Source organism: Staurois parvus, unplaced genomic scaffold (assembly GCF_062004578.1).
Source record: "Staurois parvus isolate SC_StPar_1 unplaced genomic scaffold, SC_StPar_1.0 ptg000389l, whole genome shotgun sequence".
In the NCBI taxonomy this organism is placed as follows: domain Eukaryota; kingdom Metazoa; phylum Chordata; class Amphibia; order Anura; family Ranidae; genus Staurois; species Staurois parvus.
The window spans coordinates 8,215,275-8,791,990 of NW_028318185.1; the positions used below are offsets into that span (position 1 = coordinate 8,215,275).

At 42.5% G+C, this 576,716-nt stretch overlaps 1 protein-coding gene across 3 annotated transcripts; it reads left to right on the forward strand.

Moving 5' to 3' along the window:
• The first annotated feature begins 49,478 nt into the window (after nt 1–49,478).
• Nucleotides 49,479–283,813, forward strand: KHDRBS3 (KH RNA binding domain containing, signal transduction associated 3). Of its 3 annotated transcripts, none has more exons than XM_089685953.1 (12): nt 49,479–49,776; nt 114,587–114,760; nt 138,152–138,279; nt 148,840–148,956; nt 150,296–150,442; nt 187,189–187,328; nt 204,420–204,606; nt 214,710–214,792; nt 224,906–224,964; nt 230,077–230,220; nt 231,621–231,680; nt 283,358–283,813. In XM_089685953.1, the coding sequence occupies exons 1-10, from the start codon at nt 49,692–49,694 to the stop codon at nt 230,166–230,168; spliced, it is 1,212 nt and encodes a 403-aa protein (XP_089542079.1). In that variant the 5' UTR covers nt 49,479–49,691; the 3' UTR covers nt 230,169–230,220; nt 231,621–231,680; nt 283,358–283,813. The 3 variants fall into 3 exon arrangements, with proteins under 3 accessions (XP_089542079.1, XP_089542080.1, XP_089542081.1); XM_089685954.1 differs by having other exon boundaries at nt 49,480–49,776; nt 230,077–231,205; XM_089685955.1 differs by lacking the exon at nt 114,587–114,760 and having other exon boundaries at nt 49,481–49,776.
• Nucleotides 283,814–576,716: the final 292,903 nt, after the last annotated feature.

The following is a 576,716-nucleotide window of genomic DNA, read 5'->3' on the forward strand; positions in this document are numbered from 1 at the left end:
GGAGATCATATCCCTCCTTATGTATTATACATGGTGATCATATCCCCCCTTATGTATTATACATGGAGATCATATCCCCCTTATGTATTATACATGGAGATCATATCCCCCTTATGTATTATACATGGAGATCATATCCCCCCCTTATGTATTATACATGGAGATCATATCCCCCCTTATGTATTATACATGGAGATCATATCCCCCCTTATGTATTATACATGGAGATCATATCCCCCCTTATGTATTATACATGGAGATCATATCCCTCCTTATGTATTATACATGGTGATCATATCCCCCTAATGTATTATACATGAAGATCATTTCCCCCCTTATGTATTATACATGGCGATCATATCCCCCCTTATGTATTATACATGGAGATCATATCCCCCCTTATGTATTATACATGGCGATCATATCCCCCCTTATGTATTATACATGGAGATCATACCCCCCTTATGTATTATACATTGAGATCATATCCCCCCTTATGTGTAATACATGGAGATCATATCCCCCCTATGTATTATACATGAAGATCATATCCCCCCTTATGTATTATACATGGAGATCATATCCCCCCTTATGTATTATACATGGAGATCATATCCCCCCTTATGTATTATACATGGAGATCATATCCCTCTTATGTATTATACATGGAGATCATACCCCCCTTATGTATTATACATGGAGATCATATCCCCCCTTATGTATTATACATGGAGATCATATCCCCCCTTATGTATTATACATGGAGATCATATCCCCCCTTATGTATTATAAATGGAGATCATATCCCCCTTATGTATTATACATGGTGATCATATCCCCCCTTATGTATTATACATGGTGATCATATCCTCCTGATGTATTTATACATGGAGATCATATCCCCCCCTTATGTAATATACATGGAGATCATATCCCCCCTTATGTATTATACATGGAGATCATATCCCCCCCTTATGTATTATACATGGAGATCATATCCCCCTTATGTATTATACATGGAGAGCATATCCCCCCTTATGTATTATACATGGTGATCATATCCCCCCTTATGTATTATACATGGAGATCATATCCCCCTTATGTATTATACATGGGGATCAGATCCCCCCTTATGTATTATACATGGTGATCAGATCCCCCCTTATGTATTATACATGGTGATCAGATCCCCCCTTATGTATTATACATGGAGATCATATCCCCCCTTATGTATTATACATGGAGATCATATCCCCCCTTATGTATTATACATGGAGATCATATCACCCCCTTATGTATTATACATGGAGATCATATCCCCCCCTTATGTATTATACATGGAGATCATATCCCCCCTTATGTATTATACATGGAGATAATATCCCCCCCTTATGTATTATACATGGAGCTCATATCCCCCTTATGTATTATACATTGAGATCATATCCCCCCTTATGTATTATACATGGAGATCATATCCCCCCCCCGTATGTATTATACATGTATTATACATCCCCCCGTATGTATTATACATGGAGATCATGTCCCCATTTATGTATTATACATGGTGATCATATCCCCCTTATGTATTATATATGGAAATCATATCCCCCCTTATGTATTATACATGGTGATCATATCCCCCTTATGTATTATACATGGAAATCATATCCCCCCTTATGTATTATACATGGTGATCATATCCCCCCTTATGTATTATACATGGAGATCATATCCCCCTTATGTATTATACATGGAGATCATATCCCCCTTATGTATTATATATGGAGATCATATCCCCCCTTATGTATTATACATGGTGATCATATCCCCCCTTATGTATTATACATGGAGATCATATCCCCCTTATGTATTATACATGGAGATCATATCCCCCCTTATGTATTATACATGGTGATCATATCCCCCCTTATGTATTATACATGGTGATCATATCCCCCCTTATGTATTATACATGGAGATCATATCCCCCCTTATGTATTATACATGGAGATCATATCCCCCCTTATGTATTATACATGGAGATCATATCCCCCCTTATGTATTATACATGGGGATCCTATTCCCCTTGCAGGGGATCTACTTTACTGCTTTTCTTATCATTAACAAGTCCCATACAAATGACCTAACACCACAAAATGATGCTTGGTTCTGTATTCCCTGAAAGGGCGATACTGGGAGGTGGGGTAGAAGGTAGAACCAAGAGATGGTGCTTGGAGGTGGGCGAGGGTGAAGACAAGGGATAACACAGAAGGGCAGAGTAAATGTACCATTTCTCAGAGTAAAAGAACCCAGATTGCTACCCATTTTTGCAAGGTCCTCAGAAGTCTTGTAGTTTTGTAGCTAAAACAGAAACAGAAGAAAGGGTGCACCAACCTTGTGCATTACCACAAAAGCAATTTAGTAGAATATTAAAGAATTCCAATATACTCACAAAGGTAGTATAGTCCAGCATGTAAACAATCCAATAACCGATCCAATAGCAATACTCAAATCATGTAGATTAATGTAATGAGAAGGTGATAGTTACTTACTACCATGAGTTCACGGAGGTGATTGCAGCCCCTGTCCCCTCGTTAAGTGAAGGCGGTGGGAGGAATTGAGTGAACTGGAGACAAGGAGGAATGATTTCATCTGGATTGAGACAATACCATTCGCCCAGATCATTGTTTCCTTTCTGTAGCAATGTCACATTCATAACTCAAGTAGAACATTGCTATAAATATGTTCTTGGAAATGTACCGGTGACAGAGAACTAGGCTTGGTGTGCAATGTCATTGCTTCGGCAACATGTTAGTGACAAAGCAGTCTGTAATCTTTAGGGTAACATACAGAGCCTCACTGGAAACCACAATGGAGAGATGACCTTCAGTTCTGAGCATCAATGATGGAAATCTAGTGATATTCTTTTAGTAGCTAACGAGGTCCTATTGTTGGTATCCATTCTTGCTCAGGCAATCAGTGACCATCTAGATTTGTGTAATGAGAAAATGGTACTTAAGGTGGTAATACACGATTAGAAAATCAACCGTTCGGTCATCCAATGGCCAAGAGGCGTTTGTTTGTTGGTCGAAATTGTGGCCCACGTTAACCAATCTAAAAACATCGACGGGCAATACGTAGTGTTGACGTCTTCCGTACAAGTGGAAGTGATGCGGTGTGCGTGTGACCTTGTAGCCACGCCCTTCTGGCAAGAACGAGTGATATAGACAATGATTACCAGCAATGAGTATAATATCGTTTCTTACATGACCTATATACATAAATAGTGATACATAAAATATAATCTGCAGAATTCTGGTTTCATTATCTCATTAGGCCAATCTACTTTTAACATTTGGATTTTTCGTTCGTGTCTACGAAGATTCCTTAGACATAAACATCCGGGTCATCTTCTGTTTCCGCTCATGCGTGATAGCGCTTGATAGATTTTTTTCGTACGACCGTCATACCACCGCATAGAAAATCAGTTGTTCGTATGCAAAACGACAACATTTTTCACTGTTGTTCAACCAGATTTTTTCGTTCACAATATCGTTATCGGTTAAAACATCCTGCTCATCAACCAAGAGAATATCATTTGATCAGTGGTTCCGCTAAATTTTTCGTACGATTTTCTTATCGTGTGTACGGGGCATTACCAGGGGCGGACTGACCATTTGGGAACTCGGGCACTGCCCGAGTGCCCGGGGTCAGTAGGGGGCCCCATGAGATGCCCCTTGGTACCTTTCATAGGCTTTTTTGGGTGTGGTTTGAGTGTGGGTGAGGACACAGGGGCCCCATGATCCCCTATTGCCCAGGGGCCCCATGAGTTGTCAGTCCGCCCCTGGGCATTACTGATCTAGTGCACACCCTAAAAAGACACTGGTCAACGTAATCCTATTCCTTTGGTTAGAGCACTCACATTCAGACACACAGCAGTTTCTTCACTCTTCCACTAGTTCAAAGGCACAATCTAGGGGTGTCTTTTTTTTTGTTTTATTTAAACTTAGAACTGGGACGGGGATCAGGGGAGCATGGAATACTGAAGATCTGGATAACCTGAGGACATCTTAACTTTCTGCTGAACTATAGCAAAAGAATGTCCCACAGAATATCTATGCTGATGGTGACTATGACTTCTTCCAGGGACACAATCACTGACTTTCCAGCACTAGGGTCATTTACTAACATAGCCAGTGGATCATTGGTTCCCTCCTTCCGATATCTAACAGGCGCTTCCACCACAGGACAGCTGGACTCTTTCTCACCAGCTTCCTCCTGGCTCTGTATGGTGAGCTACTCCAATCCCAACATGATTTCAGGATTTAAGCTTGCAAATAGGTCCCTCAGCTAAGTCTAGCTGGGACCTCAGTGTCTTCCTAATAGCTCCCTCTAGTATTCCTGCACCAGGGGTCTCCTCCAGCAGCAGGACTGGACTCAGGCCTTAGACTACTTATGGTCTTTGCACTGGGTGGTTGGAAAGCCTCTAGAATTCCACGGGGAAGTAATCAGAGCAGCAACCTGTGAAACACTGAGCAGACCTACATAAGCAACCCCTGATCCTATGATTACAGACGAGCCAACTACATTTTCCTACCAGCTTACACTACACTAGGAGGGTGCTACACTGAGATCATGGAGGTGACCACAGCCCCAGTCCCCTTATTAAGTGAAGATGATGGAATAAATTGTTCTTCAAAATGTACTGATGACACGGAACTAGGTTTGGTGTGCAGTGTTATTGTTCCTGCACAATGTATGTGACAAATTAGTCTGTAATTTACACAGGGACCTTCAGAGATTAACAGGAGACTGAATCCATGCTACAATGAAGAGAAGACCTGCTGTACTCCTGAATCAAGAACATCAATTATGGAAGTCTAGTGTTTGTTCTTTGAGTACTTGATGAGGTCCCACTGTTGCTACCCAATCTTGCCAAGGTCATCACCCTTTATTAAGATGAGGGGAGAAATTGAGTGAACTGGAAACAATGCCATTCAGCCAGATCATTGTTTGCTTTCTGCATTGATTGTCACATTCAGAACTCAAGTAGAACATTACGTATTAATGTGTACTTCAAAATTTCTCCTGCACAATCTAAGTGACAAAGCAGTCTGAAATCTACAGAGTGACATCCAGAGACTCATCAGAGACTCAATAGAGAGGGGACCTGTAGTCCTCCTGAACCCAGAACATCAATGATGGAAATATAAATGTAGTACTTTTAGTACTTGATGAGATCCTATTGTTGATACCCATTCTTGCCCAGGTCATTACGGGCCATATAGCTTTGTTTAAAGGCACTCTACTATCGATTAAAGCTTGTTAGGGTAGGTGGTATAAACGTAGGTGTCACTCGAGGGTTTACTGTGACCATCTACTGAATTATGTTATTCTGCCCAATAGTTACATCTGAAAAACCTGTATTAGGCTAGGGCTAAAAAAAACAACAAAAACATATTTTTTTTAAATGTACTTCTCCCTGGGGGACTAAGATAGCTAAACCGGATCTTTCTTTCCTCACCCCTACAAATCGCTTGCATTCTCTTTTGAGTTTTCTCCATTATGGTTTCATCCAACAATTCCTAAGACACTGGTGTTTAAAAATACTAGACACATCCTTTAAAAGGCCATGCTTGACCTTTGACTTTGCTTACGCTGAGATGGTGTCTTCAGTTTGCTGCAGGCAGGAGGAAGCATTTCCCCACTCTCCAATACATCTCTACCCACATGTGGTCATACCAAGTACCAAATCACAAAGTAAGGAGTTGAAACTGGAACTGATCTGAGTGAGACTTTTTTAAATACAGGCAAGAGCTGCACACAAATCAAAATTTACACAATTATGTCATCTGTGAGCCCACATTTCAGTCCAGGAAGCAGATGGTGGCCCTGGATGACGTCTTAACTAAAGTGGCTTTACCCCTCTGAAGAGAAAAGCATATCAAGGCAATGTCGGGGAGTATTATGATATATGCGAGAGCTAATAAATACCAAGAAACTTTACACAGTGCTTAGCATAGGTATTTGTGATAGCACTGCATTCATAGTCATTACATTACTTAGCATGCATGCACCTAACATGGAAAATATGCTATATTGCCAAAAGTATTGGTCGGCCGGCCTTTACACGCACATGAAATTTAATGGCAACCTAGTTTTAGTCCGTAGGGTTCAATATTGAGTTGGCCCACCCTTTGCAGCTATAACAGCTTCAACTGTTCTGGAAAGGCCGTCCACAAGGTTCAGGGATGTTTGCCCATTCTTCCAGAAGTGCACTTGTGAGGTCAGGCACTGATGTCGGATGAGAAGGGCCTGGCTCACAGTCACCGCTCTAATTCATCCGAAAGGTGTTCTATTGGGTTGAGGTCAGGACTCTGTGCAGGCCAGCCTAGTTCCTCCACCCCAAACTCGCTCATCCATGTCTTTATGGACCTTACTTTGTGCACTGGTGTGCAATCATGTTGGAAAAGGAAGGGGCCATCCCCAAACTGTTCCCACAAAGTTGGGAGCATGAAATTATCCAAAATGTCTTGGTATGCTGATGCCTTAAGTGTTCCCTTCACTAGTACTAAGGGGCCAAGCCCAACCCTTCAAAAACAAACCCCACACCATAATCCCCCCTCCACCCAACTTCACACTTGGCACAATGCAGTCAGGCAAGTACCTGTCTCATGGCAACCACCAAACCCAGACACGTCCATTGAATTGTCAGACAGAGAATAGCTTCAACTCTTCTGGGAAGGCCGTCCACAAGGTTTAGGAGTGTGTCTATGGGAATGTTTGACCATTCTTCCAGAATCACATTTGTGAGGTCAGGTACTGATGTCGGATGAGAAGGCCTGGCTCGCGGTGTCTTCTCTAATTCATCCCAAAGGCGTTCTATTGGGTTGAGGTCAGGACTCCACTCTGTCATTTTACATGGCCTACCACTTGGTGGCTGAGTTGCTGTTGTTCCCAGTTTCTTCCACTTTGTTATAACACCACTAACAGTTGAGCGTGGAATATTTAGTAGCCAGGAAATATCACGGATGGACTTATTGCACAGGTGGCAACCTATCACGGGACCACGTTTGGAGTCACTGAGCTCCTGAGAGCGACCCATTCTTTCACAAACGTTTGTAGAAGCAGTCTGCATGCCTAGGGGCTTGATTGTATACACTTGTCACCATGGATGTGATTGGAACACCTGAATCCAATGATTTTGAGGGCTGGCTCAATATTTTTGGCAATATAGTCTATATTTGATGTTGGGTCCACTTTAAGCAATTGGACCTGAATCCAATCTGTGTTCGGGAATACATTTACTGCATTCCAAACAAGTAATGAAAAGAGAACGGGGTTCTAAGAATACCAAACCAAAAAAAAAGGAGTGGGATAGGGCACTCTAGCAATATACAGGGTACTCCTGTATGAACAAAATCACAAACTCAGCAGGCAGATGATGCTTTCTGTGTATATTTCCAGGCACCATTTTTAATTTTTCTGCTGTTAAACTTTAACCACTTTACCCCCAGACCAACTTTGACATTTTTTACATGTGAAAAACAGCATTTTTTTGCTAGAACCCCAAACATATATTTTTATAAAAGTAGAGACCCTGAAGAACAATATAGTGGTTGTTAGAATTCTTTGTTTCGCACAATATTTGCGCAGCCATTTTTAAATGATGGGTTTTTTTTTCAGAAAAAAATAAACTTAATGAATTTTAGTGCACACAAACACAATGTAATACCCAATTTTTTTGGTAATATAAAAAAGATGATGTTATGCTGAATAAATTGATACCTAACATGTTATGTTTTAAAACTGCATACGCCCATAGAACGTCACCAAACTACAGTACCTGAAAATCTTCACAGGCAATGCTTTAAAATTCTTTGCAGGTTACGAGTTTTGGGAGGTACACAGGAGATCTGGTGCTAGAAATATTGCTCTTGCTTTGATGTTCATGATGATACCTTACATGTGTGGTGCATTCTCCATCTACATATGTGTGCGGGACTTATGTAGGTGTTTGCATTTGCATGTAAGCACAAGGGTACTGGGAGCACTTTAATTTTTTTATTTATTTATTTTATTTTAACCAATTCAATACCGGGCAATTTTCCCCCTTCCTGACCAGGGCATTTTCCAGGTTTCAGCGCTCTCACACTTTGAATGACAATTGCGTGGTCATACAACATTGTACCCAAACTAAAATTTTATCATTTTCTTCACACAACTAGAGCTTTCTTTTGGTGGTATTTAATCATTGCTGGGGATTTTATTTTTTGCTAAATTATCAAAAAAAAAAAAAAAATTTTGAAAAAAAACACGTTTTTCTTTGTTTCTGTTATAAAAGTTTACAAATAAATAATTGTTCTTCATAAATTTAGGCCAAAATGTATTCTGCTACATGTCTTTGGTGAAAATAACCCAAATTAGGATGTATTATTTAGTTTGTAGGAAAGTTATAGAGTTCACAAACTATGGTATAGATCTGAAAATTGATCAATCCTGAAGTACTGACAGCCAATCTAATTTCTTGAGGTCCAAGAATGTCAGAACAGTACAGATATCCCCCAAATGACCCCTTTTTGCAGAGTAGACAGTCCAACATACTTCATAAGAGGCATGGCGAGTTTTTTGCAGTTGTATTTTTTTTGTCATAATTTTTCGGAAAATGAAAAAATGCAAAAAATTATTTTCACTATTTTTTTTTGACATACTGTCACCAGTGCAGTACAGTGTCATCATATAACTGGCATGGCGGTGAACAGGGACACTGACTGGTGACAGTATGAAAAAAATATATATATTTTGTTTTGTTTTGTTTTTATTTTTAATTTTTTAAGATTTTTTTTTCTTTTTTTTAAGATTTGTTTTTCATATTTCACTATGTCCAAAGTAGTACAATGTTACCATAGTAACATTGTACTACTTTGGGGAAGTGATCAGTATTTTTTTTTTTTTACACAGTTTGCTTATAGCAAAGAATTACTTTGCTATAAGCAAGCATTTACCTGAATGACATTGATTCATTGATTTTTTGTGCTTAGCTGTGATTTGGCCACAGCTAATCACATGACATGTGCATGTGATTAGCTGTGACCATTCACAGCTAGGCACTAGTATACAATGGATGGCATGAATGAAGCCATCCATTGTATACTACTGTCATGTGACCTGCTGTGATTGGTCACAGCAGGTCACATGGTACCAGCAACGGGGCCGATACTCAGATCTGTCATCGGCCGTGTCCAAGGTACACGGCCGGTGACAGATTGCGCCGCTGTGCAGCTCTGCAAGCGCGAAAAATGTGTATGTGCGGGAGGATGCCATTTGGCGTCCACCTGGAAATCCAATACATTTTTCCGGCTGCCTTTTGGCTATTGGCCGGGCGTGTATTGGTTAAACCTTTCTTTTTTTTTTACACCTTCCGTTTAATTATTTATTTATTTTTTTATCAACCTTATCACTATCACAAGGGATGAACAACATCCCTTGTAATAGCAATAAGAAAGACAGGTCCTCTTTATGGAAAGGTCTCTCCACAGCCTTCAAATGGATCTGATCAAACCAAGATCAGTAATGGCTTGTAAACTTCAAACAGAAAGCAGAAGAAAGAAAATCCTTGTTGCTTCTGATTTCTTATGTCATAGAGGGGAGGGGGGTACGGATGTACCTTCTTCCTCTCTCAAAGTAAACAGACACCAAATGGCAGTGGTATCAGGCGTCCCGATTGCTCAGGAGAGTCCGGTAAAGGCGGTGGGTGGTGGAGGGAGAGGGGACCGTCTTCTGTGCCCTGTAGAAGTGATCACTTTTACAAGAAAGCCCATTGCTGGCTGAAAATGTTGATGCCGGGACAAGGGGTGGGCAGGAGGGGCGGCTGCCCCAGGTACAGTGGCATCACAAGAGGTCGGGGGGCACCACAAGGATATTGGGGAGAGGGGATTTGTTTTGTGAGGGGGAGGCAAGGGGTAAGAATTGTTTTAGGACGGGTCATTTAGGAAGGTGTGCTAGGAGTGGTGATATGGGGGGATTAGTGTTGGGAGGGTACTTTTTTTTGGGGGGGTTGTACTAGTAGGGATGATTGGGGGGTATTTGTGTTAAGAGTGGACATTTGGGGGGGGTGCTAGGATAGGGGATTGAGGGAGGGGAATTTGTGCTTGGGGGATTTGGAGTAAGGGGAGAGGATTTGTGCTCAGAGGGGAAATTTGGGGAGTAGAGGATTTGTTCAAGGACGGGGGATTTTTTTGGGGGAGGGGGAATTTGTGCTGGGGCATATGGAAAGAGAGAGGATTTGAGCTGCAGGATGGGGGGCAACGATTTTTGCTGGGAGGCGGGATTTCAGTAGGGTGGCAGATTTGTACTGGAAGAAGGGGGGGTTTATAATTAGGGAGGTAGCATGCAGACTAGTGCTAATTTTTTTTTTATTGGGGGGGATTTTAGCTGAGGCATAATGCTCATACATCTTGGAGGGGGGCACAATATGACATGTTTTCCCTGGGCTCTAGATGACCTTGTCCCGGCACTGGGTGCAGGCATCAACCAGGTATAACCACTCCAACCAGAGGATGTACAGGTATATCCTAAGGCAGGGGTGGGCAACTGTGGCCCTTCAACTGTTGTAGAACTACAAGTCCCATGAGGCATTGCAAAACTGACAGTTACAAGCATGACTCCCAAAGGCAGAGGCACGATGGGACTTGTAGTTTACCAACAGCTGGAGGGCCACAGTTGCCCACCCCTGTCCTAAGAGATTGACATGGTTAAAGTGACACTGAGCGGTTGATTTACTAAAACTGGAGCGTGCGAAATCTGTTGCAGCTCTGCACAGAAACCAATCAGCTTCCAGGTTTTATCGTCAAAGCTTCATTGAACAAGCTGAAGTTAGAAGCTGATTGGCTGCCATGCACAGCAGCACCAGATTCTGAGTGCTCCAGTTTTAGTAAATCCCTCCCTAAGGGTCACCATACATGTTACAATCTGACTGTACAAACTTTGCACAGCCTAATGCACACTACAGATCCCATAGTCCATGGTCCATATTGGTTGCAGGCAAGAGAGGGTGTTCCTATATACAGTGCGACCATGGAGAACGAATGTAGCCACCCTCTAACAGGAAGCCAGGGAAACAACCAACTTTGAAGATTTGAAGAAATCGGAGCGCAATAAAAGGAACCTTTTAAAGTTAAAATCACATACATGCAGGGGCGGACTGACCATTTGGAAACTCGGGCACTGCCCGAGGGCCCGGGGTCAGTAAGGGGCCCCATGAGATGCCCCTGGTACCTTTTTCATAGGCTTTTTTGAGTTTGGGCAAGGACACAGGGGCCCCATAATCCCCTATTGCCCAGGGGCCCCATGAGTTGTCAGTCCACCCCTGCATACTTGTATAATTTTTTTCCCATTAAAACCAGAGTTTAGTGTCACATTAACCAGTTCCTGACTGTGTTATAGTCCAAAAATGGCTACAGCGCCCATAGACGTCCTCCCAGAACCACACCCCCTGGGGCGTGCCCTGCATGATCTGTGATCGCTGTGGTCTTCGAAAACAGCTGATCATGTGTCCAAGTAAAGGGCCAATCAGAGCCGCTTTTTACCATGTGACCAGCTGTGTCCAATCACAGCTGAACACAGTGTAAATAAGAAATGCCGGTTATCAGCAGTCCTCTCCTCACGATGACAGCACATGGGGAGAGGACAGCCGGTAAGCAGCAGTTCTCAGGGGGACATCTACATCATTAGTGCCCTGATGATCATTGTAGCCCCAGCAGTGCCCATCAGTGAGGCCAATAGCGCCCATCAGTGCCCATCTGTGCTGGCTTTCAGTGCCCTTCTGTGCTGGTTATCAGTGCCCATCTGTGCTGGGTATCAGTGCTGGCTATTAGGCCCATCAGTGCTGTCTGTCAGTGCCCATCAGTGCTGCCTATCAGTGCCCATCAGTGTCGCCTATCGGTGCCCATCAGTGCCGCCTATCAGTGCAGCCTCATCAGTGCCTCCTCATTAGTGCCCATCAGTGCAGCCTTATCAGCGCATATCAGTGAAGGAGAAAATTCACTTATTTACACAACCTTATAACAAAAACTGAGAAAAACGTTTTTTTGGAAAATTTTTGGTCTTTTTTTGTTTGTTTAGCAAAAAATATAAACCCCAGTGGTGATTAAATTCCGCTATCAGTGCCTCCTCAGTGCTGCCTGTCAGTGCCCATCAGTGCCGCCTATCAGTGCAGCCTTATCAGTGCCCATCAGTGCAGCCTCATTAGTGCCCATCAGTGCAGCCTCATCAGCGCACATCAGTGAAGGAGAAAAATCACTTATTTACAAAACTTTATAACAGAAACTAAGAAAAACTTTTTTTGGAACATTTTTGGTCTTTTTTTGTTTGTTTAGCAAAAAATAAAATCCCCAGTGGTGATTAAATACCACTATCAGTGCCTCCTCAGTGCTGCCTATCAGTGCCCATCAGTGTTACCTATCAGTGCCCATCAGTGTTGTCACCTATCCGTGCCCATCAGTGTCACCTATCAGTGCCCATCAGTGTTGTCACCTATCAGTGCCCATCAGTGTCACATATCAGTGCCCATCAGTGACGCCTATCGATGCCCATCAGTGCCGCTTACCAGTGCCTCCTCATCAGTGCCCATCAGTGCAGCCTCATCAGCACACATCAGTGAAGGAGAAAAAACATTTATTTACAAAACTTTATAACAGAAACTAAGAAAACTTTTTTTAAACATTTTTAGTCTGTTTTTTGTTTGTTTAGCAAAAAATAAAAACCCCAGTAGTGATTAAATACTGCTATCAGTGCCTCCTCAGCAGGGGCGGACTGACCATTTGGAAACTTGGGCACTGCCTGAGGGCCCGGGGTAAGTAGGGGGCCCCATGAGATGCCCCTGGTACCTTTTTCATAGGCTTTTTTGAGTTTGGGCAAGGACACAGGGGCCCCATGATCCCCTATTGCCTGGGGGCCCCACGAGTTGTCAGTCTGCCCCTGCTTCTCAGTGATGCCTGTCAGTGCCCATCAGTGCGGCCTATCAGTGCCCATCAGTGCGGCCTATCAGTGCCTATCAGTGCGGCCTATCAGTGCAACCTCATCAGTGCCCATCAGTGCAGCCTATCAGTTTAGCCTCATCAGTGCCCATCAGTGCGGCCTATCAGTGCCCATCAGTGTTGCCTATCAGTGCCCATCAGTGCGGCCTATCAGTGCCCATCAGTGTTGCCTATCAGTGCCCATCAGTGTTGCCTATCAGTGCCCATCAGTGCGGCCTATCAGTGCAGCCTCATCAGTGCCCATCACTGCAGCCTCATCAGTGCCCATCAGTGCAGCCTCATTAGCACACATCAGTGAAGGAGAAAAATCACTTATTTACAAAACTTTATAACGGAAACATTTTTGGTCTGTTTTTTGTTTGTTTAGCAAAACAACGAAAAAACCCCAATGGTGATTAAATAATGCCAAAAGAAAGCTCTATTTGTCTCAAAAAAAATGAAAAAACATTTGATTGGTTACAGTGTTGCATGATTGCGCAATTGTCCTTTAGAGAAGCACAGCACTGAAAGCTGAATATTGGCCTGGGCAGGAAGGGGGTGAAAGTGCCTGGTAGGCGAGGGGTTAAGGAAAAGGCTGAATCTCACAGCACACGCCATTCTACAGCATAAGCAGAATTAACAGTACAGCAACCTAAAAGGTTACATAAGCTGACGTGATATAATGGAACACATAAAGGAAAAGATTAACACAATGTGCATTAAAGGGATATTTGGTTTTGCAGTGAAAGACGAAGGAAACGAAGAGTGAAAGATTGTGGGATGGTGTGAAATGCATGGCACTGACAGAGACAGCAGATTTTTGCTAATGGTCGGGGTACACACAAGTGCTATAGCCGGGAAGTGATGTTTTGTGGTTGGATGTTGCACAATGTATGATGGATGGATGCCGGCCTCCAAAACGTTACGGGCCAAACAATAGAAAGAGATTAACAGATTTTGATGGTAATGTAACTAAATTAGAACAATTGATGATTGAGTGCAGAAGGTAAGAGGGATTGAGAGAGCACCCATCACAAGAGGCCAATGAAATATGAGACCACGTTGGTGATTTAATAATAAAGTGATAAGGGCAGATGGGCGCATAAACTCGTTGCGGCCAATCAGATATTAGCCGTGTGGTCAGAGTGTGTAGCGATGCTTGAATGTTCAGTCTTAAAGGGAACACCAAATGATGTCCTTATTCTCCGAAAAATAATCTATACACATCCATTACTTAATGGTCCGGAAATCTATTTTTTATTAAATTGTTTCTTATCGTGATCCTCTCCTTTTCCCTAATCGCTTCCCTTTGTTTGGAACAGGGGCAGACTGACAACTCGTGGGGCCCCCAGGCAAAAGGGGATCATGGGGCACCTGTGTCTTTGCCCAAACTCAAAAAAGCCTATGAAAAAGATACCAGGGGCATCTCATGGGGCCCCCTACTGACCCCGGGCCCTCGTGTAGTGCCCAAGTTTCCAAATGGTCAGTCCGCCCCTGGTTTTGGATGAGAAGTGCACATACGTTGTGGTAGGGGTGGACTGACAAGTCATGGGGCTCCGGGCAATAGGGGATCATGGGGCCCTGTGTCTTTGCCTAAACTCAAAAACGCCTATGAAAAAGATACCAGGGGCATCTCATGGGGCCCCCTACTGACCCCGGGCCCTCGTGTAGTGCCCGAGTTTCCAAATGGTCAGTCCACCCCTGGTTTGGAATGAGAAGTGCACATACGTTGTGGCAGGGGCGGACTGACAACTCATGGGGCTCCAGGCAATAGGGGATCATGGGGCCCCTGTGTCCTCCTCCACACCCAAATAAGCCTATGAAAAAGCCAATGAAAGGTACCAGGGGCATCTCATGGGGCCCCCTAATGACCCCGGGCCCTCATGTAGTGCCCGAGTTTCCAAATGGTCAGTCCGCCCCGGTTTGGAATGAGAAGTGCACATACGTTGCGGCAGGGGCGGACTGACAACTCATGGGGCCCCTGGGCAATAGGGGATCATGGGGCCCCTGTGTCCTCCTCCACACTCAAATAAGCCTATGAAAAAGCCTATGAAAGGTACCAGGGGCATCTCATGGGGCCCACTACTGACCCCAGGCCCTCCGGCAGTGCCCGAGTTTTGAAATGGTCAGTCCGCACCTGGTTTGGAAAAAGAAGTGCACATACGTTGCGGTAGGGGCGGACTGACAACTCATGGGGCCCCCGGGCAATAGGGGATTTTGGGGCCCCTGTGTCCTCCTCCACACCCAAAAAAGCCTATGAAAAAGCCAATGAAAGGTACCAGGGGCATCTCATGGGGCCCCCTACTGACCCCGGGCCCTCGGGCAGTGCCTGAGTGCTCCAATGGTCAGGCCGCCCCTGCGTTGCGGTCATCAATGATCATCTAATAGTCCATCTCAGGAGAGAGCAAGAGAGTATGGATGCATTCCTACATACAGTGGGACCATGGAGAGTGAAGGTATATTATCTGACCCTTAACCGGAAGTCAGATCACACGAAAAAAAAAATGAGTTTGGGGAATTGGAGTGAAGGGATGGGCGCTGCTCAACCGACCCCAGGAGTCCAATGTTAAGGAATGTTAACCACTTCCAGACCGGACACTTTTACCCCCTTCCTGTCCAGGCCAATTTTCAGCTTTCAGCGCTGTCACACTTTGAATGACAATTGCGCGGTCATGCAACACTGTACCCATATGAATTTTTTAGCATTTTTTTGAGACAGATAAAACTTTATCTTGGTGGTATTTATTCACCACTGGGATTTTTATTTTTTTTTTGCTATATAAATGAAAAAGTCCCAAAAGTTTGAAAAAAAGTGTTTTTCTTATAAAATGTTGCAAATAAATAATCTTTCTTCATAAATCTTGGCCAAAATGTATTCTGTTATCTTTTTAGTAAAATAAAATCCCAAATTAATTTATAACCACAAATTATAATTTTTCAAAAAATGTTTTTACATTTTTATTTTATTTTTTTTATATTATTATTTATGTTTTTTTTAACATACTGTCACCCTAGCAGTACAGAGTCACCATAGTGACACTGTACTACTTGTGGGGGTGATGAAGATTTTTTTTGGTTTTTTTTACAGATAAAGGCTGTAAAAGCAATCATTTCTCCTCTCTGGCTGCATTCTTGCAGCCATTGAGAAATACTGTGTGAGTTGTGATTGGTCACAGCTTGTCACATGGTAGAAGGCTGTTGTGAATAGCCTTGTATCATGTGATCATTCACAGATTTCACACATAGCAAGTAATGATGTCAAAAGCGACATCTTGCTTACTACTATTCATGTGATCACTGATTGGCCAAGAAGTGATGATATGATCAGGACCTCACAGAGAGGTCCCGTACAGTGATCGGTGTTCCACTGTGTCCGGAGGACACAGCGGGCAATGGATCGTGGTGCCGTGCGCTCCCAGGGAGCGCGCACAGTACAAAATGGCGGGCGCCATTTATGAACGGCAACCCGCGCCTGCATTGCCCCCGTCTGGCCGTTTATATACATGGGCTGGATGGGAAGTGGTTAAGGAATGGCCCCACCCACCAGGGGCTTGGTCTCAGAGTGTGACTTATTTTATTCACTTGTATTGGCTGACACTGGAATCGCTCGGACTCGTGCTCCCCTCTTCTCACTTGCCGGTGGGGTGATCCTTTTCCTTCCATCCACAGCTTGGAGTGGCGCAGTAAGGTATACTTTGGGGATTTGTAGGCAGTTGAAAGCAATAGAAAAGACTATTCTGAGTTAAAGTGGAACTACACGGCATCTGAGCACCACAAAACAAAAATGCTATTTAATTCATTGGTAATATTCAAAGCAAATTCCCCTCATTCATCCATGTCTCCATGCTTTATTTTTGCTGAGAATTCATTTTGAAAAACACCCCCCCTGGTATTCCTGGTAGTGGCCACCTTGAGTAAGGGCAGATGATTCATGTAGTGTTTATTTCTTGGAATCCGTCTGCTCTTAGCTCAGGCATTGGCTGAGCTGAGAACCCTCCCTCTTCTCCTGAAGACTCCAGGGATGTATGACATCTTTGCCTAGGCATGAAAACCAGGAAGCAACTGAAGAAATGCAAAAAAAAAAGAGTTTAAAACAAGTATATATAATATACCTTCATATATATTTACTAATTCTCCATGTTGATTGAGAGAGTGAAGTTCAACATTAAGAATGCATTCTTGAATAGAACCTTTTTTTAAACCAAAGTTTAGTGTCACTTTAAAATAAAGGACAAAATAAAAAAGTACTGTGGTCGTTGGTCAGGGGTGTCCAAACTATGGCCCTCCAGCTGTTGAAGTACTACAAGTCCCATCATGTTTTTGCCTTTGGGTGTCTAGCCTGTGGATGTCAGAAAATGGTAAGGTCTCATGAGACTTCCAGTTCCTCAACACCTGGAGGGCCATAGTTTGGGCACCCCTGTCGTTGGTTCTAATCCCAACCACGGCACCACCTGCCTGGAGTTTGCATGTTCTCCCTGTGCCTGCGTGGATTTTCTCTGGGTACTCCGGTTTCCTTTCACACTCCAAAGACATGCTGGTAGGTGAATTGGATCCTGTCTAAATTGTCCCTAGTATGTGTATGTATGAATGTGAGTTAGGGACCTTAGATTGTATGCCCCTTGAGGGTTAGGGACTGATGTGAATGTACAATATATATGTAAAGCGTGGAGTAAATTGATGGCGCTATATAAGTACCTGAAATAAATTACAAAAAAAATGGCGTAAAAGGTATGATATAATCTGTCAGTATTCTTAACACAGCAGTCAATGTTTTTCTGAATTCCTCCTGTAACATAGTTTGTTACCTGGTGATCCAGCCAGTATTATTATAAGACAGGATTTATATAGCACCAACAGTTTACGCAGCACTTTACAATTACAATACCGTTTGATACAGAAGGAATAGGAGGGCCCGGCTCATGGAGCTTACAATCTAAAGGAAGGGGGAGGTCATACAAAAGGTGATAGCTGCGGGGGATGATCTGATGGAGGCGACTCAAGTACAGTTCTTAGGTGGAGGTGGGGTAGGCTTCCCTGAATAAGTGAGTTTTCAAGGATCGTCTAAAGGCAGACAGGGTGAGAGCTAACTGGACATACTGGGATACTGGGGCAGGGAGTTCCAGAGGATTGGAGAGGCTCTGGAAAAGTCTTCAAGGAACAGTTATTTTTCAATTTCCTGTAACAGACCAAGCTATCCTGTAAAAATGAAAGTTAGAGTCTTGGAATGAACCATGTAACACTGACAGGGGTGCTTACAATGGCCAGCATTTATCCATTTAGTTAGTCTTTATCCTGAAAGAAAAAAAAAGCTTCTTCGACTGTTTTAAAAGTGTTAACAGGAGTTCAGCTTTAATATGTTGGTCACTAATGTAGTTCATCCAAGTCTACTAGTCCATCTAACGCTACCCATATGGAAGAAAAATATATTTGAAATATATTTTAAAAATATTTTTCCCAAATATATTGCCATATATTTGAGATACTACAATCTTCGCCATATTCAATATATTTCAAAATATATTTCAATAAATAAATAAAAGAAAAAAATATATATATATAGTATATATATATTTTTTTATTTTTATATATATATATATATATATATATATATATATATATATATATATATATATCTTATATACATATATATATTTATTTTATATACATATATATATATATATATATATATATATATATATATATATATATACTGCATGTTGAAATGTGTTTTTATTACAAAATATATGAAAATATTTTTAAAAATGCATTTCAAATATACTGTATGTCTTTAATAATACAAATCTACATTCTTGGAATGCATTTACAAATATATGTAAAAATATATGTTAAAATGACTGTTATATATGTTAAAAAATATCTGAAGAATATATTTTAATAATATATATTTTTAAAAATATATTTTTGTTAAATATATTCTTAAATTTTTTTTTAACATATAAAAAAGTCATGGTAATCAATGCTGCTGTCCAAATGTGTCTCCATTGTTCCTCCATAGATAGAGGAGGCACCCTAAGGCTGGCCATACATTATACAATTATCTGGAGATTTTTGGTTTAGATTTACCACAAACCATATAATAGGAGGATAAACCTAAACAACACTTTCAGTTGTATCCAATTAGGCAGGCCCTTGCACTACACAGTTGAAGGTAAATCTAAAGGAAATTGGGCAGAAAATTGGAAGATAATTGTATAATGTATGGCCAGCCTTAGGCTTGGTTCATAACCTATGCTTTTTGCTTTTGATTTGTTTTTAATGCTTTTTGCAGTGTGCTTTGCATTTTTACATGCACGTTTTTGCCGCATTTTGCTTTTTTTTCAGCTTTTTTTTTCGGTTTCAAGTGGAAATTTTTTTGTTTTCGGGGCAGGAAAAAAAAACGTGAAACAAGGAAAAAAACACAGCAAAAATGCACTACATAAGTTTTAGCAGCTTCTCCAGTGAACTATATTGTAACCCATTGTAGAAAAATTCAGCTTTTTTTGCATTTAACCTCCCTAGCAGTCTGATTATTTCCGATTTTTTGTGCTGAAAGCGGTACCAATTTTTTGCATGGAAATATGTCGTTTTTTATTGTAGGCCTGTAATTCTTAGGAAAAACTCACTGAAATCTGTCCGAACAAGAGTCTAGTAAACATCCCAGGTAGGATAAAACTTGAAACACAAAATCATAAATTATAATTTAATAAATAATCATAAAAAATAATAATACATTTAATTCAATAATATAATCAAACCAAAAACACTGAAATTTGAAATACAGAGGCAAATTCGCACATCGCTGAGCAAAGTCGCAAAATCGTTTTCAGTGTCTGATGAGGAATTTCCCCACGAATCATTATCACTCAATTCTGCAAGTGGTTCTGATTTACTATCGCTGTTCTCTAGCCGGTCTAAAACCGCGTCTGACCTAAAGGGACGCTTTTTGGACGCCATGGACTTTTCTAAGTTTCCAGGCAGAAAGAACAGTCAAAATACAGGCAGGGCGCCGGACAAAGCACTCGGGACAAAATGTATGTTAAATGGTTTGAAACAGCAATGTTTTACTATGTAATAATCATTTTTAAAAAAATGACATTTTTTAAAAATTTAAAATTTGCCGCCGGTTCCGGCGCCCGTACGTCCCGACGTCACAGGGACCGGAACACGGAAGCCAGATGCCGGCATTGGCCGGAGGAGATGGCCGGGGACGCTGCAGGAGACACATCGCGGGAGCGAAGGACAAGGTAAGTGCTGTAGGGACTCCCTGAGCAACACCGCATGGTAAGCCCGAGTGTAGCTCGGGGTTACCGCTCTTGGTACTCAAATTTTACCCCGAGCTACACTCGGGAATACCGCAAAGGAGGTTAAAAAGGTCCCTGACCATTTCCAAAAAGCACAGCAGCTCAACAAAGCATAGGTGTGAACGTGTCCCATAGAAAACCATGTTAAATGGACTGTAGCACGTTTCTGCAAAAAGCACTAAAAAAACGAATTGGTGTGAACCAGGGGTAGGACAAGAAGTGTGTTATTGGCTGGATCACTAGGTGGATTATATAGAAAAAAAAATAATGGAAACCTGTAATGTTTGCATGGAAGTTCACTTCCATTTCTTCATGTCAATTATTGTCTTGGTTCTTCAACTTATCTCCAGAGGCCTTTGACCTCCTAACCGTTCTTGGTTTGCTGTATATCATGACCCTATTTAATCCATCAGCTGCGTGTAAGCTGCCTTTCATCATTGATATTATTGTTCACTGAACGTGCCAACCCATGTCTTTTGCTAAATAAAGAATTAGAAAAAAAAACAGACAACAAATGTAGCCACCTGATCTAAGAATTGTTAAGCTGAAAATATATTCAATTTTTGTTTATGGGTTTTGACATGCTTTAACCTCCCTGGTGGTCTAACTAATCAATATTTTTGAATGTCAAAGCGGTACATTGTTTTCCATGGAAATTTATTTGTTTTATATTGTAGGCCTGTAATTCTTAAGAATAATTTACTTAACCTCCCTGGTGGTATTCCCGAGTGTAGCTCGGGGTAAAATGTCAGTACCAAGAGTGGTAACCCCGAGCTACACTCGGGCTTACCATGCGGTGTTGCTCTGGGAGTCCCTGCAGCACTTACCTTGTCCTTCGCTCCCGCGATGCGTCCCCTGCAGCGTCCCCGGCCATCTCCTCCGGCCAATGCCGGCATCCGGCTTCCGTGTTCCGGTCCCTGTGACGTCGGGACGTACGGGCGCCGGAACCGGCGGCAAATTTGAAATTTTTAAAAAATGTGATTTTTTTTTTAAAAATTATTATTACATAGTAAAACATTGCTGTTTCAAACCATTTCACATACATTTTGTCCCGAGTGCTTTGTCCGGTGCCCTGCCTGCATTTTGTCTGTTCTTTCTGCCTGGAAACTGAGAAATGTCCATGGCGTCCAAAAAGCGTCCCTTTACATCAAAATCGGTTTTAGACCGGCTAGAGAACAGCGATAGTAAATCAGAACCACTTGCAGAATTGAGTGATAATGATTCGTGGGGAAATTTGTCACTGAAAATGATGTTGCGACTTTGCTCAGCGATGTGCGAATTTGCCTCTGTATTTCAAATTTCAGTGTTTTTGGTTTGATTATATTATTGAGTTAAATTTATTATTATTATATTATTATTGTTTATGATTTTTTATTAAATTATAATTTATGATTTTGTGTTTCAAATTTGATCATACCCGGGATGTTTACTAGACTCTTGTTCGGACAGATTTCAGGGAGTTATTCCTAAAAATTACAGCCTACAATAAAAAACTACATATTTCCATGCAAAACAATGGTACCGCTTTCAGCACAAAAAATCGGAAATAATCATACCGCCAGGGAGATTAAATCTGTCCAAACGAGAGTCTAGTAAACATCCCGAGTATGATAAAGATTGAAACCCGAAATTATAAATTATAATATAATAAAATAAATAATTATAAAAAATAATAATATAATAATAAATTTAATTCAATAATATAATCAAACCAAAAACACTGAAATGTGAAATATAGCGCCAAGTTCGCACATCACTGAGCAAAGTCACAGAATCGTTTTCAGTGTCTGATGATGAATTTCCCCACGAATCATTATCACTCAATTCTGCAAGTGGTTCTGATTTACTATCGCTGTTCTCTAGCCGGTCTAAAACCGCTTTTGACCTAAAGGGACGCTTTTTGGACGCCATGGACGTTTTTCAGTTTCCAGGCAGAAAGAACAGTAAAAATGCAGACAGGGGACAGGACAAAGCACTCGGGACACAATTTAGGTCAAATGGTTTGATACAGTAATGGAATACTAAGAGATTACAGTGTATTGTTTGTATGTCAAATTTTGACTTTTTGAATCTCCCGCTGGTTCCATCCTCTGTAATTCCCGACGCTCGCAGGGAACGGAACCCAGAAGACGAATGCCGGCATCGGCTGGGGGACACAGCAGGAGGACCTCGTGGGATCGTGAGACAAGGCAAGGCTTGAGGGATCGCTGCAGTGTAATCCCAAGTGTTGCTTGGGGTTACTACTTTTGGTACTGAAATTAACCCCGAGTCACACTAGGGATTAACGCCAGGAAGGTTAAAGTATAGGTGGTTCACCTTCATGAAAATTTTCCAAAAAATCCCCTTATGCAATTCTGTATTCAATGAACAATACATACCAGAGCTCCTCCTGTTGTAAATGGTCCATCTTGTCAACTGTTCAGTGTCTAGTACCCCTCTCTGCCAATCCTTACACTGGCTTCCACTCACCCAATGAATAAAATTCAAAGTAAAAAAAATAAAAAAACAAAAAGATCCTACCAGACTGGATTTTTATTAATATTATACAGGATTTATATAGCGCCAATAGTTTGCTCAGCGCTTTACATTATAATGGGAGACAATACACGAGACAGCACAGTAACTATACGATTCAATACACGAGGGGTTCAAGGGCCCTGCTCCTTGGGGCTTACAATCTAGGAGGAAGGGGAGAGTGGTACAGGAGGAAATAGCTGTGGGGGATGGAGTGGTAGGAAGAGTGGAGGAGATCGGCAATTAGCTGAGGGCGGGGTAGGCTTCCCTGAAGAGATGGGTTTTTAGGGTGCGCCTAAAGGTGAGGAGAGTAGGTGATAGTCTGATGGATTGGGGTAGGGAGTTCCAGAGATTGGGGGAAGCCCTGGAGAAATCCTGGAGATGGGCATGGGAGGAGGAGACCGGGGAACTAGAACTAGAGAGCAGGAGGTCTTATGAGGAGCGGAGATTACGTTTAGGGTGGTGTTTGGATATCAGATCGGTGATGTAGTTCGGGGCAGTATTATGAACAGCTTTGTACGTCAATGCTAGCATTTTGAATTTTATCCATTGGACAATCGGAAGCCAGTGGAGGGATTGGCAGAGGGGGGTGGCGGAAACGGAGCGGTTTGTAAGGTGGATAAGTCTGGCTGCAGTATTCAGGATAGACTGAAGCGGGGATAGCCTGTGGTGAGGTAGGCCGGTGAGGAGGGGGTTACAATAGTCAAATCGTGATATAATAAAGGAGTGAATGAGTTGTTTAGTGGTTTTCGAGGTTAGGAACGAACGTATTTTGGAGATGTTGCGGAGGTGGAGTCTACATGAGTTTGTCAGCGATTGGACCTGGGGCTGGAAAGACAGATTGGAGTCTAGGATGATACCTAGTACTCTGGATTGTGGGGTGGGCCTGATGGTGGCGTTGTTGGTTGTGATGGAGAAGTTGGGGGGGGGGGGGGCACGAGCTGGGGGGAATTCTAGGAGCTCAGTTTTGGAAAGATTTAGTTCGAGGAAGTGGAGTGACATCCAATCCGATATGTCGCTCAGTAGGCTTTCTATAAGAGTATATATACAGGGAGGAGAGCCCACCGTGAACACTTATGTCAAAAGCATTCCTTCCATAAAAGAATGGTTTGGGCTCAACATCTCAAACCCAAGTAATTCAAATATCAAGGTTAAATATTGAAATTTAAATACCGACAGATATCATTGGCTGTGCTATTAACCTTTATTAATTAAAAAGAGAAAACATGACAAAATACACACAAACATAGACCCATAGAAAATATTTTTTGGGTCAAAGGTCACATCTATAAATCTATTGGACCAAATGATGTATGCATATAACTGTTTCATTACTCAATATTCAATTTAAATCAATATATGTTATAAGCCTCTGATGCAGCGGGGGGGGGGGGGGCGGCGAAATCTTCATCACCCCCCACAAGTAGTACAGTGTCACTATGGTGACACTATATTGCTAGGGTGACAGTATGTTAAAAAAAACCCATAAATAATAATATGAAAAAAAATAGAAATGTAAATAAATGTTTGAAAAATTATAATTTTTGATTTTAAACTAACTTGGGTTATTTTTTTTTACTAAAAAGATAATTGAATCATTTTGGCCAAGATTTATGAAGAAAGATTATTTGTTTGCAAACATTTTTTTTCAAAATGTTTGGACTTTTTCATTATTATAGCAAAAAAAAAAATCCCAGTGGTGAATAAATACCACCAAAATAAAGTTTTATCTGTCTCAAAAAAATTCAAAAAAATTCATATGGGGACAGTGTTGCATGACCGCGCAATTGTAATTCAAAGTGTGATAGCACTGAAAGCTGAAAATTGGCCTAGACAGGAAGGGGATAAAAGTGATCGGAGTTGAAGTAGTTAAAGAAGACTACCCTGCTTTTAACTAATGCACTTGTTTTTTTTTTTACCTTCTCCATCAGCTCAGCTATTACCTTTTGTATCACTTGAACCTCCCTCTTAGAGTGTAAGCTTTAATGAGCCGGGCCCTCTGTTTCCTCTTGTACCAAATTGTATTGTAATTGTAATGTCTACCTTCATTTTGTAAAGTACTCCGTCAACTGTTGGTTCTATATAAATCCTATAATAATAATGGTCCTCCCATTAGAGATGCAGGAGTTGGGTGCCTCTCCAGAAAAGAAAAACACTTGGACCCTCATTCCCCTCCTTCCTGCTATTTGCAGGATGGGCTGAATATCACAAGAGTGAGCCTATTATTGGTCACTTTGGACCTCTCAAACTGGGCACATGTGTCCTCTACTGGCTCCGGCTTAGCTTAGTAGCAGCCGCTTCGGGTCATTCACACTCGATGCTCACGTGCACATTGCTAAGTCTCCTTCTCTAGCTTCTCCAGAACAGCCTAGAGTGACTACCAGTAAATGTAGCTGGAGCACAGTTTAAATAGCTTGGAGCAACTGCTATGGGGGGCATTGTATTCAACCTGTCCTGCAAAAGGCAGGACAGAGGGGGATGAGAGGCCTGCATTTTTTTCCTGGGGAGGCCCCCCAACACTCGAATCTCTAATGGGAGGATTTTCACCACCCATGGTTCTGGACTTGCCAAGCTCAGCTACAGAAGGAAACTGAACGCTGTGCATGTTTGAATGTGGCCACTACTGAGCTAAACTGGAGCCAGGAGAAGACGAATGTGTACAATTTGAGTGTACTGAAGTGGTCGCTAAGGAGTACCTTCTAGTGATATTCAGCCTGATCTGCAAAAATGGTAGGAAGAGGGGGAATGAGGGGTCAGCAATATTTATGGGGAGGCCCTCAACCCCTGCATCTCTAATGGGAGATTTTCACCATCCATGGTTCTGGACTTGCCAAGGTCAGCTAGAGAAGGAAACTGAGCGCTGTGCATGTTTGGATGAGGCCACTACTAAGCTAAGCCTTAAGCCAGGAGAAGATGCATGTGCGCAATTTGAATGGCCTGAAGTGGTCGCTAAGGGGTACCTTCTAGTGATATTCATCCTGACCTGCAAAAATGGTTGGAAGAAGGGGAATGAGGGGTCAGCAATATTTCTGGGGAGGCCCTCAACCCCTGCATCTCTAATGGGAGGATTTTCACCATCCATGGTTCTGGACTTGCCAAGGTCAGCTAAAGAAGGAAACTGAGCGCTGTGCATGTTTGGATGTGGCCAATACTAAGCTAAGCCTGGAGAAGACACGTGCACAATTTGAATGGCCTGAAGTGGTCGCTAAGGGGTACATTTTAGTGATATTCAGCCTGACTTGCAAAAACGGTAGGAAGAACGGGAATGAGGGGTCAGCAATATTTCTGGGGAGGTCCCCAACATCTGCATCTCTAATGGGAGGACCTTCACAATTTACAACAGGAGGATCTCAGGTATGTATGAGGGTCATTCAAGTCAAACCAGAACTTTTGAGTTTATATGAAGAGTGATCAAGTCAAACCAGGACTTTTGAGTTTAAATGAGGGTCGTTCAAGTCAAACCAGGACTTATGAGTTTATACGAGGAGCGTTCAAGTCAAACCAGGACTTTTGAGTTTATATGAAGAGCAATCAAGTCAAACCAGGACTTTTGAGTTTATATGAGGGTCGTTCAAGTCAAACCAGGACTTTTGAGTTTATATGAAGAGCGATCAAGTCAAACCAAGACTTTTGAGTTTATACGTGGAGCGTTCAAGTCAGACCAGGACTTTTGAGTTTATATGAGGATCGTTCAAGTCAAACCAGGACTTTTGAGTTTATATGAGGGTCTTTCAAGTCAAACCAGGACTTTTGAGTTTATATGAGGGTCGTTCAAGTCAAACCAGGACTTTTAATTTGACATTCCTATAAAAAGGAATGGTGGCATGGCAGTACTACATGCAGTAGTAAGCGGTGTGTCCTTCTACTGATAGGCAGCGCACATGTCATGGGCCAGTCCAGAGACCATTAATCAAGATGGCAGACAGCAGTGTTAGTGCGTGTATGGAACAGCGTGTGGTGATGAAGTTTCCTGTAAACGAAGGCATAAAACCCTATGTCTACAGAAGACTTCAAGAACAGTACGGTGTTGAGATGCTCAGCTTCAGAAAGACATTTGAATGGTGTAAACGTTTCAAAGATGGCCATATGTCCATCAGTGATGATCCTGGACGTGCTGGTTCCCAGCCCACAGCAATCATTCATGATGAAGTGAAGCCGGCTGTCCTAGGATGGTTCAGGCATACTGACAAATCATTCTATGCTGAAGCTTTTCAGGCATTAGTTAAATGAAATGTAGCAGAGAAGTGTGTAAAAAAAATAAATGCAGTTTCCACTCCTTGAACTTTGTTTTTTGATTATATAAACTCAAAAGTCCCACTTTGACTTGAATGTCCCTCGTATAATAAAAGACCTCACAGGATCCCTTATCTCAACACACTCAAGGATTCCTGTGATGTCTCAAAACATTGACTTCTGATGACTGTTGCTTTATGTGAATCAAGGACAAGATTATCACTATACAAGGTGCACTGGTAAAAAAGTTTTTTTTTCCTATGATAATATGGTGGTGCTATCCACCAATTCAATACATCAATGTAGCAGATAGAAGAAGCGCCACAGAAAATGCAAAATAAATCAAATAATAAGCAGCACCTCTAACCAAAAAAGGTAAAATAGTGTACAAATAAAAAGTGCGCTAATTATTCACAAAACATGAAAGGATAAATAATAAAAATAAATAAATTCATACATATAAACATAAGTCCAGCCACCATAACAGTGATAGTCCAATATCAACTTAATGTCAATCTTGAAAACAAACACCCGTGTGCAAATCCGACACCAGATGAAATAAATACACTCACATGGTCACATGGTACACAATAGCAATACCATGTGACAAGCTGTGACCAATCACAGCTCAGACAGTATTTCTCAATGGCTGCAAGAATGCAGCCAGAGAGAAGGAGAAATGATTGCTTTTACAGCCTTTATGGGTGTAAAATCAATCAGTGTAAAAAAAAAAAAAAAATCTTCATCACCCCCCACAAGTAGTACAGTGTCACTATGGTGACACTATATTGCTAGGGTGACAGTATGTTAAAAAAAACATAAATAATAATATAAAAAAAATAGAAATGTAAATAAATGTTTGAAAAATTATAATTTTTGGTTATAAACTAATTTGGGTTATTTTTTTTTACTAAAAAGATAACTGAATCATTTTGGCCAAGATTTATGAAGAAAGATTATTTATTTGCAAATTTTTTTTTTCTAAATGTTTAGACTTTTTCATTTATATAGCAAAAAAAAAAAATCCCAGTGGTGAATAAATACCACCAAAATAAAGTTTTATCTGTCTCAAAAAAACTCTAAAAAATTCATATGGGTACAGTGTTGCATGACCGCGCAATTGTCATTCAAAGTGTGATAGCTCTGAAAGCTGAAAATTGGCCTGGACAGGAAGGGGGTAAAAGTGTTCGGAGTTGAAGTAGTTAAAGAAGACTACCCTGCTTTTAACTAATGCACTTGTTTTTTTTTTACCTTCTCCATCAGCTCAGCTATTACCTTTTGTATCACTTGAACCTCCCTCTTAGAGTGTAAGCTTTAATGAGCCGGGCCCTCTGTTTCCTCTTGTACCGAATGGTATTGTAATTGTAATGTCTACCTTCATTTTGTAAAGTACTGCGTAAACTGTTGGTTCTATATAAATCCTATAATAATAGTAATGGTGAAGGTCCTCCCATTAGAGATGCAGGTGTTGGGTGCCTCTCCAGAAAAGAAAAACACTTGGACCCTCATTCCCCTCCTTCCTGCTATTTGCAGGATGGGCTGAATATCACAAGAGTGAGCCTATTATTGGTCACTTTGGACCACTCAAACTGGGCAATGTGTCCTCTACTGGCTCCGGCTTAGCTTAGTAGCAGCCGCTTCGGGTCACTCACACTCACTGCTCATGTGCACATTGCTAAGTCTCCTTCTCTAGCTGAGTTCAGCTAGTCCGGAACAGCCTAGAGTGACTACCAGTAAATGTAGCTGGAGCACAGTTTAAATAGCTTGGAGCAACTGCTATGGGGGGCATTGTATTCAACCTGTCCTGCAAAAGGCAGGACAGAGGGGGATGAGAGACCTGCATTTTTTTCCTGGGGAGGCCCCCCAACACTTGAATCTCTAATGGGAGGATTTTTACCACCCATAGTTCTGGACTTGCCAAGCTCAGCTACAGAAGGAAACTGAACGCTGTGCATGTTTGAATGTGGCCACTACTAAGCTAAGCTGGAGCCAGGAGAAGACGAATGTGTACAATTTGAGTGGACTGAAGTGGTCGCTAAGGGGTACCTTCTAGTGATATTCAGCCTGACCTGCAAAAATGGTAGGAAGAAGGGGAATGAGGGGTCAGCAATATTTCTGGGGAGGCCCTCAACCCCTGCATCTCTAATGGGAGGATTTTCACCATCCATGGTTCTGGACTTGCCAAGGTCAGCTAGAGAAGGAAACTGAGCGCTGTGCATGTTTGGATGAGGCCACTACTAAGCTAAGCCTTAAGCCAGGAGAAGACGCATGTGCGCAATTTGAATGGCCTGAAGTGGTCGCCAAGGGGTACATTCTAGTGATATTCAGCCTGACTTGCAAAAACGGTAGGAAGAACGGGAATGAGGGGTCAGCAATATTTCTGGGGAGGTCCCCAACATCTGCATCTCTAATGGGAGGACCTTCACAATTTACAACAGGAGGATCTCAGGTATGTATGAGGGTCGTTCAAGTCAAACCAGAACTTTTGAGTTTATATGAAGAGTGATCAAGTCAAACCAGGACTTTTGAGTTTATACGAGGAGCGTTCAAGTCAGAACAGGACTTTTGAGTTTTTTTTATTTTTATTTTATTACATATAAATAATCCTTACATTTCTACCTTGCCCCTTCTAATAACTCTTTTCTTTCCCTCCCCTCCCAACCCTTTCCCACCCCCCTTCCCCCTCCCTCCCCTCTGCAAGTTCTCCAATCTCTCAAGGCCCAATAATTTCTTAATTTATAGTTTTCTATATTTCTCTTTCAATCCTGATTTTTCCCATCTTATATAGTATATTCCCATCCTATCTTCCTGCATATAGTAAGATTTTTCCATTCTACTAACCTGATTTACTCTATTGATCCAGTCTTCCTCCTTCGGCACCTCTGTTTTTTGCCAGAACTTGGGTATCAACCCCTTTGCAGCATTTAAATAGTACCATACGCCTGATTCTTTATATTTATTTACTGTTGTCTCAACATTATGTAGGAGACACATCGTTGGGTCTAACCCTATGTCATTTCCAGTTATTATTTCTATTAAATTAACTATTGTCTTCCAAAAAGCCTGAATTTTCTGACATTGCCACCATATGTGAAACACGGTGCCCACCTCCCCACAACCTCTCCAACACAGTTTTGAGTTCTCCCCACTCATCTTGTGCTCAATACTCGGTGTGATATGCCATCGTGTCAAACATTTATAATTAATCTCCACGTCTCTCATACTAACATTCTCGTGTATCAATCTAAATACCCTGTTCTGTTGATCCTCGTCTAACACCACCTCCATATCTCTTTCCCATTTCGTTATAAAAATTAACTTTGTGTCTGTGTCTAATTCTGTGAGTATTCTATAAATTTTAGCAATACCGTGTTTCCCATCTCTACGTGTTTCTAACAACCTTTCAAACATATTCCACTCCTTTTTTAATCTCAGGGGTTTTGGTAGTTTTCCAATAAACATTTTAACTGATGATATTTCCACTCGTCTATTCCAATAAAAATTTCTCCCTTCTTCTCTTTTAATTCTTTAAATGATCTCAATTCCCCCTCTACCAGTACATCTCTCAGTTGGATATCTTCCCTTTTAAACCATCTCCCAGATATCCCATTATTTCCTGGTGGAAAATACTCAGTATTTACAAGAGGCAATAATATAGAGTTGAATTCCCATTTCATACTTTTGTGTAAATTATCCCATACCCTTAAAACATTTAAATACTTGCGCTTTCTTTAATTCTTCTAAGATGTGCTGGGACCCATATCATCTTACTCAAACTAATCCCACTCAATTCATTTTAAATTTTTACCCAACTCTTCCCCTTATGGTTAAATGTCCAACCATAGATTCTTGCTAAAATTACTGCTTTATAGTATCTCTTGACATCAGGCAGTCCCATTCCCCCTTTCTCTTTAGTTCTACTTAATGTTTCGTATGATATTCTTGATTTTTTGTTCCTCCAGATGTATCTTGTTAACATTTTTTTCATTATCTTAAAAAAAGCCACTGGGAGTTTAATTGGAACCATTTGGAATCTATACAGTATTTTAGGTATGATTACCATTTTAACTAGGTTTATACGTCCTATCCATGATGGGTTTCCTCCTTCTAATGTTTTTAATTCTTCCTTGGTCTCATTTATCAAAGAAATATAGTTTAATCTATACAGTTGTTTATATGAGATAGCAATTTTTATTCCTAGGTATTTTAAATCTTTTTCTCTCCATGTAAAGGGGAATTCTTTTTGTAGCTTTTCCTTTTCACTCTTTGGTATGTTGATGTTCAAGATCTCTGTTTTTGTTGGATTAATTTTTAAGTTTGATAGTTCACCATATTCCTTCAAGATCTTCATTATATTTGGTAATGTTATTCGGGGGTTGTCTACATAAAACAATAGGTCGTCCGCAAAGGCCGCTACTTTGTGTTCTATATTTTCTATCTGGATTCCCTTTACCGCTCCACTATTCCTTATCGTAGACAACAGGGGTTCCAATGTCAGAACAAACAGCAGGGGGGACAGTGGGCAGCCCTGTCTTGTTCCATTGGACAAACCAATGGATTACGACCTCTCCCCATTAACCGTGATAATTGCGGAGGGCTCCCTATATTGCCACCATATGTGAAACACAGCTGTCGGCTGTGTTGATTGCGGTGCAGGAGGTTCGTCCCTTGGTTTTTCCCATGTGGATGTGGCATTTTAGAGGCTGTCATTGCTGGTGTCGGCTAGACACCTTCTTTGTGAGTAGAATACTTTAGTAATAAAATTTTACTGGTTTTAAACGTACTGCACCATCATATCTCTTCTTATTCCTCGAGCTTTGCCCATGTTATTGGAAGATCATTTGCTGCTTAGCTGTTTCATATGTGCTGATTGGATCACTATTGGTTGCTGTTCCTCTACTGGGATATCCTGCAGATCATTGCTCCCAGAGCAAAATGCTATCATGCTGGTTTATAATATAATCAGCATATAGCTCTGGTGAATGATCAATTAAAATAAATAGTGTAGCGCTAATAATACTAACAATTACGTGTTAAAATGCACAAACTCTATATACATCCCCTACATATATATATCCAAGGTGATAAATCAATACATAAATAATAAAATGGTTGTGTCATACGTGAATTCCCTCACGGGGAATATTTAGTGAAAAAAGTGACAAACACACTCCTATTTGCACACTGTGAAACAATATGTATAATGGTGCACAAAATTAGTGAACAAATAATCAATTCAAAACGTCCAAAATGATATAATAATAGTAATACAATAATTTGTGGTGATCCTCACACTTCACTCTTCATGCAAGAATATATAATGTGCCGTATACGTGGTACACACGTGCCAATCCTTTACCAGCCAAAATACCCCTCACCTCCTTCATTAGACCCCACAGGGTCAACACGCTTTGAGGATCAAGTGATCCTATCAGAATGGGTCCCTCTCAGGCTTTCCCCTCACGTCTCCAGCCTCCAACAGACTAACAGCCAGCTCCTCACACGATCATGATAAGACACAAGCAGAGACCCTCCATAGTGCAACCGGTTTTTATTGCATCAAATATAAAACGACAATAAGTATTACACTCACATTTGCCCACGAGTTTTCCAGCTTTTTACCACATGCTATGGGTGTACTGCATGGGTGTACTCAACAGGGTGATCCAATATGGCCCCCACGCCAGAAATGACGTCATCGGAAGCTCCTCCCCACGTACCGACGCGTTGCGCCACGCCCACCTCGTGACTTCATCAGGGTCAGTGTATTCATTTCATCTGGTGTTGGATTTGCACATGGGTGTTTGTTTTCAAGATTGACATTAAGTTGATATTGGACTATCCCTGTTATGGTGGCTGTTTTTTTTTAATGAATTTATTTATTTTTATTATTTATCCTTGTATGTTTTGTGAATAATTAGCGCACTTTTTATTTGTACAATAATTCAATACATCAACCTTCGTGAACTGTGACTAAGCCTGTAAGGTATGAGATATACACAATACAACTAGTCAAGGCTAAAATAAAGACATATCCATGTCATCGAGTGCAATCAAAGACAAAAATAAATGCAATAAAACCTGCATCTTCAAAACAGCCATTTTGATTCAAAAGAAGGCAAGAACCCTTGTAAAGGATTGCAAAGTTTTCTCTACTAGGAAATAACATTCCTTACCGATTCTCCAAGGAAATCACTTGGATCAACAACCTATAGTGTCATTCCATACACAGTGTATTATAAGGACATCAGAGAATGCTTGAATGGGCATGGATCTGATCATCTCACTGTGGGGTTCCTTTACTAAAGTCAAAATGACTGTGCACTTTGCAAGTGCAGTTGTTTTAGAACTCAGTAAATGAGGCATCGTTTCACTTTTCAAAGAATACCCAATCAGGTGCAGGAAAAATGAAAGACAGCATTTTGCTTGCACATAATTGGATGAAGAAAATCAGCAGAGTTTCCCCTCATTTACTAAGCTCTGAAGCAACTGTACTTGCAATGTGCACAGTCTATTTGACATTAACCTCCTTGGCGGTATTCCCGAGTGTAGGTCGGGGAAAAATTTCAATACTAAAAGCAGTAACCCCGAGCTACACTCGGGCTTGCCATGCGGCGTTGCTCTGGGGGTCCCTGCATCGCTTACCTTGTCCTTCGCTCCCACGATGTGTCCCCTGCAGCGTCCCCGGCCATCTCCTCTGGCCGATGCCGGCATCCAGCTTCCGTGTTCCGGTCCCTGTGACGTCGGGAAAATTTGAAATTTTTAAAAAATGTGATTTTTTTAAAAAAATTATTATTACATAGTAAAACATTGCTGTTTCAAACCATTTCACATACATTTTGTCCCGAGTGCTTTGTCCTGCGCCCTGCCTGCATTTTGTCTGTTCTTTCTGCCTGGAAACTGAGAAATGTCCATGGCGTCCAAAAAGCGTCCCTTTAGGTCAAAATCGGTTTTAGACCGGCTAGAGAACAGCGATAGTAAATCAGAACCACTTGCAGAATTGAGTGATAATGATTTGTGGGGGAAATTTGTCATCAGACACTGAAAAAGATTTTGCGACTTTGCTCAGCGATGTGCGAACTTGGCGCTCTATTTCAAATTTCAGTGTTTTTGGTTTGATTATATTATTGAATTAAATGTATTATTATTATATTATTATTTTTTATGATTATTTATTAAATTATAATTTATGATTTCGTGTTTCAAGTTTTATCATACCCGGGATGTTTACTAGACTCTTGTTCGGACAGATTTCAGTGAGTTATTCCTAAAAATTACAGCCTACAATAAAAAACTACATATTTCCATGCAAAAAAATGGTACCGCTTTCAGCACAAAAAATCGGAAAGAATCATACCGCCAGGGAGGTTAGTAAATCAACCCCCATGTCTGCTGATGCATTTTTTGCTTTTCAACCTCTTTACGCAGATAGGGCTTGTTCACACTTGACTTTATTTCTAACTCTTGCCAAACGCCCCGATAGCATTTGACAAGCGTTAGACAGGTGTTTGTGAAGCGTTTTTAACGCTCTGCAAACGCTCCAAAAATGCCCTATGCGCGGTTTTGCGGCGGTTGGTAGGTGTTTGTCAAGCGTTAAAACTGCACCACAAACGCCTATAATGAAGTTTAAATGGTATTAACGCTCTGCAAATGCCTCGCAACTGCAACTGCGTCGCAACTGCACCTCAAACGCCAGCTAGGCATTTGCGGAGCGCCACCATAGACTTGAATGGGAGGCTTCAATTCCTCCTGACTGGACCAGAGGCGTCCGTTTTGCCGCGACGCGACACTAACGTTCTGTGTGAAATGCACAGTGTGCTGCCATGTGCAGAATTTTCAGAGGTATTTGAGAAGCGTTAAAAACACTTCCCAAACGCCTGTCTGACGCCTGCTGACAGAGCTAGTGTGAACGTAGCCATAGAGAGGGGCAAGGAAGAGTTTGGTGAATTTGGTACAGACAATCTTGGCACTGACACATGTCGTGCTGAGACCTAATTGGATGATATTTAGTCCAAAGCATTGTGCATCATGAACAAGCGTACATTTTTTTTTTTTTTTACGCAGCCACAGATAACTAGATAAAAATGAATAGCTTATTAAAAATACAATTATCAAAACCAGATTTTTTTTTTTATATTAACTTTAAATTCTGAGATTTTCCTACAGTACTTTTTTTCTGCCACTAGATGTCATCAGTCTGATGGCCTTCATCATTTAACCCATTTCCTCTGAGCCTATGTTTCTGGACTCGTCCTCCCCAGCCTGTGACTGAACAGTGAAAGGAGAATACACAGTGATGGGCTCATTTATCTGTCACTCTGCTCTCCCCTCCTATCAGCATGCTTATTGTCAGCACATGAATTGATTGGCTCCTTTTGCTGCTTCACTCCAGCTCTGCTTCAGTCCGCAGGAGACGGATACCAGGTGTCAGGGATCCGGGTATGACCAGAAATGTGTGGACTGACACAGGGAAGTAACAGGCTTCAGGAATGATATAATAACAATACAATTTATTATTAGCCACCCAAATATATAACGCACAGTAAACAAACCAACCTTCCACTAATCTTAGTATGTGCAGGAACACAGGCGTAGTCAGGGCTGGAGAGATGGTTCTGTTAACGACCATCTGGTGGTACCTGGAGTCTAAGTCCCAGTCTGCTTATTCACCAGGGCCCCTGATGGTGGGGATGGACTTGGAGCAGACAGGAACCAGGTTGCGGCCCCTGAGTACACCTGCTCGTGGTAGAGGGATCCGACAGAGGTATATACTGATGTGAAGAGGCAGAAGGTGTGAGCAGGGATGGCTGGATCCGTGCAGGATGGATGGATGGATCTTCTGGGTAGCGTAAGGCGTAGTCAGGCAGGCCAGGTCAGCAACGTGTGGGCAGCGAGGTACCGAAGAAGCAGGCAGAGAATGGTCAGGGTCACAAGCGGTCAGGGTCACAGAGGGTCAGGCAGAAGGATGGCCAGGCAAGCCAGGGGATAAACAGGAGACAGCCAGCAACAATGCAGAGGTCGTCAACAGAAGATAGGCAGAGGAACAGGAACACAGGATACCAGGTACAGGGGCTCATGGGAAACAACACCAAGGCACTGACTGCAGGCCTGGCCATTCCGTAGCCTCCCTGGCGGTATTCCCGAGTGTAGCTCGGGGTAAAGTTTCAGTACCACAAGCGGTAACTCGAGCTACACACGGGCTTACCAAGCGGCGCTGCTCCGCGATCCCTCGGTCACTTACCTTGTCCTGCACTCCCGCGATGTCCCTCCTGCAGTGTCCCCGGCAATGTAATCCGGCGGATGCCGGCATCTGTCATCTGGGTTCCGTCCTCTGTGAGTGTCGGGACGTACGGGGGACGGAACGGCGGGAAATTTGAAAATGGCAAAAAGTAACATTCACAAAAATCACTAAAATCACATAATAAAACATTACTGTATCAAAGCATTTCACATACATTTTGTCCCGAGTGCTTTGTCCGGCACCCTGCTTGCATTTTTACTGTTCTTTCTACCTGGAAACTGAGAAATGTCCATGGCGTCCAAAAAGCGTCCCTTTAGGTCAAAAGCAGTTTTAGACCAGCTAGAGAACAGCGATAGTAAATCAGAACCACTTGCAGAATTGAGTGATAATGATTTCAGTGTTTTTGGTTTGATTATATTATTGAATTAAATTTATTATTATATTATTATTTTTTATGATTATTTATTAAATTATAATTTATGATTTTGTGTTTCAAATTTTATCATACCCGGGATGTTTACTAGACTCTTGTTCGGACAGATTTCAGTGAGTTATTCCTAAGAATTACAGGCCTACAATATAAAATGCCAAATCTCCATGCAAAATAATGTTACCGCTTTCAGCACCAAAAATCTGAAATAATCATACCGCCAGGGAGGTTAAATTCACCTCCTGCAATCAGCCTCAGGTGATGGTTTGATTGCAGGAGTGAGCTTCTGGCTGCTGAAAGCACCCGCTGGCCAGCCCTGGTACTGCAGCCCACATGGCAGGTGAGTCCCACCACCAGTGGTGAATCCATTCCTGACACCAGGTCACTGTATTGTCACATTTATCATCACATTTTGTAATGATTGACCACTTAAAGCAGAGCTCCATGTAATTTTCGCATGCAGTGGGGCTGTGCCCAAACTACATGGGTTAACTCCTCTTTTTTTCAAGGGGGCCCCCAAAAAGCCAAACTTACCCTGTCCTTCAAACTACCAAAAAACAGTGCTCCCCTACATCCAGCAGTGGTCTGTTCCTTCTGTCCTCACACCCAGAGCTCGTCTATGGAAATGATAATGTTAGGAACAGTCCATTCACAAGACTGCTAGTGTGCAGGCAGGTAAAAGCGACAGGGGCTGGTCTTGTGCTTGGAGGATCGGTGGATTAGGTAAGTATATCCTTGTTCTTATCACCCCTAGACACAAAAAAGCAGTTATCCCATGCAGTGTGGACACAGCCCCACTGCATGGTATAACAATTATTTTGCTCCAATTTCTGCTTTAAGCTGCGGAAGGTTTTACCCTCTTCATGACCAGGCCATTTTGTCCTATTTAGCACTGCACTAATTTAATTTATAATCAAAATTGTGATAAATAAAGAATTATACCACAAATAATAGCGCAACCCTTAAATAAATATATTAATTAATTAATTAATAAAAATATTAATATTAGTAGTTCCGTTCAGATTAACATGCCTTCAGGTGTTTTCTTGCTAATTGACCAATCGAAAAGGAAGCGGCTCCTTAAGAGTATGCTCCATGCACTGTCAGACACTCCCTCAGAAGAAGTTGTATGACGAAACACGTTAGGGCATGGCTAGCCGGTGACATCACCACGCACGCCAACCCACGTGTCCGGACCACGTGATCACAACAACGCCATCTTGGTTGCAGGCAGGCTGGTGAGACGCTGGACTGAGAGCTCTGTGCTCCTATTAACAAAACGCTTGTATATTTTGACTCATTGTGAGTGTGGTTTTATAAGGGGGGATTTATTGGAATACATTTTATATGTTATTTGCACTATGGCGAGTGTTCTTTCTATCTGCATGTACTATATGGAGTATTTTGGATATCCATAAGCAGGAGCAGGGGCGGACTGACAACTCATGGGGCCCCTGGGCAATCGGGGATCATGGGGCCCCTGTGTCCTTGCCCACACTCAAACCACACCCAAAAAGCCTATGAAAGGTACCAGGAGAATCTCATGGGGCCCCCTACTGACCCCGGGCCCTCAGGCAGTGCCCAAGTGCCTGAATGGTCAGTCCGCCCCTGAGCAGGAGTTCAGTGGTGGAGTGCTGGATATATACAGATACGCTGGTTTATCACCAGTTTTTGGTGAGTGTGCATTTTGATGGGGTGTTTAAAGCACTGGATATCACACTGGTGAAAGAAAATTTCATGACTTCATTGACTGAGGATCATATTTGATAATATATGGACTTTTTGAATGGACTTCATGAGGACTCAACAGATTTTATTTGATTAATTTTGCACATTTATGGTGGGGGATTAATATTAATATTGTTATTAATTATTTATTTATATATTTATTTATTTAAGGGTTGCGCTATTATTTGTGGTAGAATTCTTTTTTATTTATTTATCACAATTTTGATTGTAATTTACAGTAGTTATATAATAGCAGCACCCACTTTAAGTCTTTTTGTGCTATCATACCTTCAAGTACATAGGCGCAATGATTTAATCTGATGGTGTTTTTTGGAGGAATCTAATTTAAACACCATTTGAGGGTTTATTTATAAATTGCACAGTCATGCAACACTGTACACAAACAGAATTTATGTAATTGTTTTAGCACAAGCAGAGCAATCTTTTGGTGGTATTTGATCACCACTGGGTTTTTTTTCGTTTTGTGATATAAACAAAAAAAGACAGAGAATTTTGAAAGTAAAAAAAAAATTACATTCCTGCTATAAAACATATCCAATAAAAAATATTTAAAAAAAATGATTCTTCATTTGAACGTATCAGCCGGGACTCTCCTAGGGGAAGGGGTCTTATTTCTGATCTTTATCACCAATTTTTGATCTGTCTTTCTCATACACCCCCTTTATATAGACAGAAATGGGAGGTGGAAAGTGGTATCACTTTTTCAGATGAGGATTGGGATTCCATGGTGGATAACATGTGTAAGTGTTCTAGATCTCTTTCTGTTCGTGAGACGGCCCTCAAGGTTCTAACCAGATGGTACTATACCCCATCAAAGCTACATGTATTGTTCCCACAAACATCCCCTTTGTTTTTCCCGGGGCTGTGGCCTCACAGGTACATTGGTTCATATATTTGGGATTGCCCGACCATATCTTTGATTTGGCGCAAGATATCTGAGGTGGCTACCTCACTGGTGAGTATCCTGGTACGATTGTCTATACAGACCTGCTTACTGGGGGCTCATATCCCAGGGGTCTCTGATGCCACTATGAGACTGATACATACTATTCGTATTGCCACTTTATGGGCTATTGCCTTACATTGGAAGTCCAATGCTGTACCATTGGCCTCCGTTTTACACAGGGTTGATGCCGTGATGCTCATGGAACGTATTCATTATACCTTACTGGATGGGATGCACTTATTTGATAAAAAATGGGAATCATGGAGGGATTATAGACATTTATTGCATGATTAACAACATTTCAAGTGAAGATTGACTGGCATATACTGTTGATAGATGTATCATTCAACCTACTTTATTGTCTACATATTTCATGTACTTGCAATCTATTCTTTTCTATTTCTTCTTTATGTTAATATACTTTTCTGTAGTGTATTTTTCAAAAGTGCCTTGTTTTTACTGTAAGTATCATTTGAAAATGTACTGTTGTTTTACAGTCTACTTTTGCAAAATAAAACCGTTTGTAAACACAAAAAAAAATTATTCTTCATAAATTTTAGCCAAAATGTTTTCTGCTACATGTCTTTGATAAAAAATCCCAATAAATGTATATTGATTGGTTTGCATGAAAATTATAATGTATACAAACTATGGGATACACATTGGAATTTTCTTTTCTTTTTTTTTTATACTGCTAATAGCTATGATCAGCAACTTATAATGGGACTGTGATAATGCGGCAAGCAATCTGACACTAACTGACACTGAGGGGAACTGACTTACTGTCACTGACATCTCCAGAGGCATTAATACAGTGCTGTATTCAAAATATATATAAAAATTAAAATAATTGTATATTGATTGGTTTGCATGAAAGTTATAATGTATACATACTGTGGGATACACATTGGAATTTTCATGTATTTTTTTTTTTATGCTGCTTATGGCGGTGATCAGCCACTTATAATGGGACTGTAATAGTACGGCGGGCAATCTGACACTAACTGACACTGAGGGGAACTGACTTTCTGAAACTGACATCTCCAGAAGCATTAATACAGCGATGTATTCAAAATACATTCTGCTACATGTCTTTGATAAAAAATCCAAATAATTGTATATTGATTGGTTTGCCTGAAAGTTATAATGTATACATACTGTGGGATACATACTGGAATTTTCATGTATTTTTTTTTATGATGCTTATGGCGGTGATCAGCCATTTATAATGGGATTGTAATAGTACGGCGGGCAATCTGACACTAACTGACACTGATGGGGACTGACATACTGAAACTGACATCTCCAGAGGCATTAATACAATGACGTATTTAAAATATATTCTGCTACATGTCTTTGATAAAAAATTAAAATACATAATTATTTTTTTACCATTTTTTTTGAGAAAGATAAAACTTTATTTTGGTGGTATTTATTCACCACTGGGATTTTTATTTTTTTGCTATATAAATGAAAAACTCCCAACATTTTGAAAAAAAGTGTTTTTCTTATAACATTTTGCAAATAAATAATCTTTCATCATAAATCTTGGCCAAAATGTATTCAGTTATCTTTTTAGTAAAAAAAAAACCCCAACGTAATTTATAACCACAAATTATAATTTTTCAAAACATGTTTTTACATTTTTATTTAATTTTTTTATATTTTTTTTTATATATATATTTTTTATATTATTATTTATGTTTTTTTTTAACATACTGTCACCCTAGCAGTACAGTTTATTCACTGCCTGGATTTTAATTTTTTTTGCTATGTAAATGAAAATGTCCAAAAATTTTGAAAAAAAGTGTTTTTCTTATAAAAGTTTGCAAATAAATAATATTTCATCATAAATTTTGGACAAAATTTATTCCATTATATTTTTAGTAAAAAAAAAAATAAGCCAAATTAGTTTATAGCCAAAAATTATAATTTTTAAACATTTTTTTTACATTTTTATTTTTTTTTTATATTATTATTTATTTATTTATTTTTTTACATATTGTCACCCTAGCAGTACTGTACTACTTTTAGGTTGGTGATGAAGATTTTTTTTTTACACTGATTGCTTTTACACCCATATAGGATGTAAAAGCAATCATTTCTCTTTCTCTCTGTCTGCATTCTTGCAGCCATTGAGAACTACTGAGTGAGCTGTGATTGGTCACAGGTTGTCACATCGTACAAGGCTGTTGTGAATAGCCCTGTACCATGTGACCTCTGTGATCATTCACAAATTTCACACATAGTAAGGAATGATGTCAGAAGTGACATCTTGCTTACTACTTTGCATGTGATCACTGATTGGCCTATCAGTGATCACATGAGCGGGACCTCGTACAGAGGTCCCTCTGACGATTGGTGTTTCACTGTGTCCGGAGGACACAGCGGGCACCAGATCACGGTGCTGTGCTCTCCCAGGGAGCGCGCACAAGCAGGGTGTGGGGAGGCCATTTATAAATGGCCACCTGACCCTGCAGTGCCACCGTCTGGCCGTTTATATACAACGGACGGTCGGGAAGTAATTAATGAAAGTTGCAGGTTTTAAAAGACTGAAAGCAAGTTTTTATATTATGCTAACATGATAAAGCTTACACTAGATTTTATTAATTGGGTTTAGATCTACACTGCTCAAAAAAAAAATAAATGAACACTTTTTAATCCTAGTCTAGCATCAAGTTAATGAAACTCCTGGGATAATGATCTGGTCAGGTAAGTAGCAGAGGAGGATGTTAATCAGTTTCAGCTGCTTTGGTGTTAATGAAATTAACAACAGGTGCGCTAGATGGGCAACAATGAAATGACCCCCAAAACAGGAATGGTTTCACAAGTGGAGGCCACTGACATTTTTTTCCCTACTCATCTTTTCTTTTTTTCACTAGTTTTGCATTTGGCTAGGGTCAGTGTCACTACTGGTAGCATGAGGTCATAGCTGGACCCTACAGAGGTTGCACAGGAGGTCCACCTCCTCCAGGATGGCACATCAATACATGCCATTGCCAGAAGGTTTGCTGGAGCATGGAGGAGATTCCAGGAGGCAGGCAATTTCTGTAGGAGAGCTGGACAGGGCTGTAGAACATCCTTCAACCATCAGCAGAACCAGTATCCTTTGTGCAAGGAGGAACAGGTTGAGCACCGCCAGAGCCCCACAAAATGACCTCCAGCAGGCCACTGGTGTGAATGTCTCTGACCAAACAATCAAAAACAGACTTCATGAAGGTGGCCTGAGGGCCTGACGTCCTCTAGTGGGCCCTGTGCTCAATGCCCGGCATCATAGAGCTTGTGATGTGACAGACGTGAAAGGGTCTGGAGAAGCCGTGGAGAATGTTATGCTGCCTGTAACATCATTCAGCATGACCGTTTTGGTGGTGGGTCAGTGATGGTCTGGGGAGGCATATCCATGGAGGGACGCACAGACCTCTACAGGCTAGACAATGGCACACTGACTGCCATTAGGTATCGGCATGAGATCCTTGGACCCATTGTCAGACCCTACGCTGGTGCAGTGGGTCCTGGGTTCCTCTTGGTGCATGGCAATGCCCAGCCTCATGTGGCGAAAGTATGCAGGCAGTTCCTGGAGGATGGAGGAATTGATGCCATTGAATGGCCCCCATGCTTGCCTGACCTAAATTCAATAGAGCACCTCTTGGATATCATGTTTTGGTCAATCCGACACCGCCAGGTTGCACCTCAGACTGTCCAGGAGCTCAGTGATGCTCTGGTCCAGTTCTGGGAGGAAATCCCCCAGGACACCATCTGTCGTCTCATTAGGAGCATGCCCCGACGTTGTCAGGCATGCATACACACATGTGGAGGCCATACAAACTACTGAGGACCATTTTGAGTTGCTGCATTTAAATTTCAGCAAAATGGACTCGCCTGCTGCATCATTTTTTCACTTTGATTTTCGGGGTGTCTTTGAATTCAGTCCTCTGTAGGTTGATACTTTTCATTTCCATCAAACGATGGGGCATCCTGACGTTATCCAGTCTATATCAGTATAGATATCCAGCATGATATTTTTCCCCATTGAGATCTGATGTGTTTTCAAAGTGTTCCTTTCATTTTTTTTGAGCGGTGTATTTTATCTTGGGGGTGTGGGGCAAAAATGATTGAAAAAAAAAAGTCCAACCCATCTAATCATTTTTATTTTTCAACAAGGCATACGCAGCACTGTTGCATGCTTCCCCACCTCAGGTGTTCCCTAATCTTGTGGAAAATAGAAACTCATTTATTGTCTATTGGTATCTTAGGAGAACAAAGCTAATTATCTCACCTGTCAATCTGTGAAAAGAACTGACTAGTGGCCTTGACTGTCCAGAATGGAGCATCAGTGCTCTGACCTCCTGTGTATATGGATGAATACATCAGGTTTAGAAGTGGTTGCGTCAAACTGTGAGCGCTATTTTAACCTTTAGTGATGATAAATGATAGGAATGAATAGTAAATGTATAGGAGCCTTGGTAGAATAATGTTTACTGGCCATTGTACAGAGAACAAAAAAATGTTCTTTATTGGAGTGAGCTTTGTGGAAACAGTTATTGCAATTGTCGCTGGCTTATAAAATAAAACTATTGTTGTTAAACTGAACTCCAGGCAGACATATTAAAGACAACAAGTATAAATACCTACATTTGACTTGATTTCAGCATTTGATTAGCTTTTTACAGCAGCACCCATACTGGATAAGGGAGGGACAGCATTTGGGGACAATCAGATACCCTTCATTTAAACTTGCGGAGAGGAGGAGAGAGCAGAGAGATGACTTCACCAGTCAACAGACTGCTCACTCTCTATCAGGAATGGACTTGCCAATAATGGTGGGACTCACCTGCCTTGTGGGCTGCAGTACCAGGGCTGGCCAGCGGGTGCTCTCAGCAATCAGAGACTCAACCCTGCAGTCAGCCAAAACACCTGAGGCTGATTGCAGGTGTATTTAAGGGATGGCCAGACCTGCAGTCTGTGCCTTGGTGTGTTTTTTTCCATGGGCCCCTGTATCTTGTTACCAGCATTCCTGTTCCTGTTCCTGTTCGACTGATTTGTTGCTGACCCTGCCTGATCCGGACCTCTGCTGACTTCTCCTGTTTAATCCCTGGCTTGTGACCCTGACCATTCTCTGCCTGACCCCCTGTACCTACCTGCCCGTTAGTTGCTGTACCCGGCTCGTGACCTGACTACTCTCTGCCTGCTCCTCCTGTTCCTACCTGCCCAATTGTTATTGACCCGGCCTGCCTGACTACGCTTGCATTGTATGTATTGTTATCTGTGGGTGGTTTGGTTCGTTTGCACTGTGTTATGTTTTAGTATTGCACTGCGTTTATGTATTGTTAGTATTAATAAATGATATTGTTTATAACATATCTGAAGCCTGCGTTTCCCTGCGTCAGTTCACATACCTCTGGTCATACCCGGAGCCCTGACACTCTCCAATCACAATTTGGGGCAGGGAGGTGACCTAATTGTATGTCTTCCCTCAGTAGAGACAAGTGAGGTCTGTAGAGTGGTGGGACTGTGAACAGGGCTTTGAAATTCTCAGGGTAGATGACAATAGAAATTCTTTGGCATGTAATCAGCTACCATATACACTATATTGCCAAAAGTATTGGTCGGCCTGCCTTTACACGCCCATGAACTTTAATGGCATCCCAGTCTTAGTCTGTAGGGTTCAATATAGAGTTAGACTACCCTTTGCAGCTATTACAGCTTCAACTCTTCTGGGAAGGCCGTCCACAAGGTTTAGGAGGGTGTCTATGGGAAGGTTTGACCATTCTTCCAGAAGTACATTTGTGAGGTCAGGCACTGATGTCAGACGAGAAGGCCTGGCTCGCAGTCTCCGCTCTTATTCATCCCAAAAGTGTTGTATCGGGTTGAGGTGAGGACTCTTGTGCACGGTCATGTTGGAACAGGAAGGGGCCATCCTCAAACTGTTCCCACAAAGTTGGGAGCATGAAATTGTCCAAAATGTCTTGGTATACTGACTCCTTAGGAGTTCCCTTTACTAGAACTAAGGGACCAAACCCAACCCCTGAAAAAATACCCCACACCATAATCTCCCCTCCACCAAACTTTAGACTTGGCACAATGCAGTCAGGAGACCACTGTTATCCTTGCAACCACCAGACACATCCATTGGATTTCCAGACAGAGAATCATAATTCGTCACTCTAGAGAATACAATTCCACTGCTCTAGAGTCCAGTGGTGGTGTGATTTACACCACTGTATCTGACACTGCATTGCACTTGGTGATGTAAGACTTGGATGTAGCTGCTTGGCCATGGAATCCCATTCCATGAAGCTCTCTACATACTGTTGTTGTGCTAATCTGAAGGCCACACAAAGTTTGGAGGTCTTTGGCTATTGACTCTGCAGACAGTTGGCAACTTCTGTGCACTGTGTCATTTTCCATGCCTACCACTTCATGGCTGAGTAGCTGTTCCCAATTGCTTCCACTTTGTTATAATACCACTAACAGTTGAGCATGGAATATTTAGTAGCCAGGAAATGTCACGGATGGACTTATTGCACAGGTGGCAATCTATCACGGTACCACATTTGATTTCACTGAGCTCCTGAGAACGACCCATTCTTTCAAAAATGTCTGTAGAAGTAGTCTGCATGTCTAGGGGCTTGATTTTATACACCTGTGGTTTCCTTCCACACTCTAAATCCTGTATAATAATAATAATAATAATATATAAATCCTGTATAATAATAATAATAATAATAATATATAAATCCTGTATAATAATAATAATAATAATAATAATAATAATAATAATATATAAATCCTGTATAATAATAATAATAATAATATATAAATCCTGTATAATAATAATAATAATAATAATATATAAATCCTGTATAATATATAAATCCTGTATAATAACAAATAATAATAATATATAAATCCTGTATAATATATAAATCCTGTATAATAATAATAATAATAATATATAAATCCTGTATTATAATAATAAAAATAATAATAATAATAATTCTCAGTCCGCTCTGGTCCAGTCACCTGATCCCCCGTGTAAGCCAGCGCTGGCTACAGGAGAGAGGAGAGAATTCTAGACAACAGCTGCTATTCTTGGGATCAGTGAAATCACCCATAGACTTCCCACGGCCCAAATGTTGTGGAAGTTTCCTCCTCTCCCCTGCAGCCCCTGTCTGACCCTGGCTGACGCAGGGGAGCCGGATCATAAGATCAGACTGAAGTGGCCTAAAAATAGGTAAGTATAAGTATATAAATCCTACATTCATGTATTAGTCATTATAGGTGTTAGAATTGGTTGGGGGGCACATTTTTAGGACTACTTAGGTGGTTCTTCCTTAAATTGGGTTGAATATCACTTTACAGGTATCCTGTAAAAGTATGGCTGAAGAAGGGGAAAGCTTCCCCAAAACACATTCTGAGCAACAGCATCTGTAGATAAGCACAGCTAGGAGCAGCATTCCCCCTCATACACGTCTGTTGTGAGATGTAAGGCTGGGAGTGGGATTTGTGCGCCAGGTAGGGTGGTTGTGTGCAGGGCCCATTTCAATAATATATCGAATATATAGCAATCTTTTGAAAGTAAAATGCAACATTTTTTTAATTCTCCCCACAAATGCATCCAAAACGAAAGGAACATGTATGGTGTGCTTGTATCCAGTACACACACTCTGGTGCAAGGACTGTGATCCCTGCCTGACACCTATGCTGGTGGGCCACGAGTAGCTGATCCAAGATGTAGAAAACTGCTGCTTCTGCCTGGCAAGGACCCAATCATTTATTTCCAGCTTTAAAGACCTTTTCAGCTTCTGCACTTAAATGTCCTATACCAGGACAGAGCACTCAGATACAGAGACATGCAAGGGAGGGGCTTATTCACCTGTGAGAAAATAGTCTGCAGCACTATGCCTTCCTAGCCAGTAGGGGAAATGTGAGCTTTCCCTCAGCTCGCTTGGTAATTCACATGTTAGGAGAACACAGCTCAATAACTGGTATTTCAGCACCATGGACAGCACCCCACAAATGGAAGAGCACCTTCAGCACGTTGAAGAGAACGCCCCACTGATTGAAGAGCAACTTCAGCACTCTGGAGAGTGCCTCACTGATGGGGGAGCACCTTCAGCACCCTGGAGAGCACCCCTCTGATGGAGAAGCACCTTCAGAACATTGGAGAGCTCCCCACCAATGAAGGAGCACCTTTAGTATCCTAGAGAGCAACCCAAGGACGTAGGAGTACCTTCAACACCCTGGAGAGCACCCCACAGATTGTGGAACACCTTCAGCACCCTGGAGAGCAACCCTCTGATGGAGGAACACCTGCAGCACCCTGCAGAGCGTCCCACAGATGTTGGAGCACCTGCAGCACCCTGGAGAGCGCCCCACCAATGAAGGAGCACCTTTAGCATCCTAGAGAGCAACCCAAAGGCGTAGGAGCACCTTCAACACTCTGGAGAGCACCCCACAGATGGTGGAACACCTTCAGCACCCTGGAGAGCAACCCTCTGATGGAGGAACACCTGCAGCACCCTGCAGAGCGCCCCACAGATGTTGGAGCACCTGCAGCACCCTGGAGAGCGCCCCACCAATGAAGGAGCACCTTTAGCATCCTAGAGAGCAACCCAAAGGCGTAGGAGCACCTTCAACACCCTGGAGAGCACCCATCTGATGGAGGAGGGCCTTCAGTACCTTGGAGAGTGCCCCACCAATTGAGGAGCACCCTCAGCACTCTGGCAAGCACCCCACCAATGGAAGAGCACCTTCAGCACTGGAGAGCAACCCAATGGTGGAGGAGCATGTTCAGCACCTTGGAGAGTTCCCCTTTAGTGGAGGAGCACCTTTAAGATGCAACCCAATAGTGTAGGAACATCTTCATTACCCTGGAGAGTACCCCTCTAATGGATGAGCACCTTCAGGACCGTTCAGCACCCTGGAGAGCATCCCACTGATGGAGGAGCACCTTTAGTACTGGAGAGCAACCTAATGGTGGAGGAGCATCTTCAGTACATTGAAGAGCACCCCACCAATTGAGGAGCACCTTCAGCACCTTGGAGAGAGCCCCACTGATGGAGGAGCACCTTCAGCACCCTGGAGAGCACCCCTCTGATGGAGGAGCAACTTCAGGACCCTTTAGAGCAACTCAACAAATGGTGGAGGAGCACATTCAGAACCCTGAAAAGCACCTCACAGATGGAGGAGCACCTTCAACACTGGAGAGCAACCCAATGGTAGAGGAGCATCTTCAGTACATTGAAGAGCACCCCCACAAATTGAGGAGCACCTTCAGCACCCAGGAGAGCGCCCCCACCAATGGAGGCGCACCTTTAGCATCCTGGAGACCATGCCAATGGCAAAGGAGATCCTTCAGCACCCTGGAGAGCACCCATCTGGTGGAGGAACACCTGCAGGACCCTTCAGAGCACCCCACCAATTGAGGAGCACCTTCAGCACCTTGGAGAGAGCCCCACTGATGGAGGAGCACCTTCAGCACCCTGGAGAGCACCCCTTTGATGGAGGAGCAACTTCAGGACCCTTTAGAGCAACTCAACAAATGGTGGAGGAGCACCTTCAGCACCCTGGATAGCAACCCACAGATGGTGGACCACCTTCAGCACCCTGGAGAGCACCCCACCGATGGAGGAGCACTTGCAGCACCCTGGAGATCACCCCACCGATGGAGCAGCACCTTCAGCACCCTGGAGAGCGCCCCGCCGATGGAGGAGCACCTTCAGCACGTGGACTCAGCAAGCACCATGGACAGGGCATGGTCGGCTCCTTTTTTCAGCACCCCGGACAGCGCCCCGCCAGCAGGTGAACGCCTTCGGTTTCAGCACCGCGGACAGCAGCCTCCGGCGGAGGGACACCTTCAGCACCACGAATAGCAGCTTGCGGAGGGACACCGCACCAGTCCAGCAACAAACGCATGATTGACGTCTCATTTCATCCAATGGAAGAGGGGCGAGTCCCAGTGCGGAGGGATCCCCCCTGTAAGCCCGCCTCCTAGGAGGAGCCAGGTAGGCTGGTGCAGCGCGGTTTATAGAGAGCGGTCAGTAGCGGCTGAGTTCAGTCTCCGGCAGGCGGAGGGAGAGAAGTGATCGGTGGCTGCGGCGTGCTGTGGATTGTTCTGTTTCTCCCCGGCTCTGTCTATGAGGCTCCGCTCCCCGGGCTCTACCAGGATCTCTCTCGGTTGCTCTGCTACTGCTTCTCCCCGGACTCTTCTTCCTCTCCTTCTCCTCCTCCTCCTCGGCTTGTGTCCTTCCCCGGCATGGAGAAGTATCTGCCCCAGCTGCTGGCGGAGAAGGACGCCCTGGACCCCTCCTTCACTCATGCGCTCAGGATGGTGACTGAAGGTGAGGGAGATGCAACTTCCACCATCACCCCGGGGACACCCCCATTTCCTGCAGGATCATAGGGATCCCCCCCACCCCTGGACAGGGGATAGCAGGCAACCCCTACTGCATCAGTCATGGCTCACCCGCAACCTTACAGACCCCCTGGGGCCACAAGGACAGGGGGTAGGGCTGGGAGCGCAGCATGGAGCCGTGCACACAATGCAATGACTGCCTGTGACGATCATGGGTCCTATCAGGAGTCCTAGGATCCTCATGGGAATTTAGTCTAAGACTTACAGAAAGGAAGATCCTTGCAGAAACCTAAACGTGTACACCTGGGGCCCCTAACATGCAAGGTCTAGATGCAGGGAGTAGATCACTGGAGAAGAGCGAGGGCTGGGAGCTCAGCATGGAGCTGTGTCTTCCTACCACATTGCAAGGGTTAACTCTAAACATGATGGGTCCGATCAGGAGTCCTAGGGTCCTCATGGGAATTTAGTGTAAGTCATACAGAAAGAAAGATCCTTGCAGAAACCTAAACATGTACACCTGGGGCCCCTAACATGCAAGGACTAGATGCAGGGAGTAGAGCACTGGAGATTATCCAGGTCTGGGAGCTCAGCATGGGGCAGTGTTTTCCTACCACATTGCAAGGGTTAACTCTAAACATGATGGGTCTGATCATACGTCCTAGGATCCTCATGGGAATTTAGTCTAAGTCTTACAAAGAGGAGGGTGCCTGCAGAAACCTAAATGTGTACACCTGGGGCCCCTAACATGCAAGGTCGAGAAGCAGGGAGTACATCACTGGAAATTACTCCTGGGGACCTAGGAATAAGGTGTACGGCTAGAGGCAGAGCGTGGAATGGATCCGAGGATCCTCATGGGAATTTAGTCTAAGTCTAACAGAAAGGAAGATCCTTGCAGAAATCTAAACATGTACACCTGGGGCCCCTAACATGCAAGGTCTAGAAGCAGGGAGTAGATCACTGGAGATGATCCAGGGCTGGAAGCTCAGCATGGGGCAGTGTTTTCCTACCACATTGCAAGGGTTAACGCTAAACATGATGGGTCCGATCATGAGTCCTAGGATCCTCATGGGAATTTAGTCTAAATCTTGCAAAGAGGAGGGTGCTTGCAGAAACCTAAACATGTACACCTGGGGCCCCTAACATGCAAGGTCTAGATGCAGTTAGTAGATCACTGGAGATGATCCAGGACTGAGAGCTCAGCATGGAGCTGTGTCTTCCTACCACATTGCAAGGGTTAACTCTAAACATGATGGGTTCAATCACGAGTCCTAGGATCCTCACAGGAATTTAGTGTAAGTCTTACAGAAAGGAAGATCCTTGCAGAAACCTAAACATGTACACCTGGGGCCCCTAACATGCAAGGTCTAGATGCAGTTAGTAGATCACTGGAGATGATCCAGGACTGAGAGCTCAGCATTTAGCAGTGTCTTCCTACCTCATTGCAAGGGTTAACTCTAAACATGATGGGTCCAATCATGAGTCCTAGGATCCTCACAGGAATTTAGTCTAAATCTTGCAAAGAGGAGGGTGCTTGCAGAAACCTAAATGTGTACACCTGGGGCCCCTAACATGCAAGGTCTAGAAGCAAGGTGTATATCACTGGAGATGATCCAGGGCTGGGAGCTCATCATGAAACTGTGTCTTCCTACCCCATTGCAAGGGTTAACGCTAAACATGAGTCCTAGGATCCTCATGGGAATTTAGTCTAAATCTAACAAAGAGGAGGGTGCCTGCAGAAACCTAAATATGTACACCTGGGACCCCTAACATGCAAGGTCTAGACACAGGTAGTAGATCACTGCAGATGATCCAAGGCTGGAAGCTCAGCATGGGGCAGTGTTTTCCTACCACATTGCAAGGATTAACTCTAAACATGATGGGTCCGAGCATGAGTCCTAGGATCCTCATGGGAATTTAGTCTGAATCTTACAAACAGAAGGGTGCCTGTAGAAACCTAAATGTGTACACCTGGGGCTCCTATCGTGCAAAGTCTAGAAGCAGGGAATACATCACTGAAAATTACTCCTGGGGACCTAGGAATAGGGTATAGGGCTAGAGGCAGAGCGTGGAATGGATCCCAGGATCCTCATGGGAATTTACTCTAACTCTTACAAAGAGGATGATCCCTGCAAAAGCCTAAACATGTACACCTGGGGCCCTTAACATGCAAGGTCTAGACGACAGTAGTAGATCACTGGAGATGATCCAGCGCTGGGAGCACAGCATGGAGCAGTGCCTTCATACCGCACTATAAGGGTTAGCTATAAAGATCTGGGGTCCTATGATTCTCATGGGAATTTAGTTTAAGTCTTACAAAGAGGAGGGTGTTCGCAGAATCCTAAACATTTACCCCTAGTACCCCTAACATGCAAAGTCTAGAAACAGGGAGTAGATTGCTGGAAATGTCTCCTTGGGACCTAGGACTAGGGGCATAACATGGTGCCCTCCTACCACATTTAAAGGGTTAATTCTAAAGATCATGGTTCCTAGGATCCTAATGGGAATTTAACCTAAATCTTACAAAGAGGAGGGTGTCTTCAGAAACCTAAATATGTACACCTGGGGCCCCTAACATGTAAATTCTTCTAGAAGCAGGGAGTAGATAACTGGAGATGACTCCTGGGGTATAGGGCTAGTAGCACAGCATGGAGCAGTGCTCACCCTATTGCAAGGGTTAAGTCTAAAGATCAAGGGTCCTAGAATCCACATGGGAATTTAATGTCTTACAAAGAGGAATATCCCTGCAGAAATCTAAGCATGTATACTTGGGGTTCCTAACAGGCAAAGTCTAGAAGCAGGGAGTAGATAACTGGAGATGACTCCTCGGGAACTCTGAACAGGGTGTAGGGCAAGGGGTATAGCATGAAAGAATGCCTTCCTACCACATTTAAAGGGTTAACTCTAAAGATCATGGGTTCTAGGATTCCTCATGGAAATTTAGTCGTAGTCTTACAAAGAGGAGGTTCCCTGCAGAAGAATAAACATGTACACCTGGGGGCCCTAAATTGCAAAGTCTAGAAACAGGGAGTAGATAACTGGAGATGATCCAGTGCCGGGAGCACAGCATAGAGCAATGCCTTCCTATCACATTGCAAGGGTTAACTCTAAACATCATGGGTCCTAGGATCCTCATGGGAATGTAGTCTAAATCTTACAAAGAGGAGGGTGCCTGCAGAAACCTAAACATGTACATCTGGGGCCCCTAACATACAGAGTCTGGAATCAGGGAGAAGATCACTGGAAAAGACTCCTAGGGACCTAGGACAGAGTGTAGGGCTGGGAGCACAGCATGGAGCAGTACCTACCCCATTGCAAGGGTTAATTCTAAAGATCATGGGTCCTAAAATCCTCATGGAATTTGGGAATTTAGTCTAAGTATTACAAAGAGGAAGATCCCTGCAGAAACCTAAACATTAACACCTGTGGCCCCTAACATGCAAATTCTAGAAGCAAGGAGTAGATCACTGGAAATGATCCAGGGCTGGGAGCAAAGCATGGAACAGTGTCTTCCCACCCCATTGCAAAGGTTAACTCTAAGGATCATGAGTCCTAGGACCCTCATGGGAATTTAGTCTAAGTCTTATAGAAAGCAAGATCCCTACAGAAACTTAAACATTTACAACTGGGGCCCCTAACAGGCAAAGTCTATAAGCAAGGATTAGATCACTAGAAATGTCTCCTGGAGACCTATGAACAGGATGTAGGGCTGGGAGCATATCATGAAACAGTGCCTTCTTACCACATTTAAAAGATTAACTCTAAAGAACATGGGTTCTAGGATTCCTCATGGGAATTTAGTCTAAGTCTTACAAAAAGGGGGATCCTTGCAGAAACCTAAACATTTACACCTGGGGCCCCTAATATGCAAAGTCTAGAAGCAGGGAGTAGATCATGGGAAATGTCTCCTGGGGACCTAGAGCAGAAAGTAGGGCTGGGAGCACAGTACGATGTAATACTTTCCGACCTCATTGCATTGATTAACTACTTGTGTCTGAAATTTGTAAAGATCGTGGGTCTTAAACACGTTGGAATTTACTTTGGGGAACCTAAGCTGCATACAAATTTATTTTTGGGGACCCTAAGCTTCATAGGAATTTACTCTCTTATGTTTTGCAAAGGTGAGGGTCCTTGCAGAAAAATTTACTCCTGGAACCCCTAATATGCAAGGTCCAAAAGCAGGGAGTAAGCTGAAAATTACTCTTGGGGCCCTAAGAGCACTGTGTAGGGCTTGGAGCACAGCATGGAACATTGACTTCCTACTCCATTGAAAAGGATTAATTCTGTAAGCCCTTAACTTATAAAGATCATGGGTCCTTGAAGCCTCAGGAGAATTTCCCTTTAAAGTCCCACCGCATCCCTGGACAGGAGATAGCAGGCAACCCTTATTACATGATTCATCACCCACCTGAAGCCTTGCAGACCTGTGTGGACTAGCAGAGTGTAGGGCTGAGAGCACAGCATGGAACAATGCCTTCCTACCACATTGCAAGAATGAATCATACCTACAACTTTTAAAGGTCATGGGTCCAGGGAGCCTCATGGGAATTTACTATATGTTTTAAAAAAATGAGGGTTTATTCAGAAACCTAAAAATGTACTCCCCAGACCAGAAGCAGGGAAATGTCTCCTGGAGATCCGGCAACAAGGTGTAGGGCTGGGAGCACAGAATGGAACAGTGCCTTCCTACCATACTTCACTCATGTCCATTACTTTTAAGATCATGGATTGTAGGAGTGTCATGGGAATTTTTTTCTAGAATTATTGCTTATTGCATAAGTCATGATCCACCTTACAGGCAGTGACTCCAGGAGATCTAAAAATGGTTTAAGGCTGGAAGCACAGCATGGAACAGTGCCTTCCTAACAAATTGCAAGGATTATCTCCTTGGGTCCCAGCAGCCTTATGGGAATTTACTCTAATTCTTACTGCTAAAATTTAACTGCTGGGTCCCCTAAGTCTTGTAAAAATGAGGTTCTTGCAGAAACTTTACTCCTGGGGCCCCTAACATGCAAAGTCCTTGCAGGGAGTAGATCATTGTAAATGATGTCTAAGAACCTAAGAGCACAGAGTATGGCTGGGAGTACAGTATGGAATGGTGCCTTCATAGCACATTGCAAGAATTAATTCATTGTGTCCATTATTTTTAAAACACATGGGTCATAGTAGCCTTATGAGAATTTACTCTTGGGGCCCATAAGTCTTACAAAGGTGAGTGTCCCTGGAGAAATGTAAACATTTATTTCTAGGGCCCATAATGTGCAAAGTCCAGAAGCAGAGAGTAGATCAGTAGAAATTACTCCTGGGGACCTATGAACAGGGTTTAGTGCCGAGAGAACAGTATGGAACTGTGCCTTCCTATCCCATTGCAAGGATTATCTCATTACACCTGTTACTTTTGAAGCTCATTATTATTATACAGTATTTATAAAGCGCCAATAGTTCCCTCAGCGCTGTACATTACAGAGGGGGACAGAACATGTGACAGAACAATACCAATACAATGCAAAACATGAGGGGATTGAGGGCCCTGCTCTTTCGAGCTTACAATCATGGGTCCAAGTAACCTCATGGAATTTAGTCTTGGGGCCCCAAGTCTAACAAAAATGAGGGGCCATTCAGAAGCATAACAAATACTCTTGGGGCCTCTTAGTCTTACAAAGATGAGTATCCTTGCAAAAATTTAAAACTTTACTCATGGGGCCCCTAACAAAAAAAGTCCAGAAGTACTTGAAGGGAGTAGATCACTGGAAATTATTCTTGGGGACCTAAGAACAGAATTTAGGTAGAGCGCACAGCATGGAATCATGGCTACCTACCACATCTCTAGGATCAAATCCTTGAGGCTGTAACTTTTAAGAAACCGTGGCTCCTAGAAACCTTGTGAGAAATTAATTGTTGGGGTACTTGGGACAAGGGTTCCTGCAGAATCATAGAAAGTTACAATTGGGTTCCCTAATGTGCAAGTACTCGTGGAGAGTAGATCACTGGAAATGATTCCTGGAGGCCTAAAAATGTTGTTTAGGTATGAGAGCTAAGTGTTCCATAACAGTGGCTACCTACCACATTCCTAGGATCAACTCCTTGAGCCTGTAACTCTAGGAAATCACAAAATCATAGCAGAATTGTGGGAATTTACTCTTGGGGAACCTAACTCTTACAAAGTCCAGAAGCACTTGCAGAGAATAGATCATAGGGTTACAGTCAAATGTTTTAGAGAAAAGGGCCAGGTAGATCACTTGAAATGACTCCTGGGGACCTAAAAGCAGGGTTTAGGGCTGTGAGCACAGTACAGAACAGTGGCTGCGTACTCTTTAAGCTCTTGCAAAGAAGAGGGTCTTTGCAGAACCTTAGAATTTTACTCTTGAGGCCCCTAACATACAAAGACCAGAACAACTTGCATGGAGTATAGCACAGGGTTACAGTCAAAGCTTTTAGATCAAAAGGCAAAGTGGCTAATAGCATCTAGCAGCTAACTTTTACCCTTTCTATTATTTTCAGTGGAAGAGCATGTACTCTGACTTCCTTGAACCTACTAGTTCTTGAATTCAATTATAATTTGTCCACTCCTGGTTTAGAGCAAAAACTACCTTATGGACAATAAGCCAGCTGCAGTTATAACAACTGACTTCTAAAAACCCCAAATTTTGCAGACTAGAAGGCTTTGCAGCCTTATAGAGGTTGACTAGTGGAGTCCTTCATTGTTTTAAAGCTTGGGTCAATCTACAGTCACCCCTAAGGCTTCCAAAACCCAAGGGGCCCCACTAGAGATTGGGTCATGGGATTTCTAAATACTTTTTAAGAACATAAGCTGGTTGAAGGATCCTAAAGATTGCAATTTGTTGAATCTAGTTTTGGCAATGTCATGGGGTTCTTGCAAACCTGTAGAACTTGGGTTTGAAGATCTATAATACTTACAAATATGTGTCCCTACAACTTCATGTCAATTGACTACTGGGGACAAGTCTGAGAGAGTAGAGACAATTGCAGTGACTCTGGGTCATATGCAGCCTTATGGAGCCCCAAGCTCATGATTTATGAAAACATTTTGCCGGGGCTAGAGATCATAACTAGCCTTAGTAATTTATTTTTTTCCTGGAGCCATAAGCACATGGTTTAATTTTCAGCAATTATAGCAAGGTTCAAAAAGAGTGTTTTGACCTACCGGCATTTGTTCCAGGGTTTACTTGCAGAGGCTTTAAAACAGATATTCTCGACCAGGGTTCTGTGGAACCATAAAGTTCCTCCAGAGGTTGCTAGGGGTTCATTGAGCTGTGGCTGATTGACTTGACATCTGATGGTGCCTGATAAACTCAGGGTTCCTTTGGGGCAAAAAAGGTTAAGAAAGGCTGCTTTAGAATGTAGAAATGTAATTTTTATTGCACATTAAACAAATGTTTCATAGCTTTTGGTGGGAAGCCAAGTATTGGTAGGGTCCCAAAATAGTAGTTCCTAATTAATCATATCAGACAAGAGCCCTAAACCATATGCTCTCTAAATTCTGCTTACTGTCTACCTCCTAGTACCCCTAGCGTTGATGTGAAAAAATATCCCTGAAGTATCATCATCCAATGAATATATCCCTGAAGACTGTAGCCTCCTCTGGCTTGGTAATCTCCAGTTTTCGGTATACCCCCTGTAGTCTATATTTATATACAATTAGCATTCTTTAAACATTCATATCCATGAGGTCCCTGTGGACAATATAATGTAATATCTCCTCCTCCTGTAGTTATTCAGTATGGCCCGCACGTTACTTATGTGGGTTGAAATTCTTTTGTTCTGGTTTCTCCTCAATGAGTTTTTATGTCCATTGAAACTTTTTGTTGCATTAGAGCAGAATTGCGTTTATATGGATGGAAAGATAACATAATTGCAGATGAACCAACATGACAGACATATCATGTATTCATTGCTGTAATGATTGTTTACCTTTTGTACGTATATATGACATTTATGCATTTTCAGTTGTGTAGGATGATTTTATGAAGTTATTTATGTATTTATTTATCTTTTATTACTTAAAGCTCCAATTTCCTGGAGCAAGCCAAAAACCTTGCAGCTGTCTTTTTTACAGCACAGGCTGGCTACTACTTTTATGTCAGGATTTAATTCTTCTTAATGTATTATTATTATTATTATTGTTATTATTTTTATGTTTCAATGGATAAAAATCATGTGACCATTGCCTGGTCTCCAAAATCACCAGCCGATAGAATCAGGGAGACTTTAAATGTCATTACATCATGTTTGACGGTGTCGCCTGCTGTCAGTGGAAGTCCTGTAGATGCCTGTAACTGATCTAACAGCCTTCAACATTGTCTTCCTGCCGTACGGGGAGTATATAATTTCACATCTGTGTGTTTCGAGGTGGAAAGCTAATCATTAAAATCAGGTTTCCTCTCTGTTTGGTGGTTTTAATAGGCAGACGGTGGGAGTTAGTGTCGATGAATTCCCCATATGTGTTTTGAGTGCCGTTTTTAACGATTGGACTGCAATTAAGACCTTGTTGCTGTCTGCAGGCTGTAGCGTTCCTATATGTTAATCGTCTGCGTGTATGTGCAGAATCATTGCCTCGAATCAAAAAATGTAGGCATCTGGTGTGTGTGTGTGTGTGTTACATATTTCTGGACAATGCATTCTTGTGAAATCCTTTTATTGCGTGCTTTTCTGCAATTGGAATGACCTCTTGTGGACTGTTTGCTTTTTCCTTCAAATCGAATGTGACTGCATCTCTGTAGCTGCCTTCAATCCACGGAGTGCATCATTGTTCACAAAGCCGTCATTGCTTGTGTGCTCCCTTCTGCGTTCCTCTACCCATTGCCAATGCAATTAGAAAATCTCCAGTATTCAATATTTAAGTCTTATTTAAGCCTGTCTAGACTCCAAACTCCATGAACATGTGCAGTTTACACTTGTAAATATGGTGTCGAGCAGTTTTCGCACAGACATTATCACTCTGTCATTTTGCAAGCTCGGTCTTGCCATGATTTGCGTGGTTATGGAGATTCACTCAAACTGGCAGACCTCCACGGTGAGCTCCAATGGCATCCTAGGATCGCGCTCTTTGCAATTAGTTCAGCTACAGTCTCGTTTGCATTGTGAACTGGAAATATATTTACAGCATTTGTTTTGATCTTGAGGTTGTAGGATATACCCACTTCTTTTTTTTCTTCGACCAATTACTGATCATGCTTCGGATGGGGGTAGAGGGAAGTCAGTAACCGGAGCGAACAATGAGAAGATGTAGAGATGGTGTCTGCACAATGCTTTAATTGATCTGCTGTGCTGCTTTGCATTCGATTACACTTGCAGCTGCATTTTTCTGCCTTATGGAAAGTCCTGTGCGAGGGGAATTCTAGAGGAAGAGTGGAAACATTACCATTGTTAAATACTATGTCATTCATTTTAATCAGATGGTCTAGAAAATATTAAAAAAATAGATAAATATACTAATGGAAGGCTTTTAGTATTGAACATTTTATGGAAGGGTCAACCTAAGGACCACGTTGATTGTCATAAGGGTTTACTGATGGGTACTTTCTATCGCAACAACAAAGGGACGATTTTTGCGTCGATTTATTGAGCTTTTCTTAGTATTTAGGTGCATTAGTGTGTGATGGGGCGTCCAAAATTGATATACCCTTGGTCCGAGACACCTAACGGTTAAACTATCTGAAAAGATGTTGTTATGAATCTCGGGGGTTAGTAGTCAATGGAATTGAATTGAAGTGTTGCGTGAGCAATGGGGCACCTTCATTGTCACAGGGGTGTTCTGTTGGGGCCCTTGCAGCAATATTTAAAGCTGAGCTCTGGCGAAATTTCAAAACTACCCTTGCAACAGGGCTTTCCCTCACAAGGCAAGGCTTACATGCTCATTTTTGCCCATGGTACCATTAAAAAAAATCAGTTTTAATTGCCTTATCCCTCAAGGTTTTGGCAGGGGATGCTTTTCTCTTAGCTTTGACGCTATGGGCTGTGGGGAAGCCCCCAAGGTCCTCACTAAGAGCTCATTTACACTAGCGGATTGCTCTTCAGAGGATGTTTGACAGGCGTTAAGGAGATATTCTATTGCCTCCTTACTGCCTATTTTATCCATAATAACCTGCACCACCGGGCCGCAACCACATGCATTGCATTGAGGGGTGGTTGTGGCGTGGCCCTATTCAGGTGAATGGGTTGCGTTTGTTGGTTGGTACCGCCCATCAAGTGCAACAGGGAGGATCATTTTTGCACCGGCACCACTGCATTGCTATTATGTGCATTGCACAATGTTTTGGGGTGGTTACAGTGTGGCCCCATTCAGGTAAATGGGTTGCGTTTGTTGGGTGGTACCGCCCATCAAGTGCAACAGGGAGGATCATTTTTCCTCCGGCACCACTGCATTGCAATTATGTGCATTGTACAATGTTTTGGGGCAGTTACAGTGCATCCCCAGTGGGTTGCATTTGGCCGGGGGGGGGGGGGGATGCCCTCCAAAGCACAACAGGGAAAATCATTTTTGTATGGGTACACCACCATACAGCTTAAGGGGGAGTTGTTGAGGGTGAAAATCCAGCTCCACTTCGAGTTTTTACCACCCCCTAAGTGTCATTGAGGTGTTGCAATTAACTGCTTGTTCCGCATTGTATGTGATGATGTCAGATTGCATGCCACTGATGGAGTGCCAAAGAGCAGCTGCAGGGAACCAGTCACACTGAGAGGGGGGAAGCCTGTGGGAGTGCTGGGTTAAGGTATGTAAATCTGGTACCCTAGATAAAAATGAGCATTCAATTTTTTTAGTGCAGAGGGAGACCTACTGCTAGGGTAGTGCTGGAGCACTTTGGCAATATAGTGTGTGTATATATATATATATATGTGTGTGTGTGTGTGTGTGTATATATATATATATATATATACAATCTATATTGCCAAAAGTATTGGGCCAGCCCTCCAAATCATGTGATTCAGGTGTTCCAATCCCCTCCATGGACACAGGTATATACAATCAAGCCCCTAGGCATGCAGACTGCTTCTACAAACAGTTGTGAAAGAATGGGTCGCTCTCAGGAGCTCCGTGACTCCAAGCGTGGTCCTGTGATAGTAATTACTGGAATGTCCATTACCTTCATCCAGTCTGGTTTCCAATGGGCTTGACATCCCATTTGATCTCTTTTGCCTATAAAATTTCAAATTTCATATAAAAACAACATTGTGTGCAAAAAAAAAAAAAACGTTTTGTTGGATTGTTGTAATCACTTAGTAACAGGAAATTATACTCTTTTGAGTTAGTGCTCACCATTACTATAAAAGTAGTTTAGCTCCTAAACAGTCTATGTAGAAGTTCCGCTTCCAAGTAGCCAATGTCACCGGTGCCAAACCTACAGCTTGGGCGCCACATGTGGCTCTTTGACACTTTTTGTTCAGCCCTCAGGGCCCCTACAGACTTTAAGCTGTGTTTCCCTATTGCCCTGTTAGAGCAGTGCTTTCTAACAGTCTCATGTAATATGTCTCCAGCCTTTGACTGTCTCCAGAAGTATGTCCCCAGTCTCCTATAGCAGTCTCTGACCACCTCTTGGACCATGTGTGCAGTCTCTGACCATCTCCTGTATCATGTCTGCAGTCTCTGGCCATCTCTTGTATCATGTCCACAGTATCTAACCATCTCTTGTATCATGTTATCAGTCTCTGACCATCTCTTATAGCATGTCCACAGTATCTAACCATCTCTTCTATCATGTTATCAGTCTCTGACCATCTCTTATAGCATGTCCACAGTCTCTGACCATCTCTTATATCATGTCCGCAGTCTCTGACCATCTCTTGTATCATGCCCACAGTCCTTTACCATCTCATGCATTATCTGCACAAATTCCTGACCATCTCTTGTATCATGTCTGCAGTTTCTGACCATCTTTTTTATTATAACCACACTCTCTGACCATCTCTTGTATCATGTTCTCAGTCTATGACCATCTCTTATATCATGTCCACAGTCTCTGGCCATATCTTGAATCATGTCCACAGTCTCTGACCATCTCTTTTATCATGTTCTTAGTCTCTGACCATCTCTTATATCATGTCTACAGTCTCTGACCATCTCTTATATCATGTCCACAGTCTCTGACCAACTCTTGTATCATTTCCACATTCTCTGTCCATCTCATGCATGATATGCACAAATTCCTGACCATCTCTTGTATCATGTCTGTAGTCTATGACCATCTTTTGTATTATATCCACAGTCGCTGACCAACTCATGTATTATATCTGCAGTCTCTGAACTTCTCTTGTATTATTTCCACAATCTCTGACCATTTCTTGTATCATGCCCACAGTGTTTATAACCAGTTGTGTGTCTGATGTCTCTAAAACTGAATAGTTACTGAATGTTATGTGTGGCCCTTTGGTGTCAGGGGCCGCAGTTGACCCCCCCCCCCTCCCACATTAAGAAAGTTGACCACCACTGCTCTATGTAACAGATATGGCTGATGGCTTACACAGAAAAAAACAATGGCAGTGTTAATGACAGGGCCAGCTTGGCATTCCTGATTCTATTCCATTACCAATGTTCCCCTCTATAGAATAATAACGCCACAGGCAGATCCTTTAAAGGGCGAGAAGCCTTCCCTCCCCGAGATATTCATTTTCCCATCCGCGATCATTTTTTGAGGTTACATTTCAGCAGTGACCATCGACTGCGTGTCAGCACTTTGTATTGACAGAGCCATTATTAATTCAGCATCGTATTGCTTTTTTCATCTCTCCGGTAGCGCCGTATGGATTCCATAACGGCACCGACATTATTCCAAATAAATGTTTAAATCTGGCACCCCGGTCAGCTTGTAGATGCTATAAAGATATCACAGATGGAGCTGTTATAACTATGCAAATGACCTGCCGTGTGCCATTCCGAAGGAGGGTTCCTGTATACCGTCGGCTTGGCTGCATCCTGAGCTGTTATCTTGGCAAGTCACAACCTCTATAAGTGATGCTTAGTTCCGGATTCCAAATGTGCCATGTTGTATTTTTCTTTCTGTCTGCCCCGCGTCTCCCCTGACGTCCTCATCAAGACCAGTTTATCACAAGTTGGAAAGGCTAAATTGGAATTTGTTGCATAATTCACACAACCCCGCTCGCTCCCCTGCACGGGGAATTGGAGGTTTGCAGGCTTCTGATAATATTCTATAACGCTGCCTGCTGTGAAAAACACATTAGAAGAGGGGAAAAAAAACACAAAGATGCAAAGAGGAAGTGTTTTTAGCGAGTCATTAGCTCAGAAAGAATTTTTTTGTTTCTTGCAGAAAATTGTTTTCCATTTTTTTCACAGGAACCTACCATCTTTTTGTGTTAAAAAATAAATAAATTATCTCTCTATATATTACATTTTTATATATATATATATATATATATATATATATATATATATATATATATATTAAAATAAACAAATATATATATAATTTTTTAAAAATATTATATATATATATATATATATATATATATATTTTTTTTTTTTTTTTTCATAATATATATGTATTTTATATATTATATATTTGTATATATATATATATATATATTTTTTTTTTTTTTTATTTTATTTTTTTTTATTTATTACTATATATATTTTATAAATATATATATATATATATATATATATATATATATATATAATTTTGAAAAAATATTATATATATATATATATATATATATATAATATATTTTTTTTATATATACCTGTATATATATTTTTTTATATATTATATATTTTTTATATATATTTTTCATTAATTTTATATATATATATATGTGTATATATATATATATATATATAAAATATATAATATATGAAAAAAAAAAAAAAATATATATATATATATATATATATATATATAACAAATATATAATATACAAAAAAAATATATATTTTTTTAATATATATCTACTATAGATAGATAGTAGATAGAGAGAGAGCGAGAGAGATAAATAATATAGATAGATAGATAGATAGATAGATAGATAGATAGATAGATAGATAGATAGATAGAATGATTTAATATATATCTATAGAGAGGGAGAGAAAGAGAGATAAATAATATATTTTTTTAGATCTCTCTCTCTCTCTCTCTCTCTCTCTCTCTCTCTATTTATATATATTTTATATATATATATATATATATATATATATATATTATTAAAGCTGATTTCCAGGCAGACAGCTAAACAAACAGATGAAATAGATATATGGGAGCTGTTTTAGTTGCGGAAGGGTATGTATTTCTGTCCACCCAGTCCTGAGATTTAAACATCTCTGCCACACAGCACAGCTGTTTCACTACCAGAGGCTTTTTTTGCATTTATTTTTTTTAATTAATTGTAGGCTTGGAGGGTACACAAAATTCCCAAACATGATATATTTTCTGAAAGCATACACCCTAGAGAATAAGATAGCATTGCTCTAATTTGTCACGCGGTATTAGGAAACGTAAAATGTCAGTAAAAATGACACTAAAGTTAATTTTGGTGTAGACAAATACAATATATTTATCCAATTTTTGGTAAACTATATAAAAAAAACACATTTTGAGGCCTGAAGATTACACAAAACCCCTAAGCATTGTACATTTTATGAAAGCAGGCACCCTAGAGAATTAAATATTGTGTGTTCTAATTTGTCACATGGTATTAGGAAACACAACATTTCAGTAAAAATTACACCAACGTTAATTTTGGTGTAGACAAATACAATATATTACCCAATTTTTGGTAAACTATATACAAAACATTTTAGGCTTGAAGATTAAACAAAACCCCTAAAGATTATAATTTTTCTGAAAGCAGAGACCCTAGAGAATAACATAGTGGAGGTTTCAATTAGTCACAGGATATTAGCGCAACAGTTTAGGAAAGGTAAGCTTTTGGTAACACAATACACTAAAGTTAATTTTAGGGTACACAAATCCAAAATATTACCCAATTTTTGGTAAAATATAAAAAAATAATAATTTTAGGTCTGAAAGGTCACACAAAACCCCCAAACATGATATATTTTCTGAAAACAGACTCCCTTGAGAATAGAATAGTATTACTTGTAATTTGTCACACAGTATTAAGAAATGCAAAATTTCACTAAAAATTACAAGTTACACAAATACAATATATTACCCAATTTTTGGTAAACTATATTAAAAAAAATATTCTGAGGCCTGAAAATTTCACAAAACCTCTAAACGTTATACATTTTCTGAAAGCAGACACCCTATAAAATTAACCTCCTTAGCGGTATTCCCGAGTGTAGCTCGGGGTAAAATTTCTATACCAAGAGCGGTAACCCCGAGCTATATTCGGGCTTACCATGCGGCGTTCTCCGGGGGTCCCTGCAGCACTTACCTTGTCCTTCGCTCCCGCGATGTGTCCCCTGCAGCATCCCCAGCCATCTCTTCCGGCCCATGCCGGCATCTGGCTTCTGTGTTCCGGTCCCTGTGACGTCGGGACGTACGGGCGCTGGAACCAGCGAGAAATTTGAAATTTTTAAAAAATGTCATTTTTGCTGTCATTGCTGTTTCAATGCATTTCACATATATTTTTTCCCTACTGCTTTGTCCTGCGCCCTGCCTGCATTTTGACTCCTTTTTCTGCCTGGAAACTCAGAAAAGTCCATGGCGTCCAAAAAGCGTCCCTTTACGTCAAAAGCGGTTTTAGAACAGCTAGAGAACAGCGATAGTAAATCAGAACCACTTGCAGAATTGAGTGATAATGATTCGTGGGGGAAATTCGTCATCAGACACTGAAAACGATTTTGCGACTTTGCTCAGCGATGTGCGAATTTGCCTCTGTATTTCAAATTTCAGTGTTTTTGGTTTGATTATATTATTGAATTAACCTCCCTGGCGGTATGATTATTTCAGATTTTTGGTGCTGAAAGCGGTACCATTTTTTTGCATGGAAATATGTAGTTTTTTATTGTAGGCTGTAATTTTTAGGAAAAACTCACTGAAATCTGTCCAAACAAGAGTCTAGTAAACATCCCGGGTATGATAAAATTTGAAACACAAAATCGTAAATTATAATTTAATAAATAATCATAAAAATAATATAAAAATAATAAAAAATGTAATTCAATAATATAATCAAACCAAAAACACTGAAATTTGAAATAGAGCACCAAGTTCGCACATCACTGAGCAAAGTCGCAAAATCGTTTTCAGTGTCTGATGAGGAATTTCCCCCACGAATCATTATCACTCAATTCTGCAAGTGGTTCTGATTTACTATCGCTGTTCTCTAGCTGATCTAAACCGCTTTTGACCTAAAGGGACGCTTTTTGGACGCCATGGACGTTTCTCAGTTTCCAGGCAGAAAGAACAGACAAAATGCAGGCAGGGCACAGGACAAAGCAGTAGGGACAAAATGTATGTGAAATTGGTTGAGACAGCAATGTTTTACTATGTAAAATGTAAAAAAAAAAAATACATTTTTTAAAATTTTTAAATTTCCCGCCGCTGGCGGCGCCCGTACGTCCCGACGTCACAGGGACAGGACACAGAAGCCGGATGCCGGCATCGGCAGGAGGAGATGGCCGGGGACGCTGCAGGGGACACATCGCAGGAGCGCAGGGTAAGGTAAGTGAAGAACAAATGCCGGAGCAGTGCCGCATGGTATTCCCGAGTGTAGCTCGGGGTTACCGCTTTTGGTACTGAAATGTTACCCCGAGCTACACTCGGGAACACCGCTAAGGAGGTTAAATTTATTATTATTATATTATTATTTTTTATGATTATTTATTAAATTATAATTTATGATTTCGTGTTTCAAGTTTTATCATACCCGGGATGTTTACTAGACTCTTGTTCGGACAGATTCCAGTGAGTTATTCCTAAGAATTACAGCCTACAATAAAAAACTACATATTTCCATGCAAAAAAATGGTACCGCTTTCAGCACAAAAATCGGAAAGAATCATCCCGCCGAGGAGGTTAAATTGTGGACGTTCCAATTTGTGACAGGATGTCAGCACAACGGCCTATGAAAGGCAAACTTTAAGTAAAAAATACACTAAAGTTACATTTAGGGTACACAGATGCAGTATATTACCCAATTTTTGGTAAGATATAAAAAAAACATTTTAGATCTGAAGATCAAACAAAACCCCCAAACACGATATATTTCCTGAAATCAGACACCCTAGAGAATAAATAATGCTAGTTCTAATTTGTCACATGGTATTTGGAAACGGTTTAGGAAAGGCAAACTCTAAGTAAAAAATACACTAAAGTTAAATTTAGGGTAAACAGATGCAATATATTACCCAATTTTTGGTGAAATGTTAAAAAAAACAAGCATTTTAGGCCTATATATATATATATATATATATATATATATATATTCTGAAAGCAGAGATTCTAGAAAATACCATAGTGGAAGTTCCAATTTGTCACAGGATATTAGCACAACGGTTTAGATAAGGCAAGCTTTTAGTAAAAAGTACACTAAAGTTAATTTTAGGGTACACAAATCCAAAATATTACCCAATTTTTAGCTAAAATTAAAATAAATAAATAAATTTATGTCTGAAGATCACACAAAACCCCCACACATGATATATTTTCTGAAAAAGACACCCTAAAATAGTGCTTTCTCTAATTTGTTACACGGTATTAGGAAAGCAAAATTTCAGTTAAAATTGCACCAAAGTTAATTTTAGGGTACACGAATACAATATTTTACCCAATTTTTGGTAAACTGTGTAAAAAAAAAACATTTTAGGCCTGAAGATTACACAATACCCCTAAGCATTATACATTTTCTGAAATTAGATACCCTAGAGAATAAAATAGTGACAGTTCCAATTTGTCACAGGATATTAGGGCAACAGATTAGGAAGGGCAACATTTCAGTAAAAAATACACTAGAGTTAATTTTGGGGTACACAAAATATATCATCCAATTTTTGGTAAAATATAAAAAAAATATATAATTTTAGGCCTGAAAATTACACAAAACCCCCAAACATTATATATATTTTTGAAAGCAGACTTCCTATACAATATAATAATGGTAGTTCCAATTTGTCACAGGATATTAGCACAACGGCTTAGGAAAGGCAAACTTTAAGTAAAAAAATACACTAAAGTTAAATTTAGGGAACACAGAAGCAATATATTACCCAATTTTTGGTAAAATATAAAAAAAAAATTATTTTAGGTCTGAAGATTACACAAAACCTCTAAACATGATATATTTTCTGAAAGCAGACAATCTAGAGAGTACAGTAATGTTAGTTACAATTTGTCACACGTATTAGGAAATGCAAAATTTCTGAAAAAAATAATTTTAGGGTACACATTTTTCCAAGGATATTATCGTGAAGGGTTAGGAAATGCAAAAATGTCAGTAAAAAATATACTAAGGTTTATTTTAGGGTACACAAGTACAATATATCATCCAATTTTTAGTAAAATATTAAAAAAAAAGTTTAGGCCTGAAGATTACAAAAAAAAGCCCAAACACTATATATTTTCTGAAAGCCCTAGAGAATAAAATAGTGGAAGTTACAATTTGTCACAGCATATTAGTGCAATGACAACAAATTCTCTAAAGTTAATTTTTTCAGTACAAAATATACTAAGGTTTATTTTAGGGTACACAAGTACAATATATCATCCAATTTTTGATAAAATATTAAAAAAAAAAAAAAGGCCTGAAGATTACAAAAAAAACCCCAAACACTATATATTTTCTGAAAGCCCTAGAGAATAAAATAGTGCAAGTTACAATTTGTCACAGCATATTAGTGCAATGACAAAACATTCTCTAAAGTTAAATTTTTCAGTAAAAAATATACTAAGGTTTATTTTAGGGTACACAAGTACAATATATCATCCAATTTTTGGTAAAATATTTAAAAAAAATATATATTTTAGGCCTGAAGTTTACAAAAAAAACGCAAACACTATATATTTTCTGAAAGCCCTAGAGAATAAAATAGTGGAAGTTAAAAATACAAGTATAATATATCATCCAATTTTTGGTAAAATATAAAAAAAAAATTTAGGCCTGAAGATTACAAAAAAAACCCCAAACACTATATATTTTCTGAAAGCCCTAGAGAATAAAATAGTGCAAGTTACAATTTGTCACAGCATATTAGTGCAATGACAAAACATTCTCTAAAGTTAAATTTTTCAGTACAAAATATACTAAGGTTTATTTTAGGGTACACAAGTACAATATATCATCCAATTTTTGATAAAATATTAAAAAAAAAAAAAAGGCCTGAAGATTACAAAAAAAACCCCAAACACTATATATTTTCTGAAAGCCCTAGAGAATAAAATAGTGCAAGTTACAATTTGTCACAGCATATTAGTGCAATGACAAAACATTCTCTAAAGTTAAATTTTTCAGTAAAAAATATACTAAGGTTTATTTTAGGGTACACAAGTACAATATATCATCCAATTTTTGGTAAAATATTTAAAAATATATATATTTTAGGCCTGAAGTTTACAAAAAAAACGCAAACACTATATATTTTCTGAAAGCCCTAGAGAATAAAATAGTGGAAGTTACAATTTGTCACAGCATATTAGTACAATGACAAAAATAAATTTTCTAAGGTTTATTTTTTCAGAAAAAAGTGCACTAAAGTTAATTTTTAGGGTATACAAATGCAAAAAATTACCCAATTGTTGGCAAAAAAAAAACAATTTTAGGCCTGAAGATTACACAAAACCCCCAAACATTATATATTTTCTGAAATCCCTAGAGAATAAAATAGTGGAAGTTACAATTTGTCACAGCATATTAGTACAATGACAAAAACAAATTTTCTAAAGTTATTTTTTCAGAAACAAATCCACTAAAGTTAATTTTTAGGGTATACATATACAATAAATATAAAAAAAAACATTTTAGGCCTGAAGATTACACAAAACCCCCAAACATGATATAGTTTCTGAAGCAGACAGGTTGAGGAGAAAAGTTCTAGATGATGCTGGATTTCCTCCAGCCAGGAAATTTGTTAGTGATACAGGAGTGACATAAAAGCTGGCTGACGCGTTTCGGCAAGTAGCCTTGAGCAGAATTTCACTTTTCTGAAAAAATAGAAGCATATTCCAATGCAGTTTCTGGCCCAGCCATCCTAAAGTGCTTTTCTCTCACTTACCTGATCCAAAGGACACAAAGAGCAAGAAGAGCCGGAAACTCCAAAATCCTCATGAAAGCTTTATTAGTGATACAGGAGTGAGATAAAAACTGACTGACGCGTTTCGGCAAGTAGCCTTGAGCAGAATTTCACTTTTCATAATAAATAGAAGTATTTTCCAATACCGTTTCTGGCCCAGCCATCCTAATGTTCTTTTCTCTCACTTACCTCATCCAAAGGACATAAAGAGCAAGAAGAGTCGGAAACTCCAAAATCCTCATGAAAGCTTTATTAGCAATACAGGAGTGACATAAAAGCTTGTTGACGCCAGGGGCGGACTGACAACTCATGGGGCCCCGGGCAATAGGGGATCATGGGGCCCCTGTGTCCTTGCCCAAACTCAAAAAAGCCTATGAAAAAGGTACCAGGGGCATCTCATGGGGCCCCCTATTGACCTCGGGCCCTCGGGCAGTGCCCGAGTTTCCAAATGGTCAGTCCGCCCCTGGTTGACGCGTTTCGGCAAGTAGCCTTAAGCAGAATTTCACTTTTCATAATAAATAGAAGCGTTTTGCAATGCCATTTCTGGCCCAGCCATCCTAATGTGCTTTTTGCACACCGGAAACTCCAAAATCCTCATGAAAGCTTTATTAGTGATACAGGAGTGACAAAAAAGCTCGCTGACGCGTTTCGGCAAGTAGCCTTGAGCAGAATCTCACTTTTCATAATAAATAGAAGTGTTTTCCAATACCGTTTTTGGCCCAGCCATCCCAATGTGCTTTTCTTGCACTTCAGTCATCCAAAGGACACAAAGCAGGAATAGCCGGAAACTCCAAAATCTTCATGAAAGCTTTATTAGTGATAGAGGAGTGACATAAAAGATGACTGACGCACGCATTTAGGCAACTAGCCTTGATCAAGACTACTTGCCGAAATGTGTCAGAGTGCTTTTATGTCACTCCTGTAAGTATTACAACTCATCTAATTTTGGACACAAACATTTTTTGGAGCGACTTTAATTATTTTTTTGGACACGAGTGACTTATATTTTTATATTTATTTAATTTATTGTTATTTTTTGTTGCATTTTTTGGAATTTTTGTTTGATTATTTGGGTTCATTTTTATTAATATGTGTTGAGGGTTATTTATTTACATATTGGAGTTTCTTTGTTGATTTGCACTTTCAAGGGCGAACGTTCGATCTTATATGTGAAAGGGTATTATTGATAATTTTTGATTTATACCGTAGTTATAGTTTTAACCACTTCCCTTCCGGCCATTGTATATAAATGGCCAGACGGTGGCAGTGCAGGGTAGGGTGGCTGTTTATAAATGGCCTCCCCGCACCCTGCTTGTGCGCGCTCCCTGGGAGCGTGCAGCACCGCAATCCGGTGCCCGCTGTGTCCTCCGGACACAGTGGAACATGGATTGTCGGACGGGACCTCTGTACAAGGTCCCGATCATTTGATCACTGATTGGCCAATCAGTGATCACATGCAAAGTAGTAAGCAAGATGTCACTTGTGACATCATTGCTTACTACGTGTGAAATCTGTTAATGATCACAGAGGTCACATGGTACAAGGTTATTCACAACAGCCTTGTACCAAGTGACTAGCTGTGACCAATCACAGCTCACACAGTATTTTTCAATGGCTGCAAGAATACAGCCAGAGAGAAAAATAAATGATTGCTTTTACATCCTATGTGGGTGTAAAAGCAATCAGTGTAAAAAAAAAAATCTTCATCACCCCCCACAAGTAGTACAGTGTCACCATGGTGACACTGTACTGCTAGGGTGACAGTATGTAAAAAAAAAAAAACATAAATAATAATATAAAAAAAAAATAAAAATGTAAAAAAAATGTTTAAAATTATAAATTTTGGTTATAAACTAATTTTGGCTTATTTTATAACGGAATAAATTATAACGGAATAAATTTTGGCCAAGACTTATGCAGAAAGATTATTTATTTGCAAAATTATATAAGAAAAACACTTTTTTTCATTTCATTTTTGAACATTTTCATTTAGATAGCTAAAAAAATAAAAATCCCAGCGGTGAATAAATGCCACCCAAAGAAAGCTTTATCTGTCTCACAAAAATGGTAACAAATTCATATGGGTACAGTGTTGCATGAACGTGCAATTGTCATTCAAAGTGTGATAGCACTGAAAGCTGAAAATTGCCCTGGACAGGACTGGGGTGAAAGTGTCCGGACTGGAAGGGGTTAATGTGTGTGCATGAGGACTAAGCCAAAAAATGGGATGGGGGGGGTTAGTGCCAGGGGCGGACTGACAACTCATGGGCCCCCCGGGCAATAGGGGATCATGGGGCCCCCGTGTCCTTGCCCAAACTCAAAAAAGCCTATGAAAAAGGTACCAGGGGCATCTCATGGGGCCCCCTACTGACCCCAGGCCCTCGGGCAGTGCCCGAGTTTCCAAATGGTCAGTCCGCCCCTGGTTAGTACTACTTACAGTATTCCAATTACAATCAGTAACTGTATTCAGTATGTAAATGTTTTTTTCTTCTGCTATTTTATTTCCAGTCCCCCAGTTGATTTTGAGCAGAATTTGTAGCAGATGCAACAACAAATACACCGAGAACATGCAATGCTGACCCTTAGCAGTCAGTCTTCTCCACTCTGCTGCACAGCCCAAATCCTCGGTCCCCGGAGATTTCATGTGGATGAAGATAAACCATGCTGCTGGGCTGGCGTTAAATAATACAGCCTATCTAGAAGCAATCTCAGACAAGCCGTATGTTTTAAGCGGATTCCAGCCACATCTATGTTTTGGCAGATAATGTTGGACTCCATCTTTCCTCTTTTCCGCTGTCATTTTTTTCCATTTCTTTTGAACCTTTTTATCCTTTTTGTGTTATTTTCTTTGCCTTTTTGTGCTTTTTTTTCCTTACTATTTTTATGTGTTTTTTTTCCATTTCCATTTTTGTCCATTTATTTTAAACTTTTTATCCTTTTTGTGTTATTTTCTTTGCCTTTTTGTGCTTTTTTTTCTTACTATTTTTATGTGTTTTTTTTCCATTTCCATTTTTGTCCATTTATTTTAAACTTTTTATCCTTTTTGTGTTATTTTCTTTGCCTTTTTGTGCTTTTTTTTCTTACTATTTTTATGTGGTTTTTTTCCATTTCCATTTTTGTCCATTTATTTTGAACCTTTTTATCCTTTTTGTGTTATTTTCTTTGCCTTTTTGTGCTTTTTTTTTACTATTTTTATGTGTTTTTTTTCCCATTTACATTTTTGTCCATTTATTTTGAACTTTTTATCCTTTTTGTGTTATTTTCTTTGCCTTTTTGTGCTTTTTTTTTTACTATTTTTATGTGTTTTTTTTTTTCCATTTACATTCTTGTCCATTTATTTTGAACTTTTTATCCTTTTTGTGTTATTTTCTTTGCCTTTTTGTGCTTTTTTTTTTTTTTTTTACTATTTTTATGTGTTTTTTTTCCATTTACATTTTTGTCCATTTATTTTGAACTTTTTATCCTTTTTGTGTTATTTTCTTTGCCTTTTTGTGCTTTTTTTTCTTACTATTTTTATGTGTTTTTTTTTTCCATTTACATTCTTGTCCATTTATTTTGAACTTTTTATCCTTTTTGTGTTATTTTCTTTGCCTTTTTGTGCTTTTTTTCTTACTATTTTTATGCATTTGTACCCCCCCCCCCCCTTTCTCCCCTTTTTTCTCTAATAATAATATAAATAATTAAATAATAAAATAATACAGCCTATCTAGAAGCAATCTCAGACAAGCCATATGTTTTAAGCGGATTTCAGCCACATCTATGTTTGGCAGATAATGTTGGAGTCCATCTTTCCTCTTTTCCGCTGTCATTTTTGTCCATTTCTTTTGAACTTTTTATCCTTTTTGTGTTATTTTCTTTGCCTTTTTGTGCTTTTTTTTCTTACTATTTTTATGTGTTTTTTTTTCCATTTCCCTTTCTGTCCATTTATTTTGAACTTTTTATCCTTTTTGTGTTATTTTCTTTGCCTTTTTTGTGCTTTTTTTTCTTACTATTTTTATGTATTTGTACCCCCCCCCTCCTTTCTCCCCTTTTTCTCTCTCTGTTCTCTCCCCTCTCCCACTCCCCACTCTCTCTGTAGTGCCAGTGAAAAGGACCCAATGGATTTGAGGAATCTGATTCTTTCTGAAGAATCACATTTTTTCTTTCTCCCCCTGTATGTGCGCTTGCCAATTCATCCTTTCCACTGAGAGTCATGCAGTTAGGTTTTGTATAGACTTGCTGTGAAACGTTAGATACCATAGAGGAGCATTAACGCATTTAAAGCATTAGGATGTCGTTGACGCATTTTTGCGTGCGTTTTTGATGCGTTTGTCCTAAATAATTCTTTCCAGAAGCCTCTTCTGTGAGGGGTCTTGTGCTCTCGTTTTGGCTAGTAATGTTTTCTAAATATAATGTAAGCGCCATAGGGCATTTGTGAGGTGTGTGCGGTACATTTGCAGCTCATTTATATTGACATGAATGGAGGAGCAGTAAAGTCAGCCGAATGCTAAATGTAGGAAAAATGTTGGCGTGACGCAACATGACGTGAAGCAATGTGAAGCAACACAAACGCAGGCAGCACAGGAGCTAAGTGGTTAGCACTTCCACCTAGTAGCACTAGGGTCATCGGTTTGAATCCCAGCCATGACACTACCTACCTGGAGTTTGCATGTTCTCCCTGTGCCTGTGTGGGTTTCCTCCCACCCACCAAAGACATGCTGGTAGATAATTGGCTCTTGTGTAAATTGACCCTAGTATGAATATGAGTTAAGGAACTTAGATTGTACGCTGCTTAAGGGGAAAGGGATTGTGAATCTAGGGTTATCGGTTCAAATCTCAACCATGATACTACCTACTTGGAGTTTGCATGTTCTTCCTGCGCCTGCATGGTTTTCCCCCCACCCACCAAAGACATGCTGGTAGAAAATTGGATCTTGTCTAAATTGGCCCTATCATGAATGCGAGTTAGGGACCTTAGATTGTACGCTGCTTGAGGGTTAGGGACTGTGAATGTACACAACAAATCAAATAAAAATGGCGACCACTAGAGTCTTGGAGCTGCTTGCAACAAAGGTAAGTGACAATACCTAAAGAACAAATAAATCAAGATGCTGCAGTGCTATATATGTGACTACCCAAATATGTAAAATTATTCTTCATGCATAGAAAGCATGAAGGTAAAAAAACGGGAGCCTTTAGAACCACTTTAAAGTTGCCCTTTAAACTGAATTAAAAGACCCTCCCCCCTCTGAAGAGTACTTTCTGCATTTTTTGGGTGAGACACATTTGCACATTTCCGACCCTGACAATGCCCAGCTAACCATGCCTTTAAAAAAAAACAAAAAAAAAACAAAACAAAGGCTTGCCTTTTGGACTTTATCGGTACCCATGCACACAATACAATAATGTAAAATATAGCAATTTTTATATTGACGATTCTAAGGCCCCATGTACACGGGACACTTCTGAAGGATGGAAACTGACTGCTGGAAAACATAGGTTAAAAAACGTCTGTTTAGCCGCGTTTGCATAATGCTCGTTTGCGTTTAGAATCTTTTTTTAAAGATAAGCACAGGAGAACCTCCTAAATGCCCAGAATGCACTGAAAAGTGGTAAATTATTAACTATTTCAGACTGTTTCAGAGAAATACAGAGAGTAGAAGCAGAGATAGCAGTATGTGTTGAGATTGGCTTAGGTGCGAGTTGCTCATTAACATTTCTTTTGTTTCCAAGGGTGGGAAAGGTGTCTGGTGGAGGGAGTCATTAAGGCCACTTGGCAGGGGGTCTTCATGAGGCATTTGAGGTGTGAGTTGCTCATTAACATATCTTTTGTTTCCAAGGGTGGGAGAGATCTGAGGTGTGAATTGGTGTGACAAGCTTGGTAGGAACATCCTGTGTTCAGTGTTTTGTCCATCTGAGTACCTTGGAAACACTTTGCATGCATTTTTATTATGAAAAAGGCTCTGTACAACATCGGGAACTGGGAGAGTTAAAAAAAATTTTCAAACGCAAACTGTTATAAATGCGATTTGCCGCGTTTACAAGCATTTACAAGCGTTTTGCATTTGAAACGCTGATAAAATCGACGTCTGAACGCAAGTTTGGTGCGTTAAAAAAAAAACGACTGTAAACTCAAATGCCTGTAAACGACTGCAAACGAAGATGTGTACATGGAGACATAGACAAACGTTATGGTGAGTTCAGGGGCTGCAGGAAAAAAACGCTGAACAGCTCCTAAACCTGAGTTTATCAGCTGCAGTGTACATGAGCCTAAGAATCAAACAAAATAAAATAAAAACACAGTGGATGGGGCAACCCAGTAATGGAAGTGCTTTCCCAATATACAATGTTGTAGCCAAATATCAAGTGGCAGATACCAATACTAAGGCATATAAGGGGGCACAACCTCCCGAAATATTCCCTATGTGTCTTAGTATTGTGCTGCCCTATTTGCCCTGGTGCATGGGGTTCCTGCATTTAGGTGCAGATGGATTTCCTTTCATAGAATTTGACTCAAACTCTATGAAAGACTGACAACTGCTGCAGCTGGACTATGGGCCCAGCGACCAAATAAATTCTTGAAACCAGTAAACCCAAATCAGGTGTGTGTTTCTTAAGGGCAGGACAGCTGTCAGCAACACATCCAATATCATCACACTGATTGGAGTCAAGGTTGGCTCACTCCTGGCTCCAATTAGCTCTGTGAGAAGTCATTAAGCGAGGGCCTCACATACTTTTTCCTCCCTGCACTGTGAATGTTTACATGTTATGTGCAATTAAACCATGGCAACATCTAATGTTTGTGTAGTATTATGTTCAGCAGACTGTGTTCTTCTATTGTTGTGGCTTAGATGACGTTCAGAGCACATTTTATGCCCAATTCATGCAAAACTCCACGTAATCCCAAGGGGTTCACATACTTTTTCTTGCAACTGTAAATACCAGAGCCTCATGCACTATAGCAAAACACTCAGTGTGGATGGTGCCTCGGGGGTGGGGTATATATTTTTTTTTTTTCAATGCTGAAAATCCCACGCTGAAATGTACTGCATTGGGTGTTCTCCAACAAAAGCCAGCATATTGCAAATACATCATTATTCACATTTCTGTTATATATTATTGTAAAAAGACTTGTGGTACAGCAGTGCATCTAGACAAGATAACTAACTTCTGAATACCCCCCCCCCATCTATCTAATGTTAAGAACCAGGGGCGTCCCTAGGGTTGGTGTCACCCAGTGCAATAACACTGAGTGACACCCCTTCCGACGATCCCCGCAGGATGGATCGGATCTGCGGATTAGGAAGCATAATGTATCGGACCCCGATCCTTCATGCCCAATCCGCAGATCCGATCCATCCTGCGGGGATCGTCGGCATGCAACCTATACGGGGTGACACTGGACCCGCTCCACGAAAAGGTAAGTTGTAAAGCAAGCCGACAATCCCCGTAGGATGGATCGGATCTGCGGATTAGGGAGCATAATGGATCGGACTCTGATCCATTATGCTCAATCCACAGATCCGATCCATCCTTCGGGGATCGTCAGCATGCAACCTATACGGGGTGACACCGGACCCTCTCCACGTAAAGGTAAGTTGTAAAGCAAGCCGACAATCCCCGTAGGATGGATCAGATCTGAGGATTGGGGAGCATAATGGATTGGACTCTGATCCATTATGCTCAATCCGCAGATCTGATCCATCCTGCGGGGATCATCGGCATGCAACCTATACGGGGTGACACCGGACCCGCTCCACGAAAAGGTAAGTTGTAAAGAAAGCCGACGATCCCCGCAGGATGGATCGTATCTGCGGATTAGGGAGCATAATGGATCGGACTCAGGGGTGGACTGACAACTCATGGGGCCCCCGGGCAATAGGGGATCATGGGGCCCCTGTGTCCTTGCCCAAACTAAAAAGAGCCTATGAAAAAGGCACCAGGGGCATCTCATGGGGCCCCCTACTGACCTTGGGCCCTCAAGCAGTGCCCAAGTTTCCAAATGGTCAGTCTGTCCCTGATCGGACTCTGATCCATTATGCTCATTCTGAAGATCCGGTCCATCCTGCGGGGATCGTCGGCATGCAACCTATACAGGGTAACACTGGACCCGCTCCACGAAAAGGTAAGTTGTAAAGTAAGCCCACAATCCCCGTAGGATGGATCGGATCTGCGGATTGGGGAGCATAATGGATCGGACTCTGATCCATTATGCTCAATCTGCAGATCCGATCCATCCTACGGGGATTGTGGGCTTACTTTACAACTTACCTTTTCGTGGAGCTGGTCTGGTGTCATGCCGTGCGGTAGGTGTCACCCGGTGCTGCGCGCACCCCCCGCACCTGCCTAGGGACGCCGCTGTTAAGACCTCTATTATAAGTAATAATCCTAGCCTGAGATGATATTTGCAAATTGAAAATGCAGACGATCGGCCAGGTGGATGAATTACACTCCAGACATTCTGAAATGTCAAATCATAAAATATTTTGGCACATGCTGAATGATTTGTAATCCTGTTTATTGATTTAAAAGCATTCTCTTTTTGTATTTCCATTCATATTCTACAACATGCTAATTCTGAACAGTTGGGAGCAGGGGCGGACTGACAACTCATGGGGCCCCCGGGCAATAGGGGATCATGGGGCTCCTGTGTCCTTGCCCAAATTAAAAAAAAGTCTATGAAAAAGGTACCAGGGGCATTGCATGGGGCCCCCTACTGACCCGGGCCCTCGGGCAGTGCCTGAGTTTCCAAATGGTCAGCCCGCCCCTGGTTGGGAGATGTTATTTATTATGTTTTATAGTCTCTTTATCGAGGTCTACTGCTTATGATCACGCTAGCGTCATATTGATGCAAGATAACGTTTTTCATCCTGGCTGAAATTTTTCCCATCCATGACCATTAAGCCACACCCCTTTGATAGTGCTGTTTGTAATTTTAAATGCTGTATAAGGGCTCATTCACACTAGCGGTTGAGGGGTAGTAAAACCCAACAGCTGACTCCCCTCTTTTTCTGATCCCCACCCCCAAACTGATCCCCCTTTAAGTGCAGCGGCAGCAACTGAGGCTGTAGTACACATGCCATGGCTGCAATGCAGATCGCTCTTCCGAGACCAAGGCAAGTATGAACTAACTAAAGGTGGGAATACATGATCAGAAAATTGACCGATCGGTCATCTGACGACCGAGAGGTGTTCGTTCGTTGGATCGAAATCGTGGCTCACATTATTATTATTATTATTATTATACAGGATTTATATAGCGCCAAGAGTTTGCTGCGGAGGAGATATATCGGGATCCCTTTGTAGGTTGTGGTTTAAATCAATATATGTGTCATAGGTTGAATTTCAAGCATGTACAGTACATGAAGTGTTCCTATTACTTTTACTCATACCTTTTATCTGTCTAGTACACTTCTGTGTGTGGTTTGCCATATTTTTAGTAGAACATTCATCAATACCATCTACTTGAGACTTTTTTTTTCATTCTTTATTATTATTATACAGGATTTATATATTATTATTATTATACAGGATTTATATATTATTATTATACAGGATTTATATATTATTATTATTATACAGGATTTATATATTATTATTATACAGGATTTATATATTATTATTATTATTATACAGGATTTATATATTATTATTATACAGGATTTATATATTATTATTATTATACAGGATTTATATATTATTATTATTATTATTATTATTATACAGGATTTATATATTATTATTATACAGGATTTATATATTATTATTATTATACAGGATTTATATATTATTATTATTATTATTATACAGGATTTATATAGTACCAACAGTTTGCTCAGCACTTTACAATATAATGGGAGACAATACAGTAACAATACAGTTCAATACAAGAGGGATAGGAGGGCCCTGATCCTTGGAGCTTACAATCTAAGAGGGAGGGGCTAGTGGTACAAAAGGTAGTAACTGTGGGGGATGGACCGGTTGGAAGAGTAGAAGATTCCATTATTAGCTGAGGGCAGGATAGGCTTTCCTGAAGAGATAGGTTTTCAGAGATCGCCTAAAGGTGAGCAGAGTAGGCGATAGTCTGATAAATTGGGGTAGAGAGTTCCAGAGGAAGGGGGGAAGCTCTGGAGAAGTTCTGGAGACGAGCATGGGAGGAGGAGACAAGAGAGCTAGAGAGCAGGAGGTTGTGCGAGGAGCGGAGAGTATGGTTTTGGTTATATTTGGAGACCAGATTGGTGATGTAATTGGGGGCGGAGTTATAAATGGCTTTATATGTTATTGTTAATGTTTTGCATTTTATCCGTTGGGCAACGGGAAGCCACATTAACCAATCTAAAAAGATTGTTCATCTGGCAATACGTAGTGTTGACATCTTCCGTACAAGTGGAATTCATGCGGTGTGCGTGTGACCTTGTAGCCACGCCCTTCCGGCCAGAACGAGCGATATACACAACGATTACCAGCAATGAGTATAATATCGTTTATTCCATGACCTATATACATAAATATGGATACAGAAAATATAATCTGCAGAATTCTGGTTTCGTTATCTCATTAGGCCAATCTACTTGTAACATTTGGATTTTTCGTTCGTGTTTACGAAGATTCCTTGGATATAAACATCCGGGTCATCTTCTGTTTCCTCTCATGTGTGATAGCGCTTGATAGATTTTTTTCGTACGACCGTCATACCACCGCATAGAAAATCGCTCGTTCGTATGCAATACGACAACATTTTTCACTGTTGTTCAACCGGATTTTTTCATTCACAATATCATTATCAATTAAAACATCCTGCTCATCAGCGAAGAGAAAATCATTCGATTAGTGGTTCCGCAAGATTTTTTGGCATGATTTTCTTACCGTGTGTACGGGGCATAACTGGTGAAAGTGGCAATTGACTGTGTACTCTGTTAATCCATGGGTGTCATTGTAAGGCTACATTCACACTAGCGTTGTGCGCAGGCGGCAGAGAGGTGTTTGGGAAGCGTTTTTACCGCTTCCCAAACGCCTCTGCCAATTCTGCACATTACAGCACATGGTGCTGCTCTAACGGGAGCGTTTGCGTCACGTCGCATTGCGTCGTGGCAAAACGGACGCCTATGGTCGAGTCAGGAGGCGTTGAAGCCTCCAATTCTAGCCTATGGTGTCGCTCCGCAAACGCCCGGCTGGCGTTTGCAGTGCGTTTGCGACGCGGTTGCAGGGCGTTTGCGGAGCGGTAACACCATTCAAACTGCATTATAGGCATTTGTGGAGCGTTTTTAACGCTCGGCAAACGCCTAGCAACCACCTCTAATCCGTGCATGCGGCGTTTGCAACACGTTTGCCGAGCGTTAAAAAACACTCCGCAAATGCCGGACCAACGCTTGCCAAACGTTATAGGGGCGTTTGGCAAGGGTTGGTAAAACAGCCAAGTGTGAACGAGCCCTAAAGCTCATTTTTAAGGGAAACAACTGCTGAAATTCCTGTTTCTTTGGCAACTTTCCTCCTTAGCATGCTCATTGGACAGTGAAGGATCAGCAACTTATTGCTAAAGCAGTTTCTGTGTTCTACTGTTAGCATGTTTTCTGTGTAAGACTGGCAAGACTAATCAAAGCCCCAATCTGCTCCGAATACTCAGAACTCTCCATATTTCTGGGTAGTACAGTGGCTAAATGGTTAGCACTTCCACCTGGCAGTACTAGGGGTTGTTGGTTCAAATCCCAACCATGGCATCACCTGCCTACAGGTTGCATGGTCTCCCTGTGCCTGTGTGAGTTTCCTCCGGTTACTCCAGTTTCTTCCAACACTCCAAAGATATGCTGGTAGGTTAATTCGCTCCTGTCTAAATTGTCCCTAGTATGTGTATGTATGAATGTGAGTTAGGGACCTTAGATTGTACGCCCCTTGAGGGTTAGGGACTGATGTGAATGTACAATATATGTATGTGTAAATTAACAGTGCTATATAAATACCTGTAATAAATAAATATTGCTGCCCTATTGTACAGTGATCTATAGGAAGCTAATATAACAATGGATTCAGGTTTATATTATCTGTCTGACCTCTCGTTGTGGATATACCAGTTGCCTGGCTGTCGTACTAATCCAATGACTTCAGTATTCAATGACATGGAATAAATGTTCAGATCGGACTCAATTCAATTTGATGTTCTAATAAGCATGCTTGTTCCAGGTCAGTGCTGAACCCAGAGAGAGGCCACTACAAGAAGGATGTAAAAAATGGCAGTTTCCTTTTCTTTGAAATTATATTTTTAGGAAAACGGGTAATACAAAAATATTTCACATGTCATAGCCTGCTGGTGGCATCTGGTACTGCATCACCAATTTAAAGGGAAACCATCATCTCTTTACCCTTTTAGGGGCTCCTCAGGATATATTTTAGTATTAGGCCCCATGTACACAGGACTTTTCTGAACGATGGAAACTGACTGCTGGAAAACGTAGGTTAAAAAACATCTGTTTAGCCCCGTTTGCATAATGCATTTATGCGCGTTTATGCGTGTTTGCGTTTAGAAGCGTTTTTAAAGATAAGCACAGGAAAACCTCCCAAATGCCCAGAATGCACTGAAAAGTGGTAAATTATTATTATTTCAGACTGTTTCAGAGAAATACAGAGAGTAGAAGCAGAGACAGCAGTATGTGTTGAGATAATTAGGTGTGAGTTGCTCATTAACATTTCTTTTGTTTCCAAGGGTGGGAAAGGTGTCTGGTGAAGGGAGTCATTAAGGCCACCTGGCAGGGGGTCTTCAAGAGGAATTTGAGGTGTGAATGGTCATTAACATATCTTTTGTTTCCAAGGGTGGGAGAGGTCTGAGGTGTGAATTGGTCATTACAATGTGTGACCAGCTTGGTAGGAACATCCTGTGTTCAGTGTTTTGTCCATCTGAGTACCTTGAAAACGCTTTGCATGCATTTTTCATGATGAAAAAAAGGCTCTGGACAGCATCGCGAACTGGAAGAGTTAAAAAAAATGTCAAATGCAAACGCTTATAAACGCGATTTGCCGCATTTACAAGCATTTTGCATTTGAAACGCTGATAAAATGGACGTCTGAACGCAAGTTTGTTGCGTTCAATAAAGCGACTGTAAACTCAACTGCCTGTAAACGACTGTAAACGAAGATGTGTACATTATTATTATACAGTATTTATATAGCGCCAGAAAGGTTTGCTCAGCGCTGTACATTATAGTGGGGGACAGAACATGAGACAATACAGTAACAATACAATACACGAGGGGTTCAAGGGCCCTGCTCTTTCGAGCTTACAATCTAGGACACATAGGAAAACATTAGGCAGAGTTCAGGGGCTGCTGAAAAAACTCTAAACAGATCCTAAAGTTGAGTTTATCAGCTGCAGTGTACATGGAGCCCTTAGTCCTCATAGACACTAGCTGTTTTTACAGCGGCTGTTTTTGGCTTTTGATGTTTTTTTCTACAGCCAGTAAACCCCCCCAGCATGTTATCCTATGTGTCCATGCACACATAGACTGGAATCAACTTTTTTTGGCTAGGACTTTTTTTGGCTGGAAAAATAAACAGAACTAGTGGGTTTCTGAGTTTTTTAGCTGTAAAAAAACTCTAACATGTAAAACATGGTAAATCCCAGTAAATCGTTGTAAACCAGCATTTGTGGACTTTTTTTGACCAACAAAAAAAATGTTTTTTTTTGATAAAAAAAACTCTAAAAAACGCAAATACGAAAAAAAATGCATCAAAACACAGCTAAACTCTAATAAAAAAATGCTGAATGTTACCGGCGTTATTAAAACGCATGGAGCCTTACAGTGGGGCTGTAAACTGGTAACATGCTAACTAACATGATTAGAAAACTGAGTGGATTGTGTGATCTGTGTTGTCCATAAACTGTTGAAGCCAAAGTTTATACGTTTATATTTGCACAATAAAAGTATGGGAATGCAAAACATGTATTGAAATCCTGGAAGGCTCTGGATGGAACTGGCTGTCACTGGGGGGGTAATTTGTGTTGTGGAGTGGGTTAGGGGACTCTTCAGCTGACTTGGTGGCCCTGTAGGTGATGGGTTTTCTGGAAGGGGATGAGTAGCACTGTGGGAAGTTGAGGATGCTCTGGGACATTGTTGGAAGTTGGGGGCACTATGAAAGGCTGGAGGCTCTACAGCAGGCTGGGGGCACTGTGGGAGGCTAGGCGGCACTGTGGAAGGTTGGAGAGGGATGTGAAGACTGAGAGCTCATTGGGCATGGGGGCAGTATGAGCCAGTAATGGGAACTGGAGGACATTGTGGGAGCTGGGTGGTTGTGCCCAAATGTGCCTAAACTCGAGGGACCTGTGGATATTATGACCACACCTTTGTTTCCCATAGGCCAAATTATTTACCTAGTAACGAAGGACTTACTTGAGTCACTGACTTTCCTTCAGGTGACCACGAGATCTCTCTATCTGGTGGTTGTGGTCGTAAGTCAGAGGGCAGTGCAGCCTCAAGCAAAGAGACATGTAGAGACTTAGCACCGGCCTAGTCCTTGTCCAAGGCTAACAGATAGAAGATGAATGGTGACCATGAGATCTCTCTGACTGGTGGTTGTGGTCGTAAGTCAGAGGGCAGTGCAGCCTCAAGCAAAGACAGACATGTAGAGACTTAGCACAGGCCTAGTCCTTGTCCAAGGCTAACAGATAGAAGATGAATGGTGACCATGAGATCTCTCTAACTGGTGGTTGTGGTCGTAAGTCAGAGGGCAGTGCAGCCTCAAGGAAAGACAGACATGTAGAGACTTAGCACAGGCCTAGTCCTTGTCCAAGTCTAACAGATAGAAGATGAATGGTGACCATGAGATCTCTCTGACTGGTGGTTGTGGTCGTAAGTTGGAGGGCAGTGCAGCCTCAAGCAAAGACAGACATGTAGAGACTTAGCACAGGCCTAGTCCTTGTCCAAGGCTAACAGATAGAAGATGAATGGTGACCATGAGATCTCTCTAACTGGTGGTTGTGGTCGTAAGTCAGAGGGCAGTGCAGCCTCAAGGAAAGACAGACGTGTAGAGACTTAGCACAGGCCTAGTCCTTGTCCAAGGCTAACAGATAGAAGATGAATGGTGGCCATGAGATCTCTCTATCTGATGGTTGTGGTCGTAAGTCAGAGGGCAGTGCAGCCTCAAGCAAAGACAGACATGTAGAGACTTAGCACAGGCCTAGTCCTTGTCCAAGGCTAACAGATAGAAGATGAATGGTGACCATGAGATCTCTCTAACTGGTGGTTGTGGTCGTAAGTCAGAGGGCAGTGCAGCCTCAAGGAAAGACAGACATGTAGAGACTTAGCACAGGCCTAGTCCTTGTCCAAGTCTAACAGATAGAAGATGAATGGTGACCATGAGATCTCTCTGACTGGTGGTTGTGGTCGTAAGTCAGAGGGCAGTGCAGCCTCAAGCAAAGACAGACATGTAGAGACTTAGCACAGGCCTAGTCCTTGTCCAAGGCTAACAGATAGAAGATGAATGGTGACCATGAGATCTCTCTAACTGGTGGTTGTGGTCGTACGTCAGAGGGCAGTGCAGCCTCACGGAAAGACAGACGTGTAGAGACTTAGCACAGGCCTAGTCCTTGTCCAAGGCTAACAGATAGAAGATGAATGGTGGCCATGAGATCTCTCTATCTGATGGTTGTGGTCGTAAGTCAGAGGGCAGTGCAGCCTCAAGCAAAGACAGACATGTAGAGACTTAGCACAGGCCTAGTCCTTGTCCAAGGCTAACAGATAGAAGATGAATGGTGACCATGAGATCTCTCTAACTGGTGGTTGTGGTCGTAAGTCAGAGGGCAGTGCAGCCTCAAGGAAAGACAGACGTGTAGAGACTTAGCACAGGCCTAGTCCTTGTCCAAGGCTAACAGATAGAAGATGAATGGTGGCCATGAGATCTCTCTATCTGATGGTTGTGGTCGTAAGTCAGAGGGCAGTGCAGCCTCAAGCAAAGACAGACATGTAGAGACTTAGCACAGGCCTAGTCCTTGTCCAAGGCTAACAGATAGAAGATGAATGGTGACCATGAGATCTCTCTAACTGGTGGTTGTGGTCGTAAGTCAGAGGACAGTGCAGCCTCAAGGAAAGACAGACATGTAGAGACTTAGCACAGGCCTAGTCCTTGTCCAAGTCTAACAGATAGAAGATGAATGGTGACCATGAGATCTCTCTGACTGGTGGTTGTGGTCGTAAGTCAGAGGGCAGTGCAGCCTCAAGCAAAGACAGACATGTAGAGACTTAGCACAGGCCTAGTCCTTGTCCAAGGCTAACAGATAGAAGATGAATGGTGACCATGAGATCTCTCTAACTGGTGGTTGTGGTCGTAAGTCAGAGGGCAGTGCAGCCTCAAGGAAAGACAGACGTGTAGAGACTTAGCACAGGCCTAGTCCTTGTCCAAGGCTAACAGATAGAAGATGAATGGTGGCCATGAGATCTCTCTAACTGGTGGTTGTGGTCATAAGTCAGAGGGCAGTGCAGCCTCAAGGAAAGACAGACATGTAGAGACTTAGCACAGGCCTAGTCCTTGTCCAGGGCTAACAGATAGAAGATGAATTGAATCAGTGATCACTGGAATGCTACAGGAATCCACTTTAAGAATATGTTTGGTGGACATTTTTTATAAGGGTAGCTTCAAGGGAGGTCAACACATCTACAGTATACTTTTGACTGTAGCTTCATAAAAAAATACAATGGGGCCAAGTTGGTCAATTAATTGTTTACCTATATCACCAAAATTATTAGCTTTGGCTTCTGAACTGGAAATTAATTCAGCACTCAGGGGCAATAAAGATGAGTAAGGTTATGACGTAGCTCTTTTAATGAGTAAAGCCATAACCTGAGCTGCCTTTTAATATCTGATGTCAGTATTTGATGTTTTCCTCTCACATACTGTAGGGGTTTCTTTAATCTCTCTGATAATCTTGGAAGCAGATACCCCTTTACTAAAAGGAATCATCCACCAGGAAAACCAAGGCAGGAGCTTAAGGGCCTAGTGAATGTGCAGGGGGCCCGGAGCAACCTGCATGCTCTTGCAGTGAACCTGGTGGATCCACATATCTATGTACCTACCTGTCACTTCACAAGGGAGGATGTGTATAAGCAGTTAGTGGTTGATTTACAAATGACAAATAGCTTGTTCCAGTTGCAAGGGGAGTTGCACTTTGCAAGGGAATTTGCCTCAAAATTTATTGAATGTGGTATAGTTTCACTTTTCAAAGATTATCTACTCACATGCAAGGAAAAAAAACAACAACATTTTTTTGCATGATTGGATAATGGAAACCAGTAGAGCTACACCTAATTTGCTAAGTTCTGGGGCAAATCCCTTTGCAAAAAGCAACGTCCCTTGCAAAGTGAACAATCTATTTGCTTTTATTAAATCAACCCCTGTCTGTTTGGGCCATACCCGTACAACATTTAGGATGACTTCTTGAGCCTAATGTAATTTTTATTGATGGGATTTGGGGGGGCAAAGCTGCCTAGCACCTAACTTTTCCTTAATCCATCTCTACATGACCTTCCCCTCTGCAAAGACAACCGATCTGCTTTCTGGCCATGTTCAAATTGTAGGTTTAGGATGATGGACATCCAGTGTCTATGGAAACCTGTATTTGGCATTGTCAAGGACATACAGCTGGTTTTGATGTTATTACTATCATTTTTGCAGTTCAGTAATTTTTGCAGGACAGCTGTTTTTCGTCATTAACCACTTCAAGCCCAGAGCCTTTTCCCTCCTTTCCCCTGTTAAAAGTGTTTTTTTCTCTTCATGTTATACATTTTACTAAGTATAATTATGCAAAAAATGTGCATGCTTGGCTTGTTACACCAAAATATAAACAACAAAACAAAACCTTTTGGTGAAAAGGATATCAAAATACTTATTGGAAATATCTTTCTGTTTAAATAATTAAAATAACATTAAAGTACATCTAGATACTCCTATGTGGTAGTCTAAATAGGTATCAAATCCACTTATGCAAGAGTCTCATAAATTAGGAAAAAAAAAGAAATGTACTTTTCTTGAGTCAGTCAAATTTTCCTTTATTTGTGTCTCACATGCGCTTCCTCCCAGACACTGCAGCTCACTACGGGAGGATTAAGCAGTACAGTCAGCTCTGCCAATCCAGACAGCAGTAGGCAGGTATAGGTGTGATCAAGTACCGACTGACAAGTCACAGGCTTGTGGCTCATCAGTGACCCCTGCATCCAGGGGCGGACTGACAACTCATGGGGCCCCCGGGCAATAGGGGATCATGGGGCCCCTGTGTCCTTGCCCAAACTCAAAAAAGCCTATGAAAAAGGCACCAGGGGCATCTCATGGGGCCCCCTACTGACCCCGGGCCCTCAGGCAGTGCCCGAGTTTCTAAATGGTCAGTCCGCCCCTGCCTGCATCCCTTCAGTCTATCATGAATGCTGCTAGACTCATGCACCTTACCAACCGATCAGCGACTGCTGCCCCTCTCTGCCAATCCCTCCACTGGCTTCCACTAACCCAACGTATAAAATTCAAAATACTAACCACAGTTTACAAAGCCATCCACAACACTGCCCCTAGCTACATCACCAACCTCATCCGCAGATATCGCCCAAATCGGCCACTCCGCTCCTCCCAAGATATCCTCCTCTCTAGCTCCCTCATCACCTCCTCCAACACTCACCTCCAGGACTTCTCCAGAGACTCTCCCATCCTCTGGAACTCACTACCGCAATATGTCCGGTCAGCCCCCACCCTGTCTGCCTTTAGGCGATCTTTGAAAACTCACTTATTCATGGAAGCCTACCCCACCTCCACCTAAGAACTGTACTTGAATCACCTCCACCAGATCATCCCCGATATCACCTTTTGTATCACCTCCCCCTTCCTTTAGATTGTAAGCTCCATGAGCCGGTCCCTCCTATTCCTTCTGTACTGAAATGTATTGTAATTGTAATGTCTACATTATATTGTAAAGCGCTGAGCAAACTGTTGGCGCTATATAAATCCTGTATAATAATATAATAATAATAATCTGAACCTGTTGTAGCAAACAGCCACAGAATACAAGAGGGACTGGTTTGAATTCAGTTGTAGCGCAGCATTGTTGCCCCCCCATCACAGGAAGCTGCATGAGATGGACTTTATTGACATGAAAGTGACTGGAGAGAAGCGCCTTAGTATTAAACAATTGTAAAGCTGCTATGCACGAATGAGGTACCAATAACCCCTAGAAGACCTTACTAAACATAAAATAAAGTGCAGCGCTAAACATATATAGGTAATGACATGTATTCAATCAGTTCGATCAATAAAAAGTCCTCCTCAATTAGGTGACAGAGATTAGGTGCTCAAGTATGCAGGTGACTTAGGTATTCAGGTGACTTGGTTCAGGTATCCGTGCACGAAAGTGATAAAGCAATGCGCACTCACCAGACCCGCATAAAATATGCGCCTTTGTGTATAAATGATCCAGGTGTCATCCGATACTGGGTGGTCCTCCCTCAGCTGTGTATGAGGCTGATGATCCTCTCCACTTAGGGGTCCCCCTGGTGTTGGACGTTAAAGGATCTGGTCTGGGTCCCTCCGGTGTATCCAGGAGCAGGTCTGCAAATTAGAGTGCAAAAAGTTTTGACCCTCTAGCCAGAGAAGTCAAAAACAAGAATGCTTATATTATGGATTCCACCAGACCTCCTTCCACATCAAGCCTTATATGTGGACCCACCAGATGAGCAATGGACTATTCTGTTGGATCTCCTCCCTTTGTAATAAGTTAAAGCTCAGATCCAGCCTCTTTGCAAAATGACCATATTTGCAAGCAAGAAATTGTGGAATTTCTGCACAATCTTTTCCGATGTATGACACCTTTATTGCAGTACAGCCCAATAGTTCCTGTCTGAGGTGAGAATGACGCAGAGAGGCCGCTGCTTCCAGGGAAGCCCACCTCACACATCCCCAGGTAGTGTCTGTTAAGGGGGCGTGCCCACCGCCAGATGTACCACAGGTCTGTGTCAGGTATCCTGAAATTCCACAATTTCTTGCTTGCAAATATGGTCATTTTGCAAAGAGGCTGGATCTGAGCTTTAACTTATTACAAAGGGAGGAGATCCAACAGAATAGTCCATTGCTCATCTGGTGGGTCCACATATAAGGCTTGATGTGGAAGGAGGTCTGGTGGAATCCATAATATAAGCATTCTTGTTTTTGACTTCTCTGGCTAGAGGGTCAAAACTTTTTGCACTCTAATTTGCAGACCTGCTCCTGGATACACCGGAGGGACCCAGACCAGATCCTTTAACGTCCAACACCAGGGGGACCCCTAAGTGGAGAGGATCATCAGCCTCATACACAGCTGAGGGAGGACCACCCAGTATCGGATGACACCTGGATCATTTATACACAAAGGCGCATATTTTATGCGGGTCTGGTGAGTGCGCATTGCTTTATCACTTTCGTGCACGGATACCTGAACCAAGTCACCTGAATACCTAAGTCACCTGCATACTTGAGCACCTAATCTCTGTCACCTAATTGAGGAGGACTTTTTATTGATCGAACGGACTTTATTGACAGGATCAACAGGTACAGTTGTGACCAAAATTATTCAACCCCCACTGAAATTGAGTGTTTTGGCCAGTTTGACATTGCTTTTGATCATTCAGTCATCTTGCTTACATTTACATTAAAGAGGCACTTGTAGGTCAGACAAATATAACATAACAGTTATAATGAAATAACCACAAATGTCTTTTCTGTGCTCACAGCATTATCAGTTTTATTCAACCCCCAAGTGACATTCAATCTTAGTACTTAGTACAGCATCCTTTTACAGTTATAACAGCTTTTAAACGTGAAGCATAGCTTGACACAAGTGTCTTGCAGCGATCTACGGGTATCTTCGCCCATTCTTCATGGGCAAAGGCCTCCAGTTCAGTCACATTCTTAGGCTTGCGCACTGCAACTGCTTTCTTTAAGTCCCACCAGAGGTTCTCAATCGGATTTAAGTCTGGTGACTGCGATGGCCACTCCAAAATGTTCCAGCCTTTCCTCTGCAACCATGCTCTAGTGGACTTGGAGGTATGCTTGGGATCATTGTCCTGTTGAAAGGTCCAACGTCTCCCAAGCCTCAGGTGTGTGACGGACTGCATCACGTTTCCATCCAATATCTCCTGGTACTGAAGAGAATTCATGGTACCTTGCACACGCTGAAGCTTCCCTGTACCTGCAGAAGCAAAACAGCCCCAAAGCATGATTGACCCTCCACCATGCTTCACAGTAGGCAAGGTGTTCTTTTCATCATAGGCCTTGTTCTTCCTCCTCCAAACATAGCGTTGATCCATGGGCCCAAACAGTTCTAATTTTGTTTCATCAGTCCACAGAACACTATCCCACAACTTTTGTGGTTTGTCCACATGGCTTTTGGCATACTGCAGTCGACTCTTCTTATTCTTTGGAGACAGCAAGGGGGTACGCCTGGGAGTTCTGGCACGGAGGCCTTCATTACGCAGTGTGCGTCTTATTGTCTGGGCTGAAACTTCTGTACCCACATCTGACAAATCTTTTCTCAGTTCCTCAGCAGTCACACGGGGACTTCTCTCCACTCTACGCTTCAGGTAGCGCACAGCAGTCGAAGTCAGCATCTTCTTTCTGCCACGACCAGGTAGCGTTTCAACAGTGCCCTTTGCCTTGAATTTGCGAATGATGCTTCCTAAGGTGTCTCTTGGTATGTTTAACATCTTTGCAATCTTCTTATAGCCATTGCCCTTCCTGTGAAGAGAAATCACCTCTTCTCTTGTCTTCCTGGACCATTCTCTTGCCTTCACCATGTTTGTAACCACACCAGTAAATGTCTAGAAGGAGCTGAGTATCACAGTCATTTTAAAGCTGCCTAATTGGTGCTTATTATGCTTGATTGCTGCTCGGTGACATCCACAGGTGTTTTCAATACCTGATGGAAAGCACCTGTATGAACCTCTGTTCTTCAGAGTGGTAGTCTTTAAGGGGTTGAATAATTGTGGCAATGAAGAAACCACATAAGAACCATTTACTACTGTATTACATAAACAATTGATGTCATTTTAGTTGCATTTGGGTAGTTACAACGTCCTTGTAGGATTTGATTCTGAATACAATTCCAAATGTACACTATAGTCCCTAAACCCCTTTACAGCATTGGGGGTTGAATAATTTTGGTCACAACTGTATTTGTTAGACTATGCAGTGAGATTTATTTATTTATTTATTACAGGTACTCATATAGCAGCGTCAATTTACGCAGCGCTTTACATATATATTGTACATTCACATCAGTCCCTAACCCTCAAGGGGAGTACAATCTAAGGTCCCTAACTCACATTCATACACATACTAAGGCCAATTTAGACAGGATCAGGGGCGGACTGACAACTCATGGGGCCCCCGGGCAGTAGGGGATCATGGGGCCCCTATGTCCTTGCCCACACTCAAAAAAAGCCTTTAAAAGGACCAGGGGCATTTCATGGGGCCCCCTACTGACACGGAGCCCTCGGGCAGTGCCCGAGTGTTTGAATGGTCAGTCCACCCCTGGACAGGATCCAATTAACCTACCAGCATGTCTTTGGAGTGTGTGAGGAAACTGGAGTACCCGGAAGGAAACCCACGCAGGCACAAGGAGAACATGCAACCTCCAGGCAGGTGGTGCCGTGGTTGGGAGCCGAACCAACAACCCTAGTACTGCCAGGCGGAAGGGCTAATCATTTAGCTACTGTGCTGCTCCACAGTTATATGGTAATATAAAACCATGTATTTATTTATTTTGGAAGAGGAGGTCCAAATTTAAAATATATGAATAGTATTTATTATTTAATTTTCTTTAAAATGACCTCTTTTTGTCTCCTGTGGCTGGTCTCCTTCCCTCTGGAGGATGTCTTCTTCGCTAGCAGCTTACAGAGGAGGCACATTAGGCTTTTGGTGTGTGTTCGTAGATGCAAACACAATGCCAGCAAGCCTTGCCTATTCTCTCCCCCTAGAAATTTGAATGACAGAAACAGGAGCCTATGGTTCTGCCTCCCACAGTACCTGCCTCTGCCACCTGAAAAATTCTATTTATTTATTTTAAGGGAGGCCATAGCTTTGCTTTTGGATAAGATCAAGTCAGATTTGTGTAGACAGCAAGGGCGGACTGACCATTTGGAAACTCGGGCACTGCCCGAGGGCCCGGGGTCAGTAGGGGGCCCCATGAGATGCCCCTGGTACCTTTTTCATAGGCTTTTTTGAGTTTGGGCAAGGACACAGGGGCCCCATGATCTCCTATTGCCCGGGGGCCCCATGATTTGTCAGCCCGCCCCTGGTAGACAGAAAGTAGCGTGACGGCAAAGTTTTCATAGGCGTACGATTGCTAAAATTTTATGAATTGAATGGTCTTGTGTTCGCAAATATGAGTGTTTGAGTCTCATGTAGTAAATGCAAAGGTCAAGACAACCTGAGGTACCTGGGCAAGAGGGTTTATTTATTTTTACCCTTTTTTTGGGAGGTAGTTCTCTAGTAGGGGAGACTTGATCCAGCCCCCCCTTTCCCATGTTCAGCAACAGATCACTTGCCAGAAAGCAATAGATTACTATTGTAGGCATTCTTTGCTACAACAAGATGGAGCTTACAGGAAATGCCAATGATGTCACAAATGACATCATAGTACTTCCTCTTAAAGTGGACCTTCACTCTCGTTTTGTACATTGCATTGTCTGGGTCCTCCCCCTCCCACAGGTCTTGAAAACACCCTGTGGGTGGGGCGAAACGCGTTGACGCATTTCCGGTCTGCCGTCTTCTTGGCCTACGCCACTTCCGGTATTTGGAACGCACGCCGATTTTTGCGGTTCAAGCAGCCATTTTTGAGGTGGAAAGCATCCTCTACAGTGATCCTAAAAGCGTGAGATCCCTATATTTACAATTTGGAAACTTGTTCCTTTGAAGCCTTTGAGGCTATTAAACAAGGCCTGTTATTTTATTGAAACATGTGAGAGTCCTTATTCTATGGATTTATATGGTATTGAGTGGCAGTATTACACTATGTAGCCTTTCTTTCCTTGCACACTATTGAGGATTCCATGGAGAAGTAGAGTGGAGTCGATTGCTGTATCTAAGCAGGGTGAAGGCGATTTGAGTTCCTCCTGAGGGGCTATAGGATCCCTTATATCCTATGAGGCTTATTACTCACCTCCATCTGGTGAGTGCGGTCAATATTATTTTTCACGTGGTGATTAGGTGGAAGCACATTTTGGAACATTGTTTTGAAAATCCTTTTGGGAAAATAAGGACTTATGTTTGAAATATTATATATATATATATATATATATTTTGCACGGACATTTATTTATTTGTGATTATTTTTATTTATTTAATTTTTGCGCTGTTTTTTGTGTTATGTAATAGATTACTATTGTAGGCATTCTTTGCTACAACAAGATGGAGCTTACAGGAAATGCCAATGATGTCACAAATGACATCACAGTACTTCCTCTTAAAGTGGACCTTCACTCTCGTTTTGTACATTGCATTGTCTGGGTCCTCCCCCTCCCTTTAACAGGTTTGGAACCTTTTCTTTGGTTGCTCATGGACTTATCTCTCTAATTTACAATTTACATTTTCACTGAGTACCAAGAGTACAGCTATCGCTACACTCCCAGCACTCTGACAGGAGAGACACTGCTTTCTCACATAGCAACCGCTCTGCCTGCCCCTCCCCCCTGCTGTCCAGTAACAGAAGGCTTTGTATTTTGTGAATGGGTTCACATAATACAAAGCTCTCTGTGATTGGGCAAGAGGGGAGGAGAGGTGGGCAGAGTGGATGCACACGAATCTGCAGAAGCTGAGACCCAAACGTCCAGCAGCGGAGCACCACAATTATAGTGAGTGCTCCCGAGGCTCACTAAAAATGTATATTGTAAATTAAAGAGAAGTCCACAAGATGGCATATACCTTGTTGGACTTAACCAATAATATACACCATATGCCCACCATAATGCCAACCACTGGTGTGGACAGACCCTACGTACTTTGTAGGAGCAAGCCCAGATGCTAATTTATTAGAACCTTGGTGTAGTACTTAACTATAGCTATCAATGACAGTTGGTGATCCCAGCACTGAACCCCACCAGAGCCACAGAAACAAGGCACCATTTTATTATATCACTTGGAATACAAGTAGTTAACCTCTTTTACATTTACAGCTTCAGAATTTGAGATACACATGATACCCTGTTGGTGGTCCTCATTGACTTGGCGTCTGAATCTTTTTCCATGCTTCTAATTAATCTAAACGTCACTTCTCAAGTTTGTAATATGTTAATTGGTGTCATTTACTAATCCATATTTCAATTGCATCTTATCTTTTCTTTAATTTTTCTCCCCCCCCCCCCCAACCACCATTCATTCTACAATTCTGAAAACCTTCATCCTCCATTAGATACTTGATGTTCAGTCCCCCGGTGTGCAGCACTTGAGCGTGGTGTGTAGAACGTGAGGATTAGGTTGGTGATTGCGGGTCGGGGTGACGTAAAGCTCTATACTGATAGTATGCACAGTGGTATACGTGCTGTAAAGGAAGAAACACTAGACGAGTCAAAAGCTTCTCTTCGTGTTTAAGAGATCTGACATTGCAATCATTCCTTCATAATTAGGTTGGCAGACAGCAAGAGCACTTTACAGAACGCGAATGTCACTGCAAATCTTAAGATGTTTGACTAACAAGATGCTCGAGATTTCCATGGAACACTTTAATAAATCACTGCTTTATGAAAATTGGGCTGATGTGGCTGAACGATCAATGGTTTAAAGGAAAATGGAGATATAAAGGCCCCGATATCAACTTCCAGCTCAAATTATTACACTTACTTCATTGTAATGCTAACAAATTGCCTTATGACTTTCAGAGAGGAAGAAGTATGCAATTTAGTTATGCTTCTTTTACAACAACTTCACTGTCTACGTTCTCATTGGATGTATGCAACCCAAAAAGTATTAGGGATTTAGCATCTACAAAAGTCAAACTTGCCCATTGATTTCAATGGGTGAGTTTGGTAGGTGGTACCACCTGTGAAACTCTTTGGGTTAAATATGCTGGGGCCATGAAGCACTGCTTTCTTGCCTATAATGGATGCCTGTACATCCGCGTAGTGGTGTATTTATCCCTTGTGCTGCCCTAGGTAACACTACATGGATGCCCCCCACCACCACCACCGCTGCCACTAAAATTGGGTGCCCCCACCACCGCCAGAACCTTCCCTCTGGAACCCACTGCCGCCACTCTCCGCCAAACAAAGCTGCCAGCAAACCCCCCATCCCTCCTTCAGCCCCTGCCACCACTAAAATTGGGCATTCCCACCAGCACCAACCCCCCCCCCCCCCCCCACCGCTGCCACTAAAATTGGGTCCCCACCCACCCACCCACAGTCAAGCACTAACCTTAACCTCTCCAGAGTCAAACCCAGTTTCTTCCTTCCTTGTGTGGGAAGCTTATACCCTCCAGCAGTGCGCAGCCTCCTTGGATTCCATGATGGAGCCTCACAACAAGGTTCTCAGGTGGAACCCCTTCCCCCCGCTTCCCCCGAAAATTGCCGCCCTAGGCAAATGCCTCATTTGCATTGCGGTAAATAAACTACTGCATCCACTGCCTCTTTGGATTGCCACATCACTCATTCCCATCAGGCAGTTCCATCAAGGGTATAAAATGCTGTGAGATTCTGCACATGCACAGGTACTCTGATAGGTATCTAGTACTTGGCAAAGATACCAGAAATTTGTGGCATTTGTATATATGTATGAGAACTCCAGTGGCTCTGCCAGGTATTCACACTTTCTATCACATTGGAATTTTAAAAATGGTATGAAAAAGCAGCAGAGGGAGGATAGCAAAGCATGGACTAAGTTCTACTTTAAAGCGTAACTCCTCCTTTTGGCCAAAACCCATGCAACTGAAATATGAATGATCAATAATAGATCTACAGTATTTATTTTTTCCAGAGCATTTTAAAGTACTTTACATGGGCGATTGAAACATAGGATATAACTAACAATTGCGGAGGTTACCTGCAGTTAAGACCATGTATTATTATTATTATACAGTATTTATAAAGCGCCGATAGTTTGCTCAGCGCTGTACATTACAAAGGGGGACAGAACATGTGACAGAACAATACCAATACAATGCAAAACATGAGGGGATTGAGGGCCCTGCTCTTTTGAGCTTACAAACTAGGAGGGGGGATGGTGGCACAGGAGGAGATAGCTGTGGGGGATGGAGTGGTAGGAAGAGTGGAGGAGGTCGGCAGGTTAGCAGGGGGTGGGGTAGGCTTCCCTGAAGAGATGGGTTTTCAGGGTGCGCCTAAAGGAGAGGAGAGTAGGTGATAATCTGATGGGTTGGGGCAGGGAGTTCCAGAGGATGGGTGACACCCTGGAGAAGTCCTGGAGGTGGGCATGGGAGGAGGAGACCAGGGAACTAGAGAGAAGGAGGTCTTGTGAGGAGCGGAGTGTGCGTGTTGGGTGGTACTTGGATATTAGATCAGTGATGTAGTTCGGGGCAGTATGGTGGACGGCTTTGTACGTCAGTGTTAGGATTTTGAATTTGATCCGTTGCGCAATCGGAAGCCAGTGGAGGGATTGGTAGAGGGGGGTGGCGGAAACGGAGCGGTTGGAAAGGTGAATGAGTCTGGCAACTGTATTCAGGATCGACTGAAGCGGGGATAGCCAGCGGCGAGGCAGGCCAGTGAGGAGGGAGTTGCAGTAGTCGAGTATTAAAAGGATAAGTAGAGTTATAGACTAGATGCGCATGCTTGAAATCTTTGTTTCATTTTATTTCATTTCAGATACATTCATTCATTGAAGAATTTTGTTTTATCATATTCATTCTGTTGAACTGATTTGTTTTCAGAATTTGTTTCATATCTTCGGCATTCATTTCGTATATTCGTTGGTCTGGGTGGATTCGAACAATTTTGCATCTTTTTTTCTTCAGAACGATTGCTTTATATTCGCCATATTTTCAAATCAGAAAGATTCAATATTTTTGGATGCTAGACCCACCCACCAAGAGAAATGGCATGAGCTTATTGTAAAATATCGACTGGCTGCAAGAATGCAGCCAGAGAGAAGGAGAAATTATTGTTTTTACAGCCTTTATGGGTGTAAAAGCAGTCAGTGTAAAAAAAATAAATAAATAAAAAAATATTCATCACTATGGTGACACTGTACTGCTAGGGTGACAGTATGTTTAAAAAAAAACAGACATAAATACTAATATAAAAAAAATAAAATAAAAATGTAAAAAAAAATTGAAAAATTAAAATGGTTATAAACTAATTTTTCTTTTTTTTTACTAAAAAGATAGCTGAATACATTTTGGCCAATATTTATGAAGAAATATTATTTATTTTCAAAATTTCAGAAGAAACACACTTTTTTTTTCAAAATGTTTGGACTTTTTCATTTATATTGCAAAAAATAAAAATCTCAGTGGTGAATAAATACCACCAAAATAAAGTTTTATCTGTCTTAAAAAATATGATAAAAAATTCATATGAGTACAGTGTTGCATGACCGCGCAATTGTCATTCAAAGTGTGATAGCACTGAAAGCTGAAAATTGTCCTGGACAGGAAGGGGGTGAAAGTGTCTGGACTTGAAGTGGTTAAAGTGGGAGTAAACCGCAAAAAATAAATCCAAAAAATCTCCCTGCACGTTAAGAGCATAATGTGCTAGTATGCATCGCATGTTTGCGGGCTGCGGCCGTTTGATTGGCCAATCCACAATGATGTCACTCCTGCGCATGCGCATGGGAGTCGCCAGCCACAGCATGACTATCTCAATGGAACGAAACACCGTCCATTGAAAATGCGGTGTGCATGCGTCGGTGAAACCATTGGCACTGCTAAGGTCAGTGCATGTGTAGGAGATATTTACAGTAAGTACAGGTAAGCCTTAATAACCAATTCAATACCGGGCAATTTTACCCCTTCCTGCCCAGGCCAGTTTTCAGGTTTCAGCGCTCTCACACTTTGAATGACAATTGCGCGGTCATACAACATTGTACCCAAACTAAAATTTTATCATTTTCTTCACACAACTAGAGCTTTCTTTTAATCACCGCCGGGGTTTTTATTTTTTGCTAAATTAACAAAAAAAGACCAAAAATTTTGAAAAAAAAAGTTTTTTTTGTTTCTGTTTAAAAGTTTGCAAATAAATAAGTATTCTTCATAAATTTAGGCCGAGATGTATTCTGCTACATGTCTTTGGTGAAAATAACCCAAATTAGGATGTATTATTTAGTTTGTAGGAAAGTTATAGAGTTCACAAACTATGGTATAGATCTGAATATTGATCAATCCTGAAGTACTGACAGCCAATCTAATTTCTTGAGGTCCAAGAATGTCAGAATAGTACAGATATCCCCCAAATGACCCCTTTTTGCAAAGTAGACAGTCCGACGTACTTCATAAGAGGCATGGCAAGTTTTTTGAAGTTGTATTTTTTTTGTCATAATTTTTCGGAAAATGAAAAAAATTAAAAAATTAGTTTCACTATTTTTTTTTTTACATATTGTCACCAGTGCAGTACAGCGTCATCATATAATTGGCATGGCAGTGAACAGGGACACTGACTGGTGACAGTGTTAAAAAAAAAATATATATTTATTTTTTATTATTTTTTTTATTTTTTATTAAATTTTGTTTCTTTTTTTAAGATTTTTTTTTCATATTTCACTATGACCAAAGTAGTACAATGTTACCATAGTAACATCGTACTACTTTGGGGAAGTGATCAGTATTTTTTTTTATTTTTTTTACACAATTTGCTTATAGCAAAGAATTACTATATACTAGAATTTGCTATAAGCAAGCATTTACCTGAATGACATCGATTCATTCAGGGTTTTTTTTTTTTTTGTGCTTAGCTGTGATTTGGCCACAGCTAATCATATGACATGTGCTGTGACCATTCACAGTGGTCACCTGCTGTGACCATTCACAGCTAGACACTAATATACAATGGATGGCATGAATGAAGCCATCCATTGTATACAACTGTCATGTGACCTGCTGTGATTGGTCACAGCAGGTCACATGGTACCGGCAACGGGGGCCGATACTCAGATCTGTCATCAGCCGTGTCCGAAGTACACGGCCGGTGACAGAACGCGCCACTGCATGGCTCTGCAGGAGCACAATCAGCGCATGTGCGGGAGGACACCATATGGCGTCCACTCGGAACGCTGATGACATTTGCCGGCCGCCATTCGGCCATAGGGCGGGCGGCAAATGGTTAAAGACTTACCTATAGGTAAAACATAAAGAATATACTTTACTACCACTTCAATAATGTATTGATGAACACAGAGCTGCATTCATTTGTTTTTTAGGTCTCATGCTCACTTTTTAATGCTGCTGTTAGCGGCATCAAGCATGCTTCTTTGGATAGATCTGGTGTGGTCCATTTGCTTGGACCAATTTTTGACTGCAGCTGATTGGAGCTTTTTCAAGCCACCCTAGCTGTATTTAATCCTGGCTAATGAGCTCATTTCTTTGCTCACAGCCATCAAGCATGCTTCTTTGGATAGACCTGGTCATCAACACTTTCTCACGCAAATTCCTTATGGTCATCACTTCACACTCATAGTAGCACCGACCGATCAGTACCAACCAGCAGGTATTCTTGTTGATGGTGCATTTGGGTGGGCCCCTTCAGGAGGCATTTGGGCGGCACACTTCATCCACTGGTCTCAGTTCTTTCTTTATTCATTTTTGTTTCATCATTTTTGCCTGAGATATATGAGAAATCCGTGGCTGTGTTCACATACCAATTTGTTCTTAATATTTCCTGGCGGTTTTTACTTCACATGTTATCAAACGTCATGCCTTCTTGAACACTTCTGAAGAAGAGATTTTTGTTGATCTCGAAACTCGTCAAGTGCGAACCATGCATGATCCACGATTAGATTTGCAATACCATCTCCGGAATATATATTGTAGCTTTATATTTATTTTTGAAGATTGTAAAAATTAAATTTCATACTGTTTTTATATAAAAAAAAATCTCTTTTGAATTCTTGAAATTTATCGTACAAGTAAATTGTGTCATTATAGTCCCACCAAAAAAGAGGACTTTTTTCCCCCCCTCCTCTTAGAGGTGTGTGGCCTTTACATGCCCCTGCATGGTAGACTATATGTCCATGCACACATAAGATTTTAGAGAGAGAGGCATTTAAAGGCAGAAAAATAAACAAAACACTGCCAATGTGTTCAAAAGCAGCAGAATTTTGGCTGAAAAAAATGCTTGACATGCGCAAACGTGTCTAAACGGGTATTAACGCTAGGCGTGTCAAGTGCTTGAGCGTTCATTTATTTCAATAGCCAGAGTAATTTACAGTTCTGTCCAATGAAATGAATTAAAGCCCAAGGGCTTGACGCGCCTAAACACACCACGTTTAAACGTGTTTACAAGTGTTTTTTCTGTCAAAACACTGCTGGCAGCAGGAAATGGCGTCTGTGAGAGATTGGCAAACGCCCTGTGTGCCTGAGGACTTTTATCTTCCTGGAGTTCTGCTTTCAAAAATTTATAATTATAAATCTACTATTTTTTATTATATTTCAATTTCTGTTATAACAGGTTCATTATATTAATAGTAGTAGCTGTTCTATTATCATTATTTTTATTATCTAGTAATGCTTTACTTGTACTGATTTCATTTTTTAATTATACTTTTAAAAGCAATTCTAAGATTGCTTTGAGTGCTTACAATTTACATAGCTCTGCTGAACTGTGAGAAAGCAGCCGATGTGAGGAATCTGTGAACCATTTATGGTTCCAAAGCTCACAGTGTGTTTGAATGACCAAATCCTCCGTATGGTTTTATTATACCGGGATATTTTCTAAGCAAACATGTGGTTTGCACAAAGTATAATTAAAGCAATATTTGGAGTCATTGATCCATACTGTGCACTACTGGGGTCTTATGAGATTGAAACAGGCTGTCGGAAAATTGGATTTATGTCCATGTATTTCACAGCACTATTAAAGGAGCTATTCTGGATGCATAGTTGGAGTAATGCGGCTTGCAATTGTAACCGCAATTCCTTTGAGAGGATTATTCCTTCTTTCCTTGGTTGGGTGGGATAAGGCCAGTTGTTTAAAACTAGCACTGGACACATGCAGTTATAAGGTATTATTTATGACAAGGAACTTACAGACTGGCCATGTGCATTACTATGAGCCTCATTAGTGCAAAGGATAAAGGGTCAGTGTATGCAAGACTGATGATACAGCTACAGAGAGATACTAGTGGACTAATTCACCATTAGTTCATTCCCATTATAGTTATATTTTAAAATATATACATACAACTAGAGAGAAGGATAGAACCAAACAGCAGGAGACCACCTCTTAGACAGGGAGAGAGAACAAAAGAGAGAGAACCCAAAAGTGGGAGACTACCTTGTAGAGAAGGAACAAGAAAGAGAACTTAACAGGATGAGACCACCTTTTGGATAGAGATATAGAGAGACAATGCCTTATGTCAGGAAGCCACTTCATAGGGATAGATGGAGAGAGAGAGAGAGAGAAAGAAAGAGAGAGAGAAAGAGTGGACCTAACAAAAGGAGACCATCTTGGGAGGAGCAGGAGACCACCTGGTAGAGAGGGATGAAACCCAACAACAGTAGATGACCATGTATAGAGAGAATAATAGAATCTGGATGCAGGATCTCTACCTCTAGAGAAAGACTGAACCTAACAGCAGGAGACCACTTTGAAAGAGAGGGAACCAAGGAGCAGCAGACAACTTTTTAGAGAGAGAGAGCACAAGAAAGAGAACAAACCCAACAGGAGGAGAAGACCTTTTAGAAACACAGAGAAAAGGAGGCTACCTTGTAAAGAGAGATAGTAAGAAAGTAGGATAGGACTCAACAAAGGGAAATCATCCTGAACCCAACAGGAGAAGATGACCTTTTAAAGAAAGTGAAAAAAAAACCTCAAGAACAGGAAACCACTGCGTAGAGAGGAGTACAACCAAACAACAGTAGACCACCTAGTATAAAAAGACTAATACAATCTGGACACAGAAGCTCTAGAGAGAGATTAAATTTAACAGCAGTAGACCACTTTATATATAGAGAGAGAAAGGGTACCCAGAACAGAAGACCACCTTGTAGAAAGTATTGTGACAGACTGCCTGAGACCCCAACTACGTATCTCAGACATACTACAGCTTCCTCTATTCTGGAACAGGAATATAGTAAATTTACCGCAAGCATCAGACAGAACCAATGTTGGAGTAAAAAAGGATTGGTTTTATTAACAAACAGCACAGCTTTTATACACCTATAAACCTTCCTCCTAGACAGGTATGGCCCACATTACAAATAAACAATCAAACACAAGAAAACAATAATTCCTTCCCGGCATCTAGCAGTCTGGACTCTGGAGATGATTAAACAAAGTGAGAGCTTATCACCTAAATCTTATTACAGAAAACAATAGTTGATACCAGGAAACCTGTAGCAGAAAGTAAAATTTCTTAACCCCATACATGCTGGAATTCACCCTCTGCACATATATCCACTATGCACATTATGCCAAGGGGTCCCAGAAACAGTCCCTCCAGCCCTAATTGCTTGTAAAGGGCAACTGGTAAAATTCACTGCCAGCCAGTTACCCAGGGAAGTGATATTGGTTCCTTGTAACCCCAAGAGGAAATTCTCCCTAGACCTGGGTTCATAGTCGGTGGAAAGGAGGCTGGCTCCCAGGCCCCTCCATGAGCCCAAGTCACAGTGGTTTCCGTGACAAGTGAGATAGAGAGAGAAGAAGAGGAGATAGAAGACCCAAGAAATGGAGATCATCTTAGACAGAAAAGAGAAAGAAAAAACGAGCAGGAGACCACCTTGTAGAGAGGTAAAACCCAGTTACAGTAGACAACCGTATATAGAAAGAATGACCAAATCTAGATACAGAACTCTACATCTAGAGAGAGACTGAACATAACAGCAGGAGAACACTTTGTAGAGAGGGAGAAAGGGAACCCAGGAGCAGCAAACAACCTTGTAAAAAGATAGAGCGAGAACCCATGAATAGGGGACCATCTTGTAGAGAGTGAAGAAGGGAAGTCAAGAGCAGCAGACAACCTTGAACAGAGAGGGAAAGAAAACCTAATGGCAGGAGACCACATTGTAGAGTGAGAGATAGGACGATAGAGGGACAGAGAGGACCCAAGTAAAACAGAGCATCTTGAACCAAACCGGAGGAGATGACCTTTTAAAGAGTGTGAAAAACTCAGGAGCAGGAAACAACCATGTAGAGAGAGTAAAACCCAAAAACAGTAGACCTCATTGTTTAGAGACAAAGATCTGGATACTGGACTCTACTTCTAGAGAGAGATTGAACCTAACATCTGAAGACCACTTTATAGAGAGAAAGAGAACCCAAGAGCAGCAAACAACCTTGTAGAGAGCGATAAAGAGGAAAAGAGAAAAAGTGAGTGAGGGAGGGAGGGATCTAATAAAAGGGGGGGGGGGGCAAGTAAAATCAAGATCAAGAGACCACCTTGTATAGGGAGAGCAATGCAATCTGAACTCAGGAATCTGCCTCTAGAGGGAGATTGAACCTAACAGCAGGAGACCACTTTGTAGAGCGTGAGAGAGAACCCATGAGTAACAGACCATTTTGTGGAGCGAGAGAAAGGGAACCCAAAAGTAGCAGACAAAGTTGTAGAGAGAGAACCTATCAGGAGGAAACAAGCTTATAGTGATAAAGAGAGAAAACCCAATGACAGGAGACCATCTTGCAAAGTGAGAGATAGGAAGAAAGAAGGAGAGAAAGGCCCCAACAAAAGGAGATCATCCTAAACTTGACAGGAGATGACCTTTTAGAGAGAGTGAAAAACCCAGAGCAGGAAACCACCTTGTAGACAGGGGTAAAACCCAATAACCGTAGATCACCATGTTTAGAAACAAAGATCTGAAAACAAGACTCTACCTCTTGAGAAAGATTGAACCTAACAGCAGGAGGCCACTTTGCAGTGCATGAGAGAGAACCCATGAGTAACAGACCATTTTGTGGAGTGAGAGAAAGGGAACCCAAGAGTAGCAAAGTTGTAGAGAGAGAACCCATCAGGAGGAAACAAGCTTATAGTGATAAAGAGAGAAAACCCAATGACAGGAGACCATCTTGCAAAGTGAGAGATAGGAAGAAAGAAGGAGAGAAAGGCACCAACAAAAGGAGATCATCCTAAACTTGACAGGAGATGACCTTTTAGAGAGAGTGAAAAACCCAAAGCAGGAAACCACCTTGTAGACGGGTAAAACCCAATAACCGTAGATCACCATGTTTAGAAATAAAGATCTGAATACAAGACTCTACCTCTTGAGAAAGATTGAACCTAACAGCAGGAGGCCACTTTGTAGAAATAGAAAAAGGGAACCCAAGAGCAGTAAACAACATTGTAGAGAGAGAGAACGAGCCTGTGAGTAGGAGACCATCTTCAGAGAGAAAGAAAAAACCCAAGAGCAGGAGACCATCGTGAAAAGAGAAAATGAACCAAAAGCAGAAAACCACCTTGTAGTAAAAGAGAGAATCAGAAATCTTTTTATATCCTCTTTTCATCTTATTGGTGCTAATCTTATCCAGCCTCTGTAAGTTACTTCCTATCTGCTGTATATGCACTTGCCCTAGCATGAGCTCCCAACTCGCTTATGGTGACAATTGTGAACCATTCCTGCATAATGTGCCAGCACGGCAACTTGTAGTTGTCATCAGGGACATACAGTATGTGAAAGGGTGACAATGCAGAAGCTCAACTGGGAGACAGCTGTCACCCTATAACAGGAAATACTTGAACAAGTATGGCAGAATAACCAGATATTCTTTTAATAAAAGCTGCAGATTTAAAGAGATTGAAAACAACTTTTGAAATTGGCACGGTAAAGCTTATACGAGCTTTTAGTGGTTGGGTTTAGATCTTTATTAAACTTTGCGGCTGTCCTTGCATAAAGGCACTGTGGTCCTCTGCTGTGCCAGGATTTTGGACATGAGTTAAATATTCATTGACCACAGCAATTTAATATTGCAAAACCGGATATATCAACACAGCTTTTGATTGCTTTAGATTTACATGGTTTCTTCTTTCAAATTAAGTTTCTACATAACAGTACAAGCTAAGGTGATTATATTGACCGCAAGTTCTAAACATTTTGGGGGCTTTAAAGTCTAAAGTAGCACTAAATGCAAAACTTTTTTTTTTTTTTTAATTAATTTTGGATTGGGAGAAGGTGGGTTTTAAACCCTGTCAGTTTTTTTTTTTGTAGTTGCCATCTGTGACCTATTTGGGAAATCCAAAGTGAGGGAATCTTTGGTTGTCACCAGAACTACTGTCCCCAGTGGAAGATTTCCCCTCTATTACTGTTCTGGGGACAGCCCTAAATAGGACAAATAGGGTGAATCTCCATAATGGGGGCACAGACAGCAATAAAAACCTGACAGGTGTTGCCTTTGGTTAGATTTATATTTTTGGAAAAGCAATTACTGTCTAAATAGAAGAGTCATGGGCAGGGGCGGACTGACCATTTGGAAACTCGAGCACTGCCCGAGGGCCCGGGGTCAGTAGGGGGCCCCATGAGATGGCCCTGGTATCTTTTTCATAGGCTTTTTTGAGTTTGGGCAAGGACACAGGGGCCCCATGATCCTCTATTGTCCGGGGGCCCCATGAGTTGTCAGTCCGCCCCTGGTCATGGGTATTCTTCCTTGAATCTTGGTGTGCTCCATGTATTTCTTCCAGATCTGTACAGTAATCCAGTGTGAAACTTTTCCTGTAAAAAAGACTGGTCATTGTACAGTGACGCTGGCCCTGTATCTTGACTGGTCTTGTCTCCACCCTGCCCTGTAGTGGGTGGGGCCTGTTGGGATGCCCCTGGTACCTTTTTCATAGGCTTTTTTGAGTTTGGGCAAGGACACAGGGGCCCCATGATCCCCTTATTGCCCGGGGGCCCTATGAGTTGTCAGTCCGCCCCTGGAAACCACTATATAGCTGGTGTACATCGTGTCATTTGTGTACAAAGGAGCAAGTCATGCAGCAACACTTCATATCAGATTTCGCTTTAATAAACCAAAGCCTGTGCCCTTTTACCCTGCAGACTCTGTATAGGCCATACGAGTCGACCCTCTATGTGACAAGCGTGGCCCAACATTTTATTTTTCTCAACCTAACAGAGTCACTTTTCTCTGTGTTTATAGCATTGAACTTAATGAATGTTCAACATTGTAGCTGAAAAAAAATCATTATTGGGGCACGACCTTACTCATTCTTTCTTTATAATCAATAATGAGAAGTTGTCTACTTTAATGATCATTGAACTAGGTAATAACCCTTGCCCATCTGGCAGGCTCCGCTGTATCCAACTTTTCTCATTAGTTACATAGAAATTCTCTAGAGAAGGATTACAGTTCCCGCATGATGTCCATGTGCACAATCCCTAGTAAATTAGTCTAAAGCATCCTATGAGTTAATTGGCTCATCTCTGTACTGCGGAGGAGCAACAAACGCACTGGAAGTGTATCGGTACTATGGAAATGAGGGGATCGTTATATGATCCTCATGCTGTCACATAGATTTAGCAAGGATGATGGCTTCTGACAGCAATAAGCTTCAATGGCATATGAATCGGGGCGAAGGGACCTATCAGGCAATTTTGACGTTTCCTGCCAATAATTACTATTCCCTTGGAATAGAGTTTGTGTTGAGTGTGTATGCTGAATAAGCAGGGTTTAAGGAGTAACTATACTTTTGCTGAGAGACAAAAAAAATCCTTCTAGGTGATCAAAGTATGTTACAGGGATTTTAACAAACTTCGTTGAAGATTTCTACCTTTTTCTACTCTGAAGAAATAGCTGTTGTTTCACCATGTCCTGTGCAGAAAGATTCTGAATGGGAGGATCTTGTTCATTATATTTATCCTGAACTCAGCGGCTAGACTCATCCACCTCACCACCCGCTCCACCTCTGCCACCCCCCTTTGCTTCTCCCTCCACTGGCTCCCGATTGCCCAACGCATCAAATTTAAACTTCTAATCTTGACCTACAAAGCCGTTCATAACACTGCCCCTGACTACCTCACCAACCTGATCCCCAAGTACCACCCTACCCGTACCCTTCGCTCCTCACAGGACCTCCTTCTATCCTGCTCCCTGGTCTCCTCCTCCCATGCACGACTGCAGGACTTCTCCAGGTCCTCCCCTATCCTCTGGAACTCACTGCCCCAATCCATCTGACTGTCGCCTTCCCTCCCCACATTCAGGCGCTCCCTCAAAACCCATCTCTTCAGGGAAGCCTACCCCACCCTCACCTAACGGCCATTCTCCCTCATTCCTCCCACCACTTCATCCCCCTCAGCCACTTCATCCCCCTCAGCCACTTCCTATTGTTCCACTACCCCCTCCCTCCTAGATTGTAAGCTTGAAAGAGTAGGGCCCTCTTACCCCTCGTACGCTGTCTGTTTTTGTGGTACTGTGCCATGTATTGTCCCCCCTATTGTACAGCGCTGAGCAAACCCTTTGGCGCTATATAAACTCGATGTAATAATAATAATAATATATTTACCCGGTGCACTCTCAGTGTTCTAATGAGAAATTTTACAGGGTCTGCATCCCTTTAAGAAGTGTTAAACTCCTAGGAAGAATCTCACCAAACCTGAAATTTACACAGAGAATGTCTAAAATCTGACATGTATCTTGGTCAGGGGCGGACTTACTATTCAGTCACTCGGCACTGTCCAAGGGCCGGGGTCAATAGGGCCCCCCATAAAAAGCCCCTGGAACCTTTTTTATAGGCTTTTTTGAGTGTGGGCAAGGACACAGGGGCCCCATGATCCCCTATTGCCCGGGGGCCCCATGAGTTGTCACTCCTCCCCTGATCTTGGTGCAGACTTCTGGGAAAATCAGTGAGTCAGTTACAGAAGCAGAACCTCAGCTCACACTTTTCCACCATTGAGTCAGCTGGTGCCCACAAAATTGCAGCTTTTCATGCAACCTATTTAACAGTTGTATGTCTCTTCTTTCCTTTACTTCTATGATCCCAAGCACCTAGACTCCTCAATAGTAGGTAGTGTGTCCGCCTAGGCAACTAGAGGAACATTGCACTACTTTCTGAAATCATTCTTTGACCTTGAATAAGAAGTTTCTCATTTTCTTTCCCCCCATTTCAAACTAAGCAAAGAACTAATGGAGTGTGAGCTGAAGTTTACGGCTGGATGCTGTCGGAAGGGTAACTTCACCTGCAAGCAGATGGAGGTCACCTACGGTATCGAATATCAGACAACTTTCCATCCAAAACCATGCCACTATAATATGACCCTTTCAAAAATATAAAGCAAGAATGATACACTGCTTAGTTATTCCCTTTTGAATAAAAGGGAAAAGATTCTTTCAATGCATACTGTATATAAAAGTACCTGTTGTTTAAACTAGTGATAGCTAAAATGTAAAGAAACCCCTATGATGGTGGACCAACCTTGAATCTTAGAGGAACATATGGGTGGAATTTTAGAACAATACATTTTTTTTTGGAGGTGGGGGTATGCAACAGCTAGGGTATTTGGGGATCTTCACGATAGTGGACCAATCTTGTTGGAAGATCACATGAGTGCAATATGAAAGCAGTTTATTGTTCTATGGCACCCATTACCAACCAGGGTTCCTCTAGAGGTTGTGAGGGGTTCCTTGTGTTGTGGACAATTGACCTTCTATTTGATAGTACCTGCATAGTTCCAGGGCTAACACCACTTGGTGGCATCAGCAGCTTTATACCAATGATCTTTTTTGGATATCTGTACTGGGGCATTCTGACTACAACATTGGGGAGCATTCTTCTTACTGACGCCCATTAAACTGTTTTTTAGCAGGGGTTCCAGAGACCTGAAAATTATTTCACAGGTTCCTTTAGAGTAAAAGGGTTGAGGAAGGCTGTTCTATTGTCAGGTTGTTAATTACTTAGCAGGCATGTCAGTCTTGTGTTTTCTTGTTCCATATGTGGTGCTGTTATTCATTTGTTAGGGACCTTGATCAGTTTAAAAATGAAATAGAATGATGTTGCAAAGCCTTTGTTGTTTATTAAACGCTAACTTGAAATGCACCAACAATAGAACCCCATCCCCCCCCTCATTGGTTTCTGATGTACTACCAAACTTTTATTGTAATGATGCACCTTGTTCTGAAAACACTTTTTCTACTTGGTCCCCGACAGACAGGGTATTTTTCCCCATGGACATAGCTGGTAGACAAACCCCCCACCCACCCCTTCCATGATCCCTCTTCCAAACCATAGACCTCTCAACCTTTTCAACATAGAGGAACCCTTGAAATAACTTTCTGGACATGGGGAACCCCTGATAAAAATAACTATGTCTACAACTCATGATACATTAGTGTGATGGTCAGTGGGAAGAATGCTCCTTACAGTTCTGGTCATTGGGAAGAATAACCCCCTTACAGATAGCTAAAAGGTCAATGGATGTCAGTGGGAAATTAACTGGGAGGAAGATGTTGCTCATTGCTCAAGGAACCCCTAGCAACCCTTGGAAAAACCCTAGGGTTCCATAGAACCCTGGTTGAGAACCCTGCCATAGGGATGTAAATACTGTGATGGCAGACCTAGCTGTTGGAGGATTGACTTTAGGACACTCAACGTACTGCTTTTGTTGCTTTACTTTTTTGTACTACAACAATTTTCTCTAATTTTTGTACTGCAAAATTGTAACCTCACCTCTACCTTCATGGTTTTTACAACTGGACTCATATGGCTAGTGATGAGCACAACTATCCAGGCATCAGGAAAACTGATCATTCTTTGATTTGCATGAATATATGTAGGCAGATTCCTCCAGTCACCAGAGTATCCTACAGTTTAGTAATACCAATTATATAATTGCATGCCATCGATCTGCACATAAGTGAAAAATGAGCAAACCAGTGACGCCCATTCTTCTCCAACAACGGAATTTCAAAGCATTCTAGTTATGTATTTTTTTTATTTCCGTGTTTTGTCTTAACTGTCTGAAGAGTAGAAAATGATCCAAGACAATAGGATTTGGAAACCAGCTAGCCTTTTATTGAAGTATCGGGTTGCATAGCAATCATCACAGAATGCTTTGACACATTTCGCACATTGGTGCTTGCTCATCAAGCCATAAATGTGCGAAATGCGTCAAGGTGTTCAGTAATGATTGCTAGGTAAGCATGATGCTTCAATAAAAGATTGCTGGTTTCCAAATGCTATCGTATTGGAACGTTTTTCCACGAGCATTAATGTCTGAGTAGGTGCTGCGGAGGAGATATATCGGGATCCCCTTGTAGGTTGTGGTTTAAATCAATATATGTGTCATAGGTTGCATTTCCAGCATGTACATGAGGTGTTCCTATTACCATTACCCATAACTTTTATCTGCCTGGTACACTTCTGTGTGTGGTTTACCATATTTTTAGTGGAACATTCATCAATACCATCTACTTGAGACTTTTTTTTTTATTCATTATTATTATTAATATACAAGATTTATATAGCGCCAACAGTTTGCTCAGTGCTTTACAATATAACGGGAGACAATACAGGATCAATACAGTTCAATACAAGAGGGATAGGAGGGCCCTGATCCTTGGAGCTTACAATCTAAGAGTGAGGGGCTAGTTTGTACAAAAGGTAGTAACTGTGAGGGATGGACTGGTAGGAGGAATAGAAGATTCCATTATTAGCTGAGGGCAGGATAGCTTTATTGTTTTATTATAGTACAAAACAGGGTAAATATGTAAAGAAGGCTGTAAAATAACATTTGTCACATTAGCCACAGATAATGGCAATACATATTCTGTACATTTGGAGATTAGTCATAGTTTATGATAGAGCTTCAGATGTAAGAGAACCTTAGTACAGGGCATCATCAAAAATATACAATTATGGTCACTAGATGGAGCTGATGCACATAGAAAATAAATACTTTTTTCCTATGATCATCAGCTCCATCTTGTGGTCATAACTTGAATATATTCATAACTGATATAGAGTCTGGGATTAAAATGAGTTTCAGTCTTTGCAGATGACACCAAGCTGTGCCGTGGAATAATGTCCTTACAGGATGTCTTCAATTTACAAGCCGACCTCAATGCTCTGTGTAATTGGGCTACTATGGGGCAAATGAGGTTTATTGTTGATAAATGTAAGGTTCTGCACTTGGGGGCTAAGAATATGCATGCATCATACATACTAGGGGGAGGGGGGGGGTACAACTGGGGGAATCAATGGTGGAGAAGGATCTGGCAGTTCTAGTAGATCACAAGTTTAATAATGGCATGCAATGCCAAGCTGCGGTTTATAAAACAAGCACAATCCTCTCTTGTATTAAAAGAGGTATAGACTCCAGAGAGAGAGATATCATTTTCCTGGTACAAATCATTAGTAATACCTCATCTGGAATATGCAGTTCAGTTTTGGGCACCAATTCACAAAGAGAACATTGGGGAACTGCAGAAAGTTCCCCAATCTCCATGTATAAATACATCAGTGGTTTATAGTGAACTCGGTGTAGAGTTATTCACCCTGAGGTCATCACAGAGGACAAGGGGGCGCTCTTTACGTTTTGAGGAAAATAAATTTAATCTCCAAATACGGAAAGGTTTCTTCGCAGTGAGAGCTATGAAAATGTGGAATAGACTCCCTCAAGAGTTGGTTCTGGCCAGCTCAGTGGATTGCTTTAAAAATGCCCAGGATTCTTTCTTGGATACACAGAATATAACTGGATTCTAACATTTATAGGTAAAGTTGATCCAGGGAATATCCAATTGCCTCTTAGGGGATCAGGAAGGATTTTTTTCCCCTGCAGGAGCAAATTGGATCGTGCTTTGCTGGTTTTTTTTGCCTTCCTCTGGATCAGCTGTGGGTATAGGATTATAACTTTTTTTTTATGGTTGAACTGGATGGACTTTTGTCTTTTTTTTCAGCCAGACTAACTATGTAATTCATTATTTTCCCCAATCACTTTTCTGAATGAATAACATTCTACCTGTAAAGAAAAAAGAAGAAGAGCATTCAATTTTCCCCATATGCACAGAACAAATGTGCCTTGTAATTATGCATAGTTATGCATTTTGTTTTGAAAATGCATGCCTAAGAACTCATTCAAACTAGATCAGGCCTATGAAGAATGATGGTTATTTAAAGAAATAGGGACATATGGACTTTTGAGATACCAGACAACAAATGGTATGAATAAAATCATTTTCTTTTATTAGATTTACAACACCATCATCGTAAAAAAACACATAATTAAAACTGTTCACAACATACTAAATATATTGGCACAAAAAGGATGCCTCACTTTCTACGCTAACGCTGAAGGGTTAGTGTAGACGTTTCTTCCAATGATCTTTAAAACTGCTTGGGGTGTTTTCCATATGGATAAGCAGCAACGCGTTTCGCAGGATACCCTGCTTCTTTAGGAAGTGCAGAGGAGCTAAACGAACTATATTACGAAAAAATGCAATATTTATACATATAATACATTTTAACATTACAACCAGGGGTGGACTGACCATTCGAGCACTCAGGCACTGCCCGAGGGCCCGGGGTCAGTGGGGGGCCCCATGAAATGCCCCGGTACCTTTTTATAGGCTTTTTTGGTTGTGCTTTGAGTGAGGGCAAGGACACAGGGGCCCATGATCCCCTATTGCCCGGGGGCCCCATGAGTTGTCAGTCTGCCCCTGATTACAACACAATATAATGTTGGTGAAAAGGAACCAGGGCTAACAGCAAAATGTTGTCTCCCCCTGGGGGAAGGTGTGGAATCCGTTTCAGGAAGCACTCATAATACTAAAGGGTAAGAACGTAAGCTATAAAAAACTAACAAAAACTATATATTATACCTAAACTGCACAAAAGCAATGATACATAAAACTCCTGGTAGAATTGGGATCTAAGTCATTAATAACTCCATATTTAACCGTGCTGTAGATGGCCCATGGGAGCAATAGGGCATCTAAATCTAATAAGAGCCAGAGGGCAGGACTTCTAACCATACTGGAGAGAGGATTCCAGCCAAAAAACATGCCGCAGTATAAATGGATCCATTTGGAGTCCAAAATTGACCGAACGGTTTCAGATGGGCATAATATTGAGGTACTCACCACTCCCCTGCAGGCTTTGCATGCAGTTGAGTTGCATGATGCTTGCAAAGCACTACCATGTACTAGAATGGGTCGCATTTAGCGGGTGTTATCCCAGCTGACTGGGAGGGGGTAACAGTTGAGGGATGGTTTTGCCATTTTCCATCCACTAGTGTGAACAAGCCGCTAGTGTTCTACTACAGGCCTAAAGAGTGATTGTGTTCCAGTGGGCCAAAAGGATACAAAAAGTAGTTAATACATAATTATTGTCTCATTAAACATTCATGATTTTACAATATGATATACTGTAAGTACAGATTTTTTTTCTTTATTACAGGAATGCCAACCTATTCATTGTTTTTTATAAAAAATTTATTTATTTGTTTTTATTTTCCTAAGTGTCACTCTAGGCTGTCCATAGACATTGGGTGTCTCTCATTCTTTAAAATCTGTATCTCTGCACATGGCAGGTTTGGTGACTGAGTCCTGCTTAGGTGACATTGTGTGACTTACAATGGCCTTATGTTATGTCACAGATCAACTGAAAACTTCATACGATGCTCCTCCAAGCAAGACTGACTCACTTCCTGAGGAAGGGCTCAAATCAGGCACACTTGACAGCTCTCAAGATGCCACCAAGACCCAACAGCAACCTCCTTTAATCAAGCACGCAGCGAAAATGATTCTTACACTTCTGGACTCCATTACAGGTGACCTGTTCACTACCACCGACATCATGAACATTGATTTCTCTGTGCACTAGACACCAAATGTTTAGCTTTCGAACATGTTTTGCAGGAAAACTTTGATTTGAAATACACACCTATATTTAAAGAACTTTAGGTAGACACTTTACCACTGGAGTCCCCGTGAGTTTCCTTCCTTGTGTCCCAGAGTGTTTTTTCAGTTCTGAATATTATCAGGGTATTTCAATAAAGCCATAACATAGATACATAGTTACATAGTTAGTCTGGCTGAAATAAGACAAAAGTCCATCCAGTTCAACCATAGAAAAAAAAAAGTTATAATCCTACACCCACAGTTGATCCAGAGGAAGGCAAAAAAACCCAGCAAAGCATGATCCAATTTGCTCCTGCTGGGAAAAAAATCCTTCCTGATCCCCCAAGAGGCAATCGGATATTCCCTGGATCAACTTTACCTATAAATGTTAGTATCCAGTTATATTCTGTGTATCCAAGAAAGAATCCAGGACTTTTTTGAAGCAATCCACTAACAACACTTTTCTGGCAGGATAGCCCTTTAAAATCCCTTTGCCAGATTCAAAATCCCTGCCACCCATTAGAGCAGATAAATGAACTGGAGGCAATTAAGCCCAACTCTATGTTGGTGTACAGAAACAGGCCAGAGTGCCTGTCTCCGTATGCTGTGTAGAAGAGCGTTGTGTTTGCTGCCTCTTCCCCTTCCTTACCTGTCGTTGGTCAATAAGGAGGCTGTCAGCTTCACAGTCGACAGCGTCCCAACAACCAATGACGCTGTCAGTGGGCAGAGCCTGAAGACGAAGCTGAGACACTATTGCCCTATCAGATCTGCTCTCTTTTTTTGATTGGGCAGATTCTATAGTCATTAGCAGGCTGTCTATTGGCTATGGATTCACCCACTGCCTGCTGTCAATCAAAAGGACCTCATGGGGCACTAGTGTCTGTGAGTCACCATCAGGCGCTTCCAGCTTTTAAACTCATTGGCCATTGCGCTGACCGTTTGACAGCCACAGCTGCAGGAGGAAGCTCAGCTTCACTGAGGACGTTTCCGCATGGACATTCCAGTCTCAGTTCACCTCAGCATGTGTTGCATGCCTCAGATTCATTGACTTGTTTCCAACATATACATCCATTTGTCGCCCACCCTGACATTTGTCGCGCAGAAGCATGTTGGAATTGTAAAGGGTGTCTAAGACATTCTTTATGAATCCCCTTGTATGTCTTACTCATTTTATGCCTTCCCTAACAAATATCATTTTAGGACAGATGGTGCTTTAGTTTGATAGCAGATTTGTACAAATATATATTTTTGTAAGGGTTTTTTTTTTTAAGAAGAATTTGTGAAAAAATGTGAGAAAAAAAACAATTTCCTATCATTTTTCACAGAAAAACATTTATGAAATTTGCACACCCCCATATATTTGCTCCTTAAAATAACCATCTAAATCTGATGTTTAAAAATATATTATATAAATGTGATTTCTATGTAACATAAGGGGAATGGTAAAACCCAATTGAACACTTGCATTTTACTTTATGAAAGCATGAAAGCTTTATTTCCCTTTTGACATTATGTTGTGGTGCACACCATGAAAACAATTGTTTGAGTGAACTGTTAGCAAAATATAAGGATAAGATCAGGTTGGGTTGGCAAAGACACAAACTAGTACGGTGGCTAGTTTTCACACATGTTTATTTGACACCCGTACAGAAATAGGAAATATCATCTAGATCACCAGATTATTCTGGATTTGGATTAGTCTGGGGATATAAATATTAGTTAAAAAAAAAAAAATATATATATATATATATATTTATTATTTGCAATTGTGTTTTTCATATGTGCACAACAGATAAAGTCCCCCCCCCCATATAGCTGTTCAGCACCAAATCACTTCTAAAGTGATCTATTGCTGGCAGCAGATCTACTGCTGTCTATACAGTGATCTATTGTTGGCAGACGTTCTACTGTTGTCTATACAGTGATTTATTGTTAGCAGAAGTTATACTGCTCTCTATACAGTGATCTATTGCTGGTAGAAGTTCTACTGCTATCTATACAGTGGTCTATTGCTGGCAGCAGTTCTGCTGCTGTCTACACAGTGATCTATTGCTGGCAGCAGATCTACTGCTTTCTATACAGTGATCTATTTTTGGCAAAAGTTCTACTGTTGTCTATACAGTGATCTATTGCTGGCAGCAGATCTACTGCTGTTCATCCAGTGATCTATTGCTGGCAGCAGATCTACTGCTGTTTATACAGTGATCTATTGCTGGCAGCAGTTCTACTGCTGTCTATACAGTGATCTATTGCTGGCAGCAGTTTTGCTGCTGTCTACACAGTGATCTATTGCTGGCAGCAGTTCGGCTGCTGTCTACACAGTGATCTATTGCTGGCAGCAGTTCGGCTGCTGTCTACACAGTGATCTATTGCTGGCAGCAGTTCGGCTGCTGTCTACACAGTGATCTATTGCTGGCAGCAGATCTACTGCTTTCTATAGAGTGATCTATTGTTGGCAAAAGTTCTACTGTTATCTATACCGTGATCTATTGCTGGCAGCAGATCTACTGCTGTCTATCCAGTGATCTATTGCTGGCAGCAGATCTACTGCTGTCTATACAGTGATCTATTGCTGGAAGCAGTTCTACTGCTGTCTATACAGTGATCTATTGCTGGCAGCAGATCTACTGCTGTCTATACAGTGATCTATTGCTGGCATCAGTTCTGCTGCTGTCTATACAGTGATCTATTGCTGGCAGAAGATCTACTGCTGTCTATCCAGTGATCTATTGCTGGCAGCAGATCTACTGCTGTCTATCCAGTGATCTATTGCTGGCATCAGTTCTACTGCTGTCTATACAGTGATCTATTGCTGGCAGCAAAACTACTGCTGTCTATACAGTGATCTATTGCTAGCATCAGTTCTACTGCTGTCTATACAGTGATCTATTGCTGGCATCAGTTCTACTGCTGTCTATACAGTGATCTATTGCTGCAAGAACTCTGTCCTAATATCTGTACCAAGAGGAGGTGCTGTGACCTCCTGTGGTTGAATGACCTCCCGATTGATGATGCCTGCATATTTACAGGTCAACACCATATGACCGAGCCAGCCAGCATGATACCAATAATCGTTTTAACTGTCTGTAAAGGTTGCATCCTGACCACCACTGTAATGGGACATTCTTGCCATTGCCCACCAATGTAATGGGCATTTTTCCCACTGAGCTCCAATTAATTAGTTTTAGCCTCCAAGAGCAAAACATTATTTCAAGAGTTCCTCTGGGGCCAAAAGTTTAGAGGCTACTATAGAGTATCCCTTGAGTGACAGTTCAGAGTCTTCTGGAGCTGCTGACCTCACATCCAAGATGGTGGTACCCAACAAAAGCATCAGGTATTTTGGGTCTATACACAAAGGAAGCTTTTACAGGAAACTAAATGCATAAAATACATTTTAACATGTACAGTATATAATCTTAAGGAAGCATTGTTGCTGAAATAAATGATCTGGTAACAGAGTCTCTTTAAACATAGCTGAACTAGCAATCCACTTCAAAAGCCATACACAGGATGCAGTGTCCTTTATCTAGAGATTTATGGTTAGTTTTGTAGGCGTCAGTACAAGGGGTCCTTAATAGCTGATTGAGAGGACAATGCATGAGGTTTTCCCATTGTTAATTACCTTCTTGTACATGCTGATTACAGACAAGATGAAAGTTCCTTGATTTGTTTGACAAGCATAATTCATTCTTAGATCGTTACTTATTTAGCGGGCAAAACGCTTAATTTTCCTTTGAAGTGCCCTAATTCAGACAGGTGTTCACCACCTTCTACCTTTTAAATGGTTAATGAAGACTTTGAGACTTTCAGAATTAGAATTTCTTTTTTTTTTAATGAGTACAATCTGAACAGAACTAATCTCTTTTGGATCATTACTTCACCTAATCACAAAGTCCTTTTTGTTAATTCAAATCCTGGCAGAGTTCTAATTGGCGGTCCTCTGGAGCTTGATAATTGCATACAGTATCAAGTCTTTTTTTTTTTTTTGCTGTGTACCTAATGGCCTCTGCAATTAAGGGAGAAATGTAGCTTAACCCCTCGGGCTGATCTGCCTCAAACAAATCATTGGAGTTCTCATTATTCAGTCATTAAGTATACTGAGTTTGTTTGTAGAGAGACATGACAGAAAATTTGTAATGTCTAGAAACTTTTTGTCTTGGTCTCCTTAGTCCGGTTCAAAGAGAAGAAGTCAAAACTTTCAGTAAGCAGAAGTGTGATTTTGGTTTTTTTAATATAGTGTCTGCATGCTTACTTAGTTTCTCAAAGTTTTTCAGTATAAAAAAGCTCTAGAAATTCCAGTTAAAAAAAATGCCAATTAAAAATACAATAAAAACACAGCTTTTGCTGCAAGATACAACTTTAATTTGGAGCTGTCTCCTTAGTACTTGTTTTACACCATTTACTGCCTCTGGGGCCAGGCTGTCATGGACCCACCCCCTGCCTGTGAATGGATGCAAGGAGGAAGCAATGAAATAGGTTTTTGCTGTTATATCAAAATGTTTCAACAATGTATATATTCAAACTATCCAAAAACATTTATTACATGGACTTTTAAGACGCCCCAGAAAGATCACAACACATACCATACAGACTATATTGTCAAAAGTATTGGGCCAGCCCTCCAAATCATTGGATTCAGGTGTTCCAATCACCTCCATGGCCACAGGTGTATACAATCAAGCCCCTAGGCATGCAGACTGCTTCTACAAACAGTTGTGAAAGAATGAGTCGTGGTACCATGATAGGTTGTCACCTGTGCAATAGGTCCATCTGTGACATTTCCTTGCTACTAATTAGTGGTATTATAACAAAGTGGAAGCAACTGGGGACAACAGCAACTCAGCCATGAAGTGGTAGGCCTCGTAAAATGACAGAGCGGGGTCAGCGCATGCTGAAGCACACAGTGTGCAGAAGTTGCCAGCTGTCTGCAGAGTCAATAGCTAAAGACCTCCACGTTCTTCTGGCCTTCAGATTAGCACAACAACAGTGTGTAGAGAGCTTCATGGAATGGGTTTCCAAGGCCGAGCAGCTGCATCCAAGCCTTACATCACCAAGTGCAATGCAAAGTGTCAGATGCAGTGGTGTAAAGCATGCCGCCACTGGACTCTACAGCAGTGGAGAAGTGCTTTCTGGAGTGACCAATCACACTTCTCTGTCTGGCAATCTGATGGATGTGTCTGGGTTTGGCAGTTGCCAGGGGAACGGTACATGCCTCACTGCATTGTGCCAAGTGTAAAGTGTAAAGTTTGGTGGAGGGGAGATAATGTGAGGGGTTGTTTTTCAGGGCTTGGGCTTGGCCCCTTAGTTCCAGTGAAGGGAAGTCTTAAGGTGTCAGCATACCAAGATATTTTGGCCAATTTCATGCTCCCAACTTTGTGGGAAGAGTTTGGTGATGGCCCCTTCCTGTTCCAACATGACTGCACACCAGTGCACAAAGCAAGGTCCATAAAGACATGGAGGAGCGAGTTTGGGGTGGAGGAGTCCTGACTTCAACCCCATAGAACACCTTTGGGATGAATTAGAGCGGAGACTGCAAGCCAGGCCTTCTCATCCGACATCAGTGCCTGACCTCACAAATGTGCTTCTGGAAGAATGGTCCAACCTTCCCATAGACACCCTCCTAAACCTTGTGGACGGCCTTCCCAGAAGAGTTGAAGCTGTTATAGCTGCAAAGGGCGGGGCCAACTCAATATTGAACCTTACAGACTAAGACTGGGAGGCCATTAAAGTTCATGTGCGTGTAAAGGCAGTCCAATACTTTTGGTAATATTGTATTTAAAATATGGGGAATATATACCCCTCCAAAGTTTTCCCTCTAGAAGATTTACCCCCCTTTGTGACCAGGCCATTTTTGCTATATGGCGCTGTGCTATTTTAACTGACAATTGCGCAGTCATGCAACACTGTACACAAATTACATTTATATAATTATATAATTTTATATAATCTAGAAATAACTGTTTTTTTTATTTTTTTGCGCTATAAATGAAAAAAAAAATACTACTACCAATCAAAAGACCTGACACTGTACTAATGACACTGGTCAGGAAGGGGTTAACATCGGGGGCGATCAAAGGGTTAACTGTGTACTAGGGAGTGATTAAACAGTGTACTGTATAGTGTTTTACTAGTGGACATATTGGCTTTTATCTCTTTTTGCAGAGAGATAAAAACCTGCACATCCCTACTGACAGGAGAGAGATCTGTGTTGTTTACACTCACAGATCCTTCTCCTGACAACTGCTCCATGGAGTCCTGGGCATGGTTCTCTGGGTGGGACCCAGTAACTGACACCTACGGGAGCCAGCGACAGCATGGGTAGGATGGAATGCGTGCACGGCCCCCAAGACATGGTGTGAAGACCTGAGCAGGAGTGCAATCAGAAGCAGATAACCACCAGGATCCAAGACTTAGTAAAGGCAAGCCAGATTCATACACAGAAAGGCAGGAGAAAGCTTAGTCAAGCAGCAGGTTGAGTTCAGTATCAGGAAATTGGTCAGGGAATTCACAGAGCAGGCTCAAGAGCGAGCCAGAGCAATAATGGGAGATCAGTCCACAAGTGCAACCCAGTGATTATCAGATATCAACATCTCCTTTAAATAGGAAGTTTGGAGCCATCCCAGGTTTGGTATGCGCCAATGCGCGTTGGTGTGCCGGCCTGTTCACACAGCCATGCACAGATAGCCAACACGTGAGTGCACGTTGGCTACTGGAAACATTCCAGTGTCTGCATACTGGCACATGACCTCTATGCAGGGGTGGACTGACAACTCATGGGGCCCTGGGCAATAGGGGATCATGGGGCCTCTGTGTCCTTGCCCAAACTCAAAAAAGCCTATGAAAAAGGTACCAGGGGCATTTCATGGGGCCCCCTACTGACCCGAGGCCCTCGGGCAGTGCCTAAGTTTCCAAATGGTCAGTCCGCCCCTGCCTCTATGACTAAGTTGTGGTGGGCAGGGAGAAATGCATCATAGGGTTGTGGCCTGTGTAGGTGAGCTATATGAGGCTGTTTCACATTGATACACTACACTCCGGCCGGGCTGAAAGTGCTTTCTCTTCCCATGAGCATGTGCATAGCTGTTGGCTTCCTGGCAGCAGTACTGTGGAAGGCTAGCTACGTGGTTGGACAGGATGCCCCCCCTTCCCCCATGAAAATCCGCCAACACAGCTGGCAAGGAGACAGCGACATTGATAGACATGAAGCAGTAGGCAAGTTCTGGCTATCTCCTTTCTAGCTTTGTTCTCAGATGGTCCTGGGGGCAGGGGAGCATTCTGTCTGTAAAATAAGGAACAGAGGCGCACCAGCCTTGCGCATTACCTTTGGCAGTTTTATTATATAAAAGGAATAAAATGCTCTCTCGATCGTGGAGTCGCTCACCCCCCGTTACCTTCCCTTCCCCCTCTCCCATTCCCCCTACTCTCTGTGGGACTTCAGTTGCCAGATGTTGTTGTTCATGTTATTGTTCTTGACACCTAATTTTGTCCCCCCGGAAATTTTCATTGTACAAATATTGTATACCTCTGATGTCTCATGTTTCCTCTCCGGTTAAATCAATAAAAATGTTTGAACAAGAAAAGGAATAAAATGTATATACTCACAAACACTTCATAAACAGAGGCATATCAGAGTCCACAATGCACTAAATGCATATCGATCACACTGGCAAGACCCAAACCAAAGTAGGACCATCCACACCGCTGACGCGTTTCGAGGGGAGATCCCCTCTTCCTCAGAGCTAAAGCTAAAAGCCAAAGGTAATACGCAAGGCTGGTGCGCCCTCTGTTCCTTTTTTTACAGTCTTCTATGTGGGTGTCCTCAACTCTTAGAGGGCAGCAAGGCCTGGGCTATCTACAGAACAGCCAAGAATTGGACTTTCCACTTGCCTGTACTCCGCTCCCAAGCACAGCAGTTTTTTAAAAAATTTTCCTTGTTCAAATATTTTATTGAATTTCCAAAGCCAAGAAACAATAATAGGACAATTCAAATACATGTACAGAAAAAAAGAGGGTAAAGGGGAACAAGTTGCTTTATGGCAAAAAGGGTTTTTTTTCTTCTTTTCTTCTTTTCTATTGAGCATTCTGTTTGACCATGTAGCTAGCAAGATGATGGCTACCAGGGGCGGACTGACAACTCATGGGGCCCCCGGGCAATAGGGGATCATGGGGCCCCTTTGTCCTTGCCCAAACTAAAAAAAGCCTATGAAAAAGGTACCAGGGCATCTCATGCAGCCCTCTACTGACCCTGGGCCTTCAGGCAGTGCCCAAGTTTCCAAATGGTCAGTCCGCCCCTGGTGGCTACATTGATAACACTGTTCAACAGGTAAAAAGTTTTGGGCATAAAATTAGCTAATCTTACATAATTTTGAGGTGCTGAAAACGAAAATGACCCTAAAAAATGTTGATTGGCTCTAGTTTCCATGATATATTCACCCATCTAATGACGTAAGCCATTCAAAATTATGATGCAACTTCAGCTGCATATTGCGCAATTGATACTGGTGACCAATAGAAAATTGCATGTATACTGAGATGATGCAGTATTAGCCTTTAATTGCATCACTTCACTGCATAAAAGCTGCAGTATCTGTAGCTGATTTTAGTTCGACAGCGTCTTTACATTTCGTTTTATGCTTATATAGGCTACTCAGTAATGCCTCGAACTTGTGTGAATAAAGCAGATAATTTCTGCTATATCTGCGGTGAAATAACTTTTATCTCACAAAAAAAGAGGATAACAGGAATGATTAAGAAAGCCTACAACTTGTATTTTGGCTGCAAGATAGGAGACCAGGACAAGAGCTGGGCACCACATATATGCTGCAATTCTTCTGGGACGGCACTGGAGCAATGGTTGAATGGAAAAAAGGCATCTATGCCTTTCGCTGTGCCAATGATTTGGAGAGAGCCAACAGATCATGTTAGTAATTGTTACTTTTGTATGGTGCCTCCAATTGTAAAAGGGCTAAATAAAAAGAAAAAGTTATCTGTGCACTATCCAAATATTCCATCGGCAATACGTCCAGTTCCTCATGGAGAGGGGCTACCAATTCCTAAAGCACCAGAATCCTTCGTGGTTGAGTCAAGTGAGGAAGAACCTGAAGCGTGTAGTCACGTGCAGTTGTAAGAGATAGCCCTTTCCTCGAATACAAGAGAAAAGCCAAGAGAAGCAAAACTGACACAAACTGAAGACAAAACTAGTGAGAATCCTAAGTATTAAAATGATTCAACTTAGCTTATGGCTATAATTTTTCTTGGTAATCCTATGCAATATATTATGCCATTTAGGCTTTGTTATGTAGTCAATATCACTTGCTTTATATTTGTGGAAAGACATCTATCTATATAATTATTGTGCATTATGTAGTCATTACGCCTATAGTAGAAAACTTTTCGTTTACAGAAAAACTAGAGCCAATTGACAAATTTCATTGTTATATTTGAACTCAGAATGTGAAATTCATTAAGAAATGGATCCTTTTGTTTCCAAAACTGGCAAAAAATAAAAATTTGTTGAACAGTGTAACTGGTGCTTGTCTCCTGCTTCAAGAGTTTCCGAAACAAGCACTGGCTAGAGGAATGCAGAGGGAGGTGAGGAGTGTCTATCAATGCAGCTGTCTCCTTGCTAGTTGCGTTATCAGATGTCTGTAGAAAGGGGGCATCCTGTATGACCATGTGGCTAGCCTTCCATACCAACTTGGAAGATGGAACAAAGAACTACACATACTTTGTCCAATTCTGTAATAAAAAAGAAATTATAATTCTTTATTTAAAAATGGACTGAATATAGGCATTCCACAGAAGCAAACAGCTAGCTGCTGGTCAATGCCCAGACTACTAACGCCCCATGTACACGGGACATTTCTGAACGATGGAAAATGACTGCTGGAAAACGTAGGTTTAGCTGCGTTTGCATAATGCGTATATGTGCATTTGCGTTTAGAAGCGTTCTTTAAAGATAAGCACAGGAGAACCTCCCAAATGCCCAGAATGCACTGAAAAGTGGTAAATTATTAACTATTTCAGACTGTTTCAGAGAAATACAGAGAGTAGAAGCAGAGACAGCAGTATGTGTTGATATTAGCTTAGGAGTGAGTTGCATTAACATTTCTTTTGTTTCCAAGGGTGGGAAAGGTGTCTGGTGGAGAGAGTCATTAAGGTCACCTGGCAGGGGATCTTCATGAGGAATTTGAGGTGTGAGTGGTCATTAACATATCTTTTGTTTCCAGGGTGGGAGAGGTCTGAGGTGTGAATTGGTCATTACAATGTGTGACCTGCTTGGTAGGAACATCCTGTGTTCAGTGTTTTGTCCATTTGAGCACCTTGATACCTCTTTGCATGCATTTTTCATGTTGGGGTACCTCAAGGCTCTGCCCTCGGTCTCCTTCTCTTCTCCATCTACACCTCCTCCCTTGGCCAACTCATACACTCTCACGGCTTCAACTACCACCTCTATGCCGACTACACACAAATCTATCTCTCAACCCCCCACCTCACCCCCTCGGTCTCCGCCCGAATCACACACCTACTGAGCGACATATCAGACTGGATGTCGCTCCACTTCCTTAAACTCAACCTCTCCAAAACCGAGTTTCTTGTCTTCCCCCCAGCCCGGACACCACCCCCCATTGACTTCTCCGTCACATCCAACAACGCCACCATCAAACCCGCCCCGCAGGCCAGAGTACTTGGTGTCATTTTGGACTCCAACCTATCCTTCCAGCCCCAAGTCCAATCTTTAACAAACTCGTGCCGACTCCACCTCCGCAACATCGCCAAAATCCGCACGTTCCTAACCCCAGAAACCACTAAACAGCTCATCCACTCCCTCATCATATCACGACTCGACTACTGCAACTCCCTCCTCACTGGCCTGCCTCGCTGCTGGCTATCCCCGCTTCAGTCCATCCTGAATACGGCAGCCAGACTCATCCACCTTACCAACTGCTCCGTATCAGCCACCCCCCTCTGCCAATCCCTCCACTGGCTTCCGATTGCGCAACGGATCAAATTCAAAATCCTAACACTGACGTACAAAGCCGTCCACCATACTGCCCCGAACTACATCACTGACCTAATATCCAAGTACCGCCCAGCACGTACACTCCGCTCCTCACAAGACCTCCTTCTCTCTAGTTCCCTGGTCTCCTCCTCCCATGCCCGCCTCCAGGACTTCTCCAGAGTGTCACCCATCCTCTGGAACTCCCTGCCCCAACCCATCAGATTATCACCTACTCTCCTCTCCTTTAGGCGCACCCTGAAAACCCATCTCTTCAGGGAAACCTACCCCACCCCCTGCTAACTTGCCGACCTCTTCCACTCTTCCTACCACTCCACCCCCCACAGCTATCTCCTGTGCCACCATCCCCTCCCTCCTAGATTGTAAGCTCGAAAGAGCAGGGCCCTCAATCCCCTCATGTTTTGCATTGTATTGTTATTGTTCTGTCACATGTTCTGTCCCCCTTTGTAATGTACAGCGCTGAGCAAACTATTGGCGCTTTATAAATACTGTATAATAATAAAAATAATAATAATAATAATAATGAAAAAAGGCTCTGGACAGCATTGGGAACTGAAAGAGCTAAAAAAAAATTTCAAACACAAACGCTTATAAACGCGATTTGCCACGTTTACAAGCGTCTTACATTTGAAACGCTGATACAATCAACGTCTGAACGCAAGTTTGTTGAGTTAAAAAAAAGACTGTAAACTCAACTGCCTGTAAACGACTGTAAACGAAGATGTGTACATGGACACATAGGAAAACATTAGGGAGAGTTCAGGGGCTGCTGAAAAAAATGCTGAACAGCTCCTAAACGTGCGTTTATCAGTTGCAGTGTACATGAGCCCTAAATCAGCGGTTTATGAATGGTTTTAGCACATAGGCTACTGCAAGTTGCTTCCAATGTTCTAATACTTTTACGGGACATCTGTGAAGGTGCTCGGAGTATTTCATCCTAATAACCCAACGCAGATTGTTATGTATGCTTTGGCAAATGTAACATCTGTATCCTAAGGTTTTAATCTTTTTTGCTTGGTTGCAAACCTTAATCATACATTTTACTTTGAGTTAAGCTATTTGCCCAATGCCACAACCCAGTGCTACAGAATGTAATCTGGTGGATTAGTAAAACACAAATCCTGATACCCTTTCAACCTTGAAAATCTGATTAAAGATCTGAGAGCCATTTGTTAAAAAAAAAAAAAAAAAAAAAAAGAAAGTAATTATTCTGTCATATAATACGTAGCACTGGATTTGTGGAAACGTACTGCAGGTTTTATGCGAAGGAGGGGGGTTGAGTTGGTAAAGGGTATGCTTTTACAAACACACAGGTTTATTAATACTTTGGAGAACCGAAGCGTAGCAAAGCCTGATATCACAGTTCTGAACTGCAGGCAAACAGCTAAATGCACAGATGAAATACATTTCACTTCCAAAAGGATTTGCTTTCCTATCGATCCAGTCCTGAGATCAAGGGCGGACTGTCCATTCGGGTACTCGCAGGGGCGGACTGACAACTCATCGGGCCCCCGGGCAATAGGGGATCATGAGGCCCCTGTGTCCTTGCCCAAACTCAAAAAAGCCTATGAAAAAGGTACCAGGGGCATCTCATGGGGCCCCCTACTGACCCCGGGCCCTCGGGCAGTGCCAGAGTTTCCAAATGGTCAGTCCGCCCTTGGGTACTCAGGCATTGCCCGAGGGCGCGGGGTCAGTAGGAGGCCCCAGGAGATGTCCCTGGTACCTTTCATAGGTTTTTTTGGGTGTGGTTTGAGTGTGGGCGAGGACACAGGGGCCCCATGATCCCCTATTGCCTGGGGGCCCCATGGGTTGCCAGTCCGCCCCTGCCTGAGATTTATACAGCTATGCCACACAGCACAGCCCTGTCTGGCAGGGAAGGAGACCTGATTTTTCCCTATTGCAGTTCAGTAACGCATACAGGTCCCCTTACTAACCCCACCCTCCTCTGTGATTGGACAGTTAAATAAGAAGCAGCAGCCAACTGATGAGCTAATTTCTCTGATGCTCCATTCTCTCATCTTAGCATGTTAATTGCACTGCAGCACAACTGATTGGCTCCCTGTGCTGTTTTTCCCTCCCCAAGTCTGAGCTCTGCTGTTCAGGCATTGCAAAAGGCTAATACCCAGTCAAGTCAGGTACTTACATGGCTTGCATTAACTGCTTCCCGCTGTCCTATAGGAGAAATACTGCTAAAGGGCAGGAGGACTGCACAAAATCACACATATATATATTGGGCAGCACAGTGGCTAAATGGTTAGCACTTCTGCCTGGCAGTACTAGGGTCGTTGGTTCGAATCCCAGCCATGGCACCTCCTGCCTGGAGTTTGCATGTTCTCTCTGTGCCTGCGTGGGTTTGCTCTAGGTACTCTGGTTTCCTCCCACACTCCAAAGACATGCTGGTAGGTTAATTGGATCCTGTCTAAATTGTCCCTAGTATGTGTATGTATGAATGTAAGTTAGGGACCTTAGATTGTACGCCCCTTGAGGGTTAGGGACTGATGTGAATGTACAATATAGATGTTAAGCTCTGCATAAATTGACGGCACTATATAAGTACCTGAAATAAATAAATAAAATATACATGATTTTACATTTCCGGCCTCAGCTGAGGATCACCAGGTCCCGGATGCTGATTCTCCGCTGGCACCCGGAGATCGCCGAGTATCACTGACGGGGTAGAGGTCTGTACGTAAACAATACAGATCTCTGCCCTGTCAGCTCCAGCATGCTGCTTTGCATGGCTCTGCATAGCAAAAAAAACACAGTAAAACACACACACAGCACACAGTTAACCCTTTGATCACCCCAGATGTTAACCCCTTCCTGCCCAGTGCCATTAGTACAGTGTTAGCACTTTTTATCAGCACTGATCACTGTATTGGTGTCACTGGGGATGTCAGTGACAGTCAGCATCAGTTAGTGCCAGAATGCCCGCCGCAGTTCTATAAGTCGCGGATCACCGTCATTACTAGTATTAAAAAAAAAAAATTCCAGCATATATACCACCATTTGTGGATGCTATAACTTTCACAAAAAACAATTAATGTACACATATTGGAATTTATTTTAGCAAAGACATGTCACAGAATACATTTTGGCCTAAATTTATGCCGAAATTTGATTTTTTTACATTTTTTACTGGATATGTTTTATAGCAACAAGTGAAAATATTTTTTTTTTCTCAAAATATTTTTGTTTATAGTGCAAAAAATAAAAAACGTACCACCGAAAGAAAGCTCCATTTGTGGGAAAAAAAGAACGTAAAGTGAGCTTATATATGCAAAATGATGCAAACATCACGTGAGAGCAGCATAATCATTATATTAGTCTTTGATTGGTCACTTTACACGAAAACAATCTCCTTTCAGAAGATAGGCATGATCCTCTTCTACTTCTTATCTCTGAAAATAAATATTCCTTTGTTCTTAAGTTCACTCGATAGGAGGGGTTGCTGAGCAGACATTTCTTGAGCAAGGATTTCTTAAAGTACCACAAAGCCCAGCAGGCAGAAAATATACACACAACATATATATATATATATATATATATATATATATATATATATACAGTGGGGCAAAAAAGTATTTAGTCAGCCACCAATTGTGCAAGTTCTCCCACTTAAAAAGATGAGAGAGGCCTGTAATTGGCATCATAGGTAGACCTCAACTATGAGAGACAAAATGGGAAAACAAATCCAGACAATCACATTGGCTGATTTGGAAAGAATTTATTTGCAAATTATGGTGGAAAATAAGTATTTGGTCACCTACAAACAAGCAAGATTTCTGGCTCTCATAGACCTGTACCTTCTTCTTTAAGATGCTCCTCTGTCCTGCACTCATTACCTGTATCAATGGCACCTGTTTGAACTTGTTATCAGTATAAAAGACACCTGTCCACAACCTCAAACAGTCACACTCCAAACTCCACTATGGTGAAGACTAAAGAGCTGTCGAAGGACACCAGAAACAAAATTGTAGACCTGCACCAGGCTGGGAAGACTGAATCTGCAATAGGCAAGCAGCTTGGTGTGAACAAATCAACTCTGTGGGAGCAATAATTAGAAAATGGAAGACATACAAGACCACTGATAATCTCCCTCGATCTGGGGCTCCACGCAAGATTTCAACCCGTGGGGTCAAAATGATCACAAGAATGGTGAGCAAAAATCCCAGGACCACACGGGGAGACCTAGTGAATGACCTGCAGAGAGCTGGGACCAACGTAACAAAGGCTACCATCAGTAACACACTACGCCGCCAGGGACTCCGATCCTGCAGTGCCAGACGTGTCCCCCTGCTTAAGCCAGTACATGTCTGGGCCCGTCTGAAGTTTGCTAGAGAGCATTTGGATGATCCAGAAGAGGATTGGGAGAATGTCATATGGTCAGATGAAACCAAAATAGAACTGTTTGGTAGAAACACAACTCGTCGTGTTTGGAGGAGAGAGAATGCTGAGTTGCATCCAAAGAACACCATACCTACTGTGAAGCATGGGGGTGGCAACATCATGCTTTGGGACTGTTTCTCCGCAAAGGGACCAGGACGACTGATCCATGTACAGGACAGAATGAATGGGGCCATGTATTGTGAGATTTTGAGTGCAAACCTCCTTCCATCAGCAAGGGCATTGAAGATGAAACGTGGCTGGGTCTTCCAACATGACAATGATCCCTAACATACCACCCGGGCAATGTAGGAGTGGCTTCATAAGAAGCATTTCAAGGTCGTGGAGTGGCCTAGCCAGTCTCCAGATCTCAACCCCATAGAAAACCTTTGGAGGGAGTTGAAAGTCCATGTTGCCCAGTGACAGCCCCAAAACATCACTGCTCTAGAGGAGATCTGCATGGAGGATGGGCCAACATACCAGCAACAGTGTGTGCCAACCTTGGAAAGACTTACGGCAAACGTTTGACCTCTGTCATTGCCAACAAAGGATATATGCCAAAGTATTGAGATGAACTTTTGATATTGACCAAATACTTATTTTCCACCATAATTTGCAAATAAATTCTTTCCAAATCAGCCAATGTGATTGTCTGGATTTTTTTTCTCATTTTGTTTCTCATAGTTGAGGTCTACCTATGATGCCAATTACAGGCCTCTCTCATCTTTTTAAGTGGGAGAACTTGCACAATTGGTGGCTGACTAAATACTTTTTTGCCCCACTGTATATATATATTCATACAAAACATTTAGAAATATAAAAAAGTATAAAAGTAGATATGTATAAAATTATAGAAATATATACAGTTGTGTTCAAAATAATAGCAGTGTGTTGAAAAAAGTGAATAAAGCTGAAAATCCTTCTAATAGCTTTTATTTCCATACACACAAATGCATTGGGAACACAACACATTCTATTCCAAATCAAAACATGAAGAAAAATAGATCAAATTTGTGTTGTTCCTCTAAAAAAAATAGCAGAAAGTGAACATTAGACTGTTCAAAAAAATAGCAGTGTTTGTATTCTTCTTTACAAACTCAAACTATATAAACTGAAAAATGTTTGAAGATTTTGCTTTCCTTTGAATGACTTCATGAATATTTGGTTGTAGTCGCACTGTTTCTGAGAACTGCTGTACATCTGTGTTTCATGGAGTCACCCAACTTCTGGCCCCTGTGATCAGGTATTCCAGCCCAGGATGATTGGACTACATTCCACAGTTCTTCTCTATTTCTTGGTTTTGCCTCAGAAACGGCATTTTTGATGTCACCCCACAAGTTTTCTATTGGATTAAGATCCGGGGATTGGGCTGGCCACTCCATAACGTCAATCTTGTTGGTCTGGAACCAAGATGTTGCACATTTACTGGTGTGTTTGGGGTCGTTGTCTTGTTGGAACACCCATTTCAAGGGCATTTCCTCTTCAGCAAAAGGCAGCATGACCTCTTCAAGTATTCTGATGTATTCCAACTGATCCATGATCCCTGGTATGTGATAAATAGGCCCAACACCGTAGTATGAGAAACATCCCCATATCATGATGCTTGCACCACCGTGCTTCACTGTCTTCACAGTGTACTGTGGCTTGAATTCAGTGTTTGGGGGTCGTCTGACAAACTGTCTCCGGCCACTAGACCCAAGAAGAACAATCTTACTTTCATCAGTCCACAAAATGTTGCGCCATTTATCTTTAGGCCGGTCAATGTGCTCTTTGGCAAATTTTAACCTCTTCAGCACGTCTTTTTTCCAGCAGTGGGACTTTGCGGGGGCTTCTTGCAGATAGCTTGGCTTCACATAGGCGTCTTCTAATTGTAACAGTCCTCACAGGGAACGTCACACCTTCTTTCATCTTCCTGGAGCTGATTGTTGGCTGAGTCCTTGCTATTTTGGTTATTCTTCTATTCATTCCAATGGTAGTTTTTCACTTTCTTCCACGTCTTTCAGGTTTTGGTTGCCATTTTAAAGCATTTGCAATCATTTTAGCTGAGCAGCCTATCATTTTATGCACTTCTTTATATGTTTTTCCCTCTCCTATCAACTTTTTAATCAAGGTACGCTGTTCTTCTGAACAATGTCTGGAACGACCCATTTTCCTCAGAATTTTAGAGAGAAATGCACTGTAACCAGCATGGACAACATTTGCTGCCTTCCTTTCTTAAATAAGGGCAATAATTGCCACCTGTTTTTCAAAGAATGAATGACCTCACTAATAGAACTCCACACTGCTATTATTTTGAACATGCCCCTTTCAATTAGTGATTCAATGACACAGAATCAGCAGCATGCATGTCATGACTGTTGGGTCTGTTGGATTTCTATTACTCTACTACACCTGCTAGGAAATTATTTGCCATGCAGAAATATAATTTCTACCAAAAACAGTGATTGATCCGGTTAGTGATGTCTGACTGCTATTATTTTGAACACAACTGTATATATTCAACAGGAAACCAAATAGGCATTTTACCATATCCATCACAGTGGCTCTCTCCACGGGAGGGGGAAGGAGGGGTGGTGTTAGTTGGTGTCCGTGGGGGCAGATGATTTTTCTGTTGCCTAGGGCAGCACAAAACCCAAATACACCACTGTACATGAGCCCTAATGCATGTACAATATCACACTGCAGTGCAATGCATTATTGTGATTGGGTCCTCAAACTAGATAGTTGAAGGAACAGTTTGATGCAGGAGAATGTATCTCACCCGATGCGCTCTCTGCATCTGCTCCACCATCCCCCACTCCCTGACGTTATGTGCAGTTGCCCTTTAATGATGCGAAACAACATGAAGGAGAACAAATAGACTCGGCAGCCTTGCTGGCTTTGTAATTTAAAGGTTTCAGAGGCTTCCTGTTTAAAAAGTCACCATTTGTAACAGAGATGAATTAGCCTGAGATCGCTTTGGGAGCCGTGTCATCACTTTTTCCTCTGAATTGAACTCTGCATTGCAATTTATTTATGTTTTTGGCAATTTTGTTTGAAACTTATGTCAACAGTGCGGCGCGCTGTTCTATTTTTCATGTCCATGTGTCATTGTGATAAAGTTGCTTTTTTTTTCTATTTGCTTACAACAATTATTTTCAACCCTCTTTCAAATAAGCATGTTTCAGGCAGCGGGAGACAAGGGCTTTGAAGAGTAAAGCATGGGCATTGCTGATTTATAGTGTATCTCTGTGGCAGGAAGAAGCTGTAGAGCAGTGGTGGTCAACTTTTTTTGATATGGCGGCTAACAATACGACCCCTGGCATCATCAAAGGGCCACATGCATAATATGAAGTGAATATAATACTACAGAAAGCTCAGAGACTGTAGACACCCAACAGAAGACGGTCAAACACAGCAAACATGCTACATGAGAGGGTTAGAAACTTCAAACATGCTATAGAAATTGTAGATTGGGGGCATGCTTAAAAGAGAGAGTCATAGATTGGGGATACATTATTTGAGACTGCTAGAGATCATTAATACAGCAAACAATTTCCACTTTGTACTCTTTATAGCCCACTTAAAAATGATGTGTGTCACATCAAGATCCATTGTTAAAGATCAGAGGAAAAAAAAAACTGAAAAAGTAAGAAGTTGAAAGAAATAAACCAAACCATTTAACTATCAGAACAAATATGAGAACAATGAATTTCCTTCTCTGCCAGGCTCAAGCTGTAAAGCAGTGGTGTTTGACTTTTATGATATGGGGGCCAAAAGTACAACCCTTGACATCACTAAAGGAAGGGTCACACATAATATTCAGTAAATATAATACTTACAAAAACCACTAGAGACTGCAGATATGCAATAGGAGATGGTCAAAGACTTCAGACGTGATACGGGAGAGAGTTAGTGTCTGCAAACATGCTATAGGAATTGGAGACTGGGGACATGCTTAAAGAGACAGTCATAGCCTGGAGACACATAACATGAGACTGCTAGAGGTTATTATTGCAGCCCCTTTACAAGTAATACTTATGATTTGTACTCCCTATAGCCCACTTAATAATTACTTAAGTCACATCAAGAGCTGCAGTGGTGGTCAACTTTTTTGATACGGGAGAGAGTAGCTACAAACATGCTATAGGAATTGGAGACTGGGGACATGCTTAAAGAGACAGTCATAGACTGGAGACACATAACATGAGACTGCTAGAGGTTATTATTGCAGCCCTTTTACAAGTAATACTTATTATTTGTACTCCCTATAGACCACTTAATAATTACTTAAGTCACATCAAGAGCTGCAGTGGTGGTCAACTTTTTTGATATGGGAGAGAGTTAGTGGCTACAAACATGCTATAGGAATTGGAGACTGGGGACATGTTTAAAGAGACAGTCATAGCCTGGAGACACATAACATGAGACTGCTAGAGGTCATTATTGCAGCCCCTTTACAAGTAATACTTATGATTTGTACTCCCTATAGCCCACTTAATAATTACTTAAGTCACATCAAAAGCTGCAGTGGTGGTCAACTTTTTTGATATGGGAGAGAGTAGCTACAAACATGCTATAGGAATTGGAGACTGGGGACATGCTTAAAGAGACAGTCATAGACTGGAGACACATAACATGAGACTGCTAGAGATCATTACTGCAGCCCCTTTACAAGTAATACTTAAACTTTGTACTCCCTATAGCCCACTTAATAATTACTTAAGTCACATCAAGAGCTGCAGTGGTGGTCAACTTTTTTGATACGGAAGAGAGTTAGTGTCTACAAACATGCTATAGGAATTGGAGACTGGGGACATGCTTAAAGAGACAGTCATAGACTGGAGACACATAACATGAGACTGCTAGAGATCATTACTGCAGCCCCTTTACAACTAATGTTTATGCTTTGTACTCCCTATAGCCCACCTAATAATTACTTAAGTCACATCAAGAGCTGTAATGGTGGTCATCTTTTTTAATATGGAGGCCAAAAGTATCTGCCTTGACTTGACATCACCAAAGAGCCACACATAATATTCTTATTAAATCTTTTTTATTGGAAAACAGGCAAATATAGACATAGTTAAGCATGGTACATTTGAAATAGAAGGTGGGTATCACACCCATGTTTACTGCTATACCGATCACAATTGAACAATTCAGTGTGTAACAGTAACTCATAGATTGACAGATATCATCTAAGCAGGGTGATTATGAAGGCAGCAAGTCCTATAAAGCAAAGACTGTGTAATCTGCTAGGAACAAGAAGGCCTTTAGGGCAGTAAATCTAGAGGAATTGAGGTGCAAAATTAGCACTGGAAACCAATCGGCATATGCAGAAAAGTAAAAAAGAGAAAGTGGAGACAAGGTGGGATAAAAAGGGTCAAAGAAGGAGGTAGGAGGTCTACTGCACTCATCCGTGTGGAGGTAGTAATTAGTAACCCAATGGGCTGCTGAAAAGGTATGGTTTCAGAAGAGAGGCATCAAAGCCTGTGGGCAAAAAGTATCCACTCGTACCTGCCAAATCTTCACATCTTCACAAACTGTGTCCAGTAAGGTTGCTTCAATTGTCCTGTGAATCATGGCCTGCATAATCCGATTTTTCATCTCCAAATAGGGTTGAGGTTTTCAAGGGCTTTGGGATGGTTTGTTTGGACACAGATGTAGCCTGCAGGGAGAGCTTTAGTTGGGCTTTTTTGAGGTCAAAAGAGCATTGGTTTAGTTCGCCAACACTGGGTCTGGTGCCATGGGGGTGCCAACCAGAGTAGAAATGATATGAAAGATTTCAACCCAGAAAAGCTGCACTATTGGGTAGGACCACTAGATACAGGCATGCACGCCCCTTTACTGCAACCCCAAAAGCACACAAGGAGATAATTAAGTGGACATTTGGAAATTCTTGCTGGGACCTGATACCAGTGCATTAAAACCTTTTAGTGGTTTCTAACACCACTATATTTTGGGATGATGGCTTAGTTAGTGTCCATATCTCATCTCAGTCCCTCTGTTTTATACCACACATAATATTAAGTAAATATTATACTACAGAAGAGACTGCAGACATGTAAAAGAACATGCTCATAGACTGCAGATATACTACAGGAGAGGATTAAGCTGGGTACATTTTGATCCATCTATGGCCATCAATATCCATCCATGGCCATAGATGTTGATATAGCAAATGCTGCAGCTCATTGTGTAGGTATGGTCTACTGTTGTCACCATCAGGAAGCTCGTCCAGAGCAATAATGTGCAGACAAAGAAAGGTTTCAAAGAGGCTGAAGGCTGTTTAGAAATAAGATGCAAAAAAGTGATAGTTCATAGCAGATAGATCATAGTTTACAATACACAATGTTTTAACAAACTAAATATTATTTAGTTGAAGTTTAAATGTACTTCAAAGCCCAGTTCAACCAAAATCAGCCACATACATCCAATGTGCATCAAAGCAAATGGTGTGCAAAGTCTTACAGTTCATATTTGTTTTCCAAAGCAGCCACAGCTTGAGTAGAAAATCCAGTCCCCTGCAAGCACACTGCAGAGAAGAATTCTTACTCTTTTTGTGGAGCAGAAGTGGTCTCTTTGCAGAGATCCTACCCCACCCCACTAAGTGAGACCTATAGATCTGCAATTATCAAAGCTCATTGGTTGGAAATATCTGGTTCTGACTCAGCAGGGGCATGTTGGGCCTCTGCAAGGAGACAATTGCTTCCTCAAATAGAGCAGGGGACAGTCTTTTCTACAAACGCTGTGGGTGATTTTGAAAGAAGATAAACTGTAAGCATCTGCACATCTGGAATGTATTTAGATGATTTAAATTGAAAGTTTAGCTGGGCTTTAATACCGGTGACCTGCAGAAATGGGATCTACTGGGAATCTTGTTTGAAGTCCCACCATCTGTGACTCATGCATTATCTACTTTCTTTCTGTATTAGTGAGGTTGTTTCAGTCTTCTTCCCATGATCCTAATAAATTCTGGTAGAATAAGCAGGTTCTGGCTAGTACTAGTGTGTTTCTTTCTGCACTAGTGCGCCCCCCCCCTTTTTAATTTTTTTTGGATACAACTTTAAAACCTTTGACAGCTTACTGATCGATATATGTATATAGATGTTCTGTAAGCAACTGGTTACTACAAGATCATAGTAGGTGCAGCTAGTAGGTGCAGCTGCAGCCATGATCTTTGTAACATTTTTTCAGCCAGGATCAGCTGCTTTGAGTTTTCAGCCACCGAATCGCTTTTACATCGCTCTGAAGGACTGGTTCCCAGGCTCTCCCATTTCTCTGAAGAGCTCAGGACTGCATTAAGTAGCCAAGATGGCTTCTCACAGAGGAAATGGGGAAACATGTGTTCCCCTATCTCCTCTGTGATGAATGAACCCAGAACCAATGATAACTTTCATCACTTCCCGTACCAGAACTGTTACAGCCAGGGAATCACCTAATCAAGCATGATTTTCTGTAACCTGCCCAAGTTAAATTAAATGAAAAAAAAGTGTACAAAATGTAAACAAAATAAATGAAAATAGTAGAAAAATAAAATAAAAGCACCCCCATCCCATGCTAAATACATGCAAATGCAAACGTGTGTGTGCTTTTTTGAATCTTGACATGTTTGGTATCTATTTGCTTGACGCAACATCATCTTTTATATTTTACATAAAATATGGATATTATATTTTGTTTGTGTGCAAGAAAATTCACTTCAGTGTATTTTATCTTTAAAATTTGTGTTTGATAAACAACTAAGCAAATTTTGTGGGATATAAAAAATTGCCACCATTTTATTCTATAGGGCCTCTGTTTTCAGAAAATATATTAAACTCTTGGGGGTTCTAAGGCATTTTCTAGCACAAAATTATGGTTGTGGGAAAAGATTACAAAATTTCCTCAGACAGCAAGTGGCTAAAGTAAGTTTTCTTTTTCTTTTTTTTTTCAGAAATTGAAAAAATACAGAAGGGGGAAGAGAGCACAGACAGCACTGAAGACCAATATATTGATGTGGTGATTAATAAGAACATGAAGCTGGCACAAAAAGTACTAATCCCCATTAAACAGTTTCCTAAAGTAAGTATTATGCTTTATCTTCTTTCCTTCTGTCTGTGAAGGTTCCCATTAATTCAAGTCACGGTATATCTAGCAGTAGTTAGTCACATTCAACGTCTTATTCTATATTGTTGAAGATGTTTCTTAGCTTCTCCACGCCACTTTTTTAGGTTCTAAAGTGTATTTGGCATCATACCCCAACGTTGATATCCACACAGGTAGCACTGACATCCAAGTCCAATCCCTGGAATGTTTTAAGACAGATGTTGATTGTCCAAGAACAGTATGGGAGGTGTGAAAGTTCTAAGGAATGGCTGAATAGGAGCTGCACACCAAATATCTCTTTCTTCAAAGTATACTTTATTGAACCATCAATAGTATGGCTGCTTCCATGACATCCCTTCCCTGTTATCAAATTTCCTTAACGTGTTTCTCTGATAAACGGGTTGCAATCAAGTTGTTAGCGATGAAAGTCTCCTACTCCTCCATTCTTTTTAACCGCATGCGGAGACAGGCTTTTTGAACATGCTGAACGCCTACAGTAACTGAATGATGCACAGGCCTGGAGCGGTGCTGCAGTATTAGAGGTTTGAACAATCTTATCTACTTATATAATTCCATCCTTGGCTTCAGGAAATCTGCATTGGTGTTAATCCTTTAGACGAGGGGTCTGCAACCTTTAAGACATAAAGAGCCACTTGGACCCATTTCCGAGAGGGAAAAAAAGACTGGGAGCCGCAAAACCATTGCAACATTTAAAACAAATCCGACACTGCATATATTGCAAAAAGCGCTCTGGTCATGAAGGGGGTTTAAAGGCCCAGTAAGCAAAGGTTTAATCAGGGCCACAGTGTATCGTCATAATCACAATCATAGCCTTAGGTCAGTGGTGGGCAACCTTTTTTTTCAACTGAGCCAAATCTCGCCAAAACCACGATTGAAATTTATTTTGAGAGAAACATTTTTAAAACTGAAAATACATCCCCCATATAGTAATTCATCCCCCATATAGTAATTCATCCCCTACATAGTAATTCATCCCCCACATAGTAATTCATCCCCCACATAGTAATTCATCCCCCATATGTAGTAATTCATCCCCCATATAGTAATTCATCCCCCATATAGTAATTCATCCCCCATATAGTAATTCATCCCTCATAGTAATTCATCCCCCATATAGTAATTCATCCCCCATAGTAATTCATCCCCCCTATAGTAATTCATCCCCCATATAGTAATTCATCCCCCATAGTAATTCATCCCCCCTATAGTAATTCATCCCCCATATAGTAATTCATCCCCCATAGTAATTCATCCCCCATATAGTAATTCATCCCCCACATAGTAATTCATCCCCCACATAGTAATTCATCCCCCATATAGTAATTCATCCCCCATATAGTAATTCATCCCCCATAGTAATTCATCCCCCATATATAGTAATTCATCCCCCATAGTAATTCATCCCCCATATAGTAATTCATCCCTCATAGTAATTCATCCCCCATAGTAATTCATTCCCCATATAGTAATTCATCCCCCATAGTAATTCATCCCCCATATATAGTAATTCATCCCCCATATAGTAATTCATCCCCCATAGTAATTCATCCCCCATATAGTAATTCATCCCCCATAGTAATTCATCCCCCATAGTAATTCATCCCCCCTATTGTGTCAATTCACTTACCTTTGCTCCGCGCGTACCTCTTGCCGTGTTCCCACGCCGTTCTGGTCTTCAGGGCGGACTGTGAGAGGAGAGGAGTTCGTCACACTGCCCCGCCTACATCCTGACAGCCAATGTTTGCCAGCGGGCACCCGGCACACAGAAGAGCTGCATTAAAAGAGCCGCGGCTTGCCGACCACCGAGCTACGGCAACCCTATTGCCTGTCACCTGGTGGGCAGTGTGCTCCGGAGCCGCAGGAAAGGTGAAAAAGAGCCGCATGCGGCTCCGGAGCCACGGGTTGCCGACACCCGCTTTAGACCATTTACTTTCAGGCCACTGTCTCTGCCTTCCACTTCCGCAGAACTTTCACAAAACATAAAGCCCTGGGCTTAATTTTATGAATGGCCAGTAGGAGAAGGAGGTGGAGACACAACCTCAGCCCTGGGGTCTATGAAACCTTCAGCACCTACATATGAGTGGCCCAGAAGTACAGCAGGAGTTGTACTAATCCATCATCTAAGTAAGCTACTTTCTGGGATGTAGGAGAAAATGGACAGACATCCAATTCCAATCCACAGAATATGTCAAGGCAGATGTTGATTGTCTAAGAGCAGAATAGGAGGTATGAAAATTGTAGACCCACTTTGTTCTAGTAAACTAATTCCATCACTGGAATTCCAAATCTGCACATGTGCTGATCCTTTGAGTTATGCACTTTCAGGCTGTTGAGATGTAGGCACTATCTCTGCCTTCCTATCCTCTCCTCCAGACTATTCACAAAGCACACAGCTCTGGACTTCGTTCTATGAATGGCTTGGAGGAGAGTGAGGTGGAGACATGGCGGCAGACCTGGGGTCTATAAGACCAGCAATGTCTTAAACAAAGTGGCCCAGAGGTACAGCAGGATTTCTACTAATCCAGCATCTAAACAAGCAGATTTACAGAATGTAGAAGAATGTGTCCATGACTGGAGATTGCTTTTGAGGCAGGACCGGATCTAGCCTATCTGATCTGGGAGTGAAGTAAAAAAAAAAGTAAGGGGGCAGAATGACAACACTGTCACAATATCACAACCTGGGAAACACTAGTATGAATTAGGCTATCATTAGGATTGGATGATTAAACAGAACCTGTGAACCCTTATATTAGCTGTCCTTATCAGAGCCCCCCTTAATATCAGCAGTCCTCATCAGAGTCCCCCTTTATATAGAGTTCCCATTAGCTTTGCCCCTTGCACCCATCAGAGTATCCCTTACATCAGATGTCCCCATCAGAGTTCCCCCTTACATCAGATATTCCCATCAGAGTGCCCCCTTACATCAAATGTTCCCATAAGAGTGCCCCTCTACATCAAGGTCCCCATGAGAGTGACCCCTTACATCAGGTGTCCCCATCAGAGTGCCCCTCTACATCAAGGTCCCCATGAGAGTGACCCCTTACATCAGGTGTCCCCATCAGAGTGCCCCATTACATCAAATAGACCCACTAGAGTGCCTCCTTACATCAACTGTCTGCATTAGACTGCCTCATGCATTCTCAAAGACCTGGGTGGAGGGGGCACAGCTACAAATCTGGCTGGCCGCAGCCCACCCCATCACCCCCCCTAGATGCGGCCTTGTTTTGAGTCAAAGGAGTGTTTAACAGTTTTAATTCTGGTAAGCTTATTGTGGCCTAGTTGGGCTTTAAAGTAGATCTAAACCCTGTTTGGCCATTTGGGTTGTGGTCCCTTTAAGGGGGCAATGTTGGAGTACTCAAGGATTCTCACCCATGCAGGGTGAGGGGTTCCGGGGTTATCTGGCAAAAAGAAGAATCAGACTTACAGGTTTTTTCAGGATTATTAAATACTGGTATGGGACCCGAAATTCGGAGGCTCAAAGAAATTTTAGGAGGAAACGTGCCTACATCCCCGACTACAGGTATTTTGGTCCTGAAAGGGTTAACCTGCCTGCAGGAGAGGTCTGAGAAGTGCAGGTGTCTGTGAAGTATTGAGTAGAGCAGGACACAGTTGTGTGAGGACTTTGGACTATCTTGCTACTGAGATGCTGCTGTTGAGCTCTTGCAATGTTTATGAACCTCTGAAGCAAGTGTGAACTTTAAAAACCCTGTGGTGGGACATGCTTGGAATGACAGTGAGCTGAAGTCCTATTTTGTGTAAAAGAAGTGTGGACTCTTATTTATTTTTTCATGCTAAAATAAGCTTCTTTCAATTTTTAAATTTCAATTAATTTATTAAAAATGAATAGTTGGTTTACGGAAGGAGTAGAGACTGTGCACTTTAGAAGTGCAGTTGCGCTCATTTTCTACATAGTTTGGGGAAAGTGGTGAAGCTCTGCTGATTTCCATCATCCAAGGATGTGCAAGCAAACATGCAGTTTTTTCTTCCTTGCACTTGATTGGGTATTCATTACAAAGTGAAGCTACACCACATTCCCAAAGCTCTGGGGGAAATGAGTGCTGCTGCACTTGCAAAATGCACAGTCTATTTGCCTTTAGTAATTCAACCCCAAGGACTGTTTCTAATACCAACAGGCTCTCCCCCAAGTATTACAATAATATTATAGTTACATTCACTGTGTTTGCCTTAACTCGTATTGATAGGATCCCATGTTGTGGCTGCAGTTTGTAGTGTCATGGCTGATTGATTCCCCTATGTCCATGTATTCATTCACCTAGCTTGCCCCTATTCATTAAAGGGACAGGCAAATTCTTGTTTCAGATCACACAGTGTCCCAAAAATGCCTTGCCATTTCCTCTGTGTTGCATCATGAGAGTGCTAATACAATGATATCACATATTTTCCTTTTGTTGCTCTACCTGCTTGTGTCTGTGTCATATCTAATTACTGTGTAGCTTCCACCTGCATAAGCACTAGACTTAGATACCCAGGACTTGTAGGATTTATTGTTTCTGAATAGTGCAGTTCTTAGAATACAGACAGAGGTCATGCATTAATCTATGCAGTACCATGCCGCATGCCTCATGTTTATGCATAAAAATACACCTCTGACACAGAAATGTGAAGATACACTATATATTGGGACGTCCCATCCAAATCATTGGATTCCGGTGTTCTAATCCCCTCCATGGCCACAGGTGTATACAATCAAGCCCCTAGGCATGCAGACTGCTTCTACAAACATTTGTGAAAGAATGGGTCGCTCTCAGGTGCTCAGTGACTTCAAGCGTGGTCCCGTGATAGGTTGTCACCTGTGCAATAAGTCCATCCGTGACATTTCCTGGCTCCTAAATATTCCACGCTCAACTGTTAGTGGGATTATAATAAAGTGGAAGCAACTAAGAACAACAGCAACTCAGCCACCAAGTGGTAGGCCATGGAAAATGACAGAGCAGGATCAGGTCATGCTGAAGCGCACAGTGCGCAGAAGTCACCAACTGTCTGCAGAGTCAATAGCTAAAGACCTCCAAACTTCATGTGACCTTCAAATTAGCACAACAACAGTGCATAGAGAGCTTCATGGAATGGGTTTCCAAGGCCGAGCAGCTGCATCGAAGCCTTACAAAACCAATGCAATCAAAGCGCCAGATGCAGTGGTGTAAAGCATGCCTCCACTGGACTCTAGAGTATGAATTACGCTCCTCTGTCTGGCAATCCGATGGACATGTCTGGGTTTGGCTGTTGCCAGGAGAACAGTATTTTCCTGACTGCATTGTGCCAAGTGTAAAGTTTGGTGGAGGGGGGATTATGGTGTGGGGTTGTTTTTTAGGGTTTTGGCTTGGCCCCCTTAGTTCCAGTGAAGGGAACTCTTAAGGTGTCAGCATACCAAGACATTTTGGACAATTTCATGCTCTCAACTTTGTAGGAACAGTTTGGTGATGGCTCTTTCCTGTTCCAACATGACTGCGCACCAGTGTACACAGCAAGGTCCATAAAGACATGGATGAGCAATTTTGGGGTGGAGGAACTTTACTGGCCTGCATAGAGTCCTGACCTCAACCCGACAGAACCCTTTTGGGATGAATTAGAGCGGAGACTGTGAGCCAGGCCTTCTCATCTGACATCAGTGCCTGACCTCACAAGTGCGCTTCTGGAAGAATGGTCAAACCTTCCCATAGACACCCTCCTAAACCTTGTGGATGGCCTTCCCAGAAGAGTTGAAGCTGTTATAGCTGCAAAAGGTGGGCCAACTCAATATTGAACCCTACAAACTAAGACTTGGATGCCATTATAGTTCATGTGCGTGTAAAGGCAGGCGTCCTAATACTTTGGGCAATGTAGTGTGTACTATGCTGTAGGTTTTGGGTATGAGGCAACAAGGAAGGTGTATACTGTCTTTATGGTTTAGATCTACTTTCATGTATTGAATGTATGTATATTTGTGGCGTAAAATAGGCTTGCAACACATACAGTGGGGCAAAAAGTATTTAGTCAGCCACCAATTGTGCAAGTTCTCCCACTTAATAAGATGAGAGAGGCCTGTAATTGGCATCATAGGTAGACCTCAACTATGAGAGACAAAATGAGAAAAAAAATCAAGACAATCACATTGGCTGATTTGGAAAGAATTTATTTGCAAATTATGGTGGAAAATAAGTATTTGATCACCTACAAACAAGCAAGATTTCTAGCTCTCACAGACCTGTACCTTCTTCTTTAAGAGGCTCCTCTGTCCTGCCCTCATTACCTGTATCAATGGCACCTGTTTGAACTTGTTATCAGTATAAAAGACAACTGTCCGCAACCTCAAACAATCACACTCCAAACTCCACTATGGTGAAGACTAAAGAGCTGTCGAAGGACCCCAGAAACAAAACTGTAGACCTGCACCAGGCTGGGAAGACTGAATCTGCAATAGGCAAGCAGCTTGGTGTGAACAAATCAACTGTGCTAGCAATAATTAGAAAATGGAAGACATACAAGACCACTGATAATCTCCCTTGATCTGGGGCTCCACGCAAGATCTCGCCCCGTGGGGTCAAAATGATCACAAGAACGGTGAGCAAAGATCCCAGGACCATACGGGGGGACCTAGTGAATGACCTGCAAAAAACTGGGACCAACGTAACAAAGGCTACCATCAGTAACACACTACGCCGCCAGGGACTCAGATCCTGAAGTGCCAGACGTGTCCCCCTGCTTAAGCCAGTACATGTCCGGGCCCGTCTGAAGTTTGCTAGAGAGCATTTGGATGATCCAGAAGAGGATTGGGAGAATGTCATATGGTCAGATGAAACCAAAATAGAACTGTTTGGTAGAAACACAACTCATCGTGTTTGGAGGAGAGAGAATGTTGAGTTGCATCCAAAGAACACCATACCTACTGTGAAGCATGGGGGTGACAACATCATGCTTTGGGGCTGTTTCTCCGCAAAGGGACCAGGACGACTGATCCATGTACAGGACAGAATGAATGGGGCCATGTATCGTGAGATTTTGAGTGCAAACCTCCTTCCATCAGCAAGGGCATTGAAGATGAAACGTGGCTGGGTCTTCCAACATGACAATGATCCCAAACATACCGCCCGGGCAACGAAGGAGTGGCTTCGTAAGAAGCATTTCAAGGTCCTGGAGTGGCCTAGCCAGTCTCCAGATCTCAACCCCATAGAAAACCTTTGGAGGGAGTTGAAAGTCCGTGTTGCCCAGCAACAGCCCCAAAACATCACTGCTCTAGAGGAGATCTGCATGGAGGATGGGCCAACATACCAGCAACAGTGTGTGCCAACCTTGTGAAGACTAACAGGAAACGTTTGACCTCTGTCATTGCCAACAAAGGATATATAACAAAGTATTGAGATGAACTTTTGATATTGACCAAATACTTATTTTCCACCATAATTTGCAAATAAATTCTTTCCAAATCAGCCAATGTGATTGTCTGGATTTGTTTCTCATTTTGTCTCTCATAGTTGAGGTCTACCTATGATGCCAATTACAGGCCTCTCTCATCTTTTTAAGTGGGAGAACTTGCACAATTGGTGGCTGACTAAATACTTTTTTGCCCCACTGTAATTGGGGTGGTGTGGTGTTGGTATTCAGATGAGTCCATGATGCAGAAGGCTTTGAGTGCACTTGTAAATTGTAGCATGCAGTGTCAGATAGTAAGATCTCAGCAGCACTGATTTGCGATAAAAAGATGAAAAACCGGTGAATAGCACTAAGAAAAAAAGTGGCAATTGTTTGATGCACTAGTGCCTTAGCAAGCTCAATGTTTTCCAGGTAGACTTTATAGCTCCTTTTATAGCTGAACTTCAGGATATGCAAATATTGTTTAAATACAAGATTATTGGCTTAGGCGGAGACACAGAGCGGTGCATCATTGTGTGTCCACTATGAATCAGGCCAGCCACTCAGCATGCTTCCAAGGGTATTGGCTGGGTATGGTATATACACTCACCAGCTACTTTATTAGGTACACCTGTTAAGTTGCTTGGTAACACAAATTGCTAATCAGCCAATCACATGGCAGCAACTCAATGCATTTAGGCATCTAGACATGGTGAAAAGGACTTGCTAAAGTTCAAACCAAGCATCAGAATGGGGAAGAAGGGGGATTTAAGTGACTTTGAACGTGGCTTGGTTGTTGGTTCCAGACAGGCTGGTCTGACTATTTCAAAAACTGCTGATCTACTGGGATTTTCACACAACCATCTCTAGGGTTTACAGAGAATGGTCCGAAAAAGAGAAAATATCCAGTGAGCGCCAGTTGTGTGGACAAAAATGCCTTGTTGATGTCAGAGGTCAGAAGAGAATGGGCAGGCTGATTTGAGATGATAGAAAGGCAACAGTAACTCAAATAACCACTCATTACAACCAAGGTATGCAAAATACAATCCCTGAACACACGTGTCAAACTTTAAAGAAGATGGGCTACAGCAGCAGAAGACCACACCGGGTGCTACTGCTGTCAGCTAAGAGCAGGAAACGGAGGTTACAATTCTCACAGACTCACCAATATTGGACAATAAAAGATTGGAAAAACATTGCCTGGTCTGATGAGTCTCGACATTCAGATGGTAGGGTCAGAATTTGGTGTAAACAACATGAAAGCATGGATCCATCCTACCTTATATCAACGGTTCAGGCTGGTGGTGGTGGTGTCATGGTGTGGGGGGGATTTTCTGGACCAATGGAACTATGTATAATATAGCCACATCTGGAGTAGTGTAACACTTCCAGGTATTTATTACCTCTCACAGAGAACACAGTACTCTTCCTGACAATGTATTTATTTCAGGTACTTAAATAGCACCATCAATGCATGCAACGCTTTACATATATATTGTACATTCACATCAGTCCCTAACCCTCAAGGGGTGTACAATCTAAGGTCCCTAACTTACATTCATACATACACATACTAGGGCCAATTTAGACAGGAGCCAATTAACGTATCACTCTTTGACCTGCCAGAAAGGTACATTGTGCTGCGCCTTTTTTCTGTAATGCCAATCCTGGAATGACACAGTTCTATAAATCGAGAAGCATGTGCCGTTCTTGGTTGTGTTAAAAAAATGTCCAACTCAGATCAGCCCCTTCTACAGCCTCTCACCCTGTGACATGCTACAAGGTTTCAATATTGCAGTCTGATCACAAGAGGTGAGGAGACTGAAAAAATGCTTCCTCCTACCTGCAGCAGATTGGCCTCTTCCCAGCCTAGGCAAAGTTCACTGGACTTCAAGGAAGGCTGTTTAACATTAAAATCTCAAGTTTTTGGGAAAAATTATAGACTTCTTCAAAAACTGGTTCTGTCAGGGAGGGGAATGGGGCACTTGCCCTGAGAAGAGGATATGGCAGTCAAGGTTCCTAACTCACATTCATGTACTAGGGCCAATTTAGAAAGGACCCAATTAACCTACCAGCATGTCTTTGGAGTGTGTTAGAAACCAAGGGTACCCTCGCAGGCACAGGAAGAACATGCAGAGTCCATGCAGGTGGTGCCGTGGTTGGGATTTGAACCGATGACCCTAGTACTGCCAGGTGGAAGTGCTAACCATTTAGCCACTGTGCTGCCCACAGCAAAGTGGAAGTCACCGGGAACAACAACAACTGAACCACGAAGTGGTAGGCCACATAAAATGACAAAGCGGGGTCAGCTCATGCTGAAGCGCACAGTGTGCAGAAGTCGCCAACTGTCTGCAGAGTCAATAGCTAAAGACCTCCAAACTTCATCTGGCCTTCAGATTAGCACAACACTGTGCAGAGAGCTTCATGGAATGGGTTTCTATGGCCGAGCAGCTGCATCCACACCTTAAATCACCAAGTGCAATGCAAAGCGTTGAATGCAGTGGTATAAAGCATGCCGCCACAGGACTCGAAAGCAGAGGAAACGTGTTTTCTGGAGTGACCAATCAGGCTTCTCTGTCTGGAAATCTAATAGATGCGTCGGGTTTGGTGGTTGCCAGGAGAATGGTACTTGCCTGACTGCATTGCAAGTGAATATGGTCATCTTTCTCCGGTGATCACCCATGTGTGTTGTTATATACATTATGGCATATTAGGAATTCATTTATGCAAGCTTCTGAATTTATTGAAAGGTCCACTTTAATAGGAGGTCACGGAAGCCCTGTCTACTTCTGATTGCTCTAAATGCAGCCCAGGCGCACGCCCTTCCTCTCCTCATCCGCTGCTTTTAATTTTAATTAAACCTTCTGAGCAGCCGTCCCTATGTGTGCACATTGGCTTGGCTTATTATCCTTCTGTGGCAGGATTCACCTCTCCGCCGCGACCTTATCGTAGAGGTTTGGATGCTGTGTCAGATGGGCCCTATGCCAAGCCTTGTCAGCCGGCTCGGTGTGAATCCTCTATTTATACCCTGTGTAGATCATACAGCGGCCCAAGCTAAGCTGCCAGTAATTGGTTAGTTTATTACGCCTTGTTACTGAAATTGATAAAAGTATATTATTCATATATCAACTTTTTTACATGTAATTTTTTTCCTTTGTCTTCATACAGTTTAACTTTGTTGGTAAGCTCTTGGGTCCTCGTGGTAATTCTTTGAAAAGATTGCAAGAAGACACGCTGACGAAGATGTCTATACTAGGAAAAGGGTCCATGAGGGATAAAGCCAAGGTAATGACCCAAAACAACAACAAAAAAACAAAAAAACAATTGTTTAACCATGTCAATACCCAGCACTTTCACCCCCTTCCTGCCAAGGAAAATTTTTCAGGCTTGGCATGCGGAGGGGAGTCTCCGCCACAGCACAGGGCTCTGAACATGGGCGGACTGACAACTCATGGGGCTCCCGGGCAATAGGGGATCATGGGGCCTCTGTGTCCTTGCCCAAACTCAAAAAAGTCTATGAAAAATGTACCAGGGGCATCTCATGGGGCCCCCTACTGACAGTGCCCAAGTTTTCCAAATGGTCAGTCCGCCCCTGGCTCTGAAGGAACCGCAGGGGTATGCTGTTCCTTCTGAGCGCTTGCGCCGGTGACATCATTGGCTGAAGGGACACTGAATATCTCCTAAACGGTGCATGCTTTATTATCAGCTTACCTGTAAGTACAAGTGTCCAGGTGGGAGTTTACTTGCACTTTAAGCTCTGCTGTACAGGGATAGGGCTGATACCAAGTCAAATACAGGTTTGGCCACAGCTGCATTGCACTATCACACTTTGAATGACAATTGTACGGTCATGCAACACTGTACCCACATAAGTTTTATCTTTTTATTTTTTTTTCACACAAATAGAGCTTTCTTTTGGTGGTATTTGATCACTGCTAGGTTTTTTATGCTAAATAAACAAAAAAAAAGAAAATTTAGAAATAAGGGTTTTTTATGCATTTCTGTTATAAAATGTATTTTGCAAATAAGTAATCTTTGTTCATAAATTTAGGCCAAAGTGTTTATTGTTTAGTCTGTAGGAAAGTTATAGAGTCCGCAAACTATGATATATATACAGTAAGTATATCTGAAAATCAACCAGTCCTGAGGTACCGATGTGAGAAAAACAAACAGAGGGCGCATCGTTATGTGGTCCTAATGACATTGAGTCCATCACCAAGCGCAGGAGTAACTGGGTTTTCCACTTCTACACTGAGGTACCAATGGCCTGTCCAGGGGCGGACTGACAACTCATGGGGCCCCCGGGCAATAGGGGATCATGGGGCCCCTGTGTCCTTGCCCAAACTCAAAAAAGTCTATGAAAAAGGTACCAGGGGCATCTCATGGGGCCCCCTACTGACCCCGGGCCCTTGGGCAGTGCCCGAGTTTCCAAATGGTCAGTCTGCCCCTGATTACAAGGATGAGAAAAAAAACTTTCATTGGCTATATTTAGTGACTGCACATGCTGTCTATTTTAGTATAATTACCTACTTTTTCATTAGACATTTTCTAAAGTCCAGTAACACGTTTCTCTAGTTTGGGCAGTTTGAATAGTAGGATAACTTCCCTGTATTTTTTGCTGCAGGAAGAAGAGCTCCGAAAAAGTGGAGAAGCAAAATACTTCCATCTTAATGATGATCTTCACGTGCTCATTGAGGTCTTTGCTCCTCCGGCAGAAGCCTACGCAAGGATGGGGCATGCTTTGGAAGAAATCAAGAAATTCCTTATTCCTGTAAGTGTCTGGAAGGTTCTCATTTCTTATATTTTTATTTTTTTTTATGCGAAGGCGCTATTACTAGTATTAACACATGCTGTTATAGTCATCAAAAAATACAGCCTGTCTATTTAACCTGTCACAGCCTTGAAATTCAAGATGGCAACAAAATGCCAATCCATCCCATAACTATTTAGTCAGAATGGTGATACATTTGGACTCCTGGATAACATTTCCAGCAGCTCTACTAATGTAATCGCAAATTGCCCCTCGGGGTGGATATTGGAAGTTAGTTTGTTGTCTTTTCTGCTGTATTGTTTCTACTTTCTATGTTTTCCATGGTTCTACACTGTTGGAAGTAAAACTGTAAGTTTGTGTTGTAAAATAATAGTAATTTCAAAACTTATGTTGGGGCTTGTCTGTCCTATAGCAGCCTTTCTCAACCTACTTACGTTAAGGAACCGTTGGAATAACTTTCAGGTCTTACGGAACCAATGCTAATAATTACTACAGCTCACCTTATATTGGTGTAGAAAGATTGCTTCTTACATTGGTGGCCAGTGGGAAGAATTCACCCTTCAGCATAAAAGGTTATTGATGTCAATGGTTACATGTATGAGAGGCAAAAAAGGCCAGAAGCCCTCTGGAGGAACCCTGTGGTCCTACAGAACCCTGGTTGAGAAAAGCTGCTTTAACCTCCCTGGTGGTATTCCCGAGTGTAGCTCGGGGTAAAATTTCAGTACCAAGAGCAGTAACCCCAAGCTACACTCAGGCTTACCATGCGGCGTTGCTCAGGGAGTCCCTGCAGTGCTTACCTTGTCCTTCGCTCCCGCGAAGTGTCCCCTGCAGCGTCCCCGGCCATCTCCTCCGGCCGATGCCGGCATCCGGCTTCCGTGTTCCGGTCCCTGTGACGTCGGGACTTACGGGCGCCGGAACCGGCGGCAAATTTGAAATTTTTAAAAAATGTAATTTTTTTTAAAATTATTATTATATAGTAAAACATTGCTGTTTCAATGCATTTCACATATATTTTGTCCCGAGTGCTTTGTCCTGTGCCCTGCCTGCATTTTGACTGCTCTTTCTGCCTGGAAACTTAGAAAAGTCCATGGCGTCCAAAAAGCATCCCTTTAGGTCAAAAGCGATTTTAGACCGGCTAGAGAACAGCGATAGTAAATTAGAAACAACTCCCAGAATTGAGTGATAATGATTCGTGGGGGAAATTCCTCATCAGACACTGAAAACGATTTTGCGACTTTGCTCAGTGATGTGCGAATTGGCGCTATATTTCAAATTTCAGTGTTTTTGGTTTGATTATATTATTGAATTAAATGTATTATTATTATTATTATTATATTATTATTATTTTTTATGATTATTAATTAAATTATAATTTATGATTTCGTGTTTCAAGTTTTATCATATCCGGAATGTTTACTAGACTCTTGTTCGGACAGATTTCAGTAAGTTATTCCTAAAAATTACAGCCTACAATAAAAAACTACATATTTCAATGCAAAAAAATGGTACCGCTTTCAGCACCAAAAATCGGAAATACTCATACCGCCAGGGAGGTTAAAATGTACATAAAGACAAATTTTTTTGGTTTTGTTTTCAGTAGTGTTGGCTTTAGACCCCCCCCCCCCACCCTTCCCCATCAAGTTTTTATTGCCGTCTAAGATAGGAATTCCGCTCACTTGGTTGAGTTTTTCTCTCATTTCCTGTTGCGTCTTTAGGACAGGACTTGAAGGATAAATCTCCCCATTGTGACACACCAAAGAAAAAAGAGATAGGGGTTAAAGCCCTTCCATACTCTATCCAAAACGAAATACAAAAATGTGTATACTGTAAATACGTTGTGTTTGTTGTATTGATTCTATAGGCTAGTGTGAAAATGACTTTTGAGTTCAAAAATAAAATCCAACATTTTAGAAAGCCTCTGACTACTTACCTCTCTGATGGGTGGTGAGTCAGAACCGGTAAAGCCTTCAGCATTCTACAGCACTGGATCTCCTGCACTTCTGCCTCCTCCTGTATCACTACTTTGCTTTGCAGTGATGTAGGGGCTGGCAGGAGGAACCACATCGAGCTGTGGGGTACACCATTTTAATGGTACAGGAAACTGGCATTTTAGGTGTGTGCCACAGTAACTAAGCAGAAAAACCTGGTACAGGAAAGGGAAGACGAAACCAGGAGCATGCAGCTCCAGCTGAACTGCTGTATGTGCTGTGTCTGTCCCAGACACAGCATAGAGCAGAGAATGGATTGCACCTCTTTTGTTAGCTAGGGACAGGATCTGATTGCACCGATTTCACCTCTTTTGTTAACTAGGGGTAGGATCTGTTCCTTTTCCTAAGTTTAGAAGAGCGGTGAAACTTTGCTGTTTACTTCCGGTAAAGCCTTCAGCATTTTACACCCCTGGATCCCCTGCACTTCTGCCTCCTCCTGTATCACTACTTTGTTTTGTAGTGACATAGGGGCTGGCAGGAGGAACTTTACCAAGCTGTGGGGGACACCATTATAATGGTACAGGAAACTAGCATTTTTGGTGTGTGCCACAGTAACTAAGCAGATAAACCTGTTACGGGAAAGGGAAGAAGAAACCAGGAACATGCAGCTCCAGCTGAACTGCTGTCTGTGCTGTGTCTGTCACAGACACAGCATAGAGCAGAGAATTGATTTCACCGCTTTTGTTAACTAGGGGTAGGATCTGATTGAACTGATTTAACCTATTTTGTTAACTAGGAGTAGGATCTGATTGAACTGATTTAACCCCTTTTGTTAACTAGGGGTAGGATTTGATTGAACTGATGTCACCCCTTTTGTTAACTAGGGGTAGGATCTGATTGAACTGATGTCACCCCTTTTGTTAACTAGGGGTAGGATCTGATTGAACTGATGTCATCCCTTTTGATAACTAGGGGTAGGATCTGATTGAACTGAGTTCACCCCTTTTGATAACTAAGGGTAGGATCTGATTTAACTGATTTCACCTCTTTTATTAACTAGGGGTAGGATCTGACTGAACTAATTTCACCTCTTTTGATAACTTGGTAGGATCTGATTGAACCGATTTCACCCCTTTTGTTAACTAGGGCTAGGATCTGATTGAACTGATTTCACCCCTTTTGATAACTAGGGCTAGGATCTGATTGAACTGATTTCACCCCTTTTGATAACTAGGGCTAGGATCTGATTGAACTGATTTCACCCCTTTTGATAACTAGGGGTAGGATCTTATTGAACTGATTTCACCTCTTTTGTTAACTATTGGTAGGATCTGACTGAACTGATTTCACCTTTTTTGATAACTAGGGGTAGGATCTGATTGAACTGATTTCACCCCTTTCATTAACTAGGAATAGGATATGTTCCATTTCCTAAGTTTAGAAGAGTGGTGGAAGCATTATGCACGCACCACTCTGTTTATTCCCCCCAATGTGTTTCTATCAAGCAGTAATCCTGGGCTCATCTAATGAAGACTTGGATTGAACCAAAGTTTCTCAATATTTTTAGCATGGAGGAACCCTTTAAATTACTTTCCAGGCTCAGGGAACCCCTCTATAATGATTACTTTATCTACAACTCACTGTACACCAGCGTGACGGTCACTGGGAAGAATGCTCCTTACATTTTTGGTGATTGGGAATAATCCCTCCTTACAGCTAAATACAAAGATTGTTGGAGTCAGTGGTTGCTTATCTAAGAGGCAGAAATTGACCATTGCTCAAGGGTCCCCTGGCAACCTCTGTGTGATGGTCACTGGGAAGAATGCTCGTCACTGGGAAGAATGCTCCTTAAATGTTTGGTGATTGGGAATAATCGCTCCTTACAGATAATACAAAGATTGTTGAAGTCAGTGGTTGCTTTTCTAGGAGGCAGAAATTGACCATTGCTCAAGGGTCCCCAGGCAACCTCTGCGTGATGGTCACTGGGAAGAATGCTCATCACTGGGAAGAATGCTCGTCACTGGGAAGAATGCTCCTTACATTTTTGGTGATTGGGAATAATCCTTCCTTACAGATAAATACAAAGATTGTTGGAGTCAGTGGTTGCTTATCTAAGAGGCAGAAATTGACCATTGCTCAAGGGTCCCCTGGCAACCTCTGGAGGAACCCTATGCTTCCATGGAACCCAGTTTGAGAAAGGTTTGATTAGAGACCTGTGATTCACTGAGGACTGATTTATAACTTTAAATGTATACATTACAATTTTAAAAATACTCAGTTCCTTCTAAAGAACTTTTACTTTTGTTCTTCCACTCCGGAGATTTACAGAGACTAGCCAGGCAGTATAGAAGGGCTGATGACCTTCTCTACTGCAGTTCGGCAGTACAAGCCAGCTTCTGACATGATGATAAAACGTAGCCGCACACTGTTGTGCTCACCCTGTTTGTTCTCCTCCTGTCAGCACATGTGCACAGCAGAAGAGTCCGTGTGGCTCCTAATGTCCACCCTACTCTCCTGTTTCCATTGGACATTATTAACAAAAGAAGGGATGTCAAGTCAGTTTAGAGTATATTCACTATTTGCCTGTCCTGCCATTTACACACATACTTCTCTTTTTAACCACTTGACCTCCAGAGGATTTATCCCCCTTCCTGACCAGACCATTTTTTGCGTTCAATGCTGTAGTCAAATTAAACTTGTCCTTTTTTTTCTACAAATAGAGCTTTCTTTCGGTGGTATTTGATCCCCTGTGCGGTTTTTATTTTTTTGCACTATAAACAAAAATAGGCTGACAATTTTGAAAAAAAAAAAAAAACAATACTGTAATTTTTACTTTTTGCTATAAAACATATCCAGTAACAAATTTTAAAAAATCTAATTTTGTTATAAATGTAGGCCAAAATGTATTCAGCTACATGTCTTTGCTAAAAAAAATCCCAATACATGTAAATTAATAGCGTCTACAAATGGCGGTATATATGCTGGAATTTTTTTTTTTTTTAATACTAGTAATGGAGGCATTGACTAACTGCCACTGACATCCCCAGTGACACTAATACAGTGATCAGTGCTAATAAACAGAACTGACAATGTACTAATGACACTGGGAAGGAAGGGGTTAACATCTGGGGCGATCAAAGTGTTAACTGTGTGCTGTGTGTGTTTTACTGTATTGTCTGTGTGTGCTTTCCTGTGTAAGCACGCTGCTTTGTATTGCTCTGCTATGCAGAGCAATACAAAGCAGCTTGCTGGAGCTGACAGGGTAGAGATCTGTATTGTTTACATACAGACCTCTCCTCTGTTAGTGCTCCTCGGCGATCGCCTGATGCCGGCGGATAATCTCTGGCCGGGACCGGGTGATCGCCAGCTGAAGCCGCCGATATACGTGATTTGTAGCAGTAGTCAGGGGCGGACTGACCATTTGGAAACTCAGGCACTGTCAGTAGGGGGCCCCATGAGATGCCCCTACTACCTTTTTCATAGGCTTTTTTGAGTTTGGACAAGGACACATGGGCCCCATGCTCCCCTATTGCCCAGGGGCCCATGAGTTGTCAGTCCGCCCCTGCTCAGGAGACCTTCCAATATGCCCAGAATGCACTGAAAGACAGTAAAAATTGACTGACTATTCGAGCACTTGGGCACTGCCCGAGGGCCCGGGGTCAGTAGGGGGCCCCATGAGATTCCCCTGGTACCTTTCATTGGCTTTTTCATAGGCTTTTTTGGTTGTGGGCGAGGACACAGGGGCCCCATGATCCACTATTGCCCGGGGACCCCATGAGTTATCAGTCTGCCCCTGGCAGTAGTTCTGCTATAGGGCAGTCGGGAAGTGGTTAATGAAATATATATATTTTTTGCCCTTTTCATTCTATATTGCATCTCCGTGTTCCCCATGCGCCATGTCCTTTATGCATACAATCCAGCAATGGCTGAATGGCATTTCTCCTAGTGGTAAAAAAAAAGTAGATCGGAAGCCTATGTGACAACACAGGAGAACAACCAGGAGACAGAGACACAGTGTTGTCACCCTATAAAAGGAGGTGCCTGAACAAAGACTTTCATGGCAGAGTCACTGGGGATCAGGGGCGGACTGACCATTTGGAAACTTGGGCACTTCCCAAGGGCCCGGGGTCAGTAGGGGGCCCCATGAGATGCCCCTGGTACCTTTTTCATAGGCTTTTTTGAGTTTGGGCAAGGACACAGGGGCCCCATGATCCCCTATTGCCCGGGGGCCCCATGAGTTGTCAGTCCGCCCTTGCTGGGGATACTTTTAATAAAAGCTGCAGATCTAAATACGGTATGAATATGAAATAACATTCACATGGTAAAGCTCATATGGTGTATTTACTGATGTAGCCATCAGACACGCAGTGAGGGAATTGTTTTCAATGGGTCAACCGACTTATAGACTTGCATTGTGAGAAATACAAACTGTACATAGAAAATGTTTTTTTTTTTTAAAACATGAACATAGATTGATAGCATTATTTACATTATAAAAGAATCCAAAGAAGTGGGTCCATGTCGCTCGCTGCTTTGTTAATATAAACAGATGCACATTGCAGACAGGTATCAAGATAAGGAGCCTTGACATGCTGCTCATATAGAATGCTTAGTCATGACGTCCTTTATTTTTTCTCTTTGATACGTTTTGCACACAAAGCGCTTAGTTCAATAAACATATATTTACATCAAACTCCTGGCAGAGCAAAACCCCCTCCCACCTATCACCAGATTTAAAAAAAGTAAATGAAAGCTCCTTTATAAGCTGTCTATAGATTACTTGTTTTTTTTTTTGGGGGGGTGGGGGGTTCGATCAGCCAGAAGGCCGTTTGAAGAAAAAAATTAAATAAAAACAACGGTTTCCTACATCCACACAAGTAAGGGGGATAGAGAAATCATCCGCCCATATGGAAGAAAATGCTATCACACTTTGAAGGACAATTGCGCGGTCATGCAGCATTGTACCCATATGAATTTTTTTGCATTTTTTTGAGACAGATAAAGCTTTATTTTGGTGGTATTTATTCACCGCTGGGATTTTTATTTGTTTTGCTATGTAAATGAAAAGTCACAAAATTTTGAAAAATAGTGTTTTCTTATAAAATTTAGCAAATAAATAATATTTCATCATAAATATTGGCCAAAATTTATTCCTTTATCTTTTTAGGAAAAAGCATACTTACATACGGTCACCCTAGCAGTACAGTGTCACCATGGTGACACTGTACTACTTGTGGGGGGTGATGAAGATTTTTTTTTTTTTTTCACACTGATTGCTTTTACACCCATATAGGCTGTAAAAGCAATAATTTCTCCTTCTCTCTGGCTGCATTCTTGCAGCCATTGAGAACTACTGTGTGAGCTGTGATTGGTCACAGCTTGTCACATGGTACAAGGCTGTTGTGAATAGCTTTGTGAACCAAATGCAATATCTCCTGCGCTCCGGGACCCAGGCCGGTGGTAAGTAGATGGAATCAAACTCCAAAAAGGAAGGGACCACCGGAATAGACAAGGTCGTGCAGCTCCACATCAAGGCTGGGGAAGCCCAAACAAAACTGTGAAGGAGAACAACAAAAGAGAAGCGCACCAACCTTGCACATTACCTCAGTAACCAAAAATTTATTGAATGAGGAAGAAGGCACGTCCTTCGAAACGCGTCAGCTGTACTGAGTGGCTTCCTCCATGACGGGATTCGCATTGGCATCTTGCCTCTAAAGTCCCCTTGAGGACTTACATGATTGTTTTTATTCGCTGTTTGTGAGTACCATTCTTTTATTCAATACATTTTTGGTTACTGAGGTAATGCGCAAGGTTGGTGCGCTTCTCTTTTGTTGTTCTCCTTCACAGTGAATAGCTTTGTACCATGTGACCATTCACAGATTTCACACGTAGTAAGCAATGATGTCAGAAGTGACATCTTGCTTACTGCTCTGCATGTGATCACTGATTGGCCAGTGATCACATGATCGGGGACCTCGCACAGAGGTCCCGTACGACAACCGGTGTTCCACTGTGTTCGGAGGACACAGCGGGCACCGGATCGCGGTGCTTTGCGCTCCCAGGGAGCGCGCACAAGCAGGGGGCGGGGAGGCCATTTATAAACGGCCACCCGACCCTGCACTGCCACCATCCGGCTGTTTATATACACTGGCCAGATGCAGGGGCACACTGACCATTTGGAAACTCTGGCACTGCCCGAGGGCCCGGGGTCAGTAGGGGGCCCCATCAGATGCCCCTGGTACCTTTTTCATAGGCTTTTTTTAGTTTGGGCAAGGACACAGGGGCCCCATGATCCCCTATTGCCCGGGGGCCCCATGAGTTGTCAGTCCGCCTCTGGCCGGACGGGAAGTGGTAAAGATCATAAGCGCTCTATATGTGGTTTGCTTGGGCCAACAAAATCCATTTTTCAAAATGATACCATATACCAGTCCAGGGTAAAAACATTTACAGATGATGGCTGGCAAGATATTACTTCCCAAGATACATTTAATAAAAGTAATTTTTATTATGATATATTTTATATTATTGTATGATTGTTTATGTTTTATTTAATTTTTAAATATTGTTTTATATTATTGTTGTATTGGGGGGGGGCTTCTATCAGGGGGACCCAGAGCAGTTACTCCTTTTCCCCTCTTATAAATCCAGCGCTGGTTATGCCCAGAGTTTATCATTAACAGCCAGTCTATCATGACTCATCCACCTCACTAACCGTTTTGTATCCGCCTCCCCTCTCTGCCAATCCCTCCACTGGTCTCCACTCAGTGTCCTCCATCCCTCTCTGCCAATCCCTCCACTGGTCTCCACTCAGTGTCCTCCATCCCTCTCTGCCAATCCCTCCACTGGTCTCCACTCAGTGTCCTCCATCCCTCTCTGCCAATCCCTCCACTGGTCTCCACTCAGTGTCCTCCATCCCTCTCTGCCAATCCCTCCACTGGTCTCCACTCAGTGTCCTCCATCCCTCTCTGCCAATCCCTCCACTGGTCTCCACTCAGTGTCCTCCACCCCTCTCTGCCAATCCCTCCACTGGCCTCCTCTCAGTGTCCTCCACCCCTCTCTGCCAATCCCTCCACTGGTCTCCACTCAGTGTCCTCCACCCCTCTCTGCCAATCCCTCCACTGGTCTCCACTCAGTGTCCTCCACCCCTCTCTGCCAATCCCTCCACTGGTCTCCACTCAGTGTCCTCCACCCCTCTCTGCCAATCCCTCCACTGGTCTCCACTCAGTGTCCTCCATCCCTCTCTGCCAATCCCTCCACTGGTCTCCACTCAGTGTCCTCCACCCCTCTCTGCCAATCCCTCCACTGGCTACCTGTTGCCCAACGGATAAAATTCAGAACTCTAACAATGACATATAAAGCCATCCACAACACTGCCCCAAATTACATAACCGATCTTATCTCTAAATATCACCCAAACCGTACACTCCGCTCCTCACAAGACCTCTTACTCTCTTCAATATATATGTCAATATATTTGGGAAGAATATTTTTAATATATATTTAAAATATATTTTTCTTCCATGTGGGAAAGGGCAGGTGGATTCCAGGAAGTAAATACTACATGAAGCATCTGCCCTTACTCAAGGTGGCCATGACTAGAAATGCTAGGGAGTGTTTTTCAAAGTGATTTCTCACCAGAATAAAAGAGAGTCATAAATAAGGAAGTTTGCTTTGAATAATAAATTAAATAGTGTTTTCAGTTTGTGGTGCTCAAATAGAGTTTAATTCTCTCCGTACTCTCGAGCTCCTCGCAGGACCTCCTACTCTCTAGCTCCTTCATCTCCTCCTCCCATGCTCATCTCCAAGACTTCTCCAGGGTGTCACCCATCCTCTGGAACTCCCTACCCTAATCTATCAGACTATCGCCTACTCTGCTCACTTTTAGGTGATCTCTGAAAACCCATCTCTTCAGGGAAGCCTATCCCACCCTCTGCTAATTCTGCAATCCTCTACTCTTCCAACCACTCCATCCCCCACAGTGACTACCTACTGTACCATTCACCCCTTCCTCCTAGATTGTAAGCTCCCAGGATCAGGCCCTCAAATCCCTCTTGTATCAAACTGTATTGTTACATTATTGTCTCCCACTATACTGTAAAGTGCTGAGCAAACCGTTGGCGCTATATAAATCCTGTATAATAATAATAATAACTCTCTTCCAAGTTATTAAAGAAATCTTTCAATCTAATGGACAAATGGACAAGTCCAAAAAACCAAACAAAACATCAGAAAAGTTCTTTCTATTTATTCCTTTGCAAAAGGAGTAAAAGACAGCACTATAACATTAAAAGCAGACAGATTCACCATTATCCAACCCAAGAAAACAGAAAAAGGAGTAAAGACTGTAATATAACATTAAAAGCAGACAGAATCGCAATTATCCAAGCCCAGAAAATAGATTGTGGAGTTGGATTGCCACTTAAGTGTACTTTCCTCTCTGCTCATCCCTATTAGTGATCTTTACTCTCCGTTCTCCGTTTATACTTTATTTTGCAAGGAATGTTCTTTTCATCTCTCTATCTTGAGAATGTAGAAAATCCAGCTAAGATGATTAACCCTTTTATTTGTGAGAGGAATTCCTTTATTCCGCCATTTGTTGCACGTTAGCATGGTTACAGCACAGGTAGATCAGGAGAAAACCCCTGCTGTGAATGTCTCTTTGAAGAACAGTTTGCGATTAGCTTGTAATAAAAAGCTATTAAAGAAAAAAAGCTACACAGTCAATCACTCAATCACATGTCATGGGCTGGATTAAGCCAGCTCTCTTTCAGGTTACTGAAGAATGCTTCCAGTCTGATGGACAAATGAGGTCAGGGTAAGTCTAAATTGATAATTTGATAAACACAGCATCAGGAACATTTCCAAATAGCCTTCATTTCATCTTGATGGGGTTTATGATGCATGTTTTTATAGTGGACAGGATTTTTTTGGTATACAGTGGTGCCTATAATATGTCCACAAGTTGGTGCACACCTATATGATCTTGACATACCATTTCATAGCTATGGACATCAATATGTAGTTGGCTATAATGGTTTCCACTCTTCTGAGAAGGCTTTCTTACACATTTTGGAGTGTGTCTGTTCAGCCAAAATAATTTTTGAAAAGTCAGGTACATATGTCAAGACCTGGCCTTCCAATTACTCCTATAAGCATTTAGGATATTTGGGGTAAAGACTTTGTGCAGAACAATTGAGCACACCATCTATTGATCCAAAACCAAATTATGTGTCAGAGGAAAAGACAAGGAAGCCCGGGCAAATGCGCCAACGCGTAATATGGCCACGCCAATTTTGCGCAAAGAAGTGCGCATGCGCATAGGCGGGTGACACGTAATCATGCATTCCTGTGCACGAAAACGCACCAAAACACGCAGGGTGCACTAATTGCTAACACTCAGTGGCCTTTGTAAGGACTGCAGCTCTGCTCAGTGATTGCTGGATTATCGTCAGCCCCTCCCGTTCCTGTGGTCCCTGCTGATTACCCATTACCAACCCGGCTTGATCCTGACCTTGTTCCTGTCTGCTGCTCTGTGTATGATCCCGGCTTGCTCCTGACCTTGCTCCTGTCTGCTGCTACTCTGTGTATGACCCTGGTTTGTTCCTGACCTTGTTCCTGTCTGCTACTCTGTGTATGACCCTGGTTTGTTCCTGACCTTGTTCCTGTCTGCTACTCTGTGTATGACCCTGGTTTGTTCCTGACCTTGCTCCTGTCTGCTGCTCTGTGTATGATCCCAGCTTGTTCCTGAGCTTGTTCCTGTCTGCTGCTCTGTGTATGATCCCAGCTTGCTCCTGACCTTGTTCTTGTCTGCTACTCTGTGTATGACCCCGGCATGTTCCTGACTTTGTTCCTGTCTGCTGCTCTGTGTATGATCCTGGCTTGATCCTGACTTTGTTCCTGTCTGCTGCTCTGTGTATGACCCCGGCTTGCTCCTGACCTTGTTCCTGTCTGCTGCCCTGTGTATGATCCCAGCTTTCTCCTGACCTTGTTCCTGTCTGCTGCTCTGTGTATGATCCCAGCTTGCTCCTGACCTTGTTCTTGTCTGCTACTCTGTGTATGACCCCGGCTTGATCCTGACGTTGCTCCTGTCTGCTGTTCCATATTGTTCCTGGCTCTGGCTACTGACTACTCTACCCATCCTCTGGGATCCATGTGTTCTCTGGAGAAACTCCTCCTGCAACTGGAGCACCCACAGGTTCCATCTCATCAGGCATGTCCAAGCACACCACTGACTATCCCTGCACCTCCTGTTTCCACCTCCAGGGGCGCACTGCACTTAGCCGTAAGGGGAGCTCTCTCTCTATTGCAGCCTCCGGTCAGGTATGTGACAGCATAATCCAGCCATCATGTCAGAGGCTAACAGAGGTGTCTCCCCAATAGAGGCTCTGTGCCATAAGGTTGCCGCCCTCACGCAAGCGGTCAAGAACCTACAAGAAATCTATTTCCAATTAGAAGGTTGCCTGCAGATTCTTGCCACTCCTTCAGCTCCTGCTGACCAAAACCCACCCAGGGCACCCTCTGCATCCTCCGCTTCTGTTCAAGAAGGCCCTGCAGTCGCTCCTACAGTAATGCTACCTCCACCAGAGCCAAGAGTACCAGTCCCGGAACACTTTTCTGGAGATCGTCGAAAGTTCAGGGAGTTTAATAACGCATTTCTGTTATATTTAGCACTTCAACCCAGAACTTTTTCTTTAGAGTCTGTAAATGTGGGGTTAATCATCTCACTACTTATTGATGAACCTCAGTCCTGGGCACATCACTTCCTGGAGCAAAAGAGCCCAGTTCTGAACTCTGTTACTAGCTTTTTCAAAGCCATGTCCCAACTATATGACGATCCCCAATGCATGACCACAGCAGAAGCTGATCTTCACTCATTCTAACAAGGTCGCCGACTTGTGGAGGATTATACAGTTGAATTCCGTAAATGGCCAGCAGACACAGGCTGGAATGATGCCGCCCTCAGATACCAGTGTCGGCTTCGTCTCTCTGAAGGACTCAAAGACGAATTAGCCAGAGTCGAGGCTCCTACCTCCCTTGAAGGCCTCATCCTACCTCCCTTGAAGGCCTCATCCAGTTGGCCATCCAGCTAGACCGTTGCCTGCGGAAATGGCGATTGGAAAGTTCTAATTCCTACCATCCATCCTGGATGCTACCCATGGTGCCTTCCTTCTCTTCTCCTCTGCCCACTGTGCCACCTGCTCCTGTTGCCAAAACTGAACCTATGCAGATTGACCTAGTTCGCTCCTCCTTGTCCCCAGATGAAAAGACACGTTGGAGACAGTCCAACCTATGCCTCTACTGTGGAGCGGCTGGACATTTCTTACGAAATTGTAAGTCTTGTAAGTCTATCCCTCCACACACTATTTACTCTCAGATTTCCGGATCATTACCAGCTCACCTTGTTCTACCTATCCGGTTGTAGGATAGGGAAGTCAAGCTCCAAGCAATCATTGACTCCGGGGCGTGCAGCTGTTTTTTGGATGTCATCCTAGCAAAGAAGTTGCAGGTCCCACTGAGAGACAAAAAACAAAAACTTGCAGTCCATTTAGCCGATGGGACTTTTCCTCGATCTGGTCCTGTAACACCGGAAACCATTCTTATTTTGACATCCACAGACACAGGCAATCAATAATTTCTCTGCTTTGACATCTTGTGCTCCCCCATGTGCCTGATCATCCTGGGAATACTGTGGCTTCGGGCCCATAACCCTTATGTGGACTGGCCTACAGGAAAGATTTCCTTCTCCTCCATCTGCTCTCTACAACATTGCTTTCCCCCTGAACTCACAGACTCTTCCAGTTGCCTGACCATTCAAACTGTGTCCTACACCAGTCAAATTGTGCCCCCAACCTACCATGAATACCTATATGTTTTTGATAAATGGAAGGCCGACACGCTACCACCTCACCGGCCATATGACTGCCCTATCAAACTCCTTCCCGGGGCAGAGATTCCCTTTGGGCGAATTTTTCCATTATTCGAAGCTGAGCTGGGGGCTCTAAGAGTGTACATTTACCAGAGCCTTAAGAAGGGGTTCATTCGCCCCTCTTCTTCTCCTGCTGGTGCTGGAATCTTCTTTGTGGAGAAAAAGGATTATCCGCTCCCTCTAGTCCCGGAGCTCTTCCAAAGACTCCATGATGCTTTACAATATTTACAATATTTACAAAACTGGATCTCCGGGGCGCCTATAACCTAGTCAGAATCCACAAAGGAGATGAATGGAGCACAGCTTTTAGAACCCGCTTCGGGCACTTCGAGTACCTGGTTATGCCCTTTGGTTGTGTAACGCTCCTGCAACCTTTCAACACCTTGTGAACGACATTTTCCGGGAATTCTTGGATCACTTCTTGATAGTCTACCTTGACGATATCCTTATTTTTTCTGCCACCCCAGAACTCCACCAAGTGCATGTCAAAAAGTCCTAGCTACTCTACGACAGCATGGATTATATGCAAAGGCAGAGAAATGTGAATTTGAAAAAACTATCAATCCAATTCCTGGGCTTGATCATTTCCACTGATGGGATTTCTATGGATCCCCAAAAGGTAGCTGCCATCACCAACTGGCTGGCCCCCACCGATAAAAAAGGTATCCAAAGATTTGTGGGCTTTGCCAATTTTTACAGGAGAAGATTTGTGGGCTTTGCCAATTTTTACAGGAGGTTTATCAAGAACTTTTCCTCTATCATTGCTCCCATTACCCAATTAGCTCGGATACATGCCCGATTCCAGTGGTCTCCGGAAGCCAAAGGGGCCTTTGACAAGCTAAAGACTCTGTTTACCTCTGCTCCGGTGCTACAGCACCCCAACCCGCCTCTGCCCTTTGTCCTTGAGGTCCATGCCTCGGTGTTTGCCACAGGAGCAATCCTTTCACAACGTCAGGGGCTCAAGGCTCTCTTGCACCCAGTGGCCTTTTTCTCCCAAAAGATGAGTCAACCGGAAAAAAATTACGACGTGGGGGACCGCAAATTACTGGCCATTAAATCTGCATTGGAAGAGTGGCGCTACCTCTTGGAAGGCACTGCTCACCATATCATGGTTTTTACCGATCATAAGAACTTGGAATATCTTCGAACTGCAAAACGGTTAAGACCAAGACAAGCTCGATGGGCCTTATTCTTTTCAAGGTTCAATTTTCATCTAACATACCGTCCAGGGTCTAAAAACGGGAAAGCAGATGCCCTGTCCCGTATGTTCTCAGAGACTCCTCAAACAGCTGCTCCCAGTACTATTTTATCTCCACATATCTTCCTACTCATTCAGCCTGATCTAAAAGCTTAAACAAGCTTCACTTTCATATGCTGATTACCCATTACCGACCTGGCTTGATCCTGACCTTGTTCCTGTCTGCTGCTCTGTGTAAGATCCTGGCTTGTTCCTGACGTTGCTCTTGTCTGCTGTTCCATATTGATCCTGGCTCTGGCTACTGACTACTCTACCCATCCTCCGGGATCCATGTGTTCTCTGGAGAAACTCCTTCTGCAACTGGAGCACCCACGGGTTCCATCTCATCAGGCATTTCCAAGCAGCAACACCACTGGCAACCCGTGCTTCTTTGGGCACTGCACCTCCTGTTTCCACCTCCAGGGGCGCACTGCACTTAGCTGTAAGGGGAGCTCTCTCTCTATTGCAGCCTCCGGTCAGGTACGTGACACCATGTCTTTATGGAGCTGGCTTTGTGCACTAGGGCAAAGTCATGCTTGAACAGAAAAGGACCTTCAACAAACTGTTACCACAAGGTTGGAAGCACACTATTATCAAATATGTCTTTTTATGCCAAAACGTTAACAGTACTCTTTACTGGAAACTCCTGAACCCAATATTTTAGAGGGGTCTCCACATACTTTTCACCATATTGGTGGTTGTGATGGCCAGAAACAATTGGTCACATATGAGGGAAACTCTGGACACCCATTGGGCTCTAATGGGGATTTTGCTGAGGTTATGTGGTAAAAGTCCCCACCTCTTGTTATATAGGTTCCCAAATACAGGAATAGCATATTTTCCTATGTGTTGTTATCAGGGGCAAGGGCAAGTTTTCTTTTTGATTTATATTATGTTCAGTTTGTCCACAAAGTGAATCCTATCTTTCTAGGAACCTCAGCTTGGAGCAAACCTTCCAGATCTCTGCAACTGACTTACACAAACATTGAGCGATCTTTAATGCTGGGGTGGGAAGGAGTAGGAGCAGGGGTGGACTGACAACTCATTGGGTCCCCTGGCCATAGGGGATCATGGGGCCCCTGTGTCCTTGCCCACACTCAAAGCACACCCAAAAAATCCTATAAAAAAGGTACCAGGGGCATTTCATGGGGCCCCCTACTGACCCCGGGGCCCTCGGGCAGTGCCCGAGTGCTTAAATGGTCAGTCCACCCCTGGGTAGGAGTATAGTTTGTAGATACATATACTCTTTAAAGCACCAGATATCAATGAAGTGCAGACTTGTTCACTGCATTTTCAAGGGTGCCTCACCTGTTAATATCTGTTTTCAAGTATTCTGCATCTGTTCTTTCCATCCAAGAAACAGATCATGTATCTTACAGACTTCCCTGACTCTTCAGTGTTCCCTTATGAAGTGTAGTAAAACAAAATGAATGATTATTCAAGGACAGAACATTTTTACTTACCACTACAGAATAGAAAGAGCTTTTTTATTTAATGCTTGGATGTCCTTGAAATACTGGATCATTTTACAAAGCTACTTGTATTTTTTTTTTTTTTTTGCTGGATCATTCAAGGGCACCTTTTCCGAACTTGTGAAAATAGAAAGTCACGTGGCAATAGATAATAAACTCTGTATTATGCAATGAAAATGATTAATTGTATTCTCAGGATGTAATTAACAGAGTTTTCCTAGCTGCTTCATTACTGTTTATTCAGTAACCTTTCTGATAAGGGCAAAGGGGGCTGATTTTATAAAGGCTTGGCAAGTAGAATCAGGTTTACCATTCCTTGTCTGCTGTTTTTTCTTTTAGAATTCATCAACAAGTTGTGTATATATAAAGACACTTCACATTATGACAGGTTTACCCCCTAGTGTGTTCTCCTGTCTTGATGCAAGGTCCATTTTCCCCCTTGTCAATCTGTCTGCCATCTTCTCCAATGCCAACCCTTTTATTAAAAGCATCACTAGGTCCCTTGCTACTTTTACTGTGAATACCAGCACTGGCCATTGTCTATAACATCCTCTGCCTGCAGATCAATCTGTTTAGGTATATTGTTGAGTACATTTAACATTCTGTCATTTCACTCAACCTTGATGAAGAGGATTGTGTGCCCCTGAAACGTGTTGGATGTCTTTTGTCCTGCTTGTTGAAACCAATTGGACAATAAAGACTTTGAATGACTAAGGATTTTTCATTTAGCACTCTGTATTATTGCAATATCTGTTTTCTTTTTTCTTTTCTATTGGGCATAGCCACAGGTCATCTTATAATATATTATTTTCATGTAAAGTACCGTATTTTTTGCTCCATAAGACGCACCTGACCATAAGACGCACCTAGGTTTTAGAGGCAGAAAACAAGAAAAAAAAATATTCTGAACCAATGGACTGCAGACATAGTACAGGAGATGACCAGAGACTGTGGACAGCACAGGGATGACCAGAGACTGAGGACATAGTAGAGGAGATGACCAGAGACTGCGGACACAGTACAGGAGATGACCAGAGACTGCGGACACAGTACAGGAGATGACCAGAGACTGCGGACACAGTACAGGAGATGACCAGAGACTGCAGACAGTACAGGGATGACCAGAGACTGCAGACAGCACAGGGATGACCAGAGACTGCAGACAGCACAGGGATGACCAGAGACTGCAGACAGCACAGGGATGACCAGAGACTGCAGACACAGTACAGGAGATGACCAGAGACTGCAGACACAGTACAGGAGATGACCAGAGACTGCAGACACAGTACAGGAGATGACCAGAGACTGCGAACATAGTACAGGAGATGACCAGAGAGTGCGGACATAGTACAGGAGATGACCAGAGAGTGCGGACACAGTACAGGGGATGACCAGAGACTGCGGAGATTTTACAGGAGATGACTGCTGACCTTTGGGGAGGGGGGGGGGGAGTGGGTACCTGAATTTGACAGGTACCCGCTCTTACTTCCACGGAGTTGTTCTTTGATCTTACCTGTTCCTCTATCCAGCCGCGCGCTGTCTTCCCGTCTTCTGTAATGTGGGCGCTCGGCATGACAGCCGGTTGCCCAGTGCGCATGAGCAAGAAGCACTTGCGCTTTGTGATTGGTCCGGCGGCTTCTGGGATCTGTCATGTGTCCTAGGTCCCGCCTTACCATTCACAAAAAGCACCGCTTCTTGCGCATGCGCACTTGACACCCGGCTGTCAAGCCCAGCGCCGACACTACAGAAGACGGGAAGACAGCGCACCGCTGGATAGAGGAACAGGTAAGATCAAAGAACAACTCCGCGGAAGTAAGAGCGGGTACCTGTCAAATTCAGGTACCCGCTCCCCACCTCCCCAAAGGTCAGCAGTCATCTCCATAAGGTCCTGCTGCAGAGCTGAGCGGCCGGCCTGGTATTCTGACACGGCGGCGGTGGAAATACCGGACCGGCCGCTCCATATTCGCTCCATAAGACGCACTGACATTTTCCCCCCTTTTTTGGGGGGAAAAAGTGCGTCTTATGGAGCGAAAAATACGGTACGTTTTCTGCAAGTATAGAAAAGATCTATTTATACAGATAGAAATCCAATAATTTTAAAAAAAATTGCCTCTGCATTTAGCTGAAATCCAAAACCGTTATCAGCCTTCCTGGTTTTCTTTTTCATGCGTTACAGAACACCTTCCTCCTAATTTATGCAGATGGGGAGAGAACGAGATGTTTGCAGTCTGTGGGGTTTGAAAGACAACTCTGCCACTTCATAGATACAGAATTATCAATGTAGCACTACCCTCTTAGGAGTTGCTGAGGTTTGGATCCCGCTATAGTCCTGCACAGCCAGGCAACACACATCTCCTTCAGACCACAGTAAACAGTCTTTGAACTTGGTTTTTAGGTTTTATTAACCACTTGAACACTATAGGACATACCTGTACATTCTCTAGTTAAAGCAGGGATACCAGGGCCATGGCTGACCTTCCACCGCCTTCCTGGTCTTTCCTGTCCTACCAGAAAACTATAAGACAAAAAAATGAACCCCGCGTTTGATGTCACAGTCATCAATGAGACTGCAGCAACCTCGATCCGAATACAAGATATACACAAACAATACAAACCAAAAAAGTGTGTTGTCTCTTTAACAAAAATTATAAAGTACTGTTGTGTTCCCTATGGAGATTTTTAAGTACTGTAGTTTGTTGCCATTTCACAAACGTACACAATTTTAAAGCGGGACATGTTAGGTATCTATTTACTCGGCGCAAAATACCGTATTTTTCGCTCCATAAAACGCACCTGACCATAAGACGCACCTAGGTTTTAGAGACGAAAAACAAGAAAAAAAAATATTCTGAACCAATGGACTGCAGACATAGTACAGGAGATGACCAGAGACTGCGGACACAGTACAGGAGATGACCAGAGACTGCGGACACAGTACAGGAGATGACCAGAGACTGAGGACATAGTAGAGGAGATGACCAGAGACTGCGGACACAGTACAGGAGATGACCAGAGACTGCGGACACAGTACAGGAGATGACCAGAGACTGCGGACACAGTACAGGAGATGACCAGAGACTGCGGACACAGTACAGGAGATGACCAGAGACTGCGGACTCAGTACAGCGGTTGACCAGACACTGCGGACATAGTACAGGAGATGACCAGAGACTGCGGACACAGTACAGGAGATGACCAGAGACTGCGGACATAGTACAGGGGATGACCAGAGACTGCGGACACAGTACAGGGGATGACCAGAGACTGCGGACAAAGTACAGGAGATGACCAGAGACTGCGGACATAGCACAGGGAAAATACCAGGGACACAGTAAAGATGACCAGACAGTGCAGGGGATGACCAGAGACTGCAGACAGTAAAGGAGAAGACCAGAGACTGCTGACCTTTGGGGAGGGAGGGGGAGGGAGGGGGAACGGGTACCTGAATTTGACAGGTACCCGCTCCCACTTTTGCAGAGCTGTCCTTCCCTCTTCTTCCTGCATCGGCTTCTGTGACAGCCGGGTGCCCACTGCGCATGCGCGAGAAGCGCTGCGCTTTGTGAATGGCCCGGCGCCTTCTGGGACCTGTCATGTGTCCCAGAAGACACCGGACCATTCACAAAGCGAAGCGCATGCGCAGTGGGCACCCGGCTGTCACAGAAGCCAGCGCGGGAAGACTGTACAGCGCTGGCGCAAGGAACAGGTAAGGCCCTGCAAGAGAGAACAGCTGAGCGGCTGGCCCGATATTCTGTCATGGTGGCGGCAGGAATACCGGACCGGCCGCTTTATATTCGCTCCATAAGACGCACTGACATTTTTCCCCCTTTTTTGGGGGGAAAAAAGTGCGTCTTATGGAGCGAAAAATACAGTAATATTTTATAGTTTACCAGACAATTGGGTATTATATTGTGTTTTTGTGCTTTAAAATTAATTGAAGTGTATTTTTTTCCAAAAATATTGCATTTGAAAAACTGCTTCGCAAATACCGTGTGACATAAAACATTGTAACACCCACCATTTTATTCACTAGGGCCTTTGCTTAATAAAATATATAATGTGTGGGGGGTTTTAAGTAATTATCTAGCAACAAAATACTGATTTTTCCATGTATGAGAAGTGTCAGAATTGGCGCGGTAGGGAAGTGGATAAAGGGTATTGAACGTTGATAGGGTTGAGGGGTGCAGGGGATGTCCAAGGGAACTGTGAACTGAGGACAAGCTCCTTAGCAACTATGTACAAGTTTAAACAGCAAACTCTTCTGGGAGAGCTCTCCAGGCTCTCCTGGTCAGGGGCGGACTGACAACTCATGGGGCCCCCGGGCAATAGGGGATCATGGGGCCCCTGTGTCCTTGCCCAAACTCAGAAAAGCCTATGAAAAAGGTACCAGGGGCATCTCATGGGGCCCCCTACTGACCCCGGGCCCTTGGGCAGTGCCCGAGTTTCCAAATGGTCAGTCCGCCTCTGCTCCTGGTTTACCTCCCCAGATCCCAGATGAAATCTACTCTTCACCCAGCTGCCTGAGGGAATCCCTGGGCAAGGATATCCAGCGCCTGTCACTTTCAGATAAAACAGTCCCGGGTATAGAGTGAGTCAGGTTTTCCACCCAAATGCTCTTTTCCCCTTAACTGGCCTAGGGGAAGTAGAATTAGTCTTTTTTCCTGTGAGCTGGTGGGTTGGTAGCTGCCTTAAGTCCTCACTCTGGACTGGCTCCATCCTTGCTCCACAGGTGGTCCTGTGCTCTGGGGGCCAGTGAGGTCTGAATGGCTCGCCTTTCAAGCTTCCCGCCTGTAAGTGGACCTCTTCCCACTGGGCCCCCTCCCAGGCTCTTACAGCTCTTCCTCACACTCCATCTTCCACCCGAACTCTCCTGCCTCTGTACAGGCTTAACCACTCTTAAGGGGTGTCCTGACCCCATGCCAAGCCTCCTGCTTTGGGGTTGGTCAAGATGCCTGAAGAGTGCAGACCAGCTTCTCCTCGCCCCCGCCCACTGAGTTCTAGAGACTTCTCCAAGTCTCTAGATCAGGGGGAGGTATCAGAGAGCTGATCTGCAGAGCCTCTCAGCCCTGACCCAAATTTGACCCTTTGACTATCACCCAGGCTGCTACTCAGCCATCTAACTAAAAAAAATAATTATCTCCCCCTAGCTAACTAGGAGAGGGCTACATCAACGTTGTCACCCTAGGACAGGAAGTGTGTTACTGTCAAGATCTCCAAATGATATTTAAAAATATACTCCAGGATAGGCCCCTCATACAGCTCTGTTCTATATAGAGACTATCTACAATACAGTAATGAGGTCACTGCTACTTTTACAAGGTGATAACTGAGTTTGCATAATCATGTGCTGCACACTAAGTGGATCTACTATATATAATATACAGTATGGCTTCTGCTTTGAGGAATATATTTAAATGAAATTTCAGCTCTAAGGGAAAAAAACAATAACCATGTTTAAAGTCTAGTAAGGTACAATATATGACATTTTTTGGGGGGTTTAGATGTACTTTAAGCATTTCAGCATTTGTAGTGTGGACCTACACTAGTCACTTGCCAACCAGTCACATACCTGGTACATCACTGGACTTCAAGTGGTTGTACCAGGATGATACCTGCAGCTGTAGGCATCATCCCGGTACCGTTTTCTAGAGCCAACGGACAGCTTTCTTATAAGAGCAATCAGAGCGGCTAAATAGCTGCTCTATTGCTACTACAAGCAGAGGGAGTGGATGTTCAACCCCCCTGCTGCTTTCGGCAACTTTAACAGGATCTCTCATCCTACCGAGAATACTGATCGACCAGCTGGTGCTGCCGCCGGCTGGTCACGAAGCCGAACAAAAAACAGATCAGCTTTGTTCGGCTCCATTAAATAGTAAACCGGAAGCAGTGACCTGACATCACTTCCAGCTTACTCAGAAATACACGGCACCATTAATAAAAAAAAAGCATTCAACCGTACTGATCTTACTGTGATTGAGTGATTTTAAGAGCAGAGGAGAGATGTGGGGTAGGGGCGGACTGACCATTTGGAAACTCGGGCACTGCCCAAGGGCCCGGGGTCAGTAGGGGGCCCCATGAGATGCCCCTGGTACCTTTTTCATAGGCTTTTTTGAGTTTGGGCAAGGACACAGGGGCCCCATGATCCCCTATTGCCTGGGGGCCCCATGAGTTGTCAGTCCACCCCGGATATGGGGTCTCATTGAACCCAGATCCCTCCATAAAAAATACCTGTCCCAGGCCTTTTGCTGTCACAAGGAATGTTTACATTCTTTGTGACAATAGAAGTGATCAAAACAATTTTTTTTGAATGACAGTGTAAAAAAAAAAAAAAGTAACCCATCCCCCTTTGTTTGCATGCAAAGGCAAATGCATGAGTCGGTCCCACAAGCACGCAAACAACTAATGTCCCAAACATGTGAGGCATCGCTGCAAACGTCAGATCATGGACAGTAATTCTAGAACCGGACCTCCTCTCTACAATATAAAGTGGTAACCTGTAAAGGCTTTTAAAGTGCGCCTATGGATAGTAAACATTTACGTCATTTGTCGCTGCTGCACGGGCGTGAACAATTTTAGAACATGAGATGTTTGCTATCTATTTACTCTGCGTAACATCATCTTTTATATTTTACAAATAAAATTGACTATATATTGTTGGGTTTTTTTGCAAAATTAAAAAGTGCATTTTTCCCAGAAAATTGTGCTTGCAAAAAACCACTACACAAAACACTTGTAACTAAAAAACCCACCAATTTATTCTCTAGGGCCTTTGCTTTAAAAATACATAATGTTTGGGGGTTCTAAGTAATTTTCTAGCAAAAAAATGATTTTTACATGTAAACAAAAAGTACCAGTAAAAACCCAGTCCTTAAAGTGTTACTAAACCAAGAACCCTGCATTCACTATTACTGGTCTCCCCGGACCCTGCATTCACTATTACTGGTCTCCCCGGACCCTGCATTCACTATATCTGGTCTCCCCGGACCCTGCATTCACTATATCTGGTCTCCCCGGACCCTGCATTCACTATATCTGGTCTCCCCAGACCCTGCATTCACTATATCTGGTCTCCCCCGGACCCCGCATTCACTATATCTGCTCTCCCAGGACCCTGCATTCACTATATTTGGTCTCCCCAGACCCTGCATTCACTTTATCTGCTCTCCCCGGACCCTGCATTCACTATATTTGGTCTCCCCAGACCCTGCATTCACTTTATCTGCTCTCCCCGGACCCTGCATGCACTATATCTGGTCTCCCCAGACCCTGCATGCACTATATTTGGTCTCCCCGGACCCTGCATTCACTATATCTGGTCTCCCCGGACCCTGCATTCACTATATCCGGTCTCCTCAGACCCTGCATTCACTAATATCCGGTCTCCCCGGACCCTTCATTCACTATATCCGCTCTCCCCGGACCCTGCATTCACTATATCTGTTCTCCTCAAACCCTGCATTCACTATATCTGGTCTCCCCGGACCCTGCATTCACTATATCCGCTCTCCCCAGACCCTGCATTCACTATATCTGTTCTCCTCAAACCCTGCATTCACTATATCCGCTCTCCCCGGACCCTGCATTCACTATATCTGTTCTCCTCAAACCCTGCATTCACTATATCTGGTCTCCCCGGACCCTGCATTCGCTATATCTGGTCTCCCCGGACCCTGCATTCGCTATATCTGGTCTCCCCGGACCCTGCATTCACTATATCTGGTCTCCCCGGACCCTGCATTCACTATATCCGTTCTCCTCGGACCCTGCATTCGCTATATCTGGTCTCCCCGGACCCTGCATTCACTATATCCGTTCTCCTCGGACCCTGCATTCACTATATCCGTTCTCCTCGGACTCTGCATTCGCTATATCTGGTCTCCCCGGACCCTGCATTCACTATATCTGTTCTCCTCAAACCCTGCATTCACTATATCCGCTCTCCCCGGACCCTGCATTCACTATATCCGTTCTCCTCGGACCCTGCATTCACTATATCCGGTCTCCTCAGACCCTGTATTCACTAATATCCGGTCTCCCAGGACCCTGCATTCACTATATCTGGTCTCCCCGGACCCTGCATTCACTATATCTGGTCTCCCCGGACCCTGCATTCACTATATCTGGTCTCCCCGGACCCTGCATTCACTATATCTGGTCTCCCAGGACCCTGCATTCACTATATCTGGTCTCCCCGGACCCTGCATTCACTATATCTGTTCTCCTCAAACCCTGCATTCACTATATCTGATCTCCCCGGACCCTGCGTTCACTATATCTGGGCTCCCACAGTACACAGAACATGGAAATGCAATTATTTGCAATGCAATTTTGTAAATATAAACTTCTAAATACCTATTCTTATCAGCCATTAGAGCAGTCTTGTGAATTCCATCTGTGTCCAGCAGAGCGCTAGTTAAAGCTTGTAGGAGGCGTTTTCATTCTCCCCTGATTGTCCTATGAGGCTGTCTGGACAGTGCTGATTGGCCTTGTGCTGTTCGCAGCTGATAGTGCTGCTCTTCCAAGAAAAAATAAACTCTCTAGCAAAACACACCAAACTGAGCATGTACAGCTTTCCCCCAAGGCTCAGTTCTATCAGCAGATGGATTTGGGTCAGTAGAAGAAGGGAAGATCAGAGAAGACAGGATCAAACAGCCTTTTTACACAATGTGCAGGTTAACCCCTTAGGTTCCACAGTGAGTATAACAAGCATGCTTTGCTGCATCTACAGACTGATTGTACTGTTGGGGGTTTAGTAACACTTTGGGTGGCCAGACTGTGAGATTGTGATGTGAAGCTCTATTGATGGTAGAGAAGAATGAAGGGCTGCTGGACCATATAAAGTATAACTAAAGACAGCTTTAGTTTTGGATCGCCTGGAGAGCAATTAGAACCTTTATTTGCCGTATTTATCATTATCACCGAAAGTGGAAATGAGGGAAAATAGAGATTTTTGTGGTTGTCCCCTGAACAGGAAGAGACGGCTCCGATGTGGACACTAGTTCTGGTGACAACCAGGAATTCCCTGATTTTCAATGGCTTTCCTCTCCCTTCCTGTTTGGGCTATGGGACAGGAAATGAAGGGAAATCTCGCCAATGGGACACAGATGGAAAAAAAAACCTGCCAGGGTTTATAACCCTCCTTTTCCAGGGCTTTTTTTCTCAGATAATAAATTGCAGGAACTCCCTCTTCTGAGTCACCCCTTGTGTCCACCCCCTACCCACCTCTGAGCACCGTCCCTCAGTTCCACCTCTTGCTCACTTCCCAGTAGTGTTCTTTTTTGGAGAATACAGAGACAAGTATCATTTTGTGTGGAATTTGTTAAGGAAAACAAGAAAATCCGTAAAATAGGTATCCCGCAGCTAGAAAAAATACCCCCCCCCAGCAACAACAGATTCCCCAAGCAACAAGGACCCCTGCAACAAAACACCACCCCAGCAACAATAGACCCCCCAGCAGCAACAACAGCTCCCTCATAAGTAGATCCCTCCCAGCAACAACAGATTCACCCAGCAACAAGGACCCCTGCAACAAAACACCACCCCAGCAACAATAGACCCCCTGCAGCAATAACAGCTCCCTCGTAAGTAGATCCCTCCCAGCAACAACAGATTCCCCCAATAACAAGGACCCCTGCAACAAAACACAACCCCAGCAACAATAGACCCCCTCGCAGCAACAACAGCTCCCTCATAAGTAGATACCTCCCAGCAACAACAGATTCCCCCAATAACAAGGACCCCTGCAACAAAATACCACCCCCGCAATAATAGACCCCCCAGCAGCAACAACAGCTCCCTCGTAAGTAGATCCCTCTCAGCAACAACAGATTCCCCAAGCAACAAGGACCCCTGCAACAAAATTCCACCCCAGCAATAATAGACCCCGCAGCAGCAACAACAGCTCCCTTATAAGTAGATCCCTCCCAGCAACAACAGATTCCCCCAGCAACAAGGACCCCTGCAACAAAATTCCACCCCAGCAATAATAGACCCTCCAGCAGCAACAACAGCTCCTTTATAAGTGATCAATCCCAGCAACAACAGATTCCCCCAGCAACAAGGACCCCTGCAACAAAACACCACCCCAGCAACAATAGACCCCCCAGCAGCAACAACAGCTCCCTCATAAGTAGATACCTCCCAGCAACAACAGATTCCCCCAATAACAAGGACCCCTGCAACAAAATTCCACCCCAGCAATAATAGACCCCTAGCAGCAACAACAGCTCCCTCATAAGTAGATACCTCCCAGCAACAACAGATTCCCCCAATAACAAAGACCCCTGCAACAAAATACCACCCCAGCAATAGAGCCCCCAGCAGCAACAACAGATCTCAGATCAGCAAACAACAATAGACCCCTCCCTCAAAAGTAGATCCCTCCCAGCAACAATGGAGATCCCAGCAACAATAGAGCCCTCTCCAGCAACAATAGACCTCCCCAGCAACAATAGACCACCATGAAAAAATAGATCCTCTCCAGTGACAATAGTTCCTCCAGCAACCAGCATCAATATTTCATGACTTGACTACTGTAACTCCCTCCTCATCGGCTTACCTCACCGCAGGCTATCCCCACTTCAGTCCATCTTGAATGCTGTGGCCAGACCAGGGGCGGACTGACAACTCCTGGGGCCTCCGGGCAATAGGGGATCATGGGGCCCCTGTGTCCTTGCCCAAACTAAAAAAAGCCTATGAAAAAGGTACCAGGGGCATCTCACGAGGCCCCCTACTGTGCAGTGCCCGAGTTTCCGAATGTTCAGTCCGCCCCTGGACCAGACTCATCCACCTCACAAACCGCTCAGTATCCACCACCCCTCTCTGCTAATCCCTCCACTGGCTTCCGATTGCCCAAGAGATAAAATTCAAAATGCTAACATTGACGTACTGCCCCAAACTACATCACCGACCTGGTATCCAAATACCACCCAAAACGTACTCTCCGCTCCTCACAAGACCACCTACTCTCTAGTTCCCTAGTCTCCTCCTCCCATGCCCGCCTCCAGGACTTCTCCAGGGCTTCCCCCATCCTCTGGAACTCTCTACCCCAATCCATCAGATTATCACCTACTCTCCTCTCCTTTAGGCGCACCCTGAAAACCCATCTCTTCAGGGAAGCTTACCCCGCCCTCAGCTAACTGCCGACCTCCTCCACTCTTCCTACCACTCCATCCCCCACAGCTATTTCCTCCTGTACCACTATCCCCCCCTCCTAGATTGTAAGCTCCAAGGAGCAGGGCCCTCAAACCCCTCGTATATTGAATCGTATTGTTACTGTACTGTCTCGTGTATTGTCACCCATTATAATGTAAAGCCCTGAGCAAACTATTGGCGCTGTATAAATCCTGTATAATAATAATAGACCCCCAGCACACCCTATCACCCCTTACCAGGGGCGGACTGACCATTCGAGCACTCGGGCACTGCCCGAAGGCCCGGGGTCAGTAGGGGGCCCCATGAAATGCCCCTGGTATCTTTTTTATAGGCTTTTTTGAGTGTGGGCAAGGACACAGGGGCCCCATAGTCCCCTATTGCCCGGGGACCCCATGAGTTGTCAGTCCACCCCTGCCCCTTACCATTACATACATTCAGAGCTGGAGGTGCCATTTCCTTGCGTTCTCAATGAAAAAAAAAAGCCCTGTCCTTTACTGTATCCAAAATTTTAAAAAAATCAAGTTTTGCCTTTAGTTCTTCTTGAAGGACAGCTAATATTTGCAACCGTAATGACTTTGTTTTACATGCCTGCCGTCAGATCCACACTTTCAGTTTTTATTCCGGTAGAATTGCGAGCTTTGTATAAAGTATGCCACAAATCTTTCCTGCTCTTCTTCCTTGCCATAGCAAGCATTCATTTTAACATCTAAATCAGAGTGGGATCAGATTATTAGGGCCAGCAGGTGGCTGTTCTAATAGAATGTATCAAATACTGCAGAAGAGCGCTTAAAGGCTCAAATGGCAAGATCATAGCGAAATAACAGTAACTCACAACTCTGCTGTCTCAGATTCTTTTGAAACCAGCAATATTTTTCTGTTGTCTGGCTTCTGTTAAAGTGCTTGTCTGGACAAAGTTAGTCAAAAAAATATAGAAAGTACATCTCTGAAATACATGCAGTTCAACGAACCCAAGTACAAAAAAAAATGCACTTCGGGAAAAAGAATCTGCTGATAACATACTATAGTGAGGGTGCCGTGTTGACTAGAACTAAGAGATTTGGGGGTAATTATGATGAAGGAGGTCCCAATTCCTCTATATATATCTTTAAGTATCACTATAGGGATCACCAACAGAAGGAATGGGGTCTGGATTCCAGATCTTTAGTTATCATTTAGGAATCTCCAGCAGGGGGAAGGAGGTCCTGGTTCCTCTATATAGATCTTTAGTTATCACTAGAGGGGCCACCAGCAGGGGGAAGGAGGTCCTGATTCCTCTACGTAGATCTTTAGTTATCACTAGAGAGGCCATCGGCAGGAGGAAGGAGGTCCTAATTCCTCTATATAGATCTTTATATCACTAGAGGGGTCACCAGCAGGAGGAAGGAGGTTCTGATTCCTCTATATAGATCTTTATATCACTAGAGGGGTCACCGGCAGGAGGAAGGAGGTCCTGATTCCTCTATATAGATCTTTATATCACTAGAGGGGTCACCGGCAGGAGGAAGGAGGTCCTGATTCCTCTATATAGATCTTTATATCACTAGAGGGGTCACCAGCAGGAGGAAGGAGGTCCTAATTCCTCTATATAAATCATTAGTTATCACTAGAGGTGTCACCAGCAGGAGGAAGGAGGTCCTGCTTCCTCTTTATAGATCTTTATATCACTAGAGGGGTCACCGGCAGGAGGAAGGAGGTCCTGATTCCTCTATATAGATATTTATATCACTAGAGGGGTCACCGGCAGGAGGAAGGAGATCCTGATTCCTCTATATAGATCTTTATATCACTAGAAGGATCACCAGCAGGAGGAAGGAGGTCCTGATTCCTCTATATAGATCTTTATATCACTAGAGGGGTCACCAGCAGGAGGAAGGAGGTCCTGATTCCTCTATATAGATCTTTATATCACTAGAGGGGTCACCTGCAGGAGGAAGGAGGTCCTGATTCCTCTATAAAGATCTTTATATCACTAGAGGGGTCACCAGCAGGAGGAAGGAGGTCCTGATTCCTCTATATAAATCTTTATATCACTAGAGGGGTCACCAGCAGGAGGAAGGAGGTCCCGACTCCTCTATATAGATCTTTATATCGCTAGAGGGGTCACCAGCAGGACGAATGAGCTCCTGATTCCTCTATATAGATCTTTATATCACTAGAGGTTTCACCAGCAGGAGGAAGGAGGACCTGATTTCCCTATGTAGGTCTGGAGTTATAATTAGCGGGATCTCCAGCAGGAGGAAGGAGGTCCTAATTCCTCTATATAGATCTTTATATCACTAGAGGGGTCACCAGCAGGACGAAGGAGGTCCTGATTCCTCTATATACTGTAGATCTTTATATCACTAGAGGAGTCACCAGCAGGAGGAAGGAGGTCCTTGATTTCCCTATGTAGGTCTGGAGTTATCATTAGCGGGGTCTCCAGCAGGAGGAAGGAGGTCCTGATTCCTCTATATAGATCTTTATATCACTAGAGTGGTCACCAGCAGGAGGAAGGAGGTCCTGATTCCTCTATATAGATCTTTATATCACTAGAAGAGTCACCAGCAGGAGGAAGGAGGCCTTGATTTCCCTATATAGGTCTGGAGTTATCATTAGCGGGATCTCCAGCAGGAGGAAGGAGGTCCTTGATTTCCCTATGTAGGTCTGGAGTTATCATTAGCGGGGTCTCCAGCAGGAGGAAGGAGGTCCTGATTCCTCTATATAGATCTTTATATCACTAGAGGGGTCACCAGCAGGACGAAGGAGGTTCTGATTCCTCTATATACTGTAGATCTTTATATCACTAGAGGAGTCACCAGCAGGAGGAAGGAGGTCCTTGATTTCCCTATATAGGTCTGGAGTTATCATTAGCGGGGTCTCCAGCAGGAGGAAGGAGGTCCTTGATTTCCCTATGTAGGTCTGGAGTTATCATTAGCGGGGTCTCCAGCAGGAGGAAGGAGGTCCTGCATCTTCTATATAGACCTTTATTTAGACCTTATTTAGAATACTTGGTCCAGTTCTGAAGACCTCACAAAAACTATTAATAAAACAGACTGAGTCTGGAGATGGGCAGCAACAATAGTCTGAGGGATAAAACATATCAGGAGACTGCAAAGAACATCATATGTACAGCCTGAGAATATAAGGGAAACGTTCGGCAGGATTGAAATCTTCAAATACATGAAGAGGTTTAGCAGGGCAATCTTTTCAGTATCAAGCTGAGAACAAGAACACGAGAACATGACCTCAAACTGGAGGAAAGTTCAAACATACCCTTAGAAAGTTTTATATTACCAAAAGAGTGGATGATATTAGATATAGACTTCCAACAGAGAAAGCGAGTCAGCGAACAGCAAATGTAAACATGCTTGGGACAAACATAAATCTATAGTCCCACAAAAAGGATAAACACAAAACCAAGACAACAAGAGTAAGGAAAGTAAAATGGGACATGCTCAATAGGCTTTTTTTTTTTTTCACTCTCGTATGATCCTTTGCCAACACATCTTTGTTTTATCCAGGGCTTTTTTCTCAGAGAATAGGTGAAGGAACACCGACTTTCTGAATCAGCTCCACCCCCTACCCAGCTCCAAGTACAGTTCCTTGGTTCCACCCCCTACCCACCAGTATTACACTTTTTAGAGAATACAGAACCAAGTATCATTTTGTGGTGCTAAGTAATTTGTATGGTATTGGTTCATGGTAACAAAAAAAGTAGTACAATAGATCCCCTTCAGCCAGCAACAATAACCCCCCCCCAGCAACAAAAGACCACCTCCAGTAACAATATATCCCCTCTACAATAATAGACCCCCCTAGCAACAATGGACCCCCACCACAACAAAATACTACCTCAGCAACAATAGACCCCCCCAGCAACAATAGACCCCTTCCAGTAACAATATATCCCCTCTACAATAATAGACCCCCCTAGCAACAATGGACCCCCACCACAACAAAATACTACCCCAGCAACAATGGACCCCCAGCAACAATAGACCCCTTCCAGTAACAATATATCCCCTCTACAATAATAGACCCCCCTAGCAACCATTGACCCCCACCACAACAAAATATTACCCCAGCAACAATAGACCCCCCAGCAACAATATATTCCCTCTACAGTAATAGACCCTCCTAGCAACAATGGACTCCCACCACAACAAAATTCTACCCCAGCAACAATAGACCCCCCAGCAACAATAGACCCCCTCCAGTAACAATATATCCCCTCTACAATAATAGACCCCCCTAGCAACAATGGACCCCCACCACAACAAAATACTACCCCAGCAACAATAGACCCCCCAGCAACAATAGACCACCTCCAGTAACAATATATCCCCTCTACAATAATAGACCCCCCCAGCAACAATGGATCCCCACCACAACAAAATACTACCCCAGCAACAATAACCCCCCCCAGCAACAATAGACCACCTCCGGTAACAATATATCCCCTTCACAATAATAGACCCCCCTAGCAACAATGGACCCCCACCACAACAAAATACTACCCCAGCAACAACAACCCCCCCAGCAACAATAGACCACCTCCGGTAACAATATATCCCCTTCACAATAATAGACCCCCCTAGCAACAATGGACCCCCACCACAACAAAATTCTATCCCAGCAACAATAGACGCCCCAGCAACAATAGACCACCTCCAGTAACAGTATATCCCCTCTACAATAATAGACCCCCCAGCAACAATGGACCCCCACCACAACACAATACTACCCCAGCAACAATAGACCCTCAACAGAAACAACAGATCTCCCAGCAACCATCATTAATAGACCTCTCCCTCAACAGTAGATTCCTCCCAGCAACAACTGAACCGCCAGCAACATAAGACCCTCCCAGCAACAATCAATTCCCCACCAGCAACAACAGATCTCCCAGCAACAATAGACTCCCTACTCAAAAATAGATCCCCTCCAGCAACAATAGATCCCCCAACAACAATAGACTCCCTACTCAAAATAGAAACCCTCCAGCAACAATAGATCCGCCAGCAGCCATAGACCCTCCAGCACACCCCAGCACCCCTTGCCACTACATAACTTCAGTGTTGGAGGTGCCGCAAATACGTTCCTCTGCGTTCCTGCTGAAAAAAAAAGGCTCTGGTTTTATCTTTTTAAAAAAGCTGCAAGTACAGAAAATAGGGGCAGCACAGTGGCTAAATAGTTAGCACTTCAGCCTGACAGTACTAGGGGCATTGGTTCAAATCCCAACCATGGTACCACCTGCCTGGAGTTTGCATGTTCTCCCTGTGCCTGTGTGAGTTGGTACTTCAGTTTCCTCCCACACTCCAAAGACATGCTGGTAGGTGAATTGTCTCCTGTTTAGATTGTCCCTAGTATGAATGTGAGTTAGGGACCTTAGATTGTACGCCCCTTGAGGGTTAGGGACCAGGGGCGGACTGACAACTCATGGGGCCCCCGGGAAATAGGGGATCATGGGGCCCCTGTGTCCTTGCCTAAACTCAAAAAAGCCTATGAAAAAGGTACCAGGGGCATCTCATGGGGCCCCCTACTGACCCCGGGCCCTCAAGCATATATGTAAAGTGCTACGTAAATTGACGGCGCTATACAGGTGAAACTCGAAAAATTAGAATATTGTGCAAAAGTTCATTTATTTCAGTAATGCAACTTAGAAGGTGAAACTAATATATGAGATAGACTCATTACATGCAAAGCAAGATAGTTCAAGCCGTGATTTGTCATAATTGTGATGATTATGACTTACAGCTCATGAAATCCAACAATCTCAGAAAATGAGAATATTGTGAAAAGGTGCAATATTCTCGGCTCAAAGTGTTCCACTCTAATCAGCTAATTAAGCCATAACACCTGCAAAGGGTTCCTGAGCCTTTAAATGGTCTCTCAGTCTGGTTCAGTAGGAATCACAATCATGGGAAAGACTGCTGACCTGACAGTTGTGCAGAAACCCATCATTGACACCCTCCATAAGGAGGGAAAGCCTCAAAAGGGAATTGCAAAAGAAGTTGGATGTTCCCAAAGTGCTGTATCAAACACATTAATAGAAAGTTATGTGCAAGGGAAAAGTGTGGAAGAAGAAGGTGCACAAGCAGCAGGGATGACCGCAGCCTGGAAAAGGCCATTCAAAAGTGTTGGGGACTTTCACAAGGAGTGGACTGAGGCTGGAGTCAGTGCATCAAGAGCCACCACACACAGATGGATCCTGGACATGGGCTTCAAATGTCGTATTCCTCTTGTCAAGCCACTCCTGAACAACAAACAACGTCAGAAGTGTCTTACCTGGAATAAAGAAAAACAGACCTGGTCTGTTGCTCAGTGGTCCAAAGTCCTCTTTTCTTATCAGAGCAACTTTTGCATCTCATTTGGAAACCAAGGACCCCGAGTATGGAGGAAGAATGGAGAGGCACAAGGACCCAGAGTATGGAGGAAGAATGGAGAGGCCCAAGGACCCCGAGTATGGAGGAAGAATGGAGAGGCCCAAGGACCCCGAGTATGGAGGAAGAATGGAGAGGCCCAAGGACCCAGAGTATGGAGGAAGAATGGAGAGGCACACACTGCAAGATGCTTGAAGTCCAGTGTGAAGTTTCCACAGTCTGTGTTGATTTGGGGAGCCATGTCATCTGCTGGTGTTGGTCCACTGTGCTTTCATTAAGTCCAGGGTCAACGCAGCCGTCTACCAGGAGATTTTGGAGCACTTCATGCTTCCTTCCGCAGACGAGCTTTATGGGGATGCTGACTTCATTTTCCAGCAGGACTTGGCACCTGCCCACACTGCCAAAAGCACCAAAACCTGGTTCAATGACCGTGGGATTACTGTGCTTGATTGGCCAGCAAACTCGCCTGACCTGAACCCCATAGAGAATCTATGGGGCATTGCCAAGAGAAAGATGAGAGACATGAGACCGAACAATGCAGAAGAACTGAAGGCCGCTATTGAAGCATCCTGGTCTTCCATAACACCTCAGCAGTGCCACAGGCTGATAGCTTCCATGCCACGCCACATTGAGGCAGTAATTGCTGCAAAAGGGGCCCAAACCAAGTACTGAGTACATATGCATGCTTCTATTTTTCAGAGGTCTGATATTGTTCTATGTACAATCCTTGTTTTATTGATTGCATGGAATATTCTCATTTTCTGAGATTGTGGATTTGGGGTTTTCATGAGCTGTAAGCCATAATCATCACAATGATGACAAATCACGGCTTGAACTATCTTGCTTTGCATGTAATGAGTCTTAGTTTCACCTTTTAAGTTGCATTACTGAAATAAATGAACTTTTGCACAATATTCTAATTTTTCGAGTTTCACCTGAAATAAATAAATACATGTTGATTTCCATAAAATCCAAAAATAAGCTCTTAATTTTCTGTTTGAGCTGACAACACAGTGCAATTTCTGCACTGAAATACCAAGCAGTGTTGTCAGACCTGCCTGAGTCCTCCAATGCTGGACTACCGGACACTCCCTTCTCCTCCTCTTCATAACATAAGGGGGAGGTGTTCTGTAGTGCTGTTCTGCTGCTAAGTTGGAGGACAGGGGCGGACTGACAACTCATGGGGCCCTCGGGCAATAGGAGATCATGGGACCCCTGTGTCCTTGCCCAATCTCAAAAAAGCCTATGAAAAAGGTACCAGGGGCATCTCATGGGGCCCCCTACTGACCCCGGGCCCTCGGGCAGTGCCCGAGTTTCCAAGTGGTCAGTCCGCACCTGTTGGAGGATGAAATGATGAACTGTGTACATGGAGGATGCTTGCGTCTGCAGAAGTAAGGGAAGGGCATGTACCATATATGGGGCATATGACTGAAATCCTGAGATTATGATTTCTTGCCTTGCATTCTGCTCTAATGCTCACCGTTTGGCTCTGCAATACAGACTAGAAGTCCAGGCTCATTATTGAATATTCTCTTCCCCATACAGACTAGAAGTCCAGGCTCATTATTGAATGTCCTCTTCCCCATACAGACTAGAAGTCCAGGCTCATTATTGAATGTTCTCTTCCCCATACAGGCTAGAAGTCCAGGTTTATTATTGTATGTTCTCTTCCCCATACAGACTAGAAGTCCAGGCTCATTATTGAATGTTCTCTTCCCCATACAGGCTAGAAGTCCAGGCTCATTATTGAATGTCCTCTTCCCTATACAGGCTAGAAGTCCAGGCTCATTATTGTATGTTCTCTTCCCCATACAGACTAGAAGTCCAGGCTCATTATTGTATGTTCTCTTCCCTATAGAGGCTAGAAGTCCAGGCTCATTATTGAATGTTCTCTTCCCCATACAGACTAGAAGTCCAGGCTCATTATTGTATGTTCTCTTCCCTATACAGACTAGAAGTCCAGGCTCATTATTGAATGTCCTCTTCCCTATACAGGCTAGAAGTCCAGGCTCATTATTGTATGTTCTCTTCCCTATACAGACTAGAAGTCCAGGCTCATTATTGAATGTCCTCTTCCCTATACAGGCTAGAAGTCCAGGCTGATTATTGTATGTTCTCTTCCCTATACAGGCTAGAAGTCCAGGCTCATTATTGAATGTCCTCTTCCCTATACAGGCTAGAAGTCCAGGCTCATTATTGAATGTTCTCTTCCCCATACAGACTAGAAGTCCAGGCTCATTATTGAATGTCCTCTTCCCCATACAGACTAGAAGTCCAGGCTCATTATTGTATGTTCTCTTCCCTATACAGGCTAGAAGTCCAGGCTCATTATTGTATGTTCTCTTCCCCATACAGGCTAGAAGTCCAGGCTGATTATTGTATGTTCTCTTCCCCATACAGACTAGAAGTCCAGGCTCATTATTGAATGTTCTCTTCCCTGTAGAGGCTAGAAGTCCAGGCTCATTATTGAATGTTCTCTTCCCCATACAGACTAGAAGTCCAGGCTCATTATTGAATGTTCTCTTCCCCATACAGACTAGAAGTCCAGGCTCATTATTGTATGTTCTCTTCCCCATACAGACTAGAAGTCCAGGCTCATTATTGAATGTTCTCTTCCCCATACAGACTAGAAGTCCAGGCTCATTATTGAATGTTCTCTTCCCCATACAGGACTACAATGATGAAATTAGACAGGCACAGCTGCAGGAACTCACTTACCTGAATGGCGGATCAGAAAATGCAGAGGTCCCAAGTGGTCGCGGGAAACAGTCTGTTCGCCCTCGAGGGGCACCAGTATCTTCGTTGGCAAGGTAACGTTGCAGTTTATTAAAATCTCAGATTTGTATTTAGGAAGTTCAAAAAGCTATTTTAAATATCAGTGCAAAGGGGAATGGCTCTTTCCTGCTACCAGAATGGATTTACAAATTAGGGCAGAATATATGATAACCTGGGTTGGGGTGGGATGCACTTTTTTCGTTTTCGCATATTTCTGAACATCGTTAAGGGGTCACTGTAACCTTCAGTGGGCTTCACACCACCCCTTTGTGCTTTGTAGCATTATTCCTCCCACTGACACCAATGATAAGGCACTATTCCTCCCACTGACACCAATAATGAGGTACTATTCTATCCACTGACAACAGTGATAGGGCACTATTCCTCTCATTGATACCAAAAATGGGACACTATTCCTCCCACTGACACATTTGATAAGACACTATTCCTCCCACTGACACCAGTGAAAGGGCAGTATTCCTCCCACTGACACCAATGATAAGGCACTATTTTACACACTTAGACCAGTGATACCAAAGATGGGATACTATCCTTCCCACTGACACCAATGATGAGGCACTATTCCACTGACACCAGTGAAAGGGTAGTATTCCTCCCACTGACACAAATTATGAGGTACTATTCTATCCACTGACACCAGTGAAAGGGCACTATTCCTCTCATTGATACCAAAGATGGGACACTATACCTCCCACTGACACCAATGATGAGGCACTATTCTATACACTGAGAGCAGTGATAGGACACTATTCCTCTTATTGATACCAATGATGGGGCACTATTCCTTTCATTGATACCAAAGATGGGACACTATCCTTTCCACTGACACCAATGATGAGGCACTATTCCTCTAACACCAATGATGGGGCACTATACCTCCCACTGACACCAATGATAAGGCACCATTCCTCCCAATGACACCAATGATGAGGCACTATTCTATCCACTGACACCAGTGATAGGGCACTATTCCTCTTATTGATACCAATGATGGGGCACTATTCCCCCCACTGACACCAATGATGAGGCACTATTCCCCCCACTGACACCAATGGTGGGGCACTATTCCTCCAACACCAATGATGGGGCACTATTCCTCCCACTGACACCAATGGTGGGGCACTATCCCTCCAACACCAATGATGGGGCACTATCCCTCCAACACCAATGATGGGGCACTATTCCTCCAACACCAATGATGGGGCACTATTCCTCCCACACCAATGATGGGGCACTGCTGTTTCCCACTGACCTGAACCGTTTCTACTCCCAATGGCCACAGTTTGGCACCCATAAAGTCTGAAGGACAGTAAAAGTTTGGCGACCCCTGGTCTAAAGCACTGCGGGACTGCACGGGGGTAGTGTGAAGCTGCTCTTATAGTTTGGTTATGCATAGATGCTGAATCACCATTGGCTTTTTTTTACCACCCCCCTTAGCCTCCAGCGTTTGACAATTAACACTAATCAGAAACCATTGGCAGGTTCAATCTGAAATGGTGATTGACTCAATAGTGCCAGAGAGAAGAGAATTTTATGACTACAAGTGCCAGGATGTCCTCATCATCATTGATATTTGTTATTTGGACAGAATGTGTGTAAATGTGTGTTTATTGATTGTTTGTTTTTAAACTGCATCTAATCCCAAGGACAAAAATAGTATATATGCTGCAGCTTACTATCCTTACATGTGTTGGCTGCATTAGTTTTCCTTTTCTAGTTTTTTTTTCCCTTTATTTTTACTTGGTGATCCTGCTAATAACACATTTCCTGTCTGGGGGTGACAACAATCCCACTGTACTGTATCTATGAAGGAGCATTGTTGTCACCAGGGCTTTTTTTCAGCAGGAACATGAGGGGATGCAGTTCTGGCGCCTCCAGCACTGAATGTATGTAATAGCAAGGAATGCTGGGGTGTGCTGGAAGGTCTATTTATGCTCACTGATGACAGATCTATTGTTGCTGGGGGATCTATATTTGCATGGTGATCTATTGTTGCCATTTGGAGTTCTGTTGCTGCTGGTTGCTCTATTGTTGCTGGGGGTCTTATGGATCTGGGGGGATCCTTTTTTGCTGGGAGAGATCTACTGTTGAGGGAGGGGTTTCTTGATGCTGACTGCTGGGAGATCTATTGTTGCTGCTGGGGGGTTTTGTTGCTCGGGTGTATCTGCTGTTGCTGGGGAGATCTATTGTTGCTGGCGGGATCTATATTTGCATGGTGATCTATTGTTGCCGGGTGGAGTTCTGTAGCTGCTGGTTGTTGATCTATTGTTGCTGGGGGTCTTATGTTTCTGGGGGGATCACTTTTTTGCTGGGAGAGATCTACTGTTGAGGGAGGGGTTTATTGATGCTGGCTGCTGGGAGATCTGTTGTTGCTGCTGGGGGTTTTGTTGCTGGGGTGAATCTGTTCTTGCTGGGGAAATCTATTGTTGCTGGGGGATCTATATTTGCATGGTGATCTATTGTTACTGGGTGAAGTTCTGTTGCTGCTGCTTGTTGATCTATTGTTCCTGGGGGTCTTATGTTTCTGGGGGGAATACTTTTTTGCTGGAGAGATCTACTGTTGAGGGAGGGGTTTATTGATGCTGGCTGCTGGGAGATCTGTTGTTGCTGCTGGGGGATATGGTTGTTGTTGGGGTGAATCTGTTGTTGCTGGGGAGATCTATTGTTGCTGGTTGGGGGTGTCTTCTTGCCTGCAGTGGATCTATTTCACTGTTTTTCGTGTTATCATTAACAAATTCCATACAAATTAATTGTCACTATAACATTATATTTGGTTTTGTATTCTCTAAAAGGGGCGGTACTGGGAGGTGGGTAGGGGGTGACACCAAGGAACAGTACTTGAAGGTGGGTAGGGGGGTAGACAATAGTAACTCAGGACAAAGTTCCTGCACATATTCTCTGAGAAGAAAAGCCCTGGTTGTCACACTAGGACAAGACTACGGAACACACCCTTCCTCTTCCCCATAACATTGAGAGAGAGAATTGGAAACAATGTAGCTGCTGAGAGTGCAGCAGAGAGCACAGGAAGTTATCAGCTCACTAGATTGCTGGCAGGATCAACAAATACAGATATAACAAGCACGCTTTCATTAGTATAATTAACCTCTTCCCACCACAGCCTTCTGGCCCTTTAGGAGGTTCTAAATGCTGGGAGGTGGGTGCAGGCCAAGGACACATCGACTCACCGGACACTTTATTAGGTCCACCTTGCTAGTACCGGGTTGGACCGCCTTTTGCCTTCAGAACAGCCTTAATTCTTCATGGCATAGATCCAACAAGGTGTTGGAAACATTCCCCAGAGATTTTGGTCCATATTGACATGATGGCATCCCACAGTTGCTGCAGATTTTTCTGCTGCACATTCATGACGTGAATCTCCCGTTACCCCACATCCCAAAGGTGCTCTATTGGATGGAGATCTGGTGACTGTGGAGGCCATTGGAGTACAGTGATCTCATTGTCATGTTCAAGAAACCAGTTTGAGATGGTCTGAGCTTTGTGACATGGAACACTATCCTGCTGGAAGGAGCCATCAGAAGATGGGGACACTGGAGTCATAAAGGGATGGACATGGTCAGCAACAATACTCAGGTAGCTGTGGCATTTAGACAATGCTCAATTGGTACTAAAGGACCCAAAGTGTGCCAAGAAAATATCTCCCACATCATTACACCACCACTAACCTGAACCGTTGATACAAGGCAGGATGGATCCATGCTTTCATGTTGATTATGCCAAATTCTGACCCTACCATCTGAAGGTCTCAGCTGAAATCGAGACTCATCAGACCAGGCAACGTTTTTGCAATCTTCTGTTGTCCAATTTTGGTGAACCTGCACAAATTGTAGCCTCTGTTTCCCGTCTTTAGCTGACAGGAGTGGCACCCGGTGTGGTCTTCTGCTTCTATAACCCATCTGCTTCATACTTTGTTGTGTTGTGCATTCAAAGATGGTATTCTGACTTGAGCTTTGTGACATGGTGCATTATCCTGCTGGAAGGAGCCATCAAAAGATGAGTATACTGTAGTCATAAAGGGATGGACATGGTCAGCAACAATACTCAGGTAGCTGTGGCATTTAGACAATGCTCAATTGGTACTAAAAAACCCAAAGTGTGCCAAGAAAATATCTCCCACATCATTACACCACCACCACCAATCTGGACCGTTGATACAAGGCAGGATGGATCCATGCTTTCATGTTGATTATGCCAAATTCTGACCCTACCATCTGAATGTCTCAGTTGAAATCGAGACTCATCAGGCCAGGCAACGTTTTTGCAATCTTCTGTTGTCCAATTTTGGTGAACCTGTGCGAATTGTAAGCTCTGTTTCCTGTTTTAGCTGACAGGAGTGGCACCCGGTGTGGTCTTCTGCTTCTATAACCCATCTGCTTCAAACTTTGATGTGTTGTGCATTCAAACATGGTATTCTGACTTGAGATTTGTGACATGGTGCATTATCCTGCTGGAAGAAGCCATCAAAAGATGGGTACACTGTAGTCATAAAGGGATGGGCATGGTCAGCAACAATACTCAGGTAGCTGTGGCATTTAGACAATGCTCAATTGGTACTAAAGAACCCAAAGTGTGCCAAGAAAATATCTCCGACATCATTACACCACCACCACCATCACCAATCTGGACCGTTGATACAAGGCAGGATGGATCCATGCTTTCATGTTGATTATGCCAAATTCTGACCCTACCATCTGAATGTCTCAGCTGAAATCGAGACTCATCAGGCCAGGAAACGTTTTTGCAATCTTCTGTTGTCCAATTTTGGTGAACCTGTGCGAATTGTAAGCTCTGTTTCCCGTTTTAGCTGACAGGAGTGGCACCCTGTGTGGTCTTCTGCTTCTATAACCCATCTGCTTCAAACTTTGATGTGTTGTGCATTCAAACATGGTATTCTGACTTGAGCTTTGTGACATGGTGCATTATCCTGCTGGAAGGAGCCATCAGAAGATTATGACACTGTAGTCATAAAGGGATGGGCGTGGTCAGCAACAATACTCAGGTAGCTGTGGCATTTAGACAATGCTCAATTGGTACTAAAGGGCCCAAAGTGTGCCAAGAAAATATCTACCATATCATTACACCACCACCAACAACTTGGACCGTTGATACAAGGCAGGGTGGATCCATGCTTTCATGTTGTTTATACCAAATTCTGACCCTATTATCTGAATGTCTCAGCTGAAATCGAGACTCATCAGGCCAAGCAGCGTTTTTGTATTCTTCTATTGTCCAATTTTGGTGAGCCTGTGCGAATTGCAGGCGGTTTCCCGTTTTTAGCTGACAGGAGTGGCAGTCTGTGTGGTCTTCTGCTGCTGTAAGCCATCTGCTTCAATATTCGATGTGTTGTGTGTTCAAAGATGGTATTCTGCATTCCTTGGTTATTTGAGTTACTGTAACCTTTCTATCATCTCAAACCAGTCTGCCCATCCACCTCTGATCTCTGACATCAACATAGTTACATACTTACATAGTTAAATAGTTAGTCTGGTTGAAAAACATCCAGTTCAACCAAGAAAAAAAAAGTTATAATCCTACATCCACAGTTGGTCCAGAGGAAGGCAAAGAAACCAGCAAAACATGATCCAATTTGCTCCAATAGGGTAAAAAATTCCTTTCTGATCCCTCAAGAGGCAATCGTATATTCCCTGGATCTACTTTACCTATAAACAAGGCATTTTCTTCCACACAACTGCCACTCACTGGATATTTTCTCTTTTTCGGACCATTCTCTGTAAACCCTAGAGATGGTTGTGCTCAGAAGATCAGCAGTTTTGAAATATACAGACCAGCCCGTCTGGCACCAACAACTATGTCATGTTCTCTTAAATCCATTCTGATGCTCGGTTTGAACTTTGGCAAGTCGTCTTCACCACATCTGCATGCCTAAATGCTGCCATGTGATTGGCTGATTAGCAATTTGTGTTACCAAGCAATAGAACTGGTGTACGGCAGGGGCGGACTGACAACTCATGGGACCCCCAGGCAAGAGGGGATCATGGGGCCTCTGTGTCCTTGCCCAAACTCAAAAAAGCCTATGAAAAAGGTACCAGGGGCATGTCATGGGGCCCCCTACTGACCCTGGGCCCTCAATAGGGGATCATGGGGCTCCTGCGTCCTTGCCCAAACTCAAAAAAGCCTATGAAAAAGGTACCAGGGGCATGTCATGGGGCCCCCTACTGACCCCGGGCCCTTGGGCAGTGCCCAAGTTTCCATATGGTCAGACTGCCCCTGGGTGTACCTAATAAAGAGGCCCATGAGTGTATCTGTGGCAACTCGCCATTAAAGCCCATTCACCTAGATGCTGTATATGTGTACCAGGTCGACAGGAACAGGTTAACAGATCAAAAGAGAGAAAATAAGTGACGCTCATTGTTAGGGTTTACATACACTTTAACTGAATGAGCTGAGTTTGTATTCATTTGGTTGCGCACTACTTGACCTTTTTATTCCTTAAGTTGTGTGGCATTTTACTGACCTGTCTATTTATCGACTAGCTTATGCATTGGCTGAAATGTCTATTGATTGACCTAGCTATTAAGGCTGATGTCACTTAGTGTTGACATGGGTCATTTTTCTTTATAGATGAGTGTTATGTGTGTCTGAAACAACAACAACACTAAAAAAAATGCATTTTGCCACCATTGGAGCATACAGTATTGACGGGAGGGAACTGGTATCATTCCACAACTGTAGGACAAGAGGAGAGTAATTTCCATTTATTATCTTGTAGCTTAGAAGGGCAGACAGACACAGGCTTAGGGTCCTTTCAGCACAGACGTAAAGTTATATATATATATAAACACAATTTTTTTTTACTTAATAAAAGTCTGCCACAGATGTATGCAGTTTAGGATGGCTCTATAATTTGGATGTATACTTGGCCAAAGGCTTTAAAATGATGATTATTATTATACAGGATTTATATTATTATTATTATTATTATTATACAGGATTTATATAGCGCCAACAGTTTGCTCAGCGCTTTACAATATAAAGGGAGACAGTACAGCAACAGTACAGTTCAATACAAGAGGGATAGGAGGGCCCTGCTCCATGGAGCTTGCAATCTAGGAGGGAGGGGCTAGTGGTACAAAAGGTAGTAACTGTGGGGGATGGACTGGTTGGAAGAGTAGAAGATTCCATTATTAGCTGAGGGCAGGATAGGCTTCCCTGAAGAGAAATGATGAATAAACCTGTTATTTTTAGAAGGAATACCTGATGGATAAATGCATGCACTAGCTTTTGGGATTTGAGCACAGGGATCTCTTGTTTGTTGTATTGTTGGGTCAGTAGCCAGACCTGAACCTTGTAGCTCTCCCCATTGTGTCTTTTTCCCTATGTTAGCATTGTGTCCACAGTAGCATTTGCGTCGGCAGAGCAGAGTAGGACTGGCCATAGAGGGATTACTTTGACGCAGTTGGCCAGCTTAAGCATGTATTGCAATATGTGTGAACTAAATATCCCTATTTGTTGCATAGTCTGTGCCAGGAATGGACTTGCCAATAGTGGAGGGACTCACCTGCCTTGTGGGCTTCTCCTGGTACTCAGTTTGCCCGTTTGTTACCGACCCGGCCTGCCTGACTACTCTTGTATCGTATGTTTGTTATCTGTTGGAGGTTTGGTTCAGTTTGTTTGCACTGTGTTATGTTTAGTTTTGCACTGCGTTTGTATTGTTAGTCTTAATAAATTATATTATTTACCATATCTGAAGCCTACGTTTCCCTGTGTCAGTCCACACACTTCTGGTCACACCCGCATCCCTGACAGTCTGCTTGAAAGGATATATACCAGTGTGCAGAGGGTCCTTCAGAATTTCTAGTCCATTTGTCTGGTCCCATAATATGCCAAGGATCCAACTTTTGATGGAACCAGTACCCCTCTAAATCAACTAACCAATGTGTAAACTCCTTTGACACCAGAAGTAGAAATGTGACATTTTGGCACCCAACGTGAGGATTGATGTTGATGGTATTGGTCATCTGGAATATGCAGTTCAGTTTTGGACACCAGTTCACAAAAATGATATTGGAGAACTGGAGAAAGTGCAGGGAAGGGAAACCAAACTGATAAGAAGCATGGAGGAGCTCAGCTATGAGGAAAGATTAGAGGGACTGAATTTATTCTCTCTTGAGAAGAGGAGGAGATTAAGGGGGGGTATGAACAATATACATAAATATAAAAGTGGTCTATATTAGTTATTCACCCTGAGGTCATCACAGAGGGCAAGGGGGCACACTTTACGTCTGGAGGAAAAGTGATTTAACCTCCAAATACGGAAAGGCTTCTTCACAGTGAGAGATGTGAAAATGTGGAAAAGACTCCTTCAAAAGTTGGTCAAAGATTGTTTTAACCCTTTGAGGACCGTAAGATTTTGGAACGCCAAAAGAATCAATTTTTTTGTTTTTAAAGTTCGTACACTACAGTTGCTGTAACTAAGCCATTTCATGAAATAATTGGCAAAAAGCTAGATCCATTTGTTGTTTGTTGATAAGAACTACTATTTTGACTCAAACCAAAAAAAAAGAGTTTTAAGTTCTTAATCAGATGATACACACAATTAAAAACATGGGACAAATACGTCCCTTGGTCCTCAAAGGGAAAGTGCTAGATTGTTTCTTAGATACACAAAATATAACTGGATACTAATATGTATAGGTAACGTTAATCCAGGGAATATCCAATTGGCTCTAGGGCAGGGGTGGGCAAACTTTTTGACTTGAGGGCCGCAATGGGTTCATATATTGGACCTGGGGGCCGGACTAGCTGCTGGGCGGCCCAGCCACTACCATGCCATCCATAGTAAGTATAGTAATATTCCCCCATAGTAAGCATAGTAATTAATCCCCCATATAGTAATTCATCCCCCATAGTAATTCATTCCCCATAGTAATTCATTCCCCATAGTAATTCATCCCCCATATAGTAATTCATCCCCCCTATAGTAATTCATCCCCCCTATAGTAATTCATCCCTCATATAGTAGTAGTAAGTAAGTAGCAAGTAGTAAGCCAAGTCCCCCCTGTGTCAATTCACTTACCTTTGCTCCGCGCGTTCTTCTCGCCGTGTTCCCGCGCCGTTCTGGTCTTCAGGGCGGACTGTGAGAGGAGCCTTGTTCCCCTCACGTTCGTCACGCTGCCCCGCCTACACACATCCTGACAGCCAATCACTGGCTATCAGGATGTGAGTGGCAGCGAGACTGGCCAATCATTGCATTTGAGCGCGCTGCCCTGGCTGTTTTTTTTTTTGTAACACGCTCCGCGGGCCGGATTAAAAGGTCCACCGGGCCGTAGTTTGCCCATTGCTGCTCTAGGGGAATTGGAAAGGATTTTTTCCTCCGCTGGAGCAAATTGGATCATGTTTTATTGTTTTGGGGTTTTTTATTGCATTCCTCTGGATCAACTGTTATTTACAGCTGTTTTTCCCTTCTGGTGGTAAAGGCTGCCTGAAATTACCACCTAACAGCTGATGAGAAATACCTCTACCTTTGTCTCAGGGTGCATTAAAACTGGCCCCGGTTGAACTGTACCATGCCCGAGTTCAAATCCCCCCCCTCCCCTGCTGGTGTGCACTCAGATTGGTGTATAAGGAAGTGTTCCTGAGCACACTTTACATCACCACCTTTGGTAACCAGACCAGTGATCCCTGCTTGTCTACAGCGATCTTTGGAGATTTTGGTGCTCTGGCATGGTTTGCACTCACATTGAAGCAAACTGTACTGGAACAGAAGGGAATATTGCCTGGGACTACGTCTTCCAAGTGGTCCCGGGCATGGTATAATTAACCGATCCCGGATGTTGTTCAGAGCACTCTTACGACCCAAACAACTGGAACAAAGAAGTGGACATGCCGGAGATCAGTTTAAAATTCCAATGAGTACAACCGTAGAAAAAGCTGAAGTCTGGGATTCTATTGGCTGTTCTGCAGTGTTGGCTTGTGACTCAAGCACATGCCCTGGAATGGTCTGACTGTGCAGAAGTAAATCACTATACAGCAGCCATGTCAATTCAGCACATGTTCTCCTTCTTTGCAGCCAGTATTGGTTTAAATTAGAATTTTGAAGGAGACCCCCATCTGTTGATAAATGCTACATTTCCTTCTGACATTTTGCATCTCAACACTTTAAGAGAAGTTAAAAGGCTCTTTTTCCTGGGATAATGGTTGTTAGTTGTAGTTATTGCTATAACATTAAGTACTAGAGTGCTATAACCTTTTTCATGGAATCAAGTGTTGTGGCCCCTTGAAGAATAATCTGCTCAATTTGGCCCACTGTTTCATTTCAGTTTGACATGCCTGCTATGTAGCTGCTTTTTTCTCACTGACCAGGGGATTAATAAAAGGGCTTTGTAGTTGCATTTCCGTATTGTGCAAAACGTTTTGCTTTAGACCTCCCTGTTCTTATATGAGCTAGATTGCTAGCTCAATACTATTGAGGATATTGATGAAGGTTGTTGGTCTAGTGATACGTCATGCTTATTTAAATTAAAGATACATAACCCTTCTGCTCTGCATATTTATGAATGGTTCCCTGTTGCTCACTGCATTGTGTAGTTTGCCTCCTATTGTTAAATTCTTCCAAGGAATTCTATGTTTTGATGTGTTCACTGTCCTTGTTGGGTTGCTCTAACAGGGGAAGGTTTTTAGATATTGGGTATGTGACCTCCTCCGTGTGGCAGTGCCTGGGCCAGAGAAGCCAATCTCACGGAGTGAACGCTGTCACATGGGCAGGAGAAGCTGGGTAGGCTCCAACACTTTCAGACACCTGAGCTTACTCAGGGTGGACTTGAGGGAGCATCAGTGGGTGGACATATCTTGCTAAGGGTAAGCTATCAGGAGATGCTATCACTTTGTCCTACATGTGTAGATGATGGTGAAAGAAAAAATGTAGTCTCCTTTCATCCCCATAAAATGTTACAGTAAGATATATTAATTCACACATAAGCTAAATAAAAGGCACAATTTGATCAAACTGAAAATGTATTTACTGCACAATAGCAAGCATACAGTATATGGTAATTGTGAACACCAAGAGTTATAAAGCAGCCCAATATAAGATGTTCCACAACCAAGGAAATTATACAGAAAGCTATCTTGCATACATGCCTCTAAGTGCACAATGGACGTAGATGCATGCTCAGTGGCGGCACTATGAGTAAGAAAGAACCAAGGCCATTGGTCTGCAAACCCTTCAGACTACTACAGTAGATGACATTACACCATCACTTTTCTCTCCTTTTATTCTTTCTATCCTGTGCCATATCCTCCCATCCCTTCTTTCCCTAGACATTTCCCCTTCCATCATCCCCATGGAGGGTCTTCTGGTTTCCTTATTTTTGAAATGCTATTCTTACTGTCTTAGGTTGACCAAGAAATATTCTGTATGTCCATTTCTACATCATGGCCTATATAGGCTTTGCAAACCAATAAGTACTACCTTGACTTATGTAACCCATAATACATAGTTAATGTGGCTGAAAAAAAGACAAAAGTCCATCCAAAGTGGCATTTGTATGAACACTTGCCAAACTTGCAGTAAAAAACATTGAACAAGACAAAGAGCCAAGAAAAGGCCAACGATAGAAAGCTGATATGAAGCAGGATGTTTTACTCAAATCTGGTGAACAAACAACCAAATAATCCAGTGATTTTGGGACATGCAGATCACTTTTCCCAAGGTTTAAGAGACAAGAATGGGAGAGGATGGATTCACCATTAGTTCACAGAGCAAAGTGGGAAGCTCTTATTCAGCAGCTCTTGAGTACAGAATGTCCTTATTTATTTATTTATTTCAGCTACTTATATAGTGCTGTCAATTTATGCAGCGCTTTACACATATATATATTGAACATTCACATCAGTCCCTAACCCTCAAGGGGCGTACAATCTAAGGCCCCTAACACACATTCATACATACACATATTAGGGCCAATTTAGACAGGATCTAATTAACCTACCAGCATGTCTTTGGAGTGTGGGAGGAAACCGGAGCACCCGGAGGAAACCCACACAAGCACAGGGAGAACATGCAAACCCCATGCAGGAGGCGCCATGGTCGGGAATCAAACCCATGACCCATTTACTGCAAGGCAGACGTGCTAACCACTAAACCACCTTATAAAAAAACACTTTGTGCAAGAACAAGAGAGAGTCAAGAGTGCCACACCAATCGTTTTAGAGTTCATCCTAATGTAATTCTTCATATAAATCCAAAGGGAAAATAGCCAAAGATTTTCAGGAGATTGTCCAGCAGGTATCAGGGCTTTAAAGCTGTTGGGGAAAATTGTGGAAGGTTTGAAGGAGTAAAGTTGGTCCACCTTACAAAGTAGGCATCACCAGCTGGTTTTGAAGAACCTTTATCATGGTGACGTGCAGAAAGAGGATCACATTTGTCCTAAAAATGTACGTTTGTTCAACTGTATGTTCATCATGCTTGATGGAGTAAATCACTTTGCTTAATTAGAGTTTCATGATGGCAGCCTTTCCTTTCCTCCTAATGAGTAGGCATCTTTTGATTACGCAACAGGAGTCAGGGGCATATAATCTTTGCTCACAATCCTCAAACTGTCTAGAAGCTCAATTGTTCTGGTTCCTGGTTTTCAAGAATTAGTTAGATCAATTAGAGATGTAGAAATACTGCATAGCTGACCGTTTTCTGTTTTTTTTATGTTTAGTCCATCTCCAGCCTGACTCTCAATAGCAAGCTGGAGTTGGACTAAAGTATTGCTCGGCTTAATCTCCCATTATATTGGCTAAGCACTAAAAATTATATACCAATGAAGAGATAGAGTCTTAATTGACATAAGAGGAAATTGCAAACAAGGGCCAAAATGCCTGAGGCCAGAAAAGGAAGAGATACTTAGCCAAATAATGTTAAATATTAATTTCAGTGTTGTGGACCCATGAGATGTCCAGACAGGTGCTGGACAACAAGGTGCTCAGGAGGACTGAGGAGAGCATGACATGCAAACAATAACATAGAAGTTGCAATGTTATATGGGCAGGGGCGGACTGACAACTCATGGGGCCCCCGGGCAATAGGGGATCATGGGGCCCCTGTGTCCTTGCCCAAACTCAAAAAAGCCTATGAAAAAGGTACCGGGCATCTCATGGGGCCCCCTACTGACCCCAGGCCCTCGGGCAGTCTCCGAGTTTCCAAATGGTCAGTCTGCCCCTGTATATGGGTGATCTTGGGCCGAGGCCGCTGCGATCGTGCTATCTTTACCGTTCCAGGAAAGATCATTATGGCCAATCAGGAACCTAGATCACCCATATAGCATAGCAATTTCTACATTATTGTGAGAATGTCATGCTCTCCTGGGTCATTGTGAGCATCATGTCATCCTACACCCGTTTGGGCATCTCTGGGGTCCACAAGGCTGGAACTACTTTTTTAACATTATTTAACTGCTAAGTACCTCTTCCTCCCCTAACTTTATTTGAAGGCATTTTAGGCCCCTGATGAAAACATACTTGAAACACGTTGGGTGTTGTCTACACATTAAATCTACAAAAAATACATAAATTAAATGTGAAATTAAGATAACCTATGTATAGGGGATAAGTAAGATGTATACTATGTCAGCAAACATTTTTATGACATATGATATTCCTTTGCAATAATAAAGATATATTGTTTTATACATGTAAAGTTGTCTGTATACATGCCTTAGGCCCCTTTCACATGGAGGGTCCAATCAGGTCCATCTGTTTTTCAGGTAGACCTGATTGAACCTTCTATTCGGACCAGCCTGCAGAAACGAATTTGTGTCCGTTTAAACCCACCTACCTCCAATCTGATTTTATCTGCTAAAAAAAACAGAAGGGGGTCCATCCCCCTCCATCTAGGCAAATCAGAGGGCAGTTGGGTTTAAACAGCCTGCAGAGTCTGTTTACACCCGCCGGTCCATAAAGCAGAGGGCTCAGTCTGTGTCCACTCTGCATAAACTGAGCATACGTGGGCCTGTCAGCTACCTACTCTGCTCTGATCAGCAGGGAATTAGAGGATACATCACCTGCTGACAGGGGCGGACTGACAAGTCATGGGGCCCCCGGGAAATAAGGGATCATGGGGCCCCTGTGTTCTTGCTCAAACTCAAAAAAGCCTATGAAAAAGGTACCAGGGGCATCTCATGGGGCCCCCTACTGACCCCGGGCCCTCAGGCAGTGCCCGAGTTTCCAAATGGTCAGTCCGCCCCTGGTGGTAATAATGTGTATGCACCCAGGGACAGATGCTTGGAACACAATTCTGTGTCCTGAACACTCTGCAGTCATATCTCAAGCAGTCTAATCAGTCCTCCTCTGCTGGACTACAGAACAGCCCCCTCATGTAATAGAGATACGGATGGAGTGGTATTCTGATCAGCAGGGAATTAGAGGATAGATCACCTGCTGGCAGGGGCGGACTGACAACTCATGGGGGCCCTGGGCAATAGGGGATCATGGGGCCCCTGTGTTCTTGCTCAAACTCAAAAAAGCCTATGAAAAAGGTACCAGGGGCATCTCATGGGGCCCCCTACTGACTCCGGGCCCTCGGGCAGTGCCCAAGTTTCCAAATGGTCAATCCGCCCCTGCCTGCTGATCATAACTGAGTCCACTCCATGTGAAAGGGTCCTTACAAGTCCCACAAACCCTCATAACTCTCCTGTGTAGCATTTTTCAAAGGGATGTTGGCACAAATCCAGAGTCATAATTCATGCCTTACATAGCTATATTAGCTGTAATGTCTGACAAGCTCTGGAGAATTCCAGAAATGTCCCCCACTCTCCCATGGTATCTACACGTGTGCAATGTTTTCTACATGGCATCAAAAAAAGATTCTTTGTAAACAGGTTTTCTAAAAGTGGAAAGCTTGTTTTGATGGAGCACAATTCCAGAGGTCTCCATGGAATCTATTTGTTCCCACCCTTAGATAATATATTCATTTACTTGTTATTTGTTGTGCATTTGTGCGTGCGTATGTTTCTGCAGGTCTCCTATTTTTGTCCCAAGAATAACATGAAATGATGGTGTCTCTTACAAAGCAATGATGCAATTTCAGCAGCTTCTTTTTAACAGATGATTTATACATAAAATATAAGGATTTGGCAAGCCAACGGCTAATGAAAAAGCAAATTAAAAATGATTAAAGCTGAAGTTAAATCTGATCATATTTTGCCTCCCTTGGCTCCTTCTACTCCCACATCAATATGTAATTTGCTGAAGTTAATGAATTTTTTAAATAAAACCTTTCTATTTTTCATTACATACCTTTTTTCAGTCCCAGTGATGGCATCTCTGTGCTTTTCTATGAAATGCAGGTAGATCATGACTGGTGGGAGGTTCTAACACGGTGCTATACATAACTTCCCGAAAACATCACAGCACCCTGCCTCAGTACTCCTGTCAGGAACCCTCAAACCCAATGCAAGCTGTTCTTGGGAAGATCTATGAAAATATCAAAATGCCTTTATGAGTGGATGTCAGTCTGGAGGGGTGGGTGTTCCTAGTCAAATAGCATTTGCATGTAATCTACCTGAGGTAATGCCCAAATTTGATTCTGAGTCTCCATGAGTAAAAAAAATGGCATCCACACCAAGTTACGAGACCTCCTGTGTTCATAGTTCAGCAGGCCAATGGCTTGGCATGGGCCCCAGAAGATAGTGGAGATCACTGGAGTAGTGGTCTTGTAGCTACTACAGTGATTTCCTGCTTCAACGAGGATCTCACAGGTATGGCACATACATACATGCTGTAACTATGTAAAACTTGCCATACCTGGACTTCATCTTCAAGATGCAAGTTTAGTTAGGAAGGGGTATACACCTGTAGGTCTTGTTCGACTGGTAGTTGAAGGTCTGATGATAATAGTATGGTGACAAGAGTTGTTCCCTTGAACATTGCTGAGTATTTTGGGAAGTTTAAGAAAGGTTTTCCACCCACCTGCTTTCATTTTGAGGTTTATTGGAAGTAAAGAAAAAAAAAAGTTTGTTACACCATTTTGGTGGGTCAGGGGGTCTTTGGGGAAATCAATGAATTGTTACCTAGGAACCCATCTGAGGTATCATTCTTCAACTTGGTTATTGGTGGTCCCCTGGGAAAAATAAGCATTAGATAATGATTTGGAACCAGTGAGGTATCCGGAGAGAACATTGGCTATTGCATTGTCAAATCTGTTAGTTGTTTGTTAATCTGTGTGGTACTTTATGTTATTTTTTTTGTTCTTTTTTTTTGTAAATGAAGTCTGCTGTGGCTGTTAAAACCCATAGTCCATGCCATTATTGAAGTGGTTATTGAAGGACCTAGGTTGACGAATGACTTAGTCATGGTTTATCACCGATATGCTGCTCAGAAACTCCCTAGTATTATTCTGTAATAATTCTACGTTGTATAATACGTTATGCACACTATAAATGTACTTATCAAATCTCTCTGCCAATCCCTTCACTAGCTTTCACTGGGTTTTACTAGCTAAACGCATAAAATTCAAAATACTGAACACAACATACAAAGTCATCCACACTTCTGCCCCCAGCTACATTACCAACCTAATCTTGAGATATTGCCCAAACCTTTCACTCCATAATCTCCTGCTCTCTTGCTCCCTTGTTACCTCCTCCCATGCTCACCTCCAGGACTTTTGCAGAGCCTCTCCTATCCTCTGGTACTCCCTACCCCAGTATGTCTGGCTAGCTCCTACCATGTCTGCCAATCTCTAAAAACGAATTTATTCAGGAAAGCCTACTTACACCTAAGAACTGTACTTTGGGGACCTCCATCAGATCATCACTCACAGCTATTAACTTCTGTACCACCTTGCTTTAGATTGTAAGCTCCATGATCAGGGCCACCTATTCCTCCTGTATTGAACTGTATTGTATTTTTACTGTCTGCTTTTACATTGTAAATTGTTGCCAAAACTGTTGACCCTATATAAATCATGTAAATGAATAATAATAATAATAATAGCACTGTTGTTCAGATTTATGATATATGTAATCACTGTCTTTCCAGGACTGCTTGGTAATGCTATACTTTGTAAAATAAACTATTAAAAATGTATTTAAATGATATATTGTTGCACTATATAACCTGAACTTTGAATTTATTTGCAGGAGCCGTGGAGGAGTGCCACCCGCTTCTGCAGGAGTGCCAAGAGGGGCACCGGCTCCAAGAGGAGTGACCCCTGCTAGGGTTCCATCTATACGAGCTCGGGGAATATTGGCCACACGAGCAAGAGGACTTCCTCCTCCTGCAGGTTATCGACCCCCACTGCCAGCACAGGACACGTACGGAGAATATGTGAGTATCAGATAAGATATTATGCTTGAAAAACCCCAAGATGATTATCATCTTTTGGACTTTACTGTATGTGAGTGGTCTCCAAACTTTGGCCGTGGGCAGGATGCAGCCCAAGGGGCACTATTTCTCCCACTGCTATGAGGCACTATTTCTCCCACTGGACACAAACAGCGGGGCATAAATCCTACCACTGACACCAATGATGAGGCACTTTTCATCTCACTGGTACGAATGATGGGGCACTATTCCCCCAACCAATGCTAGTGATGGGGCACTATTCCTCCCACTGATACCAATAATGAGGTTTTATTTCTCCCACTGATACCAATGATGGGGCACTATTCCTCCCATTGATACCAATGATGGGGCACTATTCCTCCCATTGATACCAATGATGGAGCACTATTCCTCCCACTTACACCAATGATGGGGCACTATTCCTCCCACTGATACCAATGATGGGCACTATTCCTCCCACTGACACCGATGATGGGGCACTATTCCTCCTATTGATACCAATGATGGGACACTATTCCTCCCACTGATACCAATGATGGGGCATTATTCCTCCCACTGATACCAATGATAGGGCACTATTCCTCCCACTGATACCAATGATGGGGCACTATTCATCCCACTGATACCAATGATGGGGTACTATTCCTCCCACTGATACCAATGATGGGGCACTATTCCTCCCACTGATACCAATGATGGGACACTATTCCTCCCACTGATACCAATGATAGGGCACTATTCCTCCCACTGATACCAATGATGGGGCACTATTCATCCCACTGATACCAATGATGGGGTACTATTCCTCCCACTGATACCAATGATGGGGCACTATTCCTCCCACTGATACCAATGATGGGACACTATTCCTCCCACTGATACCAATGATGGGGCACTATTCCTCCCACTGATACCAATGATGGGGAAATATTCCTCCCAATGATACCAATGATGGGGCACTATTCCTCCCACTGATACCAATGATGGGGCACTATTCCTCCCACTGATACCAATGATGGGGCACTATTCTTCCCACTGATACCAATGATGGGGCACTATTCTTCCCACTGATACCAATGATGGGGCACTATTCCTCCCACTGATACCAATGATGGGGCACTATTCCTCTTACTGACACCTATGATGGGGCACTATTCTTCCCACTGAAACCAATGATGGGGCACTATTCCTCCCACTGATACTAATGATGGGGCACTATTCCTCCCACTGACACCAATGATGGGGCACTATTCCTCCCACTGACACTAAAGATGGGGAAATATTCCTCCCAATGATACCAATGATGGGGCACTATTCCTCCCACTGATACCAATGATGGGGCACTATTCCTCCCACTGATACCAATGATGGGGCACTGTTCCTCACACTGATACCAATGATGGGGTACTATTCCTCCCACTGACATCAATGATGGGGCACTATTCCTCTTACTGACACCAATGATGGGGTACTAGTCCTCCTCCCACTAAGCACAAGTGTTGTCATTTTTTTACTCCCATTGACCACTATGCTTAAAGCATTATTTGCTTGACGAGACCCTTTCTACTGCTATTAGCCACAATCTGTCCCACCTAAAACTGGAACAACAGTGAACTGGCCCTTTGTTTAGAAAGTTTGGAGACCCTGCTGTAAGCTAAGGGGTCTTCATGGTCCAGCGACATTAATGTTTTGCATGGCTCTGAGGACTATCCTAAAACTTTTTTCTCGATGATGAATGTGAGACATGTATATACCTTTAACCCATTAGTGCCCAACCTCAATATCTCTTATACTGGGCTATTATGACTGGAGGCAGGAAGGTCTGCCCTATCTCGTGACCACTGTGATTGGCTGTCACATTGATCACATGACTGGGAGCCAATCTTGCCAGCTCCCAATCTATACTGGAGACTGGGAGTGATCTCTGACAGCTTGGTCACTGTGCTGGGAGTAAGCAGCATGCAAATGCTCAGCACAGAAACCTTAGCCATCCATGGATGCTTATGTGAAGCCCACCCTCTTTACTAACACACATACGTGTTACATGGGTGACAAGAGGTTAAGTGAACCTGTGGTCATCCTATGAACATTTAAGCATGTAGATATTCCTAAAGCTGAACTCCAGGCAGATATAAAAGCCACCCGCTACTGCAGCTCTGGAATCATTGACACATCCTAAATAAATACATTTTTTAAATGCAAGTAATTTAATGTACCTGAAGTAGACTTTGTATTAGTTTATTGCAACCCCTGTACAGCGGAGCTTCGAAAGGAGGAGTTGGAATCAGCACAAGGAGCCAGTCAGTTGTGGTGCAGTACAAGGAGCATGCTGATAGTAGGAGAGAGCAGAATGAGCTCATCAGTCTGCTGCTTCTCCTTTCCTCTCCAGTTACAGGGAGGGGATAGTGGGAGTTACTGAACTGCTGCAAAGATTAATGCCACAAAGCTGTACTGTGTGGCAGAGCCTCTTAAGTATCAGAACTGGATGGACACGAATACAAATCCTTTGGCAAGAAAAACAATTCTCATGTATGTATTTCATCTGTGTTTAGCCATTTGCCCACACTTCAGCTTTAACAATCATTAAATAAGCTGCAATACAGGTCCTTAGTGACCGCTATAATTGCAGACACTACTAGAAGTTTTATTAATCATTGCAGTTGCTGGGGACGTTCAGGTTGCTCTTGTCACATCCAATGATTTGTGTCTCCTTTAGCAGCATAGAAACCATCCTGTATATACCCCTTTGTACCCTGGGCTGTTTTTCAGTTTTCAGGGCTGGGAACTGACAATTACTCGTCTTGCAACACTGCACCCATATAATTTATATCATTTTTTGCGATAAACACTGAAATTTCTTTTTAGTTTATTTAATAACTAGTATGTTTTTGTTTGTTTGCTCTCCTTTTTTTAACTATATAAAGGAAAAAAGACCAAAATTGGGATTGGTTACATTTATATTTAATGTCCTTACCCACAGATCCCACAATCATTGGTGGTCAGTGGCACTTTAAGCCCCCCCCCACCCTTCCCAAATAATCTCACAATCATTGGTGGTCAGTGGCACTTTAAACCCCCCCTTTCCAAATAATCCCACAATCATTGGCGGTCAGTGGCACTTTAAGCCCCCCCTTCCCAAATAATCCCACAATCATTGGTGGTCAGTGGCACTTTAACCCCCCCCCCCTCCCAAATAGTCCCACAATCATTGGTGGTCAGTGGCACTTTATGTCCCCCCACCTTTCCCAAATAATCCCATAACCATTGGTGGTCAGTAGCACTTTAAGATCCCCCACTCTTCCCATGTAATCCCACAATCATTGGTGGTTAGTGGCACTTTAAGCCCCCCAGCCTTCCCAAATAGTCCCACAATCATTGGTGGTCAGTGGCACTTTATGTCCCCCACCCTTCCCAAATAATCCCACAATCATTGGTGGTCAGTAGCACTTTAATATCCCCCACCCTTCCCATGTAATCCCACAATCATTGGTGGTTAGTGGCACTTTAAGCCCCCCACCCATCCCAAATAATCCCACAATCATTGGTGGTCAGTTGCACTTTGAACCTCCACAATCATTGTTGGCCATCATTGGTGGTCAGTGACACTTTAACCCCGCTCAAAAAACAATCCCACAAACATTAATGGTCAGTGGTACTTTAAATCCCCTCCTCCTATTTTTAAAAGAAATATCCCACAATCATTAGTGGTTAATTGCACATTAAACCACCCCACCCCACCAAAAAAAAAAAAATACAAGCCCACAATCATTGCTGGTCAGTGGCCCTTTAACCCCCACCCCACCTTAAAAAAAACAAAATCTCACAATCATTGGTAGTCAGTAGCACTTTAAACCTCTCCCCCCTCAAAAGAATACAATCTAACATACACTGGTAGTTAGTGGCAATTTAATCTACCCCCCCCCCCACAAAAGATTACAATCTAACATACACTGGTAGTTAGTGACTATTTAATCTACCCCCCACCAAAAGAATACAATCTAACATACACTGATAGTTAGTGGTAATTTAAACTACCCCCCCCCCCCCACAACAGAATACAATCTCATATACACAGTTAGTGGCACTTTAAGCCCTTCTGTGTTTAAAAACATCCAGCACTCCCTCTGCTTCATTCTGAATGATCTGATTATTAGTAAACACAGGGGGCGTTTACATGTCTGATAGGTCTGATTGGTTCACAGCGATCACAAGGTGTAGTCACTGTAACCGGCTACATGCATTTTGCATGTGATTTTCTAAGATAGAATTTTGTTGCATGGCTATTTGATGACCAATTAGTTTTTTTTACTATATAAAGAAACAAAGACCAAAAAAAATGGGATTGGTTACATTTACCTATAATTTTTTTAACCCATAGATCCCATTATCATCGGTGGCAAGTAGCATTTTAAATCCTCCCTACCTCTAAAAAAATCAATTATTGATGGTCTGTTGCACCCCCCCAGAAAAGCAATCCTGAAAACATTGGTTGTTCAATGACACTTTAGGCACACCCCCAAACAATCCCACAATCATTGGTGATCAGGGGTACTTTAAGAACCCTCCCCAGACAAAACAATCCCCAGTTGGTGGTTAATTCCCCTTTAAACCCCTTCCACTTTTAAGTTCTCACAGTCATTGGTAGTCAGTGGCATGTTAACCCCCCCCCCTAAAAAAAAAAAAGTAGCACTTTAAGCTCTCATGCAAACAATCCGACAATCGTTGGTGGTCTGTGGCACTTTGTAACCCTTACCTTCACCTTCCATCTGCTGCAGTCCTCCGTCCTGCTGTGTTTACAAACATTCAATGCTCCCCAGGGGTAGACTGACCATTTGGGAACTCGGGCACTGCCCGAGGGCCTGGGGCCAGTAGGGGGCCCCATCAGATGCCCCTGGTACCTTTCATAGGCTTTTTTTGGTGTGGTTTGAGTGTGGGCGAGGACACAGGGGCCCCATGATCCCCTATTGCCCGGGGGCCCCATGAGTTGTCAGTCCATCCCTGATGCTCCCCTTCTCCTGTTGTGAATGAACTGATCATTTGTAAACACAGGCGGGGTTTACATGCTCGATGGCTGTGATTGGATTAAAGTGATCACATTGTACAGAGATCCTCTAACTGGCTCATTGTGTTTTGCCTGTAATCCACACTGTGTAGTGACAGCTTGATCACAGACATTCATAGGGCACACTGGCCTCCTGTGTGTGTTCTGCAGTGTCATTTATAAACGGCACCAGGGGCGGACTGACCATTTGGAAACTCGGGCACTGCCTGAGGGCCCAGGATCAGTAGGGGGCCCCATGAGATGCCCCTGGTACCTTTTTCATAGGCTTTTTTGAGTTTGGGCAAGGACACAGGGGCCCCATGATCCCCTATTGACCGGGGGCCCCATGAGTTGTCAGTCCGCCCCTGAACGGCACCCCAAAAATCTAAATCCACCTACATGCCGATAGTGTTGTGTGATTTCATGTACAAAACAAGAGAATGAACAAGAATTGACACAAAACATTTTTGATGTTGGCTGGTCTGACACCTGTTTAGTCTGTTTCATCTAGGCATTAGCAATATATTGCTGAAAAATAAATCAGTGTATCAGGGGCGGACTGACAACTCATGGGGCCCCCGGGGCAATGGGGGATCATGGGGCCCCTGTGTCCTTGCCCAAACTCAAAAAACCTATGAAAAAGGTACCAGGGGCATCTCATGGGGCCCCCTACTGACCCCGGGCCCTCGGGCAGTGCCCAAGTTTCCAAATGGTCAGTCCGCCCCTGCAGTGTATGCATGTGGAGAATACCAGAGGGCAGCGGGGGAAGGGGGGTGGAGTTCTGTAGTCCATCAGGCGGAGCTAATAATTCTGCTCAGGTTGTCAGTACAACACCGGCACTATGCTGTCTCCACAAACAGTACATTGGGAGCTCAACTGATTCTAGCGGTCATTTGTGTGTTTACAATGTTTTTTAAAGTATACATTATTGTGAAATGTTGCTTCTATTGAAGGGATGTACTGAATATTTTTTTTTCTATTGTCCATGACAGTTATCCTTTACATAAATCGAAATTTGGCTGATTCCAGACAAATGTTGATCCATATATTGCCACCTTTATGGTTTACATATACTGTCAATGTAGTTTTCAGTGTCATATACTAAATCAATTTATTGTTCCAGTTTCATTTAATAGTAATATTGTAGTTGTGGGTTTTGCATCTTCCTTTTTCTCTGTCGTTTTATTTGTTTGTTTCTTGCGGCTCCCTGATGGCGGCTTTGGAAAGCTTCACAGCTTCTCTATATAGCCCTGTATCTTGCCTTCGGCAAATCACTAGTTACAGATTAAAATAGATGAATATTATCAGGTTACAGCATTGTTTACTTGTCATAAGTAGCTCTTTTTTTTCAGTAGCTGTAGTGGTTTTATGAATACATTGTATACAGATATTTCTCAATATTTCCTTCAACATTCATATTTTCTAGTTTGACATCTTTTTCCAGCTTTATAAAATGTAATTTAAGGAGTGTGTACAAAGGGAAATACAGAGTTTAACCCCACCTGACTCAATAAACTCTTATACATTATTATTATTATACAGTATTTATAAAGCGCCAATAGTTCGCTCAGTGCTGTACATTACAAAGGGGGACAGAACATGTGACAGAACAATACCAATACAATGCAAAACATGAGGGGATCGAGGGCCCTGCTCTTTGGAGCTTACAATCTAGGAGGGAGGGGATGGTGGCACAGGAGGAGATAGCTGTGGGGGATGGAGTGGTAGGAAGAGTGGAGGAGGTCGGCAGGTTAGCAGGGGGTGGGGTAGGCTTCCCTGAAGAGATGGGTTTTCAGGGTGCGCCTAAAGGAGAGGAGAGTAGGTGATAATCTGATGGGTTGGGGCAGGGAGTTCCAGAGGATGGGTGACACCCTGGAGAAGTCCTGGAGGCGGGCATGGGAGGAGGAGACCAGGGAACTAGAGAGAAGGAGGTCTTGTGAGGAGCGGAGTGTGCGTGTTGGGCGGTACTTGGATATTAGGTCAGTGATGTAGTTCGGGGCAGTATGGTGGACGGCTTTGTACGTCAGTGTTAGGATTTTGAAATTGATCCGTTGCGCAATCGGAAACCAGTGGAGGGATTGGCAGAGGGGGGTGGCAGAGACGGAGCGGTTGGTAAGGTGGATGAGTCTGGCTGCTGTATTCAGGATGGACTGAAGCGGGGATAGCCAGCGGCGAGGCAGGCCAGTGAGGAGGGAGTTGCAGTAGTCGAGTCGTGATATGATGAGGGAGTGGATGAGCTGTTTAGTGGTTTCTGGGGTTAGGAACGTGCGGATTTTGGCGATGTTACGGAGGTGGAGTCTGTACAAGTTACATACAGTATACATTGCCAATCTAGGGCCTCCTACACACTGGGTGTCTTGCCATTGTGCCTCAGATCTTGATTTTATATATATATATATATATATATATATATAGTATATACAGTTCATCTGCGCAATATATGCACATTTCCCCATGTTTCATTTAAATACCCTGTGTGCACTGCTCTCCTAATTTCCTGTTGTGAGTTAACATTTTCTGCAGTGAAAGGAATAGTGTCAGCCCTGCCCAGTTCTGTTTTGCTGAACTACAGAACACCACTCCATCCATATCTCTATTACATGAGGGGGCTGTTCTGTAGTCCAGCAGAGGAGGATTGATTAGACTGCTTGAGATATGACTGCAGAGTGTTCAGGACACAGAATTGTGTTCCAAGCATCTGTCCCTGGGTGCATACAGCCCGACACATTATTACCACTCAGTAGAGCATCCATTCTCCGCCAGCCTTTGTATTTTTCAGCCTCTCATAGAATTTTACAGGCTGCAGACAGTGAAACTGGACCATGCACCTGGGATTTGAGTCACTATTCCTCCCATTGACATCAATGATGGGGCACTATTTCTCCCCCTGACACCAATGATGAGGCAGCATTCCATCCACTGACACCTATAATAGGGCAGTATTCCTCCCACTGATACTAGCATTGGGGCACTATTCCTCCCGCTGAAACCAATGATGGGATAGTTTTCTTCCAACTGACACCAATGGTAGGACATGATTCCTCCCACTGACAGCAACGATGGGGAACTATTTCTCCCACTGACACCAATGATGGGGCACTATTCCTACCACTGACACCAATGATGGGGCAGTATTTCTTCCATTGGCACCAAAGATGGGGCACTATTTCTCTCACTGACACCAACGATGGGGTTCTATTCCTACCACTGACACCAATGATGGGGCACTATTTCTCTCATTGACACCAATGATTTGGCACTATTCCATCCCCTGACACCTATGATGGGGCACTATTCCTCCCACTGATACCAATGTTGGGGCACTATTCCTCCCACTGACAATAATGGTGGGGCACCATTCCTCCTACGGGCAGCAACAGTGGGGCACAATTCATTCCACTGACACCAATGATGGGGCACTATTCCACATACTGGCACCAACAATGGGACACTATTGCTCCCACTGGCACCAATGATGTGTGTAAACAACAGAGAATCACACAGCAACATGTCTCTGTAGTAAAACAGCACCCAGGTAACCCTTTGATCTCCCCAGATGTTAACCCCTTCCTGCCCAGTGTCATTAGCACAATGTCAATGCTTTTTATTAGCACTGATCACTGTATTACTGCCATTGGGATGTCATTGGCAGTTAGTCAGTTCCCACCAAGTGTTAGAATGCCCGCCTCAGTCCCCCAGTCCCAGTATAAGACGCTGATCACCGCCATTACTAGTACAAAAAAAATGTAAATAAAAATTCCAGTATCTATACCGCCATTTGTAGATGCTATAATTTTCATATAAACCATTTACATCTATTGGGATTTTTTTTTAGCAAAGACATGTAGCAGAATACATTTTGGCATAAAGCCTCTTTCACACAGGCGTTCCGTATGTCTTCTTTTCATCTGTCCATTTACGGATGAAAAATGGATCCCCATGTATCTCTATGGACTAGCAGATGTAAACAGATGATCATCTGTTTACATCTGTTAATGTCCATATCAGGGGTGGACTGACCATTCGAACACTCGGGCACTGCCCGAGGGCCCTGGGTCAGTAGGGGGCCCCATGTGATGCCCCTGGTACATTTTATTGGCTTTTTCATAGGCTTTTTTGGGTGTGTGCAAGGACACAGGGGCCCCATAATCCCCTATTGCCCGGGGGCCCCATGAGTTGTCAGTCCGCCCCTGGTCCATATCCATTGACATCTGTTTTTTTGAATGGAAGAAAGCACTATTTTTCATCTGTAGAAAAAAAAACGGAACGGACAAAAAACGGATGTAAATGGATGAAAAATTGATGTAAATGGAGGAAAACTGATGAAAAACAGATGTAAATGAATGAAATACAGATGTAAAATGGTTGTAAATGAATGAAAAACAGATGTAAATAAATGAAATATAGATGTAAAATGGTTTTAAATGAATGAAAAACGGATGGAAAATGGATGTAAATGGATGAAAAAAGAATGAAAAAACTGATGAAAAACGGATGTAAACTGATACGTTTTTGCTTGGGAAAAAACATGACTAAAGTGATGAAAAAAAATGGAACACCCGTGTGAAAGGGGCTTAAATTTATGCTGAAATGTGATTTTTAAAATTTTTGTACTGGATATGTTTTATCGCAAAAAGTCAAAAATATATATATATATTTTTTTTTTATTTGTCAGTATTTTTTGTTTATTACGCAAAAATTAAAAACCGCACAGGAGATCAAATACCACCAAAAGAAAGCTCTATTCATGGTGAAAAAAAGGACATACATTTCATTTGGGTGCAGAGTTGCATGACTGTGCAATTGTCCGTTAAAGTAACGCAGCTCCGTATCGTAAAAAATTACCTGATCAGGAAGGGGGTTAAATTCTCTGGAGGGCAAGTGGTTAAAAAGTGAACTTGGCCTTTAAATACTGACAAAGTTATTGCTGAATAAACAGATCCATAGCAAAAATGTGAAAACTGCTCTGGACAGTAAGGGGCGTACAGGGGTGAGAGAAGAAGTGGTGAAAACTGAATTATTTAATCATTATTTCTTATTTCAGGAATACGATGATGGCTATGGAACGGCATATGATGAGCAAAGTTACGAGTCTTACGATGACAACTACACTTCTCAAGTACAGAGGTAAGGTACCTCAGCTGCTCACCCTTATTACTCATAACTATTTCATTCCTAGCGCACAGATTCATTAGCGTAATGAGAGCAGATTCAAAGCTGCTTCCTGTGCACTTTCCCTTATAGGCCAGGTGCTCTGGGGACTTATATTAGCAATTAAAGTGTGGCGTTCACTGAAGCAACAAATTTTGCACCTTAAGAAAACAGAATCTTCTTTTTCTGGTTGTTGTTTTTTTTTTTTTTTTTTATTAGAACGGCTTTAGTAAGGCAGAATGCAGGTGATTAATATATAGATATTAATATAGCTTATGTTTCAGAAATTTCTACTCGATATGTAAAATGTAAAACACATAAAAACTCAATGTTAGCATCCATAAACTGTGATTAATAAAATATGTGAAATAAGAAAGGGTAAAAAAGAAAGGCGACTATCCTGTGCAAGGGAAAGTGTACTTTGCAAGGGAAGTGTGTTCAGAGCTTAGTAATGATGATGACACTTCAGATTTGAAAAGAATATTCATGTGTAAAGAAAAAAAAATGGTTGCACATGATTGGGTAATGGACAACTACAGAGCCTTCCTTCCTTTCTTCTTTCCTTCGTTCCTTCGGTCCTTCCTTCCTTCCTTCCTTCCTTCTTTCCTTCGTTCCTTCCTTCCATCCTCCCTCCCTTCCTTCCTTCCTTCCTTCCTCCCTTCCTTCCTTCCTTCCTTCCTTCCTTCTTTCCTACCTCCCTCCCTCCCTCCCTTCCTTCCTTCCTTGTGCACATGATTGGGTAATGGACACCTACAGAGACTTCCTTCCTTCCATCCCCCCTCCCTCCCTTCCTTCCTTCCTTCCTTCCTTCCTTCCTTCCTTCCTTCCTTCCTTCCTTCCATCCCCCCTCCCTCCCTTCCTTCCTTCCTCCCTCCCTCCCTTCCATCCTTGTGCACATGATTGGGTAATGGACACCTACAGAGCCTTCCTTCCTTCCTTCCTTCCTTCCTTCCTTCCTTCTTTCCTACCTCCCTCCCTCCCTTCCTTCCTTCCTACCTCCCTCCCTCCCTCCCTTCCTTCCTTCCTTGTGCACATGATTGGGTAATGGACACCTACAGAGACTTCCTTCCTTCCATACCCCCTCCCTCCCTTCCTTCCTTCCTCCCTCCCTCCCTTCCTTCCTTGTGCACATGATTGGGTAATGGACACCTACAGAGCCTTCCTTCCTTCCTTCCTTCCTTCCTTCCTTCCTTCTTTCCTTCTTTCCTCCCTCCCTCCCTCCCTCCCTCCCTCCCTCCCTCCCTTCCTTCCTTGTGCACATGATTGGGTAATTGACACCTACAGAGCCTTCCTTCCTTCCTTCCTTCCTTCCTTCCTTCCTTCTTTCCTCCCTTCCTCCCTCCCTTCCTTCCTTCCTTCCTTGTGCACATGATTGGGTAATGGACACCTCTACAGAGCCTTCCTTCCTTCCTCACATGATTGGGTAATGGACACCTGCAGAGCCTTCCTTCCTCCCTTCCTTCCTTCCTCCCTTCCTCCCTCCCTCCCTTTCTTCCTTCCTCCCTCCCTTTCTTCCTTTCTTCCTTCCTTCCGTCTTTCTTTCCCCTCATTATCCAAGCTGTGGGGAATATTCCCTTGCAAAGTGCAACTTCTCTCGCAAAGTGAACAGTCTATTTGCCTTTAGTAAATCGACCTCTAACAAAGCAATCTCCATCTGAAACTTACCAAAATCGATGGACCCTTTTGTTAAAGAAGTTAAAGTGTTACTAAACCCACAACAGTACAATCAGTCTGTATATGCAGTAAAGCATGCTTGTTATACTCACTGTGGAACCTAAGGGGTTAATCCTCTGCATTGTGTAAAAAGGATGTTTGATCCTGTCTTCTCTGATCCTCCCTCCTTCTAATGTCCTTAATCCATCCCTCAGCCTTGAGGGCAAGCTGCACATGCTCAGTTTGGTGTGTATTACTAGAGAATTTTTTTTTCTTGTGATCAGCACAGGGCCAATAAGTGTTGTTCACAGGATTGGGGTCCTGTAGTCTCATAGAACACTGAGAAGAGAATGAAAACTCCTCCTACAAGATTTACTGCTGATGAGAAGATGTAATTAGTAGTTTACAGTTACTAAATAATTGCATTTTCATGTTCTGTGTCCTGTGGGAGACCAGATATAGTGAATGCAAGGTCCGGGGAGACCAGATATAGTGAATGCAGGGTCCGGGGAGACTGGATATAGTAAACGCAGGGTCTGGGGAGACCGGATATAGTGAATTCAGGGCCTGGGGAGCCCAGATATAGTGACTGCAGGGTCCGGGGAGACCGGATATAGTGACTGCAGGGTCCGGGGAGACCGGATATAGTGAATGCAGGGTCCGGGGAGACCAGATATAGTGAATGCAGGGTCCACGGAGACCAGATATAGTGAATGCAGGGTCCGGGGAGACCGGATATAGTGAATGCAGGGTCCGGGGAGACCGGATATAGTGAATGCGGGGTCCGGGGAGACCGGATATAGTGAATGCGGGGTCCGGGGAGACTGGATATAGTGAATGCAGAGTCTGGGGAGACCGGATATAGTGAATGCAGGGTCCGGGGAGACCAGATATAGTGACTGCAGGGTCCGGGGAGACCAGATATAGTGAATGCAGGGTCCGGGGAGATCAGATATAGTGACTGCAGGGTCCGGGGAGACCGGATATAGTGACTGCAGGGTCCGGGGAGACCAGATATAGTGAATGCAGGGTCCGGGGAGACCGGATATAGTGAATGCAAAGTCCGTGGAGACCGGATATAGTGAATGCAGAGTCCGGGGAGATCGGATATAGTGACTGCAGGGTCCGGGGAGATCGGATATAGTGAATGCAGGGTCCGGGGAGATCGGATATAGTGACTGCAGGGTCTGGGGAGACCAGATATAATGAATGCAGGGTCCGGGGAGACCAGATATAGTGAATGCAGGGTCCGGGGAGATCGGATATAGTGACTGCAGGGTCTGGGGAGATCGGATATAGTGACTGCAGGGTCTGGGGAGACCAGATATAGTGAATGCAGGGTCCGGGGAAACTGGATATAGTGAATTCAGGGTCCTGGGTTTAGTAACACTTTACGTTTTTAAGTGTAGCTACCATTACCAGTGGTGCAATCACTCCCTGTGTATCATTAGCCAGCTTGATTTTTTTTAACCAAATGAATTTTTTTTTTCTTTGAAGCAACAGCTTGTTTTCTGTTTATTTCCATTGAGTTACAAAATCCTCTGGTATGTGAGAAAAAACCTGAAGTGGTAACAATGATACTTGAACCGTAAACATCCTTCTGTATCTTCCCCCATTCTGTTTTTTGACCTTCTATAACAAAAGCTGCACCAATTCTAGTGCTATAAGGTGAAGGATCATTGTCTCACTCAACAATATGCAGGAAGGTTCTTTAAAACACATGAAGACTCATTTGATTTGTTAAAAGAGTTGTTGAAGATCTATGTATGTTACTTTTTTGGACTTTTTTTTACACTTTCTAATTTCAGAGAATTTATTTGTCACAATTGATTGATGCTAAAATTGAGTTTTAATTATGTATTTATATTTAATTATTTAAATAAGATTCAGAATTGTGTGTTTATAGCCATTACATTATTACCATCCACCATAACCCATCGAGGCATGCACTCCACTAGACCTCTGAAGGTATCTGGCACCTAGCAGTCAATAGCAGATCCTTTAAGTGTAAGTTGTGAGGTGGGGCCTCCAATGATCAAACTTGCTTTCCAGAACAACCCATAGATGTTCAATTGGCGTGACATCTTCAAAATTTGGAGGTCAAGTCAATACTTGCATGTTGTGTTCCTCAAACCAGTCATCAATTCAGCAGGCCAGGTCACTTTCTTCCATTGCTCTGTTGTCCAGCTCTGATGCCCACGTGCCCATTGTAGGTGCTTTTGGTTGTAGACACAGGTCAGTATAAGCACCCTGACCAGTCTGAGGCTATTAAACACAACAACCTGTTTTCTGACACCTTTCTATTGGATCCAGCCTGAACGTTTTCAGCAGTTTGAGCTACAGTAGCTGTTCTATTGGATCGGTCATGTGAGTCATTGAGCCTTGGCTGCCCATAACCCTTTCACCAGTTCACCAGTTTTCCTTCCTTGGAACACTTTTGGTAGGTCCTGACCCCTGAAAAACAGGAATATCCCATAAAGATCTGTAGGTTTGCACTTGCTCTGACCTAGTCGTCTAACAATTACAATTTAGCCCTTGTCAGAGTTGCTCAATTCCTTACTCTTGTCCATTTGTTCCTACTTTCAACAAATTAACTTCCGGGATAAAATGTTGACTGCCTAATATATCCCACCTACATTACCTATGAGTGGTCATAATGTTGATGATTGGATGATAAAAAAATTATATATATATATATATATATATATATATATAATTAGGTTAAATGCTGTTTTGTTTTTAATATAGTCTATTTTGAAGATTGTGCTGATCTTTAAATGGCTGCTTACTTCGGAAGTAACGGTTTTGGGTTGTGCACATCATACTACCGCATTGTTTTCTTCAGTTTTAAGTGTTTAAGTCCTCATTCACACAGGCATTGAGGCCCGTAGTCTGTAAATGGGCAATGTGTTAAGCTGACTGGAGCTGGCAGGTATAGTCAGTCCATTCATGGCAAGGGGACACAGCAACTCCATGGGCATAGCAGATCATCCTCAATTCTGAATGTCTTCAGGTCGACCCCTTTGGAGTCCCCCTGGACCTTATGCTCAAGCCATACACGAGGCCATGACTTCTGCCCCAGTAGGATCATGTCCCATCTTTCGTGCTAAATCCCACTCTATCATTTGTCTGTGAAATACCAGGATTTCCACTACCCACCAAAGTTCTGACTATTGACAGTTGATTGGCAGGGACGGGGCTTTTCACGAGGAAGGGCAGGATTTAAAGTGTATGTAAAGGCAAAACTTTTTTTTTTCTTAGTTTTGGATAGAGTGAGAAAGGGTTAGGTGGTCTATGAAATTGTAATTACTGCCTTTGTCCCTGTTGGGGTAATTTGCATCTCTATTCATACTGGTAACCATTGACAAAATGTAATGGGTAATCCACAATTTAAAGGTTTTCACCAGAACAGGAATAGAAGGGAGATTTCCAGTGGACAGACCTGTTGTGTGACAACTATGAGAGGAATTCCCCTCACTTTGAGAGATGTCTTCTAACTTCTTCTGGTATCTGTAGCATACAAAGTGAGGGAAATCTCCCAACAATACACATATAGCATAAAACAAAAGGATGGAGGTTTTCATCCTTCAGTCTTTTCTCCGAAATTTGAAAAAGAAAACAAAAATTGGCAGTACATGCACTTCAAAGCCGAACTCTGGGCAAATAAGAAAGACATGAATCAATGCAGCTTTCTAATCATTATTACATTTTTAAATTCAATTTTAATAGTACTTGGTATCATACTCTTGTAGCTCCTGGACAGCAGAACTCAAAGAGCAGGAGGTACAAATAGCACAGGAAGCTGGTTCAATGTACCTCTTTGGAAGAAGCATGTTGTTAGGAGGAGAAAGAGAGTGACAGAGAGATAAACTAATTAGTGTTTTTCTTCTTTATTCACTGTCCAGTCACAGGGTGGGGGGGGGGGACCTGTAAGTAAACCTAAAACTTCAGGATAGAAAGAGCAGGTCCTCTAATCTGATTGATAGGGTTGTGCTGTGTGCTGGGGCTGTGTATATGGACTAGAGGGACAGAAATACAATCACAAGAAATGTATAAAAACTAATGCAAAAGTGGGAATAATTCACATGTTGGTAGAGTAACTCTTCCTCTATAGTAACTCTTTTTCTACTTTTTAATTGCAGGTAGATAATGGATTCCAAGCAGAAGCACTGGGTTCTTGGTGAAGGAGGAGTGCAGGCTATCTCACATCCACAGACAGCTACAGAATATTTTCAGTGATGACACCATTGACAAGAGTCACCAATGACATTGCTTCTGTGGTTGTCGGACAGCACGCACCCCTCCTTTGTCAAGAACGTAATGATTAAAAAAAATTGCTTCTGCTTAAATACATTATTTACCTGCAATCAAACTACAAAGAATAGTTGCTAGAGTTACTCTTCCAATATGTGAAATTTGAACAATCTATGTATGTTAATAAACAATTATGCCCACTTTTGCATTACTTTTGGTACAGCCTCATACTTTGTTAGCTAGAAAGCCTTATACAAGTAATACATCCTCTATATTTAACTTCTTTCTTGGAGCTAAGCTTCATCTTTGAAAGAAGTCAAGTCTCCATGTTCAGCCTGTGCTTCAGATCCATCGAGGGATCCAGAGACACATAAGGATTGATTTGGAGACTAATACAGGTAATTCAGGTACCTTTCGTAGTTGTCAGGGACCACCGCGATGCATGAGTCTGCACATGCGTAGGTGTTCGACAAGACATGCAGGCAGGCGGGCACTAGGACCCAGGCGCGCCTGTCACCTATGACGGCGCTGGGAAGGCACTAGGACCCAGGCGCGCCTGTCAGCACTGGGCGGGCTACTTAAACCAGCTCTGCACAGACACAAGTTGCCTGATGGTCTTCTCCCTGTTCCTGTGTTCCTGCTCTTCCTGTATGCTGATTGCCTTGTTGCTGACCCTGCCTGGACCTGATACCGCTGTCTTCTCCTGCCCTGACCTTTGGCTCGCCCTGACCATCCTCTGCCTGCTCCTTTTGTCTGACCTCCTGTTACCGAACCCGGCTTGTGACCCGATTACTCTTTGTCTACCGATCTGTACCGTCTGCCTCGCTGTTACCTACCCGGCTTGCCTGACCACGTCACACCTCTTCACATCTGGCTCCTACCCGCTACACACCATTGGCGGTTGCCTTTACCACGGTTGGTGTCACTCAGGGGTCGCGACCTGGTCCTGGTCTGCTTCAAGTCCATCCCCACCATCAGGGGCTCTGGTGAACCAGCAGACCTGGGCTTAGACTCCGCGCCCTGGGGGACTCCGGCCAGTGGGCCACTAGAGGTTGCCATCAGTGTTCGTGACAGAAGTCTTCAAATTGATCCCCACATTGGGCATATAGAGACAGCTTTTCAACATTGTTGTTGGCATACTGTATATTCTTTAAAGGCCAGTAGCTTTCAAATTTTGGTAAACAATTCAGTGTTATGCATTAGACTGATTTTAGGATGCTGTAAATCACTCTGTTCAAGACATTACCCACAAAGTTCAACATACGGCCATCTTCTGATACACATCCCATTTGTGAAGACCGTATGGACCAATGTAACACAACAGAAATGTTTGTCTATTAATCGGTTTATGTTCTCTGAAAGATTTATGCCCAATGGCTTGAAAAATGACTATAAAAATGTGAGGCCCATTGGAGAGCTGCAGTACATCATTTAGATTTAGCATTGCCATCTGCTTAATGGCAGTGAAATGGCTACAGAGACACTTATAATGGGCCATTCTAGGACTTGACAGATGCTGCCATGTTAACCTGTCAGGGCTGAAGTCCTGTAAGCAGATGTAGGTTATATGCTACGAGGTTGTACGCAACAAAATGGGCCAGCAGTTACTCCGATCATCTCTGTGATAATGATGTTTGCGTTTTGCTATTTCTAAAGAGTGTAGACAGTCATGATGCCAGATTATTTCTCTTTTCTAATAAAGCTCCGTTATTGTCTTGTAATATAACTGTTGTCAAACTACTTATTCTAAAATTCATCAAAAGTATATTTTTTTATATTCTATTGATTAATTATTAAAGACCAACTCCAGAATATCAGAAAATTCCTCTTTGCAGTGGGGCTGCACCCACACTGCAAGGGTTAATGGCTCATTTAGGTCTAGCAGAAAGGAAACCTGCTTACTTGATCCTCTGCTCCTTTCTGGTGGTGGAATGTCCCTCAGCATCATAACATCTAGTGCAATGCTTGGACATACATGGGTCTTGATGACATCAAGACCTTAGACCGCTGGAACTTTGGAGGGGGGGACTGCTGCAGGGATTAGTTTAGAAACATAGAGTAGCAAAGGATATAGTAAGTAAATCTTCTTTTCTGTGCCCCTGGACCTAAACAAGCAGTTAAGTCTTGCAATGCAAACACAACCCCTGCAAGGAGGAAGTTTCAAGTTTTACAGAGTTGAAATTAATTACATTTCTGTAGTTACTATTAAATCCCAATTGAACCATCTAAATTGGCTAAATATATTACCAATGCATCAAAACAAAAGGTGTCAACGTTTTCAGACTCCATAGAAGAACCCTTTCTGTCTGTGTGAAAGCAGTGGTTTCTCTACAGAGGTCCAACATTCCCCTGGTGAGTCAGAGCTACTGCACTACATTTGGTCAATCTAATGCTCCCTGCTGACTGGAGAGCTTTAGCTCTGATTTATCAGGGAGTGTGTCCAGCCCAGGAGCAGACTGACAACTCATGGGGCCCCCAGGCAATAGGGGATCATGGGGCCCCTGTGTCCTTGCCCACACTCAAAGCACACCCAAAAAAGCCTATAAAAGGTACCAGGGGCATTTTATGGGGCCCCCTACTGACCCCGGGCCCTCGGGTAGTGCCCGAATGGTCAGTCCGCCCTGCTTCCAAGCTGTCTTTTGTAGACTACTCATTCCTCCCTCTCACATAATATAGATAAATAAAATAAGACCTATGTGTCGTAGTCAAAATAGAAGTGTGAGTGACAACCATGGCTTCTTCCATAGATACAGTGGAAGAGTGAACATAGCCACCCAAGGACAGGAAGTGTGTTATTTGCAGAGGTCAGGAATGGGTAATTCAGAGTGTAGGGGTCAGGTGTATGCAATGTATATACTGTAGGGTTCAGGTGTATGCAACGTACGTAGTGCCCCCTACTGACCCCGGGCCCTCAGGCAGTGCCAGAGTGCTCGAATGGTCAGTCCGCCCTGCTTCCAAGCTGTCTTTTGTAGACTACTCATTCCTCCCTCTCACATAATACAGATAAATAAAATAAGACCTATGTGTCGTAGTCAAAATAGAAGTGTGAGTGACAACCAAGGCTTCTTCCATAGATACAGTGGAAGAGTGAACATAGCCACCCAAGGACAGGAAGTGTATTATTTGCAGAGGTCAGGAATGGGTAATACAGAGTGTAGGGGTCAGGTGTATGCAATGTATATACTGTAGGGTTCAGGTGTATGCAACGTACGTAGTGCCCCCTACTGACCCCGGGCCCTCAGGCAGTGTCAGAGTGCTTGAATGGTCAGTCCGCCCCTGGTCCGGCCTCTGTAGAGGGACCACTGCTTCTTTACAGAGAACAAGGTCCTTCTTTGCAGCATGTTGGCAGGGGACAGATTTTTATACTCCAACTGTGGCTGCTTTCTAAAGGAAAAAAAATGTAATACTTTTAACACCATTTGTTAAAAGTAGTAAGTATTAATTGAAACAAATAGTAAGGAAAATGTAACACTCAAGGCTGCATTATGGGGGCTGAAGGCAAAAAAATTAATGTGGTACGGACTTGTAGACACCTGGCCATCACACCTATATGAGCTTGGTGAGCATCCCATTCCAAAACAGTAGATATTAATATGGAGTTGACCCCCTTTCTTACATCTCTAATGGCCTCCATTCTTCTGGGAAGGCATTCTTTAAGATTTTAGGGTATGACTGTAGGTTTTTGTGTTTTTTCAGCTGACAGAACATTTGGGAGGTCAAATACTCAGAGTATAACCCTATCCCAAAAAATGTTTAGTAGGGTTAAGGTAGGGGTTCTTTGAGTTCCTCCATACCAAACTCATTAAACCATGTCCTAATGGAGCTGGCTTTGTACACAGGGGCACAGTCATGCTGGAACAGAAAAGGGCCTTCCCCAAAAGTTTGGAGGTGCGCAATTGTCTAAAATATCTTTGTATGCTGTGGCATCAACAGTACCCCTCAATGGAAAAACCTGAACTCATTTGGAGATGTAATAGATTTGATAGTCAGTTGTCAGTAAACTTCGTTATAGTGCACATGCCAGATGGATATAAGAATTTGGTCTAAAGCATTTGAACTATATTGTTCCTCTGGCTGGAGACACAAACTGTACATACATCAAAAATATGTCATCTTCTTGATGTGACCAAACCTATAAAAAATGACTGTTGCTCGTCTGAATGCCTTTTTCCTTTCTTACAGTTCTGGAGATTATTATGAATACGGACATGGAATTGGTGAGGAATCATATGACTCATACGGTGAGTCTTTTATTATTTAGTGTATAATTTAAAAAGCAGGTAATGATTTTACCCGATATGTTATATTAGATAGACTACAGTAGCTTAAATCTACAGACTATTGTACATATGTTATTGAAGCATTTACCAGTTATAATTTATTTTTTAATTTCTAGCAATTTCATATTTTACATGACTTTTGTGCAGTTTGACAGGACTGTAAGCTGTGAACGGCTTGTAATTATATTTTATCCATCAAGTGGCTAAGGCATTTACTTCATAAGAGTGTTTTTAACACAGCTACGTATTAAAGAAATTTGGAGATAATTTGCTTCTAAATACATTTATTCATGTTACTTTAAATGGCACCTGCTAAGATTAGGCAAATTTATGAATTCCCCCATACTTTTTCTCCTGAGAGCTCCTGATGGGGAGATTTCCCTTCACTTCCTGTCCCTTAGTCACAACAGTAACATGTCTCCAAAGTAAGGGAACTCCCCTCTTAGACAGTTGACACCAAAATTAGTGTACCCACTGAAATATTTGAGAGATTTCCCCTGTATTACTGTTCTGGTGGCAACTCAAAATTTGGGGTTATCTTTAACTTTCACTCTCAGTGATAATGGTCACCAATGCAAATAGAGAATATCCCCTATAGGGGCACGGAGTGCAGTAAAACCTGACATGAGTCCTAGTCCCTCTCAACTCTATCCAAATCTAAAAAAAAAATGTGGCTGTCTTTGCACTTTAAGGGCTGCTTTGGTATATGTACAAAGCTCCCATTTGAGGGCTCTCATGGTACCGTGGATGAGCCATGGTATTTGGCATCCACCCAGCCTGCCGTTTTGTGCCCAATAAAACTGGTCTATGCAGATGAATATCTCCCATGTGAGGCTGATTCCCTATAGTACATTTCAGTGAGTGTATACCACCTCTTGATGAAGAGGCACTTACCACTCCTTGATAAAGAGGAACCTCTTCTTCATAACCCTGATGCTCAGTGATAAACTGACTCGAATCCACATAGCAAAAAGGCCACAAACTGAATGACCCTCACGTAGAAGAGTTCCAGTTCGAATAACTTGGAAAAGTTACAATTATTGAGGGTATTATTCATAGCTCCAAAACAAGGGGGTAATGTCACTGGAATCTGACTAAAAAACTGTAAAGGGTGCAGCAGTACAACAATCTTAAGGACAATGTGCAGATCTCCGATCTCTTGTCAGTATGTATGAGAGATCTGCTTGTGAGACAAGGTGGCCATGTTATGAGTTTAGTAAACCTTATAATATTTGTGCTGAGTAATACAAAATCACCATATTGCTGACTGCTACTCTACTTATTTTAGCTGAAATTCATTCACCATGCAGTGATAGTGACTATAAACCCCAACCATTTTTTTTCATAGACTGGGAAAGGCTAAGAACCCTTGCCTGCACTTGGAAAATTTTCCTTCACTTTCCAGCCTGGTACTTTCTCAAAATCAGGCAAAGTTTAGAGAACCAGAAAAAGTGTCACCAGGTGTGGAAAACTGCACTCACCTTTTTGTTCTGGTGACAACCTTCAATGGGATGGAACATGAGGTTGCATCTGTGTAACCTTCAAACAGTGCTAAAAAAGCAAAAGGAGTTTCTAATCCTTTCTCAATCTATCCATGGGCCACATTTTCGACCAGGTTAGATCTCAGGCCCAAGGTATATGTTCATATGCACTCTATTGATTAATGTCCATTTCAGCTTTAAAGGTGTAAACAGAAAATTTGGACATGGTGATATCTCTTAACATGCTCAGATTTTATGAACCCTTTTGTTGCCTAAAATTAAAGATTACCTAGATTTCATAGACTGGGAAAGGCTAAGAACCCTTGCCTGTACTTGGAAAATGTTCCTTCACTTTCCAGCCTGGTAATTTCTAGAAATTAGGCAAAGTTTAGAGAACCAGAAAAAGTGTCACCAGGTGTGGAAAACTGCCCTCACCTTTTTGTTCTGGTGACAGCCTTCAATGGGATGGAACATGAGGTTGCATCTGTGTAACCTTCAAACTGCTAAAAAAGCAAAAGGAGTTTCTAATCCTTTCTCAATCTATCCATGGGCCACATTTTTGACCAGGTTAGATCTAAGGCCCAAGGTATATGTTCATATGCACTCTATTGATTAATGTCCATTTCAGCTTTAAAGGTGTAAATAGAAAATGTGGACATGGTGAGATCTCTTAACATGCTCAGATTTTATGAACCTTTTTGTTGCCTGATGTTAAAGATTACCTAGATTTCATAGACTGGGAAAGGCCTGCAGTAGGGAAATTTTCCTTCACGTTCCAGCCTGGTAATTTCTCAAAATTAGGCAAAGTGTAGAGAACCAGAAAAGGTGTCACCAGGTGTGGAAAAATTCCCCTCACCTTTTGTTCTGGTGACCGCCTTCAATGGGATAGGACATGAGGTTGCATCTGTGTAACCTTCAAACAGTGCTAAAAAGCAAATTATTATTATTATTATTATACAGTATTTATATAGTGCCAAAGGGTATACTCAGCGCTGTACAGTAGCAGGGGGACATAACATGAGACAAGACAGTAACAATACACTACACGAGGGGTTCGAGGGCCCTGCTCTTTCAAACTTACAATCTAGGAGGGAGGGGAAGGTGGCACAGGAGGAGATGGCTGTGGGGGATGGAGTAGTGGGTGGAGTGGAGGAGGTTAATTGTTAGGTGAGGTCGGGTGTTAGGTGAGGTTGGGGTAGGCTTCCCTGAAGAGGAGGGTTTTCAGGGTGTGCCTGAAGGTGAGGAGGGTAGGTGACATTCTGATGGATTGGGGTAGGGAGTTCCAGAGGATGGGGGAGGTCCTAGAGAAGTCCTGCAATTGGGCGTGGGAGGAGGAGACCAGGGAGCTAGAGAGCAGGAGGTCCTGTGAGGAGCGGAGGGCACGGGTAGGGTAGTATCTGGGTATCAGGTCAGTTATGTAGTTCGGGGCGGCATTGTGAGTGGCCTTGTAGGTCAGGGTTAGCAGCTTGAACTTGATGCGTTGGGCAATCGGGAGCCAATGAAGGGATTGGCAGAGGGGGGAGGCAGATGTGGAGCGCTTAGTGAGGTGGATGAGTCTGGATGAGTTTCTAATCCTTTCTCAATCTCTCCATGGACCACATTTTTGACCAGGTTAGATCTCAGGCCCAAAGTACATGTTCAGATGCACTCTATTGCACTCTATTGATCAATGTCCATTTCAGCTTTAAAGGTGTAAATAGAAAATGTGGACATGGTGAGATCTCTTAACATGCTCAGATTTTATGAACCCTTTTGTTGCCTGATGTTAAAGATTACCTAGATTGAAGAACATCCTGAACTAACAAGCTTACAATTACACACAAATAAGTGAGATGAGGATTTCCAGTTTCCTGTTTTTAATAATAGTTTGTTTGTGAAAATATATCTTGTGCCTTGTGTCTGTGTTCATCTCCCTAATTCAAACATGTCAAACTGATGTTTTTGGTCTACTTGAATCCTGTTTATCTCTTCTATTAACTTTGGCTTCCAACTGTTGTATGGCTTAATAAGTAAACCTGTCACATCTGAAAACTTGTAATAAGCCTAGCAATCAAATACAGGCAGAGGTGGTGTTTGCTGTTGTCTCTGAAGGCATCTCAAGAACATCTATGCCATCAAATTCCGTGGCACACTGTTATGAAAATGTCAACACATTACTACTAGTAGTTTAAGTGTCAGGGGCTGGCCCTCTTTGCCCTCCACCTTCCTATCAACCCTTTGATATGATTGGCAGTTGTAATAGCCTGTAGAAATGCAAAGGAAGAAGCAGTTCTCAAAATGGTGAAATGCAATAATTTGCATATGAGCGCTCCCAAGGATTTAGGAGTTTTGTGGTGCATTGGAAATAGCTTTTGAAGGTATAAGCCATAGGCAGTTTATAGATTTCATATGAAATATACAAAGGTGTATTGGAAGCCGGTTTAAAGCCATTTTTTTTAGAATATCTTAGAAAGTGTTTTTTTGAACTGCATGAACGATTGTGATTTAAGTGCCAATTCTATCATACATTAAATCAGTTACTAAATATACAACTTGAGTAAAGTATATTCATTTATTGATAAAAATACTCTAGTCTTTTTTCTATTGTGTAACTACATCTCTTATTAGGATAAATTTGGCCCCTATCTTGAAGCAAAACTTAACTGTATTTGAGCACCACAAACCGAATATTTTTAATATTCAAAGCAGGGGCGGACTGACAATTCATGGGGCCCTCGGGCAATAGGGGATCATGGAGCCCCTGTGTCCTTACCCAAACTCAAAAAAGCCTATGAAAAAGGTACCAGGGGCATCTCATGGGGCCCCCTACTGACCCCGGGCCCTCGGGCAGTGCCTGAGTTTCCAAATGGTCAGTCTGCCCCTGATTCAAAGCCAACTCACCTATCTGTCTCCATACATTTCTTTATTTAGAAAACACTTTGAAAAGCACTGCCCTAGCATTTCTCGCCACGACCATCTTGAGTACAGGCAGATGATTCATGTAACATTTACTCCTGTAATCCATTTGCCCTTAGCTCAGGCTTGAAGGCAAGAGGGTGTACTTAGATGAGAAGGTCCCTCCTCCCCTCCTCCAGATAAAAGAAAATAAATCCCATTAAGACTCCTGGGATGTATGATTTAATTTTGGCTTAGGCCAGAAACCAGGAAGCAACTGAAGAAATTAAAAAAAAAAAAAGTTTAAAATAAGCAGATATAATATACTGTACCTTCCTATATATTTACTAATGCTAGCAGTATAAAAAATAAAAATAGTTAATGTTGATTCATAGTTACATAGTTAGTCTGGATGAAAAAAGACAAAAGTCCATCCAGTTCAACCATTAAAAAAAAAAAAAATTAGAATCCTTCACCCGCAGTTGATCTAGAGGAGGGCAAAAATGTAAGTGCTTGTTATACCTACTCTACTCAATCTCCTTTCTGTCCTGCTTCGCTTCCCTCCATTGCCACCAAAATGCTTAGAGGGCCAAAGAAGGCTTTTTATTTTTCCCATTTAGGAAGTTTTCTGTATTTTTATATTAAAACAGAATTGTTTAAAAGTGAATATGTTTAACTCCAACCAGAAATTGGTAAAACAATTAATTGTGTTCACCAGGGCAAGAAGATTGGGCAAACAACAGACATAAAGTCGCTTCTTCAAGAGCCACAAAAGGAGCCTACAGAGATCAACCATATGCAAGATACTGATTGTACAGTCTGACGTGAATTAAACCTTCTCCAGCCCTGTTTACTGTTCAAAGTAATTTTTTCTACGAAAGCTCATTCCCTTTTTATTAAAACCGTTCTAAACCTGAATGGATGGACTGAAACTAAACCAATTTTTTTCTTTTTATCATTGAAAAAAAAAAAAAAACAAATGAACAAAAACATTGTAAACCAACCTTGTTATCTAGTCTGTATTTGAAAATAGGTGGTCAAAAGGATGACTTAACTATTAACTAGTGTTAAACCAGTTAGATTGACTAAACATGTTAATCCATTCTTTAATATAAGCGTAACCTTTTTTTTATTTTAAAGGGTTTCCTGAGAAACATTAATGCCGCTTTATTTTAACAGTTTGTTACTTTTTTTTCTTGTAAATCTGCATAAATGACAAAAACAAACGAAAAATCACAATTGCAAATAATGTCGTATCTTTTTGTAATAAGTCTTGAAATGTACTGTAGTGTTGAGCAAAATTTACTGTTGCTTAATACTAATAAACTTTTGAAAGAAAAAGTGTGTGTGAAATAGTAATTTTATGATTTGTCTTTAAAAAAGTTATAAATAGCGGTAAACAGAAAAAAAAAAAAAAAATCTAACGCTGATACATATAAATGGTTGACAAACACTCCATGGTTTGTCTTAAAATTTGGTATAAAAACTAAATATACTTTGACTATATGATGGTAGGATTTAAATGCTTGTCTAAAGGACTCAAATGGTATTGATTTGCTTAAATTCCACATTAAAACTATGCAGAAAAAAAAATAATGTATTTAAAATGGTTTTAAACTAGAGTCTGAGTTTTCTGGAAAAAATGTGACTAGTTTTGATTTTGTTGAGCATTTTTTCACTAGTGCAACTTTGGAATTTAAAAGAATTTTGGTTCCTAAATGAGAACTTCGAACCATGATGGGAACAAATAGCACAAAGCTTAAAAGACTCTCTGACTTGACTAATTGAGGTCGCTTTCATCCGTGGCAGAGGATGCGTAACCCTTAAAACGATCTTCATTTGCAAAGGTAAATAAATCAAATAAAATTTTAATATTCATTAATTTCTCTTTAATATATAACCGATAAAAACAGGTGGAATTCAAATTAGTTACTTTTTTTTTTTTCTTTTTCTTTTCTTTTTCTTTTTTTTTCTTTTTAATTTAAGGCCCCTAAATTCTCATGTTAAACATTAATTTTTCATTAATCGCTTAAAAAGCCTCGGTGCTCTATTTTAAAAAAAATAATCTGTAAAATTTCATAACTAGCTGTTTGACAGGCTTTTGTCCCTAAACCTCAGTAATCAACAGAATTTAAAGTTATGATCTAACGCTGTTAATTCTGTACTTTCCCTTAGTTTCGTAAGTCTTATTTTATAACTGATTTCATTAAGGTGTGTTATGTTGTTCTAATGTATTTTGTAATCAATATCTTTTCTTGCCAGGAAGCAGGTAAAACACTTGCTGAAGAACAGGACGGAAAACAATGAACATTTAAATTTTTGGTAAGTGTTCTTTTCATAATAGATGTCCATCAATGTGCTTATGACCAAACTTTTAAAGAATACCTACCAGTATAATTTATACCAATTTTTCAATTGCATTAATTGAGGCCGAATTTCACAAAGTTGGGTTGAATCATAATCTTAGTGCTTTTTTCTGGATTTTTAAATAAAGCTGGGAGAAAGGGACCAAAGACAGTTCTCAAGTTTGCTTCTGCATTTTCCTCGGCACCTTTAGCTTTACTGCCAGTTCCACTAAGTCCCACACTTGATATCTTATTATCCCTGGTAGAATTTTTTAAGTTAGGGGCCCAGGCTGTTTTATGACACCTTACCCCTTTGAGGACCAAGGGACGTATTTGTCCCATGTTTTTAATTGCGTGTATCATCTGATTAAGAACTTTTTTTTTTTTTTGGTTTGAGTCAAAATATTAGTTCTTATCAACAAACAACAAATGGATCTAGCTTTTTGCCAATTATTTCATGAAATGGCTTAGTTACAGTAACTGAAGTGTACGAACTTTAAAAACAAAAAAATTGATTCTTTTGGCGTTCCAAAATCTTACGGTCCTCAAAGGGATAATCTTGTCAGACAATGCTGCCAGGAGCCATTCTGCAAGTTGTTGCATTATTTGTTCCTCCGGTTTTGGTTTTCATTGATTTCTTAATTTTTACCAGTCTAATACATTGACAAAAGGATCTAAAAGCAGGCATCTAAATAGGGCCTTTATATACTTTTTGTATGGGAGGAGGTGACCAGGGAGCTAGAGAGCAGGGAAATCTTGGGAGGAACGAAGAAAACGATTTGCAGGTTGGTTGGTATTTTGGGACTAGGTTAGCGATGTAGTTGGGGCAGAGTTGTGGATTGCTTTGTAAGCTGTTGTTAGTATTTTCAATTTAATTTGTTGGGTGAGCGGAAGCCAGTGGAGGGAATGGCAGAGAGGGGTAGCAGACATTGAATGATTAGTAAGGTGGATGCAACTGGCAGCAGCATTTATGATGGACTGAAGGGGGGATGGCCCATTGAAAGATGCTCCAGTGTGGAGGGAGTTGCAGTAGTCCAGGCGAGAGATAACCAAGAAGTGAATTAGAAGGTTTGTGCTGTCATTAGTTAATGTTTTTTTTTTCTTTACATATTTATTTATTTCAGGTACTTATATAGCGCTGTCACTTTACGCATCGCTTTACACATATATATTGTACATTCACATCAGTCCCTAACCCTCAAGGAGCATACAATCTAAGGTCCCTAACTCACATTCATACATACACATACTAGGGAAAATTTAGACAGGATCCAATTAACCTATCAGCATGTCTTTTGGAGTGTGGGAGGAAACTGGAGTACCCAGAGGAAACCCACACAGGCACAGGGAGAACATGCAAACTCCAGGCAGGTGGCGCCATGGCTGGGATTTGAACCAATGACCCTAGTACTGCCAGGCGGGACTGCTAACCATTTAGCCACTGTGCTGCCCACATATGATTGAGTATTCTTTGCAAAGTGAAATGTCACCACATTAGCTCTTGGGACAATTCTGTTGCAAAGTGCATTTCCTATTTGCCTTTAGTAAAACATCCCCTTAACCTGGCCACACATTGTTCAAAATTCAGCCAGATCAGCAGAGACCAGCTGAATATTTCACCATGTACTGTATGGGCTAGCTCAGGGGTAGGCAACCTGAGAGCTGCAGGACTACACGTTCCATCATGCCTCTGCAAGTCATAGCTGTAACTGTCAGTTTTGTAATCTTTGCAATGCCTCATGGGAAATGTAGTTCCACAACAGCTAGTGAGCCACAGGTTGCCACAGGGCTCTGAGGAAGAGCCGAGTCCTCGAAACGCGTCAGCCTTTTGGATGTCTATACTCCCTATTGCAGACTGTTACTCAGCGCGGTGTTGACCCAGCTGTACTTTATGATGTGCCTTGACTATATTGTCGTTTGTGAGTACAACACCTACTTTATTTTTTATTAAACATTTTTTATGGTAATGTACTAGGCCTGTGCGCCCTCTGTTTTTTCTTTCCTCATTCAGTGAGCCACAGGTTGCCTACCCCTGGGCTAGCTGGTTGTACACAAGTCCATCTATCAATCGACTTATGTACAACCAGCCTGTCAGGTATTTTCCAAACAATCCATGCAGCCAGCTATAGCCATCAATACTGATCATTGTATTCTGATGGTAGGAAAGGCTTCCCACTGTAAGAATACAATACCACATCAAGATGGATTCCCCCATCCCCCTCAAATGTGTGGATGGGGGAACTGGCTGGTTGAACAAATAAAAAAAATGTATGGCCAGTTTTAGTCTCCAAAGCATCCCTGGAGCCTGTGAACCATGAAAGTCATCCATAGTATCCAACTCAAGCTTTGAATCCAATGCTCTGCAACCACCCCACCCTCTTTTGACTTCGGACCTGGAAAGATTGTATTTGCCTGTGGAGTCCACTAGGTTAGAGGGTGCACTGGAGACTTACCAATAGTAAATTTGCACGTAAATAGTAGAGGGTTTTTTTTTCAGTGTACAAAGAAACATACAATTTAGTAACCATGACTATCTGGATTTCTGAATTGAGGGATTCTCAAAACAGCAAAGAGATCTGAATTCCTACAACTTAGAGGTCATAAGTGAGTTATATTGTTTTCAGTGCACTTGGGGAACCTTCTGATCCTAGGTACTTGTTGTACAGAGCTCTTGGCTATGGCAACTGTTGGATCCTGCTGTCTGCCATTGAAAACTCTAGTGTGAGTGCATGAGAGGACACGACACAACTTTGATTTGGAAAAGTAGTCTTGGTCATTCAATTACAACACAAAAATATTTTGCGCTAGTAAATAAATAAATGTTGCAAAAAACAATTATACCTGTGAACATAAAAATAAAAATATTATCAATGTGAGTAATGAATATAAATACATAATTGAAAAAATTATATATATAAAAGTGTCCAAAAAAAGTCCAAATTAAGATGTGTAATACAAGTCCAAAGAAAAGTGCACAAAAATGTGACAATCCACCACCAAAAGCACTAAATAAACTCACCAGAGCTATAAAAAACTGATGCATATATTGCTCTTTGGGCGATGGTTTTAGCAGAGTAATGAACCACTCATGGATGTGTCTTCAGGAAGTAATATTCTGCAGAACCCAGCTCCAAGCAGACCAATTTAAAAGAAGAAATGCTCTGTAATTAAATACCACTGAGGAAATCCACTTCTCCAAGAGATAACCTTATTCGTATCCAAAGGGGTAATGCCAGACACTCGGAAGAAATAACAAAAACTTCATAGTGCAGTATTCTTAAAAACAGCTTCATTTATTATGCACTCATTGCACTTAACTCAAAAGGTGTCCCAGCCGACACCAGCGTTAACAGCATATTGTAAACACAATAGAAGGAACCCAGCCACTCAGCACATGCACAGTAGATCGCTGGGAAACGTAATGAGGTCACATCAATCAAGCCCCGTCCTACGCGTTTCGTCATCGACGTCCTCACGGGGCGGATGGTTCGTTCTATTGTGTTTCCTATATGCTGTTAACGCTGGTGTCTGCTAATACCATCGCCCCCAGAGCAATATATGCTTCAGTTTTTTATAGCTCTGGTGAGTTTATTTAGTGCTTTTGGTGGTGGATTGTCACATTTTTGTGCACTTTTCTTTGGACTTGTATTACACATCTTAATTTGGACTTTTTTTGGACACTTTTACATATATAATTTTTTCAATTATGTATTTATATTCATTACTCACATTGATAATATTTTTATTTTTATGTACACAGGTATAATTGTTTTTTGCAACATTTATTTATTTACTAGCGCAAAATATTTTGGTGTTGTTTTTTACACTTTATTAATTTATGGTGGATTTTGCAGCTGGTATATCAGTTAGTGACCCACATTTTTTACTCTTTCCATAGGCACCATTATATTTATTTACTTATATATTGGTCATTCAGTTGCATGTCTGAAATTGTTTCCTTGAGTACGTAAAAAAAAAAATGCAGATTTGTTTAGTCCCTTAGGACAGAAATGACATGGTTTCTATCCTTAGTGATAACACAGTTCAGTGCTTTATATTATACATTGCAATAAAACATTTTTTTTCAGGACTGTTACTAAACTGTCAGCGCTCTAATACAGGTACATTCACTTCCTTGAAGGGAGTTTTGTATATAAGTGAAAGTTTAACTTTTAATGTTCATTATCACCAGAGGGGTAAGTTGCCGATTATGAGGTTGGCGTCATGGTTTATAATTAGTGATTTTCATTTAGGAAATAAACTAACTGAATATCTGTGAATACAGCCAAATCCACTGATTGGATTAGTTAGCTCAATTGCCCCACTCCGCCGTCTCTCTGCCTCCATTCCCTGTGACCTGCAAAGGTGGTAGATTCCTCCATAGATGGTTTGTTTATAGAGCAACATTAATGCATAAAGGTAAGTAATGTCAAAGTTTACACACCATTTCTTTTTTGTTCAAATAATGTCATAACGAAATACTGACAATGAAATTAAAATCTGACAGATTGTCAATATCAAACCCTTTGAAAGAGGGCACAGGAGTTGGGTAATGTTGACGAAGTACATGGTTACAGTTGTATGTCTAATAATTATTTATCTTAAAAACAAATTCACATTTTTTCAACCTCTGTAATAACAAGCATGTTATATCAATATACCTGGCATTGGGGGCCTTTGCCTGGTGCAAAACATAGTTTGAGGCCCCGGGATTTCTTTTCCATACTGCTCTTCCTTAGTGCAGCGTCTTATTCTAGCCTATCTCCATTTTCTCTGTGTTTTGCAAGTGCTTCCAATATATCCAGATTCCTATGAAGATAACAATTAGGGCTTTCGTGTTTGGGGCTAATTTTTTAAAAATGGAATATTATGCTTTTATGTAAAGAGTGTCAGCTTTTCAACCCACCCACGACCTTTATTTTAATTGATGGATATCAGTTGTACCCATGGGCATACTGACAACTCATGGCTCCCCCGGGCAATATGGGATCGTGGGGCCCCTGTGTCCTTGCCCAAACTCAAAAAAAGCCTACGAAAAAGGTACCAGGGGCATCTCATGGGGCCCCCTACTGACCCCGGGCCCTCGGGCAGTGCCCGAGTTTCCAAATGGTCAGACCGCCCCTGGTTGGACCTTACCGCTCTTAACCACTTCCTGACCGGCCGTTGCATATAAACGGCCAGACGGTGGCACTGTAGGTGGCTGTTTATAAACGGCCTCCCCGCACCCTGCTTGTGCGCGCTCCCCGGGAGCGTGCAGCACCGCGATCCGGAGCCCGCTGTGTCCTCCGGACACAGTGGAACACCGATCGTCAGACGGGACCTCTGTACGAGGTCCCGATCATGTGATCACTGATTGGCCAATCAGCGATCACATGCAAAGTAGTAAGCAAGATGTCACTTGTGACATCATTGCTTACTACGTGTGAAATCTGTGAATGATCACAGAGGTCACATGGTACAAGGCTATTCACAACAGCCTTGTACCATGTGACAAGCTGTGACCAATCACAGCTCACTCAGTACTTCTCAATGAGTGCAAGAATGCAGACAGAGAGGAAGAGAAATGATTGCTTTTACATCCTATATGGGTGTAAAAGCAATCAGTGTAAAAAAAAAAAAAAAAAAAAAAATCTTCATCACCCCCCACAAGTAGTACAGTGTCACCATGGTGACACTACTGCTAGGATGACAGTATGTAAAAAAAATAAAAATATAAAAATTAAAAATAAAAATGTAAAAAAAATGTTTAAAAATTATAATTTTTGGTTATAAACTAATTTGAATTTTTTTTTTTTACTAAAAAGATAACGGAATAAATTTTGGCCAAGATTTATGATGAAATATTATTTATTTGCAAAATGTTATTAAAAAAACACTTTTTTTCAATAAAAAATAAAGCTTTATCTGTCTCAAAAAAAATGGTAAAAAATTAATTTGGGTACAGTGTTGCATGGTCCATTTGATTCAGTACATTTGACCACCTCCCCTTCCTCCCATGATACAGTGATGGGTCATGGTCTGTCATCAGATCCAAACATCAGTCAAAGAAGGAAAAAGAATGGATGTCCTTAACCCCGTGTAAGCTCCAACATCATCCGTCATGGAGCTTACACAGAGTTTGAGCTCCCATCCTTGATCGAGGAGCAGAGCAGTGGAGGAATGTGGTGAGTTTGAGTATTAATAATCAGGGGTTGTTCTTTTAAGACAATCTGTCACTTTTCCCTTTAAGTCTCTTTAATCAAGCATGTAATCATTAGAATAGGGCTGATTATGGCTTCCATAAGCCACAGTGAGATCCTTAACCATCTCAATACCGGGCAATTTTACACCTTCCTGCCCAGGCCAGTTTTCAGGATTCAGCGCTCTCACACTTTGAATGACAATTGCGCGGTCATACAACATTGTACCCAAACGAAAATTTTATCATTTTCTTCACACAACTAGAGCTTTCTTTTCGTGGTAATTAATCACCACTGGGGTTTTTATTTTTTGCTAAATTAACAAAAAAAGACCAAAAATTGTGAAAAAAAACACGTTTTTCTTTGTTTCTGTTATAAAAGTTTACAAATAAATAATTGTTCTTCATAAATTTAGGCCGAGATGTATTCTGCTACATGTCTTTGGTGAAAATAACCCAAATTAGGATGTATTATTTAGTTTGTAGGAAAGTTATAGAGTTCACAAACTATGATATAGATCTGAATATTGATCAATCCTGAAGTACTGACAGCCAATCTAATTTCTTGAGGTCCAAGAATGTCAGAACAGTACAGATATCCCCCAAATGACCCCTTTTTGCAGAGTAGACAGTCCGACGTACTTCATAAGAGGCATGGCGAGTTTTTTGAAGTTGTATTTTTTTTGTCATAATTTTTAGGAAAATTAAAAAATTAAAAACATTATTTTCACTATTTTTTTTTTTTTACATACTGTCACCAGTGTAGTACAGCATCATCATATAACTGGCATGGCGGTGATCAGGGACACTGACTGGTGACAGTATGAAAAAAAAAAAATATATATATTTCTTTATTATTATTATTTATTTTTTATTACATTTTTTTTAAGATTTTGTTTTCATATTTTACTATGACCAAAGTAGTACAATGTTACCATAGTAACATTGTACTACTTTGGGGAAGTGATCAGTATAAGAATTACTTTGCTATAAGCAAGCATTTACCTGAATGACATCGATTCATTCAGGTTTTTTTTTTTTTTTGTGCTTAGCTGTGATTTGACCACAGCTAATCACATGACATGTGCATGTGACCTGCTGTGACCATTCCCAGCTAGACACTAGTATACAATGGATGGCATGAATGAAGCCATCCATTGTATACAACTGTCATGTGACCTGCTGTGATTGGTCACAGCAGGTCACATGGTACCTGCAACGGGGGCCGGTACTCAGATCTGTCATCGGCCGTGTCCGAGGTACACGGCCGGTGACAGATCGCGCCGCTGCGTGGCTCTGCAACTGCGCATGTGCGGGAGGACGCCAAATGGCGTACACCCCAGAAAGCTAAACCATTTTTGCGACCGCCAAACGGCTATAGGCCGGGCGGCTAATGGTTAAGGTGCTTCCTTTTATATAATTTTGTGTAATTCACTGTACAGTCTATGGTTGGGGTTACTTCTTGATTACTGATTTGTTTTCCATCATAATTGCAAAGATCAGCAGAATGTTGAGGGTCACAGCACATGCTTAGCCTGGGCATAATTAAATTGATGACCTTCAATGTAATGAAAAGATGACCTTTACAACGGATCACTATCTGTTGTGTTCTGCTGGTATACAACTGAATTTTTTTAAATAATGCTCATTAAAACAAATTAAATAACTATAAGACTTGCATATAACTGCCTTGGTTGCAGATACGGTATGCTTTTTGTAAATGTCTGGAAAGCACAGAGGTTTAAGAACTTAACCTCAAGGAAATTTCCCATGAGGCAGTCTGGCTGCTGCATTATTTTGTATTGTGCCAGCAAGATTTCTATCACATTTTCCATTAGCAGTGCTATAATAATGCTTGCAAGGTTTCAGGAGTCATCCCCAGCTTTTCATTTCACTAAAATCCAGAAGAGGCCCAGTATATTTATATCTTTCTCCCTTCTTCATTTTGACTTGAAGAATTCTCTTTAAAGAAAAACTACCATCATGTTAAGTATATCCCATTGCTGGCATTCCAGTGTAATCATGTGCAATACTTAAGCTATCAGTTGTATCTTTTTTTTTTTTATCTCTTGTGTCTTGATGTTGTAGTATAACCGACGAGGAAACCAACTGGTTTGTGCCACTAAAAAAAGGAGACATTCAATATTTTATCCATTCTTAGAGTAGATTGAAACATAATAAAATCTGATGTGTTAGACCCAATTTACACAGGTGGGTGAAGAGTGTAAAAATAGAGGTTTTACCACCACCCCCTCTGCCCATTCACAAGCTACAATGGCCATTTGCCATGTTAGTACAAGCTGCTATTGTAGCATAGTTGTGAAAATTACTGCACTTGTCCCATTTGGCAGGTAGTGCCAAATGCAACCCATTCAAGTCAAATGTTTGGCTTGTGGTTGTGGCTTGATATTCCCATTTCAAATGCCCCTTCAACTGAAGAAAAAAACATGCCTTCAGGAAAAGGTAGTATCAGCTCCTTGATTCCTGGGAGCCGCTGCTTTTCTGCTCTTTGAAAAGTAATCCATCGTGGATCTGCCACCCATCTCAACCAGCTGTTAATGTACTTTAAGACGACCCCCTAATTTTCCAGTTAAAACATAGGTTTTGGGCTATACTCGCCATACAAGACTACCCCCCTTCCGAGGCAACACCATTTAAAAACATCAGATTTTTTAATTGAAATGGTTATGACTTACCGGTACTTAAATCCTTCAAAATCCTCATGTTCATCCTCTGACATCATAAGCTCATGAATGACATCTTGTGATACATTTGTAAGACAGTCATCATATGGATCAAATTCCAAATCAGATGGTTACCGCTGGATGTGCGGTAATACGGCAGCTTCGGCTACATACAGTATACAGTATATATACAGCCCTCTGGATGTGCGGTAATACGGCAGCTTCGGCTACATACAGTATACAGTATATATACAGCCCGTTGGATGTGCGGTAATACGGTAGCTTCGGCTACATACAGTATACAGTATATATACAGCCCGCTGGATGTGCGGTAATACGGCAGCTTCGGCTACATACAGTATACAGTATATATACAGCCCGCTGGATGTGCGGTAATACGGCGGCTTCGGCTACATACAGTATATAGTATATATACAGCCCGCTGGATGGCGGTAATACGGGAGCTTCGGCTACATACAGTATACGGTATATATACAGCCCGCTGGATGTGCGGTAATACGGCAGCTTCGGCTACATACAGTATACGGTATATATACAGCCCGCTGGATGGCGGTAATACGGGAGCTTCGGCTACATACAGTATACAGTATATATACAGCCCGCTGGATGGCGGTAATACGGGAGCTTCGGCTACATACAGTATACAGTATATATACAGCCCGCTGGATGGCGGTAATACGGTAGCTTCGGCTACATACAGTATATAGTATATATACAGCCCGCTGGATGTGCGGTAATACGGCAGCTTCGGCTACATACAGTATACAGTATATATACAGCCCGCTGGATGGCGGTAATACGGTAGCTTCGGCTACATACAGTATACAGTATATATACAGCCCGCTGGATGTGCGGTAATACGGCGGCTTCGGCTACATACAGTATACGGTATATATACAGCCCGCTGGATGTGCGGTAATACGGTAGCTTCGGCTACATACAGTATACAGTATATATACAGCCCACTGGATGTGCGGTAATACGGCAGCTTCGGCTACATACAGTATACAGTATATATACAGCCCGCTGGATGTGCGGTAATACGGCAGCTTCGGCTACATACAGTATACAGTATATATACAGCCCGCTGGATGTGCGGTAATACGGCGGCTTCGGCTACATACAGTATACGGTATATATACAGCCAGCTGGATGTGCGGTAATACGGCAGCTTCGGCTATATACAGTATACAGTATATATACAGCCCGCTGGATGTGCGGTAATGTACATACTGTATACCGCGCTGAGCCAAGCTGGCTCAAAACAAATGTCCCTATGAGAGATTAATCTGCCAGCCTGCTGGATGTGCGGTATATACAGTATACTGAGCCAAGCTGTTTCAAACTGTACCGGTACGTCCCTACTGTAATCAGCCCGCTGGATGCGTGTATGTACGGTAGCTGAGGCTACATACAGTATACACTGGGCCAATCACGGCGAGCAATGTATTCTACTAATGAATACAAAGACTGCTCGGATTGGCTGAGGTTGTGACATCATCAGCCCACCTCTCTGACTCAGCCAATCCGAGCAGGCTTTGTATTCATTAGTAGAATACATCGCTTGCCGTGATTGGCCCAGTGTATACTGTATGTAGCCGCAGCTACCGTACATACACACACCCAGCGGGCTGATTACAGTAGGGACGTACCGGTACGTTTTGAACCCGCTTGGCTCAGCGCAGTATACTGTATATACCGCACATCCAGCGGGCTGGCAGATTAATCTGTCATAGAGACATTTGTTTTGATCCAGCTTGGCTCAGAATGGTATATTGTATGTACATTACTGCACATCCAGCCAGCTTGACCCAAACAAGGTTCACATTTTATACCCAACGTATAAGACGACCTCCAATTTTTGGGGTATATTTTTAAGTATGAAAAGTAGTCTTATACGCCAGAAAATACTGTAATCCCAAAATACGCTTTCAAACTGTAGCATTTGTTAAATAATATCTAGTGATCCTGCCATGAAGGTCCTTGTTCAGGCTTACCTGTTTGGGGAATGGCAATGTCACTCGATTTTGCACATCTCCCTGTCTTATGCACCCCTGGTAAATCTGACAGGAGGTCATACTGACACGTATTGTGCAGACTTGGTCCACCATGATCACTATCAGGAAACTGGTGCAAAATTAGTATAAAATATAAGTCCAGGAACAAAAATGTAATTTATTGCAGTTTACCAATCCTTGGATGTACTGACTGGATTCATTTTATTCAGACTAAGAACATTTTCTGAATGTACAGATAAATTACCTGTTGATCCAACCAGAAATCCAAACCATGTTATAACAGTGTAGAATGATGTTATTTTTGCAGATGATCCAACTAAACTGGCATGATTTGTCCTCAATGGAAGTTGGACAAGTCACCATTTTTTCTGACCATTCATACTATCTGCTGTTGAACACAACATGTAACATAATGGTATACAGAACAGAGACCATAGCAGGGTATACATGGAAAGTTTTCTTTTTTTTGTTCAACCAGTGGGTTGAATGAACAAAAAAAAAAAACAGATCCCCAGCAATGTGGATGCATGGATCTCCCGTGCCATGCAATTTTTTTTTTTTTACAACAGGGACTGTCCCCTGTCAGAATACACTGATCAGTGCTGAAGTTATTGGCTGCAAGCACTAATCACATGTTTGTTTTCCAGCAGGACCATTCATACATGTATCAAAATTCAACCAGTTCAGCAGGAACCGGCCAAATTTTGGTATTTGTGCACCCCTATCTGTTCAACAGAAGCCAGACGTTAGAACAGATTCTATCAGACGGCTGGTTCATGCTGAACTTCCGAATTTTGATTTGTGTATACCCAGTGTAAGAAAAGCTAGAACTGGGCAGCACAGTGGCTAAATGGTTAGCACTTCTGCCTTGCAGTACTAGGGTCGTTGGTTCGAATCCCATCCACAGCACCTCCTGCCTCGAGTTTGCATGTTCTCCCTGTGCCTGTGTGGGTTTCCTCTGGGTACTCCAGTTTCCTCCCACACTCCAAAGACATGCTAATAGGTTAATTGGCTCCTGTCTAAATTGCCCCTAGTATATGTATGAATGTGAGTTAGGGACCTTAGATTGTACGCCCCTTGAGGGTTAGGGACTGATGTGAATGTACAATATATATGTAAAGTGCTGTGTAAATTGATGGCGCTATATAAGTACCTGAAATAATTTAAATAACTTTTAGGTTTTTTTCAATGTAGCCACACAAATAAATGAAGGTCCTATAATACTGGTGTTTACATTATTTTTTTTAAGTGCTCCCTTTTATTTCTAATCTTGTTGTATTTTGGGATATGTGATAGAACACGCTTGTGAAAACCATCAGCACTAAAAAGGCTTTACTGGACTATACACTGGCTCCTTTTTTCCCTTCTCATCTTATCTTTCAAGGTTATACTTTTACTTTGGGTCCCAAGCTGTACTACATAGAAGGTTTCAATACACTTTACTGATAGCCAAATAGCCAGAAAGATCTTGATGCAGTTTGGAATAAATGGTTCTATAATACTACATTATACCTTTACTATGCACCAGCAGTTCTAGATGTGCAGTTGATGGCAAAAAAGAAAAATTTACATGGACTCTACCCACTATCACTAATGAGGAATGAGATATGTGATTGCATATATAAATATGTACTGTAGCTTTGCTTTTCCCTCTAGTGGTTACCTGTATTCCACGATGACTACTCACCCTACCTGTTCAATACCTGCTTAAAGCAGAACTCCAGTTAATGTGTGCATGGATCAGCTGCTCATTTTTTCTAGGGGTCAAATCTCATACTCACCTGATCCGCCAATCCTACACTGAGCGTGCTGACATCAGGAACAGCCCATTAATAAGACCACTGGTCGAAAGGACCATTCTTGTGCTAGGAGGATTGGCAGGTCAGGTGAGTATATCTTCGGTGTCCTCTCCCCTAGAACAAAATAAGCAATTAACCCATGCAGTGCCGGCACCGCCCTGCTGCACAGGCAAAAAAAATGTTTCCTGGATTTCAGCTTTAAATGAAATCTAGGCACATAGAATAGGAATTCAGTACAGCCAGATAAGGACCAATTTGCACCAGCCTGGTTCACTGTAATGCATGCAGCTATGGTTCCAATTGTTGTTATTGTGCAGCACTACTAAGCCACAAGCAGAGACTCCATATGTAATGAACAAATATGACAGCTCACATATCCATTTACAAACTATGCACAGAAGGAAGTTGTTTAAGACAATATAATAAGCTGATAAGGTCATTATTATTATTATTATTATTATTACATCGAGTTTATATAGCGCCAAAGGGTTTGCTCAGCGCTGTACAATAGAGGGGGGGACAATACATGAAACAGTACAACAACTACAAACAGCACACGAGGGGTTAGAGGGCCCTACTCTTTTGAGCTTACAATCTAGGAGGGAGGGGGTAGTGGTACAGGAGGAAGTGGCTGTGGGGGATGGAGTGGTAGGAGGAATGAAGGAGAACGGCTGTTAGGTGAGGGTGGAGTAGGCTTCCCTGAAGAGGTGGGTTTTCAGGGAGCGCCTGAAGGTGAGGAGGGTAGGTGACAGTCTGATGGATTGGGGTAGTGAGTTCCAGAGGATGGGGGAGGACCTGGAGAAGTCTTGCAGTCGTGCGTGGGAGGAGGAGACCAGGGAGCAAGATAGAAGGAGGTCCTGTGAAGAGCAAAGTTTACGGGTAGGGTGGTACTTGGGAATCAGGTTGGTGAGGTAGTTAGGGGCAGTGTTGTGAATGGCTTTGTAGGTCAGAGTTTGAATTTGCATTTACATTAAAACTGACTCTTTTATTAAAAAAGCCAACATTAAAACAATATTGTTTCACTGTGACCGTGAGATGCCAGCAATGTACCGTGCTAAGTTACCTTTCATAAGCAATGTCATTATATTTGTCCTCTAAATGGAAGTGGGAATATTTTTACTCACAATAGTAAATTATGTTTGGATACACGCATACAAGGCTTGCCCAATTTAATCAACAAGCCAATGCACCTTACCGTCACAAAGTGATTTTAAAAGCTGTTCATTATTTATACAAGGACATACAGGTGATTGGTTTTTGGAAGACGCTCATTCCCGATAATAGGTAACCGTGTCCATGCTAGCTTTAGATTTGCATAATTGTGGCACTGTTAAATTTGTTTAAAGAGTAATTCCAACCGCCTTCATTGAAACCACAGTAATACCAAGGATCTCGATAAACACAGTCTCTCTCAGGCCCCTTCCAGACTATTGAAGCCCTATTCATTGTTTTCAGTCTATGTATATATTTTGACTCCTGCTGCTTTTTGGGATCTCATATACATCATTATTCTACCACTTTTTTGTTCATCCCCTCTTACATCCCTGGATTCTCTTCAAACATTTTGGGACTAATGCTTCAAATTTAGACCTGTCCTATGATTATAGTGGGAGGGCAGGACTTTCTTGCTAGTCTAATGCCTGTTTTTTTTTTTTTTTTTTGCAACATTTTGCCACCTTTTCAGTACAAAAATCCATTACTACACAACAAAGCAAACAATCTCATCAAGCTACAACAATTGCTAATGGATCACATACTAATTAGAGCATATACCATTTGCAACCCATGGCAGAAGCCTGTAAGAAACAATATAAACCATTTTTCGGCTGAAAATAAGGTTGCTAATACTATGAATAATTAAAAACATGCATTCTTATCAAATAACACTTTTTTCAGCTTCTTTCATCTTTGGGAACCCTGGCTACTTTACATGCATCCAAACATAGATATTAATAGTGAACAGTAGCCATTCTCAACCAGGGTTCAGTGGAACCCCAGGGTTCCTCTAGAGATTGATAGGGGTTCCATGAGTTGTGGTTGATTGACCTTCTATCTGCATTATTCCAGGGCCAGTGATACTTGACAAAGTCATCAGCATTGTGCCAATGAACTTTTTAGCTGTTTTTACAGGTGGCATTCTGACCACCACTGTAAGGTTTCCATTCGTCCTACTGACCACCAACATACAGGGTGTTTATGTCAATGATCTCTAACTAATTGGTTTTGGTAATGGTTCCCCAAGACCTGAAAATTATTTTAGTAGTTTCTCTGGGGGAAAAAAGTTTAAAAAGGGCTGGGATACAGCCTCTATGAAGTTACCCAACAGATATTACCTCTCTTCTTCTGAGCAATCTTCTGACTGAGTCTTCTCTCGACATCTAACTCAAGATTTTCAATGGGCCTGCCCTCCACGTCACCTTACCCTATCTTACATTATTCAATCTTACTATACCTCATCTTATTTCATTTCTCTCTCTCTCTTTTCCCCCTTACATTTCCTTATCTTTTTCTTGCTAGTCTTTTTTTTTAAGATATATTTATTGAGTTTTAACACAAGACATCAAATAAATACAAAACCTAGGACAAAGATCTGACAATTAAAACAGTGAACAGTCAAAGCATCTCACATTGCCGTACATGTCCAACATGTCAAAATATACAACAAACTGAATGAATGTACTCCAAATAAAAAAAGTGGGGGGACTATACCTAACTAAACATAGGTGGAAAGAACTCACTCAAGATACTGGATCTATAGAGGACAAATGAAGGGTATTGGAAAGCCATTTGCCCCATATTTTGTGGAATGCGTTGGATGTTTTCCTGAACTCAAAAGTAATTTTATATAGGGGAAGGGAATCATTAACAAGTTTAAGCCAAGAAGCCACCGTGGGTTGAATTGATCCCTTCCAGGACAACAGAATCATTTTTTTAGCATAGAAATATAATATTTGTAGCAATCTTTTAGCGTACTGTGAAATCACTAGATCCCCAAAAATGCCTAAGAGACAATTCTTGGGATGTAAGACATTAGGTAAGCCCAGTGTGGAGGATATAAAGGAGCCCACTTCCCCTCAAAATTCCCAGACTGTTGGACAGAACCAGAAACAATGTAGGAAGTTGGCCCTATGTCCACAACCTCTGAAACAATCTGCTGTAGGTAGTAATCCTATTTTATGTAAAGGTGAGAAAGATGGAAAATGTTTAGTTGGATGATTCTATCTTTAGAGGAGATAACAGATTTAATGCAGGTATCACTGAATTCGGACCAGTCTGCCTACTCAAACGATATGTCCATTGAAACCCATTTAGCCTGGTCGACCAGGAATCTAGGATTGGAGTCCATCACCAGAGCAGAGTAAGAAGTAGAGATCAGTTTAGTAGGGTTAGGTTGTCGTAACAACTTTTCTAAAGGGGAGATCTGTAAAGGGTTATCTAAAGTCCCAAATTGTGTACGCACTGCATGACACAGTTGATAATAAAATAAATGGGAGGGCAGGACTTTCTTGCTAGTCTAATGCCTGTTTTTTAATCTATGATAATCTTGCAGTATAGCCTGTTGAGATTTGCTCAATAAATTTACACTCTTCAATATTAAACTCAACCCCACCAAGTACTCTTACTAATTCTGTACTACCTTAGCTTCTTCTTCAATCCCCAGTGAATACCAGCTAAAATATATGTACATTATTCATGATATCAATGCAATCTTTTCTATATCATAGCAATCGTTGCTATACAAAACCTTTTTCTACTATGCCTATATTGTTATGTAACCTGGTCTCCTCCTCCCACGCACGACTGCAAGACTTCTTCAGGTCCTCCCCCATCCTCTGGAACTCACTGCCCCAATCCATCAGACTGTCGCCTTCCCTCCTCACATTCAGGCGCTCCCTCAAAACCCATCTCTTCAGGGAAGCCTACCCCACCCTCACCTAACGGCCATTCTCCCTCATTCCTCCCACCACTCCATTCCCCTCAACCACTTCCTACTGTACCACTACCCCCTCCCTCCTAGATTGTAAGCTCGAAAGAGTAGGGCCCTCTTACCCCTCGTATGTTGTTTGTTATTGTTGTACTGTGCCATGTATTGTCCCCCCTATTGTACAGCGCTGAGCAAACCCTTTGGCACTATATAAACTCGATGTAATAATAATAATAATAATAATAACCTACTTTGACCTTCCTTTGTTGTCTAAAAAGATCCCACCCTTATCACATGGCTATGCCATCTAAGACACTAGCTTTTTAAATTAGCATCTATAATTGGTACATCATATTCCATAAATTGGACTTTTCAGGTGCCCAAGCAGATTACAGAAACAGGATTATAAAAATACACAATATGTTAAAAAGCTTTATACAATACCCAACATATTTTAGAAAACCTTCTGAACTATATATTATACAGGTGTAAATTAACTTCCTTCAAGCCCGGAGCCCCATTGGTATCCATTAATGCATGAGAAAAGCGACATATATAAATAAACAATCATAGATTGTCAGCCTCTAATCAGAGGTATATAACCTAAATGTCATATCCAAGGGAGCTCCTTGATGCGTTTTGTTTGAAATAACCCAATTCTTCAGGAGGATGGGGGAGATCAGTATTTCTGCAAATGTGTAACACAAACAGGTCATAAATAGTACCACAAATCTTGTTGCCTAGTTGTTTCCCACAAGGCACACAGAGGAGTTCCCTTGGGTATTCCTTGTGCACCTGAAAAGTCCAATTTCAAGACTATGTAATACCATAATTTCAGGATCTGGTGTCCCTGGTGATAACCCACCAAAAAAACTGTGAAACTCGTTAGCATCTATAATTGGATATTGATAGCTGTTGTATATGCTTTCTTCATTTTCCATTCTGCATTTATCAGCTTTCCTCCAAGAAGTAAAGTGCAGGTAAACTCTAGTTGAATGACATTTAGTATTCAAAAGCACCATATGTTAATATTTTTTTAAATAAAATATTTTTACCTTTTTAAATGTACTTTATAATAAAATGTGTGTTTAATCTTTTTTTATCCTTTTTCTAGTATTACATTCAGTACTGTTGATCTCATTGCAGATACATGCAGTCTATACACAATTCAGTCATGGAATGCATGACATTTTGGGTTGTCCGACGACAACAGTAAACCATACCTACCAAATGTGTGTTGAAGTGAACAATTGTGTTCTGCATCCTGAAGCCCATGCGGCTCCACACAATTTTGAGGCAAGACCAAAGTGTTAAAAATAAAAGTACAAACACTCATGTGCCTACCTATCAATTATAGTGCAATAATTAAATAAATGAATATAGTCTGCAGCACATAAAATTTCCAATTTTACAAACTTTACAAATCATAAAATTATATATATATATATATATATAAATATAATTACTGAAGTCGGTCCCCCGATGCCTGAGCTTTATTGTATGTACTAGAGTAGAGGTTCTCTTTGTTTATAGCTTTCGCAATCTGCTTTACCTGCCCCCCCAAGCTGTCAGTTGGAGACCCCTATTGAGCGGTGAGCCGCAGGTGCACCCCACTCTATCTATTCATTCATGCACACCTCTTTCTACTTTGTGTAGTGTTTTTTTTACTCTGTATAGTTTTTATATTTTAATAAAGTGCCCCTAAAGTTTTTAAATAAAGAGCACTATTGGGTCCCTTTTGTATTTTTGATCTGCATGTATCCAACCAGGAGGAGAGTGAGAGACCCACATGAAGCGATTGCTGCAGAAATCTGATCCCGGCTTATTAAAATTGAACATGCGAGTTGCAACCTTTATTATTAGAGGTCCATGCTTTAAGGTGTGCAACCAATCTATGTGGTGGTAATCCTTGACCTCACGATTGGGAGATGATTGTCTATACTGAACCATAAGAGATTTTAAGACCTGAAAGCTTATCCTTATATAGTGGCCATCTTTTGTTGTAAGGTGGTGGAATCTCACACAATCACATGGTGGATATTTTTTGGAGGATTTAATTCAAAGAATACAAGAGACTTTATTTGGGACTCTAATATATTTATTTTTTTATTGTCTTTGGTTTATTTTGCTTTCTTTATTCATAGTTTTATTATTAGTTATATTGGCTTGGGAACAAGCCAAAGACAAATAGAGAAGGCACAATGTAGCATAGTCAACAGCAGACTTCCAGGCATTATCATATAATCAGCAAGTACATAGATTTACATTCAAGTGAGATAGGTAGATGAAGAATACAACAAGATACTTTATTTGGGACTCTAATATATTTATTTTGTTATCTTTGGTTTATTTTGCATTCTTTATTCATAGTTTTATTATTATTTTTATTGGCTTTGAAACAAGCCAAAGACAAATAGAGAAGGCACAATGGAGCATAGTCAACAGTAAACGTCCAGGCATTATCATATAATCAGCAAGTACATAGATTTACATTCAAGTGAGATAGGTAGATGAAGGTGAGATTGAACTCATAATATTCACTTAAAGAAAGGTCGAGCAGGTGCATTGAAAGTCCAGGGGATCCCATGTCAATAGAATAGAATTCCTGTGAAGTAACTTGACAAGCTGTACCAGAAGGGTATCACAGTCAAATACACAATGACATTGGAAAGTGTCTCTCAAGTAGAGCACATAAAAGTCCCAAGTAATAAGGGGTTAAGTATTAGACATACTGTATAAGAAATAAAAAATAAAGTTTGAGTATAGGGAGGGAAGGGAATGGAAAGGGGGGAGGTAGGAAATGGGAAGGATAGGGTGCACTAGAAAGGAAAATGAGTGGAATAGAAAAAAGAAAATTTCTCATTAGCATACGTGAACATAGTAAGAGGAAAGCATGTAATCCTGATTGATCACCGGAAAAGGTATAGTGGGGCAAACCTATTTCATTAGCAAGCAATAGTCTGAATTCATCTGTGCAGGAACATTTTGGTGTCCGTTTATGAACCAGCAGTAATAGATCGCTGCTCAGTTCTCCGGCATTCTCGGAGAACGCAGTTCTCCTGTGAATGCAGTTTATGAAGCAGTTCTCCGAACGAAGGGAGAACGGCCTCCAAACGCTGGAGAACGGTCTGCAAACTCTGGAAAAGGGCTCATTTTACTATAATCTCGCGAGATTACAGTAAAAGATCAGTTTACTAAACAGAGGTAAATTATCTCTGCTTAGTTTTCGGTCCCTCTGATTCTCCAGCTCTGGGCTGGAGAATCTGGAGGGAGAACACAGATCTCCAGTGAAGGGCTGACATGATCTCCTGAGTGTCATAAACTGTGAATGACCAGAGAATAGCTGAGATCCGTTGAATCGCTGCTATTCTCTGTGTCATAAAAGGACACCTAAGTCCAATAATATCATGTGATCAGAAATTTGGAATTAGTTTTTTTCAAGAAGCAAGTAGGCCTTTCCATCACTCTTCCCCCCATTTGAGTCACTGATGTATTGTCGCCTGCTGGGAGGTTTTTCACAGTGCCAGTATACGACAACGTGCGGCAATGACCAAGTGATGCAAGATCAATTTTTTAAAGGGTGCTACCAGAATGGAATTTTGGTGAAGAAGAAAAAAAACTCAGGTTATTTAGGGATTATCTGTTTATAAATCTTTTGGACTCATATCCAAAAGTTATTGAGAAGTGGACAGGACCAAAAGACACGCAACATATCACCATAACCCTGTCTGCATCTCAAGCAAGTGGCTGGGAGGGCAGGGTAGATAGAGTGCAGCAGGGCAGGAGTATGGTACTAGTTGGTAATTATCTTACACCCTAATTCCTGGTATTTTTTGCTAATGTAAGATCTAAAGAACACGGTACCAAGTATTTTTTTTAGAAATTGGAGATGAAAAATGATAAAAATGACTTTTACATGTTCACATATTTTTAACAATTTTTTTTGGCTATAACTAAGGCTTATTGTCGAAACGCGTACATTATTTTATCTGTACATCTTAATCGTTTAATAAAGTCAATCAATCAGGAAGATGAGTAGCTGTCTTTCCTAATCTGCGTTTTCATATACAGTATGATACTTTAGGCACTGGATTTTATCATGCTTGCATACACTTTTTCTCACCTGTCTAATCTGTCCACCTTTGCCTTTATTAATGCCTATATCTTCACTAAGATTTGAGAATATTTCTGTTAATCTGGCCTTTAGGTTTCTGTGACAAAAACCCTTCACTTCATAACTGTCATTAGAGAATAATAACCTCTCTGGTCAGCAGCTGTTCTTGCTTTTATTTCCTGGGACACATTGTTGTCTTTATTTATTGCGGTGCCCAAGTTACAAAGAACGGTTTTACTCTTTTATGTCTGTTCTCTACACGACAAATTTCCTTCCTCTCCTTTCATTTGTTCTTTCCTTTTCATGATTTTGTCAGACTTGCCTGAGTTCACCTTCAGTCCAGATTTCTCAGATATTTTTTCTTATTAGTTTAATAATCATTTCCTGATTCTTCCCATTACTATATCTTCTGCATAGGTTGTGCATTTTACTTTTCTGCTGTCTTTTTCTGTTTCAGTAATTTTCATTGGTTTCCAAGAAAGGTATAACAACTGTGGTGCTCACACAGGGGCAATCGATCAACATTCAAGATGTAACATGAAGGTTAGACCAGGGGCGGACTGACCATTTGGAAACTTGGGCACTGCCCGAGGGCCCGGGGTCAGTAGGGGGCCCCATGAGATGCCCCTGGCAGGGGTGGACTGACAACTCATGGGGCCCCCGGGCAATAGCGGATCATGGGTCCCCTGTGTCCTCACCCACATTCAAACCACACCAAAAAGAGCCCATGAAAGGTACCAGGGGCATCTCATGGGGCCCCCTACTGACCCCAGGTCCTCGGGCACTGCCCGAGTGCCTGAATGGTCAGTCTGCCCCTGGCCCCTGGTATCTTTTTCATAGGCTTTTTTGAGTTTGGGCAAGGACACAGGGGCCCCATGATCCCCTATTGCCCGGGGCCCCATGAGTTGTCAGTCCGCCCCTGGGTTAGAGTATAATCAATGGTGAGATTTGACAATGGGTTGCTTATGACCAACTTGCAAAGTCATCGAGCAGCATGGCATGGTTATTCATGTTGGTCTTCTAATTTCAGGAAGGGGTTGCAAGGAGGAACAAGAGGAAGAAAGGAAAGGGAAGGGGGGGGTGGAGTCAGGAGGAAAGAAAGTGCAGAAATGTAGGAAAGGAGGCGAGGGGAAGGAGGGAAAATAAAAGGGGCAAGATGACAAGGGAATTCCCCCCCCCCCCAAAAAAAAAAAAAAAAACCCAGGACCAGGACCAAGATTCAGGATCTAACTTTTGTATTCATTATATTCTTTAGATGAGGTTGAAAAGAACACCGTTATTATTATCCACCTGTTTCATTCCTTCACCGGCAGTAAACTCTTCTATCAGTGTGCCATGTATATACAAAGTTTCTTTCCTAGTGCCTTAAAGTGACCGTTTAATTTTTCTCATGCAGGGACACTCAGATTCCCCCCTCCACAGAAGCTTTACTAACTAACTTTACTAGCTTTTTCCCTTTACTGTACCATTGACCCAGCAGGACTATGGGGAAAAAGTACTTATAAAGAGATAGTAGAGACAAAGAGACTGCTGTCCTGCCCTTTTTGACAATGGTTGGCCAATCACAAGGTATCAGAGTTGACATATGAGAAAGGAGAAGTTAAGGGTAGTTCACATTGCCCCCAGCAGGTGATCAGAGTAGCATTGCATCATTGGGTTGCCTGTTTAATGAAACTATTAGCATTTTTCATATTAAACAACCTGCAGCCACAAATGCGTATGTAAGCTCATGGGTCACCTGAGCAAGCCTGTACCTATCTCTCTGAGTTGTGCTCTTGCCACCCAATGGGGGCTATCATATGTGGGAGGGAAGGAGCAGGTTGTCAGTCAAACACACTTCTTTCTCCCTGCCCAGGGCATGTGTGTCATGTTAGAGGTAGGAATTAGAAGGAGTTGGAAAACGCTGGATGGGGCTTTAAAATCATCAGACCACAAGAGGTTAGAACTACACGGCCCCTTTCAGGGGAAAGTCAATTTCTGCCTACATTATTCAATGTCTGTAGGTTGGAATAGCCCCCCAACAGCAGAAAGAGAGCATTCACCAGCTTGCAACAGTCGCTATGAGCAAGTGCTTTCATCTGACATTGCACTATAAATAGTAGGGGAATTAGCCACTTTGTATTAGCAGAATTTTTTAAATATTTGACTTATTGTAAAAATATGGTGGTCCCTGATTTACTGAATCCATATCTGTACCAGAGGTCACCTGCTTTCCCCTCCGTAAAAGGCTTCATAGCTGATGTTTTTTAGTAAACTCCTATAAAACCCTTGACAACTTTACTCCTCTAATATTGTACATATTCCCTTTTTTTACATATGTGGTTAATGCATTTTGTGTTATTAATATGAAGGATGTCTGTGAAGTTTGGTTCTCCATGCATGGTATAGCTAATAATAGTTAGCCACAAGGAAAACCAAGCCGTGCCTCTCTAAGCGTCCTATGTATAACCTCTCAACTCAACATTCGCTGGTCCCAGAAAGGAACATGTCCCACTCAACATGGACACAAGAGCATGACAGTTAGGGGTGCATTCTGATGATAGCAACCATTTTGTTTATGCCAAACCACTGGCTTCTGCACAGTCCCTGCCCTTTGCCATGCCCCCTAACAAATTTCACCTGCATTCAGTTTGATTATAATAGTAGTTAGTCACATTCAACTGAACTTGTACTGCAATATTAAAGACTATTAAGACCTGTGCAGACTTCCTGACACCAAAGATGAGATTATGTAACTAGGACGGATCGGTTCTTCTGCTTTCACAACTCCCATCCTGTTCTTGGTCAAACAATAAACTGTCTTGACACATTCACTGGTAATTCAATTAAGATATCTGTGTAAACTCCATTGATATAAATGCTGGAATATTATTATTATTATTATTATACAGTATTTATATAGCGCCAAAGGGTATGCTCAGCGCTGTACAGTAGCAAGGGGGACAGAACATGAGACAAGACAGTAACAATACAATACACGAGGGGTTCGAGGGCCCTGCTCTTTCGAGCTTACAATCTAGGAGGGAGGGGGAGGTGGCACAGGAGGAGATGGCTGTGGGGGATGGAGTGGTAGGAGGAGTGGAAGAGGTTAGTTGTTAGGTGAGGTCGGGTGTTAGGTGAGGTTGGGGTAGGCTTCCCTGAAGAGGAGGGTTTTCAGGGTGCGCCTAAAGGTGAGGAGGGTAGGCGACAGTCTGATGGATTGGGGTAGGGAGTTCCAGAGGATGGGAGAAGTCCTGCAATTGGGCGCAGGAGGAGAAGACCAGGGAGCTAGAGAGTAGGAGGTCCTGTGAGGAGCGGAGGGCACGGGTAGGGTAGTATTTGGGTATCATGTCAGTTATGTAGTTCGGGGCGGCATTGTGAATGGCTTTGTAGGTCAGAGTTAGCAGTTTGAATTTGATGCATTGGGCAATCGGGAGCCAATGAAGGGATTGGCAGAGGGGGGAGGCAGATGTGGAGCGGTTGGTGGGGTGGATGAGTCTAGCCGCTGAGTTTAGGATCGACTGGAGTGGGGATAGCGTTCGTTTGGGTAGGCCAGTGAGAAGAGAATTGCAATAGTCCAGGTGTGAGATGATGAGGGAGTGTTTGGTGGTGTCTGGAGTGAGGAATGTGGAGATGTTGCGGAGGTGGAGCATGCAAGATCTAGATAGCAGTTAGATGTGGGGTAGGAAGGAGAGGTGGGAGTCCAGGGTGACACCCAGGACTTTGGCGTGTGGGGTGGGAGAGATGGTGGCATTGTTAGTAGTGATGGAGAGGATGGGGGCACGGGTTGGGGGGAAGACCAGGAGCTTGGGTTTGGATAGGTTAAGTTTGAGGAAATGGAGCAACATCCAGTCTGATATGTCGTTTAGGAGGTGGGCGATGCGGGCAGAGAGTGAGGGGGTGAGGTGGGGGGTGGAGAGGTAGATTTGGGTGTCATCGGCATAGAGGTGTTAATTGAAGCCGTGGGATTATGATCCTATCACTCATTAGAACTAAATAAGTGGCCTATTGCTCACTCCTGGAGACCCCCCTCCTTGATCTTCCAGGAGGTTAAAACCTGCTTGAATGGTACAATAATAAAATAAAAATTGACCAACATTTTGGAGGATTAACATGATTTATTTCTGAAAATAAGGACCCCATGGATAAATTATTCTCAACCCAATCAGAGAAAGTTACTTCTCTGCCTCCTTGGACCCTAAATAGGGATATGGGGTTCTGAGGTCCCAGGGATGGGGGTTGTCATGCGGTATTCCTCCTCTCCTCTCCTCTTTCTCTTCCTTTTGCACATTTATCCAATGACCTTTTGCCTCCATTCAAGGCCTTCATCCTCTCTTATTTTTTGTTCTCTTCTCTTCACAAAACATTCAGTAAACACGGCATAGACTGACATAGCTGTTATGTATAGCCTGCAGTAACTCTACATTAGTCATCTCCATTATAATTTATTATACCAGTAATACTTTTCTGTTGGCCAACAGTGCCCTGACTTCTTAATACTGAGGCTGTTTGGTTTGTATTCATTCATGTGTACATCTAAACTCTAATAATCAGTCCATTAGCCCCTTGGAATACACCTTTTGAGATATGGCCCTTCTAGCTATGTCATGTCTTTAAACACAATATGTGCACTTGATGGTGTATACTGTTTTGTATTGCAAACATTAATAAAAAAATATTGCACAAGAGCTAAAGAAGTGGCTTGGCTATTATACAAACAAGTCTTTGGCATTACAGAACAAGTCCAGTTGAATGTGAATATCTACTACTAGCAGTATAAAGGATGTCCACCCCATGTTTCACATGACATACAGTAGTTATAAGTTGCTGATGGCTCTTTATTTAAAACTCACACGGAGTTCTTTCCAGAGGAAGATAACACAAAACCCCTAGGATGACTGCTGATCACTTGCCACTTATATCCTTCTACAACCCATAAGGACAGTTGGATCAGTTTCCTAAGGTTTATTATGTAACCGGACTGACCACTGGGGAACTCGGGCACTGCCAAGGACCCGGGGTCAGTAGGGGGCCCCATGAGATGTCCCTGGTACCTTTCATAGGCTTTTTTGGATGTGAGTGTGGGCGAGGACACAGGGGCCCCATGATCTCCTATTGCCCGGGGACCCCATGAGTTGTCAGTCTGCCCCTGTATGTAACCATGTATTAATTATAACTATGGATATCATTAGTCACAGGGAAATAACCCAGTTTTCAATTCCATTTTGTTGCCATTTCTACAAAACTCTTTCACATTTTAAACCACTCTCAGGGTCAATTCACGGTATGGCAGCACATGTTACATACATTGGGGTGATGTGGTACCATTCATTCTGAGTAGCACCTCATTGCACCTTGCTGGCATATGTGCAGTGCATTGCAGGAATGGTGCATGCACCCATTCATTTTGAAAAAGTTGCCTCAAGGCAAGGCATAACGTGCTTCAGCCTATGGAAATTGTGTGAATGGGTGTATCCGGTGAAGAATCTCTTCCTAAGCTGAGTATTATATTTTTTTCCTTCTGTACCCATCTGGTGTCTTCCTGACCATGAGGTCAATGCTTCTGTTGTCAAATGTCTATAATGACCTTTGGTTAGTAAATGTGGATCTAAACCTTAACGGGGTGACCATTGGTTTGCTAAGGTATTCATTGGGGGGAGAGTTACTAAAACTGGAACAAACAGAATCTGTTGCAACTGTGCAAAGTAACCAATCAACTTCTACAGTTGCAAGAAAAAGTATGTGAACCCCTTGGGATTACGTGGAGTTTTGCATGAATTAGGCATAAAATGTGCTCTGAACGTCATCTAAGTCACAACAATAGAAGAACACAGTCTGCTGAACATAATACTACACAAACATTAGATGTTGCCATGGTTTAATTGCACATAACATGTAAACATTCACAGTGCAGGAAGGAAAAAGTATGTGAACATTTGGACTTAGTAACTGGTTGACCCTCCTTTGGCAGCAATAACCTCAACCAAATGTTTCCTGTAGTTGCAGATCAGACCTGCACAACGATCTGGAGTCATTTTGGACCACTCCTCTTCACAAAACTGTTTGTGTAGCAATATTCTTGGGATGTCTGGTGTGAATTGCTCTATTAAGGTCATGCCACAGCATTTCAATCGGGTTGAGGTCAGGACTCTGACTGGGCCACTCCAGAAGGCGTATTCTGAGCTGTTGCAGCCATTGTTTTGTTGAATTACTTGTATGCTTTGGGTCATTGTCCTGTTGCATCACCCATCCTCTGCGGAGCTTCAGTTGGCGGACAGATGGTCGTACGTTTTCCTGCAAAATGTCTTGATAAACTCTGGAATTCATTTTCCCATCAGTGACAACAATCCATCCAGGCCCTGAGGCAGCAAAGCAGCCCCAAACCATGATGCTCCCTCCGCCATGTTTTACAGTGGGGATGAGGTTTTGATGTTGGTGTGCTGTGCCTTTTTTTCTCCACTCATAGTGTTGTGTGTTCTTCCCAAACAACTCAATCTTGGTTTCATCTGTCCACAGTATATTTTGCCAGTAGTGCTGTGGAACATCCAGGTGCAAACTTCAAACGTGCTGCAATATTCTTTTTGGACAGCAATGGCTTCCTCCGTGGTGTCCTCCCATGTACTCCATTCTTGTTTAATGTTTTCCTTATTGTAGATGTGTCAACAAAAATGTTAGCATGTGCCAGAGATTTCTGTAGGTCTTTAGCTGACACTCTGGGATTCTTCTTTACCTCATGCAGCATTCTGCGCTGTGCTCTTGCAGTCATTTTTACAGGACGACCACGCCTAGGGAGAGTAGCAACAGTGCTAAACTTTCTCCATTTGTAGACAGTCTGTCTTACCGTGGACCCATGAATATAAAGGCTTTTGGAGATACTTTTGTAACCCTTTCCAGCTTCATGCAAGTCAACAATTCTTGATGGTAGGTCTTCTGAGAGCTCTTTTCTGGGAGGCATGGTTCACATCAGACAATGCTTCTTGAAACCAGTAAACCCAAAACAGGTGTGTGTTTTTTAAGGGCAGGACAGCTGTCAGCAACACATCCAATATCATCACACTGATTGGAGTCAAGGTTGGCTCACTCCTGGCTCCAATTAGCTCTGGGAGAAGTCATTGAGCTAGGGCCTCACATACTTTTTCCTCCCTGCACTGTGAATGTTTACATGTTATGTGCAATTAGACCATGGCAACATCTAATGTTTGTGTAGTATTATGTTCAGCAGACTGTGTTCTTCTATTGTTGTGACTTAGATGACGTTCAGAGCACATTTTATGCCCAATTCATGCAAAACTCCACGTAATCCCAAGGGGTTCACATACTTTTTCTTGCAACTGTAAATTTCAGCTTGTTCATTTAAGCTATGGACAATAAAACATTGAAGCTGACTAGTTACTATGCAAAGCTGCCCCAGAATATGTGTGATTTGCCTTCAATAAATCCCCCCATTGATTATTGTAAATAAATTGCCAAATTTAGTACAGTTTTCATGTTTTCACCTTTTTAAATCTCAGCGCTGATCTCCTGTAGACTTTCAACTGCTTATGGTCTAAGTGCACTCACTTCAACTCATAATGTCCATCATGGGTGCATGTAATGGGGTGACCAAGCAGGAGCACAATCAGGAGGCAGTTTTGTACTTTTTATGACCGGAAGATTTTAGATGTTTTTCAGGAAAGGACTATGGGGATACTACGTGATATCCAGTACAGCCCCTAGCTAGTGCATGTGAGTCCCAACAATAAACTTCTCTTATTTGCTTCTTTTGGTGTGCTAAATTTACCATTGGAAGCCATGTGCTATATTTGTTTGCCAAGTGCAAAAAGATACCTATTGGTCCCACCATTGATCCAGTGATGTACTGAGTTCTGTGTATGCTGCAGTCTTATCCACAGCAGAACACCTCCCATCTTTGGTATAAAGAGTGAGGAGAAGGGGATGTCTCCTCTAGTTCTAACACAATTCCTGTCCTAGGGTGACCTGCTCCTTCATAGATACAGTGCTATGACTGTGCTGTGTGGGCCAGGAGGTGTGTTAGTGACAAGATCACAAGGTGATCACTAAAAAAAGAAGACTAATGCAGCTGTCACTTCTAAGGACTGACAAACTGCAATAAATTCCATTTGTGTTCTTGGGTTTAGATACCCTTTAATTTCGAATGGAGAGCAAAAGGTATACATGAATGTGAATACAACAGTGCTGAGCTAGGCTGATGTTGCTAGGGAAGGTGCTGCCATTAATATTCATAGGACCGTACAGATATCCATGACATACTCTACCTTTACAACAGCAGCTTGGGAACACAGCTTACTTCTCAATAAGGACTTTTGCTTCATATAGCCCCAGGCTTTCGTTTTCTATGAAGGCTGACAGCTGTACATCACTGATCGACCCCTTTCATCAAGTAAATGGAAAGAGTCTCTTGTGAGGATCACTAACGGTACATTTACATTTGTGCAGTGCATTAGAATGCATGTGGTAACGTCCGTTATGACATGTTTGTAACCTGTGTTGTAATAAGGATTTCCATTGAAATAATGGAGCTTCTATTGCACCAAACACATTTTTGTTGTAGCATACTATGGGGCAATGCCATGCGTTGCAAGTCATTGCTTCACATGTGTTTTGCCTTAAGACACATCCACACTGGTGAAAAAGTTTGTATCTAACCACCTTCTGCCCACCCTATAGTACAATGACGGGCGCAAGGCGGTTCTCTCGTTCTGATAGGACGTCATATGACGTCCTACCATTCTCACTGCGCGTGCGCGGCTCAGGGAGCGCGCAGCGCGGCGATCGCCGGTGCGCTGTGTCCCTCGGACACAGCGGATCACGGAAAGAGCCGAAGATGTCGGCTCGGTCATGTGATCAGCTGTGTCCAATCACAGCTGATCACATGTAAACACGGAAATGCCGGTTATTGGCATTTCTCTCCTCTCGAGCTGTCACGCTGACAGAGGAGAGGAGAGCCGGTAATCGGCATTCCGCGGAGGGGACATGTACACTGATCATTAGGGCACTGATGATCAGTGTGCCCTGATGATCAGTGTGGCCCCAGAAGTGCCACCTGTCAGTGCCCATCAGTGCCACGTGCCAGTGCCCATCAGTGCCACATCAATGCCACATATCAGTGCATACCAGTGCACATCAATGCCACATATCAGTGCCCATCTGAGCTGCCTTTCAATGTCACCCATCAGTGCCAGTCAGTGCCACCTATCAATGCCAATCAGTGCCACCTATCAGTGCCAGTCAGTGTCGCCTATCAGTGCGCATCAGTGCCAGCCAGTGCTGCCTATCAGTGCCAGTCAGTGCCACCTATCAGTGCCAGTCAGTGCTGCCTATCAGTGCCGCCTATCAGTACCATATATCAGTGTCATGTATCAGTGCCCATCAGTGATGCCAGTCAATGCCCATCAGTGCAACCTACCAGTGCCTCCTCATCAGTGCCACCTATCAGTGTCCATCAGTGCAGCCTATCAGTGTCCATCACTGCAGCCTCATTAGCGCACATCAGTGAAGGAGAAAAATCACTTATTTACAAAATTGTATAACAAAAACTAAGAAAAAACATTTTTTTAAATGTTCTGTATATATATATATATATATATATATATATATATATATATATATATATATACATACACATACACACACACACACACACACACACACAGAACAAGCCAGCGCTGATAATGTGTATATATATATATATATATATATATATAATGTGTATATACATGTGTGTGTGTGTATATATATATATATATATATATATATATATATATATATATATATATGTGTGTGTATGTATATATGTATATATATGTGTATGTATGTATATATGTGTGTGATTTTGTGCAGCCCTGCCACCCTGTAGCAGTAGTTCTGCTATAGGGCAGTAGGGAAGTGGAAGCAAAATCGTAGTATAAGTTAGAATTTGGGATGACAACATTTATTGGTCAAAGAAATAGACCGTGGTGCAAGCTTTCAAGGCACACTGACCCCTTCTTCAACCAACTACCGAAAGAAGAGGCCACCATGCTTCCAGGGCGTGCACTACAATCATTTTATTGGCCAATAAATGGTGTCACCCCAAATCCAAACTTGTGTTTTATTCGGTGGCATTTAACATGACCAGTGGATGCACTCACAGTGGATTTTGCTATTACTGCGGAGGAACATAACATGAAAAAGTAAGAACTGATTTATCCTTTATCACAATTTTCCTTGAAGCAGAGGAGGTCATAAGTCATTTTGTGGCTAAATGGAAAAAGAACTGAGAAACATCAATAAAGCAGAAAACCCCTTTAAGTTGTGTTATCCTACCTATAATAAACTAATGAAAAACATTAATCATGTTCTCTCATTATAATATTTCCTTTGAGAACCATATCATTTGAACAGAGTTCCTCAACCTTTCGCTGGCTTGTTCTGATGTATTTTTAGTAAAATTACATGTGATAGGAAAATGATCCAATGTCAGTTTTTTTTTATTTTTAATGTATACGTTTGTGTATATTTTTGCTTGCTTAATTTAATCTTTTCAGCCATAATGAGACCTCCATATACCACGTCTTGCTGTGCTGGGGTGAGGTTCCTGCCTGCTTTTTGATGTATCATGAAAGTAACCTTGTATCATATATCTTCGCGGAGGTCGATGCAAAAGAGTGCATACATTACCAGAGTTGCCAAGCAAATTACCTGCGGGGAAAGTGACACCTTTTTAACTCCGACGCCTTGCCACCTCCTTTGATTGCAGTTGTTTGTAATTAAAGCGCCTCTGCTAGACATGTTTACTTCAGCATAGCTTTTGTGCGAACAAGGAGGTTGAAAAAAATTAAGAAAACAAAAAGGAACAAAGTAAAATCAAAGGTAGCTAATGGTAATTTGATGTTTTGGGTTTTTTTTGGGCAAAATTAAGGCCACCAAGGCAGGGGGTTTATTACAAAATGAATGACAAAGCCAAAATGTATTTGAAATTATATGTCACACAAGAGCCATTTTTTTTTCTACCCTAAGGATTTTAGAGCAAGTGAGTTGGGGTCCTTTCACACGGGCGTTCCGTTTTTTTCATCAGTTCAGTCGCGTTTTTTTTTTTTTTAAATCAGCGCTAAACAGATCAACACTTGACTTTTTACCTCGATTTTCATGTCTATTTTACATCCATTTACAGCCGTTTGTCTTCTGGTCCGTTTTTTTTTTCCAGAAGAAAAATAGGGTTTTCTTTCATTCAAAAAAATGGATGTTAACGGATGTAGATAAATGATCATCTGTTTATATCCGATAGACCATAGAAATACATGGCTGTCTGTTTTTCATCCATAAACGGATGTAGATAAATGATCATCTGTTTACATCCGATAAATTATAGAAATACATGGCTGTCTGTTTTTCATCCATAAACGGATGTAGATAAATGATCATTTGTTTACATCCGCTAGACCATAGAAATACATGGCTGGTCCGTTTTTTTTCCAGAAGAAAAATAGCGTTTTCTTCCATTAAAAAAAAACGGATGTTAACAGATGTGGACATTAACGGATGTAAACAGATGATCGTCCGTTTACATCCGCTAGACCATAGAAATACATGGCTGTCTGTTTTTCATCCATAAACAGATGTGCATAAATGATTATCTGTTTACATCCACTAGACCATAGAAATACATGGCTGGTCCTTTTTTTTTCCAGAAGAAAAATTGCGTTTTCTTCCATTAAAAAAAAAAGGATGTTAGCAGATGTGGACATTAACGGATGTAAACAGATGATCGTCCGTTTACATCCATTAGACCATAGAATTACATGGCTGTCTGTTTTTCATCCATAAACGGATGTAGATAAATGATCATCCGTTTATATCCGATAGACCATAGAAATACATGGCTGTCCGTTTTTTCATCCACAAACGGATGTGGATACATGATCATCTGTTTACATCTGATAGACCATAGAAATACATGGCTGGTCCGTTTTTTTTTCCAGAAGAAAAATAGGGTTTTCTTCCATTTAAAAAAAACGGATGTTAACGGATGTGGACATTAAGGGATGTAAACAGATGATTGTCCGTTTACATCCGATAGACCATAGAAATACATGGCTGTCTGTTTTTCATCCATAAACGGATGTAGATAAATGATCATCCGTTTACATCCAATAGACCATAGAAATACATGGCTGGTCCGTTTTTTTTCCTGAAGAAAAATAGCATTTTCTTCCATTAAAAAAACCCAGATGTATATAGATGTGGACATTAACGGATGTAAACAGATGATTGTCTGTTTACATCCACTAGACCATAGAAATATATGGCTGTCTGTTTTTCATCCATAAACGGATGTAGATAAATGATCATCCGTTTACATCTGCTAAACATAGAAATACATGGCTGTCCATTTTTTTTCCTGGAAGAAAAATAGGGTTTTCTTCTATTAAAAAAACGGATGTTAATGGATACGGACATTAACGGATGTAAACAGATGACCATCCGTTTATATCCGCTAGACCATAGAAATATATGACTGTACGTTTTTCATCCATAAACGGATGTAGATAAATTATCATCCGTTTACATCCGATAGGCAATAGAAATACATGGCTGGTCCGTTTTTTTTTCGGAAGAAAAATAGGGTTTTCTTTCATTCAAAAAAATGGATGTTAACGGAAGTAGATAAATGATCATCCATTTACATCCGCTAGACCATAGAAATACATGGCTGTCCATTTTTCATCCACAAACGGATGTAGATAAATGATCATTCGTTTACATCTGATAGACCATAGAAATTCATGGATGTCCATTTTTTTCCAAAAGAAAAATAGCGTTTTCTTCCATTCAAAAAAACAGATGTTAATGGATGTGGACATTAACGGATGTAAACAGATGATCGTCTGTTTACATCCGCTAGACCATAGAAATACATGGCTGTCCGTTTTTCATCCATAAACGGATGTAGATAAATTATCATCCGTTTACATCCGCTAGACCATAGAAATACATGGCTGGTCCGTTTTTGTTTTCCAGAAGAAAAATAGGGTTTTCTTCCATTAAAAAAAACCAGATGTTAACGGATGTGGACATTAATGGATGTAAACAGATGATCATCCGTTTACATCCACTAGACCATAGAAATACATGGCTGTCCGTTTTTCATCCATAAACGGACAGATGAAAATGGACATACAGAACGCCTGTGTAAAAGGACCCTTATAGTGAACCTTACCCGAAGAACAAAAATTGTATTTATGGAAACTTACCAGTCCAGAGATGTGGTGTCTGCATTAGTTTTCATTTTTTTCCTGGATTCTTTATATTTACCTAATGAGCCTGCCAGTAATACACTTCCTGTTCTGGGGTGACAACGCTCACAGTGTACTCTATCTATGGAGGAGCAGCACTGTTACTCTAAGAGTGGAAGTATGTTAGGACTACAGAACACCTTCCTCTCTCTTCTAATCCATAGCATAGGAGAGGGGGTTCTGATGTGGCCAGGGCCTATAACACAGACAACTTCTAACAATGCAGTACAGGCAGAGAGCGTAGGGAGTGACTGGATGTCTGGCGGGATCCAAAAGGTATTTTTTTTGCACTTATCAGATATAAAAAAAATGCCTTCAGCCCAAAACACCAAGATAAAATGAATAGCATGAGAAAAGATTGAGGAATTTTTTTTTGATAATTATTTATGTATTTAATCATTTTTTTGAGGATAATACACTATTGAGTTTTCTTTGTTTTGAGGTACACGGCAATTATTGACATTTTTACAGAAATTGGAGAAAGAATTATGGACTTATTTTTGGGTTTTATTTCACATAATTTGAAGGACACTAAAAAGCTTTATTATAAATGAGAAAAGATACAATAATAAAACAGGTTTTGCTACAATACACAGCTTTAGTTTTTCTGCCATTATTATTACTATTAGTTTTTCCCGTATCAGGAATGTATTATTGAAGAGCCGTACCTAAGTTTGCTTGAAAATTGTAAGACCACACAAAAGTATTTTTTTTTCCTTTCACGTTGTTTTTATTTACGAGTATTTTTTTTTTTTTTTTTTCAATGGGGATGGCAACTTCAATTATCTAGTAATATAGTATCTTCTATCTCCTGTAGAATTCAATGATAGGGTCTTTGAACCTTGAATTCCCACGTCTGCACGCTTACCACAGAATTCAATTCTTAATTGTGTTTTTATTATGGGGAATGAAGGAGATCAGCAGCACTGATAAACAAACACAGAATGAAAGAAAGATGAAAAATGTATTTTATGGAAAACAAAATCATGCCAAGATGACATGTTGTACAGTGTTTTTGCAATCTGTCGCCCAGTTAGGGTTTACATCTACTTTAACCATTTCAATACCGGGCAATTTTACACCTTCCTGCCCAGGCCAGTTTTCAGGTTTCAGCGCTCTCACACTTTGAATGACAATTGCGCGGTCATACAACATTGTACCCAAACTAAAATTTGATCATTTTCTTCACACAACTAGAGCTTTCTTTTGGTGGTATTTAATCACCGCTGGGGTTTTTATTTTTTGCTAAATTAACAAAAAAAGACCAAAAACTTTGAAAAAAAAAACACATTTTTCTTTGTTTCTGTTATAAAAGTTTACAAATAAATAATTGTTCTTCATAAATTTAGGCCGAGATGTATTCTGCTCCATGTCTTTGGTGAAAATAACCCAAATTAGGATGTATTATTTAGTTTGTAGGAAAGTTATAGAGTTCACAAACTATGGTATAGATCTGAAAATTGATCAATCCTGAAGTACTGACAGCCAATCTAATTTCTTGAGGTCCAAGAATGTCAGAACAGTACAGATATCCCCCAAATGTCAGAAAAGTACAGATATCCCCCAAATGACCCCTTTTTGTAAAGTAGACAGTCCGACGTACTTCATAAGAGGAATGGCGAGTTTTTTGAAGTTGTATTTTTACATACTGTCACCAGTGCAGTACAGCGTCATCATATAACTGGCATGGCGGTGATCAGGGACACTGGCTGCTGACAGTATGAAAAAAAAAAAATATATATATTTTTTTATTTTGTTTTATTTTTTATTATTTTTAATTTATTACATTTTTTTTAGATTTTTTTTTCATATTTTACTATGACCAAAGTAGTACAATGTTACCATAGTAACATTGTACTACTTTGGAGAAGTGATCAGTATTTTTTTTTTTTTTACACAGTTTGCTTATAGCAAAGAATTACTTTGCTATAAGCAAGCATTTACCTGAATGACATCGATTCGAGTTTCCAAATGGTCAGTCCGCCCCTGGTAGCACATACACTTTAATCCAATCACCTCACTCCTGACTCACTCCTGAGCTGCTGCTCTGCATGTCCATTCACACACAGAGCGGTGACTCAGCTCCATCCCCTCTCTCTCCTCATTGACTCACTGGCTGTGATTGACAGCAGCGGAAGCCAATGGCTCCCTCTGCTGTCTCAGCCAATGAGGAGGCAGAGTCCCCGGAGAACCAAGGCTCTCATGCACATTGCTGGATCATGATAGGGCTCAGGTAAGTACTAGGGGAAGCTGGGGGGATGCTGCACACAGAGGGTTTTTTTAACCTTCATGAATAGAATGCATTAAAGTAAAAAAACATGAGACTTTACAACCACTTTAATGTTAGAACTGAATTTCTTGGATGGAAAGGGTTTTTGTTTTGCATAATGTTTGAAAAATGTTTCAACTAATTTTTTATATTAACAGTTTTGTAACATTAAAAGGACAGTCCAACCTGGGAATATCCGATTGCCTCTCCAGGGATCAGGAAGGATTTTTTTTCCCTGCAGGAGCAGATTGGATCATGCTTTGCTGGTTTTTTTTGCCTTCCTCTGGATCAACTGTGGGTGTAGGATTATAACTTTTTTTTTTTTAATGGTTGTACTGGCCTGACTTTTGTCTTTTTTCAGCCAGACTAACTATGTAACTACGTAATTAACCTCTGATTTGTTTCCCTCTGGTCCTCTAAATATCAAAAAAAAAAAAACCTCTTTTTGGTTACATTAGATTTACCGTATTTTCTAAGACGACTTTTTACCCCTTGAAAATCTTCTCAAAAGTCGGGGGTCATCTTATACGCCGGTATACGGCATACTGACACTTTTTAGGGGGGTGGCGCGGTGCCACCGCCGCCGCCCCCCCTTCCAACGGAAGGGACACTAAGTACAGGGGTGGGCAGGGGCTGCTGTTTCTTACCTGGCTCCGGTCCCACGACGATCCGGTCCAGGAAGCGCGGCTGCTCCTTCAGTTCGGCCACTGGATGTTCGCGTGGCTGCTCGGCTCCGCCTCCTCACCGGTGATTGGCCGCCAGAACTGTAGCTCAGGAAAGGCACACAGGCGGCCAATCACCGGCGAGGGGGCGAAAATCGAGTGCAGGAGCGGCCGGTAAGTGTTCAGTGTAGAGGTGCTGCTGCAACCACATATGCTGGCTGCAGCAGCACCATACTAGAACAGGGTCAGCAAGTGTAATTGGTGTCAGTGGGATGAATAGTGCCCCATCATTGGTGTCACTGACACCAACGATGGGGCACTATTCCTCCCCCCCACTGACACCAACGATGGGGCACTATTCCTCCCCCCCACTGACACCAACGATGGGGCACTATTCCCCCCCCCCCACTGACACCAATGATGGGGCACTATTCCACCCCCCACTGACACCAATGATGGGACACTATTCCTCCCACTGACACCAATGATGGGGCACTATTCCTCCCACTGACACCAATGATGGGGCACTATTCCCCCCACTGCTACTAATGATGGGACACTATTCCTCCCACTGATACCAATGATGGGGCACTATTCCTCCCACTGACACCAATGATGGGGCACGATTCCTCCCACTGATACCAATGATGGGGCACTATTCCTCCCACTGACACCAATGATGGGGCACTATTCCTCCCACTGATACCAATGATGGGGCACTATTCCTGCCACTAATGCCAATGATGGGGCACTATTCCTGCCACTAATGCCAATGATGGGGCACTATTCCTCCCACTGAAACCAATGATGGGGCACTATTCCTCCCACTGAAACTAATGATGGGGCACTATTCCTCCCACTGACACCAATGATGGGGCACTATTCCTCCCACTGGTGTGCATTGGAAGAGGGGTAGTCTTATACGGCGAGTATATCACTTTTTATTAATGTAATGCAGTCAAGCTGCACATACATTAAAAATATGGGGCTCTTTTACTTTTTTTAAGGCTGCTGCAACAAGAGGTAAAATGCTGGTGGCACCTAGGAGAGTCAGGCCGCAGCTGTCTAACAGTATGCAACATTACAGCTCTTCAGCAGTCTGACAAGCCCCTGAACACTGATCCAGTTAGTCTAGGTTCACATCGATGCAGGTTGCATTTGATGTGTTTCTGCATTGCGTTTTGCATTTTTGCACTTGAGTTTTTTCCCTTTTTTTATTATTTTTATTGTTGCTAGGCAGATTTTAAATACAAAACACATCAAAAACACAGCAAAACACATCAAAAACACAGCAAAATGCAATACATGTTTTTCTGCAGCGTTCCCATTGAAGTCTATAGAAGCAAAAACGCAACATTTTGCATTTAAAAAAGTCCCTGACCCTTTCCAAAAAACGCACCGGGTGAAAACACGGAGATGTGAACCTGTCCCATAGGAAATCATGTTACATGGACTGTACTGCGTTTCTGCAAAACACTGCAGAAAACACTTAGGTGTGGACCTAGGGTTAGGGTATCAAAGTTTGTTGCGGTTTCATTGGCACACACATTTTTAAGGTTTGACGTGTTGGATATCTATTTACTTGGTGCAAATGATATTTTATCGCAAAATTGGATAATATGTTGTGTTTTGTGCCCTAAAATTAAATTTTACTGAAAGTTTGTGCTTGATAAAGCTTTGCGCTAATATCGTCTATGAAACCCCAGATCTCTTCTCTGGCCTCCAAAGCAGCAAATCAAACTGAGATCGGTTTGGTCTGCTGCTTTACAAGCCGGCAACAGCTTGGGCAGCACAGTGGCTAAGTGGTTAACACTTTCGCCTGGCAGTGCTAGGGGTTGTTGGTTCAAATCCCAACCACGGCACCACCTGCCTGGAGTTTACATGTTCTCCCTGTGCCTGTGTGGGTTTCCTCCAGGTACTCCGGTTTCTTTCCACACTCCAAAGACATGCTGGTAGGTTAATTGTCTCCTGTCTAAATTGTCCCTAGTATGTGTATGTATGTAAGTTAGGGACCTTAGATTGTACGCCCCTTGAGGGTTAGGGACTGATATGAATGTGCAATATATATGTAAAGCGCTGCGTAAGTTGACAGCACTATATAAGTACCTGAAATAAATAAACAGCTAAGAAAGAAAGAAACCACAACTGGAAGTAACTAAATCCTCATTGTTTCCAGTTTCTGGCATCACAGAGGGGGAGGAACAATATCAGTTTCTCTCACTGTGTCCAGGGAAGCTGATGCCACCAGTCACATCCTTAGCGGTCTTCCCAAGACAGCCCAGTAAAGGCAGAGAAGGTGGCAGGATAGGGGGGGTCTTCCACCAACTGTAAAAGTAATCCAGCAGCTGTATAGCCACTAGGATTACTTTTACCTAAAAGAGAATGTAAAAAACGATACCAGGATCATGGTTGTAGCCTCAACCATGATCCCCGTATAACTGCCTCAATATCAGGAAGTGCACGTATGGTGGTACAGAGGTGGGCAAGTCATCTTCAGGTGCACGGGCGGACTGACAACTCATTGGGCCCCCGGGCAATGGGGGATCATGGGGCCCCTGTCTCCTCGCCCACACCCAAAAAAGCCTATTAAAAAAAGGTACTAGGGGCATCTCATGAGCCCCTTACTGACCCCGGGCCCTTGGGCGGTGCTCGAATGGTCAGTCCGCCCCTGTTCAGGTGTAAAATTATTTTTTCTTTTCTTCTTTTTTTAAGTGTGCAAAAAAATGCAAAAACAGCTGTTCCAGCAAAAGAATTAAATGTTTGAGACCCAAGATAGGAGGAGAAAAAAACCTGCTGTAACCCTGTGAACCCGTAGTCATAGAAGTGAGCTCGTTTTTGGCTTTTTTCCGCGTGTGAAATGTTCTCCCTCCCAGGATCCGAAATGACGTCAAATCCATTCTCTTCTTTCTCTTTGTCTTCCCCCCTGCTAACATAGACCTCGTTGACAGTTGCATGATCTCACGACTGACATAGTTTCCCCAGCAGCTGAATCCCCCCTTCTCTTCTGCCTTGTATCATTAAGGACTGGCAATACAGTCGGAGTTCTTGTTAAAAAGTAGTTAATGATCCACATTAGATTTCATCCTGCTAAACCCTAAAGACCTGCTGGAGACATGAAACCCTTTTTTGTAGCACGTTCATCACAGCCTCGTTGTGCTGCCAGTCTACACTGCAACATAAAAGGTATATGTGAACTGAGGCAAGGCAGATACTCCCAAAATCAATACTGGTTAGCTGCAGCGGCTGAGAAATGGAGGTGCTGGGATTGTGCATTGTATCAAGTAAAAGCCAGCGTGCCAAGTGGACCAGATCTTACGAATTTAGCACATCTTATTGAACATAAAGTAAATCTAAATCCTATCTGAGTTGCATTTAGATGGCCAACACACCATGTATCATAAAAAGTGCCATTTTTATCAATTAATTTCCACTCTTTTAATTTTTTTTCCATCTCAGTACTGCTGATCTCCTCAAGCATCTTTAGCCACTACATGCACATACTCCAGCATTAGCTGCACATCATTGCCCGGGACCGGCCCCCTTATAATGATGACCGCGGGCCATGCCTGAGCAATGGGTGTGGGCATGTGCACTTATAATCTCACAATTGGGAGGAAAAAAGCCAGATTGGAGTTTGGCAAAACATACCTGAGGAAGCCAACGTCCTTTTGGAAGAATGTGCTGTGGACAGATGAAACAAAATGACAACATTTTGGTAAAGCCCATCGTTCTACTGTTTCCAGAAAAAGAAATGAGGCCTTTAACCTCCCTAACGGTATTCCCGAGTGTAGCTCGGGGTAAAATGTCAGTACCAAAAGCGGTAACCCCGAGCTACACTCGGGCTTACCATGCGGCGCTGCATAGGGAGTCCCTGCAGAGCTTACCTTGTCCTTCGCTCCCGCGATGTGTCCCCTGCAACGTCCCCGGCCATCTCCTCCGACCAATGCCGGCATCCAGCTTCTGTGTTCCGGTCCCTGTGACATCGGGACGTACAGGCGCCACCGGCGGCGGGAAATTTGAAAAAATGACATTTTTCTCAAAACACATTTTTCATAGTAAAACATTGCTGTTTCAACCCATTTCACATACATTTTGTCCCGAGTGCTTTGTCCGGCGCCCTACCTTCATTTTATCTGTTCTTTCTGCCTGGAAACTGAGAAACGTCCATGGCGTCCAAAAAGCGTCCCTTTAGGTGAAAAGCGGGTTTAGACCGGCTAGAGAACAGCGATAGTAAATCAGAACCACTTGCAGAATTGAGTGATAATGATTCGTGGGGGAAATTCGTCATCAGACACTGAAAACGATTTTGCGACTTTGCTCAGCAATGTGCGAACTTGGCGCTATATTTCAAATTTCAGTGTTTTCGGTTTGATTATATTATTGAATTAAATTTATTATTATTATATTATTATTTTTTATGATTATTTATTAAATTATAATTTATGATTTCGTGTTTCAAATTTTATCATCCCCGGGATGTTTACTAGACTCTTGTTCGGACAGATTTCAGTGAGTTATTCCTAAATTACAGGCCTACAATAAAAAAACTACATATGCAAAACAATGGTACCGCTTTCAGCACCAAAAATCTGAAATAATCGTACCGCTAGGGAGCTTAAAGAAAACAGTCCCTACAGTCAAACATGGTGGAGGTTCACTGATGTTTTGGGGTTTGCTATACTGCTTCGGGCACTGGATGAGTTGTCAAATAAGGAAGCTCAGGGTCAGTCCAAACCTAGAAATCAGTTGTCATTGCCAGGCCAATGAGATTTTTTTCAATTGAACCCTTTGTGGTGCATGAAAAAAAAAAACCTAAAAAACACACACACTTAAGAGTGTGTCTCTAGTCCACCTCCCAAAGAAATAGGACTTTACCCTGACCCCCCAGGACACAAGGCTTCTGAAAGGGGCAAGGATTAAATTGGACCACCTAGACCTAGTGGGTCCCTCTCTTCGTGGCCAGGTAAAGCCAACTTGGTGAGGGTCTCTCCCGAACAGATTCCCCAGATCCAAGGATGGCAGTAACCTAATGGCCACACATCCTCCCCTAACACTTCAGGGTAGGTCCAGGGACCCACACCCTCCATTAAAGTGAAATAAATGCACTTGGATTTCCACATCTGATGTACACAAGGGGACCAGGATGCTTGTGACATCAGTGACCTAATATTGCCATATTAAGTCAATGACATTGACCTGTTATGGCCATGTGTCCATATGTCACAAGCATCCCCACCACTTTGTGTGTATCAGGGAATCTCCCACCTGCAACTCATTGGCCCAGTAATGACAACTAGCTTCCAGGTTTTGGATGAACTTGGGTTCGGACTGAACCCATACCAAAACTCAAGCTCATCATGTCTCATCCTATGAAAGGACGTTCTTTAACAAGGACCTTTATGGCAGGACCCCCAAGTAACCTAATGTCTCTTTTTGGGTGCTAAATCTTTCATATAATGTATTACCATCTTTTTATCATAAATTAGGGTATAAAAATAATCACCTGAAACAGGTGGAAGAAGCCATGGGGAAGTTTGAAGGTACTTACTGTGGATGTGAAGTCCAAGCAAAAATCTTGAATCGTGAGAGTCGTGTTGTTTTTTTTTTGTAATAACAATTTTTATTGATTTTCAAAAATATACAAACAGTATGTTTAAGAAAAAAAAAAAAAGGATAAGAAAAGAAAACAAGCAAAATAGAAAGTTACATCGATGGCAAAACTGCGTAAGGACAGGACCAACAAAAACATAAAATAACAGTGTGAAGGTTATCAGGACCTTACATTTTGGGCCGGCATAGAGGAAATAAAGGTATCCCATGGGAGCCAAATCATCTCAAACACAGCAAATGAACAATTATGTAGTGCAGTCAAGTATTCCATCGGTCTAACATCAGCAATAAGTTTGTACAGAATCGCCATTGAAGGAGGGGTAGAAGACAACCAACACATAGGAATGCTTCTCCTAGCCGCGGTCAGAACATGTACAGCAAGTTTTCCGGATGGTTTAGGTAAACCCGGAAATGGTAGACCTAGCAAAAAATGTAGTGGATCAAGTGGGAGAGAGGTACGCATTAGTGATTGTAACAGGGAGAGAACATCTTTCCAGAAAGGAGTAATGGAGCTGCATGTCCAAAAGATATGGTAGAGAGAACCCTGGTCTCCACCACAGCGCCAGCAGGCAGGAGAAGCATTCGGATTATAAGCATGAAGAACTTCAGGTGTTTTGTACCATAACATCATGAGCTTGTAAATATTTTCCTTAAAAACCACACAAACAGAAGATCTAGATGCATTTTCCCAAATTTTCTTCCACGTTAATAGATCAATATCACATTGTACGAATTGAGACCACCTACGCATGTAAAGGTGAGTGGCATTGGACAAGGAGGGGGCATCTAGAAGTAGTTTATATGTGTTAGAAATAATACCCCTTTGGTGGGGGCCCTGCATACATAAACGTTCAAAGGAAGTAGGCTTCCCCAGGGTTAATGAGGGTGATAAGATAGAAAAGAAGTGGCGTATTTGAAGGTAAATATATAGGTGTTGAGAAGGTAGAAGAGATTTTTTCTGGAGATCTGGGAATGAGTGTAACTTACGAGTCACCGGGTGTACCAAGTGACGCAATTGAAAAAGGTTAGCTGCTACCCAAAGAGACATCCGGGACATGGCCATATTATCTGGAAGATTAGGGTTATGGAGAATATTTGTCAGTGGGGAGCAATCAGAGGCCAGTGTAAATTTAGCCTTACATTTCCGCCAAACAGCCAGAGAAAAGTGCATGGGACCAAGGAATAGGTGGCGAAAAGAAGAGACATCCACTGTTGAGGTCGACCAAAGGAGGGAGCATGGATGAGCCGGAGACAATTGTAAAGATTCAATCTCAGCCCACGTGTTGGGAGGATAGTGAGTAGACCATGACATGAGAAAACGAAGATGAGTTGCATAGTAGTATGTTATTATATCCGGTACCCCCAAGCCCCCCCTAGAACGCGGAGAAAGCAAAACAGAACGTGCAATCCTGTGCCGCTTGTTGTGCCAAATAAAATGCAGGAAAGATTTCTGGAGGGAGTGAAGTTTGGACATAGGAACGGGAACGGGGAGAGTCGCAAACAGGTATAACAGTTTGGGTAACACGGTCATTTTTAGTACATTAATGCGTCCGAGAAAAGAAATGGGCAGGGCATCCCAGTGTTTCAGAGAACGAGGAATTGCTATAAATAATGGGGGGAAATTGGCCTTGTATATGGATTGGTAAGAGGAAGTAAGATTAGTACCTAAATATTTTAAACAGTGGGTGCACCACCGGTAGGGAAAGGCTTCCTGAAGCGAGGATAAAACGCCAGAAGGGACATGTATCGGAAGTGCCTCAGTTTTAGACGTGTTAACTTTGTAGCCAGATATGGCCCCAAATTGTTTCAAGGTCTTATGCAAAATTGGTAGGGAGGTATGAGGACTCGCAAGCGTGAGGAGGATGTCATCAGCAAACAGCGATAATTTGTATTCATGGTTATGGGATCGTATCCCGCGAATATCCGGATTCGACCTTATGGCGATGGCTAATGGTTCCAGACAAAGAATGAACAGTAAAGGAGAGAGTGGGCAACCCTGACGTGTACCATTTGACATCTGAAAGGGGAGTGAAAAAAAAGAGGCTAATCTGACCTGCGAAAAGGGGGAAGAATAAAGGGCCTTCAAGGCTGCTACAAATGGACCCCTGAAACCATATCTTTCCAAGACCATGAACATGTAAGGCCAACTTAAACGGTCAAAAGCTTTTTGAGCATCTAAACTTGAGTCGTGTTGTTTTGAGGCAAACCTTACCATGCCTTCTTCTTTCAATGAATCCATTATCTTCTCACTCTTCTTGAGAAGCCTGCAGAATCTTCACTTTAGCAAAGCACCCTGGAACTGAGGACTCTAAAATAGAAACAAATAAATATGGGCGCTTACAATAGAAATACAATACTGTACAATACATTTACAATGCAATACACTTACAACACAATGCTTATAAATATGCATCAACTTACGATTAGTGAGTGGTACAAATGGAACAGTAATTGAGTCCATGTGCATTATCCTATTTCCCAGCAGTCATTTCTGCTAGCAAGCAGTGGGGCCCACATAAAACCTAGTCTGAAACATATGTGAAAGCATACATCTCAGATGAAAATGAGGGACATCTTTTAGAACAAAATATGGAGTACTCCCCAGCCATACATCATAGGGGTAATATGTAAGGTATAATGTAATATAACAGTTTTGTAGCTAATTAATCTTTTTTTAATGGCTGTCAAGACATCAGACCAAAAAGGGGGACAACAGATGAAGAAACAGGGACAGAGGGATATGGTTCCAATAGTCTCAGTCAGTTCAACGTAATAGCAACTATACATTCTGTTTTAGGGCTCATGTACACTGCAGCTGATAAACTCACGTTTAGGAGCTGTTCAGTGTTTTATTCAGCAACCCCTGAACTCTCCCTAATGTTTTCCTATGTGTCCATGTACACATCCTTGTTTACAGTCATTTACAGGCATTTGAGTTTACAGTTGTTTTTTTGAACGCACCAAACTTGCGGTCAGCAGTTGATTCTATCAGCGTTTCAAACGCAAAACTCTTGTAAATGGACTTGTAAGCGTTTAAAAAATTTTTTAACTCTTCCAGTTCCCATGCTGTCCAGAGCCTTTTTTCATCATGAAAAATGCATGCAAAGTGTTTTCAAGGTACTCAAGGTGGTCACATAGACAAAACACTGAACACAGGATGTTCCTACCAAGCTTGTCACACATTGTAATGACCAATTCACACCTCAGACCACTCCCACCCTTGGAAACAAAAGAGATATTAATGACCATTCATACCTCAAATTCCTCATGCAGACCCCCTGCCAGGTGACCTTAATGACTCCCTCCACCAGACTCCTTTCCCACCCTTGGAAACAAAAGAAATGTTAATGAGCAACTCACAGCTAAGCTAATCTCAACACATACTGCTGTCTCTGCTTCTACTCTCTGTATTTCTTTGAAACAGTCTGAAATAGTTAATAATTTACCACTTTTCAATGCATTCTGGGCATTTGGGAGGTTCTCCTGTGCTTATCTTTAAAAAACGCTTCTAAACGCAAACACGGTATGCAAACGCGGCTAAACAGATGTTTTTTAACCTACGTTTTCCAGCAGTCAGTTTCCATCGTTCAGAAGTGTCCCGTCTACATAGGACCTAACTCTCTCATTTTTCTGTCTAGCAAACATCCCCAAATTTTCAGTTCTACTAAGGAGCCCTTTCACAATAGTGGTTGGGGGGTGGGTTTAAACCCTGTGATTGAGCCACACTTTTACCACCCCCTGCCACTTCCCCCTTTAGCTTTAGAGGCAGAAGCTGTGGGTGTACATAATGCTTTGCTTCATAGTTGAAACAGAAATTATCTCTTCTGTCGCTATTTGTAGCAGCCACCAAACATGACCCCTTCAAGTAAATGTGACCACTCTACAAGCATCTCGCAACCCTGTGCAACGTACATGTTTGCAGTGCACTTGTTTGTGGTTCAAGGGGTTAAAACAGGTGATGAGGAGGTGATACAATATGGATTGCTCTTCAGAGAGCAAAGCATGTATGAACAAGCCTTAAAAGCTGAAGGACCGTAGGCAGGGGCGGACTGACAACTCATGGGGCCCCCGGGCAATAGGTATCATGGGGCTCCTGTGTCCTTACCCAAACTCAAAAAAGTCTATGAAAAAGGTACCAGGGGCATCTCATGGGGCCCCCTACTGACCCCAGGCCGTCAAGCAGTGCCCGAGTTTCCAAATGGTCAGTCTGTCCCTGACCGTAGGTATATTGCACGTGTGTTTAGACTCTCGAAAAGTGTGGATTTTCAAATATAGCACAGCACAATAAAAGTCAGTGTCTTCATCAAATACAAAAGGACTGTCAAGTGCCTTTCAGACCATTGGGCTCTGCAGTCATTCGCACATAATAATGGAATGGCATGGCTTTTCCTTGTCATCCTACATACTACTGACCCGACCCATGGTGCAAACCGCAATCATTTCTGCTAATGAAACTTAAATCGCAGCAGCAACAATTTTTCATCTCAGAGTTGTGTTGTCGAGAATTACTAGAGAACGATCCCCTTTTATGTCAACAAATGTCAGTTATGCTCCCCTTGGAGCCAATTTTACTGAATCTTTATTACGACTTCATATATGTGTTGCCAAACTCTTCCCATAAACCGTTATTAAAAAAAGATATGTACATTATTGAAAGCCAAAAGGGATTTTGCTTTAGGGGAAACGGGGCATAGAAATTAAAGTATATATCTGGGCAAAATAAAAAACATATTGAAGATATCTGTCCAATACATATACTTTTCACGTGTTATTTCTATTTAAAGCAAGCGGAACACAAAATTCAAAATGAAAGCTCCCTGCAACAGAAGAGCTCCAATATTCACCTCCCTGCTGGCCTGTGTAGCCTACTTTCCCTCCACTCCAGTGCTGCAGTCTCCATTAGTCTCTTTCACATTCATCACATCTGGGAATATTGGATGTCTGTGTTTCCCTCTGCATATCATGGCACCATTCTCCATCCCTGATGTCACTACAGGACTCAACAGGCACATAGGATGCAGTGACACACCGTGGTTCCACTGACGCAGTGACAATGAGACCATGGTGCGCGGGTGGGGAACACAGGCAAGAGACTGAGAGTGGCTGCAGTGCTGTAACCGGGGAGGTAGGAGGTATGGGTCACCAAAGAGGTGAAAATAAAACTGTGATGCATGCAATACAATTTTGTTGTTTAACCACTTCAATACCGGGCAATTATACCTGCTTCCTGCCCAGGCCAATTTTCAGCTTTCAGTGCTGTTTCACTTTGAATGACAATTGCACGGTCATGCAACACTGTACCCATATGACATTTTTAGCATTTTTTTAAACACAAATAGAGCTTTCTTTTGGTGGTGTTTAATCACCACTGAGTTTTTTATCTTTTGTTAAATAAAAGAAAAACGTTTGAAAAAAATGCACTTTTCTTCGTTTCTGTTATAACATTTTTCAAATAAATAACAGTTCTTCATAAATTTAGGTCAAAATGTATTCTACTACATTTCTTTGGTGAAAATAATAATAATACTTGAATTTGTATTTTTTTTTTCAAATGTTTCTATTATCTATTTTTATTTTTTATTAAATTTTTTCTTTTTTTATTATTTTATATTTCAGCACACTGTGACCAAAGCAATGCAATGTTATCATAGTAACATTGAACTACTCTGGGCAAGTGATCAAGATTTTTTTAATACATTATGATTGCTAATACCAATGTATTGAATTCATATTTGCAATCATTGTTGCTGAATGAAACTGATTAATTCAGTTTTTTGTTGTGATTAGCTGTGATTGGGCAAAGCTGATAACATGATACAGATGGGCTGTGACTGGCCCTGTCTGTAGCATGTGACTGCTTTTACCAGTCACAGCTAACAACATAATTGTATACAACGGATGGCATGAGAGGAAGCCATCCATTGTATACAACTAACATCAACAAAGAGAGGTACTTACATTAAGCAGCAGCGTATACAAGCAAAACAACCAACCCAGCCACTGCTTAGTCAAGCAGCGTGATGATGTTAGCACAGACTCCACCCGGCATGTTTTGTCCCAGAAGACATTCTCAAGATGACAAAACATGTTAGGGTAGAGCCTGTTCTGATGTCATCATGCTTCCGGACTGAGGAGTGGCTGGGTTGTTGTTTGATGCTGATGTACATGTATTGTCTCATGGTTATTATTATTTAATCACAGCAGATCATGCTGTGATTGGTCACAGTGGTCACATGACACTGGCAACAGGTCGGTGTGGTGATATGTCATCGGCTGTGTCCTGTGGCCGCTGAGTGGCCACGCGGCCGTGTGAGCAGCTTGTTTTGACAGGACATCATATGTGTCCCACCCGGCCGTCAATCTGCTATAGGCCAGGCGGGAAGGTGATATCTTGCAAAGAGAAGTTTATCTTCCAATATAAAATACCAGAAAAAAAAAACAGTTCGTCGTGAAAACAATATCAGTCACAGGTAGACTAAAAATACAAGAGCATGTGCCAAACAAACTGATACATCTCCAAACACTAGAAACTGCCTTGGCCATCATAGTCAAAGTGGACCAATCAAATACAAAAGAAGACAACTGCACTTGGTGCAAAAAATATTAAATAATAATAACCATGAGACAATACATGTACATCAGCATCAAACAACAACCCAGCCACTCCACAGTCCAGAAGCATGATGACATTTGAACAGGCTCCACCCTAACATGTTTCGTCACCTTGAGAATGTCTTCTGGGACAAAACATGCCGGGGTGGAGCTTGTGCTAATGTCATCACGCTGCTTGACTAAGCAGTGGCTGGGTTGGTTATTTTGCTCGTATACACTGCTGCTTAATGTACGTACCTCTCTTTGTTGCAAAAAAATATGTAAAAACGGTTTTACACTATGGAGCTTGTTTTTTTTTTTTAATCCTGGCATATGCTTAGTAGAAGTATTGGCTACAGCTAAAATTCCTTGATCTCTGCTGTTGTGCTGTGTGGTTCCTAATCATCTCAAGGCATTTTCATTGTGTGTGAACTGACCTCTGAAATTTTGAGGTCTGTTCATCTGGTAAGAGGCTCTAATTTTATATAATGGTGGTGGAGTAACAAGATATTTTGAAGAATCTTTCATATCGCTGGATCACAGTTAAAGTCAACCTATTGTCAGATATATTGTTTATGTGAAAGTGCATTAACAAAAGGTATTTATTAACTCTTACAGTACTCCCCTGGCAATTTCTTCAGCTGCTTTTCTCTCTAAAGGACCGTACTATCTATGTTCAGGCATCCTCCAGGGTTAGCATCTAGCTCCTGGACTGAGATGCTGGCTCAGAAATGACATAGTAATGTAGTCCCCAGAAGTTATAACTTAGCCTTTCTGTTTGTGGCTGTGTGTATACAAGGGATCAGTACTCTGCTGCTGCCTATTTTTATTTATTATTATTTATTACAGGTACTTATATAGCACCATCAATATACGTAGCACTTTACATATATATATTTTGTACATTCACATCAGTCCCTAACCCTCAAGGGGCATACAATCTAAGGTCCCTAACTTACATTCATACATACACATACTTGGGCCACTTTGGACAGGATTCAATTAACCTACTATCACTCTTTGACCTGCCAGAAAGGGACATTGTGTTGCACCTTTTTTCTGTAATGCCAATTGTGGGATGGCACAGTTATATAGGTCGAGAAGCATGTGCTGTTCTTGGTTGTATTAAAAAAAAGTCCAACTCAGATCAGCCCCTGCTACAGCCTCTCACCCTGTGACATGGTACAAGGTTTCAATATTGCAGTCTGATCACAAGAGGTGAAGAGACTGAGAAAATGCTTCCTCCTACCTGCAGCAGATTGTTGGCCTCTTCCCAGCCTAGGCAAAGTTCACTGGACATCAAGGAAGGCTATTTAATATTAAATCTAAAGCTTTTGGGAAAAATGATAGACTTCTTCAAAAACTGGTTCTGGTCAGGGAGGGGAAAGGGGCACTTGCCCTGAGAACAGGATATGGCAGTCCCGCTATCTCCGAACTAGCCCTGTGTAACCCGCTGTCACTTATAAACACAGAAGCCGGCTTCCTGTGCCAACCTCTGTGTTTACAAGTGACGGCTCGTCCTCAGTACAGGAGGAGCAGCCGCCAGGAGGCTGGGCTGTCGTGCTCCAGAGCAGTCAATGTACATATTTTCCAGCACACCACGGATTATACAGCATCATCCAAAAGCTTTATTGAAGACTGATCACATCACAAAGGACATAGAGCAATGTTTCGGAGCCGTGCAGGACCCCTTCATCTATGTATTTGTGATGTGATTATTCTTCACTAAAGCTTTCAGTTGACACTTGATGATCTGTGGTGTCATGGAAAATATGTACATTGACCTATGGGGGTTTATTTACTAAACCTGGTTGACTCAGAATCTTGGGCACCTGTGCATGGTAGCCAATCAGCTTCTAACCTCAGCATGTTCAGTTAAGCTTCAGCAATAAAACCTGGAAGCTGATTGGTTTTTATGCAGAAGTGGACAAGATTCTGAGTCAACCAGGTTTAGTAAATAAACCCCATGATGTCTCCAATCTCCAGCTGGCTGTTGCTGCAGCAGATGCAACTTTTTAGCCCATTCCAGGAACGTGTGCAATGGAAATATTCACATTATCTCATGCTCCAAAACAGAGGGTGCTCACAAAGAGCAAGGAGGTGCAGTTTCCCATTTTTGTCCTGGGCACTGGTTGACCTTGTCCCGGACCTGGGTAGAGCATTCTGTATATGGACATTTTCTATTTATTTCTGATTATTCTATTGTATTCTTTTTATTCTATTTATTTATTCTATTTTTTCTATTGGTTAAACTAGATGGACTTATGTTTTTTTTTTTTTCAAACTATGCTGTATATTGTGACATGTAAGGAATAAGTTCATGCGAACTTGAACAATGAAAGGTCAACTTTGAGCAAGACAAAGTCTGATGCCTTCCTGCCGAAACTCTGTCACCTTAGACCAGCGCCCATGTGTCCTTTACGCATGCCTGTCAATATTGTATATAATTGCATGTTGTTTATTTGTCCTGTTATTGAGCTGTGCGTCACTCTTGTCATTTGTGTTGCAGGGACTCCTCCTTCCACCCTCCATCCAGACAGCTTCAGGAACGCTCAATACTCACCAATGTGCCTACAGAGATACATTGCTTGGAAAAGATGCATCATTATTTTCTTCCAGCGTAAAGGGATCTCAGACCTGTGCATTATAAATGATAGGATTCTGCCAGTGGTTTCTCTTCTAAGAATTATTAAATATCCTCTTTTCAATATCTTTCTATTTGGAATCAAATATGTTTCTGTCTGGTTTCATGTGCAATAATTGTAACAGCCCTAAATTGCAACTTAACATTCCTTTGTGTTATTTCTTTTTTTTTTAACCTAAGAATAGATATATATATATTACTAAAAATACATTAAGAATATCACATAGTAAGGAACACTGCGATTGAAAATGATGACTGTGTCAATCTTTTTTTGGAAGGTAAACAAGCTGGAATAAATTATGGAATTTGTTTTTGAACTCACTAATGATTTCAAGTGAAGTTATCACTTAAATATAAAGCAAGCGGAGATGTAGATGGTATACTTATTCATTTATATTATGTTCACAAATTTCAACTGCTTTACAAAATACAGAAACCATTCATATGCTCCCAGTACATTTTACAGCCCAATATCAACGACCACACATCCTAGGTGGAAGCAGACTACCCTACACTATATGGCCACAGGCACGTGGACATCCATTCAAATTATGGAGTTCAGCTGTTTCAAGTGATAGGTAGAGTTAATACTAAAGTATACAAAAACATTTTAGACAATTGTGGACTTCAAATCTTGGGGCAACAATTTGGTGAAGGTCCTTTTCTGTTCTGACATGACTCCTGTGGCCCTCAAAGCCAGCTCCATAAAGACATGGTTTGATGAGCTTGTTGTGGAGGGTCTCAAGTGGCCTGCACAGAGCCCTGTCCTCAACCTTACTGAACAACTTTGAGATGAATTGGAATGCCATATGTGAGCCAGGTCTTCTTGTCCAATTTCAGTACTTGGATCAAAAATGCTCCTTTGGCTGAATGGGCACAAATTCTCATAGACACACTCCAATATCTTGTGAAAAGGCCTCCTTGAAGAGCGGAGGTGAAGGAGAATGAAGACGAGTTATAGCCTCAAAAAAAGAGAACAACTACAGATTGGTGCCCATGGTTTTGGAATGAGATGTACAACAAGCGATGTATAGGCTGTGTTGGTCAAGTGTCCACCATATTTTTGCCATATAGTCAGTATGTCTTTAGATTTTAGAGAAAACCACACAAACAAGGGAAGAATATTTGGACTTTATATAGATAGGGTTCTTAGTGGGTGTTGAAATACAGACCCTAGAGTTGCAAAACATGAGTACTAAAAACACTTGGCCAAAATAATGTGATTAACAGACAAAACACAGCTAAAGTAGCCTGATTGATCATCTGTCCTTTCGTCTTTTGCTATCCAAAGCAAGAAAAAGAGAAAAACACATTTAGCTGGGGTTTGACCGTAGATGCAGTCAATCAGTTAAAAAACAAAATGAAACCCCCATACCTTAAAGATACAATCCAATCAGGACTAACAATGATATTGATAGTGAATACAGCCACATTAAAAGTAGATAGTGAACACAGCCTACCTGCTCAGAGTCTTAGGATATGGCAATGCTTTAGTGCACCAGTCCACCCCACTACCATTCACCGTATATGTTAACTGGTGATCTAGAAACCCCTTTGGATTGCCTGTTTGTTATGTGAAAAAAAAATATTCCCACACATAAACTGCAGAATATTTACCATCTCTTACATGCAGAAGTATTATGTCTTAAAGTACATTTTCTCCCAAATATCCCCACACAAGGGTGGAACTTTAGCCATAGCAGACCATGCAACTGCTATGGGGCCAAGAAGCACAGGCACGAGATCTGGCTATACAGTAAATTATGCAGGTATTTATTTGACTGTTACCTTTATAAAAAAAAAATCAATGCATATATAGTTTGGTAAGCTCTGTTCCACTGAGGAATCGACTTTGAGAACCCCTTAACAGTTTTACTATAGGGACCGATCACACTTCAGTATGGCTCTGTCTAGGGGACTGACAGCTCATGGGGCCCCTGGGCAATAGGGGATCATGGGGCCCCTGTGTCCTTGCCCAAACTCAAAAAAGCCTATGAAAAAGGTACCAGGGGCATCTCATGGGGCCCCCTACTGACCCCGGGTCCTCGGGCAGTGCCCAAGTTTCCAAATGGTCAGTCCACCCCTGGCTCTGTCACAATACCTCTGCTTTGGAAATTAAAATTCTAATTGGTGGCATATTACAAGCAAGCAGTCCATTGATTAAAACCAATGTTTAGTTAAAAAAATAAACACAAGTGGCATTACTTGCCATCAGTGTGATATGTCCCGTGTGCTGCTGGCTCCTCTATTAGATGAAATCCTCCTCCAACCACTCCTGTAATGTTCTGGTTTGGCAGGGGTTAATAGACTACCTGACTATGCCTGCCTTTTCTGCCCAGCTTCTCTATTCATAGAAGCTGTATTATTGAAGGATGATCTATGAATCGAGGAGGTGGACCTTTCAATTATCTGCCTGTCCTCCATTTATAGATCATGTTTAAATCATTGAAGATGTGGTGCTGCTCCTATGAATGGAGGGGGTGGACGAAAAAACAGGCATAGTCAGGCTCCCTTGATGAGCTCCAGTCACTGCTCTGTAGCCTCTATTATCCAATGCCGCGCCAAAAGATTATGGCAGCGGGAGATAGGGGGATCAATGGAGAAGGATTTCACCTAATAGAGAAGCCAGCAGCACAAGGGGCACATCACAATGATGATAAGTAATGTCCCTTGTGCTATTTTTTTATTAATTTAAAAATGTATATATATTATTATATACATTAACTTAAAGATCAAATTTAGGCAACAAGCAAGAGGTTATTTAAAAAAATAAATAAATAAATAAAAAACACACATATACAGTTGTAAGAAAAAGTATGTGAACCCCTTGGGATTATGTGGAGTTTTGCATGATTTGGGCATAAAATGTGCTCTGAACATCATCTAAGTCACAACAATAGAAGAACACAGTCTGCTGAACATAATACTACACAAACATTAGATGTTGCCATGGTTTAATTGCACATAACATGTAAACATTCACAGTGCAGCGAGGAAAAAGTATGTGAACCTTTGGACTTAATAACTAGTTGACCCTCCTTTGGCAGCAATAACCTCAACCAAACGTTTCCTGTAGTTGCAGATCAGACCTGCACAACGATCTGGAGTCATTTTGGACCACTCCTCTTCACAAAACTGTTTCAGTGTAGCAATATTCTTGGGATGTCTGGTGTGAATCGCTCTCTTAAGGTCATGCCACAGCATTTCAATCGGGTTGAGGTCAGGACTCTGACTGGGCCACTCCAGAAGGTGTATTCTGTGCTGTTGCAGCCATTGTTTTGTTGAATTACTTGTATGCTTTGGGTCATTGTCCTGTTGCATCACCCATCCTCTGCGGAGCTTCAATTGGCGGACAGATGGTCGTACGTTTTCCTGCAAAATGTCTTGATAAACTCTGAAATTCATTTTCCCATCAATGACAACAATCCGTCCAGGCCCTGAGGCAGCAAAGCAGCCCCAAACCATGATGCTCCCTCCGCCATGTTTTACAGTGGGGATGAGGTTTTGATGTTGGTGTGCTGTGCCTTTTTTTCTCCACACATAGTGTTGTGTGTTCTTCCCAAACAACTCAATCTTGGTTTCATCTGTCCACAGTATATTTTGCCAGTAGTGCTGTGGAACATCCAGGTGCTCTTTTGCAAACTTCAAACGTGCTGCAATATTCTTTTTGGACAGCAATGGCTTCCTCCGTGGTGTCCTCCCATGTACTCCATTCTTGTTTAATGTTTTCCTTATTATAGATGTGTCAAAAAAAATGTTAGCATGTGCCAGAGATTTCTGTAGGTCTTTAGCTGACACTCTGGGATTCTTCTTTACCTCATGCAGCATTCTGCGCTGTGCTCTTGCAGTCATTTTTACAGGACGACAACGTCTAGGGAGAGTAGCAACAGTGCTAAACTTTCTCCATTTGTAGACAGTCTGTCTTACCGTGGACACATGAACATCAAGGCTTTTGGAGATACTTTTGTAACCCTTTCCAGCTTCATGTAAGTCAACAATTCTTGATCGTAGGTCTTCTGAGAGCTCTTTTCTGCGAGGCATGGTTCACATCAGATAGTGCTTCTTGAAACCAGTAAACCCAAAACAGGTGTGTGTTTTTTAAGGGCAGGACAGCTGTCAGCAACACATCCAATATCATCACACTGATTGGAGTCAAGGTTGGCTCACTCCTGGCTCCAATTAGCTCTGGGAGAAGTTATTAAGCTAGGGCCTCACATACTTTTTCCTCCCTGCACGGTGAATGTTTACATGTTATGTGCAATTAAACCATGGCAACATCTAATGTTTGTGTAGTATTATGTGCAGCAGACTGTGTTCTTCTATTGTTGTGACTTAGATGACGTTCAGAGCACATTTTATGCCCAATTCATGCAAAACTCCACGTAATCCCAAGGGGTTCACATACTTTTTCTTGCAACTGTATATATATATATATATATATATACACACATATATATATATATATATATACATATATATATATATATATATATATATATATATATATATATATATATATATATACACACATATATATATATATATATATATATATATATACAGTGGGGATCGAAAGTTTGGGCACCCCAGCTAAAAATTTGCATTAATGTGCATAAAGAAGCGAAGGAAAGATGGAAAAATCTCCAAAAGGCATCAAATTACAGATTAGACATTCTTATAATATGTCAACAAAAGTTAGATTTTATTTCCATCATTTACACTTTCAAAATAACAGAAAACAAAAAAATGGCGTCTGCAAAAGTTTGGGCACCCTGCAGAGTTAATATCTTGTACTGCCCCCTTTGGCAAGTATCACAGCTTGTAAACGCTTTTTGTAGCCAGCCAAGAGTCTTTCAATTCTTGTTTGAGGTATCTTTGCCCATTCTTCCTTACAAAAGTCTTCCAGTTCTTTGAGATTTCTGGGCTGTCTGTCACGCACGGCTCTTTTAAGGTCTATCCATAGATTTTCAATGATGTTGAGGTCAGGAGATTGTGAAGGCCATGGCAAAACCTTCAGTTTACGCCTCTTGATGTAATCCCCCGTGGATTTCGAGGTGTGTTTAGGATCATTATCCATTTGTAGAAGCCATCCTCTCTTTAACTTCAGCTTTTTCACAGATGGCATCAAGTTACCATCCAAAATTTGCTGAAATTTTATTGAATCCATTTTTCCTTCTACTCGTGAGATGTTCCCTGTGCCACTGGCTGCAACACAACCCCAAAGCATGATTGATCCAACCCCATGCTTAACAGTTGGACAGAGGTTCTTTTCATTAAATTCTGTGCCCCTTCTTCTCCAAACGTACCTTTGCTCATTCCGGCCAAAAAGTTCAATTTTAACCTCATCGCTCCACAGAACTTGTTTCCAAAATGCATCAGGCTTGTCTATATGTTCATTTGCAAAGTTCAAACGATGATTTTTGTGGTGAGGACATAGAAGAGGTTTTCTTCTGATGACTCTTCCATGAAGACCATATTTGTACAAGTATCTCTTTATAGTGCAATAGTGTACCACAACTCCAGTGTCTGCCAGATCTTTCTGGAGGGATCGTACAGTCAAACGTGGATTTTGAATGGTTTTTCTCACAATCCTGCGAGCTGTTCTGTCTGATATATTTCTTGGTCTTCCAGATCTTGCTTTAACTTCCACTGTTCCTGATGACTGCCATTTCTTCATTACATTCCGAACAGAGGATATTGACATCTGAAAACGCTTTGCTATCTTCTTATAGCCTTCTCCAGCTTTGTGAGCGTCAACTATTTTCAGTTTCAGTTTTCTAGACAACTGCTTAGAAGAACCCATGGTGCTGATTGTTGGGGCAAGGTCAGATGAGTCTGGGCATTTAAAACCTTTGAGATTGACATCACCTGGTCTTCCCAGACGATGATTGAGAACAATCCATGACACTGGCAGGTCTCAACTTGGCAAAGGGGGCAGTGCATGCTATAAATTCTGCAGGGTGCCCAAACTTTTGCAGACGCCATTTTTTTGTTTTCTGTTATTTTGAAAGTGTAAATGATGGAAATAAAATCTAACTTTTGTTGACATTTTATAAGAATGTCTAATCTGTAATTTGTTGCCTTTTGGAGATTTTTCCATCTTTCCTTGGCTTCTTTATGCACATTAATACAAATTTTTAGCTGGGGTGCCCAAACTTTCGATCCCCACTGTATATATATATATATATGTGTGTTTTTTATTTATTTATTTATTTTTTTAAAAACCTCTTGCTTGTTGCCTAAATTTGATCTTTATGTTAATGTGGTATGGGCCAGGGGCGGATTGACCATTTGGAAACTCGGGCACTGCCCGGGGGCCCGGGGTCAGTAGGAGGCAGGGGCGGACTGACAACTCATGGGGCCCCTGGGCAATAGGGGATCATGGGGCCCCTGTGTCCTTGCCCAAACTCAAAAAAGCCTATGAAAAAGGTACCAGGGACATCTCATGGGGCCCCCTAGTGACCCCGGGCCCTCGGGCAGTGCCCAAGTTTACAAATGGTCAGTCCGCCCCTGCTATGGGCCCTACTATACTAACTATACTATACTAACAGAAGAAGATGAGTGGTACTTTTAACGTTAGCTTACCTGAAACAATGCTCTGATGAATCCTAGTTTGGAGTACTGGTGGTCTATTTCAATATCATGGAGTATTTATGATGGCGTCAGCATGCACATTTGCTTCTTTCACTAGATTCAGTAAATGATTCACATAGTATATTAATCATTAATATTTTTAAGATAAAGTATAACTCAGAAACAAAGGAATAAAAAAGCCCACACTGGACCATTGCATAGCGCAGTAGAGCCGCCCAAAAACAAATGTATTTAGAGCCAAATTGCATACAGCTATTTCAGGCTTGTTGGCCATCACTGGTACAGTGTATGGGAACTATAGCTTCTATAGAGTAGGACTTGAGGACCAAATAGAAAATATAACCAAAATAGTTTATGTTGAGAATGGACTAAAAGAACCAAAATAACCCCCAATGAACCAGTGCCAAGCACAGTAAGGGCTCCTTGTACACTGCAGCTGATAAACGCACGTTTAGGAGCTGTTCAGCATTTTTTCAGCAGCCCTGAACTCTCCCTAATGTTTTCCTATGTGTCCATGTACACAGAGTCCTTTACAGTCATTTACAGGCAGTTGAGTTTACAGTCATTTTTTTGAATGCAGTAAACGTGCGTTCAGGAGTAGAGTTTATCAGCGTTTCAAACGCCAAATGCTTGTAAATGCGTGTAAACGCGGCTAAATGCGGCTAACTGTGTTTATGAGAGTTTGTCTTTTAAATTTTTTTTAACTCTGCCATTTCCAGATGCTGTCCAGAGCCTTTTTTCATCATGAAAAATTCATGCAAAGCGTTTTCCCGGTGCTCAAATGGACCCGGTACACCATACTTTGAGGTTTCGCATGAAAGAAAATATGTTAGACACTGCTGCAATAATTTCTGCACAGAAATGAGCCGGAACACATCCAAACACCACAAAAAAAGAAAAAGCTAATCTCAACAAATACTGCTCTCTCTGCTTCTGCTCTCTCTATTTCTCTCAAAATGTCTTAGATAGTTAATTTTTTTATTTTTTTCAGTGCATTCTGAGCATTTTGGAAGGTCTCCTGAGGTTATCTTTAAAAAATGCTTCTAAACACAAACGCTCATAAATGCGTATAAACATGATATGCAAACACGGCTAAACAGACGTTTTTTAACCTACGATATCCGCAGTCAGTTTCCATCGTTCAGAAGTGTCCCGTGTACATGGAGCCTAAAGCTTTCGTAGAAGAAAAGGTCTTCACATGCCTCATGCCATCTCATACAGCCATTTATTTCAAACTGTTTCAGGCATGTTGGCCATCATCAGTGCAGTACACTATAAATTCAAACATAATGGATTGTCAAAAAACATTTAAAACCCATAAGGGAGATTTATAGTAATACAACGTTGTAAATGTGCCATCGGCAAATAATAGAAGATGAGGGGCACTTTCAGAATTAGCTTACTGAAACACTGCTACGATGAATCCTAGTTGGGAGTGTTGGTGGTCTATTTCAATATCATGGATTATTTATGATAGCTTCAGCAAGCACATCTGCGTCTTACTCTAGATTCACGAAAATAATTTGATGGTTAAGCAAATGATTCACATGGTATATAAAACAAACATGACCATCATCAGTGCAGTGTATGGAAACCATGGCTTCTATGGAGTAGGACTTGAGGACCAAAAGCAAGTATAACCTACTGTAGATGGTTTATGTTGAGGATGGACTAAAGGAACCAAAACTCTTCCCAATGAACCAATGCCAAGCAAGTATTGGACCAATGCGTAGCACATCAGAGCCACCATTGAACAAAAAATATTTACTTGTCTGATTACATCACATACTGTATATAAGGTTTAACTCTCCTTGCAGGATAGTAGGTGGAGCCATGCAAATCATTTCTATACACCCCAACCACCAATAATGCATCCAAAACCACTGGTAAATGGCACATATACAGTCTAATATTAAAGAGCCAAATTGCATTCAGTATTTCAGGCTTGTTGGCCATCATCAGTGCAGCACATGGAAACCATGGCTTCTATGAAGCAGGATTTGAGGACCGAAAAGAAAGTATAACCTAAACGGTTTATGTTGAGGATGGACTAAAGGGACCAAAAATCATAATAGAGCTTTCTTAGAAGAAAAGGTATGCATATGTTTCATTCCATTCCACACAGCCATTTACTCCAAACTGTTTCAGGCACGCTGGCCATCATCAGTGCAGTACACTGTAAACTCAAACATAACAGATTGTTTACAAAAACATTTATAAATCATAAGGGAGGTTTATAGTAATACACCATTGTAAATGTGCCATTGTCAAATATTAGAAGGAGAAGAGTAGTATTTTTAAAGTTGGCTTACCAAAACACTGCTACGATTAATCCTAGTTGGGAGCACTGGTGGTCTACTTCGATATCATGGTCTATTTATGATGGCTTCAGCAAGCACATTGGCTTCTTACACTAGATTCTCCAAAATAGTTTAACGGATTAGCAAATTATTCACATAGTATATAGAAGACAAAATTACCATCATCAGTGAAGTGTATGGAAACCATGGCTTTTATGGAATAGATCTTGGGGGCCAAAAAGAAAATATAACCTAGATGGTTTATATTGAGGATGGATTAATAGAAACAAAACACCTTCCAATGAACCAGTGTCAAGCAAGCATTGGACCAATGTGGAGCAGAGCAGAGTCACCTTAGAACAGAAAATATTTACTTGTCTGATTTTATCACATAATCCAAAATGAAGGTTTAATTATCCTTGCAGTATAGTATATGGAGCCATACAAGTAATTTCTATACACCCCAATCAACAAGAATGCATCCAGAACTGTTGGTATAGCACAGATACAATCTAATATTATAGAGCCAAATTGCATACAGCTATTTCATACTTGTTGGTCATCATCAGTGCAGTGCATGGAAACCACTAGATTCACCAAAATAGTTTAATGGTTTAGCAAATGATTCACATAGTATCTAGAAAAAACATTACCATCATCAGTGCAGTGTATGGAAACCATGGCTTCTATGGAGTAGGTCGTGGTGACCAAAAATAAAATATAACCTAGACGGTTTATGTTGAGGATGGACTTAAGGAACCAAAATGCCTCCCAATGAACCAGTGCAACCACAATAAAGTTTTCTTAGAAGAGAAGGTCTTCACATGTCTCATTCCATCTCATACAGCACTTTATTCCAAACTGTTTCAGGCATGTTGCCCATCATCAGTGCAGTACACTGTAAATTCAAACATAATGGATGGTCTACAAAAACATTTAAAACCCATAAGGGAGGTTTATAGTAATACAACGTTGTAAATGTACCAATGTCAATAATCGAAAGAAATGAGGGGTACTTTCAAAGTGAGCTTACCAAAACACTGCTACGATGAATCTTAGCTGGGAGTGCTGGTGGTCTATTTCAATATCATTATGATGGCTTCAGCGAGCACATCTGCTTCTTACTCCGAATTCATGAACATAATTTAATGGTTTAGCAAATGATTCGCATGTGTAGGAAATCCGTGGATAACATTACCAAACTTAATGAAATCTTTAAAAGAATATGGAGAGATGTCAAACTTATAAATTAACCCAACTAAAACAGAGATCTTAAATATAAACCTTACAAATAGAGAGAAAAAAATGTTACAGGAGGAATTCCCTTTTATTTGGAGAGAAAGAGATCGAAAATATTTGGGTATAAAACTTACTGTATCTTTAAAAAATGTATATAGATTAAATTATATCCCACTATTAAACGAGATTAAGGATGAAATAAAGAAATTAGGAAAAGGGATTTCAGTCATGGATTGGTCGGATAAACTTGATAAAAATGGTAATCGTTCCCAAAATTCTATATAAATTTCAAATGATACCAATTAAGCTCCTAGAGGCATATTTTAGAATAATTAAAAAAATTATAACATCATTTATATGAAGAAATAAGAAGCCGAGAATAAGCTATGAAATCTTAAGTAGAGATAAAGCAGTGGTTCTCAACCTTCCTAATGCCGTGACCCTTTAATACAGTTCCTCATGTTGTGGTGACCCCCAACCATAAAATTATTTACCCAGTAATTATAATTCATGAGTGTCGTTTTACCTCCAATACTGCTGCTTTCAACACAGTAGCTGCTTTTAACAGAGTAGCTGCTTTCAACAGAGTAGCTGCTTTCAACACAGCAGCTGCTTTCTACACAATAGCTGCTCTTTACACATCAGAAATATGTGTTTTCTGATGGTCTTAGGGGACCCCTGTGAAAGAGTCGTTCGACCCCCAAAGGGGTCGCGGCCCACAGGTTGAGAACCACTGAGATAAAGGAAAAGGCAGACTGGGGGTATCAGATATGAAGAGATACTATAATTCAGTAATATTGGCAAGAATTTTTGATTGGACACCTAATGCACAGGGGAAAAGTTGGGTAAACATAGAAAATACATTAAGTCACACAGATTTAAGTAGAATCATTTGATTACCTCCTCAATTTAGAGGATTAAAAGATAGCAAAAGTTTGTTTACATGTAATATTTTGAGAGTTTGGGACACTTTTCACAAACAAAGGGGGTGGGAATTTAATTCATTGTTAATGCCCCTAGGATCTACAAAGTTTTTTCCTCCGGGTAAAGAGAGTATTACAGGGAATTGGATAAAGAAGAAAGATGTTCAATTAAAAGATATAATGGTGGGAGAAGAGTTGTGTCCACTTGGTGAACTTGAAAGTAGGAGGGATATATTTGTGAGAATGGATGAATGGCAGTATGGTCAAGTAAAACATTTTGTAGGTAGTCTCCCAGTGCCATTAAGAAAAAGAGAAGATTGGAAACCCTTTGAGCACTTATTAGGTATAAGAGGAGATGGGAAGCACAGGATCACTAAAATATATAAAATTCTCACAAGTTTAATCACGGCTACAAGGCCACTATTTATAGAGAAGTGGGAAAGGGATTTAGAAGTAATAATTGATGAGGGAAAACAAAAGAAAATATATAGTTTAATTCACGGGAATGTAAATATGAAGGAAATGGAAATGAATTATAAGTGTTTAGTAAGATAGTATATTACACCGAATGTAGCGCATAGAATAAGTGGAGACAACTCACCTTTATGTTGTCAGGGATGTGGAGAGAGAGGTACAATGATACACTTATGGTGGGAGTGTCACAAAATTCAAGAATACTGGGAGGGCATAGTGAATATAATTCAGGAAATAACAGAGGTAAATATTCCTAAGTACCCGGAGACTTGCCTTCTTTTTGGTACCGAGTTTTCAGTTAAAAAGTATTAAAAAACTGGATTATTGTATTATTTAAATGCAGCGAAGGGACTGATACCCACATTTTTGAAGAAACAACAGGCACCGAAAATAAAGGATTGGGTAGAAAGAGTGGAGAAGATGTATAGAATGGAGGAACTTTACCATATGGAGGAAGATAAAATGGAGGTATTTCGTACAAGTTGGGAAAAGTGGGAACAGATTAAAAATTCAGAGGTATACCTAGAATATGTGAAATAAGGAAAAGAAGGGGAAGGGGATAAATATAGTACTGTCAGGCTCCGCCCAACGGGATCTCTAGTGGTCCACAGAACAGGATTCCCCAGGACACAGAGTCTAAGTCCCAGTCTGCCTTTTCACCAGAGCCCCTGATGGTGGGGATGGACTGAAACCAGGTCGCGACCCCTGGGTGCACCCAACTATGGTAGCGGGGTCCTGCTGAGGGTATATGCCCAGGATGAGCCTGCTGCGAAGGGGTTGACAGGTCCAGGTCCGAGCGGGATGGATGGATGACTGCCAGGAGTGAGCGTGGTCAGACTAGCCGGGTCGGTAACAGTGAGGACAGGTGCGGTACCAAGCAGCAGACAAAGAGTAGTCAGGTCACACGCCGGGTTCAGTAACAGAGGATCCAAAACACAGTAACGACTGGCAGAGGAATGGTCAGGGATGAGCCGGGGATCAGAGCAGGAGAAGGTCAGCATGGATCAGAACAGGCAGGGTCAGCAACAAGGAACGCACTACAGGAACACAGGAACAGGAACTAGACCTTGCGGCAATGAGGACATTGCCTGGCCAGTTTAAATAGTGCGCCCTGCACCGTCATTGGTGCCAGGCGCACGCCCACGTGTGCGAGAGCGCATGCGCAGCCGCAATTGCCGCCGCGGATGCCCAGGTCCTAATGCCCGCATATTGATGTGCCTGGGCGATCCGCGCATGCACAGATTCGCACGCCACGGCGAAGCCCGAGGTCCCTGACAAGTACAGTATAATACCAGTAATAGCTAAGGTTCAGGATTTCTAGAATGAAGTTAAAAATACCTAGTCAAAGGATGGGGGGGGGGATAGGTAAGGGGAGGGGTAAAAGGTCACCGAGATTAAGGTTATTTCTGGGGAGTGTTATGACAGAAATGTGTAATGTATACTGTCTGTTTTATTAGCTTTTGTACATTTAATATGGTGATTTGAAAACAATAAAATATTTAAATTACAAAAAAAAAAAGCAAATGATTCACATAGTACATAAAACAAACATGACCATCATCAGTGCAGTGTATGGAAACCATGCCTTCAGCGGAGTAGATCTCGGGGACCAAAAAGAAATGATAACCTACAAAGTTTATGCTGAGGATGGACTTAAGGAACCAAAAATACCCCCATTGAACCAATGATAAGTATAGTAGAGCATTCTTAGAAGAGAAGGCATTCACAGGTTTCATTCCATTTCATACAGTCATTTACTCCAAACTGTTTTAGGCATGTTGGCCATCATCAGTGCAGTACACTGTAACTTGAAACATAAATGTCTACAAAAACAATTAAAAGTCCATAAAGGAGGTTTATAGCAATATATGTGCCAATGCCAAAGGGCAAGTCTTGATAAACATTGCCTTTTTCGTGAGGGTACAAACTTCCATAAAATTAAAAATGTTCGATCAGTGGCAGGTAGTCACATCACTACACACAATGTCAAAGTGTGTGTGGATGATCACAGATCTTCAGCAGTCTTTGATGTGGTTCAGTACAATGTTTGTTATAGGGTCATGCAATGTTTAGTACAGGGGTGGACTGACAACTCATGGGGCCCCCGGGCAATAGGGGATTATGGGGCCCCTATATCCTCACCCACACTCAAAAAAAGCCTATAAAAAGGTACCGGGGGGCATTTCATGGGGCCCCCCACTGTCCCCGGGCCCTCGGGCAGTGCCCGAGTGCTCGAATGGTCAGTCCGCCCCTGGTTTAGTAGGTGGATCTCTAGCCATCAAACTGGTTTGTAAAGAGACCCCAAACATCTTGGACTAAGTTGGAAGCATGCTAAAAAATGGAATTGTTACCAGTTTCATTATTGTTATTAAAGTGATATTAAACTCCCAAACACAAATTGTATATATTTTAGCTCACCAAGCCTTCTATGTGGTGGCTGCATTCGTTTTTTTTTTTTAAGGCTTTTTTCCCTTTATTTTTACCTGGTTAACCATCAAGTAACACACTTCTTATTTTAGGGTATCCCCACTCTGGATGGAGGTGCAACGGAGACACCTTTGGGAGGCAGGATTTTCAGGATGGGGAGAGGGTAGTCTTAGATGCACTAGCAGGTTTAGCTGGACCCAGCTAACAAATTAAAGACCAACTCCAGCTAACCCTGTTTAGGCAGTTACATCAATGGAAACTTGAAACTTCTCCCAGAAGCTGGGGATAGAAATCAAACACCCAGCTCAGGAAACCCAGATAAGACAAAAATGTCCGCACCGTAATGAACGAGTAACTTATTCATTAGTTTCTGTTTTCTCCTCTGTAGGGGAAAGGGGAGGGCTCACAGATGTAATTACTGTCAAGGTCCTACCTTTTCCCAGAGGTTATGTTACTCCATGTGCTGGCATCCATCTTGGATTTCTGCTGAGCATGGTGGGAATCTTTTATGCCTTCAGGTCTCTGAGGTCCATCCCCCAGAGGGGTGTGGCTGATTACATATAAGCCTGTGGTCCGCACATGCTCTTTGCACTTGTGTCTTGTGTCACTGTAACTCTGTTCTGACTCTCGTGACTCTCCTGGAATCTGACTCGGCTTGCGACTCGACTATTCTTTGTGTTCTCCTTTGATCTGACCCTCTGTTGCTGAACCTGGCTCGTGACCTGTGATTCTCGTCTGCTGTCCTGTACCGTTTTGTCCCGTTGTTGTCGACCCGGCCTGCCTGACTACTCTATTGTCTTTTCCACCAGCTACATGCCATTGGCGGTGGCCATTACCGCAACTGAGGTGTCGCGACCTGGTTCCTGGCTGCGTCAAGTCCATCCCCACCATCAGGGGCCCTGGTGAAGGGCAGCCTGGGACTTAGACTCTGCGCCCTGAGGGACTTCGGTCTGTGGGTGGTGGTTGTCGTCAACCAGTGCGTTACATTGTTATTAGGCCTGCCTGTCCGTTCCTCAGCTCCTGCCCTGACAATTACACACTGTTTACTATATGTGATTGCTCAGATTTGTCTTTCTATGACCATTCATGGCAATCCTAAGGTACAGAGCCTCTCAGAGTGACACTGTACAGAATGTATCTGAGTGGAACCATCTGAAAAAGGTTCAGTTCACCAACACTAAGGGGAACACTCACTGCTAGAGAGCTATTACTTGCATGACATTCAAAAACAGCATTCCAGAAATAAATGTTCACTACCCCACTGTTTTTTTTTACAATATGGAGGTAGTGTAGTGGTTAATCCCTGAATGCATTGGCTGTTTCATGTTATCTTGGATTGAACTAATACCAATATTAGAAAGTAGTATTTGAACACCTAGATTCTTTGTTTGATGCTCTTACTAAACTTTGTTACGTCCAAAATCTGACAGGGTTTCTAGCCTTCCCCTATTCCACTGAAGTAAATAATTATTATTTCTGTTTGTGTTGCTGGTGGAAAGTTGCCCTCACCTCAGGAAGTGAGGATAAATCTCTCTAAGAACTTGTTTACATTTGCATTAGCCCTCTGAAGATCTATCCATGGTGATGGATCTTCAGAGGGCATTGGACAGGCCACAAGGAGGCATTATGTCACCTCAACAGTGTCTGCTTTAACCCCTGAAAGCCCACACTTGGGCTCCTGCCAAATGCAACAGCAGTGATCATTTTTGCTGCACTGCGATGTGAAACATTATGGCCACAGTAATTGTATATCCCCATATGGCTGGCTTTTGCAGCTTAGTGAGATTGGACGGGGGGCAGGGGCGGACTGACCATTTGGAAATGCGGGCGAGGCCCGATGACACGGGGTCAGTAGGGGGCCCCATGAGATGCCCCTGGTACCTTTTTCATAGGCTTTTTTGAGTTTGGGCAAGGACATAGGAGCCCCATGATCCCCTATTGCCTGGGGCCCCCTTGAGTTGTCAGTCTGCCCCTGACAGGGGGCAACAACAAAAATACAGCGTTTTTATTGCACCCCCAACCACAAATGCAAACTAAGTCTGACGAAGCAGTAAAATCCAAGGGTTCTAATCCGTCCCTCTATCCAAAAAGATATGAAGAATTAACTGGCCAGCCAAAGTTTCAGGACATTGTGTAATTAGAGCTGCTTAAGAATCTGGACCAAATCACACCACCTGTGGTCTGGTGGTACAAGTATAGGCAACAACATGTATGGTCAGGTGTGCCAAGAAATCACACTGATAAATAAAACAGAAAGACTTATAACCTATGTTATATGTAAGTCCAGCTAATTCATACAGTATCTTTTGCAAGATATACTATAGACCAGACATACTCAACCTTTTTAACATGGAGGAACTCTTGAAATAACTTTGCTGTTTCAGGGAACCCCTGCTAATAAATACACTATCTACTACTCGCGGTACATTAGTGTGATGGTCAGTGGGAAAACTCCTTCCTAACAGATAGCTAAAAAGGTCATTGTGTCAGTGGTTACTTATCTGAGAGACAGAAATTGCTCATTGCTCAAGGAACCCCTAGCAACCTCTGGAGGCACCTTAGAGTTTAATGGAACCCTAGTTGAGAATTGCTTCTGTAGACAATGCTTGCAAACTTTTGAAGTGTAAATGGACTTTCAACAGTCAAAGTGTCTGCTGCCCTTTTTCGAGTCTCCTCATCTCTATTGAACATAAACCTACTCCCCATTATCTAGCTTTCGCAGAGCCAGAGAGTGCTCTAAAAACTATGGCTCTAGTCATTGTCCCACCACGCTCTAAGTCCCATCCCCAACAGGCACATTCATATCGAAGCATAGCCTTTCTTGGCAGAAGCAGTAAGGGCACCATTGCAAAGCAAAGGCATGCAGTGCAATAGCTTTGGAGTACAAGGACTGGTGTATAGCAAAGAAACAACTTGATTCAGAGCACCCGCAAGGTGGCATAATTATGTTTAATAGTGATGAGAGGTGTCTGGAGAGATGGAGGATGTGATGACTGTTCAAAGTGCATTTACATTTTAAATTACATCCTGTTTTTTTGGGTATGAGATGCAGTGATGCAGTAAACACATTCTGTTCTACGATGGTAGTATTAGTCTTTGAATTTTTGTTTGATAGAAGTGTTTTATCTAACTTCACAAAAGAGTAACTGTGCTTTCTTATTGGCCTGCTCCAAACCCTACCCCAAATTATATATAAAAAATCACCAGTGCCAAAATCGTGAAATTATATACTAAATAAATAAATAAATGCTGCTGCTCATTAGTGTAAACACCAAAAGAATAATATAAGCCATCAAAACAGCACAGATGTATAAATAAATATACACTCCAGTGAAAAATTAAATAAATAATTAATAAAAAAATATATAAAAAATGAAAATTAATAAGTCCCACTCCAAATCAATAAAGTGAAAAATAAAGTGAAAAATAGTTAATAAAGTGAAAAATAAAAATAAAATAAGTGAAAAATACCTTGGGCCTGTTAGGGATCCGGGTATGACCAGAAATGTGTGGGAACACAGGCGTAGTCAGGGCTGGAGAGGTGGAATGGTCAGGCAGGCCGTTAGGTACTGTACAGGGCGCGGGTTCTAAGTCCCAATCTGCTTATTCACCAGGGCCCCTGATGGTGGGGATGGACTTGGAGCAGACTGAGACCAGGTCACGACCCCTGAGTACGTCCGGCAATGGTAAAGAGCATCGTCAAAGGTGTGCGGGAAAAGGAGCCTGACGTGAATAGGCTGGCAGACCTGGTAACAGGGACAGATCCGTGCGGGATGGATGGATGGATTGTCTGGGTAGTGTCAGGCATAGTCAGGCAGGCCAGGTCAGCAACGTGCGGGCAGCGAGGTACCGGAGGAGCAGGCAGAGAATAGTCAGGGTCACAAGCCGGGTTCAGTAACTCACGGGCAGCGCGGTACAGAGGATCAGGCAGAAGGATGGTCAGGCAAGCCAGGGGTTAAACAGGAGATGGTCAGCAGAGGTCAGGATCAAAGCAGGGTCAGCAACTAGGCAGATAGGCAGGAACACAGGATACCAAGTACAGGGGCTCATGGGAAACAATACGCCAAGGCACTGACTGCAGGTCTGGCCATTCCTTAAATACACCTCCTGCAATCAGCTTCAGGTGATGGCTGACTGCAGGAGTGAGCTTCTGGTTGCTGAGAGCACCCGCTGGCCAGCCCTGGTACTGCAGCCCACACAGCAGGTGCGTCCCACCATCAGTGGTGAATCCATTCCTGACAGGCCCTCTTACCTACCCCAAATTACCTTAGCCCTCATCATCTTGGCCTTCATCATCTTGGCACTAGTTTTCCTGACCTTCGTCATATGGCTATGGTCATCTTGTCCCTAGACTTCCTGGCATTAGGTTTCCTGAACTTGGCTATGGTCTTGGCTATGGTCATCTTTTCCCTAGTCATCTTGGCACTAGTTTTCCTGACCTTCATCATATGGTTATGGTCATCCAGACTTCTTGGCATTAGGTTTCCTGAACTTCGTCATCTTGGCTATGGTCATCTTTTCCCTAGTCATCTTGGCACTAGTTTTCCTGACCTTCATCATATGGCTATGGTCATCTTGTCCCTAGACTTCCTGGCATTAGGTTTCCTGAACTTGGCTATGGTCTTGGCTATGGTCATCTTTTCCCTAGTCATCTTGGCACTAGTTTTCCTGACCTTCATCATATGGTTATGGTCATCCAGACTTCTTGGCATTAGGTTTCCTGAACTTCGTCATCTTGGCTATGGTCATCTTTTCCCTAGTCATCTTGGCACTAGTTTTCCTGGCCAGAGTCATCTTGGTCTGACAGAGGCTAACATTTCTTAAACAGCTTTAAGTTATTTAAGATATATAATACTTAATATGTGATTTATATTTTAAACAAGAGGCGCTGGGTACAGAGATACCGTCCCCAAAAAGTGTCCCAAAAAGTGCTTTACACCTAAAGCAGATCTCCACCCTCCACTTTTTTCTTTTTCAAAGCCCTGCACACCTTGTTGTGGGTGTTCACCATTTCAGATATTTACCCACCCAGTGGTCTTGCAGAATCATCTCAGAATTTTCCCCCCGCTTCGTCCTGCACCATAGTTTAGTATGTCAGTGTAGTACTATGCCTCCGGGGATATGTGACCTCCATATCATTTGCTTAGGTGAGGGACATGCATGGGGGCAGGCCTGATTTTTTTCATGAAAAAAGTCAATTAAAAAAAGAGCACTACGTGTGTAAAGGAGGAGAGGAGAGGTGGAGAGGACAGACCTTAAAACAGACGGTAAAGATCTGCGTTGATGTTAACCAACATGAGAGGAGATCCAGAGAAAGGTACCTCAAGGTGGTCTTCCCAATAGAGGTAGCACAGTCAAGACAAAGTACACTAACCAACCCTGCTTATCTCTCCTGACTTACACTACCACATTATCCCTCCTACACCCCTAGGGACTTACCTGAGTAGGAAAAACATGCTATTTAAGGTAGGCATTTCAGTAACATTCAAATATCTCCAGTTCTTAAAAATAATTAAATTAAGTATAGAATTGACTTTATGTCATTAAACATGCCAACTCCTCCTCTTCTGAGAATGATCAATGATCGCAAAAAAAAAAAATACACTAAACTAAATATGAGCGAGCGATGAGAACAAATTCAAATTAATATTAAAAAAAAGGACACATGAAAAGTTGCATTAATGTGTTATAAGCCTATAAGGGAACCTTGGACACCTTGTGCTCCATCCATGGTCAACAATCTGATTTGATCCTACATAGGATTTTTTTTCTTACTTAAAGCTGAAGTTTAGCTAAAAAAAATATACCTACAGCTTTAGTCACATTCTTTACCTGTCGATGTACCTGCGGACAGCTATGGGAGGTGTTAGGTCCCTCCCATAGCTGTCCGCACAGGCTATATACAGCACAGTGATGATGCCATTGATACTTTTATAAAGTACAGTCTGGGTTTGCATAGGCATTTGATGAACACAAAGTGTTTTATGTTCTTTGTTGCTATTGAAGAACATATTTAAATGACTTCCGAGGATTCAACCACTTTGTAAAAAGTGAAGGCACAACTAGATGCATGACACCTCCTGGATTTAGCTCTACTATTTACAATTGACAGGTTTATTGCTCTTCCAGAGAGAAACCCTGGGATCTGAGAGGAGAGAAGCACACAGAGCAGGCATGTCTGTCCCTCTCCACTGCTGCCCATTCACAGAAGCCTTTGTATTTTGTAAAAGTGTTCACATATCATCAAGGCTTTTGTGATTGGGCAGGAGGAGGGGAGGGGCAGGTATAGCAGTTGCAGTGACTCTACTGTTGAAGATACAAAGATCAGAAGGATCAGCGTAGTGCTCCCAGAGATACATCAATAGCCTTCTTCTGGAATACTATGGTGTCCTTTTATGACACAGAGAATAGCTGTGATTCCTGTGGAAAACTACAGGAGGGGTGGAGACAAGACCAGTCAACCTGCTCATAGAGAGAGAGCAGTAGTGACTGGTCTTTATTACAGGAAGCCACATTTTCACACTGAATTATTGCAAAGATATAGAAGAAACATACAAAGAACACCGAGATTCTAGGAAGAATACACACGATGAAAAGATTTACCCCAGGTTCACACCTAAGCGTTTTCCACAGCGTTTTTCAGAAACGCACTACAGTCCATTTAACATGATTTCCTATGGGACAGGTTCACATCTCCACGTTTTCACCCGGTGCGTTTTTTGGAAAGGGTCAGGGACATTTTTAAACGCAAAAAATTGCGTTTTTGGTCCTATAGACTTCAATGGCAATTCTGCAGGAAAGCATGGAGGGCATTTTTGATGCATTTTTTAAGTGTTTTTGACGCGGTTTGTATTTTAATCTGCCTAGCAACAATAAATAAATAACCCCCCCACAAAACTCATAAAAAAACACTGCAAAAAGCACTGCAGAAATGGATCAAATGCAAAGTGCATAGGTGTGAACCTGACTTTACCCTCGGTTCTCACCTAAGCATTTTCTGCAGCATTTTGCATTTTGCAGAAACACAGTACAGTCCATTTAACATGGTTTCCTATGGGACAGGTTCAGATCCGAGCGTTTTCATCCAGTGCGTTTTTAGGGAAGGGTCAGGGACTTTTCTGAACGCAAAAAGTTGCGTTTTGGGTTCTATAGACTTCAATGGCAATGCTACAGAAAAGCATGCAGCGTTTTTTTGATGCATTGTTTACGCATTTTTGATGCGGTTTGCATTTTAATCTGCCTAGCAACAAGAAAAAAAATGATTAAAAAACCCCCAAAAACGCATCAAAAACGTGGCAAAAACGCAAAACACACCGCAAAAAGCACTGCGGAAATGGATCAAATGCAAGCTGCATAGGTGTGAACCCGACTTTACCCTCGGTTCGCACCTAAGCATTTTCTGCAGCATTTTACAGAAACACAGTACAGTCCATTTAACATGGTTTCCTATGGGACAGGTTCACATCTTCGCGTTTTCACCCAGTGAGTTTTTTTGGGAAGGGTCAGGGACTTTTCTGAATGCAAAAAGTTGCGTTATTAGTTCTATAGACTTCAATGGAAATGCTACAGAAAACATGCAGCGTGTTTTTGATGCATTGTTTATGCATTTTTGATGCGGTTAGCATTTTAATGTGCCTAGCAACAAGAAAAAAATGAATTAAAAATGGATCAAATGCAAACTGCATAGGTGTGAACCTAACCTTACCATAGGTTCACACCTAAGCATTTTGCTTTTTGCAGAAACACAGTACAGTCCATTTAACATGGTTTCCTATGGGACAGGTTCGCATCACCGCATTTTCACCTGGTGTGTTTTTTGGGAAGGGTCAGGGACTTTTTGAATGCAAAAAGTAAAGTTTTTGGTTCTATAGACTTCTATTTAAAAACATGTATTGCGTTTTTGATGCATTTTATGTGTTTATGCTGCATTTTTGATGCGTTTTGCAATTTAAATCTGCCTAGCAACAAGAAAAATATGAAAAAAGCAAAACACATCCAAAACGCAGCAAAAATGTATAAAAACCGCAGGTACAAAACGCAATGCAGAAACGGCTCAGACGCAAATGCATAGGTGTGAACCTAGCCTAGACAGTATTTGCTAATCCCCGGAGTTCAGCTTTAACCATTTCAATACCGGACAATTTTACCCCTTCCTGCCCAGGCCAGTTTTCAGGTTTCAGCGCTCTCACACTTTGAATGACAATTGCGCGGTCATACAACATTGTACCCAATCTAAAATTGTATCATTTTCTTCACACAACTAGAGCTTTCTTTTGGTGGTATTTAATCACCGCCGGGGTTTTTATTTTTTGCTAAAATAACAAAAAAAGACCAAAAATTTTGAAAAAAACCCCACATTTTTCTTTGTTTCTGTTATAAAAGTTTACAAATAAATAATTGTTCTTCATAAATTTAGGCCGAGATGTATTCTGCTACATGTCTTTGGTGAAAATAACCCAAATTAGGATGTATTATTTAGTTTGTAGGAAAGTTATAGAGTTCACAAACTATGGTATAGATCTGAATATTGATCAATCCTGAAGTACTGACAGCCAATCTAATTTCTTGAGGTCCAAGAATGTCAGAATAGTACAGATATCCCCAAATGACCCCTTTTTGCAGAGTAGACAGTCCGACGTACTTCATAAGAGGCATGGCGAGTTTTTGGAAGTTGTATTTTTTTTGTCATAATTTTTCGGAAAATGAAAAAATTAAAAAAATTATTTTCACTATTTTTTTTTTTTACATATTGTCACCAGTGCAGTACAGCATCATCATATAACTGGCATGGCGGTGAACAGGGACACTGACTGGTGACAGTATGAAAAAAAAATATATATATATATTTTTTTTTTTATTATTTTTAATTTTTTATTATATTTTTTTTAAGATTTTTTTTCATATTTTACTATGACCAAAGTAGTACAATGTTACCATAGTAACATTGTACTACTTTGGGGAAGTGATCAGTATTTTTTTTTTTTGTTTACACAATTTGCTTATAGCAAAGAATTACTTTGCTATAAGCAAGCATTTACCTGAATGACATCGATTCATTCAGGTTTTTTTTTTTTGTGCTTAGCTGTGATTTGGCCACAGCTAATCAAATGACATGTGCATGTGACCTGCTGTGACCATTCACAGCTAGGCACTAGTATACAATGGATGGCATGAATGAAGCCATCCATTGTATACAACTGTCATGTGACCTGCTGTGATTGGTCACAGCAGGTCACATGGTACCGGCAACGGGGGCCGGTACTCAGATCTGTCATCGGCCGTGTCCGAGGTACATGGCCGGTGACAGATCGCGCCGCTGCGCGGCTCTGCAAGCGCGCGAACTGCGCATGTGCGGGAGGACGCCAAATAGCGTATACCCTGAAAATCTACAGCTTTTTTGCGGCCGCCAAATGGCTATAGGCCGGGTGGCTAATGGTTAAATAGAAGAAAGAGCAATGATTGGCAGCCATGGGGTGTGGGGTGTTCTGGCTCACATTGAGCCATGCTATTCAACCCCCCCTATATGTAGTGCAGGCAATCCGGAGAAGAGTGCTGCTTGCAGATTTCCTCCTTTCCTCCCATACCTGCGGATTGTTGTTTTCCCAGTGGAGATTGTTATCATAATCATTGATTTCCTCCTTATTGTTGCTGCACGCCGATGTTCACTTAATCAGTCCCATGTGGATAGTTTTTTAATTGCACGTTCCATTTAATTAAAATGATTAACTTTGAGGTGGTTGCATGACATCCTTTGTTTTGACTTCATTGTGTTTCAGCTCTTGTGATTATTTTATTGGAAATGATGGCAATGGAAACTACAGCAAAGTGTTGTATATGTAAACAAGACACGCTGAAAAAAGGCATCTTAACCGCTTCCCGTCCGCCTTATAACAGAAGTACTGCTACAGGGCGGCACGGGAGCGCAAAATCACGAAATAAAATTTGCCGGCTGGTGATTACGCACCGGCGCCCGGTGATTGCCGAGCATCTCCAATGGAGGGTAGAACTGTTTGTATCCAAAACAGTTATCTCCCCTGTCAGCTCCAGCACATTGCTTTGCATGGCTCTGCTTACAGTGAAGCACAAACACAGCCTCATGGCACCCAGCACACAGTTAACCCTTTGATCACCCCAGATGTTAACCCCTTCCTGCCCAGTGTCATTAGTACAGTGCCAGTGCTTTTTATTAGCACTGATCACTGTATTGGGGTCACTGGGGATGCCAGTGACACCAAGTCAGTTCCACACAGTGTCAGAATGTGGAAAACTGAGGACTCAAGATAAACAGGTATAACATACACTATATTGCTAAAAGTACTGTTCTGCCTGCCTTACACGCACATGAACTTTAATGGCATCCCAGTCTTAGTCTGTTGGGTTCAATATTGAGTTGGCCCCGCCCTTTGCAGCTATAACAGCTTCAACTCTTCTGGGAGGGCTGTCCACAAGGTTTAGGAGGGTGTCTATGGGAAGGTTTGACCATTCTTCCAGAAGCACATTTGTGAGGTCAGGTACTGATATCAGTTGAGAAGGTCTGGCTCGCAGTCACCTCTCTAATTCACCCCAAAGGTTTTCTATCAGGTTGAGGTCAGGACTCTGTGCAGGCCAGTCAAGTTCCTCCACCCCAGACTCGCTCATCCATGTCTTTATGGACCTTGCTTTGTGCACTGGTGTGCAGTCATGTTGGAAGGGGCCATCCCCAAAACTGTTCCCACAAAGTTACAATGTCTTGGTATGCTGACACCTTAAGAGTTCCCTTCAATGGAACTAGGGGGCCAAGCCCAACCCCTGAAAAACAACCCCCATCATAATCCCCCCTCCACCAAACTTTACACTTGGCACAATGCAGTCAGGCAAGTACCATTCTCCTGGCAATCGCCAAACCCAGACACGTCCATCGGATTGCCAGACAAAGAAGGGTGATTGGTCACTCCGGAGAACACGTCTCCACTGCTCTAGAGTCCAGTGGCAGCGTGCTTTACACCACTGCACCTCACAGTTTTTGTGGCAATGTGAGCAGAACAGGTCTTGATGCACCACAAATGTCTGTCTCAGAGAGTGGAATGCAGTCTGGCAAGTCTGAGCCCAACTGGGGATGATTCCTGTAAAAGATAGCATGTCCTTGATCTATCCCTGCTCATGTAGAACCTTTCCCTTTTGCTATTCACTGCCCCTATCAGGAAGGTATCTTGTCCCTACACTAACCACTAGCAAAATATGTATCAAACCCAAGAGGCAGGGTCTTAAACAGACTCTACTTGACCCAAGATGACCACCAAAGTCACATGGGACAGCGGATCCAACCGGATCGCTTCTGTGCAACCCAGGAAACCATAGAGGAATAAGTTCCTCCTGATTTCCTTTCCTCTCCGCTGCTGTTTGAGCACCACCTGCAGTGGAAAAAAGAGACTGCACCTGCCTACAAAAGGATCACCAAGAACTGTTTTAATAAAAGCTGCATATTTAAAAATGTTTAAACTTTTGAATTGAACTTTTGAAATCTTATTAAAAATGTTAAAGAGATGTGGAATTTTATAAATCATGTAGTATACATATGACCTGGATTATGCCCACCAATGGCCTTTATATTTCATCCTACTATATTTAAACAGCTGGTAAATCAGGGGTCTATTTTTATGGGTTGTTCCGAGCAAAATTATTTTGAGTTACCTGTCCAATTTTAGTGGTCCCGTGAAGACTGAGATTGAGTTCTACAGTCACTTTTGCAGCAGTTGTTTTCTTATTCCGGGTCACAAACCTGCGCAAATTCCTTTTTATCTCTTTCGGCCAGTTGACCATGTCGACCACACTTCTGCTTATCAGGCGACATTTTCCCAGAAACTGTATACGCCGACATAACTTTTGATACTGTACTTCATGACACGGTAAGTAAATTGGCAACTTCAGGCACCAACTAAGCACCACCAACAATTTGCGCTCTTTGAAGCTCAGAAAGCTCTGACCTGTTAGTTAGGTGTCTCATCACACAGCAGAAGAAAAAAAATGTTTCATCACTTCTGCTTTCAACACAAAACATGTTTTCACTTTCACAGCTGCAAATCATACAGTGTTTCTATTTTTTATGTCTAACCCATATATAAAATATAATTCATATAATTTAAGAATATTTTAAGAATATGTAACATATTTATATTATAATTAGATAATATAAATTGTATATTGTTACTATTATTATTATTATCTGATTATATATTATATATTTATAATATAAAAATTATATATACTGCAAAACAACATACAGTCTATGTGTGTATATACAGTGGGGATCGAAAGTTTGGGCACCCCAGCTTAAAATTTGTATTAATGTGCATAAAGAAGCCAAGGAAAGATGGAAAAATCTCCAAAAGGCATCAAATTACAGATTAGATATTCTTATAATATGTCAACAAAAGTTAGATTTTATTTCCATCATTTACACTTTCAAAATAACAGAAAACAAAAAAATGGTGTCTGCAAAAGTTTGGGCACCCTGCAGAATTTATAGCATGCACTGCCCCCTTTGCAAAGCTGAGACCTGCCAGTGTCATGGATTGTTCTCAATCATTGTCTGGGAAGACCAGATGATGTCAATCTCAAAGGTTTTAAATGCCCAGACTCATCTGACCTTGCCCTAACAATCAGCACCATGGGTTCTTCTAAGCAGTTGTCTAGAAAACTGAAACTGAAAATAGTTGACGCTCACAAAGCTGGAGAAGGCTATAAGAAGATAGCAAAGCGTTTTCAGATGTCAATATCCTCTGTTCGGAATGTAATTAAGAAATGGCAGTCATCAGGAACAGTGGAAGTTAAAGCAACATCTGGAAGACCAAGAAAAATATCAGACAGAACATCTCACAGGATTGTGAGAAAAACAATTCAAAACCCACGTTTGACTGCACGATCCCTCCAGAAAGATCTGGCAGACACTGGAGTTGTGGTACACTATTCCACTATAAAGAGATACTTGTACAAATATGGTCTTCATGGAAGAGTCATCAGAAGAAAACCTCTTCTACGTCCTCACCACAAAAATCATCGTTTGAACTTTGCAAATGAACATATAGACAAGCCTGATGCATTTTGGAAACAAGTTCTGTGGACCAATGAGGTTAAAATTGAACTTTTTGGCCGGAATGAGCAAAGGTACGTTTGGAGAAGAAGGGGCACAGAATTTAATGAAAAGAACCTCTGTCCAACTGTTAAGCATGGGGTTGGATCAATCATGCTTTGGGGTTGTGTTGCAGCCAGTGGCACAGGAAACATCTCACGAGTAGAAGGAAAAATGGATTCAATAAAATTTCAGCAAATTTTGGGTGGTAACTTGATGCCATCTGTGAAAAAGCTGAAGTTAAAGAGAGGATGGGCTTCTACAAATGGATAATGATCCTAAACACACCTCGAAATCCACGGGGGATTACATCAAGAGGCGTAAACTGAAGGTTTTGCCATGGCCTTCACAATCTCCTGACCTCAACATCATTGAAAATCTATGGATAGACCTTAAAAGAGCAGTGTGTGACAGACAGCCCAGAAATCTCAAAGAACTGGAAGACTTTTGTAAGGTTGAATGGGCAAAGATACCTCAAACAAGAATTGAAAGACTCTTGGCTGGCTACAAAAAGTGTTTACAAGCTGTGATACTTGCCAAACGGGGCAGTACAATATATTAACTCTGCAGGGTGCCCAAACTTTTGCAGACGTCATTTTTTTGTTTTCTGTTATTTTGAAAGTGTAAATGATGGAAATAAAATCTAACTTTTGTTGACATATTATAAGAATGTCTAATCTGTAATTTGATGCCTTTTGGAGATTTTTCCATCTTTCCTTGGCTTCTTTATGCACATTAATACAAATTTTTAGCTGGGGTGCCCAAACTTTCGATCCCCACTGTATACATATATATATATATATAAATATATATATATATATATCTCCTAGAATGTAAGCTCCAAGGATCAGGGCCCTCCTAACCCTCTTGTATTGAACTGTATTGTTGCTGTATTGTCTCCCGTTATATTGTAAAGTGCTGAGCAAACTGTTGGCATTATAAAAAATCCTGTATAATAATAATAATATAAATCCTGTATAATAATAATATATAAATCCTGTATAATAATAATAATATAAATCCTGTATAATAATTAATAATATAAATCTCGTATAATAATATACATCCTGTATTATAATATTAATATAAATCCTGTATAATAATAATAATATAAATCCTGTATAATAATAATATAAATCCTGTATAATAATAATAATAATATAAATCCTGTATAATAATAATATAAATCCTGTGTAATAATAATAATAATAATAATAATAACATAAATCCTGTATAATAATATAAATCCTGTATAATAATAAATAATATAAATCCTGTATAATAATAATAATATGAATCCTGTATAATAATAATAATATAAATCCATTATAATAATAATAATACAAAATGTACGGCTCCAATCGCACCTCACACAAATCGCATGTGATTTGCACAGGAATGCGGTGCGGTTCCTGTGCGAATCACATGCAATTTGCTGCACTGCATATATGTGAACCTGGGCTTAAAGTGGTCCTCGCAGTAACATTACAAGTCTGAATGAATACATTCCAATATACAACAAAATATATATATATATTTTTTAAACTCCACTTTTGGGCTCCATGCACACTTTTTTTTTTTTAAGCTCCTAGAAGCTAAATAGTGCTATCCCCTCCCTCTTAGATTGTAAGCTCCCAGGATCAGGGCCCTCCTAACCCTCTTGTATTCAACTGTATTGTTGCTGTATTGTCTCCCGTTATATTGTAAAGTGCTGAGCAAACTGTTGGCGTTATAAAAATCCTGTATAATAATAATAATAATAATAATAATATACATCCTGTATAATAATAATAATAACAATATGAATAATAATAATATTATATATATATATATATATATTTTTTTTATTTTTTTTTAAATTTATTTATTTATATATTTTATATATATATATATATATATATATATATATATAATTTACGTATATACTAATTTGATATGTTGTATACTTCAACATTTCTGTTACAGGTGTAAAATTTCCAATGAATTTGTGACCATGCTCACCTAACTGGCTAGAGACTTGCCTATAGTTAATGTTTAACCTGCTTATATTTGACTTTCTCTGGTTCCTCCTTTTCCCTCTCAACAGAATGCTAATGACACTTTTTCTATGAAACTTTTTATACATTCTCATTCATTTTCATTACATATGTTATGTTAGTCCTGGCAATGTCGTCACTGGGTCTCTGCTTCTCTATGCAATACAGGCAGTTCATGGATGGTAGGAGGGGCTAGCAGGGTGCTGTACAAAGGATCCTGAAAACATCACAGCACCCTACCTTAGTACTCTTCTCAAGAGCCTTCAGACTTGATGCAAGCAGTGGGCGGGCTCTTGGGAGGAGCTATGCAAACATCAAAATACCTTGAAGGGTGGATGTCATTCTGGGGTGTTGCCAGGCATTCATTTGGATGTACACTGTCTTAGGTAACACCCACATGTGATGCTGAGCCTCCATGACTGTAAGAACTGAAATCCAATTAACCACTTGCCCTCCTAAGGATTCCCCCCCCCCCCCCCCCGACCAGGCCATTTTTTGTGATACGGCGCTGTGTTACTTTAACTGACAAACTGACAATTGCGCAGTCATGTAACGCTGTTCTCAAATGAAATTTATGTCCTTTTTTCCCACATATCAAACTTTTTTTTTGTGGTATTTGCATTTTTTATTTTATGCACTATAAACAAAAAAGACTGACAATTTTGAAAAAAAAGCAGAATTTTGGACTTTTTGCTATAGAACATATCCAGTAAAAAAAAAAAATTTCATCATACATTTAGGCCAAAATGCATTCTGCGACATGTCTTTGCTAAAAAATCCCAATACGTGTAAATTAATTGGCTTACGTGAAAGTTATAACATCTACAAATGGCGGTATATATACTGGGATTTATTTTGTTTAATACTAGTAATGGCGGCAATCAGAGACTTATAGTGGGACTGCGGCGGACATTCTGACACTGGTGGGGAAATAACTGTCACTGACATCCCCAGTGACACCAATACAGTGATCAGTGCTAATAAAAAGCACTGACATTGTACTAATGACATTGGGCATGAAGGGGTTAACCCCTTCCCGACCGCTCTATAGCAGAACTACTGCTACAGGGCTGCGCAAAATCACACACATATATATATATACGTGATTTTGCATTTCCGTGTAGGGGGCGCGTGTGCACGCTGCCCTACCCGTGCCGCCATTAGCGGCTACAGCTGTCGATCACCAGGTCCTGGATTGAGATTCCCTGCCGGCACCCGGCGATCGCCGATGAGAGGTCTGTATGTAAACAACACATAAATTTCCCATGTCAGCACCAACGTGCTGCTTTGTATTGCTCTGCATAGCAGAGCAATACAAAGCAGCATGCTTACATAGTAAAGCACACACTTAACACTTTGATCGCCCCAGATGTTAATGAAAGGGGCGGGCCAGGAACACTCAGCCTGGGGAGGAAAGAGCTAGATGCTGCTGCATGTGCAAAAAATGAGGCGGAGCTCTGTCTGAGTTGCTACAGCTTCTAATGCACATGGTGAGAAGCTCACAGTGTGCAGTGAAATCAGAGTACGCCTTTTCAGTCCAGGAGAGGAGCCGCTATAATTGTGCTAGACTGACACTATAATTTTCTTTATGGTGGCTTCCCACAGGGCTGTGGATAAGGGGGTACCACCAGTCCTCCTGTATGGGGTCCAGGCTATCAGGGGGGCCCAGGCAGCTGGGTGAATTGAATGTGGGCAGGGAGGGTGATTGACATGGCAGGGGGGCAATTACTGGAACTGATCCCCTGTATGGCTCTCTCTGCAGCAACTGAAAGCTGGCTTCTTCTCCTCTTCCTCCTGCCACACCAATCACCTTCCCTGTGCACCATATGTTTCCCCCTTCTGCCCAGGACCCCCTGTGTGCCCCCCCTACCCCCACAGTGTTGTCAGATTCCCTCTTTTCCTTCCCACCGGCAGCTGTGAGTACACATCCTTCAGGATGGAGAGTCAGATAAGGGTCCGGTAAATAGGTCACATTTACCAGCGACTTCCTTTCTGGAATGAACACATTGATTGATTGATACCAATCACTCACTGTGTTCATTCATAACTGAAGCACTGTAAACTGCGTTTATTTGGGAGGGCCCCTTTCAGGTTGGCTGTACGGGGCCCCGTGGTTTCTAACAGCAGCCCCGGCTTCCCATATCCTTGTTGATTTCAGAGAACATAGAAATAGAAGTGTTATGAGGAAATGTCTTGAAAAGGAGAATAAAGAAGATTACAGCGAGACAATGCCCACGGCGGGAAAGTAAAAAGACATTTTACGATGAATGAGAATCTCTGCTCACCCGGTAATGACATGTACAGGACCAGGAAAAGTACAGCACCTTCGATGCCGTTCCATCAATAAAAACACCTCTCTAGGCTTGTGAAACAAATGCCTCCTGTGCTGCGTGTTTCCATAACAATGTTCACATCGAAGGCGAGGGAACGAGAGACTGCCGCTAACAGAACAGTTGGCGGACAGCTTGACAAGTCTCACAAATCACCCACCAGCAGAAAGTGGATGTGGGAGAAGACTGGTCATCCGGCAGCTCTAAAATCCCGGGATTATACCGACTTCTTAATCAAAGTTAATTAAAGGACTGCTGGAGAGAATCTTGGCCTTCAGTCCTGGAAAACAGAGGCCAGCAGATTCCAATCCACATTACAGTCACACACTATGGTCTTGAAGTGTTACTGAACCAAGGACCCTGCATTCACTATATCTGGGCTCCCCGGACTCTGCATTCACTATATCCACTCTCCCAGGACCCTGCATTCACTATATCTGATTTCCCAGGACCCTGCATTCACTATATCTGGTCTCCCCAGACTCTGCATTCACTTTATCTGGGCTCCCCAGACCCTGCATTCAGTATATCTGGTCTACCCGGACCCTGCATTCACTATATCTGGTCTCCCCGGACCCTGCATTCACTAGATCTGCTCTCCCGCACCCTGCATTCACTATATCTGGTCTCCCCAAACCCTGCATTCACTATATCTGGTCTCCCTGGACTCTGCATTCACTATATCTGGTCTCCCCGGACCCTGCATTCACTATATCCGCTCTCCCCGAACCCTGCATTCACTATATCCGGTCTCCCCGGACCCTGCATTTACTATATCCAGTCTCCCCGGACCCTGCATTCACTATATCCACTCTCCCCGGACCCTGCATTCACTATATCCGGTCTCCCCGGACCCCGCATTCACTATATCCGGTCTCCCCGGACCCCGCATTCACTATATCCGGTCTCCCCGGACCCCGCATTCACTATATCCGGTCTCCCCGGACCCCGCATTCACTATATCTGGTCTCCCCGGACCCTGCATTCACTATATCCTCTCTCTCAGGACCCTGCATTCACTATATCTGGTCTCCCTGGACTCTGCATTCACTATATCTGGTCTCCCCGGACCCTGCATTCACTATATCTGGTCTCCCCGGACCCTGCATTCACTATATCCGGTCTCCCCGGACCCTGCATTCACTATATCCGGTCTCCCCAGACCCTGTATTCACTATATCCGCTCTCCCAGGACCCTGCATTCACTATATCCAGTCTCCCAGGTCCCTGCATTAACTATATCCGCTCTCCCCGGACCCTGCATTCACTATATCCGGTCTCCCAGGTCCCTGCATTCACTATATCTGGTCTCCCTGGACCCCGCATTCACTATATCCACTCTCCCAGGACCCTGCCTTCACTATATCCAGTCTCCCAGGTCCCTGCATTAACTATATCCAGTCTCCCAGGTCCCTGCATTCTCTCCCCTGTCAGCTCCAGTATGATGCTTTGTATGGCTCTGCATAGCAGAGCCATACAAAGCAGTGTGCTTTCACTATAAAACACACACACAGATCACCCCCACATGTTAACCCCTTCCTGCCCAGTGTCATTAGTACAGCATTAGTGCTTTTTATTAGCACTGATCACTGTATTGGTGTCACTGGTGATGTCAGTGACAGTTAGTTAGTTCCCCCCCCAGTGTCAGAATGCCCGCCGCACTCCCGCAGTCCTGCCATAAGTCGCTGATCGCCGCCATTACTAGTATAAAACAAAACAATTACAGTATCTATACCGCCATTTGTAAATGCTATAACTTTCACGTAAACCAATTAATTTACACATATTGGGGTTTTTTTTTAGCAAAGACACGGAGCAGAATACGTTTTGGTCTGAATTTATGAAGAAATTAGATTTTTCAAATTTTTTTATTGGACATGTTTTATAGCAAAAAGTCAAAAATATTGTTTTTTTATTTTCTTAATTTTTAAAAAATCCACCCCAGCAACATTACACCCCCCCAGCAGCAACAACAACAGACCCTCACACAAAAACACCCCTCCAGTGACAAAAGATCCCACAGCAGCCAGAATCAATACACCCTGTTCCAAATTATTATGCAAATGATATTTTTCTCATTTACCTAAATAATTGATGTAAATAACAGTCAGCATAATTCTCATGTTATCAACTATTAAGAGTACAATTCACATTTTATTGAACAAACCTCCTAATGATAACAGGATTTTTGTTCCAAATTATTCCGCACAGTAAGTTTCAAAACACTTTATAGGTTGTAAAGAACTGAAAATTGTCATTTGTTGTGTTTGCAGCATATTTACTGAAATCAAAAGCTATTTCAATCAAACTTTTAACAACATTTTAACTTTTTAAACATTTTAACAGGTCATGTTACATTGTAACATAGGACCCCTTATCTGATAGCAGATCAGAAGTCTTGCATCCATGGAACTTGTGAGTTTTTGGACAGTTTCTGCTTGAATTTGTTTGCAAGATGTCAGAATAGCCTCCAGAGCTGCTGTTTGGATGTAAACTGCCTCCCACCCTCATAGATCTTTTGCTTGCGGATGCTCCAAAGGTTCTCAATAGGACTGAGGTCAGGGGAGGACGGAGGCCACACCATGACTTTCTCTCCTTTTATCCCCATAGCAGCCATTGATGCAGAGGTATTCTTTGCAGCATGAGATGGTGCATTGTCATGCATGAAGATGATTTTATTACGGAAAGCATAGTTCTTCCTTCTGTACCAGGGAAGAAAGTGGTCAGTCATAAACTCCACATACTTTGCAGAGGTCATCTGTACACCTTTGGGGACCCTAAAGGGGCCGACCAGCTCTGTTCCCATGATTCCGGCCCAAAACATGACTCCACCACCACCTTGCTGACGTCGCAGCCTTGTTGGAACAGGGTGGCCATCCACCAACCAACCACTACTCCATCCATCTGGACCATCCAGGGTTGCACGGCACTCATCAGTGAACAGGACTGTTTGTAAATTAGTCTTCATGTATTTTTCTGCCCAATGCAGCCATTTCTGCTTGTGAGCATTGGTTAGTGGTGGCCGAATAGAAGGTTTATGCGCAGTTGCAAGACTCTGGAGGACTCTACACCTTGATGTCCGTGGGACTCCAGAGGCACCAGCAGCTTCAAATATCTGTTTGCTGCTATGTAATGGGATTTTAGCAGCTGTTCTCTTGATCCGATGCATGGATCTGGCAGAAATCTTCCTCAATGTGCCTTTATCTGCACCAACCCGTCTGTGCTCTGAATCAGCCACAAATCTCTTAATAGTGCGATGATCACGCTTAAGTTTTCATGAAATATCGAATGTTTTCATACCTCGTCCAAGGAATTGAACTATTTCACTCTTTTCGGCAGCAGAGAGATCCTTTTTCTTCCCCATATTGCTTGAAAATGGCGCTCTGCTTAATAATGTGGAACATCGTCCTTTAGTAGTTTTTCCTTAAATTGGGCTCACCGGCCAATCTAATTATCACAGGTGTCCGAGATTGTTTTCAGTGATCAAAAGAGCCCTGACACACAATGCCATCCATGAGTTAAACTGAAAAACAAAATATTTAATCTTTGTGACACTTAAATAGAATTTGCATAATAATTTGCAACAGGGTGTAGACCCTCGAGCGCACACCACACCGCTTGCCATTACATACATTCAGTGCTGGAGGTGCCAGAACTGCATTTTCCCACGTTCCTGCTGAAAAAAAAGCTCTGGGTGTACCTAATAAAGTGGCCAGTGAATATATCTATCTATATATATCTATATATATATATATATATATATATATACAGTGGGGATCGAAAGTTTGGGCACCCCAGCTAAAAATTTGTATTAATGTGCATAAAGAAGCCAAGGAAAGATGGAAAAATCTCCAAAAGGCATCAAATTACAGATTAGACATTCTTATAATATGTCAACAAAAGTTAGATTTTATTTCCATCATTTACACTTTCAAAATAGCAGAAAACAAAAAAATGGCGTCTGCAAAAGTTTGGGCACCCTGCAGAATTTATAGCATGCACTGCCCCCTTTGCAAAGCTGAGACCTGCCAGTGTCATGAATTGTTCTCAATCATCGTCTGGGAAGACCAGGTGATGTCAATCTCAAAGGTTTTAAATGCCCAGACTCATCTGACCTTGCCCCAACAATCAGCACCATGGGTTCTTCTAAGCAGTTGTCTAGAAAACTGAAACTGAAAATAGTTGACGCTCACAAAGCTGGAGAAGGCTATAAGAAGATAGCAAAGCGTTTTCAGATGTCAGTATCCTCTGTTCGGAATGTAATTAAGAAATGGCAGTCATCAGGAACAGTGGAAGTTAAAACAAGATCTGGAAGACCAAGAAAAATATCAGACAGAACAGCTCGCAGGATTGTGAGAAAAACAATTCAAAACCCACGTTTGACTGCACGATCCCTCCAGAAAGATCTGGCAGACACTGGAGTTGTGGTACACTATTCCACTATAAAAGAGATACTTGTACAAATATGGTCTTCATGGAAGAGTCATCAGAAGAAAACCCCTTCTACGTCCTCACCACAAAAATCATCATTTGAACTTTGCAAATGACCATATAGACAAGCCTGATGCATTTTGGAAACAAGTTCTGTGGACCGATGAGGTTAAAGTTGAACTTTTTGGCCGGAATGAGCAAAGGTACGTTTGGAGAAGAAGGGGCACAGAATTTAATGAAAAGAACCTCTGTCCAACTGTTAAGCATGGGGTTGGATCAATCATGCTTTGGGGTTGTGTTGCAGCCAGTGGCACAGGGAACATCTCACGAGTAGAAGGAAAAATGGATTCAATAAAATTTCAGCAAATTTTGGATGGTAACTTGATGCCATCTGTGAAAAAGCTGACGTTAAAGAGAGGATGGCTTCTACAAATGGATAATGATCCTAAACACACCTCGAAATCCACAGGGGATTACATCAAGAGGCGTAAACTGAAGGTTTTGCCATGGCCTGACGTCAACATAATTGAAAATCTATGGATAGACCTTAAAAGAGCAGTGCGTGACAGACAGCCCAGAAATCTCAAAGAACTGGAAGACTTTTGTAAGGAAGAATGGGCAAAGATACCTCAAACAAGATTTGAAAGACTATTGGCTGGCTACAAAAAGCGTTTACAAGCTGTGATACTTGCCAAAGGGGCAGTACAAGATATTAACTCTGCAGGGTGCCCAAACTTTTGCAGACGCCATTTTTTTGTTTTCTGTTATTTTGAAAGTGTAAATGATGGAAATAAAATCTAACTTTTGTTGACATATTATAAGAATGTCTAATCTGTAATTTGATGCCTTTTGGAGATTTTTCCATCTTTCCTTGGCTTCTTTATGCACATTAATACAAATTTTTAGCTAGGGTGCCCAAACTTTCGATCTCCACTGTATATATATATCACTTGTGCATTCAGGAGTGGAGCATTTTGGCTGAAAAAAACACATAACCGCTTGTAAAGGCATCAATATATGCCTAAGCACTAGGCGCTTTTAATAATTTTAATGGCCAAAATCAATTAATATTCCGGCCAATGAAATGAATAAACAACCAAGCGCTTGAGGCGCTATACACATTCACAAAACTGCTGCTTAGGCATGTTTTTGAAGCTGCTTATCTCCCGCCAGGAGAACAGCGTTTACAAAAGCTATGTTATAAGCAGTTTAATTAGGTTGCGCAGTAGCATACACGTCACCGCAAGGCGGGCTATTTAAACCTGCAATACAGTGTAATCAATGCCTTCTGGTCTATAACGTCATGGACTCTATTACCTGATTGTGTTGCCTGTATCCTGATCTGACCTGACTAAGAAAGAACTCCACCTGCACCAACCTCGGCAATCCCTGACCATCCGTTTGCCTGCTCCCTTGTACTTGATCTGCTCGCTTAATACTGACCAGGCTTGTCTGACTCTGCTGCACCTACTTACCTGTACCTGCACCTGGCTTGCATCCTGATGGCTGCCATACTTACTTGCTGCTGCAACCACGGTCCTGCACCTGGCCTGCATCCTGGTCACCGCCATACTTACCTGCTGCTGCACCCACGGTCCTGCACCCGGCATGCATCCTGGTCACCGCCATACTTAGCTACTGCTGCACCCATGGTCCTGCACCTGGCCTGCATCCTGGTCACTGCCATACCTGTCTGCTACCGCATCCACGCTCCTGTGTCCATTCCCAGTCTGCATTCTGATTGCCGCCATACCTGCCTGATGCTGCACCTACGTTCCTGCATCCGCACCTTTCCTGCATCCGGATCTCCTGGGTCTTCAGCTACCTGCTGCCAGCTCCAGACCTACCCGGCACTCGTGCCACTCCTGGCTCTGCGCCCTCTGTTCCCACTATCAGGGCCTCCGAGCGGGAGTAGTAAAAGGATGCCTCCTCTCCACATCAGGCTCCCCAACCAGGTACATGACAGGTTGTCTGTGCCAACTCGCTGGTGCCAGTGGTTGGAAATTTTTCAATGTTCAGCGTTGTGCCCTGTTTGTGACCTGTTACTCTAAAATATACAAAAAAATTACCATTGTTATTTAACCCATTGTCCAGTTCCTTAGCACAGCCAAAACAAAAAAAAACGATTCTGGTTATGTAGCCAGTACCTCCAAGCTTCCTTCTGGGAAGGCAATGTCACCAGAATCTACCAGGATGACTTAGTCTCAGTATGGATTCAGGTGGGGGTCGCCCTCAAATGTCGGAGGGATCAGACCAATAAAGCAAACTAAAGACCAGTAGAGAGGCTCGATATATCCACCAGAAAATAGAGGGAAGAGCTGAGAGAGACTTTATAATGTAGTACATAAAGTAAAGTTATCTCAAATAATTTTTATGATTAGAGAGAGAAGAAAATATGACTTACATCTGGTGAGGTTGTGGTGACCCCAGGGGCGGACTGACCATTTGGAAACTCGGGCACTTCCCGAGGGCCCGGGGTCAGTAGGGGGCACCATGAGATGCCCCTGGTACCTTTTTCATAGGCTTTTTTGAGTTTGGGCAAGAACACAGGGGCCCCATGATCCCCTATTGCCCGGGGGCCCCATGAGTTGTCAATCTGCCCCTGGGTGACCCTGATGGGTAGAAACATGCAAGCTACTGTGAATGCAGGTGGAGAAAAGGCCCCACCTTCACATAAGGTGACCCCAGTCGCTCTTGATGCTGTGGGGCTCCCAATCCTGGTTTCTATGGGTCCTCAGGTATGTATGGTATTAGTAGAATCAAAGGTGGTCAAAAACCAGTCTGTGAACCAATGGGCAGAGGAAAGCAGTGCGGTGTGTTTAACCTCTTCACACTGGCCACATGCATATATGCAGCCTCTCGGCGGGTAGGCCTTAATGCCAAGAGGCTGCATATATGCATGCCAAAATTTAAACAATACTATGCCAAGAGAGCACACCCTGACACGGTACAGCTATCAGCGGCTAATGGAAAGCTCCAGATCGCTACTTGGGAGCATTTCTGATCATGTGACCACTGTGACAACAAATCACAGTAGTCACATGACCGAAATATTCACCTCCACTGCATAGCGTCTGAAACCTCTTAAAGGGATGGGAGGCACCGGCGCTAAGGAATTAAGGATGAGTTGGAGTCATCAATTTTGAGGAATATCAAAACGCTTTATTTCAGGTACTTTTGTTGTATTTAAATATAAATGTAAACATTTATCATGACTACATTTCTAGGTTGTACAGTAGGACTTCAGTCCATTCCAATCCTGAAACCACCCTTCAACTCCTCCCTTCAATAAATTTTTTCCAAATTCCAAGCATATATCCATTTAATCCCAAAAGCCTTGAATCAAAGGAAGTAGGTTGAATGACTGGTCATCATTCAACCCAAAAGAGGACCAGTGCTGAAAGGCCAAGGAGGACTCTGCTAAGCGAATAGGGTTTGTTAGGGATCCGGGTATGACCAGAAATGTGTGGACTGACACAGGGAAGTAGCAGGCTTCAGGAACACAGGCGTAGTCAGGGCTGGAGAGGTGGAATGGTCAGGCGGGCAGTAAGGTACTGTCAGGCACTGCCCGGCGGGATCTCTAGTGACCCACAGAACAGGATTCCCCAGGGCGCGGAGTCTAAGCCCCAGTCTGCCTTTTCACCAGAGCCCCTGATGGTGGGTATGGACTTGGCGCAGGACTGAGACCAGGTCGTGGCCCCTGAGTGCACCCAACTTTGGTAGAGGGGTCCGCCGAGGGTATGTACCGGGGGAAAGCCTGATGTGAAGGGGCTGGCAGGTTTGGACAGTAGTGACTGGATCCGTGTGGAATGGATGGATCATCTGGGTAGCGTCAGGCGTAGTCAGGCAGGCCAGGTCAGCAACGTGCGGGCAGTGAGGTACCGGAGGAGCAGGCAGAGAATAGTCAGGGTCACAAGCCGGGTTCAGTAACTCACGGGCAGCGCGGTACAGAGGATCAGGCAGAAGGTCAGGATCAAAGCAGGGTCAGCAACTAGGCAGATAAGCAGGAACACAGGATACCAGGTACAGGGGCTCATGAGAAACATACACCAAGGCCCTGATCACAGGCCTGGTCCTGCTTAAATACACCTTCTGCAATCAGCTTCAGCTGATGGCTGACTGCAGGAGTGAGCTTCTGGTTGCTGAGAGCACCCACTGGCCAGCCCTGGTACTGCAGCCCACACGGCAGGTGAGTCCCACCACCAGTGGCGAATCCATTCCTGACAGGGTGTCAAAAACAAAACAAAAAAAAAAGAAACAAAACAGGGATAATACTTAACTAAACAGAATTATAAATAAGTTACTTAAGATCAGCTTGCACCTGTGTCAGTCTTTCCCTTTTGAGTAGATCAGGCCTTTGGACGACATGGGGCTCACATCTCCTTTGATAAATCCCCGCCTTGTCACTTTAAGACCAGTGCCTTACAGCTAAGAACCCATCCAGCAGTAAAATCCAATTTAAAATATCCTGGGAGTGCTTTGAGCATTTTAATTTTTAATATCAGCGAATGAAAGAAGGGAAGACTCACTCGTTATGGATGAGCGTCGAGCCAGAAATCTCAACTTACCTGGGCCCTGAAATTTTAATGTCGACTTTCAGGGACATATGAAATGATGACATGGTCATTTCTTGGAAAGAAAAACTGGATTAAGTAGAAAATTACTTATCTGAGTAGGTAAATTGCTTTGGATGGAAAATTCCAAATAAAGTTATTCGGCATACCGGCAACTCAAGAGGGCATTCGGTCGTCTGTCAGAAAACTCTTTGCAAGTGGGAGATTAGTTTTAAATGAAACTGTAACACAGATGACTTATAACTCTTCTCGATGATGAAAAACGGGACACAAAATGTATTATGTTTTCTGTGTGTTGTTTTTTTTTCTGCAGAAGAATATGGAAAGACTACAAACCCACCAAACTCAACTGCTCTGATAGATTACAGCAATCATTAATGTCTGACTTTATAATATCAGTGTGAACCTGTAAGAAAAAAAAAAGGCAAAAGGCATGTAGGTGTCAAAGTGGACCTTAAATGAAAAAGTGAAGATTTGCTATCTTACAAGGAACATCTAGAAATGTCAATTTTGCCGAAAGCAGTACCCTACAAAATCTACTCTTCATATTTTGTCTGAATTCCTCAGACTTGAGCTTCATAGCTATATACAGTGTCTGCAATGTGAGGCCATGTGCTACCATTGATCACTAGCCCTACCAGATATGGAATGAGATGTGCTACCATTGATCGCTAGCCCTACCAGATATGGAATGAGATGTGCTACCATTGATCGCTAGCCCTACCAGATATGGAATGAGATGTGCTACCATTGATCGCTAGCCCTACCAGATATGGAATGAGATGTGCTACCATTGATCACTAGCCCTACCAGATATGGAATGAGATGTGCTACCATTGATCACTAGCCCTACCAGATATGGAATGAGATGTGCTACCATTGATCACTAGCCCTACCAGATATGGAATGAGATGTGCTACCATTGATCACTAGCCCTACCAGATATGGAATGAGATGTGCTACCATTGATCACTAGTCCTACCAGATATGGAATGAGATGTGCTACCATTGATCACTAGCCCTACCAGATATGGAATGGGATGTGCTACCATTGATCGCTAGCCCTACCAGATATGGAATGAGATGTGCTACCATTGATCGCTAGCCCTACCAGGTATGGAATGAGATGTGCTACCATTGATCACTATCCCTACCATATATGGAATGAGATGTGCTACCATTGATCGCTAGCCCTACCAGATATGGAATGAGATGTGCTACCATTGATCGCTAGCCCTACCAGATATGGAATGAGATGTGCTACCATTGATCACTAGCCCTACCAGATATGGAATGAGGGTTGCTACCATTGATCACTAGCCCTACCAGATATGGAATGAGATGTGCTACCATTGATCACTAGCCCTACCAGATATGGAATGAGATGTGCTACCATTGATCACTAGCCCTACCAGATATGGAATGAGATGTGCTACCATTGATCACTAGCCCTACCAGATATGGAATGAGATGTGCTACCATTGATCACTAGTCCTACCAGATATGGAATGAGATGTGCTACCATTGATCACTAGCCCTACCAGATATGGAATGGGATGTGCTACCATTGATCACTAGCCCTACCAGATATGGAATGAGATGTGCTACCATTGATCACTAGCCCTACCAGATATGGAATGGGATGTGCTACCATTGATCGCTAGCCCTACCAGATATGGAATGAGATGTGCTACCATTGATCGCTAGCCCTACCAGATATGGAATGAGATGTGCTACCATTGATCACTAGCCCTACCAGATATGGAATGAGATTTGGTGATCTAAATATTACTTGATGAAGTTGCACAATTTGGCATCTCTGACAGTATAAAGAGTAAAAGACAAAAAAAATAAATGGGACTTTTCAGGTGTCCTCAGATATATCAGCCATACACCATGGTTAAAACGTCATATGTTTTTAGCTTGTATACCTTAAAAGTTGATCATTAGAACAGGGGCAGACTGACAACTCATGGGGCCCCCGGGCAATAGGGGATCATGGGGCCCCTGTGTCCTTGCCCAAACTCAAAAAGGCCTATGAAAAAGGTACCAGGGGCATCTTATGGGGCCCCCTAATGAGCCCGGGCCCTCGGGCAGTGCCCGAGTTTCCAAATGGTCAGTCCACCCCTGATCCTCACTAAAGATGGCCTCGGAGGTCATCCAGGGCAGCAGAGTTCATATGATGACACATGTGGAGGCCTTAGAACTAGGCCTCCCTAGGTGTGGTGGTGGTTTCCAAAGTTCCTGGTCCTACCATAGTGAAGGCGGGAGTGAGGCCTGGTGGTAGGTACCCAAGAGGAAAGTAATGACACACGGAGGTCCAAGATTTCAAGTGCATTGTTAAGAATGTTCCAAACACGCTCAAACAGAAGCTATATAGAGGTTTCAAACTAGCAGAAACACTCACAGATGAGTATGCACTACTTGTGGAGAGCGCTGCTTGAAGACCAATAGCACATGGCACAGAAGTCGGCTAGCGGGCAGTATGCAATGAGGCACTGGAAGTAGGAAGGTTTCCCACAGCAGCGATAACAAACATTCCCTATACTGTCCCTTCTCCTCTGGAACCTTTCCCTATGCTAGGTACACTCTCCCTATCCAATGGGTTCCTGTCCCTATCCTAACTAAATGCAAAATGCACCACCCTCACCAGGGGCAGACTGACAACTCATGGGGCCCCCGGGCAATAGGGGATCATGGGGCCCCTGTGTCCTTGCCCAAACTCAAAAAGGCCTATAAAAAAGGTACCAGGGGCATCTTATGGGGCCCCCTATTGACCCCGAGCCCTCAGGCAGTGCCCGAGTTTCCAAATGGTCAGTCCACCCCTGCATTAGAACTAGTCTCCCCCTCCTCCCTAGGTGTGGTGGTGGTTTCCAAAGTTCCTGGTCCTTCCATAGTGAAGGTGGGAGTGAGGCCTGGTGGTAGGTACCCAAGAGGAAAAGAATGACACACGGAGGTCCAAGATTTCAAGTGCATTGTTAAGAATGTTCCAAACATGCTCAAGCAGAAGCTATATAGAGGTTTCAAACTAGCAGAAACACTTACAGATGATTATGCACTACTTGTAGAGAGCGTTGCTCAAGGACCAATAGCACCTGGCACAGAAGTCGGCTAGCGGGCAGTATGCAATGAGGCACTAGAAGTAGAAAGGTTTCCCATAGCAGCGATAACAAACATTCCCTATACTGTTCCTTCTCCTCTGGAACCTTTCCCTATGCTAGGTACACTCTCCCTATCCAATGGGTTCCTGTCCCTATCCTAACTAAATGCAAAATGCACACCCTCACCAGGGGCGGACTGACAACTCATGGGGCCCCCGGGCAATAGGGGATCATGGGGCCCCTGTGTCCTTGCCCAAACTCAAAAAATCCTATGAAAAAGGTACCAGGGGCATCTTATGGGACCCCCTACTGACCCTGGGCCCTCGGGCAGTGCCCGAGTTTCCTAATGGTCAGTCCACCCCTGACCCTCACAAAAGATGGTCTCAGATGTCATCCAGGGCAGCAGAGTTCATCTGATGACACATGTGGAGGCCTAAGAGGAAAATGAGTTCCTCTTGTCCTTCACCCTCCCTGCATGGTGGTTGTGGACAGCACCACTTGTGTAGGGAGGTCAACCTACACCTGCATAAATGCATAAAAGTGGCCACCCGCCCAAGTCTATAACTGGCTTATGAAGCAAGGACACATAAACAGGCATCACATAGTGAAAAAAAGGGGGAGAGAACAATGTTCTTGGACAACTTGCCAGCCAGCTTGCTAACAACCGAATTAACCTGTCTAACAGTATGCGTTTATAACAGGGGTTTAGTTAGCACACATTTGCAAATACATACGTAAGCCACAGAGCCACGACACGGCACCCTGATCATCTGTGGTCCTAACTCTAAAATTTGTGAGTCCCCATAGTAGAGGCACATGCATTTAATGGATAGATCAAGGGCAGGTGGACCTGAGGGAGCCACCCCTCTTAAAGGCAAAGGAGTGCACTGGACCCCAGCATGTAGCACAATGGCAACCAGGGCCCTAGTGCACCCACGTACCAAAAAACCAAACATGCATAAAAGTGGCCACCCGCCCAAGTCTATAACTGGCTTATGAAGCAAGGACACATAAACAGGCATCACATAGTGAAAAAAAGGGGGAGAGAACAATGTTCTTGGACAACTTGCCAGCCAGCTCAACCTACAGGTCAACCTACACCTGCCTACAGTATGAAGAAAAAATAGTTTTTACTATTATATGTATACCTATGAACCATATGAGAGGCAGGAATATAACATGTCTTAATGTAGATGCTCTACATGTTTCTATTATTGAGAATTTCACAGAACCTGAAGAAGTGGTGTCCCTAAACCCATAAAATGCATCATATATCTGCCGTTGGACCTCTCCAATTCTATCAGCACACAAGATTTTAAGAAAGTACCTTGAATATAAGAGAGAAATACATGAGAAATATACTTAAGGGTATGCACGGGAATGGCAAACTGTGAAACAATGATTTTATTTACAAAGTTATATAGTTAGTCTGGCTGAAAAAAGACAAAAGTCCATCCAGTTCAACCAGTTTTCAGCTTTCAGTGCTATCACACTTTGAATGACAATTGCGCGGTCATGCAATACTGTACCCATATGAATTTTTTTGAATTTTTTTTAAGACAGATAAAGCTTTATTTTGGTGGCATTTATTCACCGCTGGGATTTTTATTTTTTTTGCTATGTAAATGAAAATGTCCAAAGATTTTAAAAAAAGTGTTTTTCTTATAAAAGTTTGCAAATAACTAATATTTCATCATAAATCTTGGCCACAATTTATTCTGTTATCTTTTTAGTAAAACAAAAATAACCCAAATTAGTTTATAACCAAAAATGGTAATTTTTAAACATTTTTTTTTACATTTTTATTTTTTTTTATATTATTATTTATGTTTTTTTTTTACATACTGTCACCCTAGCAGTACAGGTCACCATGGTGACAGTGTACTACTTGGGGGGGTGATGAAGATTTTTTTTTTTTTTTACACTGATTGCTTTTACACCCATATAGGATGTAAAAGCAATCATTTCTCCTTCTCTCTGTCTGCATTCTTGCAGCCATTGAGAAATACTGTGTGAGCTGTGATTGGTCACAGCTTGTCACATGATACAAGGCTGTTGTGAATAGCCTTGTACCATGTGACCTCTGTGATCATTCACAGATTTCACACGCAGTAAGGAATGATGTCAGAAGTGACATCTTGCTTACTATTCTGCATGTGATCACTGATTGGCCAATCAGTGATCACATGATCAGGACCCCGCAGAGAGGTCCCGTTCCAATGATCGGTGTTCCACTGTGTCCGGAGGACACAGCGGGCAACAGATTGCGGTGCTGCGCACTCCCAGGGAGCGCGCACAAGCAGGGGGCGGGGAGGCCATTTATAAACAGCCACCCACCCCTGCACTGCCACCGTCCGGCCGTTTATATACAACGGCCAGACAGGAGGTGGTTAAACAAAAAAAAAAAGTTATAATCCTACACCCACAGTTGATCCAGAGGAAGGCAAAAAAACCCAGCAAAGCATGATCCAATTTGCTCCTGCTGGGAAAAAAATCCTTCCTAATCTTCCGAGAGGCAATCGGATATTCCCTGGATCAACTTTACCTATAAATGGTATATCCAGTTATATTCTGTGTATCTAAGAGACAATCCAGGCCTTCAGTCCTGGCAAACAGAGGCCAGCAGAATCTAATCCACATTGCAGTCACACATTATGGCCTTAAAGTGTTCCTAAACCAAGGACCCTGCATTCACTATATCCGGTCTCCCTGGACCCTGAATTCACTATATCTGGTCTCCCCAGACCCTGCATTCACTATATCCGCTCTCCCGGACCCTGCATTCACTATATCCGCTCTCCCTGGACCCTGCATTCACTATATCCGCTCTCCCGGACCCTGCATTTACTATATCCGGTCTCCCTGGACCCTGCATTCACTATATCCGCTCTCCCCGGACCCTGCATTTACTATATCCGGTCTCCCAGGACCCTGCATTCACTATATCCGGTCTCCCCGGTCCCTGCATTCACTATATCCGCTCTCCCCGGACCCTGCATTCACTATATCCGGTCTCCCAGGACCCTGCATTCACTATATCCGCTCTCCCCGGACCCTGCATTCACTATATCCGCTCTCCCCGGACCCTGCATTCACTATATCCGGTCTCCCAGGACCCTGCATTCACTATATCCGCTCTCCCCGGACCCTGCATTCACTATATCCGCTCTCCCCGGACCCTGCATTCACTATATCCGGTCTCCCCGGACCCTGCATTCACTATATCCACTCTCCCTGGACCCTGCATTCACTATATCTGGTCTCCCCAGACCCTGCATTCACTATATCCGCTCTCCCCGGACCCTGCATTCACTATATCCGCTCTCCCCAGACCCTGCATTCACTATATCCGCTCTCCCCGGACCCTGCGTTCACTATATCCGCTCTCCCCGGACCCTAAATTCACTATATCTGGTCTCCCCGGACCCTGCATTCACTATATCTGGTCTCCCCGGACCCTGCATTCACTATATCTGCTCTCCCGGACCCTGCATTTACTATATCCGCTCTCCCCGGACCCTGCATTCACTATATCCGGTCTCCCAGGACCCTGCATTCACTATATCCGCTCTCCCCGGTCCCTGCATTCACTATATCCGCTCTCCCCGGACCCTGCATTCACTATATCCGCTCTCCCCGGACCCTGCATTCACTATATCCGGTCTCCCCGGACCCTGCATTCACTATATCTGCTCCCCGGACCCTGCATTCACTATATCCGCTCTCCCCGGACCCTGCATTTACTATATCCGCTCTCCCCGGACCCTGCATTCACTATATCTGCTCCCCGGACCCTGCATTCACTATATCCGCTCTCCCCGGACCCTGCATTCACTATATCCGCTCTCCCCGGACCCTGCATTCACTATATCCGCTCTCCCCGGACCCTGCATTTACTATATCCGCTCTCCCCGGACCCTGCATTCACTATATCCGGTCTCCTCGGGCCCTGCATTCACTATATCCGCTCTCCCCGGACCCTGCATTCACTACATCCGGTCTCTCATAGTACACACAACATGGAAATGCAATTATTTTAGTAAATATAAACTGCTGAATACCTGTTCACATCAGCAGTTAGAGCAGTCTTGAGACTTCTATCAGTGTCCAGCAGAGCACTGGTTAAAGCTTGTAGGAGGAGTGTTCATTTTGCTCTAGGAGGATGCAGAACCCCTGACCTCTGTCTGGACAGTGCTGATTTGCCCTGTGCTGATCACATTCACTCTACCAAGGAAAAAAAAAAAACCTCTCTAGCAATACACACCAAACTAAGCATGTGCAGAGTGACTCCACATGATATGTCTTATGAGAAGATAATAGGGGGGCACTGGAAGAAGGGGAGGATCAGAGAAGTCAGGATCAAACAGTGTTCTTACACAATGCAGAGGACTAACCCCTTAGGTTCCACAGTGAGTATAACAAGCATGCTTTACTGTATATACAGACTGATTGTACTGTTGTGGGTTTAGTAACACTTTAAATATGGTCATTATCATTCCTTCCGCTAACACTCCACAATTAACTGGTGAATGTTGTGCTGGAGTTCACAACTTTTGGAGGTTTCAAATGATTGACAACATGTTACTGCAGCTTTTCCCAGAAATATAAACAGATTGGCTAAATAATATACATAATATTTTTTTCCAAAAATCTTATCCATAGCAGAAATCACTTTGAGAGTTGGTAGCTACAGATGTCGATCATCGGGTCCCAGCCAGAGATTTCCCGTCACCACCCGGTGATTGCCAAGTAACATTGACAGGGGAGAGACCTGTGTGTAAACAACACAGATCTCTCTCCTGCCAGCAAGGGCATGCTGCTTTGTATTTCTCTGCACACTATGTCTCCTTAGTAAAACCAGTGCACAGTTAACCCTTTGATCGCCCCAGATGTTAACCCCTTCCTGCCCAGTGCCATTAGTACAGTGTCAGTGCTTTTTTATTAGCACTGATCACTGTATTAGTGTCACTGGGGATGTCAGTGGCAGTTAGTCAGTTCTCCAACAGTGTCAGAATGCCCGCCACAGTCCCACAGTCTTGCAGTCCCGTTATAAGTCGCTGATCGCCGCCATTACTAGTATAGCAAAAAAATTCCAGTACATATACCGCCATTTGTAAATGCTATAACTTTCATGTAAACCAATTAATTTACACATATTGGGATTTTTTCTAGCAAAGACACAGAGCGGAATACATTTTGGCCTAAATTTATGCCAAAATTTGATTTTTAAATTTTTTTTACTGGACATGTTTAACGGCTTCCCATCTGGCCCATCTAGATAAACGGTCGGACGGGAGCGCTGCTGAAGTGGGTTGACGCTTCTAAACATCACCCGCGTTCACTGCTTGTGCGTGTTCCATGGGAGCGAGCAGCACCGCAATCGCTGTACAAGACCTCTATGTGAGGTCCCAATTCATGTGATCACTGATAGGCCAATCAGTGATCACATGAATAGTAGTAAGCAAGATGTCACTTCTGACATCATTGCTTACTACGTGTGAAATCTGTGAATGATCACAGAGATCACATGGTACAGGGCTATTCACAACAGCCTTGCACCATGTAACAAGCTGTGACCAATCACAGCTCTCACAGTATTTCTCAATGGCTGCAAGAATGCAGCCAGAGAGAAGGAGAATTATTGCTTTTACAGCCTTTATGGGTGTAAAAGCAATCAGTGTAAAAAAAGAAGAAAAAAATCTTCATCACCCCCCACAAGTAGTACAGTGTCACTATGGTGACACTGTACTGCTAGGGTGACAGTATGTTAAAAACAAACATAACTAATAATATATAAAAAAAAAATTATGTAAAAACATTTTTGAAAAATTATAATTTTTGGTTATAAACTAATTTGGGTTTTTTTTTTTTACTAAAAAGATAGCTGAATACATTTTGGCCAAGATTTATGAAGAAAGATTATTTATTTGCAAAATTTTATAAGACATTTTTAAAATTTTAGGACTTTTTCATTTATATAGCAAAAAAATGCTGAATAAATACCACCAAAATAAAGTTTTTCTGTCTCAAAAAAAATGCTAAAAAATTCTGTGCAATTGTCCTTCAAAGTGTGATAGCGCTGAAGCTGAAAATTGTCCTGGACTGGAAGGGGGGGAATGTGTCCAGACTGGAAGGGGGTGAAAGTGTCCGGACTGGAAGGGGGGGAATGTGTCTGGAATGGAAGGTGGGGGAAAGTGTCTGGACTGGAAGGGGGGGAATGTGTCTGGACTGGAAGGGGGTGAAAGTGTCCGGACTGGAAGGGGGGAAAGTGTCCGGACTGGAAGGGGGGGAAAGTGTCCAAACTGGAAGGGGGGGGAAAGTGTCCAGACTGGAAGGGGGGGAACGTGTCCGGACTGGAAGGGGGTGAAAGTGTCCGGACAGGAAGGGGGTGAAAGTGTCTGGACTTGAAGTGGTTAATAGCAAAAAATCAAATATATATATATTTTTTTAAATTGTCAGTCTTTTTTGTTTATAGCGCAAAAAAATAAAAAATGCAGAGGTGATCAAATTCCAATGAAAGAAAGCTCTATTTGTCAGAAAAAAAGGACATCAATTTCATTTGGGTACAGCGTTGCATGACCGCTCAATTGTCAGTTAAAGTAATGCAGCACCGTATCACAAAAAATGACCTGGTCAGGAAGGGGGGGGGGGGGGTAAATCCTCTGGAGGGCAAGTGGTTAATGTAATGAAAAGCCCTTTATACTATGATTTATATTCACTGTATATGTATTGCAGTTTGAGATTGAACATTTCAAGACTGGAACCTCCTTAACTCCCAAAAAATGGAAATTTGCACTTAAACGATGAATAGCTGTACAATCTTCCTCCATCAATATTCATGACAAACACACTTCATATTTTTTTTTGGTAAAGTAAACATAAGTAAGTGAGTCTATTTCTGGAATGGATTCGGAATGGTGAAGGAAATGTTTCCTAGGCACCTGCCTGCTGTGTTCTGGGACACTTTTAGCCGAGTTCCTTTATAGCTGTTAAACTGTAAATAAGACTGTGCCAAAATAGTCTGTGCATGTGATTAGAAAACGTCTCTTAATGGAACTTGAATGAGTTCTTTCATCTAAAATATATTTAACTCCTTTCCTCCCTAATGGTGATGAGAGAGCCAATTAAAACGTGCGCTGCTGCTGATTTACGAGAACTGCTTTGAAAACTGCTCTACCACCAGGGGCGGACTGACCATTTGGAAACTCGGGCACCAGTAGGGGGCCCCATGAGATGTCCCTGGTACCTTTTTCATAGGCTTTTTTGAGTTTGGGCAAGGACACAGGGGCCCCATGATCCCCTATTGAGGGCCCGGGGTCAGTAGGGGGCCCCATGAGTTGCCCCTGGTACCTTTTTCATAGGCTTTTTTGAGTTTGGGCAAGGACACAGGGGCCCCATGATCCCCTATTGCCTGGGGGCCCCATGAGTTGTCAGTTCGCCCCTGTCTACTACTGTACATGTGTGCATTTGTTGGTTGGTTGTAAGACAACTTCTGTCCCTTCATACAAATTAACCTACCGTATTTTTCGCTGTATAAGACGCACTTTTTCTTCCCCAAAACTGGGGGGGAAATGTCAGTGCGTCTTATGGAGCGAATATGGAACGGCCGGTCCGGTATTTCCACCGCGGCCGTGTCAGAATACCGGGCTGGCCGCTCAGCTCTGCAGCGGGACCTTACCTGTTCCTCTATCCAGCGGCGTGCTGTCTTCCGGCTTCTGTAGTGTGGGCACTGGGCATGACAGCCGGGTGCCAAGTGCGCATGCGCAAGAAGCGGTGCTTTTTGTGAATGGTAAGGCGGTACCTGGGACACATGACAGATCCCAGAAGCCGCCGGACCAATCACAAAGCGCAAGTGCTTCTCGCTCATGCGCACTGGTCACCCGGATGTCATGCCGAGCGCCATTACAGAAGCCGGGAAGACAGCGCGCGGCTGGATCGAGGAACAGGTAAGATCAAACAAAAACTCTGCAGAAGTAAGAGCGGGTACCTGTCAAATTCAGGTGCCCGCTCCCCACCTCCCCAAAGGTCAGCAGTCATCTGTACTGTCCACAGTCTCTGGTCATCCCTGTGCTGTCCGCAGTCTCTGGTCATCCCTGTACTATGTCTGCAGTCTCTGGTCATCCCTGTACTGTCCGCAGTCTCTGGTCATCCCCTGTACTGTGTCCGCAGTCTCTGGTCATCCCCTGTACTGTGTCCGCAGTCTCTGGTCATCCCTGTGCTGTCCGCAGTCTCTGGTCATCCCCTGTACTGTGTCCGCAGTCTCTGGTCATCTCCTGTACTGTGTCCGCAGTCTCTGGTCATCTCCTGTACTGTGTCCGCAGTCTTTGGTCATCTCCTGTACTGTGTCCGCAGTCTCTGGTCATCCCTGTGCTGTCCGCAGTCTCTGGTCATCCCTGTGCTGTCCGCAGTCTCTGGTCATCTCCTGTGCTATGTCCGCAGTCTCTGGTCATCTCCTGTACTATGTCTGCAGTCTCTGGTCATCTCCTGTACTGTGTCTGCAGTCCATTAGTTCAGAATTTTTTTTTTCCTGTTTTCTGCCTCTAAAACCTAGGTGCGTCTTATGGTCAGGTGCGTCTTATACGGCGAAAAATACGGTAATCGGGTGAACATATGGAAAGGGTTCTTTACAGTAAAAGTTATGAAAGTGTTGTACAGTCCTGGTTCTAGACAGCTTACTAAAAAAAAAAAGGTTGCATGTGTTTTTAAAGCACAAAAGATATTGTTTAACTGGTTAATTTTATATATATATATATATATATATATATCTCGTATGTATATATTGTATGATTGCTCCTGTGGACAGGTATCTTTTATACAGGTATAGAATTACATTTTTTATATTATTGTATATATTATTATTATTATTAATAATAATAATAATAATAATAAAAGATTAGTGAACATTGCCTAGAGCTTCCCTTGTTTTTTATATATACATATTATATAATATATACTGTAAATGTATTGCTTAAATATATACTGTATATATACCTAATTTATATTGTTTGATTGCTCCTGTGGACAGGTGTCATTTATACAGGTAAAAAAATGAGATTAGCAGCACTCCCTTTAAGCGACTTCTTCTAATCTCAGCTTGTAGCTGAGATAACCGGGTAGCCAGAAATCCTGATGAATGATAGGGGATCAAATACTTATTTCCCTCATGAACATGCAAATCAGTGCATCATTTGTTAGACATGCATTTCTTTAGAATTTTTTGTTGCTATTCTGTCTCTCAGTGTTACAATACACCTACCATTTGATTTTTACACTGATCATTTCTTTGTGTCAAAATCAGCAGGGGATCAAATACTTATTTCCTTCACTATATATATATATATTTGTAAATTGTATTGTATATATTATTGTATATGTTATTATATGTTATTATATATATGTTATATATATTATTATATTGGGTTGTGGTTTTCATTCAATATATTTTTTATCATATTTTTCATCTTATATTAAAGTATTGTATTTTAAGAATATATGAGTATATATACTGATAGTGTTTTTTTAGGGCCTGTGTATACTTGAACTACGAGAATATGGCCTCAAGGGTTATGTATTGATATACATTTATATATTTATACATTTATTTATTTATTTATTAGATCTATGTTTGTTTTTAAATGTATATCCCGAGTAATTACATCAGTTAGGTCCATATTTATCTTGAGGGCACTCACATATGGTTAGGTCTAGATATATTCATTTTACTCCTCCTTAGTATAGTACTACAATGGTTAGACGGCGGGCTAAAAAAAATGGCCGCTGGAGATCCGCTTTCTAATCACTGATTGGTGGAGATGACCTATAAAGGAAGTTCCTACCATCATGGGTGTATATCCTGAGGAAGTCACGTGATTTAGCGTGACTTAACGCGTAGGTACGTGGGTCCGGCCCGGGCGCCATTTTGGTGCACCCTATACCCATGTAGTACACCCATAGTGTGGTGTAAAGGCGAATATTGATCTACATATATGTGAGTGGGCAATTTTTACCAGTGTTTGTTTGGCTTCATTAAAAACGGTATTATACTATGGAGGATGTTTTTTGTTTCATCACTGGGGTCCTGCATGGAGGATATTAAGTGTTGCTGATGTCAGTGGCTGGAGGAGAGTTATAAGGAGAGGAGAGAGTGCCACCACTGATGACCACAAGTGGGGTATTGACCCACGAAGAGTACTACCTGTGAGGATCGTGGGGTGATCCAAAAAGCGTGCTGGCCCTGTGGAGTCTTTGTAAGAAGGTGAGGGGGCACTTTGGCCATCTGAGGATTTGCACCTATGATCATGATCACACGAGTATCACCTGCATGTGTTTGTTGACCATTTGGAGCACGATTTGACTTGCCTGTGGACTTTATTTATTGCAGTATTTATATATGGGGGATTTTGATGTGCATCTGGGTTTTATTGTGGATTTTTTTCAGTGTGATTCACAATTCACATTTCTAGTCATTTCATCCCTGACTAGGGATGCACACACTTATTTGCGCTATTTATATTTATTGATCCCTCAGATGAGGATTAGAGGGGGATCTTAATATATATTTATATATTTTTTTGGCATTTATATTTGGGCAATTGTTTTAGACGTGTTTATCACAGTAGCATGTATATATATTGTTTTTCACTGTTTGAGGTAATGTATGTATAGCACTGCACTACTTTATATTTTACTTTTGCATCATATTACACCTTGGGGTGAGGTATTCCAGTGCCAGCAGCTTAGAATTAGGGAATACTCATATAAGCGCAGGAGGATTTTCTATTACCAGTTATGCTGCCTTTAACATCATTCAGCATGACTGTTTTGGTGGTGGGTCAGTGATGGTCTGGGGAGGCAAATCCATGGAAGGATGCAAAGACCTCTACAGGCTAGACATTGGCACCCTGACTGCCATTAGGTATCGGGATGAAATGCTTGGACCCATTGTCAGACCCTACACTGGTGCAGTGGGTCCTGGGTTCCTCCTGGTGCAGGACAATTCCCGGCCTCATGAATTGAAACCATTAAATGGCCCCCACTCTTGCCCAGCCTAAATCCAATAGAACATCTCTGGGATGTCATGTTTCGGTCCATCCGATGTTACCAGGTTGCACCGCAGACTGTCCAGTTGCTCAGTGATGTCCTGGTCCAGATCTGGGACGAAATACCCCAGGACATCATCTGCCATCTCATTAGGAGCCTCCCCCGATGTTGTCAGGCATGCATACAAGCACGTGGGGGCCACACAAACTACCATTTTGAGTTGCTGCAATGAAATTTCAGCAAAATGGACTCGCCTGCTGCATCATTTGTTCACTTTGATTTTCAGGGTGTCTTTGAATTCAGTCCTCTGTAGGTTGATAATTTTCATTTCCATCAAACAATGGAGCATCCTTACATTCCTAACACATTACCCCGTCCATATCAGTATAGAGATCCAGCATTATATTTTTCCCCATTGAAATCTGATGTGTTTTCATAGTGTTCCTTTAATTTTTTTGAGCAGTGTTTATGTATATATACAAAAAATTCCAAAAACAACCTCCTGCGCTTAAATGGAATCCTATCCTTCAAAAGCTGCCAACACCAAACTTATACCCAAGTAAGTGAATGATCAATTAAAATAAATAGTGTAGCGCTAATAATACTAACAATTACGTGTTAAAATGCACAAATATCTATATACATCCCCTACATATATATATCCAAGGTGATAAATCAATACATAAATAATAAAATGGCTGTGTCATACGTGGATTCCCTCACGGGGAATATTTAGTGAAAAAAGTGACAAACACTCGTATTTGCACATTGTGAAACAATATGTATACTGGTGCACACCCACAGCATGTGGTAAAAAGCTGGAAAACTCGTGGGCAAATGTGAGTGTAATACTTATTGTCTTTTTAAATTTGATGCAATAAAAACCGGTTGCACTATGGAGGGTCTCTGCTTGTGTCTTATCATGATCCTGTGAGGAGCTGGCTGTTAGTCTGTTGGAGGCTGGAGACGTGAGGGGAAAGCCTGAGAGGGACCCATTCTGATAGGATCACTTGATCCTCAAAGCGTGTTGACCCTGTGGGGTCTAATGAAGGAGGTGAGGGGGTATTTTGGCTGGTAAAGGATTGGCACGTGTGTACATCGTATAGGGCACATTACCGTATTTTTCGCTCCATAAGACGCACTTTTTTCCCCCCAAAAAAGGGGGGAAAATGTCAGTGCGTCTTATGGAGCGAATATAAAGCGGCCGGTCCGCTATTTCTGCCGCCACCATGTCAGAATACCGGGCCGGCCACTCAGCTGTTCTCTCCTGCAGGGCCTTACCTGTTCCTCGCTCCAGCGCTGCACAGTCTTCCCGCGTGGGCTTCTGTGACAGCCGGGTGCCCACTGCGCATGTGCTGCGCTTTGTGAATGATCCGGTGTCTTCCGGGACACATGACAGGTCCCAGAAGGCGCCAGGCCATTCACAAAGCGCAGCGCTTCTCGCGCATGCGCAGTGGGCACCCGGCTGTCACAGAAGCCAGCCCGGGAAGAAGAGGGAAGGACAACTCCACGGAAGTGGGAGCGGGTACCTGTCAAATTCAGGTACCCGCTCCCCCTCCCTCCCCAAAGGTCAGCAGTCTCTGGTCATTCCCTGCACTGTCTGCAGTCTCTGGTCATCCCCTGCACTGTCTGCAGTCTCTGGTCATCCCCTGCACTGTCTGCAGTCTCTGGTCATCCCCTGCACTGTCTGCAGTCTCTGGTCATTCCCTGCACTGTCTGCAGTCTCTGGTCATTCCCTGCACTGTCAGCAGTCTCTGTTCATTCCCTGCACTGTCTGCAGTCTCTGGTCATCCCCTGCACTGTGTCCGCAGTCTCTGGTCCTCCCCTGCACTGTGTCCGCAGTCTCTGGTCATCCCCTGCACTGTGTCCGCAGTCTCTGGTCATCTCCTGCACTGTGTCCGCAGTCTCTGGTCATCTCCTGCACTGTGTCCGCAGTCTCTGGTCATCTCCTGTACTGTGTCCGCAGTCTCTGATCATCTCCTGCACTGTGTCCGCAGTCTCTGGTCATCTCCTGTACTATGTCCGCAGTCTCTGGTCATCTCCTGTACTATGTCTGCAGTCTCTGGTCATCTCCTGCACTGTGTCCGCAGTCTCTGGTCATCTCCTGTACTATGTCCGCAGTCTCTGGTCATCCCCTGTACTGTGTCTGCAGTCCATTGGTTCAGAATATTTTTTTTTCTTGTTTTTCGCCTCTAAAACCTAGGTGCGTCTTATGGAGCAAAAATATGGTATATATTCTTGCATGAAGAGTGAAGTGTGAGGATCACCACAAACTATCGTATTACTATTATTATATCATTTTGGACTTTTTGAATTGATTATTTGTTCACTAATTTAGTGCACCATTATACATATTGTTTCACAATGTGCAAATAGGAGTGTGTTTGTCACTTTTTACACTAAATATTCCCCATGAGGGAATCCACGTATGACACAACCATTTTATTATTTATGTATTGATTTATCACTTTGGATATATATATGTAGGGGATGTATATAGAGTTTGTGCATTTTAACACGTAATTGTTAGTATTATTAGCGCTACACTATTTATTTTAATTTATGTATATATACAGTTGACCTTGACCACATTTTGAATTTAAATATGTTTTAAAAGAAATTTGACCACACTTTTTAAGGATGTTTTGCCTTCTCCTGTTTTGGCTATGACTTAGGGATTTGAAATTGCTAGATTTTTAGTTGTTTTTTGGCCATGTATATATTTTCAACCTGATTATGTAACAATGTAACTATGTTTATGATACTTGTGTTTAAATTTTCATTAAAATTTTATACATCTGCCTTAGTTTAGAAATAGAACTGCAATCATCAAGGGACACAGCAGGTAAGGGCAAGATTCTGCAGCCCCAGTGGGTCGTTAGTGGAACAATAATCACTTCATTACTGCCTAAAAAGAATGATTCTGCAACAATCATTATCTCAGTGAACTGGGACTTTACTAACTCAAATAAAATAAAAAAATAAATATGAAGAAAGAAATAACAAAATAATTGATGTTAGAAAATATGTAGGTTATTTTATGAGAGCTATGTACGCAAAATCACATGCATTGAAAAGGGAATGAAAGAAAGAGGGAAGGCAGAAAGTATGGAAGGGAAGAAAAGAAAAAGGGAAGAAAGAATGGAAAAGGAAGGAAGGAAAAAAGGATGGAAGAGAAGAAAAGATGGAAAGAAGGAAAGATAGAAAGAGGAAGAAAAAGTGGCAAGATGAATGACCAAGGAGATAAGTAACTGAAAGGAAAGGAAACCCTAACCTAACCCTAAGGCTTTAACACAAATCCCAAAACCTTAACCCTACCCCTAACCCCTCAACTCTATTCCACTAACACTAGCTCTAAGCTCTTAACCCTAACCCCCTAACATCCTAATCCTAAAGCTAACACCCTAAAATTAGCCTTAACCCCAACCCTAACACTCTAACCCAAACTTTAACACTAACCTCCCAACCCTAACCTGAACCCTAACCCCTTAACACTAAGCCAAACCCTAACACAAACCCCTAACTCTAACCCCCTTACCACAACTCCTAACCCATCTAACCCTAATCTTATGCCTAACTCATCTAACCCTAACCCCTTACAGTGACTGTAACCCTAACTCTAACCCTAACCCCGGACACTAACTGTATCCCTACATCTAACTCTTAGCCCTAACCCCTAACACCCTAACCCAAACACGACCCCCCCAACTCTACCCTCTAACTCTAATGCTATCCCAAAACCATAACCCCCGAAATCCTAATCCTAAAACCCTAACCTAACATTAACACCATAAACCCTAACATGTTCATCCTAACCCACCCTAGGATGGAAAAAAAATGATTGGGCAGAGGAGGAAAGGCAAGAAAAGGAAATGCTAATCAAAATGCGAATGCCCTAACCCTAACCCCTAACCCTATCCTAACCTTAACCCTAATCCCTAATGCTAATGGTAACCCTAACCCCAAACCTCCTAACCTTAATCTCTAACACTAACCTTACCCCAACCCCTAACACAAACCTTACCCTAGCCCCCTAACACTTAACCCTAAGGCCCTAGCCTTAAATCTAACCCCTAAGATTAACTCTAATCATAACCCTAAACCATAACCCTAACCCCCTAACTCTAACCCTAACTCTAACCCAAATCTTAACATAACTACAACACAGCTAACCCTAACTCCCTAGCCATAATCCCCCTAGCCTAACTCTAACCCCTTACCCCCCAACCCTAACACTAACCCTCACCGTAACTCCATAATCTTAACCCTCTCCCTAACCAGAACCTCAAACCTTAACCCCCTAACTTTGTAACTCCTTAACTCTAAGCCCCACAACCCTAAACCCCTAACACTGACACTCAAACCCTAACTTTAACTGTAACACCTTAACCACAACCCTAACACATAAACCCTGACTCTAACCCTAATCCGCTAATGCCTAACTGTAACCTTAACCACAACCCAAACTCCTAATTGTAACCCTAACACTACCCATATGGAAGAAAAATGTATTTGAAATATATTTTAAAAATATTCTTCCCAAATATATTGCCATATATTTGAAATACTACAATTTTGGCCATATTCAATAAATTAAAAAAATATAAATATATATATATATATATATATATATATATATATATATATATATATATTGCATATTGAAATGCGTTTTTATTACAAAATATATGAAAAATATTTTTAAAAATATATTTCAAATATACTGCATGTCATTAAAAATACAAATCTACGTTTTTGGAATGCATTTACAAATATATGTAAAAATATATGTTAAAATGACTTATTTATATGTTATAAAAAAAATCTGAAGAATATATTTAAAAAAAAACATGGAAACGGGAATTAAAAAAAGAAGGAAGGAACATAAGTATGGGAGGGAAGAAAAGAAGGAAGAAAGGATGAAAAAGAAGAAAGGAAGGAAGGAAGGAAGAAAGGATGGAAGGGAAGAAAAGAAGGAAGAAAAAATTATGGAAGGGAAGAAAAGAAGGAAGGAAGAAAAGATGAAAAGAAGAAAGGAACCCCTAACTCTAAAGCCCTAACTCATAATCCTAGGCATAACCCCAAACCCTAACACTGACCTTAACCCTAACCCTTCTATTAACATCCTGATCTCTAACCCCTAACCCTAGACATAACCCCAAATCCTAACTCTAACCTTAACCCTACCATTAACATCCTAATCCCTAACCCTTAACACCAGCCCTCACCCCCTAACCCTAACCCCCTAACACTAACCCCCTAACACTAACCCTAAACCTAACCCAAACCCTATCCCTAGCCTCCTAACCCTCACCCCTAAACACTAATCCCTAACTCTCTAAGTCTAATACCCGAAGCCCAACCCTAATCCCCCTAACCCACTAAACCTAACCCTAACTCTAACCCTAACAACCCTAACCCTTACTTGTAACCTACCCTAACTCCTAACCCTTACCCTAACATTAACTCCATAACTCCTAATTTTTAGTTCTAACCCTAGGGCCCTAACCCAAACCCCTAGCCTTAACCCTATCCAGTAACCATAACTCTAATCTCCTTACCCTAGCCCCCTAACTTTAACCCCCAAACCCTAACCAGAATAATTCTGCAACAATCATTATGCCAGTGAAATGGGAATTTGCTTCCTCAAATAAAATAAAAAAAATAAGAAATAAGTATGAAGAAATTAAAATTATTGCTTTTAGAAGATTTGTAGGCTATTATAGAGCTATGTAAGCAAAATCATATCTGCATGGAAATGAGAATGAAAGAAAGAAGGAAAGAAGAAAGTATGGAAGGGAAGAAAAGAAGGAAGAAAGAATGGCAAAGAGGAAATGAAGGAAGAAAGAAAAATGGAAGAAAAGAAAGAAGAAAGGAAGGAACAGAAGAAAAGAAGGAAGGAAAATAGGGAAGGGAGGGAAGAAAAGATGAAAGGAAGGGCCAGGGAGAAAAGGAAAGAAAATCCTAAAGCCCTAACTCCTAACCCTAACAGTAAAAATAACCCCCAACCCTAATGCGAATCCTACCACTAACACCCTAATCCTCTAACCCTTCTAACCCCTCTACCCTTACCCTAATTCCCTAATCCTATCCCTAAACCTTACGCTAAAATTAACCTTCTAACCCCCAACCCCCTAACCTTAGCCCTAACCCCCTAACTCCAACCCTAACCCTAACTACCTAACCCTAACCTTAAAACTAACTTCCTAACCCTAACCAGAATGATTCTGCAACAATCATTATCCCAGTAAACTGGGATTTTACTACCTCAAATAAAAAGGAAATAACCTTAATCCAAACCCTATAATATGTAGGTTATTATATGAAAGCTATGTAAGCCAAATTATATCTGCATGGAAAAGGTAATAAAAGAAAGAGAGAAGGAAGAAAGGATGGAAGGGAAGGAAGGAAGGAAGGAAGGAAGGAAGGAAGGAAGGAAGGAAGGAAGGAAGGAAGGAAGGAAGGAAGGAAGGAAGGAAGGAAGGAAGGAAGGAAGACAAGAAAAGAAAAGAGGAAGGAAGAAAGGATGGAAGACAAGAAAAAAAAAGAGGAAGGAAGAAAGGATGGAAGACAAGAAAAGAGGAAGGAAGAAAGGATGAAAGACAAGAAAAAAAAAGAGGAAGGAAGAAAGGATGGAAGACAAGAAAAGAGGAAGGAAGAAAGGATGGAAGGGAGGAAGGAAGGAAGCAAGGAAGAAAGGATGGAAGACAAGAAAAGAAAAGAGGAAGGAAGAAAGGATGGAAGAAAAGAAAAGAGGAAGGAAGAAAGGATGGAAGACAAGAAAGGATAAGAGGAAGGAAGAAAGGATGGAAGACAAGAAAAGAAAAGAGGAAGGAAGAAAGGATGGAAGACAAGAAAGGATAAGAGGAAGGAAGAAAGGATGGAAGAAAAGAAAAGAGGAAGGAAGAAAGGATGGAAGACAAGGAAGGATAAGAGGAAGGAAGAAAGGATGGAAGACAAGAAAAGAAAAGAGGAAGGAAGAAAGGATGGAAGACAAGAAAAGAAAAGAGGAAGGAAGAAAGGAAGAATAACCAGGGAGAAGAAGAAAAGAAAGGAAAGGAAACTAACTCTAAACAGAAGGCCCTATTCTAACCCTAGCAAAAACCTCTAACCATACCTTAAGCCTACCCTAAACCTAACCCTCCCTATCCCCTTTAACCCTAACCCCCTAATCCTCTAACCATTACCCCAACCTTAACTTCCTAACCTTAAACCTATCTCCATAACCTCAACCCTTACCCCCTAACACATTAACCCTAAAGCCCTAACCTCCTTAAACCTCTTAATTCTAAGTAGATCCAGCATCAATCATGATGGCCACCGCCACCACTGACCTGAAAAAAGAAAAAAAAATCCACTCCTCCCTTGACGCTTGCCCCCTGTCGTCTGACAGCTGCGCCACGATGACAGTTCTTAAATAGGGTGATGATATCACAAGGGGGTGGGATCACCCTCACCCCCTTGTGACATCATCACACCCTGTGATTGGCCAAAGCATTGCACCTGATCTACTATCAGGGTGCAGTGCATTGTGGGGCGAGGCGGGTGAACAGCCTGCTGAACGCTTATGCTGTTCATGTGTTCACCGAACACACGAATGGCCCATGTTCGAGCTGAACTTACATTCAACTCAAACATTCAGCCCATCACTAATCCCTAAATCTCACCCTAATCCTAACCATAACCCCAACCCTAACACTAACCCTAACCCTATCCCCCAACCCCCAAATCCTCTAACCATTACCCCAACTCCTAACCCCTAAACCTAATATTTACCCTAACATTAATCCTATAACCCTATCCCCCAATTCCCCTAACTATAACCCTAAACCCTAACCCTCACTCCTAATCCTAACTCTTACCCCTAACCATTACCCTAACATTTACCCTTTGACCCTAACCATGATCCTAATGCCTTAACCCTCACCCCAAACCCTAACCCTAAACCCTAACCACAAAACCCTAAGCGTATCCCTTAACCCTAAATCTATCCCCTTAACCCTAACAACCTAATCATAACCTTCTAACCCTAACTAGAATGAATCTGCAACAATGATTATCTCAGTGAACTGGGACTTTACTGCCTCAAATAAAATAAAAAATAATTAATAAATATAAAGAAACAAAAAAAATTGCTTTTAGAACATATGTAGGCTATTATATGGGAGCTATGTAAGCAAAATCAAATTTGCTTAAAAAAAGGAATAAAAGAAAAAGGGAATGAAGAAGAAATAGAAGAAAAGAAAAGAAGAAAGGATGGAAGAGGAAAAAGGAAGGAAGAGAGGATGGAAGAGAAGAAAAGAAGGAAGGAAGGATAGGAGAGAAGAAAAGAAGGAAAGAAAAAAGGATGGAAAGGAAGAAAAGAAGGAAGGAAAAAAGATGGAAAGAAGAATAACCGGGTAGAAGAGGAAAAGAAAGGAAACCTAACTCTAGACCAAAGGCCCTAACCCTATCCCATAACCCTATCTCTAACTCTAATCTTAAACCTAACTATAACTTCTAACCTTAACACCAACCCTAACCCTATCCTCCCTAACCCATATATCCCCCAACCCTAACCCAAACCTCCTAATCTTACCTCCATCCTTAACCCAAAACCCCTAACCTCCTAACCCTAACAACCCTAACTCTAACACCTATAATCCTAACATTAATACCCCAACACTAACCCCTAACCTGTACCCCCAAACTCACTAAATTTAACCCAAACCCTCTAATCCCCCTCCATATCAGTATTGATATCCAGCATGAGATTTTTTCCCATTGACAGCTGATGTTTTTTCAAAGTGTTCCTTTAATTTTTTTAAGCTGTGTATATTAACTCACTTCTTGTCCAAGGGTGGGTGATTGGCTATTTTTTCCTTGTCAAACAGATATAACACTTCCAATAGTATATTTAACAGACCAAAAGGTAGCAAATAAAAGAAATGTATTGTTAGAGTTTATACACAATTTAAGAAATATACAGTAAAGGCCAACGTGCATTGGAAAGTAGTTTAGGATTTGTTCACAGAAATGGACTGAATGATTTGAAGGCAGAACAAAGCAAAATGTCCAAAAGCATTATCTTATGACAGCCAATGAGATCTCCCTCATATGTCTAAAGTAAAATCTGATTGGCTGCAATGGTTACTTACAATGTCTTTTCCCAGTCCATTTACTTTGTTTTGCTTTTAAGGTGAGATCTTAAAAATGTTGCCATGATTTTAAGTCATCCCCAAAGAGATAAAAGATTTTCTTACCAAGATGTCCTTTAATAAGCATCATGCACAGCACACATAGTAGGGTATTGTTCTCTGTGATAGGAATATGCCACTGTCAATGGCTGGGTAATGCAATTACTTATTATTTATGACTTGAAATGCTGGAACCCCCTGAGTATAATTCCCAGAACAGCTTATTCTGCTGTGAATTTATGTGTGCATTTTCTTTGCTTTCAATTACTAGAAAAAAAGAAATAAGGAAGGAAAGATGGAAGGAAGGAAGGAAGGAAGAAAGGATGGAAGGGAAGAAAAGAAGGAAGGAAGGAAGAAAGGATGGAAGGGAAGAAGAGAAGGAAGAAAAAATGATGGAAGGGAAGAAAAGAAGGAAGGAAGAAAAGATGAAAAGAAGAAAGGAACCCCTAACTCTAAAGCCCTAACTCATGATCCTAGGCATAACCCCAAACCCTAACACTGACCTTAACCCTAACCCTTCTATTAACATCCTGATCTCTAACCCCTAACCCTAGACATAACCCCAAATCCTAACTCTAACCTTAACCCTACCATTAACATCCTAATCCCTAACCCTTAACACCAGCCCTCACCCCCTAACCCCCTAACACTAACCCCCTAACACTAACCCTAAACCTAACCCAAACCCTATCCCTAGCCTCCTAACCCTCACCCCTAAACACTAATCCCTAACTCTCTAAATCTAATACCCGAAGCCCAACCCTAATCCCCCTAACCCACTAAACCTAACCCTAACTCTAACCCTAACAACCCTAACCCTTACTTGTAACCTACCCTAACTCCTAACCCTTACCCTAACATTAACTCCATAACTCCTAATTTTTAGTTCTAACCCTAGGGCCCTAACCCAAACCCCTAGCCTTAACCCTATCCAGTAACCATAACTCTAATCTCCTTACCCTAGCCCCCTAACCTTAACCCCCAAACCCTAACCAGAATAATTCTGCAACAATCATTATGCCAGTGAAATGGGAATTTGCTTCCTCAAATAAAATAAAAAAAATAAGAAATAAGTATGAAGAAATTAAAATTATTGCTTTTAGAAGATTTGTAGGCTATTATAGAGCTATGTAAGCAAAATCATATCTGCATGGAAATGAGAATGAAAGAAAGAAGGAAAGAAGAAAGTATGGAAGGGAAGAAAAGAAGGAAGAAAGAATGGCAAAGAGGAAATGAAGGAAGAAAGAAAAATGGAAGAAAAGAAAGAAGAAAGGAAGGAACAGAAGAAAAGAAGGAAGGAAAATAGGAAGGGAGGGAAGAAAAGATGAAAAGAAGGGCCAGGGAGAAAAGGAAAGAAAATCCTAAAGCCCTAACTCCTAACCCTAACAGTAAAAATAACCCCCAACCCTAATGCGAATCCTACCGCTAACACCCTAATCCTCTAACCCTTCTAACCCCTCTACCCTTACCCTAATTCCCTAATCCTATCCCTAAACCTTACGCTAAAATTAACCTTCTAACCCCCAACCCCCTAACCTTAGCCCTAACCCCCTAACTCCAACCCTAACCCTAACCACCTAACCCTAACCTTAAAACTAACTTCCTAACCCTAACCAGAATGATTCTGCAACAATCATTATCCCAGTAAACTGGGATTTTACTACCTCAAATAAAAAGGAAATAACCTTAATCCAAACCCTATAATATGTAGGTTATTATATGAAAGCTATGTAAGCCAAATTATATCTGCATGGAAAAGGTAATAAAAGAAAGAGAGAAGGAAGAAAGGATGGAAGGGAAGGAAGGAAGGAAGGAAGGAAGGAAGGAAGACAAGAAAAGAAAAGAGGAAGGAAGAAAGGATGGAAGACAAGAAAAAAAAAGAGGAAGGAAGAAAGGATGGAAGACAAGAAAAGAGGAAGGAAGAAAGGATGGAAGACAAGAAAAAAAAAGAGGAAGGAAGAAAGGATGGAAGACAAGAAAAGAGGAAGGAAGAAAGGATGGAAGGGAGGAAGGAAGGAAGCAAGGAAGAAAGGATGGAAGACAAGAAAAGAAAAGAGGAAGGAAGAAAGGATGGAAGAAAAGAAAAGAGGAAGGAAGAAAGGATGGAAGACAAGAAAGGATAAGAGGAAGGAAGAAAGGATGGAAGACAAGAAAAGAAAAGAGGAAGGAAGAAAGGATGGAAGACAAGAAAGGATAAGAGGAAGGAAGAAAGGATGGAAGAAAAGAAAAGAGGAAGGAAGAAAGGATGGAAGACAAGAAAGGATAAGAGGAAGGAAGAAAGGATGGAAGACAAGAAAAGAAAAGAGGAAGGAAGAAAGGATGGAAGACAAGAAAAGAAAAGAGGAAGGAAGAAAGGAAGAATAACCAGGGAGAAGAAGAAAAGAAAGGAAAGGAAACACTAACTCTAAACAGAAGGCCCTATTCTAACCCTAGCAAAAACCTCTAACCATACCTTAAGCCTACCCTAAACCTAACCCTCCCTATCCCCTTTAACCCTAACCCCCTAATCCTCTAACCATTACCCCAACCTTAACTTCCTAACCTTAAACCTATCTCCATAACCTCAACCCTTACCCCCTAACACATTAACCCTAAAGCCCTAACCTCCTTAAACCTCTAACCTTAATTCTAAGTAGATCCAGCATCAATCATGATGGCCACCGCCACCACTGACCTGAAAAAAGAAAAAAAAATCCACTCCTCCCTTGACGCTTGCCCCCTGTCGTCTGACAGCTGCGCCACGATGACAGTTCTTAAATAGGGTGATGATATCACAAGGGGGTGGGATCACCCTCACCCCCTTGTGACATCATCACACTCTGTGATTGGCCAAAGCATTGCACCTGATCTACTATCAGGGTGCAGTGCATTGTGGGGCGAGGCGGGTGAACAGCCTGCTGAACGCTTATGCTGTTCATGTGTTCACCGAACACACGAATGGCCCATGTTCGAGCTGAACTTACATTCAACTCAAACATTCAGCCCATCACTAATCCCTAAATCTCACCCTAATCCTAACCATAACCCCAACCCTAACACTAACCCTAACCCTATCCCCCAACCCCCAAATCCTCTAACCATTACCCCAACTCCTAACCCCTAAACCTAATATTTACCCTAACATTAATCCTATAACCCTATCCCCCAATTCCCCTAACTATAACCCTAAACCCTAACCCTCACTCCTAATCCTAACTCTTACCCCTAACCATTACCCTAACATTTACCCTTTGACCCTAACCATGATCCTAATGCCTTAACCCTCACCCCAAACCCTAACCCTAAACCCTAACCACAAAACCCTAAGCGTATCCCTTAACCCTAAATCTATCCCCTTAACCCTAACAACCTAATCATAACCTTCTAACCCTAACTAGAATGAATCTGCAACAATGATTGTCTCAGTGAACTGGGACTTTACTGCCTCAAATAAAATAAAAAATAATTAATAAATATAAAGAAACAAAAAAAATTGCTTTTAGAACATATGTAGGCTATTATATGGGAGCTATGTAAGCAAAATCAAATTTGCTTGGAAAAAGGAATAAAAGAAAAAGGGAATGAAGAAGAAATAGAAGAAAAGAAAAGAAGAAAGGATGGAAGAGGAAAAAGGAAGGAAGAGAGGATGGAAGAGAAGAAAAGAAGGAAGGAAGGATAGGAGAGAAGAAAAAAAGGAAAGAAAAAAGGATGGAAAGGAAGAAAAGAAGGAAGGAAAAAAGATGGAAAGAAGAATAACCGGGTAGAAGAGGAAAAGAAAGGAAACCTAACTCTAGACCAAAGGCCCTAACCCTATCCCATAACCCTATCTCTAACTCTAATCTTAAACCTAACTATAACTTCTAACCTTAACACCAACCCTAACCCTATCCTCCCTAACCCATATATCCCCCAACCCTAACCCAAACCTCCTAATCTTACCTCCATCCTTAACCCAAAACCCCTAACCTCCTAACCCTAACAAATAACTCTAACACCTATAATCCTAACATTAATACCCCAACACTAACCCCTAACCTGTACCCCCAAACTCACTAAATTTAACCCAAACCCTCTAATCCCCCTCCATATCAGTATTGATATCCAGCATGAGATTTTTTCCCATTGACAGCTGATGTTTTTTCAAAGTGTTCCTTTAATTTTTTTAAGCTGTGTATATTAACTCACTTCTTGTCCAAGGGTGGGTGATTGGCTATTTTTTCCTTGTCAAACAGATATAACACTTCCAATAGTATATTTAACAGACCAAAAGGTAGCAAATAAAAGAAATGTATTGTTAGAGTTTATACACAATTTAAGAAATATACAGTAAAGGCCAACGTGCATTGGAAAGTAGTTTAGGATTTGTTCACAGAAATGGACTGAATGATTTGAAGGCAGAACAAAGCAAAATGTCCAAAAAGCATTATCTTATGACAGCCAATGAGATCTCCCTCATATGTCTAAAGTAAAATCTGATTGGCTGCAATGGTTACTTACAATGTCTTTTCCCAGTCCATTTACTTTGTTTTGCTTTTAAGGTGAGATCTTAAAAATGTTGCCATGATTTTAAGTCATCCCCAAAGAGATAAAAGATTTTCTTACCAAGATGTCCTTTAATAAGCATCATGCACAGCACACATAGTGGGGTATTGTTCTCTGTGATAGGAATATGCCACTGTCAATGGCTGGGTAATGCAATTACTTATTATTTATGACTTGAAATGCTGGAACCCCCTGAGTATAATTCCCAGAACAGCTTATTCTGCTGTGAATTTATGTGTGCATTTTCTTTGCTTTCAATTACTAGAAAAAAAGAAATAAGGAAGGAAAGATGGAAGGAAGGAAGGAAGGAAGGAAGGAAGGAAGGAAGGAAAAAAAGGATATCCCATAACCATAAACCCTTAACTCTGACTCCAAACTAATAACCCTAACCGTAACATTAACCCCCATACCCCTAGCCCTAATACCCTAACCTTAACCCCAAACTCTGACCCAACCTCTAACCCTTAACCCTATTCCCTCACTCTAACCCCCTAAGCCTAACCAGAATGATTCTTTAACAATCATTTTCTCAGTGAACTGGAATTTGACTGCCTCAAATTAAATAGATAAACCATAACCTTAACCCTAAGCCCTAACCCTAACTCTTAACCAAAGGCCTTAACCATAACCCCTAACCCTATTCCTAACCCCCTAAATCTAACTTCTCTTTTTCCCCTAACCATTACCCCAACACTAACCCTCTAACCTTAACCTTCACCCCCTAACCTTAACCCTAACCCCCATACCTCTTAAACTTAACCCCTAACCAGAACCCCTAACCAAAACCACCTTAAACCCCTAACCCTATTCCTGAACCCCTAATCCCCTAACCCTAACTCCCTAACCCCCAAAATGTAACCCTAACCCCCTAACCATAACCCTAACCCATAACTCTCTAAATCCTAACTCCCAACCCTAAGGCCCTAATCCTTACCCTAACCCCTAATCATAACCCTAACCCCTAATTCTTAACCTTAACCCCTAGCCCAAACCCTAACCCTAACATAACCCTAACCCCCAACCCTAACCCTATCCTAGACCCCTAACCATCTAACTCCCTAACCTTAATTCCCCTAGTCTAACTCTAACATTAACCCCCCAACCCCCTTATCCTAACCCCCTAATCCTAACCATAACTCTAAACCTAATCCTAAACCCTCCACCCCACCCCTAACTCCTAACCACCTAACCCCCAACCCTTACCCCCTAAACCTCAACTAACCCTAACCCTAAACCTCAACCATAACTCTAAACTATAGCCCTTACCCTCCTAATCCTAACTCTAATCCTAACCATAAACCTAAACTCTAACCCTAACCCCCTAACCATTACCTCAACACTAACCCTATCCCTTAACCTTAACCCTATTTCCCTAACCCCCTAACCCTTAGCCCTTAACCTAACAAATCTAACCCTAACCTCTAGCCTTAACCCCTAACCCCCCAACCCCTTAAACCTAACCCCTCTAACCATAACCCTAGCCACAACTCCTAACTTCTCATCCTAACCCCAACCCCTAACTCAAATGCTAACTCTAACCCCCAACCCCAGTCAGTGAACTGGGACTTTACTACCTCAAATAAAATAGGAAAAACATATAAACTCCACAGACATGCTGGTAGGTTAATTGGATCCTGTCTAAACTGGCCCATGTATGTATGAATGTGAGTTAGGGACCTTAGATTGTACACCCCTTGAGGGTTAGGGACTGATGTGAATGTACAATATATATGTAAAGCGCTGTGTAAATTGACAGCGCTATATAAGTACCTGAAATAAATAAATAAATATAAAGAAACAAATTTATAGAAAAAAATAATATGTAGGTTATTACAAGTGAGATATTAAGGCAAAATCATACCCGAGTGGAAAGGGAATGAAAGAGGGAAGGAAGAAAAGAAGGAAGGAAGAAGGAAGGAAAAAATGGAAATAAAAATGGAAGGGAGAGCAGGGAAAGAAAAGAAAGGCTATCCTAGCTCTAAACCGAAGGCCATAACCCTATCCCCTAACCCTTAACCCTAATTCTAACCCTAATCCTAACCCTACCCCTAACCCCATAACCATCTAACCCTATACCTAGCCCCCCAATCCTCTTGCCCTAACATTAATCTCCAACCCTAGCCATAAAACCCTAGTAATAACCCTAACCATAATACTGAAACCCTTTCCCCCTAACCCTTAACACTAACCCAAACCTAAACTTTACCCAAACCCTAAACCTCTTAATCTAAACCCAACCCCTAAAACTCCTTAACCCCAATCCCCCTAGCCAAACCCCAATCCTAACCCCATAACCCTAACCCCTGACCCTGAACCCTATCCCCTAACCCATAACAGTAACCTTAACATGTAATCCTTACCATAACTCTAGCCCAAAACCCTAACCCTAACCATAAACCTAAACCCCTAACTCTAACCCATAACCCTAACCCAGCTAAACCTAGCTCCCTAACTCCAATCTCCCACCCTAATCCTTACCATAACTCTAACCCTTGACCCCTAACCATAGCATCTAACCCTAAACCCTAACTCTAACTATAAACTCTTACTATAACCCTAAACTCCTAATCCTATCCCACCTAACCCTATCCTTACCCCCTAATCCCTTAACCCCCTATCACACTGACCCTAATTAGCCCTAGCCTAACACTAAGCCTAACCCCCTATCCTTAAACACCCTAACCCTAATGCTAACCCTAACCCCTAAATCTAACCCTAACCACTAACCCCAACCCCTAAACCTTACCTTAACCCTAAACCATAACCCCTAACTATAAGACCATTACCTTAACTTTATCCCTAACCTCTAACCCTTATGCTAATCCTAACCCTAACATGTAACCCCTAACCCTTACCCTAATCCCTAAACTCTAAATCTAAAACCTAACCCAAAACACTAACCTTAACCCTAACCCCTATGTTAATCCTAACCTTAACCCCCCAACCTACCTAACCATAATATCCAATGCCTAACCCTAACTCCCTAACTTTATCATTAACACCCTAATCCTTACCCTAACCTCTAACTCTAACCTTCACCCTAACCCAAACCCTAACCCCAATCCACCTAAACCTATCCCTAGCCCCCTAACTCTAAACCCTAACCATCTTACCCCCTAAACCTAATCCCCCCACCCTAACATGTAACCCTAACTCTAATCCTAAACCCTATTCCCAACTCCTTAACTCTACCCCTAACCTTAACCCTAGCCTCTAACACTAAACCCTAACAAGGAAAGGAGAGGAGAGGAGAGGAAAGGAGAGGAAAAGGAAAGGTAAAGAAAGGAAAGGAAAGGAAAGGAAAGGAAAAGGTAAAGAAAGGAAAGGAAAGGAAAGGAAACGGAAAGGTAAAGAAAGGAAAGGGAAAGGGAAAGGAAAGGAAAGGAAAGGAAAGGAAAGGAAAAAGAAAGGAAAAGGAAAGGAAAAGGAAAGGAAAAGGAAAGGAAAGGTAAAGAAAGGAAAGGAAAGGAAAAGGAAAGGAAAAGGTAAAGAAAGGAAAGGAAAGGAAAGGAAAGGGAAAGGAAAAGGAAAGGTAAAGGAAAGGAAAGGTAAAGAAAGGAAAGGAAAGGAAAGGAAAGGAAAAGGAAAGGTAAAGAAAGGAAAGGAAAGGAAAGGAAAGGGAAAGGGAAAGGAAAGGAAAAGGAAAGGTAAAGAAAGGAAAGGAAAGGAAAGGAAAGGGAAAGGAAAGGAAAAATAAAGGAAAAGGAAAGGTAAAGAAAGGAATGGAAAGGGTAAAGAAAGGAAAGGAAAGGAAAGGGAAAGGAAAAGGAAAGGAAAGGAAAGGAAAAGGAAAAGGAAAAGGAAAAGGAAAAGGAAAGGAAAGGTAAAGAAAGGAAAGGAAAGGGAAAGGAAAAGGAAAGGAAAGGAAAAGGAAAGGTAAAGAAAGGAAAGGAAAGAAGCTTCTGTGTATTTCTCTGCTGTGCAACGAAAAACACAGCAACATGTTCTTGCTGGCAGGAGAGAGACCTATGCTGTTTACAAACAGGTCTCTCCCCTGCGAGTGTTACTCGGCGATCGCCAGGTGCCGGCAGGGAATCTCTGGCCGGGACTCGGTGATTGACATCCGTAGCCGCTAATAGAGGTGCCGTTAGGGTGACCCCTACCTGGAAATGCAAATCACTTATATATACATGATTTTGTGCAGCCTTGCCTCCCTGTAGCAGTAATTCTACTATAATTATTGTTAAATAATGTATTTAATGCTGTTCATGTTTTTATGCTGCATTACCAAATGTGCAATAAATGTGATTTTTTTTTTTCTGATGCAGCACAACACATCATACAGTATGCACAGGGCAACCCATGGGGCCCCCGGGCAATAGGGGATCATGGGGCCCCTGTGTCCTTGCCCAAACTAAAAAAAAGCCTATGAAAAAGGTACCAGGGGCATCTCATTGGGTCCCCTACTGACCCCAGGCCCTCGGGCAGTGCCCAAATTTCCAAATGGTCAGTCCGCCCCTGAGTATGCATGTTATTGTGTCTTGTGGTGTGCTTCAGCGTGGGTGATTGTATTAGTTCAGTGAGGTGCCATTCAAATTACATAAGCCTATATTGTACACCCCTTGAGGGTTAGGGACTGATGTGAAAGTAATATATATGTAAAGTGCTGCGTAAATTGACGTTGCTATATAAGTATCTGAAATAAATAAATATATGGACCCAGGGTAATAAACAATCAGTAAAAATGGTACCCACACCCCCTTTAACTAATTCCACCTTCAACAAACTGGGAAGTGCCAAAAAATACCTCAATACGTCTAATTGTTAAAAAAAACAAAAAAAAAAAAAACCTGTTATTTATAAATTACATAAATAATGAATGATTTTTGTTTTGGTTCATGGGGTGCCTCTCAAAATGAATACCACTGTAACACAATACACTGCACCATGATACATGATTTGCAATGCGCTGCACATCTATGACCCTACTGTCATAGAAGAGTATGTATTCAGGAACTGTTTGTCTTCAGATTGTCTCTCTCTCTGTTCCAGCCTGTCTGAATAGGTAGGCAGGGAATCTTTACTCTGATTTATTCAGGTGTATTTGCTAATATCAACATTTTAAATGTACTATTGAGCTCTATATACAACATTCTGCTTTTTTTTTCATCAGAGAAGCTTAAAAGAGGGATTTTTGGTGAAATTGGTGAGGATGAAATGGGTTTCTAGAGCTCCTCTTGCAGAAACCTGCAACGTAAATTGTGTTCTACATTCCTGGCTATGCCTTGTGGCAGATGTGTGTGAATCACAAAGATGGCCAAAAGGGATTCTATGTCAGCAGAGAAAGTGTTTCACATAAATATTTGAACTTGCACATGTTCCTTTTTGCTCCATTAATTGATCAGGATTTCTACCCCCCCCAACACATTTCTCATACCACGTCAACATTAAATCAGACTCTGCGATACAAGGGTAAAAGTTCAGAGGAGGTCAGGCTCTTGTAAATGGCTCATACTGTGATTTATCTCCCTCATATCTTCACACGGACGACACCTGATCGACTAATACTCCACCAGCATCGCTCTAATGAGCCAAAAACCAACAAAAGACCTTGCTGATCAATGCAGAGAATGGCTGAACTGGATGAGAGACAGATAAATCTAACTTTGACGCAATATCACTTGACCCCTGTAACAAGGAAAATGGAAGCTGCTCTGTCGTGGTACGTTGTAGATCAATTCACACATTTTATCACCGTCCCTTACGTACTTCGTGCTTTTACTAGGACACTTCATTTTAATTCGGGATGACTTTATGACATATAAAATATGTATATATGAACGATCTCATTATTTTATACATACAGATCCTGTAAGTCATTTTTTTTCCTTTGTTTTAAGGTGCTGTCGCTAGCTTGCAGCTGGAAATGAAGTCAAAAGGAGCAAAAAGACGAATTTTTGTTCATTCATGAAGTTTGCCAATGAAGATGAACAAACTCCTTAAAAATTGGATCAGTTGTGATTTGGATGAATGTTTTTTAAAAATGTGCCATCCTCCAAAATTCAGGATTTGTGAACCAGAAGTACCAAAAAAGTCAAAGGTTATCTGAACCAGGCTTCAAGTGAGTATTGCAGGGCAGCAAATGATGCAAAATTGTACATAACCATCTGCAATTTTGAAAATGCCAACCAGCTGAAGTCCCCAGGGGGAAGGGGGGCTTGTATGCTCTATTGACATGTGCTTCATTGAGGAATAGGGTGTGTGTGTGTGTGTGTGTGTGGGGGGGGGGGGTCAGGGTTGCACATTCTACATGTAATTACCCACATGGAAGAATTATATATTTGACATATATTTTAAAAATATTCTTCCCAAATATATGTCAAATATATAATTCTTCCATGTGGGTAATTACAATTTTGGCCATATTCAATATATTTAAAAAAAATAAAAAATAAATAAATAAATATATATATATATATATATATAATATATACTGCATGTTGAAATATGTTTTTATTATAAAATATATGAAAAATATTTTTTAAAATATATTTCAAATATACTGTATGTCTTTAACCACTAGCCTACAGGGCACTTTTACCCCCTTCCTGCCCAGGCCAATTTTCAGCATTCAGTGCTGTCACACTTTGAATGACAATTGCGCGGTCATGTAACACTGTACCCATATGAAATTTTTGTCATTGTTTTGAGACAGATAGAGCTTTCTTTTGGTGGTATTTAATCACCTCGGGGTTTTTATTTTTTGCTAAACAAACCAAAAACCACTGAACATTTTGAAAAAAAAAGTTTTTTCTTAGTTTTTGTTATAAAATTTTGTAAATAAGTGATTTTTTTCCTTCACTGATGTGCGCTAATGAGGCTGCAGTGATGGGCACTGATAGGCTGCACTGATGGACACTGATAGGTGGCACTGATGGGCATTGATGAGGAGGCACGGGTAGGTGGCACTGATGGGCATTGAAAGGCAGCACTAATATATGGCACTGATAGGCGGCACTGATTGGCACTGATAGGCGGCACTGATGGGGCTTCACTGATCATCAGTGCTCTGATGATCAGTGTACATGTCCCCTCTGAGTAATGCCGATTACCGGCTCTCCTCTCTTCTCCTCTTCTTGCTCCTGCTGGATTGATGTCGAGTGGCGGATTGGGCTCCGGCAATATGGCCGCAGGGGGCGTTTCATCTCGTGTCGAGTCAACGCCCCAGCCGCCTATTTAAGGTAGAGCTGTCAGAAGGGGCGTTTACCCTGAAGAAGGTCTTGTGGATCGTGACGGAACGCGTCGGTACGTATTGACAGCACTTCCGGGATGCGGTGACGTAGTTTCCGGCGTGGACGCCATTTTGGAGCTATCGTGGAGCTAGTGGAGCTGCTGATCAGCATCTAACCATGAGTATACCCATGATATGGGAAAAGGCGTTTTTATGTATTTTATAATGTGAGTGGGCTATTGGCTTTGGTATTTTTTGTGTTAATAAAGGCAGGTTTACACTATGGAACATTTTTTTTGTTTTTATTAATATCCTGCCATGATCACCCATATCTGAGAATCCTTGAGTCTGGAGAAGGTTCAGAAGTGTTGAGGTCGGGTTCTTAAGTGTCCCTACCCTGAGGAGAGTCATCTGGAATACAAGTTGGTTACCCACACAGTATTTTGGCCCTATGGGGTCTAAATAAGGAGGTGAGGAGCCAATTTGGCCATTTATCGATCAATCCACACACCATATAGTATTGGCTTGCTGTGTTTTATGTAGTGACCACTGTACTTGGAATTGATATAGTATGGACTTTCACACAGCATGAACTCTCTTATGAGCACTTCCACTATATATGTCATTTTCCTTCCCTGAGGTTTTTGTTATTTATGTATGTTATCAATATTGTTCTAATATGTTCCTATCTATCACTGAATAGCGTTGTGTTATGCATGTCCTTTTATTAACATCAGCGCTTCACTATTTTATATTTTCTGTTGTTTCAACTCCTTTCTCTGCCACCTATTCTGTAAGTGCCCTATCCCCCTCTCCTTTCCATTTTACCCCCCCCCCCCCTTCCACTCCATCCTATTTTTTAAATACATTTTCTACAACTGGCAAAAAGTATGGAGTCCCCACTCTTGGAAAATGTCCATTCAATTGTTTAATTGTGTAGAAAAAAAAACAATCACAGACATGCCTAAAAACTATTTTCATTTAACATTCCAACCTTCTGAATTTAAGAAACACTTAAAAAATTAAAAAAAAGAAAACTGTAGTTTTCAACTGTTGCAACTGTTTTTGCAGATCAAGCAGAGGAAAAAAATATGGAATCACTCAACTCTGGGGAAACTGTTATGGAATCAACATGTACTTTGCAGTTCTCCAACAAACATCTACATCAGATTACAGCTGCTAATTAGTCTGCAGTAAAAAAGAGTGCTTGCACACCTTGGTGAGCTGCTGCACCAAGCTGATTGACATGAATCATGGATCCAACACGAGAGATGTCAGTTGAAACAAAAGAGAGGATTATAAAACTTCTTCAAGAAGGTAAATCATCATCATCTATGAAAGTACAGAGAAGGGCAACTAAACTTATACGAGGCATGGAGGAGCTCAGCTATGGGGAAAGATTAGAGGAACTGAATTTATTCTCCATTGAAAAGAGGAGATTAAGGAAGGATATGATCTCCATGTATAATACATAAGGGGGATATGATCTCCATGTATAATACATAAGGGGGGATATGATCTCCATGTATAATACATAAGGGGGGATATGATCTCCATGTATAATACATAAGGGGGGATATGATCTCCATGTATAATACATAAGGGGGGATATGATCACCATGTATAATACATAAGGGGGGATATGATCTCCATGTATAATACATAAGGGGGGATATGATCACCATGTATAATACATAAGGGGGATATGATCTCCATGCATAATACATAAGGGGGGGATATGATCTCCATGTATAATACATAAAGGGAAATATGATCTCCATGTATAATACATAAGGGGGGATATGATCTCCATGTATAATACATAAGGGGGGATATGATCTCCACGTATAATACATAAGGGGGGATATGATCTCCATGTATAATACATAAGGGGGAGATATGATCTCCATGTATAATACATAAGGGGGATATGATCTCCATGTATAATACATAAGGGGGATATGATCTTCATGTATAATACATAAGGGGGGATATGATCACCATGTATAATACATAAGGGGGATATGATCTCCATGTATAATACATAAGGGGGGATATGATCACCATGTATAATACATAAGGGGGGATATGATCTCCATGTATAATACATAAGGGGGATATGATCACCATGTATAATACATAAGGGGGGATATGATCACCATGTATAATACATAAGGGGGGATATGATCACCATGTATAATACATAAGGGGGGATATGATCACCATGTATAATACATAAGGGGGATATGATCTCCATGTATAATACATAAGGGGGGATATGATCACCATGTATAATACATAAGGGGGATATGATCTCCATGTATAATATATAAGGGGGGATATGATCTCCATGTATGATACATAAGGGGGGATATGATCTCCATGTATGATACATAAGGGGGGATATGATCTCCATGTATAATACATGAGGGGGATATGATCTCCATGTATAATACATAAGGGGGGATATGATCTCCATGTATAATACATAAGGGGGGATATGATCTCCATGTATAATACATAAGGGGGGATATGATCACCATGTATAATACATAAGGGGGATATGATCTCCATGTATAATACATAAGGGGGGATATGATCACCATGTATAATACATAAGGGGGGATATAATCTCCATGTATAATACATAAGGGGGATATGATCTCCATGTATAATACATAAGGGGGGATATGATCACCATGTATAATACATAAGGGGGGATATAATCTCCATGTATAATACATAAGGGGGGAAATGATCACCATGTATAATACATAAGGGGGATATGATCTCCATGTATAATACATAAGGGGAGATATGATCTCCATGTATAATACATAAGGGGGGATATGATCTCCATGTATAATACATAAGGGGGGATATGATCTACATGTATAATACATAAGGGGGGATATGATCTCCATGTATAATACATAAGGAAGGATATGATCTCCATGTATAATACATAAGGGGGGATATGATCTCCATGTATAATACATAAGGGGGGATATGATCTCCATGTATAATACATAAGGGGGGATATGATCACCATGTATGATACATAAGGGGGGATATGATCTCCATGTATAATACATAAGGGGGGATATGATCTCCATGTATAATACATAAGGGGGGATATGATCTCCATGTATAATACATAAGGGGGGATATGATCACCATGTATAATACATAAGGGGGATATGATCTCCATGTATAATACATAAGGGGGGATATGATCACCATGTATAATACATAAGGGGGGATATAATCTCCATGTATAATACATAAGGGGGATATGATCTCCATGTATAATACATAAGGGGGGATATGATCACCATGTATAATACATAAGGGGGGATATAATCTCCATGTATAATACATAAGGGGGGAAATGATCACCATGTATAATACATAAGGGGGATATGATCTCCATGTATAATACATAAGGGGAGATATGATCTCCATGTATAATACATAAGGGGGGATATGATCTCCATGTATAATACATAAGGGGGGATATGATCTACATGTATAATACATAAGGGGGGATATGATCTCCATGTATAATACATAAGGAAGGATATGATCTCCATGTATAATACATAAGGGGGGATATGATCTCCATGTATAATACATAAGGGGGGATATGATCTCCATGTATAATACATAAGGGGGGATATGATCACCATGTATAATACATAAGGGGGATATGATCTCCATGTATAATACATAAGGGGGGATATGATCTCCATGTATAATACACAAGGGGGGTATATTATCTCCATGTATAATACATAAGGGGGGTATGATCACCATGTATAATACATAAGGGGGGAAATGATCTCCATGTATAATACATAAGGGGGATATGATCTCCATGTATAATACATAAGGGGGGTATGATCACCATGTATAATACATAAGGGGGGAAATGATCTCCATGTATAATACATAAGGGGGGTATGATCACCATGTATAATACATAAGGGGGGAAATGATCTCCATGTATAATACATAAGGGGGATATGATCTCCATGTATAATACATAAGGGGGGTATGATCACCATGTATAATACATAAGGGGGGAAATGATCTCCATGTATAATACATAAGGGGGGTATGATCACCATGTATAATACATAAGGGGGGAAATGATCTCCATGTATAATACATAAGGGGGGATATGATCTCCATGTATAATAGAGAAGAGGGGATATGATCTCCATGTATAATACATAAGGGGGGATATAATCTCCCTGTATAATACATAAGGGTGGATATGATCTCCATGTATAATACATAAGGGGGGATATGATCTCCACGTATAATACATAAGGGGGGATATGATCGCCATTTATAATACATAAGGGGGATATGATCTCCATGTATAATACATAAGGGGGGATATGATCTCCATGTATAATACATAAGGGGGATATGATCTCCATGTATAATACATAAGGGGGGATATGATCACCATTTATAATACATAAGGGGGGATATGATCTCCATGTATAATACATAAGGGGGATATGATCACCATGTATAATGCATAAGGGGGGATAGGGTCTACATGTATAATACATAAGGGGGGGTGTATGATCTCCATGTATAATACATAAGGGGGATATGATCACCCTGTATAATGCATAAGGGGGGATATGATCACCACGTATAATACATAAGGGGGAATATGATCTCCATGTATAATACATAAGGGGGGATATGATCTACATGTATAATACATAAGGGGGGATATGATCTCCATGTATAATACATAAGGAAGGATATGATCTCCATGTATAATACATAAGGGGGGATATGATCTCCATGTATAATACATAAGGGGGGATATGATCTCCATGTATAATACATAAGGGGGGATATGATCACCATGTATAATACACAAGGGGGGTATATTATCTCCATGTATAATACATAAGGGGGGTATGATCACCATGTATAATACATAAGGGGGGAAATGATCTCCATGTATAATACATAAGGGGGATATGATCTCCATGTATAATACATAAGGGGGGTATGATCACCATGTATAATACATAAGGGGGGAAATGATCTCCATGTATAATACATAAGGGGGGTATGATCACCATGTATAATACATAAGGGGGGAAATGATCTCCATGTATAATACATAAGGGGGATATGATCTCCATGTATAATACATAAGGGGGGTATGATCACCATGTATAATACATAAGGGGGGAAATGATCTCCATGTATAATACATAAGGGGGGTATGATCACCATGTATAATACATAAGGGGGGAAATGATCTCCATGTATAATACATAAGGGGGGATATGATCTCCATGTATAATAGAGAAGAGGGGATATGATCTCCATGTATAATACATAAGGGGGGATATAATCTCCCTGTATAATACATAAGGGTGGATATGATCTCCATGTATAATACATAAGGGGGGATATGATCTCCACGTATAATACATAAAGGGGGATATGATCGCCATTTATAATACATAAGAGGGGATATGATCTCCATGTATAATACATAAGGGGGGATATGATCACCATTTATAATACATAAGGGGGGATATGATCTCCATGTATAATACATAAGGGGGATATGATCACCATGTATAATGCATAAGGGGGGATAGGGTCTACATGTATAATACATAAGGGGGGGGTGTATGATCTCCATGTATAATACATAAGGGGGATATGATCACCCTGTATAATGCATAAGGGGGGATATGATCACCATGTATAATACATAAGGGGGAATATGATCTCCATGTATAATACATAAGGGGGGGATATGATCACCATGTATAATACATAAGGGGGATATGATCTCCATGTATAATATATAAGGGGGATATGATCTCCATGTATAATACATAAAGGGGGATATGATCTCCATGTATAATACATAAAGGGGGATATGATCACCATGTATAATACATAAGGGGGGGATATGATCTCCATGTATAATACATAAGGGGGGGATATGATCTCCATGTATAATACATAAGGGGGATATGATCTCCATGTATAATATATAAGGGGGATATGATCACCATGTATAATACATAAGGGGGGGATATGATCTCCATGTATAATACATAAGGGGGATATGATCACCATGTATAATACATAAGGGGGGGATATGATCTCCATGTATAATACATAAGGGGGGATATGATCTCCATGTATAATACATAAGGGGGGATATGATCTCCATGTATAATACATAAGGGGGGATATGATCACCATGTATAATACATAAGGGGGGGATATGATCTCCATGTATAATACATAAGGGGGGATATGATCTCCATGTATAATACATAAGGGGGGATATGATCTCCATGTATAATACATAAGGGGGGATGTGATCTCCATGTATAATACATAAGGGGGGATATGCTCTCCATGTATAATACATAAGGGGGGATATGATCTCCATGTATAATACATAAGGGGGGATATGATCTCCATGTATTATACATCAGTGGTTCATATAGTGAACTCGGTGTAGAGTTATTCACCCTGAGGTCATCACAGAGGACAAGGGGGGCACTCTTTACATCTGGAGGAAAATAAATGTAATCTCCAAACACGGAAAGGTTTCTTCACAGTAAGAGCTGTGAAAATGTGGAATAGACTCCCTCAAGAGTTGGTTCTGGCCAGCTCAGTGGATTGCTTCAAAAAAGTCCTGGATTGTTTCTTGGATACACATAATATAACTGGATATAACATTTATAGGTAAAGCTGATCCAGGGAATATCCAATTGCCTCTCGGGGGATCAGGATGGAATTTTTTTCACAGCAGGAGCAAATTGGATCATGCTTTGATGGGTTTTTTGCCTTCCTCTGGATCAACTGTGGGTGTAGGATTATAACTTTTTTTTTTTTTCTATGGTTGAACTGGATGGACTTTTGTCTTTTTTCAGCCAGACTACCTATGTAACTAATTGGATCATGAAATGTTGCAAAAGATGTTGGTTGTTCCCAGTCAGTGTTTAAAAACTGAACCAAGTACAAATCAAATGAGAAAGGTTGTCTAGCGCACTGCTAGACCAAGGAAGACATCAAAGCGTCAAGATAGAAAGCTTAAAGAAATATGCCTTGAAAACAGAAAATGCACCGCAAAACAAATGAGGAACAAATGGGCAGAAACTGGAGCCAATGCCTGTGACCGAATTGTAAGATATCACCTAAAGGAAATGGGATTTACATAAAGAAAAGCAAAACGTAAACCATCGTTAATACCTAAACAGAAACAAAACAAGGTTACTGTGGGCTAAAGAAAAGCAGTCATGGACTGTGGATGACTGGATATTCAGTGATAAATCACGAATCTGCATTGGATAGGGTGATGATGCTGGACCTTTTGTTTGGTGCCGTTCCAATGAAATGTATAAAGACGACTCCCTGAAGAAAACATGCAAATTTCCACAGTCATTGATTATATGGGGTTGTATGTCAGGGAATGGCATGGGGGAGATGACAGTCATTAAATCTTAAATAATTGCACACGTTTATATGGAGATTTTGGAAACTTTTCTTATTCCATCAATTGAAAGAATGTTTAGTGATGATGACATAATTTTTCAGGAAGATAATGCATCTTGCCCAGGGGCAGACTGACCATTTGGAAACTCGGGCACTGCCCGAGGGCCCCGGGGTCAGTAGGGGGCCCCATGAGATGCCCCTGGAACCTTTTTCATAGGCTTTTTTGAGTTTGGGCAAGAACACAGGGGCCCCATGATCCCCTATTGCCTGGGGGCCCCATGAGTTGTCAGTCTGCCCCTGATCTTGCCATAGGGCAAAAGCCATGAAAACGTACCTTCAAGAAAGACATGAGATGTCAATGGCATGGCCTGCAAATAGTCCGGACCTCAATCCAATTGAAAATCTAAGGTGGAAATAAAAGAAAATGGTCCATGACAAGGCTCCAACCTGCAAAGTTGATCTGGCAACTCCAATAAGAGAAAGTTGGAGCCGGATTGATGAAGAATATGGTTTGTTGATAGTTAAATCCATGCCTCAGAGAATTCCAGCTATTATAAAAGCCAAAGATGGTGCAACAAAGTTCTAGTGGTGTACTGTAGTGTTTTTTTCATGATTCCATAATATTTTCCTCAGAATTGAGTGATCCCATATTTTTTTCCTCTACTTGATCTGTAAAAACTGTTGCAATTGACTACAGTTTTCTTTTTTTTTTAAGTGTTTCTTAAAGCCAGAAGGTTGGAATGTTGAATGAAAATAGTTTTGAGGCTTGTCTGTGATTAGTTTCTTTTTATACACAACTAAACAGTTGAATGAACATTTTCCAAGAGTAGTGATTCCATACTTTTTGCCAGGGGTTGTAGGTGTCTTTGGGATGACTGTGTGGCATTTTACCTTTTTGGTTTTCTCCTGGTGGTGGACAATCCTTAACTATGCAGTGCTGACATAATGACCTCACAGTTGCCCCCTGCATCATCCTCAGGGGCAAGTCCATGGATCGGTTTGAATGACGTTGGGTGTTAGTCAACTTGGAAGAGTATAGACATCTTGTGGAGGATAGGGATTCCTGTGTTAGACAGTACTGGAGAGAAGGTGAACATTGCATTTTATAACCTCAAGGTGGTCTTTTTCAGAAGAAACTGAGAGTTGGGCTTTAACACTCACTGATTAAATGATATACACGCACCGGCCACTTTATTAGGTACACCTTGCTAGTGCTAAGAAAATCCCCCCCACACCATTACACCACCACCACCAGCCTGAACCATTGATACAAGGCAGGACGGATCCATGCTTTCATGTTGTTTACGCCAAACTCTGACCCAACCATCTGAATGTCTCAGCAACCAGTCTGACATTCTCCTCTGACTGTAATGAAGAACAAAAACAAAAGTGCAACAAAAGGTGAATTGATTGAATTAAGAAATATACTCACAAAAGTGGCAATATATGAGGCATATAAAATCCCAAATGGAAGCACTGGAATAGGAGACACAGATTTATGTGCTATATATAGAGGAGGCTAGCCTCGGTCTGGTTAGCTCTGAGAAAGAAGGGATCCCCCTTCAAAACACGTCAGCTTCACCCTGAGAGTCTCTTGTCTCGATGGGATTTGCACATTTCTGCTATTCCAATGCTTCGATTTTGGATTTTATATGCCTTATTTATTGCCACTTTTGTGAATATATTTCTTAATTCAATAAATTCACCTTTTGCTTACTGAGGTAATGCGCAAGGTTGGTGCAGGGGAGGATTGGCAACTCATGGGGCCCCCGGGCAATAGGGGATCATGGGGCCCCTGTGTCCTTGCCCACACTCAAACCACACCCAAAATGAATATGAAAGGTACTAGGGGTATCTCATGGGGCTTCCTACTGACTCTGGGCCATCGGGCATCACCCGAGTGCCAGAATGGTCAGTCCGCCCCTGGGTTGGTGTGCATTTGTTTTTGTTCTTCACTACAGTTTGTATCGGGCTTCCCCAGCCTCGTGTTAGCCTGGCCATACATTATACAATTTTCTGTTCAATTTCTGCCCAATTTCCTTTAGATTTACCTTCAACTATGTACTACAATGGCCCACCTAATTGGATATAATTGAAAGTGTTGTTTAGGTTTGACCTCTTATTATTACAATTCTCAAGAAAATTGTATAATGTATGGCCAGCTTTAGAGTTGCACAACCTTTGATCGGTTTTTGGACAAACTTTCATATATTGTTCCATCGGCCCACTTCTGATCTGGGTCCCTGAGTGCAGGAGGTGTTGTATTTGTTCCCACCATTCTCCTCTGACCTCTGACATCAACAAGGAATTTTCCTCCACACAACTGCCGCTCACTGGATATTTTCTCTTCTTCGGACCATTCTGTGTAAACTCTAGAGATAGCTGTGCTTGAAAATCCCAGTAGATCAGCAGTTTTTGAAATTCTCAGACCAGTCCACCTGGCACCAACAACCATTCTACATTCAAAATCATTTATATTCCCTTTCTTCCCCATTCTGATGCTCGGTTTAAACTTCAGCAATTGTCTTCACCACGTCTACATGCCTAAATGCATGGAGTTGCTGCCATGTGATTGGCTGATTAACAATTTGTGTTACCAAGCAATTGAACAGGTGTACCTGGTAAAGCTGTGCTTGAAACTTCCAACAGATCAGCAGTTTTTTAAATACTCAGCCCAGCCCGTCTGGTACAAACAACCATGCCACACAACTGCCGCTCACTGGATATTTTCTCTTTTTCGGACCGTTCTCTATAAACTCTAGAGATGGCTGTACTTGAAAATCCCAGTAGATCAGCAGTTTTTTAAATACTCAGATCCCCTTTCTTCCCCATTCTGATGCTCAGTTTGAACTTCAGCAAGTTGTCCTTACCACGTCTAGATGCCTAAATGCATTGAGTTGCTACCATGTCATTGGCTGATTAGCAAATTGTGTTACCAAGCAATTGAACAGGTGGACCTAATTTAAGAGGCCGGTGAGCGTACATTACATTCAACACACATACACACACCCACGTAAAGTCTTTAGTTATCCCCTTAATTTGTGTCTCAGTTACAGCATATAGGTCCTATGATTAATTAGATAACCCACCTGTGTCTTGCCTGCAATTAATCAGCCTCATATGTGACAGGTTCATTTTAAGTTTTTTTGCGGTTGACCTTCTCATGCACCACACATGACAAATACAGTATTTTTCACTTTACCAAGACAGTATGACCTCATAAACAATTAGACACTAAATTTCTCCTTCCCAAGGGTATTCCTTGTAGAAATAAGCCATGACCTCTAATGGTCTCTAGAAAGTAAATGAAGAAATACTGTATCTATATTCCCAAGACATTTATGAAAATTCCAGGAGGGGATCATTTAAATAAAATTAACTGCCTGGTCCAACTGCATCTTGATTAAACACATTTTAATGCATTCTTGTATTGATGCAACCTTGATTTATGCAATTTTTTTGGATTCGGGTTAAGTGCTGTTTGATTTTTATGTTGGCTTACCACTTATAATGCAATTAATCATATCATTTTATATATTTATTTTAACCATTTCAATACCGGGCAATTTTACACCTTCCTGCCCAGGCCATTTTTCAGGTTTCAGCGCTCTCACACTTTGAATGACAATTGCGCGGTCATACAACATTGTACCCAAACTAAAATTTTATCATTTTCTTCACACAACTAGAGCTTTCTTTTGGTGGTATTTAATCACCGCTGGGGTTTTATTTTTTGCTAAATTAACAAAAAAAGACCAAAAATTTTGAAAAAAAAACACGTTTTTCTTTGTTTCTGTTATAAAAGTTTACAAATAAATAATTGTTCTTCATAAATTTAGGCCGAGATGTATTCTGCTCCATGTCTTTGGTGAAAATAACCCAAATTAGGATGTATTATTTAGTTTGTAGGAAAGTTATAGAGTTCACAAACTATGATATAGATCTGAAAATTGATCAATCCTGAAGTACTGACAGCCAATCTAATTTCTTGAGGTCCAAGAATGTCAGAACAGTACAGATATCCCCCAAATGACCCCTTTTTGTAAATTAGACAGTCCAACGTACTTCATAAGAGGCATGGCGAGTTGAAGTTGTATTTTTTTTGTCACAATTTTTGGGAAAATTAAAAAAATTATTTTCACTATTTTTTTTTTACATATTGTCACCAGTGCAGTACAGCGTCATCATATAACTGGCATGGCGGTGAACAGGGACACTGACTGGTGACAGTATGAAAAAAAAAATATATATATATTTTTTTTATTACTTTTAATTTTTTATTACATTTTTTTTTATTTTTTTTAAGATTTTTTTTTCATATTTTACTATGACCAAAGTAGTACAATGTTACCATAGTAACATTGTACTACTTTGGGGAAGTGATCAGTATTTTTTTTTTTTTTTACACAATTTGCTTATAGCAAAGAATTACTTTGCTATAAGCAAGCATTTACCTGAATGACATCGATTCATTCAGGGTTTTTTTTTTTTGTGCTTAGCTGTGATTTGGTCACAGCTAATCACATGACATGTGCATGTGACCTGCTGTGACCATTCACAGCTAGACACTAGTATACAATGGATGGCATGAATGAAGCCATCCATTGTATACAACTGTCATGTGACCTGCTGTGATTGGTCACAGCAGGTCACATGGCACCGGCAGCGGGGGCCGGTACTCAGATCTGTCATCGGCCGTGTCCGAGGTACACGGTCGGGGACAGATCGCGCCGCTGCGCGGCTCTGCAACCGCGCGAACTGCGCATGTGCGGAAGGACGCCAAATGGCGTGCACCCGGAAAGGTAATACATTTTTGCCGCCGCCAAACGGCTATAGGCCGGGTGGCTAATGGTTAAATATCAACATTAACAGTAAAAATAAAAAAAATTGTATAAGAAACATAGCTTTTTTTTTTAATCAAGAAAGTAATGATTAAAGTGGATCATAAAGTGATATTAAAGGTTTTTTTTTTCCTTTAACCTCTTGTTCTTGAGAGGATTTACCGCCCTTCCTGACCAAGCCATTTTTTTTTTGCTGCGTTACTTTAACTGACAATTGTGCGGTCATGCAACGCTGCACCCAAATTAAATTTATGTCCTTTTTTTCCCATAAATAGAGCTTTCTTTCGGTGGTATTTGATCACCTCTGCGTTTTTTATTTTTTGCGCTATAAACAAAAAAAACAGCAATTTTGTAAAAAAAACAACAATATTTTTAACTTTTTGCTATAAAACATGTCCAGTATAAAAAATTTTAAAAATCAAATTTCACCATAAATTTAGACCAAAATGTATTCTGCTCCATGTCTTTGCTAAAAAAAATCCCAATAAATGTAAATTAATTGGTTTACATGAAAGTTATGGTGTCTACAAATGGCGGTATATATATTGGAATTTTAAAAAGCAGGACTGTGGGACTGCTGCTGGCATTCTGACACTAACTGCCACTGACTAACTGCCACTGACATCCCCAGTGACACTAATACAGTGATCAGTGCTAAAGAAAAGCACTGACACTGTACTAATGACACTGGGCATGAAGGGGTTAACATCAGGGGCGATCAAAGGGTTAACTGTGTGCTGTTTTCCTGTGTGCTGTGTGTGCTTTACTTTACTGCAGGCAGGAGATTGTGCTTAGCTGAGAAAACCCCTCCTCCCCTCCTCCAGAGAAAAGAAGCAAAAATACCACGAAGACACATGGGATCTTTGGCATCATTTTGGTCTAGGCCAGAAATCAGGAAGCAAATAAAAATACAAAAACAATTTTTTAAAACAAATAAATGTAACCATATGCTGACCAGCCCATGCAGATTTACTGTGGACCAGTTGTTCTCCTGTACAGTACGCAATCTGGGATTTCTGGGTAGGGGGCGTGGCTTTTCCAGCTGTGCTGTGATTTGCTAAAGCACAAGCCAATCAGTGAGTCCCACCCAATAATTTATGGCCAGGACCCGCTGATTGGCTGAGCAAATGTGTTGGTAAACAGGACTGTCTACAGACAGCAGCAATGTACCTGCAAAGCAGGGAGTAAAAAAACCGGCACATTGCTTAGTAGAAGCAGCACACAATACACAGAGTCAACATTGTTAGGCACACAGTTAACCCTTTTATTGCCCTTAAATGTTAACCGCTTCCCAGCCAGTGCCATTAGTACAGTGACAATGTAGAGTTTAGCGCTGATCACTGATCAGAAAGTGCTATTTTACTGAAAGAGTAGTTGATGCTTGTAATATACTTGCAGCAGAGATAGTGAGCCAGTCAACAATAAATAGCTTCAAACATGCTTGGGACAAACATAGAGCTATAAAAAATTAGCAAAAAAAAGAAAAAGACAAAAAAAAAAAATAATCCCTGGCCCCTCCCCCCCCCCATAAAATAAAAACATAAAAAATGGGAAGACTCAATGGACCGATTGGTCTTTTTCTACCATCACTTTTCTATGTTTCTATTATGGTCACTGGTGGTGTCAGTGGCAGTTAGTCAATTCCCACCCACCCACCTCACTATAACAGTCCAGCTAGAAGTTGCTGATCACTGCCACTATTAGTAAAAATAGTAGAGCGGGTAGAGGGGATATAGTGAATGCAGGGTCCGGGGAGATCAGATATAGTGAATGCAGGGTCCGGGGAGACCAGATATAGTGAATGCAGGGTCCGGGGAGACCAGATATAGTGAATGCAGGGTCCTGGGAGAGCGGATATAGTGAATGCAGGGTCCGGGGAGACCAAATATAGCGAATGCAGGGTCCGGGGAGACCAAATATAGCGAATGCAGGGTCCGGGGAGAGCGGATATAGTGAATGCAGGGTCCAGGGAGACCGGATACAGTGAATGCAGGGTCCGGGGAGAGCGGATATAAAGAATGCAGGGTCTGGGGAAATCAGATATAGTGAATTCAGGGTCCGGGGAGATCAGATATAGTGAATGCAGGGTCCAGGGAGACCAGATATAGTGAATGCAGGGTCCGGGGAGAGCGGATATAGTGAATGCAGGGTCCGGGGAGACCGGATATAGTGAATGCAGGGTCCGGGGAGATCGGATATAGTGAATGCGGGGTCCGGGTAGAGCGGATATAGTGAATGCAGGGTCCGGGGAGATCAGATATAGTGAATGCAGGGTCCAGGGAGACCAGATATAGTGAATGGAGGGTCCAGGGAGACCAGATATAGTGAATGCAGGGTCCGGGGAGAGCGGATATAGTGAATGCAGGGTCCGGGGAGATCAGATATAGTGAATGCAGGGTCCAGGGAGACCAGATATAGTGAATGCAGGGTCCTGGGAGAGCGGATATAGTGAATGCAGGGTCCAGGGAGACCGGATATAGTGAATGCAGGGTCCCAGGAGATCAGATATAGTGAATGCAGGGTCCAGGGAGACCAGATATAGTGAATGCAGGGTCCGGGGAGAGCGGATATAGTGAATGCAGGGTCTGGGGAGATCAGATATAGTGAATGCAGGGTCCGGGGGGAGAGGATATAGTGAATGCAGGGTCTGGGGAGATCAGATATAGTGAATGCAGGGTCCGAGGAGACCGGATATAGTGAATGCAGGGTCCCGGGAGATCAGATATAGTTAATGCAGGGTCCGGGGAGAGTGGATGTAGTGAATGCAGGGTCCGGGGAGATCAGATATAGTGAATGCAGGGTCTGGGGAGATCAGATATAGTGAATGCAGGGTCCGGGGGGAGAGGATATAGTGAATGCAGGGTCTGGGGAGATAAGATATAGTGAATGCAGGGTCCGGGGAGAGCGGATATAGTGAATGCAGGGTCCAGGGAGACCGGATATAGTGAATGCGGGGTCCGGCGAGATCAGATATAGTGAATGCGGGGTCCGGGGAGAGCGGATATAGTGAATGCAGGGTCTGGGGAGAACAGTAATAGTGAATTCAGGGTCCGGGGAGATCAGATATAGTGAATGCAGGATCCGGGGAGACCAGATATAGTGAATGCAGGGTCCGGGGAGAGCGGATATAGTGAATGCAGGGTCTGGGGAGATCAGATATAGTGAATTCAGGGTCCGGGGAGATCAGATATAGTGAATGCAGGGTCTGGGGAGATCAGATAAAGTGAATGCAGGGTCCGGGGAGAGCGGATATAGTGAATGCAGGGTCTGGGGAGATCAGATATAGTGAATGCAGGGTCCGGGGAGACCAGATATAGTGAATGCAGGGTCCGGGGAGACCAGATATAGTGAATGCAGGGTCCGGGGAGAGCGGATATAGTGAATGCAGGGACCGGGGAGCGCAGATATAGTGAATGCAGGGTCCGGGGAGAGCGGATATAGTGAATGCAGGGTCCAGGGAGAGCGGATATAGTGAATGCAGGGTCCGGGGAGTGCAGATATAGTGAATGCGGGGTCCGGGGAGACCAGATATAGTGAATGCAGGGTCCTGGGAGAGCGGATATAGTGAATGCAGGGTCCAGGGAGAGCGGATATAGTGAATGCAGGGTCCGGGGAGTGCAGATATAGTGAATGCAGGGTCTGGGTAGAGCGGATATAGTGAATGCAGGGTCCAGGGAGCGCAGATATAGTGAATGCAGGGTCCGGAGAGACCAGATATAGTGAATGCATGTGCACAGCCATCCAAAGCAGTGTGCAGGAGCTGACAGGGAGGAGAGTTGTTTTGTTTACAAATAGTTCTGCTCCCCATTGGAGATACTCAGCAATCACTGGGCGCCGGTGAGTAATTACCGGCCGGGACTTGGTGATTGACAGCCGTGGCCGCGAATGGCGGTACGCCTGCTGCCCGGAAATGTAATATCACTCATATATACATGATTTTGCACACCCGTGCCGCCCTGTAGCAGTATTTCTACTATGGCGCGGTCAGGAAGCGGTTACAGCTCCATGAGCAGAGCCCTCCACTTCTTTCTGTATTGAACCGTATTGTAATTGTACTGTCCCCCTTTATATTGTAAAGTGCTGAGTAAACTGTTGGTGCTATATAAATCCTGTATAATAATAATAATAATAATAATGTATAAATCCTGTATAATAGGAATAATATATAAATCATGTATAATAATAATAATATATAAATCCTGTATAATAGGAATAATATATAAATCATGTATAATAATAATAATAATAATAATAATATATAAATCCTGTATAATAGGAATAATATATAAATCATGTATAATAATAATAATAATAATAATAATAATATATAAATCCTGTATAATAGGAATAATATATAAATCATGTATAATAATAATAATAATAATATATAAATCATGTATAATAGTAATAATATATAAATCCTGTATAATAGTAATAATATATAAATCCTGTATAATAATAATAATAATAATATATAAATCCTATATAATAATAATAATATATAAATCCTGTATAATAGTAATAATATATAAATCATGTATAATAGTAATAATATATAAATCCTGTATAATAATAATAATAATAATAATAATAATAATATATAAATCATGTATAATAGTAATAATATATAAATCCTGTATAATAATAATAATAATAATATATACATCCTGTATAATAATAATAATAATATATAAATCATGTATAATAGTAATAATATATAAATCCTGTATAATAATAATAATATATAAATCATGTATAATAGTAATAATATATAAATCATGTATAATAATAATAATAATATATAAATCCTGTATAATAATAATAATAATAATATATAAATCCTGTATAATAGTAATAATATATAAATCATGTATAATAATAATAATATATAAATCCTGTATAATAGGAATAATATATAAATCATGTATAATAGTAATAATATATAAATCCTGTATAATAATAATAATAATATATAAATCCTGTATAATAGGAATAATATATAAATCATGTACAATAATAATAATAATATATAAATCCTGTATAATAGGAATAATATATAAATCATGTATAATAATAATAATAAGATATAAATCATGTACAATAGTAATAATATATAAATCCTGTATAATAGTAATAATAATAAATGCTGATTGAGAGCGTTTAGTTCTGCTTTAAACATCTATAGTATATATAAAAATAAAAGATAACAAAAGAAACATTTTTTTTAGTTTTGAACTGAGTAAGAATATGAGTTAATGATGAAATACAAAAGTCGCTCGATGGCCAACTTTAACCACTTCCCGTCCGACCTATGTACATAAACAGCTGGACGGGAGCAGTGCTGAAGCGGGTGGACATTTCTAAATGTCCCCCCCCCCCACATCCTTTGACGGTGCGCGCTCTTTTGGAGAGCACAGCACAGCGATCGGTGCTCGCTGTGTCCTCCAGACGTGGCAGAACACCAATCGCTGTACGGGACCTCTGTTTGAGGTCCCGATCATGTGATCACTGATTGGCCAACCTGTGATCACATGAATAGTAGTAAGCAAGATGTCACTTCCTGACATCATTGCTTACTACTAGTGAAATCTGTGAATGATCACAGAGGTCACATGGTACACAGCTATTCACAACCATGTATTGTGAACCATGAACCATGTAGGTACCACAGTATTTCTCAATGGCTGCAAGAATGCAGCCAGAGAGAAGGAGAAATGATTTCTTTTACAGCCTTTATGGGTGTAAAAGCAATCAGTGTAAAAAAAGAAAAAAAAATCTTTATTACCCCCCAAAAGTAGTACAGTGTCTCTATGGTGACACTGTACTGCTAGGGTGACAGTATGTTAAAAAAAAAAAAAAACCCATAAATAATAATATTTAAAAAAAACATTTTTTGAAAAATTATACATTTTGGTTATAACCTAATTTGAGTTATTTTTTTTTACTACGACACAAACTGAAGACAAAACTAGTGAGAATCCTAAGTATTAAAATGATTCAACGTAGCTTATGGCTATAATTTTTCTTGGTAATCCTATGCAATATATTATGCCATTTAGGCTTTGTTATGTAGTCAATATCACTTGCTTTATATTTGTGGAAAGACATCTATCTATATAATTATTGTGCATTATGTAGTCATTACGCCTATAGTAGAAAACGTTCCGTTTACAGAAAAACTAGAGCCAATTGACAAATTTCATTGTTATATTTGAACTCAGAATGTGAAATTCATTAAGAAATGGATCCTTTTGTTTCCAAAACTGGCAAAAAATAAAAATTTGTTGAACAGTGTTATTTATTAGCAAAATTTTTTTTAAAAAAACTTTTTTTTTCAAAATTTTTTGACTTTTTTTGTTTATATAACAAAAAATAAAAATCCCAGTGGTGAATAAATACCACCAAAATAAAGTTTTATCTGTCTGAAAAAAATGCTAAAAAATGAAAATGAGTACAGTGTTGTATGACCGCTCAATTGCCATTCAAGGTGTGATAGTGCTGAAAGCTGAACATTGGCCTGGACAGGAATGGGGGTGAAAGTGTCCGGACTGGAAGTGGTTAAGACATTTTTTTTTGTTATTCATTTTTTAAACTTTCCTCATTAATGCTATCTAAAGAGACAACAATGAGTGCAATAACTTGTATTCCAGAATGTGTCAGCGTCCTGAGTTGTCGCCTAAACTGCAGAGGCATTAACTATGGACAATGGGTTCCTTTCATTGTCTATGAATAGGGAAGATATCTCTTCAAATAGCTCCATTCATAAACACTTACCACCATGCGGAGTATGGAAGGAAGGAGATGAGGGATCAGCTCCAACAGTGACACGTTCAATGAGAAGGCATCAAACCATTGTGAGGCTGAGGGTCTATTTATATCCTCCAGGTATGTCATACATGACACCGTCTGCTGTATGTACTGTCCTCCTATATGACAAGGTTAAATGGACTGTCTAATGGCTCCGGATGTTGCAGGCGTATGTGTTCTTGTTGTCCAGGGCTTATTCTCAGCGGGAACGCGGGGGGAACGCAGTTCCGGCACCTCCAGCACTGGATGTATGTAATGGCAAGGGGTGCTGGAGTGTGCTGGAGGGTCTATTGATGCTTGATGCTAGGGGATCTATTGTTGCTGGAGGAGGTCTCATCTTTCTGGGCGATCATTTGTTGCTAGGAGGGGGTCTATGATTGCTGGCTGATGAAGGGTTTACAGATTTGATGTTGCTGCTGGGGCTCTATTGTTGCTGAGAGGGTCTAATTATATCTGGCTGACCCTGCATTCACTATATCCGCTGTCTCCGGCCAGACACTGCCTGCATTTACTAGATCCGCTCTCTCCGGACCCTACATTCACTATATCTGCTTTCCCAGGACCCTGCATTCACTATATCTGCTTTCCCAGGACCCTGCATTCACTATATCCGCTCTCCCCGGACCCTGCATTCACTATATCCGCTCTCCCCGGACCCTGCATTCACTATATCTGGTCTCCCTGGACCCTGCATTCACTATATCCGCTCTCCCCGGACCCTGCATTCACTATAACTGGTCTCCGCGGACCCTTCATTCACTATATCTGCTCTCCCTGGACCCTGCATTCACTATATCTGGTCTCCCCAGACCCTGCATTCACTATATCTGCTCTCCCCGGACCCTGCATTCACTATATCCGCTCTCCCCGGACCCTGCATTCACTATATACACTCTCCCCGGACCCTGCATTCATTATATCAGGTCTCCCCGGGCCCTGAATTCACAATATCCGCTCTCCCCGAACCCTGCATTCACTATATCTGGTCTCCCTGTACCCTGCATCCACTATATCCGCTCTCCCCGGACCCTGAATTCACTATATCGGCTCTCCCAGGATCCTGCATTCACTATATCTGGTCTCCCTGTACCCTGCATCCACTATATCCGCTCTCCCCGGACCCTGAATTCACTATATTGGCTCTCCCAGGACCCTGCATTCACTATATCTGGTCTCCCCGGCCCCTGCATTCACGATATCTGGACTCCCCGGACTCAGCATTCACTATATCTGGTCTTCCTGGACCCTGCATTCACTAAATCTGGTCTCCCCGGACCCTGCATTCACTATATCTGGTCTCCCTGGACCCTGCTTTCACTATATCTGGTCTCCCTGGACCCTGCATTTACTATATCTGGTCTCCCCGTACCCTGCATTCACTATATCCGATCTCCCCAGACCCTGCATTCACTATATCTGGTCTCCCAGGACTCTGCATTCACTATATTTGGTCTCCCCGGACCCTGCATTCACCATATCTGGTCTCCCTGGACCCTGCATTCACTATATCCGCTCTCCTAGGACCCTGCATTCACTATATCTGGTGTCCCTGGACCCTGCATTCACTATATCTGGTCTCCCCGGACCCTGCATTCACTATATCTAGTCTCCCCGGACCCTGCATTCACTATATGTGGTCTTCCCGGACCTTGCATTCACTATATCTGCTCTCCCCGGACCCTGCATTCACTATATCTGGTCTCCCCGCACCCTGCATTCACTATATCCGGTCTCCCCGGACCCTGCATTCACTATATCCACTCTCCCCGGACCCTGCATTCACTATATACACTCTCCCCGGACCCAGCATTCATTATATCAGGTCTCCCCGGGCCCTGAATTCACTGTATCCGGTCTCCCCAAACCCTGTATTCACAATATCCGCTCTCCCAGGATCCTGCATTCACTATATCTGGTCTCCCCGGACCCTGCATTCAATATATCTGGTCTCCCTGGACCCTGCATTCACTATATCCGCTCTCCCCGGACCCTGCATTCACTATAACTGGTCTCCGCGGACCCTTCATTCACTAAATCTGCTCTCCCTGGACCCTGCATTCACTATATCTGGTCTCCCCAGACCCTGCATTCACTATATCTGCTCTCCCCGGACCCTGCATTCACTATATCCGCTCTCCCCGGACCCTGCATTCACTATACACTCTCCCCGGACCCTGCATTCATTATATCAGGTCTCCCCGGGCCCTGAATTCACAATATCCGCTCTCCCCGAACCCTGCATTCACTATATCTGGTCTCCCTGTACCCTGCATCCACTATATCCGCTCTCCCCGGACCCTGAATTCACTATATCGGCTCTCCCAGGATCCTGCATTCACTATATCTGGTCTCCCTGTACCCTGCATCCACTATATCCGCTCTCCCCGGACCCTGAATTCACTATATTGGCTCTCCCAGGACCCTGCATTCACTATATCTGGTCTCCCCGGCCCCTGCATTCACTATATCTGGTCTCCCCGGACTCAGCATTCACTATATCTGGTCTCCCTGGACCCTGCATTCACTAAATCTGGTCTCCCCGGACCCTGCATTCACTATATCTGGTCTCCCAGCTCCCAGGACTCTGCATTCACTATATCTGGTCTCCCTGGACCCTGCTTTCACTATATCTGGTCTCCCTGGACCCTGCATTCACTATATCTGGTCTCCCCGGACCCTGCATTCACTATATCCGATCTCCCCAGACCCTGCATTCACTATATCTGGTCTCCCCGGACCCTGCATTCACTATATTTGGTCTCCCCGGACCCTGCATTCACCATATCCGGTCTCCCTGGACCCTGCATTCACTATATCCGCTCTCCTAGGACCCTGCATTCACTATATCTGGTGTCCCTGGACCCTGCATTCACTATATCTGGTCTCCCCGGACCCTACATTCACTATATCTAGTCTCCCCGGACCCTGCATTCACTATATGTGGTCTTCCCGGACCTTGCATTCACTATATCTGCTCTCCCCGGACCCTGCATTCACTATATCTGGTCTCCCCGGACCCTGCATTCACTATATCTGGTCTCCCCGGACCCTGCATTCACTATATCCGGTCTCCCCGGACCCTGCATTCACTATATCCACTCTCCCCGGACCCTGCATTCACTATATACACTCTCCCCGGACCCTGCATTCATTATATCAGGTCTCCCCGGGCCCTGAATTCACTGTATCCGGTCTCCCCAAACCCTGTATTCACAATATCCGCTCTCCCAGGATCCTGCATTCACTATATCTGGTCTCCCCGGACCCTGCATCCACTTTATCCGCTCTCCCCGGACCCTGCATTCACTATATCTGGTCTCCCTGTACCCTGCATCCACTTTATCCGCTCTCCCCGGACCCTGAATTCACTATATCGGCTCTCCCAGGACCCTGCATTCACTATATCTGGTCTCCCCGGACCCTGCATTCACTATATCTGGTCTCCCTGGACTCAGCATTCACTATATCTGGTCTCCCTGGACCCTGCATTCACTATATCTGGTCTCCCCGGACCCTGCATTCACTATATCTGGTCTCCCAGCTCCCAGGACTCTGCATTCACTATATCTGGTCTCCCTGGACCCTGCTTTCACTATATCTAGTCTCCCTGGACCCTGCATTCACTATATCCGCTCTCCCCGGACCCTGCATTCACTATATCCGCTCTCCCCGGACCCTGCATTCACTATATACACTCTCCCCGGACCCTGCATTCATTATATCAGGTCTCCCCGGGCCCTGAATTCACAATATCCGCTCTCCCCAAACCCTGCATTCACTATATCTGGTCTCCCTGTACCCTGCATTCACTATATCCGCTCTCCCCGGACCCTGAATTCACTATATTGGCTCTCCCAGGACCCTGCATTCACTATATCTGGTCTCCCCGGCCCCTGCATTCACTATATCTGGTCTCCCCGGACTCAGCATTCACTATATCTGGTCTTCCTGGACCCTGCATTCACTAAATCTGGTCTCCCCGGACCCTGCATTCACTATATCTGGTCTCCCAGCTCCCAGGACTCTGCATTCACTATATCTGGTCTCCCTGGACCCTGCTTTCACTATATCTGGTCTCCCTGGACCCTGCATTCACTATATCTGGTCTCCCCGTAACCTGCATTCACTATATCCGATCTCCCCAGACCCTGCATTCACTATATCTGGTCTCCCAGGACTCTGCATTCACTATATTTGGTCTCCCCGGACCCTGCATTCACCATATCTGGTCTCCCTGGACCCTGCATTCACTATATCCGCTCTCCTAGGACCCTGCATTCACTATATCTGGTGTCCCTGGACCCTGCATTCACTATATCTGGTCTCCCCGGACCCTACATTCACTATATCTAGTCTCCCCGGACCCTGCATTCACTATATGTGGTCTTCCCGGACCTTGCATTCACTATATCTGCTCTCCCCGGACCCTGCATTCACTATATCTGGTCTCCCCGGACCCTGCATTCACTATATCCGGTCTCCCCGGACCCTGCATTCACTATATCCACTCTCCCCGGACCCTGCATTCACTATATACACTCTCCCCGGACCCTGCATTCATTATATCAGGTCTCCCCGGGCCCTGAATTCACTGTATCCGGTCTCCCCAAACCCTGTATTCACAATATCCGCTCTCCCAGGATCCTGCATTCACTATATCTGGTCTCCCCGGACCCTGCATTCAATATATCTGGTCTCCCTGGACCCTGCATTCACTATATCCGCTCTCCCCGGACCCTGCATTCACTATAACTGGTCTCCGCGGACCCTGCATTCACTATATCTGGTCTCCCCGGACCCTGCATTCACTATATCTGGTCTCCCCAGACCCTGCATTCACTATATCTGCTCTCCCCGGACCCTGCATTCACTATATCCGCTCTCCCCGGACCCTGCATTCACTATACACTCTCCCCGGACCCTGCATTCATTATATCAGGTCTCCCCGGGCCCTGAATTCACAATATCCGCTCTCCCCGAACCCTGCATTCACTATATCTGGTCTCCCTGTACCCTGCATCCACTATATCCGCTCTCCCCGGACCCTGAATTCACTATATCGGCTCTCCCAGGATCCTGCATTCACTATATCTGGTCTCCCTGTACCCTGCATCCACTATATCCGCTCTCCCCGGACCCTGAATTCACTATATTGGCTCTCCCAGGACCCTGCATTCACTATATCTGGTCTCCCCGGCCCCTGCATTCACTATATCTGGTCTCCCCGGACTCAGCATTCACTATATCTGGTCTCCCTGGACCCTGCATTCACTAAATCTGGTCTCCCCGGACCCTGCATTCACTATATCTGGTCTCCCAGCTCCCAGGACTCTGCATTCACTATATCTGGTTTCCCTGGACCCTGCTTTCACTATATCTGGTCTCCCTGGACCCTGCATTCACTATATCTGGTCTCCCCGGACCCTGCATTCACTATATTCGATCTCCCCAGACCCTGCATTCACTATATCTGGTCTCCCAGGACTCTGCATTCACTATATTTGGTCTCCCCGGACCCTGCATTCACCATATCCGGTCTCCCTGGACCCTGCATTCACTATATCCGCTCTCCTAGGACCCTGCATTCACTATATCTGGTGTCCCTGGACCCTGCATTCACTATATCTGGTCTCCCCGGACCCTACATTCACTATATCTAGTCTCCCCGGACCCTGCATTCACTATATGTGGTCTTCCCGGACCTTGCATTCACTATATCTGCTCTCCCCGGACCCTGCATTCACTATATCTGGTCTCCCCGGACCCTGCATTCACTATATCTGGTCTCCCCGGACCCTGCATTCACTATATCTGGTCTCCCCGGACCCTGCATTCACTATATCCACTCTCCCCGGACCCTGCATTCACTATATACACTCTCCCCGGACCCTGCATTCATTATATCAGGTCTCCCCGGGCCCTGAATTCACTGTATCCGGTCTCCCCAAACCCTGTATTCACAATATCCGCTCTCCCAGGATCCTGCATTCACTATATCTGGTCTCCCCGGACCCTGCATCCACTTTATCCGCTCTCCCCGGACCCTGCATTCACTATATCTGGTCTCCCTGTACCCTGCATCCACTTTATCCGCTCTCCCCGGACCCTGAATTCACTATATCGGCTCTCCCAGGACCCTGCATTCACTATATCTGGTCTCCCCGGACCCTGCATTCACTATATCTGGTCTCCCTGGACTCAGCATTCACTATATCTGGTCTCCCTGGACCCTGCATTCACTATATCTGGTCTCCCCGGACCCTGCATTCACTATATCTGGTCTCCCAGCTCCCAGGACTCTGCATTCACTATATCTGGTCTCCCTGGACCCTGCTTTCACTATATCTAGTCTCCCTGGACCCTGCATTCACTATATCCGCTCTCCCCGGACCCTGCATTCACTATATCTGGTCTCCCTGGACCCTGCATTCACTATATCTGGTCTCCCCGGACCCTGCATTCACTATATCCGCTCTCCCCAGACCCTGCATTCACTATATCTGGTCTCCCAGGACTCTGCATTCACTATATTTGGTCTCCCCGGACCCTGCATTCACCATATCCGGTCTCCCTGGACCCTGCATTCACTATATCCGCTCTCCTAGGACCCTGCATTCACTATATCTAGTCTCCCCGGACCCTGCATTCACTATATCTGGTCTTCCCGGACCTTGCATTCACTATATCTGCTCTCCCCGGACCCTGCATTCACTATATCTGGTCTCCCTGGACCCTGCATTCACTATATCTGGTCTCCCCGGACCCAGCATTCACTATATCCGGTCTCCCCGGACCCTGCATTCACTATATCCGCTCTCCCCGGACCCTGCATTCACTATATACACTCTCCCCGGACCCTGCATTCATTATATCAGGTCTCCCCGGGCCCTGAATTCACTGTATCCGGTCTCCCCAAACCCTGTATTCACAATATCCGCTCTCCCAGGATCCTGCATCCACTATATCCGCTCTCCCCGGACCCTGAATTCACTATATTGGCTCTCCCAGGACCCTGCATTCACTATATCTGGTCTCCCAGGACCCTGCATTCACTATATCTGGTCTCCCTGGACTCAGCATTTACTATATCTGGTCTCCCTGGACCCTGCATTCACTATATCTGGTCTCCCCGGACCCTGCATTCACTATATCTGGTCTCCCAGCTCCCAGGACTCTGCATTCACTATATCTGTTCTCCCTGGACCCTGCTTTCACTATATCTGGTCTCCCTGGACCCTGCATTCACTATATCCGCTCTCCCCGGACCCTGCATTCACTATATCTGGTCTCCCCGGACTCTACATTCACTATATCTGGTCTCCCTGGACCCTGCATTCACTATATCTGGTCTCCCCGGACCCTGCATTCACTATATCCGCTCTCCCCAGACCCTGCATTCACTATATCTGGTCTCCCAGGACTCTGCATTCACTATATTTGGTCTCCCCGGACCCTGCATTCACCATATTCGGTCTCCCTGGACCCTGCATTCACTATATCCGCTCTCCTAGGACCCTGCATTCACTATATCTGGTGTCTCTGGACCCTGCATTCACTAAATCCGTTCTCCCCAGACCCTGCATTCACTATATCTGGTCTCCCCGGACCCTGCATTCACTATATCTAGTCTCCCCGGACCCTGCATTCACTATATCTAGTCTCCCCGGACCCTGCATTCACTATATCTGGTCTCCCCGGACCCTGCATTCACTATACCCACTCTCCCCGGACCCTGCATTCACTATATCCACTCTCCCCGGACCCTGCATTCACTATATCCACTCTCCCCGGACCCTGCATTCACTATATCCGCTCTCCCCAGACCCTGCATTCCCTATATCTGGTCTCCCACAGCACACAGAACAAGGAAATGCAATTATGTTAGTAAATATAAACTGCTAAATACCTTTTCTCATCAGCAGTTAGAGCAGTCTTGTGACTTCTATCAGTGTCCAGCAGAGCACTGGTTAAAACTTAGGACGTAGGAGTTTTCATCCTCCTCTGACTGTCCTATGAGGCTGCATGACCCCTGACCCTCTGTCTGGACAGTGCTTATTGGTCCTGTGCTAATCACATGCAGCCTCCCAAGAAAAAGAAAAAACTCTCTAGCAGTACACACTAAACTGAGCAGAGCGTCCCCGAGGCTCTGTTCTATTAGGAGATGAGATGGGGAATGTGGAAGAAGGGGAGGATCAGAGAAGACAGGATCAAACAGCCTTTTTACACAATGCAGAGGATTAACCCCTTAGGTTCCACAGTGAGTATAACAAGCATGCTTTACTGTATATACAGACTGATTGTACTGCTGTGGGTTTAGGGCCAGTTCACACTACATGCGTTTCAGTGTGCTTTTTTTTCTTTAGGGTTTCAGTGTTCCCATTGGAAGATTTCCCCTCTATTCTATTACTGTTCTGGTTTAGAATTCTCTTTCACTTTTGATGATAACTGTTAACTGGATAAGTAGGGTGAATCTCTCTCATGGGGACACACAAAAAACCTGACAGGTGTTCTAATCTATCTCCACTCCATCCAGAACTGAAAAAAAAAACTTTTACCTTTAGTTACACTTTGAGGGCCGGTTCACACTATAGAAACGCATTCCGGAGGCATCTCTGCATGTGCGTTTTTGATGTGTTTTTGATGCATTCCAGTTCATTTTTTCGCCTCTCTTTTTCTACACTTTAAATAGGGACGTGTGCGTTCCAGTGATTTTTTGGTGCGTTCCGGTGCATTCCACGTTCCAGTACATTTCTGTGCAGGAAAAATGCAGCCTGTTCTACTTTTTTTCTGCAACCGGAGCACACGGGACCGCAACGGGCATTCTAACACTGGGGGAGAACTGAAAAACTGCCACTGACATCCCCAATGACATCAATACAGTGCTCAGTGTTAATAAAAAGCACAGACACTGTACTAATGGCACTGGACAGGATGGGGTTAACATCTGGGGCCATCAAAGGGTTAACCACTTCCCGATCGGCCGTTGCATATAAACGGCCGAACGGTGGCAGTGCAGGGTCGGGTGGCCGTTTATAAACGGCCTCCCCGCACCCTGCTTGTGCGTGCTACCTCGGAGCGCGCAGCACCGCAAACCGGTGCCCGCTGTGTCCCGTCTGTAAGAGGTCCCGATCATGTGATCAGTGATTGGCCAATCAGTGATCACATGCAAAGTAGTAAGCAAGATGTCACTTGTGACATCATTGCTTACTACGTGTGAAATCTGTGAATGATCACAGAGGTCACATGGTACAAGGCTATTCACAACAGCTTTGTACCATGTGACAAGCTGTGACCAATCACAGCTCACTCAGTACTTCTCATGAACTTCTGAATGATTGCTTTTACATCCTATATGGGTGTAAAAGCAATCAGTGTAAAAAAAAAAATCTTCATCACCACCCACAAGTAGTACAGTGTCACCATGGTAGGGTGACAGTATGTAAAAAAAAAAAAAAATAATAATAATATAAAAAAATAAAATAAAAATTAAAAAAAAAATTTTTTTAAATTATAATTTTTGGTTATAAACTAATTTGGATTTTTTTTTTTTTACTAAAAAGATAACGGAATAAATTCTGGCCCGATTTATGATGAAATATTATTTATTTGAAAAATTTTATAAAAAAAACACTTTTTAAAATTTTTTTTCGACATTTTCACTTACATAGCAAAAAAAATAAAAATCCCAGCGGTGAATACCACCAAAATAAATCTTTATCTGTCTCAAAAAAATGGTAAAAAATTCATATGGGTACAGTGTTGCATGACTGCGCAATTGTCATTCAAAGTGTGATAGCGCTGAAAGCTGAAAATTGCCCTGGACAGGAAGGGGGGTAAAAGTGTCCGGACAGGAAGTGGTTAAAAATGACAAAAAAATGAAATTTCTTTATAAATTTAGGCCAAAATGTTTTCTGCTGCATGTCTTTGCTAAAAAAAAATCCCAATATAATTGGTTTACATGAAAGTTATAGCATCTACAAATGGCGGTATATGTACTGAAATTTTTTTTTTATACTAGTAATGGCGGCGATCAGCAACTTATAGCGGGACTGCGGCGGGCATTCTGACACTGGAGGGGAATGGACTAACTGCCACTGACATCCCCAGTGACATTAATACAGTGATCAGTGCTAATAAAAAGCACAGACACTGTACTAATGACACTGGGCAGGAAGGGGTTAACATCTGGGGCGATCAAAGGGTTAACTGTGTGCTGTGATGTGTTTTACTAGGGAAACATGCTGTGCAGAGAGATACAAAGCAGCATGTCCTTGCTGACAGGAGAGAGATCTGCGTTGTTTACACACAGGTCTCTCCCCTCTCAGCTTTGCCTGACAAGCGCACAGTGCCAGCCAAGAATCACCAGCCGGGACCTGGTGATTGACATCCCTAGCCACCAATAGCAGCGTGCGTAGGACACTGCGCGCGCGCGTGCAGGATGGCATGCACATACGCGTGCCCCCAACCTGGAAATGGAAAACATGTGTATATATATATATATATATATATATATACAGTTGCAAGAAAATGTATGTGAACCCCTTGGGATTACGTGGAGTTTTGCATGAATTGGGCATAAAATGTGCTCTGAACGTCATCTAAGTCACAACAATAGAAGAACACAGTCTGCTGAACATAATACTACACAAACATTAGATGTTGCCATGGTTTAATTGCACATAACATGTAAACATTCACAGTGCAGGGAGGAAAAAGTATGTGAGGCCCTAGCTTAATGACTTCTCCCAGAGCTAATTGGAGCCAGGAGTGAGCCAACCTTGACTCCAATCAGTGTGATGATATTGGATGTGTTGCTGACAGCTGTCCTGCCCTTAATAAACACACACCTGTTTGGGTTTACTGGTTTCAAGAAGCACTGTCTGATGTGAACCATGCCTCACAGAAAAGAGCTCTCAGAAGACCTACGCTCAAGAATTGTTGACTTGCATGAAGCTGGAAAGGGTTACAAAAGTATCTCCAAAAGCCTTGATGTTCATGTGTCCACGGTAAGACAGACTGTCTACAAATGGAGAAAGTTTAGCACTGTTGCTACTCTCCCTAGGCGTGGTCGTCCTGTAAAAATGACTGCAAGAGCACAGCGCAGAATGCTGCATGAGGTAAAGAAGAATCCCAGAGTGTCAGCTAAAGACCTACAGAAATCTCTGGCATATGCTAACATTTTTGTTGACACATCTACAATAAGGAAAACATTAAACAAGAATGGAGTACATGGGAGGACACCACGGAGGAAGCCATTCCTGTCCAAAAAGAATATTGCAGCACGTTTGAAGTTTGCAAAAGAGCACCTGGATGTTCCACAGCCCTACTGGCAAAATATACTGTGGACAGATGAAACCAAGATTGAGTTGTTTGGGAAGAACACACAACACTATGTGTGGAGAAAAAAAGGCACAGCACCCCAACATCAAAACCTCATCCCCACTGTAAAACATGGCGGAGGGAGCATCATGGTTTGGGGCTGCTTTGCTGCCTCAGGGCCTGGACGGATTGTTGTCATTGATGGGAAAATGAATTCCAGAGTTTATCAAGACATTTTGCAGGAAAACGTACGACCATCTGTCCGCCAACTGAAGCTCCGCAGAGGATGGGTGATGCAACAGGACAATGACCCAAAGCATACAAGTAATTCAACAAAACAATGGCTGCAACAGCACAGAATACGCCTTCTGGAGTGGCCCAGTCAGAGTCCTGACCTCAACCCGATTGAAATGCTGTGGCATGACCTTAAGAGAGCGATTCACACCAGACATCCCAAGAATATTGCTACACTGAAACAGTTTTGTGAAGAGGAGTGGTCCAAAATTACTCCAGATCGTTGTGCAGGTCTGATCTGCAACTACAGGAAACGTTTGGTTGAGGTTATTGCTGCCAAAGGGAACCAAAATCTGAAGACAACTTCCTGAACGATTCACAGCTTCTTCTTTCTGACACATGGTCTCTGTTGGAGTGCTAGCCAGCAGCTTCAGTTGTAGTACCCAAGACCCTAGGTGAACTCCTCTTCAACCAGCAACCTGTAGGCTTTCCTTCCTGAGCAGGGGATCTGGCTCCTGTCCCTTTCAATTATGGTGCACAGTCACTAGCAGAGGGCTAATCTTGTTTCCCACCAGAGTGCTCCTTCCCCTGTCTGCCCAGGGGGTGTAGGTGTACTCACTCACATCCTCTCCTGTATAGCTTGTGAAATGGTTGCTGCTTCCAGGCCTATCAGCTGGGTTGCTCCTTCCTTGCCACACAGGTGGTCCTCTTTCAGCGGACCAGTGAGTCCTGAGCTTTCCTCCTCTCTAACTCCAGGCTCGCAGGCAGGCCCCATCCTAACAGAGTTCCTGGCAGCCTTCTTCCTCCATCCTCACATCTTCCTGACCCACATTCCTCCAACCCCTCTCTCCAACTCCCACTCTTCCTACTGAGCAGAATCTCATCACTCTTAAGGAGTCCAGCCCCTTGCTAAGCCTCCTGTTGGGGATTGATTGAGTTCCATCAAAGGTGTAACCAACCACTCCTCAGATCCTCCCACTGCTTCCAATGCCCTCCTCCAAAAGCCTCAGAGCAAGGGGAAATTCCAGAGGGGCTGGCCTGCAGAGCCTCTCAGTCTTAACCAGAATTTGACCCCTCTGGCTATCTCACCCGAGCTGCTAATCAGCTCCTCTCTAGCCATAAGGGTCTAGCTCCACCTAGTGTAACTAGGCAGGTGCTACACATCCTGAAAAAAGAAAAAACCTCTTTGTAGGCCTCACTTTTAAACAGTTGATACACTGTCATATGCTGAGCCATGGTCTTGAGTTCTTTTCTGCATTGTCTTTGGTAATATCATTCTGTCCTAGCGGAATTGCATAGTCTCAAGCAAACATTGAGATTACAATATAGATCTTCTCTGTGCTATAGCAGTGCCTATTAATACAGAAGAGTGGAACGCAGATAGCTGTGGCGGCACTCACAAAGACACCGCATATGTTGATGGATGTTAATGGGGCTTCCTGGAATCCGCACATTCACATGTGCCTGTCTGGTGTTGTGCCAGCATTCAGAATCATTTAACGGGAAGCTAAATCTGAGCCTGGAATCATCATTTATCAGGAGCAGAAGGAGAAGTACAGAAAATAACAGAATGTTGTTCCCACTGATAAATCCAAAGAGTTTCTTTAGTTGGTGTATAATGTGATATTTATTTAAAGCACTACAGGATTTGTGAAAGTGTGATTAAATCACAGACAGCATAGGAATAAATTACCAGATGTATTTATATACCGTTATGCATTTACAGCATATCTGGAGTGGTTGCGTGTTTAAGTCACATTACAAACCAGCTGGATGAAAGAGGACGAAGGTCTTTACAGAGGAAGAAGTATGATGTTATGCTGAAGGATAAACAAAGATTCCTTCTTTATTCCTCCCACCGTTCCTGTCTACTTTCTTTCTCTATCAACCATGAATAATGATAAATACTGCACTAAGATGAATTCCTTCCTTCCCTCCTTTTCCCATTCCTTCCTTTCTTCTTTTCATCCTCTCTTCATACTTTCCTACATTTTCAACCCCCTTCCTTTTTTCCTTCTTTATTCCTTCCTACCTTCTGTTCTGTATTTCTTCATCTGTCCCTCACAGCTTTTCTTTCTTTCCTTTTCTATTCTTTTCTTTCTTCCCTGTCTGTCTTTCTTTCTTTCCTCCCCTCTTTCCAGCTTTCCTTTCTGTCCTATTTTCTTTACTTCTTTCCTCCCCACCTTCCTTTCTTGCTTTTTCTTCCCTCTTCTTCCTTCCTTTCTTCTTTCATTCCTTGCTCACTGCCTTTTTTCATCTCTCCCCTTCTTTCTTCTATCTTTTTTTCCTTCCCTGCTTTCTTACAATTTCCCTTTCTTCGTCCTGCCCTTCCTCCCCTCCTCTTCCTTCCTTCTTTCCTTCCTTCCACTCTTCTCCTTTCTTTCTTTCTTTCTTTCTTTCTTTCTTTCTTTCCTTTCCTTTCCTTTCCTTTCCTTTCCTTTTCTTTCTTCCCTGTCGGTCTTTCTGTCTTTCTTTCTTTCTTCCCTCCCCTCTTTCCAACTTTCCTTCCTTCCCTATATTCTTTACTTCTTTCCTCCCCACATTCCTTCCTTGCTTTGTCTCTCCTCTTCTTCCTTCCTTCCTTCCTTGCTCACTGCCTTTTTTCATCTCTCCCCTTCTTTCTTCTATCTTTTTTTCCTTCCCTGCTTTCTTACAATTTCCCTTTCTTTGTCCTGCCCTTCCTCTCCTCCTCTCCCTCCCCTCCTCTTCCTTCCTTCTTCCCTTCCTTCCACTCTTCTCCTCTTTCTTTCTTTCTTTCTTTCTTTCTTTCTTTCTTTCTTTCTTTCTTTCTTTCTTTCTTTCTTTCTTTCTTTCCCTTTCCTTTTTTCTTTCTTTCCTGTCTGTCTTTCTTTCTTCCCTCCCCTCTTTCCAACTTTCCTTCCTTCCCTATATTCTTTACTTCTTTCCTCCCCACCTTCCTTCCTTGCTTTGTCTCTCCTCTTCTTCCTTCCTTGCTCACTGCCTTTTTTAATCTCTCCTCTCCTTTCTTCTATATTTTTCCTTCCCTGCTTTCTTACAACTTCGTCCTGCCCTTCCTCCCCTCCTCTTCCTTCCACTTTCTTTCTTTCTTTCTTTCTTTCTTTCTTTCTTTCTTTCTTTCTTTCTTTCTTTCTTTCTTTCTTTCTTTCTTTCTCTCTTCTCTCTTCTTCTCTCTCTTCTTCTCTCTCCCTTCCTTCTTTCCTTCCTTCCTTCTTTCTTTCTTTCTTTCCTTCCTTCTTTCTAGCAACCCAAAGCAAAGAAAAAGCACATAAAAAAGTAAACGCAGAATGAGCTGTTTTGGGAATTATACTCAGGGGGTTCTGGCATTTCATGTCATAAATAATAAATAATTGCATTACCCAGCCATTGACAGTGGCACATTCCTATCACAGAGAACAATACCCCACTGTGTGTGCTGTGTATGATGCTTAGTAAAGGACATCTTGGTAAGAAAATCTTGTATCTCTTTGAGGATAACTTAAAATTGTTGCAATGTTTTTAAGATCTCATCTTAAAAGCAACATAAAGTACATGGACTGGGAAAATCATTGTAACTAACCATTGCAACCAATCAGGTTTTACTTTAGACACATGAGGGAGATCTCATTGGCTATCATAGGATAGTGCTTTTTGGACAATTTGCTTTGTTCTGCCTTCATTCAGTTCATTTCCGTGAACAAATCCTAAACTACATTCCAATGCACCTTGGACTTTACTGTATATTAAATTGTGTATAAACTCTAACAATACATTTCTTTTATTTGCTACCTTTAGGTTTTTTAAATATATTATTGGAAGTGTTATATTATATCCTTTCAGAAGGGAAAATATAGCTAATCATCCACCCTTGGACAGGAAGTGAATTAATATACATACAGTCCAATAATAGCACCAAATGCCCAAGAGTCCAAGGTTTTACTGACAAAATTGATTCATAGCAGAAAAAGACCCAATGAGTTTCAGGGACCAAACACACTCCCCCTTCATCAGGGTCTAGGAATTTTAACTGTGCCTAAATGGACTGATAAGCAGATATGTAATAGGCCTGTGACTTACTGTTTGGAACAATTTCAGGAGGGCAGCTCCTTTGCTGCATTCACTAACATTGGCTTAGTCTGCCCTCCTTTCCATTTAAGCACAGAAGAAATTCCTAAGACCTGAAGTATGTTTGACCTTGAAGAGGAAGTGTGTTTGACCCTTGAATCGTGTTGGCCTTTTTTTTGCTATGAATCAATTGTATCATTAAAACCTTAGACTCTTGGATGTTTGCTTGATGCGCTCATTGGACTACATGTATAGGAATTCTAAACCCTGGGTCTATTCCCTTTTTCTGCAGGGAGTTTTATGGAGTGCTACCAAATTGGAGTCAGTCTACCCAGTGACAATTTCAGTGTCCCTCAGAAAATCTGAATCCAGTGCCATTATTTGTTCTTCCTGTTAGAAAGTGTATTATTGGCAAGATTAGAAGGTTAATATAAAGGAAAAGAGTTTGAAAAAAAGAAAACGAATGTAGCCATGACATCTAAGGATGGGTTTGCTGCTATACTATCAATTTTTGTTCTTGGGTTTTGCTATGCTTTGTTGAATTTCTAGTGTGTGGATCCTTTACAAACTCATTCAAATTCTAGAATTCAAGAAATTCAAATTCTAGAAATCCTAGAGTTCAAGCCTGGGTTTCTCAGGTCATTATTGTTATTATACAGTATTTATATAGTGCTAAAAGGTTTGCTCAGAGCTGTACATTATAGTGGGGGACAGAACATGAGACAATACAGTAACAAAACAATACACGAGGGGGTCAAGGGCCCTGCTTTTCAAGCTTACAATCTAGGAGGAGATAGTGGTACAGGAGGAAGTGGCTGTGGGGGATGGAGTGGTAGGAGGAGTGGAGGAGATTGGCTGTTAGGTGAAGGCGGGGTAGGCTTCACTGAAAAGATGGATTTTCAGGGTGCGCCTAAAGGTGAGGAGGGTAGGTGACAGTCTGATGGATTGGGGTAGTGAGTTCCAGAGGATGGGGGAAGTCCTGGAGAAGTCCTGCAGTCGGGCATGGGAGGTGGAGACCAGGGAGCTAGAAAGTAGGAGGTTTTGTGAGGAGCGAAGATTACGGGTTGGGTGGTATTTGGGTATCAGGTCGGTGAGGTATTTTGGGGCAGCGTTATGAATGGCTTTGTATGTCTGTGTTAGTAGTTTGAATTTAATGCATTGGGCAATCGGTAGACAGTGGAGGGAATGACAGAGGGGGGTGGCAGAAGAGGAGCGGTTGGTAAGGTGGATGAGTCTGGCCGCTGAGTTCAGGATAGACTGAAGCGGGGATAGTCTGTGATGAGGTAGGCCGGTGAGAAGGGAGTTGCAGTAGTCCAGACATGAGATAATAAGGGAGTGAACGAGTTGTTTAGTAGTGTCTGCGGTTAGGAACGTACGTATTTTGGAGATGTTGCGGAGGTGGAGCCTGCATGAGTTTGCCAACGATTGGACATGGGACTGGAAGGACAGGTTTGAGTCTAGAGTGACACCTAGGACTTTGGCTTGCGGGGTACATGTTTTGTGACGGCTCCAAAGGGTTCGCTGGTGGGTTGAGTCCTACCTCCCTTTTACCTTGCATGGAGACTCCCTGACAATCTGAAACTAGAACACGTAGGCTTTGCCCCCACATATTGTAATTCTGGCTGGCCCCCTCACTGACACCTAACCCTTCTCCACCACCTTTCCCACCCTTTCCTCCCCACCATCCGCCTTACGCATTCTTCCCTCCTGTCTCTTGTTGTTCTTCCTTGTGGACCTCTGGACATCAGGTTCTCTATTCCTAATTCCAATTAGGTTCTGTCCTCAGTTACACTAGCCTCTTGGGTGCTGATAGCTCTGTTATTTTATGACATTACAGTATATGACCCTCACACTTGCCCCACCCATCCTGGCTTGGGACAGATTTGTTGCTCTGTTAACTAGGCACTCACTTTGATCACATCTAAATACTGTACTGTTCATATGCTTTAATAACTTCTTAGTATGTGAACCCTTTTAAAAACCCATTAAAATTCTGGAAGTCCCATGCACAACCTTTTACAGAAGGTAAACACTGGGTTTCTCAGGTAATGTTTTATGACCAACACTATGAAAAAATTCCAAACAGTTTAGGAAGTGTGTGTAGAGTCCTGCCTCCCTTTTACCTCCCATTGACACTCCCTGACAATCTGAAAGTAGAATATCTAGGCTTGTCCCATAAGATTCTAAGTGGCCCCACCCCTCACTGTTTCCTACCCCCCACCCTGCCTTTCCCATCCTTTCCTCTCATTTCCTCCCCACCATCCGCCTTACGTATACTTCACCTTTCTCATGTTGTTCTTCCTCATGGACCTCTGGACACTAGGTTCTCCATTCCTAATTCTCATTAGGTTCTGTCCTCAGTTACACTATCCTTTCCTCCTCACCACCCGCCTTATGCATACTTCCCCCTTTTCTCTTGTTGTTCTTCCCCATCGATCTCTGTTCTCCAGGTTCTCTCTTCCCAATTCCCATTAGGTTCCTTCCTCAGTTACACTATCCTGTTGGGTGCTGAAACCTCTGTTATTTTATGACATTATATGACCCCCACACTGCCCCTACTAGTCCTGAGTTGGGACTGATTTGTTGTTTTGTTGACTAGGATTTTTCTGTTATCACACTTATTTCATGGTATCTAAATGCTGTACTTTACCTATGCGTTAATGAATTCCTAGTATGTGTTTTAAAAACCCATTAAAATTCTTGAAGTCCCATGCACCACCTCTTGCAAAAGTCAAGCACTGAGTTTCTGATGTCATGTTTATGACAAACCTACGGCTATACAGACCGACACTGTGAAAACTTCCAAAAGGTTTGGAAATTCTGGGTTGACCCCCTACCTCCCTTCAGTCTTCTGTGGGGGACTCCATGACAATCTGAAAGTAGAACATTTAGGCCTTTCCCTTTGAGGCTGTAATTCTGGGTGGCCATACCCCTCACTGTTACCTACCCCAACCTTCCACCCCACCTTTACCACCCTTTGTTCCCCATCACCCACCTTACTCTGTCTGCCCCATCTGCCCCCTCTGCCCTTGTTGTTCTTCTTTGTGGATCTCTGGATCCCTAATTCTGATTTCCATCATGTGGTGTCCTCAGTTATATAATACCACTGGATAGCAAAACCTCTGTTATTTTATGCCTTAATGTGACCCCCACATTGCCCGTATGTCAAGGTCCTACCTTTTCCCAGAGGTTATGTTACTCCATGTGCTGGCATCCATCTTGGAAGCGAAGGCGTATCTGCACCGTCAGGATTCATGGCACTTTGTGTAGCAAGACAAAGACTTTGTGTCTTTGTCTTGCTACAGCTCTGTGTATACTCTCGTGACTCTTCTGGTATCTGACTCGGCTTGTGACTAAGACCATTCTCTGTGTTTTCCTTCGATCTGACCTTCCGTTGCTGAACTCGGCCCGTGACCTGTGATTCTCTGTCTACTGTTCTGTACCATTTTGTCCCGTTGTTGTCGACCCGGCCTGCCTGACTACGCTATTGTCATTCTTACCAGCTACACGCCATTGGCGACGGCCATTACCGCAGCCGGGGTGTCTCGGGGGCCGCGACCTGGTTCCTGGCTGCGTCAAGTTCATCCCCACCATCAGGGGCCCTGGTGAAGGGCAGCCTGGGACTTAGACTCCGCGCCCTGAGGGACTTTGGTCTGTTGGTGGTGGTTGTCGTCAGCCAGTGCGTTACCCTGCCACTAGGCCTACCTGTCCGTTCCACAGCCCTGCCCTGACATTGTACCTGTCCTGGGTTGGGATAGATTTATTAACTAGGTGCTCTCTGTTATCACACCTATTTTCTGTTATCTAAATATTGTGCCTACATTAGTTACACTGTACTCAACTGGAAATGAATCTTACATGTGTCCTGTACTAAAAAAAAAAAGTTCATTGAACAAAAAAAAAAACCCCATTAAATTTACCTTAGCAAAAAGATTAAAGCTTTAAACCCAGACTAACAATTTATGGTTTTTCCTTCATTCTACTGAAACATAATTCGCCAAATACATTTCTTATCCTCATAAAGGCTTACAAATCAGGATTTTTATTTCCCGATCCATAATGACACAGGACTTAAACAACCTCCTCGCCAGGGATTTAAGAACGTTAATGTAGAAATGAGAGTGAGAAAAAAACAAATGACTACATTCTCAAAACATCATCCTCATTCATATATTGTTAGCATACAGAAAAGCTTCATGTTCCGGGGGGAACGGTTGGAGTAAAATCTGCTTCACCGCCTGTCTTTCGCTGAAAATTAGAAGTATTAATAGCACTTTCATTTGTTCTTCACTGTCCTGGGAGAGTAAAAGAATGGTCGGGGTAATAATAGTCATCTCATTCCCTTCACTGAGATGCTTAACACTTACTTGCCTTGCAGCTCAATGCTGTCCGGTGTCACTCTCTTTCAATCTAGTGAGTGTCAATCAGAAGGAACGATACGACTGCAACTGGAAGACTTGTAGGTATAAGACACCTGTCTAAGCTCTGATAGATCTGCAGCACTTTAGCCCTCCTTTCTATTCTATAACTCTCTAAAATATTCTGAATATTTTCTCTTCTTTATTTTTATGGTTACATAATTTATAAGGCTGAGAAAAGATACATGTCTACCCAGTGAAACCTATATGTGAGTGAATTGGGTTCTCTAACAATTCCCATAGCCTTGTATATTGTGCTATAAATATTATTTATTCATATAATTTTATTTTACAAATTCTTCAGAAGAGTGTAATGTTATCAACAAAGGGGGCTTATAGATGAGGAGCAAGGGCGGCTGACCATTTGGACACGAGGGCCCGGGGTCAGTAGGGGGCCCCATGAGATGCCCCTGGTACCTTTTTCATAGGCTTTTTTGAGTTTGGGCAAGGACACAGGGGCCCCATGATCCCCTATTGCCCGGGGGCCCCATGAGTTGTCAGTCCGCCTCTGTACAGGGCGATGTCTTGTGGTACACTGACTTATGAAGGTTGGTGTTACCTGTGACTGTACATGCAGCCTTGTGCTGCCATCTGTTGCTACAAAACTTTTTGATACCATCCCGTGATGAGGAGAACAAGATTTGACTATTGGATTGGTCAGTGTCCCCCCCCCCCCCCATGGATTTGAAATGGCCACCACAACATACCAATGAGACACTTAAAAAATAAGCAACACGTAATAAAATAAATCCAATGATTAACCCATTCATGACGGAAGGTAAAACAAAGCTGAACATCTTTTGCAAGTTTGTGATATTGTACATATGGTTGAACTGGATGGACTTTTGTCTTTTTTCAGCTAGACTAATTATGTAAATATGTAACTAATGTAACTATGTAACATATGATTTTATCAACCTAAAGTGGAAGTCTACTTTTTTAGTTGAACTTACAGGTAAGCCTATAATAAGGTTTACCTGTAGGTACAGTTAACCTCCCTAGTGGTCTGATTATGTCCATATTTCTGTGCTCAAAGCGGTACACTTTAAACTGTGAACCTTTTTTTTTTCTGAAATTCTTTCCTTTAACCTCCCCAGCGGTCTGATTCTGTCCATATTTCTGTGTTCAAAGCGGTACATTTTTTTGCATGGAAATTTGTATTTTTTTTATTGTAGTCCTGTAATTTTTAGGAATAACTCACTGAAATCTGTCCGAACAAGAGTCTAGTAAACATCCCGGGTAGGATAAAATTTGAAACACGAAATCATAAATTATAATTTAAAAAATAATCATAAAAAATAATAATATAATAATAATAAATTTAATTCAATAATATAATCAAACCAAAAACACTGAAAGTTGAAATAGAGCGCCACGTTCGCACATCACTGAGCAAAGTCGCAAAAGCGTTTTCAGTGTCTGATGACGAATTTCCCCCACGAATCATTATCACTCAATTCTGCAAGTGGTTCTGATTTACTATCGCTGTTCTCTAGCTGGTCTAAAACCGATTTCGACATAAAGAGACGCTTTTTGGACGCCATGGACGTTTCTCAGTTTTCAGGCAGAAAGAACAGTAAAAATGCAGGCAGGGCGCAGGACAAAGCACTCGGGACAAAATGTATGTGAAATGGTTTGATACAGGAATGTTTTACTATGTGATTATGTCAATATTTCTGTGCTTAAAGTGGTACTTTTTTTGCATGGAAATATGTTGTTTTTTTTTATTGTAGGCCTGTAATTCTTAGGAATAACTCACTGAAATCTGTCCGAACAAGAGTCTAGTAAACATCCCGGGTATGATAAAATTTAAAAACAAAATCATAAATTATAATTTAATAAATAATAAAAAATAATAATATAATAATAAATTTAATTCAATAATATAATCAAACGAAAAACACTGAAATTTGCAATATAGCGCCAATTTCGCACATCACTGAGCAAAGTCGCAGAATCGTTTTCAGTGTCTGATGAGGAATTTCCCCCAGGAATCATTATCACTCAATTCTGCAAGTGGTTCTGATTTACTATCGCTGTTCTCTAGCTGGTCTAAAACCGCTTTTGACCTAAAGGGATGCTTTTTGGACGCCATGGACGTTTCTCAGTTTCCAGGCAGAAAAAACAGTAAAAATGCAGGCAGGGCGCCGGACAAAGCACTCGGGACAAAATGTATGTGAAATTGTTTTTGATACAGGAATGTTATACTATTAAAAATGTACTTGTGAGCCAATAAGGTGTATAATAAACAGCTTCTATCAATAAGATCGCAGGCTATCTTGCTCACCCTCATAAATGTGAGTTATCAGTCCATACAAATGAAGAAAATACAGATGCCGCGCTCTATCAAGACCTATTACCTGTATATAGTATAAAAACTGTATTTGCATTACATCTCTAATAGCTGCATGATCTTTTATGTGTAACCATACATGATTGTAATACCAATAAATACCCAAACATGTGTTGGTAATAATGAATAAATGAAATAAAAAAATATATATCAAAATTGGTGATAACAAAAAAAAAAAAAAGTCTGTGCAAAATTATTCAAATTTGTGTCCTTCGATGATTAAATAAATATTCAATTAAGAAAGAAATATCAAAAATAAAAATCGAAAAATATGGAAAATAAATAGAAGGTAAAAGTTCAATTAATTTTGTGCAAAAACGATTTATTGGTATTACAATCATGTATGGTTACACATAAAAGATCATGCAGCTATTAGAGATTTAATGCAAATACAGTTTTTATACTATATACAGGTAATAGGTCTTGATAGAGCGCGGCATCTATATTTTCTTCATTTGTATGCAATGTTTTACTATGTTATTTTAGTGAATTTAGTGAATGTCACTTTTTGTCGTTGTCAAATATCCTGCCAGTTCCGTCCCCCGTACGTCCCGACGTTGCAGGAGATGGAACCCAGAAGACAGATGCCTGCACCGGCCGGAGGACGTTACAGGGGACACTGCAGGAGGGACATTGCGGGAGCGCAGGACAAGGTAAGAGAAGAACAGATCCTGGAGCAGTGCCGCATGGTAAGCCTGAGTGTAGCTCGGGGTTACCGCTTGTGGTACTGAAACTTTACCCCGAGCTACACTCGGGAATACTGCCAGGGAGGCTACTATCTCAACGGGTCAAATTCAAAATCCTAACACTGACATAGAAAGCTGTCCACCATACTGCCCCGAACTACATCACTGACCTAATATCCAAGTACTGCCCAACACGCACACTCCGCTCCTCACAAGACCTCCTTCTCTCTAGTTCCCTGGTCTCCTCCTCCCATGCCCGCCTCCAGGACTTCTCCAGGGTGTCACCCATCCTCTGGAACTCCCTGCCCCAACCCATCAGATTATCACCTACTCTCCTCTCCTTTAGGCGCACCCTGAAAACCCATCTCTTCAGGGAAGCCTACCCCACCCCCTGCTAACTTGCCGACCTCCTCCACTCTTCCTACCACTCCATCCCCCACAGCTATCTCCTCCTGTGCCACCATCCCCTCCCTCCTAGATTGTAAGCTCGAAAGAGCAGGGCCCTCAATCCCCTCATGTTTTGCATTGTATTGGTATTGTTCTGTCACATATTCTGTCCCCCTTTGTAATGTACAGCACTGAGCGAACCACTGGCGCTTTATAAATACTGTATAATAATAATAATATCTCCTAAGCGTGCACCGTTTAGGAGATATTCACAAACCATTCAGCCGGTGATGTCACCGACGCATGTGCTCATCGTGGCTCCAGCCATTCATACTGCTGGAGCCCACGAACCCAGAAGGAAGACTGAGTGAAGATGGCGGCACCGAGGAGCTGTGATATTGCAGCACTGGAGGGCTTTGTGTACAGGTAAACCTGTCTTAATGTACAAATATGCAGTGCATACTAGTACATTATGACTCAAACCTGCGGGGGGGCCCATTGTTTTGTCTTTTGTCTGGAGGTTTACTACCGCTTTAGTGTATCATGAATTATATCTCGGGTTTTTTTTTTTTTTTCAAAAAAAGACAAACTGTTCATTCATTTTATGATAAGTGATAATGGATAGCTTTTTTAAAATTATTATCAAAGCAGGCCCAAAGTTTAAAAAACGTTTTCTTTAATTTAGCTGCATATTTCTTGTTATTACCGTAACTCACCACTAAACAACACAAAATAATTTAACCTACTCCTAATGATTGCAGTTATACCTTATGTATGGTATTTGTTGTTTGTACCCGTAGTAGGGCCCAGCAGGGGTGGACTGACCATTTGGAAACTCAGGCAGTGCCCGAGGGCCCGGGGTCAGTAGGGGACCCCATGAGATGCCCCTGGTACCTTTTTCATAGGCTTTTTTGAGTTTGGGAAAGGACACAGGGGCCCTATGATCCCCTATTGCCCGGGGGCCCTATGAGTTGTCAGTCCGCCCCTGGGGCCCAGAAACATTAGTGTGCATTTTCCTTTTGCAAACCTATCTAAAACACACTGACCCTGATGTTTGACCTTAATTTTGATCCTAACCCTGACCCTGGCACTAACCTAGAACAAACGCTGATCTAGAAATATCATCTCTATTTTATTCTATTTTTTAACACCTTTTTTTGTTGAATTACTTCTTCTCTAGTAATGAGAAACAGATACAATGTATCTTTTTCTCTATTCAAGAAGAGAAAGAGGTTACAGTTATGGATCACTGTCATTGTCATCACAGAGGACAAGGGGGCGCTCTTTACGTCTGGAGGAAAAGAAATTTAATCTCCAAACATGGAAAGGTTTCTTCACAGTGAGAGCTGTGAAAATGTGGAATAGACTCCCTCAAGAGTTGGTTCTGGCCAGCTCAGTGGATTGCTTCCAAAAAGTCCTGGATTCTTTCTTGGATACACAGAATATAACTGGATATAACATTTATAGGTAAAGTTGATCCAGGGAATATCCGATTGCCTCTCGGGGGATCAGGAAGGAATTGTTTTCCCAGAAGGAGCAAATTGGATCATGCTTTGCTGGGTTTTTTTTTTTTTTGCCTTCTTCTGATCAACTGTGGTTGAACTGGATGGACTTTTGTCTTTTTTCAGCCAGACTAACTATGTAACTATGTAACTCTGATGGGCAATCAGAGGGTATCACAGTGATCATGTGAACAACAGCTGATTCTCCTAGCTCCTGATTTTTTGACGCAGGACATGGAGCTGTCAGTGACAGTTCAGTCTGCATGCAGGGAGCAGCAAGCCTCCAGCACAAACACAGGAAGACACATATGCGGCCCTTACAGTAGACGACCCACTTTAATGAGGTCACATGCGTGCGCACGTTCATCATAAAAGGGTTAACATGACAACTGTTGTATTCTAAGAGGGGGTGTTTGGTGTCCACTAGCCTAAGGATTTACTTTGACTTAAGCCTGTCCCCAAGCATACTTCAACACCTTGAAGAAATTGGCCATTTTCTGCTTTCCTAAGTGACCAAGCCCTGGTAAGGACAACAGCTACCAAAAGGGAAGCACCATACCACCAGAAAGACCCCATATTTTGTAACCATCCCATTATTATTTAATATTACAAATATTTTTGGAGTGTGGGAACAGAATTTCATGTTTGCTCTTTGTTCTAACTTGCTGTCCATGATGAACTAGCAGATGTGGTAACGCGTGTGGTCCGAATAGCACTAGTTGCACAGCTCCCGATGTATACAGGACCAGGGGCGGACTGACCATTTGGAAACTCGGGCACTGCCCGAGGGCCTGGGGTCAGTAGGGGGCCCTATGTCCCTGGTACCTTTTTCATAGGCTTTTTTGAGTTTGGGCAAGGACACAGGGGCCCCATGATCCCCTATTGCCCGGGGGCCCCATGAGTTGTCAGTCCGCCTCTGTACAGGATGATGTCTTGTGGTACACTGACTTATGAAGGTTGGTGTTACCTGTGACTGTGCATGCAGCCTTGTGCTGCCATCTGTTGCTACAAAACGATTTGATACCACCTCGTAAAAGGTTTCTCCCCTTGGTAGCACAAAGGATCTATGTATACCCTGGATTTCTGGTGGACATACCTTTAACAAATATCCTAGTGTCACTTATGATAACGCTCGATTGAGCATTTAATCCCTTCAATATATCATATAAGGTTATGGCATGCTTGGTAAGTAATAAAAGTGTTTTCCCCTGCATTTTCCAAACTAAAACTTCTCCCTGGATTCATGAATGAGTAATCCGGTCATGCTTAGCTGCTCATAATAAAGTGCTTAATGACCGAGCCAATGGAAAAATACACACCTTCGTTGTCCAGTTTTATCTTCATGTTATTATCACGGTAATGGTATTTGTAGCGGTGTCAGTCTCAGATGAAGTCAGCTACTTTAAAGCATATAATTACTTTTAATGGATCAACATATCAATATTATGAGGTATTTTCATGCATTAGCTTTGCAAGAGCTCAGAAGCTTTTCACCGGGCTGGACCAAAGCGAATGCATTTTGTGTCCTTGTGTACCCTTGGATTGCTTTGTGTGCAAAATAGTAGAATACATTTACAATGCAAACATATTTCTGGAGAAAAAGAGCTTTAAAAAACCTTGCCAGTAAAAGCATAGAAAATTGAAATGGTAGGATATTATGCTACCTAAAGGTAATGTCATATACCTGGTTGGAGGCCGAAAAGGTGAGAAGGCTTCCCTTGAGGTCAAGTTCCAAGAATCGCTGGAGGGCTCAAAGAAGCATGGGTGCCGTTTAGGTTGGTTTGCTGGTTGCTGCTTCAGAAAGTGTCTGACTGGGTGGTTCTCAGGCAGCCAGCTGAGGGCCACAAGAGCACAGTATGCATTTGTAATGGCACAGGTCAGATTTAGCAGTAGGTGGTGTGATGACACCTGTAACGCATGCAGGATCAGACTGGTAGAAAGAAACTGGAGAAGCATGGTTGTGGTCAAGATCCAGGCAGAGGTCGTGCATAGAGGGCCAACAGGATAAGAGGTAAGCACATGGTCAGGAGCCAGAGCCAGGGTCATACATTGAAACCAGGAGGATAAGGCAATAGAGTAGTCAAGAGCAGGGGTGGACTGACAACTCATGGGGCCCCCGGGCAATAGGGGATCATGGGGCCCCTGTGTCCTTGCCCAAACTCAAAAAAGCCTATGATAAAGGTACCAGGAGCATCTCATGGGGCCCCCTACTGACCCCGGGCCCTAAGGCAGTGCCCGAGTTTCCAAATGGTCAGTCCACCCCTGGTCAAGAGGAACTCCAGAGTCATTCACAGTTGATTGGAAGAAGTTGTTCTTAAATGTATCAGGGTAACAACCAGGGATCACAGGGGAAAATCCAGAGGCTGGCTGAGTCAGTAATGAAAAATCAGGATAAACAGGATACACGTGTAGCACTCACCCTCGATAGGGCCTGCTGATTTACCCAAGGTTCCTTTCCCAGGCTAGTGCAGCAGCCAGGCACATGGCAACGGTCACTCTTTCTGGCTCAAAGAACAGTCCAGGGGTATCTTTTTGATGCTTTATTGCAAAATGAACTTGGATGGTGTGCAGGGAGCTGTGAGATACTCTAGCAACACTGGACAGAAAAAGGAGGACACTCTTCACTTTGTCAAAGCTTCACGGAAACAAGGAAGACAGGCAAGATGAAAATCATCCATCAATCCTCTGTCACGGATTCCTTCCTTAAATAGAGAATTTGGCACCAGTTCCAAAATTGGATGCATATGCATGCACACCGGCATGCACCATGTGTGTAATGCATCTGTGCATTTTTCCACACAAGCGAACATGCACATTCAGGATACTGGTGGAAATGCCAGAATTCTGTCTTTGCACATGTATGGCTCTGTTCTTGAGAGTGTAGTGACAGAGGAACCAAACCGCTCCTAAAATACCTCTCTCACCCCTCTTCCATTCTTAAAACAGCCCAAGCATGCACAGATGTGCCATTGGTCTCTTCCAGGCATTTGGGAGATGGAGGAGATGAGTTATGCATCTGCGCTCATGCAGTGGATTTCCACACGTGCACAATTGCCACTAGTTTCTGGTGGAAGGTTAATAAAGAGCCCAGCGGCATTTGTGCACATGCATGGAAATCCACGACTCCCACACTTCTAGAAACTCCTGGCACTTTCCAGAAGAGGGGTGGAGGAGGGGAGGAAGCCTGGATTTGAATGAATCTGCCAATCCCCAGGCAGGAGGTTTGGCATGGTGGCTAAGGTAGCCTTTAAATATTGGAGAGCCTGCTCAGTAGGGGAGTTAGGTGGAAGATGGAGTGAGGAAGTGCTGCTGGTATGGAGCCAGAGGAGAGTGGCCTGCCTACAGGCTGAAGCTGGACAGAAGGACCTCTACTGTCCCACAGTCTACCTAGGAGAGACAGTCATCAGGGAAGGAGCCAGCCCAGCGTAAGGCCTGAAAGCAGCTGCAACACATTAAGCTACAGGAACAGGACAGTGTGAGTACTTCTACACCCCCCCGGCCAAAAAAAGGGAGAGGGCCGTCAGGTGCAATACCCTACTAGTTCTCCCTGGGACTACTTAATTTTTACAGCTCTCAATCCCTTGCTCAGGGACACTCTCAAGACAGTCAGGTGGATGAAAAGAGGAGGTTCACTAAAAGGGACCAAGTGCTCCTTCCAAAGACTTGTGCTGATTTTTGTCTATTTCTCCTAAGACGTTTGTCCTCCAAGTTGTACAGTTCCATTGGACATCCCATCCACAGCTCTCCTTCCAGTGTCCTGCACCCTTAGCCACATCTCTCCCTCCTGTGCCCAGCACCCCTTATTCACACCTCTCCCTCTGTGCCTAGCACCCCCCCCCATCCACACCTCACCCTCCGTGCCCAGCGCCCCCTATCCACACATCTCCCCCCCTTCCATCTACATCTCTCCCTCTGTGGCCAGCATCCCCCCCATCCACACCTCTCCTTTTTGTGACCAGAATTTCCCCCCCCCACAGCTCCCACCTTTCGGAGCTGCACATTCCAAAACCCTTCTCATTTCTCTAGCAGCCGTGAACTTTCTATTAAGCAGCGACAGGCATGGGGACAGTACACAGCACACTCGCTGCTCTCAGGCAGCGGTAATATGTAGGGAAGCATTGCCGGCAGGCAGCATCAGCACCAGGAAGGGGGACCAATCCAGAAATGTAAGATAGGTATCCTGGACGCTAGCAATCCCCCTGCCCCAGAGTGTCAGCAGAGTTCAAAAGTTAGGTGATAAGCAATATATAGATGAATAGGAGTATTTAGACCAGTCCAGTATCCAAAGCAGCCTGGGGAAGGGGGGTGCGCCATGGAAATTTGGGGAGGGGGCACAGCCTACCCCAGCACCCCCCTAAATTTGGTCTTGATGTTTATTGACAGGCTGCTGTTCACTCTCCAGCAGTTGTCCATGGTAACTACTTTTTACTTCTACACCTTGTGCCAAGTTAACCATCTGTAATGGCCTAGCTTCTGTACCCCATGTGTGTACATAAAAAACCACCATGCACCCCTTTAGAGTAATTTTAGACCAGGCCTTGGAACAGTTTAACAAACTTTACTAAAACTTTCTATAACAGTTTAGAGTTAAGTGCAAAATAGTCCCAAAAAGGGGCGAACTGACAACTCATGGGGCCCCCGGGCAATAGGGGATCATGGGGCCCCTGTGCCCTTTCCCACACTCAAAATACACCCAAAAAAGCCTATAAAAAGGTACCAGGGGCATTTCATGGGGTCCCCTACTGACCCTGGGCCTTCGGGCAGTGCCCAAGTGCTCGAATGGTCAGTCCGCCCCTGGTCCCAAACCCTAACTATGTTGTGGCTGCCCAGATTACCTGAAAAGTGAATGGTGCCATTCAGTTCTGTGAAAGTCCCTCCAGAACTCTGGTCTCTTGTGGCAGTACATGGTGTGGCAGCCTTTCTTCAGCAATCCAATGAGCAGGCTCTCTCTCTCTGAGCCCTCCCCTTGTATTCCTCCCCTTGTATTTATAAGGCTTACAGCAGGGGGCAGGACCCAAGAAAGCCTGGGAAAGAGCCAAGACACAGTTAACCCCTTTCCATCCTGGGCAGCCTAAACTAACTGTATAGCTACACAATGCAGTTAATACAATAGCAGAAATACATGCAATGGCACCCCACAACAAGCACTTGCTTACAAGAGGAGGAGGACAAAAGTAAAGTTTCTATGCAATATCATTGTCAGGGCAGGAGCTGAGGAACGGACAGGCAGGCCTAATAACAATGTAACGCACAGGCTGACGACAACCACCACCCACAGACCGAAGTCCCTCAGGGCACGGAGTCTAAGTCCCAGGCTGCCCTTCACCAGGGCCCCTGATGGTGGGGATGGACTTGACGCAGCTAGGAACCAGGTCGCGGCCCCCGAGACACCTCAGTTGCGGTAATGGCCACCGCCAATGATGTGTAGCTGGTGTAAAAGACAATAGAGTAGTCGGGCAGGCCGGGTCGACAACAACGGGACAAAACGGTACAGGACAGCAGACGAGAATCACGGGTCACGGGCCGAGTTCAGCAACGGAGGGTCAGATCAAAGGAGAGCACAAAGAATGGTCAGGTCACAAGCCGAGTCAGATTCCAGGAGAGTCACGAGAGTCAGAACAGAGTTATGGCGACACAAAGACACAAGACACAAGTGCAAAGGGTGATCAGCCACACCCCTCTGGGGGATGGACCTCAGAGACCAGAAGGCATAAAAGATTCCCACCATGCTCTGCAGAAATCCAACATGGATGCCAGAACATGGAGAAACATAACCTCTGGGAAAAGGTAGGACCTTGACAATCATTGCACGAAGCAGACTGCTTACATTCTCAGCCTTTCTTAGAGTTTTACAGCCTGTTGGCAATGGGGCTGGATGGTGTCCCTGTGTGTACTGCCCACACATAAACACTGGAATCCCATTCAATGAGGCTGAACACCCGGTGTGCATGAGGCCTAAAGTATGAATAATCAATCCCATAGCATGGCCAGTGGGTGGCACCTATATAGAAGGAGGTGAGTTTATGCCCCACCATTTTTCCTATGAGCCCAAGCCAAGCCTTGCCCCCTTTGTGTTCATTAATAACGTCTCCCTTTCATGAAGTAGGATTACAAGTTACATTTAGGCAGCAAAGTCCTTTTGGCCAACATTTTCTTTTTTTAATTTTAAGGGAATAAGTATTAGCTTTAGATTTCTGCATTTTTGAAAAAAAAAAAGGAATACATTTGTTTTTCTGGATCATTACAGCTTAAATGTTCAAAGCCGGTGTTATTTTTCCTCTGAACTGCGAGATCCATCACTTCACAAGACTTCAACAATGATAGTTTGCCCAGGATGAAAGAGTAGAGTTGTTGCAGATTACGTAACATACATAAAATCATCTCCTCTATAAGATCTGAGTCTGTATTACTATTTACAAGAGAAGCTTTATTTCTGTTGTGTATGATCTTGCTTTCTCCATAAACCTGGGTTTGTACAGTGTGCTGCACATAACGGGCATAGTAGATAACAGATGTCAAGGTTTGAAAGATTAGAGAGACTCTCATGATACATATTCATTCTTTCCATGTTTACCTTTGCAGGAATAGATCAGAATGTAAGATCATTTTTGGAAAAATAATACAGGAAATATGAGAGCATTTTTTTGAAGGATAGACCCACTTACTTATATATTTATTTATTTAAGCATTTTATTATCTTAAAAAAGATGCTGTATATGAGTCATCAAAATCTTTGCAATTTAAGATATACATGTTATTTAAGTGATACTCAACACAGAATGCTTAACCACTTCCCGTCCGGACGGTGGCAGTACAGGGACAGGTTGCCATTCATAAATGGTGCCCGCCATTTTGGATTGTGCGAGCTCCCTGGAAGCTGTAGGGGACCTCTGTGTGAAGTCCCGATCATGTGATCACTGATTGGCCAATCCGTGATCACACGAATAGGTGTAAGCAAGATGTCACTTCTGACATCATTGCTTACTACGTGTGAAATCATTTGAATGATCACAGAGGTCACATGGTACAGGGCTATTCATAACAGCCTTGTGCCATGTGACAAGCTGTGACCAATCACAGCTCACACAGTATTTCTCAATGGCTGCAAGAATGCAGCCAAAGAGAAGGAGAAATTATTACTTTTACAGCCTTTATGGGTGTAAAAGCAATCAGTGTAAAAAAAAAAAAAATCTTCAGCACCGACCAAAAGTAGTACAGTGTCATTATGGTGACACTGTACTGCTAGGGTGACAGTAGGTTAAAAAAAATAAATTAAAATGTAAAAAACATTTTTAAAAATTTTTTAATTTTTGGCTATAAAATAATTTGGGTTATTTTTTTTTTACTAAAAAGATAACTGAATACATTTTGGCCAAGATTTATGAAGAAAGATTATTTATTTGCAACATTTTATAAGAAAAACACTTTTTTTTAAATTGTTTTTACTTTTTCATTTGTATAGCAAAAAAAAATCCCAGTGGTGAATAAATACCACCAAAATAAAGTTTTATCTGTCTCAAAAAAATGCTAAAAAATTCTTATGGGTACAGTGTTGCATGACCTCACACTTGTCATTCAAAGTGTGAAAATTGTTCTGGACGGGGGGTGAAAGTGTCCAGACTTGAAGTGGTTAATTTACATTATCCTTTCTCTGTTTGTATTTAGATGATGTAATTATTTTATTAAAAAGTTAATAAATAAAGTCTAAGCACATTTTTCCTAACCGATATACAGCTGTCACATGACCCAGCTCTTTCCCAACCTGACTGTAGGGAAACAGTGATAGGATGAGCTTCTGGCCCTCTGCTACTGATCACACATTACGATGTAGCAATGCATGCTAGCTCATTATGCTCTTAACTTGCAAGGAGAAGATTTTTTTTATTTTATTTAATAATTATTATTGATAATTATAAATATTTTTGCCATATTTAGAGAATGTCTCCCAAGGAAGCTGCACTTTAGGCCATGCAATGCACAGGTGTTGGTGTGGGCACCTTTTTGTCCCATGGACTCCATTATGTACCAGTAGAAGCACAGCGATGAGGGCACCCCAACTTCACTCAGACAAGAAGAGAGCTGTCAGGAATAGACTGGCCAGCAATAGTGGGACTCAGCTGCCTTATGAGCTGCAGTACCAGGGCTGGCCAGCGGGTGCTCCCAGCAATCAGAGACTCAACCTTGCAGCCAGTCAAACACCTGGAACTAATTATACTGGTGTATTTAAGGGACATTCAGACCTGCAGACTCTGCCTTGGTGTTGTGTTTTTCCTGGGCCCTGTATCTTGTTCCTGCATCCTGCTCCTGTCCCTGTCCCTATTCCTGTCTTGTTGCTGACCCGGCTTGATTCTGACCTCTGCTGACTTCTCCTGTTCTGATCCCTGGCTTGTGACCCCGACCATTCTCTGCCTGACCCCCTGTACCTACCTGCCTGTTAGTTGCTGTACCCTGCTCGTGACTTGACTATTCTCCGCTTACTCCCCCTGTACCACGCTGCCCGCACGATATTGACCCGGCCTGCCTGACGACGCTTGCACTGTATGTACTGTTATCTGTGGGTGGTTGGTTGGTTCGTTTGCACTGTGTTATGTTTTAGTATTGCACTGCGTTTATGTTTGTATTGTTAGTGTTAATAAATTGTTTATAACTTATCTGAAGTCTGCGTTTCCCTGCGTCAGTCACACACCTCTGGTCATACCCGGGAGCCCTGACATTACACCAAGGCCAATCCTGACCAGAAGTGGCTGCACAGGGAAGCCATCTTGGTTTGTTGATGGGAAGGATGGATCTGGATGAGGTTGCGTATTTATATCTGCTAGTGTTTGATGACAGGGAGTATGCTTATCAAACTCTGAAGGAGTATACCCGGGATGAACTGCTAGAATGTATACGGCTCGCTCATGTTCTAGTAGATCAGGGCACAGAGTTCTCTGAGGTGCAGCCTTTGATTGAGGTTTGTGCTGAGTTGGTTTCATCTGGTACCCCCGAATGCAGGGATGAATTTTTGCCACCATTTAGTGCAGACCAGGTAGAGTCCCTGGTGTGGTTATTAGAGGATGATGCGGGTTACTTTCTGGAGCGTTATTCCACATGTTCACCACAGGTACTAAGAGATTGTATAAACGCAGTGCAGTCATTGACCAGACAGGCTTTGTGTAAGCTGAGCTTTGTTCAACCCATACTGCAGACATGGACAGACTTGTTGCACCCAGCCTCAGTCAGCTTACAAAAACCCAGTCCTGCTTCTAATTTATTTCCTCAAAACTCTATTCCTGCATTCACAACAACTCCTCCTGCCCTGCTATCTACCGCATGTCAGTACCCTGTTCCCACTCGCTGCACCTATCCTGCCTTTAACCCTGTAAAAAAGCCCGCTGTAGCAACTGCTCCCTCTCCTGTTCCATCCTCCAGCTCTTCTCTGTCTCCAGCTGCTCCATTCATTTGCAGACCTGCGTTTACTTGCAGTGCTCCAGTAGTTAAAACCAGAAAAAAGCGAAAATTCTTTCCAACCAATACCATCCTGCCAGTATCCAAACCGGTGAGCCTGCCGTCTGAGAACCTGCCTTCCGTGGTTCAGCCTGGTGCCTCGGCACCCGCCATTCAGCCTGATGCCTCTATTCAGCCTGGTGCCTGTACCCAGCCTGGTGCCTCCACTCAGCCTGATGCCTCCACTCAGCCTGATGCCTCCACTCAGCCTGGTGCCTCTACTCAGCCTGGTGCCTCTACTCAGCCTGGTGCCTCTACTCAGCCTGGTGCCTCTACTCAGCCGGATGCCTCTACTCAGCCGGATGCCTCTACTCAGCCGGATGCCTCTACTCAGCCTGGTGCCTCTACTCAGCCTGATGAACTGATCCAGCCTGATGATCCTATTAGGCCAGTTGACTCGATACCCGCTGTTGATCCAGACGATCCGGTACCTGATCCAGTGCCCGCTGTCGAGCCAGACGATCCAATGCCTGGTGACCCGGTGCCCACTGCCTTGCCAGATGATGCGGTGCCCGCTGGCAAGCCAAATGACCTGATGCCTTGTGAACCAGTGCCCGCTGTCATACCTGGTGACCCGATACCCGCGGTCGAGCCAGACAATCCGGTACCTGATGACCCGGTGCCCGCTGTCGTGCCAATTGACTCAGAGCCCGCTGTCATACCTGGTGACTCGGTGCCCACTGCCTTGCCAGATGACGCGGTGCCCGCTGGCGAGCCAAATGACCTGATGCCTGGTGACCCAGTGCCCGCTGTCATACCTGGCGACCCGATGCCCGCTGTCGAGCCAGACGATCCAATGCCTGGTGACCCGGTGCCCACTGCCTTGCCAGATGACGCGGTGCCGGCTGGCAAGCCAAATGACCTGATGCCTGGTGACCCAGTGCCCGCTGTCATACCTGGTGACCCGATGCCCGCTGTCGAGCCAGACAATCCGGTACCTGATGACCCGGTGCCCGCTGTCGTGCCTGTTGACTCGGAGCCCACTGCCTTGCCATATGACGCGGTGCCCGCTGTCGAGCCAAATGACCTGATGCCTGGTGACCCGATGCCCGCTGTCCAGCCAGACGAGTCAATGTCTGCCCCAGTGCCCGCGGTCATGCCAGTTGACTCGGAGCCCACTGCCTTGCCAGAGGACGCGGTGCTCGCTGTCGAGCCAAATGACTTGATGCCTGGTGACCCGATGCCCGCTGTCCAGTCAGACGATCCAATGTCTGACCCAGTGCCCGCGGTCATACCAGTTGACTCGGAGGCCACTGCCTTGCCAGATGACGCGGTGCCCGCTGTCGAGCCAAATGACCTGATGCCTGGTGACCCGATGCCCGCTGTCCAGCCAGACGATCCAATGTCTGACCCAGTGCCAGCGGTCATGCCAGTTGACTCGGAGCCCACTGTCGTGCCTGGTGACTCGGTGCCCGCCGCTTCGCCTGGGGGCCCGAGACCTGTCGCTCTGCCTGGGGGTCCGGCGCCCGCCGCTCCGCCTGGGGGTCCGGCGCCTGTCGCCCCGCCTGGGGGCCTGAGACCTGTCGCTCCGCCTGAGGGCCCGAGACCTGTCGCTCCACCTGGGGGTCCGGCGCCCGACGCTCCGCCTGAGGGCCCGAGACCTGTCGCTCCACCTGGGGGTCCGGCGCCCGCCGCTCTGCCTGAGGGCCCGAGACCTGTCGCTCCACCTGGGGGTCCGGCGCCCGCCGCTCCGCCTGAGGGCCCGATGCCTGTCGCCCCTCCTGGGGGCCCGGCGCCCGCCGCTCCGCCTGGGGGCCCGTTGCCGGTCGCCCCGCCTGGGGACCCGATGCCGGTCGCCCTGCCCGGGGGCCCGTCGCCCGTCGCCCCGCCTGGGAGCCAGATGCCTGTCGCCCCGCCTGGGGGCCCGGTGCCCGCCGCTCCGCCTGGGGGCCCGTTGCCGGTCGCCCCGCCTGGGGACCCGATGCCGGTCGCCCTGCCCGGGGGCCCGATGCCTGTTGCCCCGCCCGGGGGCCCGATGCCTGTTGCCCCGCCCGGGGGCCTGGTGCCTGCTGCTCCGCCTGGGGGCCCGGTGCCTGCGGCTCCGCCCGGGGGCCCGCTGCCTGCTGCTTCGCCTGGTAATCCGATGTGCCTCTGCCCAGAGTCCGGCCCGATGTGCCTCTGCCCGGAGTCCGGCCCGATGTGCCTCTGCCCGGAGTCCTGCCCGATGTGCCTCTGCCCGGAGTCCAGCCCGATGTGCCTCTGCCCGGAGTCCAGCCCGATGTGCCTCTGCCCGGTGTGCCTCTGCCCGATGTGCCTCTGCCCGGTGTGCCTCTGCCCGATGTGCCTCTGCCCGGAGTCCTGCCCGATGTGCCTCTGCCCGGAGTCCTGCCCGATGTGCCTCTGCCCGGAGTCCAGCCCGGTGTGCCTCTGCCCGGTGTGCCTCTGCCCGATGCCTCTGCCCGGAGTCCAGCCCGATGTGCCTCTGCCCGGAGTCCAGCCCGATGTGCCTCTACCCAGAGTCCAGCCCGATGTGCCTCTGCCCAGAGTCCAGCCCGATGTGCCTCTGCCCGGAGTCCTGCCCGATGTGCCTCTGCCTGGTGTGCCGCTGCCCGGAGTCCTGCCCGGTGTGCCAGTCTTTGATATCCCGCCAGTTACCAGACCCGGGCGGTGGAACATTTTGCCCAGCTAGGACTGTTTGGAGCATCCTGAGGCCGCTCCTTGAGGGGGGGGTACTGTCAGGAATGGACTGGCCAGCAATAGTGGGACTCAGCTGCCTTATGAGCTGCAGTACCAGGGCTGGCCAGCGGGTGCTCCCAGCAATCAGAGACTCAACCTTGCAGCCAGTCAAACACCTGGAACTAATTATACTGGTGTATTTAAGGGACATTCAGACCTGCAGACTCTGCCTTGGTGTTGTGTTTTTCCTGGGCCCTGTATCTTGTTCCTGCATCCTGCTCCTGTTCCTGTCCCTGTCCCTGTTCCTGTCTTGTTGCTGACCCGGCTTGATTCTGACCTCTGCTGACTTCTCCTGTTCTGATCCCTGGCTTGTGACCCCGACCATTCTCTGCCTGACCCCCTGTACCTACCTGCCTGTTAGTTGCTGTACCCTGCTCATGACCTGACTATTCTCTGCTTACTCCCCCTGTACCACGCTGCCCGCACGATATTGACCCGGCCTGCCTGACGACGCTTGTACTGTTATCTGTGGGTGGTTTGGTTTGGTTCGTTTGCACTGTGTTATGTTTTAGCATTGCACTGCGTTTATGTTTGTATTGTTAGTGTTAATAAATTGTTTATAACTTATCTGAAGTCTGCGTTTCCCTGCGTCAGTCACACACCTCTGGTCATACCCGGGAGCCCTGACAAGAGCATTGCCAGGTTTGGTAACATTTGAGCTGGAAGGCACCAAATCATGAGCAGGATCAAGGTCAGGGGTAGGTAAAGGTTGGCAACGTGCATCAGCAGGGGCGGACTGACAATTCATGGGGCCCCCACTCAATAGGGGATCATGGGGCCCCTGTGTCCTTGCCCAAACTCAAAAAAGCCTATGAAAAAGGTACCAGGGGCATCTCATGGGGCCCCCTACTGACCCCGGGCCCTCGGGCAGTACCCGAGTTTCCAAATGGTCAGTCCGCCTTTGGCATGTAGTGAGGTACAAAATAGATAGGCATATTCTTGGTCAGAAGTCTAGGCCAAGGTTAGTAACACACAACAAAGTAGCATCTTGACACCATAGCACTAGGGGATTCTAGAGGAACCAAACCGACTGCCACAGGTGATGACTATCAGTGGTCAACCTGCAGTGGAATGCTGCCATTTAAGTTTGGGGAATCCTGCAAATGTACAAACAAAATAAACAAAAGGGCGCAAATACCTAGTGGGTTATCAAGAGCACAAAGGATAAAGAGAGTACATACTGACAAAAGCAAACAATGTAACAGCACTGTACATAAAACAAGGAACCAAAGGGTCTTTCACATAATGGAACTCATGAGGTCTAAACAAACATCATAATACCACTGACGCATTTCGGGGGATATAACCCCCTACTGAAGAGTTTTTTTTTTTTTTTACTGGAAAAGGGGGTATGTCCCCTGAAACACGTTAGCTGGTATTATGTTTGTTTGGACCTTATAAGTTTCATTGTGTGAAAGACCCTTTGGTTTCTTGGTTTATATACAACGCTGTTACACTTTTGTTTTTATGAGTATGTACTCATTAATCTGTAATAAAGTGTTGATAATGCACTAGGTCTTAGCACCCTTTTGTTTAACCCCTTGACGCCGACGTCACATAAATATGCGGCCTCACAGAACTGAGCTTTTTTCCGTGGGGCCGCATATTTGCATGCCCGTCTTTGTGCTGAGAGCTCGCCGCATGGCGCACTCCCAGCACAAAGACCGCGGTGTCACTGAGAGCCCCGGATCCCATTCTAATGATCGGGACCCAGGACTCCCGATTCTGGGTCACATGATTGCTATGATAGCCTCTGATTGGCTATCACAGTGATCAGTCACTGTACAGCCCGGCCCCCTTGTTTTTTTCTCTCTCTTTGAATGGAGGAGAGAGATACATTGTATCTTTCTAACTCCTAGCATAAAGAGAAAAAAAAATTGTTTGTTAAAAAAAAAAAAGAAACAAATATATAAATAAAAAAATAAAAGAAAAAATAAAGAAAAAATACCTAGATCAAGAATTGATCTAGTTTAGTGCCAGGGTTATTGTTTGGGTCAAGGTCAGGGTCAAAGGTCAGGATTTCTTTAAAAAATTGGTATCAGTGTCAGTTAATGTCAGTGCCAGTGTGTTTTAGGTAAAAAAAAAAAGACAAAAACAAAATGCGCACTATTGTTTCTGGGCTGTACTATGGGTACAAACAACAAATAACAAAAAAATTATTTTGGGTTGTTCTTTGGTGAAAGGTTATGGTAGTAACAAGAAACACACAACTAAATAAAAAAAAAAAGATTTTTTTTTCTACTATTTTGGGCCAGTTTTTCTTTGATAATGAAAAAAATCAGGAGATATCCATTACCATTTACCACCAAATGAAAGCCCAATTTGTCCTGAAAAAAACGCAGTATAATTCACCTGGATGTACAAAGTAGTTCTGATGATATGTACGGTTTTACTAACACATGTCAACATTGCAAAATTGTGCTTAGGCATTTAGATTTGTTTTACCCTTAGGTGTGAAGGGGTTAATTTTGTGTGTTACAGCATTCCACTGCAGGTTGAGCACTGACAGTCATCACCTGTGGCAGTCAGCTTGGTTCCTCTAGAATCCCCTAGTGCAGGGGTGGGCAACTGTGGCCCTCCAGCTCTTGGTGAACTACAAGTCCCATCATGCCTCTGACTTTGGGAGTCATGCTTCTAACTGTCAGTTTTGCAATGCCTCATGAGACTTGTAGTTCTACAACAGCTGGAGGGTCACAGTTGCCCACCCCTGCCCTAGTGCTATGGTTTGTTTGATTTTGTTCTGTGTTAGTAACAAAGGTAGGCAGCAAACATAGCCAGTCAAGGATGAGCCAAAAGCAGGTAAAATGAAAGCTGGGTCAGTAATAGGGTAAAGCAGATTCAGGAGCAGGGATAACGGTGTCAGGAAACATAAACCAGGCGGAGACAGAAAGTGCAGATAAAATCGCACCTTTCTTGAAATAGCAAAATGAACACAGTTCAGGAATGTAGTCAAAACAGAAGCCAGTGTTTGGATGCTATAGCGGGTAATCAGACAAGCCAGGGTCAGGAAACCAGCTTAAGCGTAGTCAGGAGCAGGGGCGGACTGACAACTCATGGGCCCCCCGGGCAATAGGGGATCATGGAGCTCCTGTGTCCTTGCCCAAACTCAAAAAAGCCTATGAAAAAGGTACCAGGGGCATCTCATGGGGCCCCCTACTGTCCCCGGGCCCTCGGGCAGTGCCCGAGTTTCCAAATGGTCAGTCCGCCTCTGGCATGTAGCGAGGTACAAAATAGATAGGCATATTCTTGGTCAGAAGTCTAGGCCAAGGTTAGTAACACACAACAAAGTAGCATCTTGACACCATAGCACTAGGGGATTCTAGAGGAACCAAACCGACTGCCTATGAAAAAGGTACCAGGGGCATCTCATGGGGCCCCCTACTGACCCCGGGCCCTCAGGCACTGCCCGAGTTTCCAAATGGTCAGTCCGCCCCTGGTCAGGAGCCAAAAATCAGGAACAGGAATCGGAAGAGAAATTGGCCAGGCTGAGTTGTACACAGGAACAAAAGCAGAGGTACGTTGGAGATCATAGACCACGTAAGGGCAAAGGAGGAAATGAGCCAAGCTGCTAAAATAGCAAAAAAGGCTGGCTGTAGGCTGGACAGGTAATGATATCCTATCAATGTATAGACTGTATAGCGAGCGCTACTGCAACAAAAATATATGCAAATTATGTATAAAAGCCGCTAGAACACCAAAAAGGCAACCAAAAAGACCTTCCAGAGAACTATAGAAATAATAATGGTGCAGCGCTGAGAATAGGAGTAATATCATGCAAATGTCAGCAGAAAATTAGATATATAATGTGCAAATTTTGTTACATGGAGCACAATGTGGAATGTATAATTGTTAATGATCACAATTCAATATAATGTCCAGATTCCAAGGAATGTGACATAAGGATCTTGCAGAGTCCCGTCTAACGGTGATAATATGTGATCCAGAGGTGAAGATAATTAAATAGGTAGAATGCGCACTCACCAGAAGTGCGTATTAGATACGCATGAAAGATACATATATTAGATACACCTTTAATGATATCCTATCGAGGTGAGTCACTGTGGAGACAACCAGTAGTTGGTGGTAATTAACTGACAGCTGAGCAACTTCTGAGCACTGAAAGAAAAGAGCTGCTCATTAACCCTAGGTTCACATCTGTGTGGGTGGTGCTGCTATGGATCCACACGAAAATCTGTGCAGCCCCACCACCCGCAAAGAGAAATGCAGACCCACGCGTGGGTGCCATTAGTTCTAATGGCACACTACCCGCACTGGAAAACGCAACCGTACTGGGAACCAAGGTTCCCGTGCGGACTTCTTTCCCTGCGTGTCATGGGCACAGGAGTCCATTCAAATGAATGGGCTCTTGTGCCCGTGCAAAACGCAGCTCGCACTGCTGCATAGATGTGAACCGGGGGTAAGTAGTAGGAGCCCAGCCATGACAAATAGGAACTCAAGCTGAAAGACCATTCAGCGGTGATCAGGGGCGGAATGACCATTTGGAAACTCAGGCACTGCCCGAGGGCCTGGGGTCAGTAGGGGGCCCCATGAGATGCCCCTGGTACCTTTTTCATAGGCTTTTTTGAGTTTGGGCAAGGACACAGGGGCCCCATGATCCCCTATTGCCCGGGGTCCCCATGAGTTGTCAGTTGATCTCATGCAAGGCTCAGGTTTAAATAGCCCACATTTTACACCATTGTATGCAGTGATGTATTTAGGTTTTGTACTGCCCTAGGCAACACAGACATTGCCCCCCCCCCACAGAGGGACCCTGACATCAACCAACACCCCCTTCCCCCACGAAGAGAGCCTGACATTAACCAACAACACCCCTGCCTCCCCCAACCTGAGAAAGCCTTCCACTACCACCAACCCCAAACACTGGCAACCCCAACACCACCCCGGCAAGAGATAAGACACTCACCTTCACAGCTCCAGACATCCCCGGGAACAAGAGTCAGGCTCTACATACACCATCATGTAGCCCGCAGCTTCTCTCAGATCCCACCTGGTCACTGTGCAGTGTGTGTCCCTTCTTCATTTCCTTCTTTCAGGGGATGGCGTTGCCCCCTGAAAAAAATGCTGCTGCCCCCCTGAAAAATGCCGACCTAGGCAAATGCCTTGTTTGCCTTGTGGTAAATACATTGCTGATTGTATGCACATAGTAGCATGTTTAGTTAGGCTCCCGTGACCGATATGGCTGTCACGACCTATTGCTTGATGTTCAGACTTGATATTGACGTGATATTTGAGAATCAAAGCTGAATATCTCATTTTTAGCCCTTGCTGCCTCTTATTGCTCGGGCTTGTGTTTTTTGTCACTTTTATGTTGGTATTCCCATTTTTTCCATCCATTTTTCATCACCCTGGGTTTTTTTTTTATCTTCCTATACCCTTTTTCTTGAGCTACTTGGTTTCCCCACTCAGGTAAAAAATTGTGTTAATAAAATCATGATAGATATTTTCACATGACTGGATTCTGGATATACTAGATGGCTACGTATACTCCTATCCCTCAGGTCTTCCTTGTGTTCTCTTTACTCAGTTACTGCATTCATCATTTGATCTTCCCTCTTTCTCTTTTTCTTTTTCCTTTTCAGTTGTTTTATTTTTTCCCACTCAGTTTACACATTTTCTGTTGATTTGTTAGGAGCACTTTGGTCATGGCGATAGGCTTTACTTCACACACTGCGTTATTTACAGTCTGGATGGAGCATTCTTATATTACCGACTCCTTCTTTATTCAATGCTGTATAATAGATTTACTGACAGTATACTATGGTTTGATGTGCACTGGTGTTCCTGAATATATAGTTTGTACATGTTGCACTTTATAGACTGGGTCTTCACAGCCAGGAAATTTATTTTCTACATCTGAGCAGCTTACTTTTCCATAGGGATTGGCAGTGTGCTGTTTTAAGGCATATCTAAACCTTAAACCAAAGAATTCAGTAAATTGCTGTTTATTATTTTTATACATTGTATCTTTTTTATTCTTTTTTGCCCTTTATTTTTAGCTGGTAATACTGGAAATAACATGCTTACTGTTCAAGGGTGCACTTGTCCGCTGTATCTATGGAAGGAGCCATGGATATCACCCAGTTGAAGAAAGTGGAAAACACCATTGGACCCATAAGGGTTTAGTTACTAAAACTGGTTCACTCAGAATCTCGTGCACTTCTGCAGAGAAACGGATCAGCTTACAGATTTTGATGCTAAAGCTTATGGCGGCCATACATGGGTCGAATTTCGACCAATCTTTCGTTTGAAAATTGAACCTAAGAATAATCTCCAATTTTCTCTCTGTTAGTGGGGCAACAGTAGGCCGATTTTCGTGGTTTCTCCCCTTTTCATTGATCGGGCATGTGGGAAAAATTGTGAAAAATGACCGATTTTCACTCAATGTTGGTCAAATAGTACGATCGTTTTTCCGAAAAGAATATGCGCATGAGCCTGGGGTGGACTGACCATTTGGAAACTCGGGCACTGCCCGAGGGCCCGGGGTCAGTAGGGGGCCCCATATGATGCCCCTGGTACCTTTTTTCATAGGCTTTTTTAAGTTTGGGCAAGGACACAGAGGCCCCATGATCCCCTATTGCCTGGGGGCCCCATGAGTTGTCAGTCCGCCCCTGGCATGAGCCATGACCTGGAAGGAAAAGAAGTTTTGCCTGTACTAAATTTCTGTTCCAGAACAAAGGTCAAAGCTGTTTAATGTCAACAAAACATTACTAGATGGCTTCCTGTGTGTGAATAAATATACAGTATATGCATTTGCTCAGGCAGGCACTCTGTGCTAAACTCTATGAAAAATACCCCCAAAAGTCCATTCTCTATGTCAGCCTCTATGTATAGTGGGGGAGGGTCTGAAAGGTCAAAAATGACATAATTTCATGTTATATGGGGTGAACGTTATGACTTGGTCGGCCGATTTTCAAAATCATTGATGGCACCATCGGATTACCAAGCGAACAACGTTTTCAATTTGTTCGCAATTCGACCCAAGCTAATTGGCTGCCATGCACAGCTGCACCAGATTCTGAGTGAACCAGCTTTAGTAAATCTCCCCCATAGGGTCATTTTACAGGTTTTGCTACCTTAAAGTACTGATTCTGATGTCAATGATCTGGTTCCTGGGCAGGCAACTTCTACACCCCAGGGAATCTCTACACCTCTACAGTCACCTTGGCTTGTAGTGCAATGTAACAAAAATGAAAAGTAAAGTGCAAACCACTACTAAAAAGTCTAGATACAAAAAGTAGCCAATGTGTTTTGGGGGTCCAAGAACACCCTTTCATCAGGGCTAGAAAAACATAATAGAGAAAAAACAGGTGGCGCACCCACCTAGTGCATTATCCAAGGTTTATTGTAGGAGTGAAAGAATAATAAAAACATACTCACAGACGAAGCATGTATCTAAAAAGCATAGAAAAATGACAATGGCTACAACGGCAGGCAAGGTGTTCTCACTGTCAGTGCGGTCAAATGGCTGACGCGTTTCAGGGACGAATCCCTTTCCTCAGAGCTGATGACCAGCCTCTGATGCAGTTGTATGGTGAATGGAAAGTAGGAGCCTTGCTATTGATCAGAACATCTTGCCTGCCGTTGTGGCCATTGTCATTTTTCTATGCTTTTTAGATACATGCTTCGTCTGTGAGTATGTTTTTATTATTCTTTCACTCCTACAATAAACCTTGGATAATGCACTAGGTGTGTGCGCCACCTGTTTTCTCTCTATCCAGTGGCTAATTTCCCTGTCTGAGGAGGGCTGCACCCCTGAAGCATTTCCTTTGGTTGTCGCTGTCCTGGTACCCTTGGCTTCCCTTTTGGCTGTGCATATCCTGAGGCGCTGGAGAGTACATACAATATCTAGAAAAACATAAGGACATCTTTATACCTATCTGATATCAATACAATATTCCCTCACTTAAACTGTTACACTTTAAACTGTGAACCTTTTTTTTTTCTGAAATTCTTTCCTTTAACCTCCCTAGCGGTCTGATTATGTCCATATTTCTGTGCTCAAAGTGGTACTTTTTTTGCATGGAAATATGTATTTTTTTTTATGTAGGCCTGTAATTTTTAGGAATAACTCACTGAAATCTGTCCGAACAAGAGTCTAGTAAACATCCCGGGTATGATAAAATTTGAAACACGAAATCATAAATTCTAATATAATAAATAATCACAAAAAATAATAATATAATAATAATACATTTAATTCAATAATATAATCAAACCAAAAACACTGAAATTTGAAATATAGCGCCAAGTTCGCACATCACTGAGCAAAGTCGCAAAATCGTTTTCAGTGTCTGATGAGGGATTTCCCCCACGAATCATTATCACTCAATTCTGCAAGTGGTTCTGATTTACTATCGCTGTTCTCTAGCTGGTCTAAAACCGCTTTTGACCCAAAGGGACGCTTTTTGGACGCCATGGACGCTTCTCAGTTTCCAGGCAGAAAGAACAGTCAAAATGCAGGCAGGGCGCCGGACAAAGCACTCGGGACAAAATATATGTGAAATGGTTTGATACTGGAATGTTATACTATGTGATTTTAGTGTATTTAGTGAATGTCACTTTTTGTCATTTTCAAATTTCCCACCGCTCCGTCCCCGTACGTCCCGACCTCGCAGGGAACGGAACCCAGAAGACAGATGCCGGCATCGGCCGAAGGACATTGCCAGGGACACTGCAGGAGGGACATCGTGGGAGCGCAGGACAAGGTAAGTGCAGAAGAGATCCCGGAGCAGCGCCGCATGGTAAGCCCAAGTGTAGCTCGGGGGTTACCGCTTGTGGTACTGAAACTTTACCCCGAGCTACACTCGGGAATACCTCCAGGGAGACTACAAAAAGTGGCCTTTTGTTTCAGGGGTAGTATTTGGAGGGTTTAATTTCTTTTGTGAGTTTATTTATTTATTTATATTTGTATGCTAATAATGCCTGTTTTGTTTTTAGTTTGAGTTGCTTAACCCCTTCATGCCTTAGGGTAAAGCAAATCTTAAAGCCTAATTAAAATTTTACAAGTTTGATACGTGTTAGTGAAACCGTACATATCATCACAACTACTTTGTACATCCAGGTGGATTATACCTTGTTATTTTCTGGACAAATTGGGTGATCATTTGGTGATAAATCGCAATCTCCTGATTTTTTTTTATTATCAAAGGAAAACTGGCCCAAAATAGTAGAAAAATATATATTTTTTATTTAGCTATGTGTTCCTTGTTACTACCATAACCTGCCACCAAAGAACAACCCAAAATAAATTTTCCAGCTCTTGAGGACCGCAGCAATACCATATATGTGTATGTTATTTGTTGTACCTGTACTACAGCCAAGAAACAATAGTGTGCATTTTGTTTTTTTTTCACCTATAACACACTGGCACTGACGCTGATACCAATAATAATAATAAAAAAAATCCTGGCCTTTGACCCTGACCTTGCCCCAAACACTAACCCTGGCACTGAACTAGATCAAACGTTAATCTTAATATTTTGTCTTTATTTTTTATTTTATTTTTTAATATTTCTTTTTTCTTTTTTTTACAAACAGTTGTTTTTTTCCCCTCTATGCAAGGAGAGAGATATGATGTATCTCCCTCCTCCATTCAGAGAGAAAAAAAACCAAGGGAGGCAGGCTTCACAGTGATTGATCACTGTGATAGCTAATCAGAAACTATCACAGCGATCATGTGGCCAGAAATAGGGAGTCCCGGCTCCCGATTGTTAGAACAGGACCCAGGGCTCTCAGTGACACCCTGGCCTTTGTGCTAATTGTGCACTCTCAGCAAAAAGACAGGTACGCAAATATGTAACCCCATGGAAAAAAAGCCCACTTCTGTGAGGCCGCATATTTGTGTGATGTCACCGTGAAGGGGTTAAAGCAGAACGTTTAGTTGTTACTGCCCATCCTCTCTTTAGATTGCCTGAATTAAAGTATGGACTTGAAAAGACAAAAACAGTGCTCTTTAACTACCTCATATTATATCACTCCCATTCAATGCACTACCCTGTCCCCATAGATAAAATAAAAGTTTGGTATGAAACAGTTAGGCCTTCTATCCCAGGTGAAAGCTGTCTTGGCCAATTTTACACTGCTGCATCCAGTGCATTATCTCAATTCTTGTAGTAAAGTCCTAGTCTGAGCTCATTTTCTCTAGTGAATTTGGGCCTAGCCTTGCTATTTAAAATTGTCCTGCTGCTGGCCAATTTTACACTGCTAAGTTTTATGCAGTCTCTTAGTTCCTCTACTAAAACATCTGCCTGTACCCCTTTGCTCTAGAAATTCCCCTCTCTTTATATTGTCTTGTTGCTGACTATTTTTACACTGCCGTATCACCTACAGTCTCCTAATCATTAATAAGTGCTTGATCAAAATTGACCAGTGGCAGGACAGTTTTGTATCAGGCAGAACAGGGACAAACACATTGAACTAGTGGCCAATTTATATCTGTCAGTCAAAGCTGGTCGTTAACTGGTTGATGAAAAAGTCACTACTAAAGCTACCTGAAAAAAAATAATTTTTTTTCAACTGAAATGAATCAGATTGGGGTGCTACTGCCATATGTAAACCAGGGTAATGTAAAAGAAAAAAATCAGTTCCACAGCCAAACATGTTCTCCTAGTTGTCGCTGTGACTCTTGGTGAAAATCACTCTGTTTCGTAAGACCACATGCATCCCCCAAGAATGTTGTTTGCAGGATTTGCGTAGTTTTAATATTGTCCTTAAAGCCACATGAAAGGCCCTCTACCAGTAAGGTTTTTTTTTAATTTTTCTGGGAACTGGATCAATCCCTTAGCTACTTGAAAGAAAGATAACAATTGTGTTTTCAACAACTCATAGCAAGTGACAAGGTTTCAACATTTCTGGCAAAATCCAAGGGCATTTTCTACTGTTGCTGAAAATGTTCTTAGCCTGAAAAACTAATGCAGCCACCACATCTAAGGACTGGTAAGCTGCAATATATTATATTATCCTTAAGTTTAGATGTTCTTTAAATCAGGCATAGAGTGAAAAGGTCCTGTTATTGGTGGGACGTTAACGGCACAATTTTATCAAATTTTAAACTTGACAATTCAATAGTTTAAAAAAATATACGATTTTTAATTTTGCAATCTTAACCTCCCTAGCGGTCTGATTATGTCCATATTTCTGTGCTAAAAGCTATACATTTTTTTGCATGGAAATATGTATTTTTTTTATTGTAGGCCTGTAATCTTTAGGAATAACTCACTGAAATCTGTCCGAACAAGAGTCTAGTAAACATCCCGGGTATGATAAAATTTGAAACACGAAATCATAAATTATAATTTAATAAATAATCATAAAAAATAATACTATAATAATAAAATTTATTTCAATAATATAATCAAACCAAAAACACTGAAATTTGTAATAGAGCGCCAAGTTCGCACATCACTGAGCAAAGTCGCAGAATCGTTTTCAGTGTTTGATGAGGAATTTCCCCCACGAATCATTATCACTCAATTCTGCAAGTGGTTCTGATTTACTATCGCTGTTCTCTAGCCGGTCTAAAAGCGCTTTTGACCTAAAGGGACGCTTTTTGGACGCCATGGACGCTTCTCAGTTTCCAGGCAGAAAGAACAGTCAAAATGCAGGCAGGGCACAGGACAAAGCACTCGGGACAAAATGTATGTGAAATGGTTTGATACAGGAATGTTATACTATGTGATTTTAGTGTATTTAGTGAATGTCACTTTTTGTCATTTTCAAATTTCCCACCAGTTCCGTCCCTTGTACGTCCCGACGCTCACAGGGGACGGAACCCAGAAGACAGATGCCGGCATCCACCGGAGGCCATTACCGGGAATGCTGCAGGAGGGACATCGCGGGAGCGCAGGACAAGGTAAGAGAAGAACAGATCCCGAAGCAGCGCCACGTGGTATTCCCGAGTGTAGCTCGGGGTTACCGCTTGTGGTACTGAAACTTTACCCCGAGCTACACTCGGGAATACCTCCAGGGAGGTTAAAACAGACATTTAAGTTACAATACAAAGTAAGGCGGTGTCATCAAAGATGAAATTCCAATAAAGATGTAAGATTCCAATGTAGAAATAAGTCATGCATAGATTGCACTTGACGCGTTTCGAGACCAATCGCAATCTCTTCCTCAGAAGTGCTCAAAGAATCCCTGGCTGTGTTCATGGAAAATAAGTGTTTTTAACTTTTTGGCAGTTCTCTTTATTCCTCTTACCCCTATATGGGGCTATGTAAGTGTATAATTATATCGTAAGTCATTATATTATCAACATTGATTACATTTTCAGGTATAAAAATGTATATTGATATATATATATATATATATATATGTATATATAATTGTTATTATTATTATTATACAGGATTTATATATTATTATTATACAGAATTTATATATTATTATTTTACAGGATTTATATAGCGCCAACAGTTTGCTCAGCACTTTACAATATAACGGGAGACAATACAGCAACAGTACAGTTCAATACAAGAGGGTTAGGAGGGCCCTGCTCCTGGGAGCTTACAATCTAGAAGGGAGGGGCTAGTGGTAAAAAACGTAACAACTGTGGGGGATGGATGGTAGGAGGAATAAAAGATTCCATTATTAGCTGAGGGCAGGATAGGCTTCCCTGAAGAGATAGGTTTTTTGTTTGATATATGTAGCACTGCCCCTTGGGACAAGCTGGAATATATTATGGGTCCTGCGCTCAATAGATCCAACCCTAAGCAAACCCAATCCCTCTGGCACAACTGGTAATGAATAGCAAATACCCCGCCAAGAAATTTGCTGACACAGGGTTAAATAAAACAAGAACAATTTTATGGAGAATAAAATGCAGTGTAGAGGGGTGGGGTTCCCCTTTCAACTTCAAAACTTACTTTTCTTCTTTTATGCAATGCAGTAAATTTGGTCTGCCGCTAGAGGGCTTCACAGCCAAGAGTCTCCGGATGGCAGAGTTGCACTTTAAGCAGAATACAACTGATATCAAACAAATAAACTTACTTATGCTCTATCAATGAAATGTATTACCCACACCGGTGTATGATTCTGCTTCTGAGGGGCGTTAGCCCAAAATCACCTCAGAGTCAGAACAGAATGCAATAAAGAGGTACCTCTAATAAAGCTACTTAGCCAGATTCCCCCACTTCAGTCCTTGTAACGGTGGAGCTCTAGTTGGTGCACGTTTAGTCCTTACAATGAAGTAAATAGCAGCTAAAGGCTTCTTTGGAGTTTCAGCTGGTGTGGGTTACATCCGATTTCACTAGGTTTCTGGGCTGAGAGGGTCCAACCTCAGTGTCTAAACGCAACACAAAGCACCCCAAAACCAGGGGCAGTCGCAGGATGCAATCTCCCAGTATGTGTCAGTCCCCAGGGCAGACAGTCTCAATTACACTGGTGGTGAGGGGCAAAGCAGGCAGGGGGATCTGTGGCTTTCACAGGGCCCCGGATGGGTGAGATCCCAGCAGTGGGGTGCGGATGTCCCAGTCTATATGCAAAGTGTGAATGGTGTATCTTACTCTCTCCAGTGGGACAGCTCACCAGACTCTAAACACACAGCAGGGTCCCTCTATCCACGCTGGGTGCTGTAGTGCCTCCTCCTCTGCTTGGACGGGCTCCATGTGTCCCTGTCCTTTTTTCCAGCCACGTGTGTCTCTCTCCTCTCCCCTTCACTTCCTGCTTCCTCCCCTTCCCAGCGTTCTTTGCTGTGTAGTGGATGAGTCATGAACTTGGCAGAATGCCCAGGTTTTACAAATAGGGGAGAGAGAGGAAGGACTGACTGTTGAACATGTGATTCCTTCTGAATCCTCTTGTACAAGGAGCCTGCTACATATATATGTTTGTTGTAGGCGTCATGCCTTTATGAGCACTTCTGAGGAAGAGATTGCGATTGGTTTCGAAACACGTCAAGTGCAATCTATGCATGACTTATTTATACATCTTCTTTGAAATATCATCTTTGACGACACCATCCTACTTTGTATTGCAACTTAAATGTCTGTTTTAAGATTGCAAAAATAAAAATCGTATTTTTTTTTTAACTATTGAATTGTCAAGTTTACCATTTAATAAATTTGTGCCTTTAAAGTCCCACCAATAAGAGGACCTTTTCACTGTATCTTTCAGGAATGATGGCACTCCTTGTATCATACCCCTCTCTTTCTTTTTTTAAATCAGGCATGCTAAACCCCTGACCTGTCTGATGTGGCCAGTGGGCTCAAATATATGACAACCCACACAGCCTCCTTTGGGTGCACACCACTCTGCTGAATGATTGCTGGTCTTCCATGATCCTGGCAGTTGTAATACACAAGCCACTATTGTGGCCAGATTCCCACTCTTCTCTTTTCCTCCTAACACACAGACATGGGGAGAGGAGCCTTTAGCCAAGTGGATTACATCTAGTGGCATCCATACAGGGGTTATGAAGCTGGATTCTCACAGTTGTGTGATGAGCTTGGTGTCATTCCGGGAGCATGTGAGTGCATCATGTGCAGGGGCGGACTGACCATTTGGAAACTCGGGCACTGCCCGAGGGCCCAGGGTCAGCAGGGGGCCCCATGAGATGCCCCTGGTACCTTTTTCATAGGCTTTTTTGAGTTTGGCCAAGGACACAGGGGGCCCATGATCCCCTATTGCCCGGGGGCCCCATGACTTGTCAGTCCGCCCCTGATTATGTGTCATTTTATTTTTGCTTAATAAAGAAGTTTACTGCACTACTAGGGCATGAGCTTCCCTGGTCTGCTATTTTTTGTTATATTGTCCACAGTCCTTGTTGTGGCAATTCAAGGGATGACTACAAACACCGTGATATAGTTAAGGCTGCAACACTGGTTCGGCGCCTCTTTGGCTGGTCAGACCTTAGCGCGAGAGTGGGATTAATGGTCATCTGGTTAATAAAATTTTTTATTTTTGTGATTGTGAATAAAAAATGGGTAAACATCCAATGGGAACTGGACCCATAGAAAATAATTATCCTGATTGTTGTTTAAAACCTTCATTATGCTATATAGTGACTAAATAGTGGCTCCAGTGGCTAAATGGCTAGGATTTCCATCTGGCAGCATTAAGGTCATTGGCTCAAATCCCAACTGTGGCAACAGCTGCCTTGAGTTTTCATGTTCTCCCTGTGCCTGTGTGATTTTCCTCTGTGTACTCCCACACTCCTAAGATATGCTGGTAGGATAATTGACTCCTGCCTTAAAAAAATTGTCCCTAGTATGTATGAATGTGAGTTAGGGACTTTAGATTGTATGCTCCCTGAGGGTTAGGGACTGATGTGAATGTACAATATATATATATATATATATATATATATATATATATATAGATATATTTATATATGTTAAGTGCTGTGTAAATTGACAGTGCTATATAGATACCTGTAATAAAAAACCATTGAGATTCTGAACTATTTCATTTACATTCACATCAGTCCCTAACCCTCAAGGGGTGTACAATCTAAGGTCCCTAACTCACATTCATACATACACATACTAGGGACAATTTAGACAGGATCCAATTAACCTACCTGCATGTCTTTGGTGTGTGGGAGGAAACCAGAGTACCCAAAGGAAATCCACGGAGGCACAGGGAGAACATGCAAACTCCAGGCAGGTGGTGCCGTGATTGGGTTCATTTCATTGTGACCAGTTGCCAAAGCATTTAAGTTGCCCACTGCTGCTTCAAAATCTTGAGCATCTCTGCATTAAATAATCCTAAATGTCTGGAGAAAACTGACTTTATCAATTAAGTACATTCTTATATTCTTGCTTTGAAATCTCAAAACCAATCTCAAGCTTTTGGACAAAGTGGGAAAGGGTTGGAACCTCTGTTATTATTTTACTGCTATCCAGGGCACTATTAGACATTCCACTCCTTTCCTGTTCTGCTGACAATGTTTCACTAGACCAGTGATTCTCAATCTCCTAATGCCGCGACCCTTTAATACAGTTCCTCATGTTGTGGTGACCCCCAACCATAAAATTATTTACCCAGTAATTATAATTCATGAGTGTCGTTTTACCTCCAATACTGCTGCTTTCAACACAGTAGCTGCTTTTAACAGAGTAGCTGCTTTCAACACAGCAGCTGTTTTCTACACAGTAGCTGCTCTTTACACATCGGAAATATGTGTTTTCCGATGGTCTTAGGCGACCCCTGTGAAAGGGTCGTTCTACCCCCAAAGGGGTCACGACCCACAGGTTGAGAACCACTGCACTAGACAAAAAGTGAGGGGATTTTTTTAAACATGAAAACCACAAAAACAGAAATGGTGGTTTTTAGTATTGTATGCGAAGGCTTGAACCCTTGTCAGTATTGTGTTGTTGTCTATGTCCCTTTTGCAGTCTTTGGCTTGATATAGATTTTAAACCTCATCTCTGAAATTGAAAAAAAAGTATCCCATGCAGTGGTGCTAAGCCTGCACTGCAGGGGGTAATTGTTCATTTTGGTCTAGAGCAGTGGTCGGCAAGCCGCGGCTCGCGAGCCACATGCGGCTCTTTACAAACTTAAATGCGGCTCTTCTGTGTGCCGGGCGCCAGCTCCCCTCCCTCCTCTCGGGCGGCCGCCCCAAAAATCAGGACTCTGCAGCTGTCAGGATGTAGGCGGGGCAGCCAGGATGTAGGCGGGGCAGCGTGACAAACTCCTCTCCACTCACAGTGCGCCCTGAAGACCAGAACGGCGCGGGAACACGGCGAGAAGAACGCGCGGAGCAAAGGTAAGTGAATTGACACAATATGGGGAATGAATTACTATAGGGGGGATGAATTACTATAGGGGGAATGAATTACTATAGGGGGGATGAATTACTATAGGGGGGATGAATTACTATATGGGGGATGAATTACTGTGGGGGATGAATTACTATATGGGGGATGAATTACTATGGGGGATGAATTACTATATGGGGGATGAATTACTATGGGGGATGAATTACTATAGAGGGGATGAATTACTATATGGGGGATGAATTACTATGGGGGATGAATTACTATATGGGGGATGAATTACTATATGGGGGATGAATTACTATGGGGGATGAATTACTATAGGGGGGATGAATTACTATGGGGGATGAATTACTATATGGGGGATGAATTACTATGGGGGATGAATTACTATGGGGGATGAATTACTATATGGGGGATGTATTTTCAGTTTTAAAAATGTGGCTCTCAAAATAAATTTCAATTGTGGTTTTGGTGAGATTTGGCTCAGTTGAAAAAAAAGGTTGCCCACCACTGGTCTAGAGGAACAAAAATAAAAAATGATTTACTTATCCGGTCCGCCGCTCCTTTCCACAGCCAGACCACTCACTGTAACTTCTTCTACAGCAGTCTAGGGTCCTGAAATAATCAAGACCAGTAGGGTCCACAGCCCTGGTTGGGACGTGATGCCACCAGAAACAGTCCACCATCAGAGTGTGGGGGAGCACCATCTGTTGAGGGAGTGAAGGATCAGGTAAGTAAAACCATTTTCCTCCCCCCTAGACAAAATAAGATATTAATCCTTGCAGTGTGGGTGCAGCCCCACTGCAAGGGAACATTTTTTAGTTGCCCAGAGTTGGATTTTAACCACTTGAGCTCCAGAGGATTTACCCCCCTTAATGACCAGGCCTCTTTTTGCTACTCGGCGCTGCACTAATTCAACTGATAATTGCGCGGTCATGCAATGCTGCACCGAAACGAAATTTACGTCCTTTTTTTCACACAAATAGGGTTCTTTTCGTGGTATTTGATCATCTGTGCGCTTTTTATTTTTCACGCTATAAACAAAAAAAGGCCAAAAATTTTGAAGAAAAACAATATTTTTTACTTTCAGCTATAAAAAATATATAGTAAACTCAAAGTTGGTTATAAATTTAGGCCAAAATGTATTCTGCTCCATGTTTTTGGTAAAAAAAATCCCAATAAGTGTATATTGATTGCTTTGTGTGGAAGTTATAGCGTCTACAAACTATGGTATAAATACTGCAATTTACGACATTTTTTTGCTATACAGCGCTGACATCCGCGGCGGTGATCGGCGGGACAGATAGGGCGGCGGCGCGCCTCGCGCGCGCCCCCTATGTGTTTAGTAAACACACGTTTTAAAACGTGGTTTTGCCTGCCCGTGCCGCCCTGCAGCCGTATTTCTACAGTGGCAGGGCGGCAAGTGGTTAAATATTTCTGTGCTATATTTTGAATTTATGTTGTGGGAGATTCCTCTGCTTGTTGTTGGGTAGAACATCATCCAGCATTGTCAATAACGATATCTTCAGATAGGGATATGGACACATTGGGGTTGATTGACTAAAGGCAAATAGGCTTTTCAAGGGAAGCTGCACTTTGCAAGGAAACTTGCCACTGAGCTTAATGAATGTGGTGAACTTTCATTTTGCAAAGACTATCCAATCACGTGCAAGCAAAATGAAAAAAAAAAGCAAACCAGCATTTTTGCTTGCACATGAGTGGATGATAGAAGTCAGCAGACCTCATCTGATAAACCTGGGGCAAATTCCCTTGCAAAATTAAATTTCTCTTGCACAAGGAAAAGCCTATTTGCCTTTAGAAAATCATCCTCTTTGAGTGTTAGTTTTACAGCAGTTATCTCTCTTCAAATGTGAGATTTCTTTGTATACAATATCAATTTAATGAAGCACAACCGCGTCTATAATAATGAGGTGTGATATGCAAGCCATTATTTTAATAAAGTCATGAAGAAAAGTATCTGTTACGTAGCAACAAGATCTGTTCCCCTGGACACGTCCTTGTGCCCCACTGAGTGTATCTTGATGGCTGTGACATGTCATGTCATCTTCTTCTGTCCCACAGGATCTCCTCATCTGTCCTCCTAACGCACCTTCAAGAAGGAAACATTGCAGCAAAAGAAATGCCTTGTCAGGAATTGTTTTGAAGAGAACACTTTTAAGAAAAGATAAAAAAAGAATAGAAGGAGAAAAGGAATGATAAAGAAGCAGATAAAACCTTTCTTCGGGAGCATACTTGAATTTAAGAAGAAGAGGATGAATGCTGGGTGATATGATCCTACACCATTTTATGCCAGATTTAATCTAAATAGACATAAGCCATGTAGGAAAAACTGGTTGGCATCAGGGGCGGACTGACAACTCATGGGGCCCCCGGGCAATAGGGGATCATGGGGCCCCTGTGTCCTTGCCCAAACTCAAAAAAGCCTATGAAAAAGGTACCAGGGGCATCTCATGGGGGCCCCTACTGATCCCGGGCCCTCGGGCAGCGCCCGAGTTTCCAAATGGTCAGTCCGCCCCTGGTTGGCATTGAAAATGGGTCATTAACCACTTCCCGTCCGGCCCATGTACATAAATGGCCGGACAGGAGCAGGTGGCTGTTTATAAACGTCCTCCCGCATTCCCTGCTTGTGCATGCTCCCTGGGAGCGCATGGCACCGTGATTCGGTGCCGGACACTGCGGAACACTGATTGCTGTATGGGACCTCTGTGTGAGGTCCCGATCATGTGATCACTGATTGGCCAATCAGTGGTCACATGAACAGTACTAAGCAAGATGTCACTTCTGAAATCATTGCTTAGTACTTGTGAAATCTGTGAATGATCACAGAGGTCACATAGTACAAGGCTATTCTCAACAGCCTTGTACCATGTGACAAGCTGTGACCAATCACAGCTCTCACAGTATTTCTCAATGGCTGCAAGAATGCAGCCAGAGAGAAAGAAATATTATTGCTTTTACAGCCTTTATGGGTGCAAAAGCAATCAGTGTAAAAAAAAAAAATCTTCATCACCCCCCACAAGTAGTACAGTATCACTATGACACTGTACTGCTAGGGTGACAGTATGTTAAAAAAACATAAATAATAATATACAAAAATAAAATAAAAATTTTAAAAAAGTTTTGAAAAATTATAACTTTTGGTTATAAACTAATTTTTTTTTTTGCTAAAAAGATAGCTGAATAAATTTTGGCCAAGATTTATGAAGAATGATTATTTATTTGCAAAATTTTGTAAGAAAACACTTTTTTTTCAAAATGTTTGGACTTTTTCATTTATATAGCAAAAAAATAAAAATCCCAGTGGTGAATAAATACCACCAAAATAAAGTTTTATCTGTCTCAAAAAAATGCTAAAATATTAATATTGGTACAGTGTCACATGACCACGCAATTGTCATTCAAAGTGTGATAGCACTGAAAGCTGAAAATTGGCCTGGACAGGAAAGGGGTGAAAGTGTCCGGACTGGAAGTGGTTAAAGACGAAAAGGCAATTGGAGATTAAATACACTCTGTCAGTATAGAAATATTGGCGCTGCCCTTGCCAAGTATGTATGTCAGGAAATAGGGCCTAAAAGTAGAATTTTAGATATGGAAATTTTTACAGCTTGGACCAATATAACTATGCATATTGCATACCTGTGGGATCCCACTAGAAGTTGGAAATCATTGTAGTACACACTACTACTCCAGTGATCTCCACTAGATTCCAGGTCCCATGCCAAGCTGATGCCCTGCTGCATTCTGAAGGCAGGAATATGACTGCTCACTATTGGAGCCATTCAGAGAACATTTTCTCAGTTAATACAAAGTGTGTTCTGACCACGATGCCACCACCTTTCCTCTCCACCTTGCCTAATAAGAGAAAATGTGGCATTCATTGAGAAAATTCAAAGCATTCTCTAAATGGCAGCCATTCTGAGTGGCCAAACCTCCTATGTTCTGAATACAACAGGGCAGCTATTTGGTATGAGACCAGGAAGCTAGTGGAGATCCCTGGAGAAGTGGCATTCATTACAATGAGTTCCAGTTTCTAGAAGGATCCCACAGGTGTGGTGCATACTTACATTGGTCAAGTCTTCTTTAACCTCTTGCCGTCCGCCTGCTGTTTATAAATGGCAGGGCGGTGGCAGTCCAGGGGCGGGTTGCCGTTCCTAAACGGCACCCGCCTTTTCTACCAGGGAGCACGCACCACTGCGATCCGGTGCCCGCTGTGTCCTCCGGACACAGTGAAACACCGATCGTCGTACGGGACCTCTGTACGAGGTCCCGATCATGTGATCACTGATTGGCGAATCAGTGATCACATGCAAAGTAGTAAGCAAGATGTCACTTGTGACATCATTGCTTACTACATGTGAAATCTGTGAATGATCAGAGGTCACATGGTACAAGGCTATTCACAACAGCCTTGTACCATGTGACAAGCTGTGACCAATCACAGCTCACTCAGTACTTCTCAATGACTGCAAGAATGCACACAGAGAGAAAGAGAAATGATTGCTTTTACATCCTATATGGGGGTAAAAGCAATCAGTGTAAAAAAAAAATCTTCATCACCCCCCACAAGTACTACAGTGTCACCATGGTGACACTGTACTTCTAGGGTGACAGTATGTAAAAAAAAAAATAATAAAATAAAAATGTAAAAAAAATGTTTAAAAATTATAATTTTTGGTTATAAACTAATTTGGATTTTTTTTTTTTACTAAAAAAATAACGGAATAAATTTTGGCCAAGATTTATGATGAAATATTATTTATTTGCAAACTTTTGTTAAAAAAAACACTTTTTTTCAAAATTTTTGGACTTTTCATTTACATAGTAAAAAAAATAAAAATCCCATCGGTGAATAAATACCACCAAAATAAAGCTTTATCTGTCTCAAAAAAATGGTAAAAAATTCATATGGGTACAGTATTGCATGACCGAATGCAATTGTCATTCAAAGTGTGATAGCGCTGAAAGCTGAAAATTGCCCTGGTGAGGAAGGGGGTAAAAGTGTCCGGACTGGAAGTGGTTAAAATGTATGTCTGTGCACAATAAAAACATATTCAGCACATTTCTGCAATGCATGCCTCTTGTATGTATGCAGTATATTTGTTCAGTCCTGTCTGACTCTAGGCAATTCTATGGAACAGCTCTCTGGTCACCATCCCTGATAGTTTGAAAAGCTTTTTCCTTTGAATTTTCTTGGCAAATGTTTTATGAGGTTGGTCTCCAGGTCTTCAACCCTCAGATAGGAAATGTCATGCAGAGTGTGCTAACATATGCATATAGCCAGGGGCGGACTGACCATTTGGAAACTCGGGCACTGCCCGAGGGCCCGGGTTCAGTAGGGGGCCCCATGAGATGCCCCTGGTACCTTTTTCATAGGCTTTTTTGAGTTTGGGCAAGGACACAGGGGCCCCATGATCCCCTATTGCCCGGGGGCCCCATGAGTTGTCAGTCCGCCCCTGCATATAGGCAGCTTACACACACGGGCCAATTTATCCAGCAGCCAATTAACCTGCTGACATGGGTTTGGAATGTAGGACGAATCCAAAGTACTTAAAGGAAACCTACAAAAACACAGGGAGAATTAGCAAATGCCATACAGATAGTGACCTGGCCAAGATTTAAACCAAAGACCCCAGTGCTACAAGGCATATCTACATGCTTATCACCCCATGTTTATCCCTTGAAGGATTCATATCAATGGCCAAACTGGAGCCATCCATTAAGATGCATTAAAGGAGAAGGCCGTGCACACTTGTGTAGTATGCTCTAAATACACACTATCTTCGTTCTAGGCATACAGCACACAACTGCATACAGCCACATCTTCCAATTCATCTTAATGGGCAGCTGTACATGGCAGCAGCAGGTCCAGGGAATGTTATTAAGCAGAATCTGCACACTGCATAGCTCCCAGGGGTGGACTGACAACTCATGGGGCCCCCGGGGCAATAGGGGATCATGGGGCCCCTGTTTCCTTGCCCAAACTCAAAAAGCCTATGAAAAAGGGACCAGTGGCATCTCATGGGGCCCCCTACTGACCCTGGGCCCTCGGGCAGTGCCCGAGTTTCCAAATGGTCAGTCAACCCTTGATAGCCCCCGTAGTGCCATTGGCATGAAGCCTTATATGGATCTCAAGCAGTGTTATCAGTTCATTCCAGTTCTCCTCTGCTGGACTATAGAACTTGTCCCCCTCCTCATCTCCATAACATAAGGAGGAGGTGTTCAGTAGGGGTGAACTCAGGCAGGGCTGTGAACACTACTTGGGATTTCAGTGCAGTGGAAGCAGAGTTGTTGGCTGAAACAGAAAGTTAGGAGCTCACTGGACTTCTGGTCTTTTTAAAATATGGGAAATGTGCTCTTATTGCAGAGATGTACAGGGGTAAGGCACACTCAGGTCCACCTTGCCAAAAGGCGCTGCAGACCTCTCTCATCATGATCAGCTTAAGCCAACTAATGAGAACTAGATGAGGGGTTCTCTCAAAGAGACATCCCCCAAAGCAGGGGACGAAGGAACCTAAGGGCCACACATGCACCCCCTAGACGTAAGAGAAACCTTGCAATTAGGATTGAAAAAAACACGCATATAAGTGCAAGTGATTTCCGTCTAGGAAGCTTTATGTGCATGCACTGGTGATTGGGTGCAGCAAATTGTAGAGCCTGCAAATGGTTGCTGAAACCCCACAGGGCAGGTTATGGCTAAGAGGTGAACTAGATATCTGGAAGGTGAATAGTACATCAAAAATAAGCCATACAGTTTTCTTTTTGCAGCTCATTTAAACTGAGGAAGTCAATGGGATGAATTTGGATGAGCGGTGAAACATATTCTATGACATTCAATTTTAGAGTTGAAAAAAATGTCTTGAAAAGGAAAAAGAAAGAGCTTTACCAATTCAGAGGCACCATGACTTTCCTGGAGGAGTACACCCTGTTCCAAATTATTATGCAATTCTATTTAAGTGTCACAAAGATGAAATATTTTGTTTTTCAGTTTAACTCATGGATGGCATTGTGTGTCAGGGCTCTTTTGATCACTGAAAACAATCTCGGACACCTGTGATAATTAGATTGGCCGGTGAGCCCAATTTAAGGAAAAACTACTAAAGGAGGGTGTTCCACATTATTAAGCAGAGCACCATTTTCAAGTAATATGGGGAAGAAAAAGGATCTCTCTGCTGCCGAAAAGAGTGAAATAGTTCAATGCCTTGGACGAGGTATGAAAACAGATATTTCACGAAAACCTAAGCGTGATCATCGCACTATGAAGAGATTTGTGGCTGATTCAGAGCACAGACGGGTTGGTGCAGATAAGGGCACATTGAGGAAGATTTCTGCCAGATCCATGCATCGGATCAAGAGAGCAGCTGCTAAAATACCATTACGTAGCAGCAAACAGATATTTGAAGCTGCTGGTGTCTCTGGAGTCCCACGGACATCAAGGTGTAGAGTCCTCCAGAGTCTGTGCATAAACCTTCTATTCGGCCACCAATAACCAATGCTCACAAGCAGAAACGGCTGCATTGGGCAGAAAAATACATGAAGACTAATTTTCAAACAGTCCTGTTCACTGATGAGTGCCGTGCAACCCTGGATGGTCCAGATGGATGGAGTAGTGGATGGTTGGTGGACGGCCACCCTGTTCCAACAAGGTTGCGACGTCAGCAAGGCTGTGGTGGAGTCATGTTTTGAGCCGGAATCATCGGAACAGAGCTGGTCGGCCCCTTTAGGGTCCCCGAAGGTGTAAAGATGACCTCTGCAAAGTATGTGGAGTTTATGACTGACCACTTTCTTCCCTGGTACAGAAGGAAGAACTATGCTTTCCGTAATAAAATCATCTTCATGCATGACAATGCACCATCTCATGCTGCAAAGAATACCTCTGCATCAATGACTGCTATGGGGATAAAAGGAGAGAAAGTCATGGTGTGGCCTCCATCCTCCCCTGACCTCAATCCTATTGAGAACCTTTGGAGCATCCTCAAGCAAAAGATCTATGAGGGTGGGAGGCAGTTTACATCCAAACAGCAGCTCTGGGAGGCTATTCTGACATCTTGCAAACAAATTCAAGCAGAAACTGTCCAAAAACTCACAAGTTCAATGGATGCAAGACTTGTGAAGCTGCTATCAAATAAGGGGTCCTATGTTACAATGTAACGTGACCTCTTAAAATGTTTAAAAAGTTAAAATGTTGTTAAAAATTTGATTGAAATAGCTTTAGATTTCAGTAAATATGCTGCAAACACAACAAATGGCAATTTTCAGTTCTTTACAACCTATAAAGCGTTTGAAACTTACTGTGCGGAATAATTTGGAACAAAATCCTGTTATCATTAGGAGGTTTGTTCAATAAAATGTGAATTGTACTCTTAACCTCCTTAGCGGTATTCCCGAGGGTAGCTCGGGGTAGAGTTTCAGTACCAAGAGCGGTAACCCTGAGCTACACTCGGGCTTACTATGCGGCGTTGCTCAGGGAGTCCCTGCAGCACTTACCTTGTCCTGCGCTCCCACGATGTGTCCCCTGCAGTGTCCCCGGCCATCTCCTCCGGCCCATGCCGGCATCCGGCTTCCGTGTTCCGGTCCCTGTGACGTCGGCGGAAAATTTGAAATTTTTAAAAAATGTCATTTTTTTTAAAATGATTATTACATAGTAAAACATTACTGTTTCAATGCATTTCACATACATTTTGTCCCTACTGCTTTGTCCTGTGCCCTGCCTGCATTTTAACTGTTCTTTCTGCCTGGAAACTTAGAAAAGTACATGGCGTCCAAAAAGCGTCCATTACGTCAAAAGCGGTTTTAGATCGGCTAGAGAACAGTGATAGTAAATCAGAACCACTTGCAGAATTGAGTGATAATGATTTGTGGGGGAAATTATTAATAGGCATTTCATGATCTAAAAACTTTCAACATCTCTGTTCTTACCAGAGGATGAGCCAATGAGGACAAATCTGCAGATGACCATCCAAAGCCCAAATGTCTGGCTGGTTGGTTGAACACCAGGGGTGGACTGACCATTTGGAAACTCGGGCACTGCCCGAGGGCCCGGGGTCAGTAGGGGGCTCCATGAGATGCCCCTGGTACTTTTTTCATAGGCTTTTTTGAGTTTGGGCAAGGACACAGGGGCCCCATGATCCCCTATCGCCCGGGGGCCCCATGAGTTGTCAGTCCACCCCTGTTGAACACATTGCAAATAAGTCTTGGACACAAACTTTTTCAATTTAAGTGACTGAGTCATAAAAAAAGGTTGAGGATGCATTAGTAGACATCACTTGTGTAGAAAAGATTCACTCTATTCACACTATTTTTATCCATTTCTTAAAATTGACCTAAATTATAACTTGCGAAGTAATGATATTCCGACCTTCCAGCAATTTTTGAAATGGACGTTATTGAGTGACATTTCAAGAGCTGAAAATTTGCAACATTTCTGTTCTTACCAGGCAGCGAAGTGAAGTAGCTTTGTGCACCTCGCACCTCAAGTCAACATGTTTGTCAGTTTTAAATTGCACTTTCAGCGAACTGTCAAATGTAAACTTGTCTTGTGACATGAAAAAGGGTCAAAAAGCCTGAAATAGAATTTGTCTCAGATAAACAAGTTATCCATAATTTTCAAGTACCCATACACTAGCAAAAGTTTATATTATGTTACTGTTAGCATTGTCAAGAAGTGCACTATTCTTTTACGTAATCATCTATTTTAGACTGGGTTTGTGCTTTTCCAACCATCATAAATATTCAGAAATTAAATAGGCTAAAGATAAATATGAAGGACCTAGTTTTTAAAGGAACTGCTCAGGGGTTTATTTTAAAGTAAACCTGTGCTTTGCCCATGCATGCCCATCAGCACCACATTATAACCTTCCCTTCATACCCCCTCTCCTTTTTTTTACTGGGTGTCAAGTTGCCACCTGAAAGAGAGATACGTGTACATCAATACACCCACATGCTTCACAGTAGGGATGGTGTTCTTGGGATGCAACTCATCCTTCTTTTTCCACCAAACACCACGAGTGAAGTTTAGACCAAAAAGTTCTACTTTGGTCTCATCTGACCACATTACTTTCTCCCATGCCTCCTCTGGATCATCCAGATGGTAATTGGCAAACTTCAGACGGGCCTGGACATGTGATGGCTTGAGCAGGGGAACCTTCCGTGCAATGCATGATTTGAAACCATGACGGTGTAGTGTTCTACCAACAGTGACCTTTGAAACTATGGTCCCAGCTCTTGTCAGGGATCCCCGCGATCCGTCCCTCGATGGTCCCGGCGCAGGCGCACTGCTCCTCCCAGTACACGGGCACTAGGTCCGGGCCGGCCGCGGCGTTCGAGTTCGCGCATGCGCAGTAGAAGCCGCGGCCGCCCGCTGGGCACCAATAGCAGCGCAGGGCGGGATATTTAAAGGTCCCTGAGCTGTCATTTCGTTGCCTTCTGGTCTTACCTGCATTCCTGATCCTGTGAACCTGTATCCTGTAAGTTATTGACCCGGATTGCTCTTGACCTTGCTGATTTCTCCTGCCCAGACCCTTGCTTGCCTGACCTCTCTCCCTGGATGCCCCTCTGTAGATCTGACCTCCTGTTGCTGACCTGGCGTGTGACCCGACGATTCTCTGCCTGCTCCCTTGTACCTTACCGTCCTCTACATTACCGACTCGGCCTGTCTGACTACGCACTTGCTCAGCCATCCATCCATCCCATCAGGATCACCCGACCTCCTCACATTTGGCTCTCCCTGGTTGGAACCCCTGGCGGACACCCCTACCACTGACAGGTGTGCTCAGTAGAGGCGACCTGGTCTCAGGGTACTACAAGTCCATCCCCACCATCAGGGGCCCTGGTGAACAAGTACCCTGGGGCTTAGATTCCGCGCTCTGGGCACGCCTGACCGGTGGAGTGCTAGTGGTGCCGCTCGGCGGTCCCTCACAGCTCTCTTCATGTCATTGACCAGCTCCTTGTAGTTCTGGGCTGATTCCTCACCTTTCCTATCATCAGTGATACCCCACGAGGTGAGATCTTGCATGGAGCCCCAGTCCGAGGGAGACTGACAGTCATCTTTAGCCTCTTCCATTTTCTAACAATTTCTCCAACAGTTGATCTATTTTCAGCAAGCTATTTGGTAATTGCCCCGTAGCCCTTTCCAGCCTTGTGGAGGTCCACAATTTTGTCTCTGGTGTCTTTTGACAGCTCTTTGGTCTTGCCCATGGTAGTAGTTGGTGTCTGACTGACTGTGGGGTGGACAGGTGTCTTTAAAGAGCTCAGACAGGTGCTACTAAGTTAGATTAATGAGTAGAGTAGAGGTGGACTTTTTAAAGGCACAGTAACAGGTCTTTGAGTGCCAGAATTCTTGCTGTTTCTTAGGTGTTCAAATACTTATGTTCAGCAGTGCAAGACAAATAAACTCTTTACAAATCATACAATGTGATTTCCTGAATTTTTTTTTTAATTCTGTCTCTCAGAGTGGGAATGCACCTACAATGTGAATGTCAGACCCCTCCATGATTTCTAAGTGGGACAACTTGCAAAATCTCAGGGTGTTCAAATACTTCTGTTACTCACTGTATATGGTCTCCTTGGACTCTGCATTCACTATATCCGGTCTCCCCGGACCCTGTATTCAATATATCTGGTTTCCTCGGACCCTGCATTCACTATATCTGGTCTCCCGGACCCTGCATTCGCTATATCTGGTCTCCCCAGACCCTGTATTCACTATATCTGGTCTCCTCGGACCCTGCATTCACTATATCTGGTCTCCCCGGACCCTGCATTCACTATATCTGGTCTCCCCGGACCCTGCATTCACTATATCTGGTCTCCCTGGACCCTGCATTCACTATATCTGATCTCCCCAGACCCTGCATTCACTATATCCGCTCTCCCCGGACCCTGCATTCACTATATCCGCTCTCCCCGGACCCTGCATTCACTATATCTGGTCTCCCCGGACCCTGCATTCACTATATCTGGTCTCCCCAGACCCTGCATTCACTATATCCGGTCTCCTCGGACCCTGCATTCACTATATCTGGTCTCCCCGGACCCTGCATTCACTATATCTGGTCTCCTCGGACCCTGCATTCACTATATCTGGTCTCCCTGGACCCTGCATTCACTATATCTGGTCTCCCCAGACCCTGTATTCACTATATCTGGTCTCCCCGGACCCTATATTCACTATATCTGCTCTCCCCGGACCCTGCATTCACTATATCTGCTCTCCCCGGTCCCTGCATTCACTATAACTGGTCTCCTCGGACCCTGCATTCACTATATCTGCTCTCCCAGGACCCTGCATTCACTATATCCGGTCTCCCTGGACCCTGCATTCACTATATCTGGTCTCCCTGAACCCTGCATTCACTATAACTGGTCTCCCCGGACCCTGCATTCACTATATCTGCTCTCCCAGGACCCTGCATTCACTATATCCACTCTCCCTTGACCCTGCATTCACTATATCTGGTATCCCACAGTACACAGAACATGGAAATGCAATTATTTTAGTAAATATAAACTGCTAAATACCTTTTCTCATCAGCAGTTAGAGCAGTCTTGTGACTTCTATCAGTGTCCAGCAGAGCACTGGTTTAAGCATGTAGGAGGAGTTTTCTATCTGCTCTAGGAGGATGCAGAACCCCTGACCTCTGTCTGGACAGTGCTGATTGGCCCTATCCAGATCACATGCACTCTCCCGAGAGGAAAAAAAAAACACCCCTGTAGCCATACACACCAAACTGAGCATGTTCAGTGTCTCCACACGATATGTCTTATCAAGAGATAAGAGGGCTACACTGGAAGAAGTGGAGGATCAGATAAGTCAGAATCAAACAGCATTTTTACATAATGCAGAGGATTAACCCCTTAGGTTCTACAGTGAGTATATAAAGCATGATTTGCTGCATATACAGACTGATTGTACTGGTGTGGGTTTAGTAACACTTTAAGACTGCATTCACACTTGAGTGGTTTGTAGCTTGAAGCTCAAAGCTCCAAAAAAGCTCAAACCTAAAAAATAAATTGTTCTCTATGGTGCCTGTTCACACCTGATCACGCAGACAGGCACCATACAGAACAATTGATTTTTTTAATTGTGAGTGTTTTTGGAGTTTTGAGCTTTAAGCTTCAAGCTACAAAACGCTCAAGTGTGAATGCAGCCTTTGGCAGTTCCGAAGGCAAAAGGGGTCCAACCCAATACTAGCAAGGTGTACCTAATAAAGTGCATAAAATAGGTGCAGCGCTACAAACATAAAGTAATAATGTTCATGAGTATGTCAGTAAAGTGGTAGTCAGTTTAGGTCTAGGTGCAAATAAGCTGTAGGATCCACAATTAGTGCTCCAAAACGTACGGTAAAATTACGCACTCACCAGATGCGTAAAGTGAATACGCATTAGATATCACTGCCGGGTTCTCCCCTAGAGGTTGGATAGGGTCCTAGTCCTGGCCAATCCTCCTTCTGGGTAAGGTGGTGCTTGTCAGGAGCTCACGGATGGGAATAAGTTCCAGCTGGCCAGAGATCCATTTACGGAATTGGCGGGTGTAGAAGCCTGCTTTAAGGAACTCCCTTCTCTGGATGCTATGTTGGCTGGATCATGGAGGGCTCTATAAATAAATAGCTCCATGCAGGAGACCATAGAGAATGCCCATAGTGTAGTAGGTATAAATGATTCATTTATTAGGTTAACCTCCCTGGCGGTATTCCTGAGTGTAGCTCAGGGTAAAGTTTCAGTACCAAAAGCGGTAACCCCGAGCTACACTCGGACTCACCATTCATGCAGCGTTGCTCAGGGAGTCCCTGCAGCACTTACCTTGTCCTTCGCTCCCGCGATGTGTCCCCTGCAGCGTCCCCGGCCATCTCCTCCGGCCGATGCCGGCATCCGGCTTCCGTGTTCCGGTCCCTGTGACGTCTGGATGTACAGGCGCCGCCGGCGGCGGGAAATTTGAAATTTTTTAAAAATTTCATTTTTTTTTAAAATGATTATTACATAGTAAAACATTGCTGTTTCAAAGCATTTCACATACATTTTGTCCCGAGTGCTTTGTCCGGCGCCCTGTCTGCATTTTTCCTGTTCTTTCTGCCTGGAAACTTAGAAAAGTCCATGGCGTCCAAAAAGCGTCCCTTTATGTCAAAAGCGGTTTTAGACCGGCTAGAGAACAGCGATAGTAAATCAGAACCACTTGCAGAATTGAGTGATAATGATTCGTGGGGGAAATTCGTCATCAGACACTGAAAACAATTTTGCGACTTTGCTCAGCGATGTGTGAATTTGCCTCTGTATTTCAAATTTCAGTGTTTTTGGTTTGATTATATTATTGAATTAAATGTATTATTATTATATTATTATTTTTTATGATTATTTATTAAATTATAATTTATGATTTCGTGTTTCAAGTTTTATCATATCCGGGATGTTTACTAGACTCTTGTTCGGACAGATTTCAGTGAGTTATTCCTAAAAATTACAGCCTACAATAAAAAACTACATATTTCCATGCAAAAAAATGTACCGCTTTCAGCACCAAAAATCAGAAGGAATCGTACCGCCGAGGAGGTTAAAAATATAATTTCTGCAATTCCAAAACTAAAAAACAGCAGAGTGAGCAGCAGAGTAACTGCACATGGACTAACTGTCCAGTAATTATGATGGTCGCCGGGCCTCCATCTGGCGCCTGCGGCATGACGTCACGGCATCTTTGTCTCCTCCCGAACCTAATAAAGTGACCAGCGAGTGTATATAACCTGTGTAAGAAAAGAACACATAATCTAGGGTTCAAGGGATTCAAACCATTCCAAGGCACCTATTTTCTGCTTACAATACTGGCAAATAGCAATTTGCAGCAGCTACTTTTAGAGGCACCAGACGTATGTTCTCTATGTGGGGTATAATAAATTAAAGTAAATTTGCAGCATAGGGAAGATAGAGGAGGGGGCTGTTTCAGCCTTTGAAGTGCAGATGTCATCCCACTGTTCCAGCAGCTGTTGCCTATCTGCATTATTTTATACTGTTCTAAGTGACACCATTGATGTTATAAATAAAGACAGTTTTGTGAAACTGCAGACAAATGTATGAAGCCGGTATTTGGCATATCTCTCTCACAATGGCTGCAGGAAGGACACACAAATACAATGGACTAGGCATGACCCGTGCAAGGCCTGCTGAGAATGATAAGGAACCAGCAATTGTGATTTCCTTTTTTTTCCTCCTCCCAGTGGGTTGATTGTGTTTCAGATATTATGTCAAGTGTCAGTAAAACTGGAAATCCTTCTTAAATGGTGTGGAGTATGGAGGGTACAGCTCTATCCTCAAGCTTTTTCCTTCTGATGGATACTGGAGATAGCATTGGCTATTATAAGAGATTAGCTGGGAGTACGGGCTAACTCTGCAAGATCCAGTATACACAATGCTTTAGTTATGATGTTATAGACCATGGAGGAATACATTTATAAAGCAGACATCTGGTTAGTAATTCAATTGAAATTATTAAGGTAAACCTGTCACAACAGAAATACATGGGATGCCATCACTCAGCTCCTTATGATATTGCTAGTTGCCTGACTGGTAGGCTGATGATTTGGCTTCAATTTTTTATAAATTATTTGTTCAGAACAAATACCGTATTTTTTGCTCCATAAGACGCACCTGACCATAAGATGCACCTAGGTTTTAGAGGCAGAAAACAGGAAAAAAAAAAATTCTGAACTAATGGACTGCAGACATAGTACAGGGGATGACCAGAGACTGCGGACAGCACAGGAGATGACCAGAGACTGCGGACAGTACAGGAGATGATCAGAGAGTGTGGACAGTACAGGAGATGACCAGAGACTGCGAACAGTACAGGAGATGACCAGAGACTGCGGACAGCACAGGGATGACCAGAGACTGCGGACAGCACAGGGATGACCAGAGACTGCGGACAGCACAGGAGATGACCAGAGACTGCGGACAGTACAGGGGATGACCAGAGACTGCGGACAGCACAGGGATGAACAGAAACTGCGGACAGTACAGGGATGACCAGAGACTGCGGACAGCACAGGGATGACCAGAGACTGCAGACAGTACAGGAGATGACCAGAGACTGCGGACAGCACAGGGATGACCAGAGACTGCGGACAGCACAGGGATGACCAGAGACTGCGGACAGCACAGGGATGACCAGAGACTGCGGACAGCACAGGGATGACCAGAGACTGCGGACAGTACAGGAGATGACTGCTGACCTTTGGGGAGGGGGGGGAGTGGGTACCTGAATTTGACAGGTACCCGCTCTTACTTCCGCGGAGTTGTTCTTTGATCTTACCTGTTCCTCTATCCAGCCGCGCGCTGTCTTCCCGGCTTCTGTAGTGTCGGCGCTCGGCATGACAGCCAGGTGCCCAGTGCGCATGGGCGAGAAGCACTTGCGCTTTGTGATTGGTCCGGTGGCTTCTGGGATCTGTCATGTGTCCCAGGTACCGCCTTACCATTCACAAAAAGCACCGCTTCTTGCGCATGCGCACTTGGCACCCGGCTGTCATGCCCACACTACAGAAGCCGGGAAGACAGCATGCCGCTGGATAGAGGAACAGGTAAGGTCAAAGAACAACTCCGCGGAAGTAAGAGCGGGTACCTGTCAAATTCAGGTACCGGCTCCCCCCCCCCCTCCCCAAAGGTCAGCAGTCATCTCCATAAGGTCCCGCTGCAGAGCTGAGCGGCTGGCCCGGTATTCTGACACGGCGGCGGTGGAAATACTGGACTGGCCGCTCCATATTAGCTCCATAAGACGCACTAACATTTTCCCCCCTTTTTTTGGGGGAAAAAAGTGCGTCTTATGGAGCGGAAAAATACGGTATGTTGATAGGGAGGTTAAAGAAAATTCGCAGTAATGGTAGCCTGCTCGCCTTACAGAGAAGGATCCTTTCTCTGTGCAGATGTAGTGATCTCTCTGCAGGGGCGGACTGACCATTCGGGAATTCAGGCACTGCCCGAGGGCCCGGGGTCAGTAGGGGGCCCCATGAGATGCCCCTGGTACCTTTCCTAGGCTTTTTTGGGTGTGGTTTGAGTGTGGGTGAGGACACAGGGGCCCCTTGATCCCCTATTGCCCAGGGGCCCCTTGGGTTGTCAGTCTGCCCCTGTCTCTCTGTAAAGCCCCATCATGCTTTCATGTTCTCTGCCTTTGAGACTGGGGAGGTGGTGTGTTGAAGCTCTGCAGGGAGACTACTGCTTCATCACAGAGGTCATTATCTGCAGCATGCTGGCAGGGGAAAGGCTTTTTTGCTAAATAAATTGTAAGACTGTGCTCCCTTTTTGATTTAACCCCTTGGCGCAGCACCTCCCGTCCCCTTAAGGGTTTCAGAAGCCAGAGGCATGGTGGAGTTTAGGGTCATGTGACTGCCGTGCACATGATCGGGAAAGGTCCCGATCGAAAGAGGAGATTGGGACCTTTCTGTGAGTACTGGACATGTGTGCTGGGAGCGCGCAGGGCGCGTACTCTCAGTACATATGTTTTTTTTTAATAGAATGCAAATGTATGGCCGCTCGGTGTCTAGGCCCAGACATCGGGAGGCCGCACATTTGCGTTCGGCCGGCGCAAAGAGGTTAAAGACATGCCCGGAGCTTTGAAAGAAGAGAATAAGCTCAGGGCATACATACGGTAACAGGGTAGCAGTAAAACCTGGCAGGATAGGGTTAAGGTGCTGTTGATATATGAAATTAGAGCACTCTTACAGGATTGGAGGAGTGGACGGGGTGATGGGAGGAGCTGAAGAGAGAGTAGTTGGTGGGGTGGCGTGAAGGGCGTCAATTGCAAGCTGGAAATCATCGGTGGAATGTCCCTCGCTCCCGCCCTGGTAATTGGGTTTGCAAGGTTTGAAGGAGGTGGGGTGCGGTTGGGGTCCTTGACAGGGGTCTAAAACTTGGTGTGTTGGTAAAACGATAGGACCCAACTCAGGTAAGGAGTCTTCCAATTGGTCTGGTTCAGTATAAACTGACCGGGAAGGGAAGGTTGGAAGGGTTCTGTGGTCAGTTAGGATGGAACCTAGCTTAATGGTACCACAGACACCAAAATGGTGTGAGGAGGTGTCGTCAAGGATCCGCAACTGTTCTTGGAGCTGGATTGTTTATAGTTGTGAATTTTTTTTTGTTATTTATGTTTTTTGTTTAATAAAAGGCCGATTTGGCCATTTACTCCATTGTGAGTGTTGGTTTCTTTATTTAACCACTTGCCAACCGTGCTATAGCCGGATGTTGGCTGCAGCGTGGTGGTCCAGTCCTGGGCGGGCGTCATATGATGTCCTCCCAGAACGCACCCTCCTGCTCACCCCCGGGGGTGCGCACCCGGCAATCTCAATGATCGCTGTGTATGAAAATAAAAAATTAAGGTGTTTTTTCACCAATGCCAGAAGTCTGCCAAGCAAAATAGGTGAGTTGGAAGCTTTGGTGCATGAAGAGAAATATGATTTAACCAGTAGCCGACCGCAGATAGCCGAATGACGGCTGCACTGCGGCCGGCCAGTTCTGGGTGGACGTCATATGACGCCCCCCCAGAACGCGCTCTCCTGCGCGCCCCAGGGGGCGTGCACCCGGGGATCTCCGTGATCGCTGTGTCCTACAGACACAGCTGATCACGTGATGTGGTAAAAGGCCAATCACAGCAGCCTTTTACCACATGATCAGTGGTGTCCAATGACACAGCAGATCACCGGTAAATGCAGTTGCCAGTTATCGGCTGCACTTTCCTTGCGCTGTCACAGCACGAGGAAAGTACTGCCGATAACCAGCAATTGTCAGAGAATGGATCTGCACCGATCATCAGGGCACTGATGATCAGTGCCCTGATGATCAGTGTCCAGCAGTGCCACCCACCAGTGCCGCCCACTTGTGCCCAGCAATGCTGCCCATAAGTGCCTAGCAGTGCCACTCACCTGTGCCCATCAGTGCCCAACAGTTCCACCCACATGTGCCCATCAGTGCCTAGTAGTGCCACCCACCTGTGCCCAACAGTGCCCCCCATCAATGCCACCCATCAGTGCCACCCATAAGTGCTGCCCGGCAGTGCCACCCATCAGTGTCCAGCAGTGCTGCTAGTCAGTGCCCAGAAGTGCCACCAGTCAGTGCCCATCAGTGCTGCCCATCAGTGCTGTTTATGAGTGCCCATCATTATTGCATATCAATGCCACCTACCTGTGCACAGCAGTTCCACCCATCTATGCCCAGCAGTGTCCCCCATCAGTGCCCCCCATCACTGTTGTCCAGCAGTGCCACCCATCAGTGCCCAGCAGTGCTGCCAGTGAGTGTCCAGCAGTGCCACCCATCAGTGCTGTTTATCAGTGCTCATCATTATTGCATATCAGTGCAGCATCATCAGTGCCACCTATCAGTGCCGCCTATCAGTGCTGCCTATCAGTGCACATCAGTGCTGTCTATCCATGCCACCTCATCAGTGCCACCTATCAGTGCCCATCAGTGCTGTCTATCAGTGCAGCCTCACCAATGCACATCAGTGAAGGAGACAAATTACTTGTTTGCAAAATTTTATAATAGAAACAAAGAAAAACTTTTTTTTTTAAATGTTTTTGCTCTTTTTTTGTTTATAGCGCAAAAAATAAAACGCCCAGCAGCGATTAAATACCACCAAAAAAAAGCTTTATTTGTGTGAAAAAAATTATAAAAATGTCATTCAAAGTGCAACAGCGCTGAAAGCTGAAAATTGGCCTGGGCAGGAAGGGGGTATAAGTGCCCAAAGACAAGTGGTTATGGAAATAGAGGGTGGAAATGGGAGCAGTTTTATAGTGGGCATAGGCATCAGGTATATCTGAACTACCCTTGTCATGTACCTGAAATTCATTCAGCCTATTAAACTGAAAGTTCAGTTGGGTTTCAAAGAAAAGTCTCCCATCTGGGAGCGGACTGACCATTTGGAAACTCGGGCACTGCCGAGGGCCCGGGGTCAGTAGGGGGCCCCATGAGATGCCCCTGATACCTTTTTCATAGGCTTTTTTGAGTTTGGGCAAGGACAAAGGGGCCCCATGATCTCCTATTGCCCGGGGGCCTCGTGAGTTGTCAGTCCGCCCCTGCTCCCATCTTTATCTTTATACTCAGTAATGGCAACCTTGCTGTCTTACAGAAAAAGAACCTTGCTCTGTGCAGAAGCAGTAGTCTCTCTGCAGATGTCCGACACATGCCCCCTGCTGAGTTGGACCTCTAGTATTAAATCCAGAAAGCTTCTGTTTCCTAAAGCCAAATCCTGCAAAATGGACATGCACCATCACACCTGCATAAGCATGGATGGAGCGATAAAGTTGTTATTTTGTAGACCAAGCAGAAATATATTTTAGATCTAACAAGTCCGAAAATAGTCATATCTTTACACTGAGAAAGACTTTTATTCTTTGCAGAATTAGTGGTCTTTCTGCAGAGGTCCCCATTGAGTCAGATCTATTGCATCACAATCCACAGAGCTCCTGTTTCCTATTGATTGGAGAGCTATGACTCTGACTCAGTAGGGGGAGTGTGAAATCTCTGCAGAGAGACCACTGCTTCCACATTGAGAATCTTCTCTGTAGCACGCTGGCAGGCTTTTCTATGAAGGCTCTGGCTGCTTTCTAAAGGAAATTAATTGTAAGGCTTTGCACAACGTTTGTTTTAACCACTTCCCGACCGGCCGTTGCATATAAACGGCCGGACGGTGGCACTGCAGGGTCGGGTGGCCATTTATAAATGGCCTCCCCGCACCCTGCTTGTGCGCGCTCCCTGGGAGCGCGCAGCACCGCGATCCGGTGCCCGCTGTGTCCTCCCAGTGAAACAGTGAAACACTGATCGTCGGACGGGACCTCTGTACGAGGTCCCGATCATGTGATCACTGATTGGCCAATCAGTGATCACATGCAAAGTAGTAAGCAAGATGTCACTTGTGACATCATTTCTTACTACGTGTGAAATCTGTGAATGATCACAGAGGTCACATGGTACAAGGCTATTCACAACAGCCTTGTACCATGTGACAAGCTGTGACCAATCACAGCTCACTCAGTACTTCTCAATGAGTGCAAGAATGCAGCCAGAGAGAAGGAGAAATGATTGCTTTTATATCCTATACGGGTGTAAAAGCAATCAGTGTAAAAAAAAAAAAAAAATCTTCATCACCCCCCACAAGTAGTACAGTGTCACCATGGTGATACTGTACTGCTAGGGTGACAGTATGTAAAAAAAAAAAAAAATAAATAAAAAATAATATAAAAAAATAAAATAAAAATGTAAAAAAAAAGTTTAAAAATTATAATTTTTGGTTATAAACTAATTTGGATTTTTTTTTTACTAAAAAGATAACGTAATAAATTTTGGCAAAGATTTATGATGAAATATTATTTATTTGCAAAATTTAAAAAAAAAAACACTTTTTTTCAAAATGTTTTGACGTTTTCATTTACATAGCAAAAAAAATAAAAATCCCAGCAGTGAATAAATACCACCAAAATAAAGCTTTATCTGTCTCAAAAAAATGGTAAAAAATTCAATTGGGTGCAGTGTTGCATGATCGCGCAATTGTCATTCAAAGTGTGATAGCGCTGAAAGCTGAAAATTGCCCTGGACAGGAAGGGGGTAAAAGTGTCCAGACAGGAAGTGATTAATGCTACAAACAAATAGCCACCGCCCCAATCTTTAACTGGATTTCACAGAAGGGCAACATATGTCAAACAATAAAAGAGAAACATTCCCAGCTCAACTTACTGTCTAGCCTGCAACCAACCAAATTATTCTGTCAAACAGTTTGGGTTAAAAACAGGGATTTTGTTTGCACACATGTGCAAATACATGCGTAAGTTGCAGAGCCTCTTCATGGCACCCCAATATTCTGCAGTTCCTAACTCTATAAATTTTGAGAGCCTCTATCATAGAAGCACATGTATCAAATTGGATAGACTGAAGGCAGGTGAGCCTGAGGGAGCCCATCGCTTCTTAAAGGCAGAAGGACGCACTGGACACCCAGCATGTAGTCAAGGTGTCCAGTGTGTCCCCTCACCAATATATCAACAATACAAACAAATGACCACCGCCTCAATCTATAATTGACCTACACAGCAAGGAGCACATTTAACCTCCCTGGCGGTATTCCCGAGTGTAGCTCGGGGTAAAGTTTCAGTACCAGAAGCGGTAACCCCGAGCTACACTCGGGCTTACCATGCGGCGTTGCTCAGGGAGTCCCTGCAGAGCTTACCTTGTCCTTCGCTCCCATGATGCGTCCCCTGCAGCGTCCCCGGCCATCTCCTCCGGCCGATGCCGGCATCCGGCTTCTGTGTTCCAGTCCCTGTGACATTGGGACATACGGGCGCCAGAACCGGTGGCAAATTTAAAATTTTTAAAAAAATTAAATTTTTAAAAAATGATTATTACATAGTAAAACATTGCTGTTTCAAAACATTTCACATACATTTTGTCCCGAGTGCTTTGTCCGGCGCCCTGCCTGCATTTTTACTGTTCTTTCTACCTGGAAACTTAGAAAAGTCTATGGCGTCCAAAAAGCGTCCCTTTATGTCAAAAGCGGTTTTAGGCCGACTAGAGAACAGCGATAGTAAATCAGAACCACTTGCAGAATTGAGTGATAATGATTTGTGGGGAAATTCATCATCAGACACTGAAAACGATTCTGCGATTTGTGCAAACTTGGTGCTATATTTCAAATGTCAGTGTTTTTGGTTTGATTATATTATTTAATTAAATGTATTATTATTAGAGATGAGCGAATTTCTCAAAAATTCGATTCGGCTGATTCGGCGAATTCCAGTGTGAAATTCGATTCGATGCGAATTTCTTCGCTACGAAGATGACTTATAAAAAGGGTTTCTAGGCTTCAGAGAGCCTTTAAATTAGTGCAGAACACTGTACCTTTAATTTAAATGCCCTTGGAGATGAGGAAAGAGAAGGAGAAGGAGAAGGAGAAGGAGAAGGATGAGAAGAAGAAGAAGGATGAGAAGAAGGAGAAGGAGAAGGATGAGAAGAAGGAGAAGGAGAAGGATGAGAAGGAGAAGGAGAAGGATGAGAAGAAGGAGAAGGAGAAGGATGAGAAGAAGGAGAAGGATGAGGAGAAGAAGGATGAGAAAAAGGAGAAGGAGAAGGATGAGAAGAAGGAGAAGGATGAGAAGAAAGAGAAGGATGAGAAGGAGAAGGATGAGAAGAAGGAGAAGGAGAAGGATGAGAAGAAGGAGAAGGAGAAGGATGAGAAGAAGGAGAAGGAGAAGGATGAGGAGAAGAAGGATGAGAAGAAGGAGAAGGATGAGAAGAAGGAGAAGGAGAAGGATGAGAAGAAGGAGAAGGATGAGAAGAAGGAGAAGGAGAAGGATGAGAAGAAGGAGAAGGATGAGAAGAAGGATGAGAAGAAGGAGAAGGATGAGAAGAAGGAGAAGGAGAAGGATGAGAAGAAGGAGAAGGATGAGAAGAAGGAGAAGGATGAGAAGAAGGATGAGAAGGATGAGAAGAAGGAGAAGGATGAGAAGAAGGAGAAGGATGAGAAGGAGAAGGATGAGAAGAAGGAGAAGGAGAAGCAGAAGGAGAAGGATGAGAAGAAGGAAAAGGAGAAGGATGAGAAGATGGAGAAGGAGAAGGATGAGAAGAAGGAGAAGGAGAAGGATGAGAAGAAGGAGAAGGATGAGAAGAAGGAGAAGGATGAGAAGAAGGAGAAGGAGAAGGATGAGAAGAAGGAGAAGGATGAGAAGAAGGATGAGAAGAAGGAGAAGGATGAGAAGAAGGAGAAGGATGAGAAGAAGAAGGAGAAGGATGAGAAGAAGGAGAAGGAGAAGGATGAGAAGAAGGAGAAGGATGAGAAGAAGGAGAAGGATGAGAAGAAGGAGAAGGATGAGAAGAAGGAGAAGGATGAGAAGAAGGATGAGAAGGATGAGAAGAAGGAGAAGGATGAGAAGGAGAAGGATGAGAAGAAGGAGAAGGAGAAGCAGAAGGAGAAGGATGAGAAGAAGGAAAAGGAGAAGGATGAGAAGATGGAGAAGGAGAAGGATGAGAAGAAGGAGAAGGAGAAGGATGAGAAGAAGGAGAAGGATGAGAAGAAGGAGAAGGAGAAGGATGAGAAGAAGGAGAAGGAGAAGGATGAGAAGAAGGAGAAGGATGAGAAGAAGGATGAGAAGAAGGAGAAGGATGAGAAGAAGGAGAAGGATGAGAAGAAGAAGGAGAAGGATGAGAAGAAGGAGAAGGATGAGAAGAAGGAGAAGGATGAGAAGAAGGAGAAGGATGAGAAGAAGGAGAAGGAGAAGGATGAGAAGAAGGAGAAGGATGAGAAGAAGGAGAAGGATGAGAAGAAGGAGAAGGAGAAGGATGAGAAGAAGGAGAAGGAGAAGGATGAGAAGAAGGAGAAGGAGAAGGATGAGAAGAAGGAGAAGGATGAGAAGCAGGAGAAGGATGAGAAGAAGGAGAAGGAGAAGGATGAGAAGAAGGAGAAGGAGAAGGATGAGGAGAAGGAGAAGGATGAGAAGAAGGAGAAGGATGAGAAGAAGGAGAAGGAGAAGGATGAGAAGAAGGAGAAGGATGAGAAGAAGGAGAAGGAGAAGGATGAGAAGAAGGAGAAGGAGAAGGATGAGAAGAAGGAGAAGGAGAAGGATGAGAAGAAGGAGAAGGATGAGGAGAAGGAGAAGGATGAGAAGAAGGAGAAGGATGAGAAGAAGGAGAAGGATGAGAAGAAGGAGAAGGATGAGAAGAAGGAGAAGGAGAAGGATGAGAAGAAGGAGAAGGATGAGAAGAAGGAGAAGGAGAAGGAGAAGCAGAAGGAGAAGGATGAGAAGAAGGAAAAGGAGAAGGATGAGAAGATGGAGAAGGAGAAGGATGAGAAGAAGGAGAAGGAGAAGGATGAGAAGAAGGAGAAGGAGAAGGATGAGAAGATGGAGAAGGAGAAGGATGAGAAGAAGGAGAAGGAGAAGGATGAGAAGAAGGAGAAGGATGAGAAGAAGGAGAAGGAGAAGGATGAGAAGAAGGAGAAGGAGAAGGATGAGAAGAAGGAGAAGGATGAGAAGAAGGATGAGAAGAAGGAGAAGGATGAGAAGAAGGAGAAGGAGAAGGATGAGAAGAAGGAGAAGGATGAGAAGGATGAGAAGAAGGATGAGAAGAAGGATGAGAAGAAGGAGAAGGATGAGAAGAAGGACAGTTCTGTGACAGTTTCTGTCTATTTCTGACAGTTCTGGGACATTCACTCCATACAGCTGTTTCAACCGCTGTATGGAGGGAATGTCATGGAACTGTCAGAAATAGACTATTAATGACAGTTCTGGGACTGTCCTTCCATGCAGCGGTTGAAACATTGTATGTATTTGTTTCCATAAATGGATCCATTTATGGAAACAAATACATACAATGTTTCAACCGCTGTATGGAAGGACAGTCCCAGAACTGTCATTAATAGTCTATTTCTGACAGTTCTATGACATTCACTCCATACAGCGGTTGAAACAGCTGTATGGAGTGAATGTCCCAGAACTGTCAGAAATAGACTATTTATGACAGTTCTGGGACTGTCCTTCCATACAGCGGTTGAAACATTGTATGTATTTGTTTCCATAAATGGATCCATTTATGGAAACAAATACATACAATGTTTCAACCGCTGTATGGAAGGACAGTCCCAGAACTGTCATTAATAGTCTATTTCTGACAGTTCCATGACATTCCCTCCATACAGCGGTTGAAACAGCTGTATGGAGTGATTGTCCCAGAACTGTCAGAAATAGTCTATTTCTGACAGTTCTGGGACATTCACTCCATACAGCTGTTTCAACCGCTGTATGGAGGGAATGTCATGGAACTGTCAGAGTCCCAGAACTGTCATTAATAGTCTATTTCTGACAGTTCCATGACATTCCCTCCATACAGCGGTTGAAACAGCTGTATGGAGTGAATGTCCCAGAACTGTCAGAAATAGACTATTTATGACAGTTCTGGGACATTCACTCCATACAGCGGTTGAAACATTGTATCTATTTTTTTCCATAAATGACATTCTGCAGATACACTTAGAGGAGCGCTGCAGATACACTTTTTGCCGGCTTGGAATTATTCTTATTTTCATCCTACTTCTTCTTTTTCTTCTTATGAGGATGAGGATGAGGATGAAGAAGAAGAAGTAGGATGAAAATAAGATTAATTCCAAGCCGGCAAAAAGTGTATCTGCAGCGCTCCTCTAAGTGTATTTGCAGAATGTCATTTATGGAAAAAAATAGATACAATGTTTCAACCGCTGTATGGAGTGAATGTCCCAGAACTGCCATAAATAGTCTATTTCTGACAGTTCTGGGACATTCACTCCATACAGCTGTTTCAACCGCTGTATGGAGGGAATGTCATAGAACTGTCAGAAATAGACTATTAATGACAGTTCTGGGACTGTCCTTCCATACAGCGGTTGAAACATTGTATGTATTTGTTTCCATAAATGGATCCATTTATGGAAACAAATACATACAATGTTTCAACCGCTGTATGGAAGGACAGTCCCAGAACTGTCATTAATAGTCTATTTCTGACAGTTCCATGACATTCCCTCCATACAGCTGTTTCCGGCAAAAAGTGTATGTGCAGAGTTCCTCTATTTCTGACAGTTCTCTCACAGCTTCTTCACATGTACAGCGGTTGAAACATCTGTATCCTAAATGGAAACTAATAGATACAAATTGTATCTATTAGTTTCCATTTAGGATACAGATGTTTCAACCGCTGTACATGTGAAGAAGCTGTGAGAGAACTGTCAGAAATAGAGGAACTCTGCACATACACTTTTTGCTGGCTTGGAATTATTCTTCTTTTCATCCTACTTCTTCTTCTTCTTCTTCATCCTCATCCTCATCCTCTTCTTCTGAGGATGAAGATGAAGAAGAAGAAGAAGTAGGATGAAAATAAGAATAATTCCAAGCCGGCAAAAAGTGTATGTGCAGAGTTCCTCTATTTCTGACAGTTCTCTCACAGCTTCTTCACATGTACAGTGGTTGAAACATCTGTATCCTAAATGTAAACTAATAGATACAATGTTTCAACCGCTAAACATGTGTTCCTTCTGTCAGAGAACTGTCAGAAATAGCGGAGCTCACTGCAGGGACACTTTTGCCGGCTGATCGGGAAATGTTCGATTCGCGCACCCGAAGTAGGCAAAATTTCGGTTTCGCCGCGAATCGAATATTTCCTGAAATTCGACTCGAATTCCGGTTCGCCTGGTTCGATTCGCTCGTCTCTAATTATTATATTATTATTTTTTATGATTATTTATTAAATTATAATTTATTATTTCGTGTTTCAAGTTTTATCCTACCCGGGATGTTTACTAGACTCTTGTTCGGACAGATTTCAGTGAGTTATTCCTAAAAATTACAGGCCTACAATAAAAAAAAATACATATTTCCATGCAAAAAAATGTACAGCTTTCAGCACCGAAAATCGGAAATAATCATACCGCCAGGGAGGTTATGGGCAATGCATCTCAAACAATAAAAGAGAAAAAATTCCCAGCTCAACTTACTGACCAGCCTGAAAGCAACCGAATTGTTCTGTCTAACAGTTTGTTTTAAAGGAGGGTGGGCTCCCTCCAGGCTTACCTGCCCTCAGTCTATCCATTATGATACATGTGTTTCTATGATGGAGGCTCTTATAGAGTTAGGAACTGCAGAATACTGGGGTGCCATGAAGAGGCTATGCGGATTAGGCATATATTTGCACATATGTGCAAACTAAACCCGTTTTTAACTCAAACTGTTAGGACAATTCGGTTGCAGGCTAGTCGGTAAGTTGAGCTGGGAATTTTTCTCTTTTATTGTTTGACATTTTGTTTTAACACACCTAAAATGCATCCAGCTGATCAAACTAAAACTTTATTTGGGTTTCAAAGACACAGTGAACAAATTACAAAAAAAAAAAGACAATAACTCAGAGCAATTGTAGTCTTTTCATGGGCGTGGACCAAGAAGAAACTACGGCAAGCAGCTCATCAATTTATAACCAGCAGAAGATGCATAAAGAAAATTTCATCGAACACTACTGCTTACAAATGATATTGGAAAAAAAAATACAAATAATTCACATGGCAGGTTTCCAGTGAGAAACAAATAGCACTGAAATGGGAGGCAGAAATTAATTAAAAATATTGAACCAGTGATAAAGGTTTAGTTGTTTGTTTTGTTTTTTTTTTATTAAAAAAGTGAAAAGAAGGAAAAGAGCAAAGAAAATGAGGTTAGTTAAGAGTAGAGCATCTTTCATTCATCATCTGTGCAGCCATGTGGAGAGTACAATCAAGGATCATCCCTATCCAGTTTGCTCATCTCTAGTTAATGTAAATCCATCACAAACCCGAGGACTTCAAATTGATATATATGATGAAAAATGAATAAGCAGATGTTATACTGAAGCCTAAATAGGAACTTCAACCATCATCCAAAAATTAACCCAAAATGCCATTTATATTTAATGGTCTGTTATCCAGGAAAAATATTCTCACAGGACCAGCAAATCCAGAACTGCAAAGTGAAACAAAAACGAGAAGCGCACCAACCTTGTGCATTACCTCAGTAACTAAAAATGTTATTGATAAAGGAATGGTACTCACAAACAGCGAATAAAAACAGGCATGTAAGTCCTCCGAGGGACTTCAGAGATATGGAGCAAGCGCGAATCCCATCATGGGGGTAGAGCTTTGATGAAGAAGGCATAGCCTTCGAAACGCGTCAACTTTACTGAGTGTCTACCCCCATGATGGGATTCGCGCTGGCTCCATATCTCTGAAGTCCCTAGGAGGACTTACATGCCTGTTTTTATTCGCTGTTTGTGAGTACCATTCCTTTATCAATAACATTTTTAGTTACTGAGGTAATGCACAAGGTTGGTGCGCTTCTCGTTTTTGTTTCACTTTGCAGTATTGGTCGGGCTTCCCCAGCCTTGTTTGGAGCTGCACAACCTTTTATACAATGGTGGTCATTCTTCTGATTTTGGTTCCATCCACGTGCCACCAGCCTGGGTCCTGGAGTGCAGGAAAAATCGCATTTGGTTTATTGTCCAGCAAATCCAGTATTGTCCCTTTTTCTCTTGATCCATTCCACTCCAACATCTTTGCTTACTTTGTCAACGGAAGCCAACTGTCTCTTCCAGGTTCTGGGGTAACTGCCTCCCTGATGTAGCTTTACCAGATAAAAAATTATTCATCTGCTGCTGCGGGAAAGCCTCCTGCAACCTCCTGGGATATGTAACATCGGTATCTTAGGAAGATGAAGGAGGAGGCTTCATGTCATTCTTGCCTAGGCTAAAATGGCAGTTGAGAGTGGGTTAACTTTGAATAAAAGCTTTTTTTTAAATGGTGTATTGTGGAGGTGTGGGTCATGGGATGGTGTGGTGGAAAGTTAATATCTAGAGTAGCCTTTTTCATACTTATTAAAATGATGGAGCCCTTTTTGGTCTTAGGGAACCCATGCTAATATTTACTATAACTATAGCTTAGAGTACATTATTGTGGTGGTCACTGAGAAGAATACTAGTTACATGTGTGGTCATTGGGAAGAATCCTCTCTTACAGATAGCTTAAAAGGTCACTAGTATCAGTGGCTACTACTCTGAGAGGTAGAAGCTGTTCATTACTCGAGGAACCCTTAGCAACCTCTGAGGGAACCCTAGGGTTTCATAGAACCTTGGTTGAGAATGGCTGTTCTACAGAGAAGGTCCACTTTAAGGCCTATGTTTAGCTATTTCTTTATTTTATTATTGTAAAGGGTTGGGAAGAGTTATAATTTCCTCTAGGTGACCTAACTATGAAGAGTTCTCTTCACTTCCAGTTTCTGTGATGAATAAGAAATGGGAGATACGGCTGTGACCAGGACAGGAGGACAGGAAGACACAGACAGCAAAATAAGTAAAGGTTTCCCTTTGCTTTTCCGTCCTCTATAGTGAATTGCTCCCTCTGTTGCCTGGGTGCAAATGTCAATCAGAGCACCCCAAAGTGTCATACCATCCAGAGAAAACAGTTGGTAGCAAATTGTAAAGTCCTGTACTTAAAAAAACTTTATTACTCCAAGACTACACAAAGCCCTGGGACCTTTTCCTCTGGGACCACTGGGCCTAATTGTAGAGATGAGGCAAGGTAGGAATGGGGAGAAATGTACATTTACAAAGCACACATGTGAATGCAATTATACAGCTACATATTCCCAAATGTGGTGCACCCCATAATACCTCCATGAGTAACATCACTACATCTCTACTTATACAATGGCTATTACCATCTCTGAATTGAAAAAGTAAAGCCAAAAAATGGCGGACAAGGCAACCTACTAAAAAAAAAATTACATTTATTATGGAAAATCCTAAAACCAGTGATAAAAAATATAGACAATATATAGTATATATAAGTCATAAACACTAAATAAAAACAAAAATATTGAAAGATAAAGGGGAGTCAAGCAGGAAGTGAGAAATAGGAAGGGAAATGGAAATGGAGGGAAGAGAAAGAGGGAGAGAAAAGGGTAGCGGGTGGGGGAAGGGAAGCTTGTACTGGAACAATAAGGCAAGGTTCATACTACTGCTGGTTGAGAACGCATGAAACATTGTGCACTTTCCTGGCATGCACACAAACTCATTGCCCTTTAGCAGATGCACGGCAGTGCCATTAATTGTTAGTAGCACCTCCAAACATCTGCTAACAGTTTGGTGTAGCACGTTTTTGGAAAAGGATCAGGGGCTTCTTTTCCATGTTTCTTGTGCATATGGCAGTGTTGGACTTTATGGTGTGCTGCCAGCTGTTTTTCTCTATCAATATTAACATTGTTAGATGTTCCAATCTTTCCCAAAATTATTATAAATGTGCTTTAGTTTTTTTCTTTTTCCACATCCAAAACGATTCCCCTTGTTTCCTGTAGAACAGAAAGTGAGAGGAAATCTTCTCAACAAGCAAGCTCCAACCCTTCCCCACTCTACAGGGGTTGGACTTGAAGTCAAACACAACAATTCACTTTTCCTTTAAAGCCAACCCAGGGGACGAGACATATTCGGGGGCAGGGGGATTACTCAGTGACATCAAGCTCCCAAGGTGCATCTAGAAGACTAAGAACATGTCTCGTACCTTGGCTGGAGACTGTGTTGACAAGAGGACTGCCCTTGATGCTCCAGTCTGAGCACTCCTGAATGTGGTGTGGTGACAGAGGTACAAAGAAGCACAGGTGCCGGTAGCTTGATAGCAGGTGACTGCCATGGTCAGGGATGTAGTCAAGGTGAGCCAGGGTCATATAGAGTGAGACAGAAGCATGCTCAGGAGGCAGGCTGGGGTCAGTACCAGGTTAGCAAGCAGAGAGTAGTATAAGGGAGGCCAAGATCAGAATCCAGAATCCACAGAGCAAGGTCAGGAACAAGCTGGGTCAGCACCAGGAGATCAGGTAGAGAGTAGTATAAGGGAAGCCAAGATCAGAATACAGAATCCACAGAGCAAGGTCAGGAACAAGCTGGGTCAGCACCAGGAGATCAGGCAGAGAGTAGTATAAGGGAAGCCAAGATCAGAATACAGATCCACAGAGCAAGGTCAGGAACAAGCTGGGTCAGCACCAGGAGATCAGGCAGAGAGTAGTATAAGGGAAGCCAAGATCAGAATCTAGAATCCACAGAGCAAGGTCAGGAACAAGCTGGCTCAGCAACGGAAGATAAGGCAAAGAGTAGTTAAGGCAAGCCGAGATCAGAATCCAGAATCCACAGAACAAGGTCAGGAGCAAGCCAGGTCAGCAACTGAAGATCAGTCAGTACAAACAGGAACACAGGAACATGGATCACAGGAAGCTGAGGAACATCCGGCAATTAGTACACAGCAGGGTCTCCTTTATATACGCAGCTTGACACCAATGCGCAAAGACGCGCATGCCGATGCGTGCTGGTGCACAGAAATGCGCCTAAGTGTCAGGGCACACTGAACATTAGCCTGAACTCATCTGTATGCTGGTACACATGAACAAGCATTAGCTGTATGGGAATGAGTACTAGCTGCACAAGAATTAGCATTAGCTGCACTAGTTTCCTGACACAACCTCTAATCAGGAATCACTGGAAAACCAGCCATTTGTTTATGATTTCTGGCACAATCTGTTGCATTTTTTACTCTATTGTGGGGCATGCATGGGTTTACATTTGGACTTTAGGTTCCCTTAAACACAGTCTTGCAGCCCTGTTGGCTTTTTAATGCTACCCAGGGCTCCAATAAAGAGATTTACATTTCTTTTCAGTGTGCATTGGAAGCTGTATCCAGCCTACCCTATTTCCTGGCTGGTGGATATCCACCATCATCTAGCTCTTTCCTCTCCAGCCTTACTGTCCTTGGCCTGCCCCTTTCATTCATTGGATTTCAGTCCTTTCAGTCATGGAGACTCATAATCCCACATGAAAATACAGCTTGCCCAGGAACACCCACGCTTCCAGATTGACATCACCCATTAGGGCATTTTGATATCGGCATAGCTCCTCCCAAGAGCCAGGCCACCACTTGCATCAAGGGTTAGGGCTCTTAAGAGGAGCTATCGGACTCCCCTGAGAGTGGGACAGCGGGAGTCTGGCCAAACGTTGCACAGGTCGCCTGTAGGAGTGCTGGTTGGTGGTCCACTCAGAAGCACAGCTGGTGCACGGAGATAGGTCTGCAGACAGGAGGCCTGTGCGTGGTATGCAAGCTCTTCCAGGATTTAGATGTTTACTGGGTAGTCAGTTCAAGCCAAGGTCAGGTACCAGGTGGGAATCAGAGCAGACATAGTCAGATGGGATAACCGAGGTCATTCACAGAGGAGCGAGAGAGAGAGTATCCGTAAGCCAAGCCGAGGTCAGATCAGGGGTAAAGCAGAGTAGACAGGTCCAGGAGCAAGCCGAGTCGGTAACAGGAAATCACAGGTCAAAATCACAGGAAACAGGAACCAGGAACAGGGAACGGGGAGCTAGAGATCATCCAGCAACTTGAGGAAGTGATGAGCTCCTTATAAAGGCTGTCTGGCTCCAGACTGAGGCTGATGTGTCCTTCTGCAGCCATGTAGAGTACTGGCAGAAATGCCAGATCTTCCAGAACTTCTGCCATGGACAGGACCCTGACAGGAGCACTTAGGCAGGATCCTGTCATGTTTTCAAGAACTACATTACAGTACAGCATCCTGCTGGCCCCTCCCACCATCCATGATCTGCCTGTGTTGATTAAAGAAGAACAGAGACCGAGTGATGACATCATTAACTAAGGTATGTAAGTAAAATGGAAAGGTTTTATTTGAAAAAAATATATTAATTATCATGTTGATGTGTGGGAAAGGAAGAACAAGGGAAGGCAAAATATAAACAGATTGAACTTCAGCTTAAACATATGCTGTACATGTTCCAAATCCCTTATGGGCGAGAACTCTGACAGTGAATCTACAACTTGCTTGCAGTAAAATTGCATTCTAAATAAAACTTACAGACACAAGCACGTACACACACGCAAAAAAACACTTTGCACAGCATCTGAGATTGTAGCGGCAGCCTCCTTGATGATTTCTCATTTATCACTTGTTATATATGAGCTATTGCTTCTTACTCAGAACTCAAGCTGTTTTGTTTTTTGCAATTAGTATGAAGAAAATAAAAAAATGACATATTCAATGCAGTTTGTCAATAGCAAAAACACATTTAGCACCCTCCTAGTTTAGCTAGGGGGAGGTAAACTCCAATGGTTAGACAGGGGCTGAGGAGAAGCCCAGGTTTTACAGCCAGAGAGTGGTCAAATTGTGATCAGGGCTGAGAGGCTCTGCAGGCCACCCCTCTGGAATTTTCCCCTGCTATAGTGGCTAAACTCTCTTGAGGGGTACTAGCTAATCCCTAACAGGAGGTTGGCAAGGAACTGGACACCCTTAAAAATGTTGGAGCCTGCTCAGTTGCAGGAGAGTTGGAGGAGAGTTTGGGTGGAAGATGTGAGGCCGAAGGTAGGAGGCTGTGCAGGCCTGGAGCTGGAATGGAGGAAAGCTCGGAGCTCACCGACCCCCTGAGAGAGGACTACCTGGCAGGGAAGGAGCAGTCAAGCCGATAGGCCTGGTAGCAACCGCCAAGCCACAAGCAGTACAAGAGAGGGTCTGAGTGAGTACACCTGCCTCATCCTATGACTGCTCAGTGAAAAGAGAAGTAGCACAGTGATGAGCTCATCACTGCTCTATCCACCTATCAGCATGCGTCTTGTCAGCATATGCCCTGACAAACTGTGTGTACTGCTACTTCCTCTTACACTCCAGCTCTGCTATAAAGCATACCAAAATTTTTACCTGGTACCAGGTAAAAATTAGGAACGTACACTGTTGGCATTTAATATATGAATTTATTTATCCCAAAACAGAAAGTGGAAACTCCATGCACCAGAACCCAGCCACTATATAGAAAGGTAAAGATACGCCTTCAGCCTAAACTCCTCTTGTCTATACCCCTCTGACATATTTCACCCTGTCTATGGGGCTTAATCAAAGAGGTCCTCTATGACCTCTATGAATAATCCCCGTAGGTGTGGCAAAATATGTCGGAGGGGTGTAGCCAGGAGGAGTTTAGACTGAAGCCATATCTTTATCTTTCTATATAGTCGATGGGTTTTGGTGTGTGGCACTTCTACCTTTTGCCTTCTGATTTGCTTCTTCTAGCCTGCATGAGCTTGTTAGAACATCACCGCCTGTGCTTTGAACTATAGGGGGAAGCTTTGTAGAGCTTTGAGTGGAATTCCAAGTTCTTTGCATATGGCTGACTATCATGTTACATAGCTATATACAGTGGGGCAAAAAAGTATTTAGTCAGCCACCAATTGTGCAAGTTCTCCAACTTTGGAAATTTGGAAAGAATTTATTTGCAAATTATGGTGGAAAATAAGTATTTGGTTAATATCAAAAGTTCATCTCAATACTTTGTTATATATCCTTTGTTGGCAATGACAGAGGTCAAACGTTTCCTGTAAGTCTTCACAAAGTTGGCACACACTGTTGCTGGTATGTTGGCCCATTCCTCCATGCAGATCTCCTCTAGAGCAGTGATGTTTTGGGGCTGTCGCTGGGCAACACGGACTTTCAACTCCCTCCAAAGGTTTTCTATGGGGTTGAGATCTGGAGACTGGCTAGGCCACTCCTTGAAATGCTTCTTACGAAGCCACTCCTTCGTTGCCCGGGCGGTATGTTTGGGATCATTGTCATGTTGGAAGACCCAGCCATGTTTCATCTTCAATGCCCTTCCTGATGGAAGGAGGTTTGTACTCAAAATCACACGATACATGGACCCATTCATTCTGTCCTGTACATGGATCAGCCGTCCTGGTCCCTTTGCGGAGAAACAGCCCCAAAGCATGATGTTGCCACCCCCATGCTTCACAATAGGTATGGTGTTCTTTGGATGCAACTCAGCATTCTCTCTCCTCCAAACACGACGAGTTGTGTTTCTACCAAACAGTTCTATTTTGGTTTCATCTGACAATATGATATTCTCCCAAGCCTCTTCTGGATCATCCAAATGCTCTCTAGCAAATTTCAGACGGGCCGGACATGTACTGGCTTAAGCAGGGGGACACGTCTGGCACTGCAGGATCTGAGTCCCTGGCGGCGTAGTGTGTTACTGATGGTAGCCTTTCTTACGTTGGTCCCCACTCTCTGCAGGTCATTCACTAGGTCCCCCCGTGTGGTCCTGGGATTTTTGCTCACCGTTCTTGTGATCATTTTGACCCCACGGGGTGCGATCTTGCGTTGAGCCCCAGATTGAGGGAGATTATCAGTGGTCTTGTATGTCTTCCATTTTCTAATTATTGCTCCCGCAGTTGATTTGTTCACACCAAGCTGCTTGCCTATTGCAGATTCAGTCTTCCCTGCCTGGTGCAGGTCTACAATTTTGTTTTTGGTGCCCTTCGACAGCTCTTTGGTCTTCACCATAGTGGAGTTTGGAGTGTGACTGTTTGAGGTTGTGGACAGGTGTCTTTTATACTGATAACAAGTTCAAACAGGTGCCATTGATACAGGTAATGAGTGCAGGACAGAGGAGCCTCTTAAAGAAGAAGGTACAGGTCTGTGAGAGCCAGAAATCTTGCTTGTTTGTAGGTGACCAAATACTTATTTTCCACCATAATTTGCAAATAAATTCTTTCCAAATCAGCCAATGTGATTGTCTGGATTTTTTTTCTCATTTTGTCTCTCATAGTTGAGGTCTACCTATGATGCCAATTACAGGCCTCTCTCATCTTTTTAAGTGGGAGAACTTGCACAATTGGTGGCTGACTAAATACTTTTTTGCCCCACTGTGGTTTGCCGGCTGAAAAAAGACAAAAGTCCATCCAGTTCAACCATAAAAAAAAAAGTTATAATCCTATACCCACAGTTGATCCAGAGGAAGGCAAAAAAAACCAGCAAAGCATGATCCAATTTGCTCCTGCAGGGAAAAAAAACTCCTTCCTAATCCCCCAAGAAGCAATCAGTTATTCCCTGGATCAACTTTACCTATAAATGTTATATCCAGTTATATTCTGTGTATCTAGAAAGGATCCAGGCCTTTTTTAAAGCAATCCACTGAGCTGGCCAGAACTAACTCTTGAGGGAGTCTATTCCACATTTCCCCGCTCTTACTGTAAAGAGCCCTTTCCATATTTCAAGATTACATTTATTTTCCTCCAGACGTAAAGAGTGCCCCCTTTTCCTCTCTGATGACCTCAGGATGAATAGCTCTACACCGAGTTCACTATATGAACCCCTGATGTATTTATACATGGAGATCATATCCCCCCTTATGTATTTTACATGGAGATCATATCCCCCCTTATGTATTATACATGGAGATCATATCCCCTCTTATGTATTTTACATGGAGATCATATCCCCCCTTATGTATTATACATGGAGATCATATCCCCCTTATGTATTATACATGGTGATCATATCCCCCCTTATGTATTATACATGGAGATCATATCCCCCCTTATGTATTATACATGGTGATCATATCCTCCCTTATGTATTATACATGGAGATCATATCCCCCTTATGTATTATACATGGTGATCATATCCCCCCTTATGTATTATACATGGAGATCATAACCCCCCTTATGTATTATACATGGTGATCATATCCCCCCTTATGTATTATACATGGAGATCATATCCCCCCTTATGTATTATACATGGAGATCGTATCCCCCCTTATGTATTATACATGGAGATCATATCCCCCTCATGTATTATACATGGAGGTCATATCCCCCCTTATGTAATATACATGGAGATCATATCCCCCCTTATGTATTATACATGGAGGTCATATCCCCCCTTATATAATATACATGGAGATCATATCCCCCTTATGTATTATACATGGAGATCATATCCCCCCTTATGTATTATACATGGAGATCATATCCCCCCTTATGTATTATACATGGTGATCAGATCCCCCCTTATGTATTATACATGGAGATCATATCCCCCTTATGCATTATACATGGAGATCATATCCCCCCCTTATGTATTATACATGGAGATCATATCCCCCTTATGTATTATACATGGAGATCATATCCCCCCTTATGTATTATACATGGAGATCATATCCCCCTTTATGTATTATACATGGTGATCATATCCCCCCTTATGTATTATACATGGAGATCATATCCCCCTTATGTATTATACATGGAGATCATATCCCCCCTTATGTATTATACATGGAGATCATATCCCCCCTTATGTATTATACATGGAGATCATATCCCCCTTTATGTATTATACATGGTGATCATATCCCCCCTTATGTATTATACATGGAGATCATATCCCCCTTATGTATTATACATGGTGATCATATCCCCCCTTATGTATTATACATGGAGATCATATCCCCCCTTATGTATTATACATGGTGATTATATCCCCCCTTATGTATTATACATGGAGATCATATCCCCCCTTATGTATTATACATGGAGATCATATCCCCCCTTATGTATTATACATGGAGATCATACCCCCCCTTATGTATTATACATGGAGATCATATCCCCCCTTATGTATTATACATGGAGATCATATCCCCCCCTTATGTATTATACATGGAGATCATATCCCTCCCTTATGTATTATACATGGAGATCATATCCCCCCTTATGTATTATACATGGAGATCATATCCCCCCTTATGTATTATACATGGAGATCATATCCCCCCTTATGTATTATACATGGAGATCATATCCCCCCTTATGTATTATACATGGAGATCATATCCCCCCCTTATGTATTATACATGGAGATCATATCCCCCGTTAATCTCCTCTTCACAAGAGATTATAAATTCAGTTCCTCTAATCTTTCCTCATAGCTGAGCTCCTCCATGCCTCTTATCAGTTTGGTTGCCCTTCTCTGTACTTTCTCCAGTTCCCCAATGTTCTTTTTGTGAATTGGTGCTCAAAATTGAACTGCATATTCCAGATGAGGTCTTACTAATGATTTGTACCGGGTTAAAATGATATCTCTCTCTCTGGAGTCTAAACCAATGTTGACACTTTTGCTTCACCTACCAAGAACGAGTATACAGATAAGGACTTATATAAATTTTTTTTACATAATGTTGCCAGAGCAAGTGCAATGTCAGTGCCGCCGGCCATTATCTCTGATCACTGCCACAGCAGTCCATTGTCACCAAAAGAGTACTGCCAGTCAGTATCCCTAATTACCGCCACACCAGTCAGTGTCCTTAATCACCGTCACCCATTCACGGTGTTCCTAATCAACGCCACACCAGTTACATGTGAACACTTCTGGTGCTATTTTCATCTCTATAATTTTTTTCTCATAATTACTCTAAAAGAATATATTATATATTTTTGTTTGGAGGTCACTGAATATTAGCAGCTATGGATATTTTTGGATATATGGAAAATAGACAAGTTAATTTGGAAGAGGTTTTCAATTCTACCACTAGTAATAAAATTGGAATTAATTTAAAAGAGAATTTCAAAAAATTTAAAACACTTATTAGAAAAACAAATTAAAATTTGGTGGGATGTGAACACATTGGAGCTTTATATAAAAGAGAAAATTACTCCCAGGAGAATTAGCTGGGATATACCAGCAAATGATGATCTAGTAGAGAAGGAATTAATGGATGATTGGTTTTCTTTTTTTAACAAATGTGAAGGCAATTTGTTGGAATTAATTATAAAAAGGAGACAGATAAAATTGAGAAAGGTAGATTCTCATATTAGAGAACTAAAAGAGATTATGTCACCTTTGGTTGATTCTAATGAATATAAAGAAAAATCAAAAATAGTGCAAGATCTCCAAAGTAGATAGAGATACAAAAAATAAAAAAGTAAAAAAAAAATATAAGAGCGATATAGAGGATTATAGGAATAACAAAGTATATAAATGGCAGGAAGATATTGCCACAGGAGATATAAATTCTAGACAATCTACACCTGAGAAGGATCATCAGAAAATTTCAGATACATCTAAATTAATTCAAACAAAAAATTCAGTGGCACCTGTGAGAAATGAGGTCCAGTTTTAGAATGACAATTTTGATGCTGGTTCCCAATTCATTAGGAATACACAGTTTTCTGGTATGTTTAGAGGTGGAAGAGGGAGAGTTTTTACAGGTTCATCCCAAAATTCTGGATGGAATAGAGGAAATTGGTCTCAGAGGGGGTATTTTCAGATGGGACCTATGGGGAGAGGAGGTTTTCAGAATTCTCAAAGGGGTTGGCATCTGCCTATGAGAGACAACAATTTTCCAAGGAAGGGATGGAGGAAACAAGAAAATTATGGAAGAAAGGAAGGCACAGGGGGCAGAGAGGAGGAAAGTGAAAAGAAAAGAAAAAGAGAAGATTAGGAGAAGAAATGTTTAATTTAAGTGATACTGTTTTAACTTAAAATGAGATGAAAGTACTCGATTTGGGTTTGAAATATGTACCAAGGGCTAATATTAATAAATTTGATACATTTATGGATGTGCAGAAATTTGTGAGGAAATTAAATATAAGGACATTTTTTGAGATAAATAAAGGGTCAGTAAATAATGAGAAAATACAAAATGTAAGTAATTTTCCACATAGTAATTTAAAGAATGCTTCTACGTTCAATCCAAAAAACAAAGGCAATGAATTTCTTGAAGTATTTAACCAATTCAATACCGGGCAATTTTACACCTTCCTGCCCAGGCCATTTTTCACGTTTCAGCTCTCTCACAATTTGAATAACAATTGCACGGTCATACAACATTGTACCCAAACTAAAATTTTATCATTTTCTTCACACAACTAGAGCTTTCTTTTGGTGGTATTTAATCACCGCTGGGGTTTTTATTTTTTGCTAAATTAACAAAAAAAAACAAAAATGTTGAAAAAAAAACACGCTTTTCTTTGTTTCTGTTATAAAAGTTTACAAATAAATAATTGTTCTTCATAAATTTAGGCCGAGATGTATTCTGCTACATGTCTTTGGTGAAAATAACCCAAATTAGGATGTATTATTTAGTTTGTAGGAAAGTTATAGAGTTCACAAACTATGGTATAGATCTGAAAATTAATCAATCCTGAAGTACTGACAGCCAATCTAATTTCTTGAGATCCAAGAATGTCAGAATAGTACAGATATCCCCCAAATGACCCCTTTTTGCAAAGTAGACAGTCCGACGTACTTCATAAGAGGCATGGCAGGTTTTTTGAAGTTGTATTTTTTTGTCATAATTTTTCGGAAAATTAAAAAATTATTAATTATTTTCACTATTTTTTTTTTTACATACTGTCACCAGTGCAGTACAGCGTCATCATATAACTAGCATGGCGGTGAACAGGGACACTGACTGGTGACAGTATGAAAAAAAATTATGTATATTTTTTTTTTTTAAATTTGTATTACATTTTTTTATTTTTTTTAAGATTTTTTTTCTCATATTTTACTATGATCAAAGTAGTACAATGTTACCATAGTAACATTGTACTACTTTGGGGAAGTGATCAGAATTTTTTTTTTTTTTTACACAATTTGCTTATAGCAAAGAATTACTTTGCTATAAGCAAGCATTTACCTGAATGACATCGATTCATTCAGGTTTTTTTTTTTTTTTTGTGCCTAGCTGTGATTTGGCCACAGCTAATCACATGACATGTGCATGTGACCTGCTGTGACCATTCACAGCTAGGCACTAGTATACAATGGATGGCATGAATGAAGCCATCCATTGTATACAACTGTCATGTGACCTGCTGTGATTGGTCACAGCAGGTCACATGGTACCGGCAACGGGGGCCGGTACTCAGATCTGTCATCGGCCGTGTCCAAGGTACAGGGCTGGTGACAGATCGCGAACTGCGCATGTGCAGGAGGACACCAAATGCCATGCACCCGGAAAGCTAGAGCATTTTTGCGGCCGCCAAATGGCTATAGGCTGGGCGGCTAATGGTTAAACGGATGGTTGAAGATGACATTAAAAAGATTCAATTTAAAAATAAAAAGAATAATATCTGAAGATATTGAGATGGATATAAAAGAACTTGAAAAAAAGAAAAATGTGGCAATTAGAGCTGCAGATAAGGGGGGTAGTATAGTGATATTAAATAAAATTGATTATGAAAATGAGATGGAGAGATTATTGAACATTAACGATACCTATCTTATACTGAATAAAAATTCTACCAAGTTGTTAAAAATCAATTAGAAAAGATTATTAAAAAGGGTACGGATTTAGGAATTTTGAACAAAAAAGAATCAAGATATTTAGTATTAAAAAACCCTAGAATTCCCTCGATTTACTATCTGCCTAAATTACATAAAAATAGAACTAAACCACCAGGTAGGCCTATCGTAAGTGGCATTGGTGAGTATATTGACCACTTTTTGCAAGAAATTGTAATTAATATTGAATCTTTTTTAAAACATAGTGGAGATTTGATTATACATCTGAAACTTTTGAGGAATGTAGATGACTTCTTGTTGGTAACAATAGATGTGGAGTCATTGTATACTAGTATTGATCAGAATGATGGGATTGAAGCTGTGCACTGGGCATTGAAACATAAAACCAAACTTAAAAAAATTCACAGACTATTTATCATTGAATTATTGGAATTTGCAATAAAGAATAATATCTTCTGGTATAATAAAACTTTCTATAAACAATGTAAGGGAGTGGCTATGGGAGCCAAATATGCCCCAAGCGTTACTAATATAGTATTGGCCAAATGGGAGGAAGAATTCATCAATAATAAGTGGCCAGAGATGGTATTATAGAAACAATACATTGATGATATTATAATAGTATGGAAAGGCACCAAAGAAGAATTAAATCTCTTTTCAAAATCAATGAATATTAATAAATACGGTTTAAAATACATCATGACAAGTAACTTCAATCAAATAGATTTTTTGAATCTGTCCTTATTGAAATGTGGAGGTCAAATTTATACTAAAACATACTTTAAGGAAGTGGACAGAAATAGTTATATACCAGTATCTAGTTGTCATCATCCAAGGTGGCTTTATAGCACAGCTAGGAGTCAATTTACTCAATTTACCTGGGCAGCACAGTGGCTAAATGGTTAGCATTTCCGCCTGGCAGTACTAGGGTCGTTGGTTCAAATCCCAACCACGGCACCACCTGCCTGGAGTTTGCATGTTCTCCCTGTGCCTATGTGGGTTTCCTCTGGGTAGCTGTTTCCCTCCCACACTCCAAAGAAATGCTGGTAGGTGAATTGGTTCCTGTCTAAATTGGCCCTAGTATGTGTATGTATGAATGTGAGTTAGGGACCTTAGATTGTATGCTCCTTGAGGGTTAGGGACCTTAGACTGTACACCCCTTGAGGGTTAGGGACTGATGTGAATGTACAATATATATGTAAAGCGCTGTGTAAATTGACAGCGCTATACAAGTACCTGAAATAAATAAGTATTAAAAGAAACTGTAATTTAGAGACTGATTTCTTGTCACAAAACGATTTGTTGATAAAGAGATTTATAGAGAAAGGATATGATTAAACCTTTTTAAACAAAGAAAGAGATGCTGTAGAATCTAAGAAAAAAGATGCCTTTAGAAAGGAAGAAAGGTGAGAGTAGGAATCGAAGAGTTGGGTTTATTACTGATTTCAATGCTCAGTACAAAGATATAAAAAAAATCATTAAGAAACATTGGCCTATACTAATGAGGGATAAAGTGTTGAGGAATATTATTCTAAGTAAACCAAGCTTTATATATAGAAAAAATAAATCTTTAAGAACAAGAATCATGCATAACATTATCGATCCACCTAAACGCATGAGCTTGTTTCCCGGTCTGGAAGGATTCCATTATTGTAACAAATGTAAAGCATGTAAAAACACCTCTAAAAAGAGAAATAAGAAAATAAAAAATTTTAGGTCTTCTTCAACCAATCGAGAATATAAAATGAAATCATTGATATCTTGTGAATCCACACATGTGGTGTATATGCTGGAATGTCCTTGTCATTTACAGTATGTTGGAAGAACAGTTAGAACTTTAAAAACAATAATTGGAGAACATATAAATAACATTAAGAAAGGGTTTGATATACATAGTGTATCTAAACAATTTAAACTGTATCATGATTGTAACCCAGAATTGCTGACCTTTTGGGGTTTTGATAAAATTGACCAACATTGGAGAGGGATGGATATGTTATAAGAAGTTGCTAAAAGGAAACTTTTTGGATATATAACCTAGATACTCTTAGACCACAAGGGTTAAACATCGATATTGATCTCAACTGTATCCTCACAGATTTCTAGATGTTATAATTTTTGGATTATTTGCCTATGTGTTAGGTTAGAGTTTTTCCTTAATACATTGGCCCTTTAAAAGATTGTTAATAAAGTATGTGATACACTCCTTTGTATAGGTGTGGTTAATAATTACATTTTTACTAGCTCATTTATAAATGTGTGAAGTTAGAGTTTTTCTTTAATGTGTTGGCTCCTTTAAAAAGATCATAATAGTGTATGGTACATTCTCTGTTGTAGATACTATGATTCCCAAATATGAGGATACTTTCAAATTTTTGATACTATTGTTGTTTTATGAATAATATGAATTTATGTTTTCATATTAATAATATTTTATAAGTATTGATCTGACAATTCGTTCCCGCGCAGGCAAGCGGGTGTAAATTGCTGTGTTGTGGATGTAGTGACGGTCATCCTTCCGCTCCTTGAAGATGTCGGATGACGAAACACGTAGGGTGGAGGTTCGGACTAACGTCACTACGTTCTGTAAGAGGCTGTCGTCTCGGCTTTCTATGGTTTTAAACGCAATGTGTTTGTTGCTAGTGTCGACTATGACACTGTTCCATGTGAGTGGATTATGATGAGTTTTTACAAATAAACGTGTCGTACGGTATCACACGATCATTTGTTTTTCTTTTCTTTTCTGAGCCTGTGTATAAAGTTCTTAGAATTCGGTCTGGAAGTTTTCGCTGCCGAGTTTATAGATCTGCAGAGTATTGCTCCCAGAGAGGATAAATAAGTGTCTGGATATCTGAGTCTCCCTGATTTGCAATATACTACATCAACAAGCTGAGAGAGGAATAATTTGAAAAGCTGGTCACTGCTGAGTCTGCCTGCAGAGTATTGCTCCCAGAGCAAACAAGTGCAATTGCTGGTTTATAATTTAACTGGCAATTTGCTATGGTGAGTTTATTCATTTCTGTTGGTGGTGGATTTGCACAAATCTGTTCTTATGGTGATGGCCATTTTTCACTGTTGATAGAAAGAGAAAATTCTTAGAGACTTTTTTTGGTCATTTAATTTTTTCACTGTTTCATTTATCACTGTTTGATTTGGACATTTCATTTGATAGAGCTACCTTTTTTTATTTTATGACACCAGTTACAGTGTCCCTGATCACCCGCACATAAGTCATAATGTCCCTGATCAACACCATACCCTTTACATTGTCCCTGATCTCTGCCATACCAATTATAGTGTCCTTGATCAAAGCCCTACTAGTCCCAGTGTCACCACACCAGTGTAAGCCAGGAATAGTGTCCCTGGTTGTCACCATACCGGCCCTACTGTCACCAGACCAGTACTGCCAGTCAGTATCCCTAATCACCGCCACACCATTCAGTGTCATTAATCACTGTCACCAATTCACGGTGTTCCTAATCACCGCCACACCAGTTACAGTGTCCCTGATCACCCGCACATGAGTCATATTGTCCCTGATCTCCGCCATACCAATTATAGTGTCCTTGATCACAGCCCCACTAGTCCCAGTGTCACCACACCAGTGTAAGCCAGGAATGGTGTCCCTGGTTGTCACCATACCGGCCCTACTGTCACCAGACTAGTACTGCCAGTCAGTATCCCTAATCACCGCCACACCAGTCAGTGTCCTTAATCACTGTCACCAATTCACGGTTTTCCTAATCACTGCCACACCAGTTACAGTGTCCCTGATCACCCGCACATAAGTCATATTGTCCCTGATCAATGCCATACCCTTTACATTGTCCCTGATCACCGCCATACCAATTACAATGTCCTTGATCATAGCCCTACCAGCCCCAGTGTCACCACACCAGTGCAAGCCAGCAATGGTGTCCCTGATTGCCACCATACTGGCCCTACTGTCACCAGACAAGTGTAAGTCAGCAGCAGGGTTCCTGATAGCTGCCACACTTGTCCCCAGTGTCACAGACCAATGGAAGCCAGCAATAGTCTTCCTGATCACCGCCACTCTGATGCAGCGTTGTCACTGCTTTCCACTTGTAGTAACCCTGGCCTGTTTATTGACCACGTTTCTGCCTGTTGCCTGGACCTATCCTTTGCCTGTTTGCTGACCATGTCTCTGCCTATGGACTGAACTGACCTATCTGCACTTCCAATGGACTGTGTTACTGTGAGACACCAGCCCCAGATATCCCCTGTGGACAGCTGCACTCTGGAACTCTTTTGTTCTTCCTTTATTAGGCTTCCTATACTTCCTGGCCTCTGAACATAGTATTCCTGGGGACAGTCTTGTACCAGTAGGTTAGGCTTGCCTGGCTTATAGAAACTGGGACGGCTAGAGGTGAGACTACAGTAACCAATATTCCCTGATCTCTTGTATAGTGGAGACCATTACAGTACATGATACAATTGGATGATTTGTGTGATACACAAGATACAATATATAATCAGTCCATTGAAAATATTGAAAAACTCTCACATATGTGGTATCTCCATACTCAGAGTGAGTAGTGAATGTATTTTGGGATGTAATTCAAAGTATGCCCATGCTGTATGAGAGAAATACCTTATTAAACTGTCATCTTTAAATAAATATATTTGTCATTTTCTTTCTGCATTTTCCAAAAACTTGTAGCAAAATGATAAATTCTTCATGCTTCCTAAATACCTTGGCATGTTTGCTTTTCAAAATGTGGTCAATTTGTGAGTGTTTCCACTGTCCTCATGCTCCATAGGACCATCAGGACATTAGATGCATAATTTACCCCCCTTGAATGCCTGAAGGTGCTCCTTGAATGTTGGGCCCCTCTGTGTTCCTAGGCTGTGAAAAAGTCTCACACTTGTGGTATCCTCATACCTGGAAGGAGAAGCAGAATGCGTTTTGGTGTATAGTTCTAAGTATGCCTATGATTTGTGTTATTATATTATTAATTGACAACTTTGTGTAAAAAAAAAATCATTCTAATTCTAAGTATGCTCATGCTGTATGTGAAAAATATCTTATTAAACTGACAACTTAAAGAAAAAATATTTTTAATTTTCTTTCTTGCATTTTCCAAAAAACACGTGGCAAAAAATGATATTTTCAAACACTCATTATGCCTTTCAGAAAATACCTTCGAGTGTTTGCTTTCCAAAATATGGGTCATTTTGTTGGTGCTGCTGTCCTGGTGCTTTAGGGTCTCCAAAATGTGATAGGCAGTCAGGAAATTAGGCATGTCATTTATTTGTAATTTATCCTCCTTCAAGGCCCAAAGGTGCTCCTTGGATTTTGGGTCCCTCTATGCAATTACTCTCACACATGTATTATCCCCATACTCAGGAGGCATAGCAGAACGTGGTTTTGGGTGTAATTATAAGCATACCTATGCTATATGTGAGAAATACTGTAAGTTGTCAAATGACAAAAAAAGTTAACTTTATTTAATTTCTTAATTTTTCAAAAAAGTGACAAAAAATGACAACTTCAAATAACTCACCATGTCTCATACTAAATACCTTGTACTGCCCACGTTCCAAAAAGGGGTCATTTTGGGGGTATTTGTACTGTCCTGACATTTTAGGGCCTCAAGAAATGAGATAGGTAGTCAGTACATCAGGAATGATCAATTTTCAAGCAATTTCAAATACAAACTCTATAACTTTCACATAAACTAAATAAAATACAGTGATTTGGATTATTTTATCAAAGAAATGTAGCTGAAAACATTTTGGCCTAAAACTATGAAGAAAGATTATTTATTTGCAAAATGTAATAATTCATTTATTAAACTGAGAAAGATGTGTTTTAAAAAAAAGTTTGGTATTTTTTCACATATATATATATATATATATATATATACTGTATACATATATATATATATATACTGTATACATATATATACTGTAAACATATATATATATATATATATATATATATATATACACTGTATACATATATATATATATACTGTATATATCTATATCTATCTATCTATATAAAGTGTTTGGTATTTTTTCACACACACACACACACACACACACACATACATATATATATATATATATATATATATATATATACTGTATACATATATATATATATATATACTCTATCTATCTATCTATCTATCTATATATATGTATCTATATATATAAAATGTTTGGTATTTTTTCACATATACAGCATATATATATATATATATATATATGAAAAAATACCAATTTTGTTTTAAAAACATGTCTTTCTCAGTTTATGAAATTAGTTATTAAATTTTGCAAATTAATGTTTTTAAAAGTTTGGTACTTTCTCACACATTATATATATATATATATACATATATATATATATATATATATATATATAAATACCATATATATATGTATCAATAAAAAAAAGTTTGCTATTTTTTCACACACACACACACACACACACACACACACACACACACACACACACACACATATATATATATATATATATATAAATGTTTGGTATTTTTTCACACACACATATATATATATGTGTGTGAAAAAATACCAATCATTAGTTATTACATTTTGCAAATAAATGTTTTTATATGTTTGGTACTTTTTCATATATATATATATATATATATATATATATATATATATATACATTCCTAGATTGTAAGCTCGAAAGAGCAGGGCCCTCGATCCCCTCATGTTTTGCATTGTATTGGTATTGTTCTGTCACATGTTCTGTCCCCCTTTGTAATGTACAGCGTTGAGCGAACCATTGGCGCTTTATAAATACTGTATAATAATAATAATATATGTAAATAAAAACACAGTGGTGATTAATGACAACAAAAAGACAACTCTATCCGTCTCCAAAAAATGGTAAACATTTCATTTGAGTACAGTGCTGCATGACGAAGTAATTGTCATTCAAAGTGTGACAGCGCTGAAAACTAAAAAATGTCCTGAGCAGAAAAGGGGTGAAAGTGTCCGGTCTTAAGGCGGTTAAACATGTGTACAAAAAATGCAACCATAACTCTGGCAGGAAAAGGGTTAAAGACTACATAAAAGCCAACTGGTTTATGCACCCCCAGCAGTGTTAATGATTCGTCCCAACTCTTGTAACTGACACTTTTCTGGGCAACTTGGTGCACATGTGGAGAAAACTATTACAACCTGTGAAATAAAAAATAAATAAATCATGTACTGAATATTGTCATTACAGGTATTAACCCCATACAGTTACCAGAATACAATATTTTTCGCTACAGTGGGCCTGTAATGATGCTTTTTGAATGCTCAGGTATTCACGCTGCACATAGAGCTTCATTCAGAAATGTAAAGCAGCCCTGAAGGACAGATCTTTGCTTAGAACAATTAAATCTTAGGACATTGCAGAAACAGCTGGTCTTCTGCTGTGGAAGCTTAATGGATCTTGGCTACCCGCAGCTGTCCAAGGTCCTGAAAATGCAAAACTCTCACCGAAACAAGACAGCCTGGCTGATGATTTATATAGCATGCTACGTGGATCACATAAACAGCATCTGAATAACCACATAAGTTGTGCAGTGCATTAATTTAGGGAGCTAATTGGATTGATTTTGTGACCAAAATCGAAAATGATTTATACCGAAGGTTACATAACAACTGTAATAACACTACACTAAACGATCAGGCAAATACATTATTTATAGCACCTTAAGATTATTTATTTGCTATGAATAAAAATGGGTCAGACAAAAATAGAGGCGTGCAATCTTCACCTTTCCAAATTGACATATGTCTGAAAATTGCTTTTCTTTTTTCTTTATTTCTTTCTTTTTTTTTTTTTTAAAGACATGGGGAGTCTTCAAGTGTAAAAACACATCTATGTCCCAGTTCATATTATTTATTTTTTTTTTGTGATAGAACATCAAGAAATGTCTTTGCCATTGTTCCCTTTGGAAATAAAAGAGGCAAAGGGAAAAAAAAGATTCTTAAGAAAAAAAAAAATCAATAGCGAAGAACGTCGATAGTTCAATTTGGCTGCACTTGTTATATTGTTACAGATATAAAAATAATAAAGCCCTTTTTATGTTTGCATATTTCTTTTAGGCTTCTTTCCTCTTTATCTGAAAAATGAAGTGCATTGATCAGAGTTATACAAAGCTTGATAAAAACTGAAGTATTTTAGTTTTTTTTTTTTTTTTGATAGGTGTTGGAGAGTTCAGCCACTTCAAGGTTGCACATATCTCTCAGGGGCTTTGCTGGTGTGGTACAAGTTCCTGGTTTTTCGCACCTGCTGCAATCATTATAAGGAATTCATTTTATATGACAGAGAATACACCTGTTTTCTTTCCTTCCTCTGGATCAACTGTGGGTGTAGGATTATAACCTTTTTTTTTTTTAATGGTTGAACTGGATGGACTTTTGTCTTTTTTCAGCCAGACTAACTATGTAACTGTAACTTTGTATATGCACCACGTATGGTGCTAAATGGATTGAAGTCATTAGATGAATCAGCTTACTAGACTTTATGACTAAAATATTTCTCTTGAACGCATTGAAACTCATCACTCACCCCAAAAAAAAGATTAGGCTTTCACACACTAATCTATTGTGTTCTTTGAAAGGATAACTCCACCTTTGTTATAAAAAAAATAGCAAAAACAAACACAAATATATATATATATATATATATATATATATATATATATATACACACACATATACAGTATCTCACAGAAGTAAGCCCACCCCTCACATTTTTGTAAATATTTTATTCTATCTTTTCATGAGACAACACTGAAGAAATGACGCTTTGCTACAATGTGACGTAGTCAGTGTACAGCTTGTATAACATGTAAATTTGCTGTTCCCTCAAAATAACTCAACACACAGCCATTAGAAAGGGTGATGGGGGGGGGCGGGAGGGGGGTCGGATTGGAGGGAGGGAGGGGAGGGGCTGCTGGGCTAATACTCTGTATGATAGTAGGAACTAAGAGGAGGAGGCGAATTGGAGGAGAGATAGAGCGAACTAAGAAGGATGGAAGAAATACAGTTTATAACTTATAATGTGAATGGGTTGAATTGTCCTGGGAAAAGATTTAAGTTGTTTAAAGAGCTACATCATAGGGCAACATCAGTGGTATTTTTACAGGAGACACATTTCGAGATAGAGGCAAATGTGAAATTAAAATCTAAATATTATCCAACATGGTATTATGCTGACTAGAGATGAGCGAATTATTCAAAAATTCGATTCGGCTGATTCGCCGAATTTGCGGGAGAAGTTCGATTTGATGCGAATTTATTCGCTGCGAATTTAACTTATTAAAAGGGTTTCTAGGCTTCAGAGAACCTTTATATTAGCGCAGAACACTGTACCTAATTTAAATGCCCTTGGAGTCTGCTGGGGAAGAGAAATAATACTGTCAGTCAGTATGACATGCAGATGAGTGCCGTCGATCTTAGAATCACCGCACACTTCACTCATTTGGGCAGTCACGGGGCACGACGAAGAAGAAGAAGAAGAAGAATGAAAAGAAGAATGAAAAGAAGAAGAATGAAAAGAAGAAGAAGAAGAATGAAAAGAAGAAGAAGAAGAAGAAGAAGAATGAAAAGAAGAAGAAGAAGAATGAAAAGAAGAAGAAGAAGAAGAAGAATGAAAAGAAGAAGAAGAAGAAGAAGAATGAAAAGAAGAATGAAAAGAAGAAGAAGAAGAAGAATGAAAAGAAGAAGAAGAAGAATGAAAAGAAGAATGAAAAGAAGAAGAAGAAGAATGAAAAGAAGAAGAAGAAGAAGAATGAAAAGAAGAAGAAGAAGAATGAAAAGAAGAAGAAGAATGAAAAGAAGAAGAAGAAGAAGGAAAAGAAGAAGAAGAATGAAAAGAAGAAGAAGAATGAAAAGAAGAATGAAAAGAAGAAGAAGAATGAAAAGAAGAAGAAGAAGAAGAATGAAAAGAAGAAGAATGAAAAGAAGAAAGAATGAAAAGAAGAATGAAAAGAAGAATGAAAAGAAGAAGAAGAAGAATGAAAAGAAGAAGAAGAAGAATGAAAAGAAGAATGAAAAGAAGAAGAAGAAGAATGAAAAGAAGAAGAATGAAAAGAAGAAGAAGAAGAAGAATGAAAAGAAGAATGAGAAGAAGAATGAAAAGAAGAATGAAAAGAAGAATGAAAAGAAGAATGAAAAGAAGAATGAGAAGAATGAAAAGAAGAATGAAAAAAAGAAGAAGAAGAAGAATGAAAAGAAGAATGAAAAGAAGAAGAAGAATGAAAAGAAGAAGAATGAAAAGAAGAATGAGAAGAAGAATGAAAAGAAGAATGAAAAGAAGAAGAAGAATGAAAAGAAGAATGAAAAGAAGAAGAATGAAAAGAAGAATGAAAAGAAGAAGAAGAATGAAAAGAAGAAGAAGAAGAAGAATGAAAAGAAGAAGAAGAAGAATGAAAAGAAGAATGAAAAGAAGAAGAAGAAGAATGAAAAGAAGAAGAAGAAGAATGAAAAGAAGAATGAAAAGAAGAAGAAGAAGAATGAAAAGAAGAAGAAGAAGAATGAAAAGAAGAAGAAGAATGAAAAGAAGAAGAAGAAGAATGAAAAGAAGAAGAAGAAGAATGAAAAGAAGAATGAAAAGAAGAATGAGAAGAATGAAAAGAAGAAGAAGAATGAAAAGAAGAAGAAGAAGAATGAAAAGAAGAATGAAAAGAAGAAGAAGACGAATGAAAAGAAGAAGAAGAAGAATGAAAAGAAGAATGAAAAGAAGAAGAAGAATGAAAAGAAGAAGAAGAATGAAAAGAAGAATGAAAAGAAGAAGAAGAAGAATGAAAAGAAGAAGAAGAAGAATGAAAAGAAGAAGAAGAATGAAAAGAAGAAGAAGAATGAAAAGAAGAAGAAGAAGAATGAAAAGAAGAAGAATTCCAGTACAGCAAAAAATGTTTCAACCGCTGTAAATGTGAAGGAACTGTCAGAGAACTGTCAGAAATAGCGGAGCTCTCTGCAGTGACACTTTTTGCCGGCTGATCGGGAAAAATTCGATTCGTGCATCCGAAGTTTGCTAAAATTCGGATTCGGTGCGAATCTAATTTTTCCTAATATTCGAAACGAATTCCACTTCGCCAAGTTCGATTCGCTCATCTCTAATGCTGACTCTCCAATTAAAAGAGCAAAAGGGGTTGCAATAGGATTGGCAAAGAATATGAGATTTGAGTTGGAGGATAGAAAGACCGATCTGGAGGGGAGATTCTTGTTCTTGAAAGGTAAACTACAGGGAATTGAGTGTACATTAGCCAATATATATTGCCCCAATAAGAAGCCGGAGATGTATATGAAGGGTCTGCTGAAAAAATTCATAGATTTTAAAAAAGGGCGTTTGATAGTAGTAGGAGATTTAAATTTCCGTATGGACCCACAAAAGGATGCAACCTCTTCTTTGCAGAGAGAGGGTGGTAGGTCTCTGAGAGCTTTGAAAAAAGCGATCCACGAGTATCAACTAGTGGACATCTGGAGAATAATGCATATGAAAGACAGAGACTATACCTTCTTCTCTAATGCACATGAGATATACTCGAGACTAGATTATATTTTAATAGACCATCAATAGAATAGGTTAAAATAGAAATAGAGACAAGAACCTTCTCAGATCACGCTCCTGTCGTAATGAAAATGGGATGGGGAAGGCGGTGGACGGGAGGTTTAGGTTGTAGGTTAAATGAGGCTCTTCTCCTGAATGAGGATATAGCTCAGAAGATCGGGGAAGAGATTAAGGTATATTTTAAGGAGAATGAAACAGAGGAAGTATCGATAGCTACAGTATGGGAGAGCCACAAGGTATATATAAGAGGAATCTTGATTGCGGTAGGAGCAAGGAAGAAAAAAGAAAGAAGAGAGAGGGTTAGTGGGCTTCTAAAAGAAATATTGGACTTGGAGCAGATACATAAGAAGAAAATAACAAAAGAAACAAGACAGAAGTTAATGGATAAAAAAGATGAGCTAGAGATGTTGATGGAAGAGGAGAGGAAAAGAGTATATAACAAAGTCTTAAGTGAGAGATATAGATGGGGAGACAGACCGGGAAAATACTTAATGAGAGCTCTGAATAAAAAGAAAAATGGGAACTATATAGAAAAGATAATAAGTCCTAAGGGGGAGTTGGTCCACTCAACTAAAGAGATTATTAAAGTGTTCATGGAGTATTATAGAAAGTTGTATAATATTAGTCCCCAAGGTTCTCTAAAAGAAACACGAGAGGGTATCAACGAAAAAGGATGATATATTTAAAAAATGCGGGATTACCAAAGCTAAGTGAAGCACAATTGAACTCCTTGGACGTGGAAATTTCCCAGGAAGAAATTAAAGCAGCATTAAGAAGTACAGGGGGTGGAAAAAGCCCAGGACCGGATGGTTACACAGTTAAGTACTATAAAAAATATAGTGAATTACTGTTACCCAAGCTAAAGAAGTATATGAACGCTCTGGGAGGTGGGATGAAGGTGAGGAGAGAATCTTTACAGGCCCATGTAGTACTTATTCACAAGGAGGGAAAAGATCCTTCTCAGTGCTCCAGCTATAGACCAATTTCATTACTGAACACTGATACCAAGCTGTACGCAAAGGTTCTAGCAAACAGTTTGAAAGACCTAATGTCTGAATGGATCCATGGAGACCAGGTGGGCTTTGTCCCAGGGAGAGAGGGTAGAGATAACGGCTTGAGAACCCTGATGCTTATTCAGAAAAGTAGAAATGGGAAAGCCCCGGTGGTGCTCTTGTCAATTGATGCTGAGAAGGCATTTGATAGAGTGGACTGGGACTTTATGATGGATAATTTAGAAGTGCTGGGGATAGGAGAGAGAATGCGTGAGTGGATAGGTAAATTATATAGGGTACCCACCGCAGTCATTACGGTAAATGGGTAGAGGTCAGATCCCATTGGGATGTCTAATGGAACAAGACAGGGCTGCCCATTGTCCCCTTTATTGTATGTTTTGTCATTGGAACCCCTGTTGTCAATAATAAGGAATAGTGGAGCGGTAAAGGGAATTCAGACAGAAACTATAGAACATAAAGTAGCGGCCTTTGCGGACGACCTATTGTTCTATGTGGGGAACCCCCGAATAACACTCCCAAATATAATGAAGATCCTGAAGGAGTATGGTGAATTGTCAAACCTAAAAATTAATCCAACAAAAACAGAGATTCTGAACATTAATATACCAAAGAGCGAAAAAGAAAAGCTACAAAAAGAATTCCCCTTTATATGGAGAGAAAAAGATATAAAATACCTAGGAATAAAACTTACTGTCTCATCTAAGCATTTATATAGATTAAACTATATTTCTTTGATAAACGAGATTAGGGAAGAATTAAAAACATTAGAAGGAGGAAATCCATCATGGGTAGGACGTATAAACCTAGTTAAAATGGTAATTATACCTAAAATACTGTATAGATTTCAAATGGTACCAATCAAAATCCCAGAGGCTTTCTTTAAGATAATAAAAAAATGTTAACAAGATATATATGGAGGAATAAAAAACCAAGAATATCATATGAAACATTAAGTAGGATTAAAGAGAAAGGGGGAATGGGACTACCTGATGTCAAGAGATACTATAAAGCAGTAGTTTTAGCAAGAATATATGATTGGACATTTAACCATAAGGGGAAAAGTTGGGTAAAAATTGAAAATGATCTTAGTGGAATCAGTTTGAGTAAGATGATATGGGTTCCAGCACAGTTTAGAGGAATTAAGGAAAGCACAAGTATTTACACTTTAAATGTTTTAAGGGTATGGGACAATTTACACAAAAACATGAAATGGGAATTCAATTCTATATTAATGCCCCTTACAAACACAGAGTACTTCCCTCCAGGAAAGGATGAGATGTCAGGGAGATGGTTTAAAAAGGAAGATATCCAATTGAGAGATGTTCTGGTTGAGGGGGAATTAAGACCATTTAAAGAATTAAAAGAGAAGAAGGGAGATATTTGTACTAGAATAGATGAGTGGAAATATCATCAATTAAAATGTTTCATTGGAAATCTCCTGAAACCCCTGAGATTAAAAAAGGAGTGGAATATGTTTGAAAGGCTGTTAGAAACACGAAGGGATGGGAAGCACGGTATTGCGAAAATCCATAGAATACTCACAGAATTAGACACAAACACAAAGTTAACTTTTATAACAAAATGGGAAAGAGATATGAAAGTAGTGTTAGATGAGGATAAACAGAAAAAGATATTCAGATTGATACACGAGAACGTTAGTATGAGAGAGGTTGAGACTAAGTGTTTGACACGATGGCACATTACACCGAGTATTGAGCATAAGATGAGTGGGGAAAATTCAAAAATGTGTTGGAGAGGATGTGGAGAGATAGGCACGGTGTTTCACATATGGTGGGAATGTCCGAAAATTCAAGCTTTTTGGAAGACAATAGTTAAATTGATTGAAATAATAACTGGAAATGACATAGGGTTAGACCCAATGATGTGCCTCCTACATAATGTTGAGACATCAGTAAATAAATACAAAGAATCAGGCGTATGGTACTACTTAAACGCGGCAAAAGGTTTGATACCCAAGTTTTGGCAGAAAACAGAGGTGCCGAAGGAGGAAGACTGGATTAATAGAGTAAACCAGATTGGTAGAATGGAAAAATCTTACCATATGCAGGAAGACAGGATGGGAGTATATTATATGAGATGGGAAAAATCAGGATTGAAAGAGAAATATAGAAAACTATAAACTAGGACGTTACCTAAAGTCAGTAGGCCTCGAGAGATTAGAGTGGGGGAGAGCTTGCAGAGAGGAAGGAGGGGGGGGGGATGGGTTGGGAGGGTTGGGAAAGAAAAGAGTTTTTAGAAGGGGAAATGTAGAAATGTTATGAATATTTATTTATATGTGATGTGTCTCCTTTTATGGATATTTGTAATAGCATGAAAAATTAATAAATATTTAAATTAAAAAAAAAACAAAAACAACACACAGCCATTAATGTCTAAACCGCTGGCAACAAAGGTGAGTACACCCCTAAGTGACAAGGTCCAAATTGGGCTCAAAGTGTCAATATTTGTGTGGCCACCATTATTTTCCAGCACTGCCTTAACCCTCTTGGGCATGGAGTTCATCAGAGCTTCACAGGTTGCAACTGGAGTCCTCTTCCACGTCTCCATGGCGACATCACAGAGTTGGAGGATGTTAGAGACCTTGCACTCCTCCATGACGACATCACGGAGCTGAAGGGTGTTAGAGGCCTTGCACTCCTCTACCTTCCCTTTGAGGATGCCCCTCAGATGCTTAATAGGGTTTAGGTCTGGAGACATGCTTGGCCAGTCCATCACCTTTACCCTTAGCTTCTTTAGCAAGGCAGTGGTCATCTTGGAGGTATGTTTGGGGTCATTATCATGTTGGAATACTGCCCTGCGGCCCAGTCTCTGAAGGGAGGGGATCATGCTCTGCTTCTGTATGTCACAGTACATGTTGGCATTCATGGTTCCCTCAATGAACTGTAGCCCCCCAGTGCCAGCAGCACTCATGCAGCCGCAGACCATGACACTCCCACCACCATGCTTGACTGTAGGCAAGACACACTTGTCTTTGTACTCCTCACCTGGTTGCCGCCACACACGCTTGACACCATCTGAACCAAATACGTTTATCTTGGTCTCATCAGACCACAGTACATGGTTCCAGTAATCCATGTCCTTAGTCTGCTTGTCTTCAGCAAACTGTTTGCAGGATTTCTCGTGCATCATCTTTAGAAGAGGCTTCCTTCTGGGATGACAGCCATGCAGACCAATGTGATGCAGTGTGCGGGTGTATGGTCTGAGCACTGACAGGCTGACCCCCCACCCCTTCAACCTCTGCAGCAGTGCTGGCAGCACTCATACATCTATTTCCCAAAGACAACCTCTGAATATGACGCTGAGCACATGCACTCAACTTCTTTGGTTGACCATGGTGAGGCCTGTTCTGAGTGGAACCTGTCCTGTTAAACCGCTGTATGGTCTTGGCCACTATGCTGCAGCTCAGTTTCAGGGTCTTGGCAATCTTCTTATAGCCTAGGCCATCTTTATGTAAAGCAATAATTCTTTTTTTCAGATCCTCAGATAGTTATTTGCCATGTGGTGCCATGTTGAACTTCCAGTGACCAGTATGAGAGAGTGAGAGCGATAACACCAAATGTAACCCACCCGCTCCCCATTCACACCTGAGACCTTGTAACACCAACGAGTCACATGATACCGGGGGAAAATGGGTAACTGGGCCCGATTTGGACCTAGTCACTTAGGGGTGGACTCACTTTTGTTGCCAGCGGTTTAGACATTAATGGCGGTGTGTTGAGTCACTTTGAGGGGACAGCAAATTTACATGTTATACAAGCTGTACTCTGACTACATCACATTGTAGCAAAGTGTCATTTCTTCAGTGTTGTCACATGAAAAGAAAGAATCAAATATTTATAAAAATGTGAGGAGTGGACTCACTTCTGGGAGATACTGTATATATATATATCTATATATATATATATGTAAAATGTATTTATTTATTTTTGTTTGTTTTCGCTATATTTTTTTTATCACAAAGGTGGCGTTATCCTTTCAAAGAACACTATATATACAGTACTGAATAGTCAGTGTCATTTAGTCAGTTCCCAGCCAGTGCCACTTAGTGTCAGATTGCCCACAGGACTATAACAGTCCCACTATAAGTTGCTGATCCCCACCATGACTAGTATAAAAATCAAGAAAAGAAAATCACAAGGTTTTTTTTTTTTGGGTAATCTACTTTGCAGAAATTCACTGTGATGTTATACTCTGCAGAAATTCATTGAAATTTGTGGAACCCAATTAGAGCAGTTTTATTACTTTATATGAAATTTATTAGAAGGGTGTGTTTTTTTGGATGTACTTAATTTATTTATTTTTTATTGTACTACATAGTACTTATTATTATTTCTTATATAGATTAGATTATTTCATTTAGTGTTTTTTTTGTGAGTTTTTGTTTTTAGTTTACTCCTCTTACCAGTCCATCCCCCACAGTTACTACCTTTTGTGCCACTAGCCCCTCCCTCTTAGATTGTAAGCTCCAAGGAGCCTCCTAACCTTCTTGTATTGAACTGTATTGTTGCTGTATTGTCTCCTGTTATATTGTAAAGCGCTGAGGAAACTGTTGGCGCTATATAAATCCTGTATTATAATAATAATAATAATAGTGCGTAGTTAATTGTTATTTTTCTACTAAAATGTTTTCTTTTTTTTTTCTTTTTTATATATTAAAAAAAAAACAGAAAAGAAAATCGCAAGGCTTTTTTTTTGGAGTAAGGGAATAGGTTCAGGTTAGTTGGAGGTCATTTAAAGCCATTGCACCCTAAAAACCACCCAAACACATAATTTTCACCATCCCATTTGATTGTCATACATGTTTCCAGTAATAAAACATTTTCCTAAAATATGTTGAATTTTTAGAGGAAAAGAAAAGTCCTAATTTCACTCACTCCTGCTTTCAATGAATTACTGTAATTTTCTACTTTGTCGAAAATTCACTGTGATGTTATACTCTACAGAAATTCACTGAAATTTGTGGAACTCAATTAGAGCAGTTTTATTACTTTATATGAAAAATATAAAGTTTTATATGACCACAATTTTCTTGAAAAGCTTTTTATTTAATTGGAAATCAACTTAGCATATTTTAAGGATCATCTTCCAGCTCAAATGCTACGGCAATTGCTGCAGCTTTATTTCACTATAGCAGCTACCTTTTGAGTATGAGTGTTTAACATAGTACTTATCTGCCTTCTGTGCAACTTACAGAACTCCTGATGGAATTCAAATGAGGTCAAGGAAAGCTAGGTCAGTATCTATGCCATTCCAAAACAGCCCAAATGTCAAGTAAACACTCTAGTTGGTAGACAGTCTGTACAATAGGCTGCCCTATTTTTATTCCAACTCTAGTTTCTACCCTCGCCTCCCTAAATGCCTACTCTCTTCCCTGCACCTTCTTCAAAAACTCAAAAAAAAAATATTCCAGCATACATATCTTAATTACCTGAAAATTCTTGCAGTTCACATGATAATCAGGAGCCATCTTCCACTTCTTTAGGGTTGGGTTGCCTGTTCCATAGAATGGCATATTTCCAAGTACTGTTATTATTGAGGACAATCTAGCAGGAGGAAAGTAAAAAAATTATTATTATTATACAGTATTTATAAAGCGCCAATAGTTCGCTCAGCGCTGTACATTACAAAGGAGGACAGAACATGTGACAGAACAATACCAGTACAATGCAAAACATGAGTGGATCGAGGGCCCTGCTCTTTCGAGCTTACAATCTAGGAGGGAGGGGATGGTGGCACAGGAGGGGATAGCTGTGGGGGATGGAGTGTTAGGAAGCGTGGAGGAGGTCAGCAGGTTAGCAGGGGGTGGGGTAGGCTTCCCTGAAGAGATGGGTTTTCAGGGTGCGCCTAAAGGAGAGGAGAGTAGGTGATAATCTGATGGGTTGGGGCATCGAGTTCCAGAGGATGGGTGACACCCTGGAGAAGTCCTGGAGGCGGGCATGGGAGGAGGAGACCAGGGAACTAGAGAGAAGGAGGTCTTGTGAGGAGCGGAGTGTGCGTGTTGGGTGGTACTTGGATATTAGGTCAGTGATGTAGTTCGGGGCAGTATGGTGGACGGCTTTGTACGTCAGTGTTAGGATTTTGAATTTGATCCGTTGCGCAATCGGAAGCCAGTGGAGGGATTGGCAGAGGGGGGTGGCGGAGATGGAGCGGTTGGTAAGGTGGATGAGTCTGGCAGCCGTATTTAGGATCGACTGAAGCGGGGATAGCCAGCGGCGAGGCAGGCCAGTGAGGAGGGAGTTGCAGTAGTCGAGTCGTGATATGATGAGGGAGTGGATGAGCTGTTTAGTGGTTTCTGGGGTTAGGAATATGCAGATTTTGGCGATGTTGCGGAGGTGGAGCCTGCATGAGTTTGTTAAAGATTGGACTTGGGGCTGGAAGGATAATCTTAGAAAACATTATTTTATGTTTTACCAACAGAATAGTTTTCAATAGACTTCTAGAAGAAGTAGTGTGTCAGTCAGCAGTAATTGGATTCAAACATGCTTAGGACAAACATACCCTCACCGGCTGCTTTATTCAAGTAACCCAGTATATACTGTGGATACAGCTTGGGCAATTACAATTTAGCATTTTTCGTTGTGCAGCTAACGGGTGGGCAATCTTGGAATCCCCCATTTGATTTATTACAGGACCCCTGTTCAGGAAATTTTTGATCTCTATTAAGCTGCTTTGGTTTTCCAAGGGTGTTCCACCACAGTGTTAGCAAGCCTGCTAATCTCCGAAAAGCATTGCCTAATGTAGCACCAGTGGTGGTCTGTGCGGGCATCTGGGAGTCCGGAGCCAAAAGGTTTTATGACAACGGTGAAGGGAATATTTTTAGATCTTGTATCCCCATTGAATTTGTAATAAAGTGTAAGGTACACCTCCTTTGTCCTGTTTGAGTAACTACTCATGGGCGGGCTTCTTTACCCTTAAAGGGATAGTTCACCTTTACAAAAAAAAAGCTCCCTATGCAGATAAGGGGTGTCTGTAGATAAAAACAAATTGTGCAGTTCTGATTAAAGTTGAATAATACTCTTGCTATAAGTGTAGGCCATTTATGTATCTTATAAAGCCTGTTTGGAATACTCCAAGGACATTGCTAAGAGAGGCCTAGTCATTACTGCTGACCTCTTCTATCACAGGAGTGAGCTCTCAGACGCTGACTTCAGAACTTCTACTCAGAGATATCTTAGAGATGGTTGTACATGAAAATCCCAGTAGATCAGCAGTTTTTGAAATTCTCAGACCACCCTGTCTGGCACCAACAGCCATGCCACATTCAAAGTCAATTAAATGTTCTTTCTTCCCCATTCTGATGCTCGGTTTGCACTTCAGCAAGTTGTCTTCACCACGTCTAGATGCCTAAATGCATTGAGTTGCTGCCATGAGATTGGCGTATTAGCAATTTGTGTTACCAAGCAATTGAACAGGTATACCCAATAAAGAGGCCAGTGAGTGTATATTTGATAAGTCAGCATATGGCACAGCTTAGAATGAAGGACTAGTACTGTCATGGATCCGGACAGCGTGTGCTATGACGTTACAGGCCCAGAAGCTCAGCCCAATGCGTTTTTCCTCAACAGGCATAATCAAAAAAGGAGGCTGATCCAGGTCATCTAAGGCAGGGGTTAAAATTTCGAGTCCAGACGTACTAGCCAGGCACAAACCTTACTCGTGTCCCCCAAGGCGGTGTAAAGCGGGCCATGTGTCCCCCAAGGCGGTGTAGAGAGGGCCTCGTGTCCCCCAAGACAGTGGAGAGTGGACCTTGTGTCCCCCAAGGAGGTTTAAAGCGGACCTCGTGTCCTCCAAGGTGGTGGAGAGCGGGCCTCGTGTCCCCCAAGGAGGTGTAGAGTGGGCCTTGTGTCCCCCAAGGTGGTTGAGAGCAGGCCTCGTGTCCCCCACGGCGGTGGAGAGCGGGCCACAAGTCCCCCGCGGCGGTGGAGAGGGTGTCTCCTCTCAGCGTAGGAGAGCAGACCTCTCCTGCACGTGTCCCCTCAGCGGCGCTGCCACTGTAATGGTGATACCGCAGAAACCGGAAGTTGTAAACCGGAACTCGGCTTCACAATGAGGCTTGGAAGGCATGTGCAGTCGCTCCATGCTTCTTCATCTGTGCTCGTTGCTTGCAGCCGCTCGCTACAGAGGAATTTCTCCTCACATTTGGCGAGCGGTTTTTTCAAGCCCCAATCTAAGGCTTCATGTACACTAGACTACCGGGACAAACGCAAAATGCATGTTTACACATGAGTTTTTTCCAAATTTGTTTGCGTTTTTGCATTAGTGTTTAGCTGTGTTTTTCAGTGTTAGCAGTTTTTAGTACGAACAAATTGGTCTAAAAATTTTCAGTTTGCTATGTTTACCAGAGTTAAAGCATTTTTAGAGCTAAAAAAAAATCTCTAGTTCTGGGTTTTTTTTCCAGCCAGAAAATGCTCCAGTCAAAAAATTCTGATTAAAGCCTATGTGTGCATGGACACATAGGATAACATGCTGGGGGGTTTACTGAATGCAGAAAAAAATGCCAGAAGGCAAAAACAGCCACTGTAAAAACACTCAGTGCACACGAGGCCTACAGCTTCCTCTCCTGCAAGGAGAGAAAAATACCATGTATCTTTCTCTTTAGGCACCATGTACATGGGACATTTGGAAAACACTTCTGAACGATGGAAACTGACTGCTGGAAATGTAGGTTAAAAAACGTCTGTTTAGCTGCATTTGCATACAGCGTTTATGTGCTTTTAGAAGCGTTTTTAAAGATAACCTTCCAAAATGCCCAGAATGCACCGAAAAACAGTAAAAAATTAACTATTTCAGACATTTTGAGAGAAACAGAGAGAGCAGAAGCAGAGGGAGCAGTATGTGTTGAGATTAGCTGTCTTTTTTTTATTTTGTGGTGTTTGGATGTGTTCCGGCTCATTTCTGTGCAGAAATTATTGCAGCAGTGTCTAACATATTTTCTTTCATGCAAAACCTCAAAGTATGGTGTACCAGGTCCATTTGAGTCCCGGGAAAACGCTTTACATGCATTTTTCATGATCAAAAAAGGCTCTGGAAAGCATCTGGAAATGGAACAGTTAAAAAATGTTTCCAAATGCTTATAAACGTGGTTAGCCGTTACACATTTGGTGCGTTCATAAAAACGACTGTAAACTCAACTGCCTGTAAAGGACTGCAAACGACGATGTCTACATCTCATGGGGCCTCCTTCTGACCCTGGGCCTTAGGGCAGTGCCTGAGTTCCCAAATGGTCAGTCTGCCCCTGCATATATGGTATCGCTGCGATCGTCAAGAGCTGGAGAATTTATTTTGGGTTGTTCTTTGGTGGTAGGTTAGGTAGTAATAACAAACACACAGCTAAATTAAAAAAAATGTATTATTATGGGCCAGTTATCCTTTGATAATAAGAAAATTCAGGAGATATCCATTACCATTTAGAACCAAATGAAAACCCAATTTGTCCTGAAAAAAACGCGGTATAATTCACCTGGATTAGTTGTGATGTTATGTACGGTTTTACTAACACATGTCAATGTTGCAAAATTGTGCTTAGGCATTTAGATTTGTTTTACCCATAGGCGTAAAGGGGTTAAATATGATTGCAGGGCCACATTAACTTGGCACAAGAATGGGTGTCTCTAGCCACTATGATGCATGAGACAAGTATGTTATAGCACCTTTCCTGTAGTATGAATGTTCCAACAGTATGCTACCCTACCGATATAAACTGTTTGGCAAAAAAAAAAAATGTAGATGCCATTTGTTTTCTGTGATACCAGTATTAAACCTTGCAGAAAATCTGTTGCATGTGAAATGAAATCACAGTGTTGTAGAACAGATGGAACAAAGTGCTTTGTGCCTTAGGGATCTTACTAGCTCCTAGTGAATTCAAATGCTGCATTTTCAGAAATATTGGCTCCGACAACAGCCTCGTTGCTGCAAAGGTGTTGGATCCACTTGGTTGGATTTTACTGAGCAGTGAAAGGTCAGGAAGTGCACTTCCGAGCAACCAGGACTGCCATTTGACCTCTCAATACACCTATGTTAACTTCTCTGCAGCTGTGGAAAAGGAACTACAGGAGTCCTAATTAGTGGTGAGAACTGCTTCAGTAATGAAGATTTTACACTTGCTTAGAGCTGTGACCTGTTCTGAGGTCCATTCAGCTGCCATTTCCATGTGTTGCTCTTTGACATCAACTCAGGCAAAAATCCTTGGTAGTCTCATGATAGCGGAGCTCCAAGTCCTTGAGCAAAAGACCGCTCTACTGGACCACTTCAAGTATTTCATTTTTTAATATCTAATATTTGCATTTCAATTTTTTTAATTATTATTTTAACATTACATTTTTTATAAAATATAAAATAGAAAAATGTTATCATTTGTCCTTGAATGAAACTGTATGCGCTAGAAATACACATCGGAATGAAGTAAGTGATAAACATTTGACAAAGTGAATGTTCACTTTCAAAAGGGTATCTTCACTTTGCTAAATGAACAATTGTATTAAGGGGAACCTGTGTTCACTTTTTTCTCTTTTTTAATTAGTTTTTATTATTTTCAAAAGTAGTGCAATACAAATTGTGCATATACAGAGTAAATACCAAAGCATAACCATTATACAATCAATATATATGTTGTATAAGAGATATATGATTGAAAATGGGAATATGCCATACAGTTGTGGCCAAAATTATTCAACCCCCAATGCTGTAAAGGGGTTTAGGGACTATAGTGTACATTTGGAATTGTATTCAGAATCAAATCCTACAAGGACGTTGTAACTACCCAAATGCAACTAAAATGACATCAATTGTTTATGTAATACAGTAGTAAATGGTTCTTATGTGGTTTCTTCATTGCCACAATTATTCAACCCCTTAAAGACTACCACTCTGAAGAACAGAGGTTCATACAGGTGCTTTCCATCAGGTATTGAAAACACCTGTGGATGTCACCGAGCAGCAATCAAGCATAATAAGCACCAATTAGGCAGCTTTAAAATGACTGTGATACTCAGCTCCTTCTAGACATTTACTGGTGTGGTTACAAACATGGTGAAGGCAAGAGAATGGTCCAGGAAGACAAGAGAAGAGGTGATTTCTCTTCACAGGAAGGGCAATGGCTATAAGAAGATTGCAAAGATGTTAAACATACCAAGAGACACCTTAGGAAGCATCATTCGCAAATTCAAGGCAAAGGGCACTGTTGAAACGCTACCTGGTCGTGGCAGAAAGAAGATGCTGACTTCGACTGCTGTGCGCTACCTGAAGCGTAGAGTGGAGAGAAGTCCCCGTGTGACTGCTGAGGAACTGAGAAAAGATTTGTCAGATGTGGGTACAGAAGTTTCAGCCCAGACAATAAGACGCACACTGCGTAATGAAGGCCTCCGTGCCAGAACTCCCAGGCGTACCCCCTTGCTGTCTCCAAAGAATAAGAAGAGTCGACTGCAGTATGCCAAAAGCCATGTGGACAAACCACAAAAGTTGTGGGATAGTGTTCTGTGGACTGATGAAACAAAATTAGAACTGTTTGGGCCCATGGATCAACGCTATGTTTGGAGGAGGAAGAACAAGGCCTATGATGAAAAGAACACCTTGCCTACTGTGAAGCATGGTGGAGGGTCAATCATGCTTTGGGGCTGTTTTGCTTCTGCAGGTACAGGGAAGCTTCAGCGTGTGCAAGGTACCATGAATTCTCTTCAGTACCAGGAGATATTGGATGGAAACATGATGCAGTCCGTCACACACCTGAGGCTTGGGAGACGTTGGACCTTTCAACAGGACAATGATCCCAAGCATACCTCCAAGTCCACTAGAGCATGGTTGCAGAGGAAAGGCTGGAACATTTTGGAGTGGCCATCGCAGTCACCAGACTTAAATCCGATTGAGAACCTCTGGTGGGACTTAAAGAAAGCAGTTGCAGTGCGCAAGCCTAAGAATGTGACTGAACTGGAGGCCTTTGCCCATGAAGAATGGGCGAAGATACCCGTAGATCGCTGCAAGACACTTGTGTCAAGCTATGCTTCACGTTTAAAAGCTGTTATAACTGTAAAAGGATGCTGTACTAAGTACTAAGATTGAATGTCACTTGGGGGTTGAATAAAACTGATAATGCTGTGAGCACAGAAAAGACATTTGTGGTTATTTCATTATAACTGTTATGTTATATTTGTCTGACCTACAAGTGCCTCTTTAATGTAAATGTAAGCAAGATGACTGAATGATCAAAAGCAATGTCAAACTGGCCAAAACACTCAATTTCAGTGGGGGTTGAATAATTTTGGCCACAACTGTATGTGGTTGTTTTGGGTCAGAGTACTTTTGAACATGACGCCTTGACACCAACGTAACACAAATATGCGGCCTCACAGAACTGGGCTTTTTTCAATGGGGCCGCATATTTGCATACCTGTCTTTCTGCAGGGAGCACGCCGCATGAGAAGCTCCCAGCACAAAGACTGTGGTGTCACTGAGAGTAATGGGTCCCGTTCTAAAGATCGAAACAATGACCGGGGTGTCACTGAGAGCACTGCATCCCTTTCTAACAATCAGGACCCTGGACTCCCAATTCTGGGTCACATGATCGCTGTGATAGCCTCTGATTGGCCTTCACAGTGATCAATCACTGTACAGTCCGGCCCCCTTGGTTTTTTTTCTCTCTATGAATGGAGGAGAGAGATAAATTGTATCTCTCTAACTGCTGGCATAGAGGGGAAAAAATGTTTATAAAAAAAGTAAAGAAATATTAAAAAATAAAGAAAAAATACCTAGATGAAGGTTTGATCTAGTTCAGTGCCAGGGTAAGTGTTTGGGTCAAGGTCAGGGTCAAAGGTCAAGGTTAAAAGGTCAGGGTCAAAGGTCAGGATTTAAAAAAAAATGGCATCAGTGTCAGTCAGTGTCAGTGTGGTTTGTAAAAAAAAAGACACTATTACTCCTGGGCTCTACTATGGGTACAAACAACAAATATCATATGCATATATGGTATCGCTGCGATCATCAAGAGCTGGAAAATGTATTTATTTTTGGTGGTAGGTTATGGTAGTAACAAGAAACACACAGCTAAACAAAAAAATATTTTTTTTTACTATTTTTGGCCAGTTTTTCTTTCCAGGAGATATCCATTACCATTTACCACCAAATGAAAGTCCAATTTGTCCTGAAAAAAACGCGGTATAATTCACCTGGATGTACAAAGTAGTTGTGATGATATGCACAGTTTTCTAACACATGTCAACGTTGCAAAATTGTGCTTAGGCATTTAGATTTGTTTTACCCTTAAGCATGAAGGGGTTAAGCAATAAAGAAAAGAGAGAGTTACAGGAAAATACATATAATCCATGTATAAAGTACGCAAAATCTAACTATCTATAGGTCTGCCTATAACAAATAGAAATACAATAGTGCAAAATCAAATTGTTATCAGATGTGATTAGAATCTTCAAGCTACCCCTAGCCATGTGTTCCAAAGTTGTCAGTGATTATCAAAGGTCCTTCTGGAGCCTTGTCTGTTAGCTAATAATTTTTCATATTCTTGGTTTGTGCGTATTATCTCAACAGCTTCTGAAGGGTTAGGTGATAAATTAGATTTTCAAGATCTTGTAATGAGTATTCTAGCTGCTTGAGAATATGAGTCACTATAGTACGGCAAGATGGAGGGAATCCTACTATACCCAAGTTTAGTATCTCCAAGGTGGGTCAGAGTAAGAGATAATGCCCGTAACTCCAGAAATCATGCAGAAGATTCCGTTCTAGAAGCTAGTGAGATGCTTGCAAGTCCAGAATATGCGTATAAGATGGCCAACATGGCCACAATTTCACCAGCACAGAGGGGGACTAAGTTTTAAGAAATTTAGAGATCCTGTATGGTGTGAGGTACCACCGTAAAGCTATTTTCTGGGTCACTTCCCAGTGGTTTACACAGTGGGAGGATTTATAGATAGCTTTAAATGGGTGTTGCCATTGCTGCATGTAAGTGTTGTTTAAGTCTTGTTCCCATTTCAAATAAGGTGAAGTTTTGGAAAATATGCGTTTGTCCTAGAATAGATCTTAAAATAAGGAGATTGTCAGCACCTGTGGTAGTGAGCCATTGTAGATAGTCAACTTGGGGTTCCCCAGGGCGCGGAGTCTAAGCCCCAGCCTGCTTCTTCACCAAAGCCCCTGATGGTGCGGATGGACTTGCAGCAAGCTGGGACCAGGTCGCGGCCCCCAGGTATGCCCAGCTGAGGATGAGGAGACCGCTCGCAGGAGCAGAGTACAATGGGAGGAGACAAACGGAAATCCGTTAGACTAGCTGAGGTCAGGACACACACAGGTCAGCACAGTCAGAGAACGAAGCCGGGGTCAGTACACAAGTAGTCAATGCAGGATACAGGCAATAGCAACACAACTAGGAAGCTGGAAGTTGAAAATAAGTGAGCGCTCAATCAACACAGGGAATAGCGACCATGCACCAAAGGCACCATATAAGACCTTCAGGTAAACAGTAATATACTAAAAGGGTGCAGCGCTGCACCCTTTTAGTATATTACAACTAGGAAGCTGCTCAGGCAAAGTGGCCTAGACTGAGCATGTCTTATATAGGCAGGCAAACAAGGAGGCAGGCCAGGAAGTGATGGAAGGGAAGGAAATAAAACCCAGGGGACAGCAGACGACACCCAGAGGTGAGCACAGACAAACACATGTGAAAGGGATCAGGAACAGCACTGCAGCAAGGAGGTAAAAACACAAACAAACTGTAGGCTAACTTGTGACACTGATTGGTTGTTCATAGTTTCTGACGATCATCTTTTATGCTAAAATGGAAGAATGAGCCCCTAACATTTGTGGTCAATGAGAAGAATCATGCCCTTACATTGGTGGTCAATGGGAAGAATGAGCCCCTTATAGTGGAGGTCTGAATTCCACTCTTTTAGACAGCTCAGAAAAACATTATTGTCATGCCATAGTTCAGACAAATAACATTGACCCTGTAACTCTCCAAGCAAGTAAAAAAGCAATAGGGAAGTCAACCAGCAAAAGCACAAGGAACATCTAGAAACCCCTGGAGGAACCTTAGGGTTTCATTGAACCCAGGTTGAGAATGGCTGCAACAGAAAAAAAAATAGAAAACCTCCATATAGAGATTTCTATACCCACAGTTGATCCAGAGGAAGGCAAAAAAAAAACCCTATAAAGCATGATCCAATTTGCTTCTGCAGGGAAAAAAAAGGCATTTCTTCCTGATCCCCCAGAAAGATCAACAACTTCTTAAGGTATTACCAATAAATGTATGGTTCCATGTTAACCAAATAATGAAGGTTACAAGAAAAGGATGATGTCTCTTGGAACCTAAGCAAGCTATCACATAATTGCCTATTTCTGTAGACCAGTATAAAGTGCTCAACAGCTACGCGGGATATATGTTTCCCATTAATACCTGACACAGTCTAATTGAAAAGCCCATTTTCTAAACTGGCAAAAATTCCATTACTCCCCGTTCATATTTACATTCAGCCGAACAAAGCCCTAAATATGTATTTCTCTCCCATTAGTAATTAGAGATAAAAGACTTCGTAGAAATGAAACAGTAGCCTAGATGATCTTATCTGGAGTGACTTTGTTATATTAGCCGCGGCTGCCCAGATAAGTTCATAAACAAAACGACGCAAGATGATGCAAAACACAACATTAATGTACTTACATCTTCTTCTCCTAGCTCGTCGAAGACAAATTATGTGCAGGAGGGATATGTAAAACAAATTACCAGTCCGTATGTAGTGATTAAGTACATATTGGCCCTTGTCTTTTTTTTTTCTCTGTAGCAATTTTTTTCTCCTCTACACAATATAAATTGGAACACTGGCCGGGAATTGTTCACCGTGTTGAATAGCAAAAAAAAAAAAAAAAAAAAAAGAAGAGTAGAAAACTCTAAAGAGAAACAAATAAGGAAAGATACAGCAGCGGCCGCAGCAGTGACCTAAATCTTAACAATGCGGACAGTTCAGGACTAGGTCAAGCCGTGCACCAGGAGGCTGCAGATACTAAGTACACTCAGATACAATTGTCAGAGCGCGCTGCAAGTGACATGCATTGTAGTCCCTCTGACAATCTATAATGTCATCCAGGCTTTCAAATGCAGATGGCAGATATTGCCTGGGTATGTCATTGTCAATCCTCTGGGTTTATAGAATCAAAACGAAGCTAGCGAGCGATGCAAATGGGAAGTTTGGGATACAAGTCTAGTATATTTATTAAAATAAAGTGCAGCGCTAAAATCAACAAGCAGAGAAATCGATCTGAAAAATTTGATCTAAAAAGTTAGATCTAAAATTTTGTTATCAAATGTTCGTTTAGTTCATCAATATGATATTAAAGTGGGCACAGCTATGAGGAATCCGAAAAATGGCAGAAATGCGCACTCACCGACCGCGCATAGGAAATGCGCATGTGTGTATTAAATCCCACAGATACCGATCTCCCTCAGGAAGGGATGTCATCAAACGATAATCTGCTGGGCTCACAGGACCTCCTTAGGATCAGGATGGATCAGCCGGATAAAGAATCCCTCCAGGTGAAGGCTTCCCTCCTCTGGATGTAGTATAAGGTTAGGTAAAATAAAATAGATAAAGTGCAGCGCTAAAATCAACAAGCAGAGAAATCGATCTGAAAAATTCGATCTAAAAAGTTAGATCTAAAATTTTGTTATCAAATGTTCGTTTAGTTCCCTGGAGTGGCAGGGATACCTCGGCTGCTTATGGTTGGCCCGGTACAGATGGCTGCTTCCTGGTGGTCTTGACCAATGAGGGGTCAGCAGACACAGCTTCCAATCTTTTACTACATCCAGAGGAGGGAAGCCTTCACCTGGAGGGATTCTTTATCCGGCTGATCCATCCTGATCCTAAGGAGGTCCTGTGAGCCCAGCAGATTATCGTTTGATGACATCCCTTCCTGAGGGAGATCGGTATCTGTGGGATTTAATACACACATGCGCATTTCCTATGCGCGGTCGGTGAGTGCGCATTTCTGCCATTTTTCGGATTCCTCATAGCTGTGCCCACTTTAATATCATATTGATGAACTAAACGAACATTTGATAACAAAATTTTAGATCTAACTGTTTAGATCGAATTTTTCAGATCGATTTCTCTGCTTGTTGATTTTAGCGCTGCACTTTATCTATTTTATTTTACCTAAGGCGGTTGTGATCTCCTTTTAGTGCTATTAGCTGCTTATTTTATTATCATACATTTCACTACATTTTTTATATTTTATGTCTAGTATATTTATTGTACTTGTTTATTTAGTTCTGATGCTTTTTTCACACTGCTATATAGAGGCCCCTAACACTAATTGTTTTCTTTAACTTTTTACACCTGAGGAACCCCTGAAATAATTGTCCGGTCTTGGAGAACTCTGATAATGTGATTCTACCTACAGATCATGGTACATTAGATCAATCAGTTGAACAATGGTTTAACCATCTCTGGTTCTGGGAGGACTGCATATTATTATTATTATACAGTATTTATAAAGCGCCAATAGTTCGCTCAGCGCTGTACATTACAAAGGGGGACAGAACATGTGACAGAACAATAACAATACAATGCAAAACATGAGGGGATCGAGGGCCCTGCTCTTTGGAGCTTACAATCTAGGAGGGAGGGGATGGTGGTACAGGAGGAGATAGCTGTGGGGGATGGAGTGGTAGGAAGAGTGGAGGAGGTCGGCAAGTTAGCAGGGGGTGGGGTAGGCTTCCCTGAAGAGGTGGGTTTTCAGGGTGCGCCTAAAGGAGAGGAGAGTAGGTGATAATCTGATGGGTTGGGGTAGGGAGTTCCAGAGGATGGGTGACACCCTGGAGAAGTCCTGGAGGCGGGCATGGGAGGAGGAGACCAGGGAACTAGAGAGAAGGAGGTCTTGTGAGGAGCGGAGTGTGCGTGCTGGGCGATACTTGGATATTAGGTCGGTGATGTAGTTCGGGGCAGTATGGTGGACGGCTTAGGATTTTGAATTTGATCCGTTGCGCAATCAGAAGCCAGTGGAGAGATTGGCAGGGGGGGGGGAAACGGAGCATATGGCATCCTCCCACACTAGTTGCGCATGCGTGCCTCCCTAGGATATAGCGAATCACCGATCAAAGTAAAGAGCTGATGATGTATGCCCTTTACCATGTGATCAGCTGTGTCCAATCACAGCTGATCACATGTAAACAGGACATGTTGATTATCGGCAATCCTCTCCTCAGGCTGACAGTGGGTGAGGAGAGCCAATCAGCAGCAATCTGCAGAGGGGACATCTACACTGATCATCAGTGCCCTGATTATTAATGCATCCCCATCAGTGTTGCCTTTCAGTGCTCATCAGTGATGCCTCTCAGTGTCCATCAATGCTGCCTTTCAGTGCCCATCAGTGCCTCCTATCAGTGCCCATCAGTGATGCCTGTCAATGCCCATCAGTGCCACCTATCAGTGCCGCCTATCAGTGCTTCCACATCAGTACAGTCTATTAGTACCCATCAGTGCCACCTATCATTGCCAATCAGTGCAGCCTATCAGTGCTTCCACATCAGTGCAGTCTATTAGTACCCACCCATCATTGCCTTTCAGTGCTCATCAGTGATGCCTCTCAGTGTCCATTAATGCTGCCTTTCAGTGCCCATCAGTACCTCCTATCAGTGCCCATCAGTAATGCCTGTCAATGCCCATCAGTGCCGCCTATCAGTGCTTCCACATCAGTGCAGTCTATTAGTACCCATCAGTGCCACCTATCATTGCCTATCAGTGCCCATCAGTGATGCCTGTCAATTTCCATCAGTGCCGCCCATCAGTGCTTCCTCGTCAGTGCAATCTCTTAGTACCCATCAGTGCCGCCCATCAGTGCCACCTATTAGTGCACTGATGGGCAGCACTGATGGGTACTAATCAGTGCCATCTATCAGTGCCCATCAATGATGCCTGTCAACTTCTATCAGTGCTGCCTATCAGTGCTTCCATATCAGTGCCAACTATCAGTACCCATCAGTGCCACCTAACAATGCCCATAAGTGCTGCCTATAAGTGACTATCAGTGCCCATCAGTGAAACATATCAGTGCCCATCGGTGATGCCTGTTAGTGTCCATCAGTGCCTCTACCAGTGCCTCCTCATCAGTGCTGCCTATCAGTGCCCATTAGTGCCATCTATCAGTGCAGCCTCATCAGCACACATCACTGAAGGAGAAAAATTACTTATTTGAAAAATTTTAATACAGAAACTAAGAAAAACTTTTTTTCCCAAAAAATGTTCAGTCTTTTTGCATTTGTTTAGCAAAAAATAAAAAAAAAACAGTGGTGATTAAATAGCACCAAAATACATTTCTATATGTCTCAAAAAATGATAGAAATGTTGTTTGGATACAGTGCTGCATGATAGTTGTTCAAAGTGTGACAGCGCTGAAAGCTGAGAATTGGCCTGAGCAGGAAGGGAGTGAAAGTGTCTTGTAGGCAAAGAGTTAAATGAAAGAATCTGTAATGTGGTTTATTTGAAGATAGGACATAGAATCTGGTTACCTACCCCCTTCAAAGGAAAAAAGAAAGCCAGACAGCAAAAAATGTGCTATCCTCTAACTTTAGTGGTTGTTGTAGAAGTGACCCCTATATTGGTGGTTGTTGGAAAATTGCCTTCTTGTATTGGTGGTCAATATGGGTGAAAGATTGATCCACCATTACCCACTGCTCAAGGAACCCCTAGCATCCACTGGAGGAACCCTAGGGGTTCACGGTACCCTGACTGAGAAACATTGGTTTACATTGTTTCTACTCATGTGCGATTTGTTCATTACGAATCAAAATTCGGATGAAATTTTCATTATTCAGAGATTCATCTGTATCCGAATCTCCACATTACAATAGTAATGTATTTCAATGAATCCAAAATAAATTATAATGAAAGCAACAAATTAATTTGTATTCATTTATTTCATTTGTTTGTGACTTCAGAGGGTTTTGTAAGTTCAATATGTGTCACAATGCGTATTGTTATGATTGGTCAAATCCAAAGTCTCCTAACTTCAAAGTTGCAAGCAGGGGCGGACTGACAACTCATGGGGCCCCTGTGTCCTTGCCCAAACTCACAAAAGCCTATGAAAAAGGTACCAGGGGCATCTCATGGGGCCCCCTACTGACCCTGGGCCCTCGGACAGTGCCCGAGTTTCCAAATGGTCAGTCCGCCCCTGGTTGCAAGCAAGTTGCAGGCAAGTCCCAAACAAATCACATCAAAGTCACAAGTCGCATCTAAGTTGCAACACAAAGTCACACTGGAAACATAATGAATGAATCCAAATCTTCCAAAATAACTTCCAAAAAACACAAATTGATTTCAAACAACGATTAGACAAAAAGAATCCGAATATATGAAATGAATTCTGAAAATGAATCATTCTAACATATCCAATATGAGAAAACACAATGACTGACCTAACAAATACAAAACTAATATTTCTGTTGTGCGCATCTCTGATTGTTTCATAGTGACAGGGACTGTTGGTGGTTGGCATCATTAATCCGTTTGGTCATTTTTGCAATCAACATTTAGTAAAATGGCCCAATTTTTGAAACATTTTTACATTTTAATTGACATTTGGGGTGTCTGTGGAGGGTCTCATTTAATAAGGTCATGGGGTATGCAGTATTAGATACTCACATTCTACTGGATGTGCTCTGAAATATTAAAGATGTTGCATAGCTTGCCCAAGCCAAGAATTAATATCCACAGGTAGCACTGACTCCTTGGTCCAATCACCACGGAAAGGCCAAAGTTATTGTCCAATGATATCCATACACCAATATATTTTTTTTGCCATTTTTCAATTTCTGAACATTCGTTCGATTTTCTGATGGTAAGTGGGGTCAAATCATCATGCATTTATGGCCATAGCGATGAAAAAATTTCAAAGGAGCTGGATGAAAAAATTTTCTCTAATGAATTTCTAACAGTGAATGGGGCTTTTCGTTTCAGGAAAAATTGTACATATTGCAATGAAACCTGTTTAATACATTTGAGATTCCATATAAAAAGTTGGTCTAGAGGAATTTTCTAGGGCTTTTGAATGACATTAGTTGACACAATGATGGCAACAAGGATTGTTTTAGTAAGTGGTTTTTCTATGGACGTTTGAATGAAAAAATAACTGCATATGGCCAGCTTACGGACAGGATGGACGGTATAAAATTATGGAACCACCCTGTTCTAGATACCTAATCCCATGCTTGGTGTCAGGAAGGCTTTGTAACTGTTAACCCTTCGATTTACATGGCTAAAGGGCTGAATTGTTGTCAAAAGCTAGGATATTAAACAGTATTATTTGTGAAAGGAGTCGAAAGCCCCCACCCCTGTTCATTGATGGTTGTCCCAGTTTGAAGTAGAAGGGTAATCTTCATCAAAGTGGAATTTTTGCAACAATCCTGAAGAATCAATAACCAATGCCAGGCTGATATAAACAATACCAATTAATGCAACTTTGAATCATTTATTAAATCATTAAATATTTTTTTTAATAAAAGTAGTGTTCAGCAAGTACCTGCATTTGACCTGGGATTGACCTCTTACAATTTTCTATACAACAGCAGTCAGTCTGTTACGCTGGCCACATATGAGTTGAATTCCAAAATAATATTCTTTAGGAAATTTTTTCTAAGAATTTTCAGTTGAATCATGTTAGAAATGTTTTGAAAAACAAACTAATTTCTATTCAATGATGGAAGAATCGTGCGGGAAGTGTATTTGAAAAAGAAATGAGCATGAGCCGTGACCTGGAAAGAAAAGAAAATTCTTGGCCAGGAAAATTCTTTTCTGGAGCAACATGAAGGGAAATTAAAGGCTTGGTTGGTCAAATTTCAAAATCAATGGTGGCACCATCAGATTACAAAATGCACAAAATTTCTTATTTTTTAAAGAAAATTAGTTCGGAATTCGACCCATGTATGACCTGAATTAGAAGGAAAGGCAAGATTGTGAGACAATCAGGTGTGCTGAATGGAAATTGACAAAGCATCTGCTTCTGCTTCTTCATTGTTCAAGACTGGGGAAGGAGAGTGGACACCACTGTATTCATGAACTGTAAGTTGTATAATCCACCTGGTTGTGTTCTGTGGCAGAACTATGTACAATAATTCTCAAAAATGGATAGTGTGAGAACAAGCTTCAAAAGGTACAGCATTAAGTCTACTTTTTTTATAGCTTTTCTTGCCCTTCATCGCTCCTAAGAGTCTACTAAACCTCCGGGCTCCCGAACCCAAACCTAATTTTACCAACCTACAGGAAAGTGAAGACCCAAATCCCTGTATGAGATAAGCACCTTGGAGCACCTCAACATGACTGGATGAGAAACCTGGGTGACATAAAATCCTCTTCACAACATGGCAAGGCACAGTGCTATCACAATGGACAGAAATACAACTCTTTTGGTAGGTATAACCAATTCCATATACTGTATACATTTCATCTGTGTATTTTCTGGTGGCCTGGATTTTAGCTTTCAAACTTTTACTGCTACCACCATATCATTACAGTGGGCCAGTAACATCCTATCGTGACCAGAGTAAATAAAATATAAATTATGACTAAACCAGATCTGCTATACTATAGAATTGAAAAATTGTCTGTGGCTGGTTTATGGTGTAATCTCATCTGTGTTTATAGATTTACTTGCCCACTCAAGGATTTGTAATATCAACCAATTTAAGAAGCTTCAAGAAAGGTTTTTGTTGAGGGAGAATCTGGATCTTAGGGACTTTTTAGGTCTTGTGTGGAGAACTGTAGGTGTGAAGGTGTTGGTAAAGCAGTTAGGCTGCTCCTAAACCAGGGTTACCTTCTACCTATTGAGACACCTTGAGTGAAGACTTGGAATCAATTGGAATTACAGGAGAGTGACTGACCCAGCTGTGTAAAGTAAAACACAAAGTCCATCCCCTGCAGCAAATACCTCTGTGAATGTCTGTGTTTCTAGTAATAACATTTTTGTTTTAGTGAAGAGGCAGCAATCTAGTGTGTTGTATATACAGTTGTGTTCAAAATAATAGCAGTGTGTTGAAAAAAGTGAATAAAGCTCAAAATCCTTCTAATAGCTTTTATTTCCATCCACACAAATGCATTGGGAACACGACACATTCTATTCCAAATCAAAACATGAAGAAAAATAGATCAAATTTGTGTTGTTCCTCTAAAAAAAATTGAAGAAAAGTGAATATTAGACTGTTCAAAAAAATAGCAGTGTTTGTATTCTTTACAAACTCAAACATTCACTATATAAACTGAAAAATGTTTGAAGATTTTGCTTTCCTTTGAATCACTTCATGAATATTTGGTTGTAGTCGCACTGTTTCTGAGAACTGCTGTACATCCGTGTTGCATGGAGTCACCCAACTTCTGGCCCCTGTGATCAGGTATTCCAGCCCAGGATGATTGGACCACATTCCACAGTTCTTCTCTATTTCTTGGTTTTGCTTCAGAAACTGCATTTTTGATGTCACCCCACAAGTTTTGGATTAAGATCCGGGGATTGGGCTGGCCACTCCATCAATCTTGTTGGTCTGGAACCAAGATGTTGCACGTTTACTGGTGTGTTTGGGGTCGTTGTCTTGTTGGAACACCCATTTCAAGGGCATTTCCTCTTCAGCATAAGGCAGCATGACCTCTTCAAGTATTCTGATGTATTCAAACTGATCCATGATCCCTGGTATGCGATAAATAGGCCCAACACCGTAGTATGAGAAACATCCCCATATCATGATGCTTGCACCACCATGCTTCACTGTCTTCACAGTGTACTGTGGCTTGAATTCAGTGTTTGGGGGTCGTCTGACAAACTGTCTTCGGCCACTAGACCCAAAAAGAACAATCTTACTTTCATCAGTCCACAAAATGTTGCGCCATTTCTCTTTAGGCCAGTCATTGTGCTCTTTGGCAAATTGTAACCTCTTCAGCACGTCTTTTTTTCAACAGTGGGACTTTGCGGGGACTTCTTGCAGATAGCTTGGCTTCACATAGGCGTCTTCTAATTGTAACAGTCCTCACAGGGAACGTCACACCTTCTTTCATCTTCCTGGAGCTGATTGTTGGCTGAGTCTGCGCCATTTTGGCTATTCTTCTATCCATTCCAATGGTAGTTTTTCGCTTTCTTCCACGTGTTTCAGGTTTTGGTTGCCATTTTAAAGCATTTGCAACCATTTTAGCTGAGCAGCCGATCATTTTCTGCACCTCTTCATATGTTTTCCCCTCTCCAATCAACTTTTTAATCAAGGTACGCTGTTCTTCTGAACAATGTCTGGAACCACCCATTTTCCTCAGAATTTCAGAGAGAAATGCAATTGTAACCAGCATGTACAACATTTGCTGCCTTCCTTCCTTAAATAAGGGCAATAATTGCCACCTGTTTTTCAAAGAATGAATGACCTCACTAATAGAACTCCACACTGCTATTATTTTGAACATGCCCCTTTCAATTAGTGATTCAATTACACAGAATCAGCAGCATGCATGTCATGACTGTTGGGTCTGTTGGATTTCTATTACTCTACTACACCTGCTAGTAAATTATTTGCCATGTAGAAATATCATTTCTACCAAAAACAGTTATTGATCCGGTTAGTGATGTCTGACTGCTATTATTTTGAACACAACTGTATATTGATCCTATTCAAACATTTTGCTACACCTAAAATATAGATGCCACAAACTGAATTGTTCTGTTTGCTGCTGGTGATATAGTTTTTATTGTACTTTACACTGCCAAGTTCATCACTCTCCTGAAAGTTCTGTTACCTCCGAAATCTGTTGGTCATCAATTTTTAATTCAAGTCTCTTTCAGATGGGTGGTCAGGGGGACAGTAAAAAGAGATGTTATAACGTCCTCTCACGGCCTGAGAAATGCCCTCAGAAAATCTATCTGAACGCAAATTGTTCTTCAGAGGTCACCGCAGCGCACCTCATGTCTGAAAAATCCCTAAAGGTGATCATTTACATCTAATTCCCTCATTGATTTGTCCTTTTGGTGCTTCTTTTTTTGACAACTTACTTTCAGTAGCACTGTAGCACCCCTTTACCCTGGGTGGCAGATGAGGTCACCTAGGTGGCTCAGTGGGCTAACATCTCAATTCCAGGGTCTGGTCCTTCATGTATGCTGGGGGAGAAAACAAGTTGGTCAGCAATCAATTTACAGCCCATTCACACATGTGCAACTTGTCATGTGACTTTGGGGTCCAAAGTCGCATGACAAGTTGCACTCCATGTTTCCCAATGAGTACCATTCATATCTGTGCAACTTCAAGTCACAGAGATTTCAAAGTAGTTCCTGCACTACTTTGGTCGGACTTTCATGCGACTTGAGGACCATAGACTTCAGTGTAAACCCTCAAAAGCTGCACCTGAATGTTGTACATACAACTTTTGTGTGACTTTGTACAGCACAAACAATCATCCTTGGTCAAAGTTAAAGTCGCACTCATCCAAAGCCACATCAAAATCGTGTCAAAGTCTCATCAAGTCACACTGTAAAGTCGCAATGAAAATTGCATGATTTTGAAGTCGCACAAGTGTGAATGGGGCCTTAGTCTTTTCACAGTTTATTGTTGAACTCAGTAACAAGATATAGTAATACCTCAAAAGAGCACAAAAGGAAGACATGCACTCCGAAATAGCAAGAGTAGTAGTAGTAGTAGGCCGTTTACGAGCAGCCTTTAGGTCAGGGGTCTCCAAACTTTCTATACAAATGGCCATTTTATTGCCCTTTAGACTTTAGGAGGCTGGACAGTGGCCAGCGGGAGTGGGAGTAAACATCACCACATTTGTTATTAGGAGGAGGACTAGTGCACCAATCATTCATATTATTAGGAGAAATAGTGCCCCATTGTTGGTTTCAGTAGGAGGAATAATGCCCCATTGATGGTGTCAGTAGGAGAAATGGCCCCCCATTGTTGGTGTCAGTTGGCAGAATAGTGTTTTGCATCAGTGGGAGGAATAGTGCCTCAAGGGCCAGATAAAGACATGCAAAGGGCAGCATCTGTCCCCCAGGTCACAGTTTGAAGACCACTACTCTAGGTAATTGCAGGCTATGTGAGAGCAGCCAGATGCTGTAAAAGCAGTCACTTCTTTTCTTTTGTGAATATGTAATAAATCTGGCTCTTGACCCTCTGATAGCTGTCAAAAATAACTCAATTGGTGGGCATTGAACCCTTCATGCAAAGTTCACATGGTATCATCACCCAGCACCACTGTGGCAATGCTCAGCAAAGAGGATTCCATACAGATTCTCCCTCCAGGCAACAATCTTCTTCCCAGCTCCTTCTGGATAACACCCTCCACTGGGACAGCTAAAGTCCTTGGCCTCCAGCACATGCCCCAGGCTTCAGGCGGCCTGAGGCAGAGGCCTCTAGCACCCTCAAAATGTCACTTACTTCTGTTGGTGACATTAAAAGGTCCTGTTTGTTTATCTAAATATGGTGTGTTGGTGATATCTCCAGGCATGGCCAAAATAGAAATCTTGGCAATCGCATATCCCAGAAAACTCTGGAGAGGTGCCAAAAATAGTTATTATCTCTGAAGCCTCATCTATCAACAAAAACTTTAGGAATTGGTTAGGTACAGACATGGTCATGGATAAGGGGATACCACCAGTCCTCCTGTAGCGGGCCCAGGCCAGCAGGGGGGCCCTGGCAGGTGGGTGAATCGTAGGTGGGCAGGAAGGGTGATCGGCATGGCAGGGGGGCAATGACTGGAACCGATCCCCTGTATGGCTCTCTCTACAGCAGCTGAAAGTGGGTTTCTTCTCCTCTCCCTCCCACTGGCTTTCAGCTGCTGCAGAGAGAGCCATACAGGGGATTGGTTCCAGTCATCGCCCCCCCACCACACCCATCATCCTCCCTGTGCACCATACGTTTCCCCCTGCCGCCCAGGCACCCCTATGTTCCCCCACCACCCACAGTGCTGCCGGCTTCCCTCCTCTCCTTCCCATTGGCAGCTGCAAGCACACAAATGGATCCTTCAGGATGAAGTGTGTGGGAAGGGTCCAGTAAATATCACATTTACCAGACCCTTGATTTCCCAAATGAACACAATGTGTGATCGGTACTGATCACTTACTGTGTCCATTCATAACTGAAGCATAGTAAACTATTTTCTTTGGTGAGGCCCTGTGAGGTTGGCTGTGTGGGGCCCCGTGGTGTCTAACAGCAGCCCTGGGTACAGATATATATTCATATATTTATAACTCAGTGATTGTCCTTCCCACCTTGCTTACTGGAACCTCCTCCACAGTAACAGATAAAAGCAGCCAATTCTCTGAACTAAAGGAAGACTGCAGTGCCAAGAAAAAAGAAAAATATCAACTCAGGCTGGTTATAATCTAGCAACAACACTCTCCAAATTTAGTCCAAAACAATAAAAATAGTACCACTCGATTGTCCCTCCAAACCTGTGTGAGATCACCATGTGAAAAGACTGGTGCAAGACAGACAGCAGCTTGTCAGGCTCCAGTGGAATTCAACAATTCTACGATTAAGCCCTGAAAAGGATGAAATGCATCTGAGGAGTTATCACGTACCTGGTGTTAGAGGCCAATGGAGTGAGGGCTTCCCTTGCAGCTATGTTCCATACTCCCCTGGACCACAGAGTAGTCAGTTCAAAGCCAAGGTCAGATGCCTGGTGGAGATTGGAGCAGATGTAGTCAATAGGATAGCTGGGGTCATACACAGGAGAACAAGTGAGAATATCCATTAGCCAAGCCGGGTCAGATCAGGAGAGCAGGCACGAATATCTATTAGCCAAGCTGGGTCAGATCAGGATAGCAGGTGCCAATATCCGTTAGCCAAGCTGGGTCAGATCAGGAGTCAGGCAAAGAAGACAGGTCCAGGAACAAGCCAAGTCAGTAACAGCAGATCACAGTAGCAAAGGAACACAGACAAAGGTAATGGGGAGCCAAAGATCAACCAGCAATTTGAGGGAGTGATGGGCTTCCTTATACAGTGGGGCAAAAAAGTGTTTAGTCAGCCACCAATTGTGCAAGTTCTCCCACTTACAAAGATGAGAGAGGCCTGTAATTGGCATCATAGGTAGACCTCAACTATGAGAGACAAAATGAGAAAACAAATCCAGACAATCACATTGGCTGATTTGGAAAGAATTTATTTGCAAATTATGGTGGAAAATAAGTATTTGGTCACCTACAAACAAGCAAGATTTCTGGCTCTCACAGACCTGTACCTTCTTCTTTAAGAGGCTCCTCTGTCCTGCACTCATTACCTGTATCAATGGCACCTGTTTGAACTTGTTATCAGTATAAAAGACACCTGTCCACAACCTCAAACAGTCACACTCCAAACTCCACTATGGTGAAGACCAAAGAGCTGTCGAAGGACACCAGAAACAAAATTGTAGACCTGCACCAGGCTGGGAAGACTGAATCTGCAATAGGCAAGCAGCTTGGTGTGAACAAATCAACTGTGGGAGCAATAATTAGAAAATGGAAGACATACAAGACCACTGATAATCTCCCTCGATCTGGGGCTCCACGCAAGATCTCACCCCATGGGGTCAAAATGATCACAAGAACGGTGAGCAAAAATCCCAGGACCCCACGGGGGGACCTAGTGAATGACCTGCAGAGAGCTGGGACCAACGTAACAAAGGCTACCATCAGTAACACACTACACCGCCAGGGACTCAGATCCTGCAGTGCCAGACGTGTCCCCTTGCTTAAGCCAGTACATGTCCGGGCCCATCTGAGGTTTGCTAGAGGGCATTTGGATGATCCAGAAGAGGATTGGGAGAATGTCATATGGTCAGATGAAATCAAAATAGAACTGTTTGGTAGAAACACAACTCGTCGTGTTTGGAGGAGAGAGAATGCTGAGTTGCATCCAAAGAACACCATACCTACTGTGAAGCATGGAGATGGCAACATCATGCTTTGGGGCTGTTTCTCCGCAAAGGGACCAGGATGACTGATCCATGTACAGGACAGAATGAATGGGGCCATGTATCGTAGATTTTGAGTGCAAACCTCCTTCCATCAGCAAGGGCATTGAAGATGAAACGTGGCTGGGTCTTCCAACATGACAATGATCCCAAACATACCGCCCGGGCAACCAAGGAGTGGCTTCGTAAGAAGCATTTCAAGGTCCTGGAGTGGCCTAGCCAGTCTCCAGATCTCAACCCCATAGAAAACCTTTGGAGGGAGTTGAAAGTCTGTGTTGCCCAGCGACAGCCCCAAAACATCACTACTCTAGAGGAGATCTGCATGGAGGATGGACCAACATACCAGCAACAGTGTATGCCAACCTTGTGAAGACTTCCAGGAAACGTCTGACCTCTGTCATTGCCAACAAAGGATATATAACAAAGTATTGAGATGAACTTTTGATATTGACCAAATACTTATTTTCCACCATAATTTGCAAATAAATTCTTACCAGATCAGCCAATGTGATTGTCTGGATTTGTTTTCTCATTTTGTCTCTCATAGTTGAGGTCTCCCTATGATGCCAATTACAGGCCTCTCTCATCTTTGTAAGTGGGAGAACTTGCACAATTGGTGGCTGACTAAATACTTTTTTGCCCCACTGTAAAGGCCATCAGGGGCCAAACTGGGCTAATGCATGCATAACTATGCGCCAGTGTTCATGAATTCTCTGGCTTGCGTCCGTGTGACAATGCGCATAGATTTTCGCCAGCGTGCATTTCTGCGGCCATGTAAGGTACTGTCAGGAATGCCAGGTCTCCGAGTACCTGTGTTGTGGACAGAACCCTGACAGGAGTTCTCTACAGGTGGAGAACAGGAGCTGAAGCCATCTTTTACCCATCTCGTTAAATTTATTGCAACAAGGAGTCGGTTGTCTGCATGCAGACGGCCACCATTTTGTTGAACTTTCCAAATTTAATTAAGGACACAATAGAGCAGGGTCCCTATAGCACTTTGTTAAAACATGCTAAAATACATACAATAATGATAAGTGACAGGCCCCTTTAGCATACTTGAAGTACACTGTAAAGTGCCTTAAGTGCTTTTTAAAGATAAATTGAATTGGGGCTAACATCTTCACCTTGACGGTACGGCTCTGAATGTAGTCATGTGCTTCTTTTGCAACAGCTGTCATCTCTTTCTACTATAACACCACCATCCTTAGTTTGCACCAGGTAAGAGTCTATAATATAATATGGAAGAGAAATGACTTGGAGGTCACATTCTCCTTGTCTTTGCATTACGACCTTATTTCCTTCCTGTAAAGCAGTTAATGGCTTGGCATTCCTCTTGGAGCATTCAGCTTGCAATTGTTGTTCAATCCTCTATTTCTGTATGATTGTGGTACATGGGATGACCCATGGTTGCAGCTCATTGCTTGTCATAGGCAGAGTGGAGCAAAATCACCAACTAACGAGCGGCTCAATTGGTGATCCTCTGCCATCAGTAGGTGTATTCCTGTATCCTAGCATGGTAATGCTTGGAATTTCTCGACTTTCCTTTACCTTTGACAGTTTGTTAGTTTATATAGTTTGTTCAGTTTTTTTAATTGAATGTGGATAGTTAGGACTGGAAATCATATAATTTAATAAACCTTTCATATTCTGTTCTATGTCTGTAAAGAAATTGCTGCCAATGTCTCAATTCAATGACAAAGAATGTCAGTATGTTTTTCAGTGGTTTAGTTTAAAAAATCTGATATAGTTTTCAACTTCTATCACAAAAAGTTGCAGGGTTTTTTTTAAACTCCATTTCTTAAATTTTTGAACACTTGCTAGCCAGTAGAATAAACTTCAAAGTGTTCTTCTCAATTAAATTTACTTGATTTGGGAACAAGCTGCCTTCACCAACTGGATCATTCATCATATCCAAATCTTTATTATTATTATTATACATGATTTATATGGCGCCAACAGTTTGCGTAGTGCTTTACAATATAAGGGAGACAGTACAATTACAATACATTTCAGTACAGAAGGAATGGGAGGGCCTTGCACGTGGAGCTTACAATCTAAAGGAAGGGGGAGGTGATACAAAAGGTGATAGCTGTGGGGGATGATCTGGTGGAGGTGATTCAAGTACAGTTCTTAGTTGGAGGTGGCTTCCCTGAAGAAGTGTGTTTTTAAAGATCGCCTAACGGCAGACAGGGTGGGGGCTGACTGGACATGCTGTGGTAGGGAATTCAAGAGGATGGGAGACTTTAAAAAAGTTTCCAAAATTGTGCTTCTAGTGGAGGACATGAAAGTTTTACCTTTGGTCGGGATCAGTTCAGCTGACGTTGTGTGCAACATTATTGGGTTATTAGCAGGGGCGGACTGACAACTCATGGGGCCCCCAGGCAATAGGGGATCATGGGGCCCCTGTGTCCTTGCCCAAACTCAAAAAAGCCTATGAAAAAGGTACCAGGGGCATCTCATGGGGCCCTCTACTGACCCCGGGCCCTCGGGCAGTGCCCGAGTTTCCAAATGGTCAGTCCGCCCCTGGTTATTAGTTATATGTTCTTCTTAACTTCAAAGTGTTCTTCTCCATTAAATTTTCTTGATTTGGGAACAAGCTGCTTTCACCAACTGGATCATTCATAGCACCTAAATCTTTATAAAGGTTTCCAAAATTCTGCTGCCAGTGGAGAACATGAAGGTTTTACCTTTGGTCAGGGTCAGATTAGCTACCATTGTGTACAACATTATTGGGTTATTAGCGGTATGTTCTTCTAGTTCTCCTTCATTCTCCTGTCTGAATTGGGAAAGCTAGTCAAAATGAATGCTTCATCAGTAGGATCCTTGTCTTAGTGTCTCTGACGTCTCAAAGAGGAATTCCAGGTATTGATATTTTTACATAGTTTCATTGGTCAGTCTTGGACCAATGTAACTTTGCATTCACCATACACATTGGAGACCCCCCTTTTCCCAAAACCTGGCACTGCTACTACAGTTAGATCTCCACTATCTTCCAAGTTCCATTGTGAACACAAAAGGCCAACCACTCAACATAGGTGCCTTTCAGAGATGGCTTTTGAATTTTCCCACTCTTCAGGAAGGCTTTTCAGAAGATTTTGAATAAGTGTTTCTGTAGGAATTTGTTACCTTTCAGCCAAAAGAGTATTTGTAAGATCAAGTATTTCTATTGCCATAAAAAGGTGTTCTTTCTGATCAGCATTTGGATTCCTCCCAAAGTTGTTCTGTAGGGTTAAGGACAAGACTCTCTGCAGGTCACTCAAACGTCTCCACACCAGACTTATCAAACCATATCTTTATGAAGCTGTACCTTCCCCAAACTGTGTGCTGGAAGTATACAATTATCTAAAATGGCTTTGTATGCTGGAACATTAACAGTCCTTTTCACTGCACATTCCTGAATTCAATTACTTGGAGAGATGCCAATATACTTTTAGGCCCCTTTCAGATGGGGCGGACCCCTCAGTGGACCCATCTGCTCAGCAGGGGATCTCTCCAGAGCGGATACAGACACAACCTGCTGTCATCTATGAGACGGCCGGATGGAAATGGTCTGCCTGTCCGTTTCCACAAAACTGTCATCCAATCTGATCAGCTGGATGAAGGGGGAATGTATTCCCATACATTGGTTTTTGGTGTAAAGGATCATATCAGATGTTGGTGGGTGTCAGAGGACACTTGTCTGCTGACACCCACCTGTCCATAAAGGTCTATGAATGATCCGATCGGGTCCATCTGAAAAACTGACAGGCGGACCCAATCAGACTGTCAGTTTGAAAAGAGGCCATAACCCTATAGTGAAGATATGATGGTCAAGTGTCCAAAAATGTTTTGACTTATCAAACCATATCTTTATGAAGCTGTACGTTCCCCAAACTGTGTGCTGGAAGCATACAATTGTCTAACATGTCTTTGTATGCTGTAGCATTAACAGTCCTTTTCACTGCACATTCCTGAATTCAATTACTTGGAGAGATGCCAATATACTTTTAGGCCCCTTTCAGATGGGGCGGACCCCTCAGTGGACCCATCTGCTCAGCAGGGGATCTCTCCAGAGCGGATACAGACACAACCTGCTGTCATCTATGAGGTGGCCGGATGGAAACGGTCTGCCTGTCCGTTTCCACCCAACTGTCATCCATTTGATCTGCTGGATGAAGGGGGAATGGATCCCCATTTATTGGTTTTTGGTGAAAAGGATCGTATCGGATGTTGGTGGGTGTCAGTGGACACTTGTCTGCTGACACCCACCTGTCCATAAAGGTCTATGAATGATCCGATTGGGTCCATCTGCAAAACTGACAAGCGGACCCAATCAGACTGTCAGTTTGAAAAGAGGCCATAACCCTATAGTGAAGATGCGATGGGCAAGTGTCCAAAAATGTTTGGACGTATAAAACCATATCTTTATGAAGCTGTACCTTCCCCAAACTGTGTGCTGGAAGTATACAATTGTCTAAAATGGCTTTGTATGCTGTAGCATTAACAGCCCTTTTCACTGCACATTCCTGAATTCAATTACTTGTAGAGATGCCACCATACTTTTAGGTCCCTTTCAGATGGGGCAGACCCCTCAGTGGACCCATCTGCTCAGCAGGGGATCTCTCCAGAGCAGATACAGACACAACCTGCTGTCTTCTATGAGGCAGCCGGATGGAAACTGTCTGACTGTCCATTTCCACCCAACTGTCATCCAATCTGATCTGCTGGATGAAGGGGGAATGGATCCCCATTCATTGGTTTTTGGTGTAAAGGATAGTATTGGATGTTGGTGGATGTCAGTGGACACTTGTCGGCTGACACCCACCTGTCCACAAAGATCTATGAATGATCTGATCGGGTCCATCTGAAAAACTGACAGACGGACCCGATCAGACTGTCAGATTGAAAAGAGGCCTTAACCCTATAGTGAAGATGTGATGGTCAAGTGTCCGAAAATGTTTGGCCAAATGTACTGTATACATTAATGGAAATGTTCAGATTTAAATAATGTTGTATACAGTACATCTTTCTTTTTCTTTAGGCATAGCTGATCTCTGTCTCCATCTGTAAGTTTGAGGCTTAAATGAGAACTTTCCCTTCTGGCAGTAGCACAACACAAAGTCTTTGTTTGGAAGCAATCACCTGAATTGTCAGTACTTTTGACATGTCATATTATGCTAATGTTCCAATCTTGGCAATATGTTGTTTTATTTTGTCAAATGCATCATCCCTTTGAGTTTTTCACAGAGGTGATAAAACATCAGTAAGATATGGAGTGAATTCCCAGGGTATCATGCCATTCTTAGAACTCTTTCCAACGCCTATCAGTTTTCCAGTGGTTTATGTCATAGACTTGACTTTTACTTGCTGATACTAATGCATTTTTAGCATTCAATTTACATTATGACTATACCCATAATATTTTTACATTTCCACCGTAAAACAAATATACATATATATGTACAAATTGACACTTAGTGAATCTTCTTTGAATATATACAAGATGACCAACCCTCAGGCCTTCGTCAAGGAGGGTGACAATGCTATCTGATCTACAGTGAATGTTGTAACTCACATCAGCTACACAGGGCTATGTCACTACACATGCTGAAAAGCCTTTTGACTGCTGATAACACCCCCTCACTAACAATCAGAGCTGAAAATGTAGCCTAATGGGGAACGTCGACTCTGCAAAAGTGACATAGGAAGCCCAAGGGTCTTTCCTCCCAGCTTCGGCAGGTTGATAACCTGAGCAAATAAAAGGGCTCAGTGTCACCTAGGAGAAGAAGTAAAAAAAAAAAACTTTCCTTTTGTGGGGAAGGAAGAGTGTATTATTTAAAAAAATATTTTATTGCGGTGACTGATTTTATTATTTTTTACCTAAATCTGTCAGTCATGGCTTTCTGAATTTGTAATAATGTGAGATCAACCATATAATGGGCTATTCTTTCAGGTGTCGTATATATATTTAAACCTCTTTCCTTTGAAACAGTTTCTGTGTCAAAATGCCAAATGGTAGGCAGGAAAAGTGACATCTCCCTTGCCATGTACTAAATGCTGTAATCATGGAACAGTCCTTATCTAGCTTAATTTCTCAATACATTGACCAATACCTTGAGATATAGTATGTTACACCAGCCAGATTGTTAGTTATATTTTATGTAGGCATTTGACAGTACCCTGCCATCAACCTCATGTACGGGTCTGGTGACCAGGCAAATCAACAGTTCAAAAACTGAAAATAAAATAAATTTTTACCATCTAGTCAAGTTAATTTTCTTCAAGTCTACGGGGATAGTTTGCACTTTGTTGGGATAATTGTTTTTTACATCTGGCTTTTGTATTCTCCAGAAAATGTTTCTTGTCCATGAAAGACATCTTTTTAATCATATGAAGAATATATATAATTTCTTTGTGTTTTGAAAAACCTTTGGTCTTCAGTTTTGAAGACCAGAAATGTCCAAACCCCAAAACTGGGTAAGCCATGGTAAATAAAATGTAAATCTTTTACTTCTGTTTATTGTCATTGTAAGCCAAGGTGCTTTTAATCAAATTGCTCTTCACCAACCACCATATGCACACAGCTCATGTGTAATTGGGACAAACAGCTCTAAAATCTTTCCCTATTGAAATAAATTCAAAAGTGGAACATTCCTTCATATATCCATGACCAGCAATTCACTAATAATTGCATTTTGCTGGGCTAATTTTAGGTCATTATATAATAATGCAGCAAAAGCTGCCACGCAACCCACAAGAACAATGTTGATAACAGGCGCATGAAACCAGAGAAATGGTGAATAAAATATAAAGCTGGTCCAATAAAGAAGTCCAGTATAAAAACAGTCCTTCCACTTGGAAGGCTGTGTAGAGAGCAGAAGCTGGCTCCAGTACAGGGGGCAATAGGGGATCATGGGGCCCTTGTGTCCTTGCCCAAACTCAAAAAAGCCTATGAAAAATGTACCAGGGGCATCTCATGGGGCCCCCTACTGACCCCAGGCCCTCGGGCAGTGCCCGAGTTTCCAAATGGTCAGTCTGCCCCTGCTCCAGTAACATGTAAAACAGAAGAAGACACAGCGCCAATTGTACACTGTTACAATTTATTAGTAAAAACAGTAAATACCCTCACATTTTCAAAGGTAGATAAGGGCTCATATGTCTTTTGGGTGGTGGGGCCGTTCAAATGTTAGGCTCAGCGCTGGGGCATGGTGAATACGCAGGCAGTGTGGAGCAGAGAAGTTGGTGTGCATCTCTATCCAAGAAAGCCACGATGGAGGGCACCGTGGAGGCGTATGTGGAAATAGCATCGTTGTGACATCCCCCAGGGGGAAGCAGAGAAGCGATGCGTTTCTAAGCATGCCTGAAGTCCCAATCTGAAAAACGCACTCTTTTTTCAAGCTAGCTAGCTGTCTTCTTCAGTTTTACTCTCAACCCACAAACCTTCACTATAAAATAATAATAAAGCCCAAAACATAAAGTTCAAAGTAGAAAGATTTTCCACCAAAAGTGTTCCAATATCTCCGTGCACCAATATCACCAGTGCTACTCATGCATACATCCAACATAAACAACATATGCTCACCTCCAGACTAGACACTGATGGCTAGTCAAGGGTCACATGCACTTGTGCCTCCTTCATGGACTGCAAACAAGATGGCTCCAGATTCACTCCACCACAGATGGCTCCCACTGTTCCACGGATCCTCCATTCACATAAGAAGTGTTATTTCATTCAAGAAAAAAAGAATAGGGTCTGGTGCTCTCTGTAGTGTAAAACATTTATTTGCTAAATAAAAACACTCACAAATCAGTGCACACACAGTGTTATGTACAACGCATATCAAACACAGGCAGCTCTCTGTCTTAACACTGCCACTGCTGACATCAAGATGGCCCCCAACTGACCCTGCTCCACTCCTATACGCATTATGTCCAATCATCAGGATTCCTGAGGAAGACATCTTTTCAATCACAAACAATATTTAGGATTTATTTGTGTTTTGAAAACCATAAAAATCAATTTGGGTTTGAAGCCCAGAACTGTCCAAACTCTAATATTGGGTAAGCCATGGTAAATAAAATGTAAAGCTTCTACTTTATTATTATTATACAGGATTTATATTATTATTATTATACAGGATTTATGGCGCCAACAGTTTGCTCAGCGCTTTACAATATAATGGGAGACAATACAGCAACAATACAGTTCAATACAAGAGGGAAAGGAGGGCCCTGCTTCTTGGAGCTTTCGTTTATTGTCCTTGTAAGTCAGGGTACGTAAGTTTTTTACATCTAACTGCTCTCCACCAACCACCATATGCACAAAGCTCATGTTTAGTTTGGACAAATGGCTCCAAACTCTCTGTGAAAATAAATTCATCCATGGTCAGTGATTCATTAATAATTGTATTTTGTTGGGCTAATTGTTTTATACAGTATGCCTGGATTTTGTTTTCTCTAGAAAACTGCCCTAGTACATTCATTAATTTTTAGTCATTAATAATATTTTGGATTGCTTTGAAATCCTCTACAGAAAATCAACTTTTGGGTTTGAAGTCCAGATTTGACCAAACCCCAGTATTGGGTAAGCCACGGTAGCTAAAATATAAACCGTCCACTTTGGTTTATTGTCCTTGCATATCAAGGTGCTTATGTCTTTTCCATTTAATCGCTTTCCACCAACCGCCATATACACAAAGCTTGTGTTTAGTTGGAACAAACAGTTCTAAAATGTTTCTCTGTTGAAATAATTTTAAAAGTAGAACATTCCTGCCTACGCCCATGACCAGTTTGAACCTGATTTGATTTTCTTTTTTTATTTGTCCTTTATTGGTACATTTAGAAAGGCAATATTTTTGTGGTCGCCTTTCCAACAGTCACTTAAATCAGCTATGAATATGGTCTCAAGGTAATTTGAATGTTTGGAATGATATAGAGTGATTTTTTTTTTTTGCAGGACAGTTTGTCCAAGTGCATATGTTTTATTTTTATAATTTGAAATTAAACAATTTGAACATTGGAACTCATATTAAGTTGCACCAGTAGTGGGTGCTTTAGCCAACCAATTAAGTGGTTCTATAGCCTTTAGACTTTTTACCTTAATGTGTTCTCTGTAATAAAATAAAAAAAACCTTCTGTTTCCAGGTTCCCCCCCCCCCCTCCCCCAGCTCCTGTATACTTACCTGAGCCTAATTTTGATCCAGCGATTTACCCAAGAGCAAAGGCTCTCTCCGTGCTCTCACTCCTCACAAGGCAGATTGATACCAGTGGGAGCCATTGGCTCCTGCAGCTGTTAATCAATTCCTGAGATGAGGGAGCAGAGAATGGGGCCTGTGTCTATGGATGCAGGCAAAGAGGCTCTAGATCAAGCCATATAAGTTTCCCCATAGTAAGCAGCTTTCTATGGGGGCATTCGCTAAAGAGGAGGAGCCAGGAGCACCGTTGGGGGACCCCAGAAGAGGTGGTGAGTATAACAAGTTTTTTATTATTTAACCACTTCAAGTCCGGACACTTTCACCCTCTTCCTGCCCAGGCCAATTTTCAGCTTTCAGTGCTATCACACTTTGAATGACAATTGCGCGGTCATGCAACACTGTACCCATATGAATTTTTTTTAGCATTTTTTTGAGACAGATAAAACTTTATTTTGGTGGTATTTATTCACCACTGGGATTTTTATTTTTGTTGCTATATAAATGAAAAAGTCCAAAAATTAAAAAAAAAAAATGTTTTTCCTATATAAAATTTTGCAAATAAATAATCTTTCTTCATAAATCTTGGCCATAATGTATTCAGTTATCTTTTTAGTAAAAAAAAATATCCCAAATTAGTTTATAACCAAAAATTATAATTTTTCAAAAAATGTTTTTAATTTTTATGATTTTTTTAATATCATTATTATTATTTATACTGTCACCCTAGCAGTACAGTGTCACCATAGTGACACCATAGTGACACTGTACTACTTGTGGGGGTGATGAAGATTTTTTTTTTTGTTTTACACTGATTGCTTTTACACCCATAAAGGCTGAGGGAGGCCAATCAGTGATCACATGATCGGTAGCTCACACAGAGGTCCCGTACAGTGATCGGTGTTCTGGAGGACACAGCGGGCACTGGATCTCAGTGCCACGCGCCCCCAGGGAGACTGCACAGGCTGTGAGTGCGGGCGCCGTTAATAAAGGGCAACCCACTCCTGCACTGCTCCTGTCTGGCCATTTATGTACATGAGCCGGACGGGAAGTGGTTAAAAAGAAAAAAATAAGGTTTACAATTACTTTGAACTAGATATAATCCAATCATCAAAAAAACTTTAACCTTATTAATTTAATTTTAAATGTTTTAAGAAGCTTTCTAAATCTGCATCTTTCATTAAAATAGTACTTGGTCAGGGGCGGACTGACCATTTGGAAACCCGGGCACTGCCTGAGGGCCCGGGGTCAGTAGGGGGCCCCATGAGATGCCCCTGGTACCTTTTCCATAGGCTTTTTTGAGTTTGGACATGACACAGGGGCCCCATGATCCCTTATTGCCCGGGGGCCCCATGAGTTGTCAGTCCGCCCCTGTACTTGGTGATCCTGTCATGAAAATCCTTGTCTGGGTACTTCATGTCATGGGATTGCTGCATTGTCACCCTGTGTGATGCACTCCTGGATAAGGTGTCAAGCAAACACATGGTCCACCATTGTCCCAATCAAGAAGCTAGTTCAGAGCAGTGTATGCAGCTGACACTGGAACGTGAGCAAGTAGAGAGGAAGTGGCAGGAAAAAAGAAAAAAAAAAGATGAAAATAGTATGGCATGGAAAAGAGCACCAATATTCCCAAAAGTATATATCACACAAATATATTTAAAAAAAATAGATAAGAAATAAAATTCAATAAATAATGTTATAAAAAGTCACTCTGTGCCAACTTCAATCATCAATCTTCATATTCAGCCTTTCAATGGCTCACAAAGAAACCTCAACATAAAAAGAAAAATCACATAGTGCATTATCTTAAATAAAATATAAATGAAACAGATGTGATAAACGCAAACAACCCTGCGTGATCACAAATAGTGAAAAAAGTGAAAGTGTCAAAACAGTGCCAGTGAATCAATGGAGTGAAAAATATGCATCCAAAAACAACCTGTGAAACACTGTGTCCACATCTATGGTGTAAGGAGTGAATAACCTTACCAAAAATATGTAATAATTGTAATATGTAAATATATTTTATTTAAGATAATGCACTATGTGATTTTTCTTTTTATGTTGAGGTTTCTTTGTGAGCCATTGAAAGGCTGAATATGAAGATTGAAGATTGATGTTGGCACAGAGTGACTTTTTATAACATTATTTATTGAATTTTATTTCTTATCTAATTTTGGACTGTTAATTTTTTTTATATATATTTGTGTGATATATACTTTTGGGAATATTGGTATTAGCTTTTTCATATTCACAGTTTTTACACTTTTTGGGGAAAAGTGTATCTTTATGCTATTTATAGCCTTATTGTATTGAATTATTCAAGGGATACCGTAAAATTCACATATATTATGGAAAAGAGCACGCCAATAGTTTATAATACAGTTGCTGTGTGTAAGGAAAGCTGTCTTTAGCCATTTAAATGCCATTCCGTTAGGGTTTAGCTCAGGGCTTGAAAATTCCGCTCGCCAAATGCGAGGGGAAATTCCTTTCTGGCGAGCACAGTAATGCCCTGCACATTTATTGATGAAGCGGGTGGTTTGCAATGCGATCCCCAGGCCCCGGGGATCGATTTGCGTTCCATTTGCGCTCCAAGCCTCGTTTTGGAAGCCGACTTCCGGCTTCTTCTTCAGCACCACCATTACACTGGCAGAGCCGCTGAGGGGACAGGTGCAGGAGAGGTCTGCTCTCCTCCACTGAGGGAGACACATGGAGAGGCCCGCTCTCTACCGCTGCAGGGGACACGAGGAGAGACCCGCTCTCCACCGCCGTGGGAGACACGTGCAGAAGAGACCCGCAAACTGGGGTGGGGTTGGAGGCGGACCTCGGCAAGGTCTGGTGGGGAAACTGGTGGAGAGTAAGGTTTTTGCCTGGCTGGTAGGTCTAGACTTGAAGTTTTAAGCCCTGGTTTAGCTCTTCTTTAAAATCAACATTGCCCAAGCAATTTGTTCTTGAAAAGTCAACAGCTTTGCTTAGAGAAAGATCAGTATCTATCAGCATCAGTAAAACTATAGTCTCTAATAAGGGGTTCATTGATAAAACAGCAATATGGCCTTACCTTGACCATACTGCAAAAATCTATGCTTAGCACCCTACCAGCTTCAGAGGAGAGCTATTGGCCCCTTTCACACCAGTGGACCAATGGGGTCCGCCTGTCTGTTTTTCAGGTGGACTTGATCAGTCCATCCATAAACTTCAATAGTCCGCTGACACCCACTGGCATCTGATCTTGTACGCCAAAAACAGATGGATGGAGATCCGTTCCCCATCTCTCCAGCGGATCGAATGACAATCAGGTGGAAATGGACAGGTGGTCCTTTTCCTTCCGACCGTCCCATTGAAATCAGCAGGCAGTGTCTGTGTCCACTCTGCAGCAGTAGAGCAGAGACCTGTCATCAGGGATCAGCGGAGAGGTCCCCTGCTGAGAAGGTGGATCATGCTAACAGATCCGCCTCATCTGAAAGGGGCTTTAAATGAATGTAGTGTGCATGAAAAAAGTCACATGTCTGGCCTCCTCCTACAATCATGCAGTGCATGGAGTGCAGTCCACTATGCTAACTCCATTGGGAAGTGCAGGCTTCAAACTATGACCCCGTACTTTTAGAAATAAGCCGTAATATCTGTTAAAAATGAGCTTTTCAGGTCTGTCATCAACTGTTTAATGGGTACACTTAGGGCTCATTTGTACTGTTGTGTTTTAAAACATATGTTTTGATGTACTAAAATGCACGTGTGAACTTCAAAGAAGCTCAGATACACAACCCATACCCTATTTTCTAGACAAGGGGTATAAATAAAACATAGGGATGGGCACTGTCCTGGGGAATATGTACTAATGCACAAAAAATTTAATTATTTTCTGCCAACAGCAGGATTTTACATGCCTAAAATAAAACATTAAAAATGCCCAATTCCTGGCTGGGGGGGGGGGTGCATTAACCGCTTCCCGACCGAGCTATAGACAAAAGATGGATACAGTGTGGTCGGCTGGTTCTGGGAGGGTGTTCATGGACATCCTCCTAGAGCAACACAGCTGATCATGTGTTCAAGTAAAGGCCCATGTGTCCAGCTGTGTCCAATCACAGTGTAAATAGTAAATGTCGGCTATCAGCAGTCCTTTCCCCATGCTGACAGTGCGTGAGGAGAGGAGAGCCGTAAGCAGCATTTCTCAGTGGGACATCTACAAAGATAATCAGTTCCCTGATGATCAATGTAGCCCCATCAGTGCCTGTCAGTGTGGACAATACTGCCCATCAGTGCCCATCTGTGCTGGCTTTCAGTGCCCAACAGTGTTGGCTATCAGTGCCTACTCAGTGATACCTGTTAGTGCCCATCAGTGTTGCCTATCAGTGCTGCCTAACAGTGCCCATCAGGGCCACCTATCAATGCCCATCAGTGCCTCATATCAGTACAGCCTCATCAGTACCCATCAGTGCAACCTATCAGTGTCCATCAGTGCAACCTCATCAACACACATCAGTGAAGGAGAAAAATCACTTATTTATAAAACTTTATAACAAAAACTAAGAAAAACCTTTTTTTCTCAAAAATGTTGGTTTTTTTTGTTTAGCAAAAAAAATAAAACCCCAGTGGTGATTAACCATTTCAATACCGTGCAATTTTACACCTTCCTGCCCAGGCCATTTTTCACGTTTCAGCGCTCTCACACTTTGAATAACAATTGCGCGGTCATACAACATTGTACCCAAACTAAAATTTTATCATTTTCTTCACACAACTAGAGCTTTCTTTTGGTGGTATTTAATCATCGCTGGGGTTTTTATTTTTTGCTAAATTAACAAAAAAAGACCAAAAATGTTGAAAAAAAAACACGTTTTTTTTTGTTTCTGTTATAAAAGTTTACAAATAAATAATTGTTCTTCATAAATTTAGGTCGAGATGTATTCTGCTACATGTCTTTGGTGAAAATAACCCAAATTAGGATGTATTATTTAGTTTGTAGGAAAGTTATAGAGTTCACAAACTATGGTATAGATCTGAATATTGATCAATCCTGAAGTACTGACAGCCAATCTAATTTCTTGAGGTCTAAGAATGTCAGAACAGTACAGATATCCCCCAAATGACCCCTTTTTGCAGAGTAGACAGTCTGACGTACTTCATAAGAGGCATGGCGAGTTTTTTGAAGTTGTATTTTTTTTGTCATAATTTTTCGGAAAATGAAAAAATTAAAAAAATTATTTTCACTATTTTTTTTTTTACATACTGTCACCAGTGCAGTACAGCGTCATCATATAACTGGCATGGCGGTGATCAGGGACACTGACTGGTGACAGTATGAAAAAAAAATATATATATATATTTTTTTTGTATTTTTTTATTATTTTAAATTTTTTATTACTTTTTTTTATTTTTTTTTAAGATTTTTTTTTCATATTTTACTATGACCAAAGTAGTACAATGTTACCATAGTAACATTGTACTACTTTGGGGAAGTGATCAGTATTTTTTTTTTTTTTTTTTTTTTTACACAATTTGCTTATAGCAAAGAATTACTTTGCTATAAGCAAGCATTTACCTGAATGAAATCGATTCATTCAGCTTTTTTTTTTTTTTTTTTGTGCTTAGCTGTGATTTGGTCACAGCTAATCACATGACATGTGCATGTGATTAGCTGTGACCATTCACAGCTAGGCACTAGTATACAATGGATGGCATCATGAATGAAGCCATCCATTGTATACAACTGTCATGTGACTGCAGCACTGACATTTACAAATAAAAAGAGTATTTAAATTTTTTAGCAATATGTCATTACGGGCTTCTTTAACTGCTTGCTGGCCATATCACTTACATGTGTGGTGGTAAGGTGGCTTTCCTGTGCTGGATCACATACCTAGTACATAATCCAGCTCTTCCAGGTATGGGGCGCATGTGAGTACCAGCAGCCTGTGATTAGACACTGCACAAGCTGATCAGTGGGTCCTGGCTAATGATTGACATCCGGGACCTGGTGATCGGCTGAAAAGACAGAGCTCTGTGTATGTAAATAATACAGAGCTCTGCCCTGCCAGTGGGGATGTGCTGATTTTGTTTCCCTGCAAAGCAGGGAATAAAAAACTGTCTCATCCCCTAGTAAAAGTACACACACAAAGTACTGTTAGGAATACACTTAACCCTTTGATTGCTTCTAGATGTTAACCCCTTCCTAACCAACGTCATTAGTAGTGTGTCAGTGTATATTATTAGCACTGATCACTGTATGAGTCCTCATGCACACGGGATGTTTTTACAGCAGCTGATTTTGGCTTTTGACAGTTTTTTTCTACAGCTAGTAAACCCCCCAGCGTGTTATCCTATGTGTCCATACACACATAGACTGTAATCTATGTTTTTTGGCAGAGACGTTTTTTGGCTGGAAAAAAAACCCAGGGCTAGTGGGATTCTAGAGGAGTTTTTTAGCTGTAAAAATGCTCCAATGGTGAAAATCGTGGCACAATGCAGTAAAACACGGTAAATCATCACAAACCAGCATTATTGGATTTATTTTACCAAAAAAAAAATTTGGTAAAAAAAAACCTCTAAAAAACGAAAAATGCACCTGAACGCTAATATAAAAATGCTAAAAAACGCTGAACAACTCACGTTTTAGTAATGTGACTTTACACAGCTAGCGTTACCAGCGATATTAAAATGCCCTGTGTGCATGGAGCCTTAGTATCACTAGTTCCAACAAAGTGGCAGTTAATATCCGATTGAACACCGTACTATTACAGTCCCTCTATAACACGCTGATCACCGCCATACTAGTATGAATAAAAATAAATAAATAAAAATTCCAATATATATCCCATAGTTTGTAGACACTATAATTTCCATGCAAGCCAATCAATATACACCTATTATGATTTTTTTTTTAACTAAAATATACAACAGAATACATTTTGGCTTGAATTTATGAAGAAATTTGATTTTTAAAATTGTTTTATTAGTTATCTTTTATAGCAGAATGTAACAAATGTTTTTTTCATATTTGTCAGTTCTTTCATTAAAAGCACACAAAAAAAAAATCCCAGTGGTGATCAAATACCACCAAAAGAAAGCTCTATTTGTTTGAAAAAAATTATGCCGATTTTATGTGGGTACAGTAATGCATGACTGCGCAATTGTCAGTTAAAGTAATGCCTGGTCAGGAAGGGGGTAAAATCTTCTGGAGGGCAAGTGGTTTAGATAAAAAAAAAAAGACCCTTCCAATGGTCTTCTATGTATATTGGGAAAACAATTTAAACTATCTTTTTATTTTAGTTGTAAATGTCGCATTTGCAGTAGCACAGCAAGAAAAAAAAAAATGTGCATAAAGTCCCCACCAAAATATGTGCCGGACCCATTGAGTCTGGTATGGATTTTAAGGGGGACTCTATGCAAAAAGAAAAAAAAAAAAAAAGAAAGTGTGACATCACCATAAAAAAATCATACAATACCTTTAATCTGAGCATACAGCCTGGCTGACCACGAAAGGTGAAGCACCTGCCCCTACTGAGCCATACCAGGCTACATGCCCTCAACATGGGGTGGTGCCATTTTGATGAGTACAAGGGCCCCTTACCGACAACCCTGGCTGGTGGTTGTGGGGGTCTGCTGGTGAGGGACTTATTGAAATCTGGAAGCCCCCTTCAATAATATGGGGTCTTCCAGATACCATCCCCTAAATGTGAATGAGCATGAGGTATATTGAACCCCATACTTATTTACAAAAAAATAATTTTTAACCCAGAAATAAAGACATCCAAATGTCTGACAAGTTCTTTATTAAAAAAAAATAACAGTCACGAAAAAGTCCCTCATTGTAGATCCATCATCAATCATGATGCTCACCACCCACCAATGGCCATATTTGGTGTCACTGCTATCCTCTTCTCTTTGCTCAAGTGGTGAGGATTCCAGGTGACGTCAGCGATTCCTCAGGAACCAGTGATAGCGGGAAGCTGATATAGAGTGCTCAGCATAAATGAGTACACCCCAATGGATTTGTCAGAAAACCTTTCCTTTCAGAATCAACATTTTCTATGGGACACTATACTACAAAATCCTCCCACAAATACAGGCCATTGATTGCAAACAAGATTTGTTCATTTGCACACATAAAGTATTTTTCCTCACAAATTCACTTAATGTTGCAAAAATGAATACACCCCAATGAAAGTCTTAGGAGCAAAACTAAATTTTAGACAACAAATCCTAATTAACAAGAATTCAACTCCAGGTGAGTCTAATTAAACAGGTGTCCAGCAGAGAGTGGATTATAAAAGGGCGTTACTTAACAAAGAAAGCCCCTCCAATTTCATTGCTGTCAGCAATGGCACCACATGGAAGGGAAATGTCACAAGGCCTGAGAAAGCAAATCATTTCTTTACACAAGAAAGGTGAAGGCTACAAGAAGATCAGCAAAGCTTTACTTATCAGTCAGAATACTGTAGCAAAAGTGATACAAAAAATGAACAAGGATGGAACTGCAACCATCTCACAGAGATTTCCAGGTCGTGCACAGAAGTAAACACCTGGACAGGAGTGTCTTCTGATGAGAAGGGTTGAAGAAAATCCCCATGCAGGTTTACTGCAGATAGCTAAAGAAATAGAAAGCCAAATTGGGGTGATTGTTTCCTGTGACACAATATGGCGTACACTACAGAGGAATGGCATGCATCATGTCATCCATAATGGAAGCCTCTTCTAAAGCCCATGCACAAAAGAGCCCGCTTAGAATTTGCCAGGGCCCATGCTGAAAAAGAAGACTACTTGGACTCTGTACTCTGGAGTGACAAGACCAAGATAAATGTTTTTGGAACTGATGGCTTCAAAACTACAGTATATGGCATTACAAAGTTGAGGAGTACAAAGAAAAATGCATGGTGCCTACAGTGATACATGGTGGTGGCAGTGTCCTTCTGTGGGGCTGCATGAGTTTTGGTGTCGGGGAGCTGCATTTCATTGAACTCATGGTTGTACTGCTCAATATTGAAAGAGAAGATGCTACCATCACTCTGTGCCCTTGGTTGCTGTGCACTTTTCCAACATGACAATGATCTAAAACACACATCTAAGGCCACTGTTGCGTTTATGAAGCAGAACCAGGTGAAAGTGATTCAGTGGCCAAGTATGTCTCCTGATCTGAACCCAATCCAACACCTATTGGGAATTCTAAAGATACAAGTTGAGCATCACTCTCCATCCAGCACCAGACTCTAAAAGAGGTCGTTCTGGAAGAATGGAAAAAGATAGATATTGCAATATGTCACCAACTTGTTCATTCCATGCCTAGAAGACTTGGTGCTGTCATTACAAATCATGGAGGTCATACAAAATACTAGATGGAGGAGTTTTTGTTGTGGGGTGGATTCATTTTTGCATCAACTAATTTGAGTAAAACTGAAGATTTTGTCATCTAAGTTATATTATTAAACTTACTTTCATGTAATGAGCCCAACAAATGTTCTATAAAACTCAGTTTTGTCAAAATGTTAGAAATTGTTCTCGTGTTCATTGAGATATTGATTAAAATTGTACTTTTTAAAGGGGGTGTACTCATTTATGCTGAGCACTGTATATGTAAGAGGTAGAAATAGCTCTTCTACATATGATTTTTTGCTTCTGTCAAACAATGGTTCAAACGAGCAGTTGTGGGCATTCTACTGTTAAAGTAGACCTACAAGAAAAATTGATACTACACACCAATCAATAGAAACATTTCAGCATCACCAAATCACATCATTATTTACAATAAAAGTGTGTGTACTAAGCTGTAACAATATGGCCTAAAGCCTTGTCAGCTTAGGGGGTATGCTTTCTGGCTACCAAGAGCATTGTGCAAGAGATTGCCAGATGTCTATTGTTTTCAATGAGGCAGAACCTGTCTAATAGATGCTCAATAAGATAAGTGAATCAGCAAGACAATGTCATTGTGCAATTGCGCTAGACACGGACAGAAAAATAATTACCGTATTTTCCGGCGTATAAGACGACCCTCTACTTTTCCTGTTAAAATATAGGGTTTGGGCTATACTCGCCGTATAAGACTACCCCTCTTCCAACGCACACCAAATAAAAATTAAAAAACATCAGATTTGATTTCAATATGGTATGGTATTTCAGTATGGTATTCCAATGATGCCACTGATACCAATAATGGGGCACTATTCCTCCCAATGATGGGGCACTATTCCTCCCACTGACACCAATGATGGGGTGCTATTCCTCCCAATGATGGGGCACTATTCCTCCCACTGATACCAATAATGGGGCACTATTCCTCCCAATGATGGGGCACTATTCCTCCCACTGACACCAATGATGGGGTGCTATTCCTCCCACTGACACCAATGATGGGGCACGATTCCTCGCTCTGACACCAATGATGGGGCACTATTCTTCCCACTGATACCATAGATGGGACACTATTCCTCCCACTGACACCAATGATGGTGCCCCATCATTAGTGTCAGTGTGTGAGGAATAGTGTCCCATCATTAGTGTCAGTGGGAGGAATAGTGCCCCATCATTGGTGTCAGAGCGAGGAATCGTGCCCCATCATTGGTGTCAGTGGGAGGAATAGTGCCCCATCATTGGTGTCAGTGGGAGGAATAGCACCCCATCATTGGTGTCAGTGGGAGGAATAGTGCCCCATCATTGGGAGGAATAGTGCCCCATTATTGGTATCAGTGGCAGGAATTGCACCCCGTCATTGGTATCAGTGGCAGGAATAGTGCCCCATCATTGGTATCAGTGGCAGGAATAGTGCCCCATCATTGGTATCAGTGGGGGGAATAGTGCCCCATCTTTGGTGTCAGTGGGAGGAATAGTGCCCCATCATTGGTGTCAGTGGGGGAAGGAATAGTGTTCCATCATTGGTGTCAGTGGGGGGTGGAATAGTGCCCCATCATTGGTGTCAGTGGGGGGTGGAATAGTGCCCCATCATTGGTGTCAGTGGGGGGTGGAATAGTGCCCCATCATTGGTGTCAGTGGGGGGGGGGAATAGTGCCCCATCATTGGTGTCAGTGGGGAGGAGGAATAGTGCCTCATTGTTTGTGTCAGTGGGGGAGGAATAGTGCCCCATCGTTGGTGTCAGTGGGGGGGGGAATAGTGCCCCATCGTTGGTGTCGGGGGGGGGGAGAGGAATAGTGCCAATAGTGCTCCAGCATGGTGCTGCAGCACACTTACCGGCCGCTCCCTCACTTGATTTTCGCAGGGCCACTTGGCTCCGCCTCCTCACCGGTGATTGGCCCCCTGTGTGCCTTTCCTGAGCTACATTTCTGGAGCCCAATCACCGGTGAGAAGGCGAAGCCGAGCAGCCATGCGAACATCGAGCGGCCGAACTGAATGAAGGAGCAGCCGCGCTTCCTGGACTGGATCGTCGTGGGACCGGGGCCAGGTAATAAACAGCAGCCCCCTGCCCGCCCCTATACTTAGTGTCCCTTCCGTTGGAAGGGGGGAGGTGGCACCGCCCCCCGAAAAAGTGCCGCCCTGACACCGGCTCGCCGTATACCGGCGTATAAGACGACCCCCGACTTTTCAGAAGATTTTCATGGGTTAAAAAGTAATCTTATACGCCGGCAAATACGGTACTTTTTATTAGAGTTGGGGGAGGATAGAACCCCTGTCATCTTTTTTTTTATTTCTGCCTGTGCCCTGTTGCAAAATTTCCCTAATTTATTGTCTGGTGAAACCGCTGTCACTTGGACAGGAAGCAAGAGGAAGTCTAATGGAGCCTGAGATAGCAGCCCAACAGGGGTTCTATTAGTTCAAACCCTACACAAGCCAAAAAGAAAAAAAAATGGCTGGAAATATGCTTTAATTGTGGAGGGAACAGCCCCACAGAGGGCATGTTTTGGGCTCTCGTTTGGAACAGATTCCCACCAAACTTTTCTTAACTGGTGAATGGAGACAATTCCGCGGTCATGCAACACTGTACCCAAATTAAATTTTTAGCATTTTTTTTTAGACAGATAGAGCTTTCTTTTACTGGTGTTTGTTCACCAGTGGTTTTTTTTTACTAAACAAACAAAAAAAAGACAACATTTTGAAAAAAAAATGTAAAAATGTTTTATAACGTTTTGCAAATGAGTATTATTTCTTCTTCACTGAAGTGTGCTAATGAAGCTGCACTGATGGGTACAGATGAGGCTGCACTGATGTGTGCTATTGAGGTTGCACTGATGGGTACTGATGAGGCTGCACTGATGGGTACTGATGAGGCTGCACTGATGGGCACTGGTGAGGCTGCACTGATGGGCACTAGTGAGGCTGCACTGATGGGCACTGGTGAGGCTGCACTGATGGGCACTGGTGAGGCTGCACCGATGGGCACTAATGAGACTGCACCGATGGGTACTGATGAGGCTGCACTAATGGGCACTGATATGTTTAGATGAGGCTGCACTGATGGATACTGATGAGGCTGCACTTAGGGAACTGATTAGGCTGCACTGATGGGCACTGGTGGGGCGGCACTAATGAAGCCGCACTTATGGGCACTGATGAGGTGGCACTAATGAATACTGATAAGCTGAACTAATTGGCACTGATGAGGAGGCACTAATGAAGCTGCACTGATGAGGCGGCAGCAGGGGCAGACTGAAAACTCCTCTCTACATGCTCACGTTCCAGTGTCAGCTGCATACACTGCTCTAAACTAGCTTCTTGATTGGGACAATGGTGGACCATGTCTTTGCTTGACACCTTATTCAGGAGTGCATCACACAGGGTGACAATGCAGCAATCCCATGACATGAAGTACCCAGACAAGGAGTTTCATTACAGGATCACCAAGTACAGGGGCGGACTGACAACTCATGGGGCCCCCGGGCAATAGGGGATCATGGGGACCCTGTGTCCTCGCCCACACTCAAACCACACCCAAAAAAGCCTATGAAAGGTACCAGGGACATCTCATGGGGCCCCCTACTGACCCCGGGCCCTCGGGCAGTGCCCGAGTTCTTCAATGGTCAGTCCGCCCCTGGGTGGCAGTGATGGGCACCATAGGCAGCACTGATTGGCAGTGATAACCTGCACTGATGGGGCTACAGTATTAATCAGGGCACTGATGATCAGTGCCCTAACTATCAGTGCAAACAATGTACTCATTTTGCCCTGTCAGACTGGCTCGTTTTCAGCTCTCCTTTGCCACACAGACACAGTGTGTGAGGAGAGGAAATACCAATAACTGGCAAATCTGTTTACATGTGATTGGACACAGCTGATCACATGGTAAAGGACCACTGTGATTGGCCTTTACCATGACCTGTGATTAGCTGTGCCCAAAGAACACAGCGATCACAGAGCACGCCTGATGCGCACTCCAAGGGGCACATGGGAGGATGTCTATGGCTGTCCCACCAAAACTGGAGAGACTTGCTGTAGGAAACTGGTTATTATTAGGGGGAGCCTTATATGTACTAGGATCCCCTGTCCTGAAGAAGCCATTGAGACCCAAGAAATACGTAGACCAGTAGATGTCAACTTATGAGCTAAAGAAGGCCTCAAATGCAGCCTCTGACCTCACCAAAGGGCCGCACATAATATTCAATATATGTAATGCTTGAGAGAACTGTAAGGACTGCAAACCTAATTATTATTATTATACAGTATTTATAAAGCGCCAATAGTTCGCTCAGCGCTGTACATTACAAAGGGGGACAGAACATGTGACAGAACAATACCAATACAATGCAAAACATGAGGGGATTGAGGGCCCTGCTCTTTCGAGCTTACAATCTAGGAGGGAGGGGATGGTGGCACAGGAGGAGATAGCTGTGGGGGATGGAGTGGTGGGAAGAGTGGAGGAGGTCGGCAGGTTAGCAGGGGGTGGGGTAGGCTTCCCTGAAGAGATGGGTTTTCAGGGTGCACCTAAAGGAGAGGAGAGGAGAGTAGGTGATAATCTGATGGGTTGGGGCAGGGCGTTCCAGAGGATGGGTGACACCCTGGAGAAGTCCTGGAGGCGGGCATGGGAGGAGGAGACCAGGGAACTAGAGAGAAGGAGGTCTTGTGAGGAGCGGAGTGTGCGTGCTGGGTGGTACTTGGATATTAGGTCAGTGATGTAGTTCGGGGCAGTATGGTGGACGGCTTTGTACGTCAGTGTTAGGATTTTGAATTTGATCCGTTGCGCAATCGGAAGCCAGTGGAGGGATTGGCAGAGGGGGGTGGCGGAAACGGAGCGGTTGGAAAGGTGAATTAGTCTGGCAGACGTATTCAGGATGGACTGAAGCGGGGATAGCCAGCGGTGAGGCAGGCCAGTGAGGAGGGAGTTGCAGTAGTCGAGTCGTGATATGATGAGGGAGTGGATGAGCTGTTTAGTGGTTTCTGGGGTTAGGAACTTGTGGATTTTGGCAATGTTGCGGAGGTGGAGTCTGCATGAGTTTTTTAAAGACCTAATAGAAGAACTGAGAGTCAGAGAATCCTACGTCCTACATTTTTGGCTGGAGATATGCTGCAGAAGACGATACGAAACTGGGAGCATTACAGGAGGCTAGTACGGACCAATGCTATTACCCTAATCAATGTCCCCACTACTGACTGCTGAGGTTAGAGGGCCGCACATCATACACCAAAGAGCCGCATACTATTGACAATGGTTACTAATTTCTTGTAACAATATATAATACCATTGTGTACTAGATATACAGTCACAAAGGTTTTTGGCTTATAACATATCCAGAATGTGGTCATGTTGTTGTTATTAGTGAAATAACGTTTTCTGTAATAAATGGGATTCATTTTTCTATTTTTCTCATTTTGGTATATATGTCCTTATTGCTTGTGTTGATGTCCTGTACTAGTTCTATCACAGATCTGTGCAAAGCTTTCCTAGTTGGCTGCCCAGAGTTTCAGAAGCAAATGTACAAAAAAAAAAGATTTTTCAAACTGAAAGTGTTACTAAACCCAGGACCCTGCATTCACTATATCCGGTCTCTCTGGACCCCGCATTCACTATATCCGGTCTCCCCGGACCCTGTATTCACTATATCTGGTCTCCCTGGACCCGGCATTCACTATATCTGGTCTCCCCGGACCTGCATTCACTGTATCTGGTCTCCCCGGACCCTGCATTCACTGTATCTGGTCTCCCCGGACCCTGCATTCACTGTATCTGGTCTCCCCGGACCCTGCATTCACTATATCTGGTCTCCCCGGACCCCGCATTCACTATATCTGGTCTCCCCGGACCCTGCATTCACTATATCTGATCTTCCCAGACCCTGCATTCACTATATCTGATCTTCCCAGACCCTGCATTCACTATATCTGATCTCCCCAGACCCTGTATTCACTATATTTGGTCTCCCTGGACCCTGCATTCACTATATCTGGTTTCCCCGGATCCTGCATTCACTATATCTGGTCTCCCCGGACCCTGCATTCACTATATCTGGTCTCCCCGGACCCTGCATTTACTATATCTGGTCTCCCCGGACCCTGCATTCACTATATCCGGTCTCCCCGGACCCTGCATTCACTATATCCGCTCTCCCCAGACCCTGCATTCACTATATCCAGTCTCCCCGGACCCTGCATTCACTATATCTGGTCTCCCCAGACCCTGCATTCACTATATCCGCTCTCCCAGGACCCTGCATTCACTATATCTGGTCTCCCACAGTACACACAACATGGAAGTGCAATTATTTTAGTAAATATAAACTGCTAAATACCTTTTCTCATTAGCAGTTAGAGCGGTCTTGTGACTTCCATCAGTGTCCAGCAGAGCACTGGTTAAAGCTTGTAGGAGGAGTTTTCTTTCTGCTCTAGGAGGATGCATAACCCCTGACCTCTGTCTGGACAGTGCTGATTGGCCCTGTTCTTATCAAATGCACTCTCCCAAGAAAAAAAAACAAACCTTCCTAGCAATACACACTAAACTGAGCATGCACAGAATGGATTAACCCTTTAGGTTCCACATTGAGTATAACATGCCTGCTTTACTGCATATACAGACTGATTGTACTGTTGTGGGTTTAGCAACACTTTATAGACACCCCTCTTTATGCCCAATATTGTCGCTAATTTGTATACATTTCTTTGAGTCCATTCAAGGTTCTCATTTTTTAACTGCATGACCAAGAAACCCCTTTATTAATTGGGACTTTTAGAGGCTACAACAACAACAAAAATTTGTATGAAATGCACATTCTTTATTCATAGAAACATTTTTATATTAAAACATTTGGTAAAAACCAAAGTGGTACCATTCTTGGGGTTACAAATACCAATCTGAATATGTGCAAGGCTATACCATAAAGCCAGAAAGTTCAGGACTGCCTAGATAATCCAGAAATACAACAGCTGACACATTTCAAAGTCTCCTTCTTCCTCGGGCGCTTTCTATGCATTTCAGAATATACTATAATCAGAAAACATTAATAACAATTTTAAGTTTTATATATACAACATATTTTTAATATACACTGACCTTCATATGTGTTATCAACAGGTATGTGTATAGCTGCAAACATGAACAGTTAAAAGTAATGTTGATCTGATTCTGCTGCTGGCTCACCAGGCAGGGCTCCCCCCCCCCCCCAGGAAACAGGGAGGGGGGCTTAAAGTAGTACCCAAAGGTTTTTGAACCGGAGGTATGCATTAGCCACTCTCATGTCTTACTCATGTTTCAAATATAAAGTCTTTAAGGGTCTTCGAAATGGTAGCAACTTTTTTCTCCCTGAGCTTGCAGCATGGTTTTGTCCACATATAGTTTTTATGAGCATTTTTATTAGCATAGCCTTCATATGCATTTTTAGGTATAGCTTCTATATGCAGCATTTTTAGTTTACCTTTCTACTGTAATATACCAGTTATCCATTTTATTTATGTATTTTATTTTTTTTTTTCGTTTTTTAGACATGCACATATATATATATATATATATATATATATATATATATATATATATATTTAAAACACGGGAAAAAAAATTAAACCTAATAAAAAAGAAAACAACAAATATAATATATACCCGTATTTTCCGGCGTATAAGGCGACTGGGTGTATAAGACGACCCCCTAATATTCCAGTTAAAACATAGGTTTTGGGCTACACTCGCCGTATAAGACTACCCCCCTTCCGAGGCAACACCATTTAAAAACATCAGATTTTTTAATTGAAATGGTTATGACTTACCAGTACTTAAATCCTTCAAAATCCTCATGTTCATCCTCTGACATCATAAGTTCATGAATGACATCTTGTGATACATTTGTAAGACAAACAAGAGATCCCTGTGCTGAAATCCCAACACCTAGTGCATGCATTTATCCATCAGGTGCTAAAGGGGTGTAACCGCATATTAACACCAGAAATTCTGAAGGACCTTCTGCACACTTCTATATATCCTTTCAAGCAGACTATGCAATAAATAGGGATATTTAGTTCACACATATTGCAATACATGCTTAAGCTGGCCAACTGCGTCAAAGTCATCCCTCTATGGCCAGTCCTACTCTGCTCTGCCTACGCAAATGCTACTGTGGACACAATGCTAACATAGGGGAAAAGACGCAATGGGGAGAGCTACAAGGTTAAGCATGTATTGCAATATGTGTGAACTGGATATCCCTATTTGTTGCCTAGTCTGCTTGAAAGGGTATATACCAGTGTGCAGAGGGTCCTTCAGAATTTCTGGTGTTAATATGTGGTTACACCCCTTTAGCACCTGATGGATAAATGCATGCACTAGCTTTTGGGATTTGAGCACAGGGATCTCTTGTTTGTTGTATTGTTGGGTCAGTAGCCAGACCTGAACCTTGTAGCTCTTCCCCATTGTGTATTTTCCCCTATGTTAGTATTGTGTCCACATTAGCATTTGCGTAGGCAGAGCAGAGTAGGACTGGCCATAGAGGGATGACTTTGACGCAGTTGGCCAGCTTAAGCATGTATTGCAATATGTGTGAACTAAATATCCCTATTTGTTGCATAGTCTGCTTGAAAGGGTATATACCAGTGTGCAGAGGGTCCTTCAGAATTACATTTGTAAGACAGTCATCATATGGATCAAATTCCAAATCAGATGGTTACCGCTGGATGTGCGGTAATACGGTAGCTTCGGCTACATACAGTATCCAGTATATATACAGCCCGCTGGATGTCCGGTAATACGGCAGCTTCGGCTACATACAGTATATATACAGCCCGCTGGATGTGCGGTAATACGGGAGCTTCGGCTACATACAGTATACAGTATATATACAGCCCGCTGGATGTGCGGTAATACGGGAGCTTCGGCTACATACAGTATACAGTATATATACAGCCCGCTGGATGTGCAGTAATACGGGAGCTTCGGCTACATACAGTATACAGTATATATACAGCCCGCTGGATGTGCGGTAATACGGTAGCTTCGGCTACATACAGTATACAGTATATATACAGCCCGCTGGATGTGCGGTAATACGGTAGCTTCGGCTACATACAGTATACAGTATATATACAGCCCGCTGGATGTGCGGTAATACGGGAGCTTCGGCTACATACAGTATACAGTATATATACAGCCTGCTGGATGTGCGGTAATACGGGAGCTTCGGCTACATACAGTATACAGTATATATACAGCCCGCTGGATGTGCAGTAATACGGCAGCTTCGGCTACATACAGTATACAGTATATATACAGCCCGCTGGATGTGCGGTAATACGGCAGCTTCGGCTACATACAGTATACAGTATATACACAGCCCGCTGGATGTGCAGTAATGCAGCGTTTTTCAACCACTGTGCCGCGGCACACTAGTGTGCCGTGAGATATTGTCTGGTGTGCCGTGGGAAAAATTGCAATTTCATCCGTAACATGTGGCCTCGGCTCACAAATAGACCAATCATTAGAACAGCAATGGGCAAACTACGGCCCGGTGGACCTTTTAATCCGGCCCGCGGAGCGTGATACTGTCAGGATGATCTGTCCCCCTCGACGTATCTGCGCATGTGCCGGAGATCGCTGATCGGCTGCTAATGCCTGAAACTGGCACATGCGCAGATACGTCGAGGGGGACAGATCCTCATAGGAGACAGATTTTCATGCTACACCGGAACGGCGAGAGGAACGCGCGGAGCAAAGGTAAGTGAATTGACACAGGGGGGGCTTGGGGACTTAATATGGGGGATGAATTAATATGGGGGATGAATTACTATGGGGGATGAATTACTATGGGGGATGAATTACTATAGGGGGGATGAATTACTATAGGGGGGATGAATTACTATATGGGGGATGAATTACTATGGGGGATGAATTACTATATGGGGGATGAATTACTATATGGGGGATTAATTACTATGGGGGATGAATTACTATATGGGGGATGAATTACTATGGGGGATGAATTACTATGGGGGATGAATTACTATATGGGGGATGAATTACTATGGGGGATGAATTACTATATGGGGGATGAATTACTATGGGGGATGAATTACTATATGGGGGATGAATTACTATATGGGGGATGAATTACTATGGGGGATGAATTACTATATGGGGGATTAATTACTATGGGGGATGAATTACTATGGGGGATGAATTACTATATGGGGGATGAATTACTATGGGGGATGAATTACTATATGGGGGATGAATTACTATGGGGGATGAATTACTATATGGGGGATGAATTACTATGGGGGATGAATTACTATGGGGGATGAATTACTATATGGGGGATGAATTACTATGGGGGATTAATTACTATGCTTACTATGGGGGGATATTACTATACTTACTAGGGATGACACATACACATCATTCATCTACTCTTGGTCCGGCCCCCGGGTCCAATTATAAAATACTTTATTATTTCATAATAAAGTAATTATAAAATAATTTCTTTGTGTTTGATTTCTATTCAAGAGAATTACTTTATATATAGTCAATATAGGCACAGAGGTAAATTTTTTTAACATTTTCTAATGGTGGTGTGCCTCGTGATTTTTTTCATGAAAAAAGTGTGCCTTTGCACAAAAAAGGTTGAAAAACACTGCAGTAATGTACATACCGTATACCGTGCTGAGCCAAGCTGGCTCAAAGCAAATGTCCCTATGAAAGATTAATCTGTAAGCCCGCTGGATGTGCGGTATATACAGTATACTGCGCTGAGCCAAGCGGGTTCAAAACGTACCGGTACGTCCCTACTGTAATCAGCCCGCTGGATGCGTGTATGTACGGTAGCTGAGGCTACATACAGTATACACTGGGCCAATCACGGCAAGCGATGTATTCTACTAATGAATACAAAGCCTGCTCGGATTGGCTGAGGTTGTGACATCATCAGCCTACCTCTCTGACTCAGTACCGGTACGTTTTGAACCCACTTGGCTCAGCGCAGTATACTGTATATACCACACATCCAGCGGGCTGACAGATTAATCTGTCATAGGGACATTTGTTTTGCACGGTATACTGTATGTACAGTATTCAGGGGCAGACTGAAAACTCATGGGGCCCCCGGGCAACAAGGGATCATGGGGCCCCTGTGTCCTTGCCTAAACTCAAAAAAGCCTATGAAAAAGGTACCAGGGGCATCTTATGGGGCCCCCTACTGACCCTGGGCCCTAGGGCAGTGCCCGAGTTTCCAAATGGTCAGTCCGCCCCTGACAGTATTACCACACATCCAGCCAGCTTGACCCAAACAAACTCAAGGTTCACATTGTATACCCTGGCTGCAATGTTTTCCTGATGTAACCGTGAGTTATCCTATATAATAATAAAGTATGTAAGATTAATACTTTAGCACACAGCAGATAATTTGAAAAAAATATACATTCTGTGATATGATACAACCGCGATATCTTTGTTTTGAACAAACTACTTGTTTTAAATTTTTTTCATGTTTATGACACATAATGCATTAGCAAGGTAAATGTCATTCAGTTAGGTTTACATCTACTTTAACCACTTGCCTACCTGGCACTTTTATCCCTTTCCCGCCCAGGCCAATTTTCAACTTTCAGTGCTGTCACACTTTGAATGACAATTGTGCGGTCATGCAACACTGCACCCAAACAAAATTTTTATTCTTTTATTTTAAGACTTATAGAGCCACTGTTTTTTTATTTTTTGCTAAACAAACTAAAAAAGGCAGACAATTTGGAAAAAAAAAGTTTTCTTAGTTTCTGTTATAAAATTTTGTAAATAAGTAATTTTTCTCCTTCACTGATGTGCGCTAATGAGGCTGCAGTGATGGGCACTGATAGGTTGCACTGATGAGCATTGACAGGCATAACTGATGGGCATTAACAGGCATCACTGATGGGCACTGAAAGGCAGCAATCATATATGGCACTGATGGGCATTTACAGGCAGCACTGACTGGCACTGATAGGCTGCACTGATTGGAACTGCTAGGTGGCACTGATGGGCACTGATAGATGGCACTGATGGGCACTGATAGGCAGCACTGACTGGCACTGATAGGTGACACTGGTTGGCGGCACTGATATGTGGCACTGTCACTGATAGTTGGCACGGAAAGGCAGCTCTGATGGGCACTGGTATGTGGCATTAATGTGCACTGGTAGGCACTGATATGTGGCATTGATGTGCACTGATCTGCACTGGTATTTGTCATTGATGGGCACTGACAGGTGGCATTGATGGGCACTGACAGGTGGCACTGATGGGCTACACTGATCATCAGGGCCCTGAGGTTCAATGTACATATCCCCTCTGAGGTATGCCACTTACTGGTTCTCCCCTCCTCATGCGCTGTCAGTGTGAGGAGACGACTGCCAATAACCAGCATTTCCTGTTTACATGTGATCAGCTGTGATTGGACACAGCTGATCACATGATAGAGCCTGTGTCATCAGCTCTTTACTATGATCAGTGATCCGCTGTGTCCCTGGGAGTGCGCATGCGCAGTTAGAGTGGGAGGACATGATATGCCGCCCTCTCAGGATGAATGAACCACCTCCCGTCCATCATTTCCTTATATGGCGGGTGGGGGGGGTTAATTAAATATAGTCTCTCATTTACCAATGTTCATTTGTGTGACTCTATCTTGTCATAAGAAAAGAGCCCAACTGAACTACTCAAGAAACACAGGGGAAACACAATTTCCTTTATTCTTATTGCATTTATTTACAGAAGATCTGTACTTTGGAAGTTGTGTCTGAAAAAGGCAAGCAGATGACAAAGAACCAGTCACCAGCTTTTCCTGTGGTATTTGGCAGTTAATTTTTCAAAGTTACTGAGTTACCATGAATTGTTCTGAACTTTGCCTACGTGTTGAGGCACCCATCTTGGTGAAGTAGCAGGGCTTTGCTTCCCCAATTCAGAGCTGTCCCTCTAATTACTAGTGTCTGGTGACTCGTGGTGGATATTTACGAAGCAGCAAGTGGTGGAGAAACAACAGATTCACAGAATGGATGAAGATGAAGCAGGGAGATCCTTCTCTGCAGCTCCTTAGGTACAGTTTCCTCCCCAACAAAAAGAACAGTGGATATCATCAAATCTCACTCCAAATCTGATGAGACTAGCAATCAAAGACAGCAGTTCCTTACAGCCCTGGCTGAAAAATTTGAGAAGGACACAAATGTTAATTTACCTGCGAGGAAACACATGCAGTCACCATTGCATGAATATTGCTGCTACTAAGATTGCACCTAAATCAACTATTTATTGGATCATCAAGAACTTCAAGGAGAGAGGTTCTGCTGTTGTGAAGAAAGCTTCAGGGTGTCCAAAAAAGTCCTGCAAGGGATTGGGGCATCACCAGTGCAGAGCTTACTCAGGACTGGCAGCAGGCAGGTGTGATGCATCTGCACGCACAGTGAGGTGAAGACTTTTGGAGGATGTCCTGGTGTCAAGAAGGACAGCAAAGAAGCCACTTCTCTCCAGGAAAAACATCAGGGACAGACTAATATTCCTCAAAAGGTACAGGGATTGGAATGCTGAGGACTGGGCTAAAGTCATTTTCTCTGATGAATCCTCTTTCTGATTGTTTGGGGCATACAGAAAATACCTTCTCCGAAGAAGAAAAGGTGAGCACTACCATCAGTCCTGTGTCATGCCAACAGGAAAGCATCCTGAGGCCATTTATGTGTGGGGTCGCTTCTCAGCCAAGGGAGTGGGCTCACTCACAATTTTGCCTAAAAACACAGCCATGAATAAAGAATGGTACAAAAACATCCTGCGAGAAAAACTTCTCCCAACCATCCAAGAACAGTTTGGTGATGAACAATGCCTTTTCCAGCATGGAGCACCTTACCATAAGGCAAAAGTGATAACTAAGTGACTCGGGGAACAAAACATCAAAATTTTGGGTCCATAGCCAGGAAACTCCCCAGACCTTTATCCCATTGAGAACTTATGGTCAATCCCCAAGAGGCAGGTGAACAAAAAAACCCCACAAATTCTGACAAACTCCAAGCATTGAATATGCAAGAATGGACTGCCATCAGTCAAGATGTGGGCCAGAAGTTGATTGACAGTGGCAAATTGCAGAGGTCTTGAAAAAGAAGGGTCAACACTGCAAATATTGACTCTTGGTACAAACCTAATGTAATTTTCAATAAAAGCCTTTGACACTTATGAAATACTTGCAATTATACCATAGTAACATCTGACAAAAAGATCTAAAAACACTGAAGCAACAGACTTTGTGAAAACTAATATTTGTCTCAAAACCTTTGCTCAGGCTTGTAGATCAGGGTTCTCACATTTTTCAAAACAAAGGGCCAGTTTACTGTCTTTCAGACTGTGGCCAGTGAACATGCCCCAGTGTCAGTGGGAGTAAACAGTGCCTCAGGCTTGGTGTTCAGTGGGAGTAAAAAAAATGACATACTGCCTGTGGTTAGTAGGAGGAGGATCATCATTAGTATTAGTGGAGGGAATAGTGCCCAATAGTTGGTGTCAGTGGGAGAAAGAGTGTCCTATTTTTGGTGTCAGTGACAAGAATAGTACCCCATCTTTGTTACCACTTGGAGGAAAAGTGCTCCATTTTTTATATCCGTGTAAGGAATTGTGCCCCATATTTTGTGTTAGTGGGATGAATAATGTTCCATCATTTATGTAAGTGGGAGGAATATGTCCCATTTTTGGCATCAGTAGGAGGAATAGTGCCCTATTATTGGAGTCGGTGAAAGAAATAGTGTCTCATGTTTTTTTTTTCAGTGGGAGGAATAGCGCCTCATTGTTGGTGTCAATGGAAGGAATAATATCCCATCGTTGGTGTCTGTGGGAGGATTTATGCTCCAATGTTGGTGTCGGTGGAGGAAATAGTACTTTATTGTTGGTGTCAGTAGAAGGAATAGTGTCTTGAATCAGTGGGAGGAATAGTGCCCCATCATTGGTGTCAGTGTTAGAAATAGTGCTGCATCATTGGTGTCAGTGGAAAAAACAGTGTCCCATGGTTTTTTTTAGTGGGAGGAATAGCGCCTCATTGTTGGTGTCAATGGAAGGAATAATATCCCATCGTTGGTGACTGTGGGAGGAATTATGCTCCAATGTTGGTGTCGGTGGAGGAAATAGTACTTTATTGTTGGTGACAGTAGAAGGAATAGTGTCTTGTATCAGTGGGAGGAATAGTGCCCCATCATTGGTGTCAGTCTTAGAAATAGTGCTGCATCATTGGTGTCAGTGGAAAAAACAGTGCCCCATGTTTTTTTTTAGTGGAAGCAATTATGCTCCACTGCTGGTGTCAGTAGAAGGAACGGTACCTCATTGTTGGTGTCAGTAGGAAGAATAGCACCCCAAGGAATGAAAAGGGTTGCATCCAGCCTGCAGGCCACAGTTTGGAGACCATTGACTTAGATGATCTCACACTGTCAGGGGCGGACTGACAACTCATGGGGCTCCCGGGCAATAGGGGATCATGGGGCCCTTGTGTCCTTGCCCAAACTCAAAAAAGCCTATGAAAAAGGTACCAGGGGCATCTCATGGGGCCCCCTACTGACCCCGGGCCCTCGGGCAGTTTCCAAATGGTCAGTCCGCCCCTGCACACTGTAGATATACAGCTATGAAGAATGTCTAGGCACGGCAAGTGAAATGCTAATTCTCAGGTGGAATTCAAGACAAAAGATAAATTTTTCAGGGTACCCCTTAGGCACATCTAGAGTTTCTAGGTGTTCCCTTATAACAGACTTTGAGTTCAAGTCCACTTTAAGTTGGCATCTTCTTCTCAATTGTTCTAGCTGTGAAGTTTTCGCAGTGATAGAAAATGACTGCAAGGAATGATTTTTTTTTAATAGCCCTTCGCTGGCACCCTGGCAGTTTATTAACATTCAAGTTAATTACACCTGTAATATGGGATAGAAGCTGAAATGAAATACTTAATTACCACAACATTTTATTTGTAATTGTGCCTATAATTGCAGTTTTTAGAATGAGTGTTTGTAAATTTTCATCTCCTACTTGTTTAATATCCATAATGCAATGCAAATCTTTGGCCAACTACGGGCTATAATCATGCTATAATTTGTTTTCCTGGGAGGGAGTCTCATGTCTTACCGAAGGCTTTCGCAGCAGACGGACAGCGGCCGGCCTGGAAAAGTGTTTTCTCTCTTTCTCACTAATGAAACTGTGGAATTGTTTAAGACGCATCAGAAAGCGGAATTTACAATGTGCAATAATTACAATTTTTCTGCTTTCCCAACTGCTGATTAATGAAATCCAAGCACACAAATGAAACTTTTGACTAAAGAAGTACTCTGGTCTAAATAAAATTTTTCCGGTAATATCAATACTTACCAGCATTAACCTCTTGGAGCCAGCCGAACGCAAATGTGCGTCGTCCCGGCGTCTGGGCCCGGCCGCACATTTGTGTTCTATTAAAAAAAAACATATGCGCTGAGAGCGCACGCCCTGCGAGTTCCCAGCACAAACGTTCCGTACTCACGGTAAGGTCCCGATCAGGGGCGGACTGACCATTTGGAAACTCGGGCACTGCCCAAGGGTCCGGGGTCAGTAGGGGGCCCCATGAGATGCCCCTGGTGCCTTTTTCATAGGCTTTTTTGAGTTTGGGCAAGGACACAGAGGCCCCATGATCCCCTATTGCACAGGGGCCCCATGAGTTGTCAGTCCGCCCCTGGTCCCAATCTCCTCTTTCGATCGGGACCTTTCCCGATCATGTGATCACATTGACAGCAAATTACGGAGGTTATATGACCCTAAACCCCGCCCCGCCTCCCGGCTTCTGGAGGCACCGGCGCCAAGGGGTTAAAGTGGCAGAAAACAATTCCATATACCCAGTGAAGTGACTGTTCTCAGTTGATACACAGAGATGGAACAAATTCTCCCACATAAGTTGTACCTGTTTTCAGCAGTTCCTTCTCCTCTACAGCATTCTAAAACACACAGATCAAAGACTAATTCTCAGTTCCAGAAGGCAGAGATCTGATGCCGCACACTCCAGAGCGCAGAGCAGGAAGCTGAGTGTAATCTGAGGCTTTAGTGGAGGAAAAAGACACACCTCTCTACATAGTCTCATGGAGAAACATGCACCACTGAGGCTGTCAATCACCTGCTGTGTGTTGGAGGGACAAAGGGAAAAAAAAACAGGAAAGCTGGTTGATTGATAGATCGACTTCAGTACAACCAGCCTGCCCATAGATGGAATGAAATTCCTCCGGTTCCTGCTTAACCAGCTGAATTTCAATCGGCCTATGGGCAGCTTTAGTGCACATTTTATACTATGTTTCATGTTACATCCATTTATAAAGTGTAATATGAAACATGCGGGCATACACGATCCTCAAAAGCCACACCACACTCCCTTATCCTGAATTGCTGATTGCATCGTCTTGTGATTTTTTGACGCAGTTGCATCATCCAGGCTCAGGGTCAATTCCTACAAGTCCTGTCTATCATCACAGCAGATGGGACATGTTTGGAGCATGCATCCTCTCTGACCCTAATGCGGTTCAGTCCCACTTCATTCAGTCAGGTCCAAGTGGCCATACAGACCTGAGGCTGGGGATAGCCTTTGAACTGCACCTACAACACACCAATCACAGGTGCAATGCTCTGAATATCTCATTGAGAACAATCGGCAAAATGCACATTGGTCATGGTCACTGCAAAATAATTCAAAAAGTGGATTATGCATTTATAAGACATCAAACACTTTTACAGCAGCCTTTCTCAACCTTTTTTATCCCAAAAGATCCCCAAAAATGATTTTCAGGTCTTTGGGGGAACACTTACTAAAACCAATTCGCAGGGGGCCACTGGAAAAAATACCCCTTACACTGGTATTCAGTAGGAATAATGCAACCATTACAGTGGTGGTCAGAATGCTGCTGTCTTTGGCGGGTGGCATTGACCCTGGAACATTGCAGTCACCATCAATTGGGAGGCCAATCAGCCAAAGTTCAAGGAACCCCTAGAAATCTCTGGAGGAACCCTGGTTGATAAGGGCTGAAGAATGGAGCAGAAGTCACATTCTCGCTGGGGCCAACATTGATGCCTCTAACTGTAAAATGTAGAAGGTTCTCAAGTAGACCTGCAATTGAAACTCTCAGCTAATAGAGTATTGACCATTAGAGACAGGTTTAATGTCTGAGTCGAACGTAAGTTCGACTTGAACATCGGTCACTCATGTGTTTGCCAAAAACACGAACGGTAAGGGCGTTTGATGGGCTGTTCACCCACCGCGCTCCACAATGCACTGAGCTCTCACAGTGCATTGTAATTGGTCAAAGCAGTGCACATAACCTGTGCTTTGGCCAATCACAGCACAATTGGGCGGAGATAACGGTGACATCATCACCCAATTGTTTACATCTGGCTGACAAATGCCAGATTGCAGTGAGTGCTCGGCGGGTGCGGACAGGTTGATGGACATAATTTAAAAAAAAAATTCTGGGAAGTCAACATTGTCACAACAATGATGGATGCCATAATTTATGATGGATAACAACGATGGAACCATATATTTTTTTTTTTAAATAAAGGTTCCTTTATTTTTTACTAAATTTAACCCTTTAGTGAATGAGCCATTCACAAGGGGGGCAGTATCCTTATTTAAAGGGTTACATTGATGCAAATGAGCTCCCCTGCCCGCAGATTCCCACAACTACCTGGCCAAGAATGTGGGGAAGAGACCCTTGTCCTCATCGGCATGGGGACACTGTCCCCACGCTGAGGGTATGTGGGCCATAAGCCATGTTCATTCTCCCCCCCCCTTTTTTTCCCTGGCCATGCCTGTGTTAAGATCAAGGGTCTGGTAGGAATTTAGGGAGGACCCCTCACTTTCTTCCCCGCATTTTAAGGGGTGGGGTTCTCCTTAAAATCCTACTAGGCCTAAAGGGCATAGTATGGCTTTTAGGGGGAACCGCACACACTTTTTTATTTTTTACTGTGGGTTCCCTTCTAACCTTCTTACCAGAACTAAAGGCTCTGGTATAGATTGGGGGGGGACCCCACGCTGTGTTTTTTTTTACTAAAAATGTAATTACAAAAAAAAAAAGTCAGTCCTGCTGCAGCAGGTTCTATATATTGTACAGATGTGTAACTTTACAGGTAGTTTAAGCGGCCCCTCAGACATGATAATTAACCACTTGCCCTCCAGAGGATTTACCCCCCTTCCTGACCAGGCAATTTTTTTTCAATACGGCGCTGAGTTACTTTAACTAACAATTGAGCAGTCATGCAGCGCTGCACCCAAATGACATTTATGTCCTTTTTTTTCCCACAAATAGAGCTTTCTTTCAGTGGTATTTGATCATCTCTGCATTGTTTATTTTTTGCGCTACAAACAAAAAAAACTATTTTTGACTTTTTGCTATATCCAGTAAAAAAAATTAAAAAATCAAACTTTGTTATAAATGTAGGCCAAAATGTATTCTGCTCCATGTCTTTGCTAAAAACAAATATCCCAATACGTGTAAATTAATTGGTTTATGTGAAAGTTATAGCGTCTACAAATTGCGGTATATATACTGGAATTATTTTTATACTAGTAATGGCGGCGATCAGCGACTTATAGCGGGACTGCGGCAGGCATTCTGGCACTGGGGGGAACTGATTAACTGCCACTGACATCCCCAGTGACACTAACATAGTGATCAGGGCTAATAAAAAGCACTGACACTGTACTAATGACACTGGACAGGAAGGGGTTAACATTTGGGCGATCAAAGGGTTAACTGTGTGCTGTGTGTGTTTTACTAGGGAAACAAATTTCTTTGTATTGCTCTGCTATGCATAGCAATTCAAAGCAGCATGTGGGTGCCGACAGGGGAGAGATCTGTGTTGTTTACATACAGACCTCTCCCCTGTCACTGTTCCTCGGCGATTACCGGGTGCCGACGGGAATCTCCATCCGGGACACAGTGATTGCCATCTGTAGTTGCCATTCCCCTACCCGGGAATGAAAAATCATGTATATATATGTGATTTTGCAAAGCTCTGCTACCCTGTAGTAGTAGTTCTGTAGAACCGGTTAAAGGAAATGTTCTTTTTCTTTTTTTAAATTTAAGCAATGAAAAATGACTGCCCCTTTAATAGTGGTACTTGTTGACATTTTGTTCACTGATTCATGTCCCTCATTGTAGTACCCGAGTCCCCATACCCCTTTTATGGCCAATAGCTTGCAAACTTCTTAAAACAAGGGGCCAGTTCCCGGACCTTCACACTGTTGGGGGGCCGGACTATAATTTGAAAAAAAATATCAACCAGTTCCTATGCACACCGCACATATATTATTTATAGTGCAAAAAAAATGGAAAAAAAAACAATACAATGTTTAAAATGCACTGTACACTGTAACGCACTGGACACCGCAATGCAGTGTACTCTGATATTTTTATTATTATACAGGATTTATATAGCACTGACGGTTTGCTCAGCACTTTACATTATAGTGGAAGACAATAAAGTAACAATACAGTTCAATACAAGAGGGATTTGAGGGCCCTGATCCTTGGAGCTTACAATCTAGGAGGGAGGGGTGAATGGTACAGTAGGTAGTCACTGTGGGGGATGGAGTGGTTGGAAGAGTAGAGGATTCCAGAATTAGCAGAGGGGGGATAGGATTCCCTGAAGAGAAAGGTTTTCAGTGATCGCCTAAAGGCAAGTAGAGTAGGTGATACAGTTGTGTCCAAAATTATTCAACCCCCACTGAAATTGAGTGTTTTGGCCAGTTTGACATTGCTTTTGATCATTCAGTCATCTTGCTTACATTTACATTAAAGAGGCACTTGTAGGTCAGACAAATATAACATAACAGTTATAATGAAATAACCACAAATGTCTTTTCTGTGCTCACAGCATTATCAGTTTTATTCAACCCCCAAGTGACATTCAATCTTAGTACTTAGTACAGCATCCTTTTACAGTTATAACAGCTTTTAAACGTGAAGCATAGCTTGACACAAGTGTCTTGCAGCGATCTACGGGTATCTTCGCCCATTCTTCATGGGCAAAGGCCTCCAGTTCAGTCACATTCTTAGGCTTGCGCACTGCAACTGCTTTCTTTAAGTCCCACCAGAGGTTCTCAATCGGATTTAAGTCTGGTGACTGCGATGGCCACTCCAAAATGTTCCAGCCTTTCCTCTGCAACCATGCTCTAGTGGACTTGGAGGTATGCTTGGGATCATTGTCCTGTTGAAAGGTCCAACGTCTCCCAAGCCTCAGGTGTGTGACGGACTGCATCACGTTTCCATCCAATATCTCCTGGTACTGAAGAGAATTCATGGTACCTTGCACACGCTGAAGCTTCCCTGTACCTGCAGAAGCAAAACAGCCCCAAAGCATGATTGACCCTCCACCATGCTTCACAGTAGGCAAGGTGTTCTTTTCATCATAGGCCTTGTTCTTCCTCCTCCAAACATAGCGTTGATCCATGGGCCCAAACAGTTCTAATTTTGTTTCATCAGTCCACAGAACACTATCCCACAACTTTTGTGGTTTGTCCACATGGCTTTTGGCATACTGCAGTCGACTCTTCTTATTCTTTGGAGACAGCAAGGGGGTACGCCTGGGAGTTCTGGCACGGAGGCCTTCATTACGCAGTGTGCGTCTTATTGTCTGGGCTGAAACTTCTGTACCCACATCTGACAAATCTTTTCTCAGTTCCTCAGCAGTCACACGGGGACTTCTCTCCACTCTACGCTTCAGGTAGCGCACAGCAGTCGAAGTCAGCATCTTCTTTCTGCCACGACCAGGTAGCGTTTCAACAGTGCCCTTTGCCTTGAATTTGCGAATGATGCTTCCTAAGGTGTCTCTTGGTATGTTTAACATCTTTGCAATCTTCTTATAGCCATTGCCCTTCCTGTGAAGAGAAATCACCTCTTCTCTTGTCTTCCTGGACCATTCTCTTGCCTTCACCATGTTTGTAACCACACCAGTAAATGTCTAGAAGGAGCTGAGTATCACAGTCATTTTAAAGCTGCCTAATTGGTGCTTATTATGCTTGATTGCTGCTCGGTGACATCCACAGGTGTTTTCAATACCTGATGGAAAGCACCTGTATGAACCTCTGTTCTTCAGAGTGGTAGTCTTTAAGGGGTTGAATAATTGTGGCAATGAAGAAACCACATAAGAACCATTTACTACTGTATTACATAAACAATTGATGTCATTTTAGTTGCATTTGGGTAGTTACAACGTCCTTGTAGGATTTGATTCTGAATACAATTCCAAATGTACACTATAGTCCCTAAACCCCTTTACAGCATTGGGGGTTGAATAATTTTGGACACAACTGTAGTCTGATAGATTGGGGTAGGGATTTCCAGAGGATGGGTGACGCCCTGGAGAAGTCTTGGAGACGAGCATGGAAGGAGGAGATAAGGGAGCTAGAGAGTAAGAGGTCGTGGGATGAGCAGAGAGGACGGTTTGGGTGATATTTAGAGATAAGATTGGTTATGTAAATTAGGGCAGTGTTGTGGATGGCTTTATATGTCATTGTTAGAGTTTTGAATTTATCCGTTGGGCAACTGGGAGCGGGTGGAGGGATTGGCAGAGAGGGGTGGAGGACACTGAGTGGAGACTAGTGGAGGGATTGGCAGAGAGGGGATGGAGGACACCGAGTGGAGACCAGTGGAGGGATTGGCAGAGAGGGGTGGAGGACATGAGGGGAGACCAGTGGAGGGATTGGCAGAGAGGGGTGGAGGATACAGAACGGTTAGTGAGGTGGATGAGTCTGGCAGCAGCGTTCATGATAGACTGGAGGGGGGATAGCCTGCGATGAGGTCGGCCAATGAGGAGGGAGTTACAGTAGTCAAGGCGGGATATAATAAGGAGTGAATAAGTTGCTTAGTGGTTTCCGAGGTTAGGAACGGGCGTATCTTGGAGATGTTGTGGAGGTGAAGTCTACATGATTTTGTCAGCGATTGGATCTGGGGCTGGAAGGACACATGGGAGTCCAGGATTACACCTAGTACCTGGCGTGAGGGGATGGACTAAGGATGGTGTTAGCGATATTTATGGTGTAGTCAGTGGGGGTGGCGCAGGCTGGGGGGAATACTAAGAGCTCAGTTTTGGAAAGGTTGAGTTTGAGGAAGTGGAGTGACATCCAAGCTGATATGTCGCTTAGTAGGCTAGCGATGCGGGTGGAGACTGAAGGGGTGAGGTGAGGGGTAGACAGATAGATTTGCGTGTCATCAGCATAGAGATGGTAATTGAAGCCGTGGGATTTTATCATGATACACTAGACACTGCAGTGCACTGTACCTGGTGCCTGGTGTGCTCTACTCCTTTCCTGTCCTTTTGCTCCTCTGGAAGTGGAGTGACATCCAAGCCGATATGTCGCTTAGCAGACTAGCGATGCGGGTGGAGACTGAAGGGGTGAGGTGAGGGGTAGACAGATAGATTTGTGTGTCATCAGCATAGAGATGGTAATTGAAGCCATGGGAGTTTATCATGATACACTGGACACTGCAATGCACTGTACCTGGTGCCTGGTGTGCTCTACTCCTTTCTTGTCCTTTTGCTCCTCTGGAAGTGGAGTGACATCCAAGCGAGCAGCCTAGCTATTTGCCGGCTGGTGCAGGTTTTTTTTTTCCGATTTTTTTTTTTTTTTGTTCTTTGCAGGCTGGCCCGGCGGGCCAGATACATGTCTTTGGTGGGCCTTAGTTTGAGGACCCCTGATATAAGACTTCAAAATGGACAGTTTTGAATTTACAACTTCAAATCCTATAGACTTGCGAAGTTCATTAGGTTCGAATGTTCGATCACAAACCGAACACGGAGGTGTTCGGCCCATCACCTAACCATAACTATGGTTCCAAATCTACAGAGTTTGCGGCAAAAACTTTCCAGTTGGATCATTGCTACCCCTTACAGGTACTCCGATGAGCTCTTTGTTTCCACTCCACCTGGCCTGTTTTTAATGTCTTCCAAAGCCTAACCAATAGTCAATAAAATGATTTGACTTCAGCGAGTTAAAATAGGGAACAGATGCAAGAATTCATTTCGCAAAGAACAATGTTCCCAGCAATCTGTACTTTATCACATTATCAATGTGCCATTCAGTTCTATCAACATGATGTCAACATAAGCAGCTCTTTGCCAGTTCTACAACGTCTTGTTAGTCTTTATGCATAAAACAATGACTTTTTTTTTTCTCAACCCATTTAATAGCAGCTCCTGAGTGCACTCTTAAAAATTAGGCCTAATGGCATCCAGTGTTACATAATTAGAGGCTGCTTTATGTGTTAACAATTAGGGAAACATAAAAAAAATTAAAATCTTTTGAAGATCAAATTAATTACGTGATAGGCTTTGAATATAAATGTTTATATTACTTTGCTGCTAATGCATTGCGTGAGTGGCACTGTTCCAGTATAAAAAAAAAAAAATCAAATCAAATAACAAGAAACCCACAACAGTGGAACAAAAGAAGACGACGACTGAAAAGAATAGTCAAGAAAATTACACTTTATTACTCAGCATTGCAACAAAGCTAAGAAAACTCACGCAGAGATTCCCTGCTCTATATAGAACAATTGTATTTTTCTTTTCTGTAAAAGGTTATTGTAATAAAAAGGACACCTGTCCAATCTGGAAACCTTTTTTGGTTTTTTTTGGCTGTTTATAGCTTAGTGTTGTCTGCGGAAAGTATATGGCAAATTTCATCACAGACATGTGGGTAGGGTGCAGCCAGGGGCGGACTGACAACTCATGGGGCCCCCGGGCTATAGGGGATCATGGGGCCCCTGTGTCCTTCCCCACACTTAAAAAAGCCTATAAAAAAGGTACAAGGGGCATCTTATGGGGCCCCTTACTGACCCCGGGCCCTCGGACAGTGCCCGAATGCTCGAATGGTCAGTCCGCCCCTGGGTGCAGCATGGTATGTCAGCGAGCAGAGGCCGAACAAGATGGAACAATGTATTAAAACAGTTTCAACACTGGGATTCCATGGTGGATAACATATGTAAGAGCTCCAGATCCCTATCGGTCCGTGAGACAACCCTCAAGGTATTAACCAGATGGTATTATTTCCCATCCAGACATGTCTTGTATCCGAACACATCCAACCTATGTTTTCATGGCTGGTACTCTGGTGCATACATTTTGGACCTGTCCAGGCCTCTCTTTGATGTGGTGTAGGATCTCGGAGGTGGCTTCTGCGATGGCGGGGGTTCCGGTGCATACATTTTGGACCTGTCCAGGCCTCTCTTTGATGTGGCGTAGGATCTCAGAGGTGGCTTCTGTGATGGCGGGGGTTCCGGTGCGTCTGACTGTGCAGTCCTGCCTACTGGGAGCCCATATCTCGGGAGTTCAGACTGAGGTTATGAGGCTAATCCATACCATTTGTATATCCACCCTATGGGCTCTTGCCCTACACTGGAAGTCCCTCACAGTGCCATTGGCTTCTGTTCTGTATAGGATTGACGCTGTGATGCTCATGGAGAGAATTCATTACACTTTACTGGACATGATGCACTTATTTGATAGAAAATGGGAAATTTGGAAGACTCATAGGGCTTTACTACATGATTAACCACTTGACCTCCAGAGGATTTACCCCCCTTAATGACCAGGCCTCTTTTTGCTACTCGGCGCTGCACTAATTCAACTGATAATTGCGCGGTCATGCAATGCTGCACCCAAACGAAATTTACGTCCTTTTTTTCACACAAATAGAGCTTTCTTTCGGTGGTATTTGATCACCTGTGCGCTTTTTATTTTTCACGCTATAAACAAAAACAGACCAAAAAATTTTAAGAAAAACAATATTTTTTTACTTTCAGCTCTAAAAAATATATAGTAAACTCAAAGTTGGTTATAAATTTAGGCCAAAATGTATTCTGCTCCATGTTTTTGGGAAAAAAAATCCCAATAAGTGTATATTGATTGCTTTGTGTGGAAGTTATAGCGTCTACAAACTATGGTATAGATACTGCAATTTACGCCATTTTTCTGCTATACAGCGCTGCACTAGTTTAACGGACAATTGCGCGGTCATGCAATTTTTTTTCCCACAAATTGAGCTTTCTTTTGGTGGTATTTGATCGCCTGTGCGGTTTTTATTTTTTGCGCTATAAAAAAAAAGGCTGACAATTTTGAGGAAAAAAAACAATATTTTGGACTTTTTGCTATAAAACATGTCCAGTAATAAAAAAAATTAAAAATCAAATTTAGTCATAAATTTCTGCCAAAATGCATTCTGCGACATGTCTTTGCTAAAAAAAAAAAAACCAATACGTGTAAATTAATTGGTTTACGTGAAAGTTATAGCGTTTACAAATGGCGGGAAAGATACTGGGATTTTTAGTTTTTTTTTTATACTAATAATGGCGGCGATCAGCGACTTATGGCGGCGATCAGTGAGTTATGGCGGGACTTCGGGACTACGGCGGACATTCTGACATTGGGGGGTACTGACTTGGGGTCACTGACATCCCCAGTGACATCAATACAGTGATCAGTGCAAAAAAAAAAAAACACTGACACTGTACTAATGGCAATGGGGTGGAAGGGGTTAACTTTATTTTGCAGGGAAGGGCTATCTGAGTGAGGGGGAGTGTTTTACTAGGGGGCGGGGGTGTGTACCGCATAGGACACCGCTGATCGAGAGAGAGAAACTCTTCTGTCCCGATCAGCGTGTCCTGGAGCTGTGAGGGAACTGACAGAAAGCACAGCTACTGCAGCTGTGCTCTCTGTCAGCGATTGCCGCCGATCGCCGGGACATAGCCGGTAATGACCGGCTGTGACCCAGCGACTGACATCCGCGGCTGTGATCGGCAGGACAGGTAGGGCGGTGGCGCGCCTCGCGTGCCCCCTACCTGTTTACAAAACACACGTTTTAAAACGTGCTTTTGCCCAGCCGTGCCGCCCTGCCGCCGTATTTATACAGTGGCTGGGCGGCATGTGGTTAAGAAACACCCATGTTTGGATTGATTGAGTTACTCTGTCAGTAACTGAATAATTCTGTATACGTTTCTATTTATATTGCTCATGTACTTTAGTTCTTTATTCTTTTTCTCTCTTCCTTTTCTCTTTACCTTACGTGATTGTACTTTCTGACATGCACATTTCAGTTGTGCCTTGTTTCCGTTTTTATATACTGTTTGTAATGCTACTTTACAGTCTATTTCTTGAAACATAAAATCGTTTGTAAACAAAAAAAAACAGTTCCAACACTACACAACCAGGCCTGGTAGGTAGGCAAAGTCCAACTGGAGCCTCTTACAAAATTGTGTATCCTTAGAGCAGTGGTTCTCAACCTGTGGGTCGCGACCCCTTTGGGGGTCGAACGACCCTTTCACAGGGGTCCCCTAAGACCATCAGAAAACACATATTTCCGATGTGTAAAGAGCAGCTACTGTGTAGAAAGCAGCTGTTGTGTTGAAAGCAGCAGTATTGGAGGTAAAACGACACTCATGAATTATAATTACTGGGTAAATAATTTTATGGTTGGGGGTCACCACAACATGAGGAACTGTATTAAAGGGTCGTGGCATTAGGAAGGTTGAGAACCACTGTATTAGAGGATGCCGACAGCCTCTGCCATGAGACGTGGGAATGCGGCATGGCCGTTCTGCACCCAAATGGGAGGATTCTTGAATAAAAGTAGACCCTGCACGTTCCCTTTTCCTCTGAAAACTTCTCCCCCTACCACTGCTGAGCTGTCTCTGCAAGACCGGGAACCTGTCCCCACACTAGCCACTCGTACAAAGGGCACCAAACACAGGAACCAGGGTCTTATAGATTCTGCCCTGACCCAAGATGGCGAGGTCACATGGGGTGCCAGCAACCAACAAGACAGCTATCTCTCTTGTGACCACAGAAAGTCACAGAGGAACCAAGTTCCTCACCACTTCCTTCCCCTAATGTATTGCCGATATAGTCAAGTGCCATTTACAGGGGGAGTGCAGACTGCACCTGACTACAAACTGTTTTTAAAAGAGTTGAAATTGCATCCTTTCCATCTCACTGGGTGATTTTGTCTAACTGGTTCCTCCAAGTCACAGTGGCCACTTTTTGTTTCACTGTTATCCTGTTGAGCTGGAAGTGAATTAGAACAGGGACATCTGTGTAAATCATCCATCGGTGGGGCTCAGGATCCATTTGGATTGGAGTTATGGCTGCAATCTTTCTGGTCTACCTGATCTTGGCTTGGTATCAAGAGATCACCGAACTTTTCATTTCTTAATAAGTGATTTAACAGTACTGATTGGCATATTCAAGGCTTTGGACATCTTTTTATGTCCTTTTCCATCTTTATAAAGTTCCATTACCTTGTTACGCAGGACTTTTGACAGTTCTTTTCTGCTCCCCATGGCTCAGTATCTAGCCTAGTCAGTGCTTCCATGTAAGAGAAAACAAACTCATTGACTATTTATACACTGACACTAATTGCAATTTAAAAAGCCACAGATGTGGGACATTAACCTCTAATTGGCATTTGAACCCGTGTGTGTCACCTTGTGTGTCTGTACCAAGGCCAAACATTCCAGGGGGCGGAGACTTTTGATCCGGGCCATTTGGGTTATTTCTGTTATCAATATGATTTAAAAAGGAACCAAACAACTATTTGATAATAAATGGCTTCATATGATCATCATCCTTCAATAAAAGATCATTTTTTGGCATGATCAGTCATATTTTTAATATCAATGCCAAAATTTCACAATTTCTGCCAGGGGGTGCAAACTTTTGAGCACAACTGTTTATGTCAATGTCCTCCAAGACTACAGGTTCCAGGATGACCCAGTGATGCAAGGCCCAACAGACCACTGATGCAAGAACCCAGCTGCTGCAAGATCCAACCCAGCTACAACCGGTCCCGTAGGTTGGAGGAAAGCCTAGAATTTCCAGGAAAGTGTGTGGGAAAGGTGGCCGATACTATTGTATTAATGACTAGGCGTGCAGAATTACAGTTTTTCTTTTACCAATTTTGGTAAAATCTTGGGAGTGCAAAACACACTGGAGTCAATAGGGCTGATTTACCAATAGGGAAATAGTTGGAAGGAGCATTTGTAACCCTCAGAAGCCATTTAAAGCCCACTGAACTCTAAAGAAAACACCAAAAATGACCTTATTTTTTCTTTCATCATTGGTGTCAAATTATTAATTAAAAGTGATGTTTTTAAATGGAGATTGGGTATTTTTTGAGAAGTGCAACTTCCCTGTGCTAACTGAACAACCTACAGCATTTACCTATTAACCGTTTGCCCGCCGCCCCATAGAAAAAAGTAATGCTACAGGGCAGCAGGGCTGTGCAAAATTATATATATACGGGATTTGTATTTCCAGATAGAGGGTGCACTCGCGCCGCCCTACCCGTGCCACCATTGGTGGCTAGGGAAGTCAATTATCAGGTCCTGGCTGGTGATTCTCCTCCGGCACTCGGTGATCGTCGGGGAAAGCTGACAGGGATCAACAGAGGTCTCTTTCCTGTTAGCAAGAATATGCTGCTTTATATTCTCTGCACAGCAGAGAAATACAAAGCAGCATATCTCTGTTGTAAAACACACAGCACACAGTTAACCCTTTGATCACCCCAGATTTCCAGATTTCTCACACTTCCTGCCCAGTGTCATTAGTGCAGTGTCTGTGCTTTTTATTAGCACTAATCACAGTATTAGTGTCACTGGCGATGTCAGTGACACCAAGTCAGTTCCCCCCGTGTCAGAATGTCCGCCGCAGTCCTGCTATAAGTTGCTGGTCGCAGCCATTACTAGTATAAAAATACAAATTCCAGTATTTATACCACCATTTGTAAATGCTCTAACTTTCACGTAAACCAATTAATTTACATGTATTGGGATTTTTTTTAGCAGACATGAAGCAGAATACATTTTGGCAGAAATTTATGAGAAAATTAAATTTTTTATTGAATAAGTTTTATAGCCAAAATACTTTTTTTTTTCAAAATTGTCAGTATTTTGAGGTGATCAAGTACCACTGAAAGAAATCTCCATTTGTGGGGGAAAAAAGGACATAAATTTCATTTATGTGCAGCATTGCATGACTGCGCAATTGTCAGTTAAAGTAACGCAGCGTCGTATTGCAAAAAATGTCCTGGTCAGGAAGAGGGGTAAATCCTCTGGAGGACAAGTGGTTAATAGTTACATAGTGTATACAGCATGCACAGCACAGAGCACACACAGTGTATAGAGCGGACACAGCACAGAGCACACACAGTGTATAGAGCGGACACAGCACAGCGCACACAGATTGTATAGAGCGGACACAGCACAGAGCACACACAGTGTATAGAGCGGACACAGCACAGCGCACACAGATTGTATAGAGCGGACACAGCACAGAGCACACACAGTGTATAGAGCGGACACAGCGCAGAGCACACACAGTGTATAGAGCGGACACAGCGCAGAGCACACACAGTGTATAGAGCGGACACAGCGCAGAGCACACACAGTGTATAGAGCGGACACAGCGCAGAGCACACACAGTGTATACAGCAGACACAGCACAGAGCACACACAGTGTATACAGCAGACACAGCACAGAGCACACACAGTGTATACAGCAGACACAGCACAGGGCACACACAGTGTATACAGCAGACACAGCGCAGGGCACACACAGTGTATAGAGCAGACACAGCGCAGAGCACACACAGTGTATACAGCAGACACAGCACAGGGCACACACAGTGTATACAGCAGACACAGCACAGGGCACACACAGTGTATAGAGCAGACACAGCGCAGAGCACACACAGTGTATACAGCAGACACAGCCCAGAGCACACACAGTGTATACAGCAGACACAGCACAGAGCACACACAGTGTATACAGCAGACACAGCACAGGGCACACACAGTGTATACAGCAGACACAGCACAGGGCACACACAGTGTATACAGCAGACACAGCACAGAGCACACACAGTGTATACAGCAGACACAGCACAGAGCACACACAGTGTATACAGCAGACACAGCACAGGGCACACACAGTGTATACAGCAGACACAGCACAGGGCACACACAGTGTATACAGCAGACACAGCACAGGGCACACACAGTGTATACAGCAGACACAGCACAGGGCACACACAGTGTATACAGCAGACACAGCACAGAGCACACACAGTGTATACAGCAGACACAGCACAGGGCACACACAGTGTATACAGCAGACACAGCACAGGGCACACACAGTATATACAGCAGACACAGCACAGAGCACACACAGTGTATACAGCAGACACAGCACAGAGCACACACAGTGTATACAGCAGACACAGCACAGAGCACACACAGTGTATACAGCAGACACAGCACAGAGCACACAGAGCGTATACACAGAACAAACACAACAAACAACTGATATTACACGTTCTGTCCATCAGTGCTCATACATGGATGAAAACTAACATCATATGCTTCCTAACTGTTAAATGGTTTGCTTTCAGCAAGTCTGTGAAGAAATTCCTCCAACAATACTGTGCCATTAATTCCTTCCATACAGTATATGGGCCATGATGTAAAGCATACATAGATACATATATATATATATACACAGTATAATTGAGCTCTAAGTGAATACATTTTTCGCCTATAAAATCAGGAATGCAGACACGCAATGTTCTCTCCCTCTAATAGCTTTTTTCTTATAGACTGTAGACTCTTCCCTGTAAGTCAGCTCCTCATTAAATGGCGTGCGTCTCTTGACATCTCCCGCTTCCTGCATGAGTGATTTAATTACTTTGGCTAAAATGCTGCCCAGGAATTGAATTATTTCATTATATACACCAGCTGTGTACATGTTTGCACCTGCGCTTAATCATTTGTGACCCTTTCTTGTCCATGGCCGTCCTTTGGATCCCGCTGGGTGGCGAGCTCCTTGTTAAAGGGATACGTTTTCCCGAAATATCCTGACGCGTTGTCTGTAGGCAGTCATTGGTGTTCTGTTGACCCCGCCATAGTCATTGGAACAATTTCCTGAATGATAGCGGGTATAATGTGCTTTTTTTTTTTTTTTTGGCAAATTAGGGGGATATTAGGATTCATCTCCGCATTCCTTGATCAGATAAATGCACAAGGTCAGCAATTTGTACATTTATAAAGGTTGCTAAGCTTCCTGGAGCATTTAGATATCCTTAAAGGAAAATTACGGCTTCATCAAAGGTTTATATTGCCTAATACGTGCCGGGATGTAACTAAACGGTATCAGAACACCACACATTGAAATCACAATTTCATTCATTTTTAATATTCAAAGTAAACTCCCCGATCCATCCGTGTCTCCATGTTTTATTTTGCTGAGAAGTCACTTTTAACCACTTCCAGTCTGGACACTTTCACCCCCTTCCTGCCCAGGCCAATTTTCAGCTTTCAGCGCTGTCACACTTTGAATGACAATTGCGCGGTCATGAAACACTGTACCCATATGAATTTTTTAGCATTTTTTTGAGACAGATAAAACTTTATTTTGGTGGTATTTATTCACCACTGGGATTTTTATATTTTTTTTGCTATGTAAATGAAAGTCCAAAAACTTTGAAAAAAGGTGCTTTTCTTATTAAATGTTGCAAATAAATAATATTTTATCATAAATCTTGGCCAAAATGTATTCCATTATCTTTTTAGTAAAAAAAAAAGCCAACTTAGTTTATAACCAAAACTTATAATTTTTAAACTTTTTTTTTACATTTTTATTTTATTTTTTTATATTATTATTTATGATTTTACATACTGTCACCCTAGCAGTACAGTGTCACCATGGTCCCATTCTTGCAGCCATTGAGAACTACTGTGTGAGCTGTGATTGGTCACAGCTTGTCACATGGTACAAGGCTGTTGTGAATAACCTTGTACCATGTGACCTCTGTGATCATTCACAGAGTTCACAAGTAGTAAGCAATGATGTCAGAAGTGACATCTTGCTTACTACTCTGCATGTGATCACTGATTGGTCAATCAGTGATCACATGATCAGGACCTCACAGAGAGGTCCCGTCCGACGATCGCTGTTTCACTGTGTCCGAAGGCACCCCCAAACGATCCGAAATGCACCTGCGGACAACCATATACACTAGGCCTCCAGCCGCAACCAACCAGCGCGGAGACAACCATACCGTCCGCAGTACAGCACCACCACCTTCCAATTAAACCTTGGTTAACTGGGAATGTCACCCGGGCATCCCATACCACCGATGGGTCCCACATCATTGTTTTTACCTTCCAAGATGAGAACCACCTCCAAAGACCAACAACCGCCCAGGAACCAACATAATCCCCCTCTCCCCGGGAGGGACCCGATACCCAACAAAACAGGGATGGCGGGAGGGAAGCTCTTTTCCCTCCTAACGTCCAGCTCCAACTGACGCCCCCTCAACAGAACCCCCCACCCTAAGGTGCAGCAGACCCCACCTACACTTCCAACCTCTTCCAACCAGATCCCCCACTATCACATACCAACCCCCTGGAGTTAACTTTAACCCTTTCCGTTCCTCCTTCACCACTCTGGGCCTAGTCATGCATGCCCTGCGCTATTTCCTTTCTTTATTCCCGCTACGGGCATTTCTTTTTCATAGGAAGTGCAGGGACTTCTTCCCTGCGTGTCACGGGGCACCCACCCTCGTACCCACACAAAACGTAGCTCACACGGCCGCATATATGTGAACCAGAGGTTAACGAACCACATCAGAGTTTTCAGATGATTAGCACACCTGAAAACAATTTATGTTTTTGAACATTTCTAGTTAATTTTTGTCAAAATCTAGGTTTTGCTACCAAGCTCATTGCTAAGTTGTATCATGTGAAGCCTGTATGCAAATTCCTCTCTCTGTTTTCTGCATCTCTAATCACATGTAGATTTTGAATAGATTTGAATTTAAATGTTTTAAAAGTGTCAGAATTGTTTACATCAATTTTTCTGTATGTGAAAAGATGTAAGATGAGTGTTCCAGCATCAGCAGCAGATGTTACAGCATTGCCAACATCTGTTTTTCAGTATCAGTAGCAGAAGTATCCCAGTAAAAAGCAGATGTGTCCCAACATCACCAACAGTAATGATGGGCCAAACACCCCCTTGGTTGGTTAGTGTTCGAACCTAACAACAGTTTGACAACAAACTTTGAACTCAATGTACCCATTTTGAAAGCTTATATGCAAATTATTGGCCATATAAGGGGCATGGGGACTTGGATACTGCCCTGAGGTACATGTATCAGTGAAAAAAAAAATAAACTCAAAAACTGCCTATTTTTAAAGAGGCAGTCATTTTTCATTTTTTTTGGATAAAGTTGAAAAAAAAAAAAAAGAAAACATTCTTTAAATGTCATGCCTGGGGTGTCCCCTTAAACTACCTGCAAGGTTGCACATCTGTACAATGTATAGAACCTGATGAAGCAGGACTGTTAAACAAAACAGCGTGACCCCCCCCCCCCCCCAAATCCTTACCAGACCCTTTAGGTCTGGTAGGATGGTTAGGAGAGACCCCCACAGTAAAAAATTTAATTTAAAACAGTGCATGTGATGCCCCCTAAAGGCCATACCAGGCCCTTGATTTGAGCAAAGGTCTGGCAGGCCCCTCCCCTCCCTGCAGCTTACCAAGCCACATGCCCTCAGCCATGCCAATGGGGACAAGGACCTCTTCCCCACAACTCTGGCTCAGTGGTTGTGTGGGTCTGCATCAGAGGGGCTCATTAGCATCATTGTACCCCTTTAAACAAGAGGGAACCCTTATGCTGCCCCCCATTGTGAATGAGTAAGGGATACTTGTACCCCTACCCATTCACTAACGGGTTACATTTAGAAAAATTAAAGAAGTCAGACTTTTGAAAAATGCCTTTAATTGAACAAAAAAAAAGTTTTTGAAAAGTCCTTTGATTAAAAAAAAAGCCAAAAAAGGTTGTAATCCATCATTAATCACGGTGTCCAGCATAGTTAGGAGGACAAAATTTTAAAAAATAACCGCCGCCAGCCCATCCACACCTGCCAAGCACTTGCTGCAATCTGACAATTGCCAGTCAGATGTAAACATATGGGCGGAACTACTGGTGACATCACCACTAGCTCCGCCCAATTGTGCTGTGGTTGGCCAAAGCATTACACCTGACCTGTGGTCAGGTGCATTGGTTTGGCCATTTATGGCTCTCACAATGCACTGTGGGGTGCTCGGCAGGAGAAAAACCCACCAAACTCCCTTACCATTCATGTGCTCGCTGAACATTCGACTCGAACATCAAGCCCTAATGAGCAGTATGTGTTTTCCATCATTAGTAGCAGACGTTACAGCATCACCAACATGTATGTTGCAGTATCAGTAGCAGAAGTGTCTTAGTATAAAGCAAATGTGTCCCAACTAGAGATGAGCGAATTATTCAAAAATTCGATTCGGCTGATTTGCCGAATTCGCGGAATAAATTCGATTCGAGGCGAATATATTCGCTGCGAATTTAACTTATAAAAAGGGTGTTTCTAGGCTTCAGAGAGCCTTTATATTAGTGCAGAACACTGTACCTTTAATTTAAATGCCCTTGGAGTCTGCTGGGGAAGAGAACTAATACTGTCAGTCAGTATGACATGCAGATGAGTGCCGTCGATCTTAGAATCACCGCACACTTCACTCATTTGGGCAGTCACGGGGCCAAAACCAGAGTGTGGAGCCACAGTGTGGCGGTGGAGGCAGCAGCAATGGGAGGCCATACAGCACCCTATGACAAAATGGAACCCACCAGCAGTGTGAGGAGACCTGAAAGTGGCACATGGCAGAGTGTGGCGATGGAGACAGCAGCAATGGGAGGCCGTACAGGGACCCATGACACACTCTGGACCTGGCAGCAGCATGAGGAGGCGGTACAGGGGCCCATGACAGATTACGGGCCTGGCAGCAGCAGTGGGCGGGCGGTGGATGCAGCAGTATTCGGAAGCCAAACACAGGCCTCGGTTAAAAAGCGGAAGCCGTCAGCAGCGTGAGCAGACGACAGAGACACATGGCGCAGGGTGGCGGTGGATGCAGCAGTATTCGGAAGCCAAACACAGGCCTCGGTTAAAAAGCAGAAGCCGTCAGCAGCGTGAGCAGACGACAGAGGCACATGGAGCAGGGTGGCGGTGGAGGCAGCAGCAATGGAAGGCCATACAGCACCCTATCACAAAATGGAACCCACCAACAGTGTAAGGAGACCTGAAAGTGGCACATGGCAGAGTCTGGCGATGAAGTCAGCAGCAATGGGAGGCCGTACAGGGACCCATGACACACTCTGGACCTGGCAGCAGCATGAGGAGGCGGTACGGGGGCCCATGACAGATTACGGGCCTGGCAGCAGCATGAGGAGTCGGTACGGGGGCCCATGGCAGATTACGGGCCTGGCAGCAGCATGAGGAGGCGGTACAGGGGCCCATGGCAGAGTGGCGGAGCGTAAGCAGCTAAAATTGAAGGCCATACAGAGGCCTATGTTAAAAAGTCCCCCCAGCAGCAGCGTGGGGAGACGACTATCAAGAGTCCAATGGCAGAGTGGCGGAGCAGAAGCAGCTTCAATTGAAGGCCATACACAGGCCTAGGTTTAAAAGTCCCTCACAGTTAATTCCAATAACGAACTCTACTCCTCCGTGCAATCTACTTACGAGACCCTGGGCAGGTCTGGGTCCAATTTGTGGTAGAGACTGGTTTTGTTCAGCCATGCTTGAGCGAGTAATAACAGGTCTGTGCTGCCCTTTGGTGTCTGGCTTAATGCGCACAACACTGAACGTCCCAGCGTTTGTCAACGATTTGCCGTTAAGTGATGCAAACCCGCTGAACCACGTTCATGAGGAGCCGGTACAGGGGGCCATGAATCAGTATGGACCTGGCAGCAGCGTGAGCAGACGACAGAGGCACATGGCGCAGGGTGGCGGTGGAGGCAGCATTATTCTGAAGCCATACACAGGCCTAGGTTAAAAAGCAGAAGCCGTCAGCAGCGTGAGCAGACGACAGAGACACATGGCGCAGGGTGGCGGTGGATGCAGCAGTATTCGGAAGCCAAACACAGGCCTCGGTTAAAAAGCGGAAGCCGTCAGCAGCGTGAGCAGACGACAGAGGCACATGGCGCAGGGTGGCGGTGGAGGCAGCAGCAATGGAAGGCCATACAGCACCCTATCACAAAATGGAACCCACCAACAATGTAAGGAGACCTGAAAGTGGCACATGGCAGAGTCTGGCGATGAAGTCAGCAGCAATGGGAGGCCGTACAGGGACCCATGACACACTCTGGACCTGGCAGCAGCAAGAGGAGGCGGTACAGGGGCCCATGGCAGAGTGGCGAAGCATAAGCAGCTTAAATTGAAGGCCATACAGAGGCCTATGTTAAAAATAATAACATGTTTGGGGCATGATTCATGGCGGATTTAGTCAGTTGTGTCAGGAACTGGTGGTTTGAAATCCAGACTAATCCACGCCTGATTCATTTTCACAAACGTGAGTCTCTCCACACTTTGGGTGGACAGTCGTGTCCTCCGCGGAGTTACAATACCTCCTGCCGCACTAAACACGCGCTCCGATGCCACGCTACTGGCCGGGCATGACAGCCTTTCAAGGGCAAATTCAGCTAGTTGGGGCCAAAGGTCAAGTTTCGTTGCCCAGTAGTCAAGGGGATTGTCTACCTCGGTTGGCAGGGTGCTGTCCAAGTAGGCCCGAGCTTGTTGTTTGAGGTCCTGCTCCAGGTCCACCTGATGCTGCGGCTGGTTAGTAGTTTCCTCACTGCGCTGGTGAAGAAAGCTACTCATCATCGACTGCAGACTGAGGCAGCCGCTGCTGGTGGAGCTGCCACTGCTCCTACCACCCCACCCCTCCCCTGCTGCCATGGCAGCGGAATGCGAGCGCACAGGGCCCACAGTGTCTGAGGATGGACGTTGGCGCAGAAAGGCAGAGACCAACTGACTACATAGGTGGTTTTTATAGTACTTTATTTTGGCCTCCCTCTCAGCAGGTGTGAAAAAGGCCACCATTTTTGAACGGTAGCGAGGGTCCAACAAGGTGGACAGCCAAAAGTCATCCCTCTGTCTGATGGTTATTATTCGGCTGTGGCTACGCAAGCAACCGAGCATGCTATGGGCCATTTGTGCCAAGGAATGCGAGGGACTCCCTGCCTCCATCTCCACAGCATACTGCCACGGTGCGTCTGGGTCCTCTGTCTCCTCCTCCTCCTCCTCTACCAGATGCTCCTGCTCCTCCACTCCTGTCCGCTGAGTGGAAAAACCACCCATTTCACTCAATAATTCCTGAGCACCAATGTCCTCCTCTACCTCCTCCTCTTCTTCCTGTCCTGCCCCCACAGGGGTCATGTGGCGTTGAGATCTGTGCGCCACGTCTACCGCACCCTGACCAGCCATTGTTAACAGCATTTGTTCCAGGACGTGCAACAGAGGAATGACGTCGTTCATCCCATAGTCCTGCCGACTCACGAATAGCGTGGCCTCCTCAAAGGGCCTGAGCAAGCGGCAGGTGTCACGCATGAGCTGCCAATGGCTGACATCTAAGTTACACAGGGGAGTACCTTTATCCGCTTGTAACATCAGGAAATCGGTGATGTCCTTTCGCTGTTCGTAAAGGCCGTCTAACATATGTAGGGTTGAATTCCACCTTGTTGCAACGTCGCAGATCAGGCGATGCTGTGGAATTCCGTTCTGCCGCTGCAGCTCAAGGAGGGTGTGCTTTGCGGTGTAGGAATGGCTGAAATGCATGCAAAGTTTACGTGACATTTTAAGGATGTCTTGCAGTGGGATGGTGGATTTTAGGAACCGCTTGACAACCAGATTGAACACGTGAGCCATGCATGGCGCATGGCACAACCTTCCTTGACGCAGAGCAGACACCATGTTCTTTCCGTTGTCGGTCAACATGGTTCCAATTTTCAGTTTGCGCGGAGACAGCCATCTGTCGATTTCTCTGTTCATTACACTCAGAAGTTCCTCCCCTGTGTGACTACGTTCGCCAAGGCATACCAGGTGCAGCACAGCGTGACACCGTTGCGCCCTGCACTTGTGATATGCCGGTCGGGTAATGGGACTTGGCACGGGGGTGGCGGCTGAGGACACGGCGGAAGAAGAGGTGGTAGAGGCGGACATCTTTGCTGGACCAAGGACGTGCAAACGTGGAGGCAAAAGCGGCGTGACCTGTCCAAGTTGCTGGTGCGGCTGTGCCGGCACCACGTTCACCCAGTGGGCCGTAAATGACATGTACTGTCCCTGACCGTAGTTACAGCTCCACACGTCAGCGCTGCCGTGCACTTTGGCAGAGACCGACATGCTCAAAGACTGGCCCACCATCTCTTCTACATGTGAATGCAGGGCTGGCACTGCCTTTTTGGCGAAGAAATGACGGCTTGGCACTCTCCACCGCGGCTCGGCACAAGCCATCATTTCTCGGAAAGGTGATGAGTCAACCACTTGGAAAGGGAGGGACTGCAGCACCAGCAACTTGGACAGGAGGACGTTCAGCCTCTGCACCGTTGGGTGTGTGCTCGCAAACTGTTGTCTCTTGGAAACGGATTCCAAGAAAGACTGTTGACGGAATCCGTGAAGAGGAGTAGCAGGAGAAGGAGCATCTGAACGAGCGGAAGATGCCAACGAGCGACAACTCCCCTAAGCAGAGGTGTTGGAGCCTTGACTGGCTGATAGAGGGCGATTGACGTCGGGTGACGGAGCAAGTAACGGAGCGGGTGATGGAGCGGGGGCTGGGGCAGGCAGAACCGCCGTATCTTTATCACGGTTTTCCCAGGCCACCAAATGGCGACGCTGCATATGCTGACGCAACGCTGTAGTCCCAACATGGGCCCCCTGGCCACGCTTGACTTTCTGGCCACATAGTCGACATACGGCTACGTTTACTTCCTCGGGCGGCTTGACAAAAAATTGCCACACCGCCGAGTAGGAAACTTTGCCCCCGCTACTCCTCCGTGGCCGTTTGCCTCCACTGACACTGCTGTGACCCTGCTGCCTCCTGGGCAACCCACCGACTGTTTTGCTCGCTGCCAAGCTGCCACCCTCTTCTCCTGATGATGCGGAAGCAATAGCCTGATGACGATGAGGCTGCCAAGTGCGATCAGCCTCATCATCATCAATTAGGGTCTCCGCCTCACTACTAGCCCCCTCGGCTGCGTGTGGGTCAGGAGACAGACCTGTCTCTAGACCGGCTACCGAGCCACTCTCCTCGCCAGTACTTCTTCGCCTGGCTGCTGAAAAGGCGGATGTCTCCCCCCGTTCCTGACCTCCCTCTGTTAGCTCTTCCTCACTGTACAGTGGGGCTGAGCCCACAGCATGCGATACTTCGCTTGGTGAGGGAACACCAAAGGACAGGGGCAGGTAGAGGACACGTGATTTCAGTGGGCTTGCTCCCGGGCCATGCCAACTAACGGTTGTGTCTGACGTACCCACCGACCGTTGGCTGTAGGTGTCAGAGGTGACCTGGGAAGAGGAAGACGACCGAGTCAACCAATCGATGACGGCAGGGTTGTCGGTGGAGACACGACCGCTGGATGACACCGGGAGCACTGGCCTCTGGCTGTGACTAGTGCTGCCTCGACCCCTTCCTCTGCTGCCACGTCTGCTCGCTCCTGAAACATTGTCTCCTCTGCCACTCCTCTGCGTGTTGTCTGACATACTCTTTAATTCAATAAGCACCCCAAACATAAAACAGGATTTAACTCTTTGAACGTACAATAGTGGTTGTGAAGCAGAAAGTAATGATTCTGTGTCCCTGAGTAACAATTCTGTGTCCCTGAGTAACGATTCTGTGTCCCTGAGTAACGATTCTGTGTCCCTGAGTAACGATTCTGTGTCCCTGAGTAACGATTCTGTGTCCTTGAGTAACAATTCTGTGTCCCTGAGTAACGATTCTGTGTCCCTGAGTAACAATTCTGTGTCTGTCCCTGAGTAACGATTCTGTGTCCCTGAGTAACGATTCTGTGTCCCCGAGTAACGATTCTGTGTCCCTGAGTAACAATTCTGTGTCCCTGAGTAACGATTCTGTGTCCCTGAGTAACGATTCTGTGTTCCTGAGTAACAATTCTGTGTCCCTGAGTAACAATTCTGTGTCCCTGAGTAACGATTCTGTGTCCCTGAGTAACGATTCTGTGTCCCTGAGTAACAATTCTGTGTCCCTGAGTAACGATTCTGTGTCCCTGAGTAACGATTCTGTGTCCCTGAGTAACAATTCTGTGTCCCTGAGTAACAATTCTGTGTCCCTGAGTAACGATTCTGTGTCCCTCAGTAACGATTCTGTGTCCCTCAGTAACAATTCTGTGTCCCTGAGTAACAATTCTGTGTCTGTCCCTGAGTAACGATTCTGTGTTCCTGAGTAACAATTCTGTGTCCCTGAGTAACAATGCTGTGTCCCTGAGTAACGATTCTGTGTCCCCGAGTAACGATTCTGTGTCCCCGAGTAACGATTCTGTGTCCCTGAGTAACAATTCTGTGTCCCTGAGTAACGATTCTGTGTCCCTGAGTAACGATTCTGTGTCCCTGAGTAACAATTCTGTGTCTGCCCTGAGTAACGATTCTGTGTCCCTGAGTAACGATTCTGTGTCCCTGAGTAACGATTCTGTGTCCTTGAGTAACAATTCTGTGTCCCTGAGTAACGATTCTGTGTCCCTGAGTAACAATTCTGTGTCTGTCCCTGAGTAACGATTCTGTGTCCCTGAGTAACGATTCTGTGTCCCTGAGTAACGATTCTGTGTCCCTGAGTAACAATTCTGTGTCCCTGAGTAACGATTCTGTGTCCCTGAGTAACGATTCTGTGTTCCTGAGTAACAATTCTGTGTCCCTGAGTAACGATTCTGTGTCCCTGAGTAACGATTCTGTGTCCCTGAGTAACGATTCTGTGTCCCTGAGTAACGATTCTGTGTCCCTGAGTAACAATTCTGTGTCCCTGAGTAACGATTCTGTGTCCCTCAGTAACGATTCTGTGTCCCTCAGTAACAATTCTGTGTCCCTGAGTAACAATTCTGTGTCTGTCCCTGAGTAACGATTCTGTGTTCCTGAGTAACAATTCTGTGTCCCTGAGTAACAATGCTGTGTCCCTGAGTAACGATTCTGTGTCCCCGAGTAACGATTCTGTGTCCCCGAGTAACGATTCTGTGTCCCTGAGTAACAATTCTGTGTCCCTGAGTAACGATTCTGTGTCCCTGAGTAACAATTCTGTGTCCCTGAGTAACGATTCTGTGTCCCTGAGTAACAATTCTGTGTCCCTGAGTAACGATTCTGTGTCCCTGAGTAACAATTCTGTGTTCCTGAGTAACAATTCTGTGTCTGTCCCTGAGTAACGATTCTGTGTCCCTGAGTAACAATTCTGTGTCCCTGAGTAACGATTCTGTGTCCCTGAGTAACAATTCTGTGTCCCTGAGTAACAATTCTGTGTCCCTGAGTAACGATTCTGTGTCCCTGAGTAACGATTCTGTGTCCCTGAGTAACGATTCTGTGTCCCTGAGTAACAATTCTGTGTCTGTCCCTGAGTAACGATTCTGTGTCCCTGAGTAACGATTCTGTGTCCCTGAGTAACAATTCTGTGTCCCTGAGTAACGATTCTGTGTCCCTGAGTAACAATTCTGTGTCCCTAAGTAACAATTCTGTGTCCCTTAGTAACGATTCTGTGTCCATCAGTAACAATTCTGTGTCCCTGAGTAACAATTCTGTGTCCCTGAGTAACAATTCTGTGTCCCTGAGTAACGATTCTGTGTCCCTCAGTAACGATTCTGTGTCCCTCAGTAATGATTCTGTGTCCCTGAGTAACGATTCTGTGTCCCTGAGTAACGATTCTGTGTCCCTGAGTAACAATTCTGTGTCCCTGAGTAACGATTCTGTGTCCCTGAGTAACGATTCTGTGTCCTTGAGTAACGATTCTGTGTCCCTCAGTAACAATTCTGTGTCCCTGAGTAACAATTCTGTGTCCCTGAGTAACGATTCTGTGTCCCTGAGTAACAATTCTGTGTCCCTGAGTAACAATTCTGTGTCCCTGAGTAACGATTCTGTGTCCCTGAGTAACGATTCTGTGGCCCTAAAGTCTCTGTGGCCCTAACTCTGTCCCTAATACAGACAGGTCTGTCTTTCTTGAATGACCGGAGGCTAATGGAGAATTCTAAGATGGCCGCGATTTATAGCTCCACCATTACACAGTGCTGGCTGGCTGGCTGCTGATTGGCTAATGCGAT

Excerpts from the sequence above, each read along its gene's own strand:
- KHDRBS3 (XM_089685953.1), top strand. The coding sequence starts at position 49,692 with ATGGAGAAGTATCTGCCCCAGCTGCTGGCGGAGAAGGACGCCCTGGAC. Across the intron at positions 49,777-114,586 it reads GCTCAGGATGGTGACTGAAG|ATCAACTGAAAACTTCATAC; the intron begins GTGAGGGAGATG and ends GTTATGTCACAG. Across the intron at positions 204,607-214,709 it reads AGGACACGTACGGAGAATAT|GAATACGATGATGGCTATGG; the intron begins GTGAGTATCAGA and ends TTCTTATTTCAG.